At 39.3% G+C, this 576716-nt stretch overlaps 15 protein-coding genes across 33 annotated transcripts; 7 read left to right on the top strand and 8 right to left on the bottom strand.

The window, feature by feature from the left end:
- Positions 1 to 101091: 101091 nt before the first annotated feature.
- On the top strand, positions 101092 to 129605 carry KLF3 (KLF transcription factor 3). Of its 4 annotated transcripts, none has more exons than XM_058803853.1 (7): positions 101092 to 101606; positions 105596 to 105634; positions 113376 to 113475; positions 118475 to 118970; positions 119795 to 119945; positions 124314 to 124474; positions 125643 to 129605. In XM_058803853.1, exons 3-7 carry the CDS (start codon positions 113419 to 113421, stop codon positions 125822 to 125824), a joined length of 1047 nt encoding a protein of 348 aa, XP_058659836.1. In that variant the 5' UTR covers positions 101092 to 101606; positions 105596 to 105634; positions 113376 to 113418; the 3' UTR covers positions 125825 to 129605. The 4 variants fall into 4 exon arrangements, with proteins under 4 accessions (XP_058659836.1, XP_058659835.1, XP_058659837.1 ...); XM_058803852.1 differs by having other exon boundaries at positions 101093 to 101606; positions 113379 to 113475; XM_058803854.1 differs by lacking the exon at positions 101092 to 101606 and adding an exon at positions 102214 to 102309 and having other exon boundaries at positions 113379 to 113475.
- Positions 129606 to 132939: 3334 nt separating this feature from the next.
- LOC131556758 (toll-like receptor 6) lies at positions 132940 to 138244 on the bottom strand. The gene is made up of 2 exons (XM_058803600.1): positions 138009 to 138244; positions 132940 to 136125 (listed from the first exon to the last, which is right to left on the bottom strand). The coding sequence occupies exon 2, from the start codon at positions 136033 to 136035 to the stop codon at positions 133630 to 133632; it is 2406 nt and encodes an 801-aa protein (XP_058659583.1). The 5' UTR covers positions 136036 to 136125; positions 138009 to 138244; the 3' UTR covers positions 132940 to 133629.
- A 5129-nt stretch (positions 138245 to 143373) lies between these two features.
- LOC131556602 (toll-like receptor 1) lies at positions 143374 to 170313 on the bottom strand. 2 transcript variants are annotated; one of them, XM_058803319.1, is made up of 2 exons: positions 170134 to 170313; positions 143374 to 145395 (listed from the first exon to the last, which is right to left on the bottom strand). In XM_058803319.1, exon 2 carries the CDS (start codon positions 145330 to 145332, stop codon positions 143395 to 143397), a length of 1938 nt encoding a protein of 645 aa, XP_058659302.1. In that variant the 5' UTR covers positions 145333 to 145395; positions 170134 to 170313; the 3' UTR covers positions 143374 to 143394. The 2 variants fall into 2 exon arrangements, with proteins under 2 accessions (XP_058659302.1, XP_058659301.1); XM_058803318.1 differs by lacking the exon at positions 170134 to 170313 and adding an exon at positions 147962 to 147991.
- On the top strand, positions 149939 to 180495 carry FAM114A1 (family with sequence similarity 114 member A1). Of its 2 annotated transcripts, XM_058803320.1 has the most exons (14): positions 149939 to 150008; positions 152451 to 152812; positions 153601 to 153688; positions 161963 to 162076; positions 162236 to 162342; positions 164520 to 164654; positions 166433 to 166585; positions 168787 to 168910; positions 170893 to 170978; positions 172085 to 172252; positions 173464 to 173603; positions 174838 to 174910; positions 176818 to 176871; positions 178292 to 180495. In XM_058803320.1, the coding sequence occupies exons 2-14, from the start codon at positions 152459 to 152461 to the stop codon at positions 178400 to 178402; spliced, it is 1707 nt and encodes a 568-aa protein (XP_058659303.1). In that variant the 5' UTR covers positions 149939 to 150008; positions 152451 to 152458; the 3' UTR covers positions 178403 to 180495. The 2 variants fall into 2 exon arrangements, with proteins under 2 accessions (XP_058659303.1, XP_058659304.1); XM_058803321.1 differs by lacking the exons at positions 149939 to 150008; positions 152451 to 152812 and having other exon boundaries at positions 153630 to 153684.
- An 11735-nt stretch (positions 180496 to 192230) lies between these two features.
- Positions 192231 to 209262, bottom strand: TMEM156 (transmembrane protein 156). Its single transcript, XM_058804289.1, has 6 exons — positions 209156 to 209262; positions 204509 to 204790; positions 203016 to 203264; positions 200830 to 200937; positions 197594 to 197701; positions 192231 to 192328 (listed from the first exon to the last, which is right to left on the bottom strand). Exons 1-6 carry the CDS (start codon positions 209253 to 209255, stop codon positions 192231 to 192233), a joined length of 945 nt encoding a protein of 314 aa, XP_058660272.1. The 5' UTR covers positions 209256 to 209262.
- Positions 209263 to 212382: 3120 nt separating this feature from the next.
- Positions 212383 to 260867, top strand: KLHL5 (kelch like family member 5). Of its 4 annotated transcripts, none has more exons than XM_058803117.1 (12): positions 212383 to 212484; positions 215262 to 215355; positions 232274 to 232459; positions 236858 to 236994; positions 237781 to 237977; positions 245433 to 245645; positions 250289 to 250475; positions 251358 to 251582; positions 251899 to 252061; positions 254675 to 254887; positions 257126 to 257297; positions 259375 to 260867. In XM_058803117.1, the coding sequence occupies exons 3-12, from the start codon at positions 232317 to 232319 to the stop codon at positions 259429 to 259431; spliced, it is 1707 nt and encodes a 568-aa protein (XP_058659100.1). In that variant the 5' UTR covers positions 212383 to 212484; positions 215262 to 215355; positions 232274 to 232316; the 3' UTR covers positions 259432 to 260867. The 4 variants fall into 4 exon arrangements, with proteins under 4 accessions (XP_058659100.1, XP_058659102.1, XP_058659104.1 ...); XM_058803119.1 differs by having other exon boundaries at positions 212401 to 212484; positions 232277 to 232459; XM_058803121.1 differs by lacking the exons at positions 212383 to 212484; positions 215262 to 215355 and adding an exon at positions 226505 to 226896 and having other exon boundaries at positions 232277 to 232459.
- Positions 260868 to 261288: 421 nt separating this feature from the next.
- Positions 261289 to 300734, top strand: WDR19 (WD repeat domain 19). Its single transcript, XM_058803057.1, has 37 exons — positions 261289 to 261311; positions 262778 to 262869; positions 262954 to 263019; positions 264526 to 264651; positions 266339 to 266454; positions 267041 to 267156; positions 267488 to 267568; positions 267932 to 268044; positions 269300 to 269473; positions 270667 to 270737; positions 271892 to 272064; positions 272163 to 272277; positions 273017 to 273123; positions 273539 to 273661; positions 274918 to 275067; positions 275588 to 275735; positions 276356 to 276560; positions 277124 to 277283; positions 277881 to 277991; positions 279608 to 279717; positions 280828 to 280885; positions 281108 to 281254; positions 281362 to 281444; positions 282671 to 282754; positions 283790 to 283936; positions 284357 to 284481; positions 286046 to 286158; positions 287028 to 287096; positions 287455 to 287532; positions 291866 to 291962; positions 294037 to 294161; positions 294803 to 294884; positions 295504 to 295654; positions 297009 to 297132; positions 298838 to 298914; positions 299562 to 299682; positions 300456 to 300734. The coding sequence occupies exons 1-36, from the start codon at positions 261306 to 261308 to the stop codon at positions 299674 to 299676; spliced, it is 4038 nt and encodes a 1345-aa protein (XP_058659040.1). The 5' UTR covers positions 261289 to 261305; the 3' UTR covers positions 299677 to 299682; positions 300456 to 300734.
- RFC1 (replication factor C subunit 1) lies at positions 297987 to 334552 on the bottom strand. 3 transcript variants are annotated; one of them, XM_058803059.1, is made up of 25 exons: positions 334454 to 334552; positions 329394 to 329522; positions 328381 to 328456; positions 327160 to 327279; positions 317813 to 318045; positions 317028 to 317102; positions 315193 to 315270; positions 314779 to 314866; positions 314451 to 314683; positions 313271 to 313378; positions 312580 to 312759; positions 312080 to 312184; positions 310718 to 311114; positions 309704 to 309813; positions 308253 to 308367; positions 307723 to 307811; positions 306562 to 306699; positions 306076 to 306171; positions 305815 to 305913; positions 305228 to 305382; positions 304991 to 305108; positions 303937 to 304082; positions 303287 to 303500; positions 302098 to 302289; positions 297987 to 301532 (listed from the first exon to the last, which is right to left on the bottom strand). In XM_058803059.1, the coding sequence occupies exons 1-25, from the start codon at positions 334454 to 334456 to the stop codon at positions 301431 to 301433; spliced, it is 3399 nt and encodes a 1132-aa protein (XP_058659042.1). In that variant the 5' UTR covers positions 334457 to 334552; the 3' UTR covers positions 297987 to 301430. The 3 variants fall into 3 exon arrangements, with proteins under 3 accessions (XP_058659042.1, XP_058659041.1, XP_058659043.1); XM_058803058.1 differs by lacking the exon at positions 334454 to 334552 and adding an exon at positions 330266 to 330336; XM_058803060.1 differs by lacking the exon at positions 334454 to 334552 and adding an exon at positions 330266 to 330336 and having other exon boundaries at positions 327205 to 327279.
- Positions 334553 to 339948: 5396 nt separating this feature from the next.
- Positions 339949 to 354952, top strand: KLB (klotho beta). The gene is made up of 5 exons (XM_058804192.1): positions 339949 to 340686; positions 347259 to 347766; positions 350061 to 350329; positions 351817 to 352960; positions 354591 to 354952. The coding sequence occupies exons 1-5, from the start codon at positions 339949 to 339951 to the stop codon at positions 354950 to 354952; spliced, it is 3021 nt and encodes a 1006-aa protein (XP_058660175.1).
- A 1387-nt stretch (positions 354953 to 356339) lies between these two features.
- Positions 356340 to 361459, bottom strand: RPL9 (ribosomal protein L9). The gene is made up of 8 exons (XM_058803371.1): positions 361423 to 361459; positions 361021 to 361067; positions 360826 to 360941; positions 359901 to 359996; positions 359481 to 359613; positions 357990 to 358070; positions 357435 to 357550; positions 356340 to 356452 (listed from the first exon to the last, which is right to left on the bottom strand). The coding sequence occupies exons 2-7, from the start codon at positions 361064 to 361066 to the stop codon at positions 357444 to 357446; spliced, it is 579 nt and encodes a 192-aa protein (XP_058659354.1). The 5' UTR covers position 361067; positions 361423 to 361459; the 3' UTR covers positions 356340 to 356452; positions 357435 to 357443.
- Positions 361460 to 361566: 107 nt separating this feature from the next.
- LIAS (lipoic acid synthetase) lies at positions 361567 to 371926 on the top strand. 2 transcript variants are annotated; one of them, XM_058803369.1, is made up of 11 exons: positions 361567 to 361654; positions 362745 to 362917; positions 363567 to 363660; positions 364420 to 364500; positions 364742 to 364898; positions 366279 to 366336; positions 367374 to 367502; positions 368020 to 368165; positions 368435 to 368505; positions 369255 to 369366; positions 370308 to 371926. In XM_058803369.1, the coding sequence occupies exons 1-11, from the start codon at positions 361574 to 361576 to the stop codon at positions 370358 to 370360; spliced, it is 1155 nt and encodes a 384-aa protein (XP_058659352.1). In that variant the 5' UTR covers positions 361567 to 361573; the 3' UTR covers positions 370361 to 371926. The 2 variants fall into 2 exon arrangements, with proteins under 2 accessions (XP_058659352.1, XP_058659353.1); XM_058803370.1 differs by lacking the exon at positions 369255 to 369366.
- A 2833-nt stretch (positions 371927 to 374759) lies between these two features.
- UGDH (UDP-glucose 6-dehydrogenase) lies at positions 374760 to 389851 on the bottom strand. The gene is made up of 12 exons (XM_058803295.1): positions 389791 to 389851; positions 389045 to 389213; positions 386689 to 386790; positions 385140 to 385340; positions 384858 to 385055; positions 384225 to 384372; positions 382945 to 383039; positions 381495 to 381625; positions 380675 to 380808; positions 379551 to 379642; positions 379353 to 379463; positions 374760 to 376618 (listed from the first exon to the last, which is right to left on the bottom strand). The coding sequence occupies exons 2-12, from the start codon at positions 389204 to 389206 to the stop codon at positions 376508 to 376510; spliced, it is 1485 nt and encodes a 494-aa protein (XP_058659278.1). The 5' UTR covers positions 389207 to 389213; positions 389791 to 389851; the 3' UTR covers positions 374760 to 376507.
- Positions 389852 to 396311: 6460 nt separating this feature from the next.
- On the bottom strand, positions 396312 to 436080 carry SMIM14 (small integral membrane protein 14). 3 transcript variants are annotated; one of them, XM_058804434.1, is made up of 5 exons: positions 436042 to 436080; positions 419458 to 419568; positions 407314 to 407362; positions 399981 to 400129; positions 396312 to 399434 (listed from the first exon to the last, which is right to left on the bottom strand). In XM_058804434.1, exons 2-5 carry the CDS (start codon positions 419530 to 419532, stop codon positions 399402 to 399404), a joined length of 306 nt encoding a protein of 101 aa, XP_058660417.1. In that variant the 5' UTR covers positions 419533 to 419568; positions 436042 to 436080; the 3' UTR covers positions 396312 to 399401. The 3 variants fall into 3 exon arrangements, with proteins under 3 accessions (XP_058660417.1, XP_058660416.1, XP_058660415.1); XM_058804433.1 differs by lacking the exon at positions 436042 to 436080 and adding an exon at positions 434603 to 434712; XM_058804432.1 differs by lacking the exon at positions 436042 to 436080 and adding an exon at positions 432326 to 432344.
- A 13920-nt stretch (positions 436081 to 450000) lies between these two features.
- On the top strand, positions 450001 to 494155 carry UBE2K (ubiquitin conjugating enzyme E2 K). 4 transcript variants are annotated; one of them, XR_009274650.1, is made up of 8 exons: positions 450001 to 450145; positions 467280 to 467373; positions 472580 to 472638; positions 475081 to 475163; positions 483982 to 484081; positions 487381 to 487509; positions 487873 to 488989; positions 490012 to 494155. XR_009274650.1 is itself a non-coding variant. In XM_058803462.1 (8 exons), exons 2-8 carry the CDS (start codon positions 450812 to 450814, stop codon positions 487945 to 487947), a joined length of 603 nt encoding a protein of 200 aa, XP_058659445.1. In that variant the 5' UTR covers positions 450043 to 450145; positions 450792 to 450811; the 3' UTR covers positions 487948 to 494155. The 4 variants fall into 4 exon arrangements, 3 of the variants coding, with proteins under 3 accessions (XP_058659444.1, XP_058659445.1, XP_058659446.1); XM_058803462.1 differs by adding an exon at positions 450792 to 450874 and having other exon boundaries at positions 450043 to 450145; positions 487873 to 494155; XM_058803461.1 differs by having other exon boundaries at positions 487873 to 494155.
- A 6698-nt stretch (positions 494156 to 500853) lies between these two features.
- On the bottom strand, positions 500854 to 576378 carry PDS5A (PDS5 cohesin associated factor A). 3 transcript variants are annotated; one of them, XM_058804290.1, is made up of 33 exons: positions 576176 to 576378; positions 575214 to 575384; positions 546313 to 546516; positions 545806 to 545892; positions 544919 to 545016; positions 544303 to 544429; positions 540899 to 540979; positions 539310 to 539450; positions 538136 to 538251; positions 537245 to 537339; positions 536212 to 536357; positions 530009 to 530160; positions 526739 to 526852; positions 526062 to 526143; positions 525266 to 525314; positions 524998 to 525137; positions 523864 to 523979; positions 523057 to 523162; positions 522067 to 522227; positions 520998 to 521121; positions 519690 to 519848; positions 519363 to 519431; positions 518565 to 518701; positions 517784 to 517907; positions 517304 to 517508; positions 516684 to 516798; positions 513538 to 513670; positions 512834 to 512953; positions 511694 to 511756; positions 507693 to 507832; positions 506572 to 506677; positions 503805 to 504157; positions 500854 to 502058 (listed from the first exon to the last, which is right to left on the bottom strand). In XM_058804290.1, the coding sequence occupies exons 1-33, from the start codon at positions 576200 to 576202 to the stop codon at positions 502055 to 502057; spliced, it is 4065 nt and encodes a 1354-aa protein (XP_058660273.1). In that variant the 5' UTR covers positions 576203 to 576378; the 3' UTR covers positions 500854 to 502054. The 3 variants fall into 3 exon arrangements, with proteins under 3 accessions (XP_058660273.1, XP_058660274.1, XP_058660275.1); XM_058804291.1 differs by having other exon boundaries at positions 503881 to 504157; XM_058804292.1 differs by lacking the exon at positions 500854 to 502058 and adding an exon at positions 502094 to 502780.
- Between the last annotated feature and the right edge of the window lie 338 nt (positions 576379 to 576716).

The raw sequence follows: 576716 nt of genomic DNA, 5'->3' as shown, positions 1-576716 counted from the left end.
TAACATGGGTTTTTATTGTCTAGAACTCGGATATCAACACTAGTATCTACAGTTACTCTTTTATGTATTGAATGACTTTTAAGGAGTTACAAATAGAAGATAGACTATGTTGTCTGTAAAACAGCTTTCCATCCATTAAAAAATTGCCTTATAGGCACTATGAGCATTATAAAACATGAAATGATATTATATTATTGAAATTTAAATTGTTTTAGCAGATTGACCTGGTCTTCCAATCAAATGTAACCAACAGACACACAGTTAAAAAGAATTGTCCTTTTAATTCTCCTGTTAATGATTGTGGGCTTCCCAGAACAGTGGCACAATTTATTGGAGACCCTCCCCAGCTCACTCTCCTTTAGTTCACATCCAGAAGGCAGCAGAAATAAGCCATGAGTAAAATCCCTTTTTTCAGAGATTGGCCTGTTCTTCTCAGGAAAGACATTGGACAGCACACTAGGGAAGAGTTCAGGCCTACCTCCATACCTAGTTTGGTGCTGGAGTTGCATCCACCAGCCCATAATAATTTCTCTGCTGTAAACCACGAGGGTTTGCTGATTTGGGATACAAAGCAACATTCTTTGACTAAGGATGCCACTGACTTACCCAAAAACTTTCAACAGAGAAAAGCATATGTGCCTCCACATGTGTTAATGTACAGCCATTTAAAAAATAATATCCTCCCAAAAGAAGCGAAGTAAACCAAGACTGAAATTCTCAGATTTAGTTATTATACCCTCTGATCTGTCTTTAATTTGTTTTCTGTTATAATTGATCTCTAAGAACTTAGGTAACCAGCACAGGTAAGCTACACTGTATTTTTTTGGTTTGGTAAATGCAGGTGGCTTTATATTAGGAATATTGTTCATGTATCTTTCTCAGAGGTCAAGGAGTGGCACTTCCCAAAGAGCTGCCATTACAACAAAATGTAGCTGCCTCTTTCCACAGGTTCGGTCATGGACCTGAATTTCAGCCTGACGTCTTAGGCTTTAGCTTTTATATTTTTCAGATTCTGTGCTACTTGAGTGTGTAGTTCTGAGCTTCTTATTAAGATAAGCTCTCTTCACAGAGTAGGGAGACAAAATAATTCCTTCTCTAGCTGGGGACCAAGGACAGCTGATCCAAATTCCAGGCCCAAGAGCATAAACAACGGCAGAATGAAGAGAGGAAAACAAGCAGGATGGGACTTCATAACCTAAAGCTATAACTGGACAATTAACTCCAATATGCAAACGGACCAGAACTTTTAGGAATGAGAGACTTCGTGATTGGTCATCCATTTTTGTGACCATTTTGGGTTCATCTTGGGTGTAGTCCTGGCCGGGCTCTTAAACTGCTCAAGGTGTATCCATTGAGGCCCTTTAGTAAATACTTACTTTATTCTTTATTTATGTCTAGCCTCTGCTCTAGATCAGCCTTCTCAAGGCAGCACAGAAAGGCCTAAGATGGAAGGAAGAAGTGATGGAAATTGGATTATTTTGCTTTCACTACTCTGATATATCTAGTAATCAGCCAATTTATCAATTGTCCTTGCCAAAACCTAACTATGTACTTAAAATTTGAAAGTATGTATTATGTAACAAACCACGATGGTTTATTGGGCCATACATCATTTGCCTGGGAGACTAGACCATTACTCCTGCCAGGCAGTTGATGCAATTTGTGAGCTGTGCATGGGCACAAAACCTTAGTGTCCCATTTGAACAGTGTGCAGGGAATCTCCTATTGCTCAAGCTCCTGCCAGGCAGCAAGGGCCATCCAGGCTGTGCTTCGCCACTGAGGATTTGTCCCCACTGGGCAGTGATGAAATGCAGTGCAGTGCACCCTGCCACTTGCAAATCTCAGAGACTTATGCTCACAAGGGACATAAATACAAGTTTCTAGTCATAAGGGACATAATTCTGGTAGCTTTGCACAGAGAACTGAACTTTCCTCTAAACAGTAGCAACTAAAAGGCAGTAAAAGAATGACTCATAGAAGTGTTGCCTTTTTACAGCCACAAGGCTGATAATGGTCCTTAAATTAGTTCGCAAGATGTGAACTTCAGTCAGTAAGGGAAAATATTCAGTAAGATCTTATGAAATAAATTCTTTTGTTGGTTTACAGATGTACTATCATGGGAAACAAATAGTTTCACTAAATTGGAGATAGATTTATATTTAGAATTGTACCATAGAGTGGTTTGGATTGGAAGGAACCTTAAAGATCATCTAGTTCCAACATCTGGGACATGGGCAGGGACACCTTCTACTAGACCAGGGTGCTCAGAGCCCCCCATCAACCTGGCCTTGAACATTTCCAAGGATGGGACATCCACAGCTTTTCTGACCAACCTGTTTAAGTACCTCACCACCCTCATAACAAAGAATTTCTTCCTAATATCTAATCTAGACCTACTCTCTTTCAGTTTAAAGGCCTTTCCCCTTGTCCTATCACTTCTTGCCCTTGGAAAAAGCCCCTCTCCAGCCTTCATGTAGGCACCCTCTAAGTACCCAAAGGCTGCTACAAAGTGTCCCTGGAGCCTTCTCTTCTCCAGACTGAGCAAGCCCAACTCTCAGCCTTTCCTCTTAGGAGAACAGCCTATTTTTCTCATCATCTTCATGGCCCTCCTCCATTTTTTCTTACATTAGGGTCCCCAGGCCTGAACACAGTACTTTGGGCAGGTTCTGATGAGAGTGGAGTAGAGGGGCAGAACCACCTTCCTCAACCTGCTGGTCACACTTCTTTTGAGCCCAGAATAGAGTTAGATGGTACTCTGATAAATACTATGACCTTTCTTTGTAGCAGATGTATCAGACAGACATTTAAATGAGGATTACGATGACAAAGCAAGAGGACAGCTTCTCACAGAAAATCTTAGAAACACACAGGTCTTAACAAAAGGATGTTTGTGAGATGAAGGCATTTTGAATATTTCCATAACCCATACTGAGAGAGGGGATACAGAGGAATGTCATGCCAGGGCTGCTCAGGCCATGAAGCAGTTCCTGAGTTGGGGCTTGGAGAGCTGGTAAAGGACAAAATGCACATCATCTGTGCAAGCACCTTTATAAAAAAGCTAGAATATGGCCAGAGCTAAGTAGGGTAAATGAACACCATTAGACCTGGTTAGAGCATATGATCCCTAATTACCACTTCCAGAACACTTTGATGTTCTTACAGAGAGATTATATGACGTTCAAAAATGACTTGTTAATAAGTAAAATTTTCAAAAGCATTTGAATAGTGAATGAGTTGCAAAGACCGCTAAGCTACATAGGTAGCTTTGGAAACTTCCCCTCAAGGTAATAAATGTATGTCTCACCACTTGCTAAAAAGTCTTTCTTCTGCAGTGGCACAGTATTACTTGCACATATTTTGTAGCCATGTTTTTGTTCTCTGACTAACTGAAAGCGTAGCCTCAGTGTACCACTGTGTATGTTGTGCAAGAGCACATTTGGAATTTGCATTTTTTAGATTACCAGACAATAAAAAAACCCTGAGATTGCACAGATATGCACCACCCTTAATTAGAGGCAGTGATATTCTCTCCCACCCAGTCCTGCCCAACCAAGACAATATTGCACATACGCCTCCAGAAAATGAGCCTACCACACCTTTTGCCTCTAATTAAAATTATTAAGTTGAGATGGAAAGAAATGCATTTCAGTCTGTGCTTGTTAGCCAAATGTCTTGATAAAACTGAACATGTTCTGCTGCTGCCCACCATCTGTCCTTATAAATACTTTTTGAAAACATTGAACAGGAAAACAGATTTGTCATTACTGACTTCCACAATTTTGTGCCATGCCCTCAGGTTTTTCTTTATGCAGACCAATAGAATGCACAGAATACAATAAATTTTTCTCCTATTAAAACAATTTTGCACTCGACACACATTTCAGTAGAAAAGATTCAAACCTATGCATGTGGAAAGCTATGCAGAGCAATGAGGATGTCCTTATTGAGAACAGTATTTTGGGGCAATCTTGCTTCTGCTGTCTCAATTAATTCCTCACATAGTCTCAGTTCTTTCAATGCTGGATAAGCTCTCATGGAAACACTGTGACTCCATGTCTTTGACAAAGGGGTTACTTCTCAAAGCTCTGCAGCCTTTGAGGCATCAAAACAATGTACATCTTCTCAGCTTTCCCTTATTGCGGAGAATTCAGACTCCTGCAAGAAAATATGCCTTTTCCATTACTGAGGTAAAGAAAACTCCTAGACAACCATAGCATCTAGTCCTGCCATGATTCCCAGAATTTTGCCTCGATACAATGAAGAAATCCCTGCTGATGCAACACAGCAGCTCAGCCACAGATCAGTATGGGCTGCCAAGAAGGTCGATGCTGTTTCTTATGCAGACTCCCCACTTAATTTTAAGTGCAGTCACCATCCCCAGGCTTCCAGTGAGCTGCTTTAACTATTGTGCCATAGGTGCCTTTCTTAAAAGCTTCTCGGCAGGTACAATGTTGTAGTATTTGTAAGACAAAGGAAAATTGACTTTGTCTGAGGCTGATGCTAGTCTCTAGAGAAAACAGGAATATCTCCTACTGCTGCAGGACCAACTGTGAGCTCTCTTCCCACAGATTATTGTATTAGTTCTTTTTCTTCTTGGAACTACTCTTCTTTCTTATCACAGATACTCTTCCTAACAAATAAGTGGGAATTACTGTTTATTGTTTACAACGGATGTGAATAAACAGTACCAGATACAAACATTATCCCACCACAAGATGAGAACTGGCTCACATCGGTGCAGGTATTGAATTCCTCAGGGCTTGAGTTCAGGCAACAGAGGGATCACCCTTTCTTTGGTGAATTTTGGTGAGATAAAAGCTGAGTGTGAAGATTTCTGGAATACCAGGACTGTTTAAGAAAATGCTGTTCAGCTGATATTAAATCACTTGAGGAGTGTTGGCTAATCCCATGGCATTCCAGGCCATGTGAGGCCAGGGCTAGTTGGGAAGGAGCAGCAGCACCTCCTCCTCCTCAAGCCAGTGCAAAGCTCTGCTTGCTGCCAGAAGGGACAAGAACAAGAATAGGACAGAAAAGTCTCTAGTGTGATTTTTTTGATGTAGAGAAATACAAGGAGGTCACAAGGAATGGCAGGAGCAAGATTTAAAATGATAACAGATATATCTAAAAGACTTCTAGACAAAGCATGCACAGGAAAAGTGTTGTTTTTCAGTCTTCTAGGAGTTAAACTCCATTTGGAAATTCTCTCTAGAAACTCCTTAGGAGTAGGCTTTCCTCTGCAATTTCTGGTCCCATCCATTTCAGGTTAGACTGGAAATATTGAGAAAGAGGCTCCTGACTCACTAACAGCCCAGTCTTTCTCAGGCTATTGACTCCCTCATATTCAAATCCACAAATTTCTCAGGAAGTACAGATACAGGAGTCTGAGGATGTTATCTTGTAAGGCAGAATATTAGACTAGCTTCAAAAGTTAGAAACAAAATTTTGCATCATTGCTAAGGCTGTTTCTTTGACAACCAAGGTGAGAACAATGAGGAAAGGTGAGGATGAAAATAGGCATTTAGTTGTAACTGGAGTTTGTTTCCGTTTCCTCTCCTTATGTTAAAGATTTGGAAGTTTTTTGCCCCTCCCCTCTTTGTTTTCAGTTACATTTAAATTACATAGTTAAGTGAATACTTTCAGCTATCCAAAGCTTTCTGGAAGCAATGGGAAGGAATTATACTGACTTAATCTATGGGTTAATATTACATTTTTGGAAATGTAAGTGCATGTGATATTCCAAATACTGCTTCATACACTTCAGTAACTTCACACTATACCTTGTTATTGCAGTATATGGCTGTCTTAGATGATGGTGAAAGTTTATGGTTTACCTCCTAAAATCTCAGTAAGTAGACAGAAAACTTTATTTCAAAGTTCAAGGATGGGGAGGAGAAACAAAAACAAAACCCAAAAACCTGATCCTTACCTTCTAAAATGCACAAAGTTCTGGAGTACAGAATGACAGAAAACTGTATGTTTGCTTGTTGTGAGAGGGAAGAAAATAATAACACGCCTGCAATTACTTTCTTACTGGAAAAAGAAGAAACTATTAAGAGAAAAATTTTTCACAAGTTTCACAAGCTGAAATAAGAAAATAAATACCATAAATAGTTCCTTTTGTGTCTTACAAAACAATTTAAAAACATCTTTCATCCATTTCTAACTAGAACTGTGGTTCCAGCTTTTACGTGAGCAGTAATGCAACTGTTTCCTTAACTCCTGCATAATTTCTTTAAACTTTTCCTCCTTATTGCCTCTGGACACTCATCATTTTACTTTTTTTTTTCAAATGAACATTATTAAACACATGTGATTCATTAGTAATGATGGCTTAGCTTTGGACATTGGTGGTTTCCACTCCCAGCTTTCTGCCCTTGCTTTCTCATGGTAGTTAGTTATTCCTCTTGCTTCAGGGGTAGCTCAGCAGCACACGAAGCTCCTGCACAACTCAAGTTTGGAGGAAACCAGGATCCATTTCAATTTCCCTTAGTACACCTACCTCTAATTTATGGCAGCTCAGCAACTGCTCCTGAGCAGGCACAGCCCTCTGCAGAAGAGGCAAAAGCTGCTGAGAGAAGAGCAGGGCAGATTTCCTGGCTGAATTCAAAGGAGCAGGTGAGGTACATTAGCAAATGTCATGGGTCGCATTAAGGAAATTTGAGGAGTAATGCACTCAGTGAAAACAAAACAGAGCTTGGCAGCAATCTAAATATTTGGAGGGTGGGGGATGGAGGAAGAGAAGGTGCTACAGGGCCATTAAGAATTGTCAGATCATCATTCAGATCTGGAAAAAAATGCTGAAGGAGTCCTCAGGGAGATACAAAATTAACCCTTGATAATATATTCATAATTTCCCATTGTTTCTAAGAAAGTCCAGGTAAAAGATATTACTGCTTTAACAGGTACATCAGCCCTTTGGCTCAATGTATACTGATTTTGAAATGGCAGGGGTCAGTAGGCAAAGAAAGTATCTGGGGATGTTTCATCACAACTTTTAATCCATATTACTCAAAACTGATTCTCTCAAAGATCATGTCCACAAAAGTTCTCCTAGTCCTGTAGCAAAGTATAAAACAAAGCCATGGTCCTCTGGCTTTGTGACTTAAAAAATAAAGTGAAAGAAGTAAGACTGCTCAGCTGGTCTTCTGGCCTTAAAGAATTAAATCCTGTCTTTACATGTAGGCCGAAAAGTATTATACAAATGAAGAAGAAGGCAACATTCCTTGGAGATGTGGCTGATTATTTTCCTAACCTGATGTATCATCAGCAGCCTAGATGTTACCCTTAGAAAGAATGTGTCCTTACAACATTTTACTTTGTATATCCAATTCCTTTATAAGAGTTTTTGTTTTCTTAAACTGATATTTGAATTGTATTCAACACTTATTTCCTGAGAAAATAACTGTATATTGGATAAGGAAGCTGCACTGATGCCTTGTGAAGACTGACCTAGAACAGAAGCTAGACAGAGTTAAAGAATAAAGTAGGGATTTAAAGGCCTCAGTAGATACACCTTGGGCAGTACAAGAGCCCAGCCAGGGCTACAGCCAAGATGAACCCAAAATGGTCACAAAAATGGGTGACCAGTCACGAGGTCTCTCGCTTTTAAAAGTTCTGGTCAATTTGCATATTGGAGTTAATTGTCCAGTTATAGCTTTAGGTTATGAAGTCCCAACCTCTTCATTTGGCTGTTGTTTGTGCTCTTGGGCCTGAAATTTGAATTGGCTGTCCTTGGTCCCCAGCTAGAGAAGGAATTGTTTTGTCTCCCTACTCTGTGAAGAGAGCTTGCCATCCCTTAATATGAAGCTCAGAACTACACACTAAAGCAGCACAGAATCTGAAAAATATAAAAGCTAAAACCTAAGACATCACACAGGTGACAGTTTAATTTAGAAAAGAATAGCAAAATAACTTCTGCAAATACCACATTAGAAATCAATTCTCTAAAACAAAGCAGGCACAGCTTTGCTCTTACTGCCAAAAAGGTATTTGCCTGTCCTGTATTTCATTCTGGTTTTCCTGAGGTAGTTTTCCTAGGAAGTTCTCAAGGTCAACAAATGAATGTGTGTAGCCAGTCTTGGTTACTAAGAACATTTGGCATAGGCTTTAGGCTTCTGGGTCACCAGCAAAGTGTAGGTAGGCAGAGCCAAGGAGGGGTGACAGTAGGTTCTGTTTTCAGACCTTGTGCTGGAGTAGCACTGTCTCTGACAGCAGGGCTGGTGTCTCCAGGGAACCACATAGGCTCAAGCAACAGCTCTAAGCACCCCAAAGGCTAATTGAACATTACACACATTCAGCATGGTACATCAGGTAAGAGCATTTGTAATTGTCTGTTATATTAATGTGGGAATTAATAAGGAATTATAAAATTCTGGCTCAAGAAGAAAAAGGCAGTATTAGAGACTTATTAGAGTATTTTAGACTCTTAGAGACATCTTTTAGTGCTGAATCACCTCAGAGAGTCTGAAGAAAAGATTGCTGTTGAGTGTTTATATATATTGTAAGTTAGACCTGGTCTTGTTAGTATAGAGCAGCCACTGGATACCACAACCAGGGAGCCAATGCTGCATGCCATATAATCTGGTTTTTAATCCACTGCTGATAAAGCCTGCAGAAAACTGTTAAAGCAAACACTAGCGAATTAGCCCATGTAAAATAGAGGAAGAAAGAAACAGACCAGAAATTAAGCACTGCAGTGTAGAAGCACTACATGTTATTGATGGATTTGCTGTCATGAGGACTGCTTTGTCTTGCTTTCACCACCAGTTTCTAACTCTCAGCCATGTGTATTTACAAGGTATGGAGGTTTTAGTCTGGTAATTTTTATATTCCTCATAATCTCTGTTCCTTTGTGATTTTCACTTTTTTTTTTAATATCATACCAAATACATCTTGTTCTTCAAAGTATAAGAAACTGGTGATAAAAATCATTTGGGAGTGAGCATTGGCAGACTCACCTGGCAGAGAAACTGGCTTTTAACCTTGCAGCTAAGGGGAGGAGAGGAGTATTTTGGTTGGGTACTCTGCAGTAGGTGAAGCTCTGCTGGGCCGAGGGACAGCTGGAAAACTCCACAGCAGCTGAGATATGCCAGCTTCTGTCTGGTAGGACAAGGTCCACAATCATGTTAGGCTTCCACTCTCAAATTCTTCCTCTCATGAGCAGCTCCACTATCTTTAAGTGAATTATTTGCTGCTACTTCCACCAAGTTGTAGCTCCCCATTTAACAGAGGCACATTCCCTGAAATTTTCTTCTGGTTTCCAGCTTAGTTTATGGGATAAAGCTTAAGAGATAAGAAAAAGCCCATACAGTCTGTACGACCATTCATGTCACAGAGATGTCTAATCATTAATTACTTTAAATGGAAGTTTAAGGGAAAATGACTAAAGTATTTTAAAGGAAAGGGATTTTTAGCTCAGACATAACAGCATGTAAATGATAAGCTGAAAGGTTCAGAGGCAGCCAAACCCACTGCAGATCTCTGCAGCCCAGAAGCAGGAGGCTGAGGAACTCCTACACTGGCTGGTCCCAGGTGGTGCAGTCAGCCCTTTCAGCTGCTCTTGTATAACACCATTCTGTGGCAACAAAGAGCAGACATGAGTTTACTGGGGTTTGTTAGCTCAGGCTCAGTCAAGACCTTTCTGGACCAGCCTACACCAGCCTGAGGCACGCCTGAAACCACAGTTCATTTACTAAATGACCAGGTAACCCATTCAGAGGCACTGACTGATCACATTTACATTACATTTGATGAGGAATTTCTGCATGGATTACAGACAGACAATGTCCAGCAAATCTTTGGTATCTTTACTTTGTAGGAGAAACTCCTCTTCTGCATTGCAGCCTGTGTGTTCCTTCTGTAAGCTTTATAGAGGGAACTATACACATTATATACATAGCTGGTGTACAAATGCTACCTACAAAGGACCCATATCTCAGTGTAAACAAAGCACAAAAGAATGGTTTAACTGTATAAAGTGACAACATAATAAACAGATTCTCTTTTCCTGCAAATTCATTCCTGAGTATCTACTTATATTTGGAAACATTTAGGGTGTTGAGAATGATTTTTAATTGTTTCACAGCATCTGCTTCTTTCAATAAAAAATAATAGCTGGCCACACTCCATATGATTCTTTACTCAGGCAATGTTGCAAATTTAAACAGGAATTGGAGAAACTGCAAGAGAATAGAGAGCACAGATGAAAATTCAATGGCATATGATATAATTAGGCCACAGCAATGCCAAATCCAACAGAGACTTGGACAGTTGCACCCCCAGACCACCAGCAGGATGCTGTGCTAGCTAGCAAACCACAGTGTGCAGGGAAGATGAAGCACCTCTGAATGGGAGTTATGTCAGTGCAAAACCCTGGCAAGGAGACACCTAACTCCTGCCATTAGCTACCTAAGGTAGGGCAGCTCCAGACCTTCCTCAGAGATGCACAGTGGAAGGACAATGGCAATCATCACAAGTTGCAGCAAAGGAAATTCTGTCTAGATGAGGACAAAAATGTTTACAGTGAGACTAATCCAACACTGGAAGATATTTCCCAATGAAGTTGTGGACTCTCAATTTTTGCAGCTGTTCAAGCTCAGCCTCATGTGGCCCTGAGAAACTTGATGTACTTGATAATAGTTTGAGGAAGAGGTTGGATTGGATGACATCCAGAAGTCTCTTCTGACCTACATTGTCCTGTGTTTCTGTGGACCCCTGTCCAGGACCTGGGATGCTCACAGAGAAATGCAGTTAGGAATATTTGTTTATTTGAAACCCATCCCCCAGAAGTCTCTCCCAAATAAAAGTCCTGTAACAATGTCCTCAAAAAGGAAAAAGCAAGAGCAGCAGTTTCTTTTAAAACTCATGACAGTGGTGATGCCAGTACCCAAGTACTGTATGACATCCTGCTGCCTGAAGCACTTGCCCAAGAAATGGCAATCCTTAGTGACCTGGGTGGGTCCAAACAAGTACAGAGCAGCCACTGAGAAATAAGGATTCTTAAGAAAGGCTGAGGTACATGAAGGTGCCTAGGCCTATGGTGAAAGGTTATTGTCTCCTTCCAAGAAATAATGCCTCAAATCTTCACATCTGTTTATAGACTGTCTTTTGCATGGGCTCAGATGGAGAAACAGCCATGGATATAGGGGGATATGCCAGGCTTTATTTCCTTCCCAGCTCTGCTGTAGCCCTCAGGCTGCAGTCACACTGCCCCTGGCTGCTCCCTTCTTGGCTCTTTGACTCATGTAGAATTCATTCTGCCAAGATCCAGCTTTAACAACAAGCTCCAAGTTTCCTCCCCTCCCAGAGATGGGCTGCTTATTAGGCTGCTCTCTTGGGAAATGCACCCTTGAGCTTCTCCAGGCTGAGAAAGACCGAATACTGAGGTTCCCCTGGGCAGGAACCCTTAACCACCATGTGGCATTAACTAAAAAAACCCCACGTGGTTGTGCCATGCCCACTACCTCCTCTATCATAGCCAGGGCCTGTTTTCAAAGAGCCTGGCCCTGTCTGAGCTCTGCAGGCAGCCAAATGCCATCCGTGGGCGTTAGGTGTGCTCTGGGAACAGGGAATGGGATGGGCCCTGAGGGAGTGGGGCTGAGAGCAGCCAGCTTCCTGCATCCTGCCCTTCCCAGCACTGGGACACAGAGCCATGTGGGCTGTGCTGCTCCTGGCCAAGCAGTGAAGCAGAGCTGGAGGTGCCCAGGCTGTGTCAGGACCTCCCTGTGAGCACAGGCAGATGCCTTGGGATGCACAGAGTCCTCTTGGATTTCTGATTTGGAGACAGGTGGCTGCCTGACGTGCCCTGTGACACAGCCAGTTTACACACCTACAGCTTCTTTGCACTTCAATGCTTGCATCCAGTGCTCTGCTTGAATCACATTTTGGGCATTCTGCCACTGTCTCAAATGCTCTGTAATCTATTTCTTCTTTTTCCTACTAAACCCTCTTGGCTCCTGTCCTTTCTTTCCTGCCATGGTGCCCTCTGCCTGGGCACCCCATACACTTTTTTCAGCGGGCATTTTCTCTCCATACAGCTCCCCAGCAGTCTGACCTGCCTGGGCATGGCAGGACACTCTGGTGGTGTGACCAGAGGTGGTCCTGCCACTCCCATTGCTAAAGTAGCCCACAAGACCCACAGACTGCTTCAGAGGGACCCCCAGGGACTGACAGATCCCTGTGATTAATAGAAATAACTTAGACTGAGAAAAAAGCCCCAGCCTCTACCAGTGTCTGACCCCTGACTTTCTCTACAGCTCAGCTTTTGACTTCTGCCATACACACCATGTGCTACAATTTATTTTTTACTATTTTCCACTTGTTCCAATAGAGCATTACTACAATCCCATGACAAAAGTAGCATGGACCAAATATGCCAGCTAAATTCTTTGTGACCACATTTAAATATTAAAATTTTTTTTTATTTTGTTCTTCAGAGATTGAAATAATGTCTTTCAATTGACTCTTCTGTCAGAAATGTGCTGAGACATCTATTTGCAGACTAAACCTCTTGGTTTTCCACTTTGGAAGGCACATGTGGCATTGGTCTTCCAGTATCTCCATCCAAATTTCTCTTGTGGGACTCACAAATCCTTCCATCCTTGACACTTGCATTATAGCAAAGCAGGGAATGAGTCAGAATCTTAGTCTAGGAAATTATCTAATTCCCTTGTCACAGAACATGATGTGTGCCTACTTCTTCAATTAGTTTGTCTCTCACTCTTCTTGACAAAATTGATATTGCTGTGGAGACATTTTGATTACAAAAAAAAATTTCAGAAAACAAATTCATTTAAATGAAAATTACACCCAGATTCCTACTTCACACTTTCCTATTTTGGGATCCGATTTAAAAAAAAAAATCCTTAATCTCCATGTGCTTTTCCTTTTCTTTCTCAGTGATGAGCTCTTCATGGTACAAAATGTACCATCAGTAGTAGTACTCTTTTACTATTGAAGGTCAGGAGATGACAGTCTTCTGTACTCTACCCTATGAGACTCCAACTAGAAGTTACAAAAACAGAGTAAAAACTGAGTTGTCCTCTTTTGTAATAGCACATTTTCCATTAATGATGAGTGGCACAATTCAAAGAAACTTCAGGATGAAACAGAAGGGCTGGAACACTCCAGAGGATAGCAGAAACCCAGTGATACAGGTACTGGAGGGGTTGACACAGGGACACCCAGACAGGGTTACCCAGAGACAGCACAGCACTAACAACACTGGCACGTGGCCAGAGATAACAAGCCTAATTACCCCACTACAAAGCAAGGTATGTTTTTCTATCCAGTGCTCAACCATCGGGCTGGATTTACCATCTTGGGCTTAATACCAGTGGTGCCAGACATGAGTGTACCCACTCTGCAGCCCTGGGACTGGGAAAGCAATAGGGACCCAAGGGGGCTCTGCTGGTAGCCCACTGAAGTCAATCATGGCTCCTTAACACAAAGGCTTTATTATTAGCAGGGTGAAAAAGAACAAGGTGGGAAAGACTAGGACAGTGGGGAAATAGGAAGGAGGGAGGAACAGGACCGCCTCATTTAACGCTGGTAAGCTCACTTTGGGTGTGCTGCTTCATTTTGTCCTCAGACTCTGCAACACAACTGCAGAGAACCCTCTGCCAGAGCAGAGCAGGCTCTGCAAACAGCAGATCTGTGCCTGTGTGACATTCCTCCTGAACTCACAAGCACTGCTGATCCCCAGCTGGCTCTGCTGTCCAGTAGAATAATGTCCCCAAACACCAGCAGGTAATTGAATGTTAACTGGCCTAGCAATTTATGGTGCACAGATCGTGTATAACCATCTAGCAGACAAGTGTCAGGGTCAACTACCAATGGGATACTTTTAAAAACCCCAAAGAAACAGCTTTCATACTAACCTGGGAAGCTACATTATGTTTTCTGTGTGTTTATGATGGACATTACTTTCCACTCACTGGACTTCCTACATCTGTCAAACACACATTGGTTTAACCTGTGTGTTGTACTCATACCTGGCCTTGAGCATCACTAGATCAATGGGAGACCTCCCTCTAGGCTTCACAAGGGATCTGGCCCTCTCTTTCCCTTGTGCACAAACAGTGTCTAAGCCTTGGGGCTTAGCCTTGAGAAGAGCCCCTGAGGCTGCAGATGTGTGCACAAGCCATCCCACAGGCATAATTTGAGAAAACCTTTGCTCAAGCTTGGTCTCAGCCTTAACTGCACTAGGTGGTAGAATATTTTCCTGCCTCAAAACAATTTCACTCCAGTGGCCTGAACAACACAGGGTTCTGAAGAAATTACAATGCCCTTCTCAAAGTACAGTTGTCCTATCCCTCTTCTCATACAAATCCTTACACTGCTCACAAAGCAGGAGAGTGGCAAGCCAGGACAGAGAATCCCACAGAAGAGACACCACTAAGATCTACTTCATGCACTACTAAAATACTCATAACTTCTTAGAACAAGTGTCAAATGGTAGACTAAGATGGAAGAATATATATGTTTTTACTGTAACATACTTAGCAAATTCTTTTGGAAGAGTGAACACTGTAAATTACAGTTATATGTTACCACCATGGCTCTGCTGTGCCTACCACCAATTGTCAAAATACACTAATATTCTCCTTTTAATTCTGACACATTTTCCATTGTAGCAAAAGGAACTTTTTCCATTGCTTTGCCTCTGTAAAACGCCTTCTGAATAAAAACCACAGAACTGTTACAGCTATTTAATAAGTAACTACCATATACAATTTTATAACTATAGTTTATAGTTATACAGTAATAACTAGATACTTATATAATGTAGTTAACTACAAAGTTAAATAGCAGTTATAGCTCACTTCAGCATGAAAAGGAGTATTAAAATTTTACTGGATTGATTTAACATTTGCTAGTGGGTTTGCTAGAATGATTTACATGCACTGCCTGTCTCTTCTCTCAGCTGTGCTCAGAAATTAGGTACAGGCTGAATAACACAGGGATTAACACATGAGATTGAACCAATCTGTGAGTTTTGTGGTCTGTCTTGAGCAGGAAGCAAGGAGACAAAGGTGTTTTGCTAATCCATAACTGTTTCAATGCTGAGGCCCACTTCTTCATGCTTTGCAAGCACTGAAGAAATCTCCAGAGCACAGGCAGTCCAGCCTCTCCACTGGAGCAGAATCCAGAGTCCATGTGTGACAGATGTTGATCTAATCAGCTCTTACAAACCCCCAGTGAAGATTAGCAACATAGCCTGCCTCTTGCTTAGCCACTAGATAATCTATTTTTAATATACAATTTAAATCTTCTTCTCTGCAAATTAGACTCTTTGTTTCATATACATCCCAGTGGGCATGTTGAACATTTAGTTACTCACTGATCTCTTTAAAACAACCTTTAAGCAGTACCAATGTTTTTCCTCTTCACAACATCTTATGCTGATTTGCACGAGCTGAGCAGCTGGCCCACAGTTTTAAAAGACCTCTTCTGCCAGCATCAGGCATTTCAGGGGACTGATGACAGCAAATCAAGATTTATGTTTTTCCATTCAAGTGTTTTTTGATTTTAATGTGATTATTTTCATAGTGACAGTAAGACTTTGTGAGCTTACAGCTCTGATGGTAACCTGTACAAACCAACTAAGGATGGATTCTGTCCTCCAAGGACAGACAGCAAAATGGGTTTTGCAATCTCAGAAAACATACCAGGTCATTTTTGTATTATGTTCTCAGTTTTGCTCCTATTAACAGAGTTAAATTCACTTTAAAAGCAAGGAAGGGAGAATGAGAATTAGAATTTTTTTTTTATCCTAGACAGCTTTCAGAAGAAGGTGATTGAAGTTTTTAGCATCATACAACAGGATTTTTAATTCCAGCCAAGATGTCAAGTGAGATGTTTTGCCCACAAGAATGGGCTACTCTGATTCTTACAGCAGCCTGATGCATTTATTTAATGTCAGTGGTCATTCTGTAGGAAATTCCTGCAAGCATTCTTGGTATGGCATGGAAAGGGACTGCTCTAGTCTAAGAGATAATGGAAAAAACCCAAACCCACTAATATCAGCTTGGAAATCAACGCTCCTAGGAATTCTGTTCACAGAGAAAACAAGACATCAGCTAGTTATATTGTCTTCTCCATGGCTCAGAGACTTATCTTGAACTCATTACCTGAAATGAGTCAAGACTGGGTAGCCTAGATAATTGAGTGAAAGTTGTGTGACCCAGATTAGCATCCACCACACCTCCTGACTCTTGGCATAATTTGACCCATATGGGAAACAATGATGTTTCTGGACCTCACAGGGAAGGGGAAGAATGTAAATTAAAAAAGAAAAATCAGAAAATAGCATCAGAATAAGATCCTTTTGATATACTAAGAATTTCAAAGGACAAAACAAAATGTGCTCCTCTCCTCTGGCCTTGCATCTCTTGTCCTGAAAAAAATAAGCCTCACAGCCTTTTTAGGCACTGGTACATGGACCTCCTTTTGAGGCAAGCATAAGGGGTAATTTGTAAGAAAGCAGTTGTATAAATTTTACAGTGACCTTGCCACTAGTTGGTGTGTGGGTGATGATAGCATGAAACTGACTGACAAAGAAGCTGACAAGGGAAGAGTGCAAAAAAGCGAAATCTAAGAAGCTGATCCCTGAGCTGATGCTAACCTTGGGGGGATTAAATGAAGCAGACTTTTCTTGGACTGCCTGGGCAGATAATTTGCCCTAGGAATCAAAGAGTGAGCAGAATAATCCAATAAAATAGGTTTACTTCCAGAGTATTGTAAAGAAAAAGACAGGAATGTTTTGCTTACGGATAAACCAAAACAATGTGTAGAAGACAAATTTGAAAGTGGACGACCAGTGCTTGATTTTTCTTTGAATCAGATGTGCCAGCCAGAGACTGGAAATTGTCTCTAACATCAGGGTGAATTTCTATGCACATTCAGTGCTTCTTGTGGACACATTCTTCCTCAGACTATGGTCGAGGTTATAGCCAGCACTCAGGGTGTCAGTACAACACAGAAGCTCCACAACAACAAGCTGAAGACTTAGATCAAGCACGATGAAAGCTCTGAGGGAATTCAGGGCCTGAGAGTAATGGAAGAACTAAATAGTAAAGGAAAGAATAAAGCTTGTACTGGAAGAGAACTTAAGCAAGAGGAAGCAAAATGTGCTTGATGACTACCAGGTTGACAACCAGGGATTTTGTTGAAACTGTTGAGCTAGAGTTGCAGGCCACACCAGAATGGGGAGGGAAGCCAAATTAGTGAGATGGGGTCTGTGGATGAAAATAAAAATCACTGAGAGGAAGAGAAGGAGGAGAGCCAGAAGGTAAGGCAAGGGATTGCTAAGGCTGGGTGGTATCAGCTGTGATGTACATCAATACACAGTAAGAAGAAAAGTCAGAGGGAAGATATGAAACAAAATGAAGAAAGGGAGCAGAAGGGGGCAGCTACAGGGATAGGAGCCATTGGTTTTCAGCTTTCTTCTTCTACACTTCAGCTTGCCTCCTGTGTAGAAGAATTTATCACTGAAATTTATCCTCAGTGTTTCATGTCACTGTGGCTCAGTTTGTGATATTTTTTCACAAACAGCAACTTTGGTAAATGCTCCTAACACTGTTCTGTGCTGTGATTGCTGAGGTCCTCCACAACATGAAGCAGAGTGGTAAAAGCCAGATAACTGCTGTGCAAGCAGGGTGGAGTCACCAAGCAGTGTTGTTATTGCGTGGCAACTCACAATGTGAAGCTGTTGAAAATTACTCATATTTTAGTAGCAAAACTATGCTACTTTTCCGGGTACTAAATGCCCTCTGACATGCCCAATTTACTGGGGATATAAACAAAAGCTTGTGGCCAGTTGTTCTGGCACAGAAAAGAATTTAAAAATGCAAGTTTATAAATTTTGTCATTATAATTGTGTAAATTACATTCCTGATTCCATCAGATGCCTCCCCTCCTGGTGCCAAGCTCCCAGTTTCCACGTCCCCTGCCACAGAGCCCCATGACTCTTCCAGTCTCCACTTCCCTGCAGTCAGATGTAATTATCTCACAGTCCTGACTAAACTTCAGTTCTTCTGCCTCCACCAGCACAGTGGTGTCCATCAGCAAACAGCCTTGCTAAAGCAGAGCCTGATCTTCTCAAAACAAAGGCAAGACAGTGGAAAAGGCCCCACAACAAAAGAGTTATCTATACAAGTTTGTCTGTCTGCCTCCCACTCAGGCTGACTGTGATGGCTACTTCTCTGACTCCAGAACCTCTCCCCACACTGTCCTGTGCCCAGTGGCGTCTTCTGACTGCATCTTCTTGGGAACAGCTTCTTAACTGTTCGCTGATCTCTGGATTTGCAAGTATCACAACAAGCAAAGAAAAGCCTCGAGTTTTTCACTGAGCAGAATATAAGATGCTCAGATGGAGCAGCTTGTCAGTGCCTGCCAAGATACTGTTGTCTGCAAAGTCACTGTACAGACTGGCAAGTTTTGGTCTTCCAATAATCTCACTTAATTAGACGACTGCCAGCTAGTCAGGAAGCATTCTCCCCTCTAGAAGTCAAACAGATTAATATTTTCAAGGGTACATTTAAATTGCAGAGAACATGATGCAGAGATCCCCAAGCTAGCACTGAGTTGATGTGGCCAGTCCACATAGCAGAGCAAATGTGCAGATATGCCAAGTGGGACTGCAAGGCAGAATAATCACGTTCAGCTGGCACAGAACTCAGGGCTACGTGGTGGCTGGCTCAGTGCTGGCCTGTAAGCAGCCTTTGCACTGTGTTTCCCAGCTCTTCCAGCTCTGGGAATAAATTGTACTGCGCCAGCACAGACACCTTTGTGCACACCCTAAGCTGCTGATCAGAGTCTTAGATTATTACACAGCAACTCCACTCCATCCCAACCTCTCTCTTATAATTACTAAGAAGTCATCATGCAGTATGATCTATTTGACCTCCACTTGGTTACACTCCTCATATGAGACACTTAAAATCTCTTAACCTCTACTTTTCTGCATTGATTTTTCTAAGCCTAACCTTGAGAGAGTCTTATAACACTAGCCCTCCAGTGTCTGCATTTGTCCTTACCCCTTTCTTCCTTCCTTCTAATGTAGCCCAATGCTTCTTCAACACGGTTACCAAAAAAGAAATATTTTATTCAGATAAAATTAAAATCTGGTACTAGACATGAATGAGTAACAGCTTTGGCATCAACCTAGATTAGTAACCCTAAATCCAAGAAACTATTCCTTCTAGCAGGTTCTAGCAGAGCAAGGAACAGGAAACATGAGAAAATTTGCCATCTTGCAAAGTTTTTGTAACACTGACTGTGTTCTTGAAAAGCAGCCAGCAATCCATCCTATGCACTTGTAAATGTTCTGCAGCTACTCTCTTAATAACTCAAGGATGATGGATGAGTGTAAGGTTGGGCAGCTTTGTTTGATAGCCTAGGGGAGAGAGAGGGAGGGAGAGAAACAAGTATCAGCAAATAGATTGTGCAACAGACAAATAAAAAGAATTACACAATACACTATATTTTAAATAAGCCTTCTGGAATGTTGTCATTTTCAGCAATTAATGTTGCTTAGAAAAAATTATCAGCTAATGCTACCAATAATTTCATTTCAAGGGAGACAAATGGGTCCAAAGCATTGTCCCCAATAGTGCTTAAGAGTGTCACTAATGCAGACCACTATTTACAACAAGTTACATTTTCTAAAAAGAGAGAGTCCCTTCATTTCAGCCTTTTAGCCCCTTTGGAGCTTCAGCAACAATTTGGAAAAAAGGGTTCAAAGATGAGGTGGAGGGCAGTCTTGAGGTCTTCTCACACCTCAGAGGCAGTGTGGAATCACTTTTGTTAACTGCTTAATTCTGTGATTTTTCAAACCCCTAGAACACACACAGCAGAAAGTTTTGCAGCACAAATTTTCACAACAGGTAAGTGAGAAACACAGCCACTACTGTCAGTAGGCTTAAATCCAATAGAAATGGGGACTGCCCCTCTTCTCAGTAAATGCTGACTTTGTTAAGATTGTGAAAGTTCATTTAAATCTGCTATGAATCCTTCTAGTAAATATTTATAAATAATTTTCTGCTTGCAGAAAAAGACTTAACAGTTCTTTCTTTTCCTTCAACTCTTGCAACTTCTGATCTGTCCTTCTTTCCACTCCCTCTCCTTGAACTGAAGCATCTTTCTCACTTTACAGTCACCAGAGCACAACATGGAAATAACGAAAACAACTCTAGTATTAATTGAAGTTATGAAAGCATGCATTTTGGAATTAGGAATTTGTGGAAGAAGTATGGGAATTGTAATTATTTCAGATCTAGTACATATATGCAAACCAGCAGAAGTTTGCAAAAAGAATATGGTGATGCAAGGTGAAGCATCTGGTTTTGTCAAGCAAACCTCCAGTGGGAAAGTGAGCACCTACAAATGCTTTTGATGTTTGGGCTGAGCTCAGTGTTTCACATAACTAATAAACTTTTTTCAAATCCAGCAAACAGTGTATTCATGTCTTGATGAAGCAGCAGCACAATAGCACATGCAAAGGGCACTACTTAATAAAATCAACATCAAAATGCCTCTTGACCTCAGCTGTGACATCAGCAGCCTTTGTGTATTTGAGAACAGTTGTCTGAAGTTGACTCGCAATGGAAGAGAAGGTTCTGAAAAATGGAGGAAAACATTTTTAAGGGTTTGTAGCCACTGTGCAGTTAGTGGTAATGGTATTGAAGCACACTATTGGCTAAGTCAGTCTTTAATCTGGTAGCAGCTCTGAACTCCGACTGACATTATTCACACAGAGCAGCTTCTGCAGAAAATGTTTGCCAGACTCTCTTCCTACAAGAAAACTCCATCTGACACAAGTGGCTATGAATGAATCTGACCTGTTCCCTACTCATAGGTCATCTATGGCATTTCAAGCATCCTTGAGGCTCTTTACCTTTGATTCCCTTCATGGCCACTACAAAAGATCACAGCAAGTCGCAGAGTGAAGACTACAATCAGCTTCAGTGCTCTCAGACACAGTTCTCTGAGGTACAGAAATCACTGTGGTAAGAAATAACTATTTAGGGCAGAACTGTTTTTTAGAGCTCTGATTCTGAAGAATGAACTTCCAATAAGCTGAAGACCACCACAAACCACAGAAATTCCCATTCCAACTGTATTTGACCTTGTCTTTCTAACAATAATAAAAAATGCAGGTATCCCACCAAGAGAGACTGCTGCAGAAGACTCACCCCTGCTGCAAAGCACACTGCTGAGACTCAGTGGAAGATCAGGCTGTATGTGTGAACAGCAAATATCCTGAAGGGGCCAATACGAATATGCAAGTATCCTTCAAATCTACAAGCTTTGAACAAGAAAAGTACAGTACTGTCCTGCCTAGAGAATTCCAGCTAGTGTCCTATTTCTGCTGTTCACCAGCTTCAGCTACCTATGAGGGAAATCAATGTTGTCTGAGGAAGGACTTGAAAAGTTATACTACATTTGTGCTACTGGAAGCACAGTTTTATAATACTGACAGATAAAAGGATTTATATTATAATGCATTGGTTCCACCTAAATGACAACTATTTTTACTGTTATTTTTTCTGTCTATACAGCTCAAGAGTAGAGGGTTTGGGGTATGGAAGCTGAAAGGATTAGGCAAAATGTTGTCACACAACTTAAGCAAGTGCCTTAACACATATCCATATGCCTTCTGCTAAATACCCAATTAAAGGCTCTGTGAATTCGAGTCTAGAAGGCAGGGATTCCCCAGTCCTATAGCATATTTAATTAATTCCTCATCACCATCATATTGAATATTATAGCACCAAGTAATCCAGTAGTTACAGTTTTCCTTTTCAGATCTGGAGTTCATTGACGCAGTTGACAATTGATTGCAGCTTGATGCAGCAAAACAACCCCGAGATTTCTCAAAAGCAAAATAATTACATTTATGTCTTTATTTGTAAATGCACCTCTGAAAGACATCATGTGAATTGTATTTAGTAAGATACTTATGGAGCTTTTACTACCTCAGCATTAAAAACAGAGAATCCTACTTGAGCAGTAATAATGTCATCTCTTTCCTTCTAAGGAAGCCTGTTTGACTTGACAAAACATGTATTGTCAAATATATGGCAGGCACAGATGACTTGGGAGATAACACAGTACAAGCAGTCATAAGGTCTGAAACTCAGGAAACTACCAGAAATTTCCATACAACTTTTATTCTTATGCTATATTTCTTGTCAATTTCTTCATTCGATATACAAATATTTCTAGAAATGCCAAAATCATGAGAACAATCTTGCTTTTGCAATTTTTTAAATTTCTCTAGAGGGATGGAGATCCCAGAAATTTTATTCCTTCAGCTCATGCTGATAGACAATCCTGGATGCTCAGTACCTTTCAAAATCAGGCCACAGACATCAGATAGAGTAGGGCCTAATTTTCAGTTATCTTTTTTAAAAAAGATCTGGGTTACAGTCTTGAGAAGTAGAGTACTTGTAAGAAGTTTGTATCATCTTTCTGGTCTGCATAATAAAGTGGCATGTGGTATTTTCTGTAGGTGCACACATTCACTTTACAGCCCATCTGAAACATGTTCAGATCATATAATACTCAGTGATGTTGCTGCCCTCTTTGAATGAGTTTAGGAAATTATGCCCAAGTCCATGGATGTATGTAGGTGTCCTATGACCAATGCAATCAGTGGGAGCTGGGTGTTTAACTATCTTCACATACCCAGGAGAGAATAGTGGAAAACAGTCTGTTGATACAACTTTGTACAGCTATCAAGGGCAATGCCAAAAGCAGTGCCTGCTGTGGAACAGCAAGGCTGGGACCCTGCTCAGAAGTGCTGCAAGTCACAGTGTGGAGACAGTGGATATAGGAGGAAAGGGCACCCTCACCTGCTGGGACCCACCTCCTAGAAGCCAACACGACCACAGCTCTCAGTCTCCACAGGACATTCACAAAAGCAACCCTGCACCAGCACGCAGCCAAAGGAGCCCCACCGTGCCCAAACAGGCCGGGACAGCTGCACACACCACCCAGGTGTATCGCAGAGCCCGTTCTTCTCCATTACCATGTGGGATCAGGCCCTGCTCCTGCTTGAAGCTGCCCATGTTCTTGTATGGGCCTGTACTTCACCAATGTTCAGACACAAACCTGGACATGAATTATTCAAAGGCATCTGTAAAATTAGTTTTGAAAACTGTAAAATACTGATCTGACGACAGGCTGGTCATATCTCCTACAGTTTCAAAACCTCAAATGAACCTGAAGAATCAGGAAATGTTTTGCTTTAGTTTCTCATTGAATCAATGAAAAAGAAGCATGTTCTTCCTGATGCTTCACCTGTGAGTGATCAGGTCTGCAGGCAGCACTTCAGCCATCTCCCTGAGCTACAGAAGGGCAGACAGTGGCCAAGGAGGGCAACACTTGGGCACTGCCCCTCATAGGGTCAACAGAACTGCCGTCTGGCATCAGTACTTGGATCAGCCTGGGTGCCTTTCTCATTTAAGTCCCAGTTCTGCCACTGCCAAGTTAACAAGAGTTTGTGATGGGGCATGTTCAGGCTTCCAACACATTAGGAATAATGCTAATGATATTATATGTTTTGTCTGCAGTACGGTCTGGTGCTTAGAAAATAAACATCTTGGCTTTGTCCCAATGTTTATCTTCAATAAATACCTCAGCTCTGTCTCAACAATTATCTCTCCACAGCAGACCATTATCCAGCAGCAACATATAATTCATTTAGCACTACTGTTCAAAATATATCCTCTTTGTGCTGCAGAGAAAGGAGCCGTATGTGGGAAATATCAGGGGCCTCATGTATTCTTGGAATTAAAACAGAAATTAAGTCATTTGAGCTATTTTTTATCCTCTCAGCTTTTGCTTTTCCGTTTCTTGTTTTGCACAATACAAGCTCTCTCTGGCTCATGAGGAGATTGCAATTGGAGCAATCTGGAAGGCTTCCAGGGAAAGCATATTTTAGGGCAGTCCTGTGCCAGGGCCTGTTGCAGGTGATAATAACTAATAAAGGTCCAACATATCACCTGAATCTGTTCAAACTGATGACAGGGATTTAGGAACAGGTGGGCGTTGGGCTTCTTTGTATCCTCTAAGGAAAAGGTGTGAGAAGTTCCTGGTGATAATTGTTAAATATTAACATCATGTTGACGTTTCAATCTGATTGCATGCAAGTCAGCAAGACACCTAGAAGTTAGCAGAGCATTTAAAGGAAAAAAATTCTCAGTAATCCTGGGGGCTGTAGGGGCACTGTGGAAGGAGACTCTGTTACAACTGCAGTGCTCAGTGCAAGCAGCTCAGGCAGCAGCATCTGTGAGAAAACAGCTCTCTATTACACATCAGTCTTTTTGTTGTCTGCATTCTGTACTCAGCCAAATATGCCGTGAGCACTTAGCAAATATGCACTAGGGTGGAGGATCTATTCTCCTGTGCATCACTACAAGCCCAGAGAAACTCTGTTAAGGCAGCAGAAGTAAATGAGATCACAACCTGACTTGTGTTCATGACCAGTTAAACTTTAACAAAGACCTGAAATAGTAGGACCACTCTGAGGTAAAAGGTTGAAGTGATGAAAAGTGGCTGAAGAGGAATGGATGGTGAAAAAACTGAACAAGTAGAGCCCCAGTGTGGATGGAAACAATATTTAACATCTGCAGTCAAAATCACCACAGCTAGAAACTATAAAGAATACAGGTGTTTGGGTGGGGTGGGGAAAGGAGGAGGAATGCTCAAACTGAGGCACTTGCAACCAAGCCTGGTATTTCCCATACACGTTTGGTACCTCACTATCAAACCTCAGCATTCCTGGGCTTCTGTGCAGCCCACAGTCACCACCATCTCACACGTGCTGACCTCAGTACCTATTTCATGCTCAGCTGAGTGGCAACTCCAGACTAGGAATCATAGCATAAAGGTCTCTTGAAGGGTTGTCTAGTTCAGTGCACTCTGAATACACCTCAGCATTGAATTTCATGCAGAACACCACACACAGGGTCCTGTGCCCTGCAGGGGACTCCAATTACCTTCTACACTAACCAACAGTTCACTTTTATCAGCTTTGGCACTTAATTCTGGTCGCACAACACACACAAGCAGACAGCATCCCCTGGTGCAAAAAGCTGCCTCCACCCTCATCCATCACCAGGCACCAGTGCTGCAGGCAGAGCTGGGGAGATGGGGATGCAGGCAGCTCTCCAGTCTGCATTACAGCAGCATGAGGAGGTTTCATGTTTCATTAATTTAGAAAGGCTCCCTACAGGAACAGTTCTAGTGGTACTCTCCATCTCTTCCAAGAAAAATCAGCCACCAGGGCTGACATTAGCCCACAAGCTACTGGTGTAGCTAGCCATGCCTAGCAGGTCTGGCACTTGCTCATTCATGAGGAGAGATGAGCTAGAGGTTCTCCTCCAGAGCTCTGTTATCTCTGCTAAGCAAACAAAATTAAAGTAAGTCTAAGATACAAGATTCAGCCTTGTGCCTCAGGAGCACCAGTGGGATGGGGGGGGGGGGGGGGGGCGGTCTTTGTTTCTATTCCTTCTAAGTATTTTATCTGAAGTCTCTGGTTAGCTCAGTGAGCATGAACACACCTAAATTCACATGAAATGAGAAGCAGTTAATAAAGAAGAAATCAGATCCCTGACGTGCTTGGAAAACTGCACATAGACAACAAAATTTTGGTATGAACTTCAGAGCAGCCAAAAGTAAAGTCATTCATTAGAGGACAAATCTTTCAGGCCATCCTCACAGGTTAATGGAGCCCGGAGAAGCAGTGAGTCTGCAGGGAGGCCAGGGCAGATAACCCAACAGGAGGAAATGTCTGCTTCAACAGAAGGAATCCTTGTGTCTGTGAACCTGGGAGCTCTGGATGCCATGGACAAAGCCTGTAACTGGTCTCAGCTTAGAAGTGTTTTGGCTTCACACATACAAGTCAAGAGGTTTTAGATGAGAGTTCACTGAATGACTGAGGATTGGAAAATGTGCCTTACAGCAAGAGTTTCCCCAAGGTGAAGTTCTTCAGTAGAGCAAAGGGAAAGGCTTGTGTAGGTGTAATTTAAGAATACCTGTATTTGAAACAACATTTTGGAGTGGGCTCTAACACACATCTGTCTAGACAATCTGCCCTAGAAATAAGGCACGTGGTTTCAGCAGAGAGGAGAAATTAACTGCTGGAACATTTTACATGGAGCAGAGGGTAGATTCTTTATCACTGTGCATAATTTAATTAAACTTGGCTGGTTTATGCAAAGAAAATCAATAGTTCAAACAGGAACAAATGCTGGGAAACCCTTTGATCCATGTTATGCAGAAGGACATGTGAGATGATTAATTCTGGATATCAGTCAATGAAAAGTGGGTCATGCTGTGCTCTGCTGCCCCTTCACTCCCCATCCCTCAGCACCAGGTCTGTGAGCAGTGGCAGCCAAGTGAAGCATCTCCAGCAATGCCTTCTTCCACCATGAGACAGGGAATCCAGGACCAGCAGGAGTGGGAGAGATAGGCAAGAAGATTTCTGTGCAGGAACTGAGCTTGGAAATTCAGGAATTAATATCATGTTTTTCTTGGGTTGCATAACTAATTATTGAGCAAGAGAAGAGTGCAGATGTGGGCTGGTAGGATCTAGAAGAAATTAATTAGAAATTAAGAGTCTGAGGGCCAGCTGGAAACTTCCTACTCTCAGGAGGCCAGGCAGAGTTTTACAGAAGAGGGTACCACTCTCTGTCCATCCAGAAGAACTGGCAACACACATTGTCTGCTTTTCTCTGTTACACACACAAGAAAAAAAAAAAATTACTCTTTAAAAGTACCTCACGATATTAAAATCATTGCCATGATTAGGCCAATGCACAGTTTTCTTCACTTCTAAGGTTTAGAGTCCTGTGTGAGATCCAAACCCTACAGTGATCGCATCTGACCAACCTTGAGAGTGTTGTCTCATGCCTTTGTGAATGCATCCACCGAGGATGTTGCAGTGACCTCTCTTGGTAAACTCTGTGTGTGTGTTTCTGTGTGTGTGTGTGTGTGTGTGTGTTTGTGTGTGCTTCTTCTCAAGCTACTCTTTGCACATCTTCCAGGAGATGAAAAAGAAAAATGAGCTCAAAACCAGTGCAAATTGCCTAGAAGGTAACCAGAATATTACCTACCTCACAAAGAATTAAAAAAACTCTCTGCCCATTTTCATAGCATTAACACAGCACTAGCATAATGGTTCAGCCAACAAAATTTGTCAAGGAGCCAGTTCAGATTAAACAGAATATTTGATGCCTGAGTACCCAAATCTCTTGTTTCTTTAAAGAAACTTCATTTATGTCATCTTCAGTGCATAAGTCTCCTTTTATTACAATATTACAAATCCCAGCACAAAATGAAGATACAACCCAACACAAGCTGTGAAAGCTCGTGCCTGCATTTTCTCACTTCTCTGACCTCTCTGTTTTTTATCCTAGGCACAAGATGTATTTTAGTAATTTGAATTTGCACTCCAGGCTTTATCCTTCTCACCATCCCCACCCTGCCCTGGAGGAAATACTGTCTATAGGACATTCTGCAAGTCACCAGTAGCGTAGCAACATGCTGCTCCACCTTTATGCTGCTGGACAGGTAGATAAAGAACCCAGCCCACACTCCCATCTGGATAAAGAGAGGCTTTAGAAAGGACAAGGAAGCACTGGCACATGTTGCCTGCAGCACTGGTGGAGTCTTTAAGAACTGGTTTGACTGGCATCTGTCAGGATGCAGGATACAGGCTAGTTCATTCTGTCTTCCAACACTACTTTTCCACATCTAGGATGAAATTCTGCTCATGACAAACTGTCAAGAACATCTGCCTGTTCCCTGCAACCAGGGAAACAGAAGAGGCACACTTTGGCAGCAGGCATTGAGGAAGGGGATTGCAAGTCACGTTAATCACCTTAGAAGAACATCTGACCCTTATCTACTACTGTCCAGATAGCACAGTCATTGGCATTGACACTGGAATCTTCAAAACCCAAAAGAAGAAACAGCTTCCAGACTTTTATGACTTGCATTATTTTTAGCCACTTACACAGTCCTCATGATTGATCTGCCTGGAGTGGCTCTGCTGCAAGCCCCGAGGGAGGCGAGAGGAAGGGGCTCATGGAGACACACACTTCCATGGATGATAAGCTCGCACGTGTTTTGAACCGTAAAACGGCAGCTCGTTGTGAAATCCTGCCGGGGCATACCTTTTAAATGCCAAACAAGTACAGCATCAGCAGCACATAAAGAAATATTTGAAAGGAGCTGGCGGGAAGACAAGACAACGTGGCTAATGTTTCACCTGACCTCACCCTCTCGGCGGCCGGCTGTGCCCGGCAGCCCTGCCCGTGTGACGCGAGCCTCCGAGCTCCGGCAGGCAGCTGCTCCCTGACTGCCCGCACTGTCTGCCCGCTGGCAGCAGGACAAGGGAAACAAAGCGGCTGAAGCAGAAAGCAACGGAGCTCAGCAACGGCGCGGCCCGGAGCACAGCCCCGGCAGGGCCGCAGCCCCTCCCTCACGGCAGGCCCGGAGCGCGGCCTGTCCCGGGGCTCCCGGCCGCTCCCAGCCGCGCCCTCGGGAGGGGAGGGGCCCGGGCCGGGCACGCACACATGGATGCGGCTCTTTCACGTCTGGCTGCCCGCATGGGAGAGCGGGATGGGAAAAACTGGTCAGGCTCTGCCTTTCCTTTGGAAAAATCCACTCTCACTCCCCAGCCTCCAGCCGCCTGTCCTTTACATGCGCCTAATTTGCCTCCTCTTTCAAACCCATAAATACCTTCCCTTTAGCACAGATTTTGCACAGTTTATTTTTTAATAATCTGTATTAAAAGTAATTATCCAGAGGCCTGTCTCAGCAGCCCAGCTCTGGAATTCTTGTTTTCTCTGAGTTATTCCTGTTTCCTTACTTTGTAATACTAGTACCCACCGCAGATACAAAAACCTCTATAAAATCTGTTGCTATCACTGGCTGGCAGCTCAGGTTCAAAATGGAGCTGACAAGCATGATATGCCCAGAGAAACATTCTCTGTAAGGAGGAATTCGACTTACAGGATGTGAACAGTGTTAATTATTGATTGATCATATTCTCCTCAGTTCAAGTGAGATTTGTAGAATTGTCTTTTCACCTGCCTTAAAGTGTAAACTGGTTAACGGGATAGTAGAGGCACAAAGCTCTTCAGAGATTTAGAGAAAACTGCCTCTGTGTTGCATCAACCCAAGTGACAAAAGTATTTCAGATCCTAAATAAAAAGAAGCAAGGCATATTTTTTTACCAGGTGCTGATCAAAAGCCTGAGTTTAAGACAAAAATCACCAGCAATATGGTCTCATGACATCAGCAGGACCATAGGGGCAAGGCAGTTGCCCAATGGCAGCAAAACAGAAATACAGATCAGAGACTGGTAGGAGACTAAAGCCAAATGTGATTCTTCTTGCAAAAAACATGTGAACTGACAGGAAGAAAAAGATCTAAAAATTAATATTCAGTTTGGCCAAAATCAGATACAGAATTAAAATCAACCTAATTTTTGAAGGTTTGGAGTTGTTTGCTTATTTGCTTACTAGAGTTCTTTTTGATCTAGCTGTTTTTCATTTTGGTTAGTTTCATTTTGAGGCAAAAGTGATGAAACCCTACTAGAAGGGAAGTTCTTGTGGTTTTTCAGGGGCATCCAGAAGCAGAGTAATGGAAAATCAACAATATGCAGGAAAGACTGGAAAGTGTGAGACTTTTCCCAAACTCTCCCTATTTCTCCAGACTGATGGTATATCATGACACACAGACTTTTCTTTGGGTTGTCGAGGCTGCATACAGACTTTGTGTAGGCACAGGGAGATGTTGTGATAAGGAGAAAAGGAGAAAAAATGTTCAGGAACTGTCCCATCTCCAGGCAGGTACACAACAAGCAGGACATGAGGAAAAGACACTGTGTAGAGACTGGCTTGTACCCTGAGAATAAAATTCCACTTTTTAACCCATGCAAATTGTGGAAGTATTTTGAGTAATGGATGAAAATTACCTTTCCCCGTGCCCCCACCCACCCAAGTGCAGCTGAACCCTCAATTTCATTGAGCATGCATATTCCTTCTGCCTGTGATGCCTATAACCTGCCACCACTCAGGTATGGCTCTGCTTTGTGATCTGTAATGTGTAAGCAGAGATGCAGGAAAAGCTCTGGCAATTTGATTTGCCTAATATTGTAAATTTCAGACAAAACTCATCCTACAAAGCAATGACTAAAAGTTTAACCATATTTCTTCTATCATTAATATTCATCAAGTGGCTACTGACCAGATCTTGAGCTGGTTAAAGTCACCTTACCTTTAAATCTTTGGGGAGATGTTAGCCACTTCCTCTGGGCTTAACCCTGTAAGTGTTAAATGGATTACTTTACTTTTCTTTACAAAGAAAACTTTACTACTTTACTTTTCACTTTACAAATTGAAACCCCAATCATCTATGAGTTATTTCAGAATATTTGAAGTTGTTACAATGAAATTACTGGGAATTTTTTAATCAATGTAATTGAATATATTTTGCCTTTTAATCAGTCATTTGTTTCCTAGACTACTTGCTCAACAAGTATTCAGCAAGCATTTTTAAGAGAAACAATTAAAGTTTCTTAAAGATTCAATACTGTGTTCCATCTGCTATGGATGGAAAAAGTCAAGAACATGATTTCTGAGACCACCCAAAAAGTCATGGAGAAAAAGAAAAGGACAACTAGACTTGTGAACTTTCTTGCTGTTTTTCTATTGTGAGATTTATTTGTACAGCTCAGAATCCAGCCATCTGAGGAGTTTACTGGCCTCTCAGGAAGAAAATATTTGTACTGCAAAGCAGTATGTTTCCAGCTTCCTATGCAAAGTTTAAGGCTATATTTCTTCCTCTGTCAGAAGTGTAAGGACAAACTTAAAAAATTATGTCTTTAGTTGACCCTGAGATTATCTCAGTTGGTTAGAGCAGGGTGCTAATAACACCAAGGTTGTGAGCTTAATCCCAGTGTAAGCCATCCACTTAAGAGTTGGACTTGATGATCCTTGTGGGTCCCTTTTAATTCAGAATATTTTATGATCTTAGTCCCTTTTTTAGTTTTTGGTATGCATTTGTTTCAACTCTCTTTTGTTTCAAGTCAATGTACTAAATTTTTTTCTGCACAGGCTACAAATGAACAGCTGGTTAAAAGATGTATTTAATTACCTTCAGTAGAATTGCCATCTTTCCTATCATCTGGTACCAAGCAACACCGGCCATTTTACTCTACTGAAGAATTTCCTGTCTTTATCAAGCCAGACTCCAGGCACACTTTTCAGCAGAGAAGAATTAAAAAGGGAGGATCCTGCACAAAGGAGCCACAATTTATCAGTGTAAAACCTACAACAAATTAAAACAGTTTTCTCCAAGTCATTTTAGTTATCAGAGGAACTTCCACACCATTTTGTCAAGCTAAGATACATTCCTAATTAATCATTGCATGCACATACACATGCCCCTGCACTTGATCAAATGAACAGCTCTTGACAGCTAAATCCTCATGCACTCTTTGCTCCCCAAACTTACAAGCCTTTCACAGGATGTTTAGACAGGAGGAAGGAGTGCAGGACACCAGAATGACAGTGCTTATGACAGTCTGGGGGCTACGTGATTCTGTTTTTCAAAAGGGGATATTTCTCATTATTCTGTCCACTGCTTTGCACTACAGTGCAAAGCCCAGGCAAAGAGAAGGAAACAAGACAGAGGTGACTGCAATTACAGGTAGTCAAAAAACCAGTTACATTCCATTCTTCTCCAGGGAAATGAGGCAGCATGAAGAGTGACCCTGCCCTTTTGGAGACTTTGAGCTTCCTGGAACTTTACAGGAGTTAGAGGAAATCTAGATGAGTACAAGCCCTTCCAGCCTCAGTCCCAGTCAGCTGTCAGGTTGTTTGGCCAGTGGAGCTTTCATTTAGATGATGAAGATATACGCTGAAAATAGATATAAATAGGACAAGAGTTGTATGTTACACCGATTTTGGGTTATATTATTTTGTAATGAATCCACAGGAAGTTCTTTGAGGCCTTGAACCACAAAGTACACAGCTCTGCTCTTTTAGTTGGAAGTGCCTCTTCACTGGTGCAGAATCAAAGGCTGGATGTCTGGGCAGTCACCTCCTCCAAAGAAATTGATTTTCCTGTAATATGCAGACTGAAATCAAGCCCTATGTGTGCCTGCAGTTCTCCCTTACATCTGCAGATTGCAGTTGTACTGCAAAATGCATTCAGATTCACAGTTGCTTCTCCTAAGGATAAGCTTCTTCTCATGGGCCATGAACCTTGTGTGTTGAAATATTTCTGTGGCCTGATCTGGATTGTTTAGCATATGAAAGATCAGCTTTACTAAAACCCAATGGCATTACTGGTATGGTGAGCTACTATACCTTTTCTTTAGGTTTTGTCTTATTCTGTATCTGCAGATACAAAATTAATCGGCTATGCACTGTTTGTGTCCTGATGACTGCAGTGCTGGCTGGGATCTCCAGTGGGGACCTGCAGGCCAGGGAGAACAGGCACATAGGAAACATCCTGGACAATACAGATGTGGGAAGTGTACCTAGCAGTTCCAGAATAAGAATAAAGTCACGTTTAATTCTGTTCCTACACATAGCAGTGTGCAGGGACAGTGGCTCTCTTTCTGTGACATATGTATCACCTGCAGAAATGAGCTGCAGGGGAGGGGGAGTGCAGGCTGGGCAAGAGACAGGAGCATTGCCAGAGTTGCAGTTCTGGTTCCTGTCGGCTGGGATGCCTTCACCTGGGATGCAAGAGTGCATCCCTGCCCTTCCACCAACATTGGTACCCTTCAGCAGCTGGGTCCAAAGAGACACCTCCCCAAACTTCAGGAATTTAAGCAAGACCAAGCACCAGCTTGAGCAGTAAATTTCCAAAGCTCATCAGAAGCCCATCAGTTCACACAGCTTTTAATATAAACGTCCCTCTGTAGAATTGAATCCAGCAAAGATATAATTTTCTCTCATTTGTGACTTCTAAAAAATCATGTAAGTTTGAAAGAGCTATTTTAAGTTCTGGCAAATTAAGAACACAATCAACCACAGAAAGTCAGTCGGGAGACAAAATGTTTTTGCCTAATGAAAATATTTCAGCTAGATTTTGACTCCCTCAAACATTTTGAATATTTTAGATACCATTAAAGGAAATTCTGAAGTAAAATAATGGTGAACCAAAGATACTGAAAAAAATCAAAGTGACAATTTAACAAAATTTTAATGAAATACTTTATTAAACATTTCTATATTACACAAGTGGTCTGCAGAATTTCCATGGGTTTGTGAACTGATTCATGGTTTGTACAGCAGCTCTCTACATTTAAACGGAGCTTTTTTCTTAATTTTCATTCATTCAGACTCTGAGAGTTGAAACTACACAGAATGAAACAGGAAAGTCTGAGAATATGATTATTGAAAGATTGAAAAAATAGTTTTAGATGACCTTATGTTTTCTTTTTTTCTTCTACTTTCTTCCGCAGGAAAAGGCTTTTGTGAGAGCAACTCTCAGCTGTTCTGGTTCAGGGGAGTTTGGTGAATATTTCTGGTTTCACTTTGCTGAGCATTAGGACTCCTCTCTTATTATTCTATTCTGAAATGAACTGAACAAGTCAAAGTGATTCTCATAACACTGAATCTGGGACTGAAATTATGTGACTTGCAATAATGTCAACCTTTTCTAAACTGAAGGTGTCTTTCACAACCAAAATGGGAACAGGCAGTATCTCAAAAGGATGGATCAATGGATCCATGTGGGGATGATTCTGATTTCTCAGATAACAATGGAAATCAGAGGCAGGAAAAATATTGGAGACATTAAAATGACTGTAAGAAAAAGCAAGACTAATTTTTAAATTTTCAGATATACAAATATGCACATTAAGAATTGTCTTCAGTTAGGATTATTATGCTGTCAGTAGTCATCTTACTTTAAATGTAGCAAGACTGATTACAGAAGAAGGTAGAAGCTGAAATTTTAGAGTTTTTTTTTTAATATCTTATGCAAATTTACTTTTGAGCACTTGCTGTTTGGTATCTATTTGCTTTGTTAAAAGCAAACAGAGAAAAATAATTGAATACATAATAATGATTCAGAAGTTGAATAAAAATAAAATCCAAATTTGCTAAAGCTAAACAGGAGGGGGAAAAAAGCATATTAATTGTGCACACAATGTCAAGATGGAAAAAGCCATTCTAAAATATTACATTGCCCTTATAAAGACTCTCTGAACAGGCACACTTCACTCTCCATCTGGAGGGAAAAAACTCTGAACAGAGAAATTACAACTAAAAGTGTGCCATTTTAAATATACCAGGTGTATGCTTTTGCACAAAGTGTGCAAAAATTTCTATCTGCTGGGCCTGATGCCATTATTTATTGACTTCTAGGAGTGAGTCCTTTCACTGAATCAGGATCACCATGGGTTTTATGTGATTTCATCACCTTCATCACCTTCATCAAATAAATTGAACAGAAATCATCACTCTAGAAGAAGGTTAACATCATTTAAGGGGCATGTTAGCAAAAAGTAGAAGAAATCATCCCAACCACGCTATTCCGATTTTTTTGTATTTTCCCAGATTAATATTATTAGCACATATTAATGAAGTGATTTTTTTAAAACAGTTTTATATCATATTACTTTTTTCAGAAATTGTTTAATATGACCTTGGCTTGATTAGTTTTCTTCAGTTTCTGTGGTTTGTTTTTTTTGGGGGGGGGGGGTGTTTGTTTTAGTTGTGGTGTTTTGTTGCTTTTTTTTGTTTTTGCTTTGGTTTTGGTTGGTTGGTTGGCTTTTTGAAAGTGAACATTTTGTGGTGAAAAGAATAAATCTGATCTTAATTTTCTGCTGTCTCACTCTGCTTGATTCCCTACTGTATTCTGTGTAACTGGAGATTTATGCCACTGAGCAGTTTGCATTTAGAAGTGGTAGGTAGGTTTTGAGCATACAGCCATGAAAAATGAGCCCAGGAAAGTGTGGTTATTATATGCATACACTGAGAAAACTATTTGAAAATGTTTTAGAAAATCTGATATACCAAGAACATCTAATGCTTTCTCCCAGATTCCTCACATTACTGTATCTGAAAAGCAGATACATCTGAAAAGAATGTAGAAAAAATACTAAAGTCAGTGACCGGGGTACTGTGGCTCTCATGCACCTGGGTACAGGTGTAGATGGGTCAGAATGCCACTTGGTAAGAGTCAAGACAAAAAATTTTGGCAAGGTTCTAGTACATTATCATGGTGACTCTGGAAGGTGTCAGAGTTGCTGCTTGTAATATTTTCACAAATACTCCTCATTGCTTTTGTCCTTGCTGTTGCTTACATATGTGTCAGCTGGATAGTAAAAACACATCTTCAAATTTCATACTAAACACATATTCCTCATTTTTCATTATTCTGTTATTGGGCATGGAGAGTTTTTGTGAATGCGATTCTTGTCTAAAAATTTCATTCTCAGTAGAAAGCACAGCAATTTACCAAGGATCAAAGATCCTAGCCCTTAGATAAACAAGCATCCTTCTGATAAAGAAGAAGTATTGTGAAACCCACTTCTTCTGTCTGTCTCTCTCTACTCACATCAAAAATAACAAATGGGAGTACTGGGTCAGAAATAAAGGTTTTACAGAAATAGTATTTCAACAAGCTCTAGCCATGACAACGTACATAGGGAAAAGAGACAGATAAGGGCTTCCTCAAGCATTATTTGGCTCTTAGAAGGGTGGGAAAAGTGATAAAAAACATTTTACCAGCGTCAGGGAGGGAGAGGCACAAAGCACACAATTCTGGGTATTCAGTGCTTGTAGGGAGGAACAGATGAGACCCCTTCCTGCCAGCCTGGGAGAGCAGGGATATGTTTCTGCCATTTTATCTGAAAGGAGAGTATTTATGCTTGGTATAAACATTGTGAGGTAGACCTGGGATGGTTTATCTGGACACCGAGGTGACAATCACAGGATGAAGAAAAACAGCCAAACTGGAAATAAAATGAATGCCTGTAATGCAGAGGGATTGTAAAAGAAGAGCCAGATTATTGGGAGGTAAGAGCATGTTAGCAGAGGAAACCAGGAAGGTATTGGAGATGGTGAGAGAGAAGAGCAGTCCTGGGATGTAGATCTTGAAAGCCAGAATCTGGATTTTATGACTTTTAGAAAGACAGAGTGAATAGGTGAAATAATGGAAATGGGAATTTGGAAAGTCTATCAATCACATTCCATTTCAAAGACTGGTCAAATAGGCATTTACATATACCAAATAGCAGTAGATGGCTGCAGCCAACATTCAGATAACCCCCAAAGCATTTTCTATCTATGGAAGTGTACAATAAAGTCTATTAAATATGGCCTTCATTTCAAATTGAGCAGATGAATTTAACAGACTGCAGCCTTTTGTCAAAGGAAAAAGACAGGGAGATGTGTAAAGCTGAATATGAAATACTCAGGAGTCTACTTCTGGCTGGTACTTAAGGCTCTGTTTTACAGTCATGGACTTTGGAGGAAATGCTGTACATAAAAGAAAAAAAAAAAAGAGCAGAAGGTGCTTTTCCCATATAGTCTATTACTTCCTGCAATTCATGAGAACTCTTTCCTTGTGCATAAAGGTCACCTTTCATTTATTTACATATCTGTTTGGTTTGCTGAAAAGGGTATCCTGAAAACATTAAAAATATGAAAGGAAATGTAAAGTTAGGGGTAAAAGGGTGTGTCGCATGGCAGGACATCTATAAATAATGACTATTAAAGAGAGTTGGCCATTGAAACTGCTCCATACAGAAATATCCTCATGGCACTACAGATCATAGATTCCTGTTACCACACAAAGACTTTAAAGCCACAGGCCAACACTGCTGACTGCTGTTTGAATGTCCAAAAAAAAAGAAAAAATAAAAAGAAAGTGAAGACATGAAGAGAGATTTGAAATTTTGCAGAAATGTTGTAACAGACAGACAACCAAAAGGAGAACCAACACAGCAGCCTAGGAAAAAAAGGGAGCAAAGAGACTTTATAATTTAAAATACTGGGTGTTACAGTATATTTGTTCCTGTCCCCATGTCTTTTCTGTGTATAAGAACTTACATCTGAGGCAGACCCAAGATCCCAAATGACCCCAGCAGGACCCAGCACATGACTGGGTGGGATGATGGTGGTGTCCCTGTAACGTAAGTGTATGAGATGCAAGCAAACAGGGAGCAAGGGCACGAGATGGGATCAAAATATTCTTACCTGATGCTCAGCACAGGGGATGTGAAGGGTCTGTGTGGAATGCACAGCAGAGAGAAGCTTGCACTGGCCAGCAGTGGGTATCCCACCTCTAGCAGCAGCAGCCAGCTGCGGAGCCCCTGCCTGCCCTTGAGGGGCCATGGGCAGCACTGGTTTTCTTTTGACTGGAAATTAATGATAGTGTTCTCACTTTGATGATGCCTCTTTAGCAAATTTCCACAACCCCCCTTGCTCTGTCAGGTAAATATGTGATAGAAAGCAGTGGTAAGCAGAATTTATAGGCTCTTCCACAGATAGGAGCAAAGAATTATATTTGCAACCATTCCTTGTAAATACTAGAAAAACTTGAACAAAATATGGCTTAAAACTAAACCTTCATCAGGTCATTTCCATCAGTATTGATAAATGCTCCAATGACTTGTGAACAAAATTATATATCAAGCTGATGAGCATTGAGATGCTGCCACTGGAGCTGCTGGTCCTGGTCCTGGCTGTCTTCTCATGCACAGTGCACCCACAGGTGTGGGGGTTCTCTCCTTGACTTGAGGTGTACACAAAACTAAAGTGTCCTTCAAGTCCTCTCCAGCAGACCTTGAACACTCAGAAATATTTCACACAGTAATGAACATCTTGGTGACCATTAGGAACTAAAGTAGGGTTGGGATGATGCCAGTGTGGGACCTGGCAGAGCAGGAGGAACTCTGAAGGAGAGAAGATGCTGCAGAAGTGTGCAGAGCAGGACTCCTGGGGATGGAGGGAAGCACAAAGCACGAGTGGGTGGTGGGTGAGCAGCTCTCCAGCACGTGCAACAGCAAAGCCACTCAGGAGGTTGTGGCAGCGTGGATGTGCAAAGGTGAGACTGCTCAAGCAAAACAAGTTAGGAAAATAGTCTAAACCAGCAAGACCTGTGAAATCAAAATTAATATCAAGGCTATATATATTTTAGAAAGCCCTGTGAGCATGAGATTTCTTCAGTTGCAGTGGCAGGGAGTGTTCGTGGGAAATGTTCAGCTATTCCTATAGCCAAAGGTGCTAAGAGCAGGCAGCTGAAAGGGATCTGCACAGCAGAAGGATATCGGGGTGTGTCTGCAACGGGAGCAGAAGGACAATGCAGAGCTGCAACTCCCTTCCGCCCCTGCCCCTCTGCCAGACATCCGGATTCCAGGCACAAAAGGGCAAAGCCATTTTTTTCCCCTTGAATAGCTTTTTGGGACTCTGGGAGGCTGCCCTGGGGACTGCCAAAACCCTGCTGCTGCCCAAACAAGCTGCTAGCTCTAAGTTCAATTAATTGTGCCCTTGGTTGTAACTGTAGCAGAACTGGAACCAGACATGGTAGTAAAATATCTTAAACCTGTTTCCATTTTCCCCCTGTCTCTTATTTTCCTAGAACAGCTGATTTGTCACTTGCAGGTAAAGAGCCATGGCTCTGCTGTCAGGGGGATGTATTTCTAGTGTAATGACGCATGACAGACATGTAATGATGCATGATGTGAATCCTAGCTGCATTTTTTACTCCTGTTGCTTTTTCTTAGTACATTTGCAAGTAAAGGTCTGTTTCAAAAAAAAAAAAAACAACCAACAAAAAACCAAACAAAACCCCAAAAAACCAAACAAAAAAACCACCACCAAAAAACCACCCCAAAACAAAACAAACAAAACCCCCCCCAAAACAAAACAACAAAAAAACTAAAACAGAAACCCAACCAACCAATAAAACCCAATAAAAAACAACTTTTTTTTCACCCTCCAGTGGAATTTAAACAAACAAACAAAAAAAATCCCTGTCATTCAGAGTTTCCTGTTCAGGATTCCCCAAACAAGCAAATATGCAGCACTTCTCTACGGCATACGTATGTGCTTGAATTTCCAACTTCCTGGAGACTGGACAACTGCATGAAATGCAAAATAGTAACATTATTATTTTTTTAATATTATTAATATATTCTAGTAGTAATTATTACTACTCGAAATCTTGTAGAGAACATCAGGTCCTGACCTAGTAGCAGGGGAATAAGACCACAATGCAGTACCATGCAATTTTTTTTTCTTTACTTGATGAAGCATTTGGATAATAAGAACTATGTATGCCTTTCTATTTGCTGCATTTCAAATAATCATTCAGCGCTGCTTTTATTTTTCAGTTCATTTGAATAAGTTTTATGAGTTGATGTTGTGATGTGAATTTTTATTGCTGTTATCTCATGTCATTGTGTCTTCAGGGTGTGGAATTCCATAGGGAAAACATCTTTTGAAAGTGGGTTTTGGCTGGTTACTTGACAGGTACTTGGTACTTAGACAGGTAGTAGCCCAGGGTTTCTCCTGGGCTTTCTGTAAATCTACACACCCAGTCCATGATCAGCCCAGCGTCTCCTTGGCTGCACAGCCCTGGCTGGAGGAAGCTGCAGCATCCCCAGGGGGTGAGTGCATGCCTGCAGACACCTTGGCAAAGGGGGCACTTGCAGAGATGCCAAGGATCCCATTTAGGCCCCTGCTGTGAGAAAAGACAGCTCTCACACAGTTGTCCAACACACTAAAAACAAACTCACATTTTTGATTAGCCATGACTTCACAGTTACTAGCCACAGAGAACTCTAGGATGGAGGAAGTATAGGAGGAACGCTAGAGAATAATAAATTTTAAAACCTTTTAAAAAAACTCCCATGAGCTGGGACTAGATGGCAAGTCCCAAATTCCTCTTCAGTTATCAAGTGTTGGGCGCAAAGGGAGTTAAGAAGCCTGTCTGTCCTGCTGGAAGGAAGCATCTGATTAAGAGAAATCTGTTCTTTTTCATTTTCATTTGTACTGGGCTGTGGCCTGAATCCAAGTCAGGGACCAGTTCTCAGAAGGGAATTAGAAGGCAAAGCCAAAAACTAAGTGCCAGATTAATTCTGCCAGCTCTGTAAGCATGCTAGCAGCTATAGCTGGGTAAAAACTGCCAGCACACCAGGAGCACCTTCAGCATCCAAGCTCCAAGTGGAGATACCAGGCCCATGGGAACCAAATACAATAAAACAGGATGGGTTATTAAACAAGATTTAGAATTACATTGAGTTCAATTAGACAGTTGGGACCAGAGCTGCAGTGAGAAGACAGTGGTCAAGACAGCTGTGTGCCCTCTGAAAGGACTTCTGTTTGTCCCCACCACATTCAAAGATTGAAACTGATTCAATTTCAATTGAATCAACTGAAATTGGCTTGAAGACCAGTAAGACCAACAAATCCAATAGAGGTAAAGAGAAAAACAAGTCGCCCTAACTCATAATCAGGACTCATAATCCCTGCAACTGTCCACTTATGGGTTTTTTTCTTTGTAGACTCCCATCCTACAAAAGTCTGAGGTCCCCGATTCTGATTTTAGGCTCTTAATTCAGGACTATTAGCTGAAAATTGCAGGTCTAAACATTCTGATAATTTTGACTTGTGGTACACAAAAAAAAACAAACAAAAAACCACAGATTTATTTTGTTTTCTCCAATGAAAAATTAACTTCAGATAATAATCCTATTATTAGGGTGGGGTGTTCTTTTTTTTGTTTTGGTTCTTGGGGTTTTTTTCCCTAAAACCTAGTTGCCTCTGATGGGAGATTCTGTTCCTCCAGAATTTTTTCTCAGTCAAAATATCCCACATTCCATAACCATGAACAGAACAGCAAAGCTGAGCACTGCAATTTCCAACCTCTTGGTCTCATTTACCCACAGACATGAGGGAAGCCTGGAAAAAAAAGAGATCTCAAGTTTGGCTGCTCCCCTGAAGCACTTCAACTTGAATTTCCTATCTTCACACGTGGCCAATTCCCAAATGGTCAAAGGGGTCACACAAAGGAAACTGAGTACTAAAATAAGTTTCCCGTCTAACATAGCTCTGCACCTTGTGAAAACACATTCCACAGACAGACTAGTCACAGCAGAGGGAACAATGTCTTGGTAAATGTTTTAAAAGCACATGAACTTCCAAGGTTCACTGTGGGAAAACTGTGCCTAAACCTTTAATATTATTCCATGTATTGACATAATTTACTGCTGATTTTTGTCTGCAAAATTTTTCCGAAAATTTCATGGGATTGAACATCTAAAATTATTTTTAAATTCGAGATGTGCCTGGGTTGACCCTAGCTGAGAGGTTCCTCAGCAGTGGACTAGACACACAGAGCCAAGAGTAGCTGGGACAGGGCAGCAAGTGGGCAGGTAACCTCAAAGGTTCACACCACGGAATTCCAAAGACAGATGGAAGCATCTCCTCAGGGAGATGAAATCTAACTCCTTTTCAAGTGCAACTGCTGGTGAGCAAAGAAATAAATAATGCACCCAGTGGAAGATGTTCATCTTCTGAGCTACCCTAGTCAGCTGTGGCCACATGTGCTCAGTGTCCTGAGAACTGCTGAGACCTGTGGAGCCCTGCTGACTGCAGGAAAGAGCAGAGATGAGCTAAAGGGCATCCCCAAGGAGAAATCCACACACCCTTGTAGTCCAGCCCCTGTATCTGTCACCATTAGCACCTCTGCCAATGTTCTCCATCTGCATCTTTATCTCCACTCAACTTACTGAAATTCCCTTTCTAAATCCAAAAACTCTGTGCCCTTTGGTACTCATATGAATACCCCTCTTCAGAGGCATGGAAATGTTCTGCTGCCACTATCACATTGCAGTAAACTGCCTCTCTCTTCAATCCAGGATCCCCTTCAAAAAGGATTTCTTGTTCACTCCTCTCTGCAAGTTTTCTTGTTACCTTTCCTTGCAGGCTTTCTGCTGCCTCAGCCAGGACTTCTTTTCTCATGGCCATCTCTGAGTACAAGATAAGAGAAAAAGACATATTTTTTCTTCGTCTAAACAACAAACACAAGAAAAAAAACTATGCTTGCCACAGGGCTATTCAGTGTTGTAACTGTCAAGCTTAAATTTAGTCTTATTTTCAATTGTAACTTGATATTCTGTCTAGTTCTCATATTTAGAAGCCAACTAGCAACCATTGAACAAAAAAAAAAAGGCTATAAGCTTTCCAGCTCTGGCATAAATGGCTAACATTTGGGGAGCAAAAACCTGCTGTAGTTACTAAAATAATTTCCTTTTTCTTCTTTTCTCTCTTAGTTTCTATCTCCACATTGTCTCTTTATTTCCTTCTAGATCTTTCTCTTAATTCCCCTTCTCATCTTTTTAATTTGTGTTCTGGATTAATTTTTCTGAAGCTAAAAAAATAGGGACTTGCAAGTATTTTTCTTTATAAAGGTCACACAATTGTTTGCACTGGACTACAGCTGTAAAATGAGACAAGTTGTGTTAATCTGACACCAGCAGCAGAATGTAAGAGATATGAACATGCACAACTGGAGCCTGGGCACCTTCCCACATGGGCTGTGCACACCCATCCTTGGCCACCAGCTGCCATCTGTTCCACCTAGGATACCTGCACCATTTAATGGAGGATTTTATGATAACTTGAACTGCCCCAAAACACCAGGCTATAGAGCCTCAGCCACAGTTTATTTTTAGTTTACCTGTCTTTCTAGGCAGTCTTTGCTTGCTCCAGACGAGTTCAGCGACATCACCTGCACCCTCTTAAGGTTGTCATTTCAGCTGCTCTGTTTTCCTTGCTGAATTTCCACTTAAAACCCTGCTCCTGAGCTTCAAGACTTCCATAAAATTCCATGAGAAACTGGTCAGTGACTGAAGCTCTCACAGAAATTACTTTCTAAAATCTATTTAGCAGGATGTGATGCCTGTAAACTCTCCAGAGATTCAAAGACAGGAAGAACCTCATTTTTTACAAAAGTAAGCCCTACTGGGTAGATCAAGGAATATTTTCTTCAATCCCATTCCTGAGTAATGAGGTGAATATTAACAGCAGAGGCTTCAGGGACGTTTTATGTTTGAATGCTGGTGGAAGAGTAACTCCTCTCTCATTCTAGAGTAATGAATATTTAATTCAAAATGTAACTGCTCATACTGGGGAAACTTAATAGCTTGGTACATTAAATAGTCACCTGGGATACATATATCATGGAGTTCAGTTCTTTCCCTAAACAAGGAAAATATTTTAATGTGGTGAAGCCATAAGTTCAGCCTGGCCCTTTACTGTCCCAAAAGAGGACTCCAAACACTAGCATAGCATCTGCAAGGCTTTATGACCTCTGTAAAATGAGCAAAACAAAAATTCACAGACCATTCTATATTCAATTAATCTTTGGTGGTTAGAAGATGAGAGGAATTGCAGAAAAATAACATAAGGTTATACAAAACAATTGTTTTACAAACTCAGAATTTTACTCTTATAGGTACAAACATTTTATTACAAATGCTGGCAATTCCTGCCAACTCCCAGCTACAACTGCAGTCAGGCATTAGCAACAGCTGGAGCCAGCAAGCATTCCACAGGCCCTTTTCATATGTGCCTGACCTGCATGGAGGAGGAAAGTGTACCAGCCTACCCAGCCAGCAGAGACTGCATTTCTCCAAAAGCATTTGAAAGGTGCAACTTTCATTCTGCATCAGACCAAAACCAAATGTCAAAAAAAAAACCCCCCCAAAAAAAAAAGAGAAGTAAGGTTCTCTGCTGTACAACTGCAGGTGAAATACTCTCTCCTATGTAGCAATGCTGAATTTCCAGGAGGTCCAAAAAAATTGGTAAGTGAAAACATGAAATGGACAGAGAAAGCTATAAAAGAAATCACCAAGCAAAGCAGAGCCATAAGGGCCCATCACTATTACTCTTTCTATAATTGTGATCACAATAATGAGCAATAACAAAGTACTGGAGCCAATAAATATGGAAAATTTCTGAAGTCCAGTTTTACTGACACACCTAATTTCCTTGTAACTTTTCTATGCTAATGTCAAGGATGGAAAAAAAAAAAAAAAGTTTAGTAATTCTGAATACAGAGCTGAAGTCTCTTTCCTCCAGCTAGAGGAAGGAAAAAATAGGATAGGCTGATCTCTGCCCAGCTCAGCTGTGCAGTGTTAATGGTTGGGTACATGTGTGCAAAAGCCTATGCTGTCAAAACTGCCACCCCTGCTCTGCCAAACCTACCAAGAGCTCATTTCCTACAAATAATGACTGCACACAGTCTGGAAGAGCACAGCACTTGTGCTTCACCACACACTCTAGGCTGTTTCTGTGCATTTGGGGTATTTCAGGTTTAAAGAGGTTTAGCTGACAGGTCCAGAGCAGTAGAAGAACTTTTAACTGCCCAGTATCATATGACAATTAATCAATAGTGAATTCTCAGTGTGAGAAATCTGTGATCATTTTTCTGAGATGCCTCAAGATACTGCTAATTTAAACAGTGGTAGAAGACCAGAGAATTTTACAAATCAGCTGGAAGCAGAGAAAAAAATTCTTAGAATGACTAGTGTGCTCATGCAATTTCAGACAAATTTAGAAAATAATTTCAAAATCTCACTCTAGCATAAAACCTAAAATCTGCAGCAGGGGGACATAGGGAAAAGGCTTAAACCCCCTCTCCATAAACAATATTCAGCAAAAATGCACATTTCCAAGCTGACTTACAGGCAGTTGCACAAGGGAGTTGGGGTTCACATCTCCCAGCACATTTTTGCTCAGCTGAGCCTTTCTCACAGACATAAGCTCCACTGCAAATGGCTTTGAAGTCCTGTGCACACCTGCATAGATTACAAAGAAGGGAAGGCAGGTCCCTCCACACCCAAACTGTAAATTAACAATGCAACATGTCAAGTTAAGATATGCCCTCCGGCACCTTGTTTTAAAGTCAGACCAATGGCTGACAGTCTCCTGATACACTTAACCCTTTCCCTGGAATTCACACCCAGTTTTCGGTCTCCTGAAAGAAGAAACAAATTTATAGGAGTAACTGTGTGGGCTTTTTTTCAGTTCAAACCTGGGCCATCTGGTTTAATTCAAAGCAGGAACTTATTTTTTTCTGCACAAAACAGAAGAAAGTTACCACTGTACCGATTTGACTTTTGCAGAGTGCTTCGGACAGCAATAGCTTTGGCTTGTGAATATGTCACAGACTGAAGAGAACCAGGCTTTGCCTTTCCATTTCATCAGTTACTCCTGGAAGAACCCCCATCTAGGGGCAGGTCATGGCAATTACTGCCTTTATTTCACCAAAACCCTTCAGGAACTTCTGCTCTTCCACCAGAGAAGTGTTTCACCAGTAACTACAGCTTTGCAAAGTACTTTTAACTGAAGCAAGAACAAGTATAGTCACCCAAACTGCAAGATTTCCTAGACTTACTGTACTCCTCTTCCTTACTTCCTCCACTTTGTCATGGTGGCTCGGTGATCAATCACACTCATCTTGTCCCATCACTTCAGATCTAGTTGTAGGTGACAACTAATTCCTGTCTCATCTACAATACTGCCCTTCTCCTGACCTAACCTCCTCTAGACTCTATCTCATGTCACAGATCCTACAGCTGTGGGGAACAAGCATGTGGGACTAAAGGACCCTGCTGACCTTGAAGTGATTTCTGCAGGGGAGAGCCTGCTGTGACTCCATGCTCCAGCTCTACCTTTATTTGGCAATTTGCACACAAGCAGACATAGAGGCACAGAGCTGAGGTACTGAGGGGCTGCTGGGGCTGCCCAAGGGTGCATCTCCCATCTCTTTAGCCACCAGCACAAGGCCAAGCACATTGCTACTTAGAGAAAGGCACATGGCACCGCTGACTCGGTGCAGCCATCTCTGTGTCACCCACCTGCTCTTCCAGGAAAATCATGCAGCCCACTCTGGTCTGTGGTGCTCCCTGGTGTCATCCCAGCACCCTCCACCCTGAAGGTGAGAGGCTGGAGGCATTTAGATTGGGCTTCCATTTTATAGTGTGGAGCTGGTGGTCCAAACCATCATTGTCCCAGAGGTGAGCTGAGTGGAGCTGAGCCAGAGAGGGACCAGACTGCAATTCATTCCCTGAAGCACCAGAAGTCAGGGATGATTTCTGCACCCAGGTGTTGGTCCTTACAACAAGACCTAAGGTACTCCTGACCAATGATAAGAAAGATCATCCAGGTATCCAGCTGTACTACAAGTGCAGATAAAAGCCAAGAACTGCAGTCTATATGGTAAAATATGCTTTTCAAATCTCAACTGGATATTCTTTGACTGTTTGGTTTTGTGGGAAAAATAAATAAAAGAATGGACATTTATTTACATTCCTTCTTCTGTCTCACACACACTTTCTCCTTCCTTGTCACAAGCCCACAAGAAAGGGATCCAACCATGTTTTTCAGAAAGTAAGAACAATTTAATAAAATTCAAAATGCTGATTTTTGGAAGTTTCTTCTCTTGATTGAAAACAACTGTAACTCTGATAAACATTGTTTCTTCGTGTGTCTGTTTTAGGTGGTTTAGTTGAAATATCTAACTCCAAGCACGTTGGTACATATCCTTATCTGCATCAAAAGGAAATAAATATACTAGGAGTCAAGCAGAAAAGGAATAAAACAAAAAGATTAGGGAATGGCAACCACCAGCTGTACTAAAGAATGTGAAGAGAAAAAAGAGACAGAAATAGGACCCAGTTTCTTCAGGTGTAAGCTGAATTGTGTCTTTCATTCAAAGACACAACAAGACAACAAGAGTAAACCATCAGATTGCTCAATGAGTGTCTGAAATGGAATAAGGGAAAAAACAGAGGTGATTAATAGGAGGGATGTAAGAAGCACCACTGCAGTGCAATGGTGGTGTCTTCACTGCTTTTAAGAGCATCTTGAATTCCAGGATGTTTCTCCATTGAAGGAACTCTGAATTCAGGTGTAGATTTTTTGTTTGATTGTTTGTTCTTGTATAATTGTGCAGCCAAGCTAACAGGAGTAGTCAATGCTGTAAGACACTCTGTTGCACCCCAGAACGTTATCACTGCTGGGGAGCAGTTTCTGTAGGGGAATGTGATCAGAATCTTTTCAAAAAAGGAGACAAGTGAGCAGCTCCCTAGACTCATGTCTAGGTGATAGGTGATATTCCAGGCACTCTCTGTCTCCTATTAAAAAAAAACACCCCCCCCCCCCCAAAAAAAAAAAAAAAAAAAAAAAAAAAAAAAAAAACCCAAATCCACTTCCTTTATAAAATGTACACAAAGAATGCAAAGGAGAACACACAACACAAACACCCCCCCACGCCTAGGGAAATCGCAGATAACAAGAGACCCAAAAGGTCACACACCCAGATTGTGAGATCAAAAGGAAAAGGGCCCAGATAGGGAACTTCTGGTATCTAGTTGAAAAGTCAGCAAGCCAATGATTTGTTGCTTGTTGCCTGACAAATTTCTAAGACTACAACAACAAAGTATCCCATAATCCAACAGGATGAGGAATGGCATTTCAGATGGTTCCAGAGGACTGAAGCCATCACTTGTCCTTCATGTGGTGTTAGATGGATTTTTAGGGTTTTTAATGAGCACACCTTAAATACAACAACAGATTTAAAAGGGTGTGCATATTAGATCAAAAATAAAATGTAAGACAGATGGATGGATGGATGGATGGATGGATGGATGGATGGATGGATGGATGGATGGATGGATGGAAAGAACAAAACAGAATTAATGCAATCAGCAGCGCCCAAATGCTCTTCCTGGTCAAAAAACTACTTTTAGAAAACATGCCAAATAATGCCAGCACCTGACCTCAGTCACCTTATTTTCCCTGCTTTCTGCTCTGCTTTTCACTTTTATCTCAAGAACCCTCTACCATCAGCATCTTAAGAATCCAAACTTCTCAATTCCCTCCGTGAGAGAATAGTGTGCATTAACCAGAATAAGCAGAACACTGAAATGACTGCCCTGATATTGATTTTCTCATGTTAGTAACATAGAATGCAAGCAACACATAAAAATGGATTACTTTCATTTCAAAGGAAAGGGGACCTAGATCTAATCTCAAAAGTGATTGAAAATAGCACTAGGGAGTGTCTCGCTTATTGTAATTCACTGAATTCACACTGCTTTGGCTTAGCTGGAAGAGAAACAAAGACTCTCTGAAAGTATTAGGGAATTTGAACTCTTGGGAGGAGCAGCAATCAGTTCTACCCTGAGCTAATCTTAAGGGCAGAGTACCTACACACTCAGTAGAGAGGTACCTCATTAATTCTATGTAATACTGATACACAAACTGAGCAAAGTGTAATTACTTTTCCTTCAAGACCATTGCAAGTAAAGGCTTGGGAGTTCCCACTGTCAGGAGTTTCCTTCAAATATGTCATTAATCTAATTGACCTGTTATCTCAGAGGTACAAAACCAATACCTTTGTAGAAAACCATGGTTCAGAGGAAGAGACTGACTGCTTGGGGTCCACCAGGCTCAACATCCACTCTTCCATTTTCACTCCTCAGCCAAACTGTCACCCCCTTCTCATAATTCCAGATATAAACACTAATTCCAGTGTTTTAAAAACTCTTCCTATAACACAGACACTGAGAAATCAATTGACAGATGCCCTCCTTGTCCTACAAACATCTCTATACTGTGTTTTAGTCACTGGTCAAATCTCATTCAGCTGCCTCCAGAAAACTAATTTCTGCCACCATTCTGACACTCAGTAGTGGGTACCCACATCCCTTGCTTCACGTTTGAACAGAATTACTCTCCTGATCTTCTTGTTCTTCTCTGAGCCTGTCTGACCATGTAGCCAGGGGTTGCTGTAGAGTTAATATTACAGGGCCTGGTGTTACTCATCAATACTGCAGAGGTGGCAAAGATCATGACTTACTGGGCCAAGGACTGTACAAACAGTAAGGAACAGTGCCTGCCTGCAAAGCCTGAAATCTAAACACACAGTGCAAGCAAGGGTAGAGCTCCCGTTTCCCTTTGACAGGTGGGAGGGGATGCCACCTCCCTCTGACCACCCCATTCCCTTCCATCCAGCACTGATGACAAGGTTCTGCTCCATGGGGCTTTCCTGCAAGAACCCCCATCTCCTCTGACAAGGAGAAATCCCACATTCCTTGGGGATCTCCCTTGACACAGCTGTGAGTTTCTTGCTGTGCAGCTTCCATACTTAGGAAGGGCTGACCCCTGCCCACATCACACACACACATTCCCCCCTCCATAGCACCTATGCACCCTTACACACACAGACACACAGGCAGGGCATTCTGCCTAGCCTAGGAAAACTCAGGACTGCACGCTTTGCCCTTGGGCAACAAAATTTCCTCACACACTGCACCCCAGTCTGAAACTACATCTGCACTCAGGTCCCACAGCACCTGCGTCTCACGGGCATCCACAGCAGCTTTTTCTCTCACTGCAATATGATCTGATTCACACTCAGATTTATGTGACATAACACACAATTCACCCATGTTATATTTAACACTGGAAATAGTCCAGTGTCCTCTGGCCCACACGTAAGATGCAGCAGTGAGCTTCCTTGTGTTGGTTGTGGTGATGGCATCGCACTTCTTGAGGTCACCACCCAAACTTGGTCTTACAAGTGACTCCCTCTTCAAGGCAGAATCAACTCTCCATGTCTATCAGCATCTCACCTAACTGGCCACTGCTATAATGGCAGACAGCCTTTAAATGAGTCCAGTAAATCCGAGAAAAAAAGAAGTATGGATAGATATGAAGTGACTGATGAAGAAAACCAGAAGAGCATTTACCTCTGGATGCTGGTGGTACTTCCGAGTCATGAGAGCATGCTCACATCAGTTGCTCTGAAAACAAGAGAAAGCAAACATTAAATTGACAAATAATTAAGGTTAGCCAAGCAGAACTTTAGAATTTATTTCCAGAGGATAAAACCCTGACTACTGACAAGCTGAGATGTCCTTAAGGATAAAAAACTACATTAATTCACCCCTTAGACTGCTATAACCCTTTCTCTGGGATTTCTCAGTCGGAAATACATGTGAATGAGCTCTGTAGACCATGTGTTACAAACTCAACACTTCACGAAGCATTCGGACTGACTGCACATTCTCTGCCCAAAAGATCTGTGGATATTCAATAGATCTGGAAGCTCTGGGACATGCTTAGCATGGATGCTCAATTCTGGCTTAGCATGTATGCTCAATTCTGTTGAATAACGTGAATGAGCAGGGCAAATCTAGAATCCAGAACACTTCAGACTTATACTAGAGACTCACACAGGCAGAACAACACTATCTGAAATCCACAGGACTTTCAGGCTGGCTGTGCACGTACTGGGTAGCTAATTTCTGCATGTGCTGTAGAAACAGTGGAGGTTTCCAGATTTATATCAGCTCAGGCAAGGATCAGTCACTGAGCAGGGTTTCCCACTGGCTGAAAACCCTGGGCCAGTGTAAAAACCCTGAGGCTCTCTCTAGGAGGATGTCTGCAAGGAAAACGGGGTTTCTCATGGGCACTCAGATCTGTGGAGGCTCTGTGCTAGCCCCATGGCAACAAGAAGGGCTTGCTCCTGTCCACTTTGCCTCTGACATACAGATGCTTTCTTCTTCAGCCAGCCTGTGCCTGCTGGTAGTACCCACAAGGCTGTGCCTGTTTGTACTAGCCCAGATGAAGAGCCCATGCAATGCTAATTATATGCTGTAGGTACCTGTTAAGCCATTTTACAGACAGTTGTGTGCCTTTATAATTTAAAGGGACAAGTGCAGTGAGTTACATGTAAATGAGGTCTGGCTTAGTGTCACAGCATGTGCAAAGGACACAAGAGAGTCAAATAAACCAGGGAGCCCTTTTCTTCTCTGCATTGCTGCAGAGGAGGCAGCAAAGCAGAGGCTGGTGCTGCCTGCTGATGGGAAACAGGGGTTTGTTAGCACAGCCAGAGGCAGTGCCCCGAAGGGAGAAGCCTCTCCCTGCCAAACCCCAGCCAGCAGGCTGGGATTGGCACTGAAGGGAATGCTAGCAGCAGCCCTGGAGGAAGGAAAAGGGACACAAGCTGTCCCATCCCAAACCCCTGGAGCCAGCTTCCCACCCAGTATCACTGCCTGCTACTCAGGATAAATCCAAAAAGAAACGTGCATGAAGGGAAAACCAAGAAAAGGAGGAAAATGGCTAGGGAAGTTCATTGTACCTATGGCCAAGTTCCCAGAGCTATGCAGTTTCCCAGGAGGTAATACATGATACCACAGCTTCAATCCATGAACAAATAAAGTAGTATTATTTTGCTCAGTGCAGTGCAACTTCAGTTATGATGCTTAATGAAGGCAAAAAACCTGGCACACCGACCTCATGTCACAAGATATCAATGATGGGGACAATGAAGGACTTCTTCCAAAAGGCTGGTATTCTTGTGTGTCCTCCCTTCCAGATTCTTCTATCTTTCTACATTAATATTAGTCATATCTGAAAATCAACGCCAGAAACTGAACCAGAAAATATATTTCTTCTCTCTTAGTTTGGATGCTGATCTGAGGGGGTGGACAGGCTGATGCAACTTAACAGAGGCCTGAGATTTTTAACTCTACTGACTTTCATGAAGATATTCCTGATTTGCACATACAATGTGCTTGGTCACCTCTTGGCAAAGTTTTGCTTTCACAGACATCACTTTGCCACAGCACTGGAGATGCTGAGGACAGTTCCAAAGTGGTGTCTGCTGGAGCAAACTACTGGTTCCCCCTTTAGATGGTTATTCCTGATCAGGAAAAAGTAATTTTGGGGAAAGATAAAATTTCAGCTTCTTAACTGGCCCATCTATAAACCTGAATGGATTTATGCAAAATGAAGAGGTCTCTGGAAATCCAGACAGTGCAATGCCAGATTGAGGAGTCAACTCACTGCTTGTTATCACTGCAGGTACAGGAGGTGTTTCACAAACCAGACATAGCTATGGAAAGACCACACTTCTCCCAGTGCTTTGCTAGATGAGCAAGTCCTAAGTTAAGTGCCACCCACTGGAGAAGCCAGCCTTCCCTTCCCTCCCTGCTTTCCTTCAGGCCAGAGATACCTCCAGGGATTAGATCATCCCTTGGTGTCAGGATTTGTGCTGTGCTCTCGGTTGCCAGCCATGGGTGGATGTGTTATTAGTCAGATTTACATGTCTAAAACATCGTTTGTGCAATCACCCCAGGGCATGGCTATGAATGCACTCAGGATGAAAATTGGAAAAAGAAGTTCAATAAGCAGAAAAACAGTGTCTGAGTTGATGCCCCCCTACAAGCAAGTCAAATCTACTTGCAGCAAGTTAGCTAATGTGATTTACCACCAGATTTACTACAGAATGTGTTTGGTATTGAATGCTTCTTTAGTTGCTTCATGTTGCTCTACTAGATGCAGTATGCATTTGGTATTTGTCTCTAAAAAGCAGAAAAGGAAGCTGAGGAGTCCCACACAAGGAGCTCACCTCTAGGGCTCCCAAAACAGGCATTAAATCAAGGGGACTTCATAGGCTATGACCATACAGAAGTTATTTATCTACCTCCCCTGGGGCTTGCAGGATGTCACTCTGTGTTCAAAGCACATCTCTGTGGCACTAGGATGCTGGTGTCCTCACAGAATAGTAAAACCACAAGGAACTCCAGACAGCAATGGTAAAATATGAACCAAACCTCAGAGGAGTGTAACACATTATAATCAGCTGGCATGGTATAAATCTGTTTTAAATATTTCCATGACAAAAAAAGAGGACTCTATTTTAAAGGATTTTAATCATGCTTTTCGTTACCAACACAAAATTAATGGCCACAGCCCAACACTTTGGGGAAACCAGGCATGGGAGCATAGGACTGGTGGAAAGCAATTTTGAGTCATATCAATACCACATACCAGAAGAGTACGAGTAAAGCAGCCAAGTTGAAATAATGTCCAAATTGTCCTCATGGAGTGCCCATCCTCCCTATGGACTGCCTCTAGATCAGATGTCACAGGAAGAGCTGTGCTTTCCTCCTCCTATAGCACTGGGGAGGAATAAAAAGCCAGGGCTGCAGCTCTCAAGGGAACAAAGAGAAATGTGGAACCCACAAAAAAGTACAGAACCAAGGAACTTTCACGTGGCTTTTGAGGCATTGGGCTGGCAATGTCTGTTCAGATCTCTGGCTGCCATTTGCACACATTTGCTTCTCCTCAACCTCTGCAGGCCAGGCCACGGCAGGAACAGGAGTGATGAGTGCTCAGACACTGCCCATGCAAACACCATCACCATCCTGTAATCCTACACCCGGTGCAGCCCAGTTTACCTGATTGCATCACTTCTGTTCACACTAAGTGTTCATTGTGAAACTCTCTCAAGACAGGAAAAACTAGATAAGAGGGGAAGAGCTCCTCTGTGGAGATTGCCACAGATGATGCCTGTTCTCATTGTTCAAGAAATCAGCATGGCATTCAAAAGGAAAAATTTCCCTAAGATGTCCTAAGAATTTCATATTTTTCACAGTTAAGCTGTGCAAGGAATAATAAAATCACTCTTTATTTCAGTTTCCATTCACAAAATGTATACAAATAATCCAAAGCAGGACACAGAGCAATATGCCCCACCACCTCTAGGAATCAAAAGTAAAAAGAGACAGATTTTTAAAAACTGGTTTGGAACAAATTTATTGTGTAAGAAAAAAAAATATTTAAAGCAATTCACAGGAGTGGTGGACACCCCTGCTAAATTATTCAGATAAAATCAACAACCCCAAAGATAAATGCATGTTAAAATTCCTCCAGTTGCTACTAGAAAAATAAACTGACTCAGCCCACTCTTCATGCCTTAACAACTCTAATCATAACCTGGGGCTATTCCTTTAGGTCATTTCTGTCCTAGACATCAGCCATTATCCCTCAACACAGCAGCAGAATTCCAGCCCTGATTCCTCTCTTCTTTATTTCACCCATCAGAATATCCTCCCCTCCTTCCACCCTGACTTGCATTGGCAGGTGTAGAGCAGAGGGTGGTAACTTGCCTTCCCACCTGCAGAGAGAGAATATTAATCCCTTCCTCTTCCCTGGAAATGTGGGAGCTGCCTACCATGCTGCAAGCAAAATCTGAGTTTATTTTTAAAATAGTACTGTCTTGATTTTTGTGTTCCAGGTATAGGAAAGGCCTTGATTTGATTATGTCTCATGCTGTGTTCCTTAATGACCTCAAATTATGAAACTGTGATCCAGAAAAAGCACAGTGGTTGGTATCATTGTGTAGAATAATCTGCTTCAAAATGTTCTTAGATCTACATTCTCACACATCCCTAAGACTAATTAATCAATTTATTAGACTAAATCAAAACTTTCTGGTAGCAACTATATGTTGTTTATTGAATAAAAATAAACTACTGAAAATAAAGCTGTAACCTTTGCATTTTGCTAATATTTTAAAAGCCTACATCTAATAATAACAACAGAACTATTTGGCTAAAAATTTTCCTATAAAGTGCACTAAGATATTTTATTTACCTGGTTTCTGTTGGTTTAAAATAACAAAACCATTTAAAAAATCACTTTATGGACTCAATGTATGGGCCATATATTACAGTTTTTTCTCTGGTTTGGTAGTGTAAAATTTCTAGATTTACACAGCTAAATTAATGACAATGTGTAATTTAGGACTCTGATTGTCTACAGATGATTTGCAATTCTAAATTGTAATTGGCCTCACCAGTTAAATGCAATAACTTGTACACAGCATCTGCATACAAGCTGTGACTTGTAAACTTGCACAGAGCAGATGATGGCCTTTTTATGAAATCACTAAGAACTGACAGTGTGTGGTGGAGAGCTTTGATGTGATTTGTATTAAATATCACTCTTGATAGGAGACAGTAGAATATTTTTCTTGTATCTACGTAAAGTACTAATACAAAACACAGCAAACCAACAAAGCTATGCCAGCAGAAAGGATACTGTTGAAACACATTTCTAATTCCTTGAAGAGTCATGTTTTATTGTTATTTAAGAGGATATATTGGTAGAATTAGAACTGTTTTGAAACCACACCTAGCAACAGTTTAAGGAATTAATTTGTTGAGCAAAATCTTTACTTACAATCCATGCACAATTCCTCTAAATTTTCAGTATTAAAAAGTTTTGCAGTAAAATGTAGCTGAGTTTACTACTGAATGTAGCTGAAGTTTACTACTGAATGTAGCTGAAGTTTGCTGCTCTTTATCCTTAGTTACTGCACTGACCTCAGGCAGCCCCAGAAAAATGTCAATGGAGAATTGCAGCCAACAAAGCACTAAAGCTCCATCCTGTCCTGTGAATGTCCCATTGATTTCAGCAGTGTGGGACCCATCTGAAAAGCTTTGATGAGAAATGGTCATGTGCACTTCCACTCTAGGATTCCTCTTTTAATTATGCCATCCTCAAAAATTGTTAGTGCCAACAGAAGTGTACACTGGCCTAGGGTTTCCTCCAAGCTTCTTTTATCCAAGAAAGCTAAGGAAAGCCTTCTGCTCTGTTTCATGTGCTTTCCATGCAGAAAGTTTAACCTATAAAGCATACCTTCCACTGTGGGATCCTAATGCTTTAAAAATTATAAACCACTGCAAACTTCCACCTAACAGAAGAACTGCCATTGTCTTTAATAGGAGTAAGACTGGCACTTCATTAATGCAGTGCAGATGGCTTTTAATATATTTCCAGGATAAAACAGAGCTCTATCAGCATATATAGGACATTATTGTCAGTTGTGTGTGAAGAGGCAAGTGGATCTGTTTCAAACTGTCCTTTGATGATTTATGATCCAAAGGGATTTCAGAAATATAATTTCCTTAACAAGTACTGAGCCACCTCTTTGATATGTTTTCTCCTACTAATGACAAGTCTCCCATGAAGCTCATCATACTCCAGCAATGTTTCTCAAATTGTGGATTGTGACTCCCTTTGAAGGCCTGAAAGCATTCAAAAGAGGCCATGTAACATGAGCAAAGGGAGAATTAGTCAGCTCAGTTCTTCCAGGTGAAGTGTTGTGTTTACCTGGCTGCCAGCATTCACATCAGCCCAACAACTATGATTTTCTTCTCATTGCTTATAATTGGCTGGCATTAGTTTGGTCCCTTCAGCACATGGGCAGGATTGTTTACACTTGCAAGTAATAATTACCAGCAATTCTCATTGCCACATCTTAAAAGGACTGACCTGCTGTCACTTCAGGTGGTTTTACAAAAGATGAATAAACTAGAGAAGGTTGCATTTTCAGAAATTCTTGACATATAATGCTCACAGGAGAACAGACAATAAACAGATGCCTAATTTCTACAGAGGTAAATAGTAAGTGGGCTTGAAACTGTGGAACAGAGAGAGAAGAGGAAGAGCATTCAGCTGGCCTCTACACCTGAAGAAGAACTTACTTTTAGGAGAAAAGTATGAGGAAGGCTGAAAACTAATAAAAAAAGAGAGTGAAAATGGAGACTCAAAGAACAGTCATCAAAATCAAGATGTTGAGAACAAAATTAGTCATGAGCCCAAAGAACACAAAAAGAAGAAAAACATAATTGCCTAATCATCAGCACCAAGAGCTGGATGAGGGACTGGAGTTACGCAACTACAAGCAATATGTTACAGAAGCCAGCATGATAAGTATGTTAAAGCAAATTGCCAGGATCTGCGCAGACACAGGGAATAGGAGAGATGGCCTTGCACATCATGGAAGGTGCCTCCCTGCCTGTGTGCAGCTCACAAACAGAACTGAAAAGCTTGGCAAGGATCTGCCCATTCAGTTTGTGTGCTCAGCTCAGCCACTGCATTCTCTCTGCAACCACGATGATCTCTTTGCAGACCTGTTAAAGGTGTGCCCTCCTACAACTACTCTCATAGTTGTTAGAACTAGGGGAGAAAAATTCTTTTGAAAGGCTATGAATTAACACTGTCACTTAAGAAGTTCACAATAAGTGAAGAGGTGGTGTATTTTGCAGACTGTCAAATCAGATCAGATTACTAGATCCATGATGAGCTATCTGTGGTGCCAGAGTAGAAAAACACATTCTTACTCACATATTCCAGCTGAATGAAGTAGGTTGAATGTCTTCTGTTGCCACTAAACAAATGCAAAATACAGGCAATTTCCTAATTTGAAAATTAAATAAATCTATACTAGAACTGGATTGAAGAGAGTTTGATGACAAAACTGTATTTTTGGCACAAGGGATTATATCCCATGAGTTGCATTTAAAGACTGTGAAGTCCAAACCAGTAATCTATTCAGCTTGTGATACAAAAGGACAAATGTGTAAATGATTCTATGAAATTCTTGAGAAACTGTAGTAGATGTTCAATAAGCCACAGTTTCAAAGTGCTAAGGGCAACCATTCTTTCCTGTAGCAAGGAAATATGAGGGCAGTGTTACATTAACTGCTACAAAAGGAAAAGGAAGCTGATAATAATTATTACCAACTAGAAGATAGAGACTAATAGAGAAATAAAAGCACAATGACCAAAAAGTAGTATGTTGTGAAGAAGAAAAATCTTCTATAGTAGATAGATTCTACAGTGTCTCTATAACATATTGTGAGATGAGAATGGTAAATTAGCAGAAGCAGTATACAAAAGGAAGAAGTATTAACTAAATCTTTCTATTCTGTGCAGGGAACCATCCCAGTTGGTATATAGTCATATAAGGTAGTGATGAATGGTGAAGTCCTCAAGCTCTATCAGTCCCACTGTTTGGCAAACAACAGAATTCAAGTGCCAAACTTTCATTCATATCTCAAAATCTTGTTAATTAATTCATAGATTCAAAGCTTTTGTATTTTTTGGGATCATCTATCCTGCCCCCCCCTACATAGCATAGTCCATAAGATTTGCACGAATCCCATCTTAAGCTACAGAACACCTACAAGGAATACACCTACTTGTAAGAGTAGAACTATGAAACTCAGATGTTTGTTCATGTCAAAGCTTGTTTTAATTCAGCTTCTGGCCATCAGAGTCTCCCACCTATCTGCACTGTTCACAGACTATAGCCAGATCCCTCCTTTATCTTCTCCCACTCAAATATGAGGCACAATTGCTATTTCTCAGGGGTTTCCACCCTTGCTAATGGAGTAGCATTCTTCCTGTCCTGTGAATATCCAGACTGAACACTGGACACCAGTAGTTGTTAAACCACTGCTAAGCATGAGGCTAACGGCAGTGTCTGCATGGGAAAACTAAAGGTGGACACAAGTACAGGCACACATTTGTTCACACTATGTCACGGTTAGTTCCACAGCACATTTTGGGAATATGTGTCTGTCAGCCAGTGCCTTAGCATGGTTTGAGGGGTATGTTGGCACAAGTTGTTCAAGTATGGGTGAGACCACTTTGTGCAAGGGAATCCAGGTGTATGGAGGCAAGTTGTGCTATTTCAACTGTCTAGAAAGACAGAGAACTGAACCTGGCTCGCTTTACTGATTAGCATAGACATAGATTTTATAAACGTCTCTAATCAATTTCCTCATATTTTTAAGTTCAAGTGTCACAGAAGTTTGTTTTTCAGTGACCCACACCACCAACTCATGCTCAGACAGTTATTCACCTTGTTTATCATGTCCCTCTGAACATCACTATTCCCCAGCCCAGATTTGTCCACAACATCTGTATGACCTAAGATTTTTGCTCTCTCTCCAATGACTGTATATTCAACCATGTTAAAACAAGCAATTAAAGGTCACTTGAATTATAACACCACTGTTTTAACATTTTTAGTTTCTTCGCCATTAACATCCTCTGAAAATTCCATTTGCACTAGTTCTGTGTGTCATCAGAACAATTTCTCAAAAAAAACTTTGGTATAACAAATCTGTTTAAGGAAGAGGAACTTTCACACTAAATAATGGATTGTGCAAGTTTGCACCTGGGCAGTCATTGCAAAGTCAGCTGAACAAGACCCCAAGCACCTTAATCTGCTGACACTAGTACTGCTTTGAGGAAGGGGCTGGACTATATGAACCAGAGGTACCTTCCAACCCAAATGATTCTGTGGTGATTCTACATTTGCACTCCAAGACCTGTCAGCTGGCCAACTTTCAATCAGCCTAACGCGTGCCATGTTAATTTATATTGCTTGGCGTTCTTAACTGCTGTCTCGCGTGATGTTAGATCAAATTTGGTCATTTCCATCACATGTATCAAACTAATTCGCCATTTCATAAAAAAGGTGGCAAGTAAGATTTCCAGTATCAATTTATTTCCCATACAGTAATGATGACGAGCATTACTTGTATTTTTCTCCTTTATTTTTCGTTAATTTAGGCCTAATGAGCTCGTCGTTCTTTTGCCCACGATTTGCAATAGGCCCTATTCTGTTTACCAAAAATTATTCCGGATTCCCAGCTCTTGCGGAGTTTCAGGAATCCCTGAACACGCGAGCAATTGGCCACTCTTCAGAAGGACTCCGCTAAGCAGCTCGAACGCAGTTAGCCGGGTGGCTTGATTTAATGTTTAACTTCTCCAGTTCCTGGGAGCACAGAACAGTTTCCCCGCAGCCCCGAACGCTCCCAAGCGAGGCGCTGCCGGAGCCCTCCGAGCCGGGGCTGGGCCAGGCCGGGCGGGGCCGGCGCTGCTGCCGCGGGCTGGGGCCGGGGCCGGGGCTGGCGGGACCCGCCCGGCGCGGAGGCACCGCCCGCGCCCTGCTCCTGCCTGGCAACAGCCCGGCCCCGGGGCGCTTTGTCCCTGTGCCTGTCCCAGTGCGTGTCGCTGTTCTTGTCCCGCCCTGCCCCGCCCTGCCTCCCCCGGGCGGCCCCGGCCTCGCTCGGCCGCGGCTCCCCCACCCGCGGCGGCGGGCGCAGCATGGCCTCTGTCCTGAGGGCCTCAGCGGGGAAAGCGGCGTGCCTGGGACGCTTCCTGCTCTTTCTGTAGCTAAAACCCTCGCCAATGAATGGTATGCGGTTCAGAACGACTTAGCACGACGTTTTGTTAACATGCATATCAAAAAGTCCCATTTGTCATGCATAGCCCAAATCTTATCTGTTTTGCTGGCCGATTCAATGCAAATGAATTCCAAGAATTCTCACTTTTTTCCTTCCCTACTCTGTTTTCGAGTCAACGAGACACCGGCTTTTGTTCACTGTCTTCAGACACTTCCACACATTTTGTATTTGTCAGTACCTATGGCAAATCCAGAGCCAAACACCAACATCCCTTTTTCCACCTACACCATCTGCCAGTAAGGCAGCGGATTGACATTCCCAAAACATCACTGAAAAAGGACCACTGATATTTTTGCCTTTAGCATTGCAGTAAACAGAAGATAAATCTTTCTAGCAGTTTTTTTCCCCTGCCAAGTGCCAGTTAGTTCTGAAAGAAGGCTTAGTAGCCAGCATTGCATTTTGGTAACTGACCTTAAAAATTAAAATCATCATGCCAATTTCAAGCTTGTGAAAAAACTTGTAACTATGTCTCACCACCAGTTGCAAAATCTGCTTTAAATTTTTCACCGTCAATCCTATGGGCTTTCCTGTGGCAAACAGATCTGCCTTTTGGTCTCCAGACAACCAGTGTGTTTTGACTTCCAGTTATTGCTCAAAAAAATAAACTGATTTTGTATATCAGTACTCATCATCTGTAACTCCCTGGAAGAGAAAATCTACTCAAACCAATTCTTCCACTCTCATTTTAGTTGGTGTTTGGAGTACAAAGCCACCCTCCAGAACACTGCTTTTAGGCTCTCCTGATTGTGACAGATGTTAAGGAGGAAGCCATGGGAAGTTTTCTCTCTCCCCTGCTCTACATACCACCAGAAGTTAGGTGTCCTTAATACCAAGTTCCTTTTGCCTGAGATGTCTTTCACAAACAGTACTTAAAGACATATGATGAATCCATGGAGGATACACATCATTCACAGCCCCTGCAGCCATGGCTCACTCAATAAATCATTGCTTTTGGCGCTGGGACATCAATCTTCCCCTCCCTAAGAGACAGCCCTACCCTACATAGCCTATCTCCCATCTCATTAGGTTTCTTTGCCACACCAGAAATCTTTGGGTTGAAACGTAGCCCTTTCATTTGTGAGGGTTGATTAAGGATTGTCTTCAGAAACAGAAATGCTGAAGTTTCATGAGAAATCTTGTATTTATGATATTGTGTGGGGCAATATTGACTGGCTAACAATAGCTCTGCTTCTGCCAAATAAAGGTATGTGGGACAGCCAAGAGATTACAGGATGGACGTGGTAATCAGCCAGCTTCAAGTGAGTAAGTGGCCATATACACTTATTATCCACAGCCCTATCCTGCAAGAACTTCAACATATCCAGAAGAGTCCATCAGGTCCTGTTGAAATCAGGTTATGTCAATAGTAATAATGGTGATACAAATATGGAAGAAAAAGGAAGACACAAACCCTGTCCAAAGGCTTACAAAGGAACAATCCAGGCATGGGGATCTGCTTAGATGAGCACAGGAAAGCATCAAAGATAGAGATGGATCTCCAGAGAGAGAAGAGAGCCAGATGGTCCTGTTTCAGACGGGATCTGTGAGAACTGCTAGTAGCAGTTCCCTCCACTTTCAGACATATGCTTTGTGGCTTAGGCAAAACACTGAGGGATAAATATGTAATATCTAGGTTTCATTCTCACCCTTTGGCATGGAGGCACCCAGTGTCTTTTACAAGTTCTTTTTTTGCCCCACAAGGAGAATTTAGATGCTTGTGCAGCATGGGTGCAAAGATTCTGAACGTGACTTAGGAAATGCCAGGAGAGGAATGAGTAGTGAGTTAGACTTCTCCTAAAGCTCCAATGCCTGACTCCAGGCTGCAAGCAGATTCCTTCTTCCAATCAGAGGCAAGTAAACCAGGTCAGTGACTGTACATGGAAAGAGGAGGAGGAGGATGTAGTGGCAGAGATGACACCCAGTAGCCCATTGGCAAGAGAACTCACCCTGGAGGTGGAAGATTCAGGTTTGGATACCTTCTCTTCTGCCTGACTTAGAGCAGGGATTTAACTTCAGGTCTTCTGTCTCCTAAACAAGAAAGCCACACAGGCTCTCAGTATCAATGGCACTGCTTTGCACAGAACTTTTAAATGCTTCTTTGGCCAGAGAGGAAAAAACCATACTGTCTCATCCTGGTGTGAGATCATGCCCAGAAAGCACCAATCTGGGGTGAACAGTCCCGCCCTCACCTAGTGAATGATTAAGTACTTTATAGAAACTGAGAGCTGAGTCCCACTGCAGAGTATCCTCTACTCTATTGAATTGTGCACTTTTTACAAGAGAAGTGGGTTTGGACCCAGAGGAATCAGGATTTAAATTTCTAGCATCTTCTGTGTGAGGTTTGGGGGGGCTTGGTTTTGTTAGTTTGGGTTTTTTTTAGTTTTCTGGTGTTTTGGGACAGTTGCAATGCAGAAGATGTAGTCTCAGATTGCATGGCAAGGTGGAAACGCTTGGAGCTGTGAATGCACTGAGTAAGCAGGTATTAGCAGCTCAGAGACATTTAGGAGGAAGTATTGTGTGCATGCTGACAGCAAAAATGTAGGTGCATTATAGCCTTTACTTTTGTCATCATCAATGCCAAATTGCACCAAGTGCTTCTCAAGCTAAGCACACCTTGTTTAGGGGGTTCTGATGATCTCAGAATATGCCAAGTCAGGTTAGCCAGATACCAGCCTAAATATCAGTCTAGCCCTTGGTTTCTGGAGCTCAACTCCACTGTGGTATCACAGAGATGTGGCTCCAGGCCATATCCACCTCCTATCCATCTGATTTGCCTGCAGAAGTACCTTCAGGGCATGTTCTAGGGCAGTCCAGCTGGTGCTCACAGGGATGAAATTTATATGCACCCAAACACATTGAAGTGCACTCAAGGGCACCCTTATTCCCATGCAGTGCATGGCCCTGTGTCTCTGAAGCCTCTGCCTATTTGCCTGTGCAAACAGATCTTGTGACCTTTATCAGGTGGACAAGAACACCTGGAGTGAGACAGAAATGTCTCTTGCCACAGGTGCAGATGGGACTTGTGAGCTATCTGAACTCAGGACAGCTACAAGCAAGAGGAGAACTCAGATGCTTTGCTGTCAGAGGACGCCTGCTCCAGCCCACCCTGGAGCCCTGGGCCTGGGGGTGGAGTACTCACAGCCCCACTGCCCCTGCTCCACTTGCAGTAGCTGTGATCACCCTCCTACCAGCAGCATCGTGAGGATGAACACAGAAATGTGGGGCCACTGTGGCCACAAAAACAGGGAATAGGCAGGAAAGCTGATCTGACAAACCAAAAGTGGAAAAGTAGAAGCTCTTTCCTGGAAACACTTCTGGGAAGCACAGAATGGAGAATAGGGAGGAAAAAATGAACAATCATCATTGCCAAATCCTAGCATAGCAGAGCCACGAGTCAGGTCTCAAAAGAATCATAGGATTGCAAAGCAAAATGACATTTTTGTTCCTTGTATTTTTCATCTGATTTTTTGAGTCCCTAGGGTTCATATGCAATCTTTTCCCTTATTAGAACAATCAGGATAAGATTTTGCCTTTGTCACTAATCTCCAGGAAATGTCGTTGTAAACAAACACACCAAACAGAACAAGGATGCCAACTGAAATGCTGAATTTTAGCTAAAAAATTAGAATTCAAATGTATAGAATGGATAATCAGTGATATGGCTAATTGGTGCCTTCCACAATCTGTTCTTCTCCTGTGAAACATAAGGTGATTTGTATTCCTGTCAACTGCAAGTCTGAAAGGAATGGAAAAAGAAGCAATTGAGTATTTGCAAATATTGCATTACTTTTTTATCTATCAGGGTGCTAGTAAGAGAAATGTGTTTGAAACAATTCACCAAGTTTTTTTGTCAATGTGTAGGGCACTCAGATGAGGGTGTTGTGGAAAAATGCAATTGACATTCATCTTTTCTTCAGCAACATCTGCCACATCTGTGCTGTTTTCATGTCCCTACATGTTAAAGTGCTGTGCTCCTGTCTGGGAGAAGGCCCCACAAATCACATAGCTGAAGCACAGATCTGAGAATTTTTATGAAAGTGGCAATCCAAATGCAATTGATGGCTAACAGGAAGCAAAAGAAAGAGAGTTTTGTGTATGTATTTACAGTGTGGTGAACAGGTGAGTTTAATATCAGGCATCAAATTTGTCCAGGTAATAAATCACACCAAAAGAAATCCAAGTCTTACTGAGCTGGAAACAGTCTTTTTTCTAACTCATTCTCTAACTTCTTCTTTAACGTGGAGAATTTGTTCCTGTTATGAAACTTCATATTTCTCTACTTACTTTATCAATTTGCCTATCAAGTTTCACAGTATAGTACTATCAGAAATTTAATCCAGTTTAAAAAAATCAAAAAGGATAGGGTTTTAATAATTAGTTACTGAAATGTCAGCTCAAGTTCCTGTCATTTCAACCAAGATTCAGATGCATCCCTTCTTTCTTTTTGTGTGGTATCTAATGCAGACATACTGCAGTATACCTTCTCTATCTACAGGTGAAATGCTTTGACTTCCTAAAACTAAAAGATTGTGTGGGAAAATGTTTTGGTACCTTAAAAATACTGAAACAACCAGCTTCTCAGAGGCAGAAATTTTACTTTATTGTACTGCTACAAGTCTTCTGCAGCATGACTGCTAGGCAGCCTTCCCCCACAGAGAACTGAAAAGAGAGAGAGCTAACAAAGTGAGATTTATGGATAAAGCACATAAAACCTTTATGCACTGCAGTAAAGCTGAGGGCATGTTTCTGGCAGCATGGCTCTGCATGTCTGCGTGCATTTGCAGGGAAGTGGAGATCCTTGTATGGGGGTCAGCGAGGAGGCACACAGCAGCAGGACACTCCCTTCAGGGATCACTGCACCTTTGTGCCCGTGTCACCAGAGCAGCTCCCGCAGCCCCGCTCAGCTGGGGCAAGGCAGAGCTCATGCACACGTGCAGGGAGCACAAGGCTGATAACACTCACCTTGGTGACCCACCATGCACACTGTGCCCCTTTCCTTTATGGCCATTTGACCCATCAGGGACATCAACATCTGAAATTGTTATGCATCTGTAGTGCAAGTTCCTTACAGCATCCTCACCTGGGAGACAGTCTCTTCGGCTAGGCTGTGACATGCTGCTGGTGCCATCAGTCAGGCCAGCAGGGGAAGTGTCTAAAAGCTCATCTATATTCACACCAGCTCCAGTTCATTTCCCTACACACACTGTAAGAAGTCTTTCAGCTGTAGGAAACCACTCCAGCTTGCATTTGCCTCGGCTCTTTCCCAGCCAGAGCCCTTCCTGAGTGAACACAAACATGACTCAGCTTTTCCTTTGAAACAGAAGAAATTTGGTTCTCTTTGCAGTTCCACTGTGGTGTGGTATGACAGAACATAGATCTGTCTTTCACTTTGTTTAGAAGATATGACACCAGTAGCAACTGTGGATTTAATTGTATTTCAGCTGCAAGAGAATCTCAGTTATGTTTTTTATGTCTCTTTTTGTTTCTTCTCAGAAAGCCAATTTTAAATAGGCAGAGCATTCTTTAATATCACTGATTGTGGTTGGGTGTGGCATAGGCCCCCATAAAAGAAATTACTACTTACTGTCCAAAATGTTCATTTTGGGAGTTAAAATTGTCTCTTTGACACAGATATATATGTGTGTGTGTATATATATATATGCATGTATATTGAATAAATGTCACTGTATAATTGCATCATGAATGGTATAATTAATATTTGAATTTCATAATTAGACTGCATAATGAATGTCTTGGTACATAAATATATGTCATTATCCAAAATGTCTTTCATACATGTACACCAACAGTAAAACTTCTCAGTAATCCTTAGTCAGTACAACTATGACAACATAAAAAGAAAGAAAATATATTTATGAAGGCTAGAGTCTCCTAACTTATGTCTCTCCAAAGAAAACGAACTCTGATAGTCTTCATTTTTTTAAAAACATAATAATATTCATTTTACCTTATACATGTTTGCTTTAGGCTATTGCTTAAGGATTCATATCTGTGAATATTACCCTCACCTTGGCTTAGGCCCTCTGCTCTATTTCCCTAGAACTATATAAGAGATGTTTTATTTGTTTAGTTCAGAACCAACACCCCTCACTGCGTTGATAAAATTTCCTCTTGGTGTGTGATTGATTTTTTATCGCAGTTTGTTTATAGGCCTATAAAAACATGTGGAGCAGGAGAGGCAATGAGCAGCTCACATTGCATGCAGCAATGGAACGAGTGGCACATTACAGTGATGAGGAGGGACATGTAGCCATTAGAAAAAGAGGGTGGAGAAACCCAGTTCAGCTCCCAGCTGCAGCGATGCCTCACCTATGGCAGGTGTGGGTGGCTGTGGGCAGCTGCATGCTCCCAGCCCCCTGCACAGGGCAGGTCAGCCCCTGTGCCAGATTCTGATTTAGCACACCCTGGGGTTCCTGGTCCTCTCTCAACCTCTTCAGCCACCCTCCAGAACCAGTCTGGGGTCACGTGTACTGCTTCACCACAGAGAGGTAGAGCTTCCAATGAAGTCCAGCAGGCAAAAAGAGCTTCTGCTCAAACCATTGCCCAAAACCCAGTCCCCATCTTTCATTAGGAACAAGTTAACGTTTATCCATCACTCCTTTCCTCTTTTGCCTCTTTCCTGCTTTGTCCACTCCCATTCCTGTGTCAGTCATGTGTCTTTTGTGTGTCACTTAGTTGAACATCGGTGGAATGTAGTATACATGAAACATATATAAAACATTTCCTCTGCTGGAGAATCAACCCCCTCATAGGGGAGGTTGTTTTATTTTCCTTCTTGGTTGTTCTGGGAGCAGTAAGGGAAAAGAGCTGACTCAATGGTATTTCAAAGATATAGTCCCACATAATAAAAATGGAACAAAACAAATAAAAATAAGCAAAAAGGAAATATCTTTATTTCTATATTATTTGTAGTACTTCACTCACAGTATCAAGCAGCAACACAGGGTTCGACTGGTTGGGGGCTTTTTCCTGTACAACCTTGCCATGGCAGGACAAAGCAATACACTTGCCCTGAGGTCAGAGGGCTGAGAAATACAGCCTTTACACTGAAAGCTGTTACTGCTGGTATGAAAAAAGCTGTGTATGTCTGGATTTGAAGCATATTGATTGGGATCACAAACTCCAGAAACCCATCTGCAAAGCACTGATATAGTATAAACTCACTCTGACAATTCAGATAGCACCAGAAAATCCCTGATGGGTTCAATTCACTAGTGAGGATCTGCAGGATCTGTGCCTGACCTCTAGATTTTCACCAGCCAGGCCAGCATAGAGAGGCAACAGAAACATGCTTGGGGTGATTACACAGAAATGTGATCCTGTGCCACACCTGATCTGAATCAAACATGTATTTCTGGGAGATCCAGTCAAACACGGATCCAGTGTTAGTAGTCATGGATTTACAGCCTGAAAAGTTTCCAGAGAAAAGACTACAGGCCCAGGAAACAGTCACAGATTCATGGAAATTGAAGGTGAAGCCAATCAGTATTGCAAATGGCTTCTTTACATAATAAAGCCTTTAAAATCTAGTTCTTTGAGAGCTATTAATTAAGAAATTTTTAATTCATTTAATGCAGTCAGGTTGTATTGTTTTTCTGTCAGACACTTTTAAAATCCATTTCACGGGGAAAAGTGCTTTTCAGAAGTCTAACAGTTGTCTGGAGGAGCAAATTCTTAGCCCAATTTCTAATTTGGAAGTGTAGGGGAGAGATAATGCCATCAAATTGAAATCTAACTACCATACATACCATACATCTTCATGGCTGAGCAGAAATCATGCAGCTAGCCTTTCTGCTCACTATTTGCATGCCACAAGAACCCCTCTAAGATTTTAACCGAGATCAGAGCAGTTTCCTGGCTCTGCTGCAATCGTCAAGCACTAGCAGAGATCTTTGCAGATGTCTGCAGGACGCCTGTGTGTGCCGAGTTCAGAGAATCATTCCGACAGCTTCAGAATGCTCTGGGGGGAGATTTTGGAAAGTTCAGCTTGCCCGGTCAGTGCTTCGCGTCCCAGTTGTTCGGTGGGAGCACCCAGTTGTTGGTGCCCGCAGCAGGCGGAGCCGGAGCCTGGGCTGTGTGCGGTGCGCCCCGGGCCATGCCCGGCCCGTCCCCGCTCGGACAGCCCCGGGGCGCACGGCCACAGCCCCGCACGGCACCGGGCAGGAGGCAGCGAGCTCTGCCCTGGAGCGGGGCTGCTGGGCCCCCTCCCTGCGGCCGGGCAAACGCGCCTGGTTGGGCAGCCCGATGGTACTGCCGAGTCTCTCTGGGCTGCTGGAAATACTCGTGTTTCAGAGCAACACCCTGGCTGTAGGCTTTGGGAGACTGCTTGCAGTAATTACAGTCTGTCATAACATGAGTTTATTACAATAGTCTGTTCTTGTAATAGGCAGGAATGTTTTTACCCTTATGAAATACACAGATGCTGGAAGGTTTATGTGGATAATGCAAACAATAACGCCTTTGCAGATTACAAACCACAGCTAATCTGCATATACTGTACTGAAGAAATAGCAAAAGCAGTTTATAAAGTCATCTGCCTAAAGCCAAGATTTCAGTAAATTATTTACCTTCAAGGAAGCAACATACTGTCTTTCAGTAGTGCTTCTATTCATTGACAATTACGAGTTATTTGCTGGCACTTAAAAATAAAACTTGGGGGAAGGGTAAGGGGATTTGTCTGCTCAGGGGGAGGACTTCTGTTGGCATTTTAAAAATGCTCAGGCCTTTCCAGGAGCCAGGTACAGCATGAGACTGTTGATGTGGCACCAAGGTAAGCAGGTTTTAGTGCCCGAACTCTATTATTGTGGCTGCCATGGCTCAATACAGTAGTTGAAGACCTTGTCTGCCATAAAATACAGGGATAGAACATAGGCAGCGAGATTTCTGCACTGGAGCTTGCTCACAATTATGGGAGCTGAAGGTCCTTAACTCTAAAACTATTTCCTTAGCCTTTCCAATCAAAGAATCACCTAATTTGGGGGTGAAAAAATATCCTTTAATCATCCTCAATAGTACATCCACAAAGCTCTTTATAAACAGCTACAAAAAATGAGGTTAAGCTGTTGGGGTTCATTTAGAACATTTTTCTCTTACATAATTTGTTTCCCCAGGCTTATCTACATGGTAGTGTGCAGGTTATAGGCATTTTATTTGTTTGTTTCAACAAAGCTTTTTGAAGAGGTGTAGCTCAACCCCCACTCATTGACATTGTCTGTGACAGGCAGGCAGCTGCCCACAGGAGAGGGCTTGCACAGCTTCTCAGGCTGCTTATTTGTGTCAGTTTTATCCAGGAGATGCTCTCTGTGTCTCCCACCCAAACTGCCAAACTGCCACAGGCACCTCAGCAGTAATAATCTGCACCTAGCCTTGAGAAAGATTCCGTGGCATGTGTAGAAATTCAGCTTCTTTAAAACTGATACGTTTCTCTTGAAAGTTTTTCCATCTGTGTGATAAGGTTTATAGCTCCATGCTGTTATTATAGCAAAATTTGCAAAGATACTTATTTGCATTTGGCATAATGGTTCACCCTTATTGTACAAGCCCCAGTGACACCTCTTCTGCTCAGTCCCCTCCCTGCACATCAAGATGTCAGCAGGACATGCAAAGAAGACAAGCACAGCAGCGACATCACTGATTCTTGGATCTGCTGTTGATTCGACTCAAGGTATTCATACTTAAGTTATTTTCCTTCTGAAAACCAACCAGGTACACACCAACCAGGCACTAGTGGGGAGACTAATCAGTATTGCTTATCATTTAGAAAGCACCACAAAAATACTTGTCACTCTATGGAACACCAATTCAGAAGTATTGAACAAACATGCAGGATAGTTCGTGTTCTGAGCAGCTCAATTTAAAAACAGGATGTAGTGGGGTTAATGATAAAAAAAGAAAAAACAGAATAAATGTGTTACTGAAAATGATGTTTAAAAGTGCTATACTGAATAAATTTAATTGCTTCAGTATTGCTTTGGCTTGGAGTATCCTTTCAGAGCTCTCAGTGTACTTGATGCTTAACTTTTTACTTTAATCTGTTTTTGAAATCCCAGAGGCACCCAGCATCCATAATACCTGATACAAATTAATTCTTTTTAACAACATGTTACATGGTTTCATCTCCTTTTATTAATTTGTTTAAATTTCCCACCTGATGATTTCATTTTATCCCACCTAAATCTTTACCACAAGAAACAGTAAGCAGTTCAACCAATGCATTTTCTCCCTTCCACTCCATTTATCAATTGCTAGTTTATCCTCCCTCATTACCTCTCCTTGGGTTCAGGGACCTTGGTCTACTGAAGTGTTTCTGATATGAAAGCTATTCCATGTCTTAAGTGATATTTCTTCACCTTCTCTATCCATTTTATGATGTGACTGTACCCTATTTGAGAAGAGCACACTATTCAGAGCAGAGGTGTATCATAGATTTATACAGTGGGGTAGTTTTATTGCTGCAAGCAATTTAGTATCTTCAGCTGCCAGTTTAATTACATTTTGAAAAGATGCACAAAGACTAAAAAGGAAATGTAAATCTTTATAACTTCAGTCACCTCACACTGATTCTGGGACTGATATTCAAGCTTAATTTTCTAAAGACTAATTACTGATTTGGGGAATCTAATTGTCCTTCTGGAGCTTATAATGCTAAGCATTTTTGAGACTGTAAGAGACTCAGGTGCTTAGATTCTGTTTGAAAACTCATCTCTGGTTGAAAAAGAAGTGTAATATTTTTGTTTCCTTCTTTCTCCAGATTCCTATGTGAGACTGGAGCAGGAATGAAAACTCCTTATCTTATAAGGTAAAACATTTAAAATCACAAATGTCCTCTCTCTCTCTTTTTTTTCAAAATGGCATTTTCTCTCTTTGCTCCTCAAGTATCCTAGAAGATACAACCTGTTGCTGCAACTGGCCTAAAAGAGGTTCCTAGAGAACTCTATAGTGCGAATATACACACATATATAATTTTAATGATCACACAGTAAGGAAGACTTCTCATTATGAAAGTAGTTATAACCTATATATAAGGGTATAATGCATAACTCCAGCACTTCTTATCACAGAGCACTTGGGTACTTTGAACAATACCTTAAATCAGCATAGGTTCTCTGAAGGTAATGGAGCCATAAAGGTTGAAATTAGATGAAATAGGATGAAGAAACTTTCTGACCATGGCAAAAACATATCTCTCCTGTCCCTTTTCAAAGGACATCCAAAGGCTCAAATAGCATGATTTACCTTCCTGAGGTCCAGACAGTCCTTATACTGCATTTGCAAAGCTTTTTGGTCACAGCCATACTGCTGACAAACGCATTATTTACACTGACAGGTCTGATAAGAGAATGTAAACACCTTAAAAGTGCCATTCCTCTTGCACAATAAGCTCCTGGCTGCTGAATCAGCACTCTGGGGACAGCCCTTCCTGCCAACCACCCCTCCCGTTGTTCAGCCTGCACCTATCTTTGCTGCCATTGCACCATTCCTCTTCTTTAGAATGCCACACAAGCCTCAGAGAGTCCAGCAAAGCCTTTTGCCAGCCAGCACAAAGTGGTTGTGCCCCTTTTCTAATCCAAATATTTCATAAACTGACAAATTAGAAGATTAGTTGTGTGTGATAACTGGTAGAATCCTTACCATACAGATATTTTCTTTCAGTCAAGTGCACTTTTCTTGAATTACCAAACCAACCCCCCTAGATTAAAAATATAGATATAGATAATCATTGAGTGGTTAAAAATATTTTTTGCATAAACTTGTAGGTTCCTCCAGAAGCCTCATGACTTCATCCAGATAGCAAACCACAGTACTGTCTGAGCAGAGACAGACCTACTGTGTTTGCAAAACACACAGCACCATCTGAAATCCTTCATCCATACTGGGTACAAATCAATTGATTGGAACCACAAATAAAGATTTATCTTTTATTATCTTGTAAGAGATAAAAGCAGAGCTGATGATATGATGCAGCAAGTGTTTACAATTGTATTATTGTGTTTCATAAGCTGCCACTGCACACCTGTCAGCACAGCCCTGAGCTGTAGCTGCTGTGCAGGCTGCAAGGCAGCAGAGTACACTCTGGGTGCAGCTAACTGCTTGAGATGCCCAGTGAAAACAGCAGCTGTTGCATGGGAGTGTGAGAGGGGACAGAATCAGGCTCTCCTTGGAGATGCACAGGGGCAGCATGAGCAACACGTGCTCCAACTTGGGACATTCCATCTGGATACAAGGAAATTGCTGGCACTGTGGAGGGAGCCAGGCACTAGCACAGGCTGCCCAGAGAGACTGTGGAGTCTCCATCCTTGGAGGTATTTAAACATGGTCTGAGCAACCTGCTCCAGCTGACCTGCTCTGAGCAGGGCAGGGGGGTGGGCTACCCAATGTCCAGAGGTCCCTTCTCAGTTACTCTGTGGTGCTGTGAGTTTACAGCCAGTTACTGTATTGCAGTTGAAGGAGCACTAATTTACAGGTTTTGAGGATTTTTCACATCACTCTAACTACCCAGGGGAAGTACCAAGAAGAAAATAACCATTACCTATTTAAATAAGAGAACAGAAATGTAGATGTTGGAGAGATGCTTTCCAACCAGATTACCAGCTGGCAGCACAGCTTCTCAGGAAATGGAGTTCGCTAAGACACGGGGAATTTCCAGCATTCTAGAGTGTGTTTTTAACCAGATTTGAGATGAAAAATGCAGATAATATATTTTACAGGAATAATCAAAAATATTTTGATAAGTAAAAAATGTTAATAGTGTTAAAAGATCATCACACAATACAGATATGCACATACATGCCTGAACACAAATAAAATATAAATTCATATGGAAATGCAACAAGAATACTAACACTAAAAAGTCAGGAAAAGTGATGCATGGGAATCAAAATAAAATAAGGAGATAATATCCAAGTGGAATATCACAATTCAATTTTGAATTTCTTTAAAATTTTCCCATGGAAAAAGCCATTTGTTTTCAACATTCTTCTTTGTGCAATACATCTTGTACCCTGTGGAGCAGCATTTTCCAAAGGGAAAGTTCAGTTTCAAAACTTCACATCAGTTCTTTTCAGGTATTCCTCCAAGAGCCAGTATCTTTGAGGAATACAAGGAATACAACTCCTATTTTCCTGAGCCACAATTTTCCTTTTATCACAATTAAGCAGTAAATTCTTCACATTTGTTACACATTTTTGTAATGTTTCACAAAATGGCATCTACAATTTTTACTGCCCTGTTTCTTTCCAGACCACCCTAACAAACAACTTCTGCTTTATTTTTAGAATTAGCCCTTCTTGCTGGCTTTTATTTTCCTGTGCCACCCTAGCATGATTTACTGCAATTCAAGTTTAACTATTAGTTTGCTGCACTGCACACTTGACTCTGTGGCACAAATAAAACTTACTGATTTCCTTCCAAGCCCTCATCACTCAGGCTATTTGAGTACCCCAAGTGCTGACGAACAAAAAGAACATAATTAATGTAACTTTCTTGCTTCAAAGTATGGAGGAGAGGTAATGAAAATTAGCTTCCCAGAAATCCTAGCAATCAGTCCTCACTACATTACAAGCTGTGACACTATGTCCCTGGGTGTAAGCATATAACATTTATGGATGTGAGTTATAGCCCAGAAAGGAGATTTGTGCTTCCAGTGGTATAATGCCACTAAAGGTTATGGCAGAAGAACTGAAAGTCTCTGTATCACAAGGTTATAAAGACCCGTGATGTTTCAAACTCGTGGTAGTAAAAAATGAGAATGGCTGGGGCCCCTGCACAGTCAGTGTCTGAAGCAGCTGCTGCTCCACAGTCGGTCAGGAAAAGGTTAAAATTTTCTGGAAGTGATGTCTCCACAGATGGCAAATTCCTCTTTCTGTTCAAATAAGACTGTCAAAAACAAACCAACCTCTTTCCCAGAGAAAGAAAACTAATTTTCCACAAATTCAACCCTTCTTTCTTCCACCATTTCCTCAGCTGTTGGTTCACTGCCAGCTCACTACATCCTCAGCCCTCACTCCCAGTGGTTTTCAGAAAAGATTGTGTTTGCTGCTTGCTGTTGATTCCCAGCCCTGCTTGGGTGAACATTCCCAGCCCCTCTTGCAGTGAACATTCCCCTTCTCCCTGCTCTCATTCCTACTTTTTTCCTCTTACCTTTGTGATTTCATCCCCAGTTTGGAATATCATGTGCTGTTTGAGCAAAAGATGCTACTTCTCCCTAAAAAATATGACTCATTCACAGCACTGAACTAAAAAAGTTAATTACCTCAGGGATTTATTCTCCTCAATAGCATCAAGCTAAGCCCTTTTTTCTGATGATTCAGTTTCAAATCTGTGTGTAACCAGCTTTTTTTGCAGATCTCTCGTTTTCCCATGACAATCTTCATTTGCTTCACTAAGATCTTTAAACTCAGCAGACTTCAAGAGCTGCAGGGATGGTCTTTTTTTCCCCTTTCAGCCTTCCTCCAAGGCTTAAAAGGCTTCTCTTACATTCTTCCTTTGTTTTTGTTTATCATGTAAGAAGAATCATCTATAGATCGTAACTAGTAGGAGCTCTACCATCAGAATTAAATGTCTTAATGAAGGTCTGTATCCTTTTGTGAATGCCTGAACACTCATCTGGGAGAATGTGGATGTACAAATTTTCCATTTCTATGACTCTGAAACTTTTTCAGTAGCAGACCCATTTCTCCAGGAGGTGTTGTAGTTCTGTTCAGTCTATGGCCCAGGGCCATCAATAACTTAGACATAACTGGACTTCCAGTCAGTTTCATACTCTCACACAGTTCTACAAATTAGGGGGTTATGTTCTAAGGATTTATATAAAAATCTGCTCAATAACATAAATAGCCTTTATTAGGTAAACAAGACAGCAGGAGAACAAAATTTTTGTTACCATAACTTGAATGATAATGTGGAAATGTGGAAAAACATATTTATATGAGAGTGTCACATTTTTTGGGAATTTACATGGAATTTTGAAATCTCAGTCTTTCTGTAGGTCTTGGCTGCATGTGCATGCAGAAGTTCATTTAGCTTGTGTCCACATACACAAATCAGATGGCAAAACTGAGCTGCACACTGGTGTGGCAGAGGCACTGCTAGTGGCATGGGTTGCAATGTTTCCATCCTTTTCAAGGAGTGAAACCTCATATAATTGCTTTTTGAAGACATAAAAAAACTACAGCAGAACTGAGGAAGAAAATTCCCCACCTGAAAAAAAAATCCCCAGCCAAACTATTCATGCAGATGGACCCCTCCAGCTCTTGCAAGCAGACAGACACCTATTTCAAGCCACCTAACTTCAGTGCTGTGCTAGCCCACTGGATATGCCACTTTCAAGCATATATTCTGCCTGTAATTCCCATGCACAACACTGACAGGGTCTCCTCTTCCAGTCTCTTTCTGCAGGCAGCTATACTGCATGAACTATCAGTGGGTACACTCACAAAACCTGGCTTAGCTCTACATTATTCAGCTGATGAGTAACTTGGGAGAGAGAGGCTGTGTGTGCTTCAGAGCTCAGCTGAACAGGAGAACTGCTCCAAAAAGTGTCAGGGCCAGCTTTGATCTTAGAGCAATTAAGGCACCTGTAACAGAAAGCTCCACTTCTGAGAGAAGAGCCTGCAGAAGACACCTACATGCAGGAAAAGATAAATACTTTCCAAAGGAAAATTGTGAAATCCTTTTCTGATATTATCACATATTTTCTAACTATATGGCACACAAAAATTATTACTTCACCATCTATTCCTACTGTCTGTCTGTGTTTTGAATTCCACTTTCACTCCCTCCTAATTCTAGCCCTCCCTAATCAGCACCTCTCCCAGAATCAGTGACCTGTTGGTGCCTGACTGCCCTGGGTGCCCTGTGTGCCATGCCTTAGCTGGCTGGTTCACTGATGGCTGTGCCAGGTACTCCTGATGGGAGGCGCCTTTGTGGGCCAGGGGAATGGAAAGCAGTCTCTCATTTTGTTAATCATAATTCCAATTATCAAACAGGATCCACTGTTGTTTTTCTTAGCCCTGTTTTCATGGTAGTAGCCATGAATTTCCATGTAGCCTTTGAGTAAGCTGTGCTGGCTGCCCAAGTTCTTTCATTAAAAATACTCTCTGTAGCTGTTGATCACTGGGCTTTCCCAACTCAATCAAGGGTAAAATCTAGCTTGCTCAGGCTCAGCTAAGGAGCAACCTGTTTCCCTAGCCCTCAAATGAAGTCAAGCTGGTCAGTTTTTACATTGGAAAATCCTTTGAAAATATGTCTCTAGTAACTCCAAGGAGTTTCTTAGTTGTTAAATCAAACTATCCCATGACAATTTCACATTTTTAAACAGAATACAGTCTAATTCTTGCATTTCTGTAGATAAATGTTAAATGAGGACAATGTGGCAAAATTCCAGATATCTTGCTGGAAAGCAAAAAGGTTAATTAATCCTCAGTGTAGTTTCAATCATGAACAAATAAAAATGTTTAAAGAGCTCTAGGGTTTAGATTTCAGCAGAGGCTGATATGCATACAGCAGGACCGTGATGTTCTTCATCTGTGTCTGGTGCTGCACAAAAATTTTTCTGTACGAGTCCCAAAATTCAGGATTTAAGTATTATTCACATAACCAAGCTTAGGTTGAATGGCTGAGCCAAGCTTACCAAGATGTCAGGACATCCTTCTAGTTTTAACTCCTCATTTCTCTTCTTTACCATCCCTCCAGCACCTGATCTCTTTTCCCTTCAGCGATCACAGTTGTCAGTTCCACACCAGAGACAAGCTATGACCGCAATCTGGCATTTCTAACGACTGCAGAGCCAGGGGTGACATGACAGGAATTTGCATGTTAAACTTTGTGTCCTGAGACTATAGTGACATGAAAAACCCTTATTCTTCTACCATGGTTTCCTGTCCTAGACACTGAATTTTCCCAAAGGTCTGACTATTTTATTTATAGGGAAAAAAAAGAGGCATTTTGTGCTGTATTATAATTGGACAAACAGTGAGTGAAAGATCCTAATTTCTAGACTGATAGTTCTGATCCTACAGCAATCAGAGGAGCTTTTTGCCATGATTTTGATGGGAATAAAATCAGCCCCCAGATCTCATGAATGAAGCCTACAGGTGAGTTTGTATTTACTGCTGGTTGTTTGGGAGTGTGGCATATGAAGAATCAGACCTGCAGCTGCTGTGGGTGTGCAGCGAGTGTGACAAGCACAGGGAGGTACAGAACAAGGTGGCACACCCAGCATCGTTGATTTAAGAGCTGAAATCTGATGTCTTTGCAGAAGGACAGAGAGCACTATAAATGTGTATTACAAGGATGTAAATTTGAGCTGTGAAACAGAACTATGAGATAAGCCACAGCCAAAACTATAGATCTGAGTTTTGTATCTATCTGCTGTGGGAAAATAGAACCTTGGATACAAGAGCACTTAAATCCAGGGCTTAAGACTTTGGTCTTGAAACTCATTTTTCCATCTTTGTAGGTTTTTCAAAACTATGTCCAGATTTGATCTAACACAAATTCAGGCCCAGACCCAAAATCTCAAAGACCCAAATTTCTAGGAAGTTCAACCTCAGTTAAGCTGATTCTGAAGTTCTATGGTGAAGTTAAGGTTCATATACTGGAAACATTTGGAGAAATTAGGATATCTAGAGTAAGGGAAAAACACAAGGATGAAAAGCAGAAGGAAAATATTGAGAAGACCAGCTGACTGCCAAGAGAGGGGAAAGGAGGGGACACTATTGCATGGCTCTGTTCATACTTCTATCAGGCAGGATATAGTCAGTTCTAATGTGGATGCTGTGGAGCTAGCATGAAATGCCTATATTATAATAAATCTTGGTTTTCAGGTTCTTCCTGGAATGAGAACATTCCCATTCCAACCAGTGATGCAGATCTGCAACTGGGACTGACTTGTATCTCTCTTGGAAATGAAGGCACCTGACTGCTTCACCCTGTGAGAAGGTATTTAGTATTTTAGATAGCTGACACACTGGCATGATGCTGTAGAAATGACATGAATCTGGGGTAACAGAACCAAGCAGAAATAACTTAGCACCAGTGATATATCTTCAATGGTGAAAGACCCTTATATTAAAAGTAAACTCTTATTTTAAATATGGTTTGTTCTAAACTGAAACAGTAAATTTTTTCTCAAGCCCCTGAAAAGATCACATGTGGAATATTACTGTTTCAGTTTTGCTATTCTTGATAGAGAAGGAAACCACAAATCCTTGCTTGCTCTGTACTCAGACAGACAGAAGGTAAAACACTAAGTGACCACTTGCTGTGCAAGCACAGCCTGAGATGTATGTAAAAGCTAGTAAGAAATAAAACCCTGTTTCATTCTCAGTGAGACCAAAGCTATAAAGCTCCTCACACACAGTGTCCCCGGTCAGCAAGATCCACACAGGCTGGTGAACGTGGCAGAAACTGTTCTGTGTTAGTGCTCACTCACTCTCTTGTGTGCTCACCATTGAAAGTAACTCCCCTAGGTGCTGCACAGAGCCAAAAAGGTCATTATTCAGACAAGAAAGGAACACTCAAAAGTATCTTGCAACTGCCTTTAGAAGGGCAGTGACATTTCAGAAACCCAACAAAATTATCATGTGACACTCAACATGATATTGTGGGTTTTGTCCTTGTCATTATCCACATTTCTGTTTGCCAATTTATCCTGTGCATGTGTGAAATTGTGCATGCAGCCTGGTTGCGGTTGTTGCTGTACTGTTTTGCACACTCTGTGCAAAGCTTTGGCACACATGGACCAAGTGCAGGTTCCATAAGACCCACACAGGGCAGTGATGGTTGTGCTGGAGAAACACTCAGGGGTAAGAGCAGGGCCATGCATGGAAAGGGAGCCCAGACTATGTGCCAGAGAAGCCTGATAGGATAAAGAAGTTTGAAATTGTAGGATGGCTGTAAAACCCAGCTAAGACTTGTGTGGGACTGCTGTGAACAGCAGACTGAATGGGTTCTCTCATAAAAAAGAGAAGAAATCCTAGCAGTGTTAAGACTTTTTGTGAAAAGGAGAAAGCAAAAGCAATAGCTACAGAAGAAATTGAGATCTAAGATGGAGATTTTTTTTAAGGGGGAAAAGTTAAAGACTTGTTTGCATTATGCAGTAAAAAATCCCAGAACAAAGAGAAATGAATGTGATAAGCAGAAGAGAGCAGAGATGGAGGGGTGCAGCCAGAGATCAGCCTCCAGCAGGGGTACATTCCCTGCTTCTCATGGCACACACTGCTGCTACTACCAGCCATAGGGTGCCTGTAGCTTGAACAGCATCACCATTTTCTCTAGAGAGCTGCTTAACTGATCATATTTCTCTTTGACCATTCTGGAATGTATTTTTAGGACCTTTTGGTTGTTCATTGCAGTGGACCAAGGAGCAATAATGACAAATCTGACCTGAGATCTCGCACCTGGGAGTGTGGGCACATGCAGACTCTGGGCATGGCCTGTGCTCAAAGTTCAATAAGCTTTTTAAAGTCTGTTTTCCCCAGATTGATGGCATAGTCTGGGAAATGAAATCTTGTCTGTGGAGCATTACACTGGGACCCACAGAGCATTTGTAATTCCATGCCTCATACAAAGCAATTTGTTGATGACTACTCACACAGTGAACTGAACAGTTACCCACACAGCAATTGCTGGGAAGTATCTTCCAAGTTAAAACATTAATAATTTTTGACACATATGGAAAAAGTTAAATTAAGATGAAGCTTTCTTGGTTTCCTTTTCCTTTTTGTGAGACATTCAACATTTGTCTCAGCCCCAACATTATTTAAGTGTACTTGGTGCTCACACAAGAGTTTGGGGCTGTTGAGCATCCCAGAGGGCTGGGGACACAAGTCCAAGGCTAAACTTTCCTTAAGAAAACATTTCAGGTTACCTTTAAAATGATAGGCCAAATGGCAACAATAAACCAGGTAATAAATTACTATCACAACCAGAGCCCTGTATCTCCTTTGCAAGCAAACATCTGAACAAGACCAAACTACCGGTAGTGCAATAAAACACAAAGGGTGTGGAGTTTGTGTAACATGGAGACATAACTTCTGCTTCATGAACCTACTTATAGAAAGAGGAATGAATTTCTGGGAAGTAAGCAAGTTCATTTAAACAGAAAATAAACTTCAAAGAGAATCATAAAAAGGGGAGGGCAAACACAGAGATCACTTTGTTTTGGACTCTGTACAATTGCTCAATAAAAATGTCTGCTTTTCAAATTTAATTTTTGGTTTAAACATTGCAGTTTCTTTTGCTGCTCTTGGCAAAATTATGTTCTTATCCTGGAGGCACTTCTGTCATTACTCTCTTTCTTAGCCTTTGAGCTTAGGGCTTCACAGAGACACCAGAGCTCATTCCCACAGACTGGCCTCCAGGATTGTGGGTTGGTTATAGCTTATCCAAAAGTGTGGAGTGATATTTTCAGATATGGGCACCATATCTGCAAAAACAGTACAAGTTAGCTCAAAGTTTGAGAAACTGGATGTGTCACTACTGCAGAAAAAAAAATGTCTTCATTCTTTCTTTTCAAGCTACAATATAGATTTCAACTATAAGGAATCTATTTCTGATTTTTAACTTAAAAAGGTGTATCTTTAGAGCAGCAGAGGGTTAGCTGGCAAATCACCTTCTGCTTTTCCCCTGTCTCTGATTGTAATTCCTCTTTCAAAAGACTATTTGTGATCCTCTTCAGCAAGGCATATCAAACATTCACTGACAAAAGAAAGATTTTCATTCTTATCAAATGTTATAGCTATATTTTACCCACTATTTCCCTATTCTCCTGAGTGCCGAACTAGCTGACATTTATGGATTTAACTATCAGCATACTATACATGATGTATCTTAACTTACATATGCAGTCTTTGTACAGTGGCAAGGATTGCTGGTTTTAATAGTTAAATTTCCCATGGCATTTAGTGGACCTAGCTACCTATGGGGACCTACCTCATTTTCCTGCCTTTGAAATTCCAAACTAATATTAATATCAGACAGTTTTTATAGCAACTGTTTTAATATCCAAAAGAAGACAATTGGTATTTGCATACAACAGAACCCAGAGGTCCAAGAAGATAAAGAAAACCAAAACCACAACACAAAGTCCACTGCAGGCAGAGCAAAGACATGGTATGACCCTAGGGACATCAGGATAATTTTGGTTATCTGCTACACTGAAAACTGGGGGGAAAAAAAATAAAATAAAGTTCCTTATATACCCATAGGCAAGTCCTTCTCTTGTGAACATCAGACTCACCTGGAGCAGAAAATGTTTCTGGAGACTATGGCATTGTTTTGCTCTGGTTAATATTTCTTTTTGTAAAGCTTTTAATCTTGTTTTTCAAACAGCGCTAGCACCAAAATGACCTGCTTTTCTTTTTAAAGAACTATGACTGGTCAGATTCCTAGGAATAACTATTTAAGCCAGTGGGCATGTGGTAGCCAAAGATCCTCCTCACATATAAACAAGTAGTTCTATAAAACTTTGCTGCAGGCAGAGAAATGTGGCAGATAAGGCGCTGCTGGATGACAGCTACATTTTCCTCAAAGCAGGAAAAACAATGTCACAGGTCCCAAAGGCCCCATCTCTGTAGGCTTGAAATAAAGCAAAAAAAAAATAAAAAGAATGAAAAAGAAAGCAAGCACTGTTTTCCATTTCTCAAGAATTGCCAGTAATAAAAAGACAATGGATAAGCCTTTCTCGCACTGTATGTAATATTTTTGCATCTTCATTAATCTTATGTATACACAGCATACACAGAGATGTCAAGAAAAATACTACCATCAGTGGAACCACAGAGATGAGAACACAAGAATTCAAAGGCAGGGAAACACAGTCTTAAAATAAAATGCTATCCCTGAACTTTACCCTTCTATATTTATTCCAAAATATTGGATTTGTTATAGAAATAAAGAGAAATATGGGTGATTCCAAGAGGACAAAAGCCATAAAATCATTTTAAACTCAGCATACTATCCTTCACCAAAAGTAAGGTTTGGACCTTGAACATCCATAGGCTGTAGAACTTCACCTCAGCTAGTCAGCTAGTTTTGTGCAAGCCTGTAATATTTGAATTGCAAAAGTGTATTAATTAAGCTAACTTTGGTTAAACTGTCTTATTGCTCAGTTATCTTTGCACAATGAAGGGATGGTTTCGTCAGGGGAAAAGTTATTTAATGTGTTTGTGATGCTTGGATAGGCTACCTGGAACAGAGGCTAGACAGTGCTAAAGGAATAAAGAAGGTATTTATTAAAAGGCCTTCAAAGGATACACCTTGGGCAGTGCAAGAGCCTGGCCAGGGCTCTACCCAAGATGGACACAGGATGGACCCAAGATGGACAACCAGTCACAAGTTTCCACACTTTTATAAATTTTGGTCCATTTACATATTGGGGTTAATTGTCCAATTACAGCTTCAGGTTATGAAGTCCCATCTTTCCAGATTGCTCTCCTCAGTTCACTGTTGTTTATACTTTTTGGGCCTGAAGCTGCAAAGGTGTCCTTGGTTCTCAGGCTAGAAAAGGATTGTTCTGTCTAACTAAACTGGGAAGAGAACTTGCTAAATTCTTAATGAAGAGTGCAGTAGATACATTCTCCTTGCTGCAAAGGGACAAACTACAGAACTCAAATTTAGTAAAACTGTACACCTTTGGTATAAGGATTTAGAAATTTAAACTAAAGATGTCCCTTTAGTACTCAATATTAATACTGCTATCCTTTTTTAACCCACCCTTATGTTAATGATCTCATAAATTAGGCAAAACACACTGTGAGTACATCCTTTTTTTTGTTTGCTTGTTTGTTTTTGTTTATGTGAAATAAAAACAATAATGAATTAATTAACTGTCTGCATTGATATCAGTCAGGGACAGTTAATTAAGTACTTTACAAATGCACCATTGAACAAAGTGTTCCTGTAGGTTAAAAATAAATGAAATGTAATATTAATTCCTGTGTTAACAGATTAGAACCAAGGATTCCTGCAGCATGGTGGAGGTTATCAACCAAAACCACAGAAGAGAAAACAGAGGGTACCAAGACCACAGGAAATCCATTAGACCCAAATGTAATTATGAGCTAAGTAATGTGGTCCTGGGACATTTCAGATGAAATGTTTCCTCTAGAAATGGAACAATATTCATGGAAATGTGCATTGCTTCACCTAAATCTGAAGTATTTTGTGTACAATTTTGGTCACTCATTGTTCAGAAGGGATGAATTCAGGATGCAAAAGCAGTGCAGATGACTGGCATGAGCCAAAGAATGGATAGGCTACCATACATGAAAATACAATAGGCTCATTTGTTTAGCCTAGAGAAGTGAAGGTCAGTAGTGAAAATGGAATCAAGCATAACACCAAAAAGCTGAAATAACTTTTTCAGCTATTGCATGATGCTGACACTTTATGGAAATTGGGATTCTGGCATTTTTACAATAATGTAGATAGTTAACCAGCAAAGAAATACATTTCTGAAACACACTATGTGAAAATAGAAACCTGATTGCCTTACAGAGAGACACAACTTCTGAGGGGATTGTATGATACAGTTGTCTGCAACTGGAGAAACACAGACTTGATCATCCAAAATGTCTTTTTGAATTGCATCATCCTATCTAATAGGTATTAATCCTATAGGTATGGTATAGCTCATAGGTTTAATGGGGTTCAGCCATCCATAGAAGACTGGGCATGACCAATGTTTCAAGGCCTGCACAGCTGGCAGGTGCTACCACCTCAAAATCACTTTTAAATTCAAATGGAGAGCTCTCAGGCAATGTTAACTCACGTTTACCGTTTTCCTGAAATCCCTCTTGTTTGCTATGGCTGCCAGTGGCTGTCCCTGCTAAAAGCAGCTTCCAGAGCCCAGGTTACCCAGACTGTGCTGTGTGGAGTCTGCTCCCTGCCCAGGCTCCTGTGCCCAGGGACACAGCCCTGCTGCAAACTGCCTTGCACTGAGCACAGGCATTCAGGGAGCTGGAAACCCTGCATGGAGCACACAGCAAACCTAGAGGACTGTGGGAGGGACTAGCAGTGTTGAAGCAGCCAGCATTAGGAAATTTTAGCTTTCAGGAAGAGGACAGTTTGTTAACATGAACTGTGGATCCTGGAGCATTCCAAGCCTGGCTTTTTGACTTCAGCCTGTTTTTATCAAAGATCATTCTTCTATTGAATGGGGCGGTCCCACCCAGGGGTCACTTTCTGGTGTATTTGCAACCTTGTCACCACAAGGTGAAACTGCAGCTATTGTTTAACTGAAAAGAAGTTTTGCCCACCTACAGCCATCGCCTGCCATTCCTCCTGCAATCTCATTAAGCTGTTTTGCTTTGCTGACACCAGCACTGCCAAAAAGCTCAGCTGGCGAAGGAGTCTGTGTTAGTAATGTGGCTGGCATTCTGCCTGCTGCAGCTGAGGTCACTGCTGAGCACTTCTGAGTCTCTACTGGTCCACTTGGATGGATGGCCTAAAACTCTCTCCCTCTGTTCAGCTTCCCAATGTTGTAGCAGGCTTGCAATTGACTATTGCACTGGCCTTGCTCTCTAGCAGTGATAACATCTATAACTGCTATTTTTCTTGCCTTGTATGTTCCCTAGACAGCCACCAGAGTTGTTGAAATACTTCATGATCCTGTGTTCCCATTCTACTCAAAAGCCCCAAGCAGCCCTGCAGACCATTCTCCCTAATTCATGGAAACAACTTAGCTTTGCTGGAAGATTTTACTTAAATTGTTTCAAATTTGAGCTAGAATGATCCTTTTCCGTTTCCCTTGTGAAACACTCATCGCTCTCACTCATGCAGGTCTTTCGATTTCAGAGGCCAGAGATGTGAAGCACAAACTCTGCCTTCTTTACAGTTTATAAACAATATTAACTTCTAGGATGGAGTCCATTTCACTTCACCTTAGCCATTGAAAAGTCAGCCTAAGTCAATAATTTAGATTATCTCTATAATGGTTGGAAAGGAGAAATTTCTTTTAGAAGGAAAATGTCTCCTACACTGACACATGGGGAGGTCTTACACTTTGGAAAGGTCTCTCTCCATTAGATACACGTCTAGGACACCTAACACTCAGAAACAAAAGGTAGATAAGTCTGATGATTTATGGTTTATGTCTTGACAGTATTTTGTAACAGAAACTAATTATTTTTGGCTCTTAAAAGCTAAGCAAAACTTTGTAGCCCATTTCAAAGAAGGTAAATAGAAGCACATAAAGAACATCTGACCTGTCAAAAGACAGACTGGCAATTACTGTCAAAGTCACAAGAAGAAGACAGGAGATCCTCAATCACGATCCGGTGCTAAGACCATTAAACCATGCCTCTTTCAACAAACACCTTTCTACTTGTTGCCTGCAAACATCAACAGGAGTTTTACATGGGTTATTAATTGCTTGTGGTGCCTTGCCTAGAATAGAGTGGTCACACCGAAAGGATTTTCTGTAACTGGCTGGCCAGTCCATGCCCCTTAACCCCTTCAAGCCAGCTTGAAGAGAGCAGTCAGGTCCCACATCCAGAGCCATTCTAAGTGATACTTGACTGCTTCAGATTCAGTAAAATTCCAGTGGAGACACAGTTGTACCAGAAAAATGTTGGTTGATTTCTGTTTTTTTTTCCCCAGGAAAGAAGGGATATGATCAAATGTAATTTTTCCTCTGACCTTAACTGTGGAAGGCTTGCTACCTCCAAACATATTTTCTAGAGTAGAGAAGACCTCAGGCCTTCACAAGTACAATGTCACCTTCTATACATAAAAGTGGGGCCAATGAGCCTTCAAGTTCTTAGGTTATCCAAGCCACTGTGTGTGCATCTGTAATAATATACACATTTATGTATATTTGAGTGTGCCCACTCTAAAGTGGGCACACTCAAATATACTCACTCTCAAGAAGTGTTTGGATGAGCACACACATAATTTTATCATTTTTGGGAGTAACTCTTGATTCTGAAATACTTGTTCTCACTAATGAAGTATACAGCTCACCAGTAATTTGTATGCACCTGAAGGGGAACTCCAAAGAGATATCTTTCACTTTATCATGCTGGACTTAGCCTTCTGAAAAGACTGACCAGATCAGGAAGGGAGAGGTATGGCTATAAAGCCAGGGGGAATAATTTGTGGTGCAATGTAGTTGTAAAATCTCTGGGCAAATACCTACTGTATCTCTGACCCATTGAGCTGCTGGATGGGGAGTGCATGCTGTGGAGAAGCTCAGCTGTGTCATAGCAGAGGCTACATGGAGTCCTGAATTTTTATTGCCAGCTTATCAGAAAGAGTCATAAGAGAAAGGAATTGCTCTTTTTCAAACAGTTCAGTAGCTGAGAGCAGAAAATAGTAGGTTTGTTTGTGATAAGGACAGCACTACACCCTGCACTCACTCTGCTACTGTATAGAAAGAGAAAATATAAGAATGCAAAGCAATAGCATTTTAATTTCAGGTTGTAAATGCTACACTCTGCTCTTCATGCCCATGCTTCATTCTGAGGAAAAGCTGCAGAATGCCAGACAGGAGCTCTTTTCAAACAAAACTGAGGAAAACAACACTGTTTCTCTGCATTTAAACTCCCTTCTCATGGTAAGCAACAGCCACACCAGCAAGCCACAAAGCAAGAGACACCTTAATGGTCCAGGAAGTTCAGAGATCTTTGAGTTAAATATTGAGCAATGCAGGTGCAGGCTGCAGATGGGAGGTTGGGGTGTGAAAGCATGCCAAGTGCATAACAAAACTCGATTGAAAGAAGCCAGTATTAAGATCTCAGTCTGAATTCATTGCACATAGATGGCAGGAATTCCACAGATAGCCTGTGTGAAACAAGAGTTTTCAAGGTTCCTCAGTGTGCAAGCCACTGCCATAAAAAGGGACCAGCATTGCTTTGCTCCCTCTCAATTGCAATTATCGCTATACACACCCAAGGATGTCTTCTGCTAAATATGCAGGGGCAAATAACTTCTTGATGCAACACAGCTCAGGTGACTGTATTCACAGAATCACTGTTTTTCAAGATTTATGTCTAATTATTTCAGAATTAAGAACTGAATATTTTGCTGGTCGTTATGCTATTTCATCTGTAAACTATAGGAGGTAATAACATTTAAGACAGGTATATCTCTTACACATAAAGCTTAGTGAAGAGAAACCCTATCAAAGTAGCCCCTTGCATTTCCTGGGAACCATTGACATACTGGCACTTAGAATCTAGGCCATTGTTCATACAATGGTTTTGATATGTAGAGCCTTGAGCCTACACTAACTACTCCATTACTGTTGACACATACTTAAAAGACAGGCTTTATGATTTATTCTTCATGTCTTACGTTTCTTTGCTTAGGTTCCAATTCTTCCTAACCTTTACAGCCAGCATTTTAAGTTTACACATTATCAATTATTAGACCAGAAATATATGCAGTATATTAGGTTAGACTCTACAAGCCTTTGGAGAATGTTGACTTCACAAAAACTGAAATTCTATCTCCTCAAGTGTCTTTGAAATCACACCTAAACTTCTATTCCAGCTTAAGGATGTAAATAGGATTTATGCATGAATTGGGCTGTTGCTGGCTATTAGCACATGGGTGAATTTGGTCCAGTGGGTGTGTATGTTGATTTTCCACTCTAGAATTTCTGATCCTCCCAATTCTTCATTACTACCTGCCAAGATTGCTATTGTTACGTTTGGTGTTTTTGTACACATGAAGAAAGATTTATAACCTTTATGGTCAAGGTATTCCACAACTGATCCTTTTTCCATTTGCCTTTAACGCTCTTCCCCAGCCCTGATCATAGCTGCTTTAAAAAGATGGATTGATGATGTTTTTATTAATTATTCATGTAACTAAAAGCTAGTTTATTAACTGAGTAGGTCTTGGTTGCTGGAGTACTGGGGAAAAAGCATGTCACTGAGGATTTCTCTAAGCTGATGGTGTCTATATAAGAGGTTCTAACTTTCTAAAGTGCATATTTCTGAGAACTTCTACCTCCAAAGGACTGGTGTTTGCAACAATTTCCTTTGGAAGATTTGAGAGTTTAAACATTTCAGACTTAATGGCAAATTTTAAAGCATTTTTTTCTTTTTGAGAGAGATGTTAATTTGTATTTTGAGTTATATAATTATTTCCCTAAGGTAATAAAACTCAGCTGCTTTTGAAAATGAATGTTATTTTACCTCTCTTATTTTTTAAAATAGTATTTCCTTAAGCTTGATAGCTTGATTCTTAAATTAAAATACCTTTTCTATTTTCACATTGCATCTTAAATAACTGACGCATTTTATGATCCTCTCTGGAACCCAGTAAGTAAAGCTCTGATTTGAGACTTCTGCATTATGAATTTATAGTTCTTGCCTGGCACAAGCACACTTCAAAAAGAGATGAAACTTTGTGCCAGAATATAATGCTATTCAAGCATAGAAGAACAAAAACCCAAAAAGTTGAAAGTTGCATTAGAAGAGCCATTAGTATTACCCAAGAAAAATACATATATTCTGTACAAAACTGGAGATTCCACAAACCCTAAAATCTAAGTTTTCAGCTATTCATTGAATACCTGTAGCAGATTTTCCAGGCCTTTTATTAGAAGTATGCACAATATATTGCTCTCTCCAGATGTATTCTGCAATTCTCTCATAAAGAAGAGAAATGGCACAATGGAAGAGGCTGAAAGAAGACCTTGGGCATTGTTTGCCCTGAAGAGATGATAGAACAGATTTGATGCCTGCAGAAATAAATACAGCATATTTATTGATGAAGTATTTTATTTGTAAATACAACTTTTATTTACTTTTAAAAATAAGCTTCAGGATTTCTACAGCAGATTTTTATGATGGTATTTCCAAGTAACTGTTCGACTGTTCAAAGGCTGAATTTTTTCACTGATGTGAATGTGCTTTTGCCATGCCTCGCTGGTGAGGTTTTGCGGAAGCAGTTCCTTTGAGAAGAAAGGAACTCACTACAGGAATAACTGAGTTATTCCTCACTACAAGAATAACTTTGCTGTTCACAAGGGAAGAAGCCTGAGGAGAGCATGCCTTCAGTGTAGACAGAGGAGAGTAAACTGAAAAGCCATCTTCATGTTCTCCTAATCTTGTTCATCTTAGTCCCATGTCATTCAGACATCCCAGACAAACTCTTCAATATGCACATGAGCATCAGTGCTCCCCCAGCACCAGCACACTTCAAAAGGCAGCCATTATTAACATTCCCATGACTCTTCCCACATCCATCCCTACTAAAACCCTCTTACCAAAATTCTGAAAGCATCTTTGGAGCTTTGGAAAGTGCCATTTGGCTATGCCTGTTCCAGGGCAACTGTCTCCTCTCTAAAGACCTCTTCCTCTCCCATCTCTCTTGCATATGGTCAAAGGACACAGTAAGGAGAAGGTTTTCATCTACAGTTTGTATAGATCCAACAACCCATGTTTTGATGTGACCCAGGATAATTTCTGGATAGTTTTTAGTAATTTTTTCCTGGTTTGGGAACTGTTTTAATTCTGTTTAAATGTTACTATAGATACTGGAACTTAGCCTTACAAAGTTACATAACCAGCCTCTGCAAGGGTGTCTGGTGGGACATAACACCCTCCTGTACAAATCTGACACTGAGAACATTTGGTACAAAAGTGCTGGGAGGGGAAGGTACCTTTCACACCTCTCTCCAGGTCTGGGAGGCTGTGTGCCTGCCCTGAGGCCCAAAAGGGCCAGAACATGGCTGAAGCATCTGGGAACAACTGGGTGAAACTAGTCACAGCACAGTAATAAAAAATATTGAAAGGGTAACAGCAGATAGTGTTCTGACAAAGAGAGACAGCAACACATTCCAGTAGACACTCCACAGCTTGGAAACAGGAATGAAAGTACATTGCATCTGTCTGGACTATTCAGGACAGTGATGTATACAGAAACCAACCTAGGAAGAAGCCAAGTCCAGGCCCAGAGTGTCAGAGTGGCCAAGCACACCAGCTAACTGCCCAAAAAGCAGAGCTGGTCAGTTGTGTCGCTGTTGTCTCTGTGCCCAAGATCTGTGGTGATGGCTGGATAAACACAGTTCAAAAATCAGCAGTTTCCTGAAAGCAAACTGAGCAATGTTGCCATGGTAGTATGCTCATGGCCTCAGGCATTTTCTCTATTACTCATTAATAATTCTTTGTCATATGGTAGGGGAAAAGAAGTCTCTAAACCAACTTATACATTAGTTTGGCTTTTTCATCCTGTTCATAATGTAGGAAATTGCTTAGGAAAAGTCTACTATCCTCAAAGCCCAGAAAATCTCTATTGCTCCACCAAATACAACTGAACTCCAAGTGGACACCTGCATGTTAGAGTGGAAGGTTGGTGCACTCCTTTCCCAATGTTTTCAACAAAGCCAGGCTCAGCTCTTGACCTCTTGAAACATTGAAGCCTAAATCCACAATTCTAAGCTGAGATAGACATTTGAACATTTAACAGAATTTCTACTAAATCAGACACTGTAATTTTCACACTTCCCTGCTCACACTACCAGTTTCCTGAAAATGGGGATCATGCTTCCCTATTTCACAGAGCTACAGCAAAGAAATTCCCTCAGCAAGTAGGTGATGCTTGTCATCAAAGTCTAAAGAAAAGGACTGAAGAAGAGCTGAAATAGAAACTCCTTGCATCCCAGGCATATAAAATGCTCAAATGCTTTTTATTTAAATTAGTGTCCATTGTAATCTTGCCTTTCTTGGCATTTGCTACAAATGCTCCCTTCACAACCAGTGAAGATGCTGCTGCTTCTTTAGTGAAACAAGGAGAGAGCTCAACCAGACAGAGACATCAGGCACAGCCATTTAGGACCAGAAGTAAGAATTAATCAACATCACATGGCAATAATATAGGCAAGCAGATTTTGTGAACAGAAGCCTTGTTTCACCTTTCCTGCACATACCTGCTACCCCATTTTTACATCTCACAACTCTATCTCACTGCCAATTATACTGATCCCAGAGCTTTTAACCCATATGTAGCTTTTAATTAAATAAAGGCCATTTAGATACTCTTCACAAGCTATGAGTATAGTGCTGTACTTGAAAGTCTCCAACACCATTTGAAATAAGTACACACTTAAGTTAGCAGATTTTTCCCAAAGCATGGAAAACAGGTCAGACACAGGTCCACTGCATCTGTACATTTGAAAAACAGGGTTTATGTAAACACAAAGAGGGATAGAAAAGGGTCCAGCACTGAAAAGGCAAACAAGGAGGTACTGACTCCAGTGCTTGTAGTGCATAGATATATATAGATATGTATTTAAATATAAATATATATACATACACCGATATTTCAATTCTATTTCCACCTTTTGTTACTAACAATTAAATTAAATTAAATTAAATTAAATTAAACCCCTCACAAAGAAACCTACAAAACAAACAAAAAAAAATTTAAAAGCCTAGTTTGCCTTGAGAAATGCCAATAAAGAACAATTTCTATTATGTACTTCCCTACTGCCCAGGTTTTGGCTGGGATAGAGTTGATTTTTTTTCCTAGTAGCTGGTACAGGGCAGGGGTTTGGGTTTAGAATGATAATAATGTTGATAGCACACTGATATTTTAGTTGTTGCTGAGCAGTGCATATTCCAAGTCGAGGACTTTTCAGCTGCTCATCCTCTGCCAGCAAGGTGTTCCACAAGAAGCATGGAGGAAGCATGGCCAGGATAGCTGGCCAGGATAGTTAGTGTCACACTCAGTATAGAAACTGGGTGGGGGAGAGGTCAGTCACTGCTCAGGGATAGGCCTGGCATTTGTCAGCAGGCTAACAATTACAGTGTTCATCGCTTGTGTTTCTTGGGGTTTATTTTGCTATCTCTTATTTTTGTTGCATCCCTTTTCATTTAAATTATTATAGTATTATTAATGTATTTTATTTCTGTGATTAAGCTGTTCTTATCTCAGCCCACAGATTTTATCTCAGCCCCCTTTTTCCCCCAGTTCTTCTCCAATCACTCTGGGGGACAGATTGCAGCAAGCAGCTGTGTCATACTTAGTTACCAGCTGGGGTTAAACCATGACTCCCACTTTTTAACAACCTGGTTCCTTCAAAACTGTTTCAAGATGCACTCTGAAAACCTGAGGACTTAAAAAGGACCTGGTATTTTTTGAAAATGTACTACTGGTATGAAGTGAGGTAGATTAAGGAACAGAAATGGTGTGTTTTCCCTCAAAGCTTAGACTGGAGGATGTTTTTCTGGTGATGGCTCTATCTGATTCATGAAAAATTTTGAAGCTGTTTGGCAAAACATACTGTACAAATGCTTTCCTATTGCATGGGAGAAGCTATGAGCACAACTGAAAGACTTGCACATATTGTGAAATAGTTTCTTTACTTTCTCATCATTTTAATGTCACTCACTTTCTGGGTGAAATCCTGAACCATAAACTGAGCTGTAAGCAGGATAGCCATGTAGTAACCCCCCATGTTCTGAATGGATGCTCTGAACGCCACATCCCCTTCTATCTCAGTACTTTTGCTTTTACAATTCCATAGGGCTTTGCTTGAATTATAACTACTGCTGGAGTATTTCAAATAAATTCAGGCCACTTTAACCGATCAGTTCAGTGTCATTCTTTGCTCAGAAATGCCAGTGTGACCTTACTATTTGCTGACTCTGTAAATAAGTAATTATTTGGCTTACTTATTAAGGTAACACACCCTAGCTAGTTCGAAAAACCAGACCTACAAGATAATCCTCATCTCAAGTTTCTGCTGGCTATACTGTCCCAAAGAATATGCCCATACTGAATAAGTGAAATTTCATCTAGCCTTCATGCTGCACTTGGACGTGTGAGGCACAGTGGTGAAAGCAATAGTCATCAAACAGGCGTTTTCTCCCATTAATTTATGAGTACAGAATATTGCTCTGCAGATAGAGAGATATATTTTCTTACTGCAGGAACTGTATTGCTAAGCATGCAATTAAAATTTTCAGTCAAGTCACTTTTCATTAAAATATGTGGATCAATAATGACATTATTAGATATCTGTGTAGAAGGCAAAGAAATTAAATTTCATAGAAGAGGTCTATATTTCACACTACAGCTAAATCGCCCCATTAATATTTTTTTTATATACACTAAAATTCTAAATATCATTGCTTTACAAAAGTAGTTTGGAAGTATCATGAAAACAGCAAATATGTTTTAAAAAAGAGACATAGTGATATAAGTTTTAAAAGTTTTCAAATTATGTATTTTCCTAGATTTCTTTTTTTTTTTTTTTTTTTTTTGCTTTTAATACTTAGAATATGCAGCAAATTTTTAAAAAATGATTGCTGGTTAAAATAGGGAACAGCACTTGTTCTCTGCTTTTAACCAACAGATGCCATTCTTGTTTGAGCATATAGTACTACATAGGTAGCCACTGGCTATTCCTTTACTTTGTTCTTAATGCCTGCATTATGATAATTTTAACCTGCAATTTGTTCTCATTCAGGTTTTGTTTTTAACAAGTACAGCATTTTACAGCGAGAAGTTGCCATGAACAGCCTGATTTTAAAGTATATGATGATCTTTATCTTCCCCAACAGTGGTACTTAATGCAGAAGCAAAGAAATCACAGGGTTGGTCAGGAAGGGACCTCAGGAGGTCAAACTCCTGCTCAGAACAGGTTCTGAGTTTAGAATGGATTTGTCTAGACTTTGTCCAGTCAGATCCTGAAAACCTTTTGAAAACATTTCAGAGCTTCTCTGGGCAACTTGTTCCAAAACTTCAAAACAAAACAATGTTTATTCTTGTTTTGGCTAGAATTCCTCTCCCCCATTTCCTCATTATTAGGAAACCACTGTATCCCATTTCCACTCTGTGCTCCTCAGCTTCAGTTTCACCTCCTCAGTAACTTCCAGTGCTCAGGAGGCTGCTCTGAGATCTCCTGACACCATTTCTTCTCCAGGCTGTCACAGCCTTTACTGAAATACTTTTTTCATATAGTGATATTTTTAATTTATGAAAATCAGCTAAAGATGGCAGCTAGTTCAAACTGGTTAGAGTCTGCAAAGCTTTTTCAAACAGCAAGAGAAGGAACCATTATCTTACCAATTTCAGTACATTCTTCAGTCAAATGTATTAAATTCTATATTTAGTCTGATAAGTCTTTTCAGGGCCTCACAATTCAGCAAAGAAATGTGGTAACATTTCAGAAAGTATGCAATAACGTTAAAGAGATACAACATTCTTTAGTTCTATATTAACTTTTCAGTTTCTTCTTCTGTATCTTTTTCATACAATACCAGTTTGCAAGGGAAGAAAACCCAAAACAACAAACCAAACCAAACATTGTTTCCCAAAATTGCATGCTTTTGGAGCTTGTTTTTGAATATTGAGCATTATGAGTCATTTGTGACTGTGGAAATTCCAGTAAGTCAATGGAGTTACGTCAGACCTGAATTGGACTCTTTAATTCCTGACAGTGCATCCTAAACTACACAAGCAAACAATGTCCCCAAATGTGAAAGGGATATTAACATCCTCCATATTTTAAGACAGCTCTCAATCACCCAAATTAGACCCAAAACCTCCATTCTTGCAGGACACATAAAAACCTGTGATCTCTGGATATATGAAACCTCCAACGATCAATCTGTCTCCTACTCAAGTTATATAAAGCCATACATAATAAAACACATCAAAATGGGGAAATAAATTCTTAAATTAAACAAAAAAACAAAAACAAAAACAAAAACAAAACCACAAAGCAACCCAGTGAAACCAAAACCCAAAAAACTCAACAAAATTCTTGAAATTTATCTATTTTCCCATCAGTAAAGCAAGTAAATAATAACTGAAGGTCTAGCAGCTTTAACTACAGGCTACTATAGTTAGATAGCCTTAACTATCTGCTGGAAGATCCAAGACCTGGTTTTCCCCTAGGAGTTACCTGGCATTACTCCACTGAGTTGCTTAACTGAGCAAAGTCAAATGACTTTTACATTATATGGACCCTAAATAGACATAAACTGACACATCTAAATTACTTTTTTTGCGTAGCAAAGACAACTTCCATCTGTTAACAATTCCACTTTTCATCTAACTGGTGCACTACAAGATTTTCTGAGCATAGCAAAGAGCAGAATTACTTCTCTCGATTTCCCACCTACCGCAGGTTGACCCTGGCTGGATGCCAGGCACCTACCAAAGCTCTTCTATCACTCCCCTCCACAGCAGGACAGGGGAGAGAAAATACCATGAAGGGCTCATGAGTTAAGGACAGAGAGATTGCTCACCAAATACTGTCATGGGCAAAACAGGCTTGCATTAGAGATGCTAACTGAATTTATTGTTAACAAAATCAGAGCAGGATAATGAGAAGTAAAGTAAGACCTTAAAAACACATCCCCTCACCCCTGCCTCCTTCCCATCTCTACCTCCTCCTGCCGTAGCACGGACAGGGAATGGGGGATTAGGGTCAGTTCATCTCATGTTGTTTCGCCACTGCTCAGAGAGAGCGATCCTTCCCCTGCTCCCTCCCACAGGAGACAGTTCTCCAGTGTAGAGTCCATCCCACAGGCAACAGCTCTCCACAAACTGCTCCAACATGGGTCACTCTTCCACAGAGTGCAGTCCTTCAAGGACAGGTTTTTCCCCAAGGGCTCACAAGCCCTACCAGCAAACCTGATCTGGCTTGGGCTCCTCTCTCCATGGGTCTGCAGATCCCCGCCAGGACCCTGCTCCATGACAGGTCTCCCATGGGATCACAGCTTCATCTCAGGCATCCCCCTGCTCCAATGTGGGACTCTTCCACAGGCTGCAGGTGGATCTCAGCATTCTTGTGGTCCTCCAGGGGCACAGCTGCCTCACCTCACAGCTGCAGGGGAATCTCAGCTCCAGTGCCTGGAGCTCCTCCTACCCCTCCTTCTCCACTGACCTGGGTGTTCACAGAGTTGTTCCTTTCACATATTCTTGTTCCACTCTTCTCTGGCCACACTTACATCTGCACGATAACTTTCTTTCTTCCTCCTCAGATATGTTATCACAGAGTCACTGCCACCATTTCTAACTGGCCCAGGCTTGGCCGGCAGCACGGCTGTCCTGGAGCCATCTGGCACTGGCTCTGCCTGACACAGGGGAAGCTTCTGGCAGCTTCTCACAGAAGCCACAGCTTTAACCCCCTGCTACTAAAACCTGGCCATGCAAACCCAACACACCATCATTTCCAGACTTTCAGAGCACAGAACAAATACAGTGGTATTTCCTTATACAGTAAAAGTCAACAGAATAACTCACTTTTTATCCATGTGTTTTCCACTGTTTTCTGTTGGAACAGTGAATATAGACTGAAAGCAATAGACCTTTTATAACAAAACCACTGACTGCATATATTTTTGCATGACAGAACCATGTCATCTTTCTGTTTTCTGTTGTACACTCTGGAGAGAAATTCCAGCCCCAGTACTGAAGAAAACATAATTATAGAAATAAAGGTCAAGAACACTATTAAGAGACAAGGCACCTATACAAGGTCATTCTCAATTATAACATCATCCACACATCATCTTGAGTTCACATCAGCATATATTTGATGAAGATTTGGTCTCAAACCCATCAATCTTCACACATACATATTTGCCCTTCCTTCCAAAATTGTTGTTATTCTTCCAACTATGGAAACTTCGAGTGTCCCTTGACAACATCTTGGGCATCACTACTAAATTCAACCATCATTCTACAATTCAAATAATGAAATTCAAGCTTAGCAGCCTTCAGTAGTCATTACACCTGCAAAAAAAAAAAAAAAAAAATCCTGCCTGTTCTTAAAAACATCAACATATGACAAGAAATTCAACACACACACCCCCCCCAGTCCCCACACGTTGACTCTGTAATTCTGATTGCTGCAGTGGGCTTGAGGGCTGGCCCTCAGAGAGCTGATTTTTGTTAAAAGCAGTAATGTGCGACTTGTTGCTTTTAACTAGAAAGAGCAGCCATCCATCCTTTCCTTGTGTGAGGCAGTGAACAGAAGAACCTTGTGTTGTGGTGTTTGAAATTTGTTTCTGCACAAAAAGTAAATTCATTTCAGGGGTGAACTACAGTAGTTGTGCTGGTCCATGGGCCACAGGAAGGGACAGGCAGGAGGAAGAACCCGGGTCAGGTCTCAGGCAGCAAGACTCATCATCCCTGTGTGGGCAGGAGAGAGGCAGGGAGGGGTGCACACAGCAGCCTCTGCCCTAGGCCCCGTGCACCTCAACAGCAGCTCTGCCCAAGCTCCTCCAGTGGTTTCCTCTTGTCCACACCTGTATGACAGAGGCAGGAAGCCTGGCTACTCACCTCACCTTGCCCTTCCTCCAAGCAAACAAGAAGGACCCAATTATGCAAACACACAGACTGACTCAGAGCTGCCATGTGGCCACAAGAACCCACCGTTACAACACAGGACCTTTCAATGCTGTAAAGGTGCATCTTGGGCTGTGTTGTGAGCTTTTTAATTCCTGCAAAGGCCTTTCCCATGGACCACAGAATTGATACTGGCCACAGAACTCCCAGAAGAGCTTCCCAGAAGAGGGAATCATTGCCAGAAGACAAGGCTGAGTCACAGAATTCACAGAAGGGTATGTCTGTGCTACAGCCACAAGTGATGTGACTGCAATGCTGTGGACACACTGCCAGGCAAGCTTTAAATTACTTGTCTAGGGCACTGGTAGTAGTCTGGCCATTGAGTTCGGGCCAGCCTAACCACTCAAGTATTTACCCAGCTTTTTGGGCATGTTTTCCAGATAGCTACAGGGTCCACACTGCCACAGCCAGATTGCTACCAGTTCCCCAGCTGACTTTAAACCAGCTCAGGTATGTACATCACTGCAGCATAAACATACCTAAGCTTTTAAGTAATGTAAGCTTCAATTCAAATTCTTACTGCCTCAACTACTATATTTTTAACAACTTGGACTTATAGCATGTATCATCACTATACTGTGGAGATTAAACATTTGGGGTGCAATAAATTAATAGCATTTTAAGTGTAAAATTTATGGTTCTTCAAAAATGTGAAATGTGTTTAACAAAAGTAATGAGTATTGCTGGCTAGGTGATGATCTCTCCCTCATTCCTTCCAGCAGCTGTTCAGTGAGATGTGACTATCTGACCTGAAACTCTGCAGAACACAGTAAGTTTATACACAGATATCCAAATCCCTCAAACATGTATGTGTAGACTAAGGAAAAAAACCCACTGATTGCAGTGGACATTTTCCCTGCATAAGTATCACTCACTGACTGTATATAGAGCACATTTTGTAACACAGAACAACTTGGAAGAAATGCCAGCTTAACAATTGTACTGCTTGGATCCAGCAAATTACTTCCAATTCACCTCATAACCTGAAGTTGAATTAAGGACTGAAAAAGTACACAGAACTCTTAAGTATTTCCTTTATTTTTTAACTGATTTTGGGAAGTAGAATTTGTCATAAATATGACAGAACAGTCACATTTATCACAATGTCAATTTGGCTGAATGTAGCAAGGGTTCATTTCAACAAATGGCTGGATATGGTCTTTCAACAGACATCTGAACATATTATAGCCATTCATTTAACATTTTAATACTGATTTGTTCACACCAGGTTTCCATACCTTCCCCTCAACACGCTCTAGGTAACACCTCCTGTCTGCTTACATCAGAAACTTGTAACATGTTGCCAACACTCTTCCTAGTGCTTGGGATTATGGATCCTCAAGGCCCCATCATGTTAGATGCTCCATCTTGTTGCAAGGGCTCATGGCAGGTGCTACAAACCAAAGGACATCCAAGCAGCATTCTTTCTCTTTTTCAATACCAAGGACTTGCACAGCACTTCTCTTCCTTCTGTTTTGAGACAGAAGTCATTCTGTGGGGATGATGGGTAGAGCAGAGATGGAAGAGGTGTTGTGCTGGAAGATGTTAAGGGCTGCCATCAACCCATCCTTTGATCGAGAAACACTTCCAGGCATGGTTAAAACTGCTGGGTATGCTAACCAGATGGCAAGGACTCTCTGCTCCCAGCTTCTCCCTTCTGGATTTTCAATTCCCACTAAAATCAGTAAGATTCTGCTACCTTCAGAACTTGGACTTACCAAAAACAAACACAGGAAGGCAACAAAATGGTGAAAGGTATACAGTCTTGACAGTGCAAAAGCATCATTCTCAATCCTCCCTCTCCTCTGCCACTTCACAAGAAGACAGTAAAATTACAGCAGATTAAACAGGTTCATCTGAGGCCAGAGCTAGATGATAGCAAGAAAAGCCAGTGACTTCACCAGGAGCAGCATGCTGGCTACTACTAAATATTTTGGCCTTTCTCACAATTTGACATCAGAACAGCTCTGCCTCTGACCTAAGGGTTTCAGTTGCTGTTTAACCTCTGCTAGTTCCCAGAATAAAAGAATGCAAACTGGGACATACCTACTTTATCTTGAGCATATTCCTGCAAGAAAACTACACCAGCACCTTTTCACAGCCCTAATGGAATATTTTGCACCCATGTGTGTAACACAGCATTCTGTTTATTTTATAGGCTTATAATAAAAAAACGACACTTTATGAGCTACATGATAGTATTTCAACAATACCTTGTTTTGACATGATATGGTGTAATTACTTAGCAGGAGATACTACAATTTATTGTTATGTCACTGAGTCATACCCTTCAGGGCTTCAGATTGGTGTCTTAATTTGCTTTTTAAAAGCCATACAGACAAGCAAGCTAAGTAAAGGGATTTATTAAAACATCCTAGGAATAAAGACATGCATGCACAGCCCTGTGTTTGAAAATACTTTCCCCATTCTTTCCCCTTCCTTCTTTGCTTTGTTTTTACAGCATTATCGACTGGGTCAATTAGACTCAAAACGAACAGAAATTTCAACCCAAACATACAAACAGGTGTGTTACACTAGGGTCCTATTAAGACAGTTATATACATAGACTGGTTCTGCAGAGCCAGAAATACTCGGCCCCTTCCACTGAATTTACCCACAAAACAAAGCATAAATGAAGACTTGCCGGGTAACCTGTCTATCCACAGGATGTATAACTGGCTTTTCATCTGTCCATGCCATTAGCACTGGACAGGGCCTTGCCAAATACAGCATTTGCCTCTTCCTTGGTCTCATGGTTAGGTACATCAGTAAGGAGAGAACATGATTTCATACGGCACACTACAATCGTTGTAAGTGCACTATATTTCAGTAAATAAGTGGAAGCAGTTTTCCTTAACCAGTAGAAACGATACAGTCAGCCAAGATACATTTTTTAAAAAGTACTGCTGCCAGTGAAGTCCCTCGGTCTTCTTCTGTGGCTGTGAGTGCCTCGCATTTTACAGAGGGTGCGTGCAGTGCGCTCCGCTGCAAGCTGTCTCTAGCAGCAAGCGCAGTCCCGGGGCAGAACCGGCGCCCCGCCGTACCCCGCATCCCGCACCCCGCATCCCCGCGCCGGGAGCGGCCCCCGGGGCAGCGCGGTCCCTCCCGCGGCGAGCGGAGCCCGGAGCAGGGGCGGGCCGGGTCACGAACACACACCTGCCCCGGGCCGGTGCCAGACGCAAGGCTGGGCAGGCAGGGGCGGCACGGGTGGGGGAGGGAGGGGATCGCCACCTCTGGCGACGGGGGTCGTGTCGAGGCAAGCTGGCAGCGCCTCTCCCCGCCGGCCCCTTTTTGCTCCGGCGGGAGCGCACCCGAGGTACGACGGGCTGAGCGCAGCCATAAAATCCACCCCGGCACGGGCCTCAGCAGCCGGCGGTGCCGGCGGGCCGGCCGCCAAGCCGGGGCGGAGCCGGGCCGACACCTCTGCCCCACGCCCGCCGCGCTCCAGCCCTCGCCCCGCCCGGCCCCGCCACCTCCCCCGGCGCGCCGGGGCGCGGCGCGGGCAGCCCGCGGCGGCAGGGCCGGGAGCCGCCGCCCGGCTCCGCGCCGCCCCGCGCCCTTTCCCAGCCCCCGCCGGCGAAGCCAGCTCGGCGGCAGCGGCCCAGCGTGAGCACCTCCCTTCCTTCCCCCCGGGCGCTGGGTGTTGCTGTTGTTTTGCTGCCGCCGCAGGTCGGCCGGGGTGGACGCGGAGGGAGGGGAGCAGGGAGGGGTGCGCCCTGCCGCAGGGCCGCTGCCAGGTGCACGCCTCTGCCTGACACACGGGCGGGGAGGAGGAGCTGGACCGGCAGGTTTGTCGGTGGGGCGGCCCCGCTCCCCTCCCCTCTCCTCCCCGGGCTGCTGGGGATAATTAGTGTCTGTGCGAGGCTGTCTGCCCCCGAGAGGCAGGGCGGGCACGCAGTCAGTGCGTGCCCGGCTGTTTGTGAGCGGTGACTCGCCCCGGCCCCTCAGCGGAGCCTCCACCCCGCGGGCGGGGACCCGCCCGGCCGCGCTCCCTGCCGTGACCCTCCCACCGCCACTCACCCCGCCGGCCCGGGGAGCCTGGCAGGGCGAGCGGCGCCGGCGTCATGTGACAGCGCGGCCCGGTGCCAGGAGCCCGGGGGGAAGGCGAGCGGGCGGAGGGCGGGAGCGGGCAGCTCCTCCTCGCACACAGACCCGGAGACACCACCGAGGCTCCTTAGCCGCGGGGACGCGGGACACGCCGGCCTCGCGCCTCGGTCCCACCGGAGCGCCCCCGCTGCCCATCGCGACCCCCGGCGCTGCGGGAGCCGACGGAAAATCGCGGCGCGCTCCGCACCGCCTGCCGAGCGTAAGTGTGAGGGCGGGGGTAATGCGGGGGCCGGGCTGTGCTGCTGACTGCGGGATGGAGGTGCCGGAGGAGGAAAGTTTTCCCGGCGCTGCGAGCAGCGCGGAGCCCCAGGCGGCAAGGTGATGCCGCGGGAGCCGCAGCCACGCCGGGGGTGGCGGGAACTGGGTCTCCGTGAGGCCGCGGTTGCGGGGAATGGGGAGCAGAGCTCGCCGCGGGGGTACCCCGGGACTCTCGCTGTGCGGCCGGCGGGAGCCGGAGGCCGAGGGCCGCCGCTGTCCGCCCGGCGGGCAGCGCACCTGTGTGGCCGGCGGGGCCGCTCGGCGGGCGCCGTCCCCGGCCCTGTCCCCGGCGGGAGGGCCCGTGGGCCGCCCGCCCCTCGGGGCCGCTCTCCCGCCCTGCGCGGCCGCGGCCCCTGGCCTCTCGCCGGGGCGGGACGGGCGCGACTTCGGGCAGAGACTGAAGTGCCATCGGATCCCGGCGGGATACAGTGCCCGACCAAGCCGAGGTGGCAAGTATAGCGGGCTCGCTCGGTAGTTGGCAGGGCAGGAGCTGGCGGCTGGGCCGTGCTCCTCCCGGAGCGGATCGGCAAGCGCCACGGCCCCTGTTTAACTCCTGGTGAAGTCTAGGATTAAATCGGCTCCTGAAGCCTGCCCCTCGCATTGTCACGTCACCTTAGCACCGCTTGGCCGCCATGCAGGCGAAGGTAAAACGTGGGACAGCACGGCAGCGAAGTGTGGAGTTAAAAATAACCTTTCCTTTGCTAGATGTCTTTTGTTGGTGTTCTTTTTTTTTTTTTTTTTTTTTTTTTAGGGTTTTTGTTTGGTTGGTTTTTAATTTTTTTTTTATTTATTTTTTTAACCGAAATGGGAGTAGGAGTTACTTGCCTCGGACGGCTGTCAGGTGAGTGCCTGGCACAGCGAGGGGAGCCCTGGCAAAGGAAGGCTTAGCAAGGCGAGCCTGCGCTGGGAGAGCACAGCACCTCTCTGGAGCTCGGGAGAAAGACCTAGTGCAGAATAGCTTAAGTGGTCATTCAGGAGTTACATTAAAAAATGCCTTAAAGATGTTCTGTGCACTTCCCTTTTGCTTCAGGTACTGTACATGCGTGGTCCAGTTTTATTCACTTCCTCGCCTTTGAGAATTCAGGAAGTGTCACTGTTTGTGGAACTGAACTCTGAAGGTTTAATTGTTGGGAAAAGCTGAATTTGAGTAGCTGATAGGAGAGCTCTGAAGACTTGACTTCATTTAAACTAATATTCATAAATATACATTACCTGTATTGAAAAGAAAGACTTGCATGTCTTCTGACTAGTGACTTTCCATCAAATACTTTTAAGATACCGGTGTGATAATCACATGAGTAGCTGGTGCTTGTGGGAGATGACTTATATCTGGATTTGATAATCTCACTTGACCCAGAAGACACTTATTTCAAATTAGCTTTTTTCACAGCTTTCACCTTGTATTTTTAGGAATTTATTGTTACTACCTAGTATTGAAATATAAAAAACCCAAAGCTGACTTGAGTGGCCTTTTTTTTACAAGCAGGCAAATGTTTCTGGGTTGTTTTTTTTTTTTCCCTGCACTTGCTGTTATAGCTGTGGTACGGATCACAAGAGACACTGGGGGTAAGGGTGAGGGGGTGGAGGCAGGCAAGAATGCTAAATGGTCTTTCCCTGTACTAAGAATCCAAGCAAAACTTCCTCCAAGTTGCCGAGCTGCGAGGGAGCCCTTAAGTACTGTGAACATTTGACCCAGTCACCATCTGTTTAGCCAAAAGAGAAGCCTTCATATAAATAAAGATGTGTGAGTGAGATGAGTTGAAGACTCAGTGATAATAAAGATGTTATACAATCACCAAATTACCTGTATTTGCACTTATTCAGTATGAAGAAGTAAGGAACTGATAATATCGGCATAAAACTCACACCTTGCTGTGTAGGTGGTGTACTAGCCAGTTTTTACCCCGTGTTCATTATTAAACTCCAGCCTTGGAACCCCACAGCATTCATTGGTGTTGCTGTGGTACTCATCCACCTATTTTGCTGTAACATTCTCACATTGGATAATATTAGATGTCCCACCCATGGTGTATAAATAACTGATGCAAGGTATCTAAGAGAAGAAAGAGTATTTGAACCCACAGCTTTGAAGGATAACAAGTGTTGAAGTTATTCTACTGCATGAAATCTAGACAAGTTGTGCTATTCCTCTGCTTCAGCTTCACTTATTCAGCTTTTTATGTGGTGCTTCAAAAATAAAAGTAGTAAATTTGTGGGAAATCAGATTCTGAAGTGAAGTCTGAGTGCATATGAAAACAGGGATGTGTTAGGCTTAGAAAAATATTCTTGGGTGCTGTGAGTGACATTGGTGCCCAGCTATGGAGCAGTATTGAGCGTGAGTGAGCCACTGTCCAGAAGCAGCCCCAAGCTTTAGAAATCCTTCCTGCAATTCTCATCCCCCAGCTCTCTCAGGGAAGAAGGTGCTTCTGCCAGGCTGGGTGCTGCCTCTGATGTCCTGAGGCTAGAGCTCTGTTTAGCTACTGGCATAAATACAGTAATAAACCACCTGGTCTAAGGGAAGGTTTCAGCAAATCCTCCTGACCTGTGGTGTCTTAAAATCTCCTGCTCCCTCATGTTAAGAGAGCCTCTTTGTAAATAGGGCAGGTCCCCTGCATCAGGACAGTGTTTTTATTCACACCCAATGAACAAACACCTCCACCCACTGTTGTTTTAAAAGACTCCAGCTGCTCATGAATATAGGGTCAGGGAGGGCCGCCTAAATGTTTCTCTGTGCTTTCTCCCCAGCGCAGCCAGCAGAGCTGTTTCCTGTTCTTTGTTTCAAGGCTGGGGTTTGCGTCACACATTCCAAGTGGCATATGTGGTGCTCTTTCCTGTTTCAGGCTGTTTTCTGGCAGTTCGGTAGCCTGCCCAGGCCCCTTGTCACTGCCCCTCAACTCCCAATCCCCACCCGATGAGTTATCATGTCTCTACACACTCGGGATTGCTTAAGATGCCTGTGTTATGTCATAACGAGGGTTCCAAGTTAACCTTTAACACGCCCCTTCCACTCCAATGCGCTTCTGGGGGTGAACTGGAGTTCTGAGCTCTGTTCGCTGAAGACTTGAACTCAGGTCTCCAGAAAGTTGTGAGCCAGTTTTCTGCTCTCACTTGCTCATCAGCTGATCTGGAATAGCTCCATTAAAGTCACAGAGTAGCACTGATGTATAAAGAGTGTATGTGAGAAGAAAGACCACTTCTGTAGGCTTGTAGTTATGAGAAGGTTTTGACTTCAGCCCTTGCTCAACCTGAATGGCTCACTATGAGCACTTTGTATTTCAAAATCTCAAAAGAAGTTAGTATTTTCCCCTTATGCAGGCTAGAAGGTTCATTGTCTTCCAGATGTAATACAGAAAATGAGGCACTGCTGTCTAACTTTTCTTTGACATTAATAAGTACTGCTGTCCCACATTTTACATTTTTGAAGGCATAAAAGTAATTGTTTTACTCCTGTTTTTATATTTATCTTTCCCCCTCACCCTGTTGCAGCAGACATAGTGAGAAATTGAGAGGAAATTGAGAAAAACATAAATCTTTCTGTTACTTTGACAGAAGAGCAAATGGGCCAGAGCTCATTGAAATAGAGAGAAAAACTTGCATTAACTTCAGTGTGCCCTGGATGAAAATGCAAGATATTTATTCTTCTGTGTTTCTTATGGCCTGGAATATGCATGGTTACTGTACACACAGAATTACTTCCACCCTTTCATTTTCCTTTTTTTTTCCCCCTCCAGTCATTTTTAAAGTAGTCTTTTAGTTCCTGCTCTTGCTCTTCTGGATGCTACAAGTTAGCTGTTTGAGATCACTGAAGGTATCTTTAGGAAGTATCTAAGTACACACTTTAAACTTCTTTCAGAGCTTAATTGTATGTGAAAAAAAATTTATTGGACTGCGTGCACATAATTAACAGCAAACTGTTTTTTGTCTGTTCAGAAATCCAGATAAAAAGAAGTATTTGGCTGCACCGTTTTGGTAAGTTGTTTATTGATTATTTTAATGTGTTGCTCTCAGCTGTTTTTATTTTGTTGTTATTTCTGTTTGTTTTAGAACACCATGGAGGAGTTTATCCATTAGCACACAATTATATATTTTAATTCTTGTACTGTTAATTTGCCCAAGATTTCAAACAGTTAATCTTTTTTTCCCAATGACAGAGAAAAAGAGTTGCATTTAACTGTGTTTAATATTGGAAACTGCTGTATAATAAATGCAGTAAATTTTGTGGTTCACACCTTTTTGTAGCCAGAAGTTCTGTAAAATAGGGGACTGAGGTTAAAATTATAATAATTTTTGTAAACCAACTTTTAAATATTAATTAACACCGCTAACAGGAGGTCTTTTAGAGTTCTTTTATGCTGTCAGCGTTCAATCTTTGTGTTTTCATTCCGAGGCTAGTTGCTTCCAATCCAGAATATGAAGTTTGGCAGAGCTGGTTTTAGGAGAGCTTTAACTCTTCCCTGTGAAGCAGTCACTTGATGCCAAAGCTTCCTTAGAGGGTTTTGTAGCTGTAGGTGATATCTCCCAGGGGAAGAAAGTGTAAGTGTAGATCAGCCAAATGGAAAGACAAAGCTCCAACAGGTTTTAAATAGTAAACTAACTCAGAAGGGAAAAACCCTCCCACCAAATGCATGGTCTGTCTGTCATGCAGTCCATGTGTGTTACCAACCAACCAGCTTGATCCATGAAGACATGACAGAGTTTCCACTTTTTCTTTTAAGAGTCTAAGTTACTTTGATCACTGTCACATTTGTACTCACTACACTGTCCAGCTCTTTTTCCTGGTTGTTTCGGGTTTTTTTTTTTATTTCCATAGGTTCATGGAAGTTCATCACCATTTGCCCTGTATTTGGATTCTTGTTCAAATCTATCATTTAGGCTGTTATTCTTAAATGTATACTTCCTTTTTCTAGGATTAGATTTTCTTTTCTTTGCCATGCTATAAAAATGTTGAATCTCTTTTTCACGTTTCCTGAAATAGCAGAACCCTTCTCATAAGAGAACAGTATTTTCTGTCATTTTCCCCTCACAATTAAATGGTTTAATATTTCTCTTTTCAAATTATCTTAAAAATTAACCTCTTAAGAAAAGCACAACAAGAAAAGCGAAGCTCAGTTTGGAAGGGAAAGATTATCATACCATTCCACATACTTCATTTGTTTTCAAAAGTCTGATCTTTTATCCTTACTAGACTGTTTCTCCTTCTAAGAAGTAGCTTGAGACAGGAAACCAGACAGCAGTCTGCCCTGATAAGGGAGAATATTGTCTAATGGAGGTGCCTCAAGAGGTTCTCCTCTTAGATTCCCTGAGTATACAACTGAAGATTGAACCGAGTTTACATGGGCTCAATTTTTCCTTGGTAAAGAAGGTATTTCCTTAACAAGCACTTCAAAAACATTTTTTCCCGAGATTTTTACATACAAGAATGCCATTTCCAGACACATGGCTTAAAAAAGCCTGCAACAGTATTAGCAGAAATTTAATGGAAATACTAATTGGTCAGCTACATGTCAAAGCAGTTCCAGGTCAAAAAAGGTGACATCAACAAAGTTTTGATGCACAAGTTGTACAAACCACAAGTTTTTCAGCCTGCTTGCAGTCCTGAAAGGAGGAAGATGAAAGATTTTCAAGTCTTTGCTAAGAAACAAATGGAGTTTGAAATACTCAATACCAGAATTCTGTAGAAATGCTCTTTTTCTTAATGCCTATCAATAAAACTTAAAGGAGAAAATTTTTGCCTAGGTACCATTTTCTTTTACAAAATATTCTAACTTTTTCAACAATTATTATTGTTACCCAGTGGAAATCCAGCAAATAAACACAGAAAGCTGTTAATCAGTAGAACATTTTCTTGGCATGCTGGTTCTTCCTGATTCTCCTTCTGCTCTGTTCCTCATGGTCTGGCTGCTCTGGTCTCTTCCCACAGCACCACATCTGGACCTTTGGTGCTTTGGCTGAGTCTGACTGCTGGGCTGAGCTGGAGAGCTTCTTTGTCTGCTGCTATTTTGGGGTCAAGTGCAGTTAAGCACTTGCTTACTTCCCATTAAAGTTAATGGAACATTAGAAACACTTTTGCTGACTGAGGTCTTGATGAGCAACTGGTACAGTAAAGTGCAAATACCTTATGAGCTCTGGAAATCAGCTTTTTTACCTTCTCCAGGGAATGTTTGTCTCAGAAACTGGTTCCTCTCTGTCAAACTCTTTGGAGGTTCCACTGAAGACAGCTTTTCACCTGGGTTGAGAAAACCTCCCTTCCCTTTTGGATTTCATCAGTGGAGAATCCTCTGATACTGTTGTTTCTCCCTTGTATCAGAGGAAGTTTGACTTGAGGTTCACAGAAATCATAGGTTCAGAGCAACAGGTCTGAGTCCCAGAGTGCTTGGACTGAAGAGCTTTTGCAATGTGATAATGTTTGCTGCTGGATTCAAGCAGTGCTGCAGGAGCTGCAGTTCCTTGCAGAGGGCACTCATGCAGTGCTAATTTAGCAGATAGCATTACATTTTTCTGTAATTATACTGACAATAACAATCATACCTTGAAGCTTCTAGACAAAAACTTGCTGTACATGGGGCAGCATTTCTTTGTTCCCTCTGGGCACAAAGATTGAGGAAACAACCTGGTATATGTTCTCAGGCAGAGTGAAAAGGGTCAGAGTATATGGTCTGCACCCCTGTCTGCAGCAAAAGTCAGTCATGGGCTGCTCTTCCAGGTATTTCATGAGAGCACAGGCTTTATATTAGAACAAACCTTTGTTGTTGGACGTGCACAGTCAAAACTGGTCCTCCACCCCACCCTTTCCTTTCATAACAGGTCTGCAGAGTTGGTGGACCTTGAAGGTAAATGTGCAGGGTTGCTGGGAGTAGCTGCACTGGCAGTTGCCCTTTTGCAGCTGCTCTGCAGTGCAGATGTGAAGTATGAGTGCATTCTTTAACCACTTTGCACATTTCATCCAGGGTAAATAATCCATATTGTCAGAATACACGTTTAAGTACCTTTCAGCTTTCATTTAATCTTAATTATGTCTCTGAACCAATAAACCGTACACCTGTCAGGAAGTTAATATTGACAAGTGTTCAATCCTGACAAGGTGATGAGCTCTAATGATAATTAACTTCCCTCCTGGAATGGATGCCTTGCTGTATACTGGATCTTAAGGACAGAATTTGTGTGGTTTCTGGCTTGCTGTCCTCACTGGACTTCAGATAGGGGAATACTGAGGGACTTTGCCTGGACTTTACCTTGCACCTGTCCCTATTTGCATACAAAACCCAGTTGCTTCATTTGTCTTTCTGAAGTACAGGGTGTGAGCAAAATCTTATCAAAAGCCAGGTCCTGTTTGGACAAGTTGGACTGACTTGGCAGATATCCACTGGGTGGAGTGAATGGGAGGAGGCAGGAAAGTAAAACTGGGTGGCTTGTTAGCAGAAAAAAAGAGGGAGAGCAAAAAAAAAAGAGGGTGGAATGTTTGCTTACCAGATTGCAGTTAATTATTTAGTTTCAGATTACATTCATATTAAATTCTTTTACCTCGCATGAGAAAACCCTTTAATGCAAAATAGTTTACCTAATAAAGTCAAAGACAGAAGTTCTTATTTTTAATACATTTAGCATGAATATGTTGTTGTCACCTCACCAGTTTTTCCTGAGCACTCAGGAATGAGGGATGGTATTTTTATTTTCCAGAAATTATTTGTATATACTAAACAGTTTGCAGGCCTTCATACAAGTAGATTCTGAAATCACTCTGTAAAGTAGAACCCAACTGTTTTTTCATTCCTCTGTAATAGAAACAGATAAGACTATTGACCTTCCCTATTGCCCCCTTCTCAAATGTTTAGGAGAGAAAGACTGAGAAGTTTTGAGTTAATAGGCATGATTTTACAAATATACTGGGGAAAACTACCTGCTTCTTAGTAGTACCATTCTTTATTTGTGTGTGAGTGTACATGCACATATTTGCTCACGAGTGTGGTCCAAGCTTTCAATTTGAGCATTATTTTTAAATACAAAGAGGAGTCTTTAGTGAGTTTATTTATAGCCTTAGAAATACATCATTTTGAGCTAAATTTTAAATGTCAGATCCAAAGCTGACTTGTATTGACACTGTAGCAATCCTACAGGACCAAGTGTTGCATCTTAATTAATTTTCTGTTCTTGAAAATTGTGACTATAAAATGGGAAAAAGAAACCTGCTTAAGAGTAACATGATGAAGTGCTTGATTCCTGTACTCTGGTGCAGCATAGTAAATTTACATAAAAGTAAAGTTTTCCTCTGCTGTTCTTAGATGACTGCACTTGGGAAAGATTGAGAATTACTTTTCACTTTTGTTCAGGGTAGTACACTTCCTGTTGTCTATGTCAGTTTAATTCCTGCACAGTGATTTAGAGCTATCACAGGAAACACTGAAATCTGTAGCACGACACGTGAAATGTGTATCAAGTGTCTTTTCACACACTTTCTTGGAGCAAAAGGTTAGAATGAGTAATTCTTGAACTGAAGAAAATACAGTTTTAGAGTTACAAAAATTACACAAAGGATGAGCATCATTGCATTCACTTAGAACAACCAACCTTCCTTCCTTCCTTCCTTCCTTCCTTCCTTCCTTCCTTCCTTCCTTCCTTCCGACACTTCCGACACTTCCGACACTTCCGACACTTCCTTCCGACACTTCCTTCCGACACTTCCTTCCGACACTTCCTTCCTTCCGACACTTCCTTCCTTCCTTCCTTCCTTCCTTCCTTCCTTCCTTCCTTCCTTCCTTCCGACACTTCCTTCCGACACTTCCTTCCGACACTTCCTTCCGACACTTCCTTCCGACACTTCCTTCCTTCCGACACTTCCTTCCTTCCGACACTTCCTTCCTTCCGACACTTCCTTCCGACACTTCCTTCCTTCCTTCCTTCCTTCCTTCCTTCCTTCCTTCCTTCCTTCCTTCCTACACTTCCTTCCTTCCTTCCTTCCTTCCTTCCTTCCTTCCTTCCTTCCTTCCTTCCTTCCGACACTTCCTTCCGACACTTCCTTCCGACACTTCCTTCCGACACTTCCTTCCTTCCGACACTTCCTTCCTTCCTTCCGACACTTCCTTCCGACACTTCCTTCCGACACTTCCTTCCGACACTTCCTTCCTTCCTTCCGACACTTCCTTCCTTCCGACACTTCCTTCCTTCCGACACTTCCTTCCGACACTTCCTTCCTTCCTTCCGACACTTCCTTCCGACACTTCCTTCCTTCCTTCCTTCCTTCCTTCCTTCCTTCCTTCCTTCCTTCCTTCCGACACTTCCTTCCGACACTTCCTTCCGACACTTCCTTCCGACACTTCCTTCCGACACTTCCTTCCGACACTTCCTTCCTTCCGACACTTCCTTCCTTCCTTCCTTCCGACACTTCCTTCCTTCCGACACTTCCTTCCGACACTTCCTTCCGACACTTCCTTCCTTCCGACACTTCCTTCCTTCCGACACTTCCTTCCTTCCTTCCTTCCTTCCTTCCTTCCTTCCTTCCTTCCTTCCTTCCTTCCTTCCTTCCTTCCTTCCTTCCTTCCTTCCTTCCTTCCTTCCTTCCTTCCTTCCTTCCTTCCTTCCTTCCTTCCTTCCTTCCTTCCTTCCTTCCTTCCTTCCTTCCTTCCTTCCTTCCTTCCTTCCTTCCTTCCTTCCTTCCTTCCTTCCTTCCTTCCTTCCTTCCTTCCTTCCTTCCTTCCCTCCCTCCCTCCCTCCCTCCCTCTCTCCCTCCCTCCCTCTCTCCCTCCCTCTATTTCTCTTCTTTCTTTCCTTTCTTCCTTCACTAAAGTACAAACTGGTGTGTTACTTTATCTATGCACATAGAAGCTAAAAATCAAAAGTTTCTGGAAACCTGAAAGGAATTAGTTCCAAATTCCTATATAGGAGCTCTGAGTGACTCCATTTTACTGTAAACTTTTCTCATGTCTAAAAGCACTTCTCTGTTTTCACAGTGCAGATGAATGTGTGAGAATATGGGTGATGCAGAGATATGTGGATATATTTCTGGGAAGTCAGTATTCTGAAACATTAGTTCTAGCTATGTGACTTGTTGAAACCTGAGAAAGATAACTAGGTAACAGTTATCTAAATGATAACCATTCAAAGAAAATAGTAAATTAAGAACCTTCTCACGAACATTCTTAAGGTATTTACGGAATTACCACAACTTTCAGCACATAGTGCTATCTTACACCACTGCTCCAAAACTAAAACTACATACTGAACTGGAAATTTCATTTAGCTGCATCATTTGTTTCACTTTAGTTTTGCAATTCGTTTTTGTCAGGCCTTCATCTTTTATAAGGTGAATTATGAAGATACTATAATTTACTCTGAGACTTGTTTGTTTCCATTATTCAAAGCGCACACTCTTGTAATGTATTTCCAAAAGTCTTTAAACTTTATGTACCTGAATAACTAATGGTAGACTTGTAACAACTCATGCTGTCTCTCTTAACAAATTTTGATCTATAAACACATGCTAACTGCACAATTGTTCATTAGCATAGGCCTGTTAGAATTGTTTTAATTTGAGCAGGTACATCTTTAAATGTTCATTTACATTTCTGGGAGAATTTCCCAGCCACAGGTACGAATGTGTTGGTGAGCCTTCAGCCTGTCCTGCTGAAGGGGGTGAATTGCCGGCGCTGGAGTATGGCTGTATTCGCTCCTTTCCAGTGCCATCTACCGGCCACATTGAATTTGTGTCATTTGCTTCTGTCCTCGCTCTTGAACCAGGTCGTGCCGCCCCCAGGCAGGGCACCAGTCATATAATGTATAACTCAAGTGATTTATAAACAGCCTGGCAACATCTCAATGTCATTGTGAGCAAATTCCCTTTGCTCCCCCTTAGTTTCATTGTGTACCCTTATGGCTTTACCCAGAATGGGTATCTCCTTTCCCTCCCAGTATCTTTCCAAGATGACCATGGCAAATGTGTAGTATGAGAGCTATGACATGCTTTATGCTAAATACTTTTATTTCAGGCATTTAGGGATTGGCCAAGTAAGGTTGAACACTGTAGGAAAAAAACCCTGAAATTTCACAGAATGCAAGCAGTGCTTGCATAAAAGCACTTTAAAGTGCTTTTATTTTGCACTGTTAGCACAGAGTTGTTGAATTGTCACTAAATCTATTATCTTAATAAAAACTAATATCTAATAACTGATTTATTATCTTGATAATAACTAATATCTAGTAACTGGTGCATTTTCTCTGTTAAGTCATTGTAGCATGTTGAATGTAGTCCAAGTTAGTCTTGAATTTTAATCCTTTTTTTTGGCATTGTTATCAGTGTCACTGTATGTGATCTATTGAGTGTTTCTGTTAGGACTCTTAGGAAAGAGAGATCCTTTCCAGAATCAGTTCACTTGTATAAACAAGATTATTCTGAGGTTGTAATGCTGATGAGAAATGTGTGGTCTAAACTCTGATGTGTTAAAACACTTGACAGCTAATGAAAGTGAAAATTCTGTGGTCTTGGTGTGCTGACATGCACAACAAAATTCAATTTGCCTTTCATTTAAAGTGAACAGATGTCCCTTTGTTTCAATAGTAATTTGGAAAGAAAAATCGTGCAATAAATTCAAAGATTTAAAAATCTCTGTTAGAGATGGATAAATATTCACATTAATCTGACAAACTAGTAAATTCTCTACAATTCAGAAAGTTGATTTGGGTATTTCCCATGGCTTTCTAATACCTTGTCTTTCCCCAGCAGGACAGAACCTCAGAGGCATCAGAACAGGTGAATAAAAAAGATGCTAATGTTTGACCCAGTCCCTATCAAGCAAGAAGCCATGGAGCCTGTTTCAGTGGTAAGACTTTTCAAATATATTAGCCCTAAAGATGACTCTCTAGTTTTTCCACCTTTAAATTCATAATGAGATGTAATTAAGATTTGGACTAGGTTAGGAAAGCATGTGAAGCTCTATTTTGCTCTTAGTGCAATGAGATTCACGTTCTAGGAGAACTTTCTGTAGTTTATTAATTTATTGCCTTAACCTGAGCAGTTGCCTATGAGAGGAGGGAGCGTCCCTGTGTTCCTGAGCCAGTGCTCTGTAAATATCATCTCTGTGGCTCATGCTGCTCGTGGAGGTGGGCTCAAATTAATTTGCCACGCTTCATGGTGAAGTGGCAATGGCCTGTGGTTTCAGTGTTACACCCTTGAACTAAGTGAACAGCTTCTTGCTGTGCCTTTTTTTGTTTTTCTCTTGGTTGTGGTAACAGGTGCCTGTGGCTAGCTCTGCTCTAAACAGCAGGAAATCAATCCTACAAAAACCCAAACCAACCCAGCTTTTTGCTGGGTAAACTGGTTGCACTGCTTTACCAAGTGAACAAATGAGAACTAGGACGGGGGGAAAAAAGGGGAAGAGGAGACATTCCTCTTACTTACACTTTTTACTTCTTTAAAATGGGTTAATTTTCCATGAACTCAGAGAATAGGGTCGTCTCAGAGAAGAGTCTGATACACAACAGCAGTGGGACATGTAGGTGGGAGCAGTACAGTGAGAATTGTGATGATATAGGCTGAAAGGAAAGGCTTTAACCTTGCTCCGTCCTCACCAGCTTTGTGTCTCCTTTGCGTGACTGAAGAATTGTGTGGTCTTAGAATGATTTGGAACCTTTGGATCAGCTCACTGAATAGTCAGAATTGCTAACTGACCAAAAATACTCATTTTTTGGTCAGATTAGGAAGCTGATCTGACTCATTCTGTGCAGCTGCTCAATGTTAGAGCAAGGGGAGAGAGGAGCATGAGAGAACCTCCCCTCTCAGCTTTTAGCCTGCAATAACAGATTAAGTGTAACATGAAGCCACACTCCTAGAAAGGCCAATCCATTAAAAGGGTGAAGTCAGTGTACATAACTTAGAGTGCATTAAACTTGTGCTCTGAATGGCATCTTTCAGTGAAAATATTGTTTCCTGTTTTATTTAAAATAAAGAGTAATTTTCATAAATTTAAATGCATCTCTAAGCAGTCTGATTCCTTCAGGGCTATTAACAGCACTTCTGGGAGTTAAGTTTATATGCATTTTAAAATTACAGTTTGACTTTTGTGGGCTGTATTTGCTGAAGAGTAATGATAGAAAAATAACTGTCACTGAAAGTACGACAAATTCCAACATTTGGGTCAAGAAAGAATTTTAGTATTGGCCAGCCTGTCACTTTAATTACAGTTACAGTGTAACTGTATTAAGATTAGTGGTGATTATCTGCTATAATCTAAGATTATTAATGGTGTCTGTTGAAATCAGAAAAGAGGCCAGTTTTACAGGAGTGTCATTGCTGTCTTTTGGGTCACCTTTTGTGCACATCTGCCTTCATCTCCCAAAGAAGGTTCTGCAATGGTTTGGGGCTCTGCACAAGACACACAAGTGCCCCAAACAGTTTGTGTGCTTCTGCCAGATGGGCAAGGTCAGTCCCTCAAAAAGCTCACCAGCAGACGAGCGAGCAATCTTTCCCAGACCAGCAGCTGAAGGAAAAACTGCTGTGGGAAAAACAACGGAGTGTTTCTGAGCCAAGTGCATTTTGAGGCTGGAGTTCCAGATATTGGTTATTCTGTACCATATCCTTCTCCCAGTGATGTGGTGCTTTCCATAGCATGTGGCATTGGACCTTTGGAGTCTTCTCATAAGTCAGTGTAATCACTCTGACCAGCTGTCAAAGACTACTCAGAGTATTTTACCACATCTGTACGTTTTTCTTTTTGCCATTGCACGAGGGGAAAAAAAGCAGAAAAGAAAAAGCAGAAAGTCCAGAGGAAAGTATGGTTTCTGAGTGAAGTTTCCCTCACTGGACACTACTTTGTTTTCCCTCAGGCTGAGGACCATGTGTGTTTCAGCTTCTGTACACACAGAGGCTGCTTAGCCCAAAACCCTTGAGCTCCCCAGCCCTTCTTGGTCTTGTGGCTTCCTTGGAGCCCTGGTGCCACAACAGAAACTGCTCTGGAGACACCTCTAAAGGGAGGTATTGTGATATGGAGAGAAAATGAGAAAGTGAGTTAGTTTTCCTGAACACCTTTTGAGGAGGTGGAATGAGAGAGAAATTGTGAGTGTGATGTTGAGAGGCGCTGAGCAGAACAGACTGGGCAAACATAACTAGGAAATCTGCAATCAGGATTATTTGTGTTGCATCTTTCATTCTGATAGAATCATTAGAGGCCAAATTAAATTAAGCCTCTTGGGAATATCTCACTCTTCTCTCTGAATGTAGGTGTACTCTTTACACTGTAGGTGTGAAGTCTTTGTGTCTCTAAAACATCACAGTAGTTGGAGGGGTAGGAGGAAATTAGTAATGGTTTTGACACCACTGTATTTCAGGGTGTGTGGCTGAAAGGATTAACTATATTCTCAGGTGACTGAAGCTTGCACCCACACTATTTCATCACTCTACCAACAGTTCATGCCATTTTTTGAAATGAATTATTGAACATATATTATGATATAATGAGCTACTGACGAAGTCATCCAAGTCCTACCTACAGGACTACTTATTTGCTGTTAGGACTTTTTAAAGGACTTTTTAAACATTTGGACCAGTTACCATTTGGTGAAACAAGTTCCTTTTTTGTTTGAATTGGAATAAACAGTTTTTCTCCAGTCTCCAGCAGCATTTCTACCCTTTTGCAGGCTGTGCACCAGAATCAATCACAATCGTCATCACTCCCTCATCGAAGAATACAGAAGCTCTGTGAGCATCCAGACAGTTATTCCTTGAATTCCCACCAGGTGTTTTCAGGATAAGGATACACCTAGGGATGCTTGTTCTTTAATAGACTCATTGGCCAAAAGCATTCCTGGGGATTTACATTTGACAAGCTTTTTCCTTTTTAGCATTCTTGCAATGGAAGAGAAGTTCATAGGCAGTGACATTGTGATCATCCCTGACAAACCTGCAGCACTGTAAATGCACTGATGCTTAGTGGTGGAATCGTAACAGTTAATTAAAGCTGGGTGAACTCTCTACTGTAAACCAATAACAGGAGTTTTAACAGAAGTATTTAATGTTCTTTACCTGTTAAATTTTTTTGGGTATGCCCATAATTTGATCCGATTTAATAGATACCAAATGCTGTTAAATATTAAATTATATCAATATATAGTGGTCTCCATCACTTAGATGATAATTTCATAGCTTGGCTCAGCAGTTCTGGCAAGTCTACAGACAGTACTTCTTGCAATAATGGCATTTAATAAAATTCTGATGAACCAATTACCATCAAAGATGAATGCTTCTATAGATGGAATTTGTAAGAATAGTCATAAAGAGAATATATGACTTGCAGAGATTTTAATGTAATATTTACTGTCGAAGATTAATCATCATTTTGTGTGCTGCTTTATTTGAATGTTTTATGGACTGAGGGACTCAGCTTTGTTGTTCTATCACAGTGCTACAAATGCAGGAGGAAAATTTAATATTTTTTAAACTCAGTGTTTCAAACAGTAACTGAAAAGAAGAAAATTATATTTGTGTCATTTTGCAAAAATACCTCCCATTACCATTGACATTTAAAATGAACCAAGTGTTTCCTCGTAGGGAAGGCAGAGGTAGGAAACCAGGAAGATGTATTGACAGAAGTGTTCACCCCAGGAAGAAAAATAATTGAAATGTTATTGAAATAATTTTATAAAAATACAATGGTTTTATGCTTCTCATGTTTCACTTTATACCATTTTGAACATTTATAATCCCACTCATCAAAATACTTTTGGTGCCAAGGAAGTAATTAGTTTTTTATTATTAGTTTACTTACCTAAAATCCAAAGATAGCATTTTATTTCAAAAAATTGACAACACAACTAAAAAATTATGTGCATTGCATTTTCTGTGTCTCACTTTTGTGTTAGAGCATCACATCAGTTTCCATTGTGAGTTAGCTGTTAGTAAACAACATCAGTTTTTAACAGTTTTTTAAATACAGTATTGGTCTGGATATTTGTTTAATAATACTGCGCTCTGCTTTAATGCTAATACTTCTTGGTTCACAAAAATCACTAGATATGTGTGTTTTATCATACATGTGTACATACATACATATCTATATATAAATATATAAATTATTACTAAATTGTGGAGATCGTCACATAGTCAAGATTCTCTTTGGAGTTTATATTGTAATGGGAACTGCTAGCTGCTAACAGGAATATTCTTCCAGCACACCAAATGTTTATCCTTTGTACTCATTTTCCAAAATTACACTGGCTTGTTAACTGCTTTATATCTCAAAAAATCATTTAGAAAGGTTTAGATTTTACCTTTTGCACTGTTGAGTTACTCATCCATGACTTATATAGTTCAGCTGAGTATTTTGTATTGATTGTAGGGTTCAAATTCATAATTTCCTTCTTTAGTGGTGATTGTTTTTCAATTACTTTAGCAGTTGATTGGGACCCATTACTTGCAATTCTAAGCCCAGCTGAGCTCTCCTGTTTCTAGAATTGATGATCCTTAGCACACAGTTACATGCTTGGCACAGCAGATTATCTCCCAGGTCAGTTAAGAAATGTGCAGGCGTGAATATATGACAGGCAATTTTAAAGGGAGAAAAGTGGTTGAATAAGCCTTGAAGATTTGTTTTCATAATCTGTCTTACTTGCTTCTGAAACAGTTAGTGAATCAGAACTGAACTTCCTGTGAGGGGAATCTGAGGCTTTATTTAATTCCATTTTATTTAGAAACTACATCAAAGTGCTTTCTTGAAACTTTTTCATTTTGCCTGTTTTATTGGCTGCCTTTCTTTTTCAGCAGTAGCTGCTTCTATGTGTTGATTTATTATTTGATTTTCTGTATTTCTTTTCCACTCCTTCTGACAGTCATACCCATCCAATTACATGGACCAAATGAAGCCAAACAAATACGGCGTCATTTATTCTACACCAAGTATGTTGCACAATAAATTCTACTCCAGCCCTGAAGGACTATCAAATGGGATCCAGATGGAGCCAGTAGACCTTACGGTAAATAAACGGAGCTCACCGCCTTCAACTGGAAGTTCTCCCTCCCCACTAAAATTTCAGACGGTGCACAGGAGAAGTTCACCTGGATTGACTCTGTCCTCCCCCAGCTCACCTCTCAGTAAATTCACACCGTCACCCCCAGGAGTGCAGCCTCTTTCCATGCCAATAACAATCCCTCCTGTAATGGCCGCTGCTCTCTCACGCCATGGACTCAGGAGCCCTGGGATACTTCCGGTTATTCAGCCTGTTGTGGTCCAGCCAGTTCCTTTCATGTATGCTCCCCATCTCCAGCAGCCCATCATGGTGTCCACAGTTCTCCCAGATGATATGGAAACTCCAAGTAGCATGCAAGGTTGGTGTTGTCAGAATTGCTTTTTATGCTGCCTCATCTCCACAAAATAAGACAAATATCCAAGCACTTGGTTTCTGTGGGTTGTTGATATTTTAGGAAGTGGAAAGTAATTTCTGTTCTTCCAGAATAAACAGGCATAGAATTTGTTGTGTAAATATTTTACCAGACTTACCAAGGTTATAGGATCACAGAATCAATTAGGTTGAACAGACCTCTGAGATCATAGAGTCCAAGCTGTGACCCAACACCACCTTTCCAACCAGACCAGGGCACTAAGTGCCACAGCCAGTCTTTCCTTAAGAACCTCCAGGGACAGTGACTGCACTACCTCCCTGGGCTTCCCATTCCAATGTTTAATCACCCTTTCTGGGAAGAAATTCTTCCTCATGTCCAAACTAAACCTCCGCTGGTGCACCTTGAAGCCATTTCCTCTTGTCCTTTCAGGCAGTTGCAGAGAGTGATGAGGTCTCCTCTGAGCTTATTTTCTCCAGGATAAACAATCCCAGCTCCCTCAGCTGCTCCTCACAGGCCTTGTTCTCCAGACCCTTCACCAGCTCCATTACTCTTGTTTGTATCTACATAAACTATTGATCTACTGAGATTTGGACTGATAATAACATCAGACTGATGAAAATTAATAGAAATGTTTTGAGTCATAGTTATCAGGAGATAACTAAAACTGAAAGATTTTGCATTTAATTGTCACAGTAAATGTAGAACTGATGGATTTGTTTTAACTATAGGTTTTTTTGTATATTATTTATTTCCATAACTCTTCATAATTTTTATGTGTTGCCTTCCCTCTCCTCCCTTCTGCCATACAGTGCCTGTCATTGAGTCTTACGAGAAGCCCACACTGAAGAAAACAATCAAAGTAGAGCCAGGAAGTGAACCATCAAAGACTGACTTCTATCCTGAACAAATGTCACCTCCAATGATGACCTCATTGTCTCCTCAGCAAGTAATGTTGCAAGAGTAAGTAGCTAACAGTGGTCCCAAGATCAGCAGAGCAATGGAAAGCAGCTCACTACAGCAGTTAGCAGTTCTGAGGAGTGGGAAAGATTGTTGCTGTGCTTTAGAATGTGTAATAAAACACATTCATCCCTCCCACCACTGCCACTGTGAAACGTGATTTCAACTTTCTTTTCCCCCTTCTCCAGCAGTACAGGAGTTGATACATATTTATACCTTGCAATAGATATGCAAGGTATAAGATATATATATATATATTTCTATCATGCATTTCTAAAGTGATGACAGGTTACAATTCCACAATTTACTGAAAATAGGACTCCCAATAAGCCAGTGATAACCTACTTATGTAAAACCAGCAGCAAAATTGAAAGAAGCTTAAAAGACAGTTCATACTGGTATCTCTATTCATGTTACTTGAAATACCTTTCTTTAAAATGAGTGTTGTGACTTTTTCTTCTTGGAGGACTTCTTTGTCTTTTCAAAAATTTTGCCTGCTTGGTGGGAAGAACCTCTTCAGCCTTACAAGTCCTGTGCATATAAGTGAAATTGCATTTTTACCTGAGGCCTTTGTTTTGTGGGTGATTTTTTGGCACCTCAGGTACTGAAGTTACTGAAGGCACCTTCAGTACTGAAGTTTCTGAAGCTTTCTTCCCTCATAGCCACTTTTTCCATCCCAGTATTAACTCATTGTGCTGGCATAGCTGTTACTGGGGCCCCTGCATGAACTGGGTCACAGATCTAATGGGTTTTAAAACAGTGCTGTTTGCAGAAGAAAGGACAAGGACCAGAAGAATAAATTAGGTCTGGGGCATAAACCTTTTAATTGAAAACATTGAAAAATTCTCAGTTCTCCTCTCATGAGGAGCCATGGGCACCCTTCCATTTCCTGTTTTTCTGGGGAAAATCCTGTCAGCTTACTAAAACCATGGAATGACCTAGAGCCAGGCTCATCCTTCAGCAGGCAGTGCCCTGGGTAGGCAGGCAGGCTGCCAGCGTGGCTCTGGCAGGAGCTGAAGGTGGGAGCTGAGCAGGGCTCACAGCACAGAACCTCGCACTCCATTTCTGCATTTCCCTCTTGCTCACTGTCATCCTTGAGGTGGTTGTGTTTGACCTCACCTCATAGAGTAAGGGAAAGAGGGCTTCAAGTCACATACCCAGTGTGAGTTGGTTCAGAGAGAGAAAGAAAAGCATGGGATGGATGGGTGGTCTCGTGTATTTCCTCCAGAACGCTGCCTCGTCCTCCTGCAGAGGGCCCTGGGGTTCAAAAGCACACCACAGCACCAGGGCTGGCTGCATTCCACAGCAGCCTTCTTGTGGGCACCCCTCCTTGTCTTCAAACAGTCTGGATGCACCTCCTGGACTGCAGGCTCTTGGCAATTGGCTGCCAGCAAGCTGTTATAAATGATATGCTGTTTCTTTTAAATCACCTTATACATGTTTATTACATAAAATAGTAAACATGCATGTTTACTAGTTAGTAACTTACCTTCCATAATGGACACACAAGGGAGTCAGGTCCTTATGTAGCTGGAACTAAATGCTGCTAGGTCAGGACTATCAAATGGTTCAGTTTATTTTTTGTCTTTGTTAAGTCTCTTTAACAAGAGCAAACCAGTAAGTGCTGTTCCTGGCTGGTACCACACCCTTCCTCCAGGGCTGAGACTTCTGCAGGCTTGTCACCTGCATTAGTGATTTGCATTATTTATTTCCCAATGGGTGTAGTTTCCCCAGCAAACCCATCCACTGAGCAAAGAATACAAAATTTGGTATCATATGTAGATAGCTTGTTACAGAAAACATTTGTATGTCCATGTTTCCTAAGCATCAGCTCTGCTTGCCCATGTAGAGTGTGATGTTCATTCTGTCCTTGCATTGTAACAGCTTAAATTGTATTGTAGCTGTCCTGTGGAACTCTAGTTCTTGCTCCTGGAGCCAGCCCTTTCAAGTTCACATTCTGCTGTGTCCAAAACAAATTTATAAACTGCCTTTATCATTAAAAAAATTACATAGACAACTCACACAAGTTACAAGATGAGATACTTAAACCTTTATTTTTAAAGAATGTTTTTGTCTCACAGCTTTATGAGCTATAGTTAGGCATTGAATTTTTTATCACTATTCTTTGGTTCCAGTTGCCCAGAGTGTACTGTTCAGACACCTAAGTTACATTAAATGGGCATAGAAAACCTTTAGTCTCACTGAAGTGACTTATTTAAGACTTTTTAAGTGACTTATTTTGGTTTAGTGTTAGCTTTTGGCAGTATATCTATCTATATCTGGATATCTATATCTGTCTGTCTATCTATAAAAATAATGTTGGTGACATTTCTGGGGGGATGGTGGGACTTTCTAGTATGTCTGATTGTCGATGTAACTGTAGTTATTTCTGAAATCAAATTTGAGGTAATAGTATAAGGAGCCTCATAAACATATTGTCATGCAAGTTTCAAAGTCTAACTCACGCTGTCAACGTAGTGTGGTCTGTGGTAAAGAAGAAAAAGCTGTTGAAGTTTTAACATAATTTTTAGAAGGTACTCTTACCTATTGAATAGTGCCAAATGGTACATACATGAACTTACATCTAGTTGTGGAAGAGGGAACGAAGGAATTAGGGCTGTGCTTTTATTATTGGCACTTACTTCATATTTACCTCTGACACCACCCTGACCATTTTTTAAAACTGCCACACCCTATATGATTATTGATAACATTCTGTTGTCTTGCCAGCCTCCTCTCCCATAAGGGGAAAAGGAGACATTCTCAGTGCTTTTTCCAGACACTTGCAGATTGAAAACCTAAATCACAAATGGTGTATGGCCAATATCCTTTTTCTCCCTTTTCCCAGATGTTACCATGTCCAGGACTAGCCTCCACACATAATAATTTAGACCAAGTCTGTTTGCTGTCCTAAGCCTGAGCTTCTCCAAAAAGACTGGTATGCAACTGCATTGAAACTGAGCATTGCTTTGGAGAGCTGTTTCTTTGGAAGCTAGAAGCCTGCCTTCTTATTTAAGAGTGTGTGTGTCTCTGGCTAACATCACCATCTGGGGTTTCCTGCCATTATAATATTTTTAGCTAGACTTAATGTGTACTTGAAGAGTACATCACCCAACAGTCACAGAACCACCCAAGAAAGATAATTTGGTTCCCAGTTTCCAGCTCCTAGCTCTTAAGAAAAGAATCAGTAACAGAATTCAAGTTTTCACACATCGGTTATCTGCATCCTGCTGCTGTGGGGTCATAGAAAAATCTTTTCTTCTTAAGCCACGCACAGGATTCTCTGTCTTCAGCACATGCCCTTTATTTTGCTGAGGGAAGTAGGAATTCAGTGTTTCTGAAAATTAGACCCTCAAGGAACTTAGAGTAAGTAACCAATAGAACCCAGTATTACAAAACATGAGTTGATTGGTAAAAACATGTGAAATACATTAACTTAGAAAAGACAGGAGTTTCTAGAAGGTTCCTTTCTGTTGCATGGGGGAGCTGGCTTTGCAACAAGGAATGCTAATATCTGCACATTATAATCTACACGTACTTTTTTGACAAAATGAGTTTTTTAAGATTGATGTGGAAGAAAGAATCTAGGTTGTCCTCAGTTCTACAGTAGGGGTGTCATTCAACAGTCAAAGACTACTTTTAAGAAGCCTGTATGTTTTCGCACACGTGAACATTTATGGGTTTGTTTACAGCAGAAGTCCACATTTAGTTCATATATGTCTTACCTGCACTGTACCTGTGGGCTTCTAAAGTGAAAAATTATGTTTAAGAAGGTGGAGGGACAACTTCAGACATCCTGTGGGTGTGCCACACGGGCTAAGCTCTACTTTTAGGAATTGACGTCAGTGGTACAGGGAGGCCGCACCCTGCTGCCAGCACCAAACAGGAAATTCTTAATTACATTCTAAAGGAGTGGCTGGAACAATAAAGATTGAGTTCTGCTTTGAAACCCTAAAGATACAATTTCTTTAATAATATGGAATAGCTGTTTCCAATTACAATCAAATTAGTTGTATTTGAAGGGGAAAAAGTAGTGAACAAATGCAAGAAAAGTTCACTCAGGGTTAAGAAATTGGGTTTGACTGAAAAACACAAAGTTGAATGGGGTTTTTCCTCTGAAAGTTTTAAAAACGAGCTAGGAAGTAGTAAAAATGGCTACATCATGCCACAAAGTGAGTAAACATTTAAAAATATTACTGCTAAAATACACAAAATTTGCTAAACCCTATTGAATTTTTCGACATGCATGTAATGTTGTTCTTTCTGCCAAGAGACAGAGTGGTAGTGAATAAAAGGCTCTGTTATGAATCATATTAGCTGAGGTTTGCTGTGCTAAATGTTTTTGATTTTAACATTAATTTAACTTTGCAGGAATCACCCTTCAGTTATAGTTCAGCCAGGAAAGAGACCTTTACCTGTGGAATCCCCAGACACACAACGAAAACGCAGAATACATCGATGTGATTATGAAGGCTGCAACAAGGTCTACACTAAAAGCTCCCACCTGAAAGCTCACCGAAGAACCCATACAGGTCAGAGCATAGCTGTGCTTCTCTTTCATCAAGTCTGTGGTAAAATAGTAGGCTGAGCTTTTTACTTCTGCTAATGGCCAGGTGACCTCAGGTGTAAATAACAAAATGACAGAAGGTAGATCTGGCATTGTTGTGAAAATAATTATAGGCTGAGAAGACAGAGGATGTAGTAGGAAAAACCTACAACAAGAGACTGTAAGCCAGAACAGGTTCAGAGTGCATGCTGATGTGTGTTACATTCACTGGCTCTTCACTCATTTTGTGTCCAGTTGCTTGCAGTTTACTCAATCTGCACACCCTGCAAACACCAAATCAGTTCAAATTGCTCTGGCTCACCTATGACATCACTGTTAAATTTGACTGTAATTTCTATGGGAGTAGCCTGTTTGCAGAAGTTTGGACAGTGTGCCAAATGCAAACACATCTGCTCTGTGGAGATGCTAACCACTGGTGCAGTGATGCTTTTTATCTGAATGAGTATTCAGTAAACATATCCCCATCTTTGCTCTCCACAGAAATGTTCATCTTTGCATGCTGAATGACTATATATACATCCAAGGTTTTTACAAGGGTACCTCTTTTAGGAAAAATGGAGCCCAGTTCATCTCTGTTGTGCATCAAGCCAGCCATTTACCTGTTGAGCAATACAGAGGTGTTAAAGGAGGAGGATGACATTAGTAATGATAGAGAAAGAGTTTAAGTTGAGGTACTTGCAACCATGATGCCAGTCATTTACACTGCAGTAAATTTTAGAAATCACAAGATTTCTGCCTGTTGTGCTTTATGGTAGCACAGTCCTTTCCCCCAGCAAGCTAGAAAATGAGATCTTGATTTTGAAAATATTTGAAGAAATGCTTAAACCTTCATCCTTATGGGTGTCATAATATAAAACAAGTGCTAATATGGCAGAGAGAGGAATAGAGAGACAACAAAAAAATAAGTTGTGGCAGGTAGCAATTTTTGGTCAGTTAACTTTGACTACACGGTTTCTAGCACAGAGTGCTCTTCAGCTTTGAGCTGTTTGGAGGCTTTTTGAGTAAGCATTGAAGTACTTACTGAAATTTGGCAAGGCAGTAGAATGAATCTATCAGATTTATGTGTGAACTTAATGTGATCAGAACCGATGTGTTCACATCTTAAATCCTCACTTCTGTGTTTCCTTTTCCAGGAGAAAAACCGTACAAATGCACTTGGGAGGGGTGCACGTGGAAGTTTGCTCGTTCTGATGAACTGACGCGGCATTTCCGCAAGCACACGGGAATCAAACCCTTCCAGTGTCCAGACTGTGACCGCAGCTTTTCTCGCTCGGACCATCTCGCTCTTCACAGGAAACGCCACATGCTAGTCTGAATGTCTTCTCTCCCTGACTCCTGCCACACTTTTTTTGTTTTTTACACATCCATTTTAATTTGGATTCAGCTGGTCTGGATCTCTGAGTTTATACCATTAAAAGCTTACGTATGGTCAGTAACAGATGTTATCTAACCCTTCTATGTCCTTGCCACGGGTCAGACCTTAAGAATGTGAACACTTCTTTTTTTTCTTCTGGGGATGCTAAGCAAACCCTTTCTGCATTCAGTATGTTTATTGTATTTCATTTGTGAATAAGGGAATTTTTAAACTAACAGCTTTTGTTGGTTTCTTCATATAATCAACCCAGCATATACTGATAAAATAGTAAATGTTATTGAATATCCGAAATGCTAGTCCTTGCCAGAGACTATTATTTATGTGCCCCGTAAGGGATACACTCTCATTTTATGCTCAACAATGCAATGAATGGACTTTACCAGCTGTGTTGATTTCTGCAGTGTGGTTCATACAACAGTTTTAGGAAGACACCTGATTTAGAAATCCCCTCTGCCCAAACAGTGAGTAATACTGAGGAAATAAATCTAAACAGTGTAATTGCTTTACAGAAGGATTGAGTCATAGTATCATTTACCCCAGTCAAGAAGAAAAATGGGCAGGAATTGGTCCGTACACAATACTGTGCATCTAAACCAATGCCATCTGTCATCTGTATAATAGTGTAGTATATATCCTTGTTTTTCTTGCATAAGGCCCCAGTGGATTTGTTAAAGGAAGACTTTGTGTGACTCTGTATGTCTGGTTTCTGTGCAAGTGTATGGATGGAACAGCTTGAAGCTGAGTCAGGGGTTTACCATCAGGAAATTCTTCACCCAGAGGGTGGTTGGGCACTGAACAGGCTTCCCAGGGAAGTGGTCACAGCACCAAGCCTGTCTGAGTTAAGCATCTGGACAATGCTCTCAGGCACATGGTGTAACTTTTGGGGTGTCCTCTGCAGGGCCGGGAGTTGGACTTGATGATCCTGATGAGTCCCTTCCAACTCAGCATATTCTATGATTCTGTGAGTCTGTGGTACTCGCCTGTGATTTGGCATTAAATGACATTCATGGACACCTACTGCACCTCATTTCAGGGATATAGATTATCCCCCTGCAATCATGCCCCTGCATTTCTTCTAAATAATTTTTTTGTCCTTGCTGTACTTCAGAAAATAGCAATCATTAAGGCAAAAATGCTCTGAACTGTACTGTGTGAGTACCACTGTAATACACTACAGTATTTAAAATTATTGATCCACAATATTTTTATGACAAGATGGCATCAGATATGAAGTACTTCTGATGATAAATTGAGTCATGTATCTGTTTTGGATAAAAGCACATACCAAATCATCCAGTTCTGGTTTGTGACTCTGGTAGTCTCTCCATGGAAGGTACAACAGCTTCCCTATGGATGTGTCTATTGCATTAAAACCATGCCCATTAGCAAACAGAACTACATAGCTAAAAGAAACTGAATTCAAGCAACCTGCAGTTGCCCCTAGAAATGTTCCTGTCTTGGATCCTCTGAAAGGAAGGTTTCTGGCTGGCAGACTGTGGCACTGCAAGGAAACAGGATGTATTTCTCTACACACACGCACAAGCACATTCCCCTTCCTTGCCTTATGTAAGGTAACCACCATTCCCTGTACGTTAAACATACTGAAGTCAGCTTTTCCTTTCTTTTGGAAAAACCCAGTGAACAATGGAGGTGTGGGGGGAGGAAGAGTTCGGTAGAACCCTGCAGGAGACACGTGGAGTGTCCATCTGCAGGTGGGAAGTTTGAGCTTGTGGAGCAGGTGGGCTGTGCTTCTATAAGCAATGGAGCCCAATGCCAAACAGTCTTGGAGATGCAAGAGTGTGAGTGCAAGGAGCCTTTATTTGGTGATAGGACTTCAGCTGTTCTGCTGACATCCACATGCCTGTGGAATTAGAGAAGGAGAGGTTTGTACTTCCCGTAGAAAAATGCTCTGACAGCAATTGCTCTGTTCCAGCTCCACACATCCTCACCACCTCGGCAGGGCTGCATCTCGTGTCCTACAGCTCTCCCTCATCTGCTCACGTGTGGCGCTGAAACACCCGGCACATGAATTGGCCTTTTTTCTTTCTTGGTAGGGCAGATTGTTAGTGACATTGAGAAACTTGTGGGAAAGAGACTGATATTAATGAGCAACTGTTCCAGAATGTGGACTTCCTACTTTTCATTTTTTTGGTAGCAGAATTTGCTCTTGGTTTTATTGGCAATTTTGTGACTCCAGGCCCGTCACTGGCTGGGAGGTTGTGTGGAGGGAGCCCTGTGGCATCAGTCACAAGTCTACAGACATTGAGTACCCTGGGATGAAAACAATTCTCTGTTCTGTTGATGAGGGGCAAAACAGATACTAGAAAATAAGCACCTTAATGGCAACTGGTCCCATTTCTACCTTAAAAATGCAAATTTATAAAATTCAGGATGTTTAAGGAATATTTCTTTCTAATGCTCTGTTTCTCTTTTGAGGTTTACATAAAATGTTTTCATTAGTATGTTTTTAAATATTTTTTAAATCAGTACCTTGAAAGCAGAACTTTTTTGTAACTAAGAGTTACTTCAGATGATTTAGTCTGGGTTATTTGCCGTGTTAATTCATTAGCTTATGTACCTTTTTCCTGAAAGTATTTCTACACTAATGATGGGGTCTAATATAGTGGAGATTGAGCAGAACTTTCAAATTTCATCCATGTGTCTTGTGAATTAGGACAACTGAAATTTCAAGATTAAATATAAGTATTTGAGATTATTACATGATAATGCTTTCCTTATAGGATTTTTCGGTTGTGTCTGTGGTGTCTTTGTGGGATGTCTAAAAGGTCACAAACAAATACACTTCTAGCTGAATGTGAATTCACATCTTAACCAGCTCATTGTGTAATTTTAGCAAACTTTGATTTGAAGGATACCTTGCAACTTTGAAATGTACTCAATTAAACACTTTGCAAAACCAGTCATTCCATCTATGCCCTAAAGAAAAGCCAGTTTAGACAAAATCCTAATCCTGGAGAATGAGTATATTTAAACCCCCCCCCCCCCCCCCCACTTTCTCTGTAACAGTATTGCACCGTGCAGTGTGTAACAGGTAATACTGTTTCACTAAAATGTGTCTGTTTAAGCTATTTGATTATAATAAATTACTAGTTTGTAGTACAATTGCAAGAAACTAAGCAGGTATGAATGTGTGGGGTTTATTTAAATGTACACATGGCATTCTGCAGTGATACTTCTAATGCCACATCTTGTTCAAATATGTTGTCTCTGCCAATGTTAGCAACATGATGAATACAAATCCTTCCAAAAAATTTACAAAGCATTTTACATCTCTTAAGAGGGCTAGACCATTTTTCATTATATTTTACAGATATTAGCACTTAATGTACTTTAGAGGGTCAAAATAATCTTTTTGCTTAGCATCTCTCACCTGCAAATAGAGCAAGGACTTTTATTTACTTTGATACTTCTATAAACTATGCAGAATTTTTAAAATAAAATGTAATATATTTTATAAGCTAATAAGACAAAATGGCTAATTAAAGGTTTCTAGCGTGCATTACTATAACTTGCAAATATGGAGACATTTTGGTAATCTTTTCTTACTAAAGATGTGAATGTTTAATGTACTTTCACTGTTTCTACTTTGGTAGTCCAATGGGAAGTCAGTAATGACATTTTGTCATGTCAAACTGTGAACATAAAAAATTTGTACTGTACAGTCCTCATACTATATTTAGTATATTTAGTATATTTAGTGCACAGTACATATGTACTATACTTGTTAATAAAACATTCAGAATGTTGTTTGTGGTCATGTTGTCACATGCTGAATGACAAAGAGCAGTGATGCTGTGCTGGGGTCAGAGGCAACCTGGGGGGGACCCCAGTGGCTCTGGGTGTTTGGGTGGCCCTTCTGCCACCTCCCCTGTGTGCCTGCCCCACACAGGGCCCAGGGCACAGTACAAGGAACTTGTGCTGGAGGAGCTGTGTCCTGCAGCACACTCAGTGGCAAGCTCATAAAAGTGTTTTACTCACCTCTAATTAGGTCATTCTAATTAGGGCATTCTAATTAGCCCATAGGCAGGTGTGGAGCACCAAACACGTGAGTTTGCCTTTTTTAATCACTCACAGGAGGACTGACTGGGCCTGCTCCCCACAGCCTCTCCCAGAGCAGGGTGCCAGAGGCTGCTGACACATCACCACGAGTCCTGCACACCTCCAGACACACCTGCAGGCTGTGCTGAGATAACAGTGACAGAACACTTCCCGTTTCTGCTGGAGTATTTGCATCAGGATGTTGGTCTCTCTCTGCCTGGGATCCTGCAGATCAGCCTGGTGAGCACCTGTGCCAAGCCATGGTGATGTACAGAAGGGAAAGCAGGTACAGCAGAAATGAGGCACAAAAATAAAAGCCTGCAAACAGCAATCAGAAAATGAGTAAATTACTTGCTTGTATTTCTTGGCCTCCTGCACATTGCAAAGCCAGACACAGCTCATTATTGTGGTGTTGATTTCTAGGATTCAGGCAGAGGGACCAATGGCAGGGACAGTCACGGCCACTGACCAGCGTGGCAGCTGCCACGGGCAGAGCTCGTCCTGATCTGCCCTCCCGAGCTGGAAGGGGCTACTCCAGCTGCTGGCTGATGAGATTCATCTCTGTTTTCCAGTGAGTCAAAAAGCATTGCATACGTTCTAGACTGATCACTTTCAGGAAGCAGTGATAATTTCATCGGCCACTGGGTGTCCCTCTTAGTCTGAGAAAAAGGCACAATTGAAGTTCATGAGATTGTAATTTAAGATAATATTCATTTTCTCGTACTTGAGAAATTAAGCTGTTTCCTCTGTCTTATTTGCTATCACTGAGCTCAATCCTGTCATACACAGAAATCTGCTCAAGGATTTAAAACTGATCTCTGTGTCTTTACTGCGATTTTTAGTGATAAAAATGCTTTAAATGTATCCTTTACAATTAAAACTCTGGCCTGGCTGAACACTAACTAAGCCAACACAATGTTGCTTGATGAGAAATACTGTCAAATGCTTACTTAAAAAAGAAAACCAACCAACAGACCAAACCATGGCAAAATGAGTGTGCTTTATCAAAGGAACTCAGTAGTGTATTTTAAGAAGCTGTAGTGTATGGTATATACAAAACCAAAATATTTGGCATCTGCATGAAAGATCTGTGAGGTGGGAAGGACAGAGTATAAAGAGCTCTTATAGCATTAATATTCCAAAACAATATATATGGCAGACTTGAGAAACTATTTCTTTCACATCCACCTAAAACTTACATTTCAGAACAGTCTTAAAGGTGAGGGGACTCCTCCACAGTCCAGTCTGTACATTATTCAGGACATAAACCCCCAGTTTGCTGATGCATTAAATTTACAGAGACCAGAAAGCCTGAATTAAGACATTTTACTTCCTCTTTTCTTGTCCAGTAAACAGGATAGACTAAGTGTCTTTTAGCCCACTAGCACTAAGTGTGACTGCTACTCACGCTAGGCTGTAATGCCTGGGAGGGGCAGAAGGCTTTCAGGAAGAAGGGTCACAGGATTTCTTTATAGCATTCCCCACTTGAAAGTGTCAAGAAGTTCTAGAGAGGTAAAATTGTAAAGTTGTAAAATCATAGAATCACAAAATAGTTTGGGTTGGAAGGGACTTCTAAAGGTCATCTAGTCCAACTCCATGCAATGAGCAGGGACATCTTCAACCAGATAGATCACTCAGAGCCCTTCCCAACTTGACCTTCAATGTTTCCAGGGATGCAACATCCACAACTTCTTTGGGCCATCTCTTCCAGTGTTTCACCACCCTCATTATAAAAAATTAGTGCTTATATCCAACCTAAATCAGCTCTCTTTTAGTTTATAACCAGTACCCCTTGCCTTACCACAACAGATCCTGCTGAAAAGTCTATTCCCATCTTTCCTATAAGCCCTATTTAACAACTGAAAAGCCTCAATGAGATCTCCATGGAGCCTTCTCTTCTCCAGGCTGAACAACTCCAGCTCTCTCAGTCTGTCCCAACAGAAGAGGTGTTCTGCCCTTTTGATCATCTTTGGGGCCTCCTCTGGACTCACTCCAACAGGTCCATGTCCTTCCTGTGCTGTGGCCCCAGAGCTGGCTGCAGCCCTGCAGGTGGGGTCTCACCAGAGCAGAGCAGAGCAGAGGGGCAGAATCCCCTCCCTGCCCTGCTGCCCACGGGGCTCTGGATGCAGCCCAGGACACCTTTGGCTCTCTGGGCTGTGAGTGCCCATGGCTGGGTCATGTCCAGCCTCTCATCCACCAGCATCCCTAATCCCTACTAAATCTTGATTTCTGGGTAAGGCTTTGACATGGTCCCCCACAACATCCTCCTCTAAATTGAAGAGATACAAATTTAATCAGTGTGGAAATAACTGAGTGACAATTAAGATTTAGTAGGGATTTTGAGCTCTTCTTTCAAAAGCTCAGGAGCCAGGCATCTGGCATCCTACTGCAATCCCACCCAGTTAACCTGAACTGGTAGGTGGGTGCCAGCAGGACACCAGGAAGCTCTCCCACAGCTTCAATTTTACCGTTTCATCTAGCTAGCACACCTGGTGAGTGCTTGGTGAGCCACCTCAGTGAGTGTTAGGGAACTCTTACCAGTTTGATCACCTCCTGTGCTGCCCACAGTTGTGATCTCAGGACTTTGCATTTCCACTAAGCTGTAAGTACAATGGCACAACTCCACATCGCCGTTGAAATGACACATGAAATTTAAAAACACATGAAGAATTAGATGTTTATTAGACTCTTGAATCCAAGCACAGCAAGTTACTAGATGTCTCCTACTAACAAACACCATTAGTTTAATCAGTAAGATTTTAGCAGAGAAGTTATTTCCTAGGGAAAATGACTCTTTTTTTCACCTGTGTGATGACCCTCAGCACCTGCTCATTAAATGAGCAAGGTAACAGAGTTCAGTGGAAGCTTGGAGATAAAAGTGCTTCACCTCCAAACATCAAGTTTCCAAGTACTAGGAAAGAGAAAAAACATGCAATCCAGTATATATAGCTTGATAGCAGAAAGCTGCAATTTACAGTACTATAAAAAAAAAATAACTACAGGTATTAACTGTGAATTTGAAGACAGTGAATAGCAAATTCTATGAACTCATGACTTGGCAGGTATCTATCTCTAGGCAATTGGTAATTTTTAATACAGCAAAGGAAGAAGAACATCAAATAAGAATTAATGGATTCAACTTTTCAGCACATACCCAAGAAAGCCTCTGTGATGAAAGGAAAGAGTTCCAGGAACGGAAAACAGGCTAAAAGGGTGTGGATACTGTACTCTTAACACCTACTGTACCAATGTACTGGATGCGATTCAAACAAGACTTTTCTTCTTTGCGTTATTTAATGAAAGCCAAGAAAGCAGATCCTTACAATCTTAATCTCACAACATTCACGTCAGAACAAAGATTAAATGTATGCCTTGGCATCCTGAATACACAAAACAAACCAATCTTCTTATTACTTTCAAATATAGCTTTCAATGGGAAAAGTAAAAAATAACTGCAACCTGAAAATAAGGTCAATCTAGCATTCTCTTTGTTGATGATGGGCAACAACAGAGGACTTCTGGCTACCTGGATGGCTTGAATAAGCAATAGCAATTTCTATATGTGCCACATTTCACAACATACTGGGAATATTGTAAGAAAACAGAAAAAAAAATTAACTGAGTTTAATGAAAATAAGTCAAGTTATTCACACACTTACATTACTAGTAGGTGTAACATCACTCTCCTACTCATTTGCTTCACTGGATATTGGCAGGTTAATGCTAATGGCTGCCCTGAGGTTGGCCCAGAATAGGGCGCGCTTGCTCCTCTCCTTCGGCCACTCCATGTAGGTGCGCTTTGCCATGAGAGCTTTCAGCTTGTGATACCTGGCAGGGATAAGGTACGGAGGGATGGGCTCCAGTAAAATGAGGATTAAGCTGTTGGAATTCTCACTGAATAACTTGTGATGGGCAAAGTACAGCTCATAGTGGCACCACTCACTCTGCACAAAGTTGGGAGACAACACAAAGATGGACCTGTAGCTCTTCTCAATGCAGTTAATGATGTTCTCCACAATGCTCTTGCCGGGGATAAAGTTTCTCTCGTGCTGGCACAGTTGCACGCTGCCCTCCCCCCTCTCCAGGTTTGGGATCAGCTCGTTCTTCACCCACAGCGAATCGCGCTCGCTGTAGGAAATGAACGCGTGGAATTGCAGAATGGCCTCCTGATCTGCGGGGGGGTTGTGCCAAGCTCTGCGCTTCGTCTGCGTCCACTGCCACGTCATCCGCACGTACCACGGCACATCCAGGTAGATGCACAGGAAGGCCACCGCAGCCACCAGCAGCAGTGTCAGCAGCAGAGCTGTCACCAGCAGCAGCGTCGTGTTGCAAGCCAGCGGGCTCAGGTGGAAGTCCTTGAGCTCCGTCCCTCGCAAGCCCTCTGGGTACTCGCACACGTAGGCCGCCGGCCAGCCAAACAGCTTCCCCCCGGAGCGCCTCTCCAGCTGGATAAAGGCTTGCAGCTCACAGGAACACTGGAACGGGTTGTGCCCGGCCTGCAGCTCCCTGACCCTCGGGCAGCTCTGGAAGAAGTCAGCAGACGGGGTGAGGATCGAATTCATCTCCACGTTCAGGAACTGCAGGGATGTGAAGCCGCCGCAGCCCGGCAGGTCGGCCAGCCTGTTCGATGCCAGGTTCAGCTCCTCCAAGGATTTCAGCTCCACCACCCTGCTGGGGACATTGCTGATGTGATTGTTTTGTAGGCTGAGTTTTTGGATGTTGGCTGGCAAGCACTCAAACACAGCATCCACCAACTGATTGGAGGACAGGTCCAGCTCTGCCAGAGACTCGGCCCACTGGCACTGCACGCCAGCTCCATCGTGGCGCAGCAGGTTGTTGCTCATGTCCAGGTATGTCAGGGATTTCATACGGCTCGTCATGAAGCTTACTTTGCGAAGGCTCTCAAATTTATTCTTCTGCAAAATAAGTAATTTAAGGTCCGCGAGAGTGCCGCAATTCTGGAACAACTCATCCGTCAGGGCATTGTGAGAAAAATTTAAGTACTGAAATGAGCTTGTTCTATTGGGGCAAAGCATGTGTGGCATATATGCATCGGCTATTGTCAAATTGGCGATATTCATCTCTGAAAACTGTCTGTATAGAATCTCCTGGTTGAAATAATAAACCTTATTACGAACATGCTCCAAAGTTAATGCTTTCATGGAGCCATCCAAAGAGATTAATTGTTCCACAGAGCTTAATAAGGGTTGAAATGCATATTCAGTCAGCTCCTCCAGTGGTCCCCTAAAAGTCAAATTTCTCACAGTCAAATGTTCCACTGGTGAACACCAAATAAGCATGAAAATTTGCAGGATGATAGCCCATTGTAAATCCACAGCCTCAAGTGTGAGAGTTGTTGTCTTGATCTTCTTCAGAAGCATTAAAGATGGAGAGGGGAAATCTTTGTAACTCAAGGTATATCTTAAGTTAACTATTTTTAAGTTTTCTGAAGTGCACATTCCATCATACAGGAGGGAAAAAATGAAGTTTTGGTTTGCTGCAAAAGCAATGTGGAGGTTCCTTGTAGTCAAGACTGTCAGACTCTGAGGCTCATACAGTGAAAAGTTTCCCAAGTTCAGGAAGACAGTGTGCAGCTGCAAATGTTTGATATACCTGAAGTCTGACGTTTGTACCATCGTAGCACTTAATCCAAGGTACTCCAAATGAAACATGTTCCCAAATTCCTGACAGATGGGCAGGGCAGTAAACTTATTGAAAGACAGATCTAAATGTCTAAGAGATGCAAGAGTTAGACAGGAAACTTTTGAAATGTTATTATGAGATAAATCTAAGTATTCTAAATTTTCATTAAAAATGAAGACACTAAAGTCAAGGACTGTTATTAGATTATGAGAAAGATTTAATACTTGAAGGTCAGAAAGATGAATAAATTCTGAGATACTAAGTCCAGAGATCCTATTATGTGATAAATCTAATACTTGAGTACAGACTGGAATGGTTTTTGGAACATTAGTTAGCAAACTGCTTGAATAATTTGCAATAAATTCATCTTCTACAGTTGGCTGAATATTATTCCATAGTGTGAATGTAAAGGCACAAGTTAAGACATAGATATTTGTGAGGTATCTCATTATGCTATCCAGCTTTATCTTGGTTTTTTACAGAAACACAGAAGCATATCTTTGTTTTCTGTTCAATATGTCCCACTGATGAGTCCAGCCCTATGGAAAAAAATACATTAAATTTAATGAAGCTGTTGAATGGTTGAAGTTGCTTTTTTATTGTGAAAATAAACTTCAGTATAAAATCTATGTAATAAAAAAATATTCTTACATACTCCTGTTTTCAGTTCTTACCAATCATCCTCACTCCCATTCTTTAACTCTAATATTGACTCAGTCAAATATAAATTAATTCTCTTATAGTGGGCAGAATGCCACTGGTATGTTACAAACACATAGATGTTAAAAAATACAAATTTCTTAACAATCATAAAAAAATACAGACCTGGTACAAACCAACACCAATACATTTATGAGAAGAAAAATAAAGGAGAGCAAACATCAAAATAAAGGAGAACATCCATCTGCTGTTTCTGTACATCCCAGGTTCACACAAATTTGAGGACAAAACTCCAATAAAACTATCCTCACAGGAACTGGTGCAAAAACAATCTCTTCACTCAAAGGATATTCTTCATACCCCAAAGACCTGGACATTGCCATGCACCCTCTCAGAGTCAGATTATCAGCTTTGTCCTTGCTATAGCACAAAGACATGAGTCCATTTTTCCAATAAGCCAAGAATTCTGAGGAATTATACAGTCCATTTTATTGCGTTTGCATGGCAAGGTTTTGGTAGCAGGGGAATACAGGTCTGGTTTCTGTGGGAAGCTGCCAAAGGCTTCCTCTGTGCTCCACAGAGCCAGTAGCAGCTGGATCCAAGGCCAAGCTCATCCACAACCTTAGTAGTGCCTCTGGGATAACATGGTGAAGAAGGGGAAAAAGCCCTGGGAACAGCAACTGCGTGAAGTATAAACAACTCATAAACAGTTTGAGGAGACAAACATCCCCGATTTTATTTTCTGTTCTGATTTTTTTCTGTTAAAAAGATCTAAAACCCCAAAGTTTTAAAAATCTGTCCCTGTGCAATCTTTTGTTAAATAAAAACAAAAAACCCTTTTTTTTCAGTTCTAGGTTATAACATGTGCTATTCCCTAATAATTTGACTAACTGATGGTTAGTCAAAACTCAACCCCTCCCATCCAAGTTTCATATAAGGCTTAATCAATTTTTTTCTTAATTAAGTAAAGCAAAAATACATGCAATAAACATCACCAAAAGCATTAAAAGAATAAATCACTAAAGTATTTCTACCTCTATTGAATGCCAAAGAGAGGTCAAATTATGCCTTCAGAAAGTTGTGCTAGAGTATCTGAGGACACAAAAGAAGTGAAGCTGGGATGGTTGGTCAAAGTAGAGTATCAATTGCAAGACAAAAACAAGAAAAGGAAATCTGACCCAGCTCCTCCAAAGTGCAGTTGGTTCTGTGCTTCAGAGCCCAGGCTGATAAACAATCAAACTCTTGAATCAAACAAACTTTGATCTAGAACTACCTGGAGGAACTTCCTCCTGGGCAAAAGGGATGTCAGTAATAAAGCAAGAAATGTTCTGAAGGGAGGAAAAACCAGAAATATATTCTCTGTACGTGTTCCAGTGCCAAATGAGTTTTAATTTACTGTACATGCTATGCTAGATACTGCAGCAAGGGACAAGCTACACTCTATAGCCCTGCAGAGTGCCACAGTCAAAGGGAAAAGCAAATATATCTAGAAAAGCAATAATAAAGATCAAGAGTTACCCCTCCAATGCTGTTTCAGAATGGTATTAAATTAGAGTTGGCTGAGAACTAAAACTCCCATACCAAATTATCTTTCTCCCTTTCCTCTTTGCTGAAATTCAGATGAGTGTTTTCACTGAAACTTCAAAATGCAACAGTATCTTCCAACATCAAAGAAACACCAGCGCCTGAGATTTGATGAAGTCCAAGATATACATATATCAAAGACAAAATTATTATAAATAATGAAGCAAATATAACCCACCTTTTGTGCATGGAATTCATCTTCAAGCTGAAGAACCAGCAAAAGTCCTCTGCATACTTGGTTAGCAGCCTCAAAATAGAATTTCAAACATATGTAATCTTCAGGATGGGGAATCTCACATGAGATGCTAATTCCTCAATAATTTCCTACCTCAGGAAGCAGAAAGACAGGTCTTTTTTTAAACAAGATATACAATTCTAAGAATTAATGAAACCTCCTTACAATGTGGGTATTAAGAGCACAATGAAAGGAAACTTTTAACAGTTCAGACTAAAAATACATTTACTCCTGTAATATTTACATAACCAGCTGCTTTAGGAGGAAATAAACTTATCTGTAGTATATAATATTTCCCTTGGCAAGACTGTTCAATTAATTCTGCATTTCTAATTTCAAGTGCTTCTGCTTCTGATGTTACACAGATGTTCTAGAAATCCATCAACTGTATCTCCTCTTTGCACACAAGAGGAAGCAGAACCCTCACTGCCAACTTTTGTTCATATCAACATCTCTTGCAGTGCTCTACCCTACCAAAATTTTTTACTCATCAAGGAGAGTAATTAGTGTAATCCACTGAAGGATGACAGAAGTTTATATCTCCAAAGCTAGTAACAGGGGCAAACTGGCACAGTTAAAAACCTTTACAGGCCAATCATCTTTACACTAGAATGGTTATCAAGGATACCTCACATCGTGGCTTCCTCCAAAAAATTATAAAAATTAACAGGGAATATTCCCTATGACAAGACAGCTGTAATGAAGCCACAAAGAGTACGACACAATATAGGGCAGTCTGGATGTCACCGTTGAGCCAGAAATGACACAAATTCACTTGAAGGCAGGAGGAGTGCATTTAATACGAAAAATCCTCTCTTTTATAGACAGATTTGACACATTCTACTTGATTGGCTAGCTAACAAAAACATCATTCTCATAAACACTCCTTGAGAAGAACAGCAAAACAGAGTAGAAAAACACCACCTGCAGGTTGTTTATACTAACAAGTTATCATCGTTTCTATGACTCCCTAAAAAGTCTCAGAAGTCCACTGTGAGAAAATGAAACCCATTTGCTCGCTGTCTGACCACGCTGTTGCACCCACAGAAGGAATCCAAGAAAGCAGCCATTCAGCTAATATTGTGAACAGGGACATGAGCCTGGGAGACAATCAGCATCTGTGACCCAGGATAAGACCAGGGATCATGAATGCTTCTCAATAAAGCAGCAAGAGTGTTGGCCAGCTAACACCATCTAGACTCCAAGTTAAAAGAGACACTTCTATTGGTAGGCATTAATCCATGATACTGAATAGAGTAAGGCACTTGTTGACTGAACAATGATATCACAATTAGCTGAAACAGTGGCAACTTTACTTTGAACATAATTCCTAGAAAAAAATTTGCTGCATGGATAAAATCAAATACACCATCTGCTTTCATCAGAATTGACTGTAGTGCACACACAACTATTAAAACCGCCTTTTAGTTGTAGTATGTTTAATTTTCTTATCACCTTTGTTTATGAAGCTTTAAAACACATTCAAATAAACAGTTTGCTCAAAAGAAAAATTTGCAGATAGTTAAAATAAAACTCATACTCCTGAATACCTCTGTTAAACCATTTGGAACCTTGCATAATTTATTTTTACTAACCAATTCACCAAAGTCTTGTCTGGGGCTGGTTTCAGTTTACTGATTCAGTCATTTTGCATGACAGGCAAAACCTAAAAGCAATGTATTTCTGTTCATGCATCTCGAAATGTACCAGCTACATACCATCTTTTCCATAGTCAGCTCACACATGTTCATGCAGATACCTTGTTCCATTTCTGAATTTTAAACGGATGGGTTTTTTGCAGTTTTTGCATCAGTCTTCCCAAAAAGACCTTTCACATTTCTGCCTGTATATCATCATTATTTACCCAGAGAGGAACCAGAACCCTTGGCGAGGTATGAAAAGTTATTCAGGACCAGCACCATGCCAAAAGACTGAAGAATCTCTCTGACAAGAACTGCAGAAGGGAACTTAACCTGTGCAAGACATAGGGTTAAAGCACAGTCACAGCAGATGAACTCATCGAAGCACTCATGACAAGTTAATACAATAATTAAAGGTTTGCAACGTTGGTGTTTGGTCACATCAAGGATTTTAACTGTAATTGTCATTGTCACCTGTATGTCAAGTTGGTGAAAAAAAAAGGCTAAATTCCACCACAAGTCAAAGTGGGTGGATACTGCATCACATCTCAAGCCAATTTTGCTTTGGTATAAATAGACACAAGGATCAAAGCTGTGGAAATCAAACTGGTAACCCAGAGCCACCTTGCAGAACACACAATTTTCTCATTTATTGATTATAAATACTGTTTTCTCTTGACCAAACAGTGACTACAAATGAGCATTATAGTCAATCTCAGCAAATATTTCCAAGAGAAAACAGACTAACCAAAGCCTTGAGTAAAAACATGGGTTTCAGAGAGGTTTTGAACCTTCCTCTCAGCAGAATCTCCCAGAGTCCCATTATTTTCCCCTGGGTGCCTTTCCTTCCTCTACCTCTTTACAGCTAGTGAAGATGTTTTGTAACATTTCTAAAGCTAAAGAAGAGCTGAGCTCTCAGCAGGCAACTCACACTATGTCAAGTCTGCCTGTCTGCCAGTTTCCTTTATACTATACACACTTAAATACACAGAAAAACATTTCCGCTTTTACTCTTGAATTTCATTCTGCACATTTTTTATGTTTCAGAGGGTGTTTAACTCCCATGTTATCAGTTTTGTATGTTGATATTTTTATGTATGCAAAAATAGCATTCCTGCTAGTCACCAAGGTGACTAATTAAATGCCAGGAATCTGCTCTGATACAGTATCTGATATCAGAACACATTTACACACTCCCTTTTCCTGATAACTGGAGTGCAGCAGCAGTTATACATTTCAGCGCAGTACCAAATGCAGGCACACATCACCAGGCTGCACAGAACAGGTCAGGCCCTTTCCAAACTCTGCAGATAAACTGGTTCACGTGCTGTGAGACAAGTTTTCCATGAACACGGAAAAATTTCTTCATGGATTAAAGCTGGTTTTATAGAAAGAGTTGAGAGTATGACAGAGACTGAGATAATTGTTTGAAATATTCTAATAACACTTGAGAAACTCATTCTCTCTTGTGGAATCAGAGAAATTAGCTCTAATAATTCATTCCACGTTTAGCTGTTTAATCAATTATTTGGCACATATGGGAAAAAAAAAGATAATAGTATGTGGGCTTCTGGCTCCAAAGTATAAGTTTTAATTGATGCCCATGCTCATTAAAAGCCACCCTTTCCAATTTATTCACTCAAGGATTTTGGAATCCAGAAACTGTAATACCATAGAACTGTAATTATATACTTCTGCTTATCATAACATCAGCTACATTCCCTGAGTCACATAGTTGCAGGTTCTTTCCAAAGTGGCAAACAAACCTTGCTTGCCTTGTTAAAACCTTCCACTCCTTCATTTCTGGTAATGGCTATGGCTCCCACATGAGCAACAGGAAGGTTTCTTGGAAACTCTGACTTTCAGAGTGTTCCTCTGTCTTCCAGCCAACAGAAGAAGCCAGATGAGTTCTAAAGGTTGCACACAAGGGGATGTTAATTGTATCACAGAGGTTTCAAGAGTTACTAAAACTCCTGGCCTTAAACTCTGAGGCTTTTGAATAACATTTTCAAGCAAGGTACCACATAATTCAGCTGTCCATGGTTGTGAGAAAGGGATAGGCAAAACAAGCTGTCTGATCATCTTCAGTTTTTACACTGAAGCAGCAGTGGGAGGGGAAGGAGGAAGCAGAGAAAACATTTATTTCCACAGTTCTGAATGAAATGTCTGCAATTTGATAACAGGTGTGCTATATTGATTTTGAGGGAAAGTGGGATGAGAGAGCTAAAGGTGTTAACTTTGACCTTTCTTCTACAGGTCATAAACAGTCACTCACATTTCAAGGCTTCAGGTCAAATCTCAGCCTGCTTAAACCTCAGGCAAAAAGAAGCATCAAAATGAAAACCTTTTGCTAGTAATGGAAGACAGAAATAAGATAAAATGTAGACATCCTATACTACATGAGGATTTTATCATAACAACCCCTTTTTTCTCTCATATAAATGTTGAAAAACATTTTTGAAGGGAAACTTCCTGCTTGATGGTCATCTAGCTCTGGTATTTCAAACAAACTTCCCTTGTTGGGGCAAAGAGGAAGTTTGCTGTCATCATCTTCAGCAGTTGTGAAAGTTTGCCTGAGCCCAGCGATGCTTTCTTCAAGCTAAAACAGTATAAGTACAGAGAGAGGGGGCTGCTATGTTTCTGTAAAGGAAAAGCAAATATTGTAAATGTAGTTTGTGTTTCTAACTCAGTGAATAAACCATTAAATTACCTTCTGTCTCAAGACCTAGGAAATTTTTTCAGGCTTTGACTGGTTATTGACTTTCTGGCCAGAAGTCATAGCCATGCTACAAGAGATACTGTTTCAGCAGAAAAGGACAGATTCTTTTAATAATAAACATAAAGTAAGATATATGAATGAGAAGACAAAAAGTAGAAAGCTAGGTGGGGAAAAGCATAATTTAGACATGTCAGGAGTTTCTCAAAACATAGACGATATGATGGCAGCTCTGTTACTGCAGATGCCCTCCCACCCCCTCTGGTCAAGGTATCTCTCAGATCAAAACGGTACCAGGACCATGGTACGAGACCCATGGTCTTAGAGCTCTGTGCTTCTCCCTTGCTGTAATCCCAAGCTAAAAACTGAAGTACCTCAGCTTTTTTTTCTTTAAGAAAAAAAACCCCAAAACTTTTCTTCCTTGCTCAATTCTTGGTTTTGGCAAGTTCAAAGTTCACAAACTTCTGTGTCTGGGTTCTATCCTTTTATCCACCAAACCTGAACAAAGACTATTTAGCAACCATTTTGAGCTCTGGACTTCAGGCATCTTCTCAGGATCCTTAATTTTCTTAGACACGAACCAATTTTAGAGAAAATCTCCTTTGACAAAGCTGTATAAATTTTGTGATTAAAGCAGCTCTGCAAACTATCCCCCAGATGAAGCACTCTTGCATGACTATACTAAACTGCACCAGATTTTATTCTGCTGAGAAAAACTCACTATAATATTTCAAGTCGTATTTCAAAATCCACATTCAAATTCATTTGCAATTTGCTATTTCAAGAGATTTGCAATAAGATGAATTGAATTTTGAGTACAGTTAGGAAGCAACACAGATAAGCTGGAAATAAGATTGTGTAACAATAAGTTAAACACACTTACAACGAATGGAAATTGTATTTATTATTTCACTGAGAAAAAACAGATGAAACTTCATTAGAAAGATGCTTAATCTGTTTCCTCATACAAGTTTTAATCAGCTTTTGGCAGGTTAATGCTAATGGCTGCCCTGAGGTTGGCCCAGAATAGGGCGCGCTTGCTCCTCTCCTTCGGCCACTCCATGTAGGTGCGCTTTGCCATGAGAGCTTTCAGCTTGTGATACCTGGCAGGGATAAGGTACGGAGGGATGGGCTCCAGTAAAATGAGGATTAAGCTGTTGGAATTCTCACTGAATAACTTGTGATGGGCAAAGTACAGCTCATAGTGGCACCACTCACTCTGCACAAAGTTGGGAGACAACACAAAGATGGACCTGTAGCTCTTCTCAATGCAGTTAATGATGTTCTCCACAATGCTCTTGCCGGGGATAAAGTTTCTCTCGTGCTGGCACAGTTGCACGCTGCCCTCCCCCCTCTCCAGGTTTGGGATCAGCTCGTTCTTCACCCACAGCGAATCGCGCTCGCTGTAGGAAATGAACGCGTGGAATTGCAGAATGGCCTCCTGATCTGCGGGGGGGTTGTGCCAAGCTCTGCGCTTCGTCTGCGTCCACTGCCACGTCATCCGCACGTACCACGGCACATCCAGGTAGATGCACAGGAAGGCCACCGCAGCCACCAGCAGCAGTGTCAGCAGCAGAGCTGTCACCAGCAGCAGCGTCGTGTTGCAAGCCAGCGGGCTCAGGTGGAAGTCCTTGAGCTCCGTCCCTCGCAAGCCCTCTGGGTACTCGCACACGTAGGCCGCCGGCCAGCCAAACAGCTTCCCCCCGGAGCGCCTCTCCAGCTGGATAAAGGCTTGCAGCTCACAGGAACACTGGAACGGGTTGTGCCCGGCCTGCAGCTCCCTGACCCTCGGGCAGCTCTGGAAGAAGTCAGCAGACGGGGTGAGGATCGAATTCATCTCCACGTTCAGGAACTGCAGGGATGTGAAGCCGCCGCAGCCCGGCAGGTCGGCCAGCCTGTTCGATGCCAGGTTCAGCTCCTCCAAGGATTTCAGCTCCACCACCCTGCTGGGGACATTGCTGATGTGATTGTTTTGTAGGCTGAGTTTTTGGATGTTGGCTGGCAAGCACTCAAACACAGCATCCACCAACTGATTGGAGGACAGGTCCAGCTCTGCCAGAGACTCGGCCCACTGGCACTGCACGCCAGCTCCATCGTGGCGCAGCAGGTTGTTGCTCATGTCCAGGTATGTCAGGGATTTCATACGGCTCGTCATGAAGCTTACTTTGCGAAGGCTCTCAAATTTATTCTTCTGCAAGATTAATGTCTCCAGCTGAGCTAGGTTGTCACATTTTTGAAAAAGAAAATCTGTTAAATCATTCTTTAAAAAATTTAGGTATCTAAAGGAACTCTTACGAGAAGGACAAAGCATATGAATCATCTCTGAATCAGCTATTGTCATGTCTGTAATATTCATGTCTGCAAATATTTTGTATAGGTTATCCTGTGAAAAGTACATGTCTGTGATTTTAATTTTCTTCATTGTCAATGCTTTCATGGAAGTACCTGAATAGTCAAAGTTATAACGTTCAATGTCTGACAGCTGTGTTACATTGTTAATATTGAAGTATTCAACGGATGAGTGCCATACAGTCTGAAACATTTCCATGAGATCATTCCAGTTCACTGACACATTTGTCAGTGTCAGATTTTGTAACTTGGATCCTTGTCTGAAATTAGATAATAAAGCTATCAACTTTTTTACATTTTCTTTTTTGATTTCTGACAATGACAGGCTTTCTGTAGTATTTTGTATCACAACCCAATCACCATCAGTTTCGGACTGATGACTCTTTGTATACAGGAGTGGCAGGCTTGTGATTTTTTGGTTAGAAACATCTTCTGGAAAATTTTTAGAAACAGATGTAAAGAGTTCATCTTCCACAGACAGGCTGACATGGTTCCAAAAAGTTAATGCAAACAGACACTTATACAGAAAAACGTTTCTGAGAAAGCTCATATTTAGTGTCATACTGTTTTCTCTTTCCTTGCAGGCGCTCAATACTTTTCTTAACTGTCCATTTTTGTTCCAATCCTGTGGAAATTAAAGAAACACAAGCAAAAAACAGATTGTATTATTAAGTAGCTGTGCAGGAACCATCAGAGAGAGAGATTTTTCTCAGGTACCAACTTCTCATTTTTCCATTTGATTCAAAAAGCAATTATTTTCTACAATCATTCGGGAGAGACATTCTTTATTAACAGACCACTGAAATTTTTATTTGGCAAATAAGGTGTATTTAACAAATAATGAATCAGGTTTCTACAAACCATGTTTGATTTCATAGGTGTCCAAAATTTGCTGCTTTCTTACAGAATTTCTGCTGTGATACAGTGCATTATGAATGCTTCCTAAACTGTGTATTAAGCTTTGATTAGAAAGTACAATAATTGGCGTCAACACATCATCCTCTCCTCAGGTTCCCTCTTAAGTGATGTGAACTGGGCTCAGAGACATTATTTTAAAATGGACTTTTGACAGTAACACTTGAACTGAAACATAGCACGGAGGTTTAAGAGCCTGAATCAAAAGCTGAGTGTCTTTAGATAGCTGAGACTGGATCATCAGTGCTTCTTTTAACTAGGGAAATGATGGTGAGGGTAGAATGATCTATATTTATGCCCTGGGAAAGCCCACAGAAGGGTTCACTTCTTGTCTGAGCTTAAACATTTCCTGAATTTAGACTCTGAAAGTGAGGTGGTCACATTTGGTCTGACAAGTGTACAAAGAGAACACCACACACACACTGGGAATATTTGCAGGCTACACAAAAATATACACAAAAATAGATGTAGAACCTCTGAGCACAAAATCCAGCCCTGATCTAAGGACACTGACCTCAAACATCTCTGTTGTGAAAGAGAGGTTTATTTAAACAGACTTTAAAAGGAAAAATCATAACTGTGTCCTTGCTTTGGTTTTCCCGATTAGAGGTCACTTTTTCTTTCTGAATGTAGGAGTTTAGGAGAGCCAGCCTCCCTTTGTTTAAATCAGCCATTGAGAATATTGTCTTAAATCTCCTTTTAGCTATTGCATAAATCCATTATACTGCTCCTCTAAAAGAGGAACTGGTAAGAACTTGGTTAACAATTTTACATGTGTAAATCTTATTTAAAGCTGTTTTCCAGATTTCTAATATCTTTTTATTTCCTCTTCTTTCCCCTTCCCTCCCATTAATTTTAAATCATAATGTTGCCTGAGGTTTCCCACAGTACTTTTTAATGACTGCAGCGGCCTTTACCTTTCCCTTGATATTGAAGGGGTTAACTTGTGATTTTATATTTCTAATGACTCTACAATGAGACAGCAGCTACCACCTGAGAGACTGGTTTACAACTTCAAGGACTACATTCACTGTGCCATTAACTATTCCATAAGCTTTCTCAGAATTACTGGGGCAAAATACATGTTCTATTTCATCTAACAAACAAACAAACAAACAAACAAAAAAAAACCAAACAAAAACCACACAAAAAAAAGTCCACTGAGTTCTTTAGTAAAGAATGCATGAAACTAAGCTTGGAAATCATCTAGAAATAGTGGGGCAATATGGCAAAACTTTTCCAGCCTTTTTCCAAATTCTCATTTGGAAAAATTATATGCATCACAGCCCCAAAAATGCATTTGGGCATATTCAGTTCTGTTCTTCTGATTGTTTGGGCAACTTTACTAATGTGTTTATAACTAACCAAAATACATAGCTTCAAGAGAAAACTGAAAAAAATCTACCTTTAAATCATTATTCCTTCTTTGGATAAAATTTCAGTAATATCCATGGACCAGATGAAAAAGGATCTGATTCTTCTACATGTGCTTTATTTTCCTTCTCTTTCATATATCCTAGCATTCAGTCAAATTATTTACGAGTACCTTCAAAATTTCTTTGGAATATCATATGAAGCAACACAAGTAAAAACTTTTATAACATATAACCTGTGACTGGAGGCTAATACTGTAGAAATTATCCTTCTTAGTCATATCACTTTTAATTCAGAAGTATCCTCATGTCTTCAAACGTGATAAAAAAAGCTTACTCAAGAAAAGCAATCCAGAAGGCTAGGCAAGCCAAGAGCATGGCAAGAAAGTGTCCTGTTGTTTAAAGAGCAGGGGGAGAGAAAAAAAATGAGGTTTTAAGAGTTTTTCCAATATAAAACTGGTAGAAACTGACTAAACTTCCATATAAGAAATAAAGAGAATGCATATAGCTGAGACAATTCAGTATTAAGACATGCACTTCGCAGGTTACCAACATAGCAAAAAACTAATGCTACAAAAATGCCTTTCACAAGAATGAAACACACCATCAGGTTAGACCCAGTTCCTGAACTGTAGAAAAATCAGGAAAAACTACTGCCATCACTCTGCCCCCCTTAACTATGGGTGTAGTGCTAATAATGAGAGACTGCTACTTGGACAGGTTTTTTGGATAAGTATTCCGAACACAAGCAACCTCACCATCGTTCCGTACCCATACACTTGGAAAGAACATCGTACACTTGCTACAAAAAACAAGGCTCATTTACAAATAAGATACAGAATATAAAACAATTACAGCTAACTAGCAACAGCACGAAGTCAACAAAATTAAAACTTTTCTCACCAGAAATCCCTGCTGTCCGAAAAAGCAGAAAATGTTCTCAGGAAAATAAAAAAAAAAAAAGAAACTTCCTGTAACTCTATCCTACTGAGTAACAATACTTAGGAACACCCAAATTTTTATATACATGTTTGTGCCATCTACTGACAGCTTGTGAAATGGCATTTGCTTTTCTCTGGATGTATTTTTCACATACAACATTACTGTAATATCTCCACTATTCTATTATTATTGAACTTTACATTTTTATGCTTTGCAATATATTAAACAGGAGAAATATGAATCTTTTTACTACTTTCTACCTTCATTAAATTAATATGAAAATAAGTACTTCTTTTGAATAAGTCTCTATGCTTTACTGTAATTTTTTGTCCATTTTGCTGCACCAATTTAGTTGTTAGACTCTTATCAAGGCTGGTTTATAAAAGTACCATTTGTCTTAGTTTAATTTCCATTTAATAGGAATGGAATAATAATCTCTTTCCTACTCCAGCAGTGTTGTCATTGGGTTAAACAGTGAACATGGAAACACTGAGTGGAATTTGGTTTGGATTTTTTCTTTAATTAAAACAGAGTGGTGACTTTGGCACTGAAAGCCCAAACACAGGGTTATTGTCCTGGCAAAGATATAAACCAGTCTCTCTATTTAATGTTGGTCAGAAATTCCACCATAGCTGAGATCTAAATACAGAACTGCACACTATAACCTACCTTTCTGGGTTAGCATATCATTACACTTTCATTATTTAATATTTCAATGATTCAGGAAGCAGAGGAAATAATCTAAAAAATTACTTTTTCACTTAAAGGCTTATTCTGTAGATTATATTTAATTTCTCAGCCTCGGGTGAAAAGAGGTCATCCAAAATTGAAATTGAAAGATAGGACAGGTAGTAAGCAACAGAATATGGAAAATTCACTGCTATACTGCTGATGAGCCTTACAGTAGTACTGTATGATTTCATGTGACCTCTTGGAGTAGCTCTCCTCAGTGGCTCACGATGTGCTGGTTTGCCTTCTGTGTCAAAAGTAACTTCTCTCGCTGGCAGACTACTGATAGAAATGGTGCTGTGTTGCCTTTCACCACTGTAAAGGCCATGCTTCTCATTAAAATGAGGTCGCAAAAAGAGGAACGGGTATGAGGAATTACACAGAAACAAGAACCACAGGCTGTTGGGAACAGCCTGCAACCCCTTTGCTCAACCAAGTGTTTCACCGACTGGAAATGCGTGCACACACCGCCGGCTTCTGTCAGGGGATTTCCCGTAAACACAGCGATAGGTGCCGAGCGGTGTCTGAAACGCTGCATCTCCGTTCAGTTCCGCAACCCCACGGGTCAGTAAGTGCTCACTTTGAGGAATGATTACTTTCTTAAAAGAAAAAAAAAAAGTTTTATGCCAGCTCAGCAACTAGATTAATTTGGACTTTTTCTCTCAGAGGACGGGTGAGCACTGAACCGGTTTCCCAGCGAAGTAGCCACATCGCCGAGCTTATCTGAATCCAGGAAGCGTTCAGAGACAATGCTCACGGGCACGTGGTGTGATTCTTGGGGTGTCCTGCACAGGGCCAGGAGTTGGACTCGTTGATCCCGATAGGTCCCCTCCAACTCTGCACATTCTATGATTCTATGAAATTCACCCCTTTTCCGCCTCATCCCGGACGCGGGGGTGGCGCCGGCCCTGAGGGAAGCGCTGCTGAAGCCGCGCCCGACGCTCCGGCCGGCGCTTCCAGCGGGGTCCCGCCGGGCCCCGCCGCGTCCCCCGCGCCGAGGGCCGTGAGGGGCGAGCATGGCGGCCGGGGCGGCTCCCCGCGCTGGGTCAGAGAAGCCTGAAGCCCGGGAAAGGCTCGGCAGCGGCATGAGGCTAACCCTTTACAGCAGGCGGCCACCTCACACAGCCGGAAGAAGAGCGAGGGACAAAAGCCAGCCCTCCCGCCCTGGGGCCGGCCCGGGCTGCCGGGCCCGCTCTGCTTCCTCCCCCCGCTACTGCCGACGTGGCGGGGCGGGGAAGGGAAGGAGCCGGGGGCGCGCCGGTCGGGGCACTGCTGAGCGGTAAGGAGCGCGGCGATTTCTGCATTTTCTGCCGCTTTTGACACTGGCTGCGCCACACAGCTCTGTCCCAGAGGGGAGTTTCGAAAAGGGGAAAAAGGAAAAGGAGAAGCGGGAAGTTGTGGCCGCTGCGGGCTTGCGGGAGCGGCGCCCCCGCTGCTCCTGCCCCGCCTGGTGCAGGGGCAGAGGGCAGCGGGGCAGGGGGAGCTGCCTGGGGCGTTCGCCTGCGCTCGCCGTGCCCGCAGCGGCCCGCGGTGGAGGAGGGATAGCGGGCGTCGAGCGAGAGGGGAGCAAGGTGCCGTCGCCAAAAAAGTTATTCCTCCCTCCCGCTCGGGGACGGTGATTCGTGCCCAAAGCGCCCGGCGGCAGCTGGGCTGTGCTTTCCAGGGGAGATGAAACTCCTCAGACAGGCTCGGCAGGTGTCGCCACCGCCGGCCCCCTCAGCGCGGCTGGGCGCTGCGGGCCGGGCTCTCCCCCGCCACCGGTCCGGGCTGGCCTTAGCATCTCCCTCACAAACTCCCCGTAGAGTAATTCCCTTTGGGCGGAGCTGTCCGAGCTGATTTGGATCAGGACAGTCTCACGGATGAGAGGTTGAATGACGCTGGCCCCGGGTGCAGCCCGGCTCATGTGTTCTGCCAGACGCGGTAATTCGCGGTTACGTGCCGTGCTCATGGAAGAAAGGTTCAGCAGGCAGCTGCAGGGACCGTGGCCCCAGTGGTACCCAAAGATGATCCAGCAGTGGAAAAATCCATGTGCACGTCTGTGTCATCCTTTAAAAAGTGCTGGGCTTACTCAGAGCTAATGCCCATTCAAAATTATGAAGTATGTGTGTAAAGGTTTTACAGGTTTTAATAGAGGATCCTCATCTCTTATGATGGAATTTGACTTACAAATACAAAAATTTTCCTCAGGTGATGCTGTCCATCACACAGTGAGTACTGTTACAACAATAGCACTACTTCCCTACAATAAAGCATTTTATAATATTTGCTGTATTTTTAATGGTAAGCTGTCAAATGCAAAGATTCTGACTTCAGAATTCATGTTTTCTGAAGATAATTAAGGTACAGTGTAAGCTGAAGTAATACAAGTGATAGCAAGTTCTTACTTTTTTACTTATGTTTTTTGTTCACTGGTCCAAAGTGCTACTCATGGAACTATTAATAGAAGTGAGCTCCATTCACATTAGATAAACAGGCTACTAAAGCTATAGATGTATACAGTTCTATAGACTTTAATAAAATATACTAATTTAAATACATGCTTCTTAGGCAGATTTCTCCTAAATCCCAGTTATGTTTTGCTTTTTGCCTTTTTTCCCCCCTGTTCTTAGTCTCTCCTACAATCTCCATTCTTCCTGACTGATGCAAACCTTTGAGCCATATTTAATTAATATGAGAGTCAATGAAAAGGCAGCATCTACAGAGAGGACTGTACAAGTCTTTTTATGCCGTGCAACTCAACATTTTGCAAGCTCTCTGTCAAGGATTGTCTTCTGAGTGCCAGGTACACTGTTGTTACCAACAATTAAATGCTAGTAATGACAGACCAGCAGTCCTTTTGGACTCTGGCAGTGCCACTTCTTAATCAGCTGCAGAGTTTACTATGTGGCTTTACCGATCAGCGTCCTCAGCCTGATGACTGCACAATGGTGGAAAATACCTCCAAAATTACATTGGAAGATAAGGAATAAGTAAGACCAAACTGGTTCATAACTTAAAAAAAAAATCATTAACTACCTCATACAAGTTTACCTTGGCTTCAAAATTGAAGTTCAATCACACAGGAATTTTAGGAGATGGTGAGAAGTGTTGCACTCCCCAAAGAGCAAGACTTTGGGACAAGTGATACAGAAACAGTGTGAGCAGTGACTCTGTGCTATGGCTGTGTCTGTGAAATGGCTCTAGGGCCCATGGCCTGTCATGTTCACAGATTATGCCCTTTCTCAATCATATCAATGTCACCACAGTTGTAAGTACAGAGAGTTATCCTCCCCTCTGGCAGTCAGTCAGCAGGCTGTAGGAACCCTGTGTATGTCTCAGCCATCAAAGGGAGAGCAAGAACTGCTTGGCTTTGCAGCTTGGATTATTTTCTGCAATGGTCTTTCACACACACCTGATAGTGAATATAGAAATTAGCCATGTGGAAACTCCTACATTTGACTACTCCAGACAAATTAATATCCTTTCACTCTCACTAAACCATATTTTGGAAAGCAGTAATGCTGCTCTTTGTATTTGAGTGGGATCCTGCAGAGTGAGTGGAGTTACAGTATTATCCTGATGCCAGTGCCAGCATGCCACAGGGCTCCATGCTCCATGCTTTTGGAGATCTTACATCAAGGTTGTATTGTTTTTCAGCAGTAGCATATGGTAAACACTGTGTATTTTATAACAAACACTGAAATGTTTATGGTACCTAAAAGACTTTGCTTTCTATATTCAGAACTGAAAATGTCTGAAGACGTATCTGATGGCGCCCCACCTGAAGAAAAACCTGAAGTAATGGAGATGCCCAGCAATGAGGTATTGCCTCATGAATCAGTACCACACCTCGTAGAAGCTGAGATCTTGCCTGAGTCTTCACAAGATCAACATGGACAGGTCACTCAGAATGTTAGTAATGGAAAGGAAGGAGACACAGTCATTGATGAAAACCCTTTGACTGAAAATCTCGTTGAAGGCCTGCCTTCCAGCCTGCCTTCCAGTGAAGACACAACTGAAGACAAGCCCACCGAGTGCATTGAAACTGTAAGCCTTGATACAGAACCTGAATTGGAAGAAACACTGCATGAGCAAAGCAATCCAGTAAGCAATACTTTCTTTTCTCTAAAAGCCCTCCTCTCCTTGCATTGTGAGGACAGAATTTTGTATAATGTATGTCCTGTTTTTCACAAAAACCTAGGAATTTATGTGGAAAACCTACACAGGGATAAATTAAATTGCAACACCAAGCTTTTGAAAACTAGTAGTAGTTTAATTTCACTTTTCCAGTATGATATTAATTTGGTCTTTCAAGTCTGGTTGCAATGAAACTTGCATTGTGTAAAGGTGATGTGTTACTGGACACATTCTTGAGACAACAGTTTCTTAACATGATTTAAATATGGAATACTGATAATGGCTTAGCACTAGCCATTAATGTAAAAACTATGCAGCACCTCCTCTGGCTGTGTTTTTATTGAATTCAGTTGTTAGGAGTTCCCTGTGCACATCTACTGAATTACACACATGAGGAGACTTTGGAAGAGAAGCCTCCAACTCTGGCTCCTGCCTCCAACCCAGCAAGGAGACAGGTTCCTACCTCTCCCTCATAGTAGCCTCAATAAACTGGTATGGCTTTATAGGATTGGGTACCTGAAGAAATATTAGGACATCTGTAAAGACATCTCTGGAGAGTAAAGCTCTTCTAGGAACAGATGATGTGAGCTATGCTTCTGGGTTTTTTGTGCACAGAAGTTTGAACTCCACATAATACCCAATCTGTCATCACCTATTAAATGCCAGACTTTGTTGCCTGACAGTTTCTTTGTGTTTCCTCCTGCCTCTTGAGAACAAGATTTTTAGACAGTGGAGTAACATTTTTGTTCTTATAGGCTGCAGACTCCTCATCTAAAGCAAGTAGATGGGGAGCTTGGGGTACCTGGGGAAAGTCTCTCCTGTCATCAGCTTCTGCCACAGTGGGTAAGTGTTCAGTTGGTAAAATGTGTGGAAACAATTAATAGTTTTCATGTGTCATTAGACAGATTAGTGTTGCATCTTAAGGATTCATAGACAATTTTGCCTTGATAAGCTTGGGAAGCATGATTTTTTTAAAGAGGAAGATGACCTTCCTAATTATTCAAATTATGGACAAGGTACTAGGCTTGTTTGTAAAGTTAATGAATTACTTGATTGTGACTTCTTCATAGAAAGGATCCATAATCCAATACAATTTCTATCAGGCAAAGGCTTACGGTTTCTCAAGTCAAAGCAACCCAGATTTTCATGCTCACTCGTGTTAATGGTTTGTATGCCAAGTTTGACTCCTGCCTACACATGAATTCACTTGCAGTAAATCATTCCAGCTTTTCTTGCCACCAGTGAAACACTCACACTGTCACACTAGATTTCAGACAGTAGAACAATGTATTAAAACATGGGCCCTGTACTCCCTCTCCCTATACTCTCATTTCCAATGGTAGGTCAGTACAATATGTCCTTGTGAGGACTTCAGGTGAAACTTAATTATTGCTCTTTGAAAACTCACTGTCAAAAAGCAAAGCATAGGAATATGTAGTTACAGTGGGAAATAATTTCTCACAAGCCAGAAATGTTTTATAACAAAACAATCTGTTAGCTGGTCAGTTCTCATAAAGGATCCACGGAACACTTTCAAAAGATGAACATAGGAATTAAAATTAATTGCTAGTTACTAAAAATGATTCAATAGAAATACTGGTTTTATGATCCCATATAAGGCTCAATAATTCTCCTCCTTATCTCCTGTTTTTCATGGACAGTAAATGGTTTCTGTCTGTTTCTCAGAGGAGAGAAATTTCCTTGTCCCCTTTTTTTCAGTAACATCCACAGTCAGGAGTAAATAACTACATTTTCTTTCAGACAACAACAATTAACATTTCTAGGTACATTCAGAATGGGTTTCTAGGGTGTGTGGAACAAGTTTGTTGTGTAGGCAGTCTGACTTGATAAGGTTGTGTGATGTCTGTTTTGAAGAGGCATGTCATCACCATGCATAAATATTTTTAGGGTTGTTATTGTCTAAAAATGAGCGCAGCTGGAACAAGTCAAGTTGCCTTGGAAAAAGAGCTTCCACATGCAGAAAAGGAAAAGGAAAATTGTAGAATAATTTTAATTCAACATCAGAATGGTTGCACTATTTCACACTGAAGACCCATCTACTATTTAGGTTCTGGCAGTGACCAAGAACAGCTAGGAAAGCACCTAAACCCAGATATATATAAAACAGCAGTTTCCAATTTTCCTATTTCCTAGAATCTGAAGCATAGACAGACTTCTTGACCCTGGGATCAGGGTAGGTTGAGTTTCCATGTTACTATCTAATAATTTTGAATCTAACTTCATTAATTCATTTAACATAATTGACTGTGAATTAAGCAGAAATAAAATTTATGTTCTTCCATGTTTTGTGAACCCAAGGTAACTTGGAAGACCAAATAGCTAGTCTTAGATTTGTTAGAGGAAATCAATGCACCAGGTAATATTTTATATTCCTGATACAGAGGGCTTATTTCCTAGTTGTTTATTATGAAAATTCCTGCTTGATCCTCTAGAACACTTAACTGTCTCTCACTGTCATGGACACGATATGGTTCTGAACAGACCACATATTTCCTTCAGTATGATAATTCCCTAGTGAGATATATGGAAAAAAATTTAAAGCTATTGGGAATTTCTATAAGCTTTATTATGATTATTATTATATATTTATTATTCTCCTCAAAGTTGCTCCATTCAATATCTGATCAGTTCAACCAACACTTCATCTCCTGTTCCACACCAGAAAATAGTTTTGCTACAGACCAGTCCATTGTAAAGTCGCTATTCCTTCAGAGTAGCAAATGCTGTTAGTAAAACTGCCTTCTTGGAGTTAAAACTTAGTAGCAACACATTCAGTCTGTGATTTTTCTGTTGTTCTGCCATCATATTGTACAACACAGCTGCTTGTCTGGTGAAATATGATCAATATCTACTATTCCTAATGTTTTTCTTCAAAATTGTACTTTGTAAAAATAGCGCAAACAGTTTGAGGTGGACTAAGTAACTTCTTAAAGGCTTGAACAAATACATTCTACTTTTAACAAAGAGTATCATGGACCAGCCAAGGTTGGACAGTACCTTGAAAAGTTGTCTAGTCAGGGGTTTTGTGGGAAAGGCTTTATGCCTCTAGATGAGATTATCTAGCAAGTTGTCCAGACACATCTTGAAAACCTCCAGCAATGGAGACTTCACCATATCCCTGGGTAGGTTATTCCAGTGAATAATTCTTCTTACTGTAATTAATTTTTCTTGCATTCCTACGTATTTTAGACCGAGTTAAAATGTTGTTCCAAAGATCTCAGTCTCCTTATCCTTCAGACACTGATAGAGAATTCACAAACACATGAGCATTTTTAATGCATGGCTATAATTTATTTAGGACAGCTGATTTCAGTTCCCAATAATAACTCAGTTTCCATATAGTTTGTACCTCATCCTCCTTTAAGTAACTATGCACATACAGCCATGGATTGTTTTGGTGGTAATTTTTTATTCCAAAGAAAATATCTGTTGTCTTTGAACTGGTTTTGACATTATTTGGATCGAGGTCCCCACGACAAGACAGATGTGATACTCCTGTACAAAACAGAATCTGTAATGCCTTTGGAGTTTCAGTCACTGCCTGAACCATGTTTGGGCTCTTGACACTAGATGTCAGACTAAGCAAACTATTGAATCAACTTCATCAATGAGGTGAAGAGATTTCTTTTGTTCTTGAAAGGTGCAAGAAAGTTGCTTCCTCCTTATAGAACCACAGTGGAACAGAACCACTGAAATAGTTGCTGGAATGATGAGATGGGAGAAGGCTCACTGTGATATGGAGGAACAACTTGTACTAATTATCACCATTTTAGTGTCTTTCTTTTCAGTGGTGTTTTTTAGTAGATCAGCCATTACACAAGGCAGTCTTTTGACAGTGTTGATAAGCTCGAGAGAGTGACTATTGCAGCTAAATCAGTCAATTTATGGGTAGTAGCCACTGAAATGTGTAGTCCCTCACCTGTCTTTTCCTTGCATGTTTCTTCCTTCTCCCTGTACCAGCATTCATGTTCCTCTGAGTTTCCTCTAATCCAGTTTAGGAAGCAAAACTGACATAAGAGTAACTCTAGAGGAAAGAAAAATCCATTTTCTGCCTCTTCAGTTCCTTGATCCGACTCTTTGAGACCAGTTTTGGGGCAAGCAGAAGGGACAAGTGTGAAACATGGGGAGAAGTAGAACCTCCCATAACTGCACCAAGAAGCCATTAGGTTACCTTAGCTGTAACAGCAAACTCTTTATCCCCAGGCTTATGTGAGGCAAAATATATTTTCAGTTTGTCCTGGCAGCTTGTGACTTGCATTTTTAAAACATCTTCTATGCTTTAAACCTTGGGTCTTTGGTTTTTCTTCCAACTAATCTATCTGCTAGCTTAATTAAAGTGACTGCCTTCTGCAAGCCTTGCCTTTCATATGCTATGTTTTGAATGATGTATGACATTCAGAAGGTGCTGAAGTTAGGATGCTCAGTGAGCTGCATTTCCAAGCAAAGTCTGTTCTCTATCATGCTGTATACAAATGCTTCACCTTTAGAGCCATTGCTAAGACTAGAACCTGTCAATACATTCACACAATAAAAGTCATAAAAAAATAACCTAGCTGTTTGATTAATATGATCCCTGAAATTCATACTATAAGGCTGCGTAATGCATCTTTCTAATGTGTTGTTTGTAATTATTGTTCTGCTATCTTGATTATTTTGTTCTTGTGTATATTCTCATCTAGTTCCTTAGCTGTGAGAATGGCACATGAAAATATCAGACACCCATACTTCTCCCTGGTATGCTGAAAAGCACTTTTTGTCACTCAGTGTGACAGAACGAAATGTCTCTTTATACATCACTGTGTTCATGAGCTTGGATATTATTATGCATGGGTATGTGTAGTAATCAGCATTACATAGTTGACTTCTCTGTGGAACAAAAATGTCAATGCTGTAGATAATGTGAAACTAAAGTATTCAAACAGTGCAAATGTCTTTTCTCTATAGGTATTGCTCTGTTGCAAAATAAAGTACAATATTAAAAAAAGAAGTCTGGGTGTTATGCTTGTACTTTAGTTATGCTTGTACTTTATGTGACTTTATGTGATCATAAAGAGGATAGTTAATCTCTTCAGATTTTTTTTTTATTTCATAAATTTGGCTGATTAAGGGAAAACTACTTTGGGTTGGAATCACATGGTGGTCACAACTGTTTTGTAAATAACACTTTGGCTGCTATAGCAGCAAGGCTGGCCCTTTGCAGTTATTCCTTTTTAAGAATGCTGAATTGAAGTTTTTCTCTTTTTTCTCTTTTGCGTTCTTTATGTCTTTTAACATGGTCTTATAGTCTAGAAGACACTGAGAGCCAATAAATGTTGTAACAGCCTTTATGCTTATTGCTATTATTGAAACCTTTTATGCTTGCAATAAGGAGATCTGAATGTAGTCGCATTTACTAGATTAATTGGAGTGATTCCTGATTTATAGACAAGATAGCATAGGTGTTACAAGAATCTGGCTTGGTTTTTTTTTTTGTTTTAACTGCCAGGAAGAGAAGTTTTGTGGAAGCTTGAAGTGAATGGAGTGCCAATAGGATAGCCTAAAAGGGAGCAAAATGGGGCCCCACTTTTTGGTGTACAAAACCAGAGCACGGCTGGATTGTCCACATCTCTATACTTCATGTTGTGGATTGATTCTCCTCCAGCCAGTGTCAGGTTCCTCAGTTTCTCATCTGGTGAAAGATGCTCATTTAATGCCTTGGTCTTCCTCTTTAGCTTGAGCTAGATGAGGCTTCACTCATGTTACTAGACTAAATTTTGATCAGTTCTTCATTAGATGTGCTCCCATGGTAGGACGCAGGTTACAAAGGCAGTGTTGTAGCCAGGGACAAAATCTCAAACTCCTCCCCATCTGTACCACTAAATCAGAGTCCAATTGCCTGTGAGTTCTAGATGGACGAGGGATTAGTGATTCCTGTACAGAGTGGTTTAGGTTTCAGACATAGTGAACTGCCCTCCAGGGGTGTCTGTTTGCCTCTCTCAACTCTGCAGGGAATCCAAAGCTGCTAAGCTGGGAGGTGGAAGATAAAACAGCTTGCAGCAAAGTGGGATGGGATCTGACTAAAGCATTTGTGAGTGCTGCAATCTGGCCTTGGCAGATCAGGCAAAGCAAAAGGCAGGTCATGCTGTTAGGCAGTGTTAGCAAAACCTTCTTCTTTAAGTGAAAGATCCCAGCTAGGAACATGAACAATAATATTCTGTGGAAAGTGCCAGCCAATAGAAAGGCAAGGAATCATGGAGGCAAGAGAAACAAAAGCAATAACACAGGGGAAAAAAGAGTGCTTTCTTCCAAAAGCTCACAGTTAACAATGCCTACCGCATAGCTCTTCTGTCTGCTGTTAGAAGAGTAAATGGAGATGTCAGAGGTGTCAGCTCAGTTGCATTAGCACACCCAGTGTTACAAAATGAGTGCATCTTTAAACTGTAGGCTTCTCTCCCATGACCTCTTTTACTTCTGTGCCTTTTGAAATTGCAAATAATCATCTTCATTTCCAAGGCAACAGGCATTTCTGCCATTTGTGCATGTATGGCAGTTGTGGTCTTCTGATCTCATCTGGTTTTGCTGCTGCAGTCAAACATACATGCCATATAGCTTAGTTCAGCAAAGCCACCCTTAGCTGACCTGGAGTATCTTCTTATTATTCTAGGGCATTTAACCACAGCCCCAAAAATGCTGCCTTTTGTAGGTCAGTAAATATCAATACAGCAACTGTGTGCTTTCTCTTCTTAAATGTGTCTGCCAAACTATGGAAATCAATTCAAGGCTGTAAAAAATCACAGGAAAAAAAAGTGGGAAATTGATCTGAAAACATGTAACTTTTACAGACAATTCACATTTTTGCTCAATGTTTAAAGGATTTTTATATGACTACAGGACCATAGTATTTTGTTACCAAGTCAGGTTGATTAAGTCAATGAAAGGAGTAAAACGCTTACACGTTTAAAAAGTTGTGAGCAGAAGCAATGGGAAGGAATGTGACATGCAATGTCTATTGTATTAGTGTAAAAGCACAATTAATAGTGATTTGAGTCCCAGGAATATGGGGATTAAATAAATGACTCCAGAATCTGTGCATGCTAATGTTTTCATTGGGCTCATTAAAATATGTGGGAGATTGGGACTAGACCATGCAGTACACTGCTCTCCAGTATCTGCATTGGAACAGACTTTGCAAGAATCAGGAAATTATCCAGCAATGACTTAAACACTGTGGTGCATAACCAGGTATGACTCACACAGTTGGATCCTGTGTGAGTTACTGTTTTTTGTAAGACACAAGTAAAATAGATAAAGGTCATATTTCCTTTAGACAGGTAAAAGCATTTATCTGCCTAGGCTGTTACAGTGTGAAACATTGGGGCCTTGTGCAGCCTATGAAATTCCTTGTCTCTGCAGGTATTTTCCATAGGCTATATCTGTTCTTTATGTTTACCTCCAGATACTGCAGTTTTCTTCTGTGTGATCTTTCAGAAGTGCTGCTTCACATATGTTTTCTAGAGTATATTTATTCATAAATATATATATTCATAAACCTAAGCTTTCCTTTTTCCTACTCCAACTAGATTTGCTGCATCTTTCTTGAATCAGATGTTTGAAAGCCTATTTGTATGACTACACATACAGATGTATATGTTTATTCAGAATGCTGCAGAGCACTGGCAAGTGATCGGCTGTTTTGCTGTAATTAATGTAATTCAGAAAAGATGCTTTGAACTTCTCTATTAGAGTGCACACAGTTATGGGAAATTGTGGACAACACAATCATTATGCATAACTTTGCACCTTAGATGTCTAGATATCAGCCTGACCATCTGTATTAATGCCTTCTCTGAAATAATTTATCTGTTTACAGTTCAGTTTAACCAAAGAAGTATGAAATTGTTATTAACATTTCTCATAAATTGTTAAGCAGACAGTTGAAGCACTCTGGATTGCCCTACTGCTAGAAGTGATCAGCTTCATGCAAGATGCACTAACAGTGTTCAGTACAAGATAAAAATCAAGTCCTGTCTCTGAAGCTACTTAATTTTATGTTGGAAAGAAATATTGCTCACCTGGTTTGTTGTTCACCTGTTGCACCTTAGCTGATGCACAGAAGCTTCTAGCAAAGCAAGATTAACAAGTGGATTGCTTGTAATGAGAGAATTATATCATGGACATACTTGTACACATATCCAGAAGCAAAATAGGCAAACAATTTTAGAGCAGTCCTTTTTAAGGGCAGCATTTTTCAACTACAGTTGATGCAGATTAGGAAGATACTGCCTCCCCTTGACTGACTACAGGGACTCACCAATCCCTGTGATCTGCTAGTGTAAATAAACTCTGTGTAGAAAACCAGCAAGGCAATCTGTCAAAAGTATTCAGACAGAAACAGTAGCAACATGTATACTTTATATTAAAGTAGCCCATTTTAATAGGGGGCTAGGGATTCCCTGCATATGAATCATGTAAAGGTGGTAAAATCTTTGTAGGAGATCGCCTGCCACTGGAGCAATAGTTCTGTTTGTGTCATTTGACATCAGCAGACTTAACAGTGTATTATTTAAATACTAACTTTGGGGAGAGACATTTCAGAATTTTACTTCAAATGAGAAACTAAGGAGCTTAAATCCTGAAATAACTTTGGGGACTGGAGTCAGTGTCCCTAAAAACATAACACCTGTGCAGAGGACTGAACAATTCCAGACTCAGTCCTGCAGTCATACACAATCCATTGACTTTGGGTCAATTTTTCTAGAATACTGAAAACTATGTGAGGTGATACCCTATGGTCTTAGGAGGACTGTCAGTTTCCATTTAAACTGATTGCAATAGAATATTTAGCATTTTGAAAAGCAGGGAACTAAACTTATGTGGGCCACTGAAATAACTTTTACTTTTCAGATCCAGCATAATTTGTGTTATATTTCAGCCTTATAATTTATATTCAGTTAATATGAATATAGTAGAAGTTAATTATTAACCTAGAGAAAATTAAGCAATTGAGGTAAGTTTAATAGATATTTTCTTTGTCATAATTCATGAAGTATAAGAATACTATGCACTGATAGTAATGAGTTTTCAAGTCATATAGTCTAAAACATGAGTCTCCTACAGGTCATGGGATAACAGCAGTAAAGGAAAAAGCAGGAACTACCCTAAGAATTCACAGTGGAAGTTCAGCCTCTCTGGAAACAGCAGAGCCTCCTGCAGCTGAAACACCAGTTACTCGTGAGTTCAAGTCCACTGAAATTGGACAAAACTCTTTGACCCTGCCAAATCAGTTCCGTTTAGAAAATGTTAAGATTTTGGTCACATAAACCATTTTACTGTAATTTTTGACTTGCAGGGTTGAAATTATGCTGTAACCAGCTTGTTTTCTTTTCTTAGAAGCAGAAGATTCTCTGGCCCGGAGCTCTTCTGAGAATATTCCTTCTTCTCCTTCATCTGGATCTCGTGGCATGCTATCAGCTATCACTAGTGCTGTACAAAACACAGTGAGTCATTTTAGCTGATCTCTCTGCTCCAGTTATTATTTGTTATTTTTCGGTTCAACTTCACTGTAGGTCACATTTTTTAAGTTACAGGTCTTTGTAAAACAATTACTTTGTAAGTCTATTTAGAGTCTTTTCCATGACAAAATAACTTTAAAATTAAACTTTCTGATTAAAAAATAAGAAGTCAAACAAAACTAACTGAGTTACTATGTTTTCACCAGTTTCAGTGAAAATAATATGGTCTTTTCCAAAACTGTGTAGAATTCTGCAAATTTTTGAAAATCTTTTTAAAATTGTACCATCATCTGATTTTTTATTTTTACAGTTAAGTCCTTCCAGAGAAAGTGGGATAGGACTTGTTACCATTTTTGAAGGCAGATAGCATAAGAAAATACTCCATTTGCTTATTTTAAGGCTTTTTACTAAGCTCTCTATTTTTAGTTCCTGTCCTTTACCTTCACCTCTTTATCTAATCTCTCATTTCATATTAGCCTTCCCAGAAGGGGCTCTGATTGCAAACTTAGCAAGGCAAAATCTTTTGTTCACAGTTCTTTCCTAACATCCTTATATTTTGTGTGTTGAACTTCATCCTGTACCATACCGTTTCCAAATCAATTTTTGTGTTATCTTCTTCCCCAAATTTTTTTGCATCTTTAAGTATGGTGTTTCACTTGAAATTATGGAAGACTTTAAATATTTGCTGTAAAAGCATAGAAGATTAATTCCCCACTGAGCAAGTTTTATGAAATGGCAGTTCTTTTTTATTGTGTATTCAGTTCACTCTGACTGCCTCATCACTCTGATATCAAAGACTTTGGGAACAGAAGGAGATTCCTATAGATAATTCCTAAGACTGTTTCTACAGAACCTGGAGCATCATATGGCTCGTAGAGCTGGCTGGCCACCAGTAAGATTACTTGAGCATTATACAAGATTTGCAAATAAGACAAATGTGCTTGTAGGCAGCCTGGAGAGCTGCCATACCACAGAGATCAATGTGGTACAAAAAGAATCACTTAAGGTCTCAGTAAGACACTTGTAATGCCACTTGAGACTTTGGAAGGGTTTTCCATTATATGTCGTGTTACGTCAGCACTTGAGTATCTGACACACACATAATCCAGATTGAAATGGAAATCCTTAGCCAGTGAAACTTCTTCTTCAGTGTACATAAAAAATATGAAGACACAGTAAAACATATGTATTTAAATAGACAGTTCCAGAGTCATAGTAAGTGTTAAAATTTTAAAAATCCAGGAAGGCAGAATCTTCTGTTCATGATGGACTTGGCTCCAAATTATTCATGTCTAAAGCAAGTTCCTACAAACCAGATGCCATTGGATGAAATTAAAGTGGAATAGAATAGAATAGAATAGAATAGAATAGAATAGAATAGAATAGAATAGAATAGAATAGAATAGAATAGAATAGAATAGAATGACAGAGCCGCAGAATATTTCGGATTGGAAGGGAACTTAGATTATATAGTTCCCATGCCTATGCCTTGGGCATGGACACCTTCCACTAAACTAGGTTGCTCAAAGCCTGATCCAGCCTGGTCTTTAATACTTCCAGGGGTGGGGCATGCACCACCTCCCTGGGTAACCTGTTCCAGTGCTTCACCATCCTCATAGTGAAGAATTTCTTCCTGATGTCCAATCTAAATCTGTCCTTGTCAAAGTAAAGCCATTCTAAATCTATCCTTTTCAAAGTAAAGCCATTCCCCATTTGTCCAAACACTGCTTGCCCTTGCAGAGTGTCCCTCTGAAGCTTTCCTATAGGTCGTGTTTAGGTACAGGAAGGCTGCTGGAAGGTCTTCTCAGGGCATTCTCTTCTCCAGGCTGAACAGCCCCAGTTTTCTCAGACTGTTTTCAGAGGAGATGTGCTCCAGCCTTTTTACGATTTTTGTTTTAAATTTACAACAATTGTTACATTTCCTCTGGTGTAAGTTGTTCAATTAACTGGAAATATTTGTGTAGGTTTGTTTTTGTTTGTTTTTTTTTTTCACATATTCAGAACAAAGTAAATGCATCAATCCTCTTGTTAGCTGAAGTATAGGAAATTTAGGGACCCGAATGTTCAAAGATGGTGTCTACAAAACCACTCAACACTCCTCTTTACAGTTCATATTAGCCTAAACTGGGAAGAAAATAACCACAATGCATTATTTTATACAGGGGAAAAGTGTATTATCTGGAGGCTTAGATGCTTTGGAATTTATTGGGAAGACAACCATGAATGTCCTTGCAGAAAGTGATCCTGGATTTAAGAGAACGAAAACACTGATGGCACGAACAGTCTCACTCTCTCAGGTTGGATATATTTAAATACAACTCTGTCAATGCAATTTCAGATTCTTTTTCCAGAATTTCACATGCCTCAGGGAGAGGCTTTATTTATTGCAGTAGATGCTGGCTGGGCTTATGGAAACAAATATTAAGCTTTACAGTTGCTCTACTTAATTTTTCTTCATAGAACCACAAAAGATAATGTAAAATCATCTTTTCTGCATAATCATATATGCAATTGCTGATTTAAATAAAATAGTATATGTGGTGATAAATCATTACACTCTGGAGGCAAAATCAAATTGTTGGTGTTTTGGTAACAGCTGTAGATAGACATCTTTCAGCATAAATATCACTATGCTGTTTTCCTTGGAAATCAGTAATACTGGAATATAACATATGTCTCATTAGGAATTAAACCTATAAATGTTGTATCTCAGTGTCCATCTAATTTAATGGTATGCTTACACAGTTGTGATTCATGTTTTAAATGAAATGAGATGAGATAAAAACAGAAGTACTGTTAATGCTGTCAGTACAGAATTATTTTAGTTCTCCAGACCCTGAAAGGACGATAAACAATAGACATTGAGAAGAAAGTATGTTTACTGCATGTTTACTTCCTTGTAGAGAAGAGTAAGGTATTTCTTAATGAGATGTTTCATCTTTAGTATTTGTCATTGGAAGAGTTAACAGACTTATACTTTTATAGTATATCAAAAGCAATTAACTCATGTTGAGGCCCACAGGGTTAAAATGAGCTTTTGAGAATGTCTCCTTTAACAACATGCATGGATTTGCACATAGAATCTGAGGCAGCATGCAGCATAAATCAGTTCTCAGGGGTTGCACTATTGCTTTTCAGTGATTTGTTCATAAAACTTCATGAGTTAACTTTTGAAGATGGAGACTTCAGAGGAAAAAGGTACTGTAGTGTAAATTTTAATTTTGTACTAAACAAATCACTGAAGGCAATATTGTAGGAATTTGAACAGTGGAATAACATAAGTGGTGGGAGTTCACCTGTTTGCAGAAACTTGCATGTGACCTGACATGTGGTTCAGATATATTTACCACCTTTACTGTAGGAAATTCATGAGAGGCCACTTCATCCAGGAACAGAAGGAAGGAGGAGGAAATCCTATTGGGTATCCTATCCTATCCTATTCTGTCCTTCTTATACACTGATGTGAGTGTATTAAAAGCCCACCAAAATATACCCAAGTATATAGAGAGTAGTTCTGCCCCATCTTTGGTATAAGTTATCAATCTCTTTTGTCAGTCCCTCTGTCACATAAAACTGACTTTAGAATTTGCTAAGAATATTTTATAGAAAATATTTCTCTGGGTGCATTTTTTATGCAAGTTGGTGGATAGGTTCTGAAAATAATACTTTTCCCATTTTGTGTTCTGTAGAAAGGATTGCATGGCTCCTTAAGGCTGCACATGAAATAGTCCTTTCTCTTTCATTATAATGGGTGAGGAAATTTGTTGTATGGTATCTATAGCTGACATTGCTTTTGAAAATATAAGCAAGATATTTTTTTGTTAATTGTATTTTAAAGGGAGATGGTTAGCAATTACCATTGGGAAAGCCCTGCTTAGAATAGTATATAAATATTTTATCAGAGAAAATTATCAAAAAAGAAGTTAGCTATTTCATCTCTAAAATTTTAGCTCTGCAGGTGTGATATAGTCCCAAATTTTATTACTACCTCTGGACACATGGAAGCAGATAGTAGTAAAATCTGTCACATTTATAGTACTATCAATAAAACATGGAATGGTGTATATTTTTACAGCTGTTGCGAGAAGCCAAAGAAAAAGAGAAACAGAGGCGGGCCCAGCAAGTTACAGTAGAAAGAACAGCACATTATGGACTACTTTTTGATGAATTCCAAGGTTTGTCTCATCTTGAAGCTCTGGAAATCCTGTCAAATGAAAGTGAAGCTCAGGTACAGTATGCAGACAGCATAAATCAATATGGTTGGTAAAAAAATTTATCTTCACATTAATTTTATTTTGCAGATGCACGTAAGATAAACAGTAAATTTTCCATCAAGTTCGGAGAAAGCTGAATTGATCCAATGGGTTAGCCCTGGGTTTTAGAACTCAATACATCTAAAATGTAACTACAAGAATAACTCAAAACAAACTTCATAACTGGAAGGTATTTTTGTTAGGACCATATGTAGTCTGCCATACACAGCTTGTGACACTGCAGATATCTTGCCAATTCCTTGCAAAATTTGCAAGGAGGTTGAAATCTTTTGGTTGAAATCAGGTACATTCAGGAATTCCAGACCTACTACATGTGGAGGCTGCTGAATTAAAATTAATTCCAGATTACTTATTCAGTTCTTATTGTGTTGGTTTTTGAAGTTACATAGAACTACACCAAGATATTATCACTGGAAGTATACAAAAGTCTCTCTGAAGATGGTAATGTTAATAAGGCCTATCTGATAAATAAGTATTTCAATTTCAACTCTCAATTTATTTGCTCTGCTAGTACATCAGTAGATTGCTAACAGTGGGCTAATAGAATTTTGTAGATTCCTACCGGTGATATTTTTGTACTGAAACAATTTTCTAAGTAAATTTCTTAAAAACAAATTTTCTTTTTTGTTTGTTATTGTAATTAGCATTCTTTGCCCTGTGGGGTACTTCTTAAAATATGGCCAACTTATGTTTTAAAATATTTTATTTGCTCTCATGAATAAAACAAGCTTATGTTAATAACAGTTAGGTGCATACTGTCAATGTTATTTTTATTTTTGTTACTACCTAGATGAAAAACTATACATTCAAACCACACATGTAAGGTTCAACTGTCTGGTTTTGGGAGCAAAAAACAAAACCAAAAATGGCCAAACAAAAATGGCCCTACCCACTAAACAGGAATGAGATGGATAGATAGATAGATAGATAGATAGATAGATAGATAGATAGATAGATACATTCATACATACATACATACATACATACATACATACATATATACATACATACATACATAGAAAGCAAGTTCAGGCTAATTGCATGTATCAGCAGTATTTTTATTTTACTGTGAAATACCATAGGGTAAGCCAGCCATGTGCAGGTTGTTACCCTGAGGTTTCTGATGCACTGTGACTGTGTGGGTCAACAAGCCCAGTACTCAGAAAAATGTTCCACTTACCATGCACAGATGCACCCAGACACAGAATGCAGAAAGAGTACTGTAAGAGAAACTTGAGACCACTTCTAACAACCCAAAAGCCACAGGAGTGCAGGAGGTACTGAAGACATGTGTGTTTAAGTTTTTATTTTAAAAGTTTCCATTAAAAAAAGTTCCTAGTTAGCCCTTGAAATGGATAGTGCTATAGAAAGGGAGGAAAAGGCCTTACGTGGTCCTTCCCAACCTGACTGGAGTGCCACAGCTTTGTCTTGGGTTTAACCCTGAGCACAGGAGCTGGACACAAGGACACACCAGTAAGAAAGTAACAGCTGTGTCCAGCCTTGCACTGAGGTAGAGTGCACCTCTGTCCAACAGGCTTTAAAAAAGCCCCTTGAAACAAACACAAAGGTCAAACTTTGTACCAAGGGGAGTAAGGGCATTTCTCCAGGCTTCCATAGGCAGAAGGATCACTCTGCTCACAGAGTTAACACCATCTAACTGTAGTACAGTGATTCAAAGAATCTGTTTCCATCCCTCTTAGGTGTGCCATCCTGTTAGATATGCAGGGACTTGCAGATAGCTGAGACATGCAAAGACCTGCCAATACATTCTTCAGAACAGGTAGATTGTCAATAATTTTGGCTGCATTTTGAAGGCCACCTTTTCCATCTCTTCCCATGAGTGCTCAGACTAACCATTATGCCTGTGCTCTTTTTGCCTGCTTCCTTCATCCAGGCAATCCCAAAACAGTTTGCAGTTAAACAGTAGATTAATAGTTCAAAACTCATGTTCTGGAGGAAGGAAGGGACCTGATGATGTGGCAAGACTAGTGTAATTTTTGTGATACTCAACAAATTCTGTTGACAGGTTCTAAAAATATGTCTAAGCTGGGAGATTAGAGACAAGATTTGAACATAATGGAGGTTTCCATTTCTTAGTCTATTTTGGATTCAGGCTCTAAATTAGCATTTAGTAATACTGTCTTTTCTTTTACAGATTCAGTCACATTTAGCAACACTTGATGGAGAGCAGTTGGAGACTGTGAAAAATGATTTAATTGCTATAAAAGAGATCTTTGTTCCAAAGGAATTAGATGATGAAGTGGTGCAGGCGCAAAAAGGTAATTAGAATTACAGAGACTTAACCATATGAATAATTGCTACTTTTTTTATCCAGTAATTAAAAAAATTCCAGTCCAAACTGTAATTTCTGATATCCTAATATTCTTCATAAGGTAGTTACTAAAATGTATACTCTAAAAGTTTTGGAAGCTGATCAGTGCTTAATTTTGAATTTGTATTTTAACTGAAGTATGAATTATGCAAGCATAAATAAATATTAAATTATTTTGCTATGTCATCAATGAAAGCAAAAAATGGAAAATAATAACTTTTTTGATAACTGAACTTTTCTTACAGAAATTGGATAATCTGAAAGTTTTGAAGTACTTAGAAATTATTTTCTGTTCAGCAACTTCATCCTCACTCTGCATACCCCCTTTCTAGATGGGGGAAAAGATTTGAGTATCATAAAGAAATTTAAGAATCCTGAATTTTTTGAACGAAAGTGACTTTGAAACACAGTAGCAAGCTGCTTTATAGGTTTTGCATAGCAAGATGTGGCACGTGGAGTGTGAGAAGGAGGTTAGAGCAGCATAAGTGTTTCCATAACTGAATACAGTTATGGCACAGCATTGAAGAGAATGGGCTGAGCTCCCAAAAATACAGTAAAATGGGCAGGTGTTTTGGTTAGGGGGAAAATATGTGTCTTAAATGGGTCAGAAATGTTAGCAGTTCCCCAAACAGGTTAGAACAGAAGGGTAAGAAGTCAGCTTGAAGGCAGCATGGTTCATGTCTCCAGGCTTGTGAGAGCCATACCAAACCTCTTAGAGCTAACAGCAAAACCCCTTGACCTAACTGAAGACTGGGTTATGCCACTGAAGGCCATATTGCTGTGTTTTGGAAGCAAAGAAACATAAAAGGATATTTCTTCCACATCCTCTTGATCTTCTCAGGGTTACTTTGCCCATAAAACCTCCATTTTGCAAGATGGTGAGATAAGATTTCTTTAGCCTTCAGAAAAGTTAGCAAAACTGTGTTAACATTCACATGTTCTAACAGGAGAGTAATTTCTTCTCAGACTGCTCTTTCTGGTAGTGCTTACTCAGCTTGCCTGATCCCTCTCACAGGAAACTCACTGTTTCTCATTGAGGGGAACAGCAAGTGCTCAGCATAAAGTCTTAGTGTGGTAAAGTTTTATGCTGTTTTTTCCCCCTCTTACTTGCTCTTTAAACCCCATACCTCTATGGAGTTGTGCAAAATAGAAGTCAAGAAAATGTATTACCTGCTTAGGAGTGAGGATTCATGAGATGTCTGTTGTTCCATAATTTCTGTGGAAAGTAGTTCCTTGCTTTGAAACCAGCTCCCAGGAGAAGCTCTGTTTCTTGCACAAAGTGATGTTTTCTCTGAAGGTCAGAAGTTCTGGTTTTTTCGGTAAATCACAACTGCTTATCCTGCTCCTTGAAACATTTACAGGGGTTTTGAATGGGCTGCAACCAAGGCAGCGAGCACCTTAAAAAAAGAGACCAAACTAAAGTGTGCTGCAGATTTGTCCTTGCAAAAGCAAACCACTCCTCAGTGAAACACATTCCTTCCTCCTAAGGCTGCGGAAACTGCTCTGACTGTTTTCTGGTACAAGTAGCAGGAGGCCACACACATACCCTTCCCTCTAATGTTTCCTCTCACTTTGATTATGCAGCCCTTTCATGCATTTTCCACTGCAGCTTTATTTCAGTTGTTTATGAAAAAATTAGGAGAATATTTGAAAATGTGGCTTTACCTGCATTTTGAAAGCTTTTAACACCAAAAATTTCATACGTGAGGTTAAATAAGACAGTAACCACAGTGAACAGTCAATTGAATATCTCAGTTATCAATAGTTTTGGTGCATATGCATGCACACCTCCACACATTCCTTTCTTGTGCCACTGTCATTATTTTAGTGCTGGAATACTTGGTGAAACTATTTCACTGGATGTATTTGATCATATAAAATACTATAGCAGTAACACTCTAACAAAAACTGTCTTGTTATTTCTTGCAGCAGATACAGGAGAAGAGTTTGTCAGCATGCTCACAGAACTGCTCTTTGAATTGCACGTTGCTGCTACTCCTGACAAGCTAAATAAGGTTAGCACCTGTTACTGAGCTGCCTTCAGTTTCTTGGGCAAAGAAGAAGGGCTTTGTTCTAAAATCTGACACAGAGCAGTACCCAGTTCTGCAGAGAGCTCAGAAAGCAAAGTACGGTAGACTGAGACTAAAATGCTGAATACAGAAAAGCTTTCACAGAAGTGAAATGAGTAAGGCAGTGCAGTTGGATGAGCTCTTTCCAGTGTTAAAAGGCTTGAATGTCTCAGCAGAACAGGGCTCATGGGAACAGCAGATCTGATCTTACAGACTGGGAACAAAAGTCAGGTTCAGAATAATTTTTCTTGCTCTAAAAGTGAGTTTTATGCTACTCTCTGTGGCCAGAGAGCTGCTACCACAGAAGTGAGATGTCTGGGAGCTACTCACATAACTAGTCACATTTGTACTATCAGGTCCCTTTAAAGCTGGTTCATCTGCTGGTCTTAAGCTCAAATGAGTGTTCATCTCTCTAGCTACATAGATAGACTATGGATAACTAGCTTAGGCTTAGGTCTTAATGTCTTTTAATTTGATTTCATGTTAAAAAGGAGACATCATAAATTTCCTACTAAGCATAGCAGTAGTCTGAAGTTGTATAAAGTCTCAGGAGTCTTCAGCTTTGATCTATTTGCATGCTGGGGAAAGCACCTCAAGATACAGTGATTTTATATTTATTTTTCCTTTTAGAATGTAATAAATCTCTCTTATTTTTAATAGGAGAATTAATAAATATCTCCAGTTTTTTTCTTTTTAATACACACTTCTTATTTTCTTGTTTGGAAAACTGTGTAAGAAAAATTTCTGTGTAAATTCTTTTGAATGATAAAGGTGAAATATTAACCTTGTAATTAACACCAGCTGTATGTGTTGGTTAGGATTATTATATGTTTAGAGGAATTATCCCTGGATGATCAAGCTTTATGCAGTCCAAAATGCTTCTCCCTACAATTTCTTAAGTGTACACTTCTTAAATGCCACGCTGAGGTTTGATACATTCAAATTTCTAAGTATAAAGAGAAGTAACTAAATGTATTGTTAATTGATGTTCAGGAATGTCATTTTAGTCTCTTCTCAAACTGAACTTTGGGGTTGGGTTCTTTGTTTGGCAGGCTAGGAAAAAAGCTCATGAATGGCTGGAAGAAGCCAGTTTGTCCACCCCAGTAGACATAGAAGAGGAGCTAAATGAAAAACCTGAAGAACCTGGTGAAGAAAAGACTCAAACAGACAATAAAATTGAGAGTAATAAAACAGAAGTAGACAAAAGCAAAACTGTGGAGGTAAAATAACTTTTGGAGGATAAGTTTCATTAAGTGATAAGATTGTTTCTTTGTGTGTTGGCTTTATATGTCATCCTTAATTTTTAAATTCATGGTATAAGAAATAATAATACACAACTATTCACTGTAGACTCAGTTGAAGACTAAATTACATAAATATTCTTACTGTTATTCTGTTTCCATAAGTAAATATCACAGTGACAGGTTCTTATCCCATTTTTTTTATGGTTTTATATCTGTGTTTTTGTGTGTTAGCATGTGTATACTCAACATACAGTGAGCTGAGGGATGCTGAGGTGTAATGTCAAACATTACATGCACACTGAAAGTTGTATCTCAATGTTTCTTAGTATCTCCTTCTCTCAGTGACAATACATGGGAAAATGTTGAAATTATTTAAAGTTTCAGTCATAAACAGACAAAACAGAAATATTATTTAGGCAACTAACAACTCTTCATTCTGTTTAAGGCAGATAGCTCTTAAGGCTAAAAGTGTTCATTTAGACAGTTCTGATAAGGTTAATTGTGATTGAGTATTTTCTGTCAAGTTAATGGCAATACTAAATGTGGTTGCTATCTTTGTTGAGCTAATTTCTAATTAGAAATTATCTGTCATGTTTCCTTACAAAAAAGTCTAAAGAAGCAGACAGAATATATACACTGTATATATTACAGATTTTTATGTGATTGCAGATTACCAGCTGGCATCAGCTTGTGAAAGCTGTAACTCCACAGTGCTACATAAAGATTTGTACAATTGTTGATAAAAGCCAATTTTTTATTGGGCACGTTATCTATTTCTGCTCTAGAGATTCAGCTGAGGGATGGCTCAGTACTTTTGGCTCCCTATGAAAATAATTATGATTGTGACTTATTCTAGAGATTAGGTATCTTTCTGTTTGTTAGGACAAGGTTTAAAAGTGGTATGTTGGAAAATCCAAGAGCCTGACCTAGTTCCCAGCCAAGCAGACAGTAGACTTGATCTTACTAATTTTTCAGTGCAAGTAGAATGTCTGTATTTTATAGTCTGTGGATATTTAATTTTCCAGTATTTTTTGTGAGGATGGCTGATTTTACTTCACCATGTATCTGTTGGTATTTCCAGTTGGGGTAGGAAGGATTCCTATATTTTAAATTCTTTTATATGTATATATCTATAAATATATTTATCAGTGTTGTTATTATTGGTTGTATTATATTTTTAATTTAAGGAAATCTACATGCTGTCCATTGAAAGTCTGGCTGAGGTAACTGCTCGTTGTATTGAACAGCTTCATAAAGTAGCAGAATTAATTCTACATGGTCAAGAAGTAGAAAAAACAGCTCAAGATCAAGCAAAAGTACTGACAAAGTGAGTAATATGTACTTCATATATGAACATTTGACATTTGCATAGAACTCATGATGTTCCATTTAGCTTGAAGGCACAGTAAGTTCATGGATCAACAAACAGCACTGGATTTAGGGGTCCTGGTGCTGTATTTTCTCATGAAATCAGGTTGTATAGGCTACCTGTCATTCTTTGATGTGGCTAACATATGTATGTGTTACAAGAACATGACCTATACACAGGCTAAAAGTTGTTTCTGCTCCAGCAAGCAAATGTGCCAACTTGGGTTGCATTTCCTGTTCCCTCTGCAGAACATACTGTGCCTGCATATATGGAATTTGTTTTTAGAGTGTATAATGCAGTCCTGTTGTCTGCCAACAGTTTCATTATCTAGTGTTTATCTGCCAAAAATATAAAAAATCAATTTGTAGCTCTAAACAATAGACAACTTTATAGTTAACCATAGTGAAACACCCAGAATTTCAAGAAGCCAGTCTGTCTAGTGGGACTCCAAACTCAAATATCAAGTTCTCTGTAGTTATTAAGTCTACTGATTTCAGTAAGTTTTCATGTTAAGATATTTTAAACAATTGACTCCTAAGTAAGTAAAATATTTAACCAAGTGCTTGTCCTTCAGAATGGTACTAAGAATAGCAAAGTCCATAGGAACACTTCAGTCTAAAACAAAGCACTTATTAAGTATTTTTCAGAATCAGAGCTAAGGTTCAGTGCACCTTGCAGGATGAGGCCCTGTGGGATATACTTGGGAATGTCTAGGAAAACAATGAAAGATCTCAGAACAGAATTGTTCTCCCATATTTTAACCACAAGTGGTCTTTCCCTTTTAGCACAGAGTAGATGTTTTATTGTTCGTAGAAAACTTCTCAGTGTTCTCATTCAAGTTTGATTTATTTCCAACAGTATTCCCAGAAATTGTGTGGCTGCAATCATCAGAAAAAACATAAACTAGAAGTTTAGAATTTAAACAAGTGAAACATTGCACTGTCAAAAAAACCCGGTGTGTGCAACAACACATCATTTTGCTGCTGTAGTCAGCAGTGGATTTTTCAGTGAAGGAATATAAAATCTTTATCATGAACAGTTTTGCCTAAATATTTTAAAGATACTTAGAAGCAAAGTTACTTTAAGAACATCTTTCCTTCCAAGATAAAGTTTTTTTCCAAGATGGGGTTTTTATCTATTAATAGGTCAAGAATGTATTTTTATATTTGTTTCTCTTATTTTTTTAAACCAGTTTAACAAGTGCCATGTGCAATGAAGTTTCATCTTTATCAAAGAAGTTTTCTGATTCTGTAACAGCAGCTGGGGTAAGATGACAGCATTTTCTGTAGCATTTGTGCTTTTTTTAACAAAGTTCACCTCTTGAAACAGAAATTCTTATGTGGATTCAGAGGCTTTATATCAGCAAAGAGGCCACTTCTTTCCTCAGGTCAAGAACACACAGCATTTTTACAGAGGGAAAGTTTATAAGCCTTGTAAAATCTCTCCTTCTAGAAACCACTTCCTGTTTTTCCTGATCACCACTCAACACTTCTCACATTGAAGGGCCCCACATTTGAAGTTACACAGCTTGATGATGATTTCTTCTCCAACTTAGCCTATCCTTGTGTAAAAGTCATTAACAGATTGTACTTGCAGTACCTTAAGATGGTTTCATGAGTTGTCTTCTTTGCCTTTACTACATCCCCTGGCTTAGCACTGCAGTGTTTTCAAAAGTTTTAAAAGACTAGAAAATCTGTTTCGTCCAACTTAAAAAAAAAATCACTCTGTCTTCTATCACAAGATACTCTGTTTAAGAACATCCATTTATCTGTGAACATCGTTGCTAGAAATAGTATCCTGCCTTTCAAGATGCTTCAAGGATGACTGACATCTCAGTATTATAGCAGGATTCAGAGGTAAAAATGGTGCTGTTGCTGAAATCTTCTGTAAACAGCAGAGAAGAGCAAATTTGGGTTCTCCTGATTGTTCCATGAAAACATGAATGTGATTCAAATGAAATTTTTCCAGTTTTCCATTAGCTCTTGCAGCACATCTCTGAGCATCTTTTTTCATAGTTATTTGCTAAGGACGTGATTTATGTCTTTCCTTTTATCATGAATAATTTACAAAACTTCCAATTACTGCAAGGAAAAAATGCTTATTTTGCATTTTGGGATTGTACTTTAGCATATATCTGTGGGACACTTGAAATAAATGTATACACAAAAATATAAAAAAAATTGCACACAAAATATTAAACTAGCCCACTAAACAGTGCATTTTGTAATGGATTTTCTAGTAACTGAGAGTAAAAATGTAATTATTTTCTCTGACCATCTCTCCTTGCTTCTACCATCTTTCTCAAACTAAAATTAAGAAGTTTCATGTTTCTGTAAATCTGTAATATGAGCTACAAGGTTGTAAGTGGAAATCCTTCAGTTAAATTAATCAGTATTGTGTTCAGTGTTGAAAGAAAGCAACTCTTGCTGGAGGTTACTGTTGTTCTAAAGAACCAGATTGCAAAGAACAGTGTGAATAAAAAAGGGAAGAACTTTTGCCATTTTAAAAAGTAGAGGAGCTAATGAATCTTGATTTTCTACCCTCTAGTAGTGTCACTACTCATTGTATCCATCTGTCTTCTATCTGGTGCTTGAGAGGAAGGTCATGCATGCTGAGCTGTTTCACTGGACAACCTGCACTGCCCAGCACATGTGCTGCCTCCAGTTTGGGGATCTGAGTTTCACCTGGTTTTCCTTCTGTCAGGGACCTTTCATCTGGTTCTAACCACAGATATTTGTGTAACTTCTAAGAACTTCATTTTTCTTCTGACATGTCTTTTTCCTTTTGGTGCCCTTGAAAATGAGCAAGGAGTTAAAATTTTTGTGGGATGTGAAAAGGTCACTGATAGACAGATGGACAAACAATGTCATTACATAAACCTCACACCTGTAGGAAAGAAGCAATTTGAAACTCTGTGGTACATGAAGTAATGGAGAAGTAAAACCCTGGGCCTCAGGGTTCATTGTGCTCTGTGATAGAAATGCATGGGGTGTTCTGAGGTGGGGTTGAAATGCAGACACAGTTGCTAGCAATGCTGAGATAAGCAGGCTGAGAAAGAATCAAGGTGAAAGAAGACCTCTACAGAATTCATAAAACTACATCTCTGATATCAGTATATTTCTGTTAAGTGTATTTCTTGACCTTGCTTTTCATTCTGTTTTCTGATTTACAGAGCAATATGAAGGCAGAGGTTCTTAACCCCATTATTAACAGTGTGCTATTAGAGGTAAGCTCCACCTCTTCACGTTAGAAAATGTTATAATAAAATTATTTTAAATGAGACTAGACACATTTATTTTCAAAGGCAAAAACTATTTAAAAAGTAATGACAATGTCATTCTGGCTGTTCGTTGCCAGAACATGAATTTTGTGTTCAGCCTCTCCCACAAATACTGTAGCAGTCAGGTTGCATTTACTGAGGATTCTTAAGGGCTGTATGACTGAAGTGAGGCTGGCCAGCTCTGAAACTCTGCTGCTGTACTGGTCAGAGCACAGTAACAAATTGCAGACTATTCTTTGCAGACTATTCAGACTATTCTTTCCTTTAAAATTCGGATTGTAGGTATGCTACAGTGTTTCTCATCTGCAGGCATTTAGATTTTTGCAAAGATTCACTGTCTGTCAACAGCCTTGGTCAGCACATGGATAACCACGTGTCAGACCACCAAAATGTTCATGAGTGATTTCTTTTATTTGACACCATGTTCTATTTTTCTTCAGAAAAGCACAGTGAATAAAACATACTTCAATTTTACCAAGAGGAGGTTGAGATGAAGTAATATCCTCATAAAGTCCTAAAACTCATAGGAGCTGCAGCACAAGTTTTTAACTCCATTAGATGACACTTCCCTTAAAGCATAAAGAAACATATAGTAGTGACCATATATTGTCGCTCTGTGTTTAATAGCTGCATTCCCTTAAAAATAAGGAGAAGATTGCTTTACAATAGGCAGTTTTGCACTGAATTAACAGTACCTTTAAGGAAAATTAAGGAAAGTTGAATAGAACTGTAGTGAAGACTACAGTGCAGTTCCTTTTGTTATAGGGTAAATTTGCTGTAACTGCTGAGTTACCTTCCTGTGCTCCAGGAACTGCAAAATCTAGGAATATTTAAAATTGTGGAATACCATGTTTTGTACTTCATAAATCCTATAGTTGTATACAAATATGTATTAATACAGTCTAGGATCATGGAGAATTACAGGGCACTACACTGTTCAATATTAGAAATTCCAAAAATAGTACTACATGTTAAAACCATTATAATTTCAACTGTTAATTTCAGTGACACTTCTCCCACCTACAGCAAAATCAAAATTAGTTCAGTTGTTGGAAAGACTAGCTGGTTTGTGTTTAAAAGTCAAATCTTCTTCTGAACACTGTGGCATTTTATTCTACTCATATTACCAACAAAACTTAGTCTCTTAGAGTTCAAACTTAGTGGCAGTCAGATTTTTCTATATTTATTCAGGCTATGCTATGTACAGATTCACAGATTCTAAAATCTTGTGTGAAGACAACGCTAATATAGCATGATGCAAATGTAAAAAAAAAAATAAAAAACCAAAGAAAATAAAAAGTCCAGTTTCATTCCTGAAGTACATGGCAGCTGTACTGATGACCCGCATGTTTTCTCCCCCCTTTAGGGCTGCAACAGTACTACTTATATCCAGGATGCTTTCCAGTTACTGCTTCCAGTTCTGCAGATTTCCCATATCCAGAGCAGTTGTTCCAAAGCCCAGGAGTTGTCAGCTTGAGAGCAACCACAGACCCGAAGTGTTGAGCTGTGCCAAGAGAAGGGCTGGTACAGATGTCTGGCCACTAGAGTTCTTTGAAGACACTAAATGCGGTTTTGCACGCACAGTACTGAACATTTTAGAACTTTCAGACTTTAAGACTTTGGAAGTAATTAGTAAAGTGAGTCATTTCTTTTCCAGTGCAGTTCATGCTTTGCATTAATTTAAACAGAAGTTTATTGATATTAGCATTGACTTAAATACGGATTCTAAATGTTGACCCTTTCAGTTGTAAACAATGTATGAAACAAATTGGAATGTAAAATTTCTTAAAACATTTTACTTCAGATTACCATTTATATTGTTTGTATTGTAACTGCAGTTTAAAAACTATATTTCAGAAGATGGTTTCAGTATTTAATTTTTGCCAACATGAACAAATTATCAAGTGTTGAGTTTGTTAAGTATTATTTCCACTAGCAAATAATAACATCATATTAATTTGGACCACTAACATAACACTTTGTATTGAAGGAGTTGAACAGCAATAGGTATTAACTTTACTAAGTGAAAATTATGGAGGTTATGCATAAAGAATTAAACTGAAAAGAAATTTTCTGAGCCAGTTAAGATTACGGGTATAGCTCTGTATTTGCTGACCCATCAGTTTATATGAATTTAGGTCCATTTCATCATTTCAATGGCTGAACAACACAGGAAACAAAAGTAATCTTTTTAATCTGCAGAGGATAGAAAATTTCCGTTTTGTTTGGCAATCAAAACACCTGCTGAACAACCTTCTCTCAGATGTACTACTGGGTTAACACTTTGGGGTTTACTGATACCTACAGTTCAGAAATAGAAGTTGTAGCAAGAAGTTATGAAAGAATTCCTTTGGGTGTGGAGGTCATATGTCAGAGCAATCATCATTTTTCTGAGGCAATAGTTAGGGCATAAACAAGCAATAGGAATGACATTTCATAACAACACTAGCAACCATGCTAATTTGTCCATATCTTTAGTTTAAAATACTGAGCTTGGACCTAAGAATTTGTTTAGGCTAGTGTACCTCTTAGGCAGGAAGAACCTTCCAATATTTTACATAGCCTGTTCTCTTGAATTTTTGTCATTTATTATGTTTCTTTCCGTTATTTTGTGTTTTTCTCTCTTTGTATACTCATTAATTGTATTTAAATGCTAATTTTTACAGTTAACATTTTAATATGTTTAAGCATAGTTCATACATCATAAAAATAATTAAATAGTGTGAGGCAGTTTCTGTGTTTGATAGAAAAGAGAAACGGTGCATCTGCTTTGCACATGGTAACTTTTTTGAGTCCAAATAAGTGGACAGAAAGGTCTTTTTGTGTTTTACACTATTGTTCCTCTGTCACACTCATGGTGACTTTGCCATTTTTTGTTGTTTAGAGATGAAATTTTGTCTATCCCTGAAATAAGGTTTATTATGCAAAATCTATTTCCTGGTGCCCTGTAATTTAACAGACATAGAGATATCTTCCTGGGTAAGTAGAAGATGTACAGTCTTCAAATTCATTTGCACAGGCTGAATATAATATCAGAAGCGTCAGGGGATAATGTTTGAAATCCCTGAGGGGCATTCTTAAGACAAAGATTGCTTGTCTGAGATACTCCTTACTAGAGGTTTCATTGTCTTGCTTAAATTATGCATTTATTAATAAAGTACCTTACCCTGAATTAAAAGAAACTATAAAAAGTAACATGGAGACCTGAAGTATTTACATCTGTTCAATGTAGGAAGGGGAACAGGGCAGTATGTAAGCATAGGGATACTTCCATCTGATGTTAGATTCAGTCATCTTGTCCTAGGAAAACTGAATGTCATATCTTTAAATCAACTTTAGGTTGACTTAATAAATAAAATTCCAGTAGAAAAGTACTGTATGGATGTAGCCAGAATATTTTGTTTACACTGATTTGTATTTTTCCACCAGTCAAATCATTTGAGATACTGAACTGAGACAGTACAGTAAAAGGGAGTGGTTTGAAGAATAGTATGATGGGAGTATATTCTCAGTGAAGTAATTTAATTTCTGATTTTTTTACTTACCTTTGGAATGATGAATGGGATTTTACTGTGAGACTGACAAAAACAGAAGTTGCCTTAAACTTTTAATGGAGAGTGTTCTTTCTTTCATCACCGCCCTTTTCCAGGTTTAGTACACTGAGCCTTGGTACTTGACAAGACACTAGTTTTTAAGTACTTGTGAAAATTACCTGTTTTCTTGAGCAGATGTGTTTTCCATGGCATTCCATTGACTTTTGAGCACACCCACCCTTTTATGCAGCAACAAAGGAGGCAGGCTTGTGCACTGACTAAGTTCAGAATTTGTCAGGATGAAACTTAAAACAATGCCTTGCAGATGATCCACAGTTACAGGTCATCCCTGAAGAATAAGCTGGAATTAGACTGTTAAAGAAGTAATTTACTGAATATTAAGGATACTGACTTCTTTTTGTCTTGGGTTTGGGGATTTTTTTTGGGTAAACAAACCAAAGCAAGCTGAAAGTTGTTCACTGCTTTTTAGGGTATAGTTTATTCATGTGTAAACATCTCTTCCCCATGAGTTCCTCCTACACTCCAGCTTCCATTGCTAGAGACAGCTGAACAAAAGAACTGTCTCTTCCACTTTTTATCATGCTGCTTAAATCAACCACTGAAGCCTTTAATATCTTCCTCCAAAATGTGCCTCAGTCATATCATACAAAATCACAGTCATTACCAGTTGGGATGCTTTTTAATGATGTGTGTCACCAGTAATGTCCAGTGTCACTCACCAGTCAGGATTCATAGCAATTTCAAGGAGTCTGAAACACCACACAGTATTTGAATGACAAATTTCCCCCCTTTTTTTCTGACTCACAGAAGTGTTTTTATCATACAAGCATTCACCCAGCTCATAGGGTTATCTTTGAGACATTCCAGTTCTATTTCAGATGACAGCCCCATCCTTTCTGCCAGTCTCAGAAAAATGTAGAGCGTGGAAAAGGACTTTCCTGAGTTCTTTTGAAAACCATCTCAGAGTAAGGCTTAAAATGATGCCATCAGCCAGTCTGACCTACTTTGGAGTTCTTGCAGTTGGACTGGAAAGCCCTCTGGACTTTAAACACTTTATTCTGTCTCAGGTCAACCTTGGTTGCTGAAGCTGCTTTTATTGTGCAACTTACACATTTTCCATGCTGTCTCCTACTTCAGCATTCATATTGATGACAGTGTGCAGTTTTAGAATTAAAAATTGAAATAAAATGTCAAAAATTCAGCTGTATTAAAAAGATGGGAGATGGAAATTATTTTCAAAAGAAAAAACGAAAGACTGTGCTCTCTGGAAATTAGAACAATTTTTGAGGTTGGATTAGAGAAAAGCCTCTGTAAAAATATTTTTTCAGCATTTTTCAGAATAAACAAGAGATGACATCTGATTAGCTCAGCAGAACAGGAATAATGCACTCCTGAAGTAAAATGAAAATCTGTATGAACTGAAAGGTAGTCAAGAGGTGGAACATTAAAAGAGGAAGAGCTCAAAGGAAGGAGTAGAAAGGAAACAGGAAAAAGAATAGGTAAGAACAGTTAATTTGATCACTGTGGATCTGCAGTGCTCATTCTCCCTCTATTGGCTGCTCTGCAAAAGTTTTTGAGCACACGTTTGCCAAGAACTCCTTAGCAGTCTCCCCACTTTGATCTCCTCTTCACAGCCTTCCTTTTGAGGACCTACCCAGAACACCAGGTAATTCAAGTAATTTTTAAACACCTTCAGAAGTCCCTCAACCCATTTAATAGATTTGGGAAAATGCAGCCCTGTACTTCCAGCCCTTTGAGATCTCAGAGACTGTATCAGCAGCTTTCTGGTGCTGGCATTTAAGATGGTCTCTGCCTTCCCTCCAGTTCCCTTTGCCAGTTCAGTCCTGTGTCCATTTTGCACGTTCTCTGCTCCATCAGTTCCACCTTCCCCACCAGTTCTGTTCACACACACACCTCTTCTCCACCTTCGTGTTTCTTTTCCCTTGCTGATTTCTTAGGCTCTTCCCTCCTGCCCATCACCTTGTGCTTGAGAGGCTGCACCAGGACATCCTTTCCCTCCTGACATGTTCAGTTCTGACAAAACCAGAAATAAGGACAAGGAATTCCAAGGATGTGGGAGGAGAGAAACCAAACCTCAGGAGAAAATGGCAAGACTAAACCAGAATTACTTCAGGATCACATTTTTTGTTACCATCCTTACCAATGTCCCCCCGTTCTTCCATTATTTCCTGTAGTTTGGATCATAGTTAGAAGACAAGGTAAGGTTTACCCAGCAGACAAAACTTGAAAGAGCCTTTTGGGTTTTCTTGTTTATGGTGTTCCTAAAGGTAACTTGGAACCTTCCAGGATAGTAAAGTCAAATACTTGGAGAGCTGTGGGATAACTGTGAGTAATAAAATAGGAAATCACAGTTTATTTGTCTAAGGAAAAGAGGTAGGTTATAGGCAGCAAGAATAATAATAGAATTAAATTATAGAAGAAATAAAATTAAGTTGGGGTCCCAGGAAGCGGGACTGCCTCTATCAAGATCTCTAGAACTGAAGTGGAAAAAGTAATAGATAGCTTGAATCACTTGAAGCATTTAAACACTGACCAAAACCGCCTTAGCAACTCTGTAGTGAATTGAGACAAATATGTCTCTTTGTCTGTAAGCTGCTCTCTATAATAAGCAGAAAACACAACCAAGAAGCAAATTGTGAGAGGCTTACTTTATAGACTGTATTAAAAATTCTTCTTCTGAAAATCTTATTAAAAACTCTGCTTCTGAGAAGCTTTATTATTACCACAAACAAACAACAAAAAGCCCCCAAATCAAGAAAGTATTTTTCTCTTATTTTTTAATAAGATGGTAAAATAAAATACAATAGAAACAAATGTTTCAGACTTATCCAACAGAATACAAAAAAATATCTATATGCCCTTAAACATAGCTAATGTTCACAACTATTCCTATTAAATCTGAACTAATCAGTGTAGACTGGAAAATTCAATTTCAGAAAGCTTCAGGAGGGAAAGGCTGTATAAATGTAAGGAATGGAGGTAATGAAGTATTTACTGGATGCTAAATTGCTGCCTATCATGTTTGCAATGGGCAGTTTACAACCTGTTCATCCTGATGGATTTAGCACAAGGGAGCCTGAAGTCCTGGCAATTTCTGTCTCTGCCTAGTGACTGATGGCTAAGCTGTACCCACAAATCATTTGTTAGCACCAAAGGAGTTTGGGACCCTGCTCAGCCCAAACAGCTCCACTGCACTCAGAGGAGCAGCAGTAATTGGAAAGTAAGGAAAGGTTCCAAGAGATAATGGGTGGGAATCCTAATGATCCAAGCTGGAACAAGATGGAAATGCAATTTCTCAAAAAGTACAAACCCATTTACTGTCTTAATGAGTTATCAAAAATCTATAATAACCATTTTGTGATTTGAAGCCAAATTAGTATTTTTCCACATTTTTTCGTTATCCACTAAGATATTGCACAAATTATCATGGTCTTCCTGGTTTACTGCAGAAACTAACATGCTGCAGAATTCTTTCCTTCTGTAATACTTTGGCCACCCTTCTCAACAGCCAGAAACTGTATCTTTCAGTCATCTTAGTCATCTAGAGCATTAAGTAGGTTGAAAATTGTGCTTATTTCATGAAAGTAGAGGATAATTCATAGCTTTATACAGATTTCTTATCCTATAGAATATATAAAATAAATTTATGCCCTGATAAAAATATGCAATTATCACAAGGATTACCTTACAACTATATAACTAAGTATGAATCCTGAATGAACAGAAAATAGATGTGAAATCTATACTCTGCTATCAAAATTGTTTATGCAGCAAAATACGCCTGTTCATCAATCATATTTTCTTAACACAAAGTAATTATGATGGGAAAAATGGAACTTGTCAACTAAAATGCATAATTGTTATTCTCATGAAAAGATGGATAACATAGCCCCCCAAGCTGGAAATGGGGATGCTTTCTTCTGTGGTGTATGATGTGTTTTCTTTCATCCAGAAGTGCTGGTATTTCATAGGGGTGATACCTGAAACTAAAGAAAATAGTATCAGGAAAAAAAAGAGGAGGGTAAGTCTTCTCTAATTTATCTCAAATGTCATAATTTTGATATTCACAATAATGAATTCTCCTCTTTATTACAAAAGAAAACAACATTGTAACTAAAAGGCAAACAAAATAGGTGATGGACATCAGGTTGGAGCAAAAGACTGAGACTGATACCTGGCAGCTGAGTAGTGGCCCACGTACCTGCCCCACCAGAGTGTGACACAGGAACTTGAGCAAGGCACACCAGGCCTTACCCTCTTCCAGGCAAGCTGGCAATGGGAGGTTGAACATTCACCACATCCACCTAGCTGAAGTGCTTTTCTGTGCCCAACTGCATTTCCCATTATATAATGCTACATGGCAGGACAAATTTGGAAATAATGAAATGAAAGCAGCTTTTTCCACATTCACAAGTGAACTGCTTCTCACTAACCATCAATGACACTTTCGAATTCGGATTGCAGCTCCCAGAACTCACAGATTCCAACCAAGCTTGTCTTACTTTTTAGGGAGGAGAAGAGGGCGGTGGAGTGGAAGTACAGGATCTCTGTTCTTCTAACTTGCACACTGAGTGAAAAAGCAAATATAGCTTGTCACCCATTCTGGTAGTTCCCATAGCTGCAGGCCTGATTACAACATCTGTCTACATTTTCTTTTACATGGTAGGAACTGGGTTCAGAAGTGTTCTTTGGCTGTGAAATCATACTGGAGGCAGCAGCTGCCAAAGTGAGCTAGAAAATGACAAGTGTAGGCAGGACAGACTGCATCAAAAATTGATGCCAGCTAATGGAGCAGCGGGTTTAAACAGCCTGCACAGTGCCCCTTCTAGTCCAGTTCTGCCATCAAGAGAGAGTGCTTCCCTTGGAAACCCTTAGTGTCTCCTTTGGAGAGAAACACAGCCTGGCATGCATTTAGTGCAGGACCCAGTAATTGTGCCAAGTACCCTGGAATGTGCTCAGCAATCTGATTCTGTGAGCTCCTCTGTGCTGAGAGGAGTTGTCACTTTAATGTGCAATTAAGAATAGAATCTCTTACGGAAGCAGAAACAGGAGGAATTACCTTTCATGATATTTAAAAAATAAATACCTCATTGAGTGCATACAGTTCTGAAAACAATTTAAAGCTGCCTGAGGGCATAAATCATAGAATCATAGTTATCAAGAGGAATTATGGTGTAAAAAATGAAGTCTTACAGAAATGGCCAACCCTCAAAGCCAGTAGGTCAGTACTGGTAGGAACCTCTCCCTTCAGCAGCTTCACACCAAATTTTATGATAACTTTAATGACAGTACTATCACGTCAGAGCACTGAAATTATGCTTTTCAGAAAAACTGTCAAAAGGATAATTGGAAGGATCCCAGCAATTTAAAATCACACCTACTGTTCTTCATAAATACCTGCCTGAAAGCAGCTTAACTGTAATCTTCCTCTCACTCCTGAGCTCACTCGTTACATGCCTTTGCTAGAATGTCTTATGAGTTTCACTGCTTTCTCTGCATAATTCCTATCTTCTGTTGTTTGTGTGGATGTCTTGCTTGAAGACAGATGAGAGATTCTTTTAAATATGAAAACATTTTCGTACATCCACAATCATATAAGGAAAACAGGCAAAGAATATTTTTAGTTGCACTTTCTGTTTCTACTACTAAGTTCAGCAAAGATGGCATTTAAAGACCTCTTCAGGAAGGCAACAGCAGCTTGAGCAAAAGCCCAGGTAATGCCATAGGTATATCTGCACTGAAATTTTCTTGGCATCACACTGGGATATGCACAATGAAATTTCTAATTCCTATGGGAGTGTTTCATTAGAAAACAACGATGGTGACGATATTCTGAATGTTGCTGGGTAAGACACAGCTCTCATACACTTTTTGATCTCTTGTGCCAACCATTGCACCCATAGGGGGTTCCATGCCCACATGTGTCTCAGATTGTAAGAGAAGAAAGGGACCCATCAAATTCTTCTATTTTACAATTTTTTTGACAGAGGTTTTCATCTTTGTAGCCATGTACTGTGTGTTGCCCCTGCCAGTTACCTGTCATCTACCTTATGTTCCAGTTTTATAATCCATTTCACCTGAAGATATGATTGTGTCTTAAATTCTATATTCACTGGAGACCAACTTGTCTGATTTAACTGTGCAGCTACACTGTCATTCAGAAAGAACTACAGAGGCATGAAGCATCTTTGGTGTTCAAGGATCTCAAAGCCCTTCACAAAGACAGATGGCAAAAGGCAGTGTACTAAAAATCATTGGCAGTTGCTGATGTGGAACTTTCATTAGTTTTATGCAGTCTTTAACGTGTCTACCAGTTTTATTAAAAGAATTAATGCAATGCAGGACACCAAGATTCTTTTGTCTTGTCCTTGAGGCATTGATTGCCAAAGAGATTGATGCAGTAAATAAAATGTCTGGGTAATAGTGACCAGCTTGTGTGAATTTGATTTAGCACCAACTCAGAGGATAACACTGGGCACTTTCAAGGAAAAAGAAAAGTCCACAACAGTTGGCTTTGAGACACTGAGTTTTTATTTTCTTTCTTTCCTCATAAAATGGCAGCACTTCATCCAAGAACTGTCAGGTCTATCTGTCTCTAATTTCCCCAAACAGAACACTGTCCCTAAGCATTCATGAAATCTATTGATGCTGCCTTTGATCCAGAGAATGCGGTGCTGCTTCCCCTTAAACAGGAGAGGACAGAGGTACTGCAGGAGAGGGCTCACAGGTTCTGTTCATGCTACATGTGGCTTTTATTCTGCCCTGACCACTCTAGGACTGAAGTGCAGCTTTGGTGTGAGAGAAGCCAGTGAGCCCCCCACAGCCTGCCCAGACTCCATGTGGCCCCACCCCAGGGAAAGACAGATTGTCACAAGGGCAGGACTCAAAGTCACTCCTTGAGGCAGGTTTCTTTAGCCTCCAAGGGAAAGGTTAGCCAAAGCCTTCCCTACTCAACAGTGATTTCACAGATAACCATCAAAAACCCCGTATTTCTGAATGCTCCAACACCTTCATCTTACACATGGGTACAGTGATTTGGCTCTTACTTGCCCACTTTCATTTCTTACTTCAATTATTCTTTGCCCCCACTGTTTAGGGAATGGCCATTGAATCAAACACATTCAGAAGTGCTAGTCCTCATGGTTTTTCAAACCACATACACATCACACAGCATTTCACAGCTGCTGAAAATATTTTATGGAAGTAGAGTTCTTAAAGTTAAAAGTACCAGTTGATGCAAGTAAAGCTTTGTTAAAAGCAATCTCTCTTTTAGCTGAGGATAAACAGTTCTTTCTTACAACCATGCGAATTTGTTAGGAGGTATCATTAGGAGAGACAGAAAAGTCGTGTCTCCAGAGCCTTATTCTGGCATGCTATTACCTGAATTGCATTGCCTCTGAATGCAAATATTTGCCCTGAATGTAAATATATGCCCTGAATAAAATGTTCATGCTTCCAATCTAAACAAAATTAGGGTAAATAATGTCACAATCTTCTCATAGCACTAAGGAAAGGCATTGACAGCTGTCATATGTTGTCCTGGGGTCTGGCCAGGACAGAGTTAATATTTTGCAGTAGAGTAGCTGTGAGGGGATGAGCCTGAAGCTGTGTGGGCATGGCTAGGAGATTATTCTATACCACCTCAGGTCATTGCCAGGAGCAGGACTTTGCTTCCAAGGAGAAGGGTGTTCCTTCCAGTGGGGAGAAAAGTGGTAGGGAAGAGCCAGTCAGTATTGTCCCACTATTTCTATGTAAATCTTTTCTTTGCCTATACCTTTTGTTATTGTCTTATCTCATTGCTGTTTCCACTAAATTGTTCATATCTCAAGCCATGATCTTTTCCTTTTGTGGTTCCAATTGGGGGGAGGGGAAGCCAGCTGCATAGTGGTTTTAGCAGGACTACTGAATAGGAAAACATCATTCCTAAACCACAACATATGTAAAGTGTGTTTCAAAACCTGAGGGACGTGGCTCATTCCTTGTTTTCCAGGACAGTTGCTAATATGGTAGTTTAATGAAAGACGGCAGAAACAGAGGATTCTTACCTTTGGTACTCAAGTGTAGTTGTAATAGTTATTGTGAAAATACAGAGACATTAAGTGATCTATGCTGAAAAGATTCACCTTTGGCAAAGGCACAAGTGCAGAAGCTGGTGCATATTTTTTTTAGCTGAATTACCTGTTGGTGCAATAGTGAATAATGAAGCATTTGAGTGCATTTCTGTGTGCACACAGAATAGATATAGATAGATAAGATAGATAGATGATAGGTAGATGATAGATAGATAGATAGATAGATAGATAGATAGATAGATAGATCGACCACACAATTGGATCTACGTATATTGATAAACATGGCAACACTTGTACGGTCATATGTTTATCAATATATTTACATTTCATAATCAACAGTATTGTCTTAAATCTAAAGACTTAAAAAATACATTTATAGAAAGAAATGTCTTTTTCTTGTTATAAAAAGAAAAACAGTGGAAAATTGCAATGAGTAATTAATTATTGATACCTCTCTCAAACTACTAGTAAGAGCAATACTTCAATGTTGCAGACTGGAGCAACAAGCAAAGAACAGGCAAATATATCTCTCCTGACCATTCCCATGACTAAACCAATGTTTTTCAGCCTTTCATCTTTCCATGTGTTGTGTTAAGGGCCACTGCTGAGGCCATCAGCATGTTCTCCAGCTCATTAGCTATAATGATCGTGATCAGATTTATCCTTGCTTTTACATTTCCTCCTCCTCACAACTGCTGTTACACCTACCAGAGCTGCTGTGTAGGTAGTCTCCTGACAGAGAAATCAAACACTCTGTGCTCTGGTTAATGATTTCTCTGAGTGCAGCTCCAGCTGGCTGAAGATGAGGAAAAGTAGAACTCATCTTGCCTGTCTGATTCAGGGCAGGCATTGAAGTAACTCTTACCAGCCAGCCAGAAGCCAGGTTTGAAGCAGGGAAGGGCAGATGGTAGCAGTATCCCTAGTGAAGCTCTCTCAGGCTTCCAGCTCTGCCTAGAACCCCTCCTTATTTGAGGCTCTTGTATCAGTGATCTGAAATGCACACTCTTCAGGGGAGCAGCTGCCAGTGGTACAAAGACGGTGGGTTTGATCAAGAAGCTCCCTGGTACATACTTCTCATCTCCAGCCCACCTCCTACTTCAGAGAAAAGCCCACGCTTCATCAAGCTAATGTAGTCTAGAACTGTCTTTGGCAATTCTGGGAATTTGATTATTTTTGCATTTTTCCAGCCTCAGTACTTAGCTTCCATGTGCAGTACTTGTAACACAGCTTCTCCTCGTTGAGTGAACGAGTCTTTAGCAGCATTCTAGAGACTTCACATTCTAGAGACTTCACAGAGACAAACCCAGCACTCATGCAAAAAGCAGATCACAGTTTCCTTCCCCAGCCTCAGTTACCACAAGCACTCATAGCTAGCAAGCTTTCCTGGAACTGAGGCACCCACAGACACAAGCAGTAATGACGTGGATCTGACCTTATCAGATGAAGCGAGAAGGGGGTTTTTGCAGGAAGCAAAGCAAAACTAAAGCAAAAAGTGCTTTTTATTATTTTCACAGAGTATTTAGCTCTGAGAGAGTATTCCTTTAAGAAATGTATTCAAAACAAAACATGATGAAAGGCAAGATCTAGATCTAAGTTTCTGCAGCTGGATTATTTAATAATATTTCCACACAATGTCATGTAACATTACAATTTACAATGTAGTCAGCATACAATTTACAATGTAGTCAGTGACATTCCCACATGTCACATCTGAATTTCACCTCACTGCCAGCTGTCCCTCTGAGAGGAAGACTCTCTGGAAAAGCAAGCCTGTTTCTGCACAGCATTGAACAAGGCTTTTGGGCTTTCTCAAGATACCTAGTCTTTTTCTTTCAGTTATTCACACAGAGATTAAGAAAAGGGAATAATTAAACCCAAAGTGTCTTGGATCTCATATATTGTCTCACAGAGGAACCAAAAATCTGAAAAGCTGTTCCACCCCTTCTTTCTATCCTTTAGTTCCTAACAGTTAAGGTAATAAAAGCAAAAGGTCACCCCAACAGTAACTCCCACCTCTAGCAACACAAATGTTAAATTTGGACGGGAATGAGCCATGACTTTTTCCCTCTGCTTCTAAAAGATGAGTTTTAGGTGAATGCAACATCCTGGAAGAACAGAATTAACAAAGCATGCTAATGATCAGCCATAATACTGTAAAAGTGAAGGCAGGTGAGCAGCTGCTTAGCAGCACATCCCATTTCAACCTTAGAAATGTCCTATTTTGAGCCAAGAGTAAAAAAAACAATTAAGTTGGGCAGGTACCTGGGAGATGTGGATATGAGAGAGAGTATACAGAGACCAGAAAAATAAATGGTGTAGTACTGAAGTGTCTGGGAGCAATCCCTGCAGAAAAGGAAGAAGCTGCCCTACAGAAAGGCTAATGGGGGCTGGAAAGCACCTGCTCAGTCAGAAACTGAGTGCAAATGGCAAACAGCTGAACTCAGATGATCTGGGAACTGCTCTCAGCTATGTCACAGAGTTCCCAAGTCATGTCATCTCTTTGTGTCTCCTGATAGCCTAATTTTAAAAATAGTAACAGTAACAACTTCTTATCTTTGTAAGTCTACACAAGATCTATGGATGACAATCACTTAAACAGAGACCAGTATTTTTAATAACTATAATACACTATCCTATAACCCAGCAAGTCTCATTCAAACAACAAAAAATTCTCTAGCTCAGTTATTAATTTACTATGGAATTACCTCATTTTCTGTCAGCAAAGTTGTTCAAAATTCTTCATTTAGTTCTGTTCTCAATGTGCAATTTCATCTTCATCATTCCACATGAAGCACAAAAATCAAACTGCTCTTCAGTACATAAATTTTTTTAACACCATAAAAAGATAGCATGACATTATATTGAGTTTCCAATAAAACTCAATCCAATTTAAATAGGAATATAAAAGAAGGAACTCCTTAAGCCTTTAATGTAAAAAAATCACCATACACAATAATATCACGTGTGCAAGTAGCCATCACCTGGTCTATGCACTATTAGTCTGTATTACTTATTCAAGTAGCATCTGTTTTTTTCTAGTCATTACAAGCATTTTCAGGAAGGGCTGTCTCTTACTGCACATTTCTATGAAGATTTGGTTCCTTGCATCTGGAATTCCTGAAACAATTACTGCAGCACAGTGGCTGCAGAAAGTTAGGACTGGGAGATTAGTCTTGGTTCTGAACAGAAACCAGCTTCTCATCATTCCTTCTGACTGGTGTAAGAACAACAGAGTGATCAATTTCTTTTGCTTGAGGAATTTTATAAGGAGGCTATTTGTTTCAAATATGGAATTTTCTTCAGAGATCATTTGCTAATTGCTATTTTCCTCCGCCTTGTAAAAACAAATGTCAGCACAGTGCTAAAGTTTAGGACACAATATTTTGCACCAGAAAAAGTGTCAGAATTTTCACCAAGGTCTGCAGGGGCACACAGGGTTTATTAGGCTAACACATATGATTATAGATCACTTTTGGTAGCAGAAGTAAAACTGATTCTCTTTTCATGCCTAGCTCTCACAAAACACATTATCCAGTTTTTTATCTTATTCACTTGGCTAGAAGAAGTAATAATTATTTTCCTCAGATATCCACACTATTAATTCTAAATATATGAGGCAAACCAGAATAATCAGGGTTGTAAGATGTTTACTTACCTTCTACAGTTGTTCCACGTGACAATGCTCTTGTTCAGGAATTACAGACAGTCTGTTTGTGGTCTGTGCAGGAAGTGGGGCCTGTTGTTTGCTGGTGTTCACTATTGAAAGTTAAAATAATTTTTATCTATATTATTAACAGCAAATATATCTACAGAGTGTTGGACTTGCATATGCAAGTTTGAAAAATAATTGAGACCTATCTGAACACAAGGCAGAGATGGACAGTACTGAAAGTACAAACCATGTTTGGTATTTAACTTCCTTTTAATGCTAGTAGGACTACAATGTCCTGATTCTACACTGATCTGGGAAGCAGCTTGAAAGTAGGCAAATAAATTTGTGAATAAATTGTAGTGAAAATCCAAAAGCATGCAAATTTGAGGTTATGTAAGTGCCCCCCAAAATACAAACTCCTAAATTTGGCCAGTTAAGCGGAAACAATGGAAATTTAGAGTGTGAAATTCCTGACTCATTTTCACATAAGGGCAGCACAGATTGCCACAGGCACACGTGGTGTGGCCTCAGCTCATTTGTCACACACACATAGGGAGAGCTACCAGGTATCACCCAGTTGCCAACAAAGGTGACAGCATACACCTCAGAAGCAGGAAGGGGTGAGGTGATGCCTTTAGCGCACAGATCCTGATACAGTATCTCAGTGGAATACTGATAAGGAAATGCAGAGATAACACTGTCAGGCAAATGCACGCGGAGTTGTTTATCCAATGCATTTTTCAAAGAACTGCTGTAGAACACAAATAATATTTTGACTCCAGGTCCATCCTGTCCCTGACTATCCATTACTTCCATAAACCTACAAATGGGTTTCCACTGAGCTAACAACAAGAGGATAAACTGTGCCACTCATATCTAGCCATGTTCATTCTCTACTGACTACATCATTTGGGCTTTTCTTTTTACAAATGCAATTTAAAAATACAGTTTGGATCTTGGCACTCAAGCAGCTGAATATGAAATGAAAAGTAAAAAAATTTAAAAGTTTTTTAAAAAATAACAGTGGATCTTGTTTGACCGTCAAGATGAATGAGATGAATCTGGAGAGAATGGGAATATAGGCTGATATCCCCTTCAGTGCCTGTGTGTAAGAGTGTTCTGCATGCATGCAAACTGAGCAGAGAAAAGGTCCTTTGTGCATCAGGGCTCTATGGAAAGCATACAGGGGCTATAAAAAGTTACCTGCATCCTATAGATTTTATCCTCCTTTTTATCTGAAAAAAAAATTTAAAAGTTCCAAAGTCTTAATGAATCTTCACAATTTTCTTGGTTATGTTGCATTTCAGAAACATGTAAGTCTATGTTAAATATTGAATACTATGAGAAGCTTTGCTTTTGCCAATATAATTCATGTAAATTGCAGAGGGAAAGATAATTATTCAGCTATGTCAGGAACTGAGAGGGACCACCAAATAGGTGATGTTTCAGTTAGCCAAGATTAAACTAATTTCTCTTTCTTGTCTTGGCATCTATTTGCTGCTGTAAAAGATGTGTCTTGCCTGTTCTCTTTGCTAAAAAGAAAATGTATTGCAGAATACAAGGAGGAGTAAGACTGAACTCGCTGGGATGCCAGCCCTGACACTGCTGAGCCAGCATTTGCTTCTGTTTCCAACACGTCAACTAACCTGAAGCTATAGCAACATGTCAGAGATATGGCAGAATTTCCCCTATTTCCTCTAATCTTGTGGGAAAGGAACTATTATTTTAATAGGATAGCACAGAAAACAATACAGGAATTCAAATGAGAGGGAATTTGTCTTGCTGTTTCTTCTGTGGAAATTATAGCTGTCAAGCCCACTTGTATCAAATAGTATGGATGTCACAAACCCTAAACAGTCCAGGAAACAACTGCAGGCCAGGAAGCAGTTTTATTCTCTGAATCCTGGTTGTCACTGTGACCCTGCAATGCTCTTCTTTCAGGATGAGTTATGAAACCACCATCCATCAGAATTAACTTTGCATTACTGTGAGCCAGACAACTGAGTCAAGAAATCTTGTATTTGTATCCTAAAATGTAAGGAACCAAACTGTGACTCCATGAGCCAATGGAGCATCACTAAAAATGAATATATTGTTTGAGCAACGTAGAACAAGATATTATGCTTGAACTAAGGCTGCCCACACAGACTGTAGAGCAATAACATGATGATTTTAACAATATGATTCCCTGTCTGCATTGTCCAGTTCTAGTAAAGGAATGAGAACAAGCCTTTTTTTTCTAACACATCTTATGCCACATTTGAAATAGAATCAAAATAAACAAGGAATGTTGTTCTTACTCTAGGAAAATAAAGTCTGAATGGGAGTTTATGGTGATAAGATTCCAGTAATATAAATTCCCACTAAAGTACAACCCAACTAATTATGTTAGTGAATCTTCCAGACCCTACTAGGCAGATTCAGCCTAGTTATTAAATGCCCTGATTTATGCAACCTCATTCCTCTGCAACTTATTCTTGCCTGTTTTTTTTATTTTGAATGATGTAGCATGCAGTTCATGCACACTGGCCTGCTCCCAACAAGTAATTTTGTGCCATGTGCCCAGGATTAACTTTTTTTTAGGATACAGCTACATGAGAATAACTACACTTAGTCAGTTACTAGACTGGAAGAGGTACCAAAGAGGTACCCAAGTGGTTTAGGGAAAATGGGCTAAGGAAGAGGAATAACAGCAGGGTAAGTATAACTTTCTTCCTTTTATCTGCATTGGAGACTGATTTAAGCAGCAAGCTGCAAATGACAATTCAGCAGTTTCTATCTGAGTTCTTTTAAAACTCTGTGGGGAATACATTCTACTCCTTCTAATTGCCATTATTAATTTATTAAGCTGTTCTAAAACCTCTTCTACTGCTTCTTGAATTTATGAAAGCTCTTCAAAGAAATTCTTGCAATAAAATTCTTGAGTGGGAATCTCACTAAGATTCTCTGTAGTAAATGCAAAGCAAGGAAGTGGCTTCAATAGATCCTTTTCCATGTGTTATTACTATCAAGTTCTATTTGATGAAAATCCTCTGTGTCTGGAAATACAGATCAGCCACTTAAAGAATACTTCTTGCATTAAAAAAAAAGGTATCCTGTCTTCTTTCACTTGTCTTGTGGATGCATTTAAGGGAAACTCTTTTTTGTCAGTTCATACCATTCAAGGGACAGTTACTATACATAAATGCAATGGCAGGGCCAGCTCTGAAGTCTAGAAAATGTTTGCATAACCCATGTTCTAGTGCATTCTTTTTTAGCTTTACAGCCCAGACAACATTTAGTTACTATTTATTATTTATATATATTTATTAAGCTCCCCTCTCCTCACTATATGTGCTTAATCCTTTGCAGTACTGTGAACTTGGAAGGTTGTAAATTTAATCCTTCCCCAGAGAACATTCTGTACATTTTCCCCCCATTCCTCTGGTCACTGGACTTAATGACAATGATTCATGGATATAAAGCCACTAACAGTTTTACAGAACTAACATCCATGCTGTAAATTACTTTTTTGTAGGACTACAGTGACATTAAGCCAGTCATTTACTAAGTCTCCTAAGAATTCACTCCCATTCTTGAAGTATAGGCTTCCCTCTTTTTCTTCCCTTGTAATTTCTTTACTTCAAATAACCTTTTAGGAGTACTTTTCCATCTTTTCATCTCTAAGATGTACTGTCACATCCTCTCAAGTACTCATTACTGTGTTTCCAGGGTGATTGTATTGTCTTCAGTGGATCTCAATGGTTTCTTTCAAGATTGCAAGCTATGCTCTAATTATAAGGAAAATATTGTCAAGGGCTGTCAACAAAGTCATCTGTAGCTATTTATAATCCATTATCATGGTAACAAATCCTAAGCGTAGCAACTATGGAAAGAATAAACTCTTCATATGGATTTGATCATATTTTAAATTATATTGGTATAAACCATGAAATTGATTGGATTGACTGAAATTATGGTGTGTGAAACGAAGGAATTTTATTTTAAAATAAACCCCATTATAGCAGTTCATGCAACTAAGCATCTTTCTGGGTTTCATGGATTGATTGTAGTAGAAGGCACTTAAAAATGAGAATGACAGATCAATAAGGGATTCTTATTCTCTTCAGTAAAATCTAGTAAAATCAGATTTGAATTTCCATAAGACCTCATCATCAAAAATGCCTTGGATATACAACATTAAATGGCATTAAAAATGCCATTCTGAACATGTGTTGTTTAAACAGGCATGATATTAGTGAAGCTACTCAAGACAACAGATGTCAGAAAAGTAATTCCTTCCATGCAGAATGAAAAGAATGAGCTCATAAATATATCTCAGAGGTAGCCAGTGCTTTAAGAGCAAGAAGCATAAATTGTACTCACAGGGGAGTTCAGACAGAGAAGAAGCTATTCACTCTTTTCTAGGTAAAATTGCAATGCCATGAAATACTGAGTTGTAGACATAAATTAGTGAGTCTCCTCTTACTCCCGAAGAACTAACAAAACAAAAAGCAAAGTACTTAAGCCTTAAGTCATATTTAAAACCACCTTTTTAATTTGCTGGCTTTGTATTTTTCTTGTTTTGAAGGGAGGTTAGTTTGCCATTCAGAGCTATTATTCTATATGTTCATGTTAATATTTTTAAAGATATAGCTCCCTTCACAAAACCAGAATCCATGAAATTTATTAAAACATTTCAGTCTTTGAGCAATGTCAGTAACACTCATAGAAACACCTGGTAATTGGCACGTACACAGATATTTGATGCCAAATCCAGTTTTCTAGAATCCAAACTTTGTGTTTAGCCATGTCATTTCATTTATCTGTGGTAAGCATACTACCCTCTCTGAAGACCACAATTTTTTACCCATCTGAAACTCAAAAATTTTATTTTGTGGGAATTTGACCCTAGAAATAGGCTATGAAGTGCCAGCAGAACCATTTATTGAGTCCTGCTGCAGCCATTCATTCCATGCTTTGATAGCAAATTTTATCAAGAGTCACAAACACATAGAACATACAAACACATATGTACATCTCTGTATATTTTTCATACACACACAAAGCACTCAGGTGACAGACCTCAAAACTGGCACACAATATGACCAAAAATTAAAAAGTTCAAAGTCATTAATGCAACATACTGGAAAGACTGGGAGAAGCATTCTCACATTATATATATAAGTCTTCTTATATTTTTGTTGTCAGATTTATTTCTTTAAACCAAAAAAGTGTTTCCTTAACATAAGCAGATCAAATTTGTGTATGACCAAGGTAACTCTGAAACAAACTTGAAGCATCTCTTGACAGGAAAGTCTTAAAAGGTCTTTCTTGATCTCCTCATGCCTCAAGGTTTGTTAAATTTTGTTTTACTTTTATATACTTACCAGGAAAAGGATGAATTTTAGTAGCAGATACAGTTCTTCTTGCATGTATGGAACTCTTTCTTCTTAGAACAGTAGAAACTGATGTTGCTACTCTTTGTTTATAATCTGCTTGAAACAAAATGTCATATGTTAGCATCAGCCCTGATTAGAAGGAAAGCTTGTAAATCCCTTATTATTAAACTGTTGAATACCTTGGAAAGTGTTTAAAAACTCAGGAAGGTGTTGGAATAAGGTGATGAGGAAAACCAAGAGCCAGATGATTTGTATTTTTCTGAATGAAATTTTGTAGAAATTTCATTCAGATTTGTCCCTTTCAAATTATTCCTTGCCTTTTTCTAAACTGCGTACCTTGAACAATTTTTGGAAGGATATCAAGAAAAGTACATATTTCAGTACAGGTTTGGACTCTCACTGCTGACAGTGGAGTAGCAAGGATGGACTGCATGGGCAACCCAGGAGGCTGACAGATTCCTTGCTAGTGTGGGGTGTTCATCTCAGATAGCACAGTCTGAGAGCAAGCTCCACACCCCTGACAAAGCTAGAGCTGGATTGGGCACCTCTGGCTGTTCCTCAGCACCCAGTTCATAAACTCTCAGTCCTTCCATCCTTCTGCTGCTCTCTAAATGCTGTGCTCTCAGTGGGCTTATTGCAGACATGGTGCAGCTGTTGTGGTTTGTCCTGTTCAGCAGCGACGGCAGTCCAGGGCTCAGCCAGCTTCTGGTGACAGGCTCACTCCAATTCTATGTAACAGAATTTATTTTTATCTTTTTCCTTTGAGAACACTAAGAAATACATTAAATTAAAATTATTTAGGTCATGAATTTTTTTATGACTAGCCAGTGGAGATCTAAAGCACTAAAGCCCCAAGCAGACACTGTAACAGTTAATGTCAAAGGAAGCTCTGGAAGTGGTCGTGAGACAAGAGTGGAAAGGAAAAGGCAAAACAATTAATTTCCAGTTTAAGGCCTTTGTAATGGATCAGTTGTAACCTTCACCAAGTTTATTTGGATATTTTATTTTATGCACTTATCAAAATAGCTTAATGATTCAGAGAGTCTCAGAGTCTACCTAGCAGAAGAGGAAATGAGTAATTCCACATTTCTTAACAGCTTTCAGTGGTGCTCAGAAATGAAGAGAAAAAATACCAACTGAACTATGGCTGGAAAAACTCATAACAGCTGTTTTAGAAACATAGCTAATAGTTCTGCTCTATTCTTTGAGCGCCACTGGAAAAAAAATAGTGTATACATGCCACCATTCATATGCAATGAAAGGTGGCATCTTAATATATACACATAAACCTTAAGTTTTATTTTTTGTGCACTTGTCTTTTTATCAGTAACATAATGATGTTGTTTATAATGTTATATATTATAAATTTAACTCATAAACCCACTTTTCCTCAATTAGCATAAAATGTATCCCTGAAGCTAGTAAGTTATTAGAAGCCTCAAAAGGGCATCTCTTCCTCCCTGTTTGTGTTCACAATGATTCTGAAAATTTGAATTTAATAAAAAAGTGTAGTTTAAGAATAAAGCTACTAAATCATTAATCATCACTGCTTACAGTTCTACATTAATAGAACAAAATAGAACGTTATGACTCAAAGCAGAGAAAATCAGACATGACATTTATAAGTGGTTTTCAAATTACAAATAAAAGTCCTTTAAATTAGAGGACTTAATAGCCCACTTATAAAGTCATAATTTACATTTCATGGGTTTTATATACATGAAATCTGTCTCAGAAATTGCTTCTAGCAATAAGTAAAATATCATGTATTTTAAGCAACATCATCTGGTAAGGAGCTCCTTTCATTGAGGTGGGGAGGGTACAAACTTGACATCTCAAGCAATTATTTTGCTCAGTCATTAAAGATATATGCATAAAGTATTTACATTATGCAAAAAAATCACAGAAACATTTTGTGTGGGGGCACTACTCTTCCTTCTGTTCAGTTATGAGTAAAGCTAGACTTCTGTTGCTCCTTCATTACAAAATTACCTGTGCATACAGTAAGGATGACCAGGGGAATGGATAAGGATTATTATTTGGTTTACTACCCCTGTGACCAGGGCCTCCTTTCAGCAGCTCTGAACTACAGGGGAATGCACACCTGCCTGGCAATAGCAACTAAATGCTGCTTGTCTGGAGGCATTCTGCCCACTCAGGGCTGACACAAGCAGAATGTCTCTGCAAACTGCTGTGAAAAGCACCTGAGAGTTATTCCCTCAGGTAACAGCTTAAGTAATATTCTTTCCACAGTGATGAGAGGTAATGTGCTCCTGGTGCCACCTACCTCTGACTTGGGAAGAGAAACAAGGACCAGCAGCTGACAAGAGGTCAATTTTCAGCACTGTTTTTGTGCAGAGGACTTTATCTTAATTGCTCAAAGATCTCAAGCTCAGGGTACCTCTACAATTTTATTCTTGTTTTATTCATTGTATATTGCTAGAGAAAATACTGTAAATCTGATTTCTACCTGTATCCCAAGAGAAGAGCCTATCATGGCTGAAAGAATATTCTAGAAACAATTGTTTCAGTCTCTGAACTAATGGCAAGTTCTCTCATAGCAAAGTTCCAATCACTTTGAATAGTCAATAGTGATGTTTCAGAAATCACAGAAATGTTTTCTTTGCTGAAGTAATAGCAAAGAGATGAAATGTTATCTGGGCTTAATTCACCTCTTGACTTAAGAAGGTGCACCTTGGTTGCCCTGCATGGGATTACACCACCAATGAATTTGAATAGCCAGTTTTTAGGACAGACAGATAAGTGTATATCTCCTCATATCTATCCTGTAATTTTTCCTGACTGTGACCTAAATAAATTATCTTCAGGAAGGAAAGGGTATTTCAATTCACTTATACTGGTCATTGGGATTTCTGCTTAAAACTTTCCACAAAGTTTAACAGTAATTGTTTTATCTATTAAAATAGTGTGAAACCAGAAGTTCATATCACTAAGCCATCAATCATCTATCAAAATCTCCACATTTAATTTGCCATCAACAAACTTGGATTTGCATCTACAGTTTTTGCATCCACCAAAGAGGTGAGAGGTAATACTATCAATCATCTAAGTACTTTAGTCAGTCTCTAAGAAGCTTTTACCATTTGACAATCAAAATATCAGTCTGAGCTACAGCAATAGTCAACAGTTTTATTATTATAAATTAATATATTCTTACTTGCATAGAAATTTAGATTGATGCAGATTAACTTTTTGTTACTTACAGTTCTGTTTCTTTTCTTGGACTATTTTGTAGATGACAATTGAAACAGTAAATACAAAAACTACTGCAATCATAGTGAGCCAAGTGATCTTCGTCATACACATTGGATCTGTCCATAAAATGTACAAGAGAGAAAATTAAGCAGCAAATCACTGGCAGCAGAGAAAAGCAGAACATTCCATCTTGGTAGGTTTATGAATTGTGCCTATCCCCACAGATAAAAACAAAACAAAATCAAAAAAATAGAAAAGATTATGCCTTTTACTTTCAGCCTTCTCTGGTTTTTGATGTTAGGTTTCCTGTCTAGAATTTAGCTTAATTTTTGCCTGTATTTTTATATCTATATCTCTATCTATTTCTGTATCTATATATCTTTCCATGGCTGAAATAGATACCGATGACTGAGTAACTTTTCAACTCAGCCAATGAAAATGTTTCAAAGATGAACATTTATATTTAAGGTAGAACAAGGGTAATGTGTCCCCTCTGTCTGCATAAAGCAAGGAAGGGAATGGTCCATTGTCCAACATTGGCCTGTACTGGCATTCTTAACCTCCTGGTCTATCTTCATATATGACAGAAGGCAAGATTCTACATATAGATATTTTTCTTATAAAAAAGTGAAGAAATGTCACCAACAGGAGCCCTCTGGGGAATTCCTTTAAAGTTGCCTTGAGAAAGAATCACATGGGACTGGATAAAGGAGGTAGGCTGCTCTTTCGGACAACAACTGCTGCAGAAATGCACCCACATTCCACAGGGATTTAGTTCAATAATTAGTACAAGTCAGGACTGTACACAACAAAGAAATTATGTGGAGAACTTTCCCCTGTGGTTGGTTGAATGGCCTTTTAACTGTCTTTGGCAGCTGCATGTTAATGCATACCTCAGCACTGTCAAATAACTGTTTTAAAAACCAGCTGTGTTACTATAACCCATAAAAAACCAAATTACAGACTGTAGCCAAAATACTGTTTCCCTTTCCCTGACTTAGAACGGCATAATTAGACTTCAACTTCCCTGGTATCTTCTCCATGAAGCAAATGCCAATGACCCCGTGGCTCATTCCTCCTAATTTAAAACTAAAAATATCTTTTATTACAGTAATCTAGGCTCCTTTTAAATAGAGCAGTCTACCTCATCTTGTAGTGGCTTGTAATGACTTGATTATCAGCCTTGCTTAGTAAAAGCCCTGAGCACCTCTTTAGCTGTTTTGAAGTAAAGAGAAAAAAAGACATATTGTTAATTTTCATTGCTAATATGAGATTACTGCTACCCAGATAAATCAGTATTAACAAAGGGTGGTTAGTTCATAGTATTGACACAAGTTAGCAGGGCAAGTTACAAATTATGCTCCTCTCATGGCTAGACACACGTATTAAAAAAAATCCAAACAAGCAAAAACCCAAAACAATCCTAAACTGCATTTTCTTCTCCAGGATTTTCCCTGGACTTATTTAACATATATTAATCCAACTCTAAAAACCATATTTTTTCCAGCAAAGGTACAGCATAAAATAAATTTTCCATGCAAAACCAAGTGAATGCAATAATTCCGCAATTTCCAAATTACAAGTGTTGTAGATAGACAGAACAGAAGCCCTAACCATGGTCAGGAAATCAAACAAAACCCTTTTGCAGCACAAAGAGAAATATAAAAAGCTGAAGTTGTCCTCTGGGGGAACTAAACTTAGTTCAGCTGAAGAATTATCTTTTAAGCATACTGCAGTGAGGCTATATAGTAGGCTACTGCAGTAAAACATTAGAATGGTCAAACTTATCTCCTGATTGTCTTATCACCATAGTTAACAGGGATTTTTAAATTTACCTCCAAGACAACAGGGTTATGCCATTATCAGGAAAGGAAAAATTGTATTTCCAGGTTTTATCACATGCAATGTGTGCATCTGTTGCTGCTAAGCAAGAAACAGTGTACAGATCTTTGCTGTATTTCTTCTAGAAAAAAAAAGGCACAGCTAAACCTGCTTTAAATCATTATAAAAATCATCAGTTGTCTACTATGGTTTGCTTTTTAATAAGGGGTGTTCAAAATTGTATTCTCTTCTTGTAAAATATTTAAATATTTTCAAATGGTTGCTGGAAGCAGACTACTACCTACTTGAGATTTTTTGCAAGATTATATTGTTTCTAGTTTGATTTCCATTTTGAATCTCTTTTGTAACTTACATTCTATGTAAGACTTCAGTTGCAGTGAAATATTTACACAGTCATTTTGGTCTTCCATCATTGCCAAGAGACAAGAATGATTTAGTTGTTTGTTGGCTGCATTTTGTCCTCTGACCATAGAATTGTTGATGTGGATTTCCATCAAGTAGTTTGTATTATGCTCCACTTCCTTCTTGGAAACCGTGGTGAAATTAAAATATTTATAAAAATAAGTAACATTTTCTGTTTTCACTTCAAGCGAGCCTTTTGCTTTTGGAAATAAAAATTAAAACAAAACTGTTATACAAGTGGTAAATCAAGAGACAACTCTGAAAAAGTACAGTGAATTCTCTGTCTCAATTGCAAAAACATAAAGGTTTCTACATCACTGACTATGAAAAATATGGATAAATATATACTGTGTAAAGTTACTCTGAATAGATCTAAAGAACATTGGTTATCTTATACATTTTCCCTACAAAGTATAACTCTTTTTTGCTTTACTATCACTTTTTTGTTATTGTTGTTTTTGTCAGTTGTCAAAGGCAACAGGCCAAAATCAGACTATGAGAAGGATAGAACCCAGGCAGAAGCCACATGATGATAGAGATTTGAAGTGCACACACTGTCTGTCTGCTATCAGTTGCAGGAGGTCCTTGCTTCCCTTCAAACCACACAATATGTGAGACTTGTGTTTACAATAAACAGATGAGACATTGTCAAAAGTCTTAGTTGTACAGGTATAACTGAGAACAGAGGTTGTCCATATATAAGATTTTATTTTTCATACTTGTTAAGAGAGCTGTTTTGTAATAAGGAAAATATATGGTTGAAAATAACTGAATTTTTTATATTCAGGACTTGGCCTATTGCCTCTGTTGCTGACAATGTTAGAAAGAGGTATCCTCTTCCCCAAAGATTTCCAGATATTTGCAAAGAAAGAACGGGCTGCTACTGCTCTGAAAAGATGTGGGTTGCTATCTCTCCTCTGTATTGCAGTGCCATTCCTTAGTCAGTGCTGCTTTCTATAAAACATGTAAGGCCATTTCTGATGCTACACAGTTGAGGATAATGTAGACTACAAAAACAAAAATGGTTATTTATTCTATAGTTGCCATTGGAATAGTTACCTACTGAATTAGTTCTTCAGATACAGCCTATCTTTATATTGCAGGCAATCTACAGGTAGAGTTCCATAATGACATTTAAAAGCAAATTCAGCTTGAAAAACTGTCAGAAAGTACAACTCCTTATAAATAAATTAAGTATTTTAGAAAGTACTTGCTACCAACATGTTTCACTGACAGCCAGGAATTAATGCCACTGAGAATCTGGCACAAAATCTGCATTTTCTAGCCATGCAAAAAAAGCTAAAAACCGTCATTGTTCACAGACATGCAAAGACCACAGAGAACCAGAAACATATAATTTTTTTTCTAAGTACCAAATAAAAACTTGTCTTTTATTTTGTAATAAGCTACTTCAAAATTAAGTATTTCTCTTAATCTACTTACTTTTTTTATCTACTGACCCTGATCCTTGATGATCAACATTCACATCCCTCTTGGATTCACACTCTCTCTGTTTAGGGTGGGACTGTCGTTCCCTCCAGGACGACTGGCAAATACATGGAATATTTTGGAAATCGGTATTATTTATAATGACCTTCAGCAAAATAGTCTGGGTTTCTCTTCTTTGTTGCACTGATGTTTTGTAAGAATTGTTAAAAGTACAAAGCAGAAAAGTGATGTTACTTGATGAACAGGTATCCATGCAGGACACCATTACAGTGTTGGCTGTAAAAGAAAGAGTGCTACATTAGTCACAGTCATATAGGACACATGGACATGTACTTAGAAGCATCATGTAGTGCATATTCCAACCATTGTATGATGAAATGCACTTTTTTTTTTTTTTTGAGGGTTATGACAAGATGTTAAATGCATCATATGTAAGAGAAAGCAAGCACAGAGTCTTCTCACAACCTAGATGCTGGATTTTATTTGCTGAATTGTGTTAAAACTCTTGCAATAGTAGCTGGAATTTCTGATGGTATCTAGTCACATTCCTGTTTCAAAGCTGCTCCAATTTCTTCAAAAGAAGAGAAAGCACATTTATGCTTCTTCAAAAGAATGGGAAACTTGTTTGTAGAGGGAACTCAGCCCTGGAACAGTGCAGTTGCAACACTCCAATGTACTTATGTTGTAAAGTAGCTATAATCAGTATGAAAGCTTTCTTTCCAAATGACATTGAAACCGCAGAGTGAAAATACACAGCAATGCTGTGAATCCTCCAGCCACACCCTTCACATTCTCTTATATTCAATCAGCAAACAGGGACTTTAATTAGGACCTTTGGGTTTGGTATTCGTAGTCAAATTTCAATATCAAGGTACCATAGCTAGAGTACATTAATGCAGTTCTGGCAACCAGCAAAAACACATAATTATAAATGAGTGTGATTTGTCTTCCACATTACAGTAGAGCTTTATCATGCAAATTTTTACTTGGGTTAACTTTGAACCACTTTTTCAGTAACTTTGAAGTATATTTTCAGATAAAAAACCTCAAGAATAAAAAAATTTGTGTGACCCCAATATGAAATATGTCTTTATTGAATAACCACTTCCCAGAGCTGATGCTGCACTAACCTACAGCTTTATGTTTCCCATTCTAGTAGTACCCTTGCACGTCTATAAAGGGAAAATTTTGTATCTAACTCCCATTATGAGCAACTGGAGCAATGTGATCATAAATCCTTATGAATAGAGAGCAAAATATATCCTTTAGTTGCTTCAGTGCTCAGCTGCACTCGGCCACCTGTGCTCACAGAGCAGCAGGTTGACCTCAGAAATTATTCAGTAAGAGATTCCAGATAGGATACAGAAATAAAATCCAAACTCCAATGTCAAAGTCAATTATCTTCCCTTTACTAACACTACATCAGAGAGTCATGAACTCCTTAAAAACATAATAAATTGAAATGTAAAACACACAGGTATAAAAAAGTTCATTTTGATATAAAAAGGAAGAATAACAGACAAAATTTAGGGTTTGATCTTTCCCTGAGGCAAGACACAGAATTTTTCTTGAAATGCTTACAATCTGACCCACACAACAGGTCATGGAGCAGGCTTCTGAGATTAAATTCTTCCACCTGAAAGAGGCATTTTGTGTAGAACTTGTCTGTGGAGATGAACCAGGAGCAAAAATGGAATGCTTACTCTGCTCTCATGGCAAGCCATGGCATCTGGGCAACCAGTCTAAAACCACTGCTACAGCTTTCAAGGGCAACTAACCATAATTCCCTAACATATCCTTTTCACCAAGAAATCTGTACATGGCCTTGGGAAGCTGCTGACTGCACTGTGACAGACATCTATGTTCAGCACTGCAAAGTCCATTTTGAACTGCACAAATGGCTGAACAGATCCCAGAGCTGCCTGTGAGCCTCGCTGTAGGTGTGTCAAAGGCCTGTTATCTGTTGTAGGCCTGTTATCTGTTGTAGGTGTGTCAAAGGCACATTATCTGAGCGGAAAAGGTGTGAATGTTGTTAAGTTAGGGAGGATGCTTCCCATCCTCTTGAAAGGTCTCTACTGAGACAGCAGATCAAATGACAATCTAGTATAAACAAACTTCTTTTTTCCCCACATCACAGGACTGTGGCCTTTCTAAGGAGGGATATAGATGGTCGAACACTTGAAGAAGGGCAGCAACAAAACTACCCTTTCCAAGTGGGTTACATGGCAGACAGAGAGCCATACCATACTCCTTGCTCCTTGCTACAGGACTGGGAAGCACCCTCCCAAATGCAAACATCATTCTGGAAACTTGAAAAGTTTTGTGAAAGGAAACTTGGAAAGGATTTTGTGAAATCTGAACACAGGCAGCCTGAATAGTAAAAAAGATTGCTCAGATGAAACCATGCAAAGTAACTCTAGGGAACTGATTTATATTCAAAGACCTGCAATCACATGCTTAATGTTAAGAAGTTCTGTGATTATTAAATTCTTCTATAAAACCTCTATTTACTGGATGGTTTTTCATATAAAATCCAAATCCATTAAAAGTATTCACAGGGAAGATCAAAATTTATAAAAAACTTGCTTCCCATTAAGAAAATCGCAAATATTTCACTTTGCATGGGTTTGACTCTTTCATTCTGCAGTATTCTGAGAGAGAGCTGCAGTGTACAGTACAGTTGCATTTTTTATCACTTCCTTATGGAAGCTAGAGTTGCCACATAATACTGCAGAGATAAAAGACCTATGGTACAAGTTGGGGAATGCACAACTGATAGATTAGAGGAGATGCACTCCATCAAGTAGCAGGACCCAAGGGATAGGACTGGGATTGAAAGCATCAGAGCCCAAAAGGATAACCTCCTACTCTAAATCAGTGTAATTTAAAGGTTCAGTGGCTTGTAACCGACAAGTGCGTTGCTTTACAAACAGAAAGGAAACATTTCACTTCTGGTAAAGCTGAACTGTTTTCTTTTGAAAAAAATTTAAAGGCTTTTTTTTTTTTTTTTTGCAAATTGATTTCCCCCTAAATTGTTGTTCAATGATAAATTTCCATTTTTATTCCCTCGCCATAATGAAAGTAAATGCTGGAATTTCCCCTGGGATAAGACATCCAGGAATTAGGAGCTTTCTGCCATTCATTTAGGAACTAACAGAGGAAGAGCCAGTGATCATATTTCACAACTCAAAGATTTCCAACAACTCTGTCTGCTGAAGTCTCATGGTGTAACCAGCAATTTGAAACACTTACAAAAAATTCTGTACATTTTAGGTTTGTCACAAAATCTGAAAAAAACAGTTTTCAACAGAAGGTTTTTGATGAACCAGAGACCCAAAATCCTTAGAGATTTTGAATAAATTGTTCAACATATTTACTTTCTAATGTAATTCAGACATCATTACACAGTCTGTTATATAGTAATTTAGTTTTTAAAACATCCAAAATGCAGCAATAATTTTAATTTTCCAAATATAAATCTGTGCTGCTTCGACTAAGATTCTGTTCCGCATATATACTTCACAATCTTATTTTAGACATGCTGTGATTAAGACAGAATTGCAGTGATCGCACTATTGCAGCCTAAAGCATGGAAAATAAGAGCAATCTAGAAAAATTATCATGGAAAAATATAATTATTCTTTGATGTTTGACTTTAAGGTTAATGTTTCCTTCTGGTAATAGTCCTGTAATTGTTTATTTGGATAATCTGTGCTACAAATACTTTGTTTACCTCTTCAGGGAGGTAAAACATTAATTATTCCAACATCTTAAACTGAATTATAAAAGTTATGATATTCAAAACTTATGACAGCTTACCAAGTTTGTTCATTTATAAACTATAAAAATTGATACATTATATTCTAATTACTGATATGTCTACTCTTTATGGTTAATGAAAAAAACATATAAGTAAATGAATCTGGATATTTTGATACTAAATTATATGCTTTGTAAAGAAATTATGTTATGATGCCTGAGAATACAGTCTTTGTCAAAGGGATGCTTTTTATTATAATAGTTATTTAGTCAAAAGCCTTCTTAGGAATGGATGTGACAAAACAATTTTAATTAACTCATGCAGTTTTAAAAAAGTAACTTGCATACATGCATAGTTTGCATTTATCCTAAATTCAGTATCAGCCTCTAGGATCACAAAGAAGAATTTGGCATTTATGCTACAAGATTTGCTTTACTCAGTTACATCCATTCTGCTCTATTCTTGTCAGATTACACTGCATATCTCCTTCACAGACAGCATCTCATTGCAGATAGTAATTGTACACAGTTTTACAGCATTTAAATATAAAAACTTCTAAAAAGTTGTTTCTGAAGACATGAGCACCTGCTAGAAAAGAACATTAGCATTTTCACTACTTTCTTCATTATGAAGGCCATAAAAATACATGCATGGAAATAATTACCAAAAATTTTGCAGTGTATGGAAATTATGAACTCATCCCAAATTACCACATATAATTAGCTCTGTTGGTAAAAAAATCTAACAAATAGAGTCTATATCCTTTGCAATTTCCAGATGTGTGCAGCATCCTAACCATTGCTTTTAGGAAAGCATGTGCCAACTTTTCAATTGCAGACTTCAGAATAAATAAAAGGTTATTTTAAAAGCTGATCACTCACCTTCATGGATTTTGAAAAATTCAGGTAAACACAAAATAAACACGATAATTATTCCTAGTCCTAATCTGAAGACTACTGGTTTTCTCAAAAGCAAGCACATGTCACCAAGGCACTCCCATCTAGCATAGTGATGGCAACTTCCTTCCTGGTTTAGCTTTTAACTTAGTGCAGACATTATGCAAAATAACACCTATTCATTTCCTTTTCTTATAATGACTTTCCCTTTTACTTCTCACTGCATTAACTTGCAAAAAACCACATTCTGTTGTTACATGGGCATAGATGAGGATGATTCATTCAAATATGCTCAAGACAAAATTCATGTACCACAATGACAATAAGGAAAAAAACCCAACTATTTTATATGTTTGTGGAAGTTTTTGCTTTAAGAACCCCTTAATAACCACTTCCATATACCTGCTGAACAGTAAGTCAGTTATCTTTGTGAAGGAATTTTGTTCTCATTTGACCAAGAAGATTTTTTAAAAAATGACTCAGACCCTCATCATAAAAATTATTCAGAATCACATGAGTCAGTTATGGGGATTTTATTGTTTTATTTATATACATTTGCATGTGGCTAGGTGGAAGAAAATGTTATGTAATAGATAATCTTTCAGACTTTATTAGACTATTGATTTGACCATTACAATCTAAAGTTTTTCTACTGGCAATCAGTGATATGCTAAGCAAAATGAACTGAGGATGAGTTGTTCATATTATCAATTGCTGCTGCATTCTTTAAAGATGACAGATGTGTTGCCAATCTGTCAAGTGTCTTCAGTTTGCTTTTTACTATTCTTTACACCACAAGAAGACTGGATAGAGCCATTGCTATTTCTATGACATGATAGTCAAAATTTTTCAGCTAAACTTTTCAGTTAAAAGTGAAGTATTAATTCTGACAACCACCATGATATTCTATAAATTTTTATTATAGATGAGACTGCAAAGAACATTTCTGAAATATTGTGAATAAAACTACCCTGAATGATGCATATGTAAAAACAAATAACTTGACTCAAATATAGAGTAATATAGTATAAAGGATTTCATTAATTCAGAAAGACGTCTTCTGAAGTATTTTTCCCAAAAGCCATTAAATTGAGTACTAGCCAAATGAAGTAATACTGTTGAAATTAAAATAAGAAATGCTCTACAAACTCGAAATGCTCTTTTTGTCATCTAGTTACCTCAGAACATGAGTAAGGCAAGTGGAAGCAAATACAGTATTCATTCTACAGAAAAAGTCCTATGAAGCTGTAGTAAATATAAATTTAATGAAATTTTAAATGTAGCACTTTCAGGCAATGAAAGCAACGAAATCAAAGCAAAATGAATGCTGATTTTTTGACAGAATGGTATAATAGAAGCAATAGAGTACAAAAAATCATAGGTATGAGTTGAAAAGGAAAAAATTATGCAATTTATATGTCATCCATTAGGAATTTAGCTCTACTTTGTTTTTGCTAATTTGCATTGCCCCTTAAGTATCTTCCATATCAGTTACTTACATTTTCCTGTTTTCAGTGTTGTATGGTGTTCACCCATCCTATCTGTCCAGAAGAAAAGGAGAAAACACTGCAAAACCGCAGGAGAACTTTTCAAGTACTATGTGTATGTGTCCCTTTCTGATACAGACTATCACCACTGATGGTAGTGTCTAAGGTCAGAACAGATATTCTGCTATAGGATTCCACCCAAGCTCAGGCTGATACAATATTAACCTGTGGAATACTCTGAGGATCAGATTCTACAGAAGGTGCCTTCCAAGAACTCTGCAGTAAGCCAATGGGCCTATCTATTTTAGGGCTATTGTGATGGCAGATTTTAGTTTTGTTTTGTTTCTGAGTTCAGAGTGTCCATGTATGATCTGTCTGCACATCCCTCAGGGACATCATAAGCTTTAGACATGGCTACCTTTGGGCAGATCTGTGTGTGTGTGTGTGTGTGTGTGTGTGTTTGTGTGAACTGGCTGAATCAAGTGGTGTGTGTGTGTGTTTGTGCACGTGTGAATGTGTGTGTGAACTGGCAGAGTCAAGTGTGTGTATGGGGGTGTGTGCATGCGTGTGCTTGTGTAGGTGAACTGGCTGAATCAAGTGTGTGCATGGGTGTGTATGCGTGTGCGTGCGTGTGTGTGTGTGTGTGTGTGTGTTTGTTTGTGGGGGCTGGCCACACACTGACCTGGAAAACATGAGCTTTCTTTCTTGGGGACAATCTTCCCTCCACCTAGCTAGTAACTTTTACACAGCTGGAACAACTATCATCTTTGAAACCCCCATCCTAATGTCAAGTTTAGTTAAAACTGGCTCATTTAATGCCAACTGGTCATTTAATGCCAGCTGGGATGAGGCCTGTCAGACAGGTGAAGCACACAGCCACACACAGCCATGCAGGCCGTATTTCCGTGCAGAAGGAGGCCCAGCAAGCGCTGTGGATCTCATTACTGCATCCAACCTGCACCACCATGCCTCAGCAATGGCCTCCTGCACCCTTAAATCAGTTCGAGCAGTTGGAGGTGCATCTGGCTGTCACACAGTCTATTAATTTGGGAAATTATTCCACCTCTGGATGGCAGCTGTCACTGGTAAGGCGTTGCGTGAGGAGGGCAGGAAAGGCTGCGTGTGTTTGCACACATGGGGTGGTTAGGAGGGGCTGCCTCAGCAGCGAGTACAGGGTCCTGAGAGCAGGTGAAAGGCTGCGGTATTACCACACGTTTATTTTTCTTAAATGGGACAGCGAGCAGCTACGTAAATGTTTGGCTTTATGTTTTTGTAAGAAAGACAAAGACTCCCAGGAACCGGATGAGCCGGACAGCGCCTTACCTGACACTTCCCCTGCCCCGCGGGCAGGGGGCGCGCCCCGCGGGCGGCGCCGCAGCGTGAGGGGAGCGGGAGCAGCCCCGGCCCCGGCCCCGGCCCCGGCCCCGGCCCCGGCCCCGGCCCCGGCCCCGGCCCCGGCCCCGGCCCCGGCCCCGGCCCCGGCCCCGGCCCCGGCCCCGGCCCCGGCCCGCCACACGCGGCCACGCGCCGCTCCCGCCCCGGGGCAGGGGGCGGGGCCCGCGGGAGGAGGCGTGTCCTTCACGGCCCCGCCCCTCCGGGTCGCCCGAGCGCAGGGAGGGGCCGGAGCGGGGCCGCGGGGACGCGACAGCGGCGGGCGGGAGCGCCCAGTGCCCGCGGCTCCCGGCGGAGCGGGAGGGCTGGCGGCCGCCGGGCGGGGCGGGAGGAGAGGGCGCGGGAGGGGACGGGAGAGGGTGCGGGGGCCTTCCTTGCGATTTTTTTTCTTTCTCCGCCCCCTCCCAGCCGCGCCCCCTTCCCGGACCGTGAGAGGTGAGGAGGGCGGTGGGGACTCGGCAGCGAGGGGAGGGGGCCGCGGCTGCCGGGAGGGGGAGGAGAAAGGAGGAGGAGGAGGAGGAGGGCGAGGGCCGGAGCTTGCGTGGGGTGGGGCGGGTTCGCCCTCACGGCTACCGGGCTCCCTCCTGCCGGCCGGCTGCGGAGAGGGGCTGCGGCCGGTGCTCGGTGTCCGATGCCCGGTGCCAGACGCCCGGGCTGAGCGGGGCCCGGCGGGAGCAGCGGCGCTCGGCGGGGCAGTGCCGCGCTCGCCTGAGCGGGGCGGGGCGGGGGCGGCGGGGCGGGACGGGACGCGGGGTCCGGTCCCGCCGAGACGGGCAGCGGCCGTGGCCGCCTCGGTGCAAAGCGGTCAGAGCGGAGACCTGGTACAAGTGCACTGACACAGCTCTCGGGGACTTAACCCCATGTGTCTTAACCTTCACCTTCGCAGGATGAAATAGTGGAAAACAATTTTTTTTCAAATTTGAGACCGGTCGAACAGAATAGAGCAGTGTCTGACTGCCCCCTCACTGCATGGGGAGTGCGTTATTACACGGGGAACAGACAGAAGTATAAGTGTTGAACATCAAACAGCTGCTGCTTATATACATTACTGGTTTATGTTTTTCCTTAAAGCGTTTTTGTGGCTTTGGGCTTTGAGCTCGGACTGCTTGAGCTTCCTGAGCAGCGGGGCAGCCCATCTGAAAGCCAGCCGCCCCACGCTCCTGCTCGGCTTTTTGGGCAGTAATATCAGAACAGTGAAAAGGGAAGGCTTGGCTTTGTTCCTTTCTTTTACTTAAAAGTCGATTATGAAATTAAATGAGCTAATCTCCAAATACAGTCATCTTTTGAAGACAAAATTATTGCTCAGGACTTCTACAAGCATAAACAGGAATAAAAACTTGAACTCGTGGTAATGGTGGTGTAGCTTTTCTGTCTAGACGAACTATGTACTGGATAGGTGGATCCTTTTTAAAAGCAAATTACACTATGTATTTTCATGAGCAATTCAGCAATTTTGCCGAAAATAATCATTTCTCACATAGGTATTTTTGCCTGGGAGTTTCCAGGGGCATAGTTGGATTAATATTAAAAAAAAAAAAAAACAAAAAAAAAAAAAAAAAAAAAAACACCTTGTTCTTGAATCTGCCTTCCTGATAGGGCAGATTGTATTCCCATTTTATGCTTTTCCCTTGCTGAACAATGATAGGGAGCATAAAGTAGGATAAAACCAAAATAATAATAGTAAATAATAACCCTAATCTGAGTCAAATAGTGTTTTCTTCTGCCTTGTGTCAACTTCATTGGACCATCCATCCCTCAGTCAGTTTCCTCTGCATGAGCAGGTCCACTACTAAGCCCAGCATGTTTATACCATGGCAGTAGACTAACACATTGTGTTTCACAGAAATGCAATAACTGCTAATTTAAAATTGAAAAGAATTTGAGTGAAGATGAAGAAAATCTTCCATTAGACCATTATGGTCAAACAGTAATTGCAAGCTCTTGCTAACAATAACAATTCATATTGATGGACTTGTTCCAACTCTCTGGACTTTTGTATCACCCCTGCTTTTTAAAAGCTTATTGTTTGCTTATGTTTATGTCATGTGGTTTTGTTGATATAATTCAGTGTTTCCTGATATGGTGATATAGATTACCTAATCAGACATAGCATGACCCAATAATGGAAGTTTCTACAGCTCTGAAGAAATTATAATATGATTCTATATTTCCCTTACAAAATTCTTGCAGTTTTCCTCTTTCCATAGCAATTAAATTGCTTTTCCTTACAGCAGTTTTACCTAGTAGAAAAATGCAGAAGTTACAAACCTGACTATCCACTGCTTGCTTCTCGTCACAAGAACAGAATCTTTCACTCAAAGTTCCCAGCCAGGCCATGCTGCCCATGGGCATGTGTATTAATGGGCTGAGTGGCCTTAAGAAACACTCATATGGGGGAGATGAGGTTATGTGCTGCAGGTGCAAGAATGAGGTGGTATTACCCTTCAGAGACCTGCAAGGTTCTGGAAGCCCGTAAGAAAGGTCAGACCATGAGAGGTTACATATTAGGTATCACATTATGCATGCTGGTATCATGTAAGGCTACTTTCTTTCACTGCACAGTGCAAATAGTAATTTGTTTGGTGCCAAGCCAAAAGGAGATGCACACTGTTTCAGCAAGCTGGATTTTTTGAGCAGAGTCTAACTTTGGTAAGAAAATTTTTAGTGGCCTGTAAATAGGTAAGGGTTGAGAACCACTGTAACAGTAAGTGTGAATTTTTATAAGCTGCTTCATTTAGGGAAGCATGTTTAGTGGTGGTACTTGGCTTTATTCACCTATGCAGTCAGTGTTATTCTTTGGCACTAGTTCAGCTTAAGTGCTTCATGTGGCAGATCAGTTCTTCACTGCTTTTCCCTTCAGGGAAGGGAGTCAAAGATAAGGGTGACCGTGGACTAAGGCTATTTTTTTTTTTCAAGAGGTACTGTCTTTAAAAAACAGTGTTTCTTGAAAGTTTACATATTCACATTTCATAATAATTTCCCCTCTTTTTTGTGAGTCTTTGTTGATCGGTATGTAACTTGAAGTTGTGGAAGGAACTGAGGTGACAGTTCTGCAGTGACACTTTTAGCATCTTCCTATCAGTAAGTGTAAGAATCACAAAACAAATTGAAAGAAGCTCTATCTGAACAGAGTAGGAAATCTGCTTTTGAGATTATTTCTTTTTTTTCTCCCCTCCAGTGGATGGTTCTTACTTGTATTTTTCTGTCTCTAGATTTTTTCCTGCTACCTCAATTTTTCTTGGAAAGAGGAAGATAAATGGAACTACATGGTTCTTTGAACAACTAGAGATGATTCCAGTGTTATAGGTAAGTATTGTATTTACTCAATTCTAACAGTTAATTATGCTACAATGAATGTGATTTTAGCCCACAAGGGTACATACTCTTCTTTACACCTGAAATTTCATCCCTTTTTTTGTATTATATAACACATCATGTAAGGGTTTCTTTTTGCAAGTGTGCATAAGCAGCAATGACTTTGCTTTTGTGGGTTTCATATGCTAGTGTTTGGACTGTTTTTATGTGATTTCAACCCTTGTGCTCTTTATCAAAGTATGCTTTATAGAAGACTGTCAGCATTACTGTAAAGTTCAATTTTGATCTTTTCAAAGTGCATGAGAAGCCTTTGCATCTTTTAATCATTATAGGATAAACAGGGAAATTGATACAGAGTCTGTTAGAGAAAATACTGCTTTTGGTAGAAATTAATATGAATAAAGGCCCACCAAGTGCACAATCAAATCTCATCACTCCAATAATAGTGACTGGGTTTCACTTTATTTCATTTTTTTAGCAACAAAGTAGTAAGACTGTTCCAAGTGAAAGTAATTGTCCAAGGGAGTAGCTTTGACATTTGCACAAAGGAAAAGGATAAAAGAATGTTAAAAGCATGAATACATGCAAGAATCTAGCTTTATCTGAACTCTCTATAAAGTAAAATACTGCTGAAAAATAAGTGCTAAGGATGACAAAAGCAATCCAATTAATTTAGAAATACTAGGTTTTACTAAAGTGAAAAAAATCTGCTTTCTTGACTGTGAGATGTCTCTGCTTTGGGAATGTTTCCTTCAGAATTTACTCATGTGATACAAGTTCAAAAAAGAAATGGTCTTTCTCCCTGTTCATGTCATGATCACATTGTTTCCCTCACTCAATCCATATCCTTGTTGGTAGCTTCCACCACAGATGGTATCAGCACTTTCTTGAGCTTTAAATATTGTAAGAACTGCTAAGGTTCCTCCTAATTTACTTTGTGAACAGGCTTTGTATTTTCACTGCTTTGCAGTAGATGAAGATGTGGTAGCTCCACTTACCAAAATAGCCAACCTCTGTCAGAGTTTGTGCAGACTTGACCTGCACCCTTTCTACACTGGTTGTGAAAGTTGAAAGGGATTTGAAACAAACGCCCAAATGTACTACAAAGAGAAGGAACTGAAAAGGTTGATCACTGTGGGATATGTCTTTATTCCCATCTTACTGCAAGGTAGAACGACTGATTAATGAGCAGAGCTGCTGGTTTTTAATTATGTCTTAGGGACTTTGCTGGCATTTTTCCAGAGGACAAGTTTCTGTAAAGTTGACTATTGATTTGAATCTGTTCAGAGGAATACTTTGCCAATTAATTACCTCTTCTGGCAGTTCTAAGTGCAACTGATGTTAAAAATCATGATGTCTTCCATAACAACTGGATATACTTAAAAAAAATGTTGAGTGGTAACTTGGATTCTTCCAAGAGCATCCATCAGATTTTCAGAGTAAATGGAAGACTGTTCACAAAATTGTATCGGATGTTTTTGTAGAACAGTGAAATTTAAGGTAGAGTGAGTACTGGCTTAATTTCTTTGAAAATGCATGTGGATAGGCTTGTCTCACTGCCTTAGCTGATGCTTTTGTCTAATAGCAAATATACATTGTATTGACTCTATTGAGAAGAACTTACTAAAGCACAATGATTATATGATCTGTCTAGAGCAGTTTTGAGTTGATTTGGGTGGAAATAGTGTCATTTATTACAAATAAAAGTTCACACCGTTCTGGGACTTAGCCTCAGTCTCAGAACAGAACTTGTCAAAATGAGGCTGAAGTATAGCCTTAAAACAGATTAAATATTCACAGCACCTGGCTGTGTTATATGATGCATATTCATGGTGTAGAGTAAGAGAAGATTCAAGTCCATAGAGGTTTACTAACCTGAACTGTAAAGAATAAAAATAGTCATATGGCTGAATTAGCAAATTAGTTAAAATTTTACAAGTAGCGTGCGTGTGGTGAGGAGATGTAGGAGAAGTTGATAGGAAGATGAGTTTTTTATCAGTGGTTTTGATGGTTAGATTGTTTGCAAGCAAGTTCATACTTGTTAGCAGAGTAGATGTTTTATGTTGACTTTTGCATGAACAAGCCATTAGCCTGACAGTTGCTGTGAAGTATTATATGTTGGTTATTCTTTAGATCCATATGCATTTGTCTGGTAGGTAGTTAAATGTATTCTAATATTCTAAAACTAAATACTTTTGAATATTAAATGGTCATTTCATCCTTGCCAAAGATGAAATCAAAGTTTAAATCTTGCTGTTTTACATGCAGTATGGGAAATTATATTTTTGGATGTAAATGTAATCACAAGCTTTTGCATTCAAACTCTAATGAAAACATTAAGGAGGTAGGGCATTGCATAATGTTATCATAACTTGATATGGCTTGGCAAGATCTTCACCAAGCAACATAGCATTTTAAACTTGGAAGTATTTTTCAAGGAAATAAAAGTAATTAACTAGAATTAGTCTATGAGTTTGTAAACATGTGGGCAGATCAAGTGATAAGTAATAGAACTTCACTTTGTACCTCTTCTCACTTCCTGACAGTTGTTGTAATTAACAAATACAAACCTAAGTTGAATCTCTGCATAAGAAATTGTCTGATGGTTCAACTCAAGAACAGTTGTACTTAAACCAGATTGATAGTTTCAGTGAATAGTCAAACATTATTGCTGTTTGAAAACTTATAAATTCAATGAATGAAAAATAATTTTTACAAATACTGAAAGCTAAGTAAATACTTTTTAGAACTTTGAACTAATGAAGAGGAGCAATGGACATGATTGCAGACCCTCTAAATCTGAGGAGATCTACACGCAATAGTACAATACATAGTTTTGTATTTCTCTTAAGAAATTGCTATAGTTGATATGAGAGAATGGAAAAAACAAACACTAAACAAATAATTAATGTTTTTTATCAATTATGCTTTCTCCTTCTGACAGTTTAACAATCTGAATTCAAGATTTTTCTCTTTTTTGAGCATATTACTTCAGTAATGGGCCTCATGCCCCTGAGAGTGCCAACAGTATCTTGTGTTCTTCTTGGCACTTTATTTATATTGCTGGTGTCTAGTTCTTGCTCTCAGTGCAGAACAGGAAACATTTCAGGGTTCCTTTAAAACCATGGGTAAGGCAGCTGAGATGGGATCAGTATGCTGCTTAGGATAGCTGAACAGTTAGCTCTGCAAGTACCTCAGTGATTTAATAAGTGGTTGGATTTCTGCATTGTTCCCTCTGTCCTTAAGCTCATTTCAGTTTTACACAACCATGGAAGGGTAGGAGCTCAGAGCTGTGTTTGAACAATCAGTCAGCTTTTGTGTTGATTTCTGTTTTACTTTGTTTATAAATCCTGGGCTTAGGCGATATGTAGCCACCCAGGCTAAGTTGTGCACACTCAGAGGCAAAAGATAGGCAGCTTGTGAGTCTGTAAGCTCCCCAGGCAAGTTTGGTTTATGTCTTGTGGTTTAGTCAGTTCTTCCCTAATAACATTTCTGTCCACTTGCCAGTTTCAGTCAAACCCTGACAGAATGGAGCCCTTGTTGCATTTAAATTCCTGAGAGATTTTGAGAATACAAGTAGGTAGGAAAAGCCCAAATAAGTAATATTATTTGACCTGCCAGCTGATGAGCCTGTCTGTTCTCGGTCTGAATATGACAGAATTTGCTTGTCCTGCCTGTTCTGGTACTTGGTAGGGAGGGATATTCATACATGTGGGATAAGGGAGACTACGTGAGGTGAAACATGCAGAACTGTAGTTTTTGACAGAAGAGCTTGTAAAATAAATCATAGTGGGGAATCTGAGGTTACTTTCACATGACACTGTGGAGACAGAATAAAGAACCTAAGAAACCAGTTTTCTGATTGTGGTTAGGAATAACACAGTGGCTCAATGCATGGCTTAACCTGAGATTTAATAGTATCCAAGTAAAGAATTAAAAGGTATTTTTCCTTATGTGGCTCAGATACATAGGATTTTAAGCAACATTGATCCAGGCAGTGGACTAGTTTTGTTTTAGAGTGAAGAGAATAGTTAAATATACTGTGATTTGTTCTGCTTTTTTTTTTTTCTGATAATACTTCCTTGAGCCAAATCACAGTAAAGTCAATGGAAGCCTTTAGTTAGCATCTCCAGTTTAATCATCTTGCTTTTAACTTCGTGAAGCTTATTGTAACATGAAAAATCTATCACCAAGTTACAATGCTTGTAATAAAAGCAGGTAATACAAGGCATTGAATTCTCTCCCCAAGTGGGGTCACCAAGAGCAAGTTGCCCAGGACCATGTCCAGACAGCTTCTGAATATCTCTAAAGATGCAGACCCCACAACCTTTCTGGGCAACCTGGAGTCAGTCACCCTCACAGTGAGAAGGTTTTTCCTCATGTTTAGATGTTGTGTTTTAGTTGTTGCCTATTGATTCTTGCCCTGTTGCTGGACACCCCTGAAAGACATTTATTTATTTATTTATGTATATTTATTTATGCACATTGATGGGACACCCCTGAGTCCTTCATGTTGCCTATGATGCCTCTTCTAAGATTCAACTCCAGGTGGGCAAAATGGTGGTAGAAATCTTTATATTGAAAGGATTTTTCTGAGAAGTTCTGTTTGGCATCTGCAGTGTTGTGCATAATTGAGTTCTAAAAACGTTGTAACTCCCAACATTGATTCTTTAAATAGAAGTTGTTTTTCATATTTATGAGACATTATGTTTCTCATAAACATTAATCTTGATGCTTACAGATTTTGATATGATTCTTGTAAAGCATTCTGCCTTCTAGTGTCATGATTGTTGGTTTTATACTTTGATCATGTGTATTGCCTTTCTGTGAACCCTGTTTTCTGCAACACTGCTTTTGAGTTGCAGTGATCAGTTGCAATGATCACTTGCACACAAGGAATTCCAAATGAGATCACATCACTTGTTTTATAAATATGCAATAAGATATGATATCCTCATATATTATCTCTTATGCAACTTAAATTTTCAGTTGGGGGGATGGGCTTAACTGAATCTGCTAATTAAACAGAAATCCTCACTGAGAGAGAAATTGGTCTCTTGAGGTGTTTTTTGGTGTTAAATGATTGTTTAGAATGCTCAAGTTTGTGTCTTGAAGTGCTTTGCTTCAGTGGCTGTGGCATTGCATAGCTTGACATTTAAATACAGTGTAAACTTTTTGCCCAGAGACCTCTATGTATTTCTCTTAGAAGTTTGTGTAGTCTGCCATGGAGTACTATGTTGCATTACCTAATCACTTGCAAATCTGCTTCTTCACTGTTTTTTATTGTGTTTTTTAACCTGGTGGATTTTTATATGGTGCCTAATGTAGAACTGTGAATACTTGTCGTTTTTTACCAAATAAACATCCTCTCTGCTGTTGACAATGTTGGTAGTCTTATCCTTTACCCGTTTTTTCTGTGAGTTTTTGAGGAAATCTGAATACTTAATGGTGAAATAACACTGCTGCTGTCTTGGAAAAATGTTAAAATATTGTCTTAGTTTGCCCACCAGACCTGCCTACAAGAGGAAACTATCTCCTTGTTATTTTGTTTTGATTTGTCTCAATCTTTCAATCAGTCCTTTATGGTCTTTTGTAACTTTATTAGGCAATACCTTCCTAAACTAATTCTAAAGAATGGCTTTGCTTTCAGCAGGACATCTTTAAGTGTCTGCAGAACAGTGCTTTTTTCACCACTCTTTCTTAACAGTGACGTTTCTAAAGGAGATGGTTTGTCTCTTAAATTTGTGACTACCTTGTTTCCATTAGAATTGGTGCTACTAGAGTTCCTGGAGTAGATGAACTGGGAATCTTACTTGTCTTCACCTTGTGTGGTGCTACTTGACCCTTTTAGTACAGAAAAGCTGGTTCTGTGTTTTGAAAGACCGGCCCTTCACAGTGTTGTCCATTTTGTATTACAAGTAAATTTTAACTTAAAAACAGCATCTGACCTGATGGAGTGCTCATTTTTTTGAGTGAGTAAGGTTACTGTGCTGTTTACTGAGGAAGAGCTCTACACTATGGCTTTACTTGTAGACGGTGCGGTCCCTGATGATGCTTCAGTATTAACTGAATGAAGCAATGTTAATGTTTTATCTTAAAGAAGTACAAATGTCTTGAATCAGAACTTCTGTTGTGGGTGAACCAGTATGATATTTGAACTTGGATCTAACAATATTGTCTTGTATTACATGTGGAAGTCTCTCTTGTTCCCCACCCCAGCCTTAGCTGAATGAAATGAACAGCAAGCCAGGCTGTTGTTCTGTACAGGTCCTTCCATGCTGTTGTTAAGCTGGCTGCTCCCTCGTGTTTCGAGGGAAATGTTCAATGCAGAGTGGCAGAAAGTTGTGATGCAGTACCAGTACTTTGGCTACAGCTCATTTCTGCCAGTCAGAACAATGAGTTTAAGTCCATGAAGTCAGTAGCTGTAGGACATTTTCCTCTCTTTCTCCTGAATGAACTGTGCCACAGCTGCTGATGTACGGCCCTTTTCACATAACTGCAAACCAGAAGTGTTTGCATTTATATAAAACTTTGAGATAAGAAGAGATTATTGTTTTATAGAATCATGAAGCATTAATATAGCAATCTTCCTGAAGTCTTTGTTGAGCTGTTTCTGTAACTTTGGGTCAGGAACACAGGAATAGGGAAGGAAAAAGAAAGTATTTAACACTTCTTCTAACATAAGCATAGTTATAAGCAGAATTGCAGTTTGAAGTTCATCTATAGCAGTTTTCTTTGAGCAGTTATTTTAATGCCCCAAATTAATATTTTAAAGTTCAGAAATCCCATTTTTAAAAGTGTTAAATTTTGAATGCCTTTTAATGCTGTAAGTATGTATTTGATTAATTGATGAACATCTTATGGTCAGTGAGTCTTTCTTGGGTTTTCAAATGCACATCTAGAATCACTAAACATTGACAATATTGCTTTTTCACATCCTAATGAGTCTGCTTATGTCTAAAACTTATCTTTTTTATATTTAATGCTTTTGTTCAGCATTATTTTTTCAAAAAATAACTCTTGCAGTCACAATAAAGACTTTATGTAATTATTTTGACATTTACATTCCTAATTGGCACTTTAAATGATCATTAATATATTCTCAGGACTACCTGAGCTTTTGTGGCCCCTTTTAAAATTAATTTGACACAGTAAATACCTTGAATATATTCTATTTGAATTGCCTTGAAGCTGAGTGGTGAAAGGTGTTGGAGTCAAATCATAGTAGTGACAGAAAAATGTTACCGTGAAAAGTAGTGTTGAAATTTAAATATTAAAAATGCCTCCAAAAAGTGTTCCATATTTGTTTATTTGAAAACTTGATTGATTTCCTTTGGCAAGAAAAAGGAAAAATCAACAAAAGCACTAGGTCTTATTGTATAAATTATAGTATTTCCATATTTCCTAGTGATACACTCTACATATGAAGTACACCTTCCCTCAAAATATACAGTAGAGGTATCTTAAGACTAAAATTGTTTAAATTTATCTAGTTATGCTGGATTGCAGTCTTTAATACTTGTATGAGTAAATGTATATGATATCAGAGAATATCAGTGTAGTAAATTTTTTGGTTAGTTAAAAAATTGGTTTTTATCTCTGTGCAGATAAACTGTCTGAAGATTTTGAAAAGGGCAATTTCTGAAGCTGTCATGCTATGTTCTTGGTGTTACCTATTTACACAGTTGCAGATTTAACATACAGCATTTATTTAGATGTTTCTTTTTGTTCACAAGCCAGAATCTGGGAAAATGTCCCCCACTGCTAACTGCAGGGATTTATAGCTTTGTGAAGCTCTTCATATGAGATTAAATGTTCAGGTGTTCCACTTGAAGGAATATCAATCTGTTCAATTAAAAATCAGTGTTCTCAAAATTGTTTTCACAGTAAGCTTACACAACCTTGTTAATACGAACTGAATTATGTTCTCAAAGGTGACAGTGTACTTGTATTTGAAATATTTTGATTCACCACAAAATAGAAACTGCAACAGTCCCCAAGGTCAGAAAAAATGGATATAAGCACTGTTGCTTTCTCAATAAATGCAAGCTTTTGCCTTAGTAGATGAAAAACTATTTCAGAATCCTTGCCAAATCTGTATATACTGTGCTTGACTAGGATGGATTGAGTTAGTGAAACACAGAAATGTGTTAGTGCTTTAGAAGGATGTGTGATGGGAGGCCATAGAGGGTGGGCATTTGGATTTGTGAGCACCAATCACCAGATGAGATGCCAACATTGAAGTCTGGGTGATCATAGTCAGTGGAAGTCCTAACAGTCCATTGTTTGGGATCTCCTCAAAAGTCTGATAACTTCTGGCTGGAGATCTGATAAAAGGTATCACATTATTCATAGTAACAAAGATTGTCCAGAAAGGAGGCCCTCAATTATTTCTGAGGAATACTGTCAGTTCAAATTGAAGAATTAACTGTCACTTGTCTTATCTTGTCATCTATAACACAAATATTCCTATGAAACAGAGAAATATTTTAGATATTTATGCTGTCAGTCTTAGAACTGTAATTTTGAGAGTGTGTAGAGGAGCAAGAGTTTCTTTAATCTAGAAAAATGAAAGAGAATAGAAAACAGTTTTGTGGTTTTGTCTGTTAAAACTACAGCACATTTTGTTTTCTAATCTATGTTTGAGCCCATAGCTTCACAGCCAAAGAAAAGCAGTAATTGGGCTGTTTTTACCAGTAAATCAATGAAAAGTGCTGAAAAAGCACTAGAATCACAAATCTGCCACTGTGTTAGTAGACTTGTACTGGGACAGCTTGAAATTTAAATGAGTCTGTTACACAAGAATGAGAATCCAGGTCACTCCTTATGTATAATGGATTTACCATACCAGCAGAAATAAAGGTATTTAAATCTTACTTTTTATAGCTGGATGGATAATTAAAATATTGCAGGTTTGATGAATGTTAACAAATACACCAGTTGCTTGTCCTCTTTCTTCTCCCTCAATGAACACCCAGCACCAATAAAAAACAGAAGGTCAGGACAAATAAAAAGATGCCATTTTGTTTTTACTTCTTAAGCCTTACTCCAGTTTCACTCAACTTGCAGTTACACAAATGATGGTATTTGAACACTACAGTTAAGTGTTTAATAATTAGCTATATGTGTACCAGATGAGTGGGGTCTGCATGTCATATCATTTTGGTTAAACAGCCATACAGTTTTCATGCTAATATATTAGCTTTCTAAGAAATTAAGAAATCCTTTCTTAAATATTTCCCTATCTTTCTGTGTTTAAATTAAATCCCAAGGAAAGATGGTAAGAGCTTTGTAGACTTATCTAATTCATCATCTTGTATCTGATGTATCTTCAGCTGTTTTCTGGACATGCTGCAAAGGTCTCAATGTTTGGTTTCTGGTAGGCCAGGATGCCGGCAAGGTGCACACTCTGAAATGCATCTTTGTGGAAACAGCTGGAATGCAGTTCCTGTAGAAATGAGCTTTTGCTAGCCTTTGTGAGAAGCATTTAGATCAATACCTGTGCTCTGGGCAATGACTGGTGAGCTTTCCAGGTTAAAACTAGCACTTACAGCATTGTGTTTCCTCAGAAAATAGCATGGTATTCTCGTGGCAATGAATTTTAAACAGTCTTTGGGTTTTGGGTGGTAAAATTTGGCACTGCTTAAGTTTTCATGTGGACTCTGCATATAGCCTGTTTTAAATAATACTGCAGGTAGCCTAATTACAAGATGCCACATTTTGGAGTTCATCATGTTTGTCTAAGAGAGTGTGGCTTTCACTTTTGATGAAAAGTGTAGGGCATTAAAGAAGCACTTGTATGTTTGTTGCTTATATACCCTGGAGAGTTGAACAGACTAACTGAGTTGTAAAATTTGAAAACATAGATCTCTGTATCAAGGACTGATAAAATCCAGTGCCTCATTTTGTTCTAAAATTGTTATTACAATTTGCATGTGACTGAAATTAATCTCAGCATTTTATACCTAACTAGCTTCATGTGTCAGAGAGGAAATAGGCTGGTTTTCATGGGAACTGTAAATTGGTTATTGTGCATTTTGTGAATACATGTATATAATATCAGAGAATATCAGTGTAGTGATAGGCTTTCTAGGCCATTCATAGGAATGGCTATTCCTCATTTGAGTAAAAATTTTTGCTGGACATTTTAAGATGTTAAGTAAATTACCAGTCCTAGGGGGAGTTCTGTCTCAAGAGTATGCGTCTCTCTTTTTCACTGTTCCATCACAGTACTCCTAATGAGATGTGGAACAGTGCATGATTAGAAAGAAGCATTTTGAGCAGTCGTCTTACGACTTGTTTATTTTGCAGGGGTTTGTCTGGTGTCTTGCAGTGATTGGTTTTTTCTTGCTTTCTGTTTTAGTGATGTATAAGTGAATGGAAACCATTAGCTCATTTCACATAGAAATTTTTGGTTACTGCAGACCTAGATTTGAATCAAAGCACATCAAGATGAAAGGCTTTATAGCCTCCACTCCTAGTCCCTTGAGCCTTCCAAGGCTGTTCTTGTCCTTTTTAAGTTCATTCATGTCCTGTAATGGGAAAAAGAATTATTTACAGTTCAGTTTCTCCCCAGCATAATCAGTTCTCTTTGAGTTGGCTTTGATTCTCCTCTGTAAATTTAGTTTTTAGCAGCATAGAAGGAATTTAATTTGATCTTTGCACTTTTTCCCCCTCTGTAGTAGCAAGAGTTAACAGAATAAGAAACAGATTGTAAGATGCAGTATAGAAATTGCAGTTTGCTGTCATTTGTGGTTTAAGAAAAGGGGGTGGTATTGAAAGGGCTTGAAAGGGCTTTAATGAATATTGTTTAGTGTTTTTGAAACCTAATGGTCAGAAGGAGCAACAGAAACAGCCTCAGAGCTTTTAGGGTGAAGTGATTAGCATTTTTCCTGATGGAGGTGATTGTTTCACCTCCTCTTTTATGTCAGCGTTTTTCACTGTCTGTTGCCTTTTGTTTATATTCAAATGACATACCGTTAAAGAAGCCTTTTTTGTGTGATTGCAATGCTTTTTCCCCTCCTTCTGTAGAAAATCTGTTTGCCACAGACAGGCAGAGCATGTGTTTCTCTTGTCTTGGTTGGGTGCACAAATCTTCTTTTATGTGTGCTGCTTCTTACCCTGTTGCCTAGACGATCGCTGGCTTTCACTAAGAATGTCTGGTTCTCGTAAAGAGTTTGACGTGAAGCAGATTTTAAAAATCAGATGGAGGTGGTTTGGTCATCAGGCATCAGCCCCGAACTCTGCAATTGAAAACCATCAGGGAGACTTCTGGAATAGAGGACAAAATGTAACAACTGCTGGCAGGAAGTTTTTAGACTCGGGTAACTTACCTTTAACATCAGTTGGTTACAGAAGGTCCAGCCAACAGGATTTCCAGAATTCACCTCTTTGGCCAATGGCATCCACCTCAGAAATCCCTGCATTTGAATTCTCAGCAGAAGACTGTGGAGGTGCACGTTGGCTTGGCAGACAAGAAACAGATGATAGAGCAAGTGAAGAAGAAAATGAATCAGACAGCAGCTCGTGCAGGTTAATTATTACTTTCCTATTGTGAGAAATGTGTTTTCATTTCATGTTTGTAGTTAGTATGCATATGTAGGCTAGCCTTTGTTCTGAACTCAAATGCTTCAGAAACCTAGCAGCTACTGTGCATCAGAAACAGAATATTAATTATAATCGGGTTCTGTGTGTTTACTAGGACCTTTTTAAGGCAGTCAGTGGGGATAAACAAAGTGCAAACATGGATGCACTCGCGTTTTAAACGGTGTACTAGTACATGCTGCTATGAACAAGGTACTGCCCATTACATGGTAACATTACAGAATGCTTTCTACATTATTTTGAAGTGATACTGATTGTTTAGTTATGTCAGTTAGGAGAAGATTATGAAAATGTAAACTTCTTCTGATTCTGATCTCATGCTTCCCTGTGTATCTATAGATGACAGAGAATGAGCTGCAAAAAATACTTAGACTATAAATCAAAGACAAAAATTGCATCAATTGAAAGTCAATCAATTTGTACTTTAAAGAGGTTCCAGTAACCCATTTGGTTGAATTAAACTGTGCATCTGGCAGAAAAAGAAAAAATGTTTCTATTGCATCTGTAAAGATGTTTTGGTGTTCTTTTCTTACACATCGTTACTAAAAATGAAACTGTAAAACTTGTTCTTGAAATAAAGTTGTTTGCCAGTTATTGTAAATCAGGCAAGTTAATAACCTTTATTGTGAAATATCAGTTAAATTCTTTTATTTCATTTGCTGTATAAGTCAGTCAGTCTTTCACTAAAAGTATTTTTCCTGTTTTGTAGCTCATGTAGTGCATAATTGCTTACAATTTCAGAAAATGTTATGTTTGCTTTCTTGCTTTTAAGACAGCTTTACACTGATGTGGCATTTCAGAAAGTGTGGCTGCTTAAAAGGGTACACTGTTTAATAAAGGCTATTAAGGACAGATCAATTTACTTATAGCAGTTGAGTGTTTTTCATTCCTTAGGAGAAGAATCAATGTAGTGGAAAGGCAAAGTAGTCCATAATACAAACATGAACTGTTTATTGTATATATGACCTTTAAAGATTCAAGGAAAGGAAGGAGAGTAAAATTGCTTAGACGTGAACATAGTGTATTTGCTTTTATCACCCCATGTCAAAATAGTAGAATTACTGGGAAAGGAAATGCTACATACTGCTGCATCATAACAGCAGTCCCACTGTGCTGCAACAACTATGTAGCTGTAAGTAACACACTTCTGAAGAGATCCCATTTTAAATGACATTCAGATATAAATTTTTAAATAGCGATGTTATTGGACATGTTACAGGTATAACATCATTTTCCAACAACAACATATATTTCTGATGGGAAATTTTTGCATGCAGCATTATCCCAGTTAGTATATTCTCTTCATAGCAAGGCAATCACTGCAGGAAAATAAATGTGTAATTTTAAAAGATAAATGTGTAGATTGAAAATAGTACAACATTTGGTCTTAATTGTTAGAGAATAATGTGCATATGGTAAAACTAATTTGTTCCTTTGTTGAACTGGAGAACTGCAGATACTTATTTAGGAGGTTTTAAGAAGTCTTGGTTTGGGTTTTTTTTCTGTTGCAGAAAATTTTCTCTAGTTATATACTAGAGAAAATGCACAAAAGATTTGAACTTAGTAAATTGGAAGTATCTTTTAAATTATCTGCTTAATTATGTATAGCATCTAGAGGTTTTGTATTTCTGTTACTGTCTTCTGTATGCATTCATGCTAATGTTTACTTACATGCTTTAAATAATTTAGATAAGTTTTGAGTTCTGTGACAGTACAATTTATTATGCAACTAATGGCAGTGTGGGAGCTTGCTTTGTATTGTTATCCATATCTCTGTCTTATGGAGAGACTGCACTTATGCCATATTTTGTTCACATCATTTGTTAAAAATGTATAAGCTCTTGGACAGACTACACAGTACTGCCTAACACCTGGAGTTTCTCTGATATTAAGGACTTAATTAAATGTTTTTTCTATGCATTCTAAAATATGGCTTCTTATATGATGACTCGAGGGAGAAAGCCCCATACCAACACTTTTGTTATGTAGTTTACAAAGAGCTTTTTTTCCCATATGAAAACATTGTTGCCTCCTTTACAAGTAAATCATGTGCATGAAAAAGTCTTTTTAAAAAACCTTCTGTAGAAGCTATAGTTACCTTTCCTCTATGCTCCTCTGTAACCTACTGCCCAGTTAGAAGCCCTAATAACATGAACAGAAACAGCTCTACTGCTTTGTTTGTATCAGTCCTTCCTCTTTGCCTTGCCATATAGTACAAGGAGAAAAGCATTTAGATAAGGTCTTTGTCACTATGACATCATTTAGATCATTATGTGGTTCATTTAGAGGAGAGCTGCTGTCAGATTAATTTGGTGTTATATAGAGTTCAATTCCAAATTTACTACCAGATCTTTGACCAAGGTTGTGTGTGAGATGCAAACAGATCATTCAGATTCAAGAATCAGAGCTGGTCAGCTGTAATACTGTTCACATCATACTCCTGGGTGTCATTTGTAACCTGCGTTAGCTCAAATGGTTGTTTACTGGGACAGGGAGTTTTGAATTCTTCTGCAGATGTTCATCTCCTAGATTTCCTCTATTGCTGCTGTTTGTTAACTGTCCTGCGTCCCTGAGGCAATGATCATCCTCTTGGATTCATACACTTTTAAGAACTCACCAACAGCTCTGCAGACTCTTGTACAGAAAGTGTAAGCCTATTAGCATTAGATTTATTTTTCTTAACTTTTTTTGGTGGTGCCTTAGCAGCAATCTACAGACCTTGAAGGCATGGTGGAGATAAAGCTAAAAATACTTGGGCATACCTTGTGTGCAGAATGTTGTGTCTGCTTCATTGCATTCATGTGTGCACTAAAATACTGGAATTACTTTATTGTAGGTTGAAGTAGGGAAATGTATTAAAATATTTATATTTAAACATTAAATACAAGCAGGATTCCAGAATTCATCAGCTGTGTGCTGACCTTGAGCAGTTTAGTAAAATGTCTGTAATTATTTAAAGACAAAGTCTGAATGTACCACGTGGTACCAGCTCTGCAGTATTGCTCTGTTTGATCATTCTTGGAGTTAGTATGTTGTAACTTCCAATATAAGTTTGCCTCCTCACCCTGAGTTTTCAAGCTACAGAATCCTTTGATATGTCTTTTATTTTCACCTCAGTCTCACTGACCTTTGAGGGTGTAAGGACTTTTGGAATTCTCCCAGGTTATCATTGCTGTGGCAAATGGAACTGGAAAAATATTCATAAAACAGTTTGTGGAAGGAGGGGCATTTAAAATTTTCATTTCCAGTTACAGGGTACCAGACACAAATAGCTTTTGAATCATTCTTTTTCCTTTTTTTTTTTTTTTTAATTTTATGTAATTTTTGCAAATACTGTAACTATTAGAATCTCTTTTTCATGTTCTCTTTATGGACCACTGAACCTTAGTCTTTCTTTCTCCTGTTCCTTCATTATGGAAAATGGTTTGTAAGTTACTAGCTCAAGGGCGGGTATGGGATTGAGCATCTTTAGATGAGAGGGAGAGCTAGGCTTGACTCCCTTGTGTCCTGAATACATTATATTGTGGATACTGGAGAACAGACACCATTGCAAATTTTTTTCCTTATTGAATGAGCGTGATGACTGGAATTCTGTGTGGAAAATGTGCAGTTTTGAAACTGGCAATAGCTCCAGTGAAATTGTGATCCATCAAGCTTTTTCCTTTGTGGTTTCTTCCTTTCTATCTGCAAAACACTTTCTAAGGTTGTAATGTAAATTAAATTCTGATAGTGTGTAATTTTTTAAAAATGTTATTAACGAAGTTACTTTGAGGAATATGGGTTAATATATAGTTCAAACAAACCACAAAAAACCACAACATATTAACCCAATTGAGAATGTACTAAATTTTGACATGGAGATACAGAATAATTTCCTTAATATTATTTGTGCATTGACCAGCGACCTACCCATTCCACTTCTGGTTTTTGTTTTTCAGGGCTGCTGGTTAAAGAGTTGCTTTCACTGAGTACTTCTTGCTCATTCCCTTGAGAATGCCACCTAGCTGGCCAATATAATGTTGTCCATGGTTACATGGTTACATCTTTGTATGAGCCCCGATTCAGTTTCCAAAATGGCCACAAAGAATACTTGTTCCAGCCTGTAAGAGGGCTGGTTAAATGGCAAACCACAGCTTCTGCAAGAATATTTAATATAAATTGCCCCAAGGGAAATCAGTAGGCAGGTATCTAATTTCTGATCCATTATTAGATTTAGCTCTGAATTAAAGACCAAACTGCTTGGCTTTTTTAGCTATCTGGGTATGTGCAAAAAAAAAAAAAAAAAAAAAAATCAAAACATATGATAAAACCCAAGACCAAACCACAAAGTTCCCCTTTACAGAAAATCTTCTGTTGGAAATTTAGACTTTGGTTTTGAGGAGCTCTGTCTTGAAATGAGTATCCTACACCAAGGAGTGAGATAAGTTTTATGGTGGATTTAGCCCCAGACATGCTGCTCAGTTCATGACATCTTTGTGGAAGCAGGGGTTGGGATGCCGATATTGTGAAACCACATCTTTCCAAATGTTATGGTAGATCCAGAGTATTTTATAAGTTGCCTGCATTGTTGAAAACTAAGCAGTGGTCAGTTAAAGAACTGTGAGGAGGAAAACATGCCTTCCACATTGTACATCATTGGGATTAATTTCCTTTATCTCCTAGGGCCATGCATTCCTTTTACATTTTCTCTATTCCTGTTTTTTCCCAGTCTTCTGTGTTTGTGTATACAGATGGGAATAATTTTTCTCCCCATCTACCCTTGCTTTTCACTCTTGTTGACTTCTGATGTGGTAGATCTCATATCAGACCCAAGGAGGGCAGTAGGAGTGGTGGTGTAGCAATGTGTTTGCGGGGTTTTTTTCCCTGTGTGCCCATATGCTCTTAGTAGCTGAGTTTTGTTCTGGCCACCTTAGGTTAAGTGTGAAACAAAAGTGGCAGGGAGGGGTTTGGTTCCTTACTGCCATCCTTCCGTTACTTTTTCACTTTGCAGGGCCTTGGTGGAGGTTCTTCCTTAACCATCTGACAGCACTACAGATTCAATTGCTGGGCTGATCTCTGTGTCTCTTAGTTGAAGAGCTGATCTCTTAGTTGAAGAGTACAACATTAAATGATTATACATTTTCCACAAGGGTCTAGATTGTTTTGGAGGAATAAAGAAAATATGAAAAAAATAAAATAGGGAAATAAATATTAAAACAAATAATGCATATTCACTTTAAAATCACATGTGATTTTTATTTTACCCTTTGTAGATAAAATTTCACCTGAATATTGTATGAACTAAGATTTCTGTTGTTTTCTTCAGCAGAACTTCCAACAGCAGTCACACCTTATCATCTTGTCAGACAATGGAGCCCTGTACCTCAGATGAATTTTTTCAGGCTCTCAACCATGCTGAACAAACTTTTAAAAAGATGGAGAATTATCTTAGACACAATCAGCTGTGTGATGTGGTGTTAGTCGCTGGTGATCGTAGAATTCCAGCTCACAGGTAAGTTTATCATAAATTGAAATAACTTCATAATTATTTACAAATGCACCATCAAAGTGTGTCCCATGTTTTGTTTAAAAAATGTCAGAACATCCTAAACCATTCAATTTAAACAAGTATATATTTTTTAACATTTCTTTGGAAATGAAAAATTATTTTTTCTATTGTAAGCAATACAGAATAAAAAAGTTTAAGTTCTTTTTGTTTCTAAGTATACTTATGATATTTGCATAACAAACCCCCAGAAGTCCCAAATGCACTCCCAGAATATTATAAGTTGTTGTTTCTTTACCATAGAGCGATGTAAATTTTTTTCTTAGATTTAATTTTGTTTAATTTTTTTCTTTGTACTAGCAATTATGCTGTTGGAGTCACAATTAACAATAAGTACAGTCTTCTGTTCACATAAAGGTTTTTTGCTCCCGTACTAAGAAGAGTCCTTTGATAGGAGACTTCTGAACATTGCCAGTATTAGAGGTCTAAATTAGTTCAAACTTTATCCTCTCTGTCATCTGTGTAATCAACAGATCATATATATGCTGCTTAAAATCTAGGAAAGTACCAAAGATTGCAAAACACAGGCATGTGTAGCTGAAGCACATTATGGTATTTAACGCACAGAATTTGTAATTTTAATAGGAACCTAGGTATAAGTAAGCTGTGATTTCCTAAGTTGAGATCTACAACAGAAATAACATCCTAAAGCATTCTTGTTTTCCATTGCTGATTCCTACTCCCACAGGGAAACTGCAGCTTAATGCTGTAATGGTAATAAAAAGATGGGAAGATGTTGCTGGTTTGGAGTTGGTACTTTCTGTACCAACTGTATGTTTTTAGAGAAAAGAGACATGAGTTTGGTGTCTGCCTTGGTAATAATCACAGGTAACACATTACTGAAATTCTGAGAGGTTTTGTATCTATGAAGAATTCAGGCTATGAGTCTACTGCAAATAAAAGCATCACATATAGTCGTGATTTTTCTGAATATTCTCTATTGTTCCAAAAGTATTTATCTTCTTATTCTGTGCTGAAATCATAGCTAAAATCTTATTTACAAGGTCAAAAAGCAAATAGGAAAAGGGGACCTTTCTCCAGTAGGAAGAAATGTATTATATTCCCACCCCTTCAGCTTGCAGTTCCATAAAGAAATTTTGGATACTTTGATTTAATTTATGTTTATTTTTTCATGTTTATTTTGTGTCCACTGCAATTTCAGATGTCTGCCATTTATTATGTTCTTATTTATTACATTCGGCTAATATCCATAATAAAAGCTTGTTTTGTTTAGCAATAACCCACTGATTAGAACATTCATGTAAGAAAAGGGAAATGTGTGTAAATTCCTGCCCAGAGGACATTTAAAGCCTGCCACATCCTTTAATCAGCAGTGTGGGCAGAGCCATTGTGTGTCTTTCTGTTGACACTGAAAGATGGAAATACAAAAGAGATGGGACTTAAGAAAAGAAGGCAAATGGAACCTTGTGTACTCTAGGGTTTAGGAAGCTTGTTTGAAAGAGCCTGAACTCTTCAGTATCACCTTACAGCTTCAGTGAATGCTGACAGTGAGTTTCCAAGGACGGTTTTCAGCTGTTACACAGCCACAAACAAGGAGCTGCCTAGGAAGAGTCCCTTTTATCTTTCAGATCTTAAGCAGCATTCTGTCAGCTGAGACGAGTTTGGAGATACTAAACCTGTAAATTGCCAGATTTGGTAGCTGTCATCATTTTACATAGTAATTGCTTTGGTGACCTAGAAAACTATCAAGATGGTGCAGCTTGTGGCAGGTCCAACAAGTATGGGTTTTAAAGTGTGCCACATGTTTTACTGGCTCTCAGTTGAAAATTCTTCAAAATATATTAAGCCGTCATGGTAGATTGTTCTGATTTTGGATTTTGGATTTTGTCAGTATTTAGTGACTAGTGAATATCAAATCACATGTATATAGCAGTAATTGATTTTCATTGACTAGTGGGAAAAAGAAAAGGCCAGTTGGCTGAAAGTCTGCCTTTGTTTTCTTCTATCATAGCTCAGTGTCACCATGATGCATTGTCACTGTATATTTTAATCCCATTTCTTTCTTTGAAAGGACTTATTTTTCTAAATTAGTCGAATTAAGAGAAAAGTGTAGCTACCTCTTCTAAGGCTTTTCATTGTGAAATCATTGCAAAACTGCTCTCAGGATAATTTATGCTTTTTCAAATTACCTGTATTAAACTACTTCTGGGCTTCACATGCTCTGTCAGCATGTGCAAGTCACCCTCTGGAAAGCCTTTACCACTGTGAGGCATGCATACCTCCTCATGGATCTGAACGTGTTTGCAAAAATAGTAAATGGATTTCATTTCTGTTAATTTCCTTTGGATGGCTCTTGAGTCTGGAAATTACAGGGAGAAATTTGCTGATATCAAACCTCTGATAGAAGGCATTGGGACCCTCGTGTTATTTTTTGGCGTTTCTTCAACAGTTGTTTCTAAAATGTGTACAGTCCAGTGTTTTGAATAATAGTGCAGCTACCTATTCTAGTTGCACTGCTGGGGGAAGAAAGAAAAGAAAAATCAACCCCCAAACTGTGATATGACTAAGTATTAAATTCCATTTCCTGTTGCAGAAGACCTGTCTTTTACAAGCTCTGTTCTGTGTAGAAGTTCCAAGTCAGAACAGTCAGATGTGACTATGTTAAGTTTTTGCCTTTTTTTTTTGCCAATTTTTGCCTTTTTAAATTCTGAATTGGACCTGCAGAGATAATTGGGTTATTCAAACCACTTCCAGTGAGAACACCTATTTTGTACATAGAAATCTGGTCTTGTCATCTCATTCTAGCATAAAAAGCAGTTGCAGAAATTCTCCCTTGATACTTTCATGAATGTACTTTCTAATTTACTCCAGTTCTATAGATCTCTGAGAGGCAGTATTTTCATTTAAATGCAGATTTCATTAAACATGAGGTTAAAATGCCTAGAAGTGATTGCTGGGCCATAGCTTGGCAGAAAGTTCTGATTTTCCTTAGCTAGTCAGCTACAGAATAATTCTCATATTTCATTAACAGAATTTAATTTTTCTTTAAAAGAACAGAACTTTGGGGGTTTTTTTACAAAACTTCAATCATGCAAGTTGTTAAAATAAAATTAATCTTTTTCCCATGCAATTGTAACTTTACTTTGTTGCTTCAGCAGCTAGAAAAAAAAAATTACCTTTTCTTTTCTGTAAGCCTGACCAAATGGTCAATGATCAGAGAGTTCACAAGAAGAATATATTGTGACATTAATTAATCAAAATTTTATTGCTTTGCAGTTAATTAACTAAGAGACTGCTCCTTGTGTTTCATTACTTTGTATATGTACCTGTAAATTCTCCCCTAAGCACTGGTGCTTACCTTTTCATTTAGTTTTGCTCTATTTTGTGTTTCCTGACCTCTGCCATTTTAACACACCTGTATAATGATTCAGCACAGCATAAACTGCCTGAAGTATTAGATTAATTGAAGATATGCATATGGACTGTTTAATGTATTTGCAGCAGGCTAAGTTCTTGGGCTTGCTCTTTGTATAGACCCATACACATATCACATCTATTTATATTGAAATCCCTTTGGGCAAGGCAACAGTGAACTGCCACAGCACAAAAATTGATCTAAGCCACAAGGCCATTCCTGGAGGTCTCTTATTCCTCATGAATAGTTATGGTTGGTTTCATATTCCTGCCTCATATAATTTTCTTTTACCCCAGTCTCTGTACACATGGAAATTCTTTCACATTTTGCAGAGTGGCATTATTATTTGTAAAGAGTGTTTTACTCTTGATAATCCAAAGAAATGTCCGTTGTGCACTAACATTTACTTGCACAGTAAAATAGTCAGGATTATTAAGAAAGGCTAAATAGATACTCAAAAAAGAGATTACTCTGTATCATCTCCACGTTTACTTTGACAAATTTTGTTATCAGTGTTAGTAATTGAATGCATTTGTGTGCACTAAGAGTAAAAGCATTTTAAAGCACTTTGAAAAAGACTGGTAAGTCATTCTTTCACATTTAAAAATGTATCTAACATAATATAAATGAAAATCAATTCAATTTTATTTTAATAATGTATATTTATACTTCATTTCCAATTTATGTTGATTTGGGGGTGTTTATGTCTGTGTTGGCTATTAAAAGTCATTGCTTTGTAAGGCTAATTAGTTTAGATCAGTAGCAAATGTAGGTTTAGTATCAGTACTTCATTATTCATAGAGAGAAACTAGAGCATGGAGCACTTCGTCAATTTTTAAATGTTTTTCTCACTACAGTGTTTCTGCAAAGGGCAAAGTAATGAATCATAAATTAACAAACATCAGGCTGACTAAGATTTTTTTTCTTCTCTTCTGTTTCTCTCCTTTTGTGCTGCATGTCATACTCAGATTGGTTCTCTCCTCTGTTTCGGACTACTTTGCAGCAATGTTCACTAATGATGTAAGGGAAGCAAGACAGGAAGAAATCAAGATGGAGGGTGTGGAGCCAAAGGCATTGTGGGCTCTGGTTCAATATGCATATACAGGTAATTGAAGTGAAAATGGGAAATTTATCCAATGAATTGTCCTCATGTGAACATTGTATTCCATTACTAGATTTCAAATGCTCTTTACAAATTATTCACATTATTTAAATTCTTATAAATAAATAAAAATAAATCATAGAATATCTTGAGTTGGAAGCAACCTACAAGGATTCTCAAAGTCTAACTCCTGACCCTGCTCAGAGCACCCCAACAATCACACTGCGTGTCCCAGAGTGTTTTCCAAATGCTTCTTGAGCTCTGTCAGGCTTGGTGCTGTGACCACTTCTGTGGGGACCCTGTTCCAGTGCCCAGCCACCCTCTGGGGGAAGAACCTTTTCCTAATGAAAAAGGAACCTTTTTCTAACCTCCTTCAGGCCATTCCCTCTGGTCCTGTCACCAGTCAGCAGAGAGAAGCGATCAGTGCCTTCCCCCCGCTTCCCTGGTGAGAAAGCTGTAGACAGCAATTAGGTCTCATTGCTGTTACCTGAGACAACCTGATAGGATAAAGTTTCTCTGGTAATACTACATTCAATTAGTTAACAAATTATGTGAATCTATTAAATGTATCATGATTGACAAAAAAAGGAATCTCATTAGGATTCCCTTTCCTTTCATCATTATAGATACTAATTTTGAAAACTATTAGTTATCTAATGCTGAGGGTGATGTTTACAAAGCCTTCTATTCTGTCATATAATCTGTAAATAATTCTATTGCCTTGGGGTTTTAGGGAATTTGTAAGATTATAAGAGCAAACTGATGTGATTTTCTTTTTGATGTTACTAGGTCGCCTTGAATTAAAAGAAGATAACATTGAGTGCCTGTTGTCTACAGCTTGCCTTCTTCAGCTCTCTCAGGTTGTAGAAGCATGCTGTAAATTCCTCATGAAGCAGCTTCACCCATCCAATTGCCTTGGAATCCGATCCTTTGCTGATGCCCAGGGTTGCACTGACTTGCACAAGGTGGCTCACAATTACACCATGGTATGTTGTTACATTAACTAGCATCTGCTTTATTTAGTAGGGAAAATATACAATGTTTTCCTAAATATGGTACTAATGTTTTCCCCCCAGAAAGTCTTCATAGTTTTCAAACAAGAATATGTTCCCATGATGAAAAATGACAAAATAGCTGCAAAGTTGCTGGTTTAGAGTGGGAAGGAAACATATGAGCATAAATGCCCTGTAAACAGAAATGGAATTGTGGGGTATGCATTTAATAACATATTTCAAAAGCCTGTTCTTCTTTCTGACAGTCAAAAACTACAGACTTCACAGTGGGGAAGCTGCCATCATCTATTCCAAAATTACACATTACTAAATGGAAGTGTAGAGTTCCTTTTTTGTAATGAACTGGAGTTATCAGGTTCCAAGATGTACTTGGGGTATGAATGTGGATACAGCAATATAGATTCTGCATCATCCTTAATAATTTAGCAACAGGATGTCAGGCATCAAAGAATTTCATTCTAGGCTAGGTAATATGTGACTAAATACAAACTTGTCAATTATATTTTTCAGTTAACCTCTAGAAATTCAGACCGACCAACTTAAGTAAACTTTATCTGCTTAGCAGTCATCCTTTTATTTTATACAAAATGTTCTTTTTTTGCTTCTCACAAGTGTATTTTAGTAAAGTTATCAGAAGAAGGCAGAAGAATTATCTCTGAAGCAAATCAGTTCATCTCCTCTTTGCAGTTTTGTGAGGCATTTTGCTCACTTGTTGATGAAATTTTGCCTAAATAAGCTCTTGGGATTTGAATGAGGGAATGTAGATACTGCATAAGAGATGTGGGAATAAGGATAGTACTTAATTTGCTTGTGTGTCATGGCATTACTTGCCGTTAAGTTATTGGCTAAGATCCAAGAGTTGTAATTTGTCTTGTAATTATTATTAGAAATCCATGGCTCTTCCTCTTGCTGCCTTAGGTTTTGCTGGTTTAAAACAATTTTTTAAAAAAATTACTTATTGGCTTAAATTTATTTAGCTTACTATGTATAACAGTTTAAAATAGCTTTTTTTTCCCAAATACAAGACAATGTTCCTCTGCAGTGAATGGAGCTCTCAGATATTTAATATCATGGACACACAAATTTACTGAGGCAGATCAATAAATACGGTGCAGATTGTAACTTACATGTTTCTATTCTTGATCTTCATTATTGCAAAAACAAAAATAAGGAGTCTGCTGTTAGGTAGAATGTGCAATGAAACAGTAAAGTAAATGTGGCTTATGCCTTTGAGGAGTATTGGAATTTATGTTGAGTGAGACCAGTGATAGAAGAAATATGTGAAAAGAGAAACTCTCTCTTCTGATCTACTTGTTCCTTTTCAGAGTAAGTATGTATTTTGGTTTGGGCAATTGTCATGTCCTTTTTAAGTGAACTGCCAAAATCAGAGTAGTAAGAATTATTAGATTAATACATCCTAAAGGGGAATGTTGACATTCCAGTCTTAGTATTCTGACTGGCAATTAATGACTTAGGGAAAATAGGGCTGTGAACTTTCTTAAAGCCACTCTTCTGCAGCACTTATCTTTTGTTCAGACCAGAGGAAAATAGTTCTGTGCCTTTTGGCTGTTGTTTACTTCGGTGGCAAAATTGTTGCTTTTAAGGCTTTGATGTGAATGAAATTCAAATTAGGTGGATTTTAAAATGCCATTTTCAAAACTAATTAGTTGTGCTAGATGAATTTTTCCCAAGGCCTCTTTTAATGTTGTTTAGTTCCAACAGAGACATTAAATTGAATTTTAGAAATAATGAGTAATAGAGAAGAAGCTTCTTTATTTTGAAATGAATGTTGCTATGGAAACTGCATAGAAATGTCTAGTCCAATTGAATCTTCAATTAAAATAAATCCCCAAGTAATTTCATTTGTTTAAAAGCTGTTTGAAAAAATAAAATGTTCAACACTAGTAAGTGCTAGGTACTTGATGCTCTTTCCACTAAGAAGTATTAGAATGTAAGGGTTAAATACACCTGTAGTAGCTGGCAAAATTCTCTTTCTTAAAACAGGGAATTATTTTTATGCTGCATTGGCCTGCATAGAACAGTGTGGGACTATATTGAGTACAGTTTATAGTTCTGGTTCTTTTAAAATACTTGTAGTAGAAGTTACTGAATAATATAAAATACTTAAATTTTAATTTACATGTTATTTTCTATGAATGTTTCTTTGACAGAAAAGAAACCCTGATTGCCATTTAATATTTTTACAAGTGAAACAACTTCTCTGCTTTGAAGCTTTTTGTTACACATGTAATGAGTTTGTAATCATCTTACCTGCTTCATTAATGTACCTTTTTACATGAAGTTTGAAATTCAGGTGAAATGAGCATTTGTTTAAACTGGAGGATGAAACAGTGAGTTATCCCATTAGGTCTGCCTTTGTTAATGGGGTTCTTCTGTCTGAGTAAAGTACATTAGTCATTGGAAAGCATCAGTGATTAAAAAAAAATGAAGAAGGATTTGAATGTTGCATTTCTTCATATTGCAGATATATATTATGCTAAAAAGGACTGAAGTATTGCATTACTTTATTGCTTGCTGTGTTGACCGTTGATAAATTGTTTTGACAGAAGGGAACAGTTTATCAAAACTGGTCAATTATTGGCATTACAAACTTAAGCTTGAAAAATCTTCAGTATACATGAAGTGAAACAAGAACTGAAGCAATGTATAGTGGATTTAATGCTGTATAAAGAGCAACTCTGATTTTTACACATCACAGTTCTAAAACAGAGTTGATAGAATCATGAAATGTATCTGAGTAAAGATATGTTTTGAGCAGAGGTTACCCTGTTTTGCTGTGGTTTGTATATTGTACTTGGGACATACAGTTGTAAATTTACGAATTTTATTGGACTGGCCAATATTGTATCTGCTTGCTTTAATGAATTTGTAATGGCATTTTGTGCAAAAAAAATTCTGCACATTTTTATTGCTGTCTTCAAAGTCAGAACAAACGCCCCTTTTTGATATCTTGTTTGTTTGAAACAGTTGATAGTGTACCTTGAATGAAAACCAATAGATCCTTTTCCACAAAAAGTGAGCAAAAGGGAAGTTAATACTTTGAGCTGAGGAAAAGCTAGCCTGTGTTATTTCCAGAACATGAAATATCTGTGGTGACTAGTGAGTTATTCTTAGGTAAGTGTCAGTAGCTTCTTCAGTAGCCAGATTTTAACTTTCTGATTTACAACTAAAAGAGAAAGAGTAGACATTCAAAACTTTGTGTGATGATGCCTGAGTTAGTCCGTCTAATCATTGTTGATCAGCTATGCATGCTTAAAGCAGAGTGAAAAGTCATTTTGATTTTCATCAGAAGTCTTCAGAAGGTATGTAAGCAGTGATAGTATTACAAGATTCAGATAAAGTTAGTTTTGGAATTTGTGTGATTTCTGAGCAAGCCAGTGGATGTATAAAAAGAAAAACTCAAAAATAATAGATTGGGTCCAAGCAGAGAAACCTAGGTAGTTTTGCAGAAGAAAAGGTGTGGCACATTTAGACTTGCTTTCTCCTGTAAAGCAGTAGTTTGGAAACACAAAATCATTGAGTTATGATTTGGAAGAAAGAATTAAAGAGGGATAATTTGTCCTTTTTTCCTTGCAACAGTCAGGATAGGTTTTTCTTTTGTTAGTGGGGGAGTATGAAGAGCAGAGGAATTTAAATGCTTTCTGTCCATAAAGGGCCATAAAGTTTGTGATAGTGTCAAAACAAGGATTTTACATTCTTGCACCTGAAATTGCAGTCCAGAATATCCTGCTCAGTAATCAACTGAGGAAAATACTCATACTTAGAAAATACTCATTCACTTCCTTTTCACCTGTGAAAACCCAAGATATCTTTGTCTGTGAAGTTCCCTCAGTCCGGCGTAGCACAATAAATCAGTACTGCCTTATGAAGAGTGAAAAGGTTGCTGCATGCTGCTCAGCCTGTTTTGGAATCCAGAAACAGTGCAACAAGGAGTCAAGCTAAAATATCTGTACTGCCCCTGCACACAGTGCAAGTATTCAGTTGGTTGATTGTTTAATATATCAGTCAAATCTGAGTAAAAGTAAAGAAGGTGATATCTGACAGCTGTTTGACTATTAATAGTTTACCAGGAAGTCAAGTAGCACAGTTCTTAGTGAATTCATATTTAGTTGACCAGTGCACTGAAGCAGTCAGCAGACAAAATAACATTTCCTGATTGCTCTCCTTCAGATGCTGTGAGTCAAACACCTCTTGTGTTTTGGTTTCCCAAGTTCAGAGTTTAAGCAGAGCCCTGTGATTGAGCTGCCTGTTGGGCAGCCTCAGTCCCTCTCAAGCTGCAGGTGTCTGATGCTCTCCAAGGTTTTCATCCTTCTGACACAGTGTGCAGGGAGACTAACCATCTCACTGCATCCCACTGTAGGGATTAAGTATCATTTAGAGATACACATCATGGCATCTTATTTTTATGTGCCCCTAATGTTTTTTGTTCTGTACCAAGTCCAAGGCAGATCTGTGGTTGAGAGTATCAGCATTAATCACTCTGCAGATGCTGAAGAATGAATTTGAGGTGATGTGAATGAGCAGTACCCAGCGTAAGGAGCATAAGGATTGCATGTCCCTGTCTTGGTTAATACATAAGCCTCAGGCTACTTATTTGATAAAGTTTCCAAGCCCTTTGAGGAGCTAATTTTGGGGTTCGGAAATTCCCTTTACTTTCAGGACCAGAAAGAAAGGGATTGAAACTGCAGATCATTTGTTCTCTGAAATATCCTGTTCTTCCACAGAGAGTTCCCATAAGAGGAAGGAAAGAAAAGGCTAATGAGGAGGTTAAGAATGCTAGGAGATACACTGGCTCCTTCTTTTTGTCTTCAGAATCTCTGTCTGTAAAGGAAGAGGAATTTTCAGGTTCTGGTTATAAAAAAAAGCAGACATAGGACAAAGAGTGCTTGTATTCCCAATGGAATGCTTTGATACTCTGCTCAAAAGGAGTCTTTGCTTTAAAAATAGAATGGGAGCAAGAGGAAACTGAACTTGTTCCCATCAGAAAGCAATGGTCTGCAAGCAACAAGAAGGAAAATCAGGCTTTTTACACGTAACAGCTGTTGAAGTGGTGAAATCCAGTTGGAAAAAAGCTTTCCAAAGAGGATCCCTGATTGACTTACGCAAGATCAGCTTGTTGTTGCCTTCTGAGACAAAAGAAATTTTCATGCAAGTGCTTTCCCTTTCCTCTTCCTGAGATCTGGATAGACAATTTGGAAAGTTTAAGGTAGTAAGTGTTGGTGTTTCTCTCTGTCAGAGCTCACTGCCTGTTCATTCAGCAAAACTAAAAGCACAGCTCCAGCTTGCATACTCTCTAGGAAAAAGAACCAAAAAAAAGCAGCTAGTGAAAACAAATGAACTCAGTGGAATATGAATTCCTATGAACTGTGTGTTTAAACTGTGGAAATAATTTTGATCACTTCTCAGATTCAACTTTATTGCCAGGCATTTAATATCAGAGTAGAATAAATAGCAATGCACGTGTAGTGCTTCTGAATAGTGGTACAGTTCCTTTCACTGATTTTAATTCATATATTTGTTCAATTATACTTTTATTTTGTAATACAAATAGTTAAATGAATTAAAGAGGAAAAGACAACTCTATCTCCCTTCTAATCTACTATAGCTCTCACTTGGAAGTACTTTTTTGTGTAGACAATTATATCTTTGTTGTAGGAAAGCTTTTCAGATATTAAATATTTTGAAAGTTTTCTTTCCAAATTCTATCCGCAAGTAGAATTATGTACACCTATAACATTTTGATCTATTTTCCTGATTTCCAGAATTACCTATGGAGTGAAGTAACTTTGATCTTTCCCCTTATAAATTGTAGCGGTTTTATGTACATCTGGCTTTCATGTAAGATGGACTATTTACACCTAATTAGTTTTTTTCTCTTAGCTCAGCTTTTTGTTTAGTCAGTATCTTTGGAGTACTGAGGTATAGCTTTGAAAGCATTAGCCCAAGCAATAAAAAAGAAGTATTAACTTTTTTGCTTTGTTGTCATGATGCCCATTACATATATAATGCCAAACTGTATTATTGTTTTTGTTGCCAATTTAGATACTAAATTCAGACCTGTTTTGCAGTGCATCTCTTGCTTCTTCTTGTGAGCTTCTCCCCTTTTTTGACCTAAAAATCCTTTTTTCTTTCCAGTATGTGCTTCTAATCTACAGGGTTTTTTTATTAGCATGCAATTCTTTTTTTAAAAAATCATTAAACAAGGCTCTAAGGCCAATTTTCATATTAGGGCCGCTTAGAGTTCCGTGTTTGTGAATTTCACACATTTTGTCCTCCAGGTGTTTTAGAGGTGCATGTGATGGCAGACCAAAACCAGCACCCCATTAGCTGCCTATGTAGCAATCTACAGTGCATTTAATAAATTGATTGTAACTTTGTTGTCATCATGAAGCTACTCTCAGTTTTGAGTGTGAATTTAGCTGCAGTTTGAGCTACCAAAATAAAAGAATATGTTGTGATTTTACTTTTCTGCTTTTGCTTGCTTTACTTTGCTGCCTTGTCAAAGTATATGGGGAGAGGGGATAGAAATAATATCAGCCTTTTCTGTTACATCCATGTTTTTCACTGTAATGGTGCTGATTGTATGTTCATGATGCTGATTGTGTTTCTACATACTTCTGCTATTCCAGCCTAAACTGATCAGAATCCTCACAGAATATGCTGCAAATCCTCATATTATGAAGTAATCAGATATCAGCTTAGGATGTGTTTCATATTATGAATTTCTTATTTTGAAGTAAGGATTTGTTGCTGAAAATGAAAGGATGAAATTTAGAAGATTGAATCCTTTCAGAATAAATATTGTTAGTGTAACAAGGCATGTGTAATATTGTGGATTCTTTGTATGTTTTGCTCCCCAGTCAAATCAGATCAATTGTATAAAACCTATGAAATAGCAAAATAAACTTAAAATAATCCATTTTAAATCAACAATAAAATTGTTAGTGTTGTTTATTTTCTCTGAAACTTACTGCCACATTTTCATCTAGCAGTAATGAAAACAGTTACATGTGCCCAGTTGTTGTAGCATGTTGTGCTCTTTGCTTGACAACATGAACAAACTGCATCTTTTTGACTGGATTTCAGAAAGCATTTCTTCACTTTGCAGTGCCAAGATATTAACACCCACAACCTATGGCTTATTTATGTCTGTCTGTCTGTACACTTCCCTCAGTTGTTTCAGCACATCTGTCTGTGGGACTAAATGATTGAGTTGGGGAAATGATCAGGGATGAAAATAATTCAGTGCTCAAACTTTTTTTTTGGTCTTCTTCTCAAGTCAGTACTCCAGTGGGACGACTGAGAGATGGCGTGAAGGGAGGAAAAAGAGGGGAGGATACAGCAGGTGTTCCATAAAATGTCTTCAAAGTATGATGTTGCCTCTATTAAAATACTTTTCTTTTTCAGGAAAACTTCATGGAAGTAATTAGAAATCAGGAATTTCTGTTATTGCCAGCCACTGAAATTGCTAAGCTTTTAGCAAGTGATGACATGAACATTCCTAATGAAGAAACTATACTGAATGCACTACTCACGTGGGTTCGACACGATTTGGAACAGAGAAGGAAAGATCTCAGTAAACTCCTGGCTTACATTAGACTGCCTCTGCTTGCTCCACAAGTAAATTGTTCAGTTCCTCTCTAGTTTATACCATGGTTACAATGGGCATAATGTCTACAGTATAATTATATTGATAGTGACAAATCATAAAATTTATAGTGATCTGGATTCTTAGAGCTGCATGTAAGAACTTAGCATCTTGTACAGGCGTGATAGTTTGTGTCTCTGTAAACTGCAGCGTATTCTGATTCTAGGACACAAAAAGGGAGGGAGCTTGAAGAAAAAGTTGCTTTTTTTGCCTATAAAAATGCTTATCAAAGCCATCTTAGTCACTATAGGCCATGTCCTTTTTAAATTTCTTCTATATGGAACTTGCACGGTTTATTTGACTCATTACATTTCCTCCATGTAGAAATAGCTAGTAAATGCAATTTGAATTAATTGTTTGGAGTGATTTTTCTTCTATTAACTCTTGATAGGCCATCACTGCATACTTCTTGTTCTTCCCAGTCAATACTTTTTCTCCTTCTTGGAGAAGATTAACAGAAAATGTAGAGGGAAGCTTTGGGCTCAGTTTGTTTAAATAGTTGGGAATTACAGTTTTCCTACTCCCCTAGGAATGGCTACGCTTGTTCGTCTCAGACTGATTCCCTCAAAGGCAGGGAGGCCCTGCAGAGACCTCCACAGATCAGAGGACTGGGCAGTCACCAACTGTACAAAGTTTAGCAAGGGAAAGTGCCAGACTCTGCAAATTGCATGGGGCAACCCTGGATGCACAGACAGACTGGGGAATGAGATGCTGGAAAGCAGTGCCATGGAAAGGGGTCTGAGGGTCCTGCTAAACAGAAAGTTGAACATGAGCCAGCAGTGCCCTGGCAGCCAGGAGGGACAGCCCTGTCCTGGGGGGCATCAGGCACAGCATGGCCAGCCAGGCAAGGGAGGGGATTGTCCTGCTCTGCTCTGGGCTGGTGGAGCCTCATCTTGAATATTGTGTGCAGTTTTGGGCACCTCAATATAAAAAGGATCTAAAACTGTTAGAAAGTGTCTAAAGGAGGGCAACAAAGATGGTGAAGGGCCTTGAGGGGAAGCCCTCAAGTATAAGGAGTGGCTGAAGTCACTTGTTCTGTCCAGCCTGGAGCAAAGGACACTGAGGGGACACTTCGGTGCAGTTACAATTCCCTTGGGAGGGGAGGGGGAGGAGGGGCAGACACTGATCTCTTCTCTGTGGTGCCCAGGGACAGGACCTGAGGGAATGGTGTGAAGTTGTATCAGTGCAAATTTAGGTTGCATATCAGGAAAAGGTTCTTCACCCAGAGGGTGGCTGGGCACTGAACAGGCTCCCCAGGGCAGTGGTCACAGCAGCAAGCCTGACTGAGTTCCAGAAGCATTTGGACAATGCTCTGAAGCACATGGTGGTCCTTGGGGATGTCCTTTGGGGTGCTGGGAATTGGAGGTGATGATCTTTTTGGGTCCCCTCCAACTCTTATTTCATAATTCTGTGATTCACTTCCTGATAGCAAGTTTGTAAACTAGGTTTGATTATTTTTATTTGTTTTTTCCTTTCTTATTTTTCCTTGCTGGACCTTCTTTAGTAATATTTAGTATTTACTATATAGTCAAAGGATTTTGCTTTATGATTTTCAGTTTGCTTAGTGAGAATTCTCTCTTAAATGAAGAAAATAGGATTTTTATGGAATCCAAATAATAAGTAAAATTCATTAAGACAAGAAAAAATGAGTTCAATTAATTCATAGTGATAAATCACATGCACTACATTCTGTGTATTTCTTCTAATCTGATGTCCTCTTGCTGGACAGTAAGATTCTCTACCAAGCATTTTAGTATTTATTTCCATACTGATTATTATATATTCAAAAGCAGGATTTTCTCAGCTGTGGCCTTGACTTTGTCATTCATTTTTTCTAGAAACATAATTCAGAGTAAGGCAATTGACAAGGAGAAATCATTGTTTTGTTGAACATTTACTTAATTGATAACTAAGTAACCCCTCCTGTATTCCTTTTAATTAATTCTCTGTAATTGAAACATCTTTAGGAACTGAAAGTACAGAATTTATCCCAGAAATATGTACTGAAATCAAATTATGTCCACTCAGTAGCTGATTAGGAAAATAGCAAGATGAAATACAGAAGCAAAATTATATTTTATTTTATTATCTTTAATTTTTAATCTCATCTCCAAATATATACTTATATTTCTAAAACAATATTTTTCTGTTACTTTTTTATTTATTACTTTCTTTAGCACATTAAAGTGTTAGAGCTATGATTTTAATATGGAAACATTTAGTAGATGAGTAAACTTATTTGAAGTGCCCAAAACGTTCTTAATGTTTTCAGAATCAAGTTTTTCTTCATGATTATGTGACATTTGACTATCTGACAGCAAATATAGCATAATTAAAAGCTTTTTAGTTTTATGGTTGATGAGTTAAAGGTATTGGAAAGAAATTAAATTAGAAAATTGAACATCATGCTGAAACCAAAGCCATTGCAAGAAGAGATGTAGATACACTTTAAAAAAATCTTCAGGAAATACTATGACACTGTAACACCGGAAGCAAAAAAATTGTAAGCAATTGTTAGTTTTATTGGTTGCTTTTATGCATCCTTTGTAGACATCTCTGGTTAGTGCTAGCAGTGTCCTAAATATTTGTACATTTATTTTTCCTAAAGATGAATATTTGTCTGCCTCTTTAGCTGTAAGGTGGCAAATATTACTTCTCTGATAAATAATGAAAAAGATGAAAAAATTAGAAATTTCTGAATTACAAGATGGCTCAGATTCCTTTTGGACAGAAATTCCTAGTACTGGAGTATCTGCACTACCTTTCTCCTTATCAGATTTGCAGTTACTATGATTTCATGCTAACATGTGATTTGTAAATGCTGTTAGAAATGCTTTCAGTACAAGGAATGAAATCAAGTTGCTTTCAGAGACTGACTCTGTGCTGTGAGAAATTCTTTATAGGTTGAGTGGGTTAGAAACTGTAGAAAACGTAGGTTGCATTTTGTTGTTGCAGAACTCACATTCACACATAGTGTTGCTTTAATTACTGTGTGCTCCTTGTCCATCAGAAAAATATATTGAAAGTCTGAATTGGTCATGTTGTATTCAAGCCTTACTTTTCATGCCTGCAGTTCTGAGATTGTCTGATTTAGGACAATAGGAATTAATTGATTTCTTTTTTATATATATTTTAAACCATGTGCAATTCTATAGCATTGCACACTGGCAGTTAAAAGGCAGCTTTTAGTTTATTATTTTACAATCACAAAGTGTCCCTGTGAAGTGATACTAGCAGTCCTTTGGGTCAAAAGAAGAAATAATTGAAGGTATGAAAGTAAAGAATGAAATTAAGTTGCCTCTACTAATTTACATGAAAACACTTGATTTGCTATTTTAAATAGTGAGAACTTTGTCCACTTAAAGAAATGCTGCAGAAATCTCAGTTTTCTGAAAATCACTGATAAAGGGCTTCGAGAAGGTTTTTTATTCTCTCTGCGATGGTTATGTTTTCTGTCATATTTTCTGTTATTTTGCCTGATACTGAGGTGTTCAGGTTTAGCCATCTGTACTTACTTGTATCCCTTCTGGAAATATGGTTGTCATGTTTGCCACTTTGCAGCCCTAAGGCAGCTTTATTATAGATAACCATATTGTGCACATCTGTTTCACAGCAAGTCCCTTTAGTACTTCTGATGACTGATACCACAGCAGTTTTGTACCTGTTAGTCTTGGCTGTCAACAGCTCAATAAAGACAACTCATTCTGGTTTGTGGACTTGAATGTCTAATATTCACAAAGTGTTTGGATTTTGGCTTTTCAGAGGCATCTGCCTTTTTCCCTCTCTCTTTTTCTGACAAATGTCCAAATCCCAGTGGGGCACTTCATTTATTTTTTCTGTTATTCATGCCATGTTGTGCAGCTCAGAAAAATGCCAGTTTACAGACTTCTAATAAGTAGAATGTGACTCTCAGTGTATTTTTTTCCTGCAGTTTGATAAATATGGACAAATCACTAAAATATTTGACAAACCACTCCAGAATCTTTGACCTTAAAAACTTCTGTTAGTAGTCTTTACTATTCTGTGGTTTAACTTTATTTAATTCATATTTAAGATTTAAAAGTTGCCAAATTTGCTTGCAAGCTTGATATAAAAATTTTAACAAAGGCTTTTATTAAGTGGTACATTGTGATCTTGGTCACCGTTAGGGTGAGGAACAGAATATATATTAAAATATTCAGCATGTACTGAAAGGGCTTTTACAGACCTCTGCATTGGGTGAATTTGGGAATAAAACCATGAGGTTGGACTGACTTACATACTCAAAGCCTTTTTCCATTTTCTTGAACTTTCCTGCACAGCACTGGAACTCAAGATTATGTTTCCTTCCTTTGGACCATTAAGCTGAAATCATCCATTAAGATCAGATGGCCTTCCACTTTAAATATTTATTTATTTGATGGTTTCGCTCAAAATGTGAATGTTCTCTTTATTAGCAGTTTATTTTCACTCTACCCTATTTTTTTTTATATGACCATTTTGAAAATACAGAGATTTTTAAATCAGGCAGTGAAAGTGTTTGTATAAAACATTATCTTGGTAATCGTGGTTTTGTTTTTCATGCTTTTATTGCTCATAACAATACAGCTTGTTTGATTTTCTTTCTTTTTCACAGTTTCTGGCAGACATGGAGAACAACGCGCTCTTTAGGGATGACATTGAATGTCAAAAGCTCATTATGGAAGCAATGAAGTACCATCTGTTGCCAGAGAGACGACCTATGCTGCAAAGCCCTCGCACCAAACCTAGAAAATCTACGGTGGGCGTTTTGTTTGCAGTTGGAGGAATGGATGCAACAAAAGGTATTGGCTTATGTAATGTTTAGCTGATGAGCTGTTTTGGTTCTTTTTAAAAGAAATGCTCAATAGATTATTTTACAACCTGTTAAATCTAAAATTCAAGGATTTGGCAGTACAGAACAGGAAACATCTAAAGTGTATACTGTTTATTAGGTTAAAAAGGTCTGTATATCTTTGAGACTGCTGTAAATATTCTGGAATCTAGAGTTCTGATTTGAAATTACCATAGAAATAGCTGATTACTGAGTAGTGAAGTTTAATGGAATACTAACTAATCTTTATTTACTTGAGAGGGCAGTAACTTGGAAGAAAAGGTCTGAAAGGCCACAAAGGGGACCTAAACATGCTTTAAAAAAGCCAAAACAACAAAAATATTTTGACTAATTGTTAAATAGTTCTGTCAAAACTACTTGATTTTTTTTCATAGAAAATTCCATACTTTTTAATGGTAATTAAAAAGGATCTGATAAGTTAGAAAAGTTAGAGCAGAGAAAGTGTTTTCTTTAATTTGTTGTTTTAAAGCTGTTTCTTGGTAGTTCATGCCACATACCATCAACTTTTTTCTCTAATATTACAAAACAGTTGATTTCATTATGTGATTGCATTCCACATGGTTAGTTTATATTCCTAATATTTCTATTTTTAAAGGCTTGATTCTGCAAAGCAGTTACAAAACCTGGTTTTTGTCTTGAAAAGCACCAAGAAAGTTTTCCTTTGTAATGGTGCAGTTAATTGCTTATGAAGTCAAAAAAGACTATTTGTCTGCACACACTTAAGAATATCATGGTGTCTTGTGGGAATCAGCATATTACTAAAATGCAAACTACCCTAGTGCTTCAGAGCTTGTTCTTTTTCCATATGTAACTTGCATATATTGTCATTCAGGAGCTACAAGCATTGAAAAATACGAACTTCGTACCAACACATGGACTCCAGTTGCAAACATGAATGGACGAAGATTACAGTTTGGAGTTGCAGTCTTAGATGATAAATTGTTTGTTGTTGGTGGCAGAGATGGACTGAAAACATTGAATACTGTGGAGTGCTACAACCCTAGATCAAAAACTTGGAGTGTAATGCCACCAATGTCCACTCATCGTCATGGTCTTGGTATGTACAGTTCTGTAAAGCCTGACTGCATATTTTTTAAAGGTTACCTGGTTTAGGATTGGTCAAAAAAGAATTCAGAAATAAAGTTTGGGGGGGGTGAAAATTTTGTTTAGATGCCAACTGCTTATTCAATGTCCTTTCTCCTTCAGATTATATTGAAGATGATTGTATTTGGTAGCATCAGCTACCAAAAGAATTTTTTTTTTCTTTTCAGTTTTGTGGTGCACACTGGACTGCCACTAAGAAATTCTGATATTTATTCCTCTTAATTGTCTGATCTTTATTCCCCTTAATTGTTTTCATATCTGTATTTTAGGAGTAGCTGTATTGGAAGGTCCTATGTATGCTGTAGGAGGACATGATGGCTGGAGCTACCTGAACACAGTAGAAAGATGGGATCCACAGGCTCGTCAGTGGAACTTCGTGGCTAGCATGTCAACTCCCAGGAGCACTGTTGGTGTAGCAATATTAAATGGAAAGTATGTGAAGGGGTTTCTGTTTTCAAATTTAAAATCTCATTATTTTAATGTAATTAAAAGACCATCTTAAATGACTATGAATAATTTCTCTTGATAGATATCAGTTAGTAGCATTAAGAGCCATGTTTCTTCATTCACAGTAGAGATACTGTGCTGGGCCAAGCAAGCCTCTCCACAGCATTACAACTGTGTGTCAAGTACAGTGGGGCCCTCATCATCCTAGTGACAGTCAGCTGGACTTGCTTCAGTATGGCAAGATCTTTCTTAAACCAAGAACCTGCTGCATTAGAGTATGAAATTTGGCAGAAAATAGTCCCCCTTGCATTCCAGCTGGTCCCCCGAGATCAGAGGGGCTGGGTGCAGCTGGGCCTAATTTCTGTTTATAAGCAGTTCAGTGCTGTAAGTCTGGTTGCATTCAATACTTTAACAACCACAGATCCACAAACAGTGTGGTTTTTTGAAGCTATAGAAATGCAGATTTGGAGCTGCTGATTATGAATGCACTTACTGCATCAGCACTAAATATACTAAGGCTAATCAATGACTAACCAAGCTAAGTTAGCAATTCAGTCTAAATTAACAAATTCAGTCTCTTGCTTCACCCTTAATTAAGCTGAATTTCACCTTGGTATGCACATACTCAGTCAGAGATGCAATTCTTACTAAAGAAGTGCCCCTGCTTTGGGAGTAGAGACAGGTGCCATGTTTTGCCAGGGTGACACAGCAGACAAAAGCTACTGAGTAGCATTGTGGTTATGGCAGAATATTTACACTCTATTGTCCACACATTTTCACTTCCTGTTTATGTGCTCCCTGTTCATCTCCCTTGAGCTACTTGAATGCTGCCAGGTAAAAAAAGTTTTTTCACACTTTTTTAATTTTGGAAGCCTAGTCACTGGCAAATTAGTACTGCTGAAAGACACCTACAAAGGGTTCTCTAAGATCTGGAATAAGTCCAAGAATGAGTGGAAATGCTCACTGCCTACAGGAGGGAGGGATGAACTTGAACAACCAGCAAGCAGAGTGCCTTGGCTGCCTTGGAACTGCAGTCTCAGATACCTAAGCTGGGTCTTAAGCTTGCTATATATTCAGCAGTGGGTCCCAGGTATGATGAAAAGCACCAGAATTAGAGCCTCACATTTCCCTATTATTATAGAACATTGCCTAGACTCTTAATGGAGGCAGCAACAAAAGATCACTACAGCTGACCTTTTTAAAACGCATGCAGCATTTCAGATGCAGGAACAGTAACTTCTGCACTTTCCTGTAATGTCTGTTTGTAACTTGGTTAAGTTTCAGTGATTGAAACTGAAAAACCTTCATATAGAGAAGTTAATATGGCTTTCTCCGTGTCAAGAATGTGAAATCACTGCATAAATGATCAAAACTCTCTCCATGCTTTGAGGGAAGGTAAATTTGGGAGCTTCATAAATTTTGTGTTGCATAAAGGATTGATTTTAGTAATGAACTTTATGGAACTACAGCAGAGTTCTACAGAAACCTTCAATATATTCCTTACCTTAAACACTGTACTGTTTAAGGTAAGGAATATATTGTTTTACAATATATTGTAGTACAGGTACCACTAGTGTTGTAGTAGTACCTGTACTACTAAACAAAGAAACTTCCATGGATTTTTTTTAAAGCTTATTAAGATTGTTACTGAGAAGGACTAGATCAACCATATTTACAAGATGATTGTATTTAAGTTCCTTGGTCAGTATGTGTAAAAAAACAAACACTAGTATTACCCAAACTGAGGACATCTTGAATCGTGCTTCACGGTAACTGTTGTAAATTCACACTATCATTATCTGCAGTATCTAATGTTTGTTTGATTATCTAGCCATTCTTAGGCTCTGAAATAATTTGAGGTGATTTCTCACTGGATTTTACTTCTGATGCATTGCTTCCTTTTTAGAATGGCTTCTGTGTTCCTACTTTTCCAAATAATAGTGCTGGGCATGTCTGCTGCTATGCCTAGAGTGCTCATAAATTCTGTTCATAAGCTCTTTATGAAGTTTGATTATTTGATTAGTTTTAAAGGTTCATCTGTGATTGTGTCCTCCTAAACCAATTTTTTTTCATTCATTTCAGCCAGCCCTTGCAAATAATTGAATTCCTCTGTACCAAATGCTAGAAACCTTTTTCTTAGGACTAAGCAGATTGGGCCACCTAGTGGGTGTGAGGGATTTAAGGTAGTGCTGTCAGTCATGAACTAAAACCCTGGTCCAGAAAAACACTTGAATGCCTAAGATGAGGCAGGGTAGAGATGGTGCATGCACAGATCCACTACTGAATTTGTCCTTCTGACCCTGCAAGTCACATATGTAATTTTGAAATTGTTAGCTATAGGCATAGGTTGAAATATAAATGCTGTGTAAGATATTCAATTTTCTGTTACTTATTGTTGTGATGCATTGATCATTACAATAGGAGAAGATTGGAGCAAAATCTTGCCTGAGTATTGACAGCAGAGCAGTCTACTGAAAGTTGAAAGTCCTCTTCTAAACTTCCCTTTTTAACAAACTTGAAATCCTTCGTGTTTCACTAGAAACTGTCTTATTCAGACAACATTTATTTTCTTCTTTTTGTTTTTGTTTTACTTTGTAGGCTTTATGCAGTTGGTGGTCGAGATGGAAGTTCTTGTCTTAAGTCAGTAGAATGTTTTGATCCTCATACAAACAAATGGACTCTCTGTGCTCAGATGTCAAAAAGAAGAGGTGGTGTAGGTGTAACCACCTGGAATGGGTTCTTGTATGCCATAGGGGGCCACGATGCTCCAGCATCCAACTTAACATCCAGGCTGTCAGACTGCGTGGAAAGGTAATGTCCTGCTGGAGGCATATCCTGCCATGGGCTTCTGATTGTGCCAGTCTGTCAGGGGATTTATGAAAAGAGCTGTGAGTAGAAACCCAATTGAATAGCTGTGTTATTTTTAGCATGAACAGAGGAAACTTACATATAAAAATATGCTATGTAGGCATACTATGATTCAAAATGTTACCAGGACAGAATATTTAAAGCAAATTCTTCTTAATGCAATTCATCTAGATTATTTTAACAATCTCATTGAATTAATTATGTTGGGTAACTGAAACAACGTGGAGTTGATTGCTTTTAAAAATGGAGCAGATCTTCTTTTACACAAGAAGTCTGAATCTATTCATATAACAACTTCCAAAGGAGTTAACAGTAAGGTTTGGTGAATCTTTATATATCAAATTCTTTCTTGTACCCTCTAATGACACTGGGAAATTGGAATGTAATTCAGTCATTCCTAGGTTGGTATATCTTTCTGTAACGTGATTAATGAATGACTGTATCACAAATTGCAGTAGTACATGTGATCCATAAAATAATTTTAAAAGGTAGTAAATACTTCATAATTCACTGTATTAAATCTTCATTGGCATTTTAGATATTTCTGAACTATGCTTTAATTCTCTCCCTGCTCCCCCACCACCAGCTGTAAAACTTTTCTTCTTTTCTATTACCTCCCAACACTTAGAGTAAGTCCTCATTGCCCGTATTCTTCTTTTACTAAATTTATTCATGCCAGGATATATATTCTACCATTAACCTCTAAAAAATACGAAATAAAAAAACACCCACAAACCAAAACAACAACAACAACAAAAAACCCACACCACAAAAATCCACCACAAGAGAGCTCAAAATTTCAGAGTCGTAGTAGACCTGAAAATAGTGTGGCCCATAGCCCTTAACATGCAGAAGTTGCACTGAAAAGACCCCAGAAAGGTTTGCAGTTAGGAAGCTACTTCTCAACAAATACCAAATTTTTAGGGCTATACAGATAATCAGAAACCAAAGAGAAGCAGTAAGTCTGTGTATTTTTCTACATCAGTATTTTCTGAAACAAAGTTACAGAACTCATTACTTTAATAAATAGGAATCGTAATGCATTTTGTCCTTGTTCTTTAAGTGAGTTGAAATTGAAGACCATCAAATTCATGGAACTAGTTCCTTAAAAAAAATAAAGAATTAAGAAATATTAATTTAAAAAATCAGGCTTTTATGACCACACTAAACTTCTAAATTATATTTTGCAAAAGAAGTTGCTATTCCCAGATAAATACAATTGCTTATAAATTATAAAATAATTGGAAAAGTAGCTTACTAATCACCCTCTTCTGTTTGCATCTGTGCTTCAAGTAGTTTTCATGTTACAGTTATGCTCGCATGCATTTGTGTAATACTTTGACTAGAGGACAGCAAATAAAATTGCTAGAGCTCTTTGTATCTATGCTCTTCATGCACATAAATTAAGACTACTGTCTTTCAACTTGTTTTTAGCAAGTATGGTCTTAGCCAAATAATTCTTTTCTTTGTACAGTTTTAGAGCCCTTCAGAGCTCTGTAATTACATTAGTTCTGCTATAAGCATCTGCAGTCTTAAAAAAGATTGTCTCTTTTAGTCAGATTAAAATATATTCCTTGCCATAAGCATAGCATGGAGTCTCCTATGTAGTTCTCAATTTGACTTGTAAAGAATGTTGATAATGTTCTAGAACCACACAATTTTTTTTCATTAAACCATCTGCTGTTTACTGTGCTGATACTTCTGGTTTCAAAAGTGTTGTAAATTGTCTTAATGGTTTTGTATTTCCCATATAATTTTTTCAAACCACTTTTGGGGGTCATATTTTTGAAATTGGTAATCTTAGTGCCAAACCAAATTTTACCAGCCTGTGCTTTGACATACTTAAAGCAAGCACTTGCTCTATTGTGGTGTAGCAGCAGAACTGTTTTTGGCATGGCATGTTTAGACATACAAAGTGTAGTAAGAGCAGCTGTATATGGCTGTATGACTATTTGGAAAGCAGCATGAAGTAGATATCTGGCTAGTAGTGACTTGTGTTACCAGATGACTAAAGAAGCAGTTTCAAAGGGAGGGGAATTGAGGGGGGGAAAGTCCTTTGAAATTGACATTCAGATCTGTGCTGTTCTATTTTCTACTACCTTGACAGCATCAATTCCAGCACATTTTGTTGTTGTTGAATTTTGGTAACAGTTTTAGTGCATAACACAAATTATCTTTTAGGTATGATCCCAAAACAGACATGTGGACTGCTGTGGCCTCCATGAGCATTAGCAGAGATGCAGTAGGGGTGTGTCTTCTTGGTGACAAGTTGTATGCTGTTGGAGGATATGATGGGCAAACATATCTTAATACTGTGGAGTCCTATGATCCCCAGACAAATGAATGGACACAGGTATAGTTTCTGATCAGACCATACACTACTATTAATATTGTTATTTCAAATGTGCCTCCTTTTGCAAGGAGAATTCAAATATTCCTTCTCTAAGAAGCAGTTTCTTACTAGTCTGTTGTGAATCTTTTTTCCTTTGTGTACCATCTTGAGATGACTTCTCTTGAACAGACAGTTGTTAATTTCCAATAAACTGCCCTCCTTGCTTTTGCTAGAGTATAGCTACTCTCTTTGACAATTTCAGCTACTTTTAATAAAATGTATTGCCACATTCCCCAAACTGTCATAAAGGATTCTGTTTACATGACTTCCTGTTCTGAAGATAAATGATAAATGTAGATTAGTTTTAGCTCTAATGTGTCGCTCAACATTTATTTCATCAAGGTTTTGGTCATTTTTTCATAAATAATCCCGTCCTGAGGTGAATGCCATGTACAGTGTATTCAGGTTCCAGAAAGCCTTTACCCATTTTTATTTTTGCAGCTTTAGAATAAAAATAATTCTACAGTTCATGCTCAGAAACTATTACTGTCAGTTCAGAGCTTGGTTACTTTTATATAGCTCCAGGAATGTGTCTCTCTGTGGGAAGAGCACACACAAGGACATCCTGAGCTGACTCTCCTTTGGTATCTAATGCCATTTGAGATACCCTAAAGCATCTACATCCACCAAAGGTTGGCAGATACAGCACAGACCCTGGGGGACTCCAAGGCCCTCCTGGAGTCCAGTTGCAGACCAGGATGAATGTCCAAGCTTATCTGTAGTAGCATCAGACACCAGTATTTAGGCTACTGAATTCTAAGCCACCTGGATATGTTATTCTGGTAATAGCCCCAAATTCTTAACTCAAAAAGAGAACTAAACTGCTGTGTATAAAAATCCCTGGAACACAAAAAACTCAACTGTCCATTTCCCTCTGTTTCCTACTGCTGCAAGCTCTTAAAACACAAGTCATCAAGGAGGATCATCAGAGTTTGGGGCATCCACTGGTACTGGTAATGATAACCCATGGCATTGTTAGTCCTGCTAAAGAAAAAAAAAAAAAAAAGTGTATCAGAGGACAGAAGGTGCTTCTCACCAGAGGAGAGAAACTATGCTTCTCACCATTGCATCTAAATGAATCTCATGAATCTCACATGTTTAGGTGGTGGTCATCTGTATGTACCTCTGTATCCTTAGCCTTGACCCTCTATGTCTCACCGAATGCCACAATCCCAGTATGTAGGATAGTTGCAAATTTTTCCCAGAGGGAGTAGGAAATATTTGTGTACCTTCCTTTTCTCATTATGTCAGCAGTCTGCCACCTCTTCATCCTCACACAACTCAGGAGAAGGCAGTGGAATTTTCTCAGGTGAAGGTTGTCAGAGCCACAGACAGCTCTATAAAAGTCTATTGTTCCTGGGGAAAAAAAAGAAATAGGGGAGTTGGCATAAACAGCTTTTTTTTCTCTTTAGGATAGTCTCTGTACCACTTGATGTGCTATTCACATATATTGCAATACTATGAAAGTTAAAAGGGGAAGCAAAGGGGACTGTTAGAAACTACTGCCCTCTGCTCAAGTCCAGCAGAATCTCAGCAGAAAAGGGTCTTGCCAGAAGTAAATTCTGTTTGCAATTAAAGAATAAAGGCTGGTGAATTTATTCTGATTTCAAGAACTCTTAACAGGATTTTATCAAATAATCAAGTAAAAAGGAGAGGTTGCCCCTATAATTTTAGGCATTTTCTGTTTCTGAGAAATGCATTCTTTTACCACCCTTTACTCAATTGTCTGATTGTCTAGCTCAGGTATCCAGTTTGTACAATAACAAAGGTTTCTTTTTCCTGTCATACTGAATAATTGAAATTATCAGTAAGAATGTTTTGATGTCCTTAGGGCTTGCTATTGTTTTCAGAGTGCTTCACTCTGTTATATAAAATATCTTTACCTTTGCCTTGTGTTTGTATCCAATTTTGGACCAATCTGTAAGTCATGTTAACAGAGCATGGGTGATATTGTCATTCTGCTGCAGCTGTATAATTAGGGGGGGAAATTACTTAGGACTGATTGCACTCATCTCACAAATTGTTTGTTTGTTTACAGGTTGCACCACTGTGCTTAGGAAGAGCTGGAGCATGTGTTGTGACTGTAAAACTCTGAAATATTTTCTCTGGGAAGATGATATTTTCCTGTGTAGACTCAGAGGATTACTTTTTCCTCAAGCAAACTACAAGTGCACCAATCAGCACCAGGTGCAGGATATTCTACCACAGCAAAGTGTTTGATCTGAAGTTGACACGATGTTCTTATGGACCAATATTAAGCACTTTTTAAAAACTTTTGTTATGCATATGTTACACGAATTCTTCTTGTAAGAAAGTCACCTGCAACCTGCCAGTTGGCAGTAGAGGACTTCTGTTTAGGAAGTGCTAAGAAAATGAGTGAACTCACTATAATAATCAAATGTTATGGTTCTGGGGCCTTGATTTCCCTAAATGCAGAGCAATGATGCTGTAAATGGATATACTTTGATATAATTGGGTCTATCTCTGGATGAAACAAGTTATAGGATTGGACCCCATAGTTTTAATTTGCCTGTAATAAAATGCAAATAGTATGTGAGTAACTACAAGGCAGGCTAACAAACCAATGCAAACTATTGTAAATGGCAGGTGTCATGTCTGCCTTGGAAATGAAGTTGTGTATTTGGTGAATCTTTTGCACTTTTTAGCATCATTCCTAGTTAAGCAAACGTTTTATTTAACCAAAGCCTTATTTTAAATATTGTCTTATGCTAATAGAAACCTGCTATTTAATAATTTCGGACAGATATTTTTGACATCCAGTGTACTTTTGGGGTTTTCAGAGTTATTATGCAAGATGTAGAACATCATACCTTTTGCTCTGCTTTGGTTCTTGTATTTACTTTGATGTTTGTATGCATTATTGGAAGAATTCTAAAGTGTGATTAACAATTAACCAATTTAAGTTTAATATTTGCACTTTGGAATTTTTGAAGCATTCCATTACATTAGACTAATTACATTTTTAAATGAGGCTTTGCACTACTATGAGAAGTATACTTTTATAAGATGAAGAAATTGTCTGTCTTTCCTGTAAGGTTATCTAAAAATGTAAAGGGCCCAATCCTGCCAGATGCTCAGCTGCCACCATTTAAGCATGTTCAGCATCTTACAGGACAGTGAAGTGTTCCTCGCAGGGCTGTATTAAATTAGTTACCTTATTTAACAGTTACCTAATTTTTTAAGATACTTCATAATTTGCCTTTCTCGAGCCCTCTGCTGTTACACCGAATTGCTTTGAACCATCTAAATGTTCTCGGGAGAAGCCTATTTCTATTTGCTTTTATGTGCCTTGTCCCTTATGTTCTCCGAACAGCACCGCCCGTGAAAAACGGGAAGATGTGAACTCATTGAATGTTTTGGGTTTGTTTTTTTGTTTTTTTAAAAAGTTTGAAGTGCCCGATACCCAAAGTCCTTTGTACATTTCTAATTTTAAACGTGTGTTTTAACGCTCTCGGCGAACTATTTATTGTTTTAAAAGAAATCGGTGACACTTTGTGATGAAGCTTTGCAGTTGGAATACAGCTGATCTCAAGAGGCTTTGCTGGCGAGTTGTGTGTCTTTATTCCCTGGTTTAGAAGCCCGTTCTGCGTGACCGCGGTCTAAAACTCCCCTTTTCCTCTGAGAATTGGGTGCCGCGGCCTCAGGCAGAGCTCCTCCCGCCGGGACCGGGGCCGGGGCCGGGGCCGGGGCCGGGGCCGGGGCCGGGGCCGGGGCCGGGGCCGGGGCCGGGGCCGGGGCCGGGGCCGGGGCCGGGGCCGGGGCCGGGGCCGCTCTCTGCCCGCCCCGCTCTGGGTGCCGCGGCCTCAGGCAGAGCTCCTCCCGCCGGGGCCGGGCCCGGGGCCGCTCTCTGCCCGCCCCCGGCCCGCTCCGTTTCCGCGGTGACCGCGGCGCCGCGCGCGGGAGGCGCATGCGCGGTGGCGGCGCAGGCAGCCCGCTCTGGTGGCCGCGATGAAGGTGGGTCCGGGGGCCGCGGGGCGCCGGGGCCGGGCGGGGAGCGCTGGGTCCGGCCCGCGGAGCGAGCGGGCGGTGGCGTTTGCGGCCTGGGCCGGGCAGGGAGGCGCGGCGGGAAGGGCCGCCCGGCAGCGGCATGGGGGCCTGGTGTGCTTGCCGGCACTCACGCGTTTGTTTACTTTCGTGTGGGGAGACTTCGGGTGGAAGGGAGCTTAAAGGGCATCCAGTTGCGACGCTTCTGCGATGGACAGGCACATCTTCCACCAACCCAGGTTGCTCAGGGCTCCATCCTGCCTGGCCTTGTACCCTTCCACGGATGAGGTGTCCACAACTTCTGCGGGAAACCTGTACCAGTGCCTCTCCACCGTCACAGCCACCTCTTAGTAACTAATCCAAACCTACTCTCTCAGTTTGAAGCCATTCTCTCTTGTTCTGCGGTTGCATGCCTTTATAATAGTCCCTCCCTATCCTGTATGTTTCCTCAGGTACTGAAAGCCCACAGTTAGGTCACGCCAAAGCCTTCGCTTCTCCAGGCTGAGCAATCCCAGCTCTCTCAGCCTTTCCTCATAGATGGAGAAGTGCTTCTTCCCTCAAATCATCTTGGTGGCCCTCCTCCTTAAACTGTTTTTCAAAATCAAACGTCATTGTCAGATGTGGTTTATGAGTGTGGCATGTGGTGGTTGTGTTTTTGCTGGTTTTGTGAGCAGAATGCAGATTCAGTGTGAAGAATGCCTCAGTTTGCATTGACCCAAAAGAAGGGATAAGAACCTGTGGCAGACGAGCAAACCTCACAGGCATTTGGTGGACAGCAGGGGTTGGTGTTTATCTTATGACACGTAGGGATATAAGTCACGATAGCCAGCTATGGAGCAAACTTGTGGGCTTTATCTTACACCCAGGTTACATAAAAATATCTGTGGGGGCTGCAAAAGGAAAAGGCCGTTCAGAAATTTTCTCCTTTGGAAGTCAGAATCTCTTTTTATAGTGTGTTGGTTTGGGATCTTAGCTTTTAAGACCCAGCAATTCAGAGTAACCAAAAGATTACCTGTCTCTAAAAGAGTGAATGTTGAGCCTTCTGTGTTTACAAACCAAGGATGCTTTCTGGTCCCAGACTTTTCCATTAAATTTAAAGAACTATTAACGATGTGGTCTTTGAACTACAAGGGGAGAGTCTCATGCAATTTTTTTTCTTGTAACTAGGAGGCAAAAATAATAGTCTATTATTAATAGAGCTGCAGTTCTCTATGCGAACACCCAGCAGCAGAAACTTCAATTTTTTCCACTCAAAGAACGTTTATCTGGGATTTTGCTACTTCAGTGCATTGGAATCACACAGAAGCTGTTTGTGGTGGAGGGGGGGTTACCTCCACAGTACTCAGTTACTAACATGCTAGGCAGCTGTAGTATTCTTATATATGATGATTTTAAGATGTATCATTTCCTACTTTTTTTTTCTTTTTTTCCTCCAGCAAGTATTCACTCTGTATGAAAAAGCTTGGTCTGGTTCTCCTGTACAGTTTGCTTGGCAGAAAACTTTAGGAAATTTTCTTGCTGTAATAGGGTAAGACTGCAACTATTCATTGCATTTGTCCATCAAAATTGCTGATAAAGAAAGGGAATTATTCTATATATTAATCTTTTTTAGAGGTGATCGTTCTGTGAAAATTTTTGATCGTCATGGTCAGAAGAGAAATGACATCAACCTGCCAGGGTATGTCCTAAGATAGGTTTAAATTATTTTCATTGTTGTTTTCTTTAAAAACGATTCTCTTCTGGTGAGGTGCTTAGACAATGGGAGAAATTTGTAGGATGATATACTATCTCTGGTGAACATACCTGGCAGAGAAGACAAATTATGTAATTAAAATGTAAAAAAAAAAAAAGACCTATCACATTAAGAAGGCTCATAATGAGGTTATGTGCAATATATCCTTGCATTCTTGCTGTTGTCGATTTTCTAACAATTTGTTACCATGGCTTTGCTGAGGAAAGGTACTTCTTTGGTTTAGTGCTTGTGTTTACATCAGTGGCATAACTGTACGCATTGGCATTGTTGCTTTAGGTCAGGATGATACTTTTTTCCCAGCTTATCACTCTCTGGTTCACATCAGAGAGTGGTATGGAAGTTTACAAAGTGGATTTTTTCAGATTAAATCTAAAAGCTTATGCACTTTGGGAAGATATATTGAACTTCTTAAAAGGTAGTGAGACCATAGGAACCGGCTGGATATGGATCAGGGGAAACCTCCTTAGGGAAAAATGGTGTGACATTGGGTCATCATGTTGATTTGCTCAATAAATACTTTTTTATTGAGCATCATTAATACCTCGTGTTAGTTTCATTTGTGTACTGTTCATCTCTTCTTAGCACTTTAACTGTTCTTAATCATCATGGCAATTTTTAATTTTATTTCTAACTACCTGATGAATTTCAATTAAGACAGACCCCTTAGTCAAGGCAAAACTCCCATGATGTTTAAGGCTGAAACCTCTAGTCAAGAGTATAACTTTAATTTCCAAATCATCACTTAAATAGCCCTGTGTCATTGGTTAATATGAGCCAGAATCACTCAGTTCCCCAAGAAGTCTAGAAATCCAGTCTTTGTGGTAATTGCACCAAACCAGGAGATGCAATTCTCATAGTCTTTAGCAGACTCACATGTTTTTCACTGACCATCACACCTTGCTGTTCAGGGTAGGTGTTGTTCATAATATGGTCTGGCTGTGTCAGTCTCTTCTGCTTGGTAATATCTATGGCCCAGCTCTTTCTGTGCAGTGTTTGCACAATGTGTGATAAATTCACATTCTCTCCAGAAAATTGTCCAAAGTGAGGAAAGCTGTGTGGAATCAGAGATGTATTATCAGAAAAGTAATCCCAACTCTGAATGGCCTCTAACAAACGACAACCTTACAGAGGACTTTCAGTGTCTCTTGAAAATCAACGTGACCGTATGTCAAGTACTAGAACACAGGTAGCAGTGTTTTTTATGGCCTTCCCTCAGCCCCTGTCATCAATGGGATTTGAATAATAAGTGGGGTAATAATAATAATTTGAATAAGAGTGGGGTTGCTATAGGAATAGTTTACAGATAAATCTCCAGTCTGGGTTTGCAGGGGAGGAGAAGGGAAAAATAGGGACTCATTTGCATAGTTCTGGCTGTTTCTGTACACTTACAAACACACTTTAACATTCCTAGTGGTTTTTTTTTTTCTTCAGTAACTGCGTTGCTATGGACTGGGATAAGGATGGAGATACTTTAGCAATAATCACAGACAAATCTAGCACCGTATTTCTGTGGGATGCAATCACAAACAAAACAAGCCAGGTAGACAGTGGCATGAGGTAAGAAATTTTGTTTTAATGTGGATATTTAAAGAGTTTTACCATTGCAACTTGTTGATGTGGAGGCTATATTTCAAGATCATCTTTTTATTGGAGTCCTCATAATATATATACTAATTAAACTAATATGCTGCTGTTAATTGCTAAATTATTTTTTATATGATTTGCTGGTTTTGAAGTGTTTGTTGTGGATGGGGATTTTGGGGGTTACAGGGTGTTTGTTTATTTTTTGAGTGTCAGCAGTGCAATTGTCTCTAGAGCACTTCTCTTCAATGTTTCACCTTTGCGGTAGCAACAAGGATGGGTGAATTTTTCATGTATCTGCACTTGCTACTCTTTCTCCTAAGTCTTTCACACCAGCTAAAGGGAGCTTAAAAGTGAGATAAGTGATATCAGTGGTGCTAAGAATTATTTTTTCCCCTTAAATTAATAAGGGGGCTAAAATGCTGTTCACAAAGTAGAGTAGTTTAAGATGAAAGGAGATATCTAAGGGTCAAAGCCTTACCTCTCTGAATTTGGCCACAGACTTTAGATTCTTCTGGGGTCGGCATAACCATCAAGCATTGGGTTAATAGATAAGCTTGGTTTAACAATTAAATTTGTGACTTCTTTGAGTCTATTTCTCTAAACTCCTGCGTTCTACATAAATATTCTTCTTGTAGGAGAGAGAGTGGAAACAACTCTTGCCTGTGTTTGTTAAGATGTGTGTTATACATATATTATATTGAGGGAATGAATAGATATGGTCTGTTGCTCATGTGTGAGCAAATACTATGGGGAGAAGAGTAACCTGCCAGTATGCAAGCAAAAAGGAACATAGAAGGTACTTAACAGAATGGAGTCTGCAGTTAATTGCAGTTCCTTCATGATCTTTCTCTCTAATACTGGAGGTAAATTGCTTACTGGAGGCAGTCTTGCTAGAGCAATATATATCTATGTAAATCCCTGATCCTTTTTTTTGTCATGGTGTTATTGCTTAAGCAGAATAAGCACCAAGACATAAACAGTGTGATAATGAGGCTTTTCTGATATCCTTCCCTTTTTGAAATTAGAAAAGCATCCTTATATGCAAACCAAATATATTGGAGGGCATTTCACCTGTCAATATTTCAAATTTCTATTGCATGCCTAGAGTGAAACTTAAAAAGTTGGGAGGGACTGCACTAATTAGAAAATTTTGGTTTACAGTTTTTTTTGCTTAAGAGGCTCTTGGTTTTTTAACATGATATATAATATCTGCACCAAAATAGGCCTTGCTCTATCTGAAACTTCAAATTAAAATAGATCTTTCTAACTTCTTTATTACATTGACTAGAACTAGACCTACTCACTTTTGAGTTGGCTAAATGCATTGGGTTATTGAAGAGCAAACAAAAAAAACAATACAAAAAGTGACTGGAAAATAACCAGTGATTCCATCTAAGACTCTTGATGTTTGCAGACCCATTTACAAGTACAAGTCATGCTACATTACCTCATACGATTTTTTATTACTTTTACTATCTTCTGCATCCTTAGATAATTCTGATATTGGTCGAGAACATTTACTTAATTTGAAAGTTCTCGTTGGTCTGTATGACTCATAGAAATTAAAGACAAATGCAAAATTTATTTTGCTAAATGTTTGAATATGTGAACACATGAAAGGAATCTCTACTATACAAAGTAAATTTTTTCTTTGTTTTAGGGATGCAATGTCTTTCTTGTTATGGTCTCGAGTAGGAGCTTTACTTGCTGTTGGAACAACAAAGGGAAACTTACTCATATATAACCGTCAGACTTCTCGCAAGATTTCTGTCCTTGGTATGGACTGCTTTGAAACTGCTCTGGCACATGTGAAAGTGGAATTTTGCTAATATACATAGTTTCCTTTCCAGTTCTCTATATAAACATGCAGGTAAAAAATGTGGTCACACTCAACTTGCACCTTCTACTTTGGTGTACTCAGGAGAGTATTTTGAGAGAATACTAACTTTATATATATATATGTATGTATATATACACAAATACCTAACACTGCCTTACTGCCTCCTGGGGGACTTGTGTTACCTTTCTTGCCAAGGAATTGTGTGATTGTTCATTTGCTAAGTTACTCTTTCTTACCTCCTTAGAGTACCTCTGGGCATAAAGGCTAAGGATGTAACACATTCCCCAGAAATGTGAAGCAAATAAATGTAAGAACAAGGGCTGTGCTGTTTCATCTAAAGTCAAAAGATTTTCATCTGAGAGCAGATTTTTTAAAAAAAGGCTCTTGCTCTGACAGGTTGTTTCACATTCTGACATTCTGTGTTTGAGTGACTGGCTGAAGGATGTGTACTTCCATCACAGATTTTTTGTTGTTGTTGTTGTTGTGTTTGATTTGTGTTCTATGGGTTTTTTTCTTTCTCAGGTAAACACACCAAGAGGATTACTTGTGGCTGTTGGAGTACTGAAAACCTCCTTGCTTTAGGAGGTGAAGATAGAATGATTACTATAAGCAATCAGGAGGGGGATACTATAAGACAGGTAGTATTTATAATGGACATTTATTTTAAGATGTACTGGTTTCCAAGAAAGCTGGGACATATGGGAGCTTGTGCATTTTGAATCCCAGGGCTTTCAAGGACCAGGAGCTTTTTCTTTTTTCAGTGTTCATTTTATGCCAACATGTCATTAAGACCTAAACTGAGGTCATGTCTTCTCCCAGTGATTTTCTTGACTTTGATACTAAATGCAGTAGTAACTTTCCCTGTCTGTCCTTATGCAAAATTATACGTGGCAGGAGTAATGCCATTATTTATCATCAGCATGGGCTGCATTAACTGTTGATTTCTCAATCTGCACTTCTTTCTTGCAGACCTCAGTCAGCTCAGATCCCAGTGACATGCAGTTCTCAGTTATGAAGACTGATGACAGAGTATCAACCAGGGAAAGCACAGTAAGAAGTCACCACAAAATACTGTAGCTCGAGTGGGAATAATCTAACAGGATAACTCCATGTGACCTGCTGCCTTTTCTTCTGAGGAAATGGAGCTGACTTCTGTAGGGGAAAGTCTTGAATTTGAGATTGTAAAGATTTGAGAGTGTATTCTGCTGAGCTTGCATTTAGATTTGTGAACCACTGGCTTGCGAAGGGGAATGTCCTGAAAATCTCTTCTGCTGTTGATGAAGATTCAGAATTCAGATCCATGGGTTTCTTAAGGATTATTCAAATTCCTAGATCTCATCTTCTAGTGAAAATATAGGGCCTTAAAGTAATGCCATTCTTGTCATGTTAATTTTTCTTTTCAATTATTGGCAGGTCAGTGTAGTGGTTGGCAAGAAGACTCTCTTCCTTTTTAATTTGAATGATCCTGATAACCCAATTGATTTGAAATTTCAGCAGCCTTATGGCAGTATTGTAAGCTACAAATGGTGAGCAAAACTTTCTTAATTAATTATTCTAGTATTAAGAAGTTGAGATTTCCCAAGTAGTTCTGATAAATGCTGGAAACAAAATCATCTATCCCATGCTCAGACTGGATTTTTGTTGTCTGCATTGTAGACTTTTCAGTAATTATTTTCTGAACACAAGGTAGTCTGCATTTTCTAACTGTTCTACTCAATTGTTCAATAGCTGTAAAACAGTATCTGCCAACAGAATCACTGTTGGTATGCCCAGCTTTACACAAAAGTATGTTGCTGTCGTGACAGATGATTAAACTCACGGGTTTATGGGTTGTTTTCTGTTTGGATGAGTAACTGGTGGAAGAGCTAGGGGTAGAGTTGTGTCCTTCAGCTAGTTTGTTGGTTTGCAAAGCTGTGCAAAGTTCTTGTAGCCTTCTTTTTGTGCAATACCATTGGTAATGTTTCTATGAAGAAAACCAAAGCTAGAAGTTTCAGATCTGTACCAAAAACGTAGCTGTACTATTTCTGTGTCTTTGAATCATTACAGCTTGTCTTTTAATGCCTGTTCAGTCAACATGGAATTGACATCCCTTTATACTACAGATCTAAAAATTCTGGAGCTATATGCTTCTTAGTTTATGACCATGTGTAACAAGGTGTACCTGGGCTGCTTCCCTTGCAGTGATTTTTCTTGCAATTGAGCTAATGAGATATTGTTTGAATTAATCTTTACATGCTGTAACTATTTGTGCCTTAACCTCATCATTTCTGCTTGATACTATGAAAAGTAAACAGAATATTCACAAATTTGTTGCTTTGGTACTTCCACTGTGTTTGCAGTGCCCTTAAGGGCACAGTGACTGGCATTATTGTTTTAACATGGCTTTGATGGGACCACATAGGCCAGAACCTTGAAATGAAAGTTGCCATCTTCTTGTATGCTTATTTCAATGAGGAAACCAGAAATCTTTATCCTGCCATTACTGCCAGGTGTACAGCTTGCTGAAAATAAAGTGGCATTATAACAAACAGGAGACAATAAAGATGACTTACAAGGCATCTGGGCACAGGCATGATTCTGTCCTTCAGGGACCTTTGATAGTTTTCCCTTAACCTATTTTATATTATATGGTTCAACATGATATATATAAATACCCATAATTTGTTTATTCTTTTCTGTTGCTGGGTGGCATTGACTGTACCCCAGCAGTCTGAAAGAAAATGCTTTTTTGCATATTGCATTAATAGATCTCTTTTCTAAAATGTTACTTTTTTGTAACAGGTATGGTGATGGCTACATTATGATTGGTTTCTCACAAGGGTATTTTGTAGTCATTTCTACACACATTCGTGAAATAGGACAAGAAGTCTTTCAAGCTCATAATCATAAGGATAATCTTAGCAGCATTGCTATATCACAGTCATTAAACAAAGCTGCATCATGTGGGGACAATTGGTAAGTGGTAGTTCATATATAAAGAATAGAATTCATCTCTCAGGACTGGAGCTAATGGGCATTCACACTCTGCTTCCTAAGCCTTCAAGGTTCCCTGAGAAGTGAATTTAGAAAAGGTAAGATTAATGGCTGTATGGAACTGCTGCTCTGCCTAGAGCTAGGAGAAGCTATTGTTGACAAAAATCTCTGCAACTGTAATTAATATCATTAATTGAAAACAGAAAAAGAAATAAACCTTTGTATGTATTTTTCCTTTTGATCAATTTTTTTTCTGTTATGTTGCTTGGCAACAAGATAGTCCAAACTTCTTTACTGAGATTTATTGATTGAACATAAACATCTGCTTAACAACAGGAGAAAAATTAATTTAAATCTGCACTGAAAATGTTGGTACCTTATATCCTCCTCTCCAGTGTTCGATCTTACCTGCAGTCTAGACAAAAGTTGAAAAGGAAATAAATAACTGGAATTAAATACACTGGAGTTTTTCCAAAATGTTCTGTGCATACTATAGAACAGCTCCTTTAGTTCCTCATCTGCTAATCCCTGATTCTGTGGTATCTGAATTCTTCAGCAAAAGAGGACTTGTGTCATAGTAGAGGAGTCAAACAGTTCTCTCTGTTCTCAGCTCTGTGTAGGACCAACTGCTGATTTATGACACTTGTACATCAAGAGTGGTTTAACTGTGAGCAAAACATGGTGAAACTTCAAGCACTTGAGCTATGGTACAATAAGGGTTATTTCTTTCAGTGGTTTAACTTGCATTGAGTGATGTGATAGCATAAGTAAACTCTGACTCTCTCCCTTTTATATGCAGGAGAATTGAAAGTATTTTTTGCATCCATGTTTCAAGCCCTGTGTGTCCATCAGTAATGTCTTTTAAAACTAAAATGCTATAACAGATCAAAGCGAATAACAATCTATGTTCCCTAGCCTTCTATTCTTTCAAATTGGATTTGTGCCTTTTCCTCAAATTTTAGTTCTCTGAGCAAATATTTTTGTTCTGTGATATAGTGATACACTATTTACAGTGATGGATAATAATCTGTTGTTTTTAGGAAATTGAAGACATTTTGCATCCGTGTTCTACTTTTTGCTCAGTTAGGCTGTCTTGATTGGACTGTGTTTCTTCCAGTTAATGATTACTGAGATTTGGATTGGTGGGAATGACTGGCTCTTCATTTTTGTTTTAGCATCAAAATCCATGATCTGACTGATATGAGAGAAATGTATGCCATAATAAACTTGGATGATGAAAACAAAGGTATGTTAACTTTCTCCATGGGGATAGAAAATTTTACAAATTAAGTAAACTGGAATTTTGACAGTGTCTCTGCTCTTAAAGTAAAACTACTGCTCTTGGAAAAACTGTTTAAATACAGAATTTTTCAAAAACTCCTGCTTTCCCAACCTGTATTTATTAGGTGACCTGTAGCAAAATGGGAGCATATTTTACCTATTCAAAGTGTAGAGAAGTACAGCTCTCAGAACATTTGATCAATTAGTGTTGTGCAGTTTTGAATCTGTATTACATTGTATTCAGATTATTACAATAATACACTTAACTGGTTTCTGCTTCTTTCCATTAATTTTTTTGGTGCTCTTTGATATGTCTTGTTCTAACACTGATACTTGATCTGTTCTTGTCCTGATGTACAGGACTTGTGCCTGTGGCTTCCAGAACAGTGTTACAAAACCATTTTCTTGAGTAGTGAGTTTCCACCCTTGTCTCCTCATGTAGTGTTTGTAAATGCTTCAGTTTTTGTAAAGTCGATGGTTGCCTCCAGCATTTTTATTTGTAGAAAACTTCCTTTTAAAATTTTTTTCTTTTTAAGAAATCTAGGATATTTTCAGCACAACACTTCTCTGTCTCCCTTGGAATATTAGTATTAGCCAGTTGGAGTATGTTTTTTTCTAATGGCATTTTCAGATACTGAGGAACAAACAGCAGTTCCTGTGTTTAGTGCTTACTGATTTGGCAGTAAGGGGAGTAAGATTGAATTCTGCTCAGCTGCTTCCAGTATTATGGATCACTTTGAATGTGCTGCCTGAACTGAATGTGCTCTTTTCAGTGTTGAAAAGAGGAAGGATGTTGATCAGTTTTGTAACAGATCTGTAATCTGGTCTAGTGAAGGTGGGTTACACCTAGATGGCCTTTAAGGTCCTTTCCAGATCAGATCATTCTGTGATTCTGTCAAGTCTTCACTCTGAGGAAAACACTGTATTAGTTAATTATGTGTTTGAGTTGAGTGATTCTAATTCATTTTGGAATTATATTAATAGGTTAGCTTTAGTACATATATTCTAGCTATTAATTCCTACAGTTTTCACAGTTAAGAGCAAAATAATTGCTTGTTGGTTAAGTAGTTACAGAAAGAACTGTATTTTTTATTTTTTAAAAACTTGTGAATATTTTAGGTGTAGATCAGATGGCTTGGACAGATGATGGACAGCTGTTGGCAGTATCTACACGAAGAGGATCCCTCCATGTTTTCTTGACAAAGCTTCCAATCCTTGGAGACGCTTGCAGTACACGGATTGCATACCTCACTTCTCTGCTTGAAGTCACCATAGCAAATCATGTGGAAAGGGTATGATAACCTCTTCCTTTTAAACCTCATGTAGATATAATTAAAGTAAGCATTAAAAGTGGATGAAATTTGTTTTATTTTGTTTTGTTTTCTTACAGGAGCTACCAGTCACAGTCTCTGTTGAAGTAGAGCCCAGTTTTGTTGCTATTGGTGTTTATCATTTGGCTGTAGGAATGAACAACCGGGCTTGGTTTTATGCACTTGGAGAGAATAGTAAGCATAAATTTAGTTCTCTTAAAACTAATGCAGCACTCTGTATTTTATTTTATTAATTTAGTACTGTGTTTAGCAGTTCTGGACATTCCACGTTGTACAATAAAACCTTGAATTGCCAACGGTCCTGCTAGGATGGGATAATAATTTTCACAGGCTGAAGCAGTTATGGCAAGACATTGTAAATAATAGAAATAAAACTTCTCATTTGAGATGTGAGGTATTGGTCATGAAATGTAGACTGTTGCTTACTTGTTTTCTTCACATCATCTTGTTAATCAATTAAGGACTTCAGGCTTTTGAGATATTATATATCTGTTTTAAAGTACTAAGTTGGGCAATGTACCTAGGAACTATGATCAGAGTGTTTAAATTTTCAGTTTGGCAGATCTTCATGTTGTTTGTATGGGATAAGGAACAGTTGGTTATGCTATGTCCAAATTTTAGATGGTGGATTTCAAACTTTCATGTTTTTCTAAGCATCCCTTTTTTTCAGTGACAGTAAATTAAATAAAACTATAACAATACTAGTCAAAGTTGCATAGGAAAAGAGTTTCTCTTGTAGTTTCTAACCAGATCTCTGACTGCCAAGAAGAAAGTCTCTTTATGTGTGACTTGTCCCCTCTCTGCTTAGTTGTAAGATTTTCACATCTCCTTACTCAACTGCAAGTTTAGTTAAGTGAAGACCTGTACAAAATCATAATATTTTTACCTTATCTTTTCTGTTTGAATCCTTTAGATGTAAAAAAGCTTAAAGATATGGAGTACCTGGGGACAGTAGCAAGTATGCACCTTAATTCTGATTATGCTGCTGCTCTCTTTGAGGGTAAAGTCCAGCTGCATATGGTAAGAGCTCTGGCAATTTGGATTGCCAATGTTACCTACTGAGTTGATAAGCTGAGCAAGTTAATGTAATATTAAAAATTAAATAAAATGGAATGATGTTCAGTTAATGGAGTTAAATATTAGAAATTCTCCAGAATAGTTTTGTTGACTAAATAAAATATAGAGCTGAGTTTCTGTAGACTTAGAAATACAACCTAGACTAGAACAGGTGAAGAAAAACATTTTCTTGTCAGGTATTTAACAAGTTTTATTTTAAAGGTCTCTGGTAATGTGACAGAAGCAGATGCTAAGTTCTTAAGAAATGCACATGCGAGTTTTTTTCCGTCTAATTTTCTTACAGTTTGATAAAAGCAACACTATGATACCCTATTGTTAACAGTGGAGATTTTCAGTTCATTCTGTTCTTTATATTTAGATAGAAAGTGAGGGTTTGGGTGCTCAGGAAGAACGAGAAACTCGACTTTTCCCAGCAAATGATGATAAATACCGAATTTTGTGCCATGCTTTAACTAGTGACTTCCTCATATATGGTACAGATGTGAGTATTACTTACTTCAAAAGATCTTTTTAGATGGAGTATATTTATGTTTGAATTTTTTGATTACTTCTCATGCTTTTAGCAAAACAAAAAGTGTATCTGTGAACTTTTAGAGTGGATTATTTTCTATAGAAGAACTTTGAGCAAATACAGTCAAAATTGCATCCAGCTTCCTTTACTGTTGCATTTATGTGACATGCATTGGCAGGAATGTTAAGTTTTGCTTTTACTAGTGTTTGTTGCAAAACATTGCTTTTAATAGCAGAACTTAATTCTATTGCATTAGTGAGAGGATTGGCAATCAAAATGTCTTCCAGGTATAGGTAAAAACATAGCACTTCCCTTGCAAATTTGTTGATTTAGGTGGCGATGTGAAAAATGTGGACAAAAAGGTACTGATGTATACAAATGTCGTAGCATAAATGAAAGCCTTCATTTGCTACTGAAGCCTTTGTCAAAAGACAATTTTTTTTACGTGTTTCAACAAGGATAGGAATTAAGGAGGGCACTGAAAAGGGATGTGGACATGCTTATTGATTTTTCTGGAGTTTTTGATGTATGAGGGTAGTTTTTTGTCCTTTTAATATTTTCTGGCGCTAGTAATACAGGACATGTTTGACATTGTAGTATCATGCTCTTTGTGATATCAGCTGATGTACTGACCTGGTTTAATAACTGATTTAATAACTTGGGTGATTTTGTAGCAGATGAGCCTTTCACACCTCCTCAGCACCTAAACTGGTACTGGTAAATTTGAAGTACTAAATTTGCAACTGATCAATTTGATGTGTGCAAATACTACCACTGATGTCAAAAACCACATTTTTTTAATATACCTTTAATTACAAATCAGTTTGATTGCTTTTATTCCCTGACTTAGGTGCTTCTCTTCTTAAGAATGTGTGATTCTTTCATGGAAGCAAATTTTACAGCTTTTTTTGAAGATTAGGCTTCTCTCAGCAATGAGGCAGACATTTCATTTGTTTCGAGAACTGCACCGATGTCTCCACAAAGCAGAGGGAGATAAATACCAGAACCAACAGAAAACCCCTCAAACCTCCCAAATCCTTTCTTTTTCTCCAAAAGTTTTTCCTGTCTTCCCCAAAACAGGGTTTGAGAATGAAGCAAAAAAAACCACTTAGAAGTACTTTTTTTGAGCACTCGCTACTCTAAGATGGAAGACACTACAGCCAAATTAATTACCTGCTTGCCACTTACTGATGTAATTATTAACATTTTCTATTATTTCTCGTTAGACTGGAGTTATTCATTATTTCTTCATTGAAGACTGGCAATTTGTGAATGAATATCGACATTCTGTCAGTGTGAGAAAGGTTTTTCCAGATCCCAATGGAACCAGAATGGCTTTCATAGATGACAAAAGTGATGGCTTTGTCTATTGTCCAGTAAGTTAGTGTGGGATACCAATACAATATATGTACAAGCAGGCTCTTCAACTATATAGTGTTTTTGTTGGAAAATGAAGAATATTTTGGCACTCCAGCATGTATGGTGATAGAAGAAATTGGCAAGGAGTAAAGATAATTTAATGGTAATGTAAGGAAATAAAATCTGTCATACTAGATCAGGACAATTCCATTATACTAAGTTCCTGATCAGTAAATTTCAAAAATGTATGTGTTTGTGTATTTAAATACAGATAATTTACCCAGCTTCACTGCCCCTCTCCATACCTTTTTTTAAAACATAGTAAATATCATTTATATAATGTGCATTTTCTCCACTTCAAATTTAAATTCTTGTGTTATTCAGAATCACTGCTTATAAGGAAACTTCTTCTTAAAACAATTTTCATATTTCTGCACTACTTATGTTATTTTTAAAATTTTTAATCACAGCTGGGATGAATATTTTGTTTCTCACCTTAGTCACTTAGTAGTAATTTTACTTTTGCATTATATGTAGGTAAATGATAGAGCATATGAGATTCCAGACTTCTCACCAACCATTAAAGGAATCCTGTGGGAAAACTGGCCAATGGATAAAGGTGTTTTTGTTGCTTTTGATGATGATAAAGTATACACTTACGTTTTTCACAAGGATACCATTCAAGGTACCATAAGCTCTTTAAAAAGCTTGTTCTTAAAGATTATACTATTTTAGTTAATAAAGTAAAACATGTTCTGAATCTTCATTTGTCTTAAATAAAATACATATAGAAATAAATAGTACTACAGAAGATTTGAAGTGCAGCTTATGTATAGAAAACTAGTTACTTTACAGGTTTCTCTGTAAGGCTTCAAGGCATTTTGGTGTCAGCTCCATAAGCTTCTTGCTATTATCATAGTTCATCTGAAAGTTACACATTGTGCTTCAGTTGTATGTTGAAACATTCATGAGAAAAATCTCAGGGTCACAAAACTTGCATCAGGGTCACAAAACTTGTATTCATTAAAAGTGTTAAAGTTGTAAACATAGCCATTTCTATATGTGCAAGAGAGAAAAATTGAAATTTACCTACCAACATTTGGAAAAGGATCTTACTGGTTTAGAAGCTTTACATTCTGTATATTTACTGAAAGATGTGTGCTTGTGTACTTGCTGCTGGCTGCCAGAATTACAGACCCTGAATTAATGTCCTGCAAATATACATGTTTTCAGCTGCTTGCTATACTTTTTACCATGTAAGGATTTTTACAATACATCTTTTTTCTTCCTGATCTTTGAATCTAGGATCAAAGATTATTTTGGCAGGTGGCACGGAAGTCCCCTATTCCCATAAACCTTTGTTGTTGTACAATGGAGAATTAACTTGTCAGACTCCAAGTGGGAAAACAAACAGTATCTATTTAAGTACTCATGGTTTCCTTGGCAATTTGAAAGACTTTGGACCCGATATGCTGAGACAAATGCTTACTCAGACTCTAATGTTGAAAAGGTACATCTGCATTTTAATTATATTGTATAATTGTTTTCTTCTGTGCTTATAGTTCAATATATCATATCCTGGTGATTTTAAAGTGTCCTGCTGAATTTTGATAAATCAGATTGATCTGTAAGTTCACATAGCTCTCCAAGCAAAGTAAATGACCCAGTGATGGTTGAGAGTTTTTTTCACTGTCAAGTAAAAACCTAAAATAATTTTTTTCAAGACTTATTTGGGATTTTGTGACAGTGACTCCGCCAAAACTGGCTGAGGATGCTTCTGTTGTACTCTCCTCCCACTGTAATGAAGCAATGTAAAATTAATACAATGGAAAGAATGCCGGAGTAGGGAAAGCAGATGGTTTCCTTAAAAAGTGTGGTAGAAACAGGAGAAATAGAACTGTAAGGAACACATTTGTATTTTTCCATTCTTCCTGATACATCTCTCTCTCCATGGTTTAGAAGTAAATGTCTTCATGTTTTCTCTGACAGAGAGAAAAAAATGTTGGGAGCTAGTTTTGAGTATGAGTAATACCTAAAATTAAAATAGTTGTAAATGTGTTTTACCTTCTATAGGTTTTCTGAAGCATGGGAGATTTGCAGGCTTCTGAATGAGCAGTCCTGTTGGAATGAGCTGGCCAAAGCTTGCTTACATCATATGGAGGTGGATTTTGCAATCCGTGTTTATCGAACATCTGGTAATGCTGGGATGGTGATGTCACTAGAGCAAGTAAAGGTAAACTATAAAGTCTTACCTAGGAAATATGGTAATTTAATTCCTCTTTAAGAATTGCTGAATTCTTGGGGTTTTTTTTGTGGGGGTAAAGGGTTGGTTTTGTTCAAACAGAAGTTGAGTTGCTTTCAAGGGATATAGAGGATAAAGTGTCCAAACTACAGACTGTTTGCTTGGTTTTCTCTTGGAGTGTTGCAGTCTCTACTGTAATGCACAGTATTTCTTTCTGCATTTGCTTGAGAACAGCAGAATATATTCATGTCTCAGGCACTGGGAGGCTCTTATTTCCTTTTGTTATTTTTTAGAAAATGTTGAAGACTGCTATTAAAAAATTCCAAAATAAAACCAGATTGCATCTGTACATCTAAAAGTGAAATAGTACCTTAAAATTATACTTCTGCAAATTGCTGATTTTAGACAGTGTTAGCTGTAGTGGCACATGAGGGCTTTTTCTGGTTTGTAGAATCCAATACACATCATTGTAAAATGTAAGGATATTTAGTTTTACTATTTTGCTTTATTTTTCTTACAAGCTTATGTTATTTATACAATATTTACTTTCTTTTGCACTACTTCTGCACCTATTATGTCTTTCTACAGGGGATAGAAGACCACAATCTTTTAGCAGGACATCTTGCAATGTTTACTAGTGATTTTAATCTGGCTCAGGATTTGTATCTGGCATCCTCCTGTCCTATTGCTGCTCTTGAGGTATTCATTTAAGATGTGTATATTTTCTGCTGGTTTTGTTTCCAGGGTAATGCTGGAGTATTTTACTTTCTGATAATTTTGTCCTTTTATGGTTTTGATCTTGCCATTGTGTGACTAGAATCAAAGACTGTCCTGATTTAGAAGGGAATCACAAGGAGCATTGAGTCCAACTCCTGGCCCTGCACAGGAGAACCCCAAGGGTCACACCTTGTGCCTGAGAGCATTTTCCAAATGCTTCTGGAACTCAGTCAGGCTTGGTGCTGTGACTGCTGCCCTGGGGAGCCTGTTCCAGTGCCCAGCCACCCTCTGGGTGAAGAACCTTTTCTTGAATGATATTCAATGTAAAACTGCTCTGACACAGCTTCAGGCTGTTCCCTTGGATCCTGTATCTGGGCACCACAGAGAAGAGATCAGTGTCCGCCCCTCATCTTCCCCTCACAAGGGAGTTGTAGACTGTGACAAGATCTCCCCTCAGTCTCCTCCAGGCTGAACAGGCCAAGTGACCTCAGCCACTTCTCATATGACTTCCTCTCAAGGCCCTTCACCATCATTGTAGGCCACCTTTGGACACTCTCTAACAGCTTTAGAGCCTTCTTATATTGTGGTGCCCAAAACTGCACACAATATTCAAGATGAGGCTGCACCAGCCCAGAGCAGAGCAGGACAATCCCCTCCCTTGCCTGGCTGGCCATGCTGTGCCTGATGCCCCCCAGGACAGGGCTGTCCCTCCTGGCTGCCAGGGCACTGCTGGCTCATGTTCAACTTGTCATGGACCAGGACCCTGGTCCCTTTCCAGTATCTCATTCCCCAGGCTGTTTGTACATCCAGACTTGCTCTGTTCCAGGTGTAGAGTCCAGCACTACTCCTTGTTAAACTTCATACAGTTGGGGAGTGCCCAGTCCTCTAATTTGGCAAGGTTTCTCTGCAGAGCCTCCCTGCCTTTGAGGGAGTCAAGAGCTCTTTCCAATTTAATGTCATCATCAAATTTATTTATTATACCTTTGGGTCCTGTGTCCAAGTCATTTATGAAGATGGTGAAGAGCACAGGACTGAAAATGGAGCCCTGTGGGACCCCACTGGTGGCAGATCCCCAGTCTGATGTCTCCCCATTCACTGTAACCCTTTGTGTCTGACTCATGACCCAGTTGCTCACTCATCCCCTGATGTGTTTATACAGCTGTGGGCTGGACATTTTACAAACTGTATGAGACCACATTCAAAGCTTTACTGAAAGCCAAAAAGATTACATCAATAGACTGTCCTTGATCAGCTAAGTGGGTTACCTTCTAATAAATGGAAATTAAGTTTGTCAAGCAGGACTTTGCTCTCATGAAGTTGTGCTGGCTGTGACCAATGCGTGTGTTGTCCTTGCAGTGTTTTTCAATAGCTCCCAGAATAATCTTCTCCCTAATTTTACCAGGCACTGAAGTGAGACTGACAGGCCTGTCATTTCCAGGGTCAACCTAACAGACATCCTTCATGATGAACATCTCTCAAATTGCCTGAATCTTTGTAGAATATTAGCTCAATATTTGTATTTAGAATAATTTAAAGTTCAGAATAGAAGTCCAAATTTGATACTTGCTTCAGACAATGTTACTGTTGTTTGTTAATAGATGCGAAAAGACTTGCAGCACTGGGACAAAGCACTGCAGCTGGCTAAGCGCCTGGCCCTGGACCAGATCCCTTTCATATCAAAGGAATATGCAGTGCAGCTTGAATTCATGTAAGTTCTCCTGTAAGGTTGTAGCATAACAATAGTAAACCAATACTCAAGCTCAATAGAACACAGAACTAAGATATTTCAGATGACTGCATTGCTAAGAGACAATTCAGTGAGGTCTTACAGCTCTAGTATGAGGAAGAGTAGTTTTGCAAGGAATTTTCATGCTAGAGACATGTTAGTAAATCATAGTTCTTTTTCACTAATTCTGGTATATGTAGGTTCTTTGCCACTGGTAGGTCCGCTATATACTATATGCATCATCTACTAAATAAACACTTTGCTGCAGGCATGTGCTTGGAAAATAGAGAAAGTCACAATTATTTAACACTTCTTGCATTGGATGAAAGCCATGTCTTTTGCCTGTCTTTCTTTAAATATCTATAAGCCTTTATTTTCTTAAATCATTTAGGCAGGGGTGAGTCAAATTTCAAGGCTACCAATCCCTGAAAGACAGAACACATGATATCATGTGACAAGACATCATTTGACATGATTTTAAAGTCTATTTAATAGTTAATTCTTCCCAGATGATGCCTGGTCTGTTTAATATCTAAGTCAAGAGGAAAAAGTTACCTGTTAATAGTTTGTAGACAACTCCCTTCCCTTGGCAGTACACCTGGCATTCAGAGAGAGAGGACACTTGCTGGTCACAGAAGGGAAGGAATGGACACACATGAAACAATGCAACCATCTGGAACTTGAATTCTGAGTATACTCTAGGAAAAAATTGCCTTTGATTTTGTGTTGAAAAAATTCTAAATAATTTCAAAGATTAGTTTCATTTTTCTTCCAGGAAAATCTGGAATAGAGCTGAGACCACTGAGGTGTATTTTGCAGATAGATTATTTCTATTTTCTGCCTTTCAAGGGAGGTTTATTGGTCCCTGTCGAACAGAATTGAGAGATGGAATTGCCTCTTTGACTAAGAGCTTGATTAAGTCCATAGGAAGTGCCATGACATCCTATGTTACTGTCCACCTCTACATACTTCACAACCTTCTCTGTAGTCATTTTGTATAAATCAAGACAGATACATGCATAATGTGGTAGAAAGTCAAACATCTCTTCCTATTGAAAATATTTCTCTGTATAACTTCCAGTTTTCTTTTAGGGGTGATTATGTTAATGCTCTGGCACATTATGAGAAGGGAATCACTGGAAACAACAAGGTAATTCCTTTTTAGTAATGATAGCATTGTAGTGTCACAATATACATTAAGTTGTCATGTTTCAGACTCATTTGAATTCCAGATTTTAAATTCAGCTCGAAATTAATGTTAGTAAGTCTGTAATATTTTGTTAGTTTGTTTCAATGCTTGATTACAGTCTCTTTTGTGACCTGGTGTTTCTGATGTGTACTCTATAGTTACTGCTTTCCATTTGCTTGCCAGTACCAGGAGCACGATGAAGTTTGCCTTGCTGGAGTGGCTCAGATGTCCATTCGAATGGGGGATGTCCGGCGAGGGGTGAACCAGGCCCTGAAACATCCCAGCAGGGTACTAAAAAGAGACTGTGGAGCTATTCTGGAGAATATGAAGGTACTCAAGAGAGTTAATATAAGGCTGAATATGTGATTTCACTGGGTTAGTAATTTATTTATGGTCTTAATTTAGAAATTATATTTTAATTGTTTCCAATATTGTAGCAATTTTCAGAAGCTGCTCAGCTGTATGAAAAGGGACAATATTATGACAAGGCAGCATCAGTGTACATCCGGTGTAAAAACTGGTAAGTACAGGTTTCAGGGCAATGGTACATTTCAGAGGATTTTCTGGGGTACTCTTTGGAAAAGAATGATTCTCTGAATAGAAAAAATGCCTCATTAACTATGTTTCATTAATGTTATTGTTCCAACTTCAGGCTTAAAGATTCTCTCAGAAATTTATGTTGTTTTAATATAGTCTTACTGTAAATGGGAAATATTTTTTTTCCTTTTTTTGTGTGTTATGTTTAAAGTTTCCTGCAGTTTCAAGTCCTTTGTGGGTGTGTGCATATGCACACATCCACACTGAATTTAATGCACATTGAATATCGGAATTATATTTGTGTAGTTACTGTTTAATTAATTAGATCTCTTAGTTTTGTAACGTGCATAGCTGAGACTGAGTATTTGGACAGTTGGAAATTATTCAAGAGTAGCCAGTATCGTAATTTTCTTTTTTTAAGTTAATTTGATTTTTGTGAAGTGTCCATTGGAAAAGTACAATTTTCTGAGACATTTAAGGACTCAGTTCTGGTCTAATTGCATTTTATGGACTCCTCACATTAGGAACCAATCAGACAGTTCAGTAAGACTTCTTTCATTGAGTGCTCTAAAGATTAGGTTGGAATATTTTGTGCATTTATTTGAAAAATAAATTTTTTATTCTATCAGACAATTATCAGTAGTATCAAAATGAGCCAGGAGAGTGGTTGGTGAAGGGGAGTGGCTTGCATCTAATGATCATCTTGGTTTGGGAAGTGGGAGGTACAAGCTTCGTTTACTCTTGCAGAGGGAGGTTCAGTTTGAAGAATGCCCATCTTTTAGTCAGAGAGGTGAGATTTAAGGTCAGCCTCTGTTGAGTCTCTCATGTCCTTTGTCCTGAAAGGCCAACTGCTCAGTTTGCTGGTTTTTATAGATCTTTCAGGTTAGAGTTTTAATGCTATGCTTCTTTTTTTGGTTAATCCAAGAACACCTGAGGTAAAAATTGTTGGTCTGGCACTTCTTACGCTTATAGACCTGAGACTTAAAAAAAGAGAAGAGACTGTCTTCAAGCCTGTGTGCTCCTAAAGCAATCTGTAATTTCATGTTCTTACAAAGTGCAACTTTTTGAAAATATTAAAATTACTTCAAAGCTTATCCATTATGTTCAGTTTCTTCTATCAGACTCCTTTCCAGTGTTGATATAAATATGCCAGTTTTACCAGAGAACTTGGAACCACCTGTATTTATTAAATAAGTATTATCTTTCTAGGGCAAAGGTTGGTGAACTTCTTCCTCAGGTTTCATCTCCAAAGATTCACCTACAATATGCAAAGGCCAAGGAAGCAGATGGCAGGTACTTTTGAATGCTCTTCTTTAATATAAAACCTATTATTGCTTTAATATAAAACCTATTATTCTACATGAGTGCTTTCGTAAAATACATTAAAATGCATACTGAAACTTGGATAAAATAGTCTTGTAAAAATGGATTCCAAAATATGTAAACTAAAGTTTACCCTTTGTGTATTAAAGATTTGAAACATAATCTAAGGACATTCATCTGGTGTCAAAGATGTGTTTCTAATTAATTGTTTTCCAGTCTTTCTATCAAAAATCATCAAAGGTTTTGAAGTACTGAACATCATTCCATTTAGCAGGGTATTCAAGTTCAGTTTGTTTCTAGCAACTCCTTAGCTGTGATTTTAGAGGTCACTCAAAGGGAGAATAATCATGAAAGAAATTTTTTCATTTTAGAATCACATTATTGGTACATCTTAATGGCTGCAGTTGCATAATAATAATGCAAAGTTATTAGCTGAAGTGAAAGCCCGAGATAGGTTATATTTAATCACAGGATGTAGTTCCTTCAATCCTTAGTGTAAGTAAACTGCTTCAGAATAATGATACTTGAAAATATGAAATAGCACCAGACTTCAATGTTTGCAATGATGGGACTAGAAAATACTGTTTCTGTCAATTACATAGTGAAAGAATGAGAAATTTCTTGATCTTGTCTACAGAACAGAAAAGAGGTCTTATTTTTAAAACTGTACACCTAGCTGTCACATTTGGTTTTTATTGTTCTCTTCCCTTCCAGGGATTTCATATGGAAGAGATGAACTGTTTTTAATATATAGCAAAAGATATACTGGCAGAGTAGGTTAAAGATAGTATTGTGGTAGACATTTTTCTATTGCCTCTGCTTTTCATTTTCCTAAGAGAAAAACCAAAAACAACATAGTAAATGCAGAGCAATGTGATTACATGCAAACTGAAAGGAAGTTACCACAAAATAATCTCACAGATATAAAATATTTTGTTTCCTTCACACCATATTATGAAGAGTTATTTACAAAGTTAAAACTGATGTGGAGCCATTATTTTGCAGGTACACAGAAGCTGTGGTAGCTTATGAACATGCAAAGCAATGGGATAGTGTAATTCGACTATATTTGGATCACCTAAATAATCCTGAAAAGGCTGTTAATATGGTGAGAGAAACACAATCTCTTGAAGGAGCAAAGATGGTGGCCAGGTAACAATCATATTATGCACATTCAAAGGAAATCTATATCTATTGGGAATTTATGAGGCTTGCTAACATATTAGACTCTGGTTATATGTACTTAGCTAGAGACTGTGTAATTCAATTAATTGATTTGAGTTCTCTAAGATTTGGACAACTAAGTAGGTACTGATTTTTTTTTTTTGTTGTTCTTGTTGACTTTTTGAGTAAAATTATATTAACCTGAAGTAATAAGTTTAGACAATAAAAATTGCCATTCTGTATTATTAATACTAAGTTAATTTTAGGAACCTAGTTAAAACAATCAAGATACAAAATGGATTAGAAGTGTGTCATACTTGTATGTATGTTTTGTACTATATTCCTAAAACATTTGGTGTATTCATTAAGCTAATTAGTACTAAGGTGTTAATTTGTTATTTGGATTAGATTCTTCCTGCGGCTTGGTGACTATGGTTCTGCCATCCAGTTCCTGGTTATGTCCAAATGTAATAATGAAGCTTTCACATTAGCTCAACAGCACAACAAGATGGAGATTTATGCTGATATCATCAGTGAGTATTCCAGGCTCATAGTTTGCTTGCATTGTGTTTTACTGTTCCTTTAGTTGATTTTAACCAATTTGAAATCATATGACAATGGGTGTTTAGTTTTGTTTCCCATTTCCAGTCATCGTGCCCAGTTTTGGTAACGTGTGTACTTCAGGCCTATAAGCCAGACTTTGCTTTCAGCTTTGCTATCTCCTTGTTTCAAATCTTGCCTGTCCTACAGGTTTTTTTGTTTACCCATAGAGATAAGACATTTAGACTATTTTCTTGTGCCCATTGACAAATCCCTTTCTTTGGCCTTGATACAAAATGGAGCATTTCAGTGGTACAGTTCTTGATTTTTGTTTCCTTTTCCTTTTCTCTTGGTTCCAGCTCTTTTCTCACATGTCACTTTTTTCCCTTTTCTACTCTTTAAGACCCTTTGTGGCCTCCTTGTGTCTCAGTGAGAATTGGAAAGGAGACTTTACTGAGAAGCTGCCTTTTATCTTAGGCCATCAAGCTAGTCAGAGTCCACCTTGTCAATTTGCACCAAATTTTATAGTTTGTGTGAGGCACCTTTGAAGAGTGACCTACCACCTCTACATATGTTACCTCCCACATGCTCATGTTTTCAATTAATCTCTTTGTTTAGACGTTGATTTCTTATTGTGAAGAAACAAAAGCTTGGCAAGAGTTATCTTGGAGATGTATGGTTACAGGTGATTGTCAAGGTGACCACAATTGTTCTACAGTTTCTTAGTTCTATCCAAAATAGGATGTCTCAAGCTGTAATCTAAGTGGGTAGAAAAGGCATTTAAAACTACCTTTGGAGTAGTGTCTGTCCTTGTTTTACATGTGTACAGCAGAATGGAGTCTTGGTTAGAAGACTTAAGTAGTACTCCCTGCCACCACATGGTTGCATTGTCCCTGATAGCCTTGCTTTGTACAAGTGTGCTTCCATATTCTGAAACTGTGAAAGCGATTCAGGTGATAATCTCATCATCACTTGCCCTGCTTTATTGTTGCCAGGACATGATGGAAAAATTCATTATCAGATCATAGCAGTACCATTTCATTATGCTTTTTTAGAAGAGAATGTAGTGACAGGATGAGGGGGGATGGTTTTAAGCTAAAGGAGAGTAGATTTAGATTAGATATTAGGAAAGCTTTATTTATTGTGAGGGTGGTGAGGTGCTGGCAAAGGTTGCCCAGAGAAGTTTTGGATGTCCCATCCCTGGAAGGGTTCCAAGGCCAGGTTGGATGGAACTCTGAACAAAAGGCCCATGGCAGGGAGTTTGGAACTAGATGATATTTAAGATCCCATCAAACCCAAATAATTATATTATTCTATGATTCTGTGAAAAACAGAAATCTCATTATGGTGTAAGACCTGTGGAAACAGTTATTAGTCTGACATTTAGTCTGATTAAATAGTAAAAAAATATGTAAGACATAATTTGAGTCTGTCTGGCATTGGTTTTCTTTGAATGTCAGTAGAAAAACAAAGTAGAATAGGAATATGTTCATTCAGTAGGGTCTTTATCTTATTTAATAAGAATACCCTGCTACCACTCAGATCTGTCTGTTGCAGGTTCTGAAAGTACTACCAATGAAGATTATCAGAGCATTGCACTCTATTTTGAAGCAGAAAAGAAACATTTTCAGGCGGGGAAATTTTTCTTGCTGTGTGGTCAATATGGACGGGTCAGTACCTAAAGGATAAGCCAGTGAAAGTTAAATGTTTATAGAAACTGTTCAAGATACAGTCTTCAGGAAAGTTCATATTAGATTTTAAGTGCTTTAACTGATGACATACTGATATTTTTTAAAAGGGTTAAAAAGGTAAGCAGACTATTTGTATTTACGGTTATCTAGGCTGTGTTCCATGAATGCTACATTGCCATGCACACAGGTTTTTCATAGCAGTAGAAGCTTGGGGTGAATCAGTGATAGACTATTGTCAATGAATCTCTGAATGTCATGATCTGCAGCAGGAGATTTATTACATTTCATTGGCTTGACTGGTGGAGACTTGGTTGCAGAGTAACTAATTCATTTACTTGCTGTAGCATGCCCTAACTGAAAGCTTTTTTTAAAAAAAGAAAATATGTTAATTGAAGTATGTCGATTGATTGACACATTTTTGATCAGTTACAAGTCTGTGAACTGATGCTTGTTAGATGTTTGACTTTTGCATACTGAACACATACAAAAAAAAAAGACTGGTTTTTGAAAATTGTGGCCATTGTAGATGACAGCTCCTTCAGCTGTGGCATGGAGGGCTCCATGGCATTAAAAACATTATCACATTAATCACATTGTGACATTAATTACAGTAATCATTAAGTTGTTCTCACCACATTGCTGTGAACATCTTTCACAGTTAGTGGAGGTGAACACCAGAATTTGGCAAAGTCTCAGTTGTTTCAAGAGCAGCTGCTACCTCTGGAGTTGGGATAAGCATTCAGTGTGCCACTTGTCTTATCAAAATGCACAGAGAGAGAACCTGATAAAAATTAGTAAAAATGAGTTTCATGTATCTCAATTTTAACTTTTCTTCTGTATCATTTTAGGCATTAAGGCACTTCTTGCAAAGTCCAAGCACAGAAGACAATTCAGCTATGGAAATGGCCATTGAAACAGTAAGCAACTTTGTTAAAACAAAATATTCTCCATCTTTTTGAGAACTTTACCTTCAGTACTATGACATTTTCCCAGCATCACTGAGTGTGTTTGGTTAGATTGCAAATAGAAGGAAAACTGTATCAGTAAAGAAGATATCTAAACATGTCTAAAATTCTCAACACATTAGAAATAAATACAAACTGCTGCATGTCAAAGCTGATGAACCTAAGAATCATCTGATTTGAACAAACAGAACTAAAAAAATCATATTCTATATCTATCTGGTTTCAGTGCTTTATTGAAAGGCTCCTTATAAGTGAGTTATTTCTTCTCTTCTTCTTTCATATCATAATTTCTTGTGTCTTTTTTTAATAGGTGGGACGGGCAAAAGATGAAACCCTAACAAATCAGCTGATTGACTATCTTATGGGAGAGGGGGATGGTATGCCCCAGGTACTGTATTTCTATCACTGCTGTTGTGTCACATTTCTGTGCTACAAGATACTTTGAGCTTACTTTGTCCTAAAATTATTGGTAGGCACAGACTGTGCTTTTGCTTTCGTTAGGTAGCAAGACTTGTATGATCATTCCATGAGTCATTCAGTAACTCCAGATTCAGGAATAAAAGAAAGGAAGCAACTGTCTTAGATATAATAATTTTTCTTCAGTCATCTTTATGAAAGCAGGTAGTTGGACAGAGGAGGCCCAAATTAATGCTCATAATAAGAGACAAAACTTAGCTGTTTGTTGTTGCCAGTTTGCCAGCTGGCTGTTGCCTTTCCCAGCTGGACACTCAAACATGTGTTATGTCTCAAGATGAGCTACAGCACAGATCTCTTCCTGCAGGAGCAGAGTTGGTCTGACTTTTGCAGTGGAAGAAAGTAAGGTACAAAGTAGGAGATACAACTCAAAACCCCAAGGTTGACCAGGCTACAATAGTTCTTGTGTTCAACATCAGTGTAAGGCATAAAATGTTGCAGACAGGTTTTAAAAATCAGCAGCTCCTTTTTGATTTCTGAATGGCCTTGATGATAATAGAGCTTGTTGTACATTCAGTCATATTTGGGCTTGAGTTCATGGAATTAAGTAGCTGAACCACTTGAATTTTTACTGCCTGTTACAGCAGACCTGGAATGTGAGCTAACTGGGGAAAGTCAGACCTCAGGTGAGGGTGTTGCAGTCTACTGTCAATTGCTTAGTCAAGGAATTTAGGGTCTCAAACAAAGTCATGGTAAATACAGTCAGGTGCAATATGATACATATGGAAGTATAAATTATGCCTTGCTGAGGGCAATAAGGCTTGGTAATTATGGAGATGACAGGGGCTCAGTGCAGTAAGTTGATTTCACCCCTAATATTACAGCTGTGGTTTACAATTCTGTTAGGAAGCTAGAAACTGTCTCTTTCCTCTCTGTATGAATTAAGGGTTTGAGATTTTAGACTTTTAGAGACATTGGGCATTTGATGGCCAAGCAAACTTTGCTTTTGTAAAAGGTAAAAAAAGGAGAGCCAAACCAAACCTCTATCTCTTTATTATTTACCTCTAACTTTACCTCTAATATGAAATGTGAACTTCAATAAAATTATGAGAGAAGCAAAACATAGCAAAACAAACAGAATTCAACTGCAAGAGCCCAAAGGAAATTAAGCTGTTGGAGGCACTGGATGAAAAACCTATGTAGTAGCAGTGTAAGCAAGACTAATTCCATATTTATGTTGGAATCTGGGTGGAGAGAAAATGTAGCATCTGGTCTCTTTTCTCAGAACAGCAGTCTAGCTGCCTCATTCAGAGAAGTCCATGGGACTGGGTAAGGGAAGTGAGCTACAGTATGATCTCCATAGTGAAGAGGTTCTAAAGATTTTAGAAAAGATTTGGAAATTTTTTGAATGCCATTATTGCTATTGTTTTGAACTTCAGTGCAGAGCTTTGTTTTCCTTATTTAAAAGCTCTCTCTTGTTCTTCTGAATGCTTTAATCCAATCTACCATAGTCTCTCTCAGTGAGTAACAAAATTTTACTTTATCCAATCATATAGATTTGCTTTAAAAACAATCATTATCTTCATTATGCTATGGAGACTGTTCTTGAATTTATCACGCAAAATATTATTGTTTTTAGAAAATAGAAGCTTCTATGTCGTGGCATTTTTGTAAAGCTGAAAGTAAGAGTGAATTTATTGGCAGCCATGCAGCAGAAACTTGCTCATTATTTCAAGCATTGATCTTCAACCCAGATCATTACTGACTGGCTGATTGGTTTAAATCTTTCACAGCCAACAATTATCTGGCATTTTAATGAAGTGTCATATTATCAAAATTATTATGCTCACGAAAATTTTGCTACAATATTGTCTGATTAATTATAAACTATTTCTTAGATGTCTGATTATGTCAACTGTTGTGTTTGTTAATTTCAACATATATTCTTAATTTGTCATGTGCCCTCTTTCGGGGAACATTATCTAGCAAGGTTCTGCTGTTTTTCATGTGCATATTTTCTGAGTACATACATTTAAAAAAGAAAAATTAAACTAAAATTATGAATATCTAATACTAAATCAGATTGCAATAACAAATTTTCCAAAGACCTTAGGAAATGCATTGTATTAGAAAATCTTTCCTGCATTTTCTGCTCCTTAACTTACTGATTTTAAAGGTAGGAGTATCAAAGTAAAACATGGGAATATTTTTTCATGAATTACTTTCAATTTTTTTCTGTTTTTTCTTATTTTTTTCTTTTTTTTGGGGGGGGGTAAATATTTAAAATATATTATTTAAGTTAAATATAATTAGGAACATGGCAAACACCATATAAGTCCACTGGTCCATGCTGGGACAGCATCGTTTCCTGCTGCAGCACGAGAAAGGTTTCTGCTAATCATCAGTGGAATGGCCATCTGTGGCCATTAGGTGATATCAGAAATGGGGAAGAATTATAACCAACTAATTTTACTAATTTTTGGTTTACCCCACTAAGGGCATAGCAATTTTTCTTTTTGAGGCAGTTTACAGTGGATAATTAATATCTGTTAATGTAAGTAGTTGCAGTTACTTTATTATCGAGATAACTATTTCATTATTCTTAAGTTACAGTTCTTAATGATGTTCAACCTTCTGATCATGTATTGCCTGAAATTCTGCTCCATCATTAATTTAACAGTAATTCCTTTTGGTCACTTAAAGTTTTTCCTTGCATTCAAGTTAGAAAGAAGTCTAATTTTGTCTTCTCTTTTCTTTCCATGTGCACTTCTTTCTCTCTTGCTTTCATTTCTGTGATTTTTTTTCTTTCTAATTTTTTCTTTGCTTAAGTACAGTCTAATCTTTGCAGTCATCTTCTCTACAAGGAAATATCTTTATATCTTTAATATATCCGTTCCCTTGAATTTCTACTTTTTTTTGCTGTGCCTGAGCCTTACATACAAAACCCACACAGTATTCCAGAGAATAACACAACATTGATTAATACAATTATTGTTGTAGTAATTTTCTTACCATTTTAACATAGAATACACACTTTAAGTGTTTAGATTTACTATTAATATTGCAGAATTGGCTGGTTTGTATTTTTTTGCTAAGCTCTCCATAAAGTTGCAAGTGTTGTCTTTTTTTTTTTTTTTCATTTTTACATTTAAGTTGGAACCATACCATTATATACAATATTTAGCTTAATTTAATTCCAATTTACTAGTTATAAGATTATCATGTACAGGGTTTACTTTGTATTGACCCCATTTTAGAAATCACTGCTAATGATATAAAATAGTGACACTCAACCAATTTTTTTGCTCTTAATATTTCCTTTTCAACATAAGCAAGGTAATTTTATTTTGCTTTATATTTTTTATACTTCTTTAATATCAATAAATAGAATGTTTTTAATATTTACTTTTTTCTATTCTTTCTTTTCTATTCCTATATTTTATTTTGTATTTTTAGGAATTACCTCTTGAGGATTTCCTCAATCCCAATTTTCTCAAAACCAAGCAAACTCTGATTTCTTATCAAAGACCAATTCTTTCTCTCATTGGTATTTTTTTTTACTAGTCTTCTAGATATTTGAGTACACTTACAAAAATAGAACTCATGTTTGTTTTCTACAATATTACCATCCTGTTTTTTAGCTTTGTTTTTAAATTATTTCACTAATTTGCCTGCTGTTAGATTGCCAGGTTTTGGGTGAACTGTTTGCTGCATTTGCCATTCTTGAGTTATATAATTATCAAAAGTTCCTGGTGTAGCAAATCATAAATTTTATACGTCTTATTCAGCTAGTTGTCCCCTAATTTTCAATTTTTTAGCTCTCTTGGATGTCCACCATCTGGTCCCAGAACAATACATTCATTAGGGGCCAGATTTTGTCATCTGCATCCACACTAAGCAATGTCTGCATCCAGATCCGTAACACAATTTAAGCATTTCTGGCAAGACTTCTATTTCTAAAAGGAGTCCCTGGGTTCTTTTCTGACACTGTCAATGCCCACACAGCTGGAGCTGTTTGGTTTCCCCCTGTACAACTCTCCATGTGCATGGTGGTCTGTGGCTTTCTGCACCCTCCTGCCAGGGCTTGGCCAGCACCTGCTAGCACTCCCTTCCCTCGGGCCCTAGCCCTGGCTGTTCTGTGCCTGGGCAGCAGCCAAGCCCTGCTGGGGGTCATACAGAGAGCTCTTCATGGAGCAAGCTTGTCTGCTTTCTTTGGAGAGTGTGCTGCTGGGATGAGCAAGTCAAGAAAGGGAACACAGCAGTATGAATTTGGTCAGTACTAATTGCTTTTGTATGGTTTCATTCAGGATGCCAGGTACCTGTTCCGCTTGTACATGGCCCTAAAGCAGCACCGAGATGCTGCCAGAACTGCCATAATAATTGCCAGGGAGGAGCAGTGTTCAGGTAAGTCTGTTTTCTCTGATGTGATGGCAACTCTCATGCTGCCTCCTTAGGCGCCCTACTTAGGGTGCTGTTATTTGTGTAGAATTCTACTTAGAGAAGACATGTACTGGTGCTTTTAATCATATTCAAGTTCAGTTTTGAATTTGGAAGTAGACTTGGGGAAAACCTGTGGACTCACACTGTTATATTAAATATTGGGGGGAAAAGAAACTTCTGGAAAATAACTGTGTTCTTTATACATTCAAGTAAACATAGTGATTGAGACAGCCCATGGCTTTACCTTTCTGTCTACTACAAGTCATAGAATTGCCATTTCTGCATATGGTTTCTGGGTTGGTACTGATCTTTTATCAGTGGAAAATTGGCAGAGGAGTTGATTTCTGTTGAAGGACCAGACATATGCTTACTTTAAGCTTGGTTTTGGGTTGCTAAAGTTAGAAAATGGGTTGCTAAAGTTAGAAAAAAATAAGAAGAGAGAGGGCTAGTAGCAAAATAGCTGCCACCTCCATTATTCACTCTCCTCTGTAGCCATGGCAACAACCCTACCATAACACTGCTTGCTTTTCATTTCAATTATGTAAAAGAAAAATCTATAGAGGAAAAATAGCAGTCTTGGGAATAACCCAGGCAAATTAACATTTATGGGCTGCTCCTTGGCTGCTCCTCAGCACTGGGCTAAGGAGTGGAAAAACCTCTGAAACCCTTGGCAAGTAAATCTCCCAATCCATCATAGAAGTGAATAATGTATTTGTGCTAATTATATAAGCAGGAAATGCAAAGGCTCAAGAGTTTAAATATTTATTAGCATCTCTGAATCTGAAAACTTGTATCTAAAATGCAGTATCCCATGGTGTGTTTCATATTCCCTAGTAGTATAAATATGTTCTGCAACAGAGTAATAAGAAGCACCATGTTTGTCTCATCAAAAGCACCAATCTTGCACTAACTGTTTCTTCTGGAGAGACAATTTTACATCAGCATCCTCTTTCTTCAGCAGATTTCAGTGAGCTTGATTGTGAAATTTGCACCAATATAGTTTGTTCTTTCCTTAAAAATCCATCTAATTATAATATTTAAGTCATACTGCTTGGTATTTTCCTTTGGGAATGCCATTTTAAGTGTAGTTTTGCTTGAAGTTGTTTTTATGTAATCACGTGATTTTAAGACTGTCTTATATTGAGAGTCAGCAATAGAATATAAAAGGATAATGTTGTTTTCCAGCAACTAATTCTGAAGTGATATTTAGCTGTCTCACACAAATTTCACAGTTAGATTCAATTGTAGTGTATAACAAAACATTATAAGTTGCTCTGTAGAGTGAAAACATCTGCTGATAGAGAAATACAGGGAGGCAAAGGAGAACGTTTGCTGAAATAACTAGAATTTCCTTTAAATGCCTCCAGCTGTGAAGAGTATGACTTTCTCCGCCTCTATGAATGTAAAAAATCCCAAAACAATCAGCAAAATAACCCCAAAACAAAACAAGAAAAAAAATCTTAAGAATAGAATAATTGCAAAACACTACTTGATTTCAGCTACATTGATTGTTTAATGAAATCCTGTGGTTTCAGGACAATCCTCAATCATAACCTTGAAACAGTACAACCTAGTGAAATAACATTCAAGTTTTAACTATCCCTTGACAGGTTTTGGGTTTGGTTGCAGAGGCAAGGAGTTGCCAAAGTAAATGATCAAGTTAAAGTATACTAAATTAATATTTAAAAAGTGGCTTTTGAATATCTGACATTGAAGGATAACAACAAGAAAATCTTTAAATGCTCTAAAAACATCTTCCACTTTTAAAGTTCATTATATAAATTGCCATCATATTTATATATCATATATATTTTGCTACTGTTTAGATTACTTCTCCTAGTGTAATTTCTTTTTTAAACTTCCTCGCTTATATTGTTTAGGATACTGTGACAACTACTTGTGGCTTTCCAAAGAAATTGTCACGCAATGATTTTATTCAAAGGATCAGCATAACTTCTGCTTCCCTATATTTCATTAGTAAAGATATTGTTATGAAAAATTTAAATTTACTGTTAATTGTTGGGGTTTTTTCCTTAAGGAAACTATCGAAATGCACGTGATGTTCTTTTCAGTATGTATTCAGAGTTAAAGACCCAGAAGATTAAAATTTCTTCTGAGATGGCTACAAACCTTATGATTCTACACAGCTATATTTTAGTGAAGGTAAGGATGTGTAAGTTGCAGTGTCTGATTTACTGAACTCTATGTATGGATGTTCTGTGTACATAAATTATATTGTCATATAGATTGTATCACAGAATCCAAGTGCATGCCAACAGCAAGCTTCAGGAGGACAATCCGTAGTTGTTTCTGCCTCTTTGAGTAGCGTATTCTTTTTTTAAATACTGAATAATTGAAAATTACATACAGCTTCCTGTTTTTCTTTTGCATTCATGCTTACAAATACTATGCTACAACTATTTATTATTGTTGCTGTTGTTGTATTTGAGGTTATTATCCATAAGTAGATCACTGCTTTTCTGTAAATGAAGTTAAGCAGGGCTCAAATGATTTCTCTTTGTTAACCCATGGATGCCCATCAGGATATCCATTCCTACAGCCAGCTTTGGCCTCCCTCTCTACCAGCAGTGGGGCAAGAGCAGCAAGTGCTGGGCTGAAGGCCAGAAGGAAATGAGGAGGGCCATGCTGAGGTCTCTGGTCCCTTCTGTAGTCAGCTCTGCTCAGTTTCATGAAGGAGCTGTTGGCATGCAGCTCCCAGCAGGATGGATGCATGCCAAGAGCAGGCTGCTGGAACTCCTCTCCCCCATGGCTGCAGTAAATGTGGTTTGTGTGCTGTGTTCCAGATTCACGTGAAACGTGGTGACCACATGAAGGGAGCGCGGATGCTCATACGTGTGGCCAACAACATCAGCAAGTTCCCATCACGTGAGTGCTGACAGCAGAGGGGCTGTGCTCTACAGGGGGCAGCTCATTAATCAGCACTGCCCTGCAAGGTTCATCATCCTCCCCTGTCATCCTGTGGGCAACAACAGAGTGTAACTGCACAGTGTGCTCTGCATGCTCCTCCAGGCAGCTCTCCCATACACAGTGCTGGGATCCTCACCAGCACTTCAATCTGTGCTCACTTTACTGCAGTACTGAGCAGCCTCAGCCACACAGTCTCAGGACTGTGTGTAATAAACTGACTGGTTCTGGGACTTCATCACCAATTTTTAATCGATCTCTTTTAAAAGTTATTTTTGGGTACATGGAAAATGTAGACTAAAAAGTAGACTTTAAAGAGTGCAGACAGGATTTGGGAGAAATGGCTAAAATCAGAACATTCCTGCTGCCATGCTGAGCCTCAGGAGTGTGAGGCAGTGAGAGTTGAAACAATGGTTTTCCTGTATATGGTTCCAAGAATGCCCCATATTGTACAACTGTGTACCATGACAAAGAAGAAAAATAGTCTTTTTTCATCAGTACTTTTTTAACTGTATTAGCTTAAAGGTTTTAAACATTAATATTGGTAAATATTTGACATAATTGTTTCATTTGATTACAGATATTGTGCCAATCCTGACTTCAGCTGTGATTGAGTGTCACCGAGCAGGATTGAAAAACTCAGCCTTCAGTTTTGCTGCTATGTTGATGAGACCTGAGTATCGGAGTAAAATAGATCCAAAATACAAAAAGAAAATTGAAACAATGGTCAGGTGAGTGATGTTAATCAGATGCACACAGTTTCAAGGCTTTATTGTTTTTTACTTTTTATGTTTTTGCTCATAAAGCCTGTAGAGTGTTTTCACATTATTTCACTGTCTTATATTTGAAAGGCTAAGAACCATTTTCCACCCTTCTTTGAGATTTAAAGACTTCCTTTGAATGTGATAAGCCTTAAATGCAATGTACATTTAAAATGTTTCCTAACCAGCAATAGTGTTTTCCATCTTCTCCCTACAGACACAAGTGCAGCCACGGAGCCTTAGTTGGTTTCTAGTTGAGAATCCACAGCCAGAATCCACCACAGGCTACTACAGCAGCAGCATTGTGCTCTTCTGTGATTTAGATGACTAAATTGCTAAGATAAAAAAGAATGGGAGGGCAAATAAAATATAGGAGTTCCTGCAGTTCCTGGCATTTTCTTACTTATCTGAAGTTTTGTTTTGATCCTAGTCAATATTTTCTGCCAGAGGAGGAAGCATAGTAATGTAGAACAGTAGGGCAAGCATATGTAACACTTTTGTCATTTATTCTACTTGACTCTAACCAAGGCTCAGGGACTTGCTGAGCTCATACTGATGCTTTAGGTATTTATTTGTGAAGTCTGTAAGCTCTCCATGAGCTTATCCAATCACTCTGCTTAAACAAAATATTTAATATTTAATTTAAATGTACATATTTAATGACAGTTGATTCCTACAACAAGTTCCATTGTGTCAAGACTGGTCTTAGCTAGTTAAGGCCTCGTAGGTTTTCCTCTTGGGAGAGATTTACCCTTTTCTGTGTAATTTATGATTTTAAAACATGATTGATTTATTTCCCTTTTATCAGTTTTATCTTTTCAGGACCTAAAGAGTCTCAGCTTACATAACTTTTTATGGATACTGGTTTTTATGGTGTTTCTCTGAAATTCTTACATTCTTCTGCCTTTCTGGAGGCAGTTAGAAGCTGTGTGATCTTATCATGAAACCAGTTTTTTCTTTCTCCCATTCTTTGTGGTCCTGCCACAAAAAAACTCTGAAAGAAGGAAACCATAACTTTATAGTCAATACATATAGACTCTCAGTTTTGAAATCTTGTAAAGTATTAGGATTAGTTACACCTTTTAAAAGATAGTGGTGTTTCTAATTAAATGGAAAGTTATCTATTATTTCTGAGTTGACATAATTGTGATGAAGATTGGGTGATAGTTAAAAGGAAGGAGCTGATAGAATGTAAAATAACAGCTGGAAGTTATGTAAGTAACTCAAAGGAAGAACACTTGCTAAATATCAAAGGCATTGGAAACCAGCTTTGTTAAGTTCAAACAGCTTGAAGGTTTTATTCACAGCTGTATCTCTGTTTTAGACGTCGGGACACAACTGAGATAGAAGAGCCAACCACAGCCTGTCCCTACTGTGCTTTCCAGCTCCCAGAGTGTGAACTTCTGTGTCCCAGCTGTAAAAACAACCTTCCATACTGCATTGCAACTGTGAGTGCCTGCTGTGCTTTCTGCACTGTGACAGTAAAGGCAAAGCTGCTTTCCCTTCTAAAAATAAGTTCATTTGAACTTCTTCAGTTTGCTAGTGGATCCAAGCCAGATATTTTTATGCATTTATGGGTTTTTCTAATCTGTTGCCAAATTTCTTTTTGTCTTTGACTATTGTAAGAGTGTCCTCACTCACCACCTACAACTAGCAGGCACTTGAGGGTGCCAGTAAATTCAGGAAGACATTCTGGGAGACTTCAGCTTCCTGAGAAAGCAGGTGCAGCACCAGGAATCCCCAGCACACACATTTGGTGTAGTTGGTGCACTGGGGAGAATACAGACTACTGCTGCTGCTGCCTTCCCAGCTCAGCCATTTGCCCAGGGGCTCAAGTGCTCAGAGAACTAACAGAAGTCCCTCTTTCCTTTTCCATGTACAAGAGCTTGTGGAGGTCACAGCTCATGTCCCCTAAGCTACCAAGACTTAAAAACAAAAATTAAAAACAAACCAACTGAACAAAAAAAATCAACAAAACTTCAGAAAGCTCTTTTGGGAAATTAAGTGCATCCAATGCTAATGCTTCAGGCAGTGACCTCAGCATTTCTCAATTACTCATCTTTACAGAAATGAGAAGTTCTACCATTTTTTGTTTCTTTAGAGTGTACTGAAAATGTAGGGATGGTATACATTCTTGGTGGAAGTTCCTGTACAGCTACTGTATAACTAATACAGTTTTTACTGGGTTCATGTGAATTGTTATACTATAATTGCAGGGAAAAAAAGAGAACTTACTTGAACAGGGAACAAATGTTGAGTTAACATTCTTTATTAAACTAAAGAATTAAGTCTCACAAAAAAATTAATATCCATTATATGGGGGTCTTTTTGTTCTATTGGTTTAGCAGAATAAGATGACAGGTATACTTTAGAAGTAATATCTTTAGGAAAACAAAGGATTTTAAATAGAACTTTATGAGCCAAACACAAGGTACATGTTAATGTATGTTACACAATATTTATTTAGGCTCCATCTTGGCCACAGTTTGTTCACATCACAGTGTTTGCAGATATTAGGACTGTGGCATTTTCAAACATCAAACCAGAGTCAGTGTCAAAACAGTCTGCTGTTGCATATCGTATTAGCACATAAATCTCTCAGGATAAGTCAAGGTGCTGCTGTGTTTTTTTACAGTATTAAAAAGATACATATAAATTCCTTCTATCAAAAGTAAACTAGTAAACTGTAGCAAAAAAAAAGAAAGTGTAGAGTAAAGAGGGAAAGGCCAGGCAGGCTCACAAATGAGTGCTGAATGTGACCTACGGGGCTCAGGTGCTGTGGCTTTTGGGGGCATTTTTGGTATGTTACAACACCAAAAATGCCAGCAGATTTAAGTACAGCTCTGGGTACAGATCTACAGATAGCATTCTAGAATTGCCAAACGAGAAGAATTTTAAACGCTGTAATTCAGTATATTCCTAGATTTCCATTTTAAAAAGAGGAATGCAAATGATAACACTGCATCTGTGAGAGCTCCTTTTCTAGTTACAGAATTTACACAGTAATCAAGCTACGGTAACACTATGTGGGGCTTTTAATTCAAGATCTTAGAACTCAGTTGCTGAGGCTTTCTCATAGTAACAGGTCCAAAAGGAAATGCTCTGTAGGCAGGCAGCACTTGCCCCTCAGTTACCGGCAGTTTCTGTCTGCAGGGTCGGCACATGGTGCGCGATGACTGGACAGTTTGCCCACACTGTGACTTTCCTGCCCTCTACTCGGAATTCAAGAAGTAAGTTGGGATTTTTTTCTATTGCAGTACTCCAATGTTTCTTCATGTTTTAGCAGCTAATGGATCATTTGGTACTAAAAACATGTAATAGGGCTGGGCTGGGTGGAAGAATTCCCCTTACTTGGTAATTGCACGTTAGACTCTCAGAGAACTTTGCTTCAAAGTTGACCAAAATGATAGGATATGATAAAATAACTGGGCCAGGGATGCAGGGCTCCAACTGGAACAGTAATGAAGATGGATGGTGAGCTTGTGTAAGTTCTCAGCTCTGTCCAGGAAGAAGGCCTGAGATGGGGGGAGGGCAGGAACACAGACACACCAGCAATCACCAAAACCAACAAAGTGCACATAGAATTGGGTACAGACTAAGACAGCAAAAATGTCTTGTCCCTCATAATCACGTGACAATGGGATAGCTCTGTTCCAGTATCAGCAAAACCTCCTTTGTTATATGTTTAAATGCAAACAGCAGCTTTCCTCATGTGGTTCTCAAATGCTGAAAATGTAGACAGAAGCAGCCATTGCTCTGACCTGCACTTGTTACAAGCACTGGTCAGAACTCTGGTCTAGGCTTTGTGCCTCAGGCCCAACTTCCTTTGAAAAATGGTAGAATTTGCTTTTGACCAGTTACCCTTCCTTTAAAACAGCCTGTTACAGACTGAAAATGTGTGTCCCATGTGTTCTGAAAGGATAAACATTGCTGATCTTAAGAAAATAAATGACTGCACAGAGTACCTCAAACTAGAAGACGAGGACCAGTAAATTCAGGTATGGCCTACAGCCTGTACTTCTTACTTAACAGGGTTCATTCTAGACAGCTCTGGAGTTTTTCCTAGTAAGGAATCTTACCTTAGAGCCTGGGTCAATGCCTCAGATAACTTGAGACCCAGTTTTATCACCTATTTGCCCTCAGGCATGCAAACATCAGTAGGTTTTGCTACTGCAACTTACCTGGTTGTTAAATTGTGCTTTAACTCAGTTTACCTCTATGACTACATTAACATCCCCAAACTGTTGTGGTTTGGAACATGTTCCTGAACACCAGGTGTGCTTGAGTAGCACAGAGAATAGTTTTAAGATCTCAGCATCATCCAAACTTCCCCAGCTCTTCCAGCACAGGTTTAAGTGTGGGGGGAGAGAGAGCAAGAGGGGCACTAACTGGAAGGAGCAAATCTAAAATGCAGGTTACATGATCTTGACTATTTAACAGAATCTATCCCAGGACAACAGCAAGTACTGGCCTGAAATACTCATCCTTCTAAGAATGAGAGCATGGCTCTGTCTATACCAAAGACTTAGATCCAGGACTTCAGTTGTTTTTTTTTTTAATGGTAACTGAAAATGAGTTAACAGTGTTCTTCAATAATGTTAGTAGTTTCAATAATTGCAATTTACTATTGCAAACACCTTATGTGAAAACTGAGCTGTACGTCACAGTAACGTACTCAAGTTCTTTTGGGGACTTTTTAGATTATTTTATTTTTCCTGATCTGCTATCACAGTATCTCAGAATATAATTAACCACCTCTGTTTATTTCCAGAACTGCTTGTGTTGGCTCGCAAGCAGCAAGGGAAGCTCTATCACTACATCACACATCTCTTCCCCAGGCCTATTAACAGCCATGTCACTTCTATTTTGTGATATTTGTAACTATTTAGCTTTTGATAAGTTTTGTACTTTGGTTTACTGTAGCAATAAAACTGATAATTATTACAAACAAAATCTGCATTTCATCTTCAAAGACAAACCACAGAGCCATCTTTGTAATATGAGTGGCAGGAACAAAAAACACTTCCCCCTACTGTTTTCTTTTTCAGTATCTGTTCTGAACTGTTATGAATATTTTCAATTAAACATTTTTTACTCTTTAAATATTCCTTTCTGGTTTTGATTAAAGATATAACTTATTCAAGTACAGACTTTTGGAAGTAAATCCCTCACTGTTTTTCTGTGTCTCTAACTGAACAAAAAGGAAGTTGTAGGAAAAGAGGAATGCCACATCATGTATGTAAAGGAAAACCAAAAGTGTGGAATAAAGGAGGGAAACAGGACAGAACACTCCATGAACTTAACCAAAGCTTTAAAATAATCCTGTGAAACATTTTATTGTAATTTTATATACTGCTTAATTTCTGTAATGTACAAATAAGCCATTTATGTATGGGAGTTTTTGCATCATGTACTATTTACAAGACTTCACCACATAATGTCAGGGGATTTATATTAAAAAAAAAAAAAGGAGTGAAGTCCTAGGAAGACTCAGCAGAAATGCCAGGTAACTGAGCATGACATTTTCAGCATGTTCATGCACCTGGTGTCGTTGCACAAGGAAGTTTAGCTTGTAACATGTACCATGTCAGGAGTAAGCACAGCAGGGTGAGAGCACAAGGGCTACAGCACCTCTATAAGAGGAGCATTTTCAACGCACTGGTTCTGCTTTCCCAGCAGCAGCACTGCATCTGTTTCATGTTTCTGGCAGAAGTTAGATATGCAAAGCTGTGTCCAAAGCAAGGTTTTACTCTAAATGCCTTGTTTTCTCTTTTCTCTTCCCTTCTTTTTTTGTTGTTTCTTCATTTTTCTCTCTTTTTGGCAGCTTGGAAGACTTCACCTTTTTTTGCTACAAACAGAAATACAGGCAGTTTAAAATCCAGCTGACAAAAGTTTAAGTCAAAATGTAGTCAAGTGTTAAGGAAAAAGCCACCTCTTTCCCTCCCCTTTCAGGTGTGAAGTTTCTAAATGCCATAGAGAGTACAGGCTACCATGTTCAGTCTTAAGGGTCCCCGTTTGGTGATACCTACAAAGGTCTTACTAGAATTGTCATCTGTAGGAAACACAGGCACAGGCCTGTAGTGGCTCCTTGCCACTGGCACTATCCTCATCAACACTTGAAATATTACTAAGTTTTGGAATTGGATGTAGAATTTTAGATTTAGAGTGATGTCTCACTTTAGTCCAACATAAGACAATGGATGGAAGTAACTTAGACTCTTCCACACTACCACCAGTTAAAATTTTAAAAGTTGGAGAGATTGTATAATACTTCTATGATTTTTTTTTCTTAATTCATTAAGATGATGTTAGAAGTCACAGAAAGGTAACTAAGAACAGAAAGGTAACTAAAAACAAACCAAAAAGCCCCAACACTTCAGTGAGATTTTTTAATACTGAGGAAATTAAATCACCTTAATCATTGCATCACTGTCAACAGTGTCCAGCTCATCCTCATCAGACTGGATCTCTTCCACAGCCAAGTCTTCACTGAGCTCTAAGGCCGCTGCAGAGGCTGACTGCCTTTTGGATGCCTTGGCAGCACTGAGTGAGTATGGAGTCAGGTGTGCCTCTTTGTTGTAGGCACGTGTGAAAGCTGCTTTCACCTGGAAGGAAGGAAACTGAGCATCAGTTTAGGAACTGTACATTGTTAGCAACTTACTGAGAGATTCCACATCAACTTTCCTTTGGAAAGGCATGACCAAAGGTACACAGAAGATGACACTCTCAAAAGGACACAGAAAGCATTTAAGAACTGTATGGCAAAGGCTCCTTTTAAACAAGACCCACATAATCCTCAGTAAAGTGTGTATCTTCAGATGCTTGCTCAGGCCTACAACAGTTTCAGCAAAGTCACACCAGAGCCCCCTTCAGCAGCACTGTACACTTGCCAGACTAAGCAGCATATTCAGACTAGGGGAAAACACCTGATAGTAGTGTAGGTTTCGTTACCAGCAGGTTCTTCTCTTTCCATGAGCACCTGATCTTTTTCAGACCACAACTGCCTAGTTTGTAAAAGCAATTTGAGCTTAAGCTCTCCTTGTACCAGGTGAGAGGCCCAACCACTGGAGTGCAGTGGCTGGGTGCTGGAAGAGCAGCACACAAAGCACCCCAGGTCTGGCAGTTCTGTCTGACAGACTGGGAAGGTGTAAGTTGCCAGGCAGCCTCTGAAGGCAGTGCCTGCTCTGTAACACAGGCAGCTGTGTGTCCCTCCTCCTTTGCACGATGGTAAGACAGGCAGGGCTGTGCCTGAAGGACACAGACCTTACAGCCAGAGCCTCCTTGTAGAAAGGTACCAACTTTCCCTGTCCTTCCTGTGTTCTGCTTCTATACCCAAGACACAACTGACTCCTAGTAATCCTTTACACAAGGAACAAAAAGTGTAAGACTCCTGAGTGATGCACAGCCTGATTACCTTTTAGGACTTAGCCCTGAACTTAGTGGTATGTTTCACAGCTGATTCACAAAGCCTACTGTTAATTATGGTTAAGCTGGTCCACCAACTTCAGCCTTTCCAAAGCACATCCATACCATAGCAATTATTCTAGGATTTCTTTTTTTAAGATACAGAAGAAAACAAAGAAATTCACTGTTGAATTTTACCTTGGGATCCAGCTTTGAAAAAGGACTGGGTTTGCCTCCCCACGTGCTTATTTCCATGATATTTTCAACATCTTCTTTCATCAAGCAGTAGGAGTCCATAAATGTTATAGCTTGCTGTACACCATCTGCTCCAAAGTCTCTCAAGGGCTGGACAAGTGCATCCCGCAAATACGACAAGTATTCCATATTTACTGTCCTCTTACATGTCTGAGTTCTTTGTCAAATTGAAAATAAAGTATTGAGTAAGTAAATCTGTCCCAACCAGGAACACTGACTTCTAAAGACAAGAACAAATAGGTAAGGAGGCCCTCAGCAAATCAACAATCAGCTGCCTTAAGAGCCAACTGCAAGTTACAGTGTGCCATTCCTTTTGCCATACCTGCATTGGGGAATAACCAATGCAAGGTATTTGAACACCAGACAATCTGGGGAAACACATCTCTAACTCAGAAACAACTTCAGGAGAAAAAAGAAAAATGCAAGGTACTTGTGATTGACTTGTACAAATTAAGCACTGAGAGAAGTGTCACCAGTAACACATTCACAGAACACATGACTGTGTCACTTATTTGCACCAAGCACAGCAAGGAACTGATGGTAGGTAATGAGCTGCACAAGAAAGAACTGTATCAGAGGAATGCCAGTACTACCTGAGACTCATGTGCATTGCCAGTTCTTGAATGATACGATCGTGTTTGCCTGTGGATGAAAATTTCCCCAGCCAGCTGGGAAAGACAGGAAACTGGGACATGTAACCCCTCATCAGCTCCCCTGGGAGAACACTTGCATAAATAGCCTGAAAAAGTAACACACATGCCAAACTCAGATCACACTGGAAGTCTCATGGACACCATGACACACTGCCCTGCACTTCACTGTCCCCAGGGAAGAGGGGTGGTTGACACAGGGCCACAGTGGAAACAGTTTATTGTAAGAGAACTCTCTTAATTGCTTATTTCTGGTCAATCCCTCAATAGCTTCATCCCTTGTACCACCCTGTTTATTACCATGTTCTAAAATATCTGTGAAGTTATCTGGGTTTCAAAACTCAAAAGAAGAAAAACCAAAAAAAAAACCAACCCCAAAACACGGCCTTTTCTCATGTCCAGTTTAGAGTGCAAATAGCTGACTTCACACAGACAAGTGATCTCCAACACACAGACATGGTGAAGGAGAGCTTTCCAAAGAACACTGCAATCTACATCAAGTCAGCTCTGTTCCTAAGCATACAGCTCTTTGGAGCTGTACTGAACTAGATGACATCCAGAGGTGCCTTCCAACTTCACCTACAATGCATTCTCTGATGCCAGTCATAATCCTTTAGGCACAAGTCTTGTCAGTGTTTCAGTGAGCATTAAAAGAAGTACAGTGACCAAGTTTCAGTCCTCTGTTCTTTGAAAGAAATCCTACCCATGATCTAGCAGGCTTGTAACAGCACAAGTGATTCACACCATGTGCTTCTATGCTTTGTGACTGTCCCCCTTCTCCACATTTCAGAAGACTTTATTTCATGTTGCAGCATGGGCTCAACAATATGGATATAGGAAACTCTTCTGATCACCAGTGGAACAGAAAAAACTACATGAAGTACAAACTGTACAGATCATATAACTACACTGAAACACCAATTTCCACAGATCCACCTTTAACACTGGACATTCCCCCTGCCCCTTGAAGAACATAAAATGAGTGTTAAGTGCTCACCTGTGTTGGAAGAAGATTCCAGTTCTGCTTGCTACGAATCTGTCTGTCCACTATATCACCATCACATATACTATCAGCTGCTCTACTCAACAGCACCAAGTGCTTTTTTAAATTACCTCTGGGAAAAAAAAAATGAAGTTGACTTTGTTACAAGGCAGAAATATCCAGATAGGTTTTAGCCTACTTTGACTCCCCAACACAAAAACCTATTACAGTTTAGGGTTTGGAGTAACTCACCCAGCAGCAGCTGGTTTCACATGCACATAGTTCTCTTGGACAAAGAGAGGTGCTAGTGAATAATCATGGAAGAAAAGATCTGATTTGTCTATAAGAGACATACGGGCAGCCTCCTCTCCAGTAGCAAAAACCTTCCGGACCACATCAAAGGGGCCCTAAATAAATGGCATTTCAAGAAGTCATCAGCTAGAAGGTCAACACAAAAAGTAAAACACAGCACAGTATCAACAAAATCAGTATCCAGAAGTATCTCCACTCATCAGTACAAGCTCCTCATTCAGTATTTCCACCCTAGAACTTTACCAGTTTTAAGAACTGTAATTTATTTTTGGTATTAAAAGAATTATCTCCTAAACAGAGAACAAAGGATGGGAAGTATGAGCTTCATAACTGCATCTTATGTAAGAGAAGAGTATATCAAAATTTATATTCAGTCCTGGATATACTACCCTTCAACTGTTTGTGCCAAATGTGATAGCTCTTGGCACCTAGGCTTTATTCAGTGTTTCAGTTCAAAAGATGCTTATAAAGCCAAGTGATTACATTAGAATATGACAGTATAAGCCAATCCAGTATTTGACACTTACCAGTTTGATGTCTTTCTTGGCTCTGCTGGCATCTGTTTTAGCCTCATCATAAGTCAGTGATTTGTCTTTTGCACACCACATATTAAGATTATGTAAAACCTAAAGAACAAAATTTACAATTTTCTAGCATAATAGAACTTAAATGGAAGACTACAGCAGTAACAGCTTGATCTTTATACATAAGAATACTGTTCAAATACTTTGAATTCAATGTACATAATCTGCTATTTGAATGGTCACTAATGCTGAATGGGTACTGACCTGTCTGATGTCCTGATTTGCTGCCAGGATTATCTCTTGCATAGCAGGTGGGGGAATTTTTAAACCTTCTTTAAATGCAATAGACATCATGGCACCCTGTAATCACAATTGAGAAACTGTCACTAGAGAATTCCTATGAGTTCTTGCCCCAGCAGAAAATACTGACATCTATGAAAGAACACTGCATATTTTTCTAAATTTTTAAAGCACATATAGCTAAAATTTTCTCTCATCATCATAAGCCATCATTTACCACTGGTGTAAAAAAGAGCACGTTTGTTTATAAAAACCAATTTTGGATATATTCTTAAGGCAGACATCTAAAATCCAAAAGGCTTTGGGAAGAGCAACTCAGGCAATTAATTCTGAAAAGCAGTTACTCACTGAGATGAAGTGGTGTATCCAATTCTGAATAAACTGTGCCACATGAAAACTGAAGTTCCTGATGGCAATTCAGTGCAGCCCACACAGCCACAGCCCACTTACTTTGATCTGCTCCAGCCGAGGTCTCTGAAAACGAAGGTCCAAGCAGTAGTGCACCAAGGAGCGCATCTTGGGGTGGTTGCGATCGTTGCACATGCAAATGATGGGAACCTTCGTGTGCCGGATCAAAGCAATCAGCTCCTGCAATTTAAACACGTGACAATGCCATCAGATAACCTGCATCATGAGAACAATCAGAATGTCATACCAAGCAGCATTAGTCCCTGCCTTAAATCAGATCCTTGACAGCTGCCAAGTCCATAACACTCCTGCTGTAGTCACATTTCTACACAGTGCAAACCTGGCCCCTCATCAATGCTTTTCCATTTCCTGTTCTATTCAGCTGCAAGGGATCTGCTGCCTACCCGCTTCCATTCTCTACTCCCAGCAGTTATGTTTGGAACTGTCTTGAAGAAGCAATGAAGACCAATAGCCGAGAGCACAGCTGTCCACCTACAGAATTAGACTCATTTCTCCAAAGGCCAGTTTGACCTGGTTTATGCCCAGAGGGCACACACAGCTTTCTGGCTGCACCCTGCCACAAAGAATGAAAAGGCAGAAAGTAAAAAGATCAGCTCATCTCTGCTCCAAGAGGCTTCATCATTTTTAGGCTTACCAGAACAAACTTTGCTAGCTCTAGTGAAGGTGAAAATCAGTTCAGTTTCATTCCTACAATGAAAATACCTGCATCTAAACTAAAAATCTGTATGCCCTTTAGCACCAAAGTACTGCACGTGACTCTAGGAAATCCTCAGAAGCTAAAACTGGAGCTACTGAAGAGAACAAAGGGTCCTCCTGCCTATGCCACACATTAGTTACTCAGTGTAACTGCCTTTGCAAAAGAGCAACAGTCCCAGCCAGACTGTGAACCTCCCACTGCAGGGAGATGTCACCTTAGAGACACCTTAGGATAAATGTACCTGTTCTAAACTGCACACACTCAAGTTCAGCACTCCAGGCTTCTTCTACACAAATATCCTTTTCCCCCCATCTACCAAGGCACAACTCTTACACAAAGACAGGCTTCTAAAATGTGTCAGACTGTACTCTGCAGAGAGTTTGTTTATGGACCATGGGCTGAGGACAGAGTGGCTTGACTACCTTGTGCTATATATGGCACACACTCTTGGCAATGGCATTAGCTAGGAACTACAGTGGCTTCACCTGAATCCCTCCTCTGTCTTCATTGCCTGCCATACCATCCACTTCATCCATGATCAATACATGCTTCCCGCTAACTGATGAAGATGCACCTGGAAATGAATATGGATAAGAAAATGAGATGAGAACAAAGGAGTCTGCTCAGAGTTTTACCCAATGCTAAGTGAGGTAACACCATCCTAGGCTACTGAGGTGGTGGCTCTGCCACTTGATCACATGAATCTATGTTCACAGACCAGACTATAACTTCATGTTATTTTCTTAGAAACAAGTCCCATGGAACAGAGGAGCAACTGCACAGTTCTTCAGTAGTTTGTGCAGATTAACAACTCATTCTAGAAGTAGTAGGATTTAATTCTAAACTGAAGAAGAAACATAACAGCTTACTACATGAATCCATCCTTATTACAGCCAAGCCCCTCCACCAGACAAGCAAGGTAAATTCCTAACATTGTTGTGCAATAAGGAAGCTCTGTCCTTCCTCTAAGCAGACTCTTAATAAAACAAAAATCTGCTTCAAGCAACAGACGTACCAGAACAGAAGTCTTTGATGCTGGTGTTGTTCAGTGACTCAGCAACCACTTCCTTCAGACTGTTCTTGCTGCGAGTGTCGCTGGCATTCAGCTCCACGTAGCTATACCCCAGCTCCTGGTCCAAACACAAACCACATAAAAAGTGAGAACACAGATCAGTGACAAATCATACAGCTTTAATTAATTTCTCCCCTTATACTCATTTTCTCTAGCAATTAAAAAAAACTTTTAACCATGTGTGGAACAGATAGGCCCAAAAAAGACATGTTTTGTTTTGTAGTGGAGTTTTTTGTTTTGTTTTTTGAATTGGTTGTTTGTTTCTTTTGGGTTTGATGGTTGGTTGGTTGTTAGGGTGTTTTTTGTTTGGTTAGTTTTAGTTTTGTTTTAATTGAGGGGGATGCGGAACCATTGGAGTCAGTGGCACATTTTTAATTTTGGAAGATTAACAGAACTGCCAGCAGGGATAGAAACAGAGCTGTGAGCCAAGGCTGGCTAAACTCCATGGTATTTCCAGCTGCATAACAAAGAAACATACCACATGGCTCTGAAAGCTGCAGGAAAGAGACCAATAGGAAACACATGACTCCCCCAGCAGCACTAACACTCCTGTCAGTCCCTGACACAACTTAACCCAGCTGCTCCTTTATCAGCAAACTCTCCTGCCAGAGGCAGCCAGAACACAGCACTGAGCACACACAGCATTGGTCTGTTCTGCTGGCATTTCCTGTGGAGCACAGAGAAATGCTCTGTAGACTCCTGAGGCAGCTAAGAGCAAGCCAGGTTGGAAAACAGAAACAGAAAAGACCATGCTTTGAGGAAAAAAAGTGAGCTCAAGACAGCACATTCACCTTTCCTAGTCTAGCTCTAGGTGTGGCATCAACTTGTTGGCACAGAGCTCAAAGACATGCAGTGGGGGAAGGGAGAGAAAAGGATTAAAGATTCTCTATACAACAGATTTCTAAATTCAGATTTAGAAATGGACACATAGCCCTGTCAATTTCTCTCAACCTGAAGTAGCACTTCAATTTAGAAGAAATCTGGGAAATATCTCACTGTTAAGACATAAAAACCATGACCTTAGCCTTTCAAAAAGCTTGCCAGAATTGGACTCCCACTAAGTGCAAAATATTCTCCAACTTGCAGAACTAGTGCTAAATGCTCACAATTTTGGAAAACTGTTTCCTATTATTCAACATACTGTGGGGGATGTTTCCTCTCAATGTAACAGAAAGAAATGCAGACATCCATTGGTACCTTCTCACCTCAGACCTGATAAAGGTATCCAAACAGTCACATATTTTCACCTGTAACTCTGTTCTGAGCAGGTGCAACCTGGCTGAGAGCAGACCCTGTCATTCAGAGCACACCCACCTGCACACTGTACCTGTATCCAGATTCAGAATTAATATGTAACAAAAAAGTGTTGGGAACAACCATCACTATGAACTCACCTTACAAACCAAAGCAGCTGTAGTAGTTTTACCAACTCCAGGTGGACCAGAAAGTAATGCTGCTTTAAAGCCTGACCCATCATCTTTGCTTCCAGTTTTACTGGGTTTTGCTAAAAAAAAAAAAAAAAAAATTAAAACAATTCAGGTTTTACCTAGGTATGTAATTATAAAACAAACTGCATGCTCCTAAACATATCAAGCATCATTGGAATTTTTCCTCATTTAAGGACCGAGAAGAACATCCAAAGATGCACACACAGCTGCATCCTAACTACTCAGGTAAAAGCAGCTTAAACCAGCTTGCAGATTACAACTCGCAGTGATTTTGAACTGAAAAATACCAAAATGTGCTATTAATGTAATACAACCATTTCAGCAATTTCCTCACAACCATATCATACACATAAAAAACCAAAAACATCACCAAACCCACACACCACCACAAACAAATTAAGCCAAACCACAAACACGCCCCATACAAAATCCCACTATCTACTAGAGCTGAACTTAAACCCTCTTTTAAACACAGAAAAACCTGTCTATAGGATGACCACCTGTCTACTTGACACATGCCCTTCTTGCCAGAGGCAGGACCTGACAATTCATCCCTACAAAAGAGCAGCCCTTCAGACCTGTATCTTCACTGTTGGCCAGGCCTAACCTATTTCCCCTTGCTGAAGAAGAAAACAGTAGGTTCAACACAAGGCCATTTTTAGATACATCACAGTTGGATATTTTAGGGTTTTTGTAAAAATGAAAACTCAGACTTGGGGAAAAAAAAAATCTTTTAAGACACATTTTTCTTCTCTTTTTTCACGTGGGGAGGTGGGTAGTAAACGAACAACTACTTCACCTAAAAAACCTCAGGCTCAATTGCTGCTAAAAACACATCTGAGTGCAGCCTTATTCCCAATTTCTAGAGCTTCTCTGCTACCACCCAGGCCCTCAGTGGTCCAGGGAACCAAAGAGCATGATTACCATGAAAGAACACAGAAAATTAAGCAGGCCAGTCACCTTGTCCATCTTCCAAGGTGTTCTTGTGCCAGTTTCTGAGCCATCGGAGCAGTTTATTGGCACAGCTCTGCTCACCCTGCTGTCCAATAATTGCCTTAAGAGATACAGGCTTATATTTATCCACCCACAGCAATTTCTCTGTGCCATCTTCATTAACCTCAGAAACCAAGTTCCCCTTAGGTTTTGGGGCTTCTTTCTCCTCTACAGTCTGACGTTTGAAGTCCGTAAGTTTTCGAACAGCAGTGGTTTCCTTCTTGACAGATCTGATGGCTTCTCCTTTTTCAGGAGTAGACTTGTATTTTTTATTATTAGCTTCCCTTTTGTAGGGGCTAAAATTCCTTTTCCCAGCCTCAGCTTTCTCTGGTGTCTTTTTGGGTTTTGACTCCACTTTCTTTGCCTTAGGAAAATAAAAAATTAAAAAGAAATTAAAGGAAAAATACAGTAAATAAACAGCATATTTATTTTAACAATTACAGGGTGCTTAGAAAGTGACAAAGCTTATGTATTGATTAAAAAAACTTCAAGAGCAGATACAGAAATACTTTCTGAGAAATAAAGCACAGCTAAACACAACATCACCAGGTTCCACAGTACAACCCACAAAAAAGAGGTGGGAAGTGTTCTGTCATTCCAAAAGGAGTCCCCTAATTCACAAAGCCTGAGACATCCTACAATGCTAAACTGATGACTGTAAGGTTGGAACAAAAGGGTCAGACACCATTGAAACTCTTGCAAAACACTTGCAAAAGTTGCTCAACCCAAAACAATTCAAAGGGAGCATAAGTGATAGCTAATAAGTTCAGAGTTGCTTTTCCCTGGGTCACTAATGGTATCTTTGCATAAATAAGTCATGTCTGTAATGAATGCACCACACATTAGAGCTAACAGAGATTCTAATAACATTCTATCAGCCATTACAAGCTAAATTTAAATGTGCACAAAAACCTTGTTACCTCTTTTTTGGTATTGCCTGAAAAAAATCCCTTTAATATTTGTAGTTCAAGTACCACATAAAGAAAAGATCTGTTATGCATACAAATAGTTTACGTATTTCTGGGCCTGTCTGGGTACCATGTGGTATCAGTCACAATTACTTATTCCAGAGAATGAATGAATGAATACTCCTTGTTTCAACCCAATACCATCTAAGCAGATGCAATTACCTGCTCTGTCAGGTACCTAAAATGCAGAATAATGTCAGAGTGTGAAAATAATCTTTAGCTCCCAAGTTGAGTAATTTGTTTTCAGCACAAACAAAAAATTTTCACTTTTAACCTAAAAGGTCAAACTGATGATTGTTGTTACTGGAAGAGAAGACAAACTCCTTTCAATTAAAAACAAACTAAAGCAAAAAAAGCATACCTCTGTTTCAGCTGCCAGCTCGTATTTTGACTTTTTGCCTGGCATAGTTCGAATAAGATTAAACAGACCATCCTCATCAATAATTTTTGTTCCTAAAGCTGATGCCTGGAGCAAAAGAAAGAATTAAATGCGAAACTATGTTACATTAGGATTTCTGTAATTAATTTCAAAGTGTTTTCCAGTAAAAAAACTATGACTAGGAACACAACAAGAGTAGATATAGATATAGATATAGATATAGATATAGATATAGATATAGATATAGATATAGATATAGATATAGATATAGATATAGATATAGATATAGATATAGATATAGATATAGATATAGATATCTCTGTGTGTTGTATGTATGCACAGAAGTAAAAACAAAACAAAGCTGTAAGCCACTTGGCAACTTTTCATTTTAAAGATGCACTTTGTTGTGGCAGGGAAATTAACAGATAAGAGAGGAACAATTGAGCTGCACTGTGCCTCTGGCCAGGCAGGAGCCCACTCACCTTCTCACACTTGGCCTGGCCGCAGTCCCGGCCCATCACCAGGTAATTTGTCTTCTTGCTGACATTGCCGGTCACCTTTCCCCCGTAACGCTCAATCAGAGACTTGGCCTCATCCCTCTCAATACACTCCAGAACTCCCGTAATTACAAATGTCAGTCCCTCCAAGCAGTTCTCAGCTCCCTGAGCACCAGAGCATTGCAGAAAATGCCATTACTGATACAATTCACCCAAACAGCTCTTAACCATCAGCTATTTTAACCCTCTACCACATCAAGTGCCCTATGAAACTTTACTGATCAGACTATCATACCTAGGTAGGTAATAGTTCTAAAAGTTCCAATGGGAAAACCAACAAAACTCCACACATTGTTTACTTGACCATACTTGTAGCACTCTGTGCTTCAAGCATAGCATATGAATCAATTGAGTGAAAGCAATCTTCAACTTTAATACCAGTAACTATTTTTAGTGATCACGACTTCCTAAACCAAGTTCTGAGTACAAATTCTTTAGTACACTTCCTTACTTAGTCACTGCTTAGCATTACAATTTATGTTTTTCTAATACATTCTTCCTACTGGGAAAAAAATACCAGTCTTTAAACAGTTAAGTTGGTATTTTTTAAACTACTTACAGCAGTAGGTTTACCAAACACTCCACATCATATATAGAATCCTGCAGCCAAGCTTACCTGAGGTATCTCTTTGGAGCCCAGTGCTTTGGGACCCTCACGATTAAGGAAGCTTCGGTAAGCTTGGTAATTGTTTCGCTTCTTTTCAGAGTCCTCAGGACTTATAGACTGGGTCAGGAGAGGAAAAAAAACTAATATACATGTTGCAGATATAAAAACAGCAAAACAAACCCAAGCTTCACAGCTTAAGACATTTTCATGCACCAAAGGAAAACCAAGTTCTAATGCTTGTTTTTAATCTATTAACATGCAATACTGAATCTCGTTCTCTTTTTGGTGCTTGTGTTGAGGTGTTTTTCCTTGTTCCTTTTAAAAATACTTCAAAAATGTGAGAGTTTAAAAAATATGTATCCATTGTTTATTGGCAGGTTTCTGTAGATTCATCTATTGCACATATACATGTTCACTCAACTCTTACATTGTCACTTTAAATGCACATCCTATTTGTGATCTACACTTATATAAAAGTAGAAATACTATGAAGTACACTTTAAGAGACACTTAAGCTTGTTGATCAGCAAACAACTGTTAAAAACTCACCTCAAAAGGAGGTGCAGGCTCTCCCTTCTAATTACAACTGCTATTCAATTGTCAAAATGGGGTACTTCATACTCTATGATTAAGAAGTACATTTTAATGTTGCCAGTAACTGCCAGTGCTCAACAAATACAGTTACTGAATCAGATATAAAACCCCAAATTCTATTCTTACATAGCATATCAATAATAAGAAAAAATAGGAGACTAGGGAGAGAAATATAACTACCTAAACAATGCCACCCATCATTTTAACTAACCATAGAACAGATCCTTAACTCACCACGTTGACATCAGTAAGTTTGCACTCACTAAGTGTCAGAATTCCTGCATTCTGCATTTTCCAGCCAAGTTAAACAAGAGAAAGCGCAGAACTGATTTTGCAGTGTACCTGCACACCTTAATGGGCATTAGAGAACCTCAAGTCCTTCATCTGTTTAATTTACACTTTGTCAGATAATTTTTTCCACTTAGTTTTACAACTGCTGTAAGGAAGGAACTTACAGTCTTACCAGAATTCAAAATCTTAAAAGATGCTCAGGAGATTCAAAGCACCAAGTTACAACAGTGACACCTATAATAAATGAAAACTATTTTCCTGCAAACTCCACCAAGACATCTAAATTAATTTTGATAGCTCCTACCTCAGTTTTCTTGGGAGAAGCTTTCTCCTTCTTTGGTGTTGTCTTCTCTTCTTTCCCTGAAGCTGCTTTTCCTCTTGATAGTGAATTTTGAGCACCTCTTTCCTTTTCAGCAATCTCTTCTTTTCTACCATTAGATGATTGTGGGGGTAAACAAGAACCTTTCAACTGTTCAGATTTAGTTTGTGGCTTCGCAGAGTAATTCATGGCTGCACCAGCTGAGTCTGTTGCTTTCACTTGATAGGAGGCAGAGGGAGAAGAGTTCATATACAAAAATGTATCTCATTAATATTATAAATTAGTGCAATGCTTTTCAGTTTCTGTGTCCTACCTCTTTCTGACTGCCTGTACCCTGCTGCTGCATTAGGGCTGCTGTTGATGCTCTGTCCTGTTTGCTCTCCTTCTGTGTTTTTCCGAGCCTAAATAAACACACAATGCCAAAGTCAGGGATGTGTGTCCCAAGCTACCACAGGGACACAGCAACACTCTTCACTTAACTGGGACTAGAACTTAAATACCATCCCTACAGAGGCATCCAGCACACACTGTCTGATTAGGCAGGACACCCTTTACTGAGCAAAGAGAAGCCAGGAGGGAAGTATAAGAAGTGAGTATGCTGCTTCCATGAAAACATTTTCCTGCTGTTTTTAATGCATTTGTATGGAAGTCTCAAAACAAAGGTGTATAAATAAGAACACTCCCAGCAATGCAACTCCTAAAAGTGTAAGTTTAAAAAGAATTCAACCTTTTTCTTCTGTGGTGTTTCATCCAACATGGCCAGAGTTCTAGCAAATTCTTCATCATCATGCAGCTGTCTCTCCAGCTGAAAGGAAAAAAAAAAAAAAAAGATTTTTAGGCTAATGCCAAACAAGTTCTAACTCTAGTGTATTTTTACAAAAACTCTTAAGTGAGCACATAGCTAGAAAAAGGGTGTCCTATCAGAGGCAAATAAATTTCTGGAAACTGAAGAATTACTTGTCTCCCCCAGAAAGCAAGACTAGTTAAATCTAGTGAGAAAAATTGACTTGTACTAGAAACATTATTATGCCTGTATAAGCTATTTTCAAATGAGTTTTTCTTTCATATATATTATTGTTGTGTGCCCTTTTATTTTAAATAATAAAAACTTTGAAGGCTGCACCTCACAACAAACAGCCTGCAACAACATGTAACCTGCTGGCTTTATCAAAAGCAGTCCCAAAAGACAAGTAGTAACAATGCCTGTTAAAAATTATAATATCTCCAGAATGAATGCTTTATTCTCATTTACTATTAGCAAAAAATATATATTAAAAAATTCTGTTTTGGAGGACTTAACTACTGCCCTTAGCCCTGCTCTTAGTGTCAGTTCTATTTACTTTAGGGAAGTAAATATACTTTAACTTTCTATTACTTATACAAGTGTTTTTCTCTGATGGAAGAACCAGTAAAAACAAACAGTTGCACAACATCTGTGAGAGTTATTTATTAGTTGTAAACAAACCTCACCTAAGTCAGTTTGGCTTCATTTTTATTTCACTTAACAACATAAACCTGACATCTGCAATGATAACTGATCCTTTGGTTACCTTTCCTGTGCAATATGGTACCTTGGGGAAAACCTTTTCTATTCATGAATAGTGTTCATTATTGCCAATAAATATTGACCATTGTTTCAACAAGAGAACAACAAAATTACTTTCATAATTGAAATCAACATGCCATGCTCTAAGAACCCAATGGATGACTTTATAAAACCAGTATGCCACAGGCATTGTTGGTATGAGTCCATACAGTGAAATCTACCTTCCCTGAGTACAGTGAGGAAGGGAAAGGGCAGAGAGCACCCAGTGCAAAGCAGACTGAGGCAGAGACACCCCTGATATAAAGTACTGGGGTGCACACAAACTCTGACTGTTATGGATAAGATCAGTTCAAATAAAGACATCACCTTATTTTTCCTGACAGATTGTTTAACTTTCTAGTAGGGTAAAGCTGGATTCACTCTCTCTCATCCTTACTTTCAGAGGTGCAGATTTGTCTGTACAATCTACTTATTTCAAACAATACTCAATATTACAAATATATGTGGGAAATCAAGTTTTCCCAAAAGCAAGTAAATATGTGTACCTTCCCCTCATAGTAGTACTGATTCAAATAGGAAAGTTTAAGACATGTAAGGGCCATTTACATTTTTCTCAACTATAAGAAAATTTAAAAGACATGTAAGACAGATCATGGATGGCAATGACTTTTAATTTTTTACTCCAAAGAATGAAAAAAAACGTAACACCATCAAAACATGAGGAAGCAGAAAGTGAATTCTGTGAAAGTGAAAGGCAGGATTATTAGAAGCAGATCAGCTGCACAGACAGAGAAAATATATTTTATCTCTATCCAGACTAAGTGATACATTCTATTTACATAACTGAAATAATGCCTATAAAAATAACTGTGTGACCAGGCTTGCACATATTGATGAATTTTATTACATTTAGTTATAGCATACCTGAAAAGTCCATCTTAACTTCCTAAGGAAAACCAATTTTAAGTTAAACAAACTGCTCTTGATATAGAGCATTAAATTTGTAGAGCTTTTACCTCTGAATCTTCTTCAAGCTGCAGTTGCCTAGCAATGGCCTCATCATCTAGTGTGCTGTCTCTGCTCTGTGAAAGCTATATTAAAGAAAAAAAGACCAATTACTCAGTTACCCCATTACTGTGTCAATTATAATAATTTCATATGTATAGATTCCTTCTGTATGCTTCTAGAAAAGGACTGTGAATGAGACATGCAACATCAATTTCCAGCTCTCTAACCTAAACACTATTAAACAAGGCTATTTTCAAGGGATTTTGTTATTCAAAACAAGACCATGCTACAATATCAGTATCTCAACTCTTTAAACAATGCTGAAAATCTCTCATGCTATCACAGTTACCCCACTTGAAAAACACATCATAACAGCACCGGGAATTTTTAAGTTCCTCCATACTTTTACTTGGTGCTTTGTTATTCCATGAATATGTGCCCCATAAAGCTTGGGAAAACAACCTTCTCCCTCTCCTGGCCTGCCCTCCACCCTCAAATATAAGCTATCTCTTCCACTCACAACCTCAGAAAACTTAATGGATTTCAAGGAAAGTCACTTGAGAAGGGGCACTAAAGAAAATACTACCTTCAACTTTGTGCTATCTTATCAAACATGGAAACACTGCTCAAAACTTGTATTTGAGGACTTGACATGCACACACAGATGGATCATGAGAGCTCAACTTCTATGTGAGTGCCCATACTGAGTAACAGGAGGTAGGAGCAGCACTTCAGCATTTCTGAGCTGCAATCAGACACAAAAGCAGCCTAAAGGAACCTCACCAGTACTCACCTCTTTCCTTTTACTTGCTACCAGCTTCTTTTCGGAGCGTTGGACACTCCTTGTCCCAAAGAAATCAAGTGCAGAGGTGGGAGTCTGTTTCACTGGAGAGAGGGGCTTGCTTTTAGCTTGTGGTTTTACCTCCTCTTTTTTCACACTATTTGTTCCTGGACAACCAACCCCTGACGTCCCATTCTCCTTCGGTTTCAGGGAAATTCTTTTATTGGCAAAATCATCATCTTCATCTAAACACAAAGAGAATTCCATTACTTCTGGTACACAGAACTCAAGTTCTAATAACAGAACTGCCAAGAGAACTATTTTGGCACATTACATCACCTCAAATCCTAAAAAAATGCTACAGGCATTCAGAAGTTTTCTGAAAAAAAGGCTGAGTTGCACAACACATAGCATTTAACACCTTGAATAGCATAACTCGAGTCTGAACAGATTCAGTACTGAAATAACAACACAACATTGTTACTTGTGCTCACACATTACCTCTCAATTAGACAAGTTCACAAGAAATGCCTTCCCTTCTTAAATGAGGAAAATAAACAGAAGATCTAGATTAATGAAATTTGAACTCTCTCCTTAATTAATGTCAAATTGTACAGTACAACTCTTCCTTCACATTTTATGTGATGCACAAAGGCACATTTATTTTATTACTTTATAGTACTCATCAGCAAAGCAGCTAACATAGGCTTTGTAGACATGTATTCTCAAAAATCAATCTTACGTTACAAACCAAGGAAAAATATCAGAACATTTTCTGTACCAAAAAAAAGGAAAAAGGGATTCTTGAGTAAGCTTCCTAGTTATTCTTTAAGTATTGCTCATAGTTTATGAATATTTTAGCAAAAACATTTCAATGCCATTTTTTCACTTTTTCCAATTTAGAAAAAGTGAATTTCTCTACATCTCTGCACTTAAACACACCTCCTTCCAGTACAGTCAAAACCAACTAAAAGAAAAGCAACAATTTCACAGAACACAGAAATCAGACAAGGTCAGCAAGACAAAAATGGATTTTTCCGTTTGAAAGGAGGAGGAAAAGTGGCATACACAGTCTTAGTGAGAATTAGCCCACAGACCACTGAGCAAAATTTTAATCTCTCCTTTTCAGACTCTTCTCTAATAATCAAGACATGGTCTGCCCAGCAATGAAAAATAAAGAGGGTTTGATGGCTGTTCATTAATTCTGAACCCAAACTTTTCATCCAATCAATCAATCAATCAATCAATCAACAAAAAATGAATACCAAGGACTTCAAAGAGTTTTATGTCATGTTATGAAGTCTTACTGACAGTTCTACAAATGAAACCCTCTCACTGAGGCATACAAAACCCCCACATATTTCACTGCCACATGATTAGATTAATACAACAGCACAGAAGACAAACATTCCTGGACAAACTTCTACAAATGGTAAAAGCATCATCTTTGTGAATTCTTCTGTAAACTCAAAGTGAGCAAATACATTGAAAGAAAATGCTCAAAATTAATACTAGACACTATAAAAGCGGCAGAAAGACTTGAGAGGAACAGAAACAGAGGCAGTTTTATTTGCATGCCTCTAACTGAAGTCTAGTTTTACTTTTCTCAAAATAGAGATGCTTTAGACACTCACCTCAACATATCATAAACACAGATTGTTCTAAACATCCTCCTTTCAACAGAACTTGAATTGACAGCATTATCACAAAAACGCGCTCATTTTCCAGCAACCCCTAATTTAAGTCCCCACATTTCTTTTCATACAAAAATTTGTTTTCTTACCACTTCCCTACTTGTCATCTCTTGTTTTTGTTTATATCTATCCCTAGTCTGTCACCTCTTATTTTTGATGTATTCTAGGCAAAGATGGAGGGAAACAATTGCTTTTTGTTTCACCTGTTCTCAACAGATGGCAGTGTTATGGAGTGTTTCAGGCATCAGCCAGAACTTGCTGCCACTGAGCACTTACTAGGCAGACTATAATGAGAACCAAGCAGGATTCCACCTATTGCTGGGAGAGCAAGTTCAGAAGGGGAAAAACTAACACAAAGATGCATCTCTAGAATGCCTAAAGACACAAATTTATCCAAGAGAAAGTGGCATTTCAGCCAAGTCAATTCACAAAGCATTATATGGAAGAGAAAATTCAATCCCAGGCCCTCAGGTGACAGCAGCAGGTTTTACACAAAGCTAAAAGCTTTACTATTCTCAACACAATTTATTTTCCCAATGCAGCAGTAAATGTCCTGCTGCCATTTAGCTCAATTTAACAAACTGACTATTCAGGGAGATTTGGACACTAGATGCTGTAGACTCCTGATATACAATAGTTTCAAGTCTGAATAGGAGATTACTTATTTCAAACAACTTCAAGAATATTTCTGGTTCTTTCAAATTTTTCAGTTTAACAAAAAAAAAAAAAAAAAACATTTGCAGGAGTAAAATATACTGTTACTGTAAATCAGCAGTTAACGTAGAAGTAATTACATTTATTTAAGATTACACAAATCCTACTCTGACCCCCAGCTCCCAGCTTTTCTTAAACTAAGGACTGCTCAGTGCTAAAAAAAGAGCTTTTACTTATCATTACTGTTATCAGAGGATCTGTGTGCAATATTGATTTTTTTCATTATTCCCTTATAACCATAAATAGCAATAAAACCCAACAGGATATTGCTTTCTCTTAAGTAGAAAGAAGTAGAGTAAATACAATTAGATTTTAATTTAAAAAATTATGCACTCAAGTCATTTAGGAAGACAGCACTACATATTATCAATAGTTAGAACTTGGCTTTAATTATGTTGTTCCAAGAAATGACAGGATTAGAAGCATTTATTGACTGCAAGCAGTGGCTGAAGACAGACAAGAGACTCACTTATGAACAAACACTGATAAATAAAAATAAAGAAAAATGAGAATGAGAAAATGGAAGTTGTCATTAGGAAACTAAACCAGCCTGATTCTATTAAAAGTGGGTTTCAAAAGAGGCTTTAGGGGACTGACACTCAGGCTACATTTTCATCCCAGTTTCAGGAAATCCATGAACACATCACAAATTCACCTGATCTCCAGGCACTCCCCTTAGTTCAGGTACTGATAAACACCAACTTCTTTAGCAAAACCTCAACACTGCTCCTCAAAACAAACTGCTCCCACACACCTGTTGCCACAGAAGTGAACAGCAAAGTTAATCAGCTGCACACTTCCAGTCTCCTTATAAGCATGAAGGCAACTTGATTTACAGCTCTGAAAGTGCCAAGACAGTGGTGATACTATTGCTGCTGCACTAATCAGGTCAATGGTGTTCAACACATGACCTGTAAAAGGAAAAGGATGTCTTCTTATTTATAAGAAGCAAGACAATAATTTGTGGAAAATACAAATGAAAATTTGGGTTTTAACTTGCAAAAATTGTAGATTAATTGCATTCTTATAGCAACTGCTGGGCAAACCTCAAGACAGCCTTACATGGGGGAATGGACTTCACTGAGAAACAGGAATCAATTTCAGCATCAACTAGATGACTTTTCTGTTGTAAAACCTTTCTAGAGCAGAACACAATTATTCCAAGAACAGTATTTCCTGTTTACATTGATCCATTTTTGTGTGCTATGAATGAAAAATGAAATAAAAATGAAAAAAATATCCTGAACATACACTATTTTTTCCCAGATCAGCTCAGGACTACAAACACAAGTAAAGACCATATATTCCAGTTGAGGCTTCTGGAAATCAAGTACATGTAGCAAAGGGCAAGCTAATCATGTGATCAATGGAACACACAGGCAGTGACCATCAGGAGATTGCTTTTAATTATTTTGTACACAAACACTACACATGAAGCTGGGATCTATTATGCCAGGCAATGCAGGAGGACAAACTTCCCTAGCAACAAACAACTGCCATCCTGGGGGTTTTAAGAGCTATTCCATGACGTTAAAGCACAGCTGGCTTTCATTTCATACACTGTTCCAGCAGCAGCACAATTATGTTAATAAACCAATGCCAGCAGGTCACTTGTAACTGCTTGTTATTCCTCCTTCCTACCCTCATCCTTTTTTAAAAGGGTTTCACCTGCTGATTACTGAACAACACCTGTGGTTGTTCCCTAACTGAGCCTAATAAAAATTATCTCAGCTGTTTTAAAAATAAATTTAGATCCTTTTAAAAGGCTTGGGTACAGGAATGACCTCAGCCAATCTAAAAAGGAAGCACTCTATTGCACACAGGGACAATGGCAACAAGCAGCACAGGACAAGCCCCAAGAACAATGTATTTTATTAATTTATTATTTCTGTACTGTTGAGTTGCTCATCACTAGAAAATGTAATTCCCTGGTTCCTATTCTACCTAGGATACAAAACATTTCAGGCAGGGACAGCCTGTTACTATGATGTCATAAAACCAACTCCAAATATAGGCAGGGCATGTACAGAGCATAACTAGTTTCTACTTATTATTAGGTATGTTGAATGGCATTTGTAGACTACTACATAAGGATTTCTGTATAGAGCTTAAGGACTACATCCTAAAATCATTACATCTATGTTACTTGTAAAAAATTATAATACTCTGGACATTTTTCAGTTTCAGTGACACCTCTTCTGCACAAGTACTTAAACAGTTCCTGTGCTACAGGACCTGCCATCTCCAGCAACAGGCATTACAGTCTAAGCTAAATGGAGGGTGCAGAAAATAAAGTCTGTCTACAGCCCTAGTATTGACTTTATTTACTTTACCTATGCATGGGTCAGCAGCCAACACTCTCAACACTTGGCAGGATTGAGTTTTGTACTCATCTTTTGCCTAAAGTAACTCTTTAAGAAGGTTACCTTTAAGATAACCACTTCTCAAAAAAGCCAGCAAGTCTATTCCAACTCCACCCTTGCAACTCCTTCCAAAGAAAAGGTGCTATGTGTGATTAGCAAAGTGCATTTTTTCTTTCTCCTCATTTAAAAAAGCTATTAGTTGCAACCTACATTTAAAAATCTAGATATTATGTCATTAAGTCATGTTAGATTTTTCATGCCATTTCTCAAAAAGCTAACTGATTTTAGATGTACTGCAAACATGCACTTTAAACCACAATTGTTAGCATTTGGCCTATATTGACATGTCAAGGTTCTGTGCTGTTATAAAAATATAAAGCTTACATGAATCATTTCACCTTTACACCCCTGAAACAAATTTACCTTTGGATTTTTCAGTTACAGACTTAGAAAGCTGCCTCTGCTTTATTTTTCACTTTGAGATAAAAAGGTTTAGGGATACAACACTGAAATGCAATTAACTAGCATGAGTTAGACACTTGAGTGCCAAACTACACAGCCTTTGATATCCTTGGTCCAACACATACCAAATAAAATTGTTAGTCAAGTTTATATGCTTAGTTTGGGGCCACTAAAATACATAAGAAGGCTGAATATATTTAAACCAAGGTAAATTATCTTAATCTGCAAACCCATCAATTATAACAACTCCTTCCAAATGAAACACTTGCACTTGGCAAAAAGCAGCTCTGTGTGTAACCTCAGCAAGTAATTACAAGGGATCAGTCCACTAACTCATTCCAGCTTATTATTATTATTGAAACTTTTATTCACTTCAGCAAGTTACTTTCCTACAACAGCAGTTCACAAAAGCAGATCTGAATCCCACCATGCAATGAAATTTCCCGCTCTGGCTTAACTGCCTGAAGTCACCTGTGTGACAGGAATATTCAGTAATGCCATGTGAATCATTACAGAATGGGAAAAAAGGTAACTTTGAGTAATCCAGTCAAGTATAAATGTGCTAATTTTTTCCAGCTGCAGCTCAGGCAGCTCAGCTTACTGAGCCTCTCAGGACACTGTGCTCTGTTTTCAAACAAAATCAATCAGCATAGAAAAAAAATCCAAACATAAATCCTCTTTTTATATTTTGCACTAATCCAAGAGATTAACCAGTTAAGACCAGTTACTCTGGCAGCTCAATAAGGAGAACTCAAAGGGAGAAAGAAGGTCTCCAACATGGAGAATAGGAACAGGCAGAGGAAAACAGCAACATCTTGAGCTAACACAGCTACAGCTTAAAGACCTGCTACAGAGACTAAACTAAAATTAATTTTATTTCATGTTTGAAATACAGGTTGACAAGTAATTTTAATATCTTCTGATACATGAATCTTTTTTTTTAGTCAGAATAACACTTATTTCTTAGTATTGCTGTTATCCTAGTTTCTGTAGAAAGAAAAAAAGACCACTTCTATAAGAGAAAGATTATAATATTTCATGCACACCTCTGGTTTACAGCTACTCTCCTATTCAGGGAGTTAACTACTATCATACACTCACTATGTTCATACAACACTCAACTCTTAAGAGTTTGAGTACAAGAGCACATTTACCATTGCATGGCCCTTACTGCAGGTATTCTCAAACTTAACCAAATCAACTTTAAACAGGCTCACTCCTCAGTAACTTCTGCATTCTCCTCCACAACACCCATCCCTGCCTCTTCACAGGATTTCTGCCAGAACCCACTCTCGTTCCTCAAATGCATTTCAAAACTCCCTAAAGGTTTAGCTAGAGCTTCTCAACTGACCTTCCATGAAACACTTCAGGGCAAAGTTGGTACCCACAGTACTATTTATCTCTTCCTCACATTTTCACTCAAGTATAGCATCTTCCATAAATAAGTATTGCCCAGGAAGTGCCAGTGACAACATTTTATTTCCCTATGAAATATTTCAGTGAAAGACATGCTTATTCACTGACAACCCGCTGCTCATTTGAACCTGTGCTTGGATGTAGGGACTATTTTTTTGCCCACCAGTATTAGCACTTAATTTTTTGTCTGAGGTTGTTTGGGTTTGCTTTGTTGTTTGTTTCTCTATCCCCAATATTCTCTACATTAAAAGTGTCTGTATTATCAAGGACCTTCACAAGCTATTCTTTTTGTCTTGTCTTCTAAGCTCTAAAGAAACCATTTTCCAGTAACCTGCAGACCTCCCCAGTTCCTACCTAATCATTTTTTCCACCTTTATAAATAATTCTGCCTGCCACTACTATAAGGTTTTTCTATTTTTAAAAATATTCAAGCAATCAAGGCAATTGCTACACATACATGACTACCTCTACACAATGTCTATGAAAGGTAAGTATTCACTTCAAGCAAGGTCAAAATTCTTGCTGAATAACCACCTATGATGAAACCAGATGACGTTCCACAAACCACACTAACAGGTCACCTACAAAGCTCAAGGTTCCACACTTCATTAAACAGTGCAAGTACTATTTTAATAAGTACAATGAACACTTGGATTTGTCCCAATTCCCTAAGACTGTACTACTAATAAAAAAAGTCTTTTTTTTTGCCCTTGGTACTGTGAATAACTTCGTTTTATCATTGACCATCATTAAACTACATATTTATTTAGATTAAATGTATCAATAAAAACAAAGAGCAACTATTCTTGCTTTTTTTGCCTTTTAAAAAAATTAACTTGTTCACAAGCCAATAAGAAAAGCAACACAATAATCCACATCAGTCTACTTTTCTACAAACCAAAAGGTTCATTTTCCCAAACACTTCTGGAGAAAGCTGGATACCAAAGAGATATATAGATCAGCTGAAAAGAAATTCCAGCAATAAGAGGAAGAAAGTTTCAAATTAAATTGAAAAATAGGTTGAGGCAATTAACTACAAAACTTCTACTGCCTTCTTGATGCCAAAGGGCTCTTTAATACACTGCCATAGGCAAAGCCCTTGAGAAAGAGATTCTGACTTTTGAGTGAGTCCAAGCAGCATATTCTTGATATTAAGTTTTCAGTTCTATAACAGTAAAAAAAAAAGAAAAGAACAAACATCTATAAATTTTGATATGACCTTTTCTACCTATATGTCTATATTCCTATTCCTGTAAAACACATTTATCTCAAGCCAACTGCTGTATCAATACCACTTCAATGCACTCAGCTTGACAGTTCCATCAAGAAGAAACCATTTATAGAAATTATAAGTAAACAAAATTCAAGCATTACGTCTCAAGGTTATAAAGGCATTGTTTTAGAATACACTGTTAAATCAAACCTGTGTGTACTTCAGACTCTTTTGATAAGAGTAACCTTGAGCCCATGGTTTTCAGGGATTTCACTAATAACCTTGACTACTGTTCCCATGGTATCCCTGTGCAGAAAAATTTGATTACACCACTTGGAATTGCATAATAAACCTAAATATATGCACTTTATTCCCCAGGAATTTGATCATTTACCTACTCTGGGATAAATGCTTTTAAAGATCCTTTTAATTAGGAAAGAATAGTGTGAAAAACTGTTAAAGGAAACAAAGCTTTGAGTAAAAGGATAAATAAGACAAATAAAACATTCATGTTATTTTGGAAAATTGAGCTAATTTGAATACCTGATGTGGTACAGCAGTATGTCAGGTCAACTACCAAGGACAAGCAGAATAAGCTCAATGTATCTATCTTAGAGACATAAAAGACCCCAAGGAGGAAGAAAGGTGTAGAAAAAAAACAGCTGAGCCACACTTCTAATGCAATACTGCAGCAAACAATCCCTTTTTGTTTTAAAAATGCATGGTATTTTTATAGGGAGGCAATGTTTATGTTCAGCAATAAACTTACAAAAAAAAATACTACCATACCTAAGGACAGGGTCCACTCTTCCAAAATAAGTATAATAAAACTCAAAGAGGGATTACAGAAGCCCTACTGAAATTCTATTATTTAAAAACCATGTTTTATCAAAACAGATTTGGATTCAAGTCTGTTAATTCAATCACAGTTTCTTCAGGAGTTACTGTGGCTAGTAAACAACTCTACTCCACAGACAAATACAGAAGGAACAAGACAGAAGGTACAGCTTCAGACAACCACTGCAGCAACTGACAAAATAAATGTTTGTGAGAGGTGAAAGATCTTTTTAGTGACCAACATGTCACACAGAGATTAGACATGGAAGGTTATACACCAGGTAAAATAAAAATCCCTGCAGCCAGAAGTCATTTCAAAGGATGCTGGTGAGCAGCTAAACTATATTATAGGTACTTCCTTAACTTCCTCCCCTAAATCTACTGAATTCTCTTAAGCAAGCAAGCATTACCTCATTAAACCATATGCCTATTTAAATCAACCTAAGCCACTACTCCCATCACCTCACTTTTCACCCTGCTCCTGACTTTACAGTACTTGAGGCTAAACTTCTGAAGCGTTTCTGGTTAGCTTGTTTGAGGAGAATGTAATTTGTCCTCCTCAATATTAGGTTTATGGTCACATTTGAGTCTCTCAAACCATCCATCCCACTATAACATAACCCACCCACTACACATATAATGATACATTTCTTCCATTACCTGTCTCTGAAATATAAACAACAGGATCCCGCTTTAGAACTTTACCAGGTTTTGAAGCAGCTGCTTTTTTCTCAGGTGACTTCTTGGATTTTTTCACCGACTGCACCTCCTCTTCTGAATCTGCGTTTTGACCACAACATAAATGTAGATTTCCTCCACATACACACAGGCTTAAAGTAACAGATCACATAACAGTCAACATGTGTTCACATACATTCAGGTGAGTGAGAGAAAGCCTCCACATTCCTACCATATGGCACAGCTTTCCTTTCCATCCACCATATAAACGACTAAATGAAAATCTGGTCAGAACTCAGTCTTGACAGTGTTTTTTGTTTACATATCCACAAATACTTTGCTTCTTATTTCAGTAACTGTTATATCTGTACAGCAACCTTTCTGAAATTAAATGTAACCTTCAAAAATACCACAGCAATTTACTTCAAAAAACCAAACACCCAAAATGAAACAAAACAAACGAAAAAAATGTTAAAACAATCCCAACATTTAACCCACAAAAAATACACTATTATGCTGATGTGTTACAGTAGATGGAAACCTATTCCAAAAACTAACAACAACAGCAAAAGACAAAAAACTACAGAGGTGGTACTCTGATTTTTCAGGAGAACACTGGTGAACTGCCACTCATATCACCAAGCATTCTGCATATCCCAAAAGCTGTGGAGATGAGAGATTTATACTACTGTGGATTATGGATCCCAGCATCATCCACATGAATAAACAGGAGAAACTGAAAAAGCAGAGACAACCTAACAAGTGTTAGAAGGCTAGCCTTCAGAGTCTCTTTCCATGATAAACACAAATATATTGTAATTATATCTAAAAACAGTGATTATAGTCAATTGACTTGCGTACTGGCACCCTGTACAAAACAAAACAAACAAAACCACCATCAACACCACCACCAAAAACCCCCAACAAAAAACAGTTTTCCCTTTTGAAGAGCTTAGAGCACTGTTCCTCTTTTTCTGTCCTACTACTAAAGGATTAGAACTTGCCAAATCTCCAAACAATATCAGTACTTCAGAGGTAGCAGCAATATATTAATTTTGTACTCCTACTACTCCTCACTGCTGAACAGGAACTGTTTATAAAACTCAACCCACTAAAACTTTCAGATGTACAATTTACCTAATCAACCTTGCATGCTGATGCAAGAAACACAAAGGAATATTCAGAAACAACTGTGAACACTACCTGAATCATAGATTATTCTTCTCTTCTTTTTCGTCCGCTTCTGTTTGGAATCATCTTCACTGGGTGAACTATTCACCTAAGTGTAACAGTTCATTAGTTCAACCATTAAACAGATCCTCTCAGCTTTTAGTCAGTCATACATTCAAATCTATGAGCTTCAAACAAATTCTAACAGAAAGCATTTGTTTTCCAATATCACATCTACAAATGGTCTTGTGCTAACTCCTGCCTTGGAGGGGAAAGATGCAGCACAGAGAAAATAAGGAAGAATTTTCACATTGAAATTACATAGTCAGAATACTTATTTAAGTAGTATCTCACTACTAAACTTTTGTGTCTCACATTACACATTCCATCTTACTAGAAATGTTTCTACTCTTTAGGTGATTTTTAAACTAGCTTTAGCCATTGCTCTTTTTTATACAGCTGAGAAGATTAACATGTAAAGTAGTCTGAAACCAGAACCCAATTTAGTTTTAATCTGTCATTTTAAAGAATTTGGTCTTTGCAGCAGGTTTAGGGAAGTGATCCCAACAAAGACAGTGTTCATGTTTCCTGCACAGGTGTTACAAAAACTGGTCAGCAGGCACCACACAACAGACTTTCACCTCATTTGTAAGCATGTCACATTTATGATATGCTTACACCTACTGGGCACAAACCTTGGGTTTATTAGACTACATTAGCAAACCAACTCAGAGAGCTGTGGCCAATAGCCAGAATAACTTCAAATATATCAGACTGCTCTTACACAAGCACTTAACTGTAGCAACTTCTACCTACCTTTGTCCTACAAACCAGATTTTTTAAATCAGCAATTTTCTTCACCACCTAAAAAGTTTTACTGCTAGAAGTTAAAATTAAGTGTCAGTTTCCTCCCGTGTCTGTAAAAATTAACATAGTCTGGTATTTTAGTATATGAGAAGAACCATGCCTTTAAAAAATGTTAGATACGCAAATAATCCAGCATCGGTGAAAGCAAGTACTTCATAAATATGAAAAGCAAAACTAACCTTAGTCTCCTTTTCCCTTTTCTTCCCACCTGAGGGTCCTTCACCATTTCTAATTTTTTCACTCCTTTTCACAGTCTCACACTCTTGTCGCTTTCCAGGAGGTATAACACCAAAGAATTTCCGGATATCCTAAAAGGGAAAGAGATTTATAAACTTTTAAATACAGACAGCTCTTCACACTACATAATGGCAATGTACTGAAGGTCACCAGCTCAGCAGCTCCATTACATTTACTGATTTTGAAATTTTGTTTACAGTTAAGCTAAGAAAGGCCAGATAGTTAAAAGTAGCTACTCAGACACCCACACTTCCTGACTCTAATCTTTGAATCATGAAAAAAATTTATTTCTTCCTTAGTTGGGATTTCCACCAATACAAACTGCAAGACAAAGTTCCAGCAGCAATGAAATACAATGACTTAAGACAGATGTATAATTACATTTTTTTTCTGATTAATTATTATAAACCTAAACCAAACTACTTCTGTAGTTAAAATTATTAACACAGCTATGAAGTAGTGTCCCATGTGGAAAGAAAGGACCAGGAGCTTGAAACAGTGAAGTAATGGCACATACTGCATTCTCCACCTTCTCATAAATTTTTAAGACAGTAACTTACATCTCACTAAAAAACTAGCCAGCAAGACACTTTTTAAATTTAAATCAAGAAAAATAACACCAAGATCTATTTTGTTACCTTATTGTAGTACCTGACCACAATACAGCCATAACAAGCTTTCTAAGCACGTAAAATCAGCAGCTGGAGCCTAAATTTTAGAAAATCAATACTGTACACACAAAAACCCCACCTGACTACTCATTTAAAAAATCTAGCAATCCAGTTTTATTAAAAGAACTTGAGGAAAGAGGTACCTGGTTGGTATCACCACCTCCAGGGTTAGCAGCCATTTTAGAGCAAGGCAGTACCTCCTGTGGCCTGAATCCCAGCCAGCAGGTAAAGGCTGGGCTCGGGACTCCCCTGGACACAGCTGGGAGCTATTCCCCACCATGGGCTCAGCTGGCACTCCCTCACCATCACAGGGAACCACAAGTCAAGTACTGGCCTCAAGTCTGATTGATAATAAGGGGTCTTTGAGGTGCTTCTTCTAACAGTCAACCCCTGTCAGTTTGGATTTAGGGCTTAAAATCAATGGAACACATTATTTGAACGCATAAACAAAAGTTGGGACATGTATAGATTCGTTCAGTGCACTTAAAACAATTTTCTAGAATTGGAAATGTTGTTTCCTGTAAAAATTTAGGCTCTTTGTCTTAACTGCATATATTAATACAGATTAAACAAATGGTAGATTGAAAATCATTCTTCCTCAACGTGACTTCACACTTTTCTGTCCATGGAATTCATGCTTTGAAGCACAGATTTTCAACACTCTACTATTTTACATATATTCCTACAATGTAAATGCAGTACTATACAACCTCTGAAATTTTGACAGCCAATACCTACAGCTAAGAGGTCTGAAGAGAGCATTTATTTAAAGTCTCCAAGCAGATATTTGGACTTAATTACTCAATTATGCTCATTATTACTGACTTCCTTTTAGGCTCAAGGTAACATAGGCAAGAGAAAAACAAGAATCATTAGATCTTTTATGTAGTAAAATAATTTAAATGCTTTATACAACATTGCAAAATAAAGTGACTTTAAAGTTCTTGTTTTTTAATAGTTGTTACTTTAAATCTTTAAATGCCTTACTTTAAAATATTTGAGAATTTTAGATCAAGGTTCTATTCATTCTACTGTTTTCACTAAAAACTATTAACTAAGTGAAGTACTCTGCAAGTCTACCTTGCTCTGCCAACCTCTGTGCTACCTGGAAATTGTTGAGAGGGAACATGGATATAACCCAAAATTACAGTCATCAAGCTTGTACACCTTATAAGTGGTAACAGGGAATATGTATTACATTGGCTAGCCCAGCTAAATACCACACATGTCTGCTTTAATTAATTTCTAAAGCTTTTCAGCAGGCTTCTCCAAAGGCTACTTAGCAAATGTATTAATCACTGTGCTTCCTCTAACTTGATCTTGAGTTTGGATTCCAGTTCTGGAATCAGTTTTAAAGTGTAGGTAATTCTGGCAGAAGCTTTCCAGAACCTTATGGCGTTTTGAGAACAGGCAATACTATTAGAATTCTTTAAGATTTAGACAAGTTTTATGAAATGCAAACTTAAAATACACAGCCCTAAGCTACAAAGGAAGATTGACATCTATGCACAGGCTTCTTCAATATTCTGCTATAAATTCACCAATTTCCTTCAGCTATCCTGCTCCTCAGAGGAAAAGGTACCCTTGCTGACATAACAGTGAACAGAGAACTGCTTGGGAGAAAAGTATGCCCCAGGGCAACAACAAAGCTACCTTCCAGTGAAGCTTTTACCCAGGAATCATGAAACAGATTTTTCATGCTTTTTATAAAGGCATGCCAGATAAATTATTAATTCACTGCATAACTAATTGCAGAAACCAAGCCACCTAAGTATCTATCATACCAGCTTAGATCCTAGATGGGACCACTTTCCTCCCTCCTGGGCTTATCTATTTATCATACTCTGACTGACCTTCCTCTTCGTATATTATGCCATCCATACACATATAGGGCCACCAGCTGGAAAATCTCTATGTTCATATTTACCTATGCTTGTTGCAACAAGGAAAGGCTGCAACTGTCAAGTTTCCTCCCAGGAGATGCCCCCAAAACCCACAGCAATGTGTCCTGTGTATCCTGGAGATGCTCACCAGCATGGCTGTTCCCTTGCCCAAAAGGCTAAAATTAAAATAGGCTAAAATTTAGGTGTGGCTGCCCAGGGCTGCTTCAGCACAGCACCAGCAAGGAAGAACTGTGAGCAGTTCCACCTAGGTAGGAGCTGTAACTAAGAATTCTGATCACTCTCACTCAGGGGGTGAGTTATGCCTGGCATTTGAAAGGCCTAAAAAGCTGCTCAGCTCTCCTAGAGCTGTATGGCTGTGCCATCCAGCCCTTGCCTGTTCTGCCTACTGCTGCAAATCCTCCATCTTACACTGTAAAAGAACACCACAGTAATTAATCATGCCAGGCTGCAAGTTCTCTTTTGGGAGATTTGTATCTGTCTCTTTTACTGGGGAGAGAAACACAAACAGAAACTGAAACCCATTTGTTAGGTAGGACAAAGACTGGCAACTCCAGGAGTGCTTTACAAGACTAGTCTTTAGTAAGGCAGATTATTTTCCAAAGTAACATCATATAATCCAGTCTGCACCTCAAACTACAAGATAGAAAACTGAACTTCACCAACCTAGCTCAATTACTGCAGTAGAAAGTAATGTACCTTACTTCAGGTACTCTGTGTCTCAATGAGGGCCTTACATCAAAACAATCACATTTCTTTCCAGTCTGCCCATTTCAGTGCAAGTTTTGCTCACATACCAGCTCTGACACTTGGTGCTTCCAGAAAAACTGCATTGACTAAAATCAGATTTATATTATCACTTCAGTGAATCCAGTAACACCTGCTTGGGTAACTACACTTAATGAACAGTTACTGAGTGTGCTAACAGCAGCAGTTTTACAAGCAGTATCACAGTTGTAAGTGATGCTCCAGCTCCAGCCAGGAGCATCCCTCTCAAAAGGGGAAACTCAAGAAACCCCTGCTCCTGGGCACTCATTCCCTCAGGTGTACTGCTGTAGCTGGCTGCTTGGGAACTGGGTCATGGCCACTAATCTGGGCGAAAAAATAAATCCCTTCTAATGCAAATCAGTTTGTTGTGTAACTCTGCACAGATCAGTTCAGCACAGCTGAGAATATGCTGCAGCATCAAGCTAACGGGGGCTACCCACAACTGCAGCACAGATGGCTGAGCAGCCGCTTCAGCACTGAAAAAGAAATGGGATGAGGCAACTTTTATACTCCCAAAAACCATGGTTGCCTTCGTCCCTTCTAGGACAGGCCCAGACACTGTGAGATGTGTGATGTTCAGAAGACGACAGAGAGGGAGAATGCCTTTGTCCTGGGAAGGTGGGAAAGGAGGAAGCAAGCCTTCCAAGAAGATCAGTTTTCTAACAAGGTGATAGCAGGGACACAGGAGAGGCAGATCTCTTACAAGAATTTGAAGTCATCAGTCAGCCCATAACAAACCATGAAAATATCACAGTTTAACAGTGTCAGGAGTCTTAGTGCTGGCAGATCTCTGTCAGTACAGCAGAAGACTCAGATTGTACCACTCACCATTGCAGAGCACCAGGTGTAAGCTATAAACAAGCCTAAACTCTTTGGGGAGTCCAAAACTAGAGTTGCACCTTAACTTGCAAAATGACATCTGTAGTTAAGCCAGTTAAAGATGTCTCAGCCACAGAGACTCCCATCAGAATGAAAGCAAAGTTATTTGAGCTAGAAATGAAAAGGCCATACCATCTTATGGTGACTGCACAGGTGAGCAGCACTTTGGAAAGCACAGGAACGCCTATATGTTCATGCTTAAAATCTCTTTACATCCTACTGAGGGTTGCATCGTTATCGATAAACACTTGTTTACTTCCAGACTTTCAAGCTCTGTTTTCCGCCCTCTTTTTTCTGCAAGTACCGTGCACCCTCCAGCTCGTCATCAGCAACGCCTCACGTGTGCTCCCGCTGGAATGAAGGAAGACGTAGCACTCCGGCACACGCCTTCACAGCGGGTTCGCTCATCCGCATTCCTTCCCCGGCCGAGCGCACGCTCCGCGCTCTGCACCCCACCCGCCTTCGGGGAAAAGGAAACTGGGCAGGCTCAGCCACGGGGAAAGGGAAACTGGGCAGCCTCAGCCACGGGGAAACTGCACAGGCTCAGCCACATCTCCCTCCGGCAAGGGCATTTCCCCGGGCACGGGTTCGCGTTCCTGGCATGGCTGGCAGCCTCGGCCGCCGGGGCAGGAGCGCGGCGGGGCGGCCTCTCCTCCCGGGGCCGCCCGGGGGCTCGCTCAGCCCGCGCCGGGCCCCGACGGCCCCGCGGCCGACCCCGGCCCCGCGGGACCCTGTGCGCTGCCCCCGCCCCGCTCATCCCCGGCCCGGCGGGGAGCCCCTCACCATGGTGGCGGCGGCGGCGCGGTCGCTGTGCCCGGCGGGACGCTCCCCGTGCCTAGCGGGACGCTCCCGGCTCCATGCTCCCGCCTTCGCGCCAACTCCCGCCGCCCGGCGCGCGGCGCTGCCGTCACGGCCGCGACGGGCGGGGCTGCGGGGCGGCCGGGGCGGGCCACGGGCCGGGGCCATGGCGGAACCCCCGGGGCAGCCCGGCTGGGCCCCGGCGCGCTCCCGGACCCGGCCCGTCCCTCTGGGCCCCGTGCCCGTTCGTGCGCGGGCCGCAGCGGCCCCTCCGTGCGGCGGGGGTTTAACCGGCCCCGCGGCCCCGGGCGCTGTCCCGGCGGGAACGGGAGCGCTGGGGCAGCAGCTCCTCAAAATGGAGCCGCGTGTGCTCCGGCACGTCCGGCTGAGCGGGCGAGCCCGCGCGGTGAAAGCAGGCAGGAGAGCAGTGCCAGGCCTCCATGGCTCCCGCCTCTCTGTGAGGCACTGAGGCACACAACGCCCAGAACAGGCGGGCAGGCCGGGCCGGCGCAGCTCTGAGGGGCATGTCCTGGTCATGAACGTGTAACAGTCCCCTGCTGCCGGGCTGGTAGAACGCCTGCTTCCTCTAAGGGTGTGTGCTCCCATGCGCTGAGGCTGGGGAGAGCTCAGAATTTCGGAGTCCAAGAGAAACCAAGGAATTGATTAACGTTGTGTTTCTTCTACTGACTGCTTAATTTTCTAATTAATTTCTAATGAACTCTTCTATATTTTCTTTCACTGAACACACTTGCTATGCGCTGGAAAGGGATAGATTTGTTCAAGCCAAATAAAAACGACTGGACTCTCAAATATTTTCTGATGTTTAGACTCTGTCAACCTACTGAATTGCTAATAATTGCTGGGCTTGGAGAAGAATGGAGAAGACAAACTGAATTTGTGACATAACAAATACTGCCAGTGATTTGGGAGACCCTTCATCAAGGAAGAAAAAAACCCAACCAGAGTACAAGCTCAATTGGTAGCTGTCTCATTCTGTCACTTGTGTTCCCTCTGTGTTCACTGCCTGGTTGGTGACATGGTCTCATTCCACACATCTGTTAATGATATCTATTACCATTCCTGTTTCATTCTTGAAATTGGACTTTAGTAACTGTAAGATCCTGTTTATACAGGAACTGCTGTTGTTCCTTTATGATTACACATGGTTAGGTGGGATCAGGTATTTTCAGCATTAGCATAGCTTTTGAATTTGGGTTGCTGCATAAGGAGCACAGTGAGTGAGTAAACACAGACCCACAACACAGGCTGTGCTTTTTGGCCTGTTTTGCAGGTTATTCCATATGCACTCAACATAATGGCTATGCAAACAAAACCAATATTGCTTTAGAAAAACATCTCCAGTGATAAGTTTGTATTTACATATTTAATTCTCATTATGTAACGTTGAAAGCTGTGCCTATTCCTGATACCAGAACTAAAGATCAGTTTAAATGGCTGATGTTTGTGAGAGCCAAACTGTTCAAATAATGCTCAAAGAGTTATTGCAGGTGGTTATCTCCGCTTGTGGTTGATAAAGCTACCTGGAGTAACATCCAGCAGAGCAGTATCTGTTTGTGGGTTTGTGACATCTTCATGTTTCTTGGAAGGCAAGAGTTTAATCCTGTATGGAGACATCAGCCTGGACACCTGGGATGCCTGCCATTCACTCCTGGCTGTGGTGGGGAGACACAGGATACCTCTGTTCCTATGGACATGCCTATGGGAACTGGTGGAAGTGGGAAAAAACTTGCTCCACCACAGGAAAGAAAACTGAATATTCATTATTATGTATTATGATGTGCTTTGCAAGTTAAAATCAAGGCAAAATCCCTTGAGTCTATAATTGATCCTGGGTAGTGTTTTAAAGGCCTATTACCCAACTAAAATTACAGCTTTTTAAAAGTAGCTAAAGTACACTTGATATCACCACTCTATTTACAACGACAACAAGTAATTTTTGCAAAATTAGTGTTGTTTTCTACCTTGCTGAAACTCACAGACAAATTTGGCTTTTTATGTTGGGGTGTTTTTTCCAAAAGAAATTTTAAAAAGTGAGATATTAAATCTTGAACTTGAGGTTTTTCCCCCATATAATAAGCCCAGCCCTACTGTTATTATTAGTGAAGGCTTTGTCTTGCTTATTGAGAGAGGAGATTCTTAATAAGAAAATTACATTTTCTTCTATTGAGAAATAAAAAAGTCTGTTTTCTTTTTGTTAATATCTTGTTTATTTCCACATTCTTGTATATTGCTATGTTGATACTCTTGGAATTGAAACAAACTTTTAAAGGGAGTAAGGAATATTTTTCTTACTAGACTCTCTAGTAAAGAAAATAAAATTGTTCAGGCATTGTAGAAACAGAAATTAGCATTTTGTTAGAGATGAAAAATTCCAAAAATTCTTCATAAAGCTGTGGTGTAGTTTCTATTGGCATTAGGCTTTCTATAGTATCCATCTCAATGATGTGTCTTTAGAAAGACTTGATCCCATGTCAAACAGTTTTTGCTATATAAGGTAAAGATAAGGGATTTGCAGGGGATTACATAAACTGTGCTTCTTTGAGCACCCAACAGTAGTAGATCTGAGCAGCTGATGTAAATGTAAACATTACTCTTCTTCTGGGTGAACTTTGTCTTTAGGTCTTTTTCTTCATTTACATATCTAGGCAGAATGAATGTGTCAACTCAGATACTCAGTCTTACATTCAAAACTCTATCCTTTCAACTAATGTGTTCAGCATTTCTGTAGATCAAACACCAGATTTTCAAGCCTACCCCCAAAACAAGGAGAGTACATTTTCAAGAGTCAAGTGGAAAATTGTTTTCTTCATTTGAATCAGATGCCTTGGCAAAGGCAAAGAATAAAAGGAAAACTGGTAAGTAAGAATTGAGCTGAATAATCATTAGGCTTCCTACCTACTGAGTCTGTATCAGCAAGTGCCCTGGAGATTTCAGCTTCTCCCAGTCTTGATTCATTCTGAACCCAGATAGGTTCAGTGTGTGGACAGAGGCAGGAAATCCCACTGTGCAGCATCATACAGCATCAGAGTTGGAGCCTGGCCTGACTGTGCCACTTGGGCCCGTGGAATCATTAATTCTCTTCCCCTTCTCTCACACCCTCGCTTCCCAACACCCCCTGATCACATCCCACTCTTCTGTGCTGATTGCTTTCCAAATTAACAACAGTCACAGTATTTCCTTTCCCCAAGTCTTTGCTCAGATAATGAAATCCTTCATCCAAATTCAAGTCACTAGATGATTCTTATCACTTAAACTGCTTCCCCTTTAACTTCATGAAGTTAATTACAGCCCAAACAGTTAAATATGACCAGGCAGTAAGAAACTGGATTCATGGAGGCTTGAAACATTGAAACAATTTCAAACCATGATTAGAGCATGCTCCCAGTCATGTCAATAATAAGGAAGAAGTACAGTTCATAGCCTTATACAGACCAAGCACCTGAGAGCACCAGTCTCTGCTGCACCTTGCACATCTCAGGCAGGTGCACCACACTGTCAGCATCCTTGTGCCAGTGGTGCTAACACTGCTGTGGTTAGTGGGGAGAAGCCTGTTGCCTTTCCCTTGCCCACAGATTGCCCATGGGGTTACAGAGCTGTTGTGGGTACCTGGAGCTCAAGCATCTGGTAATGAAGGTGACTAGCTGCTTTAGAAGTGTAGTGCCATTGATAACAACTTGTATCTGGGTTTTCTTTCATGAAGCAGGATGCATAAAATCAATGCTTTTAAAGGTCAAAATAGAAAGATGATGTTGATGCAGTAACTATGAAACAGCATTTTAAATGCTGTAGAACAAAAAAGGAACATTTCAGTATGTACTGTAAGCCAATTTTGTACAGTCCCTGTCTGATCCTCTTGTTCCCAAGCTGCCTGTGTGTGGTAGGATCTTGGCTGAGAAATGTAGATCAGTTACTGCTGGTAAGAGGAGAGATTCATGTTAGATGCCTGGGTACCCCACCACCAGGGACCTGGAGTGCAGAACATGTCAGGCTTTTTCTTCATCTGAGGTGAAATTGTTTCTTGTAAAGGCTCTGCAGAGAAATGCTTACAAGCATGGATGTTTTGTTTTTTATCCTAAAAATAAATGAATTGGCTTCCATTTGTATTAATTAATCAGCTTTACTGATAAATTAAAGGTGTATGTCAGTGGCATTCTGCAGTGCTGAGAGCATGCTCTCACAGGGAGCAGGAGCACTAAAGCAGCAGTAGCCCAGCAGTGAATCTGGACTCTCATGGCCCACATGGCAGCAGGGCTGATTCATCTGGGCAGAGTGCTGTGCTCCACTGATTAATTGTCCCTATGCTCAGATTTCAGTGTGTATCTTTCTTACATGCAAAGCTACTTCATACTTCTGTGTTGTTCCTCAGGGCTCTTCTGCAGCTGTGGTCATACGGTGTCTATTACTATATGTCTATCGCTATATGACTATTACTATTACTATTACTGTTACACTTTATACTACTGTACCTCAAAAAAAAACCAAAAATGGCAGGCATCAGTCCTACTGTGTTGAGTAAATTGACTGTATCTCAACATACATACTGTTGCTAAACATGTTAAAAGATTAAATTATACTGCAAAATTGCTGTATAAATATTTGCTCTACTGATGCTCCAGCTGTGTATATGAATTGTTAAAATAATCAATACTGAAATAGGATTTTTCAGGGCTAATTATCTTTGCTAATTGTGTTTATTTGAAGAAATCCAGGAAAATTGTGTAAGAACTGGAGCAGTCCCCTGTTGATTTTGTACCTCTGCTCTGTATAGTGCTATACAGGAGACTTTTATATAGTATAGAAAAATGGTTGCATTTGGTGTTTGAAAGAAATATTGACTTGCTTTGTGTTTTTATATAGTTAGCTGGATGCATGCATATCTCTTGTTCACAACAAAATTTCCCACAAGTCCAGGAAGAGTTTTTCAGCAGAAGTAGGTTTTTTGGGACTGAGGAACCATGCACTGCCCTTCCAGCCATCCAGTTACACAGATTGGATAAATCTCCTTTAAATTGGTGATTATGTAGTGTGAATTGTATTAGTATTTCCTTGAAATACAACTCCACAAGAAATAAAGGATGTGACAGCTTTTTAGACCCTCTGTCACCTGTATTATCCCACCAGAATGACTGACCTTTAAATGATGATAAATTAGTTTCTGGCATTTCTGTTGTTGAGGCAGGCTGCAGTAAGAAGCCAGGTAGGTGTCTCAGTGGTCATACAGAGGCCACCTCCCTATAAATTACACCCTTCTCAGATCTGTTCTATGTTTCACAGTTCAGGCTAATCATTGACAGGGCTTTTACAATCACCAGCTTTTAGTGAGGCTTTGATAAGACACTCCAGCAGCTTGTGACAAATGAAAACGGTCTGCACGGCGTGGACTCCAGCAAAAGAATGGAATTTTTTCAGCATCAGTACAAGAAATCTGATTTTTAACACTGGCACTATAAACTGGCACAATGTGTGGCCAGCGACTGGAGAAGATTGTTGCTTTTTGGATGTTCGCTTTCGTAAGGATTGTTACTGGGCTTACTGGAGAGGGAAGATCTGTGTGGAGAAAGGACTCCCACTTCAGCCCTGTGAGCAAAACACAGATGTTTTTATATGACACTTTCCCCAAAGATTTTCTCTGGGGGGTAGGGACAGGAGCTTTCCAGGTGGAAGGCAGCTGGAGGAAGGACGGGAAGGGCTCCTCCATCTGGGACCGCTTCAGCCGCTCGGAGCTCAGGGACGCTGACAGCGCCGGCACCTCCAGTGACAGCTATACCCTGTTGGACAAAGATCTGTCTGCTCTGCAGTTTTTGGGAGTTACTTTTTACCAGTTTTCAATTTCATGGTCAAGGCTCTTCCCCACTGGAGTGGTGGCAGCTCCCAATGAAAAAGGACTTCAGTATTATAACACCCTTATTGATTCCTTACTCTACAGGAACATTGCCCCCGTGGTTACACTGTACCACTGGGACCTGCCCTTGATGCTGCAAGAAAAATTCGGGGGATGGAAAAATGAATCTGTAATAGATATCTTCAATGACTATGCCACGTTTTGCTTCCAGATCTTTGGGGATCGTGTTAAATATTGGATTACAATCCACAATCCCTATTTAATTGCTTGGCATGGGTATGGCACAGGTATTCATGCTCCAGGAGAGAGAGGGAAAATAAGAACTGTCTACTCAGTAGGACACAATTTGATCAAGGTACAGTATAATAAGATTATACAAATTGATCTTGCACTGCTCTGGGAAATAATAAGAGGAATTGGTCCTGTGATCAGTGTTTCTTTAAAAAATCACCTACTGTGAAAGAACCAACAAATAACCTTTAGCTAAGGCAGTCTTTCTATTAACCCTCATTTTGATCTTATTTCCTGTCACAACAGCTGACTCAATAATTATTTGTTTTAAAGTGCTTGTTTATTATTTTATTTAAATTAGTTTTTACATACAAATCCTAACTCTTAAAGAGCATTCTTTGTCCTTTACATTTAGTTAACACATTTGGCCATCCTGAAATGATTATTCTATTAGTTTAAAAGGAAGTTCATTTGTATTTGCATATTGAATCAACTCTACTGGCCATAGAGTATGTATATGTCAGTGTGATTTGTTCTAGCTTAGTAAGATCATATTGCAAAATTTTTGCTTCTAAACTAGCAAGGCTGGCACATCTTGAGTTTGGAAGAAAACAAATGTTCAGTACTTGAGAGTTTCAAATTATTTCCATGATGTACAGTGTTTTTTGCATCTGCCGTGCTCACAGTACTTTATGGAGCTGGTCTCTATCCCATCTCTGCAGCCAGTATAATCCCCCTGCTGAGACTATTCTTAACTGTCACAAAGAACATTTTTCTACAACTTGCCATACATCACACATGTAATTAACAAATAAATCTGAAAGGGCTAATCCTACAGAAAGAAGTATACATGTAGGGAAAAAAATTATTTGCCAGAGTAGTTAAAATATTCTGCAACTGCAAATTTTTGTATTTACCTCTGGCCTTGAATGTTCAGAACATCATTTTTCAAAAAGTCACACTGCAGTCAATAGAGGTTTTACACACAGAAAGGTTGTCAAGCATCCTGAGTCGCTAACTGATTTCAGACTTGGCTGAAGAATGATTTAACTATAAAGACTTGTGAAGCATCTCAAAGAAAACTGCTACCAAATCGTTCTTTCTATTTTCAAGTGCTATTTTATATAATGCATGTAAAATATATATAAATTTTCAATATTTCTTGCCTTCATTTCTGAGTGTCACAATCAAATGTGGAGTACCAACTAGGCAGTCTCTGCACTTTCTGTAATATCCATGTAAGCAGCACCCCACACACAGGGAATGTTATTCCTCTGCCAAAGAATCAATTGGATTTTCCAGGAAGGCAAGCACAGCTGGGTCTGATACACAAATTACTGACCTAATTTTCTTGTTCAATATTATTTGTCTCCAAGACTTGATTTGATAGTTGCTTCTTGCTCTAGAGCATAAAATAAACCACTTGGATGGAAGAGTTAAGGAGACTTTCAGCAGCACACAATCCTTTAGCTACCATTTTATTATCCATGGGCAGAAATTATTCTCCTGTGTACCCTTCTTACAACCCCATGAGCATTATCTAAAGTATTAGCAATTCTCTCCTATACTACTGTAAAATTTCTGAAGATTCTAGATTTGAGATCAATGAAAAATCTCAAATTTGTAGTAAAATATTTGAGGAACTGGAGTTTTCTGGTTAGGGTTAGGGATGGAATGGAAACTCTTGAGTTACCAGTCGATATCAGTCAACTCTTCTTGTCTCTAGACATAATAATTTATTTCTCTTGATAAACTGTAATGCCAGCCAGCCATTCCACAGAAATCACATCTGGTACTGGATATTCAAAGCCAACTACCCAGAATGTTTCTCAAAGATTTTTGTGCAAGTTTAAATGTCCGGTCCATTTTGCATTGTTGACAATACAGTATTAATAGAATGTATTGAGGCACAATCAGGATTCATGTGTTGTGAAATATCTCTCCTTTGAGAATCAAGAAAAATTATAAGATTCTCCTTTTAAAGATATTTCACATGGGTTTTTATTTCATGACTGGTGTATACTGGTGTGTTTCTCAGACATTGTATTATGGCTACCTTCTAATTTCCCGCTGCAAATGAAAACCATTATCCCAAAAAGAAAAGATCAGCCAAATGTCAGGTTTTGGCAGTGTGAGGCAAAGCCTTGAAAAGATTGCCATTTATGTCATCAGCTTTAGGAAGAACCACACTCTTGTCCATGTCAAGGCTTCATTTTTGGACAGGCTGTTGACAGACCTGGTCCTCAATGCCACCCTGTGCACAAACCAGGTCCATCCATTAAATATACAGAGCAGGAAAAACAGGTCTGTAATGCTGAAATGGAGCTAATCTGGCCAGCACACTGTTGCACAGCAATTTGCTGAAAATCATTCTCAAACCTTTTTGTAGTATCTTTGGAGAAATTAAATGAAGCTCTTGCACGAATCCTACTTTTAGTTTAATTTCCTTGTGTATCATTGCAGTCGTGGTGTTATCAGAACTAATCACAGTTTATATAAAGGAGTGCTTTTTTGTGATTTATCAATCATAATCTGAAGCCAAGTTTAATAGAATCACAAAAACAATATAACAAACCACAAACCTCAGCTTTTTTGGACTTTGGATTATTTTATTGTAAGAACAGTTTGAAAGTTGCTGGAGATTTTTGTGTACCTTGAAAAGGGCTGGAGAAATTCCTCTTAGTTTTAAACTCATCAATTTTATTGCTTTCAAAAGCAATATAGTGTCTTAAAACCCAAGTAATTGACTGGTATATCAAAAAGTTAATAGAATACCAGGTTGGAAGAGGACCTCAAGGATCATCTCCATAATGAGATACATTTTAGAACTGATTAAAAAATTATCTGCTTCCATGAATGAATTCATGTAGGTAACTAGGGAGACGATCATATTAGGGCTTTCCTACAAAAGTAAGGTTGGTCTGTCTTCATCCAGCCCCAGAGCTCTGTGTGTTGGCTGGCACAAGGCATTGCTGATGCTGAATCACCTCAATGCCCCAGACACATCTGCTTAAGAGACAGCCCTGCCTTTTTATGGGCCTTGCTATTCAAGATCTGTAAAGAGAGGTAGTGAATGTAGGATCAGAGGCTGATAAGCAGGGTGCTTAGGAGATCAACATTGAGAAAATAATTCAGAAGAAGAATTTCAAATATGAGTTTTAAAAAAATTTAATTTAAAAAAACCTAACTTGCATGTTACTATGTATTCTGTTCATACTCAGAGGGTAATCATTGCCACTGACCACTTCAAAGGACTCACTACTACCTCTACACAAATTAATAGGGAATCTGAACTTTGATGCTTATTAATTGTAAATTGCTAAGAGATTCTCTTAGATAAATCTCTCTTGAGAGATATGGCTTTAGGGTGGACACCAGAATCATCTGTGCTTGTAAATGTCTTTGCTGGAAGATTTTTCAAATAGTCGTAGCCATCAGTGATGATGTAAAATTCAGCACTGATTCATAGTTTTTTGATGATTTGTTATTTTCAGGTTAGCTTTCTTAGATTTCTTGGTAATCATTAGGGAAAACACAATCCAAATGCAGGACAGTTAACATACAACAAATTATGATAGCAAAGCCTCAGTCCTTCATAACACCCTCTAAAGAAGTGTAGTCACCTGCACCTTGAGGTGTAGGTAATCCTTCGCAAGGATTGAGAGTCAATTTGCAAAAGAAAGGGTTTAGGTCTACTTTAGCTCTACTGACTATGGGGCATCTTTACCACAGACCAAAAAAACCCTTAACAGAAATACACTTTCCAAATAAGCCACACAGCCCTGCCCTTCTTCTGAACTGTATCACCATCAGACTATATTCTAGTTCTTCGTGGTTTAAACACCAAACAAGTAAACAAAAGGCCCAAATAATTTTATTATCATTTTTTCAATTCTAAATTTTCTAAATATTCTTGACTTCCAGCACACTAAAATAACTCCATATACCCTTGGCATTGTTTTGTTATACTCATTGCTGTTCAAAGAAAAATTGCTTGACTAAAGTATCTTAAGGATTTGAAAGTATTGCTCTACTGAAAGCTCTTTGCATGTGCATATGTTAAATTACAGGATCAGAATTTCAAGGAGTATGAGAATGTTTCAAAAAGAGAGAAGAACAAATACTGCTGTCTTCAGTTTATTAAGTTGACTTTTCTAGCCTTTTACAGGGTTAGTACTAACTGACATAGCACTCTCTGTGACTTTCAAGACTAAAGAATATTTTCTACATTTATACCAGGAAAATATGCTGAAATTAATGAGTCATACGTATCTAGAATAAATACCCAATATTGATCCTCCTTTAACTGTGTATTTAGCCTTGACATTTGTCCTTGCTCTAACAAGGAAAGTGAAAGATTAGGGATTAAACTCTAACTGAAAAAAGATTAGTCAAGATTTACTGAAAACACCCAATTTGATGTATGATACAGCTTTTAAATTGATGTTTGTTTCATATCTGGTCTTAAAAAACAATTTCTATAAATCAGCTGATTCCATCAACAATAGTTTGCATTTCTGTCTGTGAATGTTAAGCTTCTTTACAGATAATTAACAACTCAAATCAGATTTGTAGGCAACTATGTCTGTAAAACCCTTACTGTAGATTGTGAGAAATTTTCTACAGTAAGAGTTAATCCTCAGAATTCAGTCACCAGTGATACATACAAATTTGTATATGAGGATTTTATCTTGACTCATATTAAATGTACTTATTTATAATTGAGGTCTACTCCTCTGGAGTTTTACCTGGGGCTGTATCCTCTACCATACACATTCTTTTTAATAGTAATTTTATTTTCTTCTAATCACCTCCTGAAGATGTGTATGAATACAATGAGAGATTCTTGGCTTTTACATGTCAATATCATATTCTAATTAGCTGGGGTTTTGGCAGTTTTTCTCCACTTCACCTAGAAAAGTGTGATTGCTATGATTTACCTGGTGCTGTTGTCATGGTACTTGGCACTGTGCATCAGACAGCTGAGTGCAGGGCGGGTTTCTTGTTAAGCCAGTGCAGCCATATGCCTCTAATTCAACAGTGGTGTCTGTGGGCTTTGTCTGCAGAAAAACTCTGCAAACCAGGTGAGAAAACCCTCGGGGCAGAGCACAGAGTGAGCCTGGCCCCAGCAGCCCCCCAAGCTGGAGGGACTTTCAGGAGAGGACAGTGAGGACAGCTGAGGAGATGGCGCTGGCCACTTAAATTTTCTGATGACGCTACTAAGAAATCGATTTTATAATACTTTAGTTCTATCTTGCAATTTGCCTCAAGTGTCCATTTTTGCTGGCTTCCCTCTTCAGCTACAGAAGCTGCATTTCAAAGGTTAGTGTCACTTTATCAGTATTTTCAAAGACAGACTTTGAACAAATGTTACGAGCATGACCTTAGAAACCATAAACAACTGACACACAAAATTTCACAAACTCTGATTCTTTGGTATCCCCCAGCTTAAACAAATACCTATCTGACATCAGGCCTTCTGGAGTTTTTTTTTTAACTGTCAAGGCTGTGTGTTTCTAGATAAATTAACAGAAATTATTGTCAAAGGCAAGCAATGCTGTTTGGCTTAGAAATGATGACAATCTAAGTCAGCACTCAGTGTTTCACAATGTTTTTCTCTGGGTGCAAACTATTATTTTCTTTCCAGCTTAAGAGTTTAATGCCACACTTCAGGCATGAGGTAAACTCTGAGTTACTTGTCAACTCTTCAGCTGGGAGAGCCAGCTCCCCTCCCCTGTGTCACATCACCTGATGTGATTCACGATGCAGTCCAGGGTCACTCCTCTCTGACCAGCCTGTCCTGTTTCCTTACAGGGCTTTGACAATGCTAGTGGCTCCTCAGCCTCCCATGTATTTCTGGTTTTGTGTAAACTTTGTCTGCTGTATACCCTTATTTGAAGCTATTGTGACGTGTAATAACAACACACTTACTAAAACATTATGAAAATAATAAAATCAGTATTAAGATGTGATACAGTTCAGTGGCCATTTCAAAGAAGAAATTAACTAAAATCCTGAACAAAATTCACATTTGGGTTCAAACGTCACAGCTGGGTCCTTTGCCCAAGTTTTTACATTTAGGGATTGTGCAAATATCAAAGCTTGAACACTTGCTCATATGACTAGGCCAAAATAAAACAACTAAATCCCAAGAAGAGGGATGGGGTGGATGTGGTTTGATCAGAGTAAGTCCAGGTAACCCTCGGAGCACAGAGCAGTTAGTAGCACAGAGTCACCACTGACAAATGAAATATCATATGAGATGCATCTTTGATAGAATAATTGTAAAGATGGTTTGAAATTTTAACCATATCAGGAATCACCGTTTGACAGAGAAAGACTGGCTACATCCCAGAGTTCAAATCCCCTTGTTAGAGCTGTTCCAAAGTGTCTGTGTAACAACAGCTCTTCTCATCCTTGCTAGGATCTCCCCTGAAATTTAGACATGTGTTAAAAGGCAAAAAAGCCACAGCCCTAAGGTGTCATAGGACATGAATTACTGAGCATTGCCCTCATTCCAAGGAGCCTTGCAGGGGGACAGTGATTGCCCATTAAACTGTGCAGGGTAATTCATGTGCCTTAACTGATGCTTCCATAGAAGCCTGCAGTGACTCAGATGGAGCTACCTGCCTCTCTGGCTGCCAACCCACAGAGACTTGTTAGAGTTACAATTTAATGCTATTTTTCTCTCATCAGGCTCATGCAAAAGTTTGGCATACCTACAAAGAACACTTTGAACCCTACCAGAAGGGGATGATATCCATAGTGCTAGGATCCCACTGGATTGAGCCTAACAAATTGGAAGATGAGTTGGACATTTCTAAATGTCAGAAGTCCATGGAGAGAGTACTTGGATGGTTTGCTAAACCCATCCATGGGGATGGGGATTATCCAGAAGAACTGAAAAATGAATTCTTATTTCTGCCACACTTTACTGAAGATGAAAAAAACTACATCAAGGGAACAGCTGACTTCTTTGCATTTTCCTTCGGTCCTAGTAACTTTAAACCTCCAAACACTCTACCAAAAATGGGACAAAATTTGTCACTCGATTTGAGGGAAGTACTGAACTGGATTAAACTGGAATACAACAGTCCTCGAATCTTGATTGCAGAGAATGGGTGGTTCACTGACAGCCACGTGAAAACAGATGACACCACAGCCATCTATATGATGAAAAACTTCATTAATAAGGTTTTACAAGGTTTGTACAGAAATTACTTGTTGGATTTTTCAGAGAGCACTTTTGATTTTTTGATATTTAGCTCTGTAATAATTTAGTCCTTTTTTTAAATGAGATAATGGCAACAAAGTTAATCATTAATTATTTATACTGCATGAGTACAAGTCATGGATCAGGATCTACTCGTGCTAGGTGTTGTACAAACAGAAAAACCCATAGTCCCTGTCCCAGAAAGCTAAAGTCCAACATCTGCATTGGGTTAGGCTTGGTTAGGGTTAGGGCTTCCATACTGAAACTATTACTCCTGCAGGACTCTAAGACTCCACCTATAGTAGGTACAGAAAAACCTTGAGATCTTCTGTGAATGTCACCTCTGCTGACATAAGGACCTTAGTTAACTCCTGACTTTTCCTACCTTTAGCCCTTTGTTTCTGCCCCAGACCTTCCCCTTATTTTTCAGGGTGCTTTTCTCATCCTCACTCTAACACTCAGTCAGGATCCTGACCTGTTTCTGCCTTCTCCTTTCACTGTCCCCCCCGCAGACAGTGCTACAAACATACTCTCACTCTGATCCACCAGATCTCTACCTGTCACCTGCCTAACTTTTAATTTTCTTTACATAAAGCATACATAAAATAGTAATTTTGCCCATACCCATTTAAACAGCCACAAAATCTCAGCATGCACCATCTCAAGTGCCACAGCATCTTTTGCTCTGACAATTAAACTTACCCCCATATATTCAATATGTTTCTACAAACAAAAATGTTCTCAGTTGTCACTTGCTCCCATTAGATGTCTGCTCCCATTTGTTCAACCTTCCTCAGTGCAGACACCAAGTACTCATCTTTACTTGCCAGGCCATTCTAGCTTATCTCTTTATCCTCTACATCATTCTCTGCCTCTGCATTTTGCAATGGGTATTTTCAGACATTTTTGTACTTTCTCCCATGGTTTCTCTGATTTAGAAGTTGCCTTCTTTGAATATACTTGCCACTGTATTGCTTTGTTACATTTCCTCATCTCCTTTCCAGTATTCTGCTCTTGTCTATCAGCTTCCCATACACTCACATTGAAAGCTCTTGGGCTTTCTGATTTCATCAGGCAACTAGAAAAACATCCAGCCTGTGCTGCTGAGTACCTTGGAACTCTGCTACATCAAGACATGCACTGTGCAAAACTGCTTTCTTTGCAGCCTGGTGTGACTAGGGCAAGGAAGTTCAGTGGAAATACAGAATGATGCAAAATTATATGTCCTGAGAAAATGGAGCTAAATGATATTGGGAAAGAATAAACTAGAAAACTTAATCTTTGTTCCTTGGCTTACTGGTGTGGTGGACTACGTGTGCTAAAATATGGCTTGTCCACCTGTCTGTGTCAAATCCTCAGGTAGGCTGGACAAACCCTACTTGGTCATTGCTTTCCCTAGGTCATTCCAGCCCTTATAAGGTTAACATGAGGAGTTATCCAGTGTTATTTCGTAGTTTTAAGGTGGTGACAGGCAGTGAACATGACTGACCATGGAGTTTGGACTTTTCCTTGCAGGCTGCCAGCTGGCACAAGCCTGCAGGGGTGAAAAGCCTTGTGGTTAGCTGGTGCCTGCTGAGCAGCTGCTCTGCAGGCCCTGCTGCCCTTCCTGAAGAGTCAGGGTCCACATCTGAGAAAGCAGTTGTGTTGTCATCCTTCTTATATATTACATATAAAAGATCATATGTAAACTCCTTTGCAAGAGGGACAATAAGATTGCCTGAAGAAATCAGCATGCACTGCATCCATTTTGTGACTAAATCAGTCTCTGGGTTGCTCTGCCCTACTTTTCTAAAGTCATTAACAGTCCCATGCCAACAAAATAGATTTTTCAATTTACAAGCTGAGTAGACATTCCCATGAGCTTGCAGACATCTTTCAAATAAAGGTGGAGAGTTTTAGCTTCATGACAAAGTTACAAACCAGATCAACTGTTGCTCCCTTTATTTTGACTCATGATTCTCCAATTTTACTGGTATTATTGTACTGGCAAATTGTCAAATGCAACTTCAAACATGGATGTGGTATAATATTTCTTGTTTGGTCAGAGCAAAATTAAAAAATCCTACAGTAATTTAATTTCTTAAGGACACCTTAATTTCTTAGTGACACCTTTTTTTTTTTTAGTAAATAAAGACTAAGATATATACATCAGTTTTGCAATGATTTACAGTGTGTCAATACAAACATTGAGAAGACACACAAGATTTTCAAAATAAATAGCCCTTTCTCATAAATATCCCTTATATATGTTAGAGTTACTATGGATGTTACCTTCTCTTTTGCAGCTATTAAATACGACAACATAGATGTGTTTGGTTACACAGCCTGGTCCCTCCTTGATGGCTTTGAATGGCAGCATGCTTACAACATCAGGCGTGGATTATTTTATGTAGATTTCAAAAGCAAAAAAAAGGAAAGGATTCCCAAGTCATCTGCACTTTATTATAAACAAATCATACAAGAAAATGGCTTCTTCCCAAAGGATTCCACCCCAAATTTGCAAGCTCAGTTCTCCTGTGACTTCTCCTGGGGTATCACCGAGTCTGTTCTCAAGGTAAACATAAAATATTAAGCGGATCACTGGCAACAGAGTGATCAGCAGCTCCCTGAACAAATGACCATACACAGCACCTTGCATTCCAGAATTCTAGTGCACACTGCCAACAGAAGTTTAACCATAATTGCATTGGTCCAATTTCCTGTGTTTCCAGGTTTTCAGGTGAGCTGGGCACAGAGTGCTGGCTACTGCTGCAGCAGCAGGCCCTGCTGCAGGAACCCTTCCAAGCGTGGCCCTCCCTCTGCTTGTGTCTCCATGTGGCAGATCAGATGAGGAAATTTAAACCAAGAAGTTGATCCAACCAATTGTTACTGGGTTATTTTTCAACCAGGAGTTTCAAAATCCAGTTTGCAGTGTGGCCATAGGGATGCTTGTGAAGGTCTGATGGAGATAGTGACAAAGGGCAGGGACAAGGTGATTATGCTGGTGGCAGCAGAAAGATCTGCAGGCTCCAGGTCTTGTCTACAGCAAAAACACATTCCTGGGTTAGGCCTGGCTCTGAGTGCCACTCAGACAAGTGGGTAAGAAGCCGTTCTTTAAAAAGACACCTAGCACAGGTGAAGATAGCCAGCCCTGAGGTTTTACCATCTGAGCTCACATTAGAAAACAGATCATACAACCTTTTGTCCAAACTGGCTCCCACAGGACCTATTTATACTTTATTTATCTTCTATTTCTGCTTTAAACTTAGTAAATAAGCTAACTGTATGTATGGGCAGGTTGGGATACCCTTCTTGTCATTGCACACAGACAGTCCCATGACAAATATGAGCCTCAAAAACTAACACCAAAATCCCATAATTTAACCTAATGACTGACAACCGTAGCAGAAGAAAAAGTCAAGCTTCTATGTATCTTGTTAATATGCAGCACAAAAAAATACATTTCCTTTGAAAAAAAAGCAATCTAAATATTTTAAACTTTACTTTGAAACCTAGAAAAAGCATTTAAAAATTGGAATATTAAAAAATGTTTTATTCTGAACTTTTTTAACTAATAGGAAATAGAAAAGAGATAACTAAATGCTACAAGCTGTTCGTGTCAGATAAGTATGCCTCAATTTCACAAGGTTGATCACAGCAGCAGTGCCAAAATCATCCCTGCCTGCCTCTGGTGCTTGTTCTCACCAGCTGCTCTCCAGGCAGCTGCCTGAGAACTGCTGTGTGCATGACCAGAGTGAACTCGATCAGGGAGAGCTATCTCTCTGAAAACATGTCATGTAGGCTGGTGGCAGGGCAAATGCCCATGTGTAATTGAAAAAAGTGAAATTTTGATGTTTTTCATAGGGAAAGAAATTATAAGATGACCACTAGCACATAGCCCATATAGGTGAGTTGGTTATCCTCTTTCCCCTGGAGCATTTAAGCAGGGACTTCTGACATCCACCACTAATTGATAGCTAAACGCAGGCAGAAATGCAAATTACAAGCAGATATTATGTTCATTTAATTAAAACCCATTGTAACGTACTTTTATTTTCACAGGCAGAATCGGCAGCTTCCTCACCACAGTTCTGTGATTCCAGCTTGTACCTCTGGAATGTCACAGGAGATGGGCTTCTGCACAAAGTTGAAGGGGTAAAGCTAAAAACCCGACCAGCACAGTGCACAGATTTTGTCAGTATTAAAAAGCAACTGGATCTCCTGGAAAAAATGAAAGTCACCCATTATAGATTTGCACTTGACTGGTCACTAATTTTACCCAACGGAGATTTGTCAGTGGTCAACAGGCAAGTTCTTAGGTATTACAGATGTGTGATTAGTGAAGCCCTGAAACTGAACATTCAGTCCATGGTCACCTTGTATTATCCAACTCACACCTACCTGGGCCTGCCGGGTCCTTTGCTGCAGACAGGAGGATGGTTGAACCAATCCACGGCCCACGCTTTTCAAGAGTACGCAGCTTTGTGCTTTAGGGAGCTTGGTGATTTGGTTAAACTGTGGATTACAATAAACGAGCCAAACCAGCTAAGCAATGTCTACAAGAGGAGCAGCAATGACACCTATCGGGCAGCACACAATTTGTTACTAGCACACGCCATGGCCTGGAGAACGTACGACGAGCGGTACCGGCCCTCTCAGTACGGCAAAGTGTCCCTGTCCCTGCATTCCGACTGGGCTGAGCCTGCCAACCCCTTCTTTGAATCTCACTCAAAAGCTGCCAACAGGTTTCTTCAGTTTGAAATAGGCTGGTTTGCCAATCCCATATTTAAGACTGGGGACTATCCAGCTACTATGAGGGAATACATCACCTTTAAAAACAGAAAAGGCCTTTCATATACTTTGTTGCCATCTTTCACAAGTGAGGAAAAGCAGCTTGTCAAAGGTGCAGCTGACTTTTATGCACTGAATCATTTCACTACCAGATTTGTGATTGATGAACCTCAGAATGGAAGCCAGTATGAATTTGATTGTGACATTCAATTTCTGCAGGATATCACCTGCCTGAGCTCCCCTTCTCGTCTGGCAGTGGTGCCCTGGGGAATGCGCAAAGTTCTCAGGTGGATCAAAAAAACTTATGGTGACATCGACATTTACATCACAGCAAATGGAATAGATGACTCGTCCTTGGACAATGATGAGCTTCGGAATTATTACTTGGACAAATACATACAAGAGGTTTTAAAAGGTGAGTACATGACAGATTCAAGTTCCCCAGGGCCATTTCCATGGTTCAGAGCCAGGCACAGCTAAGTCTCGCCCTGGACAGAGCGAGCAGTCCTGGCTCAGATGCAGGAGCCAGCAGCACTGAGCCCCCTGAGGGGCCCAACTCTGCAGTCACACTCGGGGCAGCTATGACACAAAGGAATGGCATCAAGCGCCTTGCACAAAATGCAGCTACAGCTGCCTCCAGTTTAAACCATGAGAGAAGCTCTCTGGGCATGCACATACAGCAGAGTAGTTACTCAGAAATTATTAGGAAGTGGCACTTCAGCCCAACAACTCCCAAGAAATAAAGTTTCTATTCTCCAAAGAAAGGCAGAGCCTCCTTGCTTGCTGAACTAGTCATTGGACAGGAAAGTGCAAGCAAATCCACAACAACCTAGGGGGACATACAGAAGAAATACAGCAGGGCACCAGCAGCACCAGCTGCTGTTGAAGGGAAAGTCCAACTCTGGTTCTTGTTCCACTCCTTGTTTTCTCCTGGGCACATATGGAAATCTACTTGTTCACTTTAGAGAAAAACTAGTAAAAGTTATGGAGGTAGGGGACAAAACCATTCAAGGCAATGATCTTGAGCAGCAGCTTATTGTATGAGAAATGCTGCAGGGACCTCACCCCTCCCCTCCCTCTTCCCCCAACCAATCATTAAAGAAAAGCAGTGGGACACAGGCTACCAGCAAGGCCTTGGTTCCTGACCCATACAGGCAAAATGAGATGTGCAATACATCCCTGCCCTCACTGTTCCCTACTGGTGAGCATTAGAGAGAACCTGATCAGGACACGGGGGGTTCAAAAGCTTTTCTGAGGTAACTGACATCAAACACAGTCTAGGGATCCTGGTTTCTCCACTTGAGGAGTTAATAAAAATGAAACAAATCTTACCCACGGCTAAGCATGCCTTAAGATTACTTTTAGACACCAAGAAAAAAGTCTTCTCTCTCCAGTGCTTAGCCCTCTTAGTTACTACAGGACTAATGTAGTGATGATTATGAGCATTTGCTGATTTATTTTCCATGCTAATTTCATACTGCAAACAAACCAATACGGTACTAAAGGAATTAAGTTATTAAATGTTTACATGTTCTTAGTCTGGGTCACATTCCCAACTATGCTCGCTGATTGCACATGACTTCAAGGCCTGCTATTTTTAAGTATTCTCACCCAGCACTTGGGTGCAGCAGTGTAACACAGAGCCATGCATGCTGAGGGATGAGCAGCTGAGCTTGGAGCAGGGCAGGAATTCTTGGAAAGCTTCTCTCAAGGCACTTATGGGCAGCTGCTCCCAAGTCATTGCAGCTGGCTCCAGTTAAGAGCAGCATCTAGCTTTTCCCAGAACAGAACAAACTCCCAGCTCCAACCCTGTACAAATCCAGTTTTCATGGGGTAGGTCCAAAATTATAAGGACTTTTTAAAACAGTAATGCACTGTTCCTATGTAATTGAGACAACTGAGTATTAGAAGCAGAAATATTTTATGAAGTACACTTTTCAAATTTCTAACAATTTGAAATCTCAAATCTTACCAGAAAGTATGCAGGTTTTACTTGAAATGTAACCTTTCATTAACACTTTGTTTTGGTTTCTTTTCCTTCTCAGCCTACTACATTGACAAAGTCAAGATTAAAGGCTACTATGCGTTTAAGCTGACTGAAGAAAAATCTAAACCCAGATTTGGATTCTTCACTTCAGATTCAAAAGAAAAGCCTTCAGTAAGATTTTACAACAGCCTGATAAGCAACAATGGCTTCCCTGATGACCACTCAGTCTGTGGCCCCTCTAGCCACGAAAAGCAGTGTAGCTTCTGCTTGTTTGTTTCTCAGAAGAAGCCGTTAATATTCTTTGCCTGCTGCCTCTTCTCTACCCTCAGTTTGCTTTTAGCCATTATTTTTTTTCACAAAAGAAAAAGAAGGAAACGTTTTAAGGCAAAAAGCATCAAATGCATCTGTGTCTCATTTTAGAAGGGGGCACAAGCCACTTTCAGTGAGATCCATCACTGCATTCTACAGTGGACAATACCACTCAGACAACTGTGGAAAAACACTGAGTCACTCCAGCCACACACACCAGCATTTCATTCAAAAACAAAGTTATCACATCCACAGGAAGAAGAGCCATGGCACTTGTTTCTAGTGAAACTACTTTTATCCACCTACTCTACCTAGAAGACAACTTCATCTGTTAAAAAAAAATTATGACCCTCCTGTGCCTTGGAATAACCTTTAAAACAGCTTTACTTGCAAAGAGCAACTTTTGAGAACTGATGTGCACCTTTCTACGTCTTGTGATGTGTATTCATGTTATGAGTGTTGTTCAGCATGAAACTGAAGCTGTTAGGGTTTAGAAGTGTAATTAAACCCCACAAACCTTCAACCAAGTACACCAGGAATGAAATGCACCAGGCCAGCTTCTGAAGATACCCCTAAAAGAACAAAACCAAGTTAACTCCATTATTGACCAAGAGATATCCCTTACAGATTGGGTGAAGTAGTTTTAAGCAAATGTAACTGGAGACAAAACCATATGCAATCACTATTTTTTATCTCCAAAATGGGGCAGCCATAAAATTTTTACTAGCAGAGAACATCTAAATAAATAGTAAATTGCACTTGTCATTATACAAGTGGATCTTTGGGCAGTTTTTGGAATTTTTTAACATGTGGGATGCTTTAGCAACTTGTTGCCAAGTATGTTTCTGCACTATCCCAGTATTTTATATACTTTTTCCAAACTGAATGGAGCAAGTGACAATGTGGATTTTACTACTGCACAGACAGTACAACCACCCAGTTAGATGTTGCTACATAGCAAGATTAGCAGTGAAGAAACCAAGATGTATCCCCAGATAACAAATCACTGCTGATGAAACTCAACAATACACTCTGATTGAGCTTTGAGGTCAAGTCCCTTGTTTTCTTAAGTGAGCAATAAAAATAAAGCATTGTATTTTCAGACTACTGCTTCTATCTATGTGAGTTTAAATGGTCTTACAAATCTTGTTCTACTGATTTCAGTTTTGTTTTTCATCTACTTCAGATTCTATCACCAAAAGTCTGAGGCTTGAGAAAAGATGTGAAAGAACACTGGTCTCCCCTGTGAGAAAAATGCTTTTATTATTTCTTAATGCTGTGATTCAAAAATGCCACTTCATAACTTTGTCACAGAAAGATCACGGTAGCACAGCCTACACATTGCCCTACCAGTCTCTGAGCACGTTCATTCAGTCTGAATGAAGTCCCATGGTTTGAAAACACATTGGTAGGGAGGACCCACTGTGCAATCTGCTTCTCTGAAAGCCATCAGGTTCATGCAATCACCATTTAGTTCTTAAAAAAAAACTCAACAAACTCAAGATAGGAAATATAGTTTATTCTAGTAAGCCTCCAAGGGTATCATCACCTTGTACCAGCTGGAATAGTTGGACAATGTCTCACGGTAAATACCGCTGGGGGTCCAGACAGCTGTAAATAAAACATAGAGAGCTTTTAGAAAGATTTTAGCAGTGCAAATGTGAAACTTAACGTTTATAACCCTTTGATGTTTATTTATCTGATGATTTAATGCAAGTCAGACATTAATAGTTTAAAGAATTTGATTTTACACAGACAAGATTACTTAAAGATGCCTTCAAGCACAACAGCTCAACTGCTCAACAAATGTAGTAAGTTGCTCCCTCTCTCAAGGCACTTGGAACAATACTAAAAGTTATTTTTTCAGAGGCTTGCAAATGTTTGGTATCTGGAGTATGACTGATAAAAAACCGGGTTTATGAAACTCACTTCATCTACATCCTGCCTCAAGCTTAGGCACACAGCACAGAAATTATTTGCAAGTCAGACTGTCTCATCCTGCAAAGGTGTTTTGTACTGTGTAAGGAACCGCACACAGCTGAATGCCTTCCTTTAGCAGTTACAATTCCTAAATTATCCCCAAATGCTCATACTCAACTTCAGTAAAATGCCCATGGACAATGTAAATAGTTGTCCTTGTTAAACTGACCTGTTTACCAGCATTTACCTACTAACTGCTCAGAAGGCCTTTACAGATAAACTGGGCCCTGTCCACCACTGTAGTGAGGGCAGTGGCCAACCAGCAGGAACATGAGTTTGAGATCTTCTCTGTAAATCAGTCTATTAGGCCAGGACTGCTGTTTTTAAATCTCAGCTAGCACTGCAGCTTGCATTCACAATGCAGAGTACAGCACTGGAGAGACAGGTTTTCTCCATACAGCAGCAAAATGCCAAGTTGATGAAAGATGGAAAACTGCTGTTGAAAGACCTGCCAAAACTCAAGTTTTATGATGCATCTTATGACATGTTTTACAAACAAAATTTCATCCCTATTGGGAACCTGTTTGACCATGGCCACGTTGAAGCAGATAAACCTTGTCAAGTCCCCATCTCTACAGAGAAGATGTACAATGTGTATTAAGATGATACCAACCTGTGAGTTTTACTCATCTGCCTGCTGCACTGTTCCCTTCTCAGAAACATAGATACCATCCAAGAATTTCCTGATATCTTTGTTCTTGACTGTGGTTGCTTGCTGGATCAAAGCAGCTGCAGACAAAGTGAGACCATGAGCACAAAGCCTAAAGGTCGAACCCAACATGCAGCCTTTGTTTATGCTCCAGTATTTAATCTAACAAACAGGACTGTCATCTAGAGACAGGAATTACCAACTTTAAATCCTGTAAGGTCTAATGAAAATAGGATGCATTTCATTGAGCCCAACTCAGGGCAGTGGCACTTCATTACTGCACACATGAACAACTGAAAAGTTTGGTGCCAAAAAGGCCGTAAATGCTGACCTGAAAAAGGTTCTGCAGAATTTAAGCTTAGAAACAGAGTAAGGAACTATGAAAAGCAATTACAGTGACTAGAGCAAAAAAAAATCTGTGCTGTTGTTTACCTCAGGGTTTGAGGTAAAGAGTTTGCTAAGCTGCCATCTTCAGATAAAAGCTTCCATACAATTTTCCACACATCTACTTTCACAAACCTGAATTGGAGACCAGCTCAATGTCATTCCCTTCAAGGATCAGCTCATCTTTCTGGGCCTGAGATACTGCACAGGTAACACCTATGGAAAGGCAAACACATAATTCACACTGTTGAAGGTGTTAAGTGTATTAAACAAACAATATTAATGTCCTGTCCCAATTTACATATCTAAACACTAGTGCTCAAGACAATAATTAGCTTCTATGACTTTGTTAAAGAGAGTCCCTCAAATCCATTCCAGGGCTGTCCTCCCTCACAATTTCAATTAAAGATTAGTGCAAGTCATGCTCTGGAGGGAATAAAGTTACACTCCTGCTTACCCCTTATTACATTAGAGCATCAATCACCAACACTGTGTACAAGCCAGCACTTTGCCAGCACAACTCTGTCAGTAAGGTGTGCCATCTCCCACAGGCTTGTGCTCATTAAGACAACACTGGAGTCAGCAATCACAGAACAATCAAGGCCATTAAAAACCACCTGCCCCCTGTCATGTCATGTACTGTGTTTACACTAGCAATGGTGCAAATACTCACAAGGAGTAAACATGATGGCATTCGAGAATCTAACAGGAAACTTGAATTTTTAAGGAGAGTAACATTAGTTTTACAGTTATATCTATTTAATCAACAGATATCAGATTTTAAGCCAGCCTATTACTAGCAATAAATGCTGACTTTAAAAAAAAACCAAATACAATAATCAAACCCACCCTTAATAACCCACAGTAAATCAAAAACCGTGTAACTCTGCTGCACTGTTATCTACCAGTGTTTTGGGACAAGTTCTAAAGCATTCCTCTACAGTCACCCCAAAACATCATCAGTCACTTTAAATGTCCTTACCCATACCCTTGCCAGAAATGGAATTAGAAAAAACCAAATGGCTAAGGGATGTCTTTCCTACAGTCTTTGTGTAACTCTGTTTATGACATGTTTTGCTGCCCCCTTTCAGAAGTTTAGCAAGCTCCATCAAGTGCCTGCTTTTATGTTAGATATTTTACTGAAACTCCAAGTGTGCAAGATGTAAAAACAGCTAATAAGATGATAATTTTTAAGTTTATTGTGAATGCTCCTAGATAATCAGCAAATTCAAACTAGAATACCTTAAAGACCAAAACTACAATGTGGTATGAAACTAGTTCATGTGCAGTGCTTTAGAACAGAAATGCAAATCTAACACTAAGCAGCTGCCAAGTATCAACAGTGTTAAGATCTCCCAGCGATTAAGTAAATCCTGGATCCCTTGTACTACAGTAACTAACTCCAGTCTGGTTGTTAGGTAACTCTCACTAGTAAAACTACAGAGGCATTATTAATAATAAACCTGAACAGTGGCAATGGTAGCATAAGTAAATTACATCAATTCAGACAAGCACAGGCTGCTCCAACAATTATTCATCCTCTCCCCTTCTCAGAGGCAGAGCCCAAAGCAAGCAGCTTGGAAAGCCTAGTTAGAACCAGCAGGATGGACCTGCAGAGAGGCTCACCTGGCCTCATCCTCACTCTGCGGATGTACTTCTCCCCCAGGAAGTTGCGGATCTCCACCAGCGAGCCGTTCTCCTGGATCACCACGTTGATGGGGAAGTGAGCGTACACCGAGCGCATCTTGTAGCGGAAGCCCTGGGCAGGGACACAAGCGCACGCTGAAACAGGCCCACAGGCAGAATGTGCACCGGGCTGCCAGGGAAACTACAGCCCAGGAGCAGCAACAGCTCCTGGAAAAGGGCAGAGACATTCATCCTCTCCTCCACCCCCAGAACCTGCCTGACAGCGAAGGCAAGACAAAAAGCACGAGGAGAAAGAAGCTGCATCCTGGATGCTTAGCAATGCTCTCCCTCCATAAAGGAAAAGGCCCTCACTGCAAGTAACAAAAGGGCAGCGGTGATCTGGTTCCCAACACAACTTACCAGAGTGACCCCCTTGATCATGTTCTGTACATGGCTGCAAATCGTGCGAACTGTGGCCAGCTCCTTTCTGTTACCCCACCACTTGTCAACACGCAGCTGCATCAAAAATCACATTGACAAAGCTTTCAGCTCACTTCAAAACCAGCAACAAAACAATTTCGTGAAAACCCAAATGTGGAACAAAACTTTCAGATAAACTTCGTAAAGCCCACCAAACAAAAACACAGAACTGTTTTGTTTACTTGACAGACTACTTACAAAAGGCCCACCCGGCTCCTCTTTTAAATCCTAACCTGAGACATGGGAGAAACGTTTGTTTTCTTCAGGTCTTGCCACTAACAAGTCTTCAAAAAGAGCTGGGGTAGATAAATATACAATCTTGAGCTAAAGGATGCATTAGCAATTGCTAAGCATATTGTTCTAAAGTCTGCCTCCTATGCACAACCAACTTAAACACTCTGTGAGGATCCACTGTTTTAATGAAACACTTGATCTTTGATAAACAGTAGCTGAAATCAGTCACTCTTGATATTTTCTTATACTTTTTGAGACAATATGAAAAATCATGCACTTATTTATCTCTCCTCTCCTAATATAACTTGCAGTTTATGGAAATCCAAAAAAATTATTTTTCTCCTCTAAAAGAGCCAGTTTGTAGAACAGCATACAGTAACCACCCCTTTTCCTGTAACTGTCACTACAGAATAATGCAATCTACGTATTCACTCCCACAGTGCCCGAGGAGGCGCCACGCTTCCACCAGACCAACCTCGCTCAGAAAACACAGGAATAAGCAAAACCTACCTAACAAGTCACCCGCTGCTGAACTTTTTTGGTCAGTCTCCTCCACCACCAAGAAGTTTTTAAACCAACTATAAAGCTCCCGCCTGTTTCCGGGCAGCGAAAGGACCTGTGCTGCACCCACCTTCTTGTGCTTCTTCCCCAGGAGGGACAGCTCCACGTTGATGTGGTTGAAATCCCTCCTCAAGGTTCCTCGGGGCCCCTTCACGATGACCGTCCGGCCCTTCAGCGAAACTCCCACTGCGGACCAAAGGCGGACACGCGTTACGGGCTGCGGGGGCGGCCCGGCCGGCGCCTCCCGCCCGCGGCGCGGACTGACCTTGCTCGGGGATGTCCACAGTCTGGTTGCTGAGGATGGTCTTCATCCTGCGGGAGACAACGACAAACGCTGGAGACCCTCGCCCTTGTGCCCGCGGGGCCCCGCCCGCTCCTGCCCTGCACGACCCGACGCCCCCTCCGCGCTGTCACCGCCGGGCTCCGCTCCCCGCAGCGGCGCCTCCCACCCGGGCCCGGAGCGCGGCGGCCTCAGCGGGGCCTTGCCGGGAAGGCGCCGCCCCGGGGCCCTCTCGCGCAGGGTGCGGGACAGGAGGCGCCGGCGGGGCTCGGGACCGCCCTGGGGGGCTGCCCGTGCGCGGACGGGGCGCTGGGGAGCCGAACGCCGCGGATGGTCCCGGATTGTCCCGGAGATCCCGGGCGATCCCGGGGCGCCGCCAGCCCTCACCTTGCAGCGCACAGAGCCAAAAGAGACAGCGCATGACGTCATCACGTATTTGTAGCCTCTCCGGGTCCGTGACGTCATCGCGCCGAGGAAGCCGTCCGATAGGCAAGAGTAGCCGAGCGGGCCGAGCGCGTCGATCGGGCTGGGCGCCGCCATGTCGCTGCTGCTGCCGCAGGGCCGGTGCGGGGCCGCCGCCGCCGCCCGGGGGCTGCTGGTGCCGCGGGGCCGGGCCCGGGTGAGTCTCGCCTGTGCCCCGGGGGCCGCCGGTAACACAACGGGCCGGGCGGGTGGGGGCAGCGATACGGCACGGCAGAGCAGAGCAGGAGGAGACGCTGTGGGGCACACGGCGGTGCCGAGCGGGTCTGTGGCGGTGCGGGGCAGTGCGGGGTGGCCGCGGGCAGAGCCCGGGACGGACCGTCCCAGCTCCGCACGGACACACGCATCCCCAGGACACCGAGCCCCGGCCCCGCTCTCATGGACAGCACCGGGAAACCTGGCAAAGGCGCTTCCCGCGGCCCCGCAGCACCGCAGTGACCCGCACAGCGTTATCCACAGAACCGGCTGGGTTGGAAACACCTCTGCGGCCATCGAGTCCAGGCTGTGACCCAGCACCAGCCCGTAACCACAGCACGGCACCGAGCGCCACATCCAGCCCTGCCTTAAACACCCCCAGGGACAGTGACCCCACCGCCTCCCTGGGCGCCCATTCCAATGCCCAGTCACCTTTTCTGGGGAGAAGTTCCTTCCGATGTCCAAACTAAACCTCCCCTGGTGCAGTTTAAGGCTGTTTCACCCTGTCGCTGGTTGCCTGGGAGAAGAAGCCCATCCCCACCTGGCTCCTGCCTCCTTTCAGGCAATTGCAGAGACCGGTCAGTTGCCCCTGAGCCTCTTTTTCTCCAGCTGAGCACCCCCAGCTCCCTCAGCTGCCCCCCACAAGCTTGGGGCTCCACACCCTTCCCCAGCTGCTCCCCACAAGCTTGGGGCTCCACACCCTTCCCCAGCTCCGTGTCCCTTCTCTGGACACGCTCCAGCCCCTCCGTGTGGTTCTTGCAGTCAGGCCCAGAACTGGGCACAGGATTTGAGGTGTGGCCTCCCCAGTGCTGAGTACAGGGGAATTGCGTGTTACGCCGCACAATTTAGTGTGGTGTCATGATAGATAAGTCTGTTACATGTAGCTTAAAATAAAAAGAGGATTATACATTTAACTTAAAAGCCATTGGGAAAATGCTTACACAAAGTATGTGTTAACCAGCACAAAGGCAAATTGTCGTTTAGTAATGCCACCATGTTTGTTATTAAATAAATTACAATTTTGCTTGCTTTAGGTGTCAGGAAGCCATGTGTGTAACCAGTATGGAACATCAGGTTCTTTACCAGGGGAAAAAAAAGAGTTCCTGCAAAATGGACCAGACTTACAGGACTTTGTCTCTGGAGATCTGTCAGACAAGAGCACATGGGCTGACTATAAAGGCAATTTAAAGCGTGAGAAAGGAGAAAGGTAATAGTGATTTTAAACAACTTTAGTTGTTCCCCAGCATGATCTTGCATGTTTAGTAATAACTACAAAATGTATGCTATATATCTTTATTAAATTTCACCCTACCGTGTTGCAAATTTAAGGATTATTTGAGAAAGGACAAATGTCATTAACTTCAAATCCATAAAAAAATGTGGAGACATGATGGTATGTTCTTGAGTGCCTATAATTAAGTTACAAATATACATCAGTAGGTGAAAAAGTGTTGAAAAAGTACTACTGATAGACAAAACAAAAAATGAAGACTTATGTTAAAAAAATTATTAAACCCCCATATTTCCAGTTATTTCCAGCTATTACTTTGTGATAGCTGTGCAATGTCTGCTGCCATTAATGGCTGCAGTGTCCAGTGTGGCACTGTTCAATCCCTCTGGAACAGTGAACAGTTGTAAACGTTTCAATGGCAACAATTCCCATGCTTGAGTGTTGGAATGATGATGAGCAGGAAAGAGAAGTCTGATCTGGCCATGAATGATGTTAGTTACTGAGTTGTATCAGTTTTCAAGGGCTCTTTCTTTGTTGGAATCTGTAATAAATTAAAACAAATCTCTGAATAAAACTTACAGTGTAAGTAGTTTATAAATATTTGTGTTTGCTTGGTGTTATTCAGGCTGCATCTTCCTCCATGGCTGAAAACAAAGATTCCCATGGGAAAGAACTACAATAAATTAAAGAATACCTTGAGAAGTTTAAATCTTCATACGGTAAGTCTGGCACCAACTAAGTGTTCCTGTAGAAGTAAGGCAGATTTTACATTTTTCTGTGTGGAGGACAGGTAGAAATCATGTCTTGCATGATCTTCAGAGCTGAAACCAAGCTCAGTGCTGATCCTTTTTGCTAGCAGTGAATTTTACCCATAGAGAATAAGGGTAAATCCAACAGATATAGTGTTTTTCCTACTGTGATTTTAAATACTGGTGTTTACTACGTATATCACCAGAGATTAGAAGATGCTATGTGCAACTGTTTTTACTGGAGACACACAGAATCTCAGAGTTATATACTTGATTTTCATGAAAAGAAATTGTGGAGATTTTGTTAATTGTACTTTCCAGATAGTAAAAAGCAGTGGGAATGCATGGAGGGGATTTATTTTCTTTTTTTATTTTCAGACTAAGTTCTTTGTGCTTTAATGAATCACATACTTTGTGAACATTTTATCAGTTCTTAAATTTAAAATAATAATGTTAACGATAGTCTGTGCTAATTAATAAGACAGTTATGTGGCTGAGCAGTTTTTGGAGTTTTGAAGTAGAGAAAATAAAGGTAATGGATATCAGGAAGCTGTTCTCTTCCTATCTGTTCTATTGAAGTCTTAAAAACAGCAGGCAATTCTTAACCTCATTTACCAGAAGGAATTATGTTTTGTTTGTAGGCTACTATTAATATCCATCAATAATATAATAATTATTTTCAAAAATAATATGGAACAATCCAGGTACAGTACAGCCTTTCACCTCCAGGTGTGTGAAGAAGCACGTTGTCCCAACATTGGAGAGTGCTGGGGAGGTGGGGAATATGCCACAGCAACAGCTACTATTATGGTAAGTCATGAACCATTTCCTAAGTGTTCTGTTAATGTCTGGGCTGTTTGTACTCTATTGTTGGATCTTTACTGTAGTGGAGTGGGTTTATTACAATAAAGTAACTAAAGCACTAAAGTGCTTTAGAGTAAAATACTGTCCTATTTTGTTTTTGCTTTCTGCTGTAGTTTATGCAGCTGTTTCCCAGCTGAGCTATAGTGCTATGTACTGTGTAAGGGTAGGAATGTCTTTCATATTCCAGCTGATGGGTGACACGTGCACCAGAGGCTGCAGATTTTGTTCAGTAAAGACTGCCAAGAACCCCCCTCCGCTGGATCCGCAGGAGCCCTACAACACCGCCAAGGCCATCGCCGAGTGGGGCTTGGACTACGTGGTGCTGACCTCTGTGGACAGAGACGGTGCGTACCTGGGCTCTGCCAGTGCCTGCCTGGGCTCTCCTGTGCCACCCAACCTGGGCTCTGCCAGTGCCTGCCTGGGCTCTCCTGTGCCACCCAACCTGGGCTCTGCCAGTGCCTGCCTGGGCTCTCCTGTGCCACCCTGGGCTCTCCTTTGCCTGCCTGGGCTCTCCTGTGCCACCCAACCTGGGCTCTGCCAGTGCCTGCCTGGGCTCTCCTGTGCCACCCAACCTGGGCTCTCCTGTGCCTGCCTGGGTTCTACCAGTGCCTGCCTGGGCTCTCCTTGTGCCACCACCCTGAGCTCCCACTGGTGTTCTGTGGCTACACACAGCCCCCAGGAGCATTCATCTGCACTGCTGCCCAGGAGGGCTGTGTTAAAGGAGACAACAGTGCTGAAACTTTGCACAGTTCCTACATATTCTCAGTATTTCTCCATGTTTGGTGAAATACAACAAAAATTACACTTTTAATAAACATCAGTAAATACCACAACACTAAATATATTTTATTAACTAACTTTTGGCAGAATGCATGCATATACACCATGTTCTATTACTTGGATAGCAAAAAGGATACTGAAAAAAAATCTTCACCAAACTGAAAGCCATCAAAAGGTACAGGATGGCATCAAGGACAGGGACATGCACCAAAGCTTGCCCAATTGATCCCCATTGAAATGGCAAGATTTTGTTTCCCTTCCCGAAAGGAAATGAAATTTCCCAAAAGGAAATGAAATTTCCTTTGGGGAAGGGAAACGAAATCTTGCAAAACACAAAAGAAAGGCTTACAAACACTCTGGAAAGGAGGTATGATCAAATGAAATGCAACTGAAAAAAATCCCCAAAATGTATACAATACCAATACAGAACTTCCTTCTAAACACTAAACCTAGAATATATTATATGTAACAAAACTGAAAGTTGTGTTTTCCTAAGGCAGTAGGAAGTAGCTTCCTTGCAGTAGCTCCCTTGTGGTGGTGACACCATATAGGTGAGGAAAGCCATTGTAAAAGCTGTTCAGTGTGATGGAAAGTCCAGTGGCTTCAAAGGGGCTTAAAAGAGCACTAATATATACTTCTCAGTTTTTGTACAGCTGTTTTTCAGACCAGAACCATAAATAGGTAAAGCCATTTGGTGCTCAGGGAGACAGGGAACCTAGAGACAGGTAAATCTGAGCTCTGCCCTAGACAATCACAGACTTTGTGCAGAGGCTTGGCAGGATATCTTTTGTAAGCCCTTGGTATAAGCAGTGAGACAAGACTGGGGTTTGACTGCTCTATTATTTTGCATTTAAGATTTGAATTGGATGTGTTTTTTGGCTTTGCTGTTAAGTAAATACATTTCTTGAACAGAAAGATTAACTGAATAATTGCAATGCTTCTAGATATGCCTGATGGTGGAGCGGAGCACTTTGCAAAGACAGTCCGGCATCTGAAGGAAAGGTGTGTCATTGATGTGTTACTGTTGTTGTTAAAACTTCAGAATGTGGTGCTGCATGGAGGTCACAGCTCCTTCAGCCGGGTTATTCCAGGGGCCATGCAAATACAAAAGTCTGCCTCTAGCCTGTCTGTGCCCCCCTTTTTTTTTCTTTTTTTTTTCTCTTTCTTCATCTTTCTCATAGAATGGCCCCAAACTGTTTTGAATTTGGATGCATTTCCAATTCATCCCAGGCTTATTTAAAGCTAAGCACTGGATTCTTTCTTTGAGCAGACAGCTGGTTTCCAGGAAATTAATACATTCTTCTGAGGTATGTTCATTCCTGAAGCTTGGGCTCAAACACAGCAGTTAGGTAACTCTGTCACCCTGTGACCAAAGGAGTCTGGTTTCTCATTCAGCAGTGATCAAATTGCTTTTCATTTTGCCTCAGTGGCCATTTCCAAGTCTGTGATTGTATCTTCCTCCTTTCCCTGGCTGTGCTGCCTTTACCCTACATCGGTGCCCTGGATGCCATTCAACAGCACACTTGCCTGCCTGCAGAATTCATTTGTATAACTTTATTTAAGTCTTCATCCAGTGTATCTTTGGGCTTGAAGGGTTCCTGCAGTTTTCCCCACCAGCCTTTTTGAGCTGAAATCAGGCTCCTGAACACCAAGACTAGATTCTAGACTCAGTCTTCTTATTCCAGTAGCAGAATTATAGCTCTTCTCTATTTTGGAGCTATGATCTTAAACAAAACAAATTCCTGGTTTTACTGATGTGAACTGAAATACAGCAGAAGCCAAATAATAAATGTAAAAGCAATTCCAACAGTCTCTCAAACATTTGCATGCACTGTATTTTTTTAATGTGTCTTTGTTGCCGGTTAACTTAATACGAGTTTGTTATAATGTGTTTGCAGAAACCTGTTGGTTTGGAATTATCCTGAGTTAACTTTGCTTATTAGAGTGTCATGTGTTCAGTTATGAGGGTATGGGTTTTTTTTAGCACCAGGGACACAAAATGCCACAACGCGTGTGTTCCTTTTGTCTCTTGTTTTCAGGAATCCAAAAATCCTGGTAGAATGCCTTACTCCCGATTTCCGAGGTGACCTTAAAGCAGTGGAGAAAGTCGCCTCGTCGGGGCTGGATGTGTATGCCCACAACGTGGAGACGGTGCCGGCGCTGCAGAGGTGAGCAATGGCTCTGGGTGTACCGGGCGCGGAGCGGGGCCGGCTGTGTATCGGGGCCGGGCGCGGAGTGAGGCCGGGTTGTGGGGCCGGGCTATGGAGCCGGCTGTGTATCGGGGCCGGGCAGTGGGGCCGGCTGTGTAGCGGGGCCGGGCTGTGTAGCGGGGCCGGGCTGTGGGGCCGGGCGCGGAGTGAGGCCGGGCTATGGGGCCGGCTGTGTAACGGAGCCGCGCCCGTTCCTGTTCCTGTTCCCGTTCCCGGCCTGCCCCGCGCGTGTGCCGCCGAGCCCGCCGGCAGGGGGCGCTCGCGGCGCGGGTCCGGTCGGTGCCGCCTCACGGGGCGCCCCAGCCCGGCCGCGGTGCCCCAGCCGGGCCCGGCCCGGTGCCGGTGTCCGACTGGGCGGCCCAAAACCCTCTGCTCCGCCGCTTCGCAGAAATTGGCAGAACGTGCCAGTGCTGGCGTCTCTAACTTCTCTGTGCCCTTCCACGTGTTTTCCCCCTTGTGCTGGAAATGCGCGAAGGAAGGTCCGCGACCCCCGAGCCAACTTCGAGCAGTCCGTCCGAGTGCTGAAACACGCTAAAGAGGTGCAGCCCGGCGTCATTTCCAAAACCTCCATCATGCTGGGGCTAGGCGAGACGGATGAACAAGTATATTCCACAATGAAATGTAAGTTGATGTTGAAGTAGATGCCAGAATTCCCAGGTATGAAATTGAAAACAATTAGTGTTGGAAAACAATTGTAAGCATCTTCGCCTATCAGTCTGCTGGTGCAGGAACTGTTTTCCAAGTTCCATTGAAAAACAATAATTTGGTTAAAAAAGACTGAATTTCTGAAATATTTTGTTTTCTTATAGCTTACAGGTTCAATTTGACAGGTAGATTCATGATTTTCCTTGTGATCCTTCCGCCACTAATGAGGAATTTTGTTTTTACAGTATTGCGGGAAGCAGATGTGGATTGTTTGACCCTAGGACAGTATATGCAACCAACAAAACGTCACCTAAAGGTAAAAGTGCCTTTAACTTACAGGCAGAGTTAAGGTCCTTGCACAGTTGTCCTTACTCTAACTGCAGATGTTGAGAAAAACTTCCTTCCTGGTTTAGCCTGACAGTGATCATCTGTTAGGGGCTCTTCACTAAAAATGACATCAGCCACCTAACCCCTTGTATCTTCTGCAGACTTCCCAGTGCTAGTTTCTGCTGTTAGCCAGGGAGACAGCTGGAGCTGAGGCGTGGTTCTGGAAAACAAGAGCTTCAGTGTATGTCTCTAACATAATTGCTCAAGCCAGTGCCCCTTTTGCTGTCCTACAGCCTCTCCCTTAATGGTGCCCCTTCAGCTGGGATATTTACCATTTTCTGCTTCTGCAATCTGTCCAGAAATTCACTCTCTGTTCTGTTCCTGTGTTTCACTGAATTAACTGTTAGTAAAGAGATTTGTAGTACTATTGTGGTTTTTCACTAACTTGGCCAGAAAAAAAAGGTTTGCTCGAAGGGACCATTCAAAAACAGAATGAAGAAAATTATAAAGCAACAACTAGAGATTAAATTCTGAACTTTTCAGCTAAATATGTAAAACAAATAAAATACATTTGTTTGGTAGAAAGCAAAGCAAAAATGCTGTTTGTGACTTCACTGATGAAAGCTTTGGAGTGAAAAATTTTGAACTTGTAATATAGCTGTATTTCATTTCACTGTATGCTAGCTATAGCAATTTCTTTTGCATTAGCACCTGGGCAAAATTAATTCTTTCCCCCAGGTGGAAGAGTACATAACTCCTGAGAAGTTTAAGTACTGGGAAAAAGTAGGAAATGATCTTGGATTCCATTACACTGCTAGCGGGCCTTTAGTGCGTTCTTCCTACAAAGCAGGTAAGTTACTGAAAGGCATTGGGTTATTTAGCATGTAACATTTTATTATACAAAACTAAAACAGTGAAGTAATGTGCATCAAAGCTCACCTTAGCTCAAGGACACCTCATAGAGTTATCATCTGTATTTTAAAAAGTACTTAAACTGTTTCCTGTAGGTCATCCAAATGCATCAGTAGGACAGTAATTAGTATTTGTACAATTGCAGTGCTGCTTAACCTATTTTTTTTTCCAAACCTATTCTGTACTATACTTAATGTGTGAGACAGGATAGAGGGTACCAAATTTTCAAGTTTTCCTTCATGTTCTGTCTCTTGGATGCTTCTGGGTTCAAGGAGGTCCCTGGTTGTGTTGCAATTTTGTTGCTATAGGCAGAATTTATTTACAATGCTTTAAAAATAGTTAGAGACACAGCAGTGCTTTTTCTGATAAAGCACTGGGTATGAAGTAGCAGCTGATACTAATGGAACTGTGGTGTAGGTACAGCATCACACTTTTTCCTAAGGAAGGAGAGAGAAGACTCATCTGGGGTACTGTGCTGCTCAGTCTGTTTTAATGACAGCTCAAACAAGATTTATAGCTGGTTTCACTACAACTTGCTGATACTTTATGAAACGGGAATTAAATTTTAATTAAATCAATTCACTTTTGCCTGTTGTAATGCACAAAGCAACAGAGCTATTTCATAAAACTGGACAGGAGGAAAATCAGGATTTTGGGAGTGGAGGGATGCTGTGTTGGATTATAGTTTTGAGGGTTTTTTAGATTCCTGCTGTATGTATTGGAAATACCGTTATATATAATTGAAATCCTATAAAATAACTGGTGAAAACAATTGTATTGTAGAGTAGAACACTCATGTTAAGAATGTATTCTTCTGCCTTATTTTATTGAAATACCTACAAATAATTTCGGTGTCTATTTTATTTTCCTTTTAATCAGGTGAATTCTTCTTGAAGAACTTGGTAGAAAAAAGAAAGACAAAAGCCATCTGAAAATGAGAATGAACCTATTTAAAGCAGCCAGTTTTAAGAATCCTTTTTTCAGTGCATAATTATACTCAGTTCTAGAAATGCAGAAGAACAGACGGTGGCTATATGAATAAACTTACTATCTTTCCAGAACCATTTTTTTCTCACAAAAAATACATTAATTTACCTCATTTCTTCTGGCAAGGCTACAGCAACAGAGTACTTGAGTGTTCAGCAAAAAGACAGAATCGATTTTGAAAGAGTGGTGGAACTGAGGTGGAAGAAACAAACATAAGCTGGGAGCAAAGACTGGGCAGATTTATAGGTCTGCTACAGCAGTCAGCATTGCTGCAGTGAATACCTGTGAAGGTGCTGATAGTAACTAGAAAGGCACAGATACTTTGGTGTATCTTACATTATGTAACATAAGCTTGCAGGGGCTCTGGGTACTATAGGAGTTCTAAAGAAAGACTGTGTGTGATAATGCACCAGATTAGAGCTTTCTTGAACTCTGCTACAGAAAGTTCAGTGATACGCCTTCAAAAGATTGTATCTCTTTGCTGCACCACAGAAAAAGAGCTGTACCATTCTGACAGCTAAAGCTTTTCCAGAGCTTGCCTGTCTCCCAGTGTGAGCCTTGGTGCATACAAGGTATCAAGCAAAAGAAAACAAAATGTCCTTTCTGGCAAGACAATTAACTCTGTGTAGATACCATTAATTTAAATAATTAAAGATTAATTAATAATTATTTGAAAAATCAGAGTTCGTGTATGAGCATAAATGAAGCTACCCCTAATTTATGTACATGACTGTAACAAACCCCACTGAGCTGCACAGATGCTTCTTTGGTATTGAGTATGCAGAACTGCAGTTCTGTACAGTGCTCCTGTTGCATGGCTATTGTCTTGTCATGAAGGGAAAGATAAAACCCCAGTGGTTGTGTTTGGTGGGTCTGGTTACTTGCCCCTTGAGGCTTGCTCTGGCTGCTAAATGTGAGTGCAGAGAAGTGAACCACATTGTGGGTAAAACATGAAATCCACTGTGTATCACACTAAGCTCAAGCAGAAATAAAAACGTGGCATACATTAACAGCTCTACTTGCCTCTCTTTACAGCAGTAATACCAATCATTCTCTTCCTAATGCTCAGCTCTGGACATTAAATACCATTTCTGAACTAACCTGACCTGTATCTTTGTCAAGTTATTTGGGAAACATCCCAGGACTTGCTATCTGGCCCAGAACTCCCATCATGCAGGTAATTCTATGACTGGCTCCAGGACTTTTCTAAACTCCTGCAGTCTGGAGAAAGAGACACCCACCAACTCAGCAAGATGATAGAGGAAGACATCTACCAAGATAATATATACAAGAAACTTCTATGAAATAATATTGTACAACTGAGGCCAGTGATGCACAGCTGATACTTCACAAAATGAAGTACAGCAATATTAACACATTATGAAGACAAAGTTTTAACCAAGAAGGAATGTACCAATTCACCAGTGTAAGGGGAAATGTGAGCCATGAGGAACAAAGGGGAAGTAAGGATAAACAAGAGTAGCTGTACTTTGTAAAGGCAGAGAGACAGGCAAGGCTGTTTTTTTAAAATAAACAATATTATTAATAAATTTTAAAAATCAAAAGGTCTGATTGCTATACATGGAAAGCCCAGGTGTATTTTGAGCCAAAAATGTCCTGCTTCAGCTAAAGTACAGGTGAGTACTAGAGCAGAGAAAGGAAATTTCCATTGCAAGGAAATTCAGCACTCCCTCCACTGCAGCAGACGCAGAGGGTTGCAACATCAACTCCAGGATATCCACACATTTAACAGCTGCCAGCCTTTATTAGAGGTCCTGCTGCAAAGAATGGTTTTGAATTGCCTACAGAGCAAATTTAACAGAATATGAATTTAGCTTCTGCCAAGTCACTGCTCTTTCAGCATACCAACACCAGAAATAGAGAAAAAAGGAGCTCTGAGCCACACAGCCATTATCAAACAAGAGAACATTGCACAGGAACTTCCTTACAGTTAGAAAAATAATGTTTCTTGAAACACAGTCCAGTATTGCTTCATGTTAAAATTATCTTGTGAGTTGCTGCTGGGTGTTCCAGAAGATGATTTCATGCCCTTACACAACTGTCTGCCAGCTGTCTGGTACCCAGTGTCAGAAGCTATACAAGCTTTTCTAGCTGCATGTTTTGCTGTGCATTCTAGAGAAAGTCATACTTTGACTTCATAGAATGGAGAGGGTCTTTGCCTGTTTTTTTTCAACATCTGGGGACAAGCCCTGAAGTTCTTTTCCTGGTTACAAATTCCTGCTTGTACAGGCATCTGACTTCCCCTATTGCCCATTCAGTTTTTTCCATAACTATGTGTTAAAGCACCAAACTCTCACAAATATCCTTTTTATAATTCAGCACAGGTTTCATGACTGTTTAGCTGAAGTTTCATGTTTGGTGACATTTTCATTTTGTATGTCAATCATGCCATTCTGTCAGTTTGATTCACAAAGCAGCTATAAAATATTTTAAGAAACTTAATCATCCTTGCAACCAGGAAAACATTAAACCGAGTTTTTGGAATAAGATTTAGAGTTGACACAGACAGTTTAAAAGAATGAATAGTCTTTTTGGCATCATCACATCAACCTACTACACTGTCTGAAACATAATTAAATGTTATTCATAGAGAATTGTTGCATCTGCCAGTAACTGCAAGTCCTTAGGTGAACTGAACACTGGCTCTGTCAATTTAAAAACAGTTTTGAATTTTTTCCTGCTTGATGAATAATTTATATTAGTGTCCCCTCCATTAAAAAAGTGTGAAGCATTTAAGCTTCTTTATTACCACATGTGGTAACTTATTGCAGGTGTTCAACTTGGAGCAGAAATTGTAGCTTGATTCCAGCATTGCTAAATCAGATCTCCATTATGCTTCCTGCATTGTTTAACAATTAAATTTCAAGTTTAGATGTTGAACAATATTATAGCACTAAAAAAAACTGAAATGAGACGTATAAACTTTTTGTCCGGTACAAAATCTCAGCACTAACTGCTACTATAATAACTAGTCTTGGCCAAAATATGTGTTCTCTTCACTTGGAATAATCTTGGCTGCTATTGTATTCCTGGAACCAGACTCGTTTCAGCTGCACAAAAACATGAACACACATACTCAGAACAAAAACAGTACATCTTGCATAAGACCCAATTTATGCATTCTGTATCATACCACTTCTAGACTTGTATTAAATCCTGATTTTCTTCAGCTGTTATGTTCTTGTTGTATTTTTGCGCTGCAAAGCAGTGTTACCATGGAATTGCATTTTAAGAACCCCATAAAAAGAATTGCAGAGCTCAGGAGTCTGTTGGTCATGTTACACAATTCTCACCCAGAATGACATGCTGGAACATCCATACACAAAGATCCAATAGCATTAAACCCCATCTCTCACATCTGCTACTCAAGCTTTCATGACAGGAACTCAGGTCATCTCCAGTTCTTATTTCCCTGATAACTGTACTCTGAAGACAATGGCTGATGATTCAAGGTGCTGCACAAGCTTCTGAAGCTCTTCCTTTTGGCCTGTGGGAAGGTTCTCTGGCATGTATGCAAGGTATGTATTGCTGTATCCTGAAGGAATGCCCCACTGGATTCATCCCCCAGTCCTCCCACTAAAAGAATGCAGCCACCAAGAATCTAAGGTGATTTGACTCAAAGATTGAGCAAGGGAAATGCCAGTACTAGTTTTACCTCTTACTGCTCTTAAGAAAGGAAAGGGGGAGCACCAGATCCTAAGAGAGGGAAGTGAGAGTGATCCCACTGTAATGAACTTGGCCATTCTTTAGTATCTTTATGACTAACCCACAAACCACAATTCAAAGCTTTGACTAATTCTGCAGGAGAAACAGGGTAGGAATAGGGGTAACAACAAGGTAGTTTTCCCACCTCTTTGGGATGGCTTGTGAAAAGCCACTGGAATGGCAGGAACAATTTCATATTCCTAAAAGGAGCAATTCTTCACACAACAGTAACAGCTCATCATCTGTTTCAAACTGATGAAGACAGGTCCCATACAGGGGCACTACTATTGCAGGTGCATGCAGGTTTCAGAAAGGCATCCTGATTTTCTGACACCTCTACTCACCCTCCTGGTTAAGATGAGCCCTGAAGCAGTGCTGTGCTAACCTGAACAGTCAAGGACAAGAGATCCTTGGAGTACTACTTGTCAGCACCCTCTTCCTAACCCCACAAGAGCAGGGAGCAGGTACTACAGGGCCAGAGGCAGCCAAGAGGACACTCAGCTGCAACACCAGGGGCTGTGCCTCTGGGATCACAGTGCTCACAGGGGCTGCATTGCAACCCTGCTGCATCCAGGGCTGTTACGTGAAAGCAGCACTCATCAGTAGGGAGGAAAGGGCATGATGAAAGATGACAGTTTGATTTTAAGCCCCCATAATTCCCACTCACTTTGAGTGGCTTTTGACGTGTGAAAAATCTTACAGGACAAAAAGCCTGAGGCATATTTGCCCAAAGTGCCAAATGATTGTTGCAGAGTAAGTCCCTTCGTGGAAGCCATTAACATGCAGAACCTGGAAGCACCTGGTTCAAGGACACAACTATTTCAGTCAGATAACACTGTCTTGTATTGTTTATCCAAATTGTTATACAATTCCCTCAATCTTCAAGTAACTGTCCTAAAGCTTCAACTGTACCCACATTTCTGTAATCTACCCATTTCTGGGTAAGCAGTTACAGTAACAGCACTCATTGCCAAGACTCTGATCTTACCTCCTGCTTAACTATTGATACACCATGTCTGAAGGCACACCAGTCAAATAATTCAGAACGTAACATTTGACCAGTTGCAGGATAATTCTCTACTATACCCACATGCTAGTATTCAACTAAGATGTCCATACCTTCTAACCTGAAACCTGTTCATGGTCATCCTTCTCTATCTTGCCCTCTATTTCAGAACCCCATACAACAAGCCAAACACTGACAAACACTGTCATCTCAAGGATTTTAATAGCACTGGCCAATTGAGAATAATAAAAACAAGTAGAAACAAAGTAACAGTAAAGGCAAAAATATCAAGAGAACATTGGAAGTATTCATTCCTGCTAGTCAAATGAGGTAGGAAGCTGATTTATGGGGCTGAATATATTTTTAATGATTTCTTCACAGCAGAGATTAATTTTTTGCAGATTCATTAAAAAGACTGCTTTCAGATGGAGTATGTCATGAAGGAAAAAGATAACTATCAGGTAACGTTAAAGCCAGTATCTGTTTTCTACTTGGGCTGATATTAAATTAAGGTAATTCTCCTTAAATTCAATGTTCAAACAAGCAGAATGCTCCTCTGCTGAAGACAGGTTGTGCTGCTGTGACTTAGGGAATACTTGCCCCAGGAATATGATTAAATAAAAAATGAGTGGCTGCACATGGAATGTAGGCAGGACAACCAAAGAATGAAAACTGAAGATCTGCCAGTGGATCAGTCTGCAACTGCTCTCCACTGGCCCTAATTACACAACTGATGCCTGCAGAACTGCGTGGTCTCCCAAAAGATGCAGTTTAGACTGCACCACTGTCAATGGATGCCAACCAGGACTGGGACATTATTTTTGAAGTCAGTTCTACCTTAGGGCTGGACCTAAACCTTACCAATTTACTTAGAAATTATCTTTTGACTTCAATGCCAGTTAGAGCACGCATTTAACCAGGCAGAGCATCACCCCAAAAGAAAAAAAATTGGTGAGACCAAAGTTCCAGTCCATAGATCACAGTTTATAGAGACTGATTACAGTCTGTAACTGGACTAAGGTAGAAAGATATTTTAGTCCTTTTTTTTTTTTTTCATATAATTTGAAATATTTAAAGTGCTGTTCAGGAACATTTCTGGAAGCAGAAATCTGCAGTTCGAAGGTAACTTTTCACTTAAAAGATGATTCATTATTAAAAACAGGTTGTACCATCTTCAGTAACCAAAAACAATTGCTATAAAAATATAGATTTGAAAATAGACTGAATTCACATGTACCAGGTACCATTTCTAATGTAAAACTGGTTTCATTTATGAAAAATATATTTCCTTAAAAAAAGCATAGGCTTACAGTATTGTCATTAGGAAGATCAACAAAATTCCTTCAGTATGTATTACACATTATACTCTAGGCTTTTTGACAGGTGGATCCTGAAGGCTGAATTTAGGAATTTCACAAGAAGAAGCAAAAGGAATTCTTTTGGCTGACACCTTCTTCCCAATTGTTTCAATCTGAAAAAGAAATCACATTTTAACAAGTCATTTAACAATGTGGCAAGCTAACAATCATGTCAACCTATAAGGAAGCTACAAAGAACATATTTTATGAGCATTAGAATAAAACAAGCCACAGAGCACAGTGTGCCCAAGGACAGTTTCTGTGACTGGAGTTGCAAAGAGTTTGTTAAAAAACAAAAACAACCAACCAGCCTTTTACAGGTGCCTGCTTTGCCTACTTAAAGCTGCATCTTCACAATTTCAACATTGATCTGCCTCACCTTCCACAGGACTACAAATACAAGCACCATAAAATGTTTCTGGGTATCCATAAAATGGGGCCTCAGACTCCTTTTCCTAAAAATTTATAGTAAATTAGCACAGAAAAAAGTTTTTTCCCTCCATAAGGCAGTAGGCTGTTTTGGAAGAAACAAAACTCTGAAAGACTAAAGGCAGCCAACACAAGTGAAAGCCTGCTACACAGCCAACACACTCAAGCCAGGTATGGCAAAATTCAAAGAGCAAGGCAAATTCCTCTAATTTCTAGGTCAGACTAATGTGGATTGCTAAGGACAGAGCTTGTAGAAGACAAAACACCAACTAGGTAAGACAGTTCAAACACTCAGTAAATAAGCAGAACTGTAGCTTTCCTCTTAAGTAATGCAGGTCAAATGCAAAGCTCCAAAAGACAAAATATTTCAACTATTCTATTTTAACAACATTTTCATGAATATATTCTAGGCAGACATCTGAGTTAACGCTGAAGAGCACTGTTTAAACAGTCAAGAGGTACACTGGTATATACCAATGTATATGGTACATGCATACAGTATGTATGTACCATAATTGCCTTTAACAGCTTCAACTGCCTGGTTAAATGGATTTATACAAGCTGGTTCACAAACAATGCACATACGTATAGCTTAGACACAGAAAAAATATCCAGAGAGAAATCCTATGGCCATTATAACAATAACCACAGTACTCAGGAGTACAGGGAATGTAAAGTGACTGAAACATGCATCTGATCTGGCCTGCAGATTTTGTTCTTATGGTATCTGGCTGAGATGCTTCCATCAGATTATTCTGGGATTTGGTGATTTCAGTATTAGTCCAATTCCATCTATGCTGAAAGTGCTTCAAGCCCTTCAATCAAGGCTTACTCTGCTTTTCCTGCTTGAGACCTAAGCAGGCTTTTTTCTCAAATCAGAAATTACCCTGCCTAGAATCACAGAGCTTCCCATTCATATTTCCTGAATGAAGCTTTAACTGTGGAAACAGGTCATAATTGAAATGGTAGATGTGTTTAAAGTTATTTAAATGCTAGTTTGAGAAAAAAAATTAAAACTACTCAAATTCATAGTTTTGGATTGTATACAATGAAATTGCTATCAGCATCAGTCTAATGCAACAGCTTTTCACAAGGGAAGTTAGAAGATGAGGGCCCTAAAAACTTCCATTTTGGGACTGTCTGTTTAACACAAAATCCTTTTTATTATTTTATGTAGAAAATATAGGTCAATTGTTAAATGCCTTTGCAATGACATTCTGGATGAAAAATCTGGATAATAAACCTGGATGACTAATTGCATTCTGGATGGGAAACTCACAAATTAGTTAAAAATTCAAGCAGAATTCTATAGAAGAAACACAAAAGTACAGTCTCCAATCTATAAAGTCTAAGCCACAGAAGACTTCAGAAGATAAATTCCTAGGAGAAATATCACACAGATTAGAATTTGATCTAGAATTTGCTATTAGCTTAGCGAAACACTTAGCTAAAAAATTAAGCTCCTGGTTCCTCTCTCTGGTATAAACAAACACCATTGTTTGGATCTTCCGGCTGATCTTAATCAAACTCAAAGGACTAAAAGGACTAATCATTCATCTCCTCCAGCCTCTCATGTAATACTTGAGCCTTTCACTGACTACCTTCAAATACATCTTCGCGTTCACTACTTTCACCTCCAGTATCAGCCAGCTTTGTTTCACACACCTCAAGGAGAAGAGTCCAAAACTTCCATTAATAGTTTGTCCAAGTGAAGATCTCACTGACTGATAAACATTTATTACCTGCATTGCCTCTTGTTCAGTGTTTAAGTCTCATGTCTCCAGTAAACCTGCTTATGTCTTTTGCGAGGAGCAAAAATGGTACTTACAGCTTACATTTACTTCTGCAGGAAGTGTGTTTTGCTATCCTGTTACTGTCAATTTCAAAAGCTCTTTTTTTTTTTTTGGTGATATTAAAATAAGACTCCAAGTAGGGGCTATGGCACAGATTGTAACACAAATTCAGCCCCTCTGCAAAGACTGCAGATCTGGAAGAAACACTGCAGGGGCTGGTTTTGGAGTCAAATATCATGCCAGAATAAATTCGGGCATGAGATTTAGCAGTTTTTCACATCCATTATTTCCCTGCTGCAAAGAAGGGCAGAGCAGCATTCACATGTTAGATTTGTGGTTACACTCCATGACCTCAGATGTCTTTTCCAACCTGAATGATTCCAAGGCAGGCTTATACTGTGGATTGTTAACTGCACAGCCTCAACTTTAAAAGCACAAGTCTGTGAAAGTAGTAACATAGTGGAGGAAGACAGTACTAATGAACACTTAAGAACAAACAGGTTTGCATTTAAATCCTCACCTCTAGAGGTTTTTTTCCCCCTTGCTACTCAGTCACTGAAGAAGGAGAGCAATAGGGAAGAGAGCAGAAGGAAAACAACAAGAGAAACATCACCAAGATGATTACCTGGAAGCCAATGACTTGTAGCTCATTATGGAGATCATCTAGAACTCTCCTACCATCAAAGATAAATGCAGGCTTGAGCATTTTCTTATGAATACGTTCATAATCCAACTCCTGTAAAGAGTAATAAAGCAGATACAATAAATAAGTAGCATAACACTCTCTCTTTTTTCTTTAGTTTAAATTGAAGATGGCATTTACCTTAAACATGTCCCATTCAGTGCAAATCACAAGGGCATGAGCTCCATCACAGGCTTCATAGGGATCTTTACTGATGGTGACCAAGCGAGACACTGTAACAGAAGGAAAGCACTTTTACTCTGCATGTCTTTAGCATCAGTCTGGCAAATGAGTCTCCTTCCTTGCCCTGCACAAACAAGTGGTTTCAAGTCACTCACCTTATTTTCTACCAAGATACTTAATATTTTGATTTTACTTATTTAAATGAAAGCAGGTCATACCTGGCATCTGAGCAGAGCACTTACATATTTGAAGTCAAGAATTCAAATTTGATGTAAACAGTCAAGCAAATTCTCTAGAATTTGAAGGTACTATGGAGTGCTCAAATGCCAGCTCTCACCAAGGTCATTGTCTGTACAACAGCAGCACATCAGTTTCTATTTTACACTCAGTTCACACTAGAGCAGAGACACACGTGGCTCCCCAGGGGTTGCCTGAGCAGCTGCTTAGAGGAAAGCCTCCCCTTTCCCTCTAATTCAAGGCCATGTCTAATAATGTACACCCTTCATTCTTCATCACAGCTCAATTTACTCCATAGAAGTTTCAACCATTCTCCCCATCCATCAGCTCCATTCCCCCTCTCCCCAGTAAGAAAACAAAAGTCCCAAAATACCCCTTACCCTCTGTAATCACAGGTGATTATTTTAAAGGTTTCTTGAGTGTAAGGAAACAAAGTAATTTGGAAGTGATATGAGGGAAGGGAGAATGCTGTGTAGTACATTCCAGAATCACTTCTTTATTTCTATTTTAGATATGTGAGAAAGAACTAAGATAAAACTTGGGGCACAAAGGAACTGTCAGAACTAGTCTGTCCTGGACATTCTTCTTTCTTCTCTTTTTAATTATTCAGAGATAAAATTCTAGGCATCTATTCAAATTAGTATTTATTGGAAGAAAAATATGCAGTAGTTGAGAATTAGCATTTATCTACAAAAGCTACAGGGAAAGAAGAATGAGAGTAATCCTCTGAGCTATAACAATCATTTAGTAAATGCAACCAACAGCACAATGATGTCATGCTGAAAATTGTATATAATGAGAATAGGGAGGGAAGAGGGGAATAAAATTTATATGAGAATTCTTACCTTGGTTGTCTTCTGAGACACCCAGATGTGAGAGATCAAAGATGATTTGTTCCTTAGGTACTTTGGGGTCATAGATATGCAGCTTTGCTCCTTCATCCATTAAATACTTGCTAATGTAGATACTGGATGACTCTCTAGGGAAGAGAATCCATCAGTTAAAGAACCAGCTGGTGTGTTCCAAGTAATGAAAGTTCTCAACTATCAAGATATGCGATGCCAGAGTTTTTATATCATTTTTACATTCAATATCTTAGTGGCAACCATGCCAGCAGGAAACCTGTCATCTTGATGGACACCAAGGAGAATAATATGAAACAGTTTCTATCTCTTTTGCTGAATTGTCCAAGAAAGATGAGTCTGATGACTCCTAGTGACCAAAATTATAAAGGCCTAGAGTTTATAAGCTTTCCCCACAAACTGCAGTTGAAGAGTTGCATCAAGTTTGATCTTTACAGGAGAACAGAATATGCCACTCCCGGAAATCAAGCTGAAACTTTATTTTCACAAAGCCACTAAGAACCAGCTGCAAAGTGTTTGCATTCTTTTCTGTGGAGAATGGAAGGAGTCTGTCAAAATCTGTCTTTGCTTGTGCAAGTTAATAAGGACTAGAATTATCTGCAACATTCTGCATGATTCAGGTCTGTTGTAGAGGTCAAGAATCAGTTCTCATCCATTTAAGGAAGACTAATCCTTGTTACAAACCAATGCAGTCACAAGAAAAAAAGGGTCCCATGTCCAGACATTAATTCAGTTCAGCTGTGGGCATTAGCTGGGGGCAGGTGACAGCTGTAGGGAGTCCATGCTGGTGAGCTGAGCTTACCTTGTGTCCCCAGTATCCTTTTTGAAAGCAAACCCTAAAATAGCAATCTTCTTGTCAGTGACAGTATTAAACAAGCTGTCAATAATGCGGGAAGCAAATCTTCTTCTCTGATAATCATTCATGTCTATTACCTGAAATTACACAAGCCATGATGGTACAGAGGGGAGCCATTTTAAACTATAAACAGATTCTATTAACAATCAAGCTGAACTACCCACACACAGATTTAGTAGAGGCTTAAAAGAGAAGGCTAAACATTTCTACTCAGTATCATAAGCAAGCCAAACATAAATTTAGTTAATTTATTACATTCTGAGATAAATCCTATTTAATGAGTGAATACTGATGCACATATATACATTTTAACATGCATTATCTAGTTTAAAGGCTTGGAATTTTTTCAGATTGCTTTTTTCAAAAAATTAAAACATACTGCTTTCCATGTCTCTGCCTAGAACACAATGTCAGTGGTAGGGTACTTGCTAGTAGTACCCTAACTTGTTTCATGCCATGTACATCCCATTGCCAGGCCTACACATTTTTACATGCCATGTGTAACATCTGTGAGAATATTTTTAGCCTTTTTAATCCACACTAACAGATGCCAATACACAAAACCTGTGTAATTCAACCACACTTAAATTCCTCACTTCTGTTATTCTGTTATTTTGTTATTACATGCAAGTGCTCCAGTTGTTCCTGGGATGGAGGAGTGAAGGGAAAACAGGCTAACCAAAATGAAGACAAAAAACCCAAAGCTTCTAATAAGGCAGGAAAATCATGTACTTGGTATTCTGGGAGCATCTGCTAGGCAGCCTTATACCAGACCACCAGAGACAAACGAGGACAATAAACCAAAGGGGTTGTTTGAGCACACCACACATCTCAAAGCTTCTCAGTCAGGACTAGGGAGAAAGTTGAGGTGCTTTCACTGGCTAATAGGGATTGCTAGTACAAACTGGGTATCATTGCTGCATTGGAGCCAGGCCTGAGGGCATCCATATATTCCCAACCATTCCTAACATTAAATGAGGGAACAACAGCAACCATGTTTATTTTTAAAAATAGCAAGATGTACTGTGTTCTTTCAGAACTGTAAAACTAGACCCTGAGGAAAAGATTACGAGTTCTGAATTCAAAGTGGACAGATACCCAACTGGAAAAGAAAGGAGACACGTGCTTGTACTTCACATCTTCTACTGCTGCTAGACAGCTTCACAATCCATTTGGTCCAAGTAACTTAATTCACCCCAAAAAAGCTGAAGCACCCACATGTATCAAATGTCAGTGATAAGCTGAGGGCCCTGAAATGTAAAGGCAATCAGCACTAAGGTATCTGCTCCTTGGAGTTGAAACAAAGGTTGCATGGACAGTGCTTAAAATTTCAATGCCTGAAAGCTGAGTGCTGAAGAAACAACCCCCTCTGAAAAAATCTGTGACCAACTCATACCTGCTGCCAGTAGCGAGCCACCTCAGGTAAGTTCAGGGCCTCACAGAGGTACACTAAATTCAAGACATCCTTCTGAAAACAGCTACCTCCAAACCCTGAAAGAGAAAACAATTATTTTACAGGTGACTAGGGTACCCATCCTAGGCAATCTGTGGCCAAATAGTTTTTGGCAATCATTGACATAGTTGGCATTATAATTTTTCCCAGTATTTCACTGCTAGCAAAAGAAAAACCTTAATCTCCTAAAATCCAACTCCTGGACCTTCTTAGTCAGCGACAGAAGGCTTAATTATGCTTCAGGTTCCATCAAAATCAATGGAAGTTTTAACATAGAAACATGAACCTGTATGAGAAAAAGAAACTATGGGCTATTATTAAAAGTAGGTAGACAAGCTCCTGGGCCTGTTCTCCCCCCACCTCAAGATTTAGACTAATATTTCTCAAAACAAGCGTGTTAAGATTAGGTTCCTTCCTCTAGCACCCCCAAATGGATATCTAATCATTGCCAAGAATGAAAGATCACCACAGCTGACCAAGGATGAACTGAGACAAGGGATCCTTCAACCTAGAACTTTGCTCAGCAAGCAGAGTCCCAGAAACAACACAATGTGGAAGGAATTGTAACAAGCTAGTAGCAATTGATGCACCAATCACCACTTCATCACATTTTACTCTCATAAATCTAATCCAGAAATGACTGCCTATGGCATTTAGTGCCACGGCCTAGCTGACAAGGTGGTGATTGGTCAAAGGTTGGACTCAATTCTGGAGGCCTTTTCCAACCTTATGACCCTATGAATTCACCCCACAAATTAGAAGCTGTCATCGCACATTCTGAGCTAGAGGTATTCTCTTCTCCCTCAGGCCACTGGCAGCAACTCCCAAACAAAACTGCAGCAACTGCAATTGGGAAGATTGGGAAGACGTCTTGGACAGCCCTGTTGGCAGTGATGCTTCAGAAAAATTAAGTCACAGCTTTTCTTTCCAGTGTCACAGGCAGGATAAACCATGCACTCTGAACTCTCCAGTTTCAGGTTGCAGGCGTCTCTAGCAACCTCAGTTCTATGTATTTTACCAGAAAAAATGATTTATACTAGTATTCTACAATAATATTTTCATACATTAAGCCCATCTAATGCTGTAGAAAATGTTAGAGAATCAGAGTACTTATTTCAAAACACTGCTATTATATTTTATATACATATACATATCTAATATATTATATTGCACTATTAAATAGAAGCCCAGTGGGGAAAAAGAAAGATTTTTTTTTTACATACCAACACTGGCTTTGAGAAATTTATTTCCAATTCTTTGGTCTGTTCCAATAGCTCTTGCTACTTCTTCAACGTCTGCTCCTGTAGCTTCACACAGAGCACTGATTGAGTTAATGCTGCTGATTCTTTGGGCAAGAAAAGCGTTAGCTGCCTGCAAATAAAAAGTATAGTAAAGAACTTAATTTTTCCAGAAACCAAGATGTCCACAGACCAAAGCGAGTTGCTACTGGAAGGATTACTTTAGTATCTATGCAACTCCATTGACATACAAAAGGGTAACCTAATGAGTTTAAGATATAGATGCCAGTTAATGGGATTTAAGCAAAACAAGATAATGCTTAACTTGCAGAGTTTGAACCATTTTATGATGGTAATCAGTTTCAGCAGGTCTGAAGGCTTGCTGTTACTAATAACTAACAGCAATAAAAGTGGGAAAAGACTTCACAGAAAGTCAGAATCATCTATTAACTAAGTCAGCTGATCTGAAAAGATCAATATCCTTTGACATATGCACTGGACCCTCCCAACCTCACCTGTCTTTCCTAGCTGCACCACTCAGTGTCAACAAAATTCTGTTTCTGAGCCTTGTCTCACACCTCTTACCTATTGCAGAACACAGCAGGGAGCAACACTAACCAGTTTAGAAAGTTCTGATGACCAGGTGTTGGTTGTGAGGATTTTTTCTTTGGGCACCCAGTGCTCATAGACAGCACACAGAGCACGGACAGCTTTCTGTCCCTCTGGAGAGTCATCCCCACCGATGAGCACTCGGTCCGGGTTCTTCAGGTCCTTGATGGCTGTTCCTTCAGCAAGGAACTCGGGGTTAGACAGCACCTACACCCACAGCAGAACAACAACAAGTAAAAGCCAAAAGCAACAGCCAGGCTTTAAATAACACAACTCAAAGATTATGCTCACCTGCAAATCCAAGTTAGGCTTAGTATTAGCATCAAATATTCGACGAATGCTCTCTGCAGCACGTACTGGAACTGTGCTTTTCTCAGTGACAATTTTATAGCCATTTGAATTCTGTACAATTCTTCTAGCACATGCTTCAATGTATTTCAGATCAGCTGCTCTGCCTTTTCCCATTCCATAGGTCTTTGTTGGTGTATTAACCTAATTACAAATAGGTGAAAAGGGAAGAAATGCTACAGGTTCAGTACCTCTTGTGTTAAGAGGCAAACTGAAATTTTTAAGACTGAAGGACATTCTCCTTCTCAGAGGAAGAAAAATGCTTCTACCTCAGAATTACTCTGGTTACCACATTAAATGAAGAGGTATTAGCTGTCTCAAAATTACACATTTTGTTTCTTACAGAAAGCTCACTGGTCTCTATTTAAATAGGATTTAAATGAGCAATTCATAGCAGTTCTGCAGGCTTTGGTGAAACAATCCTTATTCTGGAAACACCAATAATTTCTACATGATTATGGCCAGGCACTTTTTGTTACCTATCCTACACTAGGAGGGCAAAGACTCATCTAAGAATCTTGTGGCCAGTGAGGCAACTACAGCTTAAACTCACTTTGCAATGAAACCTAAGCATAGGACTGATGAAAATTAATATACTGATGTACACAGAAAAGGCAACATGAGGGAAAACACGTAGTTTAGATGAAGACAGAGGGTCCTTTTCATTACAAATGGAAAGAAGAAATGGCAACAACATGTAAAACACAACAGCTTGTTTTGAACCAAGGACAGGTGGCAATATATGGGCTGTATTAGTGGCTGTCATCCAACCACACAGCATTCATTTGAGACTTACTGCATGAAGGAAAATACTGTCAGAAAGGGAACTCCAAACTACAGTGCCCTAACAAAGAGGAGACCTCAAGAGCAAACAACTTTAACAAAAAACTTAACGTGATCTACCAAGGCAAATACCAATCAGTTCTTTTGGATTCTGCATTAGTAACAACCACTGATTACAAAAGGTTAATCTTTGACTAAATCCTCTTTCTAGTGGTGTCAATAGCCTTGAAACATTAGAGCTATCCCTGCTCCCATTAATACACTATTTTGAAAAGATTCTAGAAATAGGTGATCTTTGTAAGCAAATAACCAGCATATAATTTTGCATGTCTGTCGAGGAATTTTATCATTAAGATTCCACAGGTCTCACCAGTACACAGCAATGACAAAGCTGCACTACATTCTGCTCTGACTCCATGCACCTAACCAAATTAAACACCAACATTACCATTTTGACTTAAAACCTGTTCATTTGTTAAAGGTGCTACTGGCTATAACAAAAACAAATAAAAAGCTTACTGAACACTTTAACAGCACTACACAGAAAGACAAGGAGCAATCTGTGACACAATGATGCGACACTGCTAACTGAATCTACGTGACAAAACAAAGGCAACTTCCTAAAAGAAAAGTAACAATGATTTGATAAGAAAAAAAAAAAAAAAAAAAGAAAAACAAGATAAACACGACCACCTTCTCCTATACTTACAGAAATAAATACAAGATCAGCTTCTCTAATGGCATCATCAATACTGGTGGAAAAGAAGAGGTTTTTTCCTCGACAGGATTCTACTACTTCCTGTAACCCTGGCTGAAAAAGAAGCAGAAAAAAAACCCAGTTAAGATTAATGCAGTTAGAAGAACAGCAAACTCTATGCCCAAACAGAATATAATTCCAGATACAGAAAGATTTTCTTTTTCCCCTATCAGTGCAGCATGTTTTCAGCCTGGCAGACATAAAGCTTCTGAAAACTACTTACACAGTAAAAAATGTTAAACTCTTTCTTATTCAAAAGACTCACAATACTGCCCTGAAACTTTCAGCCACACTGAATTAGTTATTTGCACAGCCAAATTTTAGCTTTCAGTTATTCCTGTGCTCAGTTCTACTACCACAAGATGCAATTTAAGAAATACCTGTAGAGTGATGTTAAGTAGATTCAATAAGAAGTCTTAAAATATTCCCTAGACTGCAAACAAAGGAGGTGGTCTCAATTCTCCTGTTCCCATTGTCCATGATCCCCTCAATATCAGATCTAAAACTGCTTCAGCACAAAAAAACACCCCACAAAGTCTTCCATCAAGTAAACAAGCCCAGATCCAGTGAAAGATAGGCAGAAAGACACACAGGAAATCAAGACCACTCCTTTAGCAACCACCCCTCTTTGGGCCAGATTAAATTTATCCTGGCACCACTCCTACAAGTGTGGGGGAATCACAACAGCCATAATATGATCAAATTCTTTCCAGAGACACATACAGTGCTGTAACACTTTCCCCTCTCTTAACACCTACACTCAGACAAGAGAGGCAGGAGGTCACATATAAATGAGCAATCCTCCATATGGATTTTTAAGAATGGTCTTTAAAAAATTGAACCAAGATATTTTGTTTGAGTAGTCAGTCATGCACTTTCACGTGGCAATTGCATCTCCAACTCATTACACCTATCACGACATTAGATACTTGAGTAAATGCCAGAAAGGCAAAGGTTCACTGGATGGAGAGAAGCAAGCAAGCAGAAATTTTACTGTCTCATTTTATATCATACACCACTCACTTAGAATAAAAACAAAGGTCAGAACAGGCAAAATAAGATCCTACAATCCATCAGATATTCCAACTACGGTTCTCACAAAGGGGTGTAAATAGAAAGGCAGTCCACTAGACAAATTCTGACACTGAAAAGAAATAATCCAACCCAAAAAAACCCACAAAAACCTCACTGTGCAATGACTCGATTTTACAACTGTCTGAACTAACTCTTGGCAGTTTTTGTACATTCTTTGTAAGCAAAGGACACCATTCCAGGAAACAGATGTTACAAGTTTGGGGTTTTTAAAAAAAAAACAACATGACAAGGCAAGCTCTACTTTGGCTCATTCAGTCTAAGTGTTAAGAGAAAACAAAGTACTTGCTTTCAAAAACTATATTCATGCCTCACCTACTAATCTGAACATAATACACAGTTTCCTTTCAGTTTATAGGACAAAGAAGGTCTATTCATCTTGACTTAGTCACAGTATAGCTCTGGTTTTTAGAGGGAAGAAAACTTCTTATAGCAAAAGAGCAACTGTTAGTACCAGTCAGTTCCCTTGTCTTTGGGAGATGAGTGAAGATAAATTTTCACTCCTATTAAAGAATTCAAATCTATAAAATCTGTATTTCATGAAAGAATGAAAGAAAAAGAGACCTATTCTTTTATGAAGAAAAAGAGTGGAAAAAAACAAATGCTAAAAGAAGGAAAACAGAAAAATGCTTGATATATTTTTAAATTAAAGTAATTCTGCAATGAAGGAGTGACAGTGTGGTACATTTATGTGTCCTAGTCTTCTTAGGCCAGATTGAAGATTCATGGTACAACTGACTCAGAAACATGACTGTCCCGATCTTTCCACATAGATAAAGGCAGGCAGCACAGACTGGATTTTGGCAGTTTTTAGAATGCAAATAAAGCTTACAGGTCAGTATTAACACATTTATACTGTGCTACAATCCAGCAGATAGTATCTGTAACTGAGCAAGAGAACTATGTTATGATCAAGTCAGGTCCCAAAATAAAGTCAGCATGATTAGCACAATTCACTATATACAGAATTACTTTTTCCTTATTAGGCCCTTCATATAATCACTAATACACATCAGCATCAGCTGCATTAAGTTATTTCAGAAACCTGGTTTAATGAGCAGTAGGACAAGCAGGTGCTGCAGAATACTCTTTTTGAAGGACATCACTGACATGCTAAGCTTGACAAGCTTCAGAAACAGGCTACAGGGAAATGCCATGTAGTGGGAGGCAAGCAAAGGCAACGCTGGCTGGAATAAGAGACAATAGTGATGTTTACCTCGTAGATTGGGAGTGTGTCTGAATTCCAGGCATTGATTCTGGCCTCATTGACATCCACAACAGTAACTTTGATATTGGGGCACATTTGTGCAATAACACTACAGGTTGGCCCACCAACATAACCAGCACCAATGCAGCAAATCTTCTTAATCTCAAACATGATTGCTCTAGTAAGAGAGGGAAACAGAAAATCCGGAGTTAAAAATTAAAATACCGGCCAACAATTCAAGGAAAACAAAAGAGTATCAGTGATTTCAGATTTTATTAAGCTGCGGCCCACAGGAGCGTTTTCTTTCTCTTGAAATGCACTGCTACTCCTCTCTCCAAGCCGGGAAGGTGTTGGAGCCGGCCCCTCTCGGGCGCGCCAGCACACACAGACCACCAGAGAAGGGTTTCTGTGCCCGCTTTGAGTCAGGACACCGCGATCACCCCTCGGGCCGAGGAACCGCTGATGCCGCCGCAGCCCCGGCTGCGAGCAGCGCCCGCGGCTGCAGACAGCGCAGGGCGGGCCCGGGCCGCGCCCTGCCCCCGGAGCCCCTCGGCCGGCACGGGGAGGCCGCAGCTCCGCCACCTCCCCGGAGCAGCGTGCGGGCCGAGCCGGCCGCGCTGCCCCCGGGCCGGCGCCGCGAGCTCCATCCCCTGCAGCGGCGGGAAGGGAGCGGCTCCCCGGCCGCGCTCCGGGGCGGGAAGGGGCCCGGGGCGGCAGCGGGGGACTCCGGCCGGCACCGCAGCACGGACACTCACCGCGGACAGGCAGACAGGCGGGCAGGCGCGGTCCGGCCCCGGCGCCGCGGATGGAGCGGGAGCGCTGCGGCGGGGATGCGCGGCGGGGATGCTCGGAGAGGATGCGCGCCGAGCTCAACGCGACGCTCTGCTACGAAGAGAGCAGCGGCGGCGGCGGCCGCTATTTAAAGGGCTGCGGCGGGCCCGAGGCGGCCGCTTCATGGCGAGGACGCCGAGCGGGGCCGTCCCGCCTCCTCCTTCCCCCGGGGGCGGAGAACGGCGCCGGCCCGCCCGCCCCGCGCTCCCCGCCCGCCGCGGGGCCGGCGAATGGCCGCGGGACGCCTCGGGCAGGCCCGGCCCAGCCCCGGCAGGGCGGCTGAGGGGCCGCAGGGCCCCCGGGCACGGCTGGGAGCTGCTGGGCTGGGCCGCTGAACTGCTCCCGTCCTCTGCCTCAGGGTGCTTTCGTAAGAGAACTTTATTGTGGTGGTTGGATAATTCTTTGTCCTTCAGCTGTGGTTACTGTGAAGTAAAGAAGGCGGTGTTCGTCCTCCTGTACCGTAGCACCGTCTCCACAAAGAGAAGTGAAGGGAAGCATGGATAGGTTACAGTAAAGTTCAGTGTTTAAAGTTTAAACTTTGAAAGTCCACTGGTAAACATTTACCAAAAGAAGGAAATAAAACGAGCTTGCACTCTTGTGACCTGGGCACTGCCCAGGGACTTCTTCCCTAGCAGTGTTAAAAGTTCTCAGATACTGCTCTTGCCTTTTATGTAAACATGGTATGGTATTAGTACACTACATGTGACTTTGGGAGCAGAAAGATTGTGAGACATCTGCTGTCTTTTCTTCTCCAGTACATTTAAGTTCACTTATACTACCTCTCCTAGAAGCTGGGTGGGGGACTTTGCTCCATCTGCATTTTGACTTAGATTAGACTTTAAACAGATTACAGTTGCCAGTCTAGGTGAATAGGCGTGTTCTTATCAAAGCAACTAAAGAATTGCCTTGTTCTTATGTGGCATTTTCATCCATAGCTCTTAAAATATATTTTTAAAAAGTTGGATCATTATTTCTGTTTTATGTCTTATCCTGTTACTACTTTGTAGGATCTGGTCTTTTCCTAGAAGAATCTCTACCTATTTGAGTGAGTACAGTCTCAGGTCCTTTAGAAATGGCTGTAAAATGTGTGTGTTTCTACTGAAAGAGCCTACTGAGGTTTGCAGTCAGTGCAGGATCCTGGCAGATTCAGTGTGGTTAGTCAATGAACCACCTGGCAAAGGCACAGGGTTCACTGTGTTTATTCTGAAGTAAAAGCAAGTCACACCTTTTCCCGTTGCTTACTGGCACAGATGTCTCAGTTTTAAACACATCTAGGTTTTTGTAGGGTTTTTTCCCCTAGGGAAACCTAAGCAAAGCAAATAGAAGCTCAGTGAGTGGCTCAGAAGTCAGTCTCACCTATACCATCCTCTTCGAACCCCCCATCTATCTCCTTAGGTCTCAGAATAGCCATGAATGAATACATTTGTACTGCAAGAATGCTATCTGCTCCCTCTGTACCAGCCACGGCCAAAACCATTTCAGGTCCTTGGAGTGGTCTGCTGAGGGTGTTGTAAGTGTGCTTTGTGTGTGCCTGGCACACCAGGAGTGCCTTTCCTAGAAACACCCAGGGTACAAGGCGGGGTGTGTGTGAGAAGGACTTCCCTCTGCCTGCTGCTGTAGGTGTGGGTAGTCACTAGAGTCAGCTAACACTTCCCAGTTACTGAGTTTGCTAAGAACAAGGGCAAGAGCTTCAGAGCCTTCCTTGGCTGGGGAGTTGAGGCACACTTACCTCAGGAGAGTGCTGTGTCCTGAGGATTATAAACAAACACGTGCATCTAACACTCCACCTGCATCTGTGCTACTTGCCAAGGAGCTTCAAAAGGGATATTTCTTGTATCTGGCAATCATGGCCCTTTTCTGGGAGGAGAAAGGTCTGGGTTGTTGTCTGTTATTTGAGAGCTGTTTCAAATGTCTGAAGAGCCCTTGGAACAGGCAATGGACCCCAGTCCCTTTTCTCCAAGTAAAGGACCTTCAGTGATAGCCAGTCACACCCCTGCCTGGGACATTGATCTCACATTCTCTCTTGCCAACAGCACAATTTAACCCGAAAGGTTGGATTGCATGAATTTGGCGGGCTTTCCCAGCCTAAATGATCTGTGAAAGGATGACGAGGGCTGCTTTTCTTTCCCTATAGCCTGCACTCTGCTGGTGAGGCCACTGCGGGCAGATTAAAAAATGCAGGGCTCAAAGGCATTGCAAATAAATGATGTGAAGTTTGGGTTCCCCTCTTCTTACAAAAAAAAATCTGAATTATGGGATGGGATCTTCATGCTTTTTCCATTGAGGCAGACCCATCATTTACCAAGATGTAGAATTTTTTGCAACAGCATGCAAGGCAAGAAAGGTTATGTAAGGCTGCTGCAAAGCAGATGAGGCTGGTCTACTGTTGTCCATTTTTAAAAATAAAAGTTGTGAATTCTGCTCTGAAGTTTTGAAGGCTCAGTGTAGACTGTGAATACTTTTGCAGTGCAGGATAAGTAAACTAAGTAACAAGAGGAATAGGATTTCAGGAGTATGTTTTTCTTTAGCATAGGCAATTGATTAGGTCAGGTGAATCCCTCTTCCAGCATATTGGGGAGCGGGTTTGAAGCCACACCTCTGCCTTTCCAGAAACCATGTAGGGAAGAGCGATCTGAATGTCAAAGGTGGGTGGAGGGGCCACTTTCCACCTCCCATGTACAAGCTGTTCTGTTCTGCAAGGGAGAAATCATGGTTTTTGAAGGATTTGGGGGATGAGGGGAAGGAGAGGGAAGACAAAGAGCAAGCAAGTTCATGATTGCATTATCTCCTGGCTGGCATCCTGATATTGGAGGTGGGAGGAAAAGCCAGCAAAGGACCATGGATAATAAAGATTTGAATCCTGTCTGGTTATTGTTTAATGTCAGACTGATTGCCAGCCAGATTTAGCTGATCATTAACTAAAGGCAGCTGAGTTTGTGTAATCTGTTTCTGACACTTCTGACACAGATTCAACAACCACCATTATCTGTCAAGCCTTTCTTTAACTTCTGACAAAGCACAACTGGGAGGCAACTGCACCTGTAACGGGGAAATCCAATCCGAGGTGCTCGGCACAGTCCCAGGCCAAGGGACAAAAGTGCCCTGAGACCAGTTGGATCAGTATTTGAATCCATTCCTTGTGTTTTACAACATGAAGAGGAAGGAAGGAGATGCAGCTCAAGAGATTATTCAGGACGTGTGGGACTGGCTCCAACAGCTGCATAAAGCAGCCATACGCTGTTTTTGAACACAGATGAGAACCTGAGCTCTGTGCATGCTCAGAGCCAACATTGTCTTGCTACAGGAGACATTTTCTGCCTGGCACATGCCTGCTTCACACCCTCTCCTCATCTCCACCTCTCTGGTTCACCAGAACTATGACATTGCTGAACAACCTGACAGTTTGCCAAAGCATCTTATGATTAATCTAATATAGTATTTTCTTTACTGGTGACAACCAGCCTCTCAAACTGCAATTATTGGTAAAATTTGTTGCAAAATGCAGTGAATTTCTGGTCAGGTTGAACATGCCTGTTCGCATATGGCATGGAACAGCTGGACAGCAACCTCATCAGGTCTCATGTACAATATTGCCATGTAAATAAAACCCCAAAGCCATGCAGAATTAAAACTTTTGAAGCTGGAGGAAGGGCATTCTAAGAACTCTGATGAACATATCCTGTCAAACCCCATTCTTTAAGTAACTGCACGTTTTGTTTCCCAGTTCATGACCTTCCTCTAATTAAATTATTTAAAGCTCTCAGTATACAGAGCAATTATTCACACTTCCTTCCAGGCATGATTACATTTGGTGGCCTATCTGTTGTTTTTCTAAGTGCCTCTTTTTTTTTCCATTCTCTTCTGATGTTTTTCTGGAAACCATACACTTCATGCCAGACATCAAAGCTGCTGCTCCAGAAGCAGTGCTGTGGGCATCAGTGTTGCTTTTCTGAACACAGGGTACCACCAGGAGAGCCATTTCAGGCTAACAGCCGTCTCACCAGAACAGTCAGGAAACATGAAATGCTGAAACTAATGCAATGGAAGGGCAGCTGGATGAGGCACTGCTTCTCATCACTGCCCCACTGGAGAGAAATGGTCCTGCAGCATCCCTTCTTTAAAGGGTTTTACTCAGCTGAGCTGCCCCATTCCCATAACAGTTGTTTGCATAAAATAAGGTGAAGATTTGATCTACCTCACAATATAGTGAAAAGCCAATTTGGTTTAATTTCTTCCCCTTACATACTGAAGCCCAAGACAATACAGCAGGAGGGAGTGTCAGAGACAAGATGCATTGGTGATTCAAATTGCAAGCTAATATTTGATGAAGGGGAGAATGATTATTCGGATTTTCTGCATGAAATCACTAAGGCAGTTGAAGAAACCCAATTTTTACTCATCATCACAAGAAAGCAGATTGATGCATTACCTGTGGTGTTTGGTGTAGTGCCAGTCCTGTGGAGGCTTCCTTGGGTTGTTTTCTTGCTAATAATTTTCATTTCATCATTTATCATTTCAAGTTCTGCCCTAAACTGAACACCTTTTTTAAGATTTGCTTTTTATATCAAACCAATGGCTGTGACCTTCAGAATGTTGTACAGTGGTGGGGTTTTTCACTGGTCTGCCAAAGGAAACATATTTTCTCATCTCTAGACTTTAAGGACAGTTTCTGCAGCAGAAGAAATTAATTTTAAACCAGTTATAAGTCTGAAAACTATATAGTCACAAAAATTATTCCTCTGCTTCGTCATTTATAGCTTGGAAGATGAAACAACAAAACCTATAAAAGCAAAGGCCTGTTTTCTTAAACCTTGCTACATGTGATCTGTGACTATAAATTACTGCTTTATTTTCAGTAAGTATTTTACAGTAACACTTTCCATAAAGGCAAGAAGAGTGAAGCCTTTAAAATTCTGCATATATAGGGTGAATTAATATATATTGCCAAATATTGAAGCATATTTGCTTCAGACACCCCCTCTGGCCAGTGCTCTAATCTGCAGATGTTAAAAAGGTACTGTGGAAGCCAGATTCTTCTAGCTATTATATTTAACTACAAAATGTCTGCTATGGGAGTTGGCAATTTGGATACAAGTGTTCAGTTACTTTTCCTATATGAAAAGAAAAATCTTCAGGTGATGTTGCCTAAAAGTTGGTAAGAGTTGTGTTGTTTTACAAGTGAGGATGTGGTTCAGCATGGAATGTTCTGCTTCTTCCCCCACCCCAAGGTGCAGATCTTTGCAGTGAATGGCACTGTAGGCCATTGGCTGGCACTGGAGAAATAAAGAGAAGGAGAAAAGGATGCAAGTAGTCCATTTTTGCAAGGAATTCACTTAATGGGATATTTTGCTGCAATGATTTGGTGCATTTTTCCTAAACATGCTAAATAGGGTAATTTTTTTTCAGGCTTTGGGGCAGAGTAATTTCAAATTACTGGTGATCTTGAACAGCTAGGCTTTGTACAGATCTATTCAACAATGTAAATTTAGATTTGTGGCAATTTTCTTTCTGCATCACTTTTCTCAACAGGCATCTGCATATCCTTGTCAAACTTTTTATCAAGTGTACTTAGAAGTTTAGCTTTAGTTTCAGGGGTTATTTATAGTATCATGTTTGAGTAAAAGGGTAAATTTTGATGAGCAGATATTATTGGTATTTGAGTAAGATCTCGTACTGTTTAGATTGACTCAAATGCTAAAACATTTGTTACTTGTTGTTGTTATTATTATTATATTATTCTGATTTTGTTTCTGATTCTCTGGTATTTATTGCCACTATCTCTGGATAGCTATACATTATTTTAAACCCTAATGCTCCCCTGGTTCTCATTTTCTTCCTCAGATTAGCACAGGAATCTTTAATGAGGGATCTGAGTTGCTGTTGAGGCAGTGCTCAGAATTTTGTGCTCTGCTTCCAGAGAAGAGAGCTGCACTTCATGGGAACAGTGAGGAAGCAGCAGGTCTCTACTGCTCCTACACAGTGCCTTGGAGCTATTGCAGCATCTTCCTTCCTCAAAGTCCAACACTGCCAAGATCTAGAGCTGGAAAACAGATTGCAATCCCAAAGTAGTAGGATTTGATCTAAAACAAAGTAACACAATCAGCATATTTATCATTACTTTTCTTCCTGTATTATTTCTAACTTCCTAGATTGCACAACTACTTAGAAGAGCCAAAGGCAGAGGTATCCATGTTGGTCATCAAAGTATCTTAAACCTTGGAAACTGCTTTTTATTTGTTCTGACTTGTTTGAGACACATACAGTAGGCAAGTGTCCATTAGAAAAGGTAGAATTTACATTTTAAAAGTTACACAGGTGACACACTATTTTTACTGACTTTTATTTTTAGATTATTTCAAATTACCTTAGAAATTGATAGGTTGGTGCAGTCCTATGTCTTATATAAAAACTAAAAGACAAAGACAAAAGTTTACTAATGATTGCTATTTATTTTGTTAAGTCAATAAAAAGTGCATAGTACAAGCCCTTTATCCCAATCCAAGTACTCAGTAAAAGATTACTAGGAAACTGCAAATGGCACAGACGATTTTTTGTTTGGCATAATTCAGATATTTTAAACCACCGATTCACATTAAGTACATGACATCTTCACTCTTCCTTTTTCAATCATTAACATTACAAGGCTAAGTGATCTGCAGACAGTGCATGGATACATATGATTTCTCATTTCAGAGTATAGTAATTGTGTTAAGCAGACTCTAAAATACTATTGTTTTAACAAAGTTAAGGTATAATTGTAAAATTTCCTTCCACATTTTCCAAGTTGCTACAACTTGCATCTCTGACTAACCAAGCTTAAAACCATCATTACAGAACTGGTCATACCCTAGAGCTTTGCATACCACTAATCTCTTCCCAAAATTTACCATAAACATCTGTAACCATGACACAATTATTTAATCACAAATTACATCACTAAAGACCAGATTTCTGCCACCCTTACTAAAGCTGCTACTAGTACATTATCTCAGAGTAGTTCCACAAACTTCAGTGCAACTACTTGATGAGTAAGGCACTATTTAACACAAATAAGAGTGGCAAAATACAGTCCTATGGTTACTTACTTTTATTTTAATTAAGAGTGCTGATCTAAATTTTGTATCTTGGAGAGAGTATCTGAATTTAAAAGGCATACATTTTGATGTGGGATAGTGGCCTGGCTCTTTAGTAAAACATTTTACAATAAAATATTTCCAATGTTCATTTTCTTTTACATAAAAAATTTAAAATAGCCATTTACATGAGGAAAACATACATGTATAAAATCACTGGGACAATCAGAGGAATTTCAAGCAAAGACATTTCATTTAAAGGTAAACCACAACATTCCTCTGAACAAAAAGGTCATTTGCCAAGACTTTTAGAGCTGGGTGCATGGGGTAAGTTTTATAAATACATAAACAGACATTTAAGTGAGACTGATCCTCACAAGTGAGGAGCATCTCCTGTAAATCTCACCAACTCCCAAGAGGATGAGGAGTAGTGCTCTGAATAGAAGCCTGTTTCAGTTGGCTTTTTAATCATCTGGAAGCTTGTTTTTTGCCTCCAATAGTGAAGAATTCTGGCCAAAAATCCTTGGAGAAAAAAGGTCAGTGTGGGAGATTATATAGGTTGTCTTGTGGGTTCAACAAAATGATGCTGTATTACTTGTACTGAACAGCATCCCAAACATAAATGTACATGGAAGGCAAAAAGTAAGCACTGGCAAGAGTGCTTGTCCCAGTGACATCTTTACACAGTGTTTGTGGCCTGTACATTATTAGACACAATGGGACAAATTCTCTCAGTTTCTCTCCTGCAGTTTCATTGCTTTACATGGCACTGCACTGATGTCACTGAGAGCACCTGGCCCGATCTTCTTCTTTTTTTCCTTTTTTTTTTTTAAACTTACTCCTATGCTTGGGAGGACAGTATTCCATAGAAATTCAAAGGTCAATTACATCAAATTACAGAAGCCCTTCTTCAGCTCTACACTGTACCCTTAGAAGGGGACTTAGGTGGCTCACCCTTTACCCTGAAGAGCAAAACCCTGCAGCTGTCAACCATGGGATCTGATGTGAGATTTTTGTTAGAGCCTGTTAATACAAACCTTTTTGAAATTTAATAGTTAGTTCCTTCAGCTCCATAACTAAAGTCCTCATGAAATAAAGGTTTGTAGAGTAAGGCTTAGAATTCCCATATGTCTGTTCTACTGACCTTTAAGGAAAGAAGTTTCATGTTGGGAACATAAAAATGTTCTTTACATTATTCTGATCACTTTTTCAAATTGAACAAGAAAAATATACAGTGTTGCTTTTCTGTACATCTTTAAAATGTTCTTAAATTAATGTACATAAAAAAAGTCCTTCCCATTTTCCATAATGGGAGATGTGCACAGGTGCGTGCACAGCCACACATACACACACTGAAACATACCACACATACACACATTTATTAGAGGGAAGAGACATGCCATATGTAGTCACCTGCAAGTTTGTTATTCTACAATTACAACTAGTAGATAAGGATGAAATGTTAAGAATTGCTGATAACACACAGGTGAAAAACCTGAATAATCCAGTACATGTTGTATACCAAAAGCTGGTAACCATGGTAACTTCTTGGTATGATTTCATCCTGTCCAATATCTATTATATCATGGCTAAAAACTTGTTAAGGTATCAATTATGAAAAGACTATGCCAGGACAGAAAATTCTACCAAGTTCTTCTTACTAAATTTCTCTTTTGATAAAGTCTGTAAGTAAACACACCTGGGTTTAGAGTATGCTTTTTCACAACATATTGAATAAGACATACAATTTATTAATGAAAATGGCTGAATTAACTTTTTTGGTGGTATAATCTTTTGTGTAAAGTTTCTAATATATAGATCAAAGCTTTGACAGTGGCAATCCTCATGTTCACTTATGTGTGCCCTCATGTTCACTTACGGTATTATTCTAGTGGACAATCCATGCTTTTGCCAGCAACCCTGAAAACTGTGTTAGTGGTCCAAAGACCAGAATAAAAGCTGCTCTGAAACCAGGGCAAATATAAAACAATTTCTATTTTTCAGCACATAACTAAGTACTTCCAACCATAATATAACTCTCAAAAGCATACTGGAGAAGAAATATGAATTAATCTGAAGAAAGGTCAGTAACCTTCCATTCTTCTAGGTGGACTGGGATTTTCTTTTTCTTTCAATGCATATCAGAAATCACATCAAAGAAATAAGGATCACTGTAACAGAAAGAGATTAAGTGTAATGTCCACAGTAACAACCAAAAAACCCCTGCAATGCCTTACCATTAATCAAATTACAATTTTATAGGAATTGTAATAACATACAAAGCAAAAATTAACTTAAAATTGAAGTTGCTAAAAGCAGTTCATGAAGATTACTGCTGAGTGATAACTGTGCTCTATATAAATGAGAAAACAGTATTGAGTGGGAGTTAGGAGCAATCTGGTCACTTCGTTCATTTGGTCGTGCAAGGTTTTAGCTGCTGAGCTTTTCCAATATTGAATGCTCTAGTCCACTGGTGGGGCTGGTGGTTCTTGTCCCTTGGGAGAAGAAAGGAGGAAAGGAAAAAAAAAAGCAGGTACAGAATTAGACACTGTGTTTCACAAAGGAGGATACGGCAATAGAAGAACTCAGAAGTGTTACATTGTGTTTTCTTTCATGGTTTTTCAACATCTCTTAAAATAATTAGAGAAAATGAGCATCAAAAAATTATACTTTTTCCTGTATTAATGGAGATTTTTTCATGATCCCACATCTAGGACAAGGATCGCCCTTGTCAAAGTATCATGCTGTAATTTTGTTTACTGACTTCTCTTAAAGCTGTGCTTGTCCCCTTTCACCTAAGAAGGCAGGAGGCAGTTTCATCCAGGGACAGACAGTGTCCAGAGGACACTGCACCTGCTCCATCCCGCACTTAGCCTTCAATATTCCTTTCACTTTGGACTAACTCAGTGTAATTTTTAATGGAGTTCCAAGAAAATACAGTGAAAAAAAAGGGAAAAAATACTTTGAGACAGTGTGTATTAAACCAAAATAGATTTAAGCTAATACACAATCTCCCTGCAGGGCATTGAAGATGCACTTACATTGTGTTGGCTGGTTGGCTTTCCGACTGTGTTTGATCCTCTGAGATTACTGGGTCTCAGTAAGAACAAGACAAGTGCAATCACCACCCAGGCCATCATTATCATGGCAAAGCTGATGCCATTGTCACTGGAGGAGTTTGGTCCTGGCACTACAGACAAAGAAAGGTCAAGTTATAACAGAGTAACAGCAGAGTTCTTTTCCCCAAGTGAAACCAAAAATGCAATCTCAGGAAGAAATCCCTGAAATAGTTTTTAATGGAGTGTTCTGAATAGTCCCTCATTTTGGCTTTGAGACAGTAATACTGTATTTTATCATATTTCTTACCCATCTGAAAAGAGAATAATTTATTTCATAATATTTCACTGGTATCCTTAGAATTATCATGAATATTTCTTATTGCATATTAGCTCCTAGTAACTGGAGGTGATAAACACGCTCTTCACATTTAAGAAATCAAACTTGATTTTTAAGAAATCAAACTTGATGCAGAACATATAGGAAATGCCCCATATGTATGTTGGTCTTTGGTTTTTTGCCTCAAACAAATAAAACAATAAGACTAAACTGATGAAAGGTTAGGCTCCATTGTTAGGCCCCGCACAGAGAACATGCTAATTTTTAACAAGAAGGGAGCAAATTAATGGTAATCAATTTCTTGAATCTACTCTTAATTTATTTCTTGAGAGTTTGTTGAAGATGTTTCACTGTCAATATGCCAGATCTCCATGACTGATCATCCAGGTCATGTGGTATTTCTGCTAGCAATGTATCTGGCGGAGGTGAAAAAATGCTGCAGAGATACATTCCAAAGTGAAGCCCAGGAACACAATATAAAAACTTTACATCAAATTTCTATACAGAATACCTGAAACATCAACACATGGAAGTAAATTTAAGAAAATACCTTCGGGCTGGAAATGGCTAGTTGATCTCTTTAGATCAAGAAACTTGTGCAAATACCTGCACATTTGAAAACTACTTTTCTCCTCTGAAACATAACTTCAAGTAATCAAACAGTAACTAATCTTGTCAGCTGAAGTGTAAACCCATGTATAGATAATTACCTATGGTACTCACACGAATCCATTTATTATAGTATCTGAAGGCCTAACATCTTCATTACTGATCTAGATGATCAGCTGATACAGAGCAATTGATTCAAAGCTATAATGAATAATAATGATTATGGAGTCAAGTCTGGATTCAGTATTGGTTGGATTGTTCTTATTCAACACTTACTTGATAACTCATACCCTGCTGGAATAATTTCCTTGAAGGTTAATGCTGATAACCACAGAACCACCCATATCACTGCCATCCTGGGTAGCATTGCTAACAGAGGCTCTTCCTTGGAAAGGTTTGTTCATGACACACCACAGGGGCCCTGCAGGGAAGCTTAGAGCTTACAGCTATGCCAATCTCCACACTGCTGCTCTGGGAATAAGGCTTCATGAGTTGGGGCTGTTGGACTGATGTGTTTTACTCACATCACATGCACTCAAAAATGTCAAAGAAGAAAAAAACCCATGCACCATAGAAGTTCATGCTTCTCACAGCACAAACACCACCATCAACATGTATGAGCAAACGAAACTGCTTTTGCCTTTTAAATGTACAAAATATAGACATTTCAAAACTCAAGATGTTGCTAATGTAAGGAATTTTATTATTAGAATGATATGCAATTACAAGTGAGAATTCTTTTTGAAAATCTGAGTGAATAAAGGGCTTTGTATATGGACCAGATAGCACAGTGCAGAATATAAATAAGAAAGCTACAGCCTTTAATTCACTAAACTCTTACACAATTGATTTTGAAAGCATATGGAATTGCGAAGGTAAGAGTTTAGACCTTTAGTTTTGTTGACCAAAATATTATTATTATCAGCAGCATATATCAATATTTTAAATCTTGGAAAATCTTATATGCGGTCCAGGAGACGAGCATATAACTTGGCATGAAAAGAACAACTGCATTATTATGGGGCTTCCAGACAACACTAATAGCCACTCTGAGACTATCTGCAGCAACAAGTAAGAAGGCCTTAGGTAACTGCTTTGGCAAATATTTCTCGTAGAAGACTGAAAATTCTGATGACTTGTTAGGATTCCCCATACAACGCAGAGAAATGGACTGGTCCAACTGCCTTCTGGAATTTGGCTGAACCTTGGTGCACTTAGGGTCTGTGGTGGTTAACCAAAAGTTGGGGTAAGCAAATGAAGCCAGATCAGGTCATGCTACAGGTCAGGGAAGGGAGCAGAGGGGACCAGAGAGGGAACCCAGAGGGGTCCATTGCAGGACACAATTTCTTCCAGCCTGTGCTGTAACACAGTTCAGACAGAACCAAATGTGCTGAAACATGTTCTGAACTAAGTTAAGCAAGACAATAGCTGATCTAACTGGCCCTGTACTACCTACTCAAGGCATGCCAGACACAACAATGTTTACATTTACCAAGGAACTGATAAACCCACACCTCTCACCAATGAGCGTGTGCTTTAATAAGGATGTGAGATATTTCAGAATCTGTTACTTTAATCTCTTACAGGGAAGAGGATAAGCAAAATTTCACATAGTTTGAGTTGAATCCAACTTTTCAAAGTTTTGCATCACAAATCAAGAGAAGAGATAGGAAGCTATTTCAACTACTGGAAGCAGTTATATGTAGGAAACAATAATCTTGCTACAAAGACCTCCATCCCTGAGATCACAAAATAATCATATAAAACCAGCTTATGGATAAAAGAACAGTTGAGTGAAGGTGAAATCAAGCAGGATGGAATTTATGGTGATGGGCAGAAAAAAAAAATCTTCTTTTTAAGAGTTCACAGTCACAGTTCCTTTATCTGTAACTGGTATGTTTTTGCAAGTAATTTAGAAGTGATGTTTTGATTCCTTGAAGAATAAAGGTTCTCCTCCAAGAGCACCTGTGAATGGTATTTTCTAATATCTTCAGATGGATAGAAGATTGTCCTGTTCTGAGATGAATGTTCCTGCCACCACCCATTCTGATGGATGGATCTGGCTATTAATCTCCAGTGCTCCAGACACACCAACTAGTACAGAATTTAACATCACATATTCCCATGTCACTGAGAAACATTACCCAGTCTCTAACCTACCTTTCCATGCAACACAGAATCCAGCCCAATTATTTTCACAGTATCTGGTCCCCTGGGTTTGGCATACATATATATCCTCACACTCCTGAATGATGCCTGTGAGCAGTTCTGGCCCTGTGGTTACCTGGAATTTATTTATTTCTTTTTTTTACAGCATGGCTGAATTATCTCTCTGCAGGAGAAAGCTTTATGAGGAGCTGGTGTGAGATTGTGGGATTAACTCCCATGGGAGTTAGTGACTATGGTGAATCCTATCTGTGGCTCCATGTACACAATGCAGTTTTTGGACTTGCTTTTTCCTACAGAAGCAGAGACCAGGCCACACAAACTAGTCTTCACCCAGAAAGAAATGGGAAGTAGAAAAAAAATCCTCTGTGACAGATGTTTGCAGATTCATTTGAGGTTCTAGAAGGCAGTAAAAGCTATTAAAATTATGAGTTTAGTAAAAAGAGTTTTTAAAGATTAAAGGTCAACCAATTACTGATTGTGCAACTGAAATCTCAAGAATACAATATTAAAACTACTAAGTGCCCAGGTTAAACACCCTTACATGAACTTAGTGCTTTTAAAATGCAGTTTTTCCTTCAGAGTGAGGCTGCACTCTCAAGAAAGGAGAAATTTCATTTGTTTTACTGTAAAAGTGTATTCCATGTGGTGCTTTTTGTCTGCCCTCTCATGGTAGAAATATCTTCTTTTGGAGTATAAACAGATTGACACTGGTAAAAACTGTTAAACTTCAGCATGCAGGAAGGCAAAAAGCATGGTCTCTGACTTATGTCTTCTTTTCATGGTGCTTTAAGCCTTGCTTCTTCTGTGAAGGAAAGGCATAAAACTGTATGAAGAGAGATATTTTAGAAATTAATAATCAGCGAAGACAAAGAGCCCATGGGACCTTCAGGACATAATGCCTGCAAGCTGACACTTTCAAAGGCAGGGATAAGGAACCCAAAGAAAGCCAAGATGGTCTTGAGCAGCAGAGGAAGGGAGAAGGGAATTCCTAGAAAAGGGAGGGAAGAGTTGGCAGACATTAGGCTGCTGTGACTGCCCTAGATGAATACAAATCAAGATGAATCACATGTACGTATTCACTTTAAATTGCATAAAAGTTTGAGAGTAGACAACATTTGAGACAGTCACCTCTGACCACATTACAGCGTAGCAGAGCACTGAGAATAGCGCTGAAAATATGAGGTGTCAACGTCTGGGAATTGCTAGAACACAGAAAAAACTCCAGCAGTAGTCCCTCATTTCCTTTGACAGGGGAAGGGAAGGCTGACTGTGAAGGGCCATGAGCCATCAGAGCAGATCAGAACCAGCTGGGACCCTCCCTAGGCTGGATGATGTTGCAACTGCCACACGTCAGAGAAGCGCCTGCTCCGCTTGCATTAGACAGAATTCAGAAAGGAATTACCACTCTTATTGCTCATTTCAAGGGAAACTCTAAGATCTTCTGATCTGCTGAGCATTAACAATCCCAACAGAAAATTCAATGTGCTGCCTATTCAAAACTTACAGCCTTTTCTTTCTGCAAGGCACCCACTGAAATGGAGGGAACAGTCATCAGGCTCTGACACGTGCTTTAATGCATGGCAGATACTCTGATGGAGAACCAGCCGATGAACAGCCATCAAGCAGAGGGCCCAAATGCTTGCTGAAGTGGTGCTCATATCTTCCTATACCTAAATCCAAAAGCACTGGTCCTGACCCTGGCAGGAAACTCTGCAGGGGAATCACTATGACATAATGGTGCCAACAACTGCAAGTAAGAATTTATAGATAATAACACAAAAAAGTGAAGGTGGGAAACCTGGTACTACTGCCTTGATATGGCTCTAAAAAACAACAACAAAAAAGAACCTAAATCAAGGGTTGGAAAAACAAAGCATGCTCAGAAGAATCAACAGAGGGTGTTTCTGAGAATTTCCAGCTGGTAGCAGCAGCACAACACATGATGCTGCTGTGACATTGGCTGAACCCCAACCCTGACGTCTCCCAAAACAAAACCACATACATCTCATCAGTTATTCCACAACCTTGCAACTTAAGAATCTGTGTATGACAACATTCCCAGCTGTGCTTCCAGAAGGAAGACCAAATTCTGGGAATGAGTGAATTGGTGAGAGTGAAACAAACTTGTTCTTAGTGAGATTCTGAAATGAGGAATCAAAGTCAACAAGTACCAGGAAGTGGAGCTGTGGGACCTAGGGAAGAGGAGACCCACCTCAAACGTAAGCTCATCACTTTACAGCTCATAAAAACAGCATGAAGCAATGGACAGAAGACTGGCCCAGAATTACTTTTAATATGTTTTTGAAAACCTCTCTAGAAGCTTCTCCGGGCTCAATCTGTTTATTTTTGCCTTTGACTCTCAGGGTCTTACAGACTGCCACAAACACAGCATCACAGAAGCACCACAAAATAATGACAAATATGCAGGCTGTGTCATTGCATCAGCAGAAAAATACCTTTGCTAGAACTAAATTTAAGCAATATAATAACATAGGAAAAGATTTACTCTGTAATTTTTGCTTTGGTTTTTGAAACAAACCACTGGTTTGGAACAATTGCGGCCAAATTGCTTGCATCTGCACAGACAGTTATTGCAAGAATCTGAGAATGGAAAGCTATTTGTTGCAAACCATTCAAATCCCCACTGTACTATAGCTTGGTAATATTAAAGCTATCCCACAGGCTTTGTGGCCACACATATGAGAACTTACTCATTTATACAGTCCTTAGTCTAAAAACTTCATAAGTACTAATGATCCAAGACTCCCAAGGCATGAGAATGACCTACCATTGCTTGGTTTTGACCGTGGACTAAAGCTCAGAAAGCTCCACACCCTGTCTGTGCCTCCTTCTAATATAGAAAATATTCTGTCTCCCATCATCTGCCTCTTTTCCTCTCCTACATGCCTGTGATTAAAAAAAACTACATAGAAATTTAAGGTGTGGGAGATGAAAAAGTCTGCCCAGGTACATTTGGAAGAGGAATAGTGATGGAAGCCCATAAAGAAGGAGTGAGGCAGCAGCACTGTACAGCACATGTGCACCACACCATCTTTTCCTCAGGGGGTTATGTGGGACAGCTCAGTTTCCCCCTTCAGCCCAGCATGTCACTGAATCTGGGATTGTTCCACACTGGCAGAGCCCAGTGCAAGTCTGAGTTGCATGCCCATCTCTAAACAGGTTTTACAGAGGAGTGAAGAGGGAGGAACATGAGGGTCAATGGAGCCATGCACTCTCTCCAAGATGCTGGAAACCTTGCCTGCACTGCTCCTACACCTATAAAAGATACAGGCACCAGCAGCTCTTGCTTACAAGAACACTGCTCAGGTGCTTGCTGCTCCCTCAAGGCTTTACAGCAGTCCTGATGAAAGCTGAATGAGTTCACACGCTCAATTGATGTAGGAAACACAGACCCACGTCACTTTATTTACAAACATTTGACAGCATTCCCTCTAGCTCACAGAAAGTGTCTCAGGGAGTGTCTCAACGCCTCAGGGCATGCTTACATTGCTGCATAACCTCCACACAGCTATGCTTCACTGTTCATTCTGGTAATGTCTGACTGACCTAGTACTGTTCACTGTTTGGGAGAGGTTTTTTGATGCATTTCATAGCAAATTCCAAGGAAGTGTACACATCAGTCCTCTGCTTCATTAACTACACAGGAGCCAAATCAACAGAGATGCAGTCATGGTGGATGTCAGCTTATGAGTCAGAGCCTCCTCTTCCTCTCAGTGGAGTAGAGGGGTCACAGTACAGACAGCTCATCACCCAGCCCAAGCTGTGAACATGTGTGTGTGTGTCTGTGCTCAGTATCTACTCGTTATTGGTTAGGCTGCTCTGAATCTGAGGAGGACAAATAAAGCACTTTCCAAATTTTCCCCTCTCATTCCCCAAATTATCCTATTTGGAGGCTAACAATAAGATTCAGTAATGCTTGGGACCTGATTGATGGTTATGCTGGTTTATTGATACCTCCAGGACTCTCATCAATGCTGCTTCTAATGTACAAATGTTCATCACAGGTTCTCAGAAATTACCACTCCCCAGCACATCAATTTTATTACTGCAGGATTTGATTTACTGTAATATGTCCCTATAACATTAAATCAACTGTTGCATTTTAAAGAACAGTCAGACTGTGTTTTAATTACTGCTGTTCATTTTACTTCCATGAACCTGATATGAACAGTTACTCACATTCCTGAAGGCATTCTGTGTCTGTGCAGTACGACTGGGATTGTCTCAGCTGAAACAGAGAAGAAGAAAAGCATGACATTTAACAATAAGTCTTGGTCAGCTTTTACTGAAATCAGGATTAAATATATTGTCAGAGTAAATTAGAATAACTGATCCTTTACTGGATCACACTTGGCTTATCATTTGTGAAGAATCCCAGGTATGGAGATAGTTTCTGAACACTATTTACATAATACCCTTAAATCACCTGACTACAGTGTGATTGCTTCCAATGCAGCCATTTAATACCTTTCAAAATTCAGAGAAAAGAAATCTGTAGTGATATAGGAGCTATTATATACAGATATACTCTCTGCACCTGTCCATCATAAATCCCAAAATATCTGTTCTTACTATTATCTAGAAAAAGTAACATTCAAATACTCTGTGATTACATCACAATAAATGATCAGACTGTGATAATGGTTATGCACAGAGAAGCTGCATTAGTATTTCACATTTAAACTTAGTACTTACTATTTTTTCCTCCAATATCTTTTTTAAAAAGCAGGTTTTAATATGTATTTTACTGGTTTTTCTCTTTACTGATGGGTAAAATTTAAAACATTTTTAGTGACTGTAATAACTATTTGATTTACAGACTAGGTAAGCTTGCCTACTGCAAGAAAAGTCAACACTGGCTAACCTGCACATCAGTACAGCTATTTTACAGATGACAGAGCCAAAAAAGAAAGACAAATATCACATTCTTTATTCAGATCAGAGATGTTAATTGGATGGGATTTAATGTACAGCACTATAGAAATAGATTCTATACTCTGCTTAGGTAAACTACATGGATTATTAGTAAAAGTTTTTAAAAGTACAGAATTGTTACACTGCCTTGGTTAGAAATAACATTTGCTTTTTCACAGGTTTTATGATACAGTTGTGTCACAAATCCCAATGCTTTTTGTCACAACAGGCTAATCTGTTTATTACCAGTGTAAATATACAAATGTTAAACAGATGAAAAGATGGTGCTCTTTATGTAAGAAATACAAGAATCATTTCCACAAAACCCATTTCCTCTTGTATTGGCATAATTGACTTAATGTATGTAGTCATATTATGCAAAACACATCAAGGAAACAGATGAAGAACTGAAGAAGGAAGACATCTGGGAAAGTATAAGCTCCTGCTTTTATCATAAAGATTGTCAATGACTGACACATTTGAAAAAGGAAAAAATGTAACTGGAGATTGATCTGTCCAGAACTGGACATTAATTCTTTCATTAATATATTAAGATCCACTAGCAAATTTACTGAGACTACAAAGCAGTCTCTTAGGAAGGAATCTGGAAGGCTGGATTTAACCTTTCAGCTATTTCTATAGTTAAAAACAGCACTGAGGGAAATTCAGGCAGAATATTTCTCTTTCTTACTAAAGAAAAAGAACTATCAAACTATGCATATTTCCTGCCCTTCTAATATAAAAACTCATTTTATTTTAAAGCTTTGGAAGTAATTTACAAAGGGGAGGTTTTATCTTAGCAATTGTACCCACATGAAATATTTGAAAGATTTCCGAGCCAGGAAAGCTGGATATTTCTATACCCATATTTTAAAGAGCTCAGCAACATAATTATCTTCTGTTTGTATAAGAGTTTAATTCTGAGAGGGGCTTAATTTATAATCTCTACTTAAAACACTGTTTACAGATATTCAACACAGAAGGATGACCAGAATTAAAATGGACAACAGATACATGATCAGAAACATTGTATAAGCATCTCCTTTATCCCCCTCTGTCCCCAGGACGGCAAATCCTCATCCAGTTTATCTAGTTTTCCTAGATATTGAACACTGCCTGGGGCTGTTCTAGCCACAGTATTAGTTATTTCCCATTCTAAGTGTCACACTCTGTCCAAGTACAACTTTTTTAAAGCTCTAGGATGTCTCTCTGAGCCAGGTAACAAATCTGTTTTTAACAGCTCAGCAAGAGGCTGCATATTGTCACTGTGGGATGAAACACAGCAGATCATGAAAAACAGGCAGCAGTAAAAAGAGGTTTTTCTTAATTCACTCAGGTCAACAAGTCCCTTACTGTGTAACCCAATATGAATCTGATTCCTTGTGATCACTCATTTAGTCAAAAGACAAGAAACTCTTCTGGCACACGTATGAAACGCTTACGTAAATTGAATGGCTGGGAAAGGTAATGCCTTTCCCTGAAAGAAGAATGTTCCTTCTCCCAGTTAGCTCTCTTTTGACAAAAACACCCTTTAAGGAACACAGCAACTGTTGGGGAAAACTCAAAGTGCAACATTTCAGTAGCAAGGCAATTGAAAACAGAGCAATTATCAGGCACTGGAAAGAAACAGTCGTTTGTATTAAGATTTTACTAATCCAATGTGGAGGGGAAGTTTGGATGAAAGTTTGTGGAAGAATGGTATAAAGCTGAACCAGACTTCACCTGTTCTCAACAAAACCCTCAAAAAGACTTCAAATACACTGAGTGTTTTCAGACTGGGAACACTACAGAGCTGATGAGAAAAATTTGAACAGAGAAGTGATTCTTCAAATACATTAACTCCTAGATACTTAAAAACAATATTATTAACAATGATTTTGATTTTATTAACACTTCAGAGATCCTTGTGTGGCTGAAAGTGTGAATTCAGTGAAAGATTAATAGCTGACTGTCTGATCTAACATCTACTAAAGTCAGCAACAGCCTTTTCATCTTTTTCCATATATTCTAAAACAGTCCCTTAAAAAGAACACAAAAATTAGGCAAGTGAAACATAAGGGCATATTCAACAAAAGAAGAGAGTGAAAAATGTTGGAAAACTAAATATTTATTCTATTAATAAAAAGGATCATATCCAAATTTTAATATTGTCTGTGCAGTTTGTCATTCAAATATAATAAATGGCTTAGTGCACATGTGCCAAACAATGAATTATTTCGTTGTTTATTGTCCAAAATGAAGTAAACACAAATTGTAAACAGCACGAAAGCTAGAAGACAGCTAAAAAGAATAAAAATTTTACAGTTTTAAAACAGTACAAACTTGAAAAAATAAAAGTAAAAATATTAATTACAAATGTATATTATTTAAAATACAACTGTGAACTTTTGTTTCCTCCAAGTACATTTAAAGTCTTGAATTGCCTAAGTTAAAGTAATTTAAATTAATAATCCCCAAACCACAAGAACTCTTGGTCAATAGGAATATTTAGTTTCTATGAAAGCCCTCACAAATTCCTGGAAGAGGCAGGAATGGCAGAATCACAGCAAATCAGTGCCCACTTAGTGACATATCGTGAATCCAAACTCAACACAATACCAAGAAAAAAGAAGCAACCAAGTTACTTCCAGTGGTAAGAGAAAAGGGCTCTTCCTCACTCCTTCCCCATGACACTCAAATTTTGCATTCCAAAAAAAAAGGTACATTTCAAACAGCTCCTAGCTCCTATTTGAAACTGTTCTTTCTTTGTTTCCCTTTTCCAAATGATACAGCTTTTAGCCCCAGTTCATACTAACACAACAGTGTTTAGATGCTGCTCCTTTGAGAGAAGGACAGTTTCAACATGCCATCTTGTGGATCAACAGCATCCACCCATCCAGCACACCTGAAACCTGTGTCCTGCTGCTCCTCTTTCAGCAGATGCCATGTTATGGTAGGAGTCTGCACAGCTTTCAGCAATGAGAACCTCCACTTTTTACAGTCCCCAGCTGTGAACAAAATGTGAACAGTAAAGGGACACTGCTGGTGGCCTCTGAAAACTCTTTTAGAAAGTCACCATATTAACTAAAGTTTGTTTTGGTTTTTTTTTCACTGCACACAAACATGCCACTGTGTGGTGAAAACAGGGTGTGAAGTTTCACTGCATTTTAGCTGCTCCACAAAATCACTGCAGTCCAAGTGAAATAGTAAGCCCAGCGAAAACAGCTTCATCTAGCTAAACAGAGACCTTGTTTTTCCACCACAGGGACCTCAGCCACTAGGACAATTTCAGTCTTCCTTGAAAGAAGTTAAGCTGCTTTGCATTGCTCATCACAGATACCTGCTGTGGAGAACAAAATGCACACTTTGTCTACCTATATAGTAAATAGTTCTTGCTTCAATTCCTCTGCTTCCTCTTCAGACCAGTTTAGTGAAACTCTTCAGGTGAATTTTCAGTTTGCTACACCAGAGTTCAACAGTCTCACGATCTATGTGACTGATCCTGCAATCTCTGCTCAAATTTTTTTTAATGAAAGTCAATAGCATATACCTGAAAAAAAGATTCAGGGTTTCTATCCAGTGTGAACTCTTTTTCTTGAGAGCTAAATGTATTATTAAGAAATAAATAAAAAAAAAAAGGACAGCACACAAAGATGAGGGAGATACGAATGATCAGACAGCTCACGAGTTTTTTCAGGAGAAACAGCAGCATAATCCCTGTCCAAAAGCACTTTCCAACTCCAGAAATGGTGTACTAAAGAGATAATGAAACAAGAACAACAGGACTCATGGCAGGAACAAAGCAGTCTAGTGTGAATGGCAGATGAGGTGAAAATATATTATTAGTATACTCTTCATGTAGGGATAAAATAACTACATTTTAGAAGAACTCTTGAGTCCACTCAAAGCAGAAATAAGTCCTTGGAAAAGACACAAATGAAAAATTAGTAAGTTCATGAGACAGGTCAGGGAAAGACCTCCATACAAGAAATTGTGATAGATGAAAGCCCAGAGAAATGTGTGAAAGAAATAGATGAAAGAGGTACAAACATAAGAGAGCAAAAATACATAATGGCGGGAATGAAAAGAATAGTTAAGTAGGAAAGCAAACAACTAAATTGATATGGTCACTTATTCCATGAATACAAGTAAATTTAAAATGGAATCAGAAAGAGTGTTGATAGAAAATTTTACGTGATAACGAGGGCAAAGCATCGTCCTTTATGAAAATACTTTTTTGCAATTTAGACCAGCTGGAAGCTCTGCTTTTGCTCTCCAACAATGCCAGAAGATGAGAACACAATGGCATACTCCTGATTGCAATCTCATGCTTCTGGGTAATGAAATCATTGTTTAAGCTTTGTTGGCAGCCGTGTCTGTTCTCTCCAAACCACATAAACGATCTAGTAAACAACATGATAAATAAATTGGTATGGTAGGATATGCCAGCCCTGAATACAAGCCAGGCTGCAAATTGAATTGCAGCATTATCTGTAAGAGTTCAGATTTAAAGATGCAAAAAATGACACCTACATGCATTAGTCTGCTACAAGCTGGCAAAGAGAAATAAGAGGAAAAGAATGGCATACTGATGGAATTTAATTGTCTCTTAAACTGGACTAGCTTCTCTTAGAGGAACAAACAAAGAAAAAGTGAACACTGCCTTCCCCACTTCTTCATTTTCTATGAGTATATGGAGAATTAGAATAAATTATTGTTCATACAAGGACAGAATAACAGTATGAAATAAAAATACAGAGTCTGGTCCTATGAGATGGCATGTCATTTTCTCCCCAATAGCAAGTGAGAGAGAAGGATGGATGCTACATTTCAAAATAATACTCCTAGATTACAAACCAACTTTTAAGACCCAGAATAACCAGCCAGTAATGACAGAAGGAGAACATCAACTTTCATATTGAAAGACATGACATTTTATGGAGGAAGATGCATCAGAAGTCCCAGGGACCACTACAATCTGGAGCCCTGATCTGGACACGAATACATTCTTCATTTTTTCATTTGTTCTGGGATTGCTGTTTCACCTTGGTGTCATATAGATCTTTCTTTTTCACACTTCCCTCACTTCCCTACAATTGCCTGACTTACTGGTACTTTATTTTACAATTTTGCTGACCTATGATATCAATGACATCCTCCTTTTACTGAATGCAAAGCAGAATGAATTAGCAGTGAAAAGAAGATGAAACAGTGATGATCAGGACCATTACAAGGAGCTCACAGCATCTCCGACTATGTGAACTACTAGACAACAAATACACAAACCAGAATATTAAACAGAAGCATCTGAATATGTGCACAAACAACATACATATCTCCCCAGAGGACATTTGAAAAGTTACGTCTAAAATGTAAAACCAAAATATGTATAGGCTTTTTGACCTAATAGTTGAGTATCTTCTCCAAAATTAGGCATATTAGCAAAAGAAAAGTGTACTCCCACATAGGCAGCCTTGAGGAAAAGGCTTAGAACCCACAGTTCCAAAAGATACAAACTACAGTTTGCTCTAAGTGTTGATTACATGAGGCCTGAGAGAAAAAGCATAATTTTCTCCTTTTTCCTCAAAAGAGATTGCCATACACATCTCTGGTCATCGGAGTTCAGCCATTCATAGTACAGGTTAGATCTATTAATTATTTCTGGAATATCAAGCTGAAAGAATTTTCAGTGCATGATTTTTTACACTGCTTGCAATACATGATGCATACATTGAGATGATCATGAGGAGTGACAGAGATTTTTCCTTTTTTTTCCCAAATATATATTGGTTAAGAAGGAGCACTTTCAAGCGTACTACAAAGCTCAGGAATGGGAAATGCAAAGAATGACAGACATGTTCAGAAAGTCCTGATTCCTAACCCCTTAGAGACTCAAGTGGACACCACTTTTCACAGCTGTTTTCTTTTCTAATATGTCTAGAAAATAGTCTCTATTTACACTGTTTGAAGAAGAATTAGATTCTAGGTTATGACATGCACTGGCAGTACATGAATTCTGTAATATAGTTTTTGGCCTTAGCCTGTGCAACACCAGTACCTTGAGCACTCAGTGAAAGACAGGAAAATGCAAGTCAGTGGAGCATGAGCACTCAGGTCCAGTCTTACCCTCTGCCACTCCAACCCTGTGTCTTCTTCTGTTGGGCTGGTGTCTAAGCAGGTGCACCTCCCCTGCACCTCTGAAGAATGACAGCTTCTCTGTCCTAATGAACAACCTAAAGTTCAGCTGTTGGGAAAGGTCCTCCTTGAATCAGCTTCAATGCAGAGGACAAAAGGGGCAAGTGAGAGCAAAATGCAGTTTCCTGCTCTTGGGATGTTTGGCTAAAAACTATAGACTAGAAGTATAATCTGCTATATAAAAAAATAGAAGGTAAACACCATGGAACATGTGTAAGAAGTCTGCAGTGCAGCCTTCATATTTTAAAGGACATTTAAAATTATAAAAGTGCATTTCGTATAGCTCTGGCATGCTTTCAGTAAAAGTCCCCACCAGCAGGGAAAGCCACTTTTGCTGACTTAAGTTGGGCTTAGCTGTGCTAACATCTTGAGAGCCTTTCAATCATTTGCAGCACATATCTATTTTAGTAATCTGTGTTTATTTTGTGCTGTTTACACAAAGTCTCCTTTAGCCAAGACTTGTGGCTGGATGTGATGCTGGATACTATCTCAGACTATGCCAGTTTGAAAATGTAAAACTCTAAAATGGCCTGGTCAAAAGAATTATGCGGAAACTTGATTGACAAAAGAGTTTTTGAACCAATTATGTTCAAATAGTTTGAGAATTTGCAACTCTTGCTATAAAAATCTAGTGACAAATCAAAACACAAGAGAGATTAAAACAGAGAATGATTTGGTCTATACCCTGAAGTTTTGATATAGCAACATAACTAAGCACGGACCATTACTTTGCAATTAGCTACTGAAGGACAAAACACGAGGTTGTAATTTCCACAGTGGTTTGTAAGTAGAACTGTTGGCAGATTATCAAAATGGGTCCTTTTACATTATAGAATTAGGAATATTTTGGGTTAAAAAACGTACCACTCATTTTTGTAGAAACCAGTATGAGAGAATTCTGAAGCCAGTTTTTGTAAATCAAATAATACTATACCAGAAGGAGACAGAAAAAGGATGTTTACTTGACACAAAGTCATGTGTGTTACTGGCTTGCTTGGACATTTCTGGCCACTCTAAGCAGTCATAAGCAGGTTTGAGTCTACACAGAAGATGCTCTATGTATGATTATTCCTCACCACATAAAACACATAAACTGTATTTAATGAGACTGAACTCATTAAACTGTGTTTTCAGTCTAGTTTTCAAACTTGAACTGACCCTTGGCCAAGATCAGCCTCACCTACTAAGAGACCATCGATATCCAGAGGAGTAACATAAGGGAATCAGATTTTTGTATTACAAAGTAAGTGAAAAAAGGGGAAATAAAAAGGTTTAAATACAACATCATTCTCATCAAGGGATCTGCTATCTTTTGCCAAAACTAAGACAGGAACCATTTCCTCTGGGTACAAAGAATGTCCTTCATTGTGATTCTTTCAAACAAGCATTCCCCTTGTCTGACAGATCCCCCTCAATAAAACAACTTGCTGTCATTTGCTGTTCCTCATTCTTGAACTTTGGCTCTGTCAAAGTAAGTTTTGCAGGGGGAGGAGACTGAACTGGAGATAAAGTCATGCAAGCTAACAAACCTGTCATTGTCTTTTGACAATTCTGGTGCATCTGCAGAGGATGGAAAATCTTGTGATATTTTTCTTCTATGCTTACTTCCTCTTATGGAAGTTCCCAATTAACTGCTATATCCATAGAGTAAATAGTGAACCCAACATACAATAGCCAAATTGTTATTACACAACACCACCAAATCATAACAGATGGTGCCGTGGGTATCACATACTAGAAATGATATTTTTGAAGTCACAGTCAAAAATTTTAATTTTTAGTGTTTCCTAGGAATATTTGGAGATCATAATATCTGCTTATTAATTACAATAGCCATACTACAGAAACTTACACGTGTGAAATGTTCATATTTTGACACCAAGGAGAACCCTGAAAAATTCACTTCAGTTTACTTCAGGAAAATAATAGAGCATTCAGCATAAAATAATTCAATGCCACTTAAGCATGTATATGTACATTGTAAGAACTTTGTGTATGAACAATATCTCCAAGTTAATCTAATAAGCAGCAAAATATCTTTTAAAATATTATGTATATTAGAGATACACAGTTCACTGACTATAAAATCTTCATGGTATTATGAATTAAGAAGGAAAAAACCCAACAAAACAAAGCCCTGCTTAGTCAAGGAAAATGAAAGACAGATAAATAACCAAGCCACATAACTAAGTAAGAGGTGGACTTTTAAACAGCTTTCTTGTTTGTAATTTCCTGTGGTGTTGCTAACAACAGAGAGCAAGAAGAGTTTAAATGACAATAGCTTTTCTTTTTTCATTGTATTAGCATTAATTGTACTATGAGATGAACTGAAGTCTGCATTTCAAATAGAGATTTAAACTATATGCTATATAAAACCTCCAAAGTAATGTATTCAACCACAAATTAAACTTTGAATGCCACATACACTTCATAAGAGTGTCAAAGTAAATATACCAATTAAACTAGAAGTTAAAATTATCATATTGGAAATTAAAACAAGAACTTCAGGTTCTAGAGGCAGACTTCTAGACTTCCTTCTGATTTTGGAATAGCAGTGTTATTCAACTCTCCTGCACAGTTAATTCTAACAGAAATCCTGTGTATTTGAATGAGCTAACTCTACACATAATAGTTACAACTGAATATATTATAACTTATTTATTAGCAGGAGCCTTAATTCTTATCAGTGTTGGTTTAGATAGGTATAAACAAATCATTCTGTAAAAATTAGTTTACTTAAACAGAAGTTTAAAACATCTACAATGAGTCATGGGGGTTTTGAACAATGTCTGGATTTGCACAATTACTGGATTGAAAGACCTTAAAAGTAACATTTTCACATTTGGGCATCTCCTATAATTACATTATAATCCTGTTAAATTAGATTCTATTAAATCTTATCTCTGAACTTCTGCATTTACAATGCTCAGTCTGGAGATAATTGCAAACACTTTGTTATACAATTTGCTCCAAAATCCTTTCAAGTATTGCCAGCTTTAATACCATTCAAATGGTATTAAAGTTGGCAATACTTGACAGGATTTTGGTACTCAGGTGTGTTTTATATCTATCTATATTAAAAAGAATCAACAATTAAATACATATAGGAAACCATTCTGGGTACACAGCATGTTTGGATATATTTTTCTCACCCAGACTCAGAACAGATCACTTAGCTTTGTTTATCAAAATTTTGATTTTGAAGTTAGAGTTTCAACTTTTAGAGGCAGTGTGTACCCAGTCTCCATTGAGACTTGAGGGTTCAGCAATTTTGAGAACCAACATTCACATGTTCTTTTTAGCACAAATAGTAAAACTTCTGTTTGCTTATGTCGTGTAAGACTGAGTGACAAAACAGCAGCTTAGAACGCAAACTCTTACTGAAGCATAAAAGTTACAGATGCAAAAATGGCTTAGCAAGTCTCCTGCTGAGATCATAGCACAGGTTACTTGAGGATAGTCTGGCTGCTGACTGAGACTTCTGAGACTTTTCTTCTCTAGATTCTGCTAAATTATCCTAGCTAGTGATTTGGACTTATAAATATTTAGGAGCATCTGCTTTGCTTTTTAGAGAGATGAAATCTGGAATTTCCCTTTACTTCTCACAGTTCCAAGTACTAATTGGTATGATCTTTTTGGAGGGTGGATACTGAGCAACAAACTCCATTCTTGCAACTGCACAGAATGCTGTTAAACTGCTCTTGGCGACTGCCCAAGAGCATGCACCTATTATGTGCTCTGTCACATTCATAACACAGGAACTAGTGCTCCTCCAAATGATCCATTTTTACCCACCTCACACTGCTTGCAGCAGCCCAGGAACAAAACCTCACACACATTTGTGGCATTTCTTCTAACTTTGGACACAACTCACTTACACTGTTCATAACTAGAATCTTCCAGCCACAACAAACAGAACTGGCTGACCAGTGTCATTGCCTGTCAGTACCTTCTAGCAAAAAAAACAAAAAGATTTAAAAATGCTGAATGTTTTAATTCAGGGGGTGAAAATTCTGAACCGTGCTAGTTTAGATTTGCATCTGACAAGCCTGAAAACATGAATCCTCCTTTCTTCCTCCCAACTTTTGAACTTGGTTCTGGGGTTCCTTTCTCACGACTTCAGCCTGTGTTCAGAAGCCTCAAGGTTCTGAAGAATCAACACAACTGTGGGATATGGCACAAACATCATGTTGAAGACAAAAAGAAAATCCTTCTTGGGAAAGAATATAGATGATGTTGAAATTGTGCCTCTAACTGGGAAGTACTAGGATGGCTAGGCCTGATGTAAAGGCTCCACAGAAAAGACAACTATTCTCTACAGAAGTCTCAATTTTCTGCACCTATGTGTCAGCAGCACCTTTCCAAAATACTGTTAAGAAACCTCTTGAAGAAGGGCCTGATCCTAGAGAGAATCTTCTTCACAGAACTGCCTTGAACAGTTGACGTACTCAGTAACTAAAAATAATATTAATTTAGGCCCTAAGAAAGAAAATGTGATAAAAACAAATATATGAAAATCAATAATGGGAAGTACATCAAATGAAGCTGATGTATACTGTAATCTTAAAAAGAATTTACCAATTTAGAGCCGTAATCAAATTCACCTAATTGTTCACAGTTCATAATTGTTAATGTTATTTTAAAAGTATATATACTCAGAAAAAAAAGAAACACTTTATAGCTTATTTTTCAATAGACATTGAATTAAGTTCAGTACAGAAACAAAGAAACAGCTATTTTACAGGTTACAGTTAGAGCAATGTACATAACTTGCTCAAAGTTGCTCAATCTATCGATTACATGGCAAGAAACAGAACTCAAAACTCAGACTCACTGGACTCTCAACTTCAGTAGTTTTAAGAGAGCATTTTTAAAAATTTAGACATCATTATCTTGCCATATGAGTATGTGCAACTTCATATGTGTGGAACTACCTTGACCACAAAGACTTTGCTGGGTAGTTTCCTTGGTTTTTTGCAGACTGAAAAAAAGGCATAAAAAGAAACCTTTCAAGAGAAACGGTGTGAATGGTGTCAAAATGCAGCTCTGGGAAATAAACAGAAAGCTATCATTTGTATTGACTCTGCAAAAGCTCATCAGGAAGTTGGATACACAAATTCTAACTGTATGTGCTACTGAATAAGCAGAATCAAAAGCACCAGTAATTGCAAATCTGCAAGAGCTGAAGTAGTGCCTGAATAAGCACCCTTCCAAATATCCTCATGTTATCCTTACCAGATTAATCAGTCTTCTCATTGCATGTTCATGTGAGCAAATGCATTCACAGGGATCAAATCCACCTTCTGCCATGGCTCTCTGGATAAACCTGAACTTGTCTCTGAACACCTAAGAGGAATAAGAATAAAAGGACAATGAACTCTTTCTCAACTGACCTTATTTTCCAGCGACTCACACATCAAGTTTCAGTTCATTTAATGCCAGGGTGAAAAAGCAAAACAAAGCAGGGTAATCCTATTATTCCTTTGGCAGTATGAATGAAGAAGTCTGGTATGTGCAGTTACATTTTGATGTTGCTGAAAACACTGTCTCACACAATTTTTTTTTTGCAAGACTGTGTTTCTCCCCTGGGTTTTCTCACATACCAAAATGAAATACATCCTATGAAACAAGAAACACATAGATTAAATTCTTGTCTCTCATCTGCACAGTGGGATTCTTAAGTGTACATATACAAATTGAAAGGTCAGGGGAACTTGTACTCCTAAACCCTAATAAACTGCTGGCATTTTCCCTCCAGATCAACGTACAGGAAAAGAATTTAAAACTCAAGTAAGTTTTTTGCTAAAGGAAACAACCATCTTTGTTGTATATTGAAAGCAAACAGCAGGGGTACAAAAGTGAATGTACTTGGAAACACTTTAAAAATGGAGTTATGCACACTAATTTTAGATCAAAGAAGTAGGTGAATCACTTAGCAATACAGAATGTTCAAAGAAGCTGTAATGGACATGGCAGAAAACCAATTCTAGATTATTCATCTGCTAAAACCACTTATACCAGACATGTCAGGCATATTCAAATGTATGTTTAGTATTTACCAATAACTTTTCAGTGACTTAACTGAGGGTCAAACCATGCAGCAGACTGCAAGGCATTTCTACCCCTGTGGTCAAATCTGGGATTGATTTCTCTCAAACGAGGACTCAGGATATATTAGGTAGTTCTGCAAAACCATACTTAAAAAATATTTTTCACTTGCCATCTGTAAAGCTGTATTCAGAATGTGTTAAGTGTTGCATGCACTCAGGCTCTGATGTGACACAACTGGCAAGCTTGCAAAAAAGACAAACACAATAGTGCAGAGCAGATGCAACCTCTCAGTTCCTAAAACAGGTACTTTATGAAGGTACCAGCCATTTGATAAGGGTGTGCTGAATCAACAGACATGTTCTGCAGTCATTGCCTATAAAAACTTACAGCCTCAATCACACATGAGCATTTTAATGTTCCAGTCTCACTAGGGGGAAGAGGCATAACCTATATGTCTGTAAGACATCTTCACTCAACAGAATATAACACTGCTACAGTTCTACCCTCTTAGGGGGAGAAAAACACAAATGCATTTCAGAAGTCCTTCCTTTGTAAATGCCAACTATTCTTCTGAATAAATCTTTACCATGCTGGAGAGACCAGAGAGTAAAAGAAACTGAGAGATATCTGTCTTAATTATGGAGTTTGAACATCAATGCCCTTAATCTGTTAGGGTCTCCACTTTTTAAAATGAAAACTGAAAAAGGAAAAAAAGTTGAAGTGATGGAGGAAATTCTTTTTGCCTCTAAGAAAGCATACTCTGGCTATGTAGTAAGAAGATGACTTGATTATGTAGCCCACAAGTCCCTTTGAAAAGAAAACCAGGCCCAAGTATCGAATTTTTCAATGAAGAGGTAATCAAGAACCAGTAATTGGAAGCTGTAATTAACCAGATTGAAAAGAAAAGCAAGGCATACATTTTTACTATCATAGAAGCTGATCAGTGCAACAAACTGCCCAAGAAGCAGTGGGATTTCCCACCCCTCACTGCATTCAGATATGCTTCAGTAAAATACAGATTACTGAGTAAAGTACAGAAGCACCCAAGTTCAGATATAATGGCCTCCAATACATAGGAGATCAGATGATCTAATAACTATTTTAAAGAATTATTGTAAGGCTACTACACTAACTTACATGAAATTATTTCAGAACCACTAGAACCCCATGATAGCAATAGAAGAAATTCTTTAACTACACAGTCTCCCTGAGTACCACACCAAGCACAGGAGCATTTCTAAAGCAATCTTAGGATAAGGAACAGATAAAAGCACTGATTACTAAACAGTGAAAAATAGGATATAATACTGACATCCACAAGAAGGTATTTGAAGAAGAGATGAACAAGTTGCAAAAAAGTATTTAATTGTAACTTGAAATAATTTAGGGGTCGGTAACACATAATAATGTCACAGAAATTAACAGACAATTGTTTATATTAAAGGGGACTGAACAAAAAACAAACACCAAGTAAGAGTCACCACTGATAAGACCAGGATAACATTCTCTATAGAGCATATAAGAGAAAAAAATTAGACAATAAACGGGAAAAGTTAATCTGTCATACAACATCATAAATTTAAGCGGAGGTGAACTAAAAGGAATTTACCCCAAGACACCTGTACATGACAAATTACCTCAGTGATATCTAAAGAAAGCACAAGACACATCACCAAGTAAAATGCCATCCAAACTTTGAACAAAAGAGCTCTTTAAAGCTTTCCCACCTTCACATGATGCTGAAACGAATCATCCTTTCTTCCCTCCAAGCCTATAACAAAACTTTCATTGGCAAAGAACCAATATATTTTGGGAATAGCACTAAGTTTTCCCCTAAAATAAAGTTGCTAAAATTGGGTTAGCTTAATATTCTTAAAATCCAGGTAAATAATTCCCCTTTATGTAATTATTTTTGATGGAACTGAAGGAAATGGAGATCTTACATGTCTGCCCAATTACAAAGAAGAGAGAAACACTCTATACTATAAGATGATTTTCATGTGCAAAATGTGACTCACATGTCTTTATTTCTCTTTAAAACATTCTTGAATTAACTGCACACCTTAAATGCATAAAGTACCAAGCTCTGTAATCAGATCTTAAGCTTTATTAGCATTTTGTGACCCTGTATAAGAGACTAGTATTTTTATACAGCACAAAGCAGGATTTCTTGGCTCCTTAGGCAGCCTGTTTGTATCAAAATCCTGTTCCAGAACTGCAGCGTGCTTCCTGCCTGCCTCCCGGTACTTGCAATTGTCTGATCTCACGTCAGCAGCTAACTCGTTCTGCTCAGCTCTGACCTCTTTGCTGTGAGTCACACAAGCTCTCCACCTTCTGCAAATACAGTCCTTCTACACATAATCTACCACAATGGGAGTATGGGCTCTGTTCTTTTCCTCCTGACTTGGAGAAAGCAATAAAATGCTTGTAGCTTTCCTTCACTTATTATTTCCAGTATGGTTTTTTGTTTATCATCACCTTGTTTTCCTTGGAGTTGACAGAGCTGGTTTGTATCAGCTGGTAGGATCACAGCAATTGGTAAGGCTATGATGTGAAATACCTGCAAGTCCTCTGACGGGCAGTGTCTTTTGCACGACTCAAAATTACCATATTTTGGATTGGCCATGTTACTGCTAGCACAACATTTAAATCACAGCATTTACAAACAGCTGGAAGACATGGTCAGTAAATATGCCAAAGCTCTCTATGATAACAGCTGAAAAGATATCTATTATGGCCTGCAGACTAGCAAACCGACAGAGAGCATAATAAAGGAGAAAATTAGTAAACATGAACAAATATGATGTACCATCAGAGAGTCAATATGACCATTGCAGTGTAAAAAGGCCCACAGAGGTAATCATAAACAGAACTGCTGAAATTAAAGCACTGTGGTCAGAATTTGAATTACTACAATTCAGGAGTAAAGTGGAGGATGGCCTCTGATGATTTAAGTCAGAAATAAAAGCCCCCCACTACTTTTTGACTTGAGTATCTATTTGAAATTGCAGCCAGTTAAGCCATATGGAAAATATTTCTAGTCTCTCATGATTTAAAAAATAGCATTCTCAGTTATAGTAACTATTGTAAATGGTTTCTTTTATTATCTTCCCTACTCCCAGCCCTACAGCAGTGTGTTATATTTTATACATCCTACTATCAAACCCACAATCTTTATGGCTACAATCTGGCTTGGGGGGGGGGGGGTGTCCCTAGAGATTGTTCTGTATTTTGAATTATTGCAATCACTATACATTATTTCCCAATTCTGCAACACCACTCCTGAGTAAATAGCATGCAGCTGGTGAGCTCTGGGAGACACAAATTATACTCTGCCTTGCTCCACTGTAATAATTACAAAACTGGATTCCTTTCTACTGTGAAGGCAAACAAGAATGTTTGTGCATTTTCCATGTGCTAGATGCCCTCCAATGTGATTCTAATATGATGCTGATTAGCAAGATGGTGAAAGTGTACACATTGGTCATCTCTACTCCTTGGTATAAAAGACTGTCTAAAAGTATTTATCACACCAGTATTTGAAGAAACAGTCACTTTATAAGATATATAGATCAGAGTAACTACAGATTTATCATGGACTTAACCAGGCATCTTCAGATCAAAACATTAAATTCATCAACTCTTTTCTCTCCTGGATCCAGGCACTTAAAATGTAGACTATCACAAATATGATAAATACAATGACTGAAGATTCCCCTGCTAAGAACTATTTCCAATGTGTTGCTATTTTCCTGAAGACTGAAGGTAAGAAATCCTTGGGAGCAAAAATACCTCATAGCACAACAGGCAAATAATATAATCTTGCCACATTACTTTAAAGAGAAACAAAAATCCTATTCAGATCCTTGCTACTGTTTTTCAGCCAACTGCAATAACTTAGAATACAATTGTCAAATACCTCTAAGAAGCCATCAAGTTAATTTTACTTTTGAGTTCAGTTTGGGAGAAGTGTGGCAGAACAAATGAAAATCGATACCAAATTTAAAATAAAATTACAGAAAAAAAGCAAATTAATTGCTCTGCCTCTTGCAGGCATTCTGAAAATTATAAAGGGCTAAAATAGCACACAGAGCACAAATTATTCACTGGCCCAAAGACAAAATGCTCATTTTTATCTTACTGTCTGAGGCAGAAACCCTCTCTCTTTTACTCAACCATTATCTTATAAAGTATACACATTTACTTAAAAATTATGTGTTCCCTTGCCTTTTCACCTGGATCTAAGCCATACTAGTATCCATGTCTTCTCACAATACCTGACTCTTTTTGTAATTCTTCTATTCACAGCATGCTCCAAGTTTGGTTCTTTTGTATAATCTTTCCCACCTCCAAGTATTTTCTTCTAGAATCTAAAACATCCTGTACATTGGCCTCATATAAGATGACATAACACCCTTGCATTCCTGCACATCAAGTCCTGTCCCAGAGAAACCAGGCACTGGGACTGCGTGACCACAGTACCCATTAACTCGGGGAGTGAAAATTTGCTTCAAGCAGGAAGAGACTGGTGTGATAAATTCCTCCTAAAACTCCTGATCACTGCTTTTATAGGAATCTCTCCTCCTCCTTGGCCATTCTGCCCCCTAGGTACTGTGAGCACTCAGGGGATAACTGGGACCACAACCGACTTGATACTGGGCATTTCAAAATGCCTCTGGGTACAACTCCAAAATCCGTGTCTGATCCTGCCTGCTCTAGGGAGTGGTCCTCTGAACCCTGCCTAGTCATACAGAGCCCAATTCAACATCTGTTAGCTGTACAGTAAAATAAGAGATAAAGGTAGGGCAACACTGTTTACTAGTCACTAATCAAGGGAAGCCAAAATATTCCAAAACAGTGAATCCCAGATGAACTCAGAATTTTCTGCATTTGTTATATAATGCATTTTCCTGTTGATTACCATCTTTTGTAGTATTTTTACTTCATGGACATCCCACCCTCCCACAGAATCCTGAGTGTTTTGTTACTCTTCTGATGAACTACCTACATCCAAATCACTAGCCTATTATTTAACTTCCTGAGTAAGACAGGGCAGGGAATTTTATCCACTGATTTCTGCAGCATATGTTTCTTCAGACTAGACTGCAGCACAGAGGGGGGAAACAATATGCATGGATTTTGGGGTTTTCTCTTTAAAAAGCCAAACAGATGCATGTGTACATAGGACTGTCTGATTTTACCAGCACATAGCTTTGTAAAATTTCTAGTTCAATTGCTACTACCAGAAATGCAACACATTTCCTATCACCAGGGCAGTATAGAGGAGGAACAAGGCAAAAGTGGTAGCAGAGCCATTAAAAAGGCGAAGGAAGGCAAACTAAACAAAACTACAGGACAGTGCAAGGAAACAAAAGCATTACTAGTTAAATAGGGAAGAAACTTCACAAAAGCAACTATGAGAATAGGGACAAAACTGAAGAGAAAAATAAGCAGTACTTTGAAATAAAGAAATGCTGTTCTGTTTAAAGTTAACAGGGGCATGATTCCAAGGCAATAGACCCGCAATAAAGACAAAGACACCACACTAAATCAAAATCAATCCAGAAGCCAAGGGCCTGGTATAAGTAACCAGTGGGGGTGGTCTTCATCTTCTAGAAAAAAGTTTTAAATTGCTGGGGTTATAAAATTAGCAAAAATAAGCTTGAAGTTTTCTAGGAAAACTTCCTTTACAAAGCAACTTCCTCTGTTCAAACAAGGCTAAAAATAACTTCTGCAAAAAAGAATCTTGTATAGAAATCGATACTAATTAAAACATTCCAAGGATCTCTTCTGCTCTATTGCTATAATTTAGATAGTTCAAGTAAATATTCCTTCACAGAACTAAATCCTGAAACATGGCAACATTATATTTGGCTTTTTATAATGTTGATTTTTAATCCCTTTTATTAATAACCCAAGAGAAGCTCTCATCTCTTTCACACTTACAGCTGCATCCTATTTTTACTGGAATAAATACTATGACTCTCATCAGATTTAGTGCACCAGGATCCAGTAGCTCTGCATGACCACAGATCTCTAGAGAACTATTGATGATATTTTTCTACCAGGCACCCTCCTGGGCATAAAACTGAATTTTCAGGACAAAAAAAAACAAAACCAAAAACAACTGGCTAACTGGCAGAAAAAGCAAACCAGCCAGATATGAATGTGGGTCCTGCCAGCAGGAGAGCTGCCACAGTAAAGCAGGGCTCCAGTTACAGCTTTCTTCAACTAATTGTCCCAGTTCAGATCACCCATTTAGCTTTTCTAGGAAAAGAGCTGCCATGATTTTGATGGCTGATTCCAAAGTGGGTTCCTAGACACAGCAACACTTCCATGGTACAAAGCAACCATCTCCACTCTCCTTGTAATTCCAGGGGTGGGGGGAGAGCAGCTGGGTTTGTACTTGAAAGCATCAGCATGTCTCCCTGGACTTCCAGCTGTAGCCTAATGAATTGGCAAGTATTTTTTTACAACTTTTCTCAGGATAATTAACAAGATCTAAGATGAGCTCTTCAATGCAGATTGAGCTAAGCCAGTTCCCTTCCTCATGGAAAAGTCAGTGCTTACCCATACACACAGATGGAAGCAGCTGGGGGAGTTCTTGTTGGATTCAACCAAATTGACTCACACTGGTCAAGTAGGAACTCGAGAGTCCAGCAGGGCTCCACACAAGAAATGCTCACCCAGCCACATCCTGCTCAAGGCATACTAGTTGGGTAACTTTGCTACTGTCCCACAAATCACCTTGTAAGTAAACAATGAATTCATTTTCCAGTGTCACTCATCTCATGTTTCTTAAAGATGCAAACATAGTACAAAACTTCTTAAAAATAGGACAAAGCCAAAGAAACTAAGAAATGCTGAACCAGCCACTACAATGACATCTGAAATCGGGGAAGGAGCTTTTGAGCAGGGACAGACTTGAAGCTGAGAAGTAACTGGTAAAAGTCTGAGGTATTTTCATGGTTGTCTTACAGGATTACTAGATACATCCCTTGTCTTCACTGTGTGACTACCATGATATTCTGAGCATTGCTGGGTTGGTAACATTTTCACCCTGAAGTGGACATTTGGAGTTGCTCTGTGTGGGGCAGAATATTCTTCTGAGCCCATCTGCCAACAGCAGTGCTAGCACCTAGAGCAATGAAGCAGGAATCAGAGCATAAAAACTTCAACTACTTAAAATTATGGTCAAAGCCCTTTCACAGCCAAGCATCACCACCCTTCTCAAACTGAAGTATGTGAAAAAGTTCACACCCCTTCAAAGAGTGGCAGGTTCTAATAAGAACCTGGCAGGAAGCTTACTATTTCTGGGCTGGGCTAACCAAGGTCACAGGTATGCTGAGGTGCATCAGTTCAACACAGAACGGCATATCAGGGAAATACAGATTATACAGATGCTTCTTTCAGCATAGTTAAGTATTGTCAGCGTCAAGTACAGCTCTCAGAGGACAAGAACCCACCCACTGAAACTCCTCACTGTTCCTGTACTGTTTGCCCCCTTCTCTTTCCTGGTCAGACCCCAGAATGTCAGGACGAAATATTTCAGGCTTTAAAGGCAATAAGGCTGATGTCAGTGACCAAAAGTGAACTCCCTAAGGGAGCTAAATAAGATCTACCAAGATTAAAAAAAGCTATTTACTTATTCCCATGCAGGTGGCTCAACATTTCCTCTGGGCAACACTAGAAAATGAGCTAATTATGCACATACAGTCATGGACCAAAAAAGCAGTCCAGCTATTTTAGAATTCATTTAATGATATTTGATACAGAATGTTATTACCAAACTCCAGCTGTCAGCTTTGGTCATCCTTTTGTTAAAATGATGACATTTTTCTGAAAGAAAGCTCTCAGAATATGAAAACCAATTAAGAGAAGATGTCAGTGACACAGACTATTGTCCAAAAATAATACCCTCTTTCTGCTAAGAAAAAGCTTCAGCCTCTTCTAGTGTAGGAGACTGACAGTGGTCTAGGACAACAAAGTTATTCCTATTGTTCTGAGTAACTAATGGCTATTAATAATTTTATTTCACATGTTAATACAAAAATGTGAGCTATCCTCTGTAAAATTCCTAACACATATTTCAACCAGTTTACAGAGCAAACTGGGAGCCCTCTCCTGTGGTTTTCAGTAAGGCAAGAACTCTTACTGACTTTCATGGTCCTTCTACCTCAATACTAGGTAAAAAACCGGGGCATATTAGCTCACTCTCCTGTTTTTGGTTAGTGTCTCCAGCATTACAGACTGCCTCGCTGCTTGCTGACATTCCTCTTCCCAAACAAGCACCAATCTCCCAAATTCAGCACTCCTGCAGCTGTAGGAGTGATGCACTGATGCAGGAAGCAACACATATTAATCCTGAAAACCCTGCAGGCAGCACTTCTGCACCAGCCCTGCAAGGACACCCATGCTGTGCCAGGCCAAGCAGGGCCAAAGGCTTGTGCTGCTTTGGGAGGCCAGATTCTGAGCAACTGGCTAAACAGGGAACAGGAGCACACCTGCCAGGGGACAGGAGCACACCTGCCAGGGGACAGACAGCACCCACACAGGGGACAGGAGCACACCTAACAGGGGACAGACAGCAGCCACACAGGGGACAGGAGCACACCTAACAGGGGACAGGAGCACACCTAACAGGGGACAGACAGCACCCACACAGGGGACAGGAGCACACCTGCCAGGGGACAGGAGCACACCTGCCAGGGGACAGGAGCACACCTAACAGGGGACAGGAGCACACCTAACAGGGGACAGACAGCACCCACACAGGGGACAGGAGCACACCTAACAGGGGACAGACAGCACCCACACAGGGGACAGGAGCACACCTAACAGGGGACAGACAGCAGCCACACAGGGAACAGGAGCACACCTAACAGGGGACAGACCTGCTTTTGCAGGGAAGCAAGAATAAAGAACACCCTTGCAGATGGAAAACTGCAGAGGTGAGGATCTCATACTAGCCCCCCATGGAAGCAGAACAGGGAACCAGACTTTGCTGTTTATTGCCCCATCTGAGAGATGCTTTGGGCTTCACTTTTGGGCTTCATAGTACAAAACTAATAATTTACTTTTAAAAGTATTAGAAAAGCATGCTTCCATAAGAAACTATATAACCTATTGTGCTGGTTTTGGCTGTTGAAACATGACTTTGCTCAGTCTGTAAAAGAAAAAGGTTATGCTGAAACACACCAGAGCTAACCACGAGCAGCCAGGCAGCTACTGCAGCTCAGGTGGCCTGCAGTAACTCATTATTTCAAATTATTCTTTTATAAGTGTTCATCATTCAGAAATTTTTAGACATTTTGTTTCTTTGCAAAATTAAACATGAAAAAGTCTCTTATTCAGTCCTTTACAAAAAAACATACAGTTTCAAAAGGAATAAAAATGAAACTTTTTCCACCATATTGAGGCAGCAAATGTAGCCCCACCATGAGCTATGAAGCTTTTTTATACTAGTATAATAAGAGTACAATTGCTTGCATTAAAAAATACCTTACAAAATCCTTAAAACTATAAAAATACACTATTCCTTAATGTCACTCTGATCACATACAAACACAAAATTATACTGAAATTCTTTGGAATACTTTCATTATTTCTTTCTCCAGGGATGACATATGTTTCTAATAACTTGCCACTGAGCAAACAGATTTAACAGGGTAGCAGCATGCTGAGAAAGATAGCAGGATTTTCAATTTTCAGATGAAAGAAGCTCTATTCCCTGGCAGCCCTACTCCTAACCCCTTTAGGCCAGATCAAATTTTATCTGAAGCTAGCTGGTGCCTGTCTTCAACTTCAATGGAAGTTCAATCAGCTGGGTTTTTTTACATACCTGCAGTAAACAATTTGAAGCTTATCAATTAGAATTTTTCAAATCAGTATTTTTACCAGAGGGAACCCATAGCAATTAACAGGATTTCTGGACTTGGTTATTTACATATGTTTAGCTACCAGATGACCCAGTTTTTACCAGAGAATATCATCCATCTAAGTCAGCAGACTCACAGACTAGTTTAGATTATCAAAAGGAAAGTGTTATGCAAATTACACAACATTCCCCTGCAGCTTCTAGCAATAGATTTTAAAATCCATTATATTAATTTGCACAACAAAAATCTACAGTTCTGTTTCACAAGATCAGGATCAGTTTGCAGTACACATCTTACCTTTTGCTCCACCATTTCATAGAGAAAATAATGTATTTTTCATCTTTAATGACTTTTGTTCTACATACTAATTTGAAGCTAAACCATCTGACAATCTTCATGGCTCAAAAATGTCTCTTTTATATAAGAAATATAATAATATAATAAGAATATTTCTACATTTCACAGAGCTCTCTGATAAAATGTAGTATTTTACGTAGTATTTTCAAATAGGGGTTCTTAATTATGGGTCACATCTGATGAGTCTCATCTAGATACCAGGGTGAGGAAGCCCTAACAACACTGTAATCACTTGCACTGGAATCCTTGTTACAGTAAGGTTGCTCACACCAGGAAGCTTGCTTTCACACTTGATTTAGTTCAACTGCTTGAAGAGCTAACCCCAACTTCTCTTCACACCTTCATGTAATTTCATTCAGACAGCTGTCTTTTTTTTTTCTAAATAACTTTTTAATGTGTGAAAAAAAACATAAATTATTTTATCAAGTTGTCTAAGAATATTTCCCTGCTAAAAATAAAGATTTTATGATTAACTAATGGGAAATATATGAACATATGAAGAAAAAAGACCAAAGCTCTAATACTAGAGGTCTGTCTTTGACAAAGATTCAACAAATAAAGTAAATGAGCATTGCATCTGCTTATATAATGTAAATGGTTGCTGTTACACTTTTGTCCAGCTTTTCTGGGTTTTTTTCTGATAAAAATATTTTCTTTCTGAGGAGCGCTCAGTGGTTTGGATCTGACATTTGTTTAAAAGCTTTATAAAGTAAGAATGAAACTATATTTAGCTCCAGAAAGCCATGCTTTTTAATGCACGCAAAGCTGCAGAAGAATCAGAAGTAATCTTAATGAGGAAAACTTTTATCAAATGTAATTCAATCTGTTCTCACCCAAATGGGACTAATTTGTTCAATTATCTATAAAAATACCAGTTAGACATTTAAACAAAAGCTTCTGAAGCATATCTGTACAATTAACAACAATGCAAATGCACGATCACTCAGTCATGCCAAGGGCTGCTCCCCTAAGCATTTTCCAATTTTTCATGAAAAGCCCCATCAATCATCACTAAGGGACCTTTTTCTTGCCCCAGCCTCAGCCAGCAGTGTGGAATAGGTGGTGGGAATAGGGAACAGGATAGGACCATATTTCTTCTCTTACTGCTAGCAGAACCACTGTTCTGTTAGCAAAGTAGGACTAACACAGCTAACACACACTGATCCTTCTCCTATCCCTGACTATTCCTTCCTAATGAGGAGCTAAGGAGTCTTACTTCAAATGAGGCTCATTGGGAACTAGGGATGCTAGATGCTAATGTGTCAAGGCATACAAGCTGAAGGAGCTCTTCTGGGAAAATAATTCCTCTTCCTTTTTACCTGTACAAGGACTGCAAGATTCAACTCTGTGGCAGAGCTTTAGAAAGTTTTCTTCACTTCCACTGTACTTACAGAGGGTTTGGGAGTACTTGGATTTTCCAAGAAGTATTAGCATTTTGCAGAATCAGCTGCCTCATTAACAATTAGATGGATCTGTATGCATTCATAAATTGAATCTCTAACCCAGAGAGTTAAGGTAGAATGTGTTTAGCATCAAGTTAAGATCTAGGCATGTAAATGCAAACATGCAGAGTGTGTAACAGCATGTGTGCAAAGTAGGGTCACAGGCTCTGACCTGTGTCCCAAGCAGAAAATGGCCAGATGACAACAGGCTGTATATGCAAAAATGCATCTGCCAAAACTTTTTCATATTTGTTATGATGAGGAATCTGATAAATGTTCAAAACATAGAGAGTAAGAATTTGATACCTGGTATTGTCAGGCCACTGTGACATCTGCCATTCATATGCATTTATAAGAAGAGAAGATCTTGCTTACTTTCATTGTACTGGCCCTGTGAAGTCTCATTATGTTGTAAGGTCAAATTCTGGTACGACAAACTTCAGCAGAGACAAAACTTGGTCTTTAAGAATGTATGTCAAGTACCCATAATACCTAGGGGGGAAAATTCTAAATGTACAAACACAGTTTTATTACACATTTGTTATGCAAATAACATTCACACACCACTTATTCTGAAGTTTAAATATATGAAAGTAGGAAATGAGAAGTTAATAACAAAACTATAAGTCAGTTAGAAACTAACTTTCTCCAAAACTAAATACCAACTTCTTGAAAGCAGGTAAAATAGTTTTAAAATTATTGGAAGAATGAATTGTTTTAAATGTAAAATATTTCTTTAATAACAATTGTATTATTCTCATTTTTCCCTTAGAATAAAAGAACATGGACAGCAGAATATTGCTCATGTAACTGGGCCATGCAGTTTGGAACTTAATGGACTAGATTGTGGTTTATGTAAGGTGTTGCAAAACCATCACTGTGTGCACAATATGAAGAATATCATAGAACTCTGTCGATTATATTTATTTCTATAGTCAGCAAAATTGTATCCAACTAGGCTAAAAAAAGATCCACCCAGAGCTACAAAACTGCTCCTACCATCATCTACAGCAGACCAGGGCTTTTGGTCCCCAGTGGGTCAGGAATGTCCCTGCCGGCCCAAGAAGGACGTGCGACAACACAGTGTTGAACTTGCAGTAACACATCCTGTATAACTTTGCCCTTACTTAGCTCCATATACAAAACAATCTTAAATTACTTAAAATACAGAACTCTGTACCACTCAACAGTTAGACAAACATTGTAAATCTTGTCTTTTACAAAGGGCAAAAAGAATCAAAGATGTTGGACTCACCCACCACAGTGGCAGGAGAAAGAACAGTGCTTAGAAGTGAATCAACTAATGACTGCTAACATTACAATTCATTTCATTTGGCAAACTGCTTCTATCATTTCAAGCCTCACTATCAGTGACAGGTTCACTTTTTAAAATCAAAGACTGATTTCTTTCATCTCATTGAGTCACAGGAATTGGATGAAATTATCAAGGATGTAGGAAGAGATAAAAAAGTAAAACTGATCTCCCACACTTCTGATTTTTTTGAACTTATGTCTTCTTTTGGAATGTAAAATGAATGAGTAAAGGTGGATAGCACACTAATAGCTAAGCATTTAAAGACTTCTAATACATAACCCATTAACACTCACTAAAGATACACACCTTCCCCAGCAGGCACACTAACAACATCAACGCAAAATGCTATTAAGACACAAATGTTAGATGTCCTTGCCTCCAAACACGGAGTTGGTTTTCAAGACTTATCTATCTGCATAGATCTGGATGTTCAGACAGTATTAAAACACAAACAGTCTACAATCTAAACGGCAAACCTGAAGACACTTGACAAGGCAAACAGGTGTTTGTCAGGAAACCAAAGTTTTTGATGTAGGTCTTGCAGCGCATTCACGCTGGTTAGCCAAGGCCTCAGAACTGCCGTGGAAGGCAGCGGTTGAGCTGCAGGGCAGGACAGCTGGGGAACCCAGCACAGTGGCAGCAGCAGCAGAGAAATAACCACATCTTGTGCTCTCCAAGGCCAATATACCCTTCTTCACTGATTCTCTAGGAATCACATATTCGAGCATACATGAAGAGCTCCTGACAGGAACCCTATCTTTAATAAATTAACAGCAGTGTGATACTGTCCTATTCCCGAGATTATCTTTCACACGACATTGTTTCATCTCTCCCACTTCAGCTGCACCCGGTTCGCAAAGCAGGGAGCAGCCTGGCAGCACACATCCTGGTGTCTGCACGCCACTGCCAGCTTCTTTAAAGAGAGAAACCTAAACCTCTTTGGCTCAAAGTATCAGACTGCGATCCTTTAAGGACAAAAAGAAAACCGACAGAAGAGTGCCACTTCGCATTAAAATCCCCAATAACCAGAAAAACCACAATCAGACCAGCTGATAAGAAGACAAGCCGACGTTTCTCTGGTTTGGAAAAGAAGGAGAGCTGCCTGACACCGAGTGGAGAGGCTCCGGCTCTCCCCGTGTTTACCTTCCCGGCACCCGGGAAAGCGCGGGCGGCAGGGACGTTTCTGCACTTCAACAGGCTTGAAGTTACCCCGCAGCCCCCACCGGGGCTCGGCCGCCGCTCCCCGGCCCCGGAGGGTCGGGCGGGGATATCCGCGCAGACCCTCGGCCGCCGCCAGCCCGCGCCCTCCCCGGCCCCGCCACGGCGGCCCCGCTCACCGTTCTCCGGCCGCCGTCGCGGAGGGCTGGGGGGCGGGGGCAGGGGCAGGGCGGCCGGGCGGGCAGGGGCGGCCCCGCGGCTCGGCCCGCGGCTCGGGCCGGCTCACACGTCAGCCCGCGCCACGAGACCCGGATCTGCCGGCTCCCGGCGGCGGCGGCGGGGCCGGGGCGGCGCCGCGCGGTCCCGCCCCCCGCTGCCAGCCCTCCGCCCGGCACGGGAGCTGAGCCCTGCTGCGGGCAGGGGCGGCCGCGGCCCGGGCCGTGCTGTCCGGCAGGGCCCGGCTCGGGGGCCCGGGGGGCCGCAGTGCCCAACAACGCGGCGGCCATAAAATAAAGCTCAGTAGGTCAGAGGAGAGGACGCGGGGACGGGACTGCTGTAGGGCCAGGTGTGCCTGGGGTCCGCCACAGCCCCCGTGGCCAGGGCTCCGCGTCCCCGGCACAAACACGGCGCTTCGGCCGCTTGGCCCCAGCCATCCCCACTGAAGTACGAGGCAATTTACAGGCTAGTTTTTCATCTGGAAATTCAAAGCCTGTTCAGGAACTCGTGACTTACGGGCTTCTAAGCAATTAAAGCATCCATCAAAATAGGTATTTAGATGCTGTGAATGAAGTTAGAAAGGAAAATCAGATTGTGGCTTCTCAGTCAGCCAAGGAAAGGGAGTGTCATACTCCCAATACAGAAAGATGGACCACATCCTGTCTTGGAGACACTGATACCATGCAATAATGCAGTGGGGATTATACAGGAAAGAAAATCTTGTTCTCCAATATTTCCAAGGCTGGCTTACCTCCTCCAAGCTAGAAACAAGGACAGTACTGCAATCAGAGTGAGAAAGGAGAGTTGGAGAGAAGTTGCAAGTGCTCTCAAGTTGGTACCTCTGACCAGTGCTGCATAGTCTCATGTGACCCACATATGGCTGTTCTCATTACTACTTGCAGCTGTCATGGGGTTTTCAAGCCTCCTTTCATGGCAACAGCTTTTGTTCTGAAAGTTTTTTCCTAAACTTGAGTGTCTAGCCTGTGCTACTTTGCCAAGTCTTGGATGCACTGCCAGTTGGCAGCCTTGGATGTCCAGCCATCACTCGTGCACAGAGCCACCTCTCTCTGAAAGATGCAGGTAGACCAACTCTTCCTGGTTAAAGCTGGCCCTGAACATATCCATTCCACTTCTGAGAGTCAGGAGGTAGGCTGCCTTTGTGTAGCAACGCCACACAGTCCTGACTTGCTGCAGATCTTGCCTCTTCTTTCCCACGTTTTAGTCCTTTTTCTTGTCTTAGCACCCAACTAAGCAATGGCAATACTGAAAAGGGAGGCAAGGCACTGACACAAAGCCAGGCCATCACACAAAAAAGCTAAACTATGCAGAACTGGTATCATCTTGTTTACCTCCATCCAGGGAACTAAGACTCTGGTATGGTACTAGGGATGCTAAAACTTACCTTTAATTTGGAAGTATGAAGCCATATCCCTTCAATGTTTCCTGGGAGGACAGGTTTCTTTACAGCCCGTTCAGGAGTTTGGACTGCAACAGGAGCTATGAAGATTGACAATATCAAGGTATGCTTGCCTTGAAGTTTACTTTGGCTGTCCTGGCCAAACACTAAGCTAATCTAGACAATGGTGTCAGAGGGTAGTCATAGCAAGAATGATGAACTGTTGGCTGTATCCTTCTTTCCAGCTCTCCCTTAGCCATTCTCCTAACCTAACCCTTCACCAGGAACAAGCCACCCTTGAAACAAGCAAAGGCAGCTTCTCAATACCATAAACCAGTCTTGCCTGTCTCCCACACCTCATACACAGGGCTAGCCATTGTTCTAGAAAATGGATCTGAGATCCTGAATCCCCAAACCAGACACAGCTTGCCGTTAGTCCTGATTCAAACAAGAGAGGAGAGAAATGCCAACAGCACAGTAGCAGGGAGGAGGGTTCCTTCTGCCAAGCTGAGGCAGAAATGCCAAACACTTATATTTTCTTGCCGAACAGCTCTTGGACAAGGTCAAACAGCAGTTGCTAAAATGATATCAGGCATATTTGGAGGAACCATTGAAACTGATAAGAGAATCTCAGTGATTCATTCTTGGAGAACTGCATTTGAACAATTCTAGAACTGGAAGGGCAAGACTAAGTGAGCTTGACCAGCAGCATGAGATGCCTTGACGGAAACAATATGAGCCTGCAAAGAGTCTATATTTGAGAGGCATGAATTGAGAGTAATGGCAACTGTGTGATCTACAAGGAAGCAGTATGCAATGGTGGCACAGCTAGAGCTCAGGTGTCTTCCTCACTTTGAATCAAATGCAGCCTCCTCAGACCTCAGTGCATTATATCTTTCTGGCTCATTTCTCACATCACCCCATCCAGGTACTTGCATTATATCTGGTAATGTTTTGAAATTGTGCCTTGAAGAGGTGTGCAAGAAGCACTACCTGTCTGGCCAACCAGCCCCACTGGGTGAGATAAAAGCTACCCCTCCCTACTCTCATTTCTTCACCCCACGTTGTATGCTGCGAAGCTCAGCATATCTGAAAATAGTTTTACTTACCTGGTCTCAGTAAAAAGCTGAGGATTTTTCCAGGATCCTGCATTATTTGCACTTCCTTTTGACAGCAAAATAGCAATTTTTTTCTGATTATTTTTCTTTGTTCAACATATATGTTTCCATTCCCATGTTTGGAAGTACAGGAAGCTGATGGGCCTAATGAAGGATGGATTTGTGAAAGGGTTATCCTCATGTATGAAACTTCAGAGGATGAATGGCCAAGGAAGAGGGGCAGGCCACAGGGACCACAGAAAGTAGGGACCAGGAGCAAGAGAAACAAATGTATCAGCTTATTGCTTTCAAATCAGCAAGAACATACAGGTGTGTGCAGAAAGTAACTGTGTGTTTTAAATAAAACATTCTGCCAGAGCATCCCTCAGAATTTGTCCCTCCTGGTTCCAACGGGCAAATGAACAAGGCATAGCAGGCACTGATTCTATCTCAGCTTCCTACTCCCAGACTTCAGCCATCTGCTCCCCCTTACACTCACAAATTTAGTGCACAATACAGCAGTAAAACAAGATCCTGATATGGAGGCTATCTTCAACTCTCTCTATGAAGTCTCCATTGTGGCAGTCAAACTATGAAGAAAACAGTGATGTAGACTACTTTAGGAACAAAGCCATGAGATGCATTCAAGTAGTAACAGGGATAGAATGGTGAATCTACTGATTTTGGCACACTAAAAGAATTGTGCTGCCCATTGCCAGGCTAAAAGTATGAAGACAACTCTGATTAAAGAGCAAAGGGTGGTAATAGTCCTTCTACCAAAACCCTTTATAATGGAGGAGGGTGGAAGTTAGCAAAAGTGACTATACATTCTCTACATCCATAGTCTGAAAGTAGTGTGGATTGGGCATTTTGTAAGCAACAGGCAGGTGTCACATTCCACATCACAGTGCTAGCTTTCAACTTTTCTACCTCAGTAGGCAATGGTAAATTAGGAGTTGTGTTGGTGATCTAACTTGCCAAATAATGAATGAGCTTGTTTACAGACACAACATTGCTTTTCCCATTCTCAAGTTCTTTTTCTGCTGATGTTATTTTCATCTTTGCTGCATAAGTCATGTCACTAGGCATTGTATTGCTGACATCCAGGTATTCTGTGGAGTGGAAATTGTTCATCTGCAATTCATGCAGTTTCAACAGATCTGAAAAATGACCTAGAAAAGGGACAAATCCTCCTAATGTATCTCCTTGTCTGTCTGCTCCCTCTTTTCTTGTATGCAGTTCATAATAAGGAGATAATGCTATTCTAAGGAAATTCTGCTGCAAATTTTGATACCAAAGAGCCATTTGGAAGAGGTCTGCAAAATGGTCTGAAATTGGCACCTAGGAAGTGGAAAGGAAAATATTATTAAATGCCCTTGTAGAATCAAGGTAGGAGAGGCATTTTGGCAGCAACACTGAGATTTTTGGAAAAGGAAACCCAATTTTGGAAAAAGAAGTCCTTAAAAAAGTTGCCTGCAAGCATTCCTAGAATTCAGCTAGACTGGCATCTCACAAAGCTCTGGAGAATTGAAAAGCCCTTTGGGATACTAGGCAGCAAGCCTGAGAATTGGCTGGCACAAAGACTACATTGTGTACTTATATTAATTTTACTGATATTTGCTCATGTAATCACCACTGAACCAAATGTATACTGCTGGGTTTTCTGTCAATGTGCAGATCTAAACTTAAACACTCAACTGCAATTGTCAGAACTCACAGTGAAAATATGGCTCAGTGGAAACAAGAAACTCCAGTGAAATTGTCAGAGGATCTATGGAGGATCGTTTGAGCTCCTGAAGCATCAACACACCAACACAGACTTTTGGGATCAATTAGCCACAGTCTAGGGAAAATGACCACAAAGGATTGCTGCAATGCTGCCAGACCACAGCTGCCCAGTGAAGTTTTCCAAACTATGAAATGGGTGAAGGAAGTCTGAAGGTGAGGGGATGACAAGGATTATTTTCACTTAACTAGAATAATGGCTAGTAATTTAGAATAACTATGAAATGCAAGCAAGCCAATTGGGATGCTTATAAGGTCAGGCTTGCAAAAAGCAATTTAAAAATAGAGGATTAAGTCCTGAGCTACTAAATTGTTAATGATAACACTCACTGGTAAAGATACACCATCTGAATTAGGCTGAAATGGTTCTGTAGTATTAGAATAGTATGTTCTCAGTAACCACATAAGTTAATAGTACACTAAATTTCATTGATAATTATCCAATCAGTATTGGGAACATTATTTTGCAATAGCTTAGGCCAATCCCCTCTAAAAATGTGGTCTAAGTGAACCAACACTGCTATAACCTTAAAAAATTGTTTTTCCTCTGGAACAGAAATCATAATAGCAGCTGTTCAACTGTGGTGGCTTTCTTGCAAAGAAAAGATGAGAAACAGAGTGAACTGCTTCATAAGCAACTGTAGTTCACATAAGCTATCTGCAGCCATAAATTTACCAGCAGCTAATGTTGCTATATTCATCTGAAAACTGCTGCCACTTGGGAAAAACACATCTCATATCACCCTCTATGTTCAGAGCCATTTCAGCATTTAGTCTCAAAATGCCTCTGAACATGAGTCAGAGCCCTCAACTGTTACAGTTCTCAGATACTTGAAATAAAAATGAATCCCTCTTCATTTCCAAGTGAATGCCTAGTAGAAGAAGCCGTATCTGATAGACAAACCACAAGCTAAAATGCAAGCAAGCAGATTTGATATTAGGTGCAGAAGTGAGAAGAGAAAATGAAAACAAGATCCTAAAGGATTTTTAAAAACACTTTACTAGATATAACTAAGAAGCAGCAATGAATTGAAATGTTCTGGTCATGAACTGAAAATTACTCTGATCTGAAATTGATATATGCAGTTTGCAGTTAGTATTAAGCACTTGGTATATGATTGAAATGTAAGAGTACTATCCATTAAAAAGTCAAGGCATTATTTACTAATAAAAAAGATATGGCAAGAAGAGAAGACATTTCATGTGTTACTGAGGAGGTATATCAAAAGGCATAACTCTGTCAGTCAGCACTTGAAGATCAGTATTCTATCACATAAAATGTGGCAGCATCTCTGTATGGACTACAGAGAACTAAATCACATTGTTGAAAAAATATCTGATCATAGTAAGTGATACTCTGGTTTCTGTAGCGCATTCAAACATGGTTTTTACTTTGGTTATTAGAACATGAGTATTGACAAGTGTACAAGAAATGGCTGCTCTCTCAACTGGGCAAGATCCTAGACATAATGCAAGGTTTTTAACTTGTGCACATTTGCTTTTGAGCAAATTTTGTTTGATGGTGTGGTATGATGCAGCTGGATGCTTGCTGTAGGATGTCACACCTTTTGAAGAGGAGCTGTAAACCCTACAAGTGGTTTAGTGCAAGAAAGAAAATTTGACTTTACAGAACTTGACAACACTGTCTGGTCAGGAAAAAAGAATTCTTCTTTTCCTCAGCAAGTTTGTTGACAACACCCAGCTGAGTGGTGCAAACAAGACACTAGAGGGAGGCGGGTCTGTGGGAAGTTCAACAAGGCCAAGTGCAAGGTCCTGCACCTGGGTTAAGGCAAGCCCAAGGACAAATGCAGGCTGTGAGGAGAATGGATTGAGAGCAGCCCTGCTGAGGAGGCCCTGGAAGTGCTGGTGGATGAGAGGCTGGACATGATCCAGCAATGTGCACTTGCAGCCCAGAAAGCCAGTTGTATCCTGGGCTGCATCAAAAGCGTGGTCTGTAGGTCAAGGGACACGATTCATCCCCTCTACTGTGCTCCTGTGAGACCCCACCTGGAGTGCTGTATCCAGTTTTGGGTCCCACAACATAAGAAGGACATGGACCTCCTGGAATGAGCCCACAGGAAAGCCAAAAGATGATCAGAAGGATGGAGCCCCTCTCCTGTAAGGAACAGCTGAGAGCTGCGGCTCTGGGAGACTTTAATGTGTTCTTCCAGTACCTAAAAGTATGCAAGAAGGCTGGAGAGACTTTTAACAATGAGTTTATTAGGATGAAATTTCTTACTGTGAGGGGGGTGAGGCACTGGAACAGGTTGTCCACAGAAGTTGCGGCTGCCACATCCATGGAAGTACTCAAGGCCAGGTTGAATAGGGCCCTGAGTAACCTGGTCTAGTGGAAGGTGTCACCCATGGCAGGGGGTTGAAAGGAGGTGGTCTTTAAGGTACTTTCCAACCCAAACCATTATATAATTCAATTCAGCTCATACTTCAGAGATTTTGCAAAAACACCACACAGATTGAGGGAAACCTTTTGGGTGTTTGAAAGTATGAATTTACATTTTTGGTGTTTAAATGGGTTCTTGTGGTTACCTTTTGTTAAGCTACTGAAGTAATCATTAGACATAGATGACGTCTCTAAAACTGAAGATAATTACAAAAAAAAAAGGATGGAAAGATTGGAAGCTGAAGCTGTATTATAGCAGAAGCCCAACTCCTTTGTAGAGAAAATACTGAGGTAGCCAGTCCTTTCACAATGGTGCCCAGTGACAGGACAAGAGCTAAACAAGAGCTAACACTTCTTTTATCTGATGCTAACTGAACATTGGTAGTGGTTGCCCAGAAGGGCTGTGCTATCTCATATCCATGGAGACATTCAAATGGACATGGTCCTGGCAAGGCAACTTGCTCTGGCTGACCCCGCTTTGACAGGAAGAGTGGTCTAGATGATCTGAAGAGGTCCCTTCCAACCTTGACCCTGCTGTTATTCTGTGATACTGTGCCACTCAAGAGGGAAGCCAGGAGTAGATACACCTGCAAAGCACTTTGACTGCAATTTCTGTGGGAGTAAAATTATTTGGAATAAGAGATATTAAGATGGGATAGTATGGGACCTATAAATAAGTCTGCTAGGAGAGTTATTACCTTTTATATCTGCTCTATGTTTGGGGAAGGGACAAACAGTGTAATATTACAATATTCCTAGGACAAATGATGCCTTAAGTTTTAGCTTCTGTATTTTTCAGATTCTGTGCTGCTTTAGTGTGTAACTCTGAGCTTTATATAAAGTGTTAGCAAGTTCTCTTCACAAGGTAGGTAGACAAAACAATCCTTTTCCAGCTTGTCCAAGGACAACTGTTACCAATTCCAGGCCCAAAAAGTATAAACAAAGGTGGACTGAAGAGAGAAAATAAGGAGGATGAACTTCATAACCTAAAGCTATAATTGAATAATTAACTCCAATATGCAAATGGACCAGAACTTATAAAAGTGAGAGACTCTGTGACTGGTCATCCATTTTTGTGACAATTTTGGGTTCATCTTGGCTGTAGCCCTGGCTGGGCTCTTACACTGCCCAAGGTGTATCCATTAAGGCCTTTTAATAAATCCCTACTATATTCTTTAACTCTGTCTAGCCTCTGTTCTAGGTCAGCCTTCTCAAGGCATCACTAAGGGTTAGAATCTGCAAAATCAAGAGGCAATCATACAGCATGACTGAATACTTTCCAGTACGACTGAGCCCTGTTTGGGGGAACAAAGATACAGTCCAGAATACTGCCTTTAAGAGCTTGTTCCAATTCACCATGTGATCTTTTTACACTGTCAGAAAGATGGGAAAGCTGTAACATGGAATTTTATGAGATGGATTATCCTTCAATGAAACTGCTATAATTGCTACCCTTTGTTTGAGAAAAATGTTCAAGACAAGAAACTCCTTACATCTAAACCAGATCTTCCACCTAAACAAAGGCATATGCTATTACTGAAAAGACAGACACACAGAATAGTAGGGATTTTCTAGATCCTGCTTTGTGAAACATTGCGTGCCTGGCAGAAATCCACAGACCAGAAAAATGGCTTGTATCTGCTGTGTTCAGGAAAACTGTACATTACTCAGTACAGGACACTATTTGAGCCTTGTTTGTTTAACCTGACTTTATCCTCAGTGTTCTCTATCAAATTGCCAGGTGCAGTATTCTTGCTAGCCATGTGGACAAACTGAAGACAATCAGGTTAGGAAAACAACAAAGATCAGATTGTCCTGGCTTCTATTCTTGAATTGGTCCATACTGGTTTCTGTGATTTGCAATCCTATTCAATTAACTTTTTTACAGAACTGTGGTGCAAACACTGACTAGCAATTTAGACTTAAGGCTTTAATTCTAAATTATTATTCTATTGTAGTAAGATTAATAGAAAAACTTGAGGGTTTTTTCCTAGTACAAAATTGTTCTAGTCTCCAAAATGCAGCTATTTTAGGATGGTATCTACAACAACAGAACCTGATAAATTACCCATCTGTCAGAGCTGAGCTTTTTCTAGATGATCTCTGACAAACTTCACTATTTTGTAAATTTTTGTTGTAGACAGCTCCAAAAGGCTTCCATCACTTGTGGATTTGGTGCACATGATAACATGGTGCCCATGTAGTTTAGCAAAATGCCCACATAAGAGTAAGTTCAGATTCTAGATACAATTTTCAAAAAACCTCAGAATCAAAAATTGCTGGATCAAGCAATAATAACTGAATTCAAGAGCTCCAGATTGCTTTTTTATTATTAGCCCCACCTTTCAGGATCCCTAAAAAGTCCTGTGCTTTACAAAACAGAGAGACCATTGGAGGAATTCTTAACAATCTATATGCAAAGTATACTGGAGTCTGTTGTCTCTGTGGCTTGGCTTGTAGTTTTCTGATTTTACTGCACATATTCTTGTACTATACTGTGGTTATTCACACATCTTTAATGCATATTCTCTTATAGCTGGAAACTTTTTTGAGGTGGGACCCCCTCATAAAACCATTCATAAGACTATTGCTTGCAGGAGCATGGTACACTCTACAGCCTGTGTTGATGGCTCTATGTCCCAAGTTATGTACACTAGGAGGAAAGGTGTCCACTCTCATCCTTTTCTCTTGAGAAGACACAGCAGTGATGCAGATCAGTTTGCAACATAAACTCCCTGAACAAGTGTTGCCTATCTGCTCAAAGGAAAATACAGATAGCCAGGTGGAACCATCCCAGAGACACAAATTTTTATATATATATATATGCTGGCAGTTGAACCTCTTTATACAGTGAGCTTCCCAGCACTCAGCTTATCTACATTGTTAGGAATATGAAAATATTTTAGCAGTAAAGATCAGTAACAAAGTAAGTGGGTTTATTTCTGGATTCCCATATTCATTCAATTACTGCTTCACAATTTTTTGCTGCTCCAGTTCTAATTCCAAACTCAGATCTCCTAATGAGAGACTCTAACTCCACCCCCCAAACAATCACTTCAAAATATCAATGCCATTTTATCTTCTCCCTTACTTGCTGCATTTAGGCACTTCCCTGGCTACCACTACACTGAACAATAAATTTAAGCTTCTAGCTAAAAGGTCAGATATACTTCTGTCCTGATGACTTTTAGCCCCTATAGTCATTAAAACAGCAGCAAATGTTATTCAGTCACAAATCCTACCATGAGGAGAAGATAATGTCCAGCTGGCCTTTTAAGGCAGCTCTAACTCCCTTTTGTACCTTTCTGTGAAAGAAAGATCAAAATATTTAATTAAAGAAAGTTACACAGATTTGATAACATACTATAAGTTATTACATGAGTAGATGATAACACAAAATACTTAAAATGGTACAAATTCTTCACTCAAGGTAGTAAATATTTTTTGAGTGGACAACAATATATCAGCAACATAGCATGGTCACTAAGTTCTTTATAAGATTGGTTAAATCCTCTCTTCCCTTATAACTCTAATATTCATAAAACTACTAATAAAGCCATGTTAGGTTGTGAAATCTATTTCTCTATTCACAGCTTACTTTCACTTTGAAAGGATCCTCAGAAAGACTGCTATCTTCTTTTTGTAATAGGAAGAAAGGAGCACACTTTATAAGAAGTGCTTCTATTTCCCTGTAATCAACTTGTCAGTCTTTGACTGCCAAATTTTCAAGTTAGATGCCTGATCATTAAGAATATTAATCAACTTGGGAGCTCCTGCAAAATTACAAGAACTATTTCACAGCTGAACCTAATTCCCCCTCCCCCCTCTTTTTTTTTGTTTCTTCATGAAGCCACAAGAATTGGCCCATGGACCTCAAGGTGTATGTACTGTCAGTTGAAAATCACTCCTCCACAAAAAAGTGGAAACTTAAAACACCAGTAATTTTGCTCACAGACTCAAAAGCATTGGGTATTTTTGTATCTAGGTTTTCCTACTAGAAACATCATGTTCAGATATAACATTAATTTAGAAGATATTGGCAGACCAATATCAAATTAATGAAAAGTCCAGGGTGTCCTGTCAATTTCTAATAACAGCCCTTAACAAGTGAAGGACAATAGGGTGTTATTAAACTACAAAAAAATTCTGCCCATTCATTATTTAATGAAAATTTTGCTATGCTATAGATTGATGTCTGATGCAACTTCACTAATTCAGGTGAATTGCATCATATGAATTCAACCGGAGTGACTTCACATCACTCTAATGTTTAGTTAGAACCCTTATTGCCTTTTAATGCAGATACATTTCATCTGCTAACAACATGAAAAGTATCATTTGGTAAGCGCAGGCATCTCGAGTGAATACCTCCCCTCTCTTCCTGAACACCGAACAATTTCTGTTCTACTGTTTTGCCATTTCTGCCTACAGACCTCCTACAAGTTCTCCATAAATACTTTTCCAGGTACGGCCGGACAAAGGAAAGCTTCCCAAGAGAGGGACCCGTCTCAGCCGAGCAAGGCAAGCTGCCCTGTTCCACCCAGGAGAGGGCACTCTTACACCTGGCCACGCAACCGGACATGGACACCCACGGGAGGAACAGCAAAGTTCAAGATGACATCTCAAAACTCGGTCAGCTTGCACGAGCAGTTCGTTATTTTTATGATAGTGCTAATCACAGGTAAGGTGAATCATCCAGACGCTGCCACAACAGGAACGCAATATGACAGACAATAAACGTGTGGGCTAAATTTATTCTTAGTCTCTGAAATGTGCTGAATGATATGCAGATAAAAAAAGACAATTTCTGCATTTCTCTGGTAAAAGCTGGGATCATAGAAAGAGAGCTGTAAGTGTACCTTCCGTGGAAAACGAAGGTTAAATTTAAAAATAACCTAGTTCTATGAATATTAATTGTTGCCTTTTTAAAAAATAAAGCACTATTATAAATGAGCATACAAACATTTAAATGCAAAGTGCATATAATCTAGTACTAACACAGCCTGTAAAGTTAATCTTTATATGGAGATCTGAAATAAATAAAATAAGAATTTTAAATGCTACAGGTTCAACCCCTGTTTCTAAAGGGGTTGAAATCAATATACATATATCTTGAGACAGCTTTCCTCTCCAATAAGTAATCCTCCAGCAACAAAGAGAGAAGATCAAGCCTGACATTTTTGATTTTTCTAAACTAAAGAAGCCAAGATGAAGAGGTGGTAGTTTTGTTATGCAAGACATAAAACAGCAAAAGAGAAATAGAATGCTGCATACTGCAAAGTTAATGTTTCAAAAATCTCATTTTCCTCTAATCACAGGGGACTATCTCAATAATTCCAAATTTTCTCTGAGTAACTATACTATAAAAATGTCCTATTGATATGAAAAGAATAAAATTAGGAAAATATGGAAATGAGAAAAAGATCACCAAGAATCTTAACTTGAAGAACAGAAAGCACTTGGTTCTGTCAGAAGCATCTTGGAGTCCCCAGGCAGTGCCCTGGGGCTGGGGGCATCCACAGTCAGAGAGAAGAGCCATGCAACTTTGCATGAGCCACAGCCACTTTTCCATGAAAATGGAAATGACTCTTTCCTATATATAGTTACATGATAGGCAGCACTTCCCACATTACATGGAATGACAGTGTTTAGGATGTTTGGTTGTCCCAGCATTGGCTAATGAATATTGTTAGCCTGTCCTTACTGGGAGCTTGGGCTGAGGCCTTACCACCACTGACCCTACCAACCTCCCTCCTGCAATAACCTTACATTGCTTGAACTTCAACTATATCTCCTTCTCCCACTTCCAGAAGTCTTTCCAAACAATATGCCAGTCATAATAAACAATGCATAGATACTCACTCTATTAGTTGTGATCAACACCAACAGGCAAAAGCATAAACCAATCTGCAGCCAGTTTGTAAAAGCTGCTATTGAAAGAGTTGTTCGGTATGAGTAAAATGGTGATAGGGTCAGTGAAGAACTATCTCCTGAAATCATATATACTACAAATATTTTTAATTCAAAAAATAGCTATGTTCAATGGACTACAGTTGTACATATTGTGTATGGATTTTTCTAAGGGCGAAATACTAATGAGAACTTAATTCAGGGCTTTATTATCAACATTTCATAAAATATATTAGGGAGTCAGACATGGAAGTCCCTGAAATCACACCAAGAGGCTATATTCTCAATTTTTGTCCAGGCATTATCTTTTTTAACAAAGCAAAAATAAAACAACAAACAAACAAAAACCCAACTCCCTCCAAAAATCCAAACCAAACCCCAAAACACATATTCAAAGTCTATGGTCCTGTTCTACCCTAAACCCCTGTAGAACCTTCTGTAAAATAGTAAATTATAATAAAGTATAAAACAGTATTGGAGGTGTAAAGTGATACTTCCAGCATGCTGATTATGTAAGGTACTGATTTTTACACAGATTTTGATCCTGGCAAAACTCACCACTACTCTGTTCTACCATCCAGAAAGCCTTTCTATATCTGTCTTTCAGCAAAGAGAAAATTAACACAGTATTATGGTGAATATCAAACAGTTGTAAGTGAAAAATGCCTACTTAAGGACAAGGCAAAGGAATGGGACATAACAAGGAAAAGAGATACAGTAATTCATATTAATTTCATTTTTGCAGCAGCAGACTCTGACATTTGTAATCCAAATGAGCACATGAAAATGAACCTAGGTACAAACCAGACAAAATCATTGCCCTTTACCATGGCTGTTACTGGATGTTCACTACCTATAACATAAAAGCATATTCACAGGAACACAAAGGATTTTGACACTTAATAAAGGTCATGTTTTCCACTCCATTCAGTGCAAAATCTGAATATTGGAAGCTTAGCTTCTTTCTGTGAGCTGTCTGAAAAGACATGAAGGATTTAACCAGGAGATTTTATGTACCACCTTTATTATTTTTGTCTATAGTAGTCATAGTTGCTCAGCACACTACAAACCTAACTTTCATCTAAGAGGCAAAAAAGTGTTATCATCCTTTCTCTATTGGTGACAGAAAAGCCATGGCCTACCTCCTCAAAAAGAATTTGAGACATATCAGTGGAACTCATATGTCTAAATTATTCTGAAAATGAAAGTACAAGATCCCACTATTAAGTCATTAAAAAGAAACCAGGCCTACTGAAAAATGGTCCTTTTCATAAAGGTATTGAAAACCTCAGCTGAAAAACTGGATTGTATGAAACGTTTTAAAGTTTTCATCTGAAAAGAAAAATTTATGAACAGATGCACATGCAGCAACAATTTTACAGAAAAATGAACTTTTTCCAGTCAAACTACATAGAAAGAGTAAATACATTAAAGGGACTACATGCATCTGTACATAGTTGACAGATTTTAAAAAAATATATTTTTTTGTTGCTTGTATTTTCTTTATAGTGTATATAGTAGTTAAAATGCTGTGTATACTAATGGAGGTGAATGAATGGCACTTGTAGATAACAGCCCTACCAGAAGTTGACATTTGTTGAGATAAATGTCTGTGTTGTACGTTGTCCTGCACTGCACCGTTAAAAGGGGGCCCTATAAAGTGTTCCTGTAAACCTTAATGTCTCGAAAGCCTCTAGCTCCTGAATAAATAGTTCAAAATCCAATCTCATGTTCTCTGAAGATCTATGCTCTTCGATCCCATACCTTACTTTATACACCTCAGGTTAGAAGTTATGGTTGCTGTTTCCCTATTTCAGATTTCAGAACAGAAGCAGCATCGTGGGTGCCCACGTTTGCTTCTTCAATAAAATGTCCATTACAAAGGGCTGACCTTTGCCTTTTACTCTACTTTTAAAACATTGTAGCAGAATCTGTGTAAAGCAGCAGTTGCTTTCACTGTCCCCATTAAGTGACCTGTTTCTGGGCCTGCAAGTTCTCCTGCTCCCGTGTGAGGAGACACCAGCGCCTCCAGGGGGAGGGGGGAAGAGGACGAGGAGCAGGTCTGGGGGAGAGACGTGGAAGGCATAACATTTTTCTCTGCCGAGCATAATGGGGGAAAAAATAGATGAGAACCGCTGTTATGGGCCCGGGTGAGCAGATTCTCAAGTTACGTGGGAGCCCCCTAGTTCTTTTTGCTGGGGGCTTCAGCAGCAGACATACCAGCTGCTCCTTGAGCCAGCTGTTTCCTCCGCGACACCTCAGCCACTTCTTCGCTGCCGCGGACCGGACCGGGCCGGGCCCGGCCCTCCCAAGGGCGCTCCTTCAGCCGTTCGCCGGCCCGCCGCCTCAGGGCTCACCCCGCTGCCGGTGCAGGGCCGGGCGGGAGCCATGACGACACAACGGCCTCAGCCGTGCCCCGAGGCCCGCCCGCGGCGGGGTTCTGCCTGAGGGCTGCCTCCTCACGCTCTCGCCACGGGCCCGCCCGGCCCGTGACAGGGCGAGCGGCTCGGGCAGGTGTCTCCCGGGACGGGCGGGTGGGCGGCCGGCGGGGAGAACCCCTGCGCCTCCACAGGTGGGCAGCGCACCCTTCCTTCGGGGTCAGCGGGGAGGCGGCGGCCCAGAGCCCACTCGCCGCAGTCGCCCCACAGGCAGCGTCCAGCCACGGCCCCCCCGGCCCCACCGCCGCCCCGGTGCCGCTCCGGCCGCGCTGCCGCGGCCCCTCCTGAGGAGCGGCGGCGACCCTTTCGCGCATGCTCGGCGCGGGCGCCATTTTGGTAGGGCCGGGAGTTCTCCAGCGGAGCGGCGGCGGAGCTCGCTGGGCCCGGCGCGGAGGGGGCGAGGGGTGCCCGCTGCGGAGATGGCCAACATCGCGGTGCAGAGGATCAAGCGGGAGTTCAAGGAGGTGCTGAAGAGCGAAGAGGTCAGAGCCTCTCCCCCCACCCCCTGCGCGTCCGCCACCACCACCCTCCCCCGTGTGAGCGTGGGCAGCAGTGGACGGTGCGGGTGCCCCGCCGGCCTTCGTGGGGACCCCGCACCCCCTCGGCCCCACCTCCCCGTGCTGGAGGTGGGCCCGTCCCACGGCATCTGGGAGGGGAATGGCGATTCCTGGGGAGACGGGGCGCGCCAGCCGTTGGGAGGAGGAGGAGGAGGAGGAGGAGGAGGGGGCCGCAGGAAGCGCGGCGGCAGGGCCCGAAGAGGCCGGGCGGGCCGGCCCCCGGCCGGGGCTGCCGGCCGTCTGTGCTCGGGAGCGCCGCCAGGCCGGAGGCCACGGAGCGGAGCGGGTGGGGCCGGCCCGGCCTCCGCGGGGACCCCCGGCGCGCGCCCTCCCGCGTCCGCCCGCGCGGCACCGGCAGGGATGGAGGCATGGATGGATGATGGATGGATGGAGCGGACTGGGGAGGATGAGCCGGGGTACGTGATCCCACACATCCCCTTCAGCTGACCCCTTCGGCTCGCCAAGGCCAGAGGCTGCAGGGTAGGGGTTTAATGTTTGGGGTTTTTTAGCGGTTGCTATTAAGCCTCTATTTAGCTTCCCTGTATACAGAACTTCCTTTATCCCACTGCAGGCTTACTCACCTTCAGAAGGATGCTTTTAAAGCCTCACTCATTTGAGTCATGTTACCTCGTTTCCCAATCAGTATGTTCAGAGGTATGTGGTGGTCAGTAAGAGAGGCTGTCTACTTTGAGGGCAGCAGTAAAGAAGTTCTGATCAGTTTGGGGGAATAAATAGCAGTGTTTGCAGGCTTGCATCAATACAGCTTTTGCTGTGTCTGTATCTGAGTTGGTGGACGTCAGCCAGATAGGTTTTAATGGTTGTGTCGTCATTGTCGTCCTACTTGGGATGATGTTGCAGGTTAGATCTTGTGAAATATTAATGTGAATGTGTAACTCTTGAAGCTGGTGTTTCAGAAATCTGGACATATTCACAGAGAAAAAATGAGAGGATAATTTTTGAAAGGTACTAATGGCTTTAGGAAAACACGTTTAGGGTAGCAGTAGTTGATGTACTTTTAAATTGTATGCTAAAAACATTGTTGCTTTGCATCTTGAACTAGCCCCTAGAAAAATGTACGTGCCTTGTTTTACAGCTGCCTTTAGAGCCCAGGATGATTTTGCCAAGCTATTGCACAGCAAACACAGAATTGCATGGAAACCAAGAGAAATTTCTAGGTGGATACCTTTATACCAATGCTAGAGAATGTAGACCTCATACCCTGTATAACCAGCTGATACTGTGGAAACAAAGAGGTCTATTTGGATGTGCTTTCTAAAGGCTTCAAAACCCTTTCCCTTTGCTTTATGTAGAGAAAATAAAAGAAACCTTAACTTACATAGGTTTTGGGGAGGTGAAAGGTAAATTTTCTTACTGTAAAGGTTGGATCTAGTGTGCTCATTTTTGATTATTTCTGTTTGTTTAGTCTTTAGGACGCAGTTACAGATGTTTGAAAATGGATATTATTTGAAAATAGCCTTTGAGCTGCCTAAAGCTATCCAGAAAAAAGGTCATAATTCTTATGAAATTCAATTAATGGAATTTCAAAATCATAGTACAGTAGACTCTTGGTATTTCTTTTTTTTTCTAACATTAGCAAGCTACATAAGTGTCATGATACATTAGTATGTATAAAATTGCTGTTTACAGGCTATACTGACTCCCATGTCTTGAATGCAAAATTTCAGCATTACTCAATGGTTATCAAAGTTGCAAGCAAAGTTTTTTTGTGAATGTTTGTACATTCCAGTGCAGTCAAACTATGGTGTCATTATCACTGGGTGTGAAAACATGTGGAGTGGGATGATGAATGAAAGTCCAATTAAATACTACAAATCACAAAACAAAAAGGAGTTTTCTTACTATTTACTAAAATTATTATTAAACGTGGTTTCTTCAAAAAGAAATAAATCTTTTTAATGAATGGCAATGTAAAATTTGTTGTTTAGAGGTTTGTAAGTCCCTCTCTGAAAGCAAAGTGGCTCACATTATCTGTTCTTAAATTATTCCTGATTTAATGCTTCAAACTACTTGAAGAGCAGCCCCTCCTCCCGTTTTCCTTGTAGATGTAATAGGAGCCCAAATGCCTGGGAAGGGGGTAGGCACACCGGGAGAAAAGTACATAGGAAGTTTGTTCTCTGTCTTCTTCCACTACTCACCTTTATGCTGAAATAGAGGGGTGGAACTAGAAATGTTTTTAATTGGAGCAGCTGGATGACAGTTAATTCCTTCTGCATTTGAAGAATGTGTTGGAAGTGCTAAACTCACTGTAAAGTGTGTTTATCCTTGCTATGGATAAGGATCTAGGAATCCTTGCCACTCAGGACTAAATAGACTTTTCATGTTACTTAGCACTTCCTTTTTCCTTGAATGCAATTCCTGGGAAATAACTAAAATATGAAATACTACCTTGCTGTCTGGTTTACAGGTAAGAGATGAAGGATCTTCCATATTTCTAAGTTGCGTCTGGGACTTCTTGAGTGTTTTGTAAAAGTATTTAAGGTCTTTTCACACTTGAGGAAAAGTGCTTCTGCACTGCTTGCTTTATTATTTGTAGTTTTGTTATAAACACATATTACCTTAAGAAGTAGGGTATGGTTTATATAAGAGGGATACCTGTAACTTTGCATCTCTTAATATTTGAATCAAATAGATAAAAATAATCAAAGTTTCTTTGTCAGGAGTGCTCTCTAAAGTATGATTTTTAAACTTCTTACTTTTGTGTGTGGAGAAGGCTTTACAGTTCTAAGGTAGGTGCATTTGTAACAAGGATAAAGTTGTTAAGTTCATCTAGGTAGTAACTTTACTGGTTAAATATGTGTAGGCAAGGGATCAGATGTTCCACTTTATTTCTCTCCTTGTTCTGTCATTTCAATAATCTGTTTTTTTGTTGGTTTTATGGGCTGAAATTATAAAGCTACAAAATGCATGTTGAACAAAAGTATGAAGCTGCAGCATGATGCAGAAACCAATGAAGAGGTGGAAGGAGAATAGTATCCTGCTTTTACTAAGTAGGAGAAAGTTTTAGTGAAGGTTAGCTGTGTTATTTTTAGATTAAGTTATTGGAATGCTGCATTGGGTAGCCAAATCCTTACCTGCTCTCTGTTTGCAAGTAGCTATCTTGTGAGAGGGAGAACTTGCCTGGCATTTAATAATGAATAGAAACATGAAAGTTCTTGTGGTCACTTAAAGACTGATGGTGAGATGTATTGTAATTAATCAGGTATGTTAAACATTATGTGTAACTTGTTTTTTGTAATTTAATAAAGCATCAGTGTTTACTTTGAAGAAATTAGACTGTGCTAGCAGTGAAGGATTCAATGTTTAATTGGCCACCCAATTTCTTTTATCATGTGGAAATGTAAGGTGTTTTCTACTAATTGATAACTTTTGCAGTGAAAACTCTAATCTGGTATTGAAGGTGACGCTTTGGGAAACATAGCTTCCTTCTAGCAAGAGGAGAATTGCTGGTATGTCTGCCATGGAGTGTTCTTCTCTTACAAATGTGAAGAGACATTTATGGCAGGTAAATCCAGGTAGAGCTGCCAGTAAATTTAACTCAGCTGCAGTTATGGAGTGTGAGTATCTTCATGAACAGTTATGAAGTAGCAGTGTAAATTTGCAATTTGCCTGAACCCAAAACAGCATTCAAGCAAAGATAGTGGGTTAACAACAAAAACTTCAAGAACTTGATTTCCAAGAAGGAAATGAGTGTTTGTTTTGGAGTCTGCTGTGTGTTTCAGTGATTTGCAGGCAAAAGGGAAGGGAAAAATAGCTGTAGTCTGCCATACCTTTCTTGGACTTGTAAAGAACTAGTGAGTAGGCCTTTAGAGATCTTGTGATTTATTTCAGTATATAGCAAGATACTAAGTAACATCTCTGAAAATGTTTTTGCTCTTTGGAAAAGCCATAGATATTTAATCTTCAAGCTCCTAAAAACTTCATTGCTTTAGTTTGCTTATATTTGGGCAGTCTTAGATACTGAATCCACTAATGTGGAAACTTCTGGTTGTAATTGTACTTTAGCATTAGTAGGATTCTTGTTTTTCTTCCTATTTATCATGCAGAAGCAATGCAGGTATTTATAAGAATGAATTTTCTTCTATTATGGTTCCTGAGCCAGCAACATACATATTTTAAACAGTTTCCATTTTGTGATGATACATGTGCTTAACCTTTGACTTGTAAGAATAGTCCCATTGAAATCAGTAGAAGTTTAGTGAATGCAGTGGGATTGTTGTCGTTGTTTAATCCCAGGGGCCAGCAAGGACTGTGCAGCTGCTCAGTCAGATACCCCACTCCCCACAGTGGGCTAGGAAGAATTGGAAAAAAGATAAAACCCAAGAGTTAAGAGCAGTTTAATAATTTAAGTAAAATATAGTAAAAATAATGGAAAGGGAGATTACAAAAAGAGAGAGAAGAATAAAGCTGGATGAAGACAAGGGATGCCAGTGCAATTGCTCACTACCCATTCATCTGTTCCCAGCCCATCCCAGCAGCAATCAGCAGCTCCCAGCCAATCCCCGCAGTTTCTGTACTCAGTGTGACATCCTGGGGGATGGCACATCCCTTTGGCCAGTTTGGCTCAGCTGTCCTGGCCATGCACCCTCCTGGCTTGCTGTTCCTGTGCTCACTGGCAGAGCATGGGAAACTATAAAGTCCTTGACTTAGAGTAAGCTGTACCCAGCAACATCAGTGTGTTATCAACATTATTCACAGACTAAATTCAAAACCCAGCTCTGTATCAGCTACTAGGAAAAAAATTAACTCTGTTCTGGCCAAAACCAGGACAACTGTGAAAAAAGCTTGAGTGTGCTTAGTTGCTTGAGAGGCATAAAGGTAAAAAAAGGTGTAAACATAAGAATGCCTAAAGTGTCATTATTATATTGGTACCAAAGGCCTGCATACCATTAAAAAAGTGTGTGTGGAGCTTGGGGCTGCTATGCAAAATGGAATCTTAGCGGGCTGGAGAAATGAATGTCCTGGCAGGAACCTTTTGAAGCTCAGCTGAGGTAGGTGCCAAGTGCTACACCTGGGAGGAAGTAACTCCATGCATCCATATGTACAGTCAGGAGACTGACTGGAAAGGAAGCAGTCTAGCAGGAAAAGAACTTCATGACCTAGTGAAAAGCCAGTTGAACGTGATGGTGGCAAAGAAGTCCAACCACATACTGGATTGCAGTAGCAAGAGTGTAGCCAGTGAGTTGTGAGAAGTGATTCTTCACCTCTGTTCTCTGCTTGAGAGAACACTGTGGTGTTCTGTGTTCAGATACAAACACAAATGAACTGAGCATAAAATTGTCAAGGTGGTTAAGAGTACAGGATGTGTGAGAAGACAGTGAGAGAGTTGATGTTGTTGAGAGAACTATTGAGAGGGACATCTTCCTGTTATCTATAAATACCTAATGAGAGACTCCTGAGAAGAGCCAAAGTTGTCTCAGAAGTGCATGGGAATATGGTAAGAGGTGGCAGACACAAACTGCAACATGGGAAATCCTGGCTAGACACTGAAAAAAAATTACAATGGTAGTTGTCAAACATTTAAGCAGTGTGATCAGCAAGCTTGCAGAATCTCTGTGCTTGGAGTTGTTCAAAACTCAACACATTCTTAAACAACCTGCTCATATTGGACCTGCTTTGAGCAGGAGGTAGGGACTAGAAGCCACCCAGCTGTCTCTACCTGCATGATTACAGAATCTCTTGTATAAGTTTGGTTTTTAATTACTGCTTCTGTTTGTCAAAGAAAACATAAAAGGGTTCCAACTCTTTTGCCACATCTGGTAAAGCCTTTCCCTGTAAACAAATAGAAAAATTTTGAAACAGACCATTTCTTTTAGTTTAAAAATTTTCACTATTGTATGATAAATTGGAGGCTGGGTTTTTCTGGTAGATGCAATGCTGTCAGGGTTTTTATGTTGAACAAGTTCTAGTTTGGAACCCTGAAAGTAGAACAAATACAAGATTTGTACTACTTCTTTAAGCTTCATTTCTCTGAAATGTGAAGATTATCTTAACTTTAAAGTAGTTGTTTGTGAGATCTTTGGTACATCACCAAAAATAATTTTGTCTGCTGTGTTTTTAGCCATGTCTACAGTTTTAGGCAAGACAAGGTTTAGATCTGTTTCCTATAACTGCATAAAAACAATAGTGGAACACCATTACTGTGCATCTTTGGTTTCCTTAATCCTATCTGGGGTGTGTTGGTTATATCTTCTGGTTTGTACTGGGGAATAACAGAGAATGGTTCTGTACATCTTTGCCATCAAACGAGTTTGTCCATAAGTGGTGAAAAAACTGCATGTTATTCTCACGTGTGGGATGGTGTTTCAGAATTATTAGGTTTATTTATAGTTAACACCCCTTTACCTGAACCATGTAGCTGTTCCTCAAATTCTGTGAGTATAATACCAGTGCACTTTTAGAAACAGTATTATGTAGATACTAATCAGTACTAGCATTAAGTCTGTGATTTAAAATATACAATGTTAGTGATCCTTTGACCAGACCTATGAGTTTGCCAAGTACTGGTAGCAGAATATTTGTGCATAGAATAGATCTATTGCTTTTGCCTGTGTCACTTGGTGCCTTTTTTATGTTATTGTGTATCCAGTTGGGTCCAGATTTCCAGTGAGTGGTCTATATATCAGTTGGCAGAATCCTAAACATTTTGGGAGTAAGTGGAAAACAGAAAAACCTAAGTCTGCATTGGAGTCAGACTCATTTGGTTGTTTTTGGTAATGTCATAAAAACCTGAGGAAGGAGAGCAGTCCCTCGTTACAGGAGTGGATTAATCAGTTTAGGACCAGGGAATAGATTGGAGCTGATGATGGTACCCTCTGAGAACAACCCTCTATGAACCTAAAGCAGTGCTAAAATTTAGCCAGTCCTTTACCAATTCCAGTCTTGCATTCATTCTTCTGTGCTTGTTTTCAGGAGTTCTTTTAATAGAAAGGAAGTGTACGAGTCCTAAGGTTAGTTCACTTTATGTAGTATGAGATTTAAATAAAGTTAACATTTTATCATAATAAATTTGTGTAAGTATAAACTGCAAGAAACTGCTGGGTAACAGTCCAGTGGTCTTTATTTTTCATTAAGCTAGTGCAAGTACTTAGAGTGTTTCTTAAATTATTTACCTGTTAAATGGTTTTTAGATTCCTGGATTCCATAATCCTAATAAGGACTGTTGTCATTATACTTCATCACTTTTACACTAATAATTGCTGCTGATATTAAATTGAGAAAATGCTTTAGGTTAAAGTTTATCATTAACAGGCAGGCTATCTCATTGTCTTTGACAAGCTAATTAAAATTTCTGCAATTTAGATATAGCAAAGGAATCGACTCAGTTATTTTATGGCAAAGAGTAGGAAGTTTGGCAGATAATATTCTATATGGCGCTCGAGGGAGGTTTCACAGAATCACTGAATATTCTGAGTTGGATGTAGTCCACTTCTGCAGTCTTGATTTATCCAAAATTTTCCTTTGAGATTATATCAGTGTTAATATTTGTAATATTAGAGTTGGGAGCACTTGAATATGCTTGCCCTGAGTATTTAATGAACTAATATCTGCATCATAAATAAAGTATCTCTGTGAGTAGCAAAAGTAACTTTCTTTGAGTACCAGATCTGTGTTTGTTAATCTAGTATATTGCAACAGAATTGCTCCTGTCTGTCCTTCAGAGTGTCTGCACAGGAGGGAGATGCTGTGAGTGTCAGTGGCTACAGAGGAAGCTTCATTCAGTGTTGTGCTTTATGGGACACTGTAAAAGTCAGGCCTGCAGTGTAACTCCAGTTTGGCTGTGCCAACATCTGGGAGAGCCGGGCTCATCCTGAGTATCATTCTTCTGTTGGATGGCTAATAAGGGCTGTCCTGTCTATTTGTCACAAAATATGTAGGAAACTAATTGAAGGTCACTATTTCATCATTTTTATTCATTATTAGCCAGTATGATAAACAGTTCAGATTGGGAAAGACTAATGAAAGACTGTAAGTCTAATTACTTTTAAAGAAACAAGTTTAAGGTAACATGCCTTCAGATTCTAAATACATCTATGGAATGTTTCAGGAAGGGAGGAAGAAACTCAAACACACAAATACATTAGTCCATATTTTACTTAAACAGGTATTTTAGTTCAAGCTGATAATATTTTACTTTTTATTTTTAGCTGAAAAGGAGCTGTGAGGAAGTATTTTTGAGTTTTTGCTGTGTTAGGATGTGTTAAAGTACTGGAGGGTGTGATGGAATTAGGCAGCATACATGAATGGAAGTCATGGTAGCTGGGTTGTATTTTCTTGGGAGGCTCTTAGAGCCTTCATGGTGTTTAGGTAAGCCCTTCCACTTTGGAATAAGGGTGTCCATGTGGGAAGCTAGCACAGAAAAACTGTTCTTGAGCTATTTTCACTAGTCTTCAAGCTCTGAGACTGTGATTGAATTAGCATAATCAATTTAAAATGAACTGAATCCTGTGATTCCTTTATATGTAGAATTGCTAACCTAAGTAGGGTAGATACATGGAATTTACTGCAGAGTCTGCATCAAATGGTTTTGTATGTTCATAATATGGTTAATTCAAAGAATGGTTCAAAATTATTATTAAAGCATGCTTTATGTGCAGGGTATTTCAGTTCTACATCAAAAACAGAACCATGCATAAAAAGATAGAAAAAATGCATCTTTTCTTTCAGCCTTACTCTTCTGAAGGGAGCAGGAGTCCTTTGCACTGTGCCCACACTGATGTCGAGTATCTTAGCAGGCTCAGATCACTTTGGTAACTCTTGCACACAGTTTATGCTCTGACGTCCTGTCAGTATCTTGCACAGCTGGACATGGCCTGTGCAGGGGCCCTTAGAGGAGTGCAGGAGAGAGCATGAGCAGTTATGTACACACCTTTCATGGCTGGCACAGCTTTACCAGTGTCACCACACTGTCCCTCAGTGACACAAGCAGTGACTGTGTAACTGCACTTGGGGCTTCTGCCACAAGAGCTGGGGCAGTTACACCTCTGGTCTCCCAGACTGATGTGATGGGTTAGTCAGAAATAGTTTGGACAGACACTGGAGCTGAAGTTTCAGAGTTCTTTTAACTAGTCCTAAGGCAGTTCCAGGGAGCAGGGTCACATCCCTCTTCTTCCTGTTTTTGTGCTTCTTCTTTTACTTGCGGTGTTCAGTGGTGAATCAAATCAGGGGTTGGGTTAAAGTGAAAGAACTGTCTTGCTAATATGTGCTTATTTCAGATGTTTGCTGTGCAGTTGTGTGAGTGCTATTACAAAATCTTACCCCCTCATTGACATTAATTCTGTGATAAGAAGGGAAGTAGGACCTTGGCCACTGTTAGACTGGTTTAAGGCACCGTGGAAGTACAGTGTCTTAAGTGTTTTGGTAGAGTGATGTTTCAACAGCTGAACATTAGCAGGAGTGGGTATTTACCTACCTTTAATTTAAAAAATTGTGCTAAAACTTTGTGGTGCTACAGGTCTAACTCTTGAAAAATGAAGATGGTTTTAATATTTGAGATGTTTTGTGTTCTGACAGGAAAAGAATATCCCTCAGTATTGTTCTTTTATATTGTGATAGATGTGAAAATTCTAGACTGTCTAAGCAACAGTAATACAGAATTCACACAGTATTCATGCTTGTAGCTCCTTAGATACATTAAAATACAAGTTACTTATTAGTAACATAGTATTTTTATCAGTAAATGAAACAAATAGTATGCAAAACCAATGTCACCTAGTTTTACTAGGACAGATGTAATATGTCACCTAATATATGTTGATATGGGGGGATGAAATAGAATGTGAAATTTGGTAGAACTTCCATGTCTGAAATTATTGATAGGTTTAAAGAACATGGGAGCATTTTAAGGAAATGTATTTCTTGGTATTGACCCTTTCTTATCTAGAGAACTGCTCTTTAATGTGCTTTTGACGGAAGTGTTTCCTCTCTTTGCCCTGCCCCAGCCCTGGATTGTTTCTGTGGCTGCTCTGTGCGTTGAAGGTCAGCAGGCGCTTGCTCTAGAATGCAGATGTGATCTGCTGAGCTCAGCTGCTAGTGCAGCCTGTGTGCTTCATAGCACTGTGCTAGTTATGTGGCATTCCTGCTTCTCTTAATCATAATAGGCTCAGGGTATGCACTTGATTTTGGCTTTAAGCTGGAGTGAGTCTGAAGGAATATTTTGGAAGTATTGAACTGTTCCCTCTTGCTTTGGTAGCTCTTTGAGGGGGTGGCAGTGGGATTATAAAACTGGTTTTTGGTTTGTTTTTTTTTTTTGGGTACATTGAATTTGCTGTTTTTCTGCATGACAGTGCCCTGCACTTTGCTTTCTTGAGTGACACCTCCCTTTTTTATGTTTTCCCATTTCTTGTGAAAGAGGGAACTGAGTGGATGCAGTGTATTTACTCTGGCCTGCTCTGGGATAGCAAGGGGGTTAAGAAAGGAAAGTGTTAGTTTGAAAAGAAGGGAGATGAGAGTCTGGTATTGACTTCTTAGACAGCAGCTGAAGACACAAGCCTTTATTAGCAATCTTCCTTTCTAGCGTGTCAGTGAAGGAGGGAGACCTGAACCATTTGGAATAAGTTCAGAATGGTGCCTTAGCAAAAGAACATAAGAAAATAACAAGATAAATACTGCAAGGCAAAATTCCTTTGAATATTTATCCACAGATTTGCAAAGAGTTGGTAAATAGGATAAGAAGGATGAAGTTGGTTTTGGTTTTTAATTTATTTAAATGATTGTTTTCTGGAATAAATTGCTGCTGAAATATTGGAGTCTTTTGCTCAAAACAAGTTGACTCAGAGTACTTATGGCCTTGTGCAAAAATCGTGTTATGGATTTCACAGGGATAGTCAGGTGATCTTTTTCTGTAAATCTGGTGAAATATGTTCATGAGAGGTTTTGATGTAGAATAAGACTGTTGTGTTGGCATATAAAATGAGTGGGAGGGTAAAAAGAGTTTATAAGGCACTAGTAACTTTATAGTATAACAATTTAATTTTGCTATCATGGCTTCAGACTAGGGTGAAGGATTTCTCACTTAATTTGGCGTATTAAATATTGAACTTTGTAATGTCAGTATAAAATGTTTGGATGTTCAAAAGTACCTACTTCACATTTGTAAGTCATGGTTGTAATTAAAGAAGTAACTAAATTTTTATTATATTTTAGTAGGTTCAAAAGTGGTTATTGCCAGTTTACCTCATGAATGAATCAAAAATTTTAAAATCCTGTCACAAAGATAAAGAAGTAATTTTATTTTGTTTCTGTGATTAGGGAAACAATTAGTGATTGAAAACATTTTGCGTATACAAAACCTCCTTCACAGACTTTGTCCTTGGTTGAGAAAATTCCAGAGAAAGTTTTTAAGTTTATTTCTTAATTTTTGCTGAATTTTTTGCATGTACATTTTTTAAGATTTTTGTCACTTCCTTAAAACTCTTTCTTAAAGTGTAAGGGATCTAGTCTTAAAGCCCTGAATGATTACAAAGTTTTAATACATAGCTGATTTTAGTGCAATGTTTGTATGCATCATTTATCATATATATGTATATATTCAGGCTAGTTTTTTCTGGTTTAGTTTTGTTTATGTACATACATGCATCTGTTTCTAGAGTTTTCTGAGTTATCTTCTGTAAAACAAAGTAAATTAACAAAAAATAACAGCACTTGATCCAATATAGAGTATGTATAAATAATTTTATAAGACCAGTAAAATCACAGACTGTAGGTAATTAATTCCTGTATGGAATAGCAGGGTTTTGTGATTTTGCTTGGTTTGGTATTGTTTGTTTGTTCTTTTTGTTGTTGTTATTGGAGGTTTTTTTCCCCACATACAACATAATTCAGAAGTAGCCACTAGGTTTTAATTTCCAGATCTTATTCTGTTTAAGGTGATTTTGTGTCTTGTTTTCTGTTTTTCTAAACGGTATTTATCACCTTGTCCCTTATACCCAAAGATACTTGATTGGAATTTGCACATGGTATCTAAAAATGTAAGGAGAGACAGATCTAGAACATGCAAGTAACAGTTTGACACTGCTTTATTGTTTTTAAAATAACGTGCTGAAGTTGCTAATATTGCTAATAAACATAATTTTCTTTTTTAGTTTTGACACCAATAGTTAAAAACATATTATGTTTGCTAATGGATGCATTTATGTTTCTGTAGAGTAATTTATTATACAGGGATTGAGGGTCTGATGTGAATAAATTGTCCTGGGGGGAGTAAGTAGAGCTGATTGGTTCTAGGAAAACTTCACTCAAAACTTTTTTTGTATGTTGCCATCATCCAGTATTAAGTTTATGATGTTTGGTAGCCGTGGCTGACATGGAAATGTGAGGGATTTATTTGGAGTTTGGGTTTGTTTGGGTTTTTTGGGTTTTTTTGCTTCTACTCAAGAGAGTTCAACGCATGTCAAGACTGCTGGCCATGTAATTAAAGAAAAAATTATTAGAAACATCTTATTCTTTAATTTTTAGTTTAGCCTACCAGTATCTGTCCATATATCACCAGCTCTGATAATAGGCATTTTTATGCAGATTACTTGAGATTCACTCTCTAGTAGTCTCCTTTTCAAAATAACTGAAGAATTTGGAGGCTTTTTTAGAAGGCATAAAAAGTTCTGGTATAATTATAATTCCTATTTCTAAAAAGCTGTTTGCTCTGCTTCAGTCTTTATGAAGTAGACTTACCCAGGATCAAACTTTGAATATATAATTTTCTTCTGCTTTTAGTAAATCTAGTAAATAGTATTTTGTTTGTGAGAAATAAAATTTAGAAGACCAATGCAGTTTTTATTATCTTAATATGCTCTTTTGTGTTGATATGTAATGGTTTTGTCTGTTTATTTTATGTCAAGGAAAACACTGGATTTTTAAGAGTAGAGGTACTGGACTAGTGAAGAGGATAATAGGCCATGAAGAAATGAAAGAGGTTTCTAAAGGCAGGTTGAAGAAGAGAGAAGGAAATGGTATTGAAAGCTCAGGAAAAAGGTTGGATTTCCTGCAGAAGGCAGACAGGCCCTCAGAATGGGCAGGCCCTCCTTATTAAGGCCTGTAGACTATGGTGAGTAAGGAGAACAGAAGAGCTTGTTATCTGCTGAGAGTAATATTATAGAGTCCAGAGCTGCTCTCTAAAATTATTTTAGTAGAGGTGAAGATGTGTGTTTATGTCTTCACACTGGCAGAACTTATTCTTCAAATTTTCTGGTGGAGTGGATTGTGTGTTCTTTGCAAGGAAGTGTCTAAAACATAAAATTAGACAGTATAATTCTGGAATTTTTTAAGAGGAAGCAGGTGAAGACAAAATATTATGGATAAATGGTTACTGTGATTAAGTGTCCTGTCTTTGGAAGATGCTCACAGAATGACACTTCATGAAGGATTGATTCATTTGGGTTTCTTTTTAGAGATAAAGCTTTTAGTAGTGAATAAAAGGTCATCGTATGAATCTTCTCCAACTTGTCTGCGTCATACTTTTAGTTTAGTCTCTTAAACTTGGGTTTAGTTTCCACAAGGTTTCCAATAAAATTGGTTAAGCAGGACTGTAGCATTGCAAAAAGAATCTTAGCAGTTGAGTTGGTCTAAAAGACAACAAATCTTTTGACTAGACCCTAGTGTGAATTAGAAAGAAAAATGGCTATGCATAATCCATCTAGACTATCAAGAAAAACAGAGGGAATGGCATCATGCATTCCCTTGCATGATGCAACAGAAAATTGTTGCATCAGTTTTCCTTTCTCTCTGTCTTGTGTTCTGTTTGTTGTTTGCGTTTTTTTGATCAGTCTTGATCAAAATAATTTTCAGGTGTGATAATGGAAAGTTCTGCTAGTGTTGAACTTGTAGATTTCTAGAAGAGGATTTTACTGATGGACTTCTGTGCACTACATTGTTACAGAATTCTGCTCTGAAATTATGGAAATAAATGCTGTGAGTAATGGCATGGCTCATATTTCAGGAATTGCTAGCCCAGTGATTTAGTCACTAAATTGTTACTGGATCAACAGGAGGTGAGGCTGTTTTAGACTTGGTGTGGAAGTGTATTGAGGTCTTTGTAGGACTGCTTCTGGAAAATCAACTTGGGGTGTGAGATCACAAGCTGAGTCATAAATTCTGTGCCAAGGTTATTGGTGTTAGAAAAATTTTGAAGATCACTATTGTTGGTAGAGGTGGAGGGAAGGGATTTGTTTTGTAGAACTGCTAAAATTAGGTAATTTTATCCTACATGATCCTCATTAAAGAGAAATGTTGTAGGAAAACACTCCAGATTTAATTTGTTTAATAATCACTTTGGTGCTGTTTCTCCAGGAATGAAGGATAAAGCAATACTTGTCAAGGTGAAGCTGAGCTGAACCTTGAAAAGTGTCAGAATAACATGGAACAAAGGATCTTCAGCTATTTGAAGAAAAAATTAATTTGGTATATGGAGAACATGGTAGAATTTAAACATGAATACAAAATTAAGTTAATCCCTGCAATAAAACAGTGCAGTATTGCTGTTTTTCCTTAAGGTGCTGTGCACAGCATGGAGACAGCTACAGCTGTAGTAACGGAAGCAGTCATCTCAAAGTGGGAACCAGGATCACTGACTCCTGAAAGAAACTGATCTTAGGGACAGACTGTGTGTTTGATTGCTTTTAAACAAATTTGTGGAGTTGGAAAGGATTTGTTGTGAAAAACAGCCAGTGTAATACTAATTGAAACTGAATATGAAGGAGAATATCCAGGCTGCTACAAGAGTGTGCAAGAGGTCACTGAGGAAAAGCACAATGTGAAGTAGGAAATGAAGCAAGCTGCAGCATGGATTAACCCTAGATTGTATCATTGAAATTCATCCTGTTTGCTATTAGTACAGTCCTCTAAATGAGAAGTTATTTGCAAAGGACAAGAACTCCTGCTGTCAAGTTGGAGCTTGCCAGGTGATGTTGGCTGAGGGAGAGCAGGAGAAGCTCAGCTGAGGTTTGAGTGACTGCAGTACCCGCACAGAGAGTTACAGTGACTCACCTGTATTGGTTATTTAACCCACTCTGCTGCTTTGGGAATGAGGAGTCCATGCACAGGGGCAGTACCTCTGACAAAGCTCTGTGCAGTCACTGGAGAGGACAAAAGCTTCTGCAGGAGTCCTTGCTGGGACTCTTGTCACTTGATCTGAGCCTTTTCATGCTGCCATGAAAAAGACAGATTTCATCTTTCTTAGGTTATACTGGTTGTGATGTGTCTTCAGTGGGTGCAACAGAGTGCTCATGGCACAGATTCTGAGACATTGTCTAAATTTGTGTATGCAGGGCTGGTTAGGTGATCATGGGACATAGTAGTGAACCTTTTATAAAAAAATCAGTATGGTGAGATTAGAATTTCATCTCGTTTAAAGCAAAATTAAGGCTGGAAAATCAGTGTAAATGCCATCTATTTTACAAGGGGAATAAATACTAGATATATGAAAAACTTGTTGAAGCTGGGAAGCAGTGCTGTCACAAGTGGGGATGAGTAGATTGTAACTTCTAATTGTACTTGAGAAAGCTTTTAAGAATTGTGAGGTGTTGGACCAAGCTGCCAGTTGGAAGCATGAGAGCAAAAAATTAAAAGTGATGTTGGAAAGCTTGCAAGAAGATAGGTCACATAAGATCAAGTTCAAATTCAGAGAGAGAATTTTTGACAGTGCCTGGCTGTTGTGGAGAGCTGCAGGTGCTGCCTCATTTGTGTGGATTGGAGGGATCTTAAGTTTTAAATACAAATGTATGTAACTACAGATGTTAAAAGCTCCCAGTTCACTATTGGATTAATTTAGTGAATTAGAATTTTTTACATGGTGAAACTTTTACCTAATCTTTGTTTTATCTTTATATCTGTGGACATACCTGGTCAGAAGAGCACTCTTTGTTTTGGTGGGACTGATTGAATAGAACATTTGCAGGAAAGAAGCAGAAGTAATTTCCCAGCTGTTGTCCAGTGAATGCTGTGTGCCTAATGGTTCATATCACTGGTAGATTCAGGAACCAGCTCGTGGCACCCAGCAGCTTTATGTGACTTAATCCTTCTCCAGTAGCTGCCAGCAACCACCTTTACTCTGAGGGTGAGAAGAAGCACAGCTGTATAGAACTAGTTGGAACAATTTTAAAAGATCTGAAAAGATGCTAACAGTTCTTGCAAGAAAATAACACAGGAATTAAGAAATCTGTATTGCAGTCAGTGAGCACAGTATGCAGAAGTAGCAGAATGGAAAAACCTGTAATTCCTTACCTCTGAAAACTTGATGGTACATCTTTCTAAAAGGAGATTGTGCTTTGCAACTCCCCAGTAAAAGTTACTGGCTGGGAGATTCATGGCTTTCACTAATACTGCTCTCTGGACCTGGAAAGCAGATTCAATGGCATGAGTAGTTCTAGCTGAACATTTCTGGAGAATCTGTTTCTGGGAAAACATATGTTTTCTCCAGTATCAAAGTACATTATTTTTATTTTGTAGAGAAGTTCATATGGGGTGTGAAAATGTTGAGGAGGTGACAATAAAATTAAAGTGCATAAAGTAAATTGTATCTTATGCCTAAATATTAAAGATATACATGATCTTAAGACTAAAATATTCTGTTTAGATCTTCGTAATGTTAAAAATACTACTCTGTTTGGGGAAGTCTTTTTGTGCTCCATTGCAAGTGACAAATGTCTGTTTTGAAATAAATTGGTCTAAATATGAAAAGAACTGATGTGTAATTTGGTCAATTTAATTTTATAATTTACATATGTGGAGTTAATAGCTGATTTGAAAGATCACAGTCATTTTAAAATGTAGTCAACTTTGAAGTACAATTTTAGATATGTTGCTGGATTGCTTTGCATATTCTAGTGATAGTATAAATAGTACTGAAGTTTCTAATGCTTCACAAGTAGTCTGTTTTTAATGAAGTAAAATTTCAACTGGAAGATAGCTATTAACTTTAGGTTACTATATTTTTAAATGTTTACTTACTTTAAAGTACTGTTCTAAAAATTTAAAGCAGCATATTTTGGGGGAAATTTGTATGTGAAATGCTTACTTATGATTCTTTGTTTCTCTGTTTATTTTTAAGACGAGCAAAAATCAAATTAAAGTAGATCTTGTAGATGAGAATTTTACAGAATTAAGAGGAGAAATAGCAGGACCTCCGGACACACCATATGAAGGCAAGTAAAGTTTTTGTGTATGCAATTGTTGTACATTTCAAGTCATGTGTCTTGAGATGCTTTGTTTGTAAAAATAATTACAGCATAAAATGTAGAGGTACATGTTTTAAAATAGTCTTTTTTTTTTTTTTTTTTAATAAGCTTAAAAAACTCTTTCAGTTCAGCTTCTGTGTTCCCTGAGGAGAGATCTGTTTGGCAGTAGGATAGACTATCCCATATCAAGGTTAATTTACAAATATGAGCAGAGTGGTTTAATTGGTATAATTCTGACTTCTAGTTGTTTGTTTACTGTCTTGAGAGCTTGAGCTCCTTAACCATGAAGCATTAAGAAACTTAGCTTCAGTGCATGTATTAACTGTGCATGTATTTCTGTGATCTAGAGTGGTGATCATTCATAAACATTGCATTTCTCCCATCTCAAGCAGAGATGCTGTTGCAAGTTAAATTTGGGATTAATTTTGGGCATCTGTGTGTCCCAGTACTTAATTTATACTGATGTGGGGGAGTCTGTAAGTAGAGCTTCATATCTTTAGCTCTCTTCAAAAATTATACCTTACTGACTTTCTAGTTTATTAAAGCTGGTATTACTAATTATGCATCTCTTACAGTCTGGTAAAAGCAAGGTAACTTCCATAAAGAAGCTTTAACAGAGGCTAATATAACATGCTTCTGCAGAGATACAAAATTACTCAATAGTGTTGGTACTTGTAAACTTTGTGTATAATATATATGGAACTGGCAGACATACCTTCTATTTAAAGTTCTTTCATGATAAGTAAGGATTTTTAATTTTTAAATAAAAAATTTGAATGGCTTTAAAACATAGTTTTACTTCACTTTTTCATGCCAGGTATCTACTTTGATCTGAATTTGTACTTTCAATAAAAAAGTATCAAGGAGTGTCTCAGGCAAATAAATTGTTTTTTTGGAATATGAAACTATTTTGCATGTTCTTCAGGTGCTCTAGTTGCTCTATGCCTTTGAGCTAACACTGAGACTTTAGTATTCCCTTGACATTGGACACATGCCATTTGTCATTATTTTGAAAAAATAAATTTTCATCAGGTGGGGAAAGTACCTGGAAATTGTTTTAGAGCTATAGGAAGTGTATGTACTCAAAAGCATTAGTGACTGCTAATGAAAATCTGGTTGTCACATCTTCCCTAATGGAGGACATCCCTTGTGATTTGCTTTTCTGGACTAGAAGCTGGTGCAGTAGCATTGGACTGAGAGCAGGGAGAGTCTCCCCTCTAGCTTTGGGACCCAGGACAGGAAAAGAAGAAAGAAATAGCATGACAGTGGTTGACATGGAAGAATACTGGGCAGGGGTGGATGTCAGAAGCTGACAAGAAGGGAAATTAATCTGGAAGAAAGAAAGTAGAAAAGTGGAAGCAGCTGTAGTGGTGGGGGTGCCCTGCAGATTCCAGAGTCCCTCAACATTCTAGTAAATACTGGTGGTTTTTCCCTCTCCCTCCCTTGTCCCATGTGTCTCCATCTCATCATCTGCAGATGTATAGTTGACAGATGATAATGTCTGGAAACAATTTATTCTGGTTGTGATATGTGCCTTCAATTTAAAAGGAGAACAATAAAAAGGAGAGTCTCAGGCAAATAAATTGAGAATGTTCACCTAAAATACAGACTCATGCTGGTGATCTATTGAGAAGGGAATCATTCTAGTTAGAATTTAGTATAATATGGGAATCTATAAAATCAGAGGGTTTTAGTCTTGTAAATCCAAGACTTAGTATTGTAATAACTTAATATCTGTATATAGGCAATTGAATACTAGGGAGCATCTGAATGGTGGTAGAAGGGTGTTGGTTTTGGTGTTTATTTTCCATTCAGAGAGAATGAAACCTTCTTGGGTCAGTTGGTTTGTCAGAGCTTGCCATTTTCCCCCCCTCCAGGTCAGCATTACCTTGGCTTATAAAATAGGCCTGTTTTAGAGAATGTATTGAGAGTTATTTGAAATTAAATATGTAACACTCATGAGTGTTACATAAGTTAAAAACTGTATAGCAGCTCATGTAGAGGGTAAAAAAAGATTGAAATATCTGTCTGCAGAACTGGGTTCTGCGTGATGCTGAATGATTCAGGTAGACAAGAATTTCAAAAGCTGGGTACTGTGCTCAGATATTCAGCATATCCTGCTAGTGGAAAACAGCAATATGTTTAGTGCAGAATTTGTTGATGTGAAATGCATGCACACTTACATACCTTTGAGTAGATTTAATTATGAGGATATAGTAAATACCCCTTGGTGGGGGGGGAGGGGGGGAGTTTGAACTTATTGTTTATTCTGATTTTGGCAGGGATCTCATGGAAGAGCAATGTGATTGTATGCTTACTTTAATCTAGAAGTCATATGCTTCGAGGAACAAAATGAGAGTTACTGCCAGCCCAGTTTCTGGTGTTTCCTGACATTAGAATAATTTGCTTTGGAATGTTAATATTTCTGTAATATAGTTATATGCATTTAATCCCTTACATAATTATGAAGGGCGTGCCAGTGTTTTTTGTCTTCATTTTATGACTATAGCAGTTATGCATGCTGCACAATTACTGACTGATGTTTTGTCATCTATAATCTGAACAGTGACACAGCAAGAAGTGCTTTATGAAGAAGTTTTATGCAGTAGTTCTGGTCAGACAGTCCCTGTGATACAGGAGGGAATTCTAGAACCATTGTGAAGTGAAAGAACAGTTGTTGACCATAGTTGGTGAGGTATCTGAAACCAAACTGCTGCTGCAAATTTTTTTATAGGTAATGTTGGAACATTAGTTAAGAGTGACTGAGAGGAAGAATGCCATCTATTGACAAAATTTACAGCTTTTATTTATCTGTTAGTAGTGTCAACTCATATTGATCAATTACCGGAATATTGCAAGACACCACTTAATTGAAACACGGTTGCATCCAATGTTAAAATGTGTTTGGAGAGAGGACCTTTGAGAGACTTGATTAATGGCTGCTGGATTTTACTTGAGTCAAGAGCTTTTAAGTAGATAGGTTGAGGTTTTGTGGGTTTGGATTTTTTGAGGTTATTTTTTTTTAAAGCCTGTGTAATATTGTTATTAATTTCAAGCCAAGCTTGCATGTGAGCCACAGCAACTGCAAAATTTATAATAGGTTATTTCTTCAAGGGAAATAGCTAAAAATTGCTCTAACTCTTGTGAGACCTGTTCCAGTAGGACTACAGAAGGAATATTATGCCATTACTGTTTAATTCAATTTCAAGCATTAAATAGCCACAAAAAAGCCATACATATGCATCCTCTTAAAAAATGCTGAAATATTGGCTTGCAGAAATTAATATATTCGTAATTTGTATTTTAAATTTAGTATTAAAAAAATCACAGATTTGTTTGGGTTATGTCTTTAAGCCTGTATTTTTAACCTCAAAGTTTAGTGCAAAACAATACTGTATAAATAACACTACCAGCTCTTCAGTCTCTGGTGAAAGATATTGGTGGCTGAATATCCTATTAGGCAGAAGACTGTAATAGTTTGTGGTAAGCAGGAGAAATGGTAATACCTAAGGATAGATTGCATATTACCTTACAAAATGATGTGGCAGCAAAATCGTAGAAGGACTGATGAGTGCAGCTGGTTTTTTCTTAGAAACAGTTGCTGCTGAATTATGCTTCAGTTCAAAGAAAAGGAAAACCAAACTTCCTTGAGGTGTCTTATTGCTGTATTTCTTCAAAACTGTTTATCCTGTGCTGTCCTGTGAGCAGACAAGCAATCAACATAGACATTACTGTTATAATTTTGGATTTATTGGTCTTTCTTATATAGTACTGTCTGTTAAAATGTCTCAAGTTACTTTAGAGTTAAGTGAGAAAAAGAACAGCTGTAGGCAATAGTGTAAAATTCCAAACTGATGCTAAGTAGTTTCAGGTGGAGTGTATTAGACTGAAATACATTTTAAAAATGAGAGCTCTTAGGAGCTACTAATGTGTTTTTTGGCACAGATGAAAAGATGCCATATACTGTAACTGCTGAGAGGAGTACTTGGAGGCCTTTTTTCCCTGTGCATCTTGCTGCCAGTATTGTAACTACTTGAGAGCTGGTTCTGTGTGCCTTGATTTGCAGAGTAAATCACTGGAAATCTCAAGGAAAATAGATTGCAAATACTTCAGCATTAATTCAAGAAATTGTATAAATTGTAACGCATTATACTGACAGAGGGAAAAGGTTTCTGAAAGAAGAGCAGCAGGTTGAAGAAAAAAAATGCAAATGAGAATAAATGCTTTCAATTTTTATAAAAAATGAAATGTCTAAAAATCAGTGTATGTTTTTTAATACCCTGTTCTTTTTGTCATTGAACTGCTGTCTGGCAAATGGCCTTCACTGTGCAGCCAGAGATAGTCTGAGATTGCTCCAGAAGACATAAGTATTGGTAGTGAACTTGAATGTTAACAGAGCTATAATGGAAATAGGATAGGGAATGATACTGTGACAAATAAATCAAACTGAGAAATGTTTAAAACTGGGCAATAGGAGGGGGTTCAGTCTTCAAGCTCCTGTTATCCTTTATTGTATGCTCTGGCCCTTCATGTTGTATTAATGATACTGGTGTGTCAAAGTGTTGGCAGAATTGAAACAGAAGTAACTACTTCAGCTGGTAATGTAGCACATAATAAAAATTAAACACTGGTACCTCCTTTATTGTTTTTTTCCCAAAGTGTGGGAACTTTTCTGAAAGAGTTACTTGAACGTATTTGAATTTCAAAAAGTTTAAAATTAAATACGGGTAATTTCAATTGTGTAATTTGAAGAAAGTTTGTCAAGAGGTATCAAAAAAGAGCCAAAATAATGTAATATCCCATGTTGAGCCTGAATATTCTCGTGTCCTCTTTTTTCATCTATTTAGGAGATATTTGGTTCTTATTTTGGTATATTTTACTAAAATAAAGCATGGAAATGATAAGACTGGAAATGAGAATGTACACAATAAATATACCTAAGAAATATAGGTAGTGATTTGCACAAGCAAACACAGCTTTTCTAACTGACTTTATTGCATTTGTTTGTGAAATAGATGAAATCTAAATGAATGTCCTAATTAATACGGCTGGGTGAATTTGAATTAACTTGAAAATCAGCTCATTTAGAAGTGTAAGCTTTAGTGTCATGAAAGACTTAAGTTTGAATAATGTTCTTTTGGTATAATTTCCAACTTGTTCTTGTCTTTTGCAGGTGGAAGATATCAGTTAGAGATAAAAATCCCAGAAACATATCCGTTTAATCCTCCTAAGGTACTGCAAACACACATTTTTGGGTAATACAGTTTGGCTTTACAACAAGTTTGGTTTGAGTATTCTTATATACTTGTTTGTTTGTTGATATTTTTGTTGGTTTTTGTTGTTGTTTTTTTTTAAATTCACTTCTAGACAAGGATTGGAACTGTTACATTTAGGTAGAAACAAAGCAGGATGCAAAACTGTGTCTAGTCAGAGGTACACTCTGATTGTTCCTAAAAGTACATACTGGGAAATTTTGGGGGAGGAGCTTGGGCCTTATTATTGACCCTAATGTAATGTTTTTCTGACAAGATAAATACAGTTTTCAGGTAGTTTTAAATTATGTGGAGGGTACAGCTGTCTTCCCTCCCCCTCAGCATTGTTGAAGAAATGTTGTAATAGGGATTTATTGGTTCTTTTAATTTCTTGGGCTCCATAAGTTATACTTAAAAGGTTTTTGAATCTAACCTACCAAGTTTCTAGTAATAATTAAATAGAGACTTGTAGTGTTGTGTGTCTTGAAGAACCAACAGAGAAATATAATAGAAATAGATATCATGCACGTGGATGAGAGATGAGAAACGGCTGTGGTAAAGTCACTCATATTTTTCACAACTTACTGGCCTTTTAACTTTACTGCATCTTTCTAGAGCTTCAGTTTTGTCATTCCACTCTGAATAATGTTCTCTCCAGCCATGTGCAGCTGTAGATTCCTGTGCCCTGATTTAGTCCACTCTTCAGTGCCTTGAATCAGTAGTCACTTGAGTTGTCTGACTCCACTTCTTGATTGGTTTGCTTTTTGTTTGAAAGAGGTCTTTCATGAACATGTCCTAGGTTCTTATTATTTTCACCCTGGTATGTAATACTTGCAAGGAACTGGGAAAGAGGAAGGAGGAGAGAGGTGTCAGTTGCTCATAGGTTCTTTGAATTACTTCCTTGGGGATGGAGCAAAAGACACAGAAAATCTTAAAGAAATGTCTGTTGGTCTTCAGTTCTTTAATCTGCACACATTGTGCTGGGACTGAAATTAAGGAGAGCTGAAACAGGTTGCAGATGCTGAAAGATCAGTCTGTATACCATGATTTAGTTGCTGCTTTAGGGCTTGGTGGTCTCAATTTCCAGAGTTCACAGGCAGCTGTTAGAAACTCAGTGCATTGTAGCATAGTACTCTTATTCTGGAGTCTTGAATTGGAAGCCTTTTTGCTTGTGTCTGGCCCTGCCTTTCATCTGAAAGAATTCTTTAGCTTGTTCAGTATGTGCTTTGACAGCCATTGTTAGCAGTCGTTCACTGTGAGAAATTATCCAGTATTTACATCGCTTTTTACATTTTCCAAGTGATTTCTAGAATGTGGTAGTCAATAAGTGCCTCAGCTGACATGATGGTTTATTTTTGTCCTGGAAAGCAGAACTGTTCTGGTCTTGCCTATTTAGACACCAGGATTGCACTGATTTTATTATAGCCCTGTATGTCTGGTCTTTTGCTGTAGTGCCTGGCAGGTGATCTCTTCACTGATTTGCTTGCAGGTCAGGGGCAAAAGTCAAAAGATCTGTGCTATACATAAAATGTTTTTCAGGAGTTTGGGGTGAGGAGGAGATGAGAAGCAGATGGGTCAGAATCACTAGAAGGCAATTACAGTGCAACATGAAGAAAATGAAGGGGGAATTTCCAAAGGCACGTATGTCCTCTCTGAGGACAGCTTTGGTCTCTGAGACCTTTAAGAGAAAGTGCTGCTTTTACCTTTCTTGGTGTCTTGAAATACCCAGAAAACCCAAACCACCAAACCCCGGTTTTAGTAATGCTTTGTAAACATGAATACACTTTACTGTAAAAATATGGACATGATTCATGAATGAATGCTGGGACTAGATCCTTTCGATAGCAAAAAAAATATTAGGAATCTAATTAAGTTTTGGGTTGGTGAACAGCTTTCTGCATATGAGGTAATGAGACAGGATGGTTATAGACGTAGTAGCATCCACTTTCCAACACATCTGTAGCCAACAGTTTAGCTCAACAGTGAATGATATCCAGTTTCTATGTTAAGGGTTTAGGACTTTGTGAAATCTAGAAAGCCCACTTTTAGTAATGTTAGAAGTTTTTAGTCTGTATTTGACCATCTGCTTGTGAAAACACTTGTATGCTGGAGGATATTTCTAAGTAGCTTTGTGTGATCCAGGGATGTGAACACATGAATGTGGGAAAGCAATTAGGGATGAGTTTGGGGAGCTGGAATGGGCAGTAGTCTGTTGTGAGTAAAGCCAGGCTCTAACAGACAGCCTTACAAACTTGAAGCCTCCTGAAATAAGCAATATCACATCTTACTTCCATTTGTAGTACTATATTTTCCAAATTAGTATTTCTTCATACTATTATTTAAAATGGTGGATTTAAAATGTTTACTTAGTATACTGCACTTAATTCCTGCTTTTGTTTTAAAAAATTGTCTTGTTTTTTAGGTGCGGTTTATCACCAAAATATGGCATCCTAACATTAGCTCTGTCACTGGGGCCATTTGTTTGGATATTCTGAAGGATCAATGGTAAGATTCCATGGGGGTTTAAATGTGCAAAATCAAGTGTACTGGTGTCCTGGATAGGAGGCATCAGCTCACATTGCTTTTCACCTTGTGCTTATAATTTGAGATGTCCTTAAAGCACACGTTATGGTATAGTATAGTGAGGTGCAAATATCCAAATGAAATGATTGGGTGATAATTTTGGAAAGCACTAAGTATTTATTATATACACAGAGAGTTCTTCCAAAAATTTTTGCACTAGGATGAACATTTCATTGTTGACATTTTGGTGGTTTTATATGAGTTAATTTTTAATTTTAGTGCTTTTCTATTAACAAATACTACCCATTGCCTTCTTTGATCAGTTAATTTTACTGCAGAAGTTTTAATAGCCAAAGTCTGTGGAATAGACTTGTGTCCAAACTAACAGCTGCACTCACTGTTCATTTGTTTTTCAAAGTAATTGATTTCATGTGGTTTGAAGATTGTGTACAACAGTTGTATGATAGACATGATACTTAAGATGGCCATTTTCCTCCATGTCTGCCCCAAAAGAATAGTACTGGAATTCCCCAGCAGATCATACCAGTGTCTCATCCATACAAACTTCAAATGCTTGTAAAGTCAGCAACTTTGTCAAGAGTGCTGTTGGCCAAGCAGGTATCAGTTGGGTTTGAAACAGAAACTTTAGAGGAGAATGCTGAAGTCTTGCAGGTGACACATCAGGGTATTAATCTTTTACAGATGTATGAGATTATAGCAGTCATCTGGCACAGTATAGTGTAAATTACTGAAATAAAATTGTAATGGTCATAAACTGTTGTTTTTCTAACTTTTGGAATGGCATGTTTTCTTACCGTCTCAGAGCACTTGATGTTCTTTCAGGCAATAGAATCTTTCAGTATACATGCTGTGGTACCTGGCAGAGATTTTCTTATCAGTAAAGCTAGTTCACTTCTATACCTGCATCTAATTGTCATACCACCCTACAATTTTACTGGAGATTGACTCTTCAGCTGTCCCAAGTACAGTCTCCTGAGAGATCGTACTCTGAAGCAGATTAATGAATGGGCATGAGGTTGTCTGGAAGTATCAAAAGGCAACAAAGATGTAAAAAACCCATGAGCTTCAACTTAATTTATTTACCTTTGGGGTTGTTAGTCAAAACCTTTGATATTTGAGAAGGACAAACAGGAGAGTTGACCTGTATTCTTGTAGTCTTTGAGTTATGTCTAGCACAGATAATTTGATCTGTGTCTTATTTCTGTTATTTCTGCATGATGAAAAAACCCAAATATTAATATCTTCCTTCTCCAAGACGTATATGGAATAGGAGTATTGGAACAAGAATTTTACTTCTGTTTAATTATCCCAACTGACACAAGAAGCACTAGTATTATTCCAGTTATATAGTTTTAAACTCTTCCTTTGAAACAGTGTCTTCATTTGGAAGCACTAAGGAGAGAATTGCACAGAACCTGGTGGTGATGGAGGGAGATTTCCTGTATACTATTAATCCCTCTTCAAATGATTCTTAATGTAGTGTGATTTCTTCCTTTTCTAGTGGTGCTATTTGTAAGTTTTGTTTATTTTCGAATCATAGAATGGTATGTGACAATCACTTGAGCATTGTTGAAGTGTTTGTCAAAGCCTCTAATCTTTTGATAAGAACAACCTTATAGCTGTCTCCACTGTTTACTGTTTGAAGCGTTTTATATTGTGGTAGATAGGACTGGTTTTCTCCTGAGTATTTTCCTAAAACTCAATAAGCAATATGAATGGTTAATATTGTTTAAATAAGTTGTTTATTGTTCTTCAATATATGCAGCTTTAGTTAATTAAGAAATGCCCACAGCATGGAATCATAGAACCACAGAATGGTTTGGGTTGGAAGAGACCTTGAAGATTATCTAGTTCCAAGCCCCCTGCCATGGAGAGGAACACCTTCCACTAGACCAGATGAAATTTGAAGTGGCAACATTCATAATATACATGCACACAGACAAAAATAAGTATGTACCAAGGCATACTTGAAAAAAATTACCCTCGGGTTCAGTGAAATACTTGCAGATGCCTTTGGATCTTCTCAGTGGGCAAAGGATTAAAGCTTGAGGAATGGTGAGGGAATTAGCCCAGGCTTCATTGGCTTTCCATGGCAATCCTCAGAGTCTCACAACTTGAGAGTTTGCTGGCTCTGAGAGTCATCCCACTCTGGGAAATGTCGGTCACAGCCTGCTGTGGTCCACAACAACTCAAAGGGTTTCAGTACCATTGTTCATGGATAGGGTCACAAGATGATTGCCTTAATTCATCAGTACATTTCCATCCTGGCTGCAAGGATGAGTTGGTATTTACTGGAATATTCCTTGAAAAGACCGGTAATAAAAATACTATTCCACTTGATCTCTTGTTCGATGGAAAAAGGAACTCAAGGCTATTTGTTGGAAAACAGGAGCTTGCTAGACAACAGAAATTCTGGGAGCAGACAGGGTTTTTGATAAGCTCAAGGAAACCTAACTGTCCAGGTGCCATTAATGCAGGCTGAGGCATTCCTGAGACCATACTGGCCTAAGGAGGGAGCCAGGGGGAGGATGTACCACCACACACAACCAAAAATAAGTTTTTTGCATGTCTAGGTTGAAAAGTGTTTTGAATAAAATAGCTTCATTAGAAAGCAAGCAAACAAAAAATAAGCATTCCCATCCCCCCAGATTTATATTTTAATATTTAATATTTATTAATATTTTAATACTTATTTCACCAGGGATTCAAACTAAATTGGCCAGATGCAATTCTGAAATATACCTGTGGAAGTATTCTAGAAAATATATTAGTTCCACAATCTCTCTTGTCAAATCTTTTAGCAACAGCGCCTGTTTTTGAAGTGCCACTTCCTTGACTTGTAATGCTCTTAACTGAATAATGCTCATTTTGTTCCTGTGTTTAAATATAAGTCTCAAATTTCACTGCATATCTGTTTTTCAGTGAGGTTTGAGAGTTAAAGGACTGGAGAAGTTTGGCCTATGGGCCTCAGCAGGATTTCTGAAAGAGTTAATAAGCTGATAAAATACTCATTCATAGATAGTGAATACAAATACAATCATTTAAATGCATTTATATAGTTTTAAAAAGTCTCTTCCCTAATCTCCCATCCTGTGGTAATTTGCTGTTCTAATGAGCATAGTTGAGATGATATTCTGCATATTGGCAGGAGATTTTATCAGTTTGAAAAGTAATGTCTTTATTTTTAATGAGTTTAATGAAATTATTTTTCAACATTGTGGGCTTGATACTGAAATTCTTTGCAGCTGTGGATTTTCATCATGTTTTGATTAAGTACCTGTTATGCCAGTTTGTTTGCAAAGCTGCTACTGTTTGCCACTAGAATTATAATAGGGGTAGGATTTTGTAAAAGGAATACTGTTTATGGTTATCTGACATAATTTTCATGGTGGGGTTTCACTTACTATGGCCTATATTTATCTTCTGGGCTAGTACTGTCTCGAAGCTTTAATCTGAAATATACACGTATCTAATGCAGTTCATGGAAACCTGAGAACTAAATTACTTGAAAGCTGTTCTGCATAAATCCCTTGAGCAGAGATCATTAAGTGAATGTGTCCTTGCTGCATATATGGCTACGAAAACTCTTGGCTTTTGTGGGTTTGACAGTCAGTAATGAATAATAAGAATATTTTGTCATAGTGACTACTGGAAGATGTGTGCTTCTGTTTTAGTTGAGATGCAGAAGTCATTATAAGAGATAATGCAGTTTTAATAGATAAACAAGCAGCAGCCAGCTTGTAATCTTCCTGGGTACCCAGTACTGCTGGGTTTTGTTCAGGGTGTTTGAGGAGCGATGAAGCTTCTTAAAGCTTTGAGAGGAATGCATGGTTTAACATGGTTTTAGGGAACCCTTCAGCAAGCAGACTGTCTTTCCCCTCTGTGCTGTGTCAAAGCTATCCTATTATTCTTTTTTTAAAATTTTCTTTGATTAAAAGAAAAGGGTGCCTGGTCTTGTAGCTGTCCTGTAAATAGTGACTATGCAACGGGCTTCTACTCAAAGCCCTTATTAATTTTCTTCCAGATTCCATAAGCTGTTGGTTCAAGGTCCCAGAAATTTTCTATTGGATTAACAAGCTTATTTATTTCACAAATGGAACAAATATTGCAGATTATTTAGAAAAAAGTGTTCCCATAGCCATGTTTGGATGACAGAGTGGAGTAGCAATCTGCTGGCTGCAGCTGTTCCTGGCATTCTGCTTCGTTACCCTCTTGGAATAATGAGAGAGATTTGTTTCTTAGAGTGGAATGTAAAGAACATAAGTAAATACTTCCTAAATGGAGAATTACTTAGCTTTTAAAAATGAAGAAAAAAACCTAAAACCTGGCAGTGTTTTGTAATCCTCTTAGGACTCTCTCTGCTCATCAAAAGGTAAAAGAAATTTCTTTCCTTGGGCATGCTGGGCACAGCTGGCTTGCTGTGCCTTTTAATGTTAACACTATAGTCACCCAAACTAGGGGTGCTCTTTTTTAATGGAAATGCCCTGAGATACTACTAAAAAAAGGAGGAAGAAAGTTTAAGTGAACAAAATGTATATCAGCTCTCTTTGTTCTGATTCAATCCAGATTTTCCTTGTGGTTTAGCAAATGTAATGCCAATAGAAAGCTGAGCTTTTGGTTTGGATGTCCAGAGTGGAGGCTTTTAGTTTCAGGTTCTCTGAGGGCCAGTGCATCCCTGTAGGGAGCTCTCTGCAGCTCACTGCTGCATGACAGGAGCCTCCTCCCACTTTGCAGATGGCAAACCTGCAGGATAGCTAAGCAACATTTTGGGGTGGGAGTGGAAGTCAAGGAGGAGCAAACAGGAGCCAGTAATGTCATGGGACAAAGGCAATGTAAGGTCATGTGCAAGGCAAATAGGAAATCTTACCTGTAAAACTCATTATACAAGCTGGCTGCTTGTTGCAGGTTTCCATTGAAGTAGTGTACCTGCTTAGAGAGTTGTTGTACAAGAAAGATGGAAAGAGGAAAAATCTAGAGTGAAGTAACAAGAATGATGGTCTAAGCAAAAACAATGTACAGTGAAAGATTGGAAAGCCATCTCAGTGTGCAGAGTATTATCAAGCATGGTGAAGAATTGAAGTGGATTTTCCAAGAGCCTTCTGAGGCTTCAGTTAAGAACAGATCAGACAGAGTCTGTCAGGAGCAATACCAAACATTGCCTTTGGTAGGGAGGAGAGAACAAACCTAGAACACAGCCATGCAGCTGACTTGAGTTACCAAAGAGAATTGCTTGAACTCCATGAGCTGTTGCACATAAGTCAATACCTCTAAGTAAACTTCAAATGTAAGAAGAGTTGGAAATACCTAATTTTTTCAGGGTTCTATTCTGGATCAATAAACCTTTGAGGTGCATTGGAAAATTCAGAAGATCTGTATCTTTGCACTGGAAATTCGTTTTAAGGAAAATACAACTTTTTTTCTTTTCATTCTTCCCCTGGACATTCTATCTTTGGCTTGTGAAGATGTTGAGGAAGGGGGTGGTGGTGTGTGTTGGGATTTTTAGCTTTGTGCCACTATCAGTAGAGATTTTTTTTCAGAACTGATGATGGAAATTGGTTTTGCTTTTTGCTCATGAAGCACAGGTCCTGCCTTACTGATATCTGTAAATATAATTCTAGGCAGTCATCTCCATTCACTGCGTTCTCACAAAAGAAGATAACAGGAAGAAGGAAGAGCTTTTAAGTTCATGGGAATCAGAATCTATTTTTAGCTGTTCTTTCAATTTCTTCTGTGAATCTTAATATCTATCTGAAAAATTAAGACTAAGCTATGAAAAAATAACAAGCTGTTTTTACTTTCTTTGATCAGGAAAGCTAATTGGTGTTCTAAGGATAGAAGATTTTAGATGATTACACAATAGTTACACAAAATATGTCAGTTTTTCTTTACCAATAATCACAAACTCTAATTTTTTCTTTTGTTTAATACAACTGAAGCTGTAATGGGTTTTCTTTTATGATTTAAGAATACTTCTTTTATGATTTAAGAATATTTCTTTCAGTGTTTCTGTCCAATACAGACTGTCTTACTATGCATGAGATGGGAAAGCTGTTTTGAGGCATGAGACTTGAAACTAAGTTGTAAGCTACATTTTTAAACCTTTTATTAAAAGTTAAACCAATGTTGTCTAAAACTTAGTATTTTAGAGTTTAAATTCTCTGATCATATAGCCATCTGTGTGTGTGTGTATATATATATATGGATAAGTTGTTGCTTTTTATCGTTATTTTGAAGATGGAATGTCAGATGTCCAAGTGTCAGTGTGCTTTGTATAAAAATCTACAAATATAAGAGGTGAACAGGGATTGGAAGAACCTGGCAGTGTGGAAAGCTGGAGGCAGCTGGTGTCCATGGCACCCTTGGTTCTTAGCAATGCCTCCTGCTCTCCAAAGTGTACTTTATACTCCTCTCCTAGAGGGTACAGTGGAAGTGGAAGTAAATTGCATGTAAAAGTGGCACAAAAGGCTGTGATCCTTTTTATGCCATCTTCTCTACATTTTCAGATGTCTGTAATGTAGAAGGATTTCTGCAAAGGAAAGGGCAGAACAACTTTTATTTGGAGAAAGTGACTATAGCATTAGTTATGGTTGATAGGTATTTCATGTTGAGCCAATCTTTAAAACTCTACAGTAAATAACATAATAAAGTTACTTAACTGAGAAAAAGACCAAAGGTTTTACAGTGGGTGTTGCAGATGTGCTAGTACCTGAAATTGACTGCATAAAAATAAAAATAAAAATTATTTTATCCATTTGAGCATAGTATGGCATGAAAGACTTCGTATTCCATGACACCTGAATGCTGGAATAGTAAATATGTTCCATTACACTCCTGTAATGCTAGGAGATGAGACTGTGAATTATGTCATCAGTGTGTACATTAAATAGGTTAATTTAAAAATTGTATAAACCAGTAGAGATTACAAGCCCAAGGAAATGATAGGAGCAAAATAGCATTAGGAACATGTAAAGAAAAGAAAATCACTAAGGAATAGTTTTGAAAGAGGAGAATTGTATGTTGTGATGTTGTGATTTTTCAGAATTCAAATTTAAAAGCATAAGGATTTTTTTGAGATTTAAGTATACCAGGTTCAGCTTAAGGGACTTGAAGCTGGTGTGGCAGTTGGAATAAGACACTATGTGCTAATTAAAATCTCTGTCATTTGGGATGTTTCTCACTTGCATTTTGATGTAGAACACTGCACTGCGAAAGCTTAGCAATAATTATCAAGCTAAAAAATAACTTACTGAGAAAGATCTTCCAGAATTACAAACAATTAGGGAAGAATGGCATGTTTGAATGGTTAGTGACACAGCAAGAAAGCATCTATGAACATAATATTTGGGTGCCACAAATGTACCTCTGACATCTTACCAGCACCTATGCTTTGTTCATGGGTATACCCTGCTAGAGGACCTTAATACAGTGACTCAGTGCTGGAAAATACATCAGTTTCTGAAACCTGAGCCTGGAAATGCACTTGCACACTGTCTCCTTTGTAGCTGGAATGTCAGGTCAAACTGTTCCCCACTTATTCTAACAAAGCCTTTGCATTTATTTGCAATCTTCTGAAAAGAAGAAACTGTTTTCTGTTGAGTGAAAATTGAGGTTTGTTTGTAAGAAATTGGATGCCTGTGTTTCACAACTTTGCTCTGGCACTCATGTGTCATAATCACTGCTCAAATCTAAAATGTCACATCTTCCCCACTCACCTCACTCCTAGTTCTTAGGCAGAGGAAACAGATTTGTGGATTGCTTTGAACATCTGTCTCTGCCATTGCCACCGTGATTTTAAGAATCTAATTGTTCAAATCAGAAATACTCAACTTTCACAGGGTCTGTGGGGTTCTTACTTGGTTTCCAGTGTGTGCCAACTGAAATGGTAATTCAGAGGAGTTATTTATGATCAAAATCTAATGAAACTATGTAAAGGTTACAACTTTCAAGACTTCCAGTGTGTAATAATTCCATGTGGTTACTTTTGAGTAATTGATGTCCCTTAGCATATTCTGTTTTCCCTTACTAAATTATTGAAGTGTCTTATTCTAAATACACTTTGACATCAAGATGAATGATAAGAACCTAAAATCTTAGAAGTTCCAACTCTGGGGCTGTGCTACCTTCAACAGGGTTCTTCCTCAGGGGCAAAGGGGAACTTTACAGGACCGTTGTGACTACAGAATGTTTTCCTGCTGCCAACAGTCAGGCAGTGAACTATTTTGATCGCACGTTCCATAATTAGCCTAACCATTTTATTATTGTAGTAGTAATTAACTATGTAAAGGTTCAATTTAATGAAAAATATAATGTTAAAAGTGGTGCAAAGAGACCTAGTGTATAGAATTCCTTACCTGTTGGGCGTGTTTGCAATGTAGGTCACTGCTCCTGCCCGCAGAGTGCCGGCAGAGGGAGCAGCCCGGGCCCGGCCCCGCCCGCACCGGGACCGAGGTGCTGGTACCGCGCTGAGGGAGGGTGGCACAGCCTCGTCTGGCCTTGGCTTCTCTGGGGTTTTTTCTCCAGATGAAATGAATTGCATTCAATGGGTATGGTGAAATGTGTAGGTCAAGGTACTTTCTAAACTTCAGACAGCGTTGTTAATAGGAAAGTCCACATTTAAAACCTTATTTAAATATATATATAAAAGAGTATTTTAATAAATGTAACCTGCAGCAGTTTAAAATTATGTTTCTTGGACTTAAAATCTGTACATGAACTCATAGCTTCTATGATAGTACAGGCACAGGATATGGTTAAGGATATTTTGAATTTTCACTTTTAGGGCAGCAGCAATGACTCTAAGAACAGTGTTGTTATCGCTGCAAGCATTGTTGGCAGCTGCAGAACCAGATGATCCACAAGATGCAGTAGTGGCAAACCAGGTAAGATACTCAGTTGATTGTGATTTTGTAACACTTCTGTCATCTTTACTGACTCAGGTTAGGTCCCAAGGCTTACAGAAGATAAAAGATTTTAGACAATTTATTGTAAAATGGTGCATTCTAAATGTGAGCTGCTGCAATGTTTTGTGCTCTTTTTGATTCCAGAGTGAGTATTAGTTACTCTACAGTGTCAGGAGGATTTGTCCTTTATTTATATCACCTTGTGAGAAATGTCTGGAGGTAACAGCATAGTTAAATGAATTCCAGTGTAACTGGCCTTTCAAAATCTAAAGCTTCCAGTATAAGAAAAGCAATATGCTATTTGTTTTAAATGAGTTTTAACTTGGTGCTGTTTATTGGATTTGGCTTGGAATGTAGCTCCTCTTCCAGATTCATATGAATGTTGTGGAGCATTATATTTGTTTAATGTCAAAATTTTATGAACGATGACTTGGGGATAACTGTTTTCATCACTGATTGAATTGCTATCAGTAGAATTGTATAATCAACAAGGTGTGTTGCCTTTCAGATTAGTGATAACTTTTCATACCAAAAGAATATCAGTTGGATCTTGGGCCATACAAGAACTGGCATGATTTTGTTAAAAGTGTTGCTGAAGGATAGAAACAGTTATTCCTTTGACAATTCTCAACGAAGTGTCAAGTATGTGTGTGTTTTCCTTCCTACTCTGAGGAGGAGAAGGGCAGCCTGGCTTCCCCACTGGCTGACAGTGAGGGTGTATTTCAGTTACAGAAGAACAAAGCAAGCTGATGCTGGAAGAACATTCTATCTCACCTGTATCTTCTCTAAGTCAGAACCTTCCAGGGTAGGGTGACAAGGTGTGCACTACTTCCCTTTAAAAGCCAGTGAAGAATGATAGATAAACTTTTTTTTTCAAACCTGTCAGGATTCAGGGGGAAACATGGAGGTTAGAGGTAGCCCATTGCACTGCTGGGTGTGTGAGAGTGGCTTGCTACCACTGTACTCAGTAAGTACAGAAGGTTTGCTTGTGGGATTCTGCACTAAAGCTGCTCTGAATAAATGTGCCCAAACAGTTCTGACAGACTGAATTGCTCTGCCCAGGGGGAAGCGTTGCAAAGGCCAGAAAGGCCACCAGGCATGTCCCTGCACTGGGTTTTTTTCCCAGATGTATGCCCTTGTTGTCACACTCCTTCATTAAAAAAACAACTATATATCCTTTTTTACAAAGAACAAAAATAGTGTTTCCTGTTCTGGCTCTGATGGTAGAACTTTGTATGGGAATTGTAACAGTAGAACCCTGTAGCTGGTAAGAGTTTTTTTCCTCAGGTAAAGAACACCATGAATCTTTGTAGATTCCAAAGAGCAATTTTCCAGGCTGCCCCTTAGGTGCTTGTGTGGGTGTGTCCTTGGGACTGTGGCATGGCTGATGTTGGGGGGATTCAGTTTATCCTGTTTCCTGCAAACACCTGTATGAAAACTATGCTGGGGTTTGGCCTTGAGTTACAGGCATGTGATTGTATGTAGAAAGTGATTATAATGGTTTTAAGAGAGATATTGGTAAACAACTGCTTTTTTCATGTGTTTATTTGGTGTTGAGGTCTCTTTTACTTTGTTTTGGGGTAATTTCTTTTTCCAAGACAAACATTTCACAAGGAATTGATTATTCTCCACACTTGTGCTATTTTATTAAACTGTGTGCTGTCCAGGTAAATGGCAAAAGCTCTTGAGAGAATCCCAGGGAGAATTCCTGTTTGAGTAAGAGCAGTATTTTCAGACTCCAGCTGTCTGTTGTATTAGTTGCTCTGATTGCTGGGTTTTTTTCAGTACAGCAACACAAACTGCCTCAGATTCCTGATACTGAAACATCAGTGAAAGTTGCCTTTAGGCTTTTCTAAATTCAGTGAGAAACTGGATTATTTACAGATACCTAAGTAAAGTAATTCTATGAATAGAACACTGAAAGCTAATTCTGAGTAAAATGCAGTTATGACTAATTTTTTGCACTTCAGCTAGTTGCTTTCCAGGCTTGGCAGTGTTCTCAAAAATATTTTTAAAAAATTAATTGGGGAAGATCTCTTATGAGCAGAAGAAAATAGTACTTCAGGATGCTACTGGTGTTTAATTTAATCCTTCTTCTTTTTTAATCATTACACCAAAAGAATTTGTAACAGACCACTGCATTTATAACAGTGGTTTATTTCCAAAAGTAGATTGCCTCCCATGTTTGTTTCAATGCCATTAATGTCACCACATAATAAATATACAAATTATGACATGTGGATCACATTTATAGGAGGTGGGCAAGGCACACAAAGCAGTGTAGATGGTGTGGGTTGTTGCAGGAGAGGCAAAATGAAATGTACAGCATTTTACTGTGCTTTATAGAGCTAATCATTATTTTCATGTAATAATGAAATGTCTAAGAATAATAATCAGTTTCTGTCCTTATAATGTACCTAAATATTTGAAAAATGTATTTCCTAATATCTTGTCTTATTAAAGTGATGATCTAAGGGAAGAGGTTTTTTTAAGAGGAACTTGATATTGCATATAGAAGTTGTTAAAATAGGAAAATCATTTAACTTTTCTGAGTACAGTTTATGACTGCTGACCCACTTTCTTGGCAGCTGAGTTCTTGGCACAGGCTAAAAATTCTCTGCAATATGGTCCAGTCTGTTGTTTATTGGAAAACTGGTTAGTGGTGAGATTGGTACAAAATAATATAGTTACATACTGGCATGAATTTTTTTTCTTTGGTAAGTAATAGCTTTCATGAAGAGTTGCATCTCCCTAGCTTTCTGTGCTTGCTCACCTGTGTGAATAAGATCCTCATTCTCAGGAAGAAGCCCAGTAGTAGAGTATTGGCCTGGACTGAAGAACTGCAGGCCTACTTGCAGTGTGTAAAACAATATATATTTTGAACTGGTTAGAGAAGTACCATGTTCAGGAGATGTTAACACAGGAATAATTTGTACTCTGTTGCACTGAATATAAATTTTCAGTAGCTGTGCTAAATATAGCTGCTTTACTTTGATCTGTGCAATTGAGAGCAGTACCTGGCTGCACACATCTCATACCAGTAGTGCATAATTTAACCTGCAGGCAAACTCATTATATCAAATGCTTGCATGGGTTTGCTCTTTGTGTAATCCTCACCTCTAAATTTACTTTAAGAATAGCAGCATGATCAGTATGAAACATTGTGGAAGATATCATAGGAAGAATGATGGGTTGCAGTCTGCCATATTGTCTTGCTGTTTGGTTGGATTGCTGAGTTGATTTAACTTTCTGCTTTTCCCCCTCTCTCTTTTGTGTAGTACAAACAAAATCCAGAAATGTTTAAACAGACAGCTCGACTTTGGGCACATGTGTATGCTGGAGCACCAGTTTCTAGTCCAGAATACACCAAAAAAATAGAAAACCTCTGTGCTATGGGCTTTGATAGGGTAAGTACAAATAACCTAACTATTTTTAGTAAGGGCAGGGCAAATTTATGTGTATATATACAGGAAGTCATCAGTATCATCAGAATCTACTAAAGTAGATTCTCTACTTTCATGATGTTGTGTAGGTCCAATTATTCTATTTTGCTAATTATTTTTAAGAATTGGAATTTTAAAATACTACATTATGGATAACTCTTGTGAGCTCCCCCTGCCTTTTTGAGACAATTTTTCTATCAATTATTAGTTGGGATTTAAGAAATGGTAAACTAATGTGTTTTGATTTTCTGTGAACTTTTCATTTCATTTCCTGGAGCTGCAGGTTCACACACTGAAAATATTATTGCTCTTGTTTTCTCATTGCAGAATGCAGTAATAGTGGCCTTGTCTTCAAAATCATGGGATGTAGAGACTGCAACAGAATTACTCCTGAGTAACTGAGCCATATAGAGAGAGCTGCTTCTGTAGTCCAGCTTGCCCCTTCTGGAGGAGCATCACCATCTGTTATTCCTAGGATTCTATATAGATTCTCTTTCAAAACTGGCACTCTTGCCTGATGATGCTATCTAGGCACTATTGGAGACTGAAAAAAAAGCGCTCTGTAAATAAAGCTAATTAAACGTCTGTGTAAATTTAAAAAGGGGAAATACTTTAATTTTTTTTCTTACTAAATATTGTAAAAATTCTTTGAGCTCAGCTAAGATGATGGGGGAAAACAATGCCTACTTTAGTGTTTAGCAGTGTGACAAAGACTAGCAGGAACTTGCTTCAGGATTTTGATTTAGTAATTCAGAAAGCAACATTTTGAGTGTTAGTCATCAAAATTGTTGGTGCCACTCATCACAGTTATCTTACTGTTTTTAACATGGATCCTATGTGCCTGTGGATTGACCTATATTTGCATGCTTGTACTTAATAGACATATTAGGTAGGGTTGCTGAAGAGAGCACCATTGAAATACTCAATTGCTTTTGTAACTTTTCCTGCCAGACTTTCAAGACTTACCCAAAGTTCCAAATGGTGACCTATTCAGAACCATTTTCTTTCTAGCTTATTAATTGGGAAACCTGATTCTCCTCTCCCTTACATCATACTGTTGATTATGTTTCATCATCTGTGGCTATTATGTGTGCCATTGCAGTAGTCTAGGCTCCCCTTTAAAAATATATATTTTGAATTATCAGTAGTGATTTTCATCCATCATATTTTCTACACAATCATGTAAGGAGTATGCCTCAATACAGCACAAAAAGATGGAGCTGGTTTAATTTCCTTTTTTTTTGTCTTAAATAGCGCTAAAGTGTTCTTCAGTACACTCTGGATAATATGATTTCACAGGGTTTGAAGGAGGACACAGCTGATTCTCCAGTGTACTGAGAATGGAAAAAAAAATTTTTTGAGTACTTGATATGATGCAATCAGCTGTTTTTTGCAGCAGTTTTCTAGCTTTATTTTGGGCTTCAGTTTAAGGATTGCTTACCAGGTACTTTAAAATTCATCCTTGCTTGCATTTTTCTCTGGTTAACACATGGAGGCTGTGTTGGTGTTTTTACTGTACATACTTCAAATGCACATAGAAGTAGTGTGTTCTCAATTTAGCTTTTTTTTTGATTGATATTTCTGATAAATGAGAACTGAAATCTTACCTTGGCTTGTACATACAGTCAGTCTTTTTATTTGTATTAAAATGACATTTCATCCTGAGTGCAAAAGCTTGAAAATTATTAGTCTTGCAACTTCAAACACTAGTACATCTATTTAAAGAGAGCTGTAATGTCTTTGTGAATATGATGCTAACTTTTGAGAGTGTATCTGACAAGGAAGTTCAGAGAAATCCTGAGACTAGAAAGTGGGGATTGTGGATAATGGAGTACTGTATCAGTCATCTTTTCTATGACTCTTTTGTTTTGTTCTGGTTTGGTTTGGTTTTTTTTCTCCTAGGCTGTGGATTAATGGGGTGGGGAAATCTATGCCTGCTTGGGGTTTTTCTAGAGCTGTGAAGTACAAATTGAAATGGTTTTGCACTTCATGGTCTCTTTATAACTCATACTAGATGAAATCAGGAACATTATGGTATCTGTTAAATACCTGGAGCACAGTAGTAGGGGAACAGAACCAGACAACAGAGCTGGCAAGACCTGGCTAGTTCTGGGGTGTTCCATGTACTGCTCTGTCTGATGTGTCCAAACTTAGAACAGGGCACAGACAGTAAATACTTTGAACTCATATCAGTGCAATACTAAATGCATTTGCTTAGTCTTTATACTTACTGCTTTTTAAGGTGTAGTCAGTGATCAGTTTTCTTGGGTTTTCTTGAGTTAGTGTAAATCATTTGCAATGATGCCAAAGGAAGTGAGTTGTTTTGACTTTCCTTATATTTATTTATTTTTTTAACAAGAAGCTGCTACTGTTCAGCTGGTTTGCTAAGTGAAAACCAGGGACGGTAGGAAACTGGCAAAATGCTACTTGTGTTAATCTCAAGTTACTGTCTTTTCTGTTATACAGGCTAAGAACTTCTTGATTACATCAACACCTTTTTTTTTACCCTGGTGGTAAATATGAATTGCTGACTACTTCCCTTGTTCTTCGCTGCTATTTATCAAAAGAAAGAACTTGGAAATCACTGTTGGGGACATAAAACTTCTCAGTACTGGGCTTCTGAATGTGTCTTTCCATAGAGCAGTCTCCTAAGAACAGCAGGCTTCTCCAACAGTATGTAAAGTGGTAAAGGAAGCCAGGGAATGGGGAGAGGGGGAAAAGAGGTTCTTAGGTGAGCACAGTCACCTCTGAAAGAATGCTCTGTTAAGTTTTACTTCTCTCATGAAGTTACCTCATTTTCTTCTCTACTGCAAAACACTTGTCTCCCCCTTCCCCCTCATATATAAATGTTGGATTCTGGATTTTGCCCTCCATCTATGTGCTCAGTAGCTTAATGCTAGCTTGGGTGCTGGCAGGAAGCTACTCAAGAGGTGAGCTGGGAAAGAAACATGACCCAGCATTAAGGAGACACTTTTGGTCTGAAGTCCCTCTGAATTTTGACATGTTACTCCTTTATAAGGAATGTTTTTGTATTCTTGGTAATTATCAGAGTTGAATATAGGGATAATGTTGTACAAGGTTAGTTTAACTGCAGCTGGGGCTGAGCCCTAGGAATTGTGCTGTTAGTGTTCAGCTTATCATTGTGAGCCATTGTACATGACATGGCAGTTCTGTTGTGTGTCACTGAACATCGCTATATTCAGGGCCCTGTGCATTCACAGATGGGGAGTTGCTGTGCAGCCCACTCCAGCTGTGGACTCGGGCTGCACATTGACCACTCCTTGCAACAAGAACATGAAACATGGCTACAGTGGCTAAGTACAAATAAATCATGCTTTGTCTTCCTCTGTTGTGCCAGAAGATGGCTTGAAACAGTCATTTTGAAGTCCAAATGGCCCCAATTTTTCTAAACAAGGTCTTGGTAATAACACAGATTACCAGAGCATTCATTGGATTTCACTGCTGAACATGTTAACATGCATCCAGCAGAGTGGTTTATCCTATCTTACCCAATTCCTCCAAGAGCAAAGTACAGCTTTGTTCAGAGGTAGAGAAATGCCCTTTCCTGTTGCCAAAAGCCTCCATTTTCCCATGAGTACCAAAATCCCTGACTGTATTCCACCTCCTTGCCAAATTCACAGCTTCCTCCCATTCCTTCTGTGAACAAACTGTGTTCCCAGTATGACAAATTGGTGCATTTTGGAGACAAAAAAACCTTAGGAACATATCCTGGAAAGATGCATCATTTAGTGCATTCTGCATACTCCAAACTTTTTTTTACTATTTTGTTGAAAGCTTGCAACAGAGTACATGGGGCCTTGACTATAATTGGTTCGGTAGTATTTATGACCAATTAGGTACTACTGGTGTATGAATATGTCTTAGTTTTTTTCTAATTATCACTGTATTCAACTGTTTTCCATGTAAATTAGTATTGGAACACTGACATAAGGAATATAAAAACTTTTTTTGTTGTTGTCTGAAAGGAGGAATTAAATAGCCAGAAAGAATCTTACCTTGTAACACCAAATCTGCATTTGATGGTGTGGGTAACAGAAACGTTTAAACTATGCAAATTTAAGCCTAACAGCTGTGACTCAGACTAGGCACTTCAGAGCTTATGTCATTTGGGAAGGGAGAAGGGGAGTGGGGGGAAATCAAAACACAGATTCAAGTGAGTTCTTGTTTACTGCATTGGTCATGCACTGTGTTGGGAAGTTCTATTTTTAGTGCAGGGGAAGTCCACTGTGCATGTCCCTTGTTCCCTTCTGAAACATCACCAAAAGCTGGCTTAGACTTGGAGGCTTGCCTGCAGTGGGAAACGTTAAGTTATTTAGCAAATAAATTGGTTTTACCTAAATGCTGATGAGAAGAGGCAATGAGAAGTTGAGGTGTCCTCCCCTGCTCTGTTTTGTTGATGGAGTTGATGAGTGGGGACACTGATTTGTGACCAGGTGCTTAGTTTTGTATGGTTTTGATGAGCAGCTGGCTCAACAAGAGATAGCAAAAGTGCATTTCCTCAGCATCTGTTGCATCATGGAACTGAAGAATGAAAGTCAAGATGCTTGAAAGTCAAGCCTCTTCTGGGAAGACAAAATAGGTATTTTCAGTGTTACCATCCTTGTTTTCCAGGCACAGCTTTCTCCTAGGGCTAGGCAAAGGGGCAATCACTTCTTTCTTGCTAGTTTTCTTATCTGTTCCAAACCAATCTGTGAATGATGTAGGCAGCTCTTCCTGCTTGTGGTGTTTGTGTCATCAGCTGATTCATCATCAGACTCACAAGACCAACTGTCCTCAACGGGTTTGGCTTCTGCCTTGGTTATTCCAGCTGCAGTGCTCTGTTGGCAGCAACCTGACTTTGGATTTGTTCTCACTGGACAAACCCTTGTGAATCATTTGCCCTGTACTGTGCTGTGATGTTGGAGCTGTGCTGTTTCCTGCTTTGTAGGCATCAAACTGGCTCTGGGATCGCTCGTGGTGCTGAGCCCTTCAAGGATAATGGAAGTTCAGATCACGGCTCGACAGCCGAGGAAAGGTCCTGTGACAGTGCTGTGCTTGTGTGGTGTGTGAGACTGCTGCTGCTCTGGTGCAGTGTCTGAAGAAGGCTGCCATCATAGGAATGCTGATGTCAACTGCTGAAGAGCCCTGCTTTTCATTACCTTTTCCATCCTCTATTCTGACTTTTCTAGTAAATAAATATTTACCTATAAGTACTGCAGGAGGTTGGTTCCTGAGCACCAGACTTCCTGTGGAGGTGGAACAGGGGTGGGGAGGCTGGAATGCAGCATCAGTGTTTTTTTGTCTTGAAAATAAAAGCTACACAAACACTTTTGTAAACAAATGATTTTTTAAATAAACACACATTTTAAAAGATGTTGATTTTTCACTGGGAATGCTTAACAATAAATGCATGTTTCCCTGAAAACAGTTTTCATTTTATTTCTGGCAATTCAGATTGTTCTAAGATTACAGGGTCTACTCCTCCATGTCAGTAACAAGAGAGAAAAGAATTATCATTTTCACGGTGCACATTAAAAATTTTTGAAGAAGAAAATTGTGTAAATAGAAGCTGTGTAATGGAAGCATGTGTTATTTCAACCAGGACTGCCTCGTGATGGCCTGATCATCCTGCACCACCTCTTGTCTCCTTTCAAAGGCTGCATCTGAAGAAACAAAGCCAGTAACACAGAGGAAAAGTTGTCTCTGGATTTCCCTGCACCGCTTACATTCATGTCATCTTTGTACATTTTAAACTGTGTACCTCAAACTGCAGTTGGTTCATGCACAGGGAGGTGACAGCCTGGTGGCCAATGGCACTACCCTGCTGCTCAGCTCTAGAAGAATCTAGGAGGGACGATGACTATGGATTTACTACCAGTACAACTTCACTTTTTTGGCATTTGTCAATGTTTGTTAAATTGAGTAAAGCAATTTAAAGCAGTGGCTGCACTGCTGAAGCAACAAGCAGAGAGGTTGCTGTGGAGCTGGCTGTAATACTGTGCTTCAGATCTGCATCCCAGCTTCAGGTGTGTCTGTCCCCAGGAGAGGTTTGCAGGTTCCTGGGCAGGCTCTGCCAGCTGGGATGGTGCTGCACTGGTTTATGGTGTAAGATGCTGTTTGGGTTTTCTGTTTAATTTCACTGTCATCAGGAGCTGTGTCGTATTGTGGTACCTCATTCTTTAAGAGGGGTGAGGGAGAGGGAGCACTCCCCAGTCCCTCTCCTGCAGGTCTTAGCCTGACATCAATTCAGAGTAAAAAAAAAAGTACAATTTCCCCAGTTTGTGTAGTTAGACACTGACATGAGTAACTGAGAGCTGCTTTATACTGAAATATTTGTGAAGTTGTCCAACAGCCTTGTCATTTCTTCCAGCACCCCAAAACTGGAAGCGAGTTCACAGCTGAAATGGACTGATGGTGCTTGCTAGCTTGACTTGTCCTGTACTTAGTTTTCTGTTTCAGTGGCTGTAATACTGACACATTTGGCTCTCAGACGGGTAACTGATACCTCCAATACAGCAAATCCAGCATTTTAAATTGTTTTTAAGGTCAAGTCTGGATCTGGAGCACCCGTGTCTGATACAATGTCAAATAAATTACATTGCTTCACTTAGTGGCTGCTTTGTGTTGAAATACATTAGGTGGGTTATGACAGCCTGGTATAAGATAAAGGGCAATAAACTGGGCTGGTGAGGAAAATATGGGGGGCAGGGGGAGATGGGAGAGAATCTGTTTTGTGATGATGATACCTGAGCCACCAGAGCCCTTTAGCACCCCAAGTCCCCCATGTACAGCTGCCCTTGCTTGAAATGGTGTGGGGCACAGGCTTGTCCCCTTGGACCTGCAGTGGGTGGGGAGAGGGACAGTGCCATGGTGTCTTCCCTTTGTCTTCCCCAAAAGCTCTTCTCACAATTAGCAATTTAAAAACATCATGATGGTGAATAGTTAAAGCTCCCGCTGACCCTGAGAGGTTTGGGAAGTTCCCTGCAGCTGAGCCACATTACTGTACCAGGGCAAAGCTGCCTGTCCCCATTTTTATACTTCTGCCTCCTGCCCAGGTGCAGAGGTGGGGAGGAGTGTGCCTTTCTTGGAGGAACATTTTGCTGGTTATAGCCTCCTAAAATAGGAGCCAGTTATGCACCAAGACAGATTTTGGTTCAAAAGCAGAACTGACTGGTGCCATTTCACACTGCAGTCAGTCATAACAAAGAGTGGGCACAGAAATCCTGTCATTACCACAGCTTTAAATTTCCATCAACACAGGGCAGGAGAACAAACACCAGACACAAAGTGGGTTCCAGGAAGTGGTGGCCATCACATCTTCACCTTGCTGCAAGAAACTGTTGGGTGTGAAGTGGTTTATCTGTGTAGAAAGTGGCTTAAACGATCCAAAGCTGGCAGTGCAAATAGAGTGAAAACATCTGATTTTCTTTTTTTGCTGGTAAAGAGGCAAGAAACGAATCCTGTGTATGAACATCCTCATGAAATGGGGGCTTGCTCACTCTTTGCTTGGCATGTGTGTTGCCCACTATAGCTTATTCCACGTTCCAGTCCTTTAATGGTCTGAACCACATAAAAAATACTGGGATAAAATGTCTCCAGGCCATGCTTATCAGGAAAGAGAACTATTTGGAAGAAAACATGTATGAACAAAGTAGTTACCAAAAGTTCACTGGGTCAGACAGTGCTGAGGTAGAGGGGAAAAAACAAAGCGCAAAAAACCCCAAACATTTCTTAAAAAACAATGAGGGAAAGCAATTCTTTGTAATGTCTGTGTGCCATTCTTTTCACCTGTGAATGGTTCTCATCTATGAGGAATTCAGGAAGGGGAGGTGCAGAGTCCTGAACCTGGGGAGGAAAAACCCCAGCACCAGTACAAGCTGGACAATTGTAGAGCAGCTTGGCAAGAAAAGACCTGGGGGTTTGGGATCTGGACCAAGCTGAACATGTGCTGGTGGCAAGGGCAGCAAACTGGGCAGGATCCTGGGCTGCAGGAGGCAGTGTCAGCAGCAGGCTGAGGGAGACGATCCTGCCTCTCTGCACAGCCCCAGCCAGCAGCAATGCCAGGCCCTGCTCTGCGGGGATGGGCTGGAGGGAGCCAGCTGCCCACACAAGAAACTCTGTACTCAGGGGTACAGAGGGTCTGGGTCTGTTAGATGGGGCTGAAAAATAAGCAAAGAGACACAAAAGGGGCCACATCCTGCAAGTGTGAATTGACAAAGCCCTATTAATAGCAAAAAGGTTAAAAGTCCCACCATCAACCCAGAAGAAGAAACAACCTGTTTTGGTTTAAAGGTGTGTTTTTGGAAAGAAAGCAGCTCAGTGATGCAGAATCAAATGACACTCTGCTTTCATCTTGGCCAACTGCTCGGGCAGCTTCCAAACCCACCCTCATGAACGAATGTGTGCAAGGGAAATGCTTAGAGCAGGAACCCTGCTCTGCTCCCCTGGCAATGAGCACCCCTGGCAGGTGCTGCAGCTCCCGTGTGGCAGCAGGAAGGGGCTTTGCACAGCAGGGTAAGTGGTCTTCTGGAGGAGAAACTCATTAGCATTTTCAAGGCTGAAGAGTGACCAAATGAAAAATAGACTTGAGCTCTGAGGAAGTTGACAAACCTGTGGTAGTAAATTTAACAGAAGGCTCCTATGCCTCTGATTGTAGCTCTGGGGATAGAGGTGCCCTCAAAAATGGCCAAACAGCCCCACATACCATGGTTCCATGGGAAAATGGTGTGCTGGTCAGACACAGCATGTTGGAGGAAGTGTGTGAGGAGATGGAGCGAGGCAGTGGGGAAGAAGTGGTGCCACAGCACTGGCAGGGCCCATCTCCCGCTCCACAGGCACAGAAAAAGCTCCACACAGCAGGACCCTAGAGCCAACCTGGGGGGTGATGAGTCAAGGAGTGGATGCAGTGATGGGTGTCTTGCTGTGACCAGTCACCTACAAGGAATGTGATCTCAGGTTGGTATTAATTGGTTGGGAAAAAGTTTGGCCTGGAAATAGGAAAATTTTCCAATTTCCATTCATTTCTCCAGAGATTTACCTCTGGCTCTGTTTCCTATTTGGCATTTACACACATTGATACATTCTGAAGGATGATCTCACCAGGTAGGTATCTGTAGCAGAGGTACCACCACATCTACCTCAAACACACCAGGACTGCTGTGAATGCCACTATGATCTTCTATGTGCAGTCTGTGAGGGTTTGGGCTCTCCTACAGGTGTGGAAACTACTATTAAAAATACACTCAGAAATATAAAAAAAATTCTGCATGGGTCACCTGTCATGTCTTGTAATATGACAGGAGACTGATGGTTCAGACCTCTGCCATCAGCATAAACCCAGGTTGTTTCTGGTTTGGGGACAGAAACTAGGACACGCTGTGACTCCCCACTTCCTTGAAAGCCACTAGACCCAACACCAAAGAAACAGCCATGATCATCTTCCATCTCATCCTTCAAGAGCTTTGGTGCATCAGTCAACACATCAATTCCTGCTTCCAGGGCAATGAGAGAATTAAATTCCTGAACAAAGAAGCAGAACACGTATTTCTTGTTCTGGAGCATGCCCAGCTTGCAGCATTACGAATACACATCTGAACTCTTGAGGCTGGCAGGGCTACAGGAGATGCTCAGTCTTCCAGAGTTATTTGGTCAGGTTTTTTGCCTGAGCTGGCACATTGCTGAGACTACACAGCTGCCAACATGACCTAAGTGAGTTACAAATTGGCTTGGATAACCTCTGTGCTCCCACTGAAAAGCAGATGTCTCCTCATGGCTGTCCCTCCTCACCAACCAACACAAGACTCAACTGCACCATCCACTTGTGCTGCCCATGGAGGTCTTGGTTTTGCTGACCATGGGTAGAGCTGCACAGTTGGTGATGAGTCCCCAGGTTCAAAGCTGAATGGCTCCTAAGTCACTTCTTGCCAAAGCTGCAGGGGTCACCATGAGGCTGACTTCCTCCTGCTGGCCCAGCCTCTGCAGGCAGAGTCCTGGTTAAAGTGTCAGGACCTTTCCCAGGCAGAGGGAAGATGCTCTGCTGCAAGTCAGAAAGGTCCTTCCAAGAGATGAATGGGAGGATTTGCTCCAAGGGTAGGACTGCCCTTTGCCTGGGCTCTGAGGAGCACACTCACACACCCTCCAGCATGTGTGGTGCTGAGAGCTGGGCTGCAGAGCTGCTCCCAGCAGGGTCCGTGTGTCTGTGGCTTTCTCAGTGAGGGAGCAGGAGCTCTGAACTGCAACAAGCCCTTGGCTGTGCTCCACTCACCTCTTTACAAGCAGGTGCATGTGCCAAAAACTTGCTCATCTCCTTTCAGACTGCAAAAAATAGGGCTGGGAAGCTCCCCCAAGTCAGAGATGTTCCCATTCTGAATCTAAAGTACACTAGGGAGTGTGATTTGTGGAAGTAGTCATCCTGTGGGTCACACACTGACTTGGTGCTAAGGAATCTCTGATGGAGTACTGGGTTATTCACCTGCTTTGGTCTCCCATTTAGAAATTAAAGGACATCCTGACTCAGGCTGTGCAGCTAGGAAGGGACAGGCTGTCAGCAACCACTTCTAAGTTCTGCTTCTGAGGATGTTCTGTCTTGCTTTCCATCTTCGAGGAACTGAGGCAAATCAATCCACAGAATGTGTGGATTAAGAACTCTTCAGGAATGGAAGCTACTGTTGGTCTTTGAAGTTTAAGAGTACTTTATAGTATTGTTTGAGCTTCCTTCTGGCCATCTGAATACCCAGGGTACTCATCATCAGCATGATGATTCCCTCCTGTCAGAAATTCAAGCAGGGGAAGCCTTCAAGGGACACAAACTGCTGCTGTACAGGACTCTGCTCTCCCTGCTTTTGAACACCTTGCTGCTCCCTGTGCAAATCTGTTCTGTACCAAGATACAGTGCCCTGGGCTGAGCCCAGCCACTCTGTGACTAATGCTTGGTTATCAGCTCAGTGCACCTGCAGCCAGGCTGGCAAGCAGACTGCACAGCCCAGCCTCCTTAGTTTGGGTTATTTCCCTGAGCACCAATTTGAGATTTGATTTTCAGGCACAAACAGAACTGCTGCTAAAGACAATAACCAAACACACAGGCAAGAGAACTAGGATCCACATGGATGATTTCTTAAGAAGCAAGTTGCCTGTGTATTGCAAATGTTTGGTGATCCCAAATCTTTCTTTATCTTTAGAGGAAACAGTTCAGCTGTTACAGCCCCATCAGCTAACTTGACATTCAAGAGCCAGTCTGATGCTGAACTTGGTCCAACATTGTGAGCTAAGTATCTACCAGCTGGAAGCACATTTTGGACAATATTTTGTTATTTATCAGTTATAAAACTTACAGGAGTCATCAGCATGTGCAGAAAAGGTTTGTAGTACATGCTGTTTCTCCTGTTTAAGATTGCTCTAGACAACATTATTTTTTAATCCACAACAAATATTCAGTTTTGTTGAGTGGTAGGGGTTTAATTTAGTACATTACAAAGCATGTCCTCAGAACAGCTTTCCTGTCTTACTGTGACTAAAGCTATGCATCAGAAGACAGAAAAAAACAGAAATAAATATGTATCTGCTAAGAAACACAGCCAAACTTTTATGAAGATGGGAACTTAAAAGATGACAAGAACTTACCTCTAACTATGTAACTGAATGTGAAACCTCAGCACCTTTAAACCCTGCACTGGTAAAAAGCCATAAAGAATGGGTTTTATCAGGCTTCCTATTAATTGCACATTAACAAGTGAAGAAGTCTGAGCATCAGTTTCCTTATTATAATGGGAAAATCCCCACTCTTATGTACAGTATTTGAAAACTGAAGGATGGCCAAGCCACACACATACACCCCACACCACCCCCCTTTCCTTTGAAATACTTTGCCTTCAATTCCAGAGTTAACAGCTCTTCATTTTAAGGGCTCAGCAGCACTGGCAATGCATCAATTACATCTGTGTGAGAGTGGTGCTGTGCTCCCTGCCCTGGCTCTCCAGGCTGCCCCTGTGTGCTGTCAGTGCCCCCCAAGGCTGGGGCAGCCCCCACGGCTTTGCAGAGGGAATGGGGCAGGCAGGGGCACTCTGGGCACAGCCCTGGCTGGGGCAAGCTGTGCAAAGAGCCACTGGGGCCACCCACCCCTCTGGTAGTTCTTGTAAGCTGCACTCTGGCTCAGCCTATTATACCTAGCATAATTAGCTATGTGAATGTACCAACTGACTACTAATAATCAGCACATGAAAATAACTCAAATGTCCACACTAAAAAAAAAAAAAAACAAACAACAAAAAACAAACAGAAAAAAAACTCAATAGAATTCCATCTGGAGAAAGACAACTGAAAACCATGCTCTGACTATGGAGTGAAACTCCAGAAACCTCTTCTAACCTATATCATTCTATGATGACTCATTGAGTAATGTGACAATTGTAACTAATTAAAAACCGACCAAAGAAGATAAAAAGGAAAAAATCCAATAATTATCCACTTCATAAAAAACAAAGCTTTTGGAAATAAATCTGAACTATTTGCAAGATTTGTCAAGTCCAGATTTCAGATTGTTAAAAGCACACCATTAAGTACCAGAACTCATTTCTAAGAAAAAGCAAGTTTGTTTTTTTTTCTGGTAGCACCAGAAAATTTTGAACTGAAACATTTTAAAATTAGTTTAAACCAAAACACTCGAACTTTCATGAAACTGAAGCATTTGACCAGAGCACTAAAAAGAAACAGCATTACAATCAGTAAATCCACCTTGTGAAATTATTGCAGTTTTAGAAATCAAACTCCTGATAGATGTATAATTAAGCGATTCTATAATCTCTCTGTCAAAAGCATTCCAAATCCTTCAGGTCAAAGCACTGCAGGTTGCTTTAGAAGAGGAGCTGCTTTATGCACAAAGCCTCATTTTTGTTACAGAAGAAAAGTAACTCGAGCTGTGCACATTTGCTCAGAGAGACCTCAGTCATGTTGAACAGCACACAGCTGCACCCTGCCCATTCCAGGGGCACAAGCAATCCCCAACTCATGCCGCCAGTACCCAGCTCTTCTATGTAAATCAAGGGATTTCCAAACAATTTGCAGAAGAGAAATGGGGAACTGAGGCAGTGGGAAGCAAAGCAGATTCCTCTCTGTCACTGTGCCCACCAACCCAACCCCTTCACAAGACAAAGCACTGTAACTTCACCTCAGAAATGCAACTGTTTAACTACACCAGTGTCTGCATTACAGCTCCTTCGCTCTGCACAGCACTTCTGGCAATGTCCAAGCCCATGTACAGACACAGCAATTAAGTTTTCTGTGAAAGAAAAAAAAATTAGAAAAAGACTGCCATGTGACACCTAGAAGCGTTTATTTTATGCAACAAACTTAAATATGATCATGTGTACATAAAAGTGTACACTGTATCTATGCTGAACAATGCCAGGAAACATAATATTGATGCAACAATCTTCTAAAATAAACATTAAAAAATGAGCCTGGACAGGAAGACAAAATGCAAAACAGACTTACTTCCAATCAGCACAATGCTTAAAATTGAGAGCAATCCTAAACATTTCCAACTTTCCTTACAAAGCTGCCAAAGTCCAACTATTTTTAAAAACTGATTTTTTTTTTCTTTACATCAATAATAAAAATCTGGTGACAAACATTATAAAATCAAATGCTGGACTGTCTTTACTCCTTTAAAATTTAGAATATTCCAACAGAACTGCAGGAGTAAAAACACTTAAAAGTGATATATGTTTTTATAAAACAAACATCAATATGTACATTTATTGCAAATTATATTAAACTAAAATGGAGGGGAAATTAAAAAATGAAATGTCTACTTGCGAATTAATAACAATTTTAAGTGATTACTTTCCCACTCTGATAGAAATCAGAAAGCAACATTTATAAAATTGCCACCACATGACTTTTCATAGCAGGGAACTGAAATCTGTACATCTTATTTTTGCAGAAAAGTAGGCAGGCAGAAAGAATTATACATAAAACAGTCTCCAAAAGTAAAGCAAAAAAACTTTTTGTGATTTTTTGTTTTTCCTCTAGTCTTGTTTAAAATCCACTCAGTAGACTTCTACCTTTTCTGTGAAACATGGGAATACCTGGCTCTAGGATCATGAATTTTCAATGTCAGTGTAAGGACCTTCTCTGACTTCCTTTAAAAAAAAATGCAGCATGAAAGTTAATGGTGTAAATACACTTTTAAACTCCAGAATGCAGGAACTGGAACCAACTGTTAAGCAATTTGCTTAATTATTGACTTTTCATAAAAAAAGTCTCTGGGGAAATAAGTACAGATGCTTTTAGCCTCTTTCTCAAGAGTTTCTGCTTTACATTTCCATTGAGAAGGATTAATTTCATGTGAAAGGGAAGCATAGTTTTCCTTCTGGTTTCAGAGCTGAAAGCTGTGTGTTTTGAAGTAATTTCAGTTCCTGTACAGGAAATTTCTGAATCCTAGTTTTTGCAGAAGCTTGGAGCATGCCTTTATTTGGCCTTCATTTCCTCCCTTTTCGAGCAAGTTTTCTTTTTACCTTTATGAGGGGAGAAAAGAAAATGAGTTAATTGTGAGGACATGGAAATCACAAGTGATTCTGTCTCAAAATCCTATCAAATATTGTTTAGATTTTAGCTTTTACACTTCTCATACTGTGATTCTTCCAACTCCATCTTGTATCTTCTTAACAATTACATAATTAATTGAATACAACTGAACTTCCTCATTGTACAGCACAACTTCCTGATAAACTTGAAACTACAAAACCTGAATTGTGCATTTTATAATTCCATACCAAGTAATGTTTTTTTCAGCATAAATATAAACAGTTATCCACTGCTTTCATTGGAATAAGAGATTAAGAACAGCAACTTGATCTAATTAACTACAATTACCAAGGTTTATAAAAATAGCCCGTTTTACTTCAGAATAGGCACTACTTCAAATGTTTTCCCAGTATTTAAAGTAACTTGTACAAGTCTACTTAAAAGCAAAAAACCTATTAGACAGAGCATTTTTTACACACAAATTTCTTTGAATTCTCACTGTATAAACTACAATAAAGAAATAAAAACAGAGAATTGTCCTATATAAGATGCCTGCTACACCTTAAGGAAGCCTCCCTCTGCTATCTCTGTATCCTCAGTATCTTCCTGGCTGCTCCCACAGGCCTTAAAAAGATCCATTGCATTTTGAGAGTATTCTGAACTTGAGTCTATCTCCAACAGTGAATCTCCATCACTTCCAAGCACCTGGCTTCTGAAAAACGTTAACAATGTTTTGGTATTTTGTCCAAGAAACACTGAGATATCACACATTTTAAAGATGTTATCTGATACAGTAGCTTATTAAAGGCTATGGATAGTGCAATTTGTTCTGAAGACTTGAAGGAATTTGACATATTAAACAAACATTGCAAGGCAGTACACAAACATTACACTCTTGACAGACCATTTTACTGCTGTATAAAGCTTACTCTTAGAAAAAAAGGTGTTTTCAAAGTTCTCTGCAAGATCTTCAACTTACAAATGTCTAGAAAGAAACTATTCCAATGTTTCTTTCTTCCTTTAGATCACTTTTGTGATTTCTTAGAGCACACTGGTTGGCAGACCTTTGGACACTTGCATTAATTATGTACCAGGTCCAGCAAAACAAACTTCTCATGTTAATGCTTATTATGAATTGCTTGTATTGCAAACCAAGTCATGCTTCAACACTAAAGTAGCCCAATTATCATCCAACAGCTGTTTTGTGGTTTACAAAGTTCCAAATGTAATTTTCAGTTACTTAAAATAGACATTACAGTACTGCTAACATTAAAACAAGCACAGACTTAAACTACCAGAAAATAGCTACAGCTGGCATTACAAATTTCCCTGTGCATTAAAGACAGTCAGCTTCTAAGGCTTTGCTATCACTGAAGGGAGGCACAGCAGAGTAGTCAAATGCCAGAGTGCCTGGCATTAATGAATGCACTAAACACCATCAACTCTTGGTTCCTTTAGACAGCAATTCTAGCAAGGGGAACCAGGATGCATTAAAATAGCATTTGGTGAAAACAGGTTAAGTTTATCCTGTTCTGACCAAACAAATTAATTTCTCCAATTCCAGCTGCCCAGGTACTTTGAAAAATAGAACTCAATGCAACATATGGTTGCAACATCTGCTGTGGTTTAGTTGTGCCCTAAACTATGCTAGGTCTGTTGTAATTGTAAACTCAGGGTCTGACTTGAGACAGGAAAGGACCACCCCCCACCCCATGTATTTAATTATGTATTTTTACCTCTGTAGATCAATTTGTCTCTGTGCTGCTGCTGGCTTTTTTGCTGTGTCTTGCTGTTTTGGTGCTTTGGCATTACCTGCCTCTAAACTCCCTGGGCCCTCCTGGTTGGCCGCTGCCCTCTTCCTTCCCCTGACAGGTGCTTTGTTTGTTTCCTCGTTTTTTGCAGTGGTGCCCTGAGGTTCTGGTTTGGTTGGTCGCCCTCTTCTGGTTTTTGCTGCAAGCGATGGGCCTGTTTCTTCTACACTTTTTTCTTCTGTTTTTTGATGAATATTCTCAGTTCCAGATGCTGTTGCTGTTCGCTTTTTCCCACGTTCAGTGCTATTTCCTTGTGTTGTCTGATCAGAATTCATCTCCTAGAAAATAAAAATCATGAATGTGAAGAAAAAAAGATTCCCAAAGGCAAACCCAAACTGTTACCTCCTTCCATCAGAAACATGAGCTTTTAAAACCATATTGTTATGAAAACACATCACATGGTCTTAGAGTTTGGACCTTATCCTTGCAAAACCATTTTCTACATATTGTGGAATGTTACTAACTGCAGCTAATCTATCTTTTAGTGGTGTAAGAGAGATTACAGTAAGAATAATTATCTTTATGAGCTCCTCCCGTAATCATTTTTCTGGACAAGTTCCTTTTACTGTCTCTTTGTCAAATGTCAAGAGAAAACTGAGGAGCAAAGAATTATTTCAATACAGCAGTATTTATTGTTTACTTCCATACATGCAAATTTTGAGACCAACATTCAGTAAAAGTGCAGTTTACTGAAGACCTAAGTGCCAGTAAAGAAAAACCCAAGGAATAAAGAAGTAAGATCACACCAAAAATGCAACTTGCTGTGTTTGTTAATTCTTCATCATGTCTGAATGGGTATGGCCTACATGCATGTTCTTCTCAACACACTGAACAGGGTAATGAAGTGATTGAATACCATGCACAGAGGTGTCTGTATACAAGGAACAGAAAGGGTGAGCAATGTGCTTCTCTACAGAGAGCAGTATTCATATGGAAACAAAGAGGAAGCAACTGGATGCTAAGCCTTCATTTGAACACTGACTTCCAAAGCAGCTGGGAGAAGGGGTGGAGAAAAGGATACTGAAGAAGTATGGCTGGGATGATTCAGCAATTTCCAACAAACCAACGCCACTATTCTAAGTGCTGGATCTGAACCAAGGACTGTTTTTGTTAAATATTCTGCTATTGTTTCTTATGTGTTCAATGAGTCAGGCAATCTCTGTAACCTTCACTACTGTTCCAGCAGCTTCATAGTAGCCACTTACAGTTGCTATTCATATGAACTTTAAAGATTCTCTGAAATTCCAACTTCAAGAACCTAGAAAGCATTTTTGAAATTTTCTTGATATGTGCTTTGCCTAACTCTTCTATGTGATGATACAAATCCAAAACATCTGCTTATTACTCTGATTTCATCTAATAGAAAGAGATAAAGCAGATATATAACTTAAAAAGCCTAAATCATCTATGTATCCCTACATTATTACAAAAATCTACTTTAAATCAAAGAATCATCTAGGTTGGAAGTGATCTTTGAAAATCATCTTGTCAAACCTGCTGACAGTGGGGCCTCACTGGTTATCCAGGGCTTTGACAAGTCAAGCCATGAACACTGATAATCCACCACTTTTCTGGACAGTCTGTTCCAGTGTTTCAATTTCTCCACAGTGTTTTGGGCGTTTTTTGTATTTTCTTTTCCTGCTTGCATCCAGACAGAATTTCCCCTGAAGCAACTTCTTCCAGCAGCCTTTTATCCTTCCAGCAAGCAGCCTTGAGAATACTTCCTTCCATCCATCTTTTCCATAAATACCTTGTAGATGTTGAAAGACTGATTGATCCTCTCCAAGGTTTCTCTTCTCTAAGCTGAACAAACTCAACACTTCAAACCTTTCTTCACACAACAACTTTTCCATACCTTAAACATTGTGGTGCCCCCTGCAAGGCTCCCTCCAGTTTTTGAGTATCTGCACCAAACTGGGGGGGCAGCCCAGTATTCCAGGTATGGCCTAATGAATGCCAAATGGGGTGGAATAACCACATCCCTCTATTGCTGACTACTCAGGACACAGTTTGCTGTCCTCACTGCAGCCAAGGCACACAGCCAGCTCATGCTCTGTTGGTTATCCACTGAGGATGGTCCCCAGGTCCTTCCCAGCCAACCTGCACTCCAGCCAGGCAGATCCCAGCATGCTGTACAGCTGCTTGAGTTTCATCTGTCCCAGGTGCAGGACTCAACTGTGTTAAAATTCATGCTATTGTATAAGTTAAAAAATCTTTATGATTTACACATGGTGTTCTCTCTTTAATACAAGAGGGGTGAACCATACAATATATTTTTAATAGGTTAAGATTTTAGCTGTGACAAAATTTTGAAGGTAGATGTCAATTTCATGCTGTAGGACCACTTGACATTTTCTTGGCAGTAAATTCAGTTAAAGCTACTACAGGTGTGAATTTTCACTCTCAATCCCAGGCTCGCTATTACTTATATTGGAAAATGCAGAATAAATGTGGGAATATTTTGGAATTTTAGAAAAGAAGAATGAAGTCCATTCAAATGAGTGCTATAAATTACTCTGGATAAAATAAATAGCCGTTCTGAAGACACGGGGTCCTCTGTCAGGCTCGGAAACTGACACAACTACATGAAATGAAACTGGATGTTACCAGCTCCTCAGAGAACTGGTGCACTGAAAAAACCCCCAATGTCAAACTTATCACAGACATCAGTCCATAAAATTCCTGGACATACCTTGTTTTTCACAGGTTCTGTCTTTGCTGGTGTGACTGAAATAATCCTCACAGGATTTTCATCATTTTCACTGACTCCGGTTTCTGATATATCTGAACTTTGTTCCCTGGGAACATCATGGAAGACATAATAAACCAAAAATATACAGAAAAGAAGAGAAATGTTTGGAATTATTAGGGGTAAAGAAAAGGGGGTGTGGGGAAGGGGAATCAACACAATAGGCTAAATTAGTTTTAAAACAATTGAATTTGCCCAAGTCCACACACATATTTTCTTTCCCAGAACTGGGAAAGGTCTGAAAGGAATTGGCTGGTCATTGAGCCAAATCCCTTACCACAGACACACCACTGTATAATGACTTCTGCAAACTTAAGACCAGAGCTCTAAAATAGGCTGTGTTATTTTCCCAGATAGAAAGAGCCAATAGAGGAAAATATAGTGAAGAATAATAAACACCACTAATGCCCCAGTTTCACAGAAAAGAATAAAAAAGAAAAAAGTAAGATTATTGCAACTTATATCATGCACACTTTACAGAATGAATTCTGAATGCAGTTATACTTCCCTTTCGCCTTATGAAATGTAGCAACAAGACTTACTTAACTTTCTCTGCTTTCTTTAATGCTTTATTTTAGTCAGGTAATCAATTCCAAACCAGATTAAACAGTATTAAAATCTCAAAGTGCAAACTGTTTCTCCAGATTTACAACAGATTTTCAAACTTCACATCCATATAAAAATAATGCTTGCTAGAAGAAACACTGAGTATTGCCATCATATGTTGCTTCTTTCCACCGAGACCCTGGCCTGCTTCAACAAGCTCTTTTAATCATCCTTAATCTCACACAGATCAGAATATTCTATCTATATGAAAAAGGTTTCTTGTTTCCAATCAGGATTACTCGTAATTTATACATCAAAACATCATAACACAAACTGAACCACAAAGCAAGAATGGAGATTTTATCTACTGAGAACTACATTTTCTAAAACTGGACAAAATAAGGACACTCTTCCAACATGTAAGCACACAAAACAGATCATCTGCTGTCCTAAAACTTGCAAGCACAGTGGAGACCATTAAGTAAAGAGGTGATGAAAGAAATGCTGGACTCCCATACCTTGATCTGTTTCCTGCAGAAGAGCTCAGCTCAGAGTTTACACTGCTTCCAGTCTCTGATCCTGTAGTCCTAATATATGGTCTCCTTCCAGTTGCAGATAATGGTTTGTTTACTGTGCCTAATACACCGGTTGGTTTTGGCTAGAAAAAATGTTTAAATATTAAAAAATCCAAACTTCAGATACATATTTAATTTTACAAATATTTGCTTGAGTATTTAAAAATACTTTTCCTGGGATAACAGTCTTGATCACAATGCCATCAGTTTAGAGCTACTAACCTTATCTTTACTTTAAAAACATTGTTTATCCTTTTACTTCTTGTGATTTAAAAGCATTTCATCAACTGCTCTTCTCTCTCCCATGCTTTGAAGACACAGCAGCTGGAGAAGTCTCAACAAAAGCCAAAATGTTGGGCAATATTAGAGTTGAGAGCCTCTGGGTAAGGATGAATGGGAAAGCAAACAAAGCTGATATTGTTGTGGGAGTCTGCTACTGACCACCCAGCCAGGACACTACCAGCAATGATCAGCCTACAAGGAATTAATTACAGGATCCTTCTGGATCAACTGCCCTTGGCCTTATGGACAACCTTGGCCCTGGATATGGGGGACAGCAGACTTTGGGTGCTGTAAGACTTTTGGGTGCTCTGGGAATCTGCTGTTGAAGGTACTGCCATCTATGAATGCTTGTCCCTTTTTAGGAACATCTTTTAAAGCATAGGAGCAGGCAACTACAAAGTGTAAGATGTCAAGCAAGTGAGGCAGAAATTTAGCCTGGCTGAGCTAGCTGAGAAGGGATCTCCTTCTGGAAGTACACAGTATTTGGAAGCAATGACAGACAACATGGCAGGATTACCATGAAATGCTGCTCACCACTGCAGGGAGACAATTCCTGTGGCCAAAGCCTGATTAGGGTTTAAGTTGGCCAGCACCATAAAGGTCACAAAAAGGGCTTTTGAAGATATGTCAAAAGCAAAAGGAGGATCAGAGATAACACTGGGCCATTACTTGATGAGGCTGGTCACCTCACAAACAGGAGGTGACAAAGCAGAAACATTTAACCCCATCTTTGCCTGTCTTCAACACCAATGATGGGGCCTGGGACCCCAGAGCCCTGTGTTACAACACTGTGTCTGGAGGGGATGATAAACAACCCCAGCTCCCTCAGCTGCTCCTCGTAAGACTTGTGCTCCACACACTTCACTCATTTTGTTTTCCTTCTTTGGACATGCAGTAAACTCAGCCACTCAGCAAGTGGAGTAAATAAATTATTATATTAATAATATCTTTAAGTAAATACTGTGCAGAATTAGCACTAGGATGATGCAGCCACTGAACATGTGTCCAGTAATAAGCCTTTTCTACAGAGATTGTTGCTTTTTTGCTAGTCAGTGTTTTCCATCATCTGTAATATCCTTCTCCCACCTGCTCCGTCATAACTTCCACCCATGGGAATTATATTTTCTTCTCAGGAATACCTTAATTTATTAACTTGGCCTCTAAGGAAATGTAAAATCACATGAAGAATGTGACATGCCAGTTATGAAAACCTCCTTAACTGGTCTCCAGGGACAAAATATAAAACCTCCTGTTGCCTACTCAGCCTGAGCACATGGGTCAAGTCATCAGCCACAGCAAGATCTAAAACATTGTAACTGTATCACAGAACCCCAAAGAGACAGTGTTTACTTCTAAATCATATTTATATCATTATATGCAGAAAAGTAATATAACAATATAACACAAATGTATAAATATAATACTTCAGTTAAAACTCAAGCTGGCCACTGCAATGGAAGATAACAAAAATTTGACAAATACATTAACAACAGCAGGGCCAAGGAAAACCTCAATGCTTTACTGGATATGGAGGGAAACATTGTAACCAAGGATAAGGAAAAGGCTGAGGGATTTAATGCCTTCTTTGTCTCTTTAACAGAAAGGTGAGTTATTCTCAGGCCACCCAGCCCCTGAACTGGTAGTCAGGGACAGGAAGCAGAATAGATGAATAGATGCCCTGCAATCCAGAAGGAATTAGTGGCCTGCTGAGCCATTCTGACACTCAAAAGTCTATGAGGCTGGATGGGATCCCCTGAGGGGTGCTGAGGGAGCTGTTGGAAGAGTTCACCAAGCACCTCCATCACTTTTCATCAGTCCTGGTTAACTGAAGAGGACCCAGATGACTGGAGGTTATCCACTGTGATGCCAGTCTACAAGAAGGCCAGAGGGAGGATGTGGGAGATCTACAGGGCTGCCAGCCTGATCTTGGTGGTCAGTAAAGTTATGGATGATCTGCGGGTTATCTTGAGTGCAATCACAGGGTGTGTACAGGGCATCAGGCCTAGCCAGCACAGATTTAGGAAAGATAGGTCCTGCTTGAGCAACTTGATCTCCTTTTATGATCAAATGACCTACCTAGTGGATGAGGAAAGGCTGTGGATGTAATCTACCTGGACTTCACTGCAGCCTTTAATGCTGTGTCCCACAACACACTCTTGGAGCTGGCACTCCTCACTGGGTTAAGAACTGGCTGGGTGGTCAGGCCCGAGGGCTGGTGAAGGTGCTCCATGCAGCAGTGCCCAGTCACTGCTGGCGTTCCTGAGGGAGCAGTGCCAGGGCCAGTCCTGTTCAGTACCTCTACTGATCATCTGCACTAAGGGATTGAGTGTCCCCTCAGTCAGCTCACAGATGACACCAAATGAGTGGCACTACTGTCTGCTGGAGGGCCAAAGGCTCTGCAGAAGGACCTGCACAGGCTGAATCCATGGGCCAAGGCCAGCACTATGAAGTTCAACAAGGCCCCTGCCAGGTCCTGCACTGGGGTCACAATAAGCCCAGGCAGTGCTGCAGGCTGGGGCAGAGTGGCTGGAAAGCTGCCCAGAGGAAAAGGAGCTGGGAGTGCTGGCTGAGAGCTGCTGAACATGAGCCAGTGTGTGCCCAGGTGGCCAAGGAGCCAATGGCATCCTGGCCTGTGTCAGCAACAGTGTGGCCAGCAGAACCAGGGCAGTGACTGTCCCTCTCTAGTCAGCACTGGCAATGCCACATCTTGAATCCTGTTCCCAATTCAAGGTCTCTCACTGCAAGGACACTGAGGTGCTGGAGTGAGTCCAGAGAAGTGCAATGCAGCTGGTGAAGGGTCTGGAACGAAAGTCTTATGAAGAGCAGCTGAGGGAGCTGGGGGTGTTTAAAATTCTTTACAACTGGCTGAAAGGAGGTTGTAGCCAGGTGGGGAGTGGCCTCTTCTCCCAGGCAGCTAAAGACAGGAAAGAGGCAAAAAGCTGTGCCAGGGGAGGTTGAACATCAGGAAAAATTTCTTCACTGGAAAGACTGTCAGGCATTGGAATAGACTGGCCAAGGATGTGGTGGAGTCACCATCACTGGGAGTATTCAAGAAATACTCAATATGGCATTTAGTGCCGTGGTTAGTTGATATGGTGGTGTTTGGTCAGTGGCTGAAATCAGTGATTTTAGAGGACTTTTCCAACCTTAACAATTCTGTGATATCTCCTACTGCTGTACTGAACCTAACTCTGCATTATGTTTTGGAAAGCCTCTCCCAGAGGTGCTTTGCTTTGCAAATAGAGGATGTTAAAATCACAGAATATCTACAGCTGGTACTCCCTGAAATAGATGTTCAAAAGTGCATAGACATTTGCACCTGAATTTAACAGCAATAAAAGCTATATTAAAAATATTACAACTGAAAATTTAAGATCACCAATGCTAGTGGTATCACAATTCTCTATATGCATCATAACTTTACACCAAGCTTATTTCAGTAATAGAAGAAACTAATCAAGAACCTGTACCCCAGCGCACAGGTAACAATCTTGGTGCTGTGTACTCATCGGGTAGTATGTTCAAGGAATTAATTATATGTCATCAAATAGAGTTACAAAATTACTATCCATGGAATCTTAATATAATTTAAACAGCAGTCCAAAGCATTTTAAAAACCACAAGTAATATTCTAAGGCTTGCAACTTGCCAAAATACAGTACCTTTCCTGTCAAAAGAAGAACCCTTGTCTCTTCTGAAATGTAATTCCTGTCATTGCAGAAATCCTGCATAAAAAATAAAAATTAGTTCGTATTTGATGTCTCAATCTCACCTCTTTTTTTTATAAACACTCAACTAACTTCTCAGATGCAATTATCAAGAGTTACACATATTTCACACCTCACAACCTGCTGGCTAATGAATCAATCTAATAAAGACAGGTCAAACTCGTATTTTGGTGGAGATTTACAGTGAGCATTACTGAATGACAGTATGCCATACTTGAAATTGGGATAACCATTTTTCCTTCTAAAATGACATTAATTTTTTGAAATTATACAAAACTGCTCTCCCTATTTGTTCACTTGCACGTTTTTAATGGGAAGTCCTAACAGAGGAAAAGAGGTGCCATTTTCTCTAAACAAGTTGAAAGTTGTTACCTTTGTCACGCTGAGTATCAGAGTTTACACAGACCAAAATCCCGTAGCTGAATAAAGGCACCAGCCCACTGTTACATGGCATCTGCCATTTCACAGTTAATAGGAAATAAATTTTGCTTAAACAGCCTCTGGAAAGGCAGTTAATTAACAGCCTAGGGCACTGAAAAATGTCAGCCAGTACATTCTCCAGGACAACTAAAACATCAGGTCTGGTCCCCTAACATTTTTCAGAAGTAGGTCTCTTGGAGAGCAGTAGTGCCACTGCTGACAGCAGATCAGTACTTGCCAAAGCTAGTAATAAGAGGACCAACTTGTACAGCAAGCAGAATAGCCCAACAGCTACTGAGAGACAGTAACATATCACAGATAACAATGTTCCCTTTTTTTTCTGATTTGCATTCTAATTCAGACATACAGTCAGAAAAATACATATATTCTCATATATTCACTTGTAAAAAACACTAATGAAATGATTCAGCAATTCATGCCAACATATCAGCATTAATTCCACTTAGCTGTCACTTGGTTACAAACATTTCTGTCATAATACAGACAGCACAGCATAGAGCTGACTTTAAAAATTAATTGCTGATAATAAAATATGCATTTTCCCACTCATTATCTTACAGAGATAACCATCTAGCAATCTTCAAAAAAACCTATTTCCCCTTATTACTTTGGAAATAAAATTAACAAATTTACCTTTTCAGGTTGTGTAAAAAATTTGGTTGGCAATACAGGGTCCTTTGGTGAATCTGCATTGCACAAAGCACTTTTGCTGTTGATTACACATAGTGCTACATCACACACTGTGTAAAGTTTCTGGAGAAAAAAAGAAGAAAAGCATGCTTTAGGAATTACTCACTGTTTTTACAGTGTAGAAAGAATGCGGTAGTTCAAAAAGTTTAAAATATGTGTTTAAATAACCACCACTAAGGACATTTTTAGTAATTATATCATTAACCATACTGCTGAGTCAGATGATACTATTTATAAACCTAGTAATACTTTACATGACTATGCTGTACAACTGAAACTCTTGCTCAATCAAATCACCTTAGATGGTTTCTCATCTCTGCTAGAAATGAATGTGTTTAACAATAACTGTATAATGCAATATTTCCTTCCCCAACAGCAGAAGACACTTATGTGAAGAAACTAGGCAGCTGTTAAAATAAGGCAGGCAGTACCAGGAATACTTTCAAAAAATGCAGGTATTATGTACTGGCTGAAGTCAGCAAGGTTTTACAAGAATGAGATTGGAAACATACAGACAGTGCTTGCAATTAGTAGTGTCTTTAAAAAAACATAAAAATGTCAGAGCTAGTTCTTTCAGACTTCCTGCAAATCCTGCTTTTGAAATCCTCAGCTCATCACCCAGAACTAATCTCAACTGCATTTCTTACTTCATTGGCCTTTGGCTCATCAGGAGACTGAGCATCTCGGGTAAGCTTGATGTTTTCTGACATCTTTTTCATGAAGGCATGGCTATTGTTTTCATTCTTTGTCATTAAAACTTCAAGCATGAACCACAGGCACCTAAAAAGTCATAAAACCACAAGCAATTACACTCCAGCTTTTATACTATAGCTCCTACATACAGCAAAGCTTCACAAAATTTTGTTAGCTGTATTAGCTTTTTCTTAAGAAACCAAAATCAATTTGAAGACATAAACAGATAACTTCATATAATGCAGTAAACAGAATCTAGACCTTTACCACACACAGTCTTAATTGTACTCCTTTGAGTAAACCTGCCAAATTAGTGTGTTTATTATTACCTCTGTAAATACTGCCCAGCCAATCAACTTTTTCCTCTTCCACATATGAACAGAAATAGGAATTCTGGAGCTATCCTTACCCTAATGAAATTCTGTAATGACTACCTTGAGCACCACGTCCCTATCAACAGTGGACCATGAGCACACTCAAGGCAGTCTTGAACAAATCATGCTGCTGCTAGACAGTTATTCACATGAGGTGGATTAAATACTGCTGTTCAGAGAGGAGAGGAGACCCAAAAATCAGATCAGATTCTTCCTAATGTTCCAGGTAAAACTTAATGGAATTAGCCTTCCTAGGTTTCTTTCTTTAAATCTTGCTTACTTATAGTGAGACTACATTAAATTTTGACTGAAAGTTTGTTCTAAATTTTTTTCAATTATGAAATAAAGCCCAACTGGTCCATCCATGCTATCACATGCTATCAAGCTCCACCACTGCATATGGTTAGAGGGTCAACAGTCACTGTAAGGTAAAATAGTGCTTGGTTGGGAAAGACATACAAATTCCCTGCTCACAAAAGCCCCCATCTTCTTACCTGATACAAACTGTAAAGAAAGAGATGAAGGAACATCTCACTCAAAAGCTCAGAGGCTAACGCTCCATCAAAATACTTACAGAGCTATCTGATGCTGAAGAAACTAAGATGCCTCTAGTCTGACTTGCATCCAAGAGCAACAAAAGCTATAGTAAATCAATCAATCAATCAATCAGTCTTTACATCCACTGTAAATGTCTTTACAATGGATGTAAAGACAGCTTTACATCCATTACTGTTTTCAAGAACTTGAATAGGATGAATACAGGAGCAGTAACATACCATCCTGACCTAGGTTCTGCAAAACCCAGTGTTACCCCAAGATTACTACTCAGAGCACATTATACTCTGGTAATCCCAGTTAACTCATGTCAAATTCAATAGCTTGACTTTCCTACTAAGTCAGCAAATTACATAAATAATTATCAACTTTGAACAAGACCTTTGCAAAACACAGTGGGATTTTATGTAAAAAAATATCCACCAAGAGGAACACAGTCACACGAAGTCATTCTTTGTATCCATTTCAGTAATTTCATATTATGAATTAGGAAGAGAAAGACGCTCGAGACAATATGAAGATAAAAAACAACCAACCCCAAACACAACCCTACAGGATAAGCTTAAAAACAACATCAGTAACAGTAAGTATCACAGATAATGGTTCAGGAACTGCTAAGCAGGCATTTACCGTACATCACTGTATCTAGGCCATCTTAACCAAGACAAACTAGGGAGACACCTACAAAACACACTGCAAAGCCTGTTTTCCAACTTTGCAAGCATCTGTGTTAACACTTTGAAGCAAACACTAAGACATTCAGAGCTGTTAAAAGAAACACTGTATCACATTGAATGGAAAACATTTTTCTCATATCTCAGGAGACTCTTCAGAGAAATATTCCTGCCAAAATTCCCCTACAGAGTATTTCTTTGTTTGGAGCAGTCCCTTCTGGCTAGTTCAGCCAGTCTGTGACAAACATGAGGGAGGAAATTGGACAACAAAGGAAAGCTATACAAGGACTGTCCAAAAAAGCTCTGCGCACTAGAAAGTGCTTCTCAAAGGAAGTATTAACTCAGTGGCTGCCAATCAGAACTTGTTCCCATGCATTCTGGATAAAGTACATACTGGAAGATGCTTTCAGATGGTGCCAGGAACAGGGAGTGCTGGGACAAAATGTAGACTTGTTGGTGAGGTAAAAAAAATCTTCACTGACTTCAGGTCTGACCAGGTGTGAATCAAGAAACTCAGAAATCAGAACACACCAAGCTTTTCACTTAGAGAAAAAATCAGACTTGGACTCTGAGAAGTGAAGGTGCAAAAAGCATTAAGATCTGAACTAGTCTATTGGTGCCAAAACGGAACTGCTTTTTGGATGATGTATATTGTAGTATGTGGTCATACATGCCTAATACAAAACCAACAAAGCTCAGTTTCATCAAAAATCAATACAACAAAAAACTAAAACATTAAAACCAGAGCTGTATGGTGAGAGAGACAACATACTTAAACAATTTTTAAGTGTTAATGATTTTCTAAAATTTTAAAATTCACTGCAAGGCATAAGGAGCAAAAGAAGCTATAATTAAGATGTGAAATATTATTTGAGTCACACAAGAAGGTCTGAATGTGGAAAGAGTACAGAACAAGCTCCTGCCAAGTATGATGGTATTGTATACAGTAATCCGTGCTGAATACATTAGGAAGTACTAAGCCTGCACTGCTGATTTATAGTGCAAATGTAAGTCAGCAGCAATTACTTCGAATGAATTTTAGTAGGCTTGCATAGGAAGGGGAAAATAAGGTTTCAGCAAGGCAGGACCTACCCAGCCTCACTGTTTTCAAGTCTTGGAGAAGCGCCCTATTTTAAAAGTTCCAAAATATTTGAACTAACATTACCTGACATCCTATAAATATTCCTAGGCACAAAGACAAGACTTTAAAATCATTGCTTACTTTAAAAGAAGCATACACAACTCACTAATTTGGTATACTACAGTGTGACCTATGGGTTACCATTTGGGCTTTCAGAATACACTAAGCAGTTGTTGATGCCTTCTTCCCATGGTTAAAGTGTTCCATATTTCCATTTTTCATTTACTGGTTTAAAAGATACTGTTGATAAAACAAGTATTTCTTCTCCCTAATTAGTATTTTCCTCTTCCTAATCAGTTTCTTTCCAAGTGCAGAACAATTCTAGCATAAGAATTCTAGAATCACTTGACACTTACTCTTTGACATCACGAAGCTGATCAACATCCTGAGGTTTTGTGAAATCTGGATCATGTGCCAGTAAGTGAATCATATATGGTACCACATATTCAGGCAGCAAGGACAGCAATTTTTCTACAGTTACAACAATAAAAAAATGCTTTTATATTACACACATACACATGCATCATAAGAAAAACTTTTTCAAAAGACAACTTTTTCAAACATGAAATGTAAAATTTTGACTTGCATTTTCTTCCTACTGACTTTACTTTTATTGAATCATTAAAAATAAATCAACATTTACTACTACAAAACTACTTGGTCTTGCTTCAGAAAGGTGGTCATAAAGCCTAAAAATATCAGGACATGAAATTTTGATTTTTGAGCAAAACAACTACAACCATAAGAGCACTGTATTTTACATCCATAATTCTCAGCAATGTACAGAGTAGTATTTTATGATTTATGCTAATACTGAACTAGATAAATTTAGATTTGAATGTGTCTAATATAAAGATGAGGAAACAGATTAAACTTACCTAGTGCTTCTTTAGAAAAACCAATTGCTTAAGGTTTAATAATTATTCCTTCCAGTTTACTATTACTGTATTCTTAACAATTTTAGTGAAATACTAACCATTAGCCATAGGATTCTGCTTAATATATTCTCTTCGTATACTGATGTTTTTGAGCAAGCACTGTCTGGCATGTGCTCTTCTCTCCTTCACAGGGTCTTTGGCACACAAAGCAAAGATTGCCATATATTCCAAAGGGAGTAGTAACTTCACAAGTGCCTTATGCAGCTTCTGGGCAAATATCTGCCTCACTTGGTAGCACTCATCCTATAGCAACACAAACCATAAAAGTGCAACCATCAAAATCCTAGTCTTTAAAAAAAAAAAAAAAAAAAAAGAAAAAGGCATTCAAGGTAGAATTTTGAGGAGGCTTTCTAAAAATATGAACAGAAGCAGAACTATTAACATGTGAAATTAAAACTTCAGTAACTTGTGAAAGCTGCAGTGAGGAACAGAATATACTCTGTAGCAGCAACAAAAGCTCAGACGTAAGGACTCAGAACTCAATTAAGGGTCACTTCAATTCTAATGCAGTTACTTACATTAATGACGAGTGCACAGAGCTGGAACTGTTCTGGGGTAATTATTTCATGGTAACAGGGTTCCTGTGCAAGCTTCATAATTGCACTACCAGCAGCTAATCTCAGTCGAGACATATCTGATTTACTAAACATGGCAGAGAAAAACCCCAAATAATTAATCACAGCTCACCACAACTATCTGCATGTCTCTAATTTCTTCTTTTTACAAGATCAATGACATCCCAGCAACACAGCTCTAGATCAAGCTAAATTAACCCTACCAAATTTGTAAAAAATAAAGTGCTTTACTTTCCCCACAAAAAACCCTCTACTTTGAGTAAAACAACGAAATAAGATAGGTCAAGTTTCTTGTACTGTCTAAATTAAAGCAACGCTTTTGCCAGTTTTTCTCTTTCCTTCCTTCACCCTCAAGATGAAGTTGAGGTGCAGCTACCTCACAGTTGGAATGAAGAAGTTCCACCCAAGATAAAATCTAACATGCCTGGGAGGTGGTTATCACTCAATTGTTTTCAAAGATAGCTCTGCAGGTGTTCTACTCTCTACAATGTCTTTCACTAGGAAAATCATCTAATTTGGAACTCTGTAGGTAATAGCAAATTGCAAGAAAGGGAGTATCTAACAGAATTTCATGCTGCCACTCCACTCCTAATATTAATATTCTGATCAAATCTGTAGCTAACATGATGCTGACCTTAACATTCCACAAACACTCTAAAAGAACCAACATTCTTTGAAATTCTAAAACAAAATGTATGGAAGCCAGCATGGAACAAACTCTGACCTGATTCGCTTCTGTTCTGTCAAGTCTCCTTCGCTGACGAGCATAGCTGACAACAACCGGAGTGTGGAATTGGCGGATTTTGACTGGTTGTTCTTCATACCCAACAACCAGCGCACCAGAAGTTTAATTGCCTGCACCTATCACACACAAACAAATCAACAATCAACTTACTTGCCAGAGCTGGTAAGTTACTAACACCTACTGTTGTCAAATTGAAATTCCCATAGATTCCTGTCTACTAGAGCGGATACATTTTTAAAGGAACAGAATGAAGCAGTAAACATTTAGAGTGAAAAAGAAGAAGCAGTATTTATGACCTCAGGAGACTACAACTATGACGCACTGTCTTTGCAAATTTGCATCTGCAAAGGATGCAGGAATACTTGATATATGATTAAAAGTAAAAGCAACTAGATAAAAATTCCAAGAAATGGCCATAATTAGATTCCCATTCATTGGGGCCTCAATTTATTTCAAATCTGTTTACAGTCAGTAAAGTCAAATCTGTTTACAAGTCAGTAAAGTCAGAGTCACTTTTATTATAAGGAAAACTACAACTTTGGAATTTCTTGTTCTTCTCAATGCTCTGAATAATTAATATCAGTAAGTGAAGACAACAGAACGCATAGTTTCTATCAGTTTCATCAGTTTTGTGTATAATCCACAAATACAATAATATTCTAATAGGACTAATACAAAAACACTTGAATGGATTTCTTCTAATATTCCCCACAGCTTGAAGAAAAGTAAATTTTTAATTGCAGATATACACATTATTGCTGTCAGCAGATAACACACCTTTGCTAGTACTTCTGGGGAGACTTCTTCATCTGGAGACCACAATTTTCCATTTTTCTCACCTGTTGACTATAGAAATTCATGTAAGTATACAAACTGCTTCAATCCATACAGAAAATGAAGGAGTAAAAATAGAAGAAAGGAATGGATTAGGCTTTCTTTTCCAAAAAGTATGTTTTATAATGCAATTATCACTGTACTAACCACTTACAGAACATTACTTTACAGACCCGTTTGACAAAAAAAAAAGCTCTATTCCCCACAGAGCTCATAATAGGCTAACAGCATAATAAGCACTTACAAAAAAAAAAAAAAAGACAATCTTACCCTGTCATTCATTAGGAGATCTTTCACAATGAAATTTGCAACAACAGATTTCATTGGAGAAGCAAACTGGTCTGGAGCCAACATGGAAATATGACCCAAAGAGACCAAGGGAGTTATAAGCTGTTCTGGTACATCAGCATTCAAACTTCTACTAAGAGGCTGGAGAAGAAAAAATAAAAAAAATTTAAATTTCAGCTTCAGTTAATAAATTAACATGTCTTAAAATAGTTTATTTTACTGCTGTATTGCTGATGCATTTCACTGCTTTTCCAAAAGAATGAATACAATTAGCAATCAAAAGTATAAAGAATACAATTTCCTATCCAACAGAGTAAATAAAAATCCCATACAAGGTAAGGGCAGAACAAATTCTATATTCTCTTCTTATTTTAAAGTGAAACACGTTCAAACCTGAGCGACATGGGAAAAAACTTTGACTTAACTTTGTTCAGAAGTTGTGAAAACCTGAATCCCAACTGCAAATGGGAGAAAACAGCAGCCAAAACCTTGGAAACCACCAGGGACATTTCTACTAGCCATCAGTATTTACCTTCCAGGTAACAGTCACCAGGACAAGTCCTGTATCACCCCACACCATTGCATCAGATTCTGGTATTAGGGAGGGAACAAGCACTCTCACAGAACTCTAAGCAGAAATCGAACTCTGCAAGCTTAATTCAAAGCTTTTCACACTTATAAATTATGCACAGGCTCAAAGACAGCCAAGATTAAGAACCTAAAATATTTTACAAGTGCAGATTAATAATGTTATTATTTAAAAGACTACAGTGAGAAGTAATAAACTGCTCTGTATAGAATATCTTTTTGCTTAATAACTTGTCTAAGGAAGCAGTAAGTGAGCAGTAAGCTGATGCTTGAGCTTACAGCCAAACATAGTTTTCTGCACTCACTGCCTCAGTGAGGCAAGGCTGTATGTGTAAAGACCTTAAAGCTGAGTAATTGAATACAGCTTGAAAGCAGGGAATGTTATCTCCCATTTACTATCTGCTAAATGTGTCCCCATGGGATTTGTGTGGATAGAGCCAGCATATTCAGCTTACTTCCCCCAAACTTCTCCCATGCAGATAAAAAGAAAACCCTTTACCTATCAGACATGAGAATATTAGTAAACTGTGACTTTAAGAAACAAATAATAATAACTTGCTATTGTAAAATTGATTACTTAACTACCATACATCTGTAGGCTTCCTGATCTCACAAACTGTTACCTGTTAATAAACAGTAGGAATTAATTTTAATTAGTAGTATCAATTAATAACAGAAACAAATCTTAAGGGCAACACATACCTCAAAGATCTGCGCAAGTTGTACTTCTTTATTTGAAAATATGGCATGTATACAGTGAACAGCTTGTTTCGCCTGATGAGGAGTGCCTCTTTTTGCTTTCTGATGCAAAATCGGAATTAGTGTTCTGTGTGAACATTAAATAGAATACTTCAAAATGCAATTTGCAATCTACAAAAAAATAAGTATCTTCACACACACAAATCTATCATCACTGTCTTATAAATCAAGTATTCCTTTGAAGTCTGTTCAGGAAAGATCACAATCATAAAGTAAAAAGCAGGATGGAACTGTATTTAGCAATACTTGAATATCTGACTGTACACATACAAGAAGGAAACAACCCACAGGAAAAAAAAAATCAAACGTAATAGAAAATAATGATCAAAATAAAGCTATTTAGGAAGACAAATGAAAGGTGGAGGCAACATGACAGTTTCAGCTAGGATGAATTCCTGGACTTATCATCCAAGCCTGGGAATAACAGGGCTGAAGAAAATCTGTGAAAGCTAAGAATAACCACTGAACATCAGTGTGCTTACAGGCTTTTATAACCAGAACTATTAATCACAATGTATACCCAAGCAAACTACTGCTTTGCTGTGAGATTTTGAATCTCCTGCAGTATATCTGCTTTTAGATTTTGCTTCTTATTTTGTTTAATAACAAACAGAGCTGTTAACTACATCAGAGATTGTATCTGTGTTCCTTACAAAGATAGAAAAAATGGTGTGAAGGACAGAAATGAGTAGAAATTATGCCAAATAATCATATTTTTGCTGTATTTTTGTTGTTGCTTATTTTATAACCTGAAAGATTTGCTATGCACTGGTTTTAATGTCTCTATTGTAAGAAGATTTTGAAGAAGTATCTAACACATTCAATAAACACATAAAAGTGTGAGAGCACATAATTAAAAAATGAAGAGATAGGGACAGAAAGGTGCTAAAGGAAATCAAAATCATGGAAGAGAAGTTGTTCATATTACCAAGACTAGATAGGGACAACACATTGAATAAACTATCAAGAGGTAGAATTCCAGATAAGAAAAGCAGAATGTAACAATACTCACGATCTTATTTGTGGCAAGTCTGTTTCTATTTTGTGACCCGTGTTTCTGAAAATCTGTATGGCTGCCTCAGCTACCTTATCATCTTCCATCCTGAGGCACTGCAGTAGAGACTCATAGGTCTCTGCAGAGTGGAACGAGGTAGGATGTGTAAAGGACAGAACCTGCAGACACACATTAAAAAAAGGCATATTTATTCATAGTAAATGAATAATCGGAAAAACAAAATTATGGCTGTTTATGGGCATTACCATCGTCATAAATAGCTGTTACATGCCCATACAAAACTATTGCATTCATTAAATGCATTGCGGAGATGATGATATAGAAATTTTCAAATAAAAACACATTTCTTCAAACAAATGCTTATTCAAGAGTATTTGTTTATATTGCAATCTATTAAAGAACACTTATTTTCAACCTGATTTATCTGAACTGTAATTATAATTTTTCCAGAATCTATAGTCCCTGAGCAGAAAAGAAACCAAGAAGGTTAAGACATCTACAAACAAAACATGTGGTACTGAAAGGATATTTCAAATCCTTTCTCCCCTTTCCACTTCTCAGCACCACTGAACACAAGTTCCCTTTTTCTCACTCAATAACATGGCTCTTGAGCTAACTGCTTGCTCTCCCTCCAGTGTCACAGACACCCCAGAGAAGGTGTCTCTTCCAGTTTCCCCGTTTCTCTTCCTCTCACTTTACACCTTTTTCTCTACTACTTCCCTAAGTAGTAGAGCAATTCTGCTTCCCTAAGCAGAAACCAGTTTCTGCTTTAACATGTACATTTCAATGCTTGGCACCCTTTTCAAAACATACTTCTTCCAACAAACCATCTCTTCCATTATTCTTCTTTCAAGTGAGCATTAATAAGCAGTTTCATACATTAAAAAAGTAATTATCTAAGTAATAACTACTAAACCCATGCTAACATGAAATTGTTGCTCATTCCCCTTTTGCCCCTTCCATTACAGCTGCATTGATGCAGATTACCTTGAGAAGTTCAAGCCCTGCACGAATAGCAGTATCAGGACTTACACCCTCCTCTTCATCATCAGCTGTCCCCTCTATGGATTTATTCATTAGTTTTACTAGTGCACTGAAATGAGAGATCAAAAAAGGAACAAACAAGAAAGTATAACAATGTTAAAGGCTAGAGATACAAGCAAGATTACTTAGTTTTCACAACACATAAAGGGAAAGTAACAGTCCTTGGGGGTGGTGTTGGCATTGCTGTTTGGTTTTTGCTATTTTTGATTTATTACATTATTCTTTTTCCTTCTAATTTCACTTTCTGCAAAACCAATTCTTCAGGGGGGAAAAAAATCCACCCAAAAAAACCCCCTCCGTGCTGGTGGCATTAGATCAACACATACTTGCACAAGTTTCAGAACGTAATTAGGTTGCCAGACAAGTCTCAAAAGAAATCAAAACATTCTCTTACACAATCCCACAAAAGCTAATTAATTCAGATGCTCTATGGAAGACTGTGCTGCAGTTAACTATATGAAAATTATGTTCACAGTTTTCACCTGAAGCCCCACAAATAGAATTTTCACCATGAACTGCTACATTTTAAAAATCATTTTATGGACAGCACAGCAAAGCAGCATCAAAAGAAGTTGCATCCTCTAGGTTGCTAGGAATGAATACATCTACATAATTTTGATTTAAAACTCACCCACACACTTAGTGCTAGGACAGACCAATTTAACCACCAAGAAAATAATTTTTTCTTTAGCTATTTCTAGCATATTTTAATCATTCATGAGTCAATTGTTCATGATCTTTCAAACTTACCTAATGGCTTCTGAGTCAATATGTACAGGGGCAATTCTTTCCAAAAGAAATTTGACCATTTCCAGAAAAGGATTTGTTGGCTGCTTAGGATTTGCAAGTTTCCGGGCTATCTCCCTCTACAAGAATGTTAGATACAAACAAGAATTACACTCATTTTACTTACTTCTTTAACATGTTGAGTAAGCTAAATATAGTTCCTTTTTTTTACCACAGAGACTGTCCATATCATCAATGAAATCTTTTTAAGAGAGGGGCTGCTGGTATCTCCACACCTCTCTTGAACATGTTATATTCAAAGCAGACATACTTAACAAAACTATTTAAATAGGTTTCTAGTTAAGAGTTCTTCAGGGATTCTTAAGAATTGCAGCCGAGATTCAAAACAGATCTAAAGAAGAGTGAAGTGCAGTACACAGAATGTATATGTCTGTTGTCAAGTGTAATCCAGAAAACTGTGGGTAACCCTGCAGTACTTGAGATTTGATAACAATGAAAAAATTGTCTTGCTCCCTTCCCTGTAAAATTTCTGAGCCATTAGACTAAACCCAAGAAGGCTATATCTGTTCATAGATGCTCTTCGTGAGTTTTGCAATTCCTGTCAATGAAATTGCTTATTTTGCCTTAGACCATTACAAAAAAATCTGTGGTGGGTGGCAGAATCTGGAAAAGTACATTTTAATATTAAGGTGTGTGTTTTTAAAGAGGTTAAATAAAATGAGAAAAATAAAAGAGTGATGTCAAAATACTATTCTAGGATGAAAAATAAATCAATAGTATGCAGATGATAACAGATGACTTGCTGGTACTTGAAAGCTGAATCAGTGTGAGAAGACAGTTTGGGAACCTCACCACAAAAGAAGCACTTGAAACAAAATATTTTGAAGAAATAAACTGTTTTTTTAGACATTATGCTTGCTGCTTATAATCCCAGGAAGGAATAAAGCCAATGTTTTCTTAAAATAATGACCATAATTATCTTTTCCCTAATCTCTACATGTTAATCAAAAAGGCCTTTTTTGAAAATTGGAAACACGTAAAAACCATGTTTAGGTAACTAAGATGACCATTAATTACAGGCAGCACTTTTAAGCACAAATATTTATGGTATAAAAGTTTGCTTTTCCATTTCCTTACCACACAGACATCTGCCTGTTTACAAGAACATGTAGGGCTAATTAACAGTTCAAGCTGGGACCGAAGTTTCTCATCATCACCCAAAACCTGATTGAATTTCTTCACAAAATCTTGTGCTTTCCCAGGATCTGGAAGGTTTTCTGTATGGTTAAAAACAGTTTAATGTGAGATAAATCTGCAACTTCAGCAGGCCAAGATTCACAGAAATACAGTTTCCAGGAATGCTGTAGTAGCTTACAGAATGTTTGTAGAAAACTATTAAACTTACTTGCTATGGTCATCAGCTTTCCAAACATGGCAGCACTGTTTGCTTCTGACTGAGGACAACAGCAAAAACAGACAAACAAATCAGCAATACCTCCTTTATAAAAAATACACCTTTAACCTGATCTGTTAGTTCTTCTGCAGCACTACTTTCTACTTCTGAATCCTATGTTTTATATTTTTGTTTTAAGAACAGATACTAGAATAGTGTAACTATCATTAGCAGCTACTACACAGAACGGTGAAAAAAATCTTCTTGTAACATCAAAGAACTGCAAAAATTCATTAATTCATATAACAGGTCAAAATAATGAAAATGTCCCCAGTACCCCCCAGAACAGAAAATTCCCACAAGCCCACTCTCTCACCAAAACCTCAAAGCAATGCCCTTCCATTTCAAATTTCTACTAGTAAAATTCCAGAACAAATACTTAAAAACTTGGTTTTTTTCTAACTAATGAAGAAATCACTGCTTTATGTTACAACATATTCCATATTCAATTTTCAAAATCTCTTAGGAAGTGAGAAAGAAATAAGGTCTGTGAAAAGTGAACAAAAACCTTTGAAACTTTTAAAACTTATTTCAAAGCTTGAGCAGTACTATGAAAAAATGATCAACAGAAGGAGGTCATATACCTTCAAGCATTACAAAAAGCAACTTTACTTTGTGAGAATGGAATGTTGTCTACATACAGAAATCAACTGAAGTTACATTGACTCAGTAATACAGTATTAAAACCCTCCAGTAAATCAGTCCCATAGATCCACTAGATAAAGTATAAATATTTTCAAAACCGTACAGTGGGCTGCTTATGCAAATCCAGCAATTCTCGTACATGACTCCTTAGCATGTTCTGGCACTTCCACATCTCATTCAGTGCTCTGCAAATATGGGAAACAAGAAAAGAAAGGCTTCTTTATGACAAAAACATGATGGATGTTTTAATAAACAAGATTGTTAATTTATTTATCTTAGAAGTGCAACATAACACCTATTAGGTACAATGAAAACCTACCAAATATTAAAAATAAGTGTTGAAAACAAGGTGGAACTGATTTTCTCTTTTTACAGAACATCATCTCTTATTCTTCTAGGAGCAACTTAACATGTAAAGGACACCTGTAGTATTTCTTACAACCACCCAAATAAAAAACAGTCCACCATCAACCAGAATTCAGTTACAGACACCTTCACCATGGTTCCTAATACAGAGCAAACCTAAAAGTCATCACTTGCACACTTTTAAATCTGCATGAAAATGAATGGATAAACTCGCTCTTCTCAAATATGATGGGATCCTTTTGTCTAATGGATGTGTCGGGTTTGTATATAAAAGGGAAATGTTTTCAAATACTATGCTACTTGCAAACAATGCCAAGCATCCATTAGCTGTATTTTTATTACATAATATAAGATAACAGAGATGCTAGAAAAGCCTAAGAAAGCAAGTATTTGTTGAATAGAAACTATACTTACTTGACAGCATTTGGATCCAAGCTAGCATACAAATAGTACAAGCACTTCATTCGCTCTTCCGTTTCCAAATTGTGTGGAACAAGATACTGAGCAAAGATTTTCTCTACCAGTAATCTGCAGGAAAAGAAGAAAAAAAAGAAGAGAAATCACTACTGTACATGTCAAACAATACCTTCCAGACAAGCTGAAAAAACAAGAAATAGCAGAAGTCATTAAAACTAGATTTTTCAACGCAGAAAGAGAACAAAAATAGTGGCATTTTTCTCAGCTGTAAAGACTCCTTCCACTACTGACAGACAGATTAGCAAGAACTGTTCCTTGAGAGCTTTTCCACATTCTTTCACTTTCACCTCTAAGAGGGAGCAATCTGTCACCATCCGAATTCTCCTTGTCTTTAAGATCTGAGAATCTCCCTTTGTTTATTTTAATATATTGAAGAACACTGACAGTGAAAAGCTCAAATAAAGGAGAAATACAAGAACATAACTCAAAGGGGAGGAAAAGTAAAAATCTGAAGTATCCTTGAAAGAATGGTTAAAATTGAACTGCAGTACTTGAGAATCTACTCATTTGAATACAGAAACTAAAAATCAACACTAAAAAGGTGGAGATGAAGGAACACCAAAACATATACAACTAAAGGGGCAAAAGGCAAACTGAGAACAAACCAAACCAGCAAAAACAATCACCAATTATCTTTTTTAAATACACATTTGAAGTTTTATATTAAATATCAACTTTGAACTACAAAATACAAGTGAGTAGTTCATCTAATTATAGCCCCCCAATGAAAGAACATTCAAATGTTAATTCAATTCATACTAATGAAAGCTGTGCACAATGTTCAGCAATACAATTTGATACTTATTGACAAATACTGTGTGTGTTTGAGTTTTAAAACCTTTTCACTATGTACCAGTCCACTGGTACTAGCAAGAACTCTGTGAGTGCCTTGTACAGAGACCATAGCAGCACAGATCCAACACACCTTATTTCTGCTCACACAGCTTATTTTTGTTGGAAGAAAATTCCAAGAGACATGATGAATAAAAGGACGACCTTGAGTGTGGATATAACTATATCAAAACAGCCCATTAGTATTAAAGAAAACTTGGCTTTGTCTCTTTAAATGTACACTTTCCTACTGATGACTCCAAGAACTATATTGTTTGGGGAACAGGATCTTCAGAGCTCAAGGGACTCCATCTGTTTAACACACTAGGAGACCGGAGGCATCAGAGTTCTTACCAATTTATGAACATTGCTCTAGTCCATGTCCCTACAGATACATGTTCTAGAAAAGCATTCAATACAAATGGAACGACTGCATCATCCCTTCCCTGGTCCCTGCTGGTGAGGGTCAAGATTTACAAAATGGGAACAACACCTCTCTCCTGTGAATAAAGTGACTGGCTAGCATAACTATAGCTGGTAATAGGGCACTGTTTCAAATGTGGTTGTTTCACTCCATTCCCTGTATATTTATTGTAAAACAAAGAAGTTCAGAGAATGAGAGGCAGCTCTTATGGTCAGAAGTTTTAAGTCTTGAGCAGACATGCAAATCAACAGCCAAGCAACAACAAAAACATTATAAAAGTGAGCAAGTTATCAATGTGTGGAAAAAAATCTGTTCTATTCCACCTCATGCCTGAACTCTGTGTGATACTTCACTATTATCTCCTGAAAGAAACAGTGTTATCCCATGCACCCTAAGGAAATACTCCAAGGCTCAGAGCTGTCCGCTGCTACTTTTTATCCTCTCTGCTGCATTACTGAAGGAAAATAGGCCAGAGCTGGCTAATTTTGGCCCATGCTTGTTTATGCGTTTAAAGGATTGAACAGATCTTTTATGTCTTAAAAGATCATAGCATCTCTACATCTCTTCAGGTGCTAAATCTCTAAAATCCTGACAAGTTTACAAACACATTTATCCCTCCGCTGAGATCAGGAAACCAACCCAATGGTGTCACTGAGCGAGAACTTAATTGTCAGCCTTGAAGACTAGTACCATTTGAATTAAAATTTAGGGGATCAAACTGACCTAGAAGAACATTAAAAATCAAGCCAGCAAACGTTCTGTATGGACAGAGAAAACAAACAGGATACAATCCAGGCCTCCTCATGAAAAAGCTAGTTTCAATAGTGTAATCAGGCTTTCTGAAATCACGTCAGAGAAAGAAACTCAGTTTTGATGACACACTCTTCCCTTAAAATTCCCTGCCTCACTTCCACCAGTGTTCTGCTTTTGATTGAGCAGAAATACAGAAAACATCTGCCCCATTCACTATACAACTGATTCATTCTCTGTCCACTATCAAACCTGTGTACTGAAAATGAGATGCAAGCATGGTAGAAAAACCAATGCAAACTAAAGTATATATTCACATATATGCTGAATTAGTTTTGTATAAACCATGTGAAGACTTCCTGATTTTCAAAAAAGGTGCCAACTAATCAAATATAGCCCACTTATAACCAGCCAGATGAACAAAGCCAGAGCCTTCACCACTGCAGTGCTTAAAAATTTAGTATTGTAACAGGCAACTGAAGGACGCTATTGGCCCATTCAGACTAGTCACCAAGGTAACAAAACATTCTGAAGTACCAGGCCACATAAGCAATGTGCTAAGCAACAGTAAAGAATTTTCTGAGTCCACCATACTAAAAATCTAGGCTGAAATTCTGCCTTTGTGTGCTAATCACAGCTTCTCTCTTCCTGCAAAACTATTGATAATCTTCCAAAACCTTGGCCAAAACACTTTTTTCAACACCAAACTAGTATTTCAAAAAATCAAAGGGACTGAATGACAAAACACAGACAAATCAAATGTGAAAGCACCCCTGATGTTTCTTCAACTTTTGGTCTACCTAAAGGTCCATATGCCAAAAGGAGAGATCTGGGCATGCACTGTGGCGTGGACACACATAACACTCACAGAGGATGGATTTTAACAGCCTGGCCTCTGGAAAGGAGTAAGGCAAACAACAGCTGGCCTTTACAGTAAATGCCAGATTTGAACAATGCTTTTCTTACACAGTAGTTAGTTAATGCAAATCATAGCTCTAATTCCATCAGTATATAAAAATGAATCCATGAACAGATAATGAAACAATTTTGAATATGTGCATACATATCTTAATGATTAATTAAATACACCATACATCAACCCATAAATGCAGAATATAACAGCTTTCGCAGGATAAGAACCTATTTTCAGAGTATCTCTTATCACTATACAATTAAAATTAGGAAGACTTAGATTGACTCACTTGTCATCAATGCTATTTTGATAATATATGTGCAAAAGTTTATCCTTTATCCAGCTCACTTTCTCTGCAGCATCCTTTCCAGCCTCAGCATGAAGACAGTACTTCTTGTACAGCTGGGCAAGACCCATCATAGCTTCTTTTCTTACTCGCCACTTGAGAGGGAAGAAATTAAAACAAGTTGGGGAATTGGTTTTGGTAAATAAATAAATAAATAAATAAATAAATTATACAAAATACAGTAAAGATGTAGAAGCAAGAAAGATAAAATAGCCACTTTCTGATCTCCTGTATTTAGACACTTCAAAAGCTGAAAAATGCTGTTTGAAGCCTCTAGATGAAAATTTGCAAAGCCTATGTAAGAGTTTTTTTGCCAGTACTGTGCAGATTAAATACTGTCAGTACCTAGGACTTCAGTACTTCTCTGTGCTGAGTGTAAAAAATCTGGAAGCTAGCCAGCAGAATTGAAGTTAAGTACAGCTTAACATGTATGCCTGAATAAGTGTCTTACTGAGTCAGGATTTGGAAGGCTTATCTATTCAGAGAAGGCACCAGGTAAGTGGCAGACTTCTTTCTTCCCACTGCCTTGCACCATCTCATAGCACCCTTGCCTAGACACAGGAGATCTGGAGCCTAAGCCAAGCCAAACCTGCCTGGCTTGAGCTCCTAGGGCACCTTCCAGGACAGTGGGAGAGGCCCATTTTGCTGAAGCCTTGAAGCAACTGCTCTAAGACTGGAGGGATTGAGGAAAAAAACCCCAGAGTACAACAGCTACAGGAGTTCATGGGTTCTCCACCTTGCTTTTGGTGGTCATACTTTATCCACTCAAATAAATAACAAATATCTCATTATTAAACAATTTAAGAGACAAGACCCATAAGACATCCTGTGCTGATTCTGTGAGGAATCATACCAAAACTGACTTCAGGATTAATTTAGGCAGCATAGTGTCTCATGCTGAATGATTTACACAGCAAACCTCAGAAGACACTTGTTTTCCCACATCATTTAGAAGAAATGCATTAAATTTGAACTGAAAGAGATAATTTCTTTCAGAACACACTAGGTATCACTTTTGGCCTTGAACTCCCAAGGACTAACAATGCTCAGTCTATGAAGCACAAATGTAGATACTATTATTCATACTGTAACTTCCTCAATCTTGTTAAACTGAAGGCTTGACTCAATACCACTGAGGTATTGCATATTTAATTTCTTAATAGTTTTACTGAATGATTTCCTTTTCTTGAAGGGCAAAGACAAAACAAATCTTCAAGACAATATGGCTCAATGTCACCACAAGACAACTAGCTGTTAGAGCTGCTGGAGTAGGTCAATACAATAAGATGGAAAGAATAAACTTGTGTTTTGTTACTTCTTGTATTTCTTAAGTGACAGATGAGTCAAGATAGTAATGACTTTGCTAGAACATAATACAGTAATCAGTTTTCACGAAAGAGAAAAACTTTAGCTATAAACAGATGTTTTTATTTAACTTTTCAGCAGGAATTTGTTCACTCCTGTTACAGTCTAAAGCATATTTTAAAGAAAATAAAGGCCTGAAAGGGAAACATTTTCAGAAAAGTATTAATATTTTTCTGCATTCAGATATACCCTTCCTATGCAGGTGGTAGCTCCATCAGATCTCCTATATGAGACAGAAATGATGGATGGCAAAACTTGTCAGAAGAAAACAAAAAATTATTTCTATAAATGATTCCAGAAAATTTAAGCCTAAAATGTGGGAGTAAAAAGGAGTTACAAAAGAAAGGAGGTTTGGATTGCAAATAGAATTCTGATTAGTGAAATAGCTGTAGAGTAATCTCAGAGCATGTAGAAAGCCAGCTGCAGTGACAGTAGGAGACACTGGACCAAACCCCTTAGAGAATGTTTGGAACACCACGGAAGCAAGTCATTAAATAGGAGATACATGTAGGGAGAAAAAAGAGTAAAACACTTTTGAGAATTAAAGCTGAAACAGCAAATAAACAAAAAGAGGAATATAATCAGTTTCAAAGACAGCATACATAAACACAGCTAACAGAATTACTACCCTGATTCAATTAAAAGAAGAATTTTGATAACCTTAGCTTCCTTGGTTGACCAACATAATTAAATTCCTCCACTGATGACAGTGGGGCTGAGTTTTGAAAAAAAACCTGCTATTGAAAATTCAAAACAATAATAAACACCTTACAACAGTTCTCCTTTATCTTGAAAAAAGCCACAATGGTTTTCAGTACAGTTAAAACTAATGCACATGCAGAAAAATGCATAAAGAGGAACCAAAAATGGGTGTATGATTCTATGGCTCCTCCCTCTATAGCTTTTGACTTCAAGCTGATGATGTGCAAGTCAGTTCTTATGAAGGGCCTGAGTCTCTACTCCATAAGGACTGTTGGGAGAAATGCCAACAAAGTCAGCTGTCAAAACTCTCTTAACTTCTCAGGTTCTTAAGATTATTCCAGCATTATGGACAAGAGTATTTTTGTTATTTGTTTTTAAAATGTCTCCTAATTATTCTGAAAAGTGAAGATGCTGGAAAGACCTTTGAAAGAGTGTTCCAAAGGAGCTTTCCTAAGAACAATTATTACCAAAGACTAGCTTTCAGTTTTTGGGGAGCATGTTACCAGAGTTACTTTTCCATGGGGAGAATAAAAACGGATTTGAAAACTACTGGTGGAAGTGGGGTTTGTTCACTTGTTTTTAAAATTGTTGTTGTTTTATAAATAGTTACAATCATCATGCAAATGTCTATACAGATCAAAACAGCTAAGGACATTCCTTTAAAAAATTAAGTAGTGTCTTTTAGCCAGAAACTTTCACTCTAGGAAATGTTTAGACTATCTTTACCAATACTGTGTCAATAAGAATATGGTCAAGAGAAAAAAAACAGATCACTTAAATGGTGTACCAGTTAAGTCATAAGTTTTATGACTTAAAATTTTTTCCCTGCTTTATACAGATAAGAGGCAGAACTGAAATGACAGGTTGGCACTTTACTTCAGCCTGTTGGACAAGCATTCTTTTCATAGTAATAGCAACACTCATTTGACAAATGACTGCAGACCTAAAAAGATGAAGTCAAACTGATGAACCATCATTTAGGAGTTTGCAGTAGATGTATCCAAAAGAAATCCAGCTACAAGGGGTAAATGCAGCCAGCAAAATATAGAGGTCTTTTAAAGAAAAGGAGTGATTAAAAAAGGTATAGTGCACTCAGCCTGGAATTGAGAAAATCCTACCCAGAAAATATAGTTACATGGATATTAGCAACGCTCCTCTCCCAAACGGGAGAGAAATCCTAAAAATAATTTTTAAAAAACAGATGAAAGTTTACAAGTCCTTGATCTTCATTCTACAGTAGTAACTATATTTACTAACACATGCTATATTGCTAAGGTCTACTTCAAATGTGAAGTATTTGTTGTAGTAATTTCTAGTCAGCACTCAATTTTATTTTCCCCTCAGGATATACTTTTAATAAAGCTCTCTCCAGAGATTTTTATAAGAGAAACATCATGTACAGACAAAGTTATTCTTCACTGATCACCTGAAAAAGCACCTAACCTTGAAATGCAATATATCAAACCTACAACTGGTGTGAAATGACTTAGTCTAACGTATGAGGAACATTACATGCCACCACACTGATTTAAAGCCACACAAAAAAAGACCTAGCTTTGTAGAAATCAGTATTACAGCTGTGCAGTAATAGCTGACTGCCTCTTACTGACAGCAGCAGGCTAAAGGAAAACAGAAACACTGGTGAAGACACAGTAACAATCATCCCCTTCTCACTAGGTCGTAAGTCCCAGTGCAAAGTGGTGACTATACTAAAAGTTTTTAGATCTCATAAATTAACTTTTGGACATGTTTGGGGGCTGAAAAAGAAGGAAGGTGATCTTGATCACTTCTGATAAACATGCAATGTCAAGCTGCAAGTACAGGTAATTGAAGACCTGCTTTATAATAGTGAACATACTCAAAATCATTATTTCTCTGTATAAAGACGACATTATTTTCAAAATCAATCATAGTAACATTCCTACTTAAAAGGAGAACAAAAAAAAGTAATATTAAAAAAAACACCTAAGAATGACATAGGGGGTATCCTTTCTATAGCCTATCAAAAAACAACAATAATAAGGGAAAAAAATTGACATAGCTACATTGTAAAGAGAAGTCTGCTATTAGGCATCACTCTCCAAAGAGCATGGAGCCACATCTGAAAAAATGTAAACAGGAAACAGTATAAACTCTGGCAAATTGAAAGTAAATCCTTGATGAAGCACGGGCAACAGTTTCAAAAATAAGTTATTAAAAGCATACTAACTAAACATCTTCACCAAAGACTGCAGAAGCAGGAAGCCTTCCAGACCCTTTCTGTATGGCTGAGACAAACAGATTTATTCCAGGAGACCTCTGAAGAGGTTTCTTAAAGTATCATTAAGAGACATTTAAAAAAAATTAATAAAGCAAGCAGAAAGAAAATAATTAAGATTCTGTAATCTTAATTACAAAAGGTGGTAACCGATCTATGACTTTTACAAGAATTTAGATATTATATACCAGATACTAATTATTCTATTTTTGCAATCTGTCCATAAGCAGATTGAAGACAGCAAATGTGAAAGAAACCAAAAGGTGTGAAGAGGAACAATGTGCCTCTCAAAAGAACATCTGATTTGGAATGGGCAAACAGGTTGAAATAGAACAGTAATGACAAGAAGGAGCTGACACTACTGAAAAATAAGTTACAGAAATTTGTCTATAAACTTTACATAATGGCAAGTTTTAGCTAAGAAAAAATAACTTTTAGCAGATCCAGAAGTCCATCAGTAAAATGCATTAGGATGCCAAAAAATTTCCAACAAAGCCTTGTACCAGAGGGCCTTAAAATAATTAATTCACAACAGAATTTTTATCAACTAAAACACAGGGGGAAATAGCTGGAAATAAATGACTGATTTTCACAATGAAGGGAACAAAATAAACCTGTAGATGAAGTCAGAAAGGAATCTCTGACATTTACCATATAAAAACTTATTACAAAATGAACTGAACAGTGTGTGTAAAATTTACTGAGGTAGTCAGATGTAACATAATTAAGAGTTGCAGAAAAATGTCATGCTACTGAATTGTTACGGTGTGAAATGGAAGAAATTCAGATTAAGGATAGGTTTTCCCACCAGCATTAACTCTGCATGTACAGTATCTGGCAGTATACCACCTGAAGTTATTAAAGAAAAACACTGACGTTAACATGAATGTTTTCCAAATCTGTCAGCTCAGTGCTCAGAAATAGCAGAAGAGACAGACGGAACGTTTCAGAATAAGAAAAAAAATTATCATCAAGTATGTAACATGGTGCAAACTCTGAATGCCATTCAAAATCAGATGTTCTGGTGGGTAGCACATTGCTCCTAAGTCTGGTCACCTTAGTTCCAACACGACAGAGAACATCCAGACAAGAATGATCAGCAGTATGTAACAATCAATTTGTGTGGAAGTTAATCAGGTGATTCTTTAGAATAAAAAAGAAAGACTTAGAGAAGATATGGTATTCATATTTATTAAATATAAATGAGTCAAAGAATATTCATTGTTTTATGTAATCCAAGATCTATGAGATACCAAATCAAATGATCAGACAAGTTAAAAGCAAGCAAGTGCAAACAGGCAATAAACTTTAATTTACTGATGCATATGCAATGGAGGCTTGTAAAGTACAAATAAATTCAAGGAAGAACTTGATAAATACCTGGAATAAAGTTCTGTTGAAAGTTATTATGAGCATGGGCCAGCAGACTTCAGAAATCCTTAAATCACAAATTGTTGGATTTGTGATTTAAGGATTTAAGCCTTAAATCACAAATCCAAAGTTGATGACTGTGAGAATTATAATGGGTTATAGTGACCTTTGGCCTAAACATGTGTGACAATTCTTATGTTCTTACAATGTAACTGTGGTTATCACAAGTCAATGACCCTATTTGCTTGACAACACTTGATGGATGCCACCATAATATGGAATTTTTATTAAGATGTTCTTTTAAGAAAATAATTTTTTTCCCGTGAGTATTCCTGTTAATAGTCAACTCTGAAGATTCTCTGATTCCATGGCTTCAGGTTTTTTTATTTTACTTTTAGTGAAGTATCTTAGAAGCAGGTCACTGCTGAAAACACACTATTAACACACTTACCCGTTTGTCCAGCGTTCTTTCCCTCACAAAGCCAAGCAGCTGGTCATTGACCAGAGAGAGATCTCTCTTGCCCGCAGTGATAATTGTAACAATAACATCATGTCGAATGGCTTCTTCTGGGTCGTGTGATCTAACCTTCAAATATTCTGTCATGAGCAGAAACAATGAGAAGCTTGGCTTTTTTATGTAGGTGTGATGTATTCTGATTTATTACTAATGTTTAATCAATTAAATGTCTCATATATCACAACCACGTAATCTATTAAATATAGAGCCACCAACAGGAAACATCTGTTCCAATGTCTTCTATGTTAAAGTTTTATAAAACAATTAGGTAACTGTAAATATCAGAAGAATATAGGAGTGATAGCTTTTATGATAACATCATTTGCAAGAAGCAATAAAGTGAAATAAAGTTGACTAGAATATACTGTAAGTAAAGGGGAAGTGAGGGAATAAGAAGAAACAAAAAGAATTCTCATTCCCTAAGAGTGAAAAATGTGAATAATAAATCAGAAATACTGACAATTGTTGTAGAATAGCTCGCATCAAAAAACAACAGTATTTTCTGTTAAGCCTGAAAATCTTCTCATAGTTAATGTGATACTGTAGAGAAAGAAGAAACTTCATAGTTTAGATCAGCAAAAAGGCTTTTTTTGAGGTCAGTGGAACAGAGTAGTGGGGAACTCAGTGACTAGTTTTGAAAATAAGCCAGGGTGTCGAACCAATATTTGCTTTGGCTTACCCAAAGTTTCTTTAGAACTTGAAATTACTTTAAAATTCATTCTACAATGCGTGGCTTCTTCACTGCTCACTCTTACCAAGTCCACACAAAGCCACACACTCCTCCTCTTTCTAATTACTAGCACTCTTCTTCAACAGAAATCAATTACTCAGCAAATACCTCTTCCATCCCCCCTTATCAAGCATTGGACTTGGTGCATTTCAGAACTAGACTGCTATGTACAAAAATAGTTACACAGTCCCTTGCTCATTTTGTAGATTATTCTAAACCCCTGTATGAGCATCTCACCAGTGAGGTCTTTTGCTAAGTCTGGATGGTTCATTAAACAATGACTGGCGAATTTCACACTCTCTAATCTCACAGGGACATGGATATCATTGAACCTAGAGGGACAGAAGATAATGAATGTTAATTTTTAATTAGCTTTGCAAATCAGTATTATTCTCTATGTAGTAACATGTGTTGATAGTATGTTCTGTTAACTATTAGAATACTTTTATATGGCAAAATTACAGAATATAAATGTTTTGAATTTATCTCAATAATGTACCTCATACAAATATTTGTTATTTCTTGTGAAATTCAGTCAGGACTAAAATTAAAGAATTAATATGGTGTATGTAGACAAAATGTTAACCCAATGGATTTTGCCCACTGACTTCTGAACACAGGTCTCCATACAATGTTGATTGTATGTGTGCATGTACACACACGCACACACAAAATTACAGAAATGTAAACTGGCATCAACAGGAACCATTTGAAAATATTCTCTTTTTAAAAGATTATGAACTTCTCATTTATGTAAAAGAATGTATCTCTTCACTCAGAAAGGTAAATGCCAAGCAAAACAGAGCTGCAGATACAGCAGAACAGTATGAAATTTCAGACAATGCTGGCATAGCTATTGTGTGAATTCTGCTATGCATACAATGTGCTGTCTGTCTAACTTATATGGCCTTAGCTTATAGCAATATAGCAGCGGTCTTTCAAGGCTTCTTCCTTCTAAAATATAACTGTATGCAGTTTCCTGCTTTGATGATTTAATAAGGAATTCGTTCAAATATAAATAGTTATATCCTCTAGAAAGAAAATGAAAAAGGCAATACTGTAAGAAAACAGAAAAAAAGGACATCAAAAAAAGAACAGAAATTCAGAACTCTATCCCGTTCCTCTTACCGCCCAAGAAAGCACTGCCAAAGAGGTCGATTTTGTGTGGCCAGATCAGAATCTTTGGAGCCAAAGAGTTTTGCCAGAAGTCGAACAACAGCCAAACGTTCTTCTCCATCATTGCTCTAAAAATCAAAATATGAAAAAGGAACAGTAAATCATTATCTGTAATATCTTAGTAATAATTTTATTTCTGTTTTTTTAAACAGATTAAAAACTGAGTTTGAAAGTATTTCTGATAATCCTCGCTCTCTTTGATTACCTTATAGGATTCATACGAAACAAAATATACAAATATACATATTAAGCTAATGCATTACAGACACTGAATAGATGCCTGTGCTTTTAAAGAATCTTCTTTTCAGCAATAAAAACCCATATACAGTACTCTAATATACATCTGACAAAATAAACAATTAATGATTTGTTTTAAAACATTTTATGTGTGTGGAAAAGACACCAATTAAGATGTTATAAACACATATGCACTAATGAAAGCTACATGTAATTTCACCAAATACCTATTTCTTGGTTACTTTTGTTTGTTGCAACCATAGCCTACATGTACATCCACACATGCAAAATTATTTCTCTTGTCCACTTACAATCTCAAGAAAGTCAAACAGCTTTTTAATTAAAACCCCCACAGACTTCCAAATTAGGATAAATTAACTGTTTTCAAGGAAATCAGTCAGCTAACTTATTAGCTGACAATAACAAATCTGATGAAATATTAGGAAATACTTCCCCTATTATTAAAGCATTATTTTATAAAAGAAAATTCTGTAAATCAGTACTGAAGCTAACACATTTGCATTTCATAAGATAAGCCAACCACAGCCTAATTACTTTATAAATTTTGGGTGCAATCCAAAGATTAAGTACATAAAGCTTAAAGCTTTTGCATTAGACTGCATTAATTTATCACTATAATGATTATATATGTTGTGTGTGCATAATACATGTTTGGAAGCACAATAAGCACATAATTGCATACTAATTTCCAATATCCTTTCTTTAATATTATATTTACCTTCAAAATAAAGCAATAAATATAGGATTTTTATTTCCCTAGTAGAACACTTATTAAACCTACAGTTCTGCACTCTTAATAAAACAAAAATTTTTAACAAAACATTTAACAAAAATTTTACTGACTGTCCAAAGCTACACTGTAACCCACCTTCAGCTTGAATTCCAGCTGTGGCATGACAGACAGCAGTAAGTGAGGATCTATGGCAAAAAGCTCTTGTATCAAGTCAAACACATGTTCTGATAAGTCACTTACTGAAGACTTTCCCAGTACCAGAACCTGGTTAAAAAACTAAAATACAAACAATATTATGTAGTGTATTTTCCTTCATTAATGCAAATATTATTTCTAAAAATTCTTTTAATGTAGTATCATTAATGGTTTTATACTTATGGAAGGCATTCAAAACAATTTCTTCACTACATCAAAGCATTTCACCCTTACAATTTTGGCTCAAGGAAATTAAAAGCATCCTTCCCAGTTCACTTTTATTAACTCTATCAAGGGAGTTTAATACATGACAATCTGATAATTTCAAATCTCAGTAACTATCTCAAAAGCAAAATTAAGAAGTAATAAAAGACTTGTTAACTTAAAATGCATATTCATCCAGTAGAACACTGAACAAAAAAAACCCAGTGCTTTTAAAAAATTTTCTTATAACTGAAGCCCAATCCAACTGAAGATCATCAAATACTGAAAATAAAGGTCCTCTGCTTCAAATCCATTTTAAAGAATGTCAGATGTCTTTATATTATGTCTTGCAATATTTGATGGCTAATGTATCAAGGTCATTAGTGATCTAACAGAAACAAACCAAAGTAGCCTAAATTATGAATTATTTATTTTTGGATTTATATAAAGTATATTAAAATTTAATAATTCCTTTTAGATATTGTGTGTTAATATTATCTCAGCAGTGCAAATGTAATAGCAAAAAAAGCTATTACACACTTGAAAAAGAAAGTAAGGAGAATGATATTAACTCAACTCAAGGTTACTTCATGTACTATCCTGTTTTCATATACGACTAATTACAAAGCTTAAAAAAACCAGGGGAATGTGGTAACTGTTGGTCAGACACCTTGAGCTTTTAAATACTTATTGAATAATCTTTTATGAATCTGTCCAATTCCCTTTTAAATTACTCTGAATTTTATTAATTCTATTGGCTTCAGCACCAAGGGAAGGCAACAGAATGGATCAGAATACATTGATCAAAGACTGCAGTAGCTGTATTAATGTGCAGAACATACAACACTTACATTCAACAAGAAGGAATTGTAATTTGAAGGAAGCCTTGTAAAAAGCATAGTTCTTTTACTCTTCATGACTACAAGTCATAGCAAGTTTAGGAGGGGAAAGAAAATCTAGCAAAGAGCCAGTAGGCTGAAACGCTTCATCCTGAAGCTTGGTATGAAATAAGGCTGCCTGGTTGCTGGACATATGAACTATTCATAATTCCTTTTGTTTTAACAGAATTTTTAGTGGTCAGCCATTTTCACAGCCTAGATTTAGGCTTAACATTAGAATGAGATGGATAAAAATTAATTTCCTCTTCACTTATTTGAAATACTCCACACACTTCACAACCAAGCCAACAATATCCTATTTGGAAAACCGCAGTAGCTTCTATAAACAATATTTAAAAGAATAAAAATGCCCATAAAATCTCCAATAAATGAAGACAGTAACAAGAACACTTATTACTTGCAGGTAACATGGATTAATTTACATACATTGGCAATACATGGTTCAATGGTCTGGACCGTCCTTTTCAACAGGACTTTTGCAAGATCAAACGCTTGTTTGTTAAGGTTCTGAAATAAAGAAAATAGAATAAAATTTTACAGAGTTTTCACACACAGTAGTAGATTTTGAAGAAACATTATCATTCCTGAATACTCTGAAAATTAACGTGCACCAAATCTGGCACTGAAGAATGAATGAATTTAAATTAATATTTAAATGTGGTTTTGTCTGCCCCTCACATACTCATTAAAGATACACTCTGTAGCAAGTTCAGCCTTGTCTGGAGAGTAAAACTGGGCACTGACTTCTCCACAAATTGCATCATATGCTCTGAGATAGCCCACAATGAGACTACACAAAGCACCTACACTTGGGCTGAGTTAGCTGTTAACTTTCCAAGTAAGCATTTGATTGTAACATGACAAATCTGAACACTGATATATTGCTCTTGAGCAAGAAAAAGAATATCTGAAAAATTTTTCTGTCCTAGTCTGTACAAATCCCATATCATCTAAGGATTAATGCAGCTTGGATGGGAAAAATGATATGGATGAGATGATTGCCCTGAAAACTACAAATCACTGCAGACAAAATGCAGGTAAAACCTAGGGATGACTGATTCTTGGAAATACGGTATTTGGCAAATCTACACCGAGAACAACTCCCTCATGTTCCTTTAATTAATGAGATGACAAAGACAGTTCATCAACAGATAGTAAAGAGAAACAAGGTGGCCAAAGGCTCAAACAAATATTTCTTCAGTCACCAAAGCACTAAACTGATGTCTCATCATAGAAGACAGACATATTTGTATGAATTCTTCTCAAAAAATATCCCAAGACTTTCTTCCCACACCCAGCCATGATTAAAACCCTGTTGACTGGTATGCAGGTATAAAACTGAAGGACTGTGAATCTCAAACTTTAAAATACATTTTCTATGGAACTTCAATCCAGATTCTTCCACACAACCAAACCAACAACCCAAATACACACACAAACACAGAACACCACAATAATGAAGAACCAAACATCAAAACAGCCTAGAAAAGTAATATGTAACTTAATAAAACAAATCAACTACTTCAACTATTAGGAGAAAAGAAACCCTGTCTGGATAACTCAAGCTGTAGGACGTACAGAAGAAAATATAGATTTTTAACACATGAAAATGTTTTTAAGGAATAACTTATGTAAGACTGGGAAGAAAAATATTCATTGAATAGCACTACTTTTAATGTTAATATAAGGAACTACAGTTTGAGGCCACGGGTCAAAATGTGAGCAAAATGTGACATGCTACTGCTACTGAAAACCTGAATTTACTAGATGAGTCACATTAGCACACACAGAGAACAATGTACACCACACCATCACTTTACTAAGAACAGATGTACAAATTAATACAATATAGATTCAGAGGCAGACTGTATATCATGTCTGATTAAAAAAACACCACTTCAGACTGCATTACCCAAACCACATTATTTCAGCTTCTTCACAAGGACAAACTTCCATCTAGTCTTGCCAGACTGATATTTTTCTTATGTCATAGCAGAGAATGACTGGTAATTTGACTGCTCTGCACAGATCTAGAAGTATTGCTATTGCATGCATTCTACAAGAAAATCAACTGTGCTCTTAAGGCTACAGTGCTTCGGATTTACATATCTAAAGGCAAGCAATATAATCACAGAATTTTCTTGCAGATCTGTTCATGAAAGGAGAACATAGTTACAATAGTCAAACTCCCATAGGCAGCTCAGACAAAAGAACTTTCTGGTTGTTTTTATTTTTTCTTTTTTTGAACTACCATGGTAAAGCAGTCATTTAAGTGCTGTTGTTACAGGGAACAAAGAAAGTAACACAGACTGACATACTGACCAAATTACAATACTGAGCACTGCCTACAGGACATTTTTTGCTCAGTCACGACCAAGAGCCAGTAAGAATGGCACCAATCCTCTAAGTGACATTAAATATGCATTACAACCCAATATTTACACCAAGTTTGTCTCCCTCTCTATCAGAGCTTCACTTGACAATTTTCTTCATTAGGCAAAACTGTAACAACATTAATGTTAAAGGATCATATTCACTTTTATTTACTTTATTGTGACTACTAAATCAACTAGTCACAACACAATGTTAAGCTGTACAAGGTTTTACTGGGTCTTTACCCTCAGAGCAATGCCCATCATTGTTAACAGCATTATCTCAGATCACCACCCTGTACTTCCACTCTTTTTATCTACTTGCCTCTAATTTATTAGAAGCAACTTACAAAGAACAGTGTATTTTCACAAGGACTCTTGTTAGAAGAGGCTCTCTGTGTTAGCAGTTGCAGCAAGACATTATCTCATTGTTGTCAATAAAAATGATTTGATAGAATGGCATTCCTGTCTCATGATTATGACAGAAGGAATGCAAACTCATCTCAGGCAATAGATACTTTTATAAGCTTGATGAGATTTCACAGGTAAATGACAATGGCCATACTAATACTGATTTAATTGTCTAGTCATGGATGGACATGCCTTAATTTTTCTAATTATTTTAAATCAACAAATGAGCAAACAGAAACATATACTCAGTAATCTGAGTGCAGTTCATCTCCTCTTATTAATACCTGGAATATTACTCTATACTTATAAAAAATAATACTCCATACTATTTTTGATAAGTGTTTTAGCAAGGGAATTTTCTTGGTCAGTGTAAGGCATCACCACCATCAGCCTGCATCTCATTTTCCTGTATTTTACAGCTAAAGGAGTTGTGTTTATTCACTTTTTGACTTTATTAAGGCATTACAGGGAAGGTACTTTAAAAGCTCAAGTGTAGTCCCAGTGATCTCCTCTTCGAGGAACATACAATTCCTCTAGGAAGGGGAGTGTTCTGTATCACTTTGCTCCTTATAAGTGAGTTAAATGAAGAAAGACAATGGAAGGGGTGGGAAGCACAACTAGGAAGGTGCAGTGAAGTCTGACTGGCAAGCTGGGGAGAACAGACAGCCACCACAGAAATCTTGGGAATATCTTTCCCCCGCCCTCCTTCTTTTAAATTCAAAAACATTTAATATCTTCTCTATTAAAAAAAACTCAACATATCAAAAAAGTGAAACAACCAACTACCTACAATCCTCAAGATACAATGTTTTCCTATTATATCTGCTTGAAAACACTTTATTTATGTTTCAGTAAGGTGGTACAATCTCTCTGTAACAAATAATCTAGACACAGCTAATCACCAGCAGCAGGTAATCCCCAAATGAATGTGAGAAAATAAAACAGTCACAATAGCTGAAGTGTATAAAGAGATAAACAACATGCAGAAGGCAGTAAGTATACTGTTATAATAACAATAATTCTATGATAACATTTTACTTGGCAGACCTTGTGTGCAGGAATGAGGTTAATCAAAATTGAGTCCAGCAGCTCCTGAGTTACTCCATCGCCTTCCATGATGATAGAACTCATCAAATCCAGCATATGCATTTGTACCTTCTGGTTGTGGCTATTACTAAGATCATAAAGAATATTTTCTATATTAAATTCGCAGACTCGGACAAATACTAACAGTATGATCAAGAAACACCATCAAATGTTGTTCAGTTTGCTCTCCCTTACACTCTCCACATCTCAAAACTGTTTTATGTGCCTTTCTTCTCTTATAGAAAGGTTCAAAAAATCTAGAACAATCTAGCTCTGCTTTAAGACAATCAAAATAAAAAAAAGGACAATAACAACCAATACAAAAATATAGGTAAACTAATAGGAAAGAAATATACTGCTGTAACATGGACAGCAAATTTTAAAGCATCTACTTTCAGACACACACCCCTCCATAATGTCAGCAGTTCACACTCATTTGCTTTCCCAGTAGCTCCTCATTTAGGGAAATAAAGACTTCTGTTCAGACATATTTATCTGTAGACTATGCCATGATTCAGTCTACTCCCAAACCTGATGATATTTTGACAATTAATATAATGGAAATTATTCAACTTACTTGATAACTGAAAAAAGAGTCCTAAAAAGCTGAATAAAAATGTCATTGCAATCTTCCAACTCAAAGCAGATGTTGTAAGATTTGACCCAAGCTAAATTCTGAAACAAAAATGAGGATATTTAGGCTAGTACAACTTCACATTAAGTAACAGAAACATAATCATGTTAGCTATGGGTTTTTTTCTATTTAAGGAAAAGTAATATACAATAGATGTAAGGACTTTGGGGAAAGAGACTGGATATTTGCTTTGCATATAAAGAGCTCCTAACACAGGGGGAGCAAGATATATCCAGAAAACTCTAAATACAGAATGATCTGATTTTTTAAGTATGAAAGCCAATTGACAGAACTTGTTAATATAATAAGACCTTATTTTTTCTTCATGCTATGAAACAATACAATTTTAAACATCACATTTTAAACATCAAGTATCATGTTTACAAATGAGATACTATTTCTAAAAGCACATTGAACCCCACCCCTCTGTTCTTGTCAAAAGTATGGTTTTGCAATGTTTTTAAAGCAAAAATCTTACATTCCTCCTCCCATCACCAATATAGGCACATTGGCATTTTAATCAGCATTTGAGATTTTTCTCTCTTGATAAAAAACCCCCAATGCATGGAATTGTAAGATAAATGCTAAATTTCAATACATACCAATTGTTTAGACAATTGGTCCTCCACTACAGATTAACAAACTTATTAAACACAAACAGCACTGTAAGTACTAAAATATGCAATTCACTGAACTTTAATGAGACTGGTGTGATTTACAGAATAGAAGAAATTTGCCAGGCATACTGGCACATGAGGAGAACAACTGATTACACTTCTTAGGTTTACAGATCTAATACCATCTACTGAAAGTTATAAGTATTGTGTTACCTCTAACAAGTAAAAGTATCTGTTAAATTGAGGGCTCTTCGTGTCCTCCAAGCCTTTTAATTGTCTTGTAATAAACAAGAATATGTCCTGTCAAAAAACAAAGTTTACAAGCTTGATTCAGCAGAAGATGAAAATACAATCCTTTAGTAGTGACATCTATCCACATTTGCAAATTCATAATGTGAGAACATCAAATTGTCTTTTTTAGGCATTGACAGAAAGCCATCACCAACACAGATAATGGCCATCTAGCATTCCTTTACACATCTCCGGCCCTTAAGTATTACACTGACTTACAGGATTAAAGCAACTTCTCTTTAATAAAACTAAAAATCAGTATACATGGGAATAAAAACATTTTTCTGTTAATTTTTGGGGTTTTTGTTGGCAGGGGGAGACTGTTTGGTTTGTTTGGGTTTGGTTTGGCTTATTTTAAGGGGGCAGTGGATATTTTCTTCAGTAAGAATAAGGTAGGAGAAAAGCCTTGATCTTGTGAGGTACTTTTACCTTAAGTTTGTCATGGGAAGTATATGGAGCTTCAGGAGCATAGATACGAAAGATATCAGCCAAGCAACATGCTACAAGGAGGCGCACATCTTTATTGGGATTCCTGAGGAAGAATTCAGAGGCAAGGTGCAAGGCTAATGGGAGATACTGCTGCTTCTCATCTTCTGAGTCCTGGTCCATATCCATGAAGGTTTTCACCACCATCTGAAAAACACCAGAAAAAAAAACTGAGTTCTTTCTGCTTTTATTTCTTATACTAAATAAAACTTTTTAAAAGGATGCAGTGCTATCAATACATCTTCTGCTGAATAATCACAATTAGTACTTGAATTTTTTTGTTAGGACAAATATCAGAAAAAGGGGAAGTGTTAACCTGATACTTAGAGGTTTATTGAACTCAATAATTTAGATTAAAACATGTTTAGATTAACCATGTTGCAGTTCTGCTTATTTTGTCAATCTTGGCCTGAGGTACAGCACAGAAACTGCTGTGCACAGATGAGGTTGGAGATGGCAGCATCCCCTCCCCAAGCAGTTCCATTGCAATTCCAAGTGAGGACTCACCTCAGTATGAATGGTGTGAGGGGCTGTAAACCATCTGGCCTAACACATGGCTACAGTACACTGCAGCTGCCTTAGAGCTGTGCCAGGACCAGAGCAGCCTAAGAGGCCACTCTTAACACTCTGCCTCTACTGAGGCACAGACCTCACAAAATACTTTACATATGAACAATCTTTCTATCTAGTTTAAACAAACTAGATACTGGATAATTTAATCCCTCATGTAAAATAAGTCTTAAAACTGCAGATCTCTCTTTCTGCATATTTAGAGCTGCATCTTTAGCCTTATTAACATAATGTAATAAATTAACCACATGGTTTCCTTGTTTCTTCTAGCACAGCTAAGAACTACTAATTCCTATGAAATGCCACCAAATTAGTATATTTTTAATTATTATACACCTCCGGTTAACTGAAACTTCTCAACGTAATGATTTGGCAAAACTGAAAGTAAGCATTTAGTTTGAAGTAAGAAAAAGTTGCAGATTTTAATTTTAGAATAGTGTTTGTTAAAACATGAAGATGACTTCAAGGATGTCAGCACAGAACAGGCAGACATGCTGGAGACTCTAAGAACGACCTTAGTGAAATCAGTCTTTGTGTTCCATTCCTCCAAGTCACTTGAGCACCATTAAGAGTTAAAACTGAAGGACAGCCACACTGTATACCAACAGGATTTGGTATGCCCACTACAGACACAGTATACACAGTGCACAAAATGAAGAGATACCAGAGAGAACAAAGAATGAGAAATCTTGATGGGTCAAATTCACCTCTAAAATAATAATAGTAAAACACAAAAGAAGACTGAGCTCACACAGCTAATACATCCCTTACTCTAACCAGAATTTTTTTGTTATGGTGTCATTCAAATGATTCTAGGGTTGCTTCTCCATTATTAAGCACATCCATGCTTCCAACATAAAAGTGCTGTGTTCCACATTTTCCTTCCTGAGTTCTGAAATACAGTTTTAAATTCAGATCTTATAAATTAAAATAAATGTTTGACAGCAATCTCTCCTACAGTACATTACTTAAAAATCCTCCTCCCTTTCCAGAAATGCACAAGTATAATTTGCCACAAGTTGCCACAAAGACTAAAAAGAGGAGATAGGAGAAGAGAAAAACCCTACACAACAATAAACAGAAAAAAAAGAGAACCTTAAATCTACAGCCCAGAAAAGCACAAATTCTACCTTATTGGTCTGTTTCCTTACAAATATTCTTAAGCTATGTTTTAAAGCCCTAGCTGAAAGCACAAAACCATTCTTGTACTGACAACTCAGGTCTGCCTGCTACAGGGCCTTTTGTTGCTGTGTCCTGGGGTGCATCACGCACAGCATCACCAGCTGGTCAAGGGAGGGGACTGTCCTGCTCTGCACTGGGGTAGCCTCCACTGGAGTCCTGGATATAGCCAGAAATTGATCTGCTAAAATAATCTGCTAATGAAACTGAAAACCTAAAATAAACTCTACAAATACAAAAGGCTAAAGTCCAAATAATTTAATGTTTTGAATGTCCGAATTGGAAACCACTCATTAACACGCTAAGACAAAAAATGTGATGAAATTGTAACAGGAATTCACTACTTTTTCAGACTACAGTAGTACTGTCTGATGTCTGGCTATACAGTTGAAACTATTTTGAACACTAATACTCATTTATATAAAAAGTGTACAGACTTAGCAGCTTTCAGAACAAAAAAATCTGTTACTGTACTCTGTGCAAAAAGCAAGAGACAGAAAAATATTCTTTAATAATAATAATAATGTAGCATCATCCATTCCTTTCCAAACAATTAAGCAGTCAATTTAAACACTAATTCTAGCAAATGTAAACAGAATACAGCTATGCACATTTATGATTAAATTAATTCGGCATCACTTTTGATTGAATGCATCTCCATTAATTTGTCACATACTAATACTTTAGTTAGCTTGAAAAAATAAAGTATTAGAACTATTCTGGAAATTGACATTATTGCCACTTTGACCACAGTACCCTGAAATTCTAATCATCAGAGCAAAATTTTACTCTCCAGGCTCTGCAAACCAGTAAGTGAAATGACACGATTGTAACACTGAAACAATGCAAATGCCTTCATTCAATCTTGCAAGAACAGCTAAATGAAGACTGCCAAAGTCACTCTCAGCATGTTAGGAACATACTGGAAAGTTAAAGCTTTCAGGAAGGTGTTCATCTGATTCTATCAACCATGCAGTGTGCAAGCCAGTCTAGGTTATCCTTTCACCCACTGGAGAGAAATACACAGACCGTGAGTTCAAGCACACATGTCTGATGACATCTACAGATGCTGGCTCAGTTTTGCCCTGGAACCCTGCAGCAGCCATGAAAGCAGTTCTGTGTGACTTGAGGCCTGAAACGACGCCAGATGAACAATACCTGCAGCTTCTCGTGGGACTGGCAGCCTTTCAACTGCACTGAAACACACACAGGGCTGCCCAAGGGCTGTTCACACACTGCCCACATCTCACATGCAGCTTCCAAAGACCAAAGCAGCATGGTAGCTTGCCCTGATGTGACTCAGCTGTGGCTCTTGTGCAAGAGCTATGCCTCAGACAGGAATATTAACTTTTGCTGTTCCATCTGTAGGATTCAGGAAAATGATTTGTTGGATCAGGAAGCCCTTCTACTGCTGAAAGATACTGATGATTCCAGCAATACAGGGGAGAGAGGTATATAAACACCAAGAGAGGACAGGGTAATCAAATCAGTAGAAATACTGAAAAGACTCAAACCAGCAGCTGCAGAGAAGCAGGCAGATCCAGAAAAGCCTTGCTGCAGTTGGCAGGACAAGCATAAACCTCCAAGCCAGTCACAGCAGGGGGAAGGCATGTACATGTTGCATTTGTTTTACTGTTCTTACACCAGCTTATTCACAGGGCTCCAAAGCACTAACATTTAACAACCCTTGGCTTGTAAAAAGACCAAGGAAAAATACTCAGTATTTAAAAAATCCCTTTGCAATCACTGAAGGAAGAAATTCAACCATTTAGAGAATTCGATACCATTTGTTGTAACTGGGATGGTACTGTAAATTAAGTTTAGTACTAGGATTAAATACAAAAGATATTTGAAAGTAAAACTTATCCAAGTGGATGTGAATCCAGATGACACTTCAAGAGCTAGAACAATTCAAGGAGAGATGCCAAGAAAAGGCTGAAATCACAGCAGACTCAAATAATGCAACTGTCATCAGAGTGTTTTTACATCTTTCCTCACACAATTTAACCAGTACTATAGGTGATTCTTGCCATTAACCACGAACAGTAAATTATATTTTATCTCAGATCTCACAGTAAAACATAGCAAAATGTTTCACAGACATGTGTCTCTGAAAAAGAATACTTCTATGCAGTGCAGATTTAGGATGAGAAGCCTTCATCAGCCCCAGATGCAGCTCTATCTGTCAGCCAGATGCATCAAACAAATAAGAAAAAAAGAGACACTAAAGTGTGAAGAAAAATAAAAGAAAAACACTCAAATCAGGAGGACCAGATGATTGTTATTTCAAAATCTTTAAATTCCTGACAAATGAAATCACAAATGTAGTACCACATGTTTTGTTGGCTTTTCTTTAAACAACAAATAAGCAAAATAATCCCAAACAAAAACTATATACACACACGCCACCATCACCTAAGCTTACACTGGAATAAGGGAGATACCAACTAAGCATAAAGCACCAAATATTGATGCAGTCATCTAGAAAGGACTTCTTGCCAATACATTCAACGGGCTGACATCAACAGAATTTTATAATACAAATCAAACCTGGAACAGGTAAATAAACCCAGAAGTTGAGAAAAACAGGATAACACATAAAAAGACATTACTTTGATAACCCTCATCTCCAAACAGGTCATGCCTTTAATAAAGATAATCAACACCTTACACAAGACTTAGTCTGAGTGTCAAGAACAGCATCACATGGAGCCACACAGAAATTGAGAAGCTTAAAAGAGAAGAACATTTTGCTACCATTGTCTCCTTAGCCCCTTCCTAAAGTGATAAACTGAAAGAATCTTTTGGAACCAAATGCATTGATTGGTGGAGAATGGTATTATAACTGACCCTATTACCATACTATAACTGTGGTATGACAAGTAGGAATTGATGGTGATGGCACAGTTACAGAATGGCAATAGGACAGGATACTATATGAGAAGAGGAGAAATACCAAAAAATCACCATTGGTAAATTGTCATATGCTTAGTGCTTAAATTCAAGATCATATTCAGCTGCCTGTCTGCTGTAAACATAGAAAAGAAAGATGGATATTAAGTAAGTAGTTATAAGAATTTATGAGCCAACTGCAGGCCATGTACACAAAAACAATGCAAATGCAATTGCAGGATGACAAAAGAAGGAAAGGAAAATAACTAGCATTACAACTCATGAAATGCTAAAAATACTAAATGCTGATTGGAAGCACATTACTTAGTCCTGATTATCCTCACTAATTAAAAAAAAATTAAAAATGACACAGGTACAGAATGTATTTGCCAAAGGAGTCTCAAATGCCTTTTCTTGTAAGGAGACATTTACCAGACTGTGCTAATTAAAAACAACAGCTGAAAATCTTTCTTTGGAGCCAGTACTGTTTAATATCTTTATCAATGATCTGGACTAAGGGATTGAGTGCACTCTCAGGAAATTCACAGATGACACTGAGTGGGTTGGGAGTGTTGATCTTCTGGAAGACACAGAGGCTCTGCAGAAGGACCTGGACAAGACAAACTGGTGGGCCAAGGCCAGCACTATGAAGTTCAACAAGGCCCCTGCCAGGGTCACAGCAAGCCCAGGCAGTGCTCCAGGCTGGGGAAGAGTGGCTGGAAAGCTGCCCAGAGGAAAAGGAGCTGGGAGTGCTGGTCCACAGGTAGCTGACCATGAGCCAGTGAGTGCCCAGGTGGCCAAGGAGCCAATGGCACCCTGGCCTGTGTCAGCAGGACCAGGGCAGTGACTGTCCTGCTATATTTGGCACTGGGGAAGCCACACCCTGAATCCTGTTTCCAATTCTGGGCCCCTCAGTTCAGGGAAGATTTTAAAGTGCTGGAGCAAGTCCAGAGAAGGGCAATGTCCCATTTTCACTACAAATTCTTTAATCTATACCCTCTGACAAGACATTTAACTGGCTTTGGATAACCTGTGGAAGGGAAAACAGAAAATGAAAAGATGACATAAAGCATATACACTCTGAGGGGCAAAGACTATATGCTTTCTTCTTTATATATCCTGCTCACAACCTGAAGCCAATGAAGAGTGTCCAGATGTGATGACAAATGTATCCTATGAGATGCAAAGTTGATGCAGGAATAGCTGGTAGTCACAGTGACACCCCCTGACTGGGCAAACAGTTTAACTGGCTCTTCTTCCCCTGGGGACTGACCTGCACCAGGCTTTTCTTTGGAGTTCTGGCCAACTGACCAATCACAAGCAATGAAGTCACAAATTGCTAATTTACCACTATTTTCTCATTGGTGAAACAGCATCTTCTGTATTATTTTACTTACATCAAGCCAGTCAGACTATTTTCCAAAATCCTAGCTATTAAATTGATCTGACATATGAAAAAGCAGAAAGATTGATTACTGCCTGTAATAAAAACAGTACAGAGCAGACAGTTCATGGATTACTCGAAGTAACTTCCTTGATACACATTTTTAAGTAACTACAAAATGAATTCCAGTATCACATAAACAGGACAAGAACTGTAACCAAACTGGGAGAGGGACTGTACAATTACCCACATATCTCTGTAATCAACACACAGCAGAATTCCAGTTCTGTTGTAAAGCTGTAAAATTCCTCGTACTAACATGAGTGGAACAGAAGGGGGAAAACAAGTCAAATAAAATGAGAAAAATCAGATGCCTTAATTCAAAACACTTTTCATGGCACAAATTAGAAGATGCTTTTTAAATTGTGCTTCAATATTTCGCTCTGCAAAAATCAGTCATGTATTGATAATCAATCAGACTGACATCTTGGTTACAGCAATTCATATGGACTGCTGCAAGGCAAAGTTCCAAGAAAGTAGGCTTCCCAAGAATGCAGTGGTGCAAAAGCAAATAAAACTCTGTCCTTCCTTCCTTCCCAGAAGATAATCCTAATGCTGTTACCATTGCACGTAATAAATCCTCTACTCTTTGGCCATGAACAAGCCCATGGGAAAAATCTGGAAAAAACAGATTTATGATGTGCAAAATACTACATGCCTTTTCTTATCTCCACAACCTTGGCAAAATACATTTTGCTCAGAACTGAGTATTTTAGAAAATATCACTGATTTTAAATTTTTACTAAAGTAGGATTTGGAAGATTCAAAACCATTTTTTGTAGACCCTCAGTTCTTTCACCACTGTTATAGGTAGCTACATGCAACAGCAATGTGCTTTTTTCCTCCAAGTAAACGCACTTTAAACCCAAGTCCCAAGTCAAGTTTTTTTTTGTGTGTGTTTAACCAGGTACCACTATGCTTTGTGTAAAACAACCTGCAAGCTCATTTGCATTCACACTACTGCAACAATATGGAATCTTTATAATCTGTCATTTCTTTTGAAATTATGACTATTTGAGTGATCACATGCAACCAAAACCATAGCTATCTGGAGACAGGTTTGAACTTTGTACTGCTAAGTCTTGGCAAACAGTTCTGAATTTCTGTCTGGTTTTGGCTCCATGTGACACAGAGATCCCGTTTAACCACTTGCAGCCACCATCTCCTGCTCCCTTTCCTATTACTCACCCTGCCCTGCTTCTGGCCATGCAGTGCCAGCACACTTGCTGAACAACTCCATGACTGAATTTAATTTACTGATGTGTCCAAAAAGCCTCTTGGGCAAAGGCCCAGATAGTTTTCTGACAGGCAGAGTTAGATTCTAGACACATCTTCACATTCCAGAACCAGTAGAAAGAAGGTAGTTGGACTTCAATGGCCAAGACCAGGAAGGGAAGAACTTAAGCCTTTCCAGCTCATAAACTCTTAACAGACAACCCAATAGAGGCACAAATTCTTAACCTTACTACTGGCAAGCTCAGGAAGCTTGAAATGGGCAGCTATAGATAGCCAAATTCTACTAGATCCCCCAAAAATTTACCTTTACTTCTATCTAGTAAAAACTGACATAAGATGTGATCACCGATCATTTGAAATTGAAGGTCACAGAAATGTGTTGCTACAGTAATTTTCAGAACTTGGATCCAATGTATCAATGAACCTTTTAATTTTAATTTAATAATCTGTTTCCTAGGGTTATATCATGACCTGAGACAGCCGAGGTTTCCAATTTACTTTTTCAGGCCATCACTTTTTTTGCCTTCCAGGTTCTTATTATTCTCCTCATATCCTCATCTCACACCTTTGGAGGCAAAGGTTCACTACAGCTCCAGTACTGCACAGAGTACATTCCCACAGTATGTAAACGAGCATAGGCATCTGATTCACAGAAGGGAAGCATAAGAATTCACTGTCTGGCTCCTTACCCAGCACTAAAATCCATAAGGTTTTTCAACAGAAGCTGTTCAGTCAAAGATTTCATTGAGCAGCCTCAACTGATGCATCAGAATTCCCTTATTTAGTCCTTTACAACTTCATGAAATCATAGTTTTATTTTCTCTCATTATTCCTTACCATGCTTTCATCAACATTAAACCTAAAAACTCCCACTGGATCAATTCCACTCAAATTATCTAACTTAATACACACTCTCCTTGGCTGTGATGAACAGAACCAACTCACCTCTTCACATTTCCCAAACAGCTAAAAGGTTTTGAAGTGTGCAAAGTACTACCTGACATTAGGTCATGGTATGGTTTGTCACCAACAAAAATTATTTCTTGGTATTTTTTATTTACAAGCAGCTTTGGATGCATGACAATGTTCGGCTACTCAATCCAAGACCTTTTAAAGTTATTTCAATGCAAGAAACATTAAGAAATATTAGTTTGTCTGCATCATATTGCAATCCCTAAGGTATTTTGTTATCCCAGTTTTAAATTGATACACACAATTTTTCTATGACACAAACTACAGTCACAATCAAATCGCATATTTTAACCATGCATGTATATTATTCTCAAATAGTGAAAAGAGTGCTCATATTTATCAGCACATTATGTTTTCATACTCACACTACTGCCCATCTCTTACACATCTATGACTTTAGTGTGGTGTCACAGCACCAGTTTTAATTTCATTTTTTTAAAGTGATTCAGTCCTCAGCAGTACCTAGTCTTTATTACTGGAAAGATTTGTAATGGTATTCTTTACAATTTTCCTGCCAAAGACTAATAATTGTTTAAATACCCTAAGAAGATTCCCAAAGTCACCTAAATTCTCAAAACTTTGCTTCCACATACATTGGTACATAACAAAAGGGTTTTGCAGAGGGACTAAAAAGAGCCTATTTTTTAAATGTCCTAATGATAAGTCAAGACATCATCATTTAGAAGCATTTCCTTAAGGAGTCCACCTCCCCTAGCTATAATGGCAAGTATACATGGCTGGGGCAAAACCAAAAAATTCTTCAAACCTTATTCCCCATGGCCAAGGAGTTTCATTTCCATATGAAGTTTCACAAATACTTTGATAATAGCCTCCAGATGTGAGAGAGAGGATTCTTCATAACCAGCTCAATGCTGTGTGCTAATTCATTTCCTCTTCCAAAGAGAAGGTGGTGCTAGACAAAACAGCAGCATTTGCATTTCTACTGTGAATTTACTCTAAGGATTCACTTTGAAGTGATTTAAGATCAGTTCTTACAACCCAGTCATGTGTTAGGGTTTCACATTAAACACACATAGAGAGCTATGCTGCCAACAATACTGATGTTGTAAAGACTCTATCTATATCTGTTTCTACACTATGGTGCAGGTGCATCCCATGGTACATCCTACACTCTCCTGACTGCCAACCAGAAGCAGGGCATATATAAAGAGCTTTTTCCTGCTTGTGTTTTGTAGTAGGTTGTTCCTGGCTGGGTGCCAGACACCCACCAAAGCCTCTCTATCACTCCCCTCCACAGCTGGAAAGAAAAAATAACAGAGGGTTCATGAGTTGAGATATGGACAGAGAGAGATCACTCACCAAATACTGTCACAAGCAAAACAGGCTCAAATTAGAAATACTGCATTTATTACTAACAAAATCAGAGCAAGATAATGAGAAGTAAAACATTAAAAACACATTCCTTCCTATCCCTCTCTCCTTCCCACCTCTACCTCCTCCCCCAGCAGCAGAGAAACAGGGAATGGGGATTATGGTCAAGTTTGTCACATGTTGCTACGCAGGGGAGCAGGAGTTCCCCTGCTCCAACCTGGGGTCTCTCCCACAGGAGACAGTTCTCCAAGAACTCTCCCAACAGGAGTCCATCTCTAGGCAACAGTTCTCCACAAATTGCTCCAAAACATCACTCTTCCACGGGCTGCAGTCCTTCAAAGACAGGTTGTTCCAGTGTGGGTCCCCAAGGGTTCACAAGCCCTACCAGCAAACCTGATCTGGCATGAGCTCCTCTCTCCATGGGTCTGCAGACCCTGCTCGGACAGGCCTCCCACAGCTCACAGCCTCCTCTCAGGCATCCCCCTGCTGCAGTGTGGGTCCCCTCCACAGGCTGCAGGTGGAGCTCAGCATCTCCATGGTCCTCTGCAGGCTGCAGGGGCACAGCTGCTTCACATGGTCTTTAACACAGGCTGCAGGAGAATCCCTGCACCTCTGTGGTCCTCCATGGGCTGCAGGTCACAGCTGCTTCACCATGGGCTGCACCATAAGCTGCAGGGGAATCCCAGCTCCAATGCCTGGAGCACCTCCTCTGCCACCTTCTCACTAACCTGGGTGTCTGCAGAGCTGTTCCTCCCATATATTCTCACCCCTCTCTTTCTCTGGCTTCCATCAATACAAATAACTTTTTCCTAAATCTGTTACCACAGAGGCATTACCACCATTTTTATTTGGCCCAGCCTTGGCCAGCAGCACATCCATCTTTGGAGCCACCAGGGACTGGCTCTGCCAGACATGGAGGAAGCTTCTGGCAGCTTCTCACAAAGCCACCCCTACAGCCCATCCCCACTATGAAAGGTTGGCCACACAAACCCAATACATGCTTCAACATAATCAATACATGAGACAAAAAAAACGTTTCTTCCAAGAAAAGTGTTTTTCTTTCGGCAATGTTGTAAACTGAGGTGAGCTGAGTATCTCCCAAAGCAGAAAATTACGTGAACTATTTGTATGTTGAACTTGAACTGATTGCACAGTTTATTTCTTTTAAAAGAAAAAAAAAACTTTTATCTGTAACAGTAAGAGAAGAACTAAATTAGAATTTCTTTCATGCAACTGGTTGAATGGTCAGCAATTGCACATAATGCCATCATACACAGTATCAGAACAATGGTACCATGGGTCAACAAGAAAATACTCTTTAGTTATGACATGAATTTTCTGGTTTGTTTAGGAGCCAGATTCCATTGTGCCTTAGAATTGAAAATGAGGGGGCAAATCATGAGAGAACCTAGCATGACCCATATCTAGTGACAAAACTTCACTGAAGAATTTTGCCTTGTCTACTGGAGTCATACATAGTACAACACTGTCACATTAATGACAATTATACAGAATGCAGAAACTGAGAGTTTCCATTCCCAATGCAAAAGGCTGGGCAAAAATCAGAATGGTAAAACTGTAAAAACCTTTAATCTTTCACAATCAAAACTTATACTACACAACAGCAGCAACAAAACTAAACCCCTTACAAACCAGCACATCAAACCAGCTCCTCAGAAGGCACTGGCTGCCACGGAGAATCTCTGCCAGCTGCTGCTGATGTGCCAGCTACCATGCCTACCAAGCAAGATGCACTGCTGCAAAGAATTTCTGATCAGACAAATTATCTTTCTGCAATGAAGCACTGTTTTACCAGATAATTTTGTTACCTGTTGAGCATTATTACCTGTATCAGAAACACAAAAGCTCCCCACAGCTTTGTCTTTAGGCAGGTATCAAGCTCAAAATTAAGGCATTACAAAATGGAATGAATGCAACATGCAAGAATTTTCTTACTTTTTGTGTGTCCGATGGTTTCATTTTATTTTTAACTAGCCCCATCAAAAACAAAGTTTCTGAAAATTTTTAAAGCACAGGGAAAAACTGATGCAAACAAATTGGACCGAAAACTTATCTAGAATGGCTTTCCTGGCCGTAAGTCTTAATTTTTCAATAAGGAGGAAGAAAATGATTTGCATGGAAAGTACTGTATTTGTAGAATTCATTTAGCAAACCTAAATAACTTTTCTGTGCCTGATATCAAGTACCTTTAAGTAACAGACTGACTTCTGATATATGTGAAATGAATAGTATTTTAAAGAAATTTTCCATTTAAAAGCTGTCATTACAATGGAGTTGGAGACCAAAGGAAAAATAAAAGGCACTGATATTGCTGATATAAGGACAGAAAAGTAAAATCCATAATGCTCAGCAAAAGGATGATGCTAAAGACATAATGATTATGTGAAGGATATTCAATTTCTGAGAAATAAGCCTGCAAAACCTATATGATACATCTATGTATGTGATTCTAACATAGATAGCAAAGAATATTATGAAAAGTCTTTAAGGAATTCATATCACCATCATAACTGCCAATATTAAAAGTGTGGAAATATTTCAAATCAAATGAAATCATATTATTTATAGAAAGCATTTTCCGAGACTTTACAGGACAGTATTTAAAATTTTAGTTTTAATGTTTTTACTGAAAACATTATTAAAAACATTACTAAAAACATTTACTATCATTTTATGATACTATATGCAGACTTTTCCATTTTGAGCACAGGAGTAATGTCCATTTGTATGTCCAGTGAAAAAGTAAAAAATGAAAAGGCAAGGACAGGAGAGCAATAAAAAAAGCCCCAAAAAACAAACAAACTAACTAACTACAAAAAAAGGTTTTCCCATTTGTGCCTCTGTATCATACCTAGTTCTATTTGTTTTCACTTGTTTCTAACTTTGTGAAACATTTTAATAGTATTTTCAAGCAATATAGTAAACTTGAGCTGATTGAAAATTATCCCAAATCCAGAATATGTACTCTGTTTATAAAACCATGACTTTTTCTTACTTAATTGAAGAAAAAAAATCGAATTCCTGCTTTCAGAGAGCTCTAATATACCTTTCTGGACTAGCAATATTGTTTTAGAGGATATTATGTCACATAGAGCAGTGGGGGCTTTGTTCTGATTTTCTGAAGTTATTTCAAGGTCAGGCTAATAAAGACTTGGAATTTTTCTCTAGTATTTTGAGAACGTCAGTAACTCCTCGTTTCCATCACAAGAGTTCTGTAACTATTTTGCCTATCAGTTCCATCAAATTCCTTCCTTGTAGATAGCTAGAAGTGACCTTAACTGCTGTACCTGTCCCTCAACATTCCTCCTGTGTAAGCACAGTTTTTATGGCTACTGATTTTGTGAAATTTGTTTCTTACTGCCTATACTGTAGGAAGAAGGCAGTGTATCAGATACAAAGTGTTAATACAAGACTTTTTTTTTAAAGAACATTTTCAAAAAGTGATGGACGTTTTTTAAGAAGTTCCAGTAAGAAGTGTCTTGTACTAAAACTTCATTTTTGAAAAATGGAAAGCTCACTGAGGTCCTGAAAATCAGAGAGCACTGCCATTTCCTTGCTCTGCTAGAAAGAGACCTCAGATAAAGACATTTTTTATTAAAGAATACACTTTATGTATTTAATGCTTAATTTATGTATTTAAATACATCATTCAAGTTCAGTCTCACAACTGATGATGCTGAATTTAGCTGAAAATAATATTTCACTAAACTAAATTGCTGGAATCAAAAATATAAAATATTTTTGATATATCAAATACAATTTAAATAGCCGCCAGCAATAGCCTCATAAAAAATGCATAAAATGGGAATCACACAAAATTTCTGAAGGGCCAGCATACTTAAAAAAACTTAAAGCACAGGAGCTCTGTGTTTGCAAAACAATTTGCCATGATCATTCATAAAAATCACCTATCCTCACTATGACAAAATTTGAGAAATTTCCTTGCCAAAAGTACGAAACCACAGAGGAGGCAAGACTTCAGAGGGGTTCTAGAGTTTATAGTCCTTAAATTACCTTAACATCTAGTTCAATACTTCATCAGGAAGGTTTGTTACCCACTAAATTTTACCGTTTCTGAGTTTTTGAAACTCCTTCAGTAAATTCCAGCACAACAGACGCAGTGTCTCAAGACAGCGCATGCTCTGCAACAGTGAGTAACTTTTGCCTTCATTTGAAAGAGCTGGAAAATTCATCTGATTCCCTAAGATCAGACAGCTGAAACAATGTACCCCAACTCAACCTGTACCCCAACCATGAACATAAATTTGGCACCCAGTGGCACAGGATTCAGTCACTTCACTAATATCTGCATCTGTAACACAATGTCAAAGAGAAATTTGAGAAGCTTACAAAGAATGCACCAAGCTTCAGCACAAAAAATTATGATTGCCCAGAACACATAGAAAGCAGCCACTTCATTAATAGTACTGGACTGAAGTGGCCTGAAACCAAAATAACACCTAATTTTAAAATTATCTTTGTTTCTCTGACTCAAAAATTACAGAGATTTCACTTCACTTGCTCAGCTGCAGTGATGTCAGAACAGTAGCCCACATTTCGCAATTCGTCTTCATAGTGAGGAAAGCAAACTTCAGAATGCACTTTGGCCTACAAATTGTAGAGGTCTGCAATAGTCTTCCACAGCTGCAAGAATTCACTGGACATGCTAAAAATGCTGTTGGCTAAGATTTATGGTCAGGAAACAAAATCTGTCAACTACAATCTTTACTGCCTAAAACTCAAACATTAAACTGAAGCCGCCAAGCACCTTCAAGAAAATGGCTGAGACCTAATATTTTATATGAATTTTATGGGAGAATGGTGGAGGTGGAAACAAGCAGATGCTGAGCAAGTAACTGATCTCAAGGAAAATGCTTCAGTATTTTTATTCCATAGCACCAAAATACTGATATACATTCATTGTGAGATTAATTACAGAACTCTGCTCCAGATGTTGAGAGAAGAGAGAGTTAACAGTAATCCAGATGGGGCTCAAATTCCTAACCAAGGAGAGAGACCAAAATATGTTGCTGTCAGATTCCACTATTGGCAATTTCTCCACTGAAGGTAAGCACTGCCTGTACTAAGGAACCAAAAAGAAGTATCAAAGGGAAACAATGCACCAAAGAAAATTGAAGGACAGAGGGAAATGCTTCCTGCTGCCTGCTTGAAACCATTGCCTTGCTTTACTTTAACTTTAGGCATTTTCTTTTGCCAGACCTCTGACTTATCATACATAGGGTTAAAAAATGGTAAAATCACGGGGTAACACTCAAATCAAAGGCAGTGGCCACCTGCATACTGTTGACAGTATTTGTTTTGAATTTGCCTAGGAGCTGCCTTCAGCGGTCAGAAGACAGCTGATTCTTGTGTGAGTCAGGTACTGGGAACCCAAGCAGCAGGAAAAGTGGTTTTCCATCACTGCACAAACTTAAGCATTTTATACCTATCTATCACTTCTTTTGGGTGACCAAGCATATCTCCTAGTCAGCAATCTTAGAGAAGCCCAGAACCTCAGAACATCTTTCCCCCTCATTTTCAGTATGATGCTTTTACAAGCACTCTGGCCAGGATTAAGACAGCACAAAATAAGTTTAGAGTAAAATAGGTACTAGCCTCCATCTACCTTTTCATAAATGTACCCAAATTTATTTGTGCTGATCAAACCTTTGAACATTTAATCTACTGGTCATGAAAGGTATCAGTTACTCACAGATTTTTTTCATATACTACCAAAGACTTGTCAGGTAATTACATATTTTTGAATCAAGAGTCACTTAAGGTCCCCAGAATTTATATACAAACAAAAATACTGAACTCCAGGAATCCCAATGTACTACTCAGATGTGAATATATGTACAGCAAGTCCATGCATTCATTTCTTAAACATTATTTTGAAGTTTTCTGAATTGAAGAGTACCAGTAAGGGCTTACTTCAATAATAATATAAAATGAAACAACTAAATCCAACAAGCCACAAACCAAACTATATAAAATCAAATCAAATTATTTCAAAGTAAGGATTTGTATAATCAAAATTATCTACATAACTTCATCCAAAAGTTTCTGGCAACATTCCCACACTATTTTCACAGAAGTTTCCATATACAAACCAATTGCTACTAGAAAAGCAGGCAAAATTCAGCTCCAACACTAGTTCAAGTTTGGCAACTACAGATTTTTGATGTATATAACCACTAAAAAATTGCAAACTCCTTGCAAACACTGACTCTAAGAAGAATAAACAAAATTAAGTTGAAACATATTTCAATAGCAGCTAGATTTTTGGGACTCCTATCAAGGAGTCCTTAATATGTTCTGCACAACTCTCAGGTCCTGACGTGTAAAAAATATTATTTAAGTGAGTTAAAGAGTTCTTACTTTCTATGAATAATTTGGGAAGTGCTTCACGTGCAAGAGTAAACTTGGAGTCTATTCCTGCTATAAGCCCAGTGGAGTGTAAATAACTGGCTTTGATATGACACACACACAAAAAGAAGATTCTACTACTTGCATTTTATCAGTTCATGCTTGGGGGAGAATGCTATTTATGGTGCCTATCTGCTGGATAGTACAATTTTTTTTTGCATTATGTGTGATTATGTGGAAATAAAAGATTCATCTGTCTACGCGTAAGTATGCATGCAGTTACTCCCCTACAGACTGACACATCCTGGAAGTTAGCACATGTCTTTGTTTAAAGAACAACTACAGCAGGCATTGGGAAGGGAAAAAACATTAAGAATCAGAGCCAGCATGAAGACACATCTGTTTGCAAGCACTGGCCTGTACCTACTCTAGTTCAACTCACAGCACAAGACTCAGTAGTTTGGACTACAGGACAGGAGAAAAACAGTCTAAACCTCACAGACTGCATCTCATAACCATAATACTGGGACAGAACTGAGAGCCATCATCCTGAGGGAAGCCTGAAAAAACACTGAAACCTCTAATTCCTTCTTTTGTACAAATAGGACAGACAACAGAAGAGAAAAACAAACAATCCTAGAGAAAGGTGTTATCTAAATATTTCTCTCTACTATTACTACATCAATTCTGAATTCAAATATAAAATCAATTAATTTTGAAAGCAATGTATTATGTATTAGGATGAATGGTATCTATTACTGCAGTTACTCAGCTAAACATTAGAAAATTTGTCGAGGATTTCCCAACATTCATGCTTGTTCAAAACTACAGGTGCCAGCAAAATCCACATCTGTGTATAAACACAGCACTGATCTCAATTATTTGTAACCAGAGAACATTCCCCTCTGTTTCTTAGCTTCTTTTTTCAGACATGGAAGGCCAGTACATCACTCACTGCACTGAGATTTGCAGCTCCCTGAAACAAGGGACACACTTCATTTTGTTTACAGATGCTGCCTCACAAATAGAGGGGCTGGAGAGGTGTTTGTAGAACTTCTTAGGCTGCAGTTTCATGGCTGTGTGAGTCAGCCCAAATCTGCCAGATCTGTCCCTCCATTATGCCAGCACGCAAGTGGCTGATAAGTGACACTACTGAAAAATCCCATTTTCTGCCCAGGTTACTTTTCAGATATATCTGCTTCCTGAACCAGCTCATTACATGGCTGTAAAAATGACAGGAGAAGGTGAGACTACTTCAGCCCAATCTCAGGGTGCAGTTTAATGACTGAGAAGTTGATTTAGTAAGGTTAAACTCAATGAACACAGTGTCCCAAGTTCAGCTGTCACTGCTAGTTCACCCCAGTATTATCACAGGGCTTTTGCAAAAGAAGAGGGGGTAGTGGGTGACTGCACAAATCACGCTGACCCAAATGAAAACTTACCTGGGAAAACTGCTTTGGAATTGGATCAATTCTACAATCCAGCACCCTGCAAGCCACAGACACACCTGGATAGGCATGGGGAAAAGCATGGCCCACAAGCAGCAAGAGCATTTAACTGGCTCAAAGTGCTGCCTTTGGTGTTTGTGCTCCCATACACCAGGCCTTGATTCAGGGCAATCCTCCACCTACTGGCGTAGCAACTCCACCGTTTCCAACATCAGTTTTCCCCTCTTTCCCCACAGTCCCTATGTGCCTCTATTTTTTACTACTTCTCCTCTCACTCTTCACAAACTTGATTTGTTTCTATGACTTTAGGAGTGCTGGTGACTCAAATAAAGGAAAATTACTTTCAACCATTATTCTTCCTGAACAGCAGTGGCAGCAGCAGTGAAAATGAGCAACTGTTTCTTCACTAGCAGATCACACTAAAAGTACTCAAAAGTATTCATATACTACAGTGTCAGGATGAAAGCTTCAAGAACACAATTCTGGCAGACCATAAAGAGAACCAGCCTTTTAAAATTATTTACTTATTTTTAAGATAAACTAAATTGATTTAGACTATGTTAGTATACCCACTATGCAGGTCAGCTCAGATCACTAAACTGACTTGCAACACTCTACAAAACCAACATGTCATTACTTACTCCTCCACATTGTTACATTCCTGACAAAATTTTTCCCCCACAACTTTGTTTTTGAGCAGAATATTGATAAAGATGATGAAAAATTGTGGGAAACTCTCAAATAATCTTCTAAAAACACCAACAATTAATATTGTCCTTATTTCTAAAATTTTGAGGTTAGTTTTAAAATTGATTTTCTGGGGATGCTGCATGATGCCAGGCTTTTAACAAAGTGCTGAGAGACATCAGTTCAGATTCTGTACAGAAACAAATGTGTGACAGCCCTCACGCATACAGACTGGAGTCAGTAACTCTGAGGAGTCTCAAGACAGTGTGAATTAGGGCACAGCTCCACAGTGTGAATTCTCAGGAGGCAGAGCCTGTGAGAGAGAGTCCCTCAAGGCATTTCTCAAACCAGCTCCACTGCTAGATAAAAATCTAATGGTGAACTCCATCCTCACACACATACACAGGTATCAGAAACCAGTTTTAGCATCAAACATGGAGTGACACACAGAGCTCCAATTCCAGGATGAGTATTCTTTAATCTACACAGCACATCTAACTCGGACCAGAATGCTCCAATTTGCACAAGAACCTAAACTAAGAACAGTATCTAAACATGTCAAAGTGAAACAAAATTAAATAGCACCTTTTTAATCTGTAATCTGACTGAAAGTGATTTAACCTTTAAAGGGAAACACAGGCTAGGACTGAAAGACCGTAACTTGGGAAAACATTACACACCACCCCCACTTTCCCAGTTGAGATTTAGAAACACAGACACTAATTTGTTTTTTAGTCCCATTTCAAAGTGATTTTTTACCAGCTTATTAAGTTTTCTACTGACCTACTTCCAGTTCTATTAATGTGTATATATTCTACAAAGATATAGTTTTTGTACTTGGTGAACCCTCCATTTCCTAAAGCAAAATTCTCATGGTTTTACAGCAGTCTAGACTACCAGTTTCAAAAGGAACAAAGCTGAAATCTTATTTCCAGATTTCCAAATTTCCCTTCAGCTAGTTATGCCTACTTTCATATTCTATGTACATTTTCTAAGAAAAAAATGTTACTAACAGGTCACAAATACAACTACTAGACCTTCATTTAGTGACTTCACATGAGCAAAACCAGTACTTCTTGCCACTGATATTCTACTGGCAATAGCAGAGGAAAGAGCTTTTGAGATGGATTAGAATTTTTCAGGAATAATGACACATGCCAACTACATTTTTAAAGGATGATCAAATTAGGCATTTAAATAAACATGCATTTTCAAGAAAAAATGCTTTAAAGCTGCCTTGCATTCTTGCCTTGTAGGTGAATGAATGTTAACTCTGCAGCACCTCACTGATGAGAAAGAAACACCTGTTAAAACCCACACATACAGGGCCACTTTTCCACCTCTCACAGATCACCCAGTTGCTCTCAACCACCATAACAAAGTGCTGAGTTTACCTGCTTTATTTTTATTGGTGCAACAGCTTAAGAATGAAACTTCCTTTCACGTGCTCCACAATACATTCTGCTATTGTGCAAACAAAGCAGCAAAACTTCTGAATTATTTTTCTTCGCTACTTTATGTAAACAAAGTTTCTAAAAGATTTTTTTTTCCTTTATGACTGACAGGAATAAGGCCCAGAGAAAAGCACTGCAGTCAGAGTTGAGTATCAGGTTTTACTCTCTTAAATCACAAGAAAAGAACAATTTTTATATTCTGCAGAATTTACTTTCAAACAATTCCCTACTAAATTATGAATAGTTTAAGTAAATTTCAGTAATGAGTTTATTACAGAGAATCATTACTGTATTTGGATAATTAAGTACATGCATATATTTTCCAATGGTACCAGAACAAAAGTACAGTTAAAACACAAAATTATATTAAAATAACAGGATTTATAAAACTTTGACTACCCTATGGACCAAAAGACAGAGTAAAAATTTCAAGGTGAAATATGCAACCCCATCCTTCCTTACACTGAACTTGTAACAGAAGTCAATCAGCATATTTTTTTTCAAGGAACAACTTATTATAACCAATTTCTTTTCATATCCACATCATTATTGGCATAATTTGTAACACTCTTTATATTAAGCACTTCCTAAGTGTAACTACATTTTCATTGCACACACTCTTCTTCAGCACTTGTACCACAGCCCTGATTCTAAGTAGCCAGAAAAACCAGGAAAAGGTAATTACATAAAAAACCACTATACAAAACATCAATTAAAGAACTTACTGTTTGTCTTTTGAGATTTTAAACTACCTCTGAGTGATTTGGGTTTTGCTGGGTTTTTAGATTAGCTTTTTTATTATTACTTTACCCTTTCAATAATACCACATCATATAAGCAATTTTCATCAAGCTGATCGTGGAATACAAGTCTCAGATTCAGTTGTTAAAAAAAAAAACACTTTAAAGTTTAAAAAGCAGTAATACTTTTGAATACCATGAACCACCCACTACCAGTTTGTGGATTAAGAGAATATTAAAAAATTTTTGTGCTTTATTTTCCTTGTTTATCTCCTGTACTGCTGCTATTTGAAACTGATTTTATCACAGGCAGCAAAATTGCCACTGGCTGGTTTCCAGCAGATCTCTTCCCCACCACTCTCCTCTCAGAGAGCTGCTGCACCCCTTGCCTTGCCCTCACCCCCCTGCATCACCTGCCCACTTTCCTTTGGGTGCCCTGTCCAGAAAGCTGGAGAGGGGGCAGCAGATCCCCTAAAACATTTGAAACACCCATGAAATAATTAGTTGAATTTATTCCAGCTAGCACATGAGATGCTGCCTTTTGAAATGTTTAACAGTGCTGGTCCATGTTCCTTTGTGTAAACAGAAGTTGGATATCTCTATTCTGTTCAGCAGCAATTAGACAAGTGTTCCATCTCTGAAACCTTTGTCCAACTGCCAGCAAGTTTTGAAATAATGTAACTTCAAGGAAGATCAGTAACAAATAAATCAGATTAATTTAATTAGAAAAGTGAGGTCAAAACATTTTCCCAGGCAAAGTTCTACCACATATACAAAGTAAACAGAGACACACAAACATTTTCCTCAGTTTTTGAGAGACTGATTTTTGGGTACTTTAAACAACAGTAATAAGATTTCCATAGTAAGCCCAAGTTTAGAGCTGGTCTTTTGATGGGCTTTCACACTAGATGCACAGACAAAAACAGTTTTAAGATCAGTAAGTTATGTAATACTTTAAAAATATTGTAAAACTGCAGATGTTAAGCTGTTTCTTCATGGTCAATCAGTCTATTTCCACAGAGAGCCATAAGAAAGAGAGAGACAACAATTGCAGAGGAAGGAGAATTCTTCAATGACTGCAAGCAAATTCTAATACTACTAACTACTAATCTAGGTATTTCATTTTTAAGCATGTGCATTTTTCAGGTGTTGTAGACATCAAAGAATAGCATGTGAGAAAACTCTAGAAATATAAGACTTCTCCAAAATCCTTTTAAGTGAAATGTATGTTTAGAATATCCCCATGCTATCCAGGTACCAGAAAGTTTTCCATCTTCATTCCTGAGCTGCAAGTCCATTGTGCTAATTTTATCTCTGTTTCTCCTTAGCAGTATTTCATCATGCTTAAGAGATCTTTACAACAGCCAAATTCTGATGTCAGCACAGCACCAGGAACACGGTTCATTAGTTTAGTGCAGCTGCAAAGCCAGCAAAACACACATTGCTCTGAGTAACACCAATAATAAGCATGTGTTTTACATTTCTAGGTAACAATGGTGGTTAACAAGATATTGCAGTCTGGGAAAAAGCCCTCAGATACAAACAATGATTAACACAGACTGGGGACTACAGAAAAGTTTGCTTTCTTGAACTACCAAAATGGCTAAATGGCTGTAGTATTAACTGTGAACCAAAGATCTGCTAATTATTTTGTCTGTTGTTTTTCTTTATCATAGCAGAAGATGCACATTAACATTAAGCAGACAAAACAGTATGAACTGATTCAATTAGACAAGGTAAAAAAGTAACCACGTATATATGTCTGATTTCCCTTTCTATCAATCATCTCCATATTGCTGTCTGCAAGCCCAGGGTAGTTTTTCATTCACTTCGTATCACTGGTAAGAGAATAACACTTCCCTCATGAGTCTTTGACCACTGCTAAAGCTCCTGCTGTTCTGCAAACTTAGGCAAACAAAGTCCTCAAAGTCCTCAGGTCTCCCACATTGCACCATAAAAACACATCCTGACTTGCATATCCTCCTGAACTGATTTCTACGACTAAATCATGTCACTTCCACTGAAGACAACATCAGTACAGCTCTGGTCTGCCACAGGCTTCCAGTATGCCCCTAAGTAATATTTAACATTCAATAGTTTTTCAATTTTAGAAGAGGTGGACAAACTCAGAAGTCTGTAATTTATTATTATCACAACAACCCTTAATCATCTCTTTTCCAAGGTAAATAATCCTGTACTTCTCAAACTTCTAGTCTTTGTAATTCTAATGTTAATATAGTACTTGCTAAGTGATTACACACACACACACAAAAGGAAATACCACAATCAAAATCCTGAAGCCATTACTTGGTTCCACTCACATTAAAAAATTTGTTCTGGAGTTACTCAAGGTTATTTAGTAGAGGAGTACCGGTCCAAGACCACCTTTCTTATTTATCATAGATGGAATACTGTAGCTGAAGGAAAATACTTTAAGAAAATGAATATTCTATACTGTATTTTCAAATGTAAAGTCTGAAGATTTGCATGCCAGCCTCCCATCTATTACAAAGTTTCTATATAATGCCTGTAAAACAGCATGTAACAGTTTGCACAGAAAACATTAGTCATTTTCTGGGTTTTTTAGGAGAGATAAGGCCTGATTTACAGAAGCCCTGGGCACTCAGAAACGTAGCTGAAATCAAAGAAACTTTCAGTCTGAACATATAAAGTGCCACAGAATGCACTTCACTTCAAAAGTCACAATTTAGAAATACCAAATCAGACATATGAAGCCAGCTTGTCTTTCTGATATTAGGGTTTGGTTTTTTCCTTTTCAGTAATTCTTCAGTTCCCCATCTTTTAACTGTGATTAACATCACACGTTACAAACCTCAAGCACTAGCATATGAATAAGATTTTAAAAATCTTTTAAGTTTGTAACAGAATAAATAAGGACATAAAGACTTCTGAACTACTCTGTCCATTTCAGTGGTCAGACATCAGAAGTTATCATTTCTAATTCAGCAACCTTTTGGGTTTCCCCCCCCTTTCAATGGGAGGCTTTTTTCCTTTTCACAATACATTTATCTTAGTGTTGCTGGGAAACCATTAGAATAATATTGTACATGTGAAGTTGCCATTAATTACTGATGCACTTGTAACAAAAGAAAATTGTCAGATACAAAAACAAAGGGTGTCATCATCAATCAGTTTGAAATTCAGTAACATCTGGGTGAACTTGCTAAGCCCACATGGTCTATTCCTCTAAGGACTGACAAAACTGGGACATTTACAAAGCAATTGGTTAATATTCCATTTGGAAAAAAAAATCAGAACACAATTTCTTCTTCTCTGACTAGTGGCCTGTCCTAGTTAATGAAAGATTGTTACAAGACTCAAACTAATTAAAAAGATTAAACTATGAGCAAAATCAAATTAAAAATTTGGCTTTAGGCTTATGTGGCTAGCAATAGCTCAAGAACATTGCAACTGCAGTCTGCAGTTAAATACAATTAATGGAGTTTAAAACTATTAGAATAATTAACTGTGGATCATTTCTGTAACCTGGCTGTATGACCTCCACAAAATTACTTATAATTCTTAAATATAAGCATGTAAATACATGCAAGTCACCCATGGCACCCAAGACTTGCCATTTATTAGTTAATATACTATCCAAACCACTTACTATGTATATACTTTTTCCTCTCAAATATAACAAATTCTCGTGGGTGACACAACAGATTTTCTTCTACCGAATGACATTTTAATTTGTATTTTTTAGTATTGTTTAATATAACTATCCAGGTCAGATCAAAGGTCCATCTAACTACACAACCTCAGAGAGCAGCCATGAGCTTATATAGAAATAGCAGGTTTAGTTCAAAGAAACTTTTTTTCCTCACCTGTAACTCCAGCCTATTCCAAAACATTTAAGTAGCATCAAGCAACCTTTCTCAATTTCAACATGATGTAACAGATGCCTAAAACTATCTGTGCATGATATGACAAACTGTTAGCATTACCCATTTCTAGTGGTATGGAAGCACAAGAGGCCAAACTACAAAGGGGCCAATACCTGATAACCAGCGGAACACACAGAAAGACAATGGAAAGGAGAGGGAGGGTGTTTGTTCCATTCTCACACAAATACATATAATCACTGAGAAATGCCAAGGGACAAGATAGGCAAGACTTCAAGGCACACCTGGAGTGCTAACTTCCCCAGATGATCACAAGCCAGGCCTTGGGGTGGGCATGGCAGGGGGAGAAAGAGCATGAAAGGGTGTGGGGGGCATTGAAATCAAATGCGACTTCCACAGCAAATGCCTTGCCTAACTGTCACCATGGAAAAAAGAACAAGACTGCTGGACTGATTGAAACACAAAAGGACAATCATTCCCCCAAAAAATCCAAACCCCCATAAAACAAAAACCAGAATCCTAACCCAGCCGTGATAAAGAACTGTATCTCTCTCACTAAATTCTAACTTATAAAACTTAATTTCACACAAATATATTTAAACACTGCCTTAAACCTGTGCTTAAAATTTCCATGCTGAAATAAATTTATCGCTTCTTTTCCTCTGAAAAGTTTCAGAAACTTTTTTTACTTGTGTATATTTAGGTCTGATTAAAAGTGCATTTTACAAATTTCATGAATTTGTGTTTACACTGATATCTCAAGGTAAAAGCAAATGTTGCACTGTAAGTATTTTCTTTCTGTCTACAGACTTGTCTTACACTTTACCAAACTGTACAGTTCCTAGTACAAAGCTTTATCTGAACTCACCATCATGCATGCTTTCTTTTACATTAAAAACTCCAGCAGGCATGATGGTTTTCCAGAAACAACACAAATGCCCCCATCCCTATCTCAAAAGGGAACACTTGCTAACTTTAACATTCAAATTGACTCTGAGGCTCCTTCAACACTCTAAGGCAGGACTGCCACAAAAAGAAGTTGGTTTTGCCCTGTGCCAGCCCAAGTATTTGTGAAGTTTTCCTGCTAAATTGCATGAGGAAAGGGTTCAGGTTAAAATTAACTTAGTTGGAGAGGAGCAGGTGTTCTGTTGTGGGTTGGTTTGAGTTTTTTGCCCTGCTAAGTTTTAACCCAGTCAACCCTTCCATTTTGGTGTGCAGCAAAACAAAATGCTTGTAAAGAAGGTACAGAACAGAGGCTGGGACAAGCATGTGAGAGTGCCACATATTTTGGTGGCAGTTCTGGCTTTGCCTACAAGGGCTGCTTATGTCAGTCACTGAGAAAATCAGTCTGTATGCATTTTGGATTGATGGGGCTATTTGAAATGTATCTGACAATTAAGTACACTACTATTAATCTTATTCATAATGACTAAAAATGCTTTATATCAATGACATTTTATCATTCTCTCGTGATCAAAGTTATATCTGAGATTTAATAGTTTACTGACAACAATATACAATTCTGCAGTTTAACACGGCAGTAAGACATAGTCAATTCTGAAAAAAATTCAGTAGTCATAAAGAAAACTTGCAGCAAAGCAGATGCCAAGATTCTAAAACTTCTTTCAATCCCCAACTATCTCATGGAAAGAAATACAATATGGCTAACACAATTGCTCTCAAGTTCTATTTAGGTCCTGGTTTGATCTTGGAACTGAAGGAGGGCTTCTTGGGTGCTTTACAGTTGTTTGTGTTCCCCTTCTATTACTTGGTTATGTCAAAGTTACCATCCCCCTTTATAAGCCTTAAGCCAAATTGTCAAGCATCTGACTTGCAGCTCTAAAATCAATCCCTATATAACTTGAACATCTGCCCTGTAAAGAGAAAGATTGACCTAAAAAAAAGATTTTGTGTCAAAAGTACAGAAACCTCAACACTCTGCTGCATGCTAGCTGCCTAGTTTGGTTAAACTTACTTGGATCTATTGAATGGACACCTGAGCCCAGCCACAGCACACCAGTTAAAATCACTTCCTCAACAGCTGAAACCACACATCACATACTGTCCCACTCTAAGAGGGCACCAAACCATCAATGCAATCTAACACTCCAGAAACTACCTTTGACTCCATTAAGCACCTGAACTTGTGTTTCATTTGCCATACACACGCAATCCTGAGGCATTTCCTTTCTACATCCCTCAAAAGATTAATGTTCATTTTAAATTCGTAATATTTTCATTTTCAGGACAATAATAATGTTATCATACAGACATATCAAAACACTTTGAAAGTATCTGGCCTACATTTTATTACCCACAACCCCAAGCAGAAGGAGGGAATGGATATAAAAACATTCTTTTTAAAAGTCCTTGGCACAAAAGCTGCTGCTCAGGCACTCTGGGACAGGTGCCCAGAATGTCTCAAGTTCCAATAATAAGAAAAGCTTTCATTAGAAGAAGAGGTCTGGACACAAAAATACAGATACAATACCAGAAAACTTGCTAATAAGGACACAGATTTGTAACCAGTTAAGTTGACCATGACTTCAACAAGCTAAAAGAACAAAAATGTGCAGGAACTGATCCACATCCTGGTGGCCAAAACTCTGAGTTGCACATTTTCTGTAAGAGCATCTTTGGCTGACGCATGGCCAAGACAATAAAAAACCTACAGTTTCAAGAACTGATTCATGCCTGAGTTGGTACATTCTGTTAATGATAAAAAAGCTTTAAGTCACATTTAAAGCTCTGGAAAGTTATGTTTTGAAGAAAACTTGAAGAGATTTAACAAAACTGTTTCAAGCATTTCTATCCCAAGCACAGCATCGTCATAATATTCCACATACCAAAATTAATTTGCTTTTATAAATCAAGTTGATACAAAGAAGCTCAGACTTCATAAAGAACAGACACATTATACAAAAGCATAAAGAAAAATATACTTGTTGGTTTAGTCCAAGAATGTACAGTACTTCCCATTTTCTTGATGCTTCAGTAAAGCCCATACCTAACAAAAAAATTCCTCTAACTCAGATTACAGAGTACCAATACAGTAAGAAAAATCTTTCTCTGTCATTTCAGACAGAAAAAAATGTCAGTAGGTGCAGTAGCAAAGTATTTGTTTCCATTTGAAGTTACTCTCAAGTTTTTTGGCTGTCTGAATTCTGTTGTGTTTTAAGGAATTCTGTAACAATAATTCATTAAAAAACAACAGAAAAAGTCTGCCCTTAGCCTGGAAATTATGTCTAATACACACACACACACGTGAATTCAGTAAAACATGTATACATTATTTTGAAGTTCCATTATTCCCATTATATAGGAATGACATAGTTCACCATTCCAAGTCAACCTACTGGGACAAAATAAAATACCTGTTTCAGGGATCAGCTCAAAACTGCATTCCTCTACATTCCACAGACTTTAATCTGAGGTATCTGCCAAAACAGTCACAACTCTAGTATCCTCTCCTGTACCTGGCAATATTCCACTGCAGTTCTGAAAATACTAGGCCAAGCTTGTCCATTCCATAATTTTCAAAACTGTAAATGGACAACAAGACTAATTTTCGAAAAAAGAACACTGATAGGTGCCTTGCTGCTTAAAAAACAAAGCACAAAGCCTATACTCTCCTCACATTTATAGCTAAGAAAACTTTTCAATGTACTAACTGACCAGCCCAGACCATGATTTCTATTTTTCAGTCTTTGTGGAATCACTGCTGTCATAGGAAACAGATCATCAGATGATAGAGGATTTCCAATCTCTAAAAATTATTACTCCACCCTGGGCATAGGACCAAATCCTAGGTTACAAAAACCTTTGGTCCAAAGACCATGGTGTTAACAAACGAGCTGTGTCAATATTTGATCAATGCTTAAATTAATTCTCTATTTTCAGCATGGACTTAAGAAATAATCCTACTGTAGCACAGTAGCATTTTTTTTCCAGCGGAAGAAGAGATTAAGAAAGTAAAAAAGAGGCAAGACTTGCACTCCCCCAGGATGCTGTCAAACAGAGAAGATGCTTTTCTAACAATCCCTTTTGCTCAAGAAAATTTAGCAATTTTGTCAATTATACTAAATGGAAAAAAACCAGTACGCATTACACTAAGTTAAAAAATCTGAGGCAGGTTTTACATTTGAAACTATTTCAAAATTCCATCCATAAACTCCAGAAATTAAGCTTTGTTTTTGGCAAACAGTGTGATCTTTTCAATCAAAATTACCCTTACGTAGGCCTACTTGCTTCCTCCACTCAACTATACTTTCTTCAGATGCCGGAACCCAAAACACCACCTAGCTTGCCAAAAAATTTTGCTAGCATATCCTGTAATTATTACTTGTGATTCCACTTCAGACCTCTCCTCTAAACTGTGGATATGTTTCATGTACAGATTAGCAGTTAATGTACCAATTCCAGCATTAGAGAACTCACAAGACAACAGTAATGAATTACGAAAAATGGGGAAAATGGGTCCTCCACTTTTAAAGAAAAACAATGAAGTCATATTCCCTTAAAGGTCTGCAGGCAGGAAGGACAACAAAACTCTGGCAGTTCTCCATCCTAGTGATAAAATGTTTACCTTAACAAGTAAAAGTTTCAGGGAGGGGGGTGGTGGTCAGAATTGCTCACCTTTAACCGTTTAACCACCTCATCGTTGGTAATTTTGTCTGTAATCTCCTTCACTCCAGGAGGATAGTAGATGATTTTACCGTCGGCAGCAGGTTTTGGTTGGGTAGCAGGGAAGTCCATCCTGGCGCTGCTGGTTATAAACTTTCCTTCTCCACAGTCCTCTACCGGCCTCTATCGGTCAGAAAACAAAAGTTCAGCAGAATAGAAACGACTTTCTAACCCTCTTTTTCCATTCCTCACCCTCAATTCGCCGAAGGCCCCGGCTATCGCCCCGCCGGCCGCGCCCCCCAGCGCTGCCCCCGCCGCATCCCGGCGGGAGCGCGGCCCGACCCGCTGCCGCTCCCCGCGGCTCGGGCCTGCCCGCTCCCCTCCGGCGCCTCCTTTCATTGCGGGGCTGCTCCAGCCCAACACTGTTAGTTCGCAGCCGACGGTTTTACAATGAAATTTGGGGCCCAATCGAGGGACACCCCGCGGCCGAGGGCCCCTTACGGCCCGGGGAGTGGGCCGGGAACGCCGTTCCGGCCCCAGGAGGTGGTTCGGAGCCGGCACACCGGCCCCGGAGCCGGGAGACGAGGCCTAAACAGTTAGGCCTCAAAACTATCGGGAGGCAGAGAAGCCAACAGGAGAGGGGGAGGGAGGGAGGAAGAGAGGGAGGCGGCGGCGAGCGCAAACAAAACCCCCCCGCGACCCCCCCGTTCCCTCGGAGCCCCCCACCCGCCCTCCCGCGCCTCCAGGAGCCCCCCCGGGGAGGGGGCCCGGCCACTCGCCACTTTCCATTTGTTCCCGCAACTTCATGTCCCCTCAGCCCTCGCCCCGCACCCCCCTTCCACCCGCCCCGCCGCCCCGCATTCGGCCGGGCCCACAAAGAGCCCCCCGCAGCCCCGGCTCCGCGCACACACCCCCGCGGCCGTGGGGAGCGGGGAGCGAGCACGGGGGGAAGCGGGACCCGGAGCCGCCTTTACCTCATGCAGCTCCGGAAGGTGCAGCATTGAGCAGCCTCCGTGCCGGGTGGTGCTCGCCGCTCCGCCGCCACCCCGCCGGCCGCTGCCCTGGGCGCTCCCGCCGCCTCCTGCTCCGCGGCGCGGCAGCTCCTGCTCGGGAGCGCTGGCTGGGGGAGGGGGAGCGGCTCGGTGGCGGCAGCAGCGGCGGCGGCGGCGGCCGGGAGAGGGGGAGGCTCGGGCGGAGCGTGCGCCGCGGGGACCCAGCGCCGCTCTCCGCCCGCCCAGGGAAGCGCAGCCCGGGAGGAACCTCAGCACCGCCCCCGCCCCTTCCCTTTCCCCTGCCCGCCCGCGGCCGGCGGCGACGCCCCGCCAGGAGCCCCCAGCCCCCGCCCCGGGCAGATGGCGAGGCCGCCCAGTGAGTCTGGCACCGCCAGGAGCCCCGCGCAGGGTGCCGGGCAGTGCCGGGCGCGGGCAGCGCGTCGCTGCCTCAGCTTGGCGTCTAAAGCCCCGGAGCGGCCGGGCCGGGCAGGCTCCGCCGGGGCGGCGAGGGCACGGCTGGCGC

This window comes from Ammospiza caudacuta, chromosome 4, assembly GCF_027887145.1.
Source record: "Ammospiza caudacuta isolate bAmmCau1 chromosome 4, bAmmCau1.pri, whole genome shotgun sequence".
NCBI classification, from domain to species: domain Eukaryota; kingdom Metazoa; phylum Chordata; class Aves; order Passeriformes; family Passerellidae; genus Ammospiza; species Ammospiza caudacuta.
Note: the sequence above shows the minus strand (reverse complement) of the source record. Positions and strands in the feature narration are given on the sequence as shown.

Coding starts and splice junctions, on each gene's coding strand:
- KLF3 (XM_058803853.1), top strand. CDS start 113,419: ATGCTAATGTTTGACCCAGTCCCTATCAAGCAAGAAGCCATGGAGCCT. Junction 118,971..119,794: donor AACTCCAAGTAGCATGCAAG/GTTGGTGTTGTC, acceptor TCTGCCATACAG/TGCCTGTCATTGAGTCTTAC. Junction 124,475..125,642: donor TCACCGAAGAACCCATACAG/GTCAGAGCATAG, acceptor TTCCTTTTCCAG/GAGAAAAACCGTACAAATGC.
- LOC131556758 (XM_058803600.1), bottom strand. CDS start 136,035: ATGAGATACCTCACAAATATCTATGTCTTAACTTGTGCCTTTACATTC.
- LOC131556602 (XM_058803319.1), bottom strand. CDS start 145,332: ATGACACTAAATATGAGCTTTCTCAGAAACGTTTTTCTGTATAAGTGT.
- FAM114A1 (XM_058803320.1), top strand. CDS start 152,459: ATGTCTGAAGACGTATCTGATGGCGCCCCACCTGAAGAAAAACCTGAA. Junction 162,343..164,519: donor CTAGTGCTGTACAAAACACA/GTGAGTCATTTT, acceptor TATTTTATACAG/GGGAAAAGTGTATTATCTGG. Junction 173,604..174,837: donor CAAGCAAAAGTACTGACAAA/GTGAGTAATATG, acceptor TTTTTAAACCAG/TTTAACAAGTGCCATGTGCA.
- TMEM156 (XM_058804289.1), bottom strand. CDS start 209,255: ATGTGCTTGCTTTTGAGAAAACCAGTAGTCTTCAGATTAGGACTAGGA. Junction 200,938..203,015: donor ACTGAAGTCTTACATAGAAT/GTAAGTTACAAA, acceptor TTTTATGGACAG/ATCCAATGTGTATGACGAAG. Junction 197,702..200,829: donor CCAAGAAAAGAAACAGAACT/GTAAGTAACAAA, acceptor TTTTGTTTCAAG/CAGATTATAAACAAAGAGTA.
- KLHL5 (XM_058803120.1), top strand. CDS start 226,520: ATGTCTGGTTCTCGTAAAGAGTTTGACGTGAAGCAGATTTTAAAAATC. Junction 226,897..232,273: donor TCAGACAGCAGCTCGTGCAG/GTTAATTATTAC, acceptor TGTTTTCTTCAG/CAGAACTTCCAACAGCAGTC. Junction 252,062..254,674: donor GTAGCAATATTAAATGGAAA/GTATGTGAAGGG, acceptor TTTACTTTGTAG/GCTTTATGCAGTTGGTGGTC.
- WDR19 (XM_058803057.1), top strand. Junction 263,020..264,525: donor AATGACATCAACCTGCCAGG/GTATGTCCTAAG, acceptor TTTTTTCTTCAG/TAACTGCGTTGCTATGGACT. Junction 287,097..287,454: donor TGGAAATGGCCATTGAAACA/GTAAGCAACTTT, acceptor TTTTTTTAATAG/GTGGGACGGGCAAAAGATGA.
- RFC1 (XM_058803058.1), bottom strand. CDS start 330,301: ATGGCTGCTAACCCTGGAGGTGGTGATACCAACCAG. Junction 315,271..317,027: donor AGCTTGAAGAAGATTCAGAG/GTAAAAGCTCTA, acceptor TTTTCCTTTCAG/CTGGAGAGACAGCTGCATGA. Junction 306,700..307,722: donor AAGACAGAGGAGGGATTCAG/GTGAAGCCACTG, acceptor TTTAAATTGCAG/GAGCTGATTGCTTTGATCCG.
- KLB (XM_058804192.1), top strand. CDS start 339,949: ATGTGTGGCCAGCGACTGGAGAAGATTGTTGCTTTTTGGATGTTCGCT. Junction 340,687..347,258: donor TAGGACACAATTTGATCAAG/GTACAGTATAAT, acceptor TTCTCTCATCAG/GCTCATGCAAAAGTTTGGCA. Junction 352,961..354,590: donor CATACAAGAGGTTTTAAAAG/GTGAGTACATGA, acceptor TTTCCTTCTCAG/CCTACTACATTGACAAAGTC.
- RPL9 (XM_058803371.1), bottom strand. CDS start 361,066: ATGAAGACCATCCTCAGCAACCAGACTGTGGACATCCCCGAGCAAG. Junction 359,997..360,825: donor TGGGGAAGAAGCACAAGAAG/GTGGGTGCAGCA, acceptor TTTTTGATGCAG/CTGCGTGTTGACAAGTGGTG. Junction 358,071..359,480: donor CAGAGTGAGGATGAGGCCAG/GTGAGCCTCTCT, acceptor GCCTTTCCATAG/GTGTTACCTGTGCAGTATCT.
- LIAS (XM_058803369.1), top strand. CDS start 361,574: ATGTCGCTGCTGCTGCCGCAGGGCCGGTGCGGGGCCGCCGCCGCCGCC. Junction 361,655..362,744: donor TGCCGCGGGGCCGGGCCCGG/GTGAGTCTCGCC, acceptor TGCTTGCTTTAG/GTGTCAGGAAGCCATGTGTG. Junction 364,501..364,741: donor CAGCAACAGCTACTATTATG/GTAAGTCATGAA, acceptor TTCATATTCCAG/CTGATGGGTGACACGTGCAC.
- UGDH (XM_058803295.1), bottom strand. CDS start 389,206: ATGTTTGAGATTAAGAAGATTTGCTGCATTGGTGCTGGTTATGTTGGT. Junction 385,341..386,688: donor CTGATCTTGTATTTATTTCT/GTAAGTATAGGA, acceptor ATTTGTAATTAG/GTTAATACACCAACAAAGAC. Junction 379,464..379,550: donor CTGAATGGGACATGTTTAAG/GTAAATGCCATC, acceptor TACTCTTTACAG/GAGTTGGATTATGAACGTAT.
- SMIM14 (XM_058804432.1), bottom strand. Junction 407,363..419,457: donor TGAGAAGACTGATTAATCTG/GTAAGGATAACA, acceptor TCTCTGTTTCAG/CTGAGACAATCCCAGTCGTA. Junction 400,130..407,313: donor CACAGAATGCCTTCAGGAAT/GTGAGTAACTGT, acceptor CTTTGTCTGTAG/TGCCAGGACCAAACTCCTCC.
- UBE2K (XM_058803461.1), top strand. CDS start 450,083: ATGGCCAACATCGCGGTGCAGAGGATCAAGCGGGAGTTCAAGGAGGTG. Junction 450,146..467,279: donor AGGTGCTGAAGAGCGAAGAG/GTCAGAGCCTCT, acceptor TTTATTTTTAAG/ACGAGCAAAAATCAAATTAA. Junction 472,639..475,080: donor ATCCGTTTAATCCTCCTAAG/GTACTGCAAACA, acceptor CTTGTTTTTTAG/GTGCGGTTTATCACCAAAAT.
- PDS5A (XM_058804292.1), bottom strand. CDS start 576,202: ATGCTGCACCTTCCGGAGCTGCATGAG. Junction 538,252..539,309: donor AGCTGGAATTCAAGCTGAAG/GTGGGTTACAGT, acceptor TTTGATTTTTAG/AGCAATGATGGAGAAGAACG. Junction 536,358..537,244: donor CTTAGCAAAAGACCTCACTG/GTGAGATGCTCA, acceptor TGCTCATGACAG/AATATTTGAAGGTTAGATCA.